The sequence below is a fragment of the Rhinopithecus roxellana genome, chromosome 11, assembly GCF_007565055.1.
Source record: "Rhinopithecus roxellana isolate Shanxi Qingling chromosome 11, ASM756505v1, whole genome shotgun sequence".
Classification (NCBI taxonomy): domain Eukaryota; kingdom Metazoa; phylum Chordata; class Mammalia; order Primates; family Cercopithecidae; genus Rhinopithecus; species Rhinopithecus roxellana.
In genome coordinates, this window is record NC_044559.1 from 53116135 (window position 1) to 53629846 (window position 513712).

The following is a 513712-nucleotide window of genomic DNA, read 5'->3' on the forward strand; positions in this document are numbered from 1 at the left end:
CCTGTCCTTGTCATAGCCCCAGCCCTGCAGGGCTGAGAGCACCACGGATGCTGTGGGCTGCAGCCGCACTCTGGACTTTGGGGATGGCTGTCGGCCTCAGAGGGCCAATGGAGTGCTCTCAGGGGCCCAAGCCTTGGGAAGATGCCCAGACATCCTTTAGTGAAGACTCGACTTCCAAAACCAGCCGCCGTTGGGACTGGATTCCACTCCAGTATAGGCACTTGGCAACAAGGTTTATTCCAAAAAGAAGTGGGGCTGGCAGAGGGACATTCTCATGGACAAAATTCCTTTCCCTTTTTCTCATCTTCATGAACATCTGGGCACCAAGCCCTGACTCAAAGGACAGATGTTGATGACAACAAGCCTTCTGTGAAAGCAAGTGGCCCGTCCCTTGGTGGGAGGGAGTCCAGAGGGCCATGGGCGTGAAACTGTGCACAGCTTCTCCTCCCTCCCTCCCTCCCTCCTCCTTGTCTGTGACACATGTTCACCCACACACACACACACACAGACGTGCATATCACACACGTATACATACACACAAACATGTGCATACCACACACATACACATGCACACACACAAACACATGTGCATATCACACACATACACACACACGCAAACATGTGCATATCACACACACATGCACACACACAAACGTGCATATCACACACCTACACATGCACACACACAACCACATGTGCATATCACATACACACACTGACACACACAAACACGTGCATATTACACGCATATGCACGCACACAAACGTGCATGTCACATACACACACACAAACATACATATTGCACATACGCACACACGTGCGTGTCACACACATACACATGTGCACACATAGTTAACACACATGCACCTGCCATGCACACGTGTGCACACATGTAGCAGTGTGTTTTCCCGCTGCCCACACACTGGGTTTTCATTGGAGAGTGTTTCACCCTGCAAACGTCAATGTCAGCAGACTCGTGGGTGCACTCTGCTATCCAGTCGGGAGGTCTCACCAGGCGCAGAGCCTCTCTAACGTGCACCTCCGTGAAGAGGGGTGTTGGGGAGTGTTCCCGGCGCCTGCTCGGTGGAAGGGCTCTCTGGAGACACTCAGTATGTGAGTATGAGGAGCCCCACTTCCCGGGGTGTTGGTAAACTTGACCGTGACGCTATAACCCACAGTGTGCTCCTCCCAGCAAACCTCCTGTGTCCTTACAGGTCAACCAGACCGGCCACCGGATGACTGCCAGGCGGCTCTGCCTCCGCCTCACCTTTTCACCTGCTTCCGTAGCTGGTGTGAACCAGAATCCCCCCGCTGTGCTGTGTACACACTGCAGGTGCAGAACCGTCCACACAAAAATACAGTCTTGGCATCGTTGGTTCTTTGTGAGGCTGGTTAATAGCATCCCCGTGTGTTTTTCTCGCCCTAGATGGGGGTAGAGGGACACCTGAGAGTGTGGCCCCCTTCTGTGTCCTGGATCCTGGGCGAGGCTGCTCTGCCTGGCCCCTCCAGCCCCTCATGAACTTTCTGCCCTCAGTGCTCCTGGCTGAGCAGAGGGGCCACCGTTCAACCAGAGAAAGTCAACATGAAACATCAAACCTCTGTGCGTTTCTATCCTGACTTAGCCTCGTGAGTCCACTTGGGACCGGTGTTGGGCCATATCCACTTGCATGTAACGTTTTGGAGCATAAACCTCCACAGCCTGACCACGCCAAAGGGCTCCTGGCTCAAAGTCAGCTTCCACCAGACCATGGAGCCAGAGCCAACCCTGCGTTCCGCATCTGACTTTTGTGCCACTTCCTTCCTTGAGTGTGCCCGTGTGCCTGCGTGTCGGATGGGATGGAGCGTGGGTGCACACCAGCCTTTGCGGTGTGTGTGTGCCCATGTGCCTGTGTGTTGGATGGGATGGAGGTGCGTGCGTGGTGGCCTGTGCGGGTGTGTGTGCCCGTGTGCCTGTGTGTTGGATGGGATGGAGGGTGCGTGCGCAGTGGCCTGTGCGGGTGTGTGTGCCCGTGTGCCTGCGTGTCGGATGGGATGGAGCGTGGGTGCACACCTACCTTTGTGGGTGTGTGTGCCCATGTGCCTGTGTGTTGGATGGGATGGAGGGTGCGTGCGTGGTGGCCTGTGCGGTGTGTGTGCCCGTGTGCCTGTGTGTTGGATGGGATGGAGCGTGGGTGCACGCCGGCCTCTGTGGGTGTGCTTGTGTGCCTGTGTGTTTGTGAGTGTCATGTGGGTTGTGTGGGTGTTGATGTGTGAGAGTGTGTGCCTGTGTGGTGTGCAGGTCCCTCTGTGGGAGTTGTGTGCAGGTCCCTCTGTGGGAGTTGTGTGCACACATGCACGTGTGTTTGAGGGTAAGTGTGCATGTGTGTGCATGCTCTTCAGAGGAACAGCGTGAGGCGGCCCCTCCGCCCTGCCTCTGTGCTGGTGTGTCTCCTACCACACAGCAACACCGTGATGACTTTAGTCAGCTTGAAGGACTAGGAAGCAGAGGCCGCCTGTGCCTCCAGACCCTGACAGTTCTTCTCTGGAGCAGTCCTAGCTGAGGAGGCCTCCAGTCCTGGGAGACACACACACAGTGGCGTCTGCTGCATCTCCCGCGAAGGCCCCTACAGGGCTCCGATCTGGGCAGCTCTGTCTCTGAATGAGCTACCCCTGCAGGGGCTTCGGCAGCTAAGGAGCCCCCACAGGTTCTGTGGGGAAGAGTCTGGGTCGGGGCCCACAGGCTCCACCTGCCTGACCCGGACTGACGGCAGCTGCAGGAAGCCTGTGTGGGGACCCTGGAAGGAGCTCGGGGCCCTGCCCTGATGTGGTGAATGCACCCCACATGCAGAGAGCGGCTGCAACGGGCACTTCCGCACCTACCCAGTGCCCAGATGGTGCCTGACCAGTCCTGCCACTTGCCCCCTGACCCTTGGTGCTTGCATTTCTCAGGGGACGCTGTTGGGACCAGCATAGGCTTGAGCTGAAACAGTGGGTGTGTTCACTGCGTGGGGACCGTGGACCCTGCTCCCCCGTGCCCCACGTGGACCCTGCTCCTCTGTGTCCCACGTCGCCACATGTCCCCTCCACTGCACTGGGGACCATGGACCCTGCTCCCCCGTGCCCCACGTGGACCCTGCTCCTCTGTGTCCCACCTCGCCACACGTCCCCTCCACTGCGCTGGGGACCGTGGACCCTGCTCCCCCGTGCCCACGTGGACCCTGCTCCTCTGTGTCCCACCTCGCCACACGTCCCCTCCACTGCGCTGCCAGGGTTTGTACGCGAGCCCAGAAGCTTCCGCAGAGCCTTTACCGCACAGGCACCTTGGGGTGGAAATCCTGCCTGCCATGCTCAAGGCCAAAGACTGTTCTGTGGCCTTTGAGGTGGGCGGGGTGGGGGTACCTTGGGCAGATGGAGGCTGGCCCTATGTCTGCAGGGGGCAGCGTGTGCGCAGGGAGGCAGGGGACAGAGGAGGTGGGGAGAGAACAGGGTGGGCACCTCGTGAGGACAAAGTGCTGTGAGGCCAGGTCAGTGGTGGGGTAGGGGCGGGGCCTGGTGGGCATCCGGGGAGGCTACTGGGGACAGGGACAGAGAAGCCAATTTGGAGGGTCCCTGGGGCCAAGTCTGAGCTGGCATCCGAGTGCTGTGGTTGTTCAGAGCAGGCGGAGCAGGAGGGGCATAGGAGGGCCTGGCACACGTGAGAGGCCTGTCCCTTGGGCCACAGTTAGAAGACCAGTGTCTCCCAGTGAGACATGTCAGGCTGCAGGGGCTCAGCGGCCAGACAAGCCCCTCATGCCCGCCGTGCCGGCTCCTCTGGGCCCAGAGGGAGGGCTGCTAGGTGAGCTGGGGCCCACCAGGGCAGCTCTCACCATCCAACGCTGGCCGTCCAGGCCTCCTGGGTGCTGCAGGGCCGGAGCCTGAGCACAGACATGGCTGCCCACAGAGGGTCCTGCACGGACCCGGGACCCCGGACCCCAGGCTGCATCCCCCCCGGCCACAGATCTGCAGACGGCTGAATTCCAGAGGACAAGCAGCGCAGCTCAGGCCCAAGTGGGCGGGGACTCAGACCTCACACCTCTGTCCTGTGTCCCAGGAAATGACCGGGGCTGCCAGGGCCTGCCTTTCCTTTCCACTCCCGTCCCAGGACGTGGGTACTGGGAAAACCAGTGTTAAGAGGACACTCTTAAACTCACTCTAATTACTTCTTTTCTACATAAATATCAACAACTTCGCTTGTAATCACAGCAGACTCCATACTCACAACTCCAACAACACCCAGCATAACCCTTCAGGGAGGCCTGCAGGGCAGAACCAGCAGCAGAGGCACCCAGAGCTCAAGTCCCTCCCTGCCAGCCTCCCCCTGTCTCTTCCAGACAGGGTCACTGAATAAGCCACAAGGGGATACAGGGCTGACATCAGCCAGGGACATAGCAGGTGAGTACCCATGTCTGTGCCCTGGTTCAGAGATTACTCCAAGTCCAGGTCCTAGAGGGGTGAATACCCCTGGTGAGGGATAGCCTGGGTTAGTCCTCCTGTCTCTGTCCTGGTTCAGAGAGTACCCTTGGTCTAGGTCCAGTGGACTGAGTACCCTGGTGAGGGATTGTCTGGGTTAGTACTTGTGTCTCTGTCCTGGTTCGGAGAGTACCCTTGGTCTAGGTCCAATGGACTGAGTACCCTATTCCTGGGTTAGAACTCCTGTCTCTGTCCTGGTTCAGAGAGTACCCTTGGTCTAGGTCCCATGGACTGAGTACCCTGGTGAGGGATAGCCTGGGTTAGTCCTCCTGTCTCTGTCCTGGTTCAGAGAGTACCCTTGGTCTAGGTCCCATGGACTGAGTACCCTGGTGAGGGATAGCCTGGGTTAGTCCTCCTGTCTCTGTCCTGGTTCAGAGTATCATGGTCCACGTCTTCACGGAGTGAGGACCTCTGGCATGCAGTGCCTCCCTGTTAGGGTTGATGCTCATATTGGATTCACAGTGAGGCTGTGTTGCTGGGTGAAATACTCGAGGTGACAGTAGTGAGCTGTACTGCTGTGAGATGAGGACACATTTTCCGGGCTACCTTCTTGGTGCCACTGCTGTGGGCTGAACTTTCACCCTCCGTGTGCCCAGGTGGCGGAGGTGGTGGTGCGTTTGCATGCGCTGGCGCTGAAGCTGCGCCCACGTGTCCTGTGTGTTTGGGAGGCTGAGTTCTCGTGGTCTGAGTCGTCTGAATTGAGTACTAGGTTCTGTGTCATGTGGGCTGTGTACCTGTGGTCTGTGTCTCCTGGTAAACACTGTTTAAAATGAGTTCCGGGGTCTGTGCCACCAAGAGAGTGCAGGATGCTGGCATGGGCTGAGCTGCCGGGGTAAAGACTCCTGTCTCCACTGTAGCACCTGTGGCTTTGGTGTCTCGGTGGGGTGGGGCCGATGGCCTGCAGGGGAGCAGCGTTAAAGGAAAAATGATTCAATGATGCTTTTGTTAAAACACAGCAGACTTCATTCAGGGCCATTGGGTCCTGGGTGTGAGACAGCCTGGGTTAGTACCATGGGGGGGCTGGTCTCCCGGTCCCTGTTGGGGGGTTCTGGCCTCTGGATCCTTGTTGGAGGGGGGCAAGTCTCTGCATCCCTGTGGGGGTGGGGGGTGCTGGTCTCTGGGTCCCTGGCGGGGGCGTCTGGTCTCTGGGTCCCTGTAGAGGGGGGCAAGTCTCTGCATCCCCATGGGGGGTGGTCTCTGCGTCCCTATGGGGGGCTGCTCTCTGGGTCCCTATAGGGGGCAGAAAGATAGTCAGTGGTGGGATTCTCACCCAGACTTGCTCTTTGGACCGGTGTGGGCTATTGGTTAACTGGGGAGGAAGGAAGAGGCAGCAGCCAACCTCAGCAAGCAGCTGGAAGGCCCCAGCGAGGCCTCAGCTCCAGGCAGTGCCTTCGGAGGATGCAAGGAAGGGTCGCCCAGGTTGGGACAGCCCTATGCCCAGCCACCCCTGCATCTCGAGCTGCTCCAGGCCTGCTGTGGGGCCCACCTGCCTCCTCCTCAAGCTGCGTCAGCTCCGCAGTGCTTCCCCCAGGGCACTCTGGGGGTAAGGGGTGTTGGTGCCTGGGCTGCAGGGAATTTCTCCTCCTTCTTCAAGGGTGACCCTGGGAGCGGGTCCGGCACCTGGGAAGGGAACATGCACAACTAAGTGCCCACTGGACCCTGAGGCTGGACTCGCAGTCGGACAACCGACCTCGGCAGCCCTGGGTGGGTCGTCCCTGCCCTGCCTCTGCCCCTGCCCTGCCCCCTGCCCTGCCCCTCCCTTGCCCTGCCCCTGCCCCAGCCCTCCCCTGCCCCTCCCCTGCCCTGCCCTGCCCCTGCCCTGCCCCTGCCCCAGCACTGCCCCTACCCTGCCCCAGCACTACCCCTACCCTGCCACCCTGGCCTGCACCCGCTTCTCCATCCAGCCTGGTCTCCAGAGTGAGATGCAACTCCAGCACATCCCTGACACCTCTGACCCTCCAGGGCTGTGAGCCCGTTGCCCGTTCACACTCCTTCACAGGACCCCCTGGCCCATCCACACTCCTTCACGGGACCCCCTGGCCCATTCACACTCCTTCACGGGACCCCTGGCCCACAGGCAAACCGGGGCCAGAGAGGGCCAAGCTAGCTGCAGGGGCATGGCAGACCAGTGGACGTGGCCCTGCGTGGCGCTAGCAACAGCCTCACGGTATAGCCACGGGCCCCAGCCTGTGGGGCTGCACATTAACCACTCTAGCTTACTGTGTGTCACTTACACGTCATTAAAGCTTAAAAATGATTTCATACACACCCAGCAAGAAGCAGGGTGACGTTGGGGAGGGGCCAGGTGCCTGGGCCTGGCTGAGTAACATCAGAGGGGAAGGCAGGGCCGGAGGAGAGGGCCCAGCTGCAGGGTGTCAGCCTCCTGGATGTGCTAAGGAGCAGCCTCAGGCTCAGCTGGATTTCACGGGTAGGACGGTTATCCATGGGAAGCAGAAATAAGAACCTTGTGACTGTCTTGTATGTGCAGGGCCTCAGGCCTGCTCTGGAGGTGCTGACCCAGGGGCCTTGGGAACCGCGGTGGGCTCCACGCCTCTCACATGCCAGGTCCCTAAGCCACCGTCCCTCTCCTTTCGCATGCCTCCCACCTTAGCACCGTGCCGGGGCAGTGACCCTCCCCTGCAAGGCTGGGGCCTCCCCGGGTCACAGGGGAGAAGGGCAGGCAGGATGCGGGGAGAAGGGCAGGCAGGATGCGAGGAGAAGGGCAGGCAGGATGCGGGGAGAAGGGCAGGCAGGCCCCACACAGAAACTTCTGCGGCCAGATCCATGACGCTGCCCTCTGACATCAGTGGTATCTGTGCCTCCTCGAGGGGCGTCTGGGAGCTGGCAGAGTCCAGGCCACAGCTGGGAACGCCTCCAGGGAAACCGCGTGTCCCGGCCTCAGCCTGCGGCCCTCCTGGAAGGAGGGGTGACATATCACAGTGTCCACAGTTGGAATGCCTGGAGAGCACCAGGGACCTCAGCCTCCCACCCCCTCAGGCCACAGCATCAGGAAGGACAGCAGCCCCTGTGGGAGGTGTGGCAGGGCTCAGGCAAGCAGCCTCCACTGTGAGTACGAAAGGAAGGCCGCCAGGGAAGGGCCTGGGGCCGAGAGCACCCAGGGAGGCCCAGATCCCAGGGGGAGTTTGGTTGGGAGACGTCACCTCTGGTCAGTGGGTAACAAGGACATGCGTGGTCCTGTACCGTCCCCTTCCCAGGCCCAGGAGCCACCCGCAGGGGCTGAGCCCTGGGAGCGTCCCAGCCAGGCTCTAAGGGAATGTACAGGGGGTCTGGTGACTGGGGCTGGGTCGGGGCTGGGGCCTCCCGGGCTCTCTCACATGTATTTCGGCCCCATCTCCGGTGTTCAGATGAGGACAGGGCTCAAATCCCCACACTGGGCAGGGGTGGAGCTGGGACCTTGAGCATTGGGTCCCATGAAGGCCCCTCCAGCTGCTCATAAACACGTCAGGGCATCAGTGGGCTCGGGGACCCTGACCCTGCTCTGTGGATGGCATCTGGGCCTCAGCCAGGAGGAGGCCTCCTGCTCTGAGCTGGTTTTCAGAGAAGCCATTGAGGCACAGAGGAAATGTGGGACTGGAGGACATCCTAGATGCCGGGACACCCTCACCAGTGCTGGGATCCAGGGGCCCGACGCCCCCCAGGCCTCAGCCTCACTGAGCAGCCGCTATCACCCCGAGGGCCCATAGCCCTACGCAGCATCCCGGAGCCCCGTGGCCTTGTTCTGTCCTGGACCGAGCACCCCGCTCCCGGAAAGTCCTGCCTCCACAGACACCCCGTGCAGGCCTGGACCTGGACCTGCAAAGCCACACACCGAGCAGCCCCTGGTTTCTGCTGCTGCCCTGGGGGCGGGAGCCAGAGTGTCCCGGTGCTGAGGAGCACGGCCCCAGAGAGAAAACATGAGCGCATTAAGTACATACCTGCTTCTCAGGTCTTTTCATCTTTTTCTGAGAAACGTATCCTATTTAACTGAATGAAAAGGAGCGTTCCATTATTTTCCAAGAAACGACCATTCATCCAGGAAAGGTGATGGGCTTTTTGAATTTTATTTACAGAAAACTACAGTATAAAATCAGTTTTGCTGTTCACACATTTGGGAACGGCATGGCTGATGAACTAGACATGTCTTGTTTGGATTCAGTTTGAGCTTATTCTGGAATTTTATTTTAAAGATAAACAGTTGTTTATAATGGCTCAGTCTAAGGGCCAGGAAGGTCTCACCTGGCCTTGCCCCTCAGACACGCACCCACCTTACGTCACTCTTTGCCTCACAGCCTGACTGCCACCTCCCCCATCACCTGGTAAGGCCCCTTATGAAATCATTTCCACAAATAGAGCAAGAGGAACAACAAGCTGTTCTTTATGCATTGAGAGAACTGTTTCTTGTAAGCATCTCCATCTTCTTGCATTAAGTAGTGCATGTAATCTGCAACATTCTGGCCCATGATGCACTTCCATGTACTTCTGCATTAAATTCCTTGTTTTCAGAACCATAACCAGGGAATTGTTTGGTACTGTGAGAGATAGACCAGCCTCCACCCACAGCTCCATCCAGGGTGCCAAAAACTTTATTGCCAGTGGTAGTTCTGGCAAGGCCTGCATCCAAATAGCAGGTAAAGGCACCTGGCTGACCATCAATGCTTTCGACATTGTATTCATCACCAGTCACCTCACTTCACCTTCTTAGATCTTGTCCAGGCCAGACCTATTGAGAAGCCTGCTGGCCAGCGGCAGCCAGGACAATACGCTGCGGCATAATTTATCGGGACAACCTTCACACCGTGTTTTGGCAGTTCGTGTGCATATGTTGCACAGACTATTGTATCCCCCTCTATCTGGGCATAAGCAATCTGACAAATGATTTCTCTGTTTGTTACATGAACGATCATCCTGTATTTGGGTGTGTTGTATTTATTTTTATCCTGAATCACCAAGTGTTTCCGAGCATAGTAACCAGTTTTACCCTCTCATCGTCTTCTAAATTTCACTTGGTATCTCTTAAAGTGGGCCTTATTCTTAACAACTTTAACAAACCCCATCCTGCAAAACAGAGACCCGTGTCTGCGGCTGGACAGAGACTGGTCTCTTGCACCATTTTTCACTTTTAAAAACCTGCTTGTAAGAACCAATGCAAGAAGTCCAGTAAGTCAAGTGGCCAGAGTGCTGTGTGTCCTCGAAACAGCCACACCAGCTCTCCAAGAAGAGGTCTTAACCAGGCTGGTAAACTGCCTGGAGTGACAGAAATAGAATTCAGAATATGGCTAGGAGCAAACACCATTGAGATTCAGGAGGACAGCAAAACCCAACTCAAGGAAAATAAGAATCACTATAAAGTGATACAGGAGCTGAAGGACGAAAGGGCTAGCATGAAAAACAACCTCATGGATCTGACAGAGCTGAGTAAACACAATACAAGAATTTCAGGCGGGGCTCGGTGGCTCACACCTGTAATCCCAGCAGAGCCAAGTCACACAATACAAGAATTTCAGGCCCAGTGTGGTGGCTCACACCTGTAATCACAGCACTTTGGGAGGCTAAGATGGGTGGATCACCTGAGGTCAGGAGTTCAAGACCAGCCTGGCCAACATGGTGAAACCCCATATTTACTGAAAATACAAAACGTAGCCAGGCATGGTGGCAAGTGACTATAATCTCAGCTACTCGGGAGGCTGAGGCAGGAGAATTGCTTGAACCCAGGAGGATGAGATTGCAGTGAGCCAAGATCATGACACTGCACTCCAACCTGGGTGACAGAGTGAGAATCCTTCTCAAAAAATTCTTTAAAAAAGAATTTCATGGCCAGGCGCGGTGGCTCAAGCCTGTAATCCCAGCATTTTGGGAGGCGGAGACAGGTGGATCACGAGATCAGGAGATCAAGACCATCCTAGCTAACATGGTGAAACCCCGTCTCTACTAAAAAAATACAAAAAAAACTAGCCGGGCCATGTGGCGGGCGGCTGTAGTCCCAGTTACTCGGGAGGCTGAGGCAGGAGAATGGCGTAAACCCGGGATGCAGAGCTTGCAGTGAGCTGAGATCCGGCCATTGCACTCCAGCCTGGGTGACAGAGTGAGACTCCGCCTCAAAAAAAAAAAAAACATTTCACAATGCAATCACAAGTATTAACTGCAGAATAAACCAAACTGAGGTAATAATCTCAGAACTTGAAGACTGGTTATCTGAAATAAGACAGACAAAAATAATGAAAAAACCTCCAAGAAGTGTGGAATTATGTAAAGAGGCCAAATCTATGAATCACTGGCAACCCTGAAAGGGAAGGGGAGAAACCAAACAACTTGGAAAACGTATTTCAGGATCTCGTTCATGAAAACTTCCCCAACCTTGCTAGAGGGGCCAACAGTCAAATTCAGAAAATACAGAGAACCCCTGCAAAATTCTATACAAAAAGATCATCCTCAAAATGTCTGACATAATCATCAGATTTTCCAAGGTCAAAATGAAAGAAAGAATGTTAAAGGCAGCTAGAGAGAAAGGGCAGGTCACCTACAAAGGGAACCCCATCAGCCTAACAGCAGACCTCTCAGCTGAAACCCTACAAGCAAGAGGAGATTGGGGGCCTATATTCAACATTCCTAAAGAAAAAAATCTTCACCCAAGAACTCAATATTCAGCCAAACTAAGCTTCCTAAGTAAAGGAGAGAGAAGATCCTTTTCAGATAAGGAAATATTGAGGGAATTCATTACCACCAGGCCTGCCTAAAAAAGATCTTGAAAGGAGCACTAAATACAGAAACAAAAGACCAGCTAATACAAAAATGCACTTAAATACACAGACTAGTGGCACTATAAAGCAACCACACAAACACACCAGCATAATAAGCAGCTAACAGCACAGGGAAACAGGATCAAATCCACACAGATCAACACTAATCTTGAATAGAAATGGGCTAAATGACCCACTTAAAAGACACAGAGTGGCAAGCTGGATACAAAACCAAGACCCAATACTATGCTGTCTTCAAGAGACCCATCTCACACGTAATGACACTCATAGGCTCAAAACAAAGGGACGGAGGAAAATCTACCAAGCAAACAGAAAACAAAAAGCTGGGGTAGGAATCCTAACTTCAGACAAAACATTTCAAACCAACAAAGATCAAAAAAGACAAAGAAAGGCATATATGGTAGAGAGTTCAATTTAGCAAGAAGACCTAACTGTCCTAAATATATATGCACCCAACACAGGAGCTCCCGGATTCATAAAACAAGTTCTTGGAGACCTACAAAGAGACACAGGCTCCCACACGATACTAGTGGGAGACTTCAACACTCCACTGGCAGTATTAGACAGGTCATTGAGGCAGAAAATTAACAAGGATATTCAGGACCTAAACTCAACATTGGACTAAATGGATCTAGTAGAACTACTTATAGAACTCTCCACCCGAAACAACAGACTATACATTCTTCTCATTGCCACATGGCATATACTCTAAAATCACATAATTGGACATAAACCAATTCTCAATACATATAAAAGAACCAAAATCATACCAAACATACCCTCAGACCACAGCACAATAAAAAAAAAAAAAAGTCAAGACTATGAAAATCACGCAAAACCATGCAATTACATAGAAATTAAACAACATGGCCCTGAATGACTTTTGGGTAAAATTAAGGCAGAAATCAAGAAGTTATTTGAAAATAAGGAGAACAAAGATACAACACACCAGAATCACTGGGAGACAGCTAAGGCAGTGTTAAGAGGGAAATTCATAGCACTAAATGCCCATATTAAAAAGTCAGAAAAATCTCCAATTAACAACCTAAATTCACAAGTGAAAGAATTAGAGAAGAAAGAATAAATCAACCCCAAAGCTAGTAGATGAGAAATAACAAAAATCAGAGCTGAACTGAAGGAAATTGAGACATATAAAACCATTCAAAGAATCAACAAATCCAGGAGCTGTTTTTTAAAAAAAAAAAAATAATAAAATAGGCCACTAGTTGGATTAATAAAGAAGAAAAGAGAGAAGATCCAAATAAACATAATTACAGATGATGAAGGGAATGTTAGCACTGACCCACAGAAATAAAAGCAGCCATCAGAAACTACTATGAACACCTCTACACACACAAACTAGGAAAGCTAGAAGAGATGAATAAATTCCTGCACCCATACACCCTCCCAGGACTGAGCCAAGAAGAAATTGATTCCCTGAACAAATAATGAGCTCTGAAATCGAATCCATAATAAATAGCCTACCAACCAAAAAAACTTCAGGACCTGATGGATTCACAGCCGAATTCTACCAGATGTACAAAGAAGAGCTGGTACAATTCCTACAGAAACTATTCCAAAAAATTGAGGAGGAGGAATTCCTCCCCAGCTCATTCTATGAGGCCAGCATCATCTTGACACCAAAACCTGGCAGAGACACAACAAACAAAGAAAACTTCATCCCTGGGATGCAAGGTTGGTTCAACATATGCAAATCAATAAGTGTGATTCATCACATAAACAGGACGAAAGACAAAAACCAGATGATTTTCTCACTAGATGCAGAAAAAGGCTTTCCATAAAATCCAACACCTCTTCATGTTAAAAACTCTCAATAAACTCAGTGTTGAGGGAACATACCTCAAACTAATAAGAGCCATCTATGACAAGCCCACTGCCAACACGATGCTGAATGGGCAAAAGCTGGAAGCATCCCCTTGAAAACCGGCACAAGACAAGGATGCCCTCTCTCACCACTTCTATTCAACGTAGTACTAGAAGTCCTAGCCAAAGCAATCAGGCAAGAGAAAGAAATACAGGGTACCCAAATACGAAGAAAGGAAGTCAAACTATCCCCATTTGCAAACAACGTGATTCTATATCTAGAAAACCCCATAGTTGGCCCCAAAGCTCCTCCAGCTGATAAACAACTTCACCAAAGTTGCAGGATACAAAATAAATGTACAAAAATCACTAGCATTTCTATACACCAACAACAGCCAAATCAAGATCCAAATCAGAAAGGCAATACCATTCACAACTGCCACAAAAAGAATAAAGCATCTAGGAATAGAGCTAACCAGGGAGGTGACAGATCTCTACAATGAGAATTATAAAACACTGCTCAAAGAGGTCAGAGAAGATACAAACAAATGGAAAAACACCCCATGCTTGTGGATAGGAAGAATCAATATAGTTAAATGGCCATACTGCCCAGAGCACCTTACAGATTCAATGCCCAGAGCACCTTACAGATTCAATGCTATTCCTGTCAAACTATCAATGACATTCTTCACAGAACTAGAAAAAAAAACTATTTCAAAATTCGTATGGAACCAAAAAAGAGCCCAAATAGCCAAGGTAATCCTAAGCAAAAAGAAGAAAGCTGGAATCATCACGTTGCCCAACTTCAAATGATACTGCAAGTCTACAGTTACCAAAACAGCATGGTACTGGTACAAAAACAGGCACATAGACCAACGGAACAGAATAGAGATCTCAGAAATAAGACCACACATCTACAACCATCTGATCTTCAACAAAGCTGACAAAAACAAACAATGGGAAAAAGACTCCATATTCAATAAATGGTGCTGGGATAGCTGGCTAGCCATTTGCAGAAGACTGAACCTGGACCCCTTTCTTACACCATGTACAAAAATTCAACTCAAGATGGATTAAAGACTTAAATGTAAAACCCAAAACTATAAAAATCATGGAAGACAACCTAGGTAATACCATCCTGGACATAGGAACAGGCAAGTATTTCATAACAAAGACACCAAAAGTAACCGCAACAAAAGCAAAAATTGACAAGTGGGACCTAATTAAACTGAAGGTTTCTGCACAGCAAAAGGAACTATCAACAGAGTAAACAGACAACCTACAGAATGGGAGACAATAGTTGCAAACTATGCGTCTGACAAAGGTCTAATATCCAGCATCTACAAGGAACTTAAACAAATTTACAAGAGAAAAACAAACAATCCCAATAAAAAGTAGACAAAGGACAAGAACAGACACTTCTCAAAAGAAGGCACACACACAGCCAACAAGTATGTGAGAAAAAGCCCAGTACCACCGATCATTAGAACAATGCAAGTAAAAACCACAATGAGATACCATCTCACACAGGTCAGAAAGGCTGTGACTAAAATGTCAAAAAATAACAGATGCTGTTGAAGTTGCAGAGAAAAGAGAACGCTTGTACACTGTTGGTGGGAGTGTAAATTAGTCCAACCATTGCAGAAAGCAGCATGGAGATACCTCAAAGAGCTAAAAGCAGAACTACCGTCTGACCCAGCAAACCCATTACTGGGTATATATCCAGAGGAATAGAAATCTTTCCACCATGAAGACACGAGCACGCAAATGTTCATTGCAGCACTGTTCACAATAGCAAAGACATGGAATCAACCTAAATGCCCACCAATGGCAGAGTGGATACAGAAAATGCGGTACATATGTACCATGGAATACTATGCAGCTGTAAAAAAGGAGATTGTGTCTTCTGTGGGAAAATGGATGGAGCTGGAGGCTATTATTCTTAGCAAACTAACACAGGAACAAAACACCAAATACCTCATGTTCTTACTTATAAGTGGGAGTGAAATGATGAGAACTTACGAACACTAAGAAGGGAACCACAGACACTGGGGTCTGGTTGAGTGGGGAGGGTGGGAGGAGGGAGAGGAGCAGAAAAGGTAACTGTTGGGTACTGGGCTTAGTACCTGGGTGATGAAATAATCTGTACCACCAACCCCCGTGACATGTGTTTACCTACGTAATAAACCTTCACGTTACCCCAAACCTAAAATAAGAGTTAAAAAAAAATAAAAACCTGCTTATAACAAAGGCTGAACAGAGCTCACAGCCAAGGCAACCTGGAAGGGTGTCCCGGCTGGCTGCTCCCAGCTTGGCTGAAGTGAACTCTGAAGTTGTGTTTTGTGCCTCAGTTTCCTCCTTTGGGTCCACAGAGATGTGCAGCCTGATGAAGGGTGGTGGCCAAGGTGCCCCCAGGGCCCAGAGCCTCCTCTCCAGCCGTGCCTCCCCCCGGCACCTCTCAGGCTCAAACCCGGAAGCTCATCGGATCTCGTTGCTTGGGGTTTTCCAGAGTGTGGCCTCCAGACCCCTCTCCTGCAGGGCAGTGTTTCCCAGAAAGTTCCCACCTGGATCCTATCACTGCTGTCTCCCTGAGGACTCCCGTCCTGGGGCCTCTCCGGGGGTCCCACTGTCCACCTCATTGCCATAACCGTGGAGTTATCACAGGCCTCCTCATGAATAACAGAAGATACTCCCGTCACTCAGAACCTTCCTGGGGTCAGGGATCCCCATCGCACACACCCCGACAAACCAAGTGTGTTTCATAAAATACCACAAACAAAGAAAAGAGGGGTGAATTCCTGGGGGCAAGGGGCATCAGCTGGGCGTGGTGGCAGGCGCCTATAATCCCAGCAACTCAGGAGGCTGAGGCAGGAGAATTGCTTGAACCCGGGATGTGGAGGTTGCAGTGAACCGAGATTGCGCCCCTGCACTCCAGCCTGGGCTACAGAGCAAGACTCCGTCTCAAAACAAACAAACAAAAAAATAGTGCCAAAGGAGCAAACTAAAACTCTCTGGAGGAAAATAAAGTAACCCTAGGCCTCAAGTAATTTCCAAGAATACTTTTGCAAACACAGTAGCCAGCACACAATTTAAAATAATCAGGCACCCAAAGAGAAAAGATCACACCCATAAAAGCCAGCAAGAAACAGCAGACAACAGGAGAGACGCAGGGGCTGCAGCTCATGGAGCTCTCAGACAGGCTTGTGAAGGTGACCCGCGCTTGCCCACTATGCTCAACAACACACAGGAATCAGTCACTCAAAGCCAAAGTCCCTGGAAATCCGCATGATTTTGAGCCCTTACGGGAATCAACAACGGGACCTGACTCACAGGACAGGCAGCTGCAACCTTTGTTCCCTGTTTGCAGATCAGCCTTTTCTTGACCAACATTGTTTTGTAAAATGTAGAACACTGAAGGCGCCTGGGAAGACCCTTCCTCTTCCCTCCTGATCTTCGTTAGAGATTAACTCGCCTTTCTTCCCTGACTGACAGAGACCTCGTGACCACCACCTAGTGTAAGGCTGTATGCTAAATATGCTCTTCTAAGTGGAAAACAGAAAACAAACAAGGTATAACTAATCAAATTGCTATCCCTCATGCGCCAGCCTTGCATGAAAAATGCTGTAACCCTTTTAAAGCTCTCTGTTTTCTGCGTATAGAAGGGAGACCTTAACGTTTTGGCTTTTTCTTTGGAGTGTGTGTTATCCGGATGGCTATTTTCAGCTTCACGCTTGAATATACTCTTTTAAACTGGATTCTGATCCTTTCGATGTCTGAGAGTTGACAGACATGGAAACTAAGGTTGAGAATGTTGGCAGAGAATCAGAAACCATTAAAATTTTAAAATAAAAGGCCTGAAAAAGAAATAATGGAAAAAATCCAATGAATGCATTTAATGGTAGATTAGACATAAAGAGACTTTGTGAACTGGAAGATGGACCATCTGAAAACACCCAGAATAAACCTAAAAGATAAACTACAGAATAGAGGGCAAAAGACACACAGTGCAATGTGCACAGATCCATCACGCGTGTGTCCCTGGACTCCATGAACGCCAGGACGAGCTGGGCAGAACCGTCTGTCACACATGCGTCCCTGGAGTCCACGAACGCCGGGACGAGCTGGGAGCCGAGAGAGAGAGAGAACAGGAGGGAACGCTGAAACAGCGTCTAATGACAGAATGGTGAAAACTTTCCCAAACTGATTAAAAACACAAGCCATGGATTCCAGCAGGTCTACATGAGGAGGGAGAGAGACCCTCTCATATTGTTTTATATTGTTTTATACTCAGTACCTGTTTTAAGAAAAAACAAGAAAGTAAAACCAAAGACAGGCAGCCCAGAGCCCAAAACCAGGCCTGGGCCTGCCTGGCCTAAACCCAGTAGTTAAAAATCAACTCATGACTTAGAAACTGATATTATTCATAGATTCCAGGCACTATATAAAAGAACATAGTGAAGCTCCCGGCCCTGCTGTGTTTCTCTCTGACCACCGGTGTATGCCGCCCCTGTCATGTACCCCTTGCTTGCTCAAATCCATCATGACGCTTTCATGTGAAATCTTTAGTGTTGTGAGCCCTTAAAAGGGACAGAAATTGTGCACTCAGGGAGCTCGGATTTTGAGGCAGTAGCTTGCCGATGCTCCCAGATGAATAAAGCCCTTCCTTCTACAACTCAGTGTCTGGGAGGTTTTGTCTGCAGCTCATCCTGCTACATATAAACTTCCAACTAATATAGAATAGAAATGAAACAGTACAATAATAACTAATACAAAATAAGTCAGAAAGAAAAGGGAGCAGAGAACAAGTGGAAAACAGAAAACACTCAACAAATGGTAGATTGAGGCCAGGCGCAGTGGCTCGCGCCTGTCATCCCAGCACTTTGGGAGGCCAAGGCAGGTAGATCACTTGAGGTCAGGAGTTCAAGACCAGCCTGGGCAATATGGCGAAACCTGGTTTCTACTAAAAATACAACAATTAGCCAGGCATGGTGGCACATGCCTGTAACCCCAGCTACTCCGGAGGTTGAGGTGGAAGAATCACTTGAACCCGGGAGGTGGAGGCTGCAGTGAGCCAAGATATGCCACTGCACTCAAGCCTGAGTGACAGAGTGAGTGTCTGTCTCAAAAAGAAGGAAGGAAGGAAGGAAGGAAGGAAGGAAGGAAGGAAGGAAGGAAGGAAGGAAGGAAGGAAGGAAGGAAGGAAGGAAGGAAGGGCGGGCGAGCTGGGCGCGGTGGCTCATGCCTGTAATCCCAGCACGTTGGGAGGCCGAGGCGGGCGGATCATGAGGTCAGGAGATCGAGACCATCCTGGCTAACACGGTGAAACCCCGTCTCTACTAAAATACAAAAAAATTAGCCGGGCGTGGTGGCAGGCACCTGTAGTCCCAGCTACTCGAGAGGCTGAGGCAGGAGAATGGTGTAAACCCAGGAGGCGGAGCTTGCAGTGAGCCAAGATCTTGCCACTGCACTGCAGCCCGGGCGACAGAGTGAAACTCCGTCTCAAAAAAAGAAAAAAAAAGGAAAGAAAGAAAAGATAAGAAAAAGGGTGAAAATCAGTGAGTTATACAATCATCTCAAGAATTTAGGAAAATAATAACAAATTAACCAAAAATAGAGGAATGAAATCATAAAGGTAAGAACAGTGGCCAGGTGCGGTGGCTCACATCTATAATCCTAGCACTTTGGGAGGCCGAGGCAGGCAGATTGCCTGAGCTCAGGAGTTCGAAACCAGCCTGGGCAACATGGTAAAATCCTGTCTCTACTAAAAATACAAAAAAATTAGCCGGGCATGGTGGCATGCACCTGTAGTCCCAGCAACACGGGAGCTGAGGCAGGAGAATCGCTTGAACCCAGGAGGTAGAGGTTGCAGTGAGCGGAGATTGCACCACTGCACTCCAGTCTGGGCAACAGAGTGAGACTCCGTCTCCAAAATAAGTAAATAAATAAATAAGAGCAGAAACTAACAAAATAAAAAATGTACATCCTTTAAAAGGGTTCATAAAATCAAGATAGTCCTGGCAAATCCAATCAAGAAAAAAGAAAGAAGGCACAAGCAACAAATGTCAGGAATTAGAGGGGGCTATTCCTTCAGACCCTACAGAAATTAAAGGGTAAAGAGCAGACAGATAATACATGCGAGTTGGTGCCAATAACGTGGAAAAGAGAGAAATTCCTAGGAAATATGAAAGCTTATTTTTTAGAGATGGGGTCTCACTATGTTGGCCAGACTGGTCTTTAGCTCCTAGCCTCAAGTGATCCTACTGCCTCAGCCTCCCAAAATGCTGAGATTATAGGCCTGAGTCACTGTGCCTGGCCTGAAAGCATCTTAATAGTTGCATAAGTATTAAAGAATTGAATTCATAATTTGAAACCTTCGCATTTAAAAACAAATGCCTTTAGATCCAGTGATGGCCTCACCAGAGAATTCCATCAAACATTTAAGGAAAAAATAGTAGTAGTTTTACTAGAACTAGAACTCTCTCTGAGAATAGAGAAAGAAGAAACGCATCCCAATTATTTCATGAAGAAGCACAGTCTTGAGACTTGCAGCTAACAAGGACATTATAAGAAAGAGAAAGACACGCCACTGGCCAATGAAAATAAATGCAAAAGTTCTTACGCAAAATGTTAGTCAGCCACACCCAGCATGTTCAGTAAAAAGCCCATATCACAATCAGATGGAAGGAATGCAAAATTAGTTCAACATCAAACATTGACCCATGTAATCTAACACGTTATTGGAAGATGAGAGAAAGTCACATAATCATCTTAGTAGATGCAGAAAACACATTTGATAAAATCCAGCGCCTATTTGTGATTTAATAAAACCCTTGGCAAATTAGCAAGAGAAGGAGACTTAATTAATCTGCTAAAGGGAGTTACAAAAACCTGAAGCAAAATTACACTTAATGGTGAAATGGAAAGCTGGCTTTCTCTCCCACGGGGAACTCAGCAGAGTGGATGGCCACTACACCTGCTATTCTGTTGTTTAGGAAGCCCTGGCAGGGATAGTGAGGAGGAGGAAGAAAGACACATGAGAAGGATTAGTAATGAAGAAGTCAGCCTGACATTATTCTCAGATGATATGGTTGCTTACATAGAAAATCCAAAGCAATGTGAAGATCCGAATTAATAAGCAGGTTTAGCAAAGTTGCCAGATACAACGTCATTATGCAAAAACCAACTTTATTTTATAGGCCAGCACTAAACAGAAAATAAGTGCTTTGCAAAGACAGAATCTACAGTAGCACCACAAAATATCAGACATTCATGCTAAACAGAATAGACGATGCCTAAGGCCTTTTCACAGAAAACTACAAAATATCACTGAGAGAACACGATGATGATCTGAACATGTGGAAGGAGATGCATGTTCACGGGTGAGGAAGCTGTGCAGGTCAGCGCAACCCCAGCCATACTCCGAGGCACACGACATGCTGCTTCCAGGTGGGTCTCAAAATGCAGAGGACCGCGGGCAGCCAGGACCTTCTTGAAGAAGAAGGAGGCGGGGGAAGAGACAGGGGTGGGCTCTGCGGGGACTTCTGTGTCTGTTGCAGAACTGATAGAAAGACGGATGGGAAAGGACGTGGTCTAGAAACAGACTCACACCTGGGCACACTCCACCCAGTAGAAGCCAGGCTGGCAAAGCGGAGGATGAAGGTCACCTTCCCAACACCCGCCCCCGTGCCCAGCCATCGCCAGTGCGGGGAAAACAGGAACTTCATACATGTGTAATGTAGGACCTGGCAACCCCACTCTAAAGATAGGCCCCACAGAAACACAGGCACCCGAACAAAAGATGCCCCAAATCTAGAAGCCACCCAAGTGCCCACCAGCAGTGGAAAGAGAATCGAGACTGTGGAATATTCGTGTAATTTAATACAATCCAGTAACAATAATCAATCAATTACTACTGCCCATAACAACATGGTTGAACCTCAGAGACAGTGAGTGAGGAAAAATGCACGCACACACACAAATACACACACACACAAACACACACACACACAAACACACACATACACAAATATACACACATACACACAAATACACACATACACACACAAATACACAAATACACGTACACACAAATATACACATACACACAAATACACATACACACACAAATACACACACAAATACAAATACAAACACACACACAAATACACATACACAAATACACACATACACACACAAATACACATACACACAAATATGCACATACACACGCAAATACACACACACACAAATACACATATACATGCACACACACAAATACACACACACAAATTCACATACGAATACACACACACAAATACACTCACACACAGGTGGACGGGGGGCTCCGTCTGCTCCCAGCTGCCCTGGTTACCCTGTGGGGTGAGCCTGGCAGGACACGGCCAGCCCAGCAAACAGAGACAAAGTGAGGAGGCCGTGTTGCTGCCAGAGCCACAGGGCAGCTCCCTGCAGAAGCCGGTCATGGTCCACCGCCATTTACTTCAACATTTACTTTTTTCTGTATTAAATATCTGATTTATTGAAAATTACATGTGTGTTTGCTGCAAAGTGTGATGAGGAGTTAACAGAAACTAGGGCATAAAAATAATTCATCATCAGATACAATCTGGGCAAAAACCAGATGGCTATGATGCGTCTAAGGAAAAATGTTAGCATGAAGATCTCCGACCGTTAAAGAAGACTGTGTTTACAGATTCTTTAAATGACTGACAGTAGGTATCAAAACCATTTTGGCATTTAGCTTCCTAGATACATTTACAGGAGTGACTAACAGTTTTATTTCAAAATGTGAGTATTTACATCACACCAGAAATGACATTATTAGCCATTATTTACATGTCTGGATTTTTAAAGAAACGTAGATGTTGACGTCAACACGTGCGAGTGGTTTGGCAGCTTTTCAGAATTGTTTTAGGGAAAATGAGAGCCAAGGCCCTGAAGACCCCTGCTCCACCCACCTCAGCCCAGTCCAGCTGAGCGCCAACTGCGGGAGACCGAGGGAGAAGGACAAGGCCGATCCTGACAGTGTCCAGGTGTAACAAGGGCCCGGCAACCCCTCCGAGCAAGGTCTCAGGAGAAGAATCTGGGTGTCCTACGCTGGGCCCCTCGTGGAGGAGGGAGGGTGGCCAGGGCCTGGGCAGGGAGGGAGGAACCAGGTTCTTCGCTCCAGCCAGGAGCCGCAGTTCAGGCAGTTGCCTCCAGCAGAGGGGAATGTCTGGTGGGAAAGGGCAGTGAGGTGGGGCAGAGGATGGGTAGAGGCCAGGGAAAAGTTGGAAGTAAGAGGACAAGAGTGCCACCAAGTCATGGGCCTGGACCACGGACCTGATCGTGCAGCCAGGAAGCCCCTCAGAATTCCGACACCACTGCAAGCGTCCTCAGGAGGAAGCCGTGCCAGCACATGCTGGGCACACAGGGCTGGCACCGAGAGGCAGGAGGGCTTGATGAGGAGGCCGTTCCTTGTGGCTCACGGAGGGCTCTTGGCTGTTTCTGTGTGGCACCCAGAAGCTGCTCACCAGCTCTAGAAGACATGGGGCATTGAATCCAGATCCTGGATGATCTCCATAACTGCGCCCTCATCCAACATAACTGAGGCGCCAGGACACAGGACCGACATCACACCCTCTGCTTGGGTCAAAGCTTTAGCACTGCAGGCGAGGGTGCGGGCACCTGGAATGACTCACAAAACGTCTGGAAGTTCCCACCACTCCCCGAAATAACAGAGATCAAAGCCCACAGATCTTTAAAGGAAAGCAGCAGGTGGGTAAAAGAAAGAGCCTGCGGCCCCTGCCCGAGGCTCCTCCCCACACGCCCACATGCCCCCCTCCTGAACAGAAGCAGCTCTGAGTGACCCAGGTGCGGGAAATGCCTGCTGAGGGGTTTTAGGCTGCAAGAACCGAAACTTCCGCCGCAGACTCCAGGAGCCCATGAATTCTGCATTTTACCAAATCGCATGCACTTCTTTCCAGGAGTGCTTGCTGTGTGGCTGCCCACCAAAGTATGGGGTTACCTTTGCCCCCTATTCAGTGTCTATGTCCTCACTCCTAAGCCTGCGAGGTGATGTGAGCACTCGGTGAAAAAGTCCTGTGTTTGTGGGGTCCCTGGTGCCTTCCCTTTGGGGTCACATCAGCCTGGCGTTCCCCCAGAGGCACAAGTCTGGGTGGCCAGAGGCGTCAGAGCCACATCCAGACCCGACAAAGGAGGCAGCCCCAGCCTTGCAGCAGAGGGCCTGGAAGCCCAGGGGCTCAGCTCCAATGTCCAGGTCTGAGCACCAGGGTGCAGCAGGACCAGGCTCCTGGAGCAGAGTCTGCCTGCCACATCGGCCTCCTTCCAAGACGGGGATGGGGGCACTGCAGGCCCTGTGGCGCCCACAGAGAGAGCTTGGGGACAGCTGGCTGAGGCCACACTCGGTGAGACTCCTCCTCTCCAGCTGCACCCCACCCCACCTTAGCTGCTGCCCAAGCTTCCAAACACCCAAGGATGGGGGAGGCTGCACCTGACTTGCTGACTCGGTGGACCAGGGTGGGCCCCAGGGTGGGTATTTTGAATAAGGTGGGGCTACCTGGCTGGACGCAGAGAGTCTGCCCAGCACCTGCCCCACTCCCAGCCTCAGGCTTCAGTGCCCACCTGGGTCCCGGGGAGCTGAGCCCCCCGCACTCCCTGCCAGGCCTGAGAGCCCGGGTGACCCGACCCGGAGACAGAGTGCTGGGAATTTACGTCCCTGAGCACACTGCACCCTCCGACTCTGCGGTCAAAAGCCCTGCCTCCTTCAAGCCAGGAGCATGTATTAAGTGCCTACTGTGTGCCTGGCCACCCACACGGTGGGGCCACGGGGTCGGGGGGAGCTGCCAGCCTGGCCCTGAAGCCGCCCCTCTACTGTGGGAGTACTGGGGGTGGCTGGGAAAGGTGAGATTCGCCTCCACCCTCCTTGCCCCGTGGCCGAGCTTGGGGTTATCCTGGCTCTTCTGACCACCCTGGCTCTGAAGAAACCCCTGGGGGGGCCTTGGGGCAGGAAGAGGTCGACCAAGAGCCCCAGGACCGCCCCAGGACCGCCCCAGGACCGGGGAAGGTCGGGTGCCCCGTGGGGTCTCTCTGACGCCTCCAGGTGGGGATGAGGCACCGTTGTTGCCCCCCCAACACCCCCGGGGCCTCCGAAAGACCCTCGCTCAGGAGGGACCCCGGCCCAGCGACCGCCCCGCCCCACCCCGGGCCCCGCCCCCTGCGGCCCCGCCCCCACCCCGGGCCCCGCCCGGCCCTGCCCTGCCCAGCGCTTCTGCAGAGGCCACCCCGGGACTGCGGCAGCCCCGCCCGGCGGCAGCGGGGTGGACGGGGGAGGTGGGAGGCGGCGAGGGGGTCGGCCCGTCCGAGCGCTCCTGGGCGCCGACTCCGCCCCTCGACCGTTGGGGCCAGGTGGGGCGCAGACCCCGGGCCTCCCCACGGAGGCCACACGCCTGGCTCCGCCCCCGGTGCCTCCCCCAGGAAGGAGCGACGTCCCCTGGGCGCTGGGTCTGGACAGCGCCGCGCAGCCCCTGCGCCCCCGGGGCCCGCCCCGTATCCCTGCCCGCGTCCCCCGGAGACACTGCGGCAGCGGCGGGCAGGCGGGGGCGGGCGAGGGCCGGGCGCGTCTCCATGGAGCCGGGGTGCGCGTAGCCGAGCCCAGCCCAGCCCTGCCGGAGGCCCCGGGGCCGGTGCGCGGCGCGGCAGCAGGATGCAGGCCATGGACCCAGCCGCGGCGGATCTCTACGAGGAGGACGGCAAAGACCTGGACTTCTACGACTTCGAGCCGCTGCCCACCCTCCCCGAGGACGAGGTGAGCCCCCGGCCCCACTGGGGAGCCCCTTCCGCCGCCGAGGGGTCCGCGGAGAGCGCCCGGGGGGTGGACCCGGGAGGGGCTGTGAGCTCCCGCCTCCCCAGGAGCCCTCCTTGGCCGAGGGGGTCCCACCGCCGTTCTCAGCCCCCGCGTTAGGATTTTCACCTGGAGGGGACAACACCTGCGAATGCGCACGGGATGGCGGCGGGTGGGCAGCCCCTGCAGAAGTTGGCGCGCGCGGTGGCTCCTGGTGGAAACCCTGGTGGGACAGTGTGGGGGCAGCAAGGAGGACGGTAGGGGGTCTGCTTACTCCCTGCCGGGCCCCAGGAGGCCAGCGGGGCGCAGGGCAGCAGAGCCCAATCAGGCGCGGCACAGGAGGCCCCAGAGCTGAGGTTCAGGAGCCGGGGGTGGGGAGAGCGCAGGACGACCGCCGCCCCAGACTGAGAGCTGCTTCCCTCTCTCTGGGTCTCTGGGCCTTCACCCAAGACCCCCCTACCCCGCAAGGTGCAGAGGGGCTCTGCCTGCCATCTGCATACCCTGGCGCTTCTGCTCATGGACTGCCCACCCTACAGCACTGACTGCCCAGACCCCACCTTGGCTGGGTCTGACCCTGTAACTCAGCTCTGGCTTGGCTGGGATGGAGTGGACAAGCCAGGCCCGGCAGCGTGAGAGGTGGCCCCCCAGGGATGCAGCAGCTCCCAAAGGGACCCTCATCCTCCAGGGATTCGAGATCTGCCAAACCTCCAACAGGCAAGAGCCCAGACACTGGGCCCCTGTGTCTCCAGTGACAGCGTCGTCACCTGCAGCCATTAATGGGATGCTGCGGCGGCCTCTCTTTAAACAGCCGGCCAAGCAAGGCTGGAGCTGGGAATCCCGGGTGCAGCAGCCCCGGGCCTCACCCGCTCGCAGCCCCCACCTTCTGCCCCAGGGAAGTGAGCTCTGAAGGGATCAGGAGTTTCTGCTGTGGAAGCCCCTTCCTTCTGGGAAGGTTCAGCCCCAGGAGGCCCTCTGCTCAGCCACCTAGAAACTGCTGAGGCTGTGCGGGGGCTGGCGCTGCCCCCGCCCCCACCATGGCCTGGATTTGGTGCAGTTGAAGGCTGTAGAGAGGAGCAGCCAGGGGAGTCAGTAAAGCTTCGAAGATCACCATGGCTCTGACCGAGAAGGAAGCGCAGCCCGCAGCCTTTAGAAACGCCCCAGGATGCATCCCAGGGTATCTGTTAGGAGGCCGCCCTGAGGACGCAGCTCTTCCCACAGCCCCTTCGCGGATCAGGGGCCTGAGCCTTGAGGGCCTCCCAACTCCACACGGAGACAGCAGCCGGTGCCCCGTACACAGAACATGCCGCACCAGGCATGAGCCCACTTGAAGCCACAGGCTGTCTTTCTGCATGCTCCCCACCCCCACGCACACACCAGTGTCCTCCGGTCGGCTGGACAGCTCCTGCCTGGCACAGTGCTGGGGTGGGGGCTCCATCCTGTGATGGCCACAGAGGCCTCCAGGTGACGCCGCTGGGTTAGCAGCGTGCAGTGGGAACGTTCAGGCGGGCCCATCGCAGACACTCCTGGAAAGCATCAGGGGTGGTCCCTGGCCCAACCCTGTGCCCAGCACTGAGCCCAACACGTCCCGTGTCTCAGAACTCCCCTGGCGTTCAGACTCTGCTTCCTGCACATGTTCGGCTTGGAAGGTTCTGAAATCTCCATCAGGGCACGTGGCTGCACCTGACTTGCATTGGAAAACCATCCTGGGTGAAGTGAGAGCACGGTGAGGCTGCATCATCATCCCAGAGTGCCAGGAAGGCCAAGGGCGCAGGGCAGCTGCTGGGAAAGCACGGTGGCGCCAGGCCCGGGACACATGCAGGCTGTGTAAGATGTAGGAGCTCACTCATTCTACAGCTAGTTGTAACAGCTGTCTCCACGGTGGGGCCAAGAAATAGGCCCTCATGGACACCCACCAGAGCCCCTGGAATGTCCCTCCCTTGACATGGTCCCAGAGAAAATCCAAATGGCTGCTGAACATGTGAAAAGATGTTTGCTCATTGCAATCAGGGAAATGCAAAATACACCCCCACGAATGCCTTCCCAAGACCGCCAGGCTGGCAAGAACTGAAGAGCGGACAGCGGCGTGTGCTGGCAAGGACGTCGCAGCAGCTCTCCCTCGCGCCAGTGGGAGGACAAATGGAGCAGCCTCTTTGGAAAACAGCCCAGCATTCGCTGGCAAAGTAGAAGGCACCAGTGCCCTGTGTCCCAGCAACTTCACTATGGTGTGGGCCCGGAGACACATGGCTGTGCATGTGTGAGAACACTCTCAGCTGGAACCCACCAGAGCATCAGCAAGTAGGCCAGCAGGTCCTGGAGGATGTGGCCAGGTTGGATCTCTGGCCATTTGCAGGCAGCACCGCTGGGTCAGCACAGGCAAAGAACCACCAGCACACAATAGACAGGAGATGTTCTGTGGGGGTGATGCAAGGAGGGCTTCCTGGATGAGGTGTCCTTCCTGGGATTCCCATGAGATTTCAGCTACTGTGGATGGCAGTATGGGATCTGAGGTAGAACAGCATGATCCAGACAGAACACTGGCTGCAGAAGAGGCATACAGGCCAGGCAGCCAGGGTCGATGGATGGGCAGTGCTGGCTTCCCCACAGGGATGCAGATGAGACGAAGAGTGTGCACCGGTTTGGGTGCCAGAGCAGGACATGTCCCAGGTCCCTGAGAGGCAGGCAGCACTGTCAACCCTCCTGGAGTTCAGCAAGTGCCTTCCAGAACCTCCTGTGTGCCGGTGTCAGCTGCACTCAGAATCTGAGGGTGGACAGGATGCAGTTGCTGCCTGGAGGGGCACACAGCTGGGGGCTCCCAGTAAAGAAGAGCATGTTCCCTCTACAGGGTCCATATGACATCTGTGCCAGGACGAGCTCAGAGCAGAAGGCACCTTGGGAGCCGAGGTGGTTTTGTGGTGGGGGCCTGTCAGTGTGGAGAGGGCTGTCAGGAGAAGGTGGTTTTGTGGTAGGGGCCTGGCAGTGTGGAGAGGGCTGTCAGGAGAAGGTGGTTTTGTGGTGGGGAGGCGGGGGGGGCCTGGCTGTGTGAAGAGAACTGTCAGGAGAAGATGGTTTTGTGGTGGGGGCCTGGCAGTGTGGAGAGGGCTGTCAGGAGAAGGTGGTTTTGTGGTAGGGGCCTGGCAGTGTGGAGAGGGCTGTCAGGAGAAGGTGGGTTTGTGGTGGGGGCCTGTCAGTGTGGAGAGGGCTGTCAGGAGAAGGTGGTTTTGTGGTGGGGGGGGGCCTGGCAGTGTGGAGAGAACTGTCAGGAGAAGGTGGTTTTGTGGTGGGGGGGGGCCTGGCAGTGTGGAGAGAACTGTCAGGAGAAGGTGGTTTTGTGGTGGGGGCCTGTCAGTGTGGAGAGGGCTGTCAGGAGAAGGTGGGTTTGTGGTAGAGGCCTGGCAGTGTGGAGAGGGCTGTCAGGAGAAGGTGGGTTTGTGGTGGGGGCCTGGCAGTGTGGAGAGGGCTGTCAGGAGAAGGTGGTTTTGTGGTGGGGGCCTGGCAGTGTGGAGAGGGCTGTCAGGAGAAGGTGGGTTTGTGGTAGAGGCCTGGCAGTGTGGAGAGGGCTGTCAGGAGAAGGTGGGTTTGTGGTGGGGGCCTGGCAGTGTGGAGAGGGCTGTCAGGAGAAGGTGGTTTTGTGGTGGGGGCCTGGCAGTGTGGAGAGGGCTGTCAGGAGAAGGTGGTTTTGTGGTGGGGGCCTGGCAGTGTGGAGAGGGCTGTCAGGAGAAGGTGGGTTTGTGGTGGGGGCCTGGCAGTGTGGAGAGGGCTGTCAGGAGAAGGTGGGTTTGTGGTGGGGGCCTGGCAGTGTGGAGAGGGCTGTCAGGAGAAGGTGGGTTTGTGGTAGGGGCCTGGCAGTGTGGAGAGGGCTGTCAGGAGAAGGTGGTTTTGTGGTGTGGTGGGGGCCTGGCAGTGGGGAGAGGGCTGTCAGGAGAAGGTGGTTTTGTGGTGGGGGGGGGCCTGGCAGTGTGGAGAGAACTGTCAGGAGAAGGTGTGTTTGTGGTAGGGGCCTGGCAGTGTGGAGAGGGCTGTCAGGAGAAGGTGGGTTTGTGGTGGGGGCCTGTCAGTGTGGAGAGGGCTGTCAGGAGAAGGTGGTTTTGTGGTGGGGGCCTGTCAGTGTGGAGAGGGCTGTCAGGAGAAGGTGGTTTTGTGGTGTGGTGGGGGCCTGGCAGTGTGGAGAGAACTGTCAGGACAAGGTGGTTTTGTGGTGGGGGCCTGGCAGTGTGGAGAGAACTGTCAGGACAAGGTGGTTTTGTGGTGGGGGCCTGGCAGTGTGGAGAGGGCTGTCAGGAGAAGGTGGGTTTGTGGTAGGGGCCTGGCAGTGTGGAGAGGGCTGTCAGGAGAAGGTGGTTTTGTGGTGGGGGCTGGCAGTGTGGAGAGGGCTGTCAGGAGAAGGTGGGTTTGTGGTGGGGGCCTGGCAGTGTGGAGAGGGCTGTCAGGAGAAGGTGGGTTTGTGGTGGGGGCCTGGCAGTGTGGAGAGAACTGTCAGGAGAAGGTGGTTTTGTGGTGGGGGCCTGGCAGTGTGGAGAGGGCTGTCAGGAGAAGGTGGGTTTGTGGTAGGGGCCTGTCAGTGTGGAGAGGGCTGTCAGGAGAGGGTGGGTTTGTGGTGGGGGCCTGGCAGTGGGGAGAGGGCTGTCAGGAGAAGGTGGGTTTGTGGTAGGGGCCTGGCAGTGTGGAGAGGGCTGTCAGGAGAAGGTGGGTTTGTGGTGGGGGCCTGGCACTGTGGAGAGGGCTGTCAGGAAGCCTCTGGGGACTGGCAGCCAGTGCTCCCAGCAGTGACTGGAGTTTGGTATTAGTCCTGTTAGAATCCCACGGCTGAAAGAATCGGTTGGTCATAAGACAGTGCATTCGAAATGTGCCAAATGATCCCGGCGTCCCTGTGTAACCCTGGCTCAAAGTCGGCCTGGCAGTGTGGTGGGGGTGTTGGAGCTTTCTGAATGCACAGAAGCCCCTAGACTTTCATGAGATAAGGGTCCTCAGTGGGAAGTGTGCCCTGCCCTCTGAGACCCAGGGACTGGCTGATGTGCGGCTTTCCTGGAGAGCAGCCCAGTCCCGGGGGTCCATGTCCACCTGCCTTCCCAAATCCCTCCTCCCACCTGGGATGGGGGTGCAGTTCGTGGCCACACAATTGCAAAGTGGGGACCAGTCTTTCCTGCCCTGCAAGGAACAGGTCTTAGGTGGTCCGCGCGCTCAGACCTACCCCATGGCTCACCCGGGCACACCTTGCTAGGGATGGCGAGGGGCAGGGTGGGTGGTCGGTGGGCTGGGCTGGGTCATGAAGAACCTTCTGGGCCTGCTCAAGAGGCTGGGTCTGTGCCAGCAGACAGAGTCACTGAAGGCTGGCCAGCCACAACAAGGTCAGACTGTATTAGCAGGGGCAGGAGAGGCTGAAGTGTGGAAAGTCACGAGGCCCCAGCCTGCCGTGGGGCCCTCATGGGTGCTGGGCAGGCAGGTGCGCAGGAGGGGGCGCTGGGCAGACAGACAGGCGTCTGCCAGCCGAGGCCGGCGTTGCTATTCACAGCACGTCACCTCCTTCCCAAGTGTCTGCCACAGCCCATTAAACTCCCGTCCAGGCCACCTCGGCAGCCCCGCAGCCCAGCTGGGCATATTTTACTTGAGCACGAAGCCTTCTGGCCCAGCTGTGGACTTGAACCCACCTGGTAGCAAGGCTTAGAGCCCCAGGGTCTCCAAGGGCCCCTTCTGGAGGTGACTGTAGGACGCCCAAATGGCTCCTGACCTCGGAGGTGGTCGTGGGGGTGTCTGCTGGGATGTGGGTGGGGCCCCTGCGGACTTGGGGTCCCGAGGCTAGTGAGTGCTGCCTGTGTCTCTCCCAGTCTCTCCCGTCCTGTTCCGGCCTCTTAGGCCTGTCTGACACCCTTCCTCGCTCATCCAGCCACTGTGGATTCAGGCAAGCGGAGTAATTCCTCTCACCTGTGCTGAAACAGGGTGGAGGCTGCAGGTCCCAGAGGGCAGGTGACCTGGGGCCCAGAGTTCAGGCCTGGGAGCCCTCAGCACATGACAAGACCCCCCGGGTGGCCGGGGGACCCCACTGGCTCAGGACCCTGAGTGTGGAGAAAACTGTCAGGAGAAGGTGGTTTTGTGGTGGGGGCCTGGCAGTGTGGAGAGGGCTGTCAGGAGAAGGTGGTTTTGTAGTGGAGCCCTGGCAGTATGAACAGAAGCCCACCCTCTAGACAGCATGCACCAGAGGGGCTGAGACAATCCTGAGGGGAGGCTTCAGCCACAGACCCCATGGAATTCACCCCTAAAATCATCGGAGAATCTCCAATGGAATTCAGACACGCCCGCCTCTCCTAGGCGCCAGGGGCCCCAGGTGTCCGGCTTCCCTGAGGGGAGGAGGGGGCTGCCCACCGGCAGGTGTCTCCCCTCTGGGTCTGAGCAGGAGGGCGTGCTGTGCGCGAGGGGTGGCCCTGCTGGCACGGCTGACCTGGCTCCCTTCCCAGGTCCACAGGTCTCCACACCGCTGTGTGAGCTGGCAGCAGGCCCCTGACCCGTGAGCAACAGCCAGAAGGCCCCCCAGGGCCCCGCAGGGGAACAGGGACCGGCTCGGACACGTGTCATGCTGGCTCCCTTCCTCCTAAGCAGCACAACCTATGGGGTTCTCAGACTTATTTACCGCTTAGTGTGCGTCTGTGCCCATGTTTGCAGGCATGTGTGTGTGGGCATGTAGCGCCGTGTGCATGTGTGTGCCAGTGCACAGGAGTGTGTGCACATGTGTGTGCCTGTGTGTACAGGTGCATGGGTGTGTGCACGTGTGTGCATGTGTTTGTGTGTACACAGTGCCCAGGCGCCTCTTTAACCAGCCCCACAGGTGTCGCTGGGAGCTTCAGACTCTGGAATCCTGAGGAGTCCTGGGTGGTACAAAGAGGACGGCAGGCTTGAGCCCAAATCAGAGACACCTTTGATCAATCAGTGAACATAGGAATGGGGCAGGGAGATTCCTGCGATAGAAAGAGCTGGAAGGGCCTGGGAAATGATGAAATGATATCATCAAGTCCCTCCCTGGACCCCAAGAAGGAGATGGATGGGGGATGTGCCAAGACCCCACGGACAGACGCAGACCCAGCCCCATGGCCACGCCCCACTGGGCGCCTGTGCCCTGATTCCGTCACTTGTTGGCCTCCTGCTCTGGTTTGAGCCCTTCATCCCTTTCCTGTGCCTGGAGGGCCTCTTGCCGTGCCAGCCACTGGGGCATGGTGGGGGGACCGGAGGTGGGAGGTGCCTCTCAGGACCTCAGCCCAGTGGCACCGGTAGAGCCAGAGCCGCCCTGTGCACTGGGAGAGAGGGGAAGTCAGGGATGGGGGAGCAGGGGCCTCTGCTTCCTCCTCACCTGCCCTGTCCTCCGAGGCCCCGTGTCCGGAGCCTTTCTTGACCTCACCCATGTGCATCCAGGCTGCAGCCCCCAGCCACCCCCTCCTACCTGCACATGGGGTGCCCTGGCCAGGAGCAGCACACCCAAGAGGGCCTTCAGCTCCACGTCTGGGGTACGTGCGAGTGTGGATCGTGCAGCCTTGGGTGTTCTTGTGAGGGTGTGTGCACCAAGTGTGGGAATGGGTGTGTGCGTGTGTGCAGGTATACGTATGTGTCTGAGTGTGCCTGCATGTGGTCAGTGTTAGGCATGTGTGCAGCGGCATATAGTATGTATGCGAGTGTGAGGTCTGTGTGTGCATGAGGCTGTCCGTTCTCATTGCATGAGTGTGTGTGAGAAGCGATGGGACCGTGAGTGCGTGTTGGAAGTGGTGGGACCGTGAGTGTGTGTGAGAAGTGGTGGGACCATGAGTGTGTGTGAGACGCAGTGGGACTGAGTGTGTGTGAGAAGCGGTGGGACTGAGTGTTTGAGAAGCAGTGGGACTGTGAGTGTGGGAAGCGAGAGTGAGTGTGTGTGAGCAGTGGTGGGACTGAAGTGGTGAGACTGAGTGTGCACACACCTTGCACCAGCGTCTGAGTGTCGATGTATGAGCATGCCCTGTGTTGTCATGTGTCTGTGTGGGATGCATGTATGGGGATGCGTGTCTGTGTGAGGGTGAGCACGCGTGTGCTAGGTGGGGATGTTTGTGCGTGTGCATGTTCATGGGGGTGTGGGTGTTGGTGGCAGCCATCGTGGTCACAGCTGAGCCCTCACGGAGTCCAGCAGCCCACTCAGATTTGGAGGTGGGTCCACATGGGGGTGGCCGGGCCATGTGGAGGGAACCACCGTGACTGTGTGCTCGGTGTGAACTGCCTGGAACAAATGTTGGCAGCGTGTGTGGTTGTGCGTTGTGTGCGTGTGTCAGCGTCACGCCCCGTTAGCTCTGCACAAGTCCACAGTTGGGGATCTCGACTCGGTTGCCTCACTCATCTGTTGGCAGCCTCCACAGGCCAGTCGAGCCGTGAGCCTGTGGGGTCAGGGGTGCCCCAGGGAGCAGGTGACCCAGCAGCTCTGGCCCAGCCTCTGGGAGGAACGCCCCATGCCCAGGCTCCAGGAGCAGACACCTGTTCCAGGCAGCACACTGATGGTGCCACCAAATGTTCCATGACTCTGACGTCCAGGGAACAGCAGGACGACTCTTGAAACAAAATGAAACATGGCCTAAAGCCCTTTCCCTGACCCACGCGTTGAAACGCTGCCACGAGCCATCCGTTTCCCCATGGAATCGTCTCCGCGGGGGTGCCGGGGCCCGGCTGAGGGTCCTGCTGGGCTCACGGCCAGGGCCTGTCTTGACAGGAGAATGTGTCTCTGGCTGACATCCTCTCCCTGCGGGACCGTGGCCTCAGCGAGCAGGAAGCCTGGGCTGTGTGCCTCGAGTGCAGCCTGTCCATGCAGAGTGTGGCCCACGCCGCCATCTTCCAGAGCCTGTGCATCACGCCTGACACCCTGGCCTTCAACACTAGTGGGAACGTGTGTTTCATGGAGCAGCTCAGCGGTGAGGCAGCCTCGGGCACGGGGCGGAGGTGCCTTTCGGGGTGGATGTGAGCATAGGCTCTGCCGGGGCAGACGCTGGGAGCCTGGACCCGGGTTTGCTGTGGAGACCTTCTCTTCCTCGGGAGGGACTCAGGCTGGAGAGTGGCTGAGGGTCCGTGGGGTGGCTGCTGTGCCAGGGCAGTCAAACCCACCCTCAGACGCCAGAGGGACACTCAACCCACCCCGACCCCGCTCCGCTCGGGACTTCCCCTAAGGGCGGGCCGTGCACCTCTTCTGTCTCCCCTGGGCCAGTCCCGCTGGCCCTGCTGTGAGTGGACGCTGGCCCGGGAGGGTGGGACACCCCTGCCTCGGTGGGCCACCTGCTCCCACTGCGTGGGCCCTGCCTGGGAGCTGGATTTCCCTGGCGAATGTCTTCAGCTTCCTTCTGGGAAAGTGGTAGAGCCCTTCCCTCTTCCACTTTGGAACCCATTTCCCACCAAACCATTAAGGAGCTAATTTACCTTTTTCGCAGCCTAAAATGGTCTGGGGACGCCAGGTCTGCGGGGAGGGGACCTTCCCGGCTGGCAGGTTCAGGTTCACAGGTGTGACTAGAAATCTTCTCTCCTTCTCTCTCCTCCCTAAGACGACCCTGAGGGTGCCTTCGTTCCCCCGGAGTTCGACGTGACCGGGAACACCTTTGAGGTAAGTGCCGGTGGGGGTAACGCGCTACGCCCCCCCTTTACCTCTAAGGTGGCCTCTGCCATTAACTCAGAAACGCACCTGCCTTGGGGCAGCCTCTGCAACTGGCCTCTGGCCAGGAGCGGAGCCCGGTTCACTGGGCTGTAGGAACAGCCTCTGGGGCACACCCAGCTTCGTCCCCTGCAGTGTTCTCTGCAGGTCCGCACAGACTGTGGGAGCAGCGGCTTCAGCCACGTCTGTCGTCATAACCATTTTATAGCATATTTTCTGGAATGCGAACTTACTACACTTAACATGTTAAAAGTGACCAAAATGACCAGTGATGGTCGGCGGGGAATCACAGCTCCTCTGAGGGAGTTAGCAGCGGGGTCACTCACAGCCTCTGCAGAGACACAAGGCCTCCAGGCACAGCTCCGGGCATGGGTGTGGGCGTGGACCACCCTGGGGGCCTCATCGCCCGAGTCATAGAGGCTGCTGCTCCCAGAGCAGACCCCCATGTAGCCCCTCAGGAACCCTTTGTGTGGGACGAGTTGGGCGACAGCAGCCCAGCACCTCGGGGTCAGCACCTGCGTGGCCAGCTGGAAAGGGGCAGAGTCACCCTGCGGCCCTCAGGTTTGGTCTGTCCATCAGGCTGGGCTCTGTCCCCGGGCAGGGAGTGGCCCATTGGTGGTTCCTACTGTCACAAAGCCCATGGCAGAGAAAGTAACGCAATCCTTAACAAATAAACAAGTAACTAGGAACTCAAAGATCTTCCCAATAAAAGCCCATCGGCTGTGTCATGACCTTAAAATTTGACCTTGAAAGTAGAGTCTGGGGACCAGGCATGGGGGCTCACTCCTGTAATCCCAGCACTCTGGGAGGCCAAGGCGGGTGGATCACTTGAGCCCAGGAGTTCGAGACCAGCCTGGCCAACATGGCAAACCCCGTCTCTACTAAAAACACAAAAATTAGCTGGACGCAGTAGTGCACGCCTGTGGTCCGAGCTACTCGGGAGTCTGAGGCAGGAGGATCTCTTGAACCCAGGAGATCGAGGCTGCAGTGAGCCGAGATGGGACCACTGTGCTCCAGCCTGGCCGACAGAGCAAGACCTTGTCTCAAAAACAAGGAAAGAAGAGTTTTGGGATGGCTCCCTGCATCCCTCTTACTTTCACTTTGAAACAAGTGAGCCTGGAGCCCTTTGCCCTGGGAGGCGGGCAGGGTGCCCCAGGGGGCCTCTGCTGCGGGAGTCCTATGTTTTAGTGCACCCCAGTGTCCAGAACCCAAGCCCCTGTGGCACGTGGCCTGGTGGCTGTGGTGTGGCGTGTGGCCTGGTGGCTGTGGTGTGGCACGTGGCCTGGTGGCTGTGGTGTGGCGTGTGGCCTGGTGGCTGTGGTGTGGCATGTGGCCTCGTGGCTGTGATGTGGTGCGTGACCTGGTGGCTGTGATTCCTGTGCACATGAGGGTGTTTTAGTTTTGTGCTTGCATTCCTAGTCACGTCGTAATCCAGCTCAGACCTGGACGTGACCTCAGCCCAGCCTGTGCCTGGTCCCCTCACTCCATGGTTCCCCTGTGGGACTCTCATTCCTTCGTTTTTATCCCGCGTTGCTCATTCCTCCAAGTCCTATTGTTTCATTGGCACCATTTTTAACTTTCTGAAAAGAATTCAGGCCATGTGTGGTCTTCCAGGTCTTCCTTTTATGTATTCTTGTTAAACTTCATCTGCAGAGCACTGTGTGGCCATAATGTGGCACCTGCTGTGTGTTATCCCGTTGGGTGAAGGCCACGTTTAAATCCCCACTTGTGGGGGCACCAAGGGGTGCAGGTGTTTCCTGGTGTGTACACCGAGAACAGATCTGGGCGAGGTTTCTCTAGGGTGTATGCCCAGGAGGAAGTGTGGCTCGTGGGGCAGGTGGACGTACATCTGTTCCTGGAACTCCCCCAACCACACACCGGAGAGCACAGTGTTAGGATCGCTAGCTCCCACAGGACGTGGACGTGGTAGGGACCTGGGATCTGGGGTCTGGCCTGGGGGACGCAGGTGTGGCAGGGGCCTGGGGTCTTGTGCGTGGGAGGGCACCGCGCTGCATCTCTTTCCTGCGTCATAGGGGATGTGGGTGAGGAGTGCCTCTCCGGTGAAGGTTTATAACCCTAAGAAGTATTGACTGCCCCTAAGAGCGTTTGCTTATGTGAGTTCTGTCTGTTCATATTAATGATGTTACAAATTAAAACCAAGACATTTTAAGTTATCTATTAATTCATTTAAAAACCACAATGCCCATTGTATGTTAACATGCATAACACTTTTATGAAGAATATTTTCCCTCCAAAATTAATGAGAAGAGTGGCATTGGGTTGCATATTTGTAAATCTTTCACGTCTGGGTTGTGGAAAACGCCTGGATATTCACGGCAGCTTCTGCATTCAGTCGGCTGCGATATCATGTCACGTGGCCCCAGCCCCAACCCCAAGCCCAACCCCAGCCCTAACCCTAACTCCACTGTCTACTCAGGAGGGAGGGAGAGTGACCGAGGCGAATGCCGTCTCAGCATCGTTACAGAAAGAGTTTAACCTCTTGAGCCATACTTAGAGAAAAGCTGGCTGACGGTGTCCTCTGCTGAAAAGTGGTTGCTCAATTTTAATATCATCAAATATTTTAATGGTTCTTCTGTTAGGGTCTAACCTTCACAAGAAACCTTTCCTGCTTCAAGGTTGAGCCGAAAGTCACTGCTATTTTCTACCAAGAGCTTTAAGTTTTGTTTCACATTTCATCCACCTGAAGTTAGTTTAATGTTGCAAAGTTTTGCTGTAGGGGTCTAAGATATCGTTTATTAGATTTTCCTCAGGAATGTGATGTTTTCTGATTGTATTCTAAAATTCATTGTTCTCTTTTTGTTTTGGTTTGGTTTTGAGGCAGGGTCTTGCTCTGTCACCCAGGCTGGAGTGCATTGGAGCAATCACGGCTCACTGCAGCCTCCACCTCCTGGGCTCAAGTGATCCTCCCACCTCAGCCTCCCAAGTAGGTGGGGCTACAAGTATGTACCACCATGTCCAGCTAATTTTTCAAAATTTTTGTAGAGACAGGGTCTCGCACTGTTGCCCAGGCTGGTATCGAACTCCTCGGCTCAAATGATTTTCTTACCTTGGCCTCCCAAAGTGCTGGGATTACAGGCATGAGCCACTGTGTCTGGCCACAATTCACTTTAATATCTTTATTTTACATCCAGCCATCTTGCTAAAGTTTTTTTTAATATTTCTAATAACTTATAGATTCTTTTAGTTTTCCTATTTAACTGATTAATCACTGACAAACAAGTGTCTTTCCTTCTATCCCATGGTCCTGCTCCACGTTTTCCTTCCTTCTCTTACTCAGTGCTGCAAGGAATAGCAATGAGTCTTGGAGCAGAAGCAGAGTGAGGCTGAGCACTGTCCCATCTCAGGGAGAAACTGACCACTCTCCCCATCCCCCATTCTAAAAAGAGTGCTTTTCACCTTCCTCATCCAGAACGGTGCCTGCCTCCACCACGAGTCCCCCTCGATGCTGAGTTTTATCGTGAATGTGTGTGTCAATTTCACGAGATGTTTCTTCTGCATCCTTTGACATGATCCTTTAATTTTTTCTTCATTAAGATTCTCATAGTCACATCTTTATTTTCTTATATTAAATCATTCTTTCTTACATAGAAAAATCTAAATTGGGCAAGTGTCTTGTCTTTTTTATACACTGTTTAATTTGATTTACTAGTGCTTGCTTCAGATTTTTGTGCATATTTGAGTGGACTGGCGATTTTCCATTCTGTTCATGTTTTCACTGGTGTTGGCCTCAGGATTGTTCTAATCCTGTATAGGCAGCACCCCTTCCCTTTCTTTGTGCTGTTTATATAAGAATGGGATGATCTGTTCAATGAAAGGCTGGTAGAACTCACTTATAGGGCCATCTGTTTTCTTTAAGAAAGATTTTTAACTACTGCTCAGTTTTTAATAGCTACAGGACTGGCTGGGCACAGTGGCTCACCCCTAGAATCCCAGCACAGGGAGATTTGGGGAGGCTGAGTCGGGAGGATGACTTGATGACCAGAGTTAGAGACCAGCCTAGGCAACAAAGTGAGACCCTGTCCCTACACAAAATTTTAAAAATTAGCCGGGCGTGGTGGCATGTACCTGTAGCCCCAGCCACTCAGGAGGCTGAGGCAGAAGGACTGCGTGAGCCCAGGAGTTGCAGGTTGCAGTGAGCCAAGATTACACCACTGCACTCCACCCTGAGCAGCCGCGTGAGACCCCGCCTCTTAAAGAAGTACTTACAGGACTGATCTCTGGTGTCTCTTACTGAGTCAGCTGTGGGTCTCCTTCTTATGTTTGTAAAATCTCTGGCCTTCAGCTGCAGGTGCTCTCCTCTTCAGCCACTACGTTAGCCGCAGGTTGCCCTGATTTTCTGACTGGACAGTTAATTTGTGCTTCCTCTTCTCAGTCTCACTAGGGGTTGTTTAGTACATTCATTTTTCCGAAGAGCCTCCTCTGTGTCCCGTCTGCTCTCCTGGCATGTCTGTATTTTCTTTTCCATTGATGCTTGTTTTTCATTCTCTCTTTCCTTTCCTCGTTCTGAGTTTAGGATCCATCCCTTTTCTGACTTGAGCGGGTCATTTAGGTCATTGGCTTTCAGCTTTTCTTCCTTTCCAGTATCAGCAAGAGCACTTAGGGCCATGAATGTTCCTCAACATGTAAGTTTTGCTGCATCCTACGAGTTTTACTATATAATGTTTGCATTATCGTTTACTTCTAATTTTTTTATTTCCACTGGGATTTCTTCTTTACCCCTGAGTTATTTAACAATGTGAACAGATTGGTTTTTTCTTACTTTTTATTGAGATACACATGCAGAAAAATGTATATATCACAAACATACAACTTGATGGATTTTCACACTGAACATCTGTGTAAGCAGCACCCAGATGGATGGCAGCAGCCCCTGCCTGGCCCCCGGGTCACTGTCCAGACAGCACAGAGCAGAGGTTGCAATTTTCCTGTTTTTGTGCCTCTTGTGGGTGGGCAGGCTCATGCAGCACTTCTTTGGTGGCTGGTCCTCCACCCAGCATCACGGGTGTGGGATTTATTCTATGTGGCCATGGAAAGCATTTATTTCCAACAGTCGTCTCTAAACTTCCAAACACACTAGGGCTTTTATGTGTCATTTTCATTCTCTTCTTAACTTCTCCAGCCTTCACCCCATGCGGCTCCCCTCTCCACCCTGCTGCCCTGAGCATCCGTGGGCTCAGTGGCCCGGCCTGGAAGACTCAGACCCCTCCCCCATTGCTGGCCTGTTTGCTTGGCATTCATCCACAACATGCAGGCTTAGCAAGTGTCTGGGCTCACGGAGAGCAGGGTGAGTGGGGTCCTGCCTCTTGCTGGTTCTGGTCTACACAGGTAACAGACTTGATGTGAGACCCACAGGCTGGGGATCCAATAGTGCTGGGACGTGAGGATGGGGCTCCAAGGCTCTTGTTTGCATCAGAGGCCTCCAGAGGCCACTGTGAGAAGGTGGAGTTTAAACTGGGACCTGAGGTTGAGTAGGGTTCACTAAATGAAGATGGGATGCTTCCAACACAGAAGGGTGGGCAGAGTGAGGTTGCTGATTCCACCAGGTGTGTAGCAGGCAGTGTCAACCAACAACTAGCCAGAAGGTTATTTGCTGAGTTATTTTCTAAATAAATAGATTGATGGTTGGAGCATAGACAATTGATGATGGATGAATGGAGGGATGGATGAGTGGATGGACAGGTGGATGGATAGGTGGATAGGTGGGTGGATGGGCGGGTGGATGGGTAAATGGACAGGTGATGGTGGATATGTGGATGGATGGGTGGTGGATAGGTGGATAGGCAGATAGATGGTTAATATGTGGATGGATGGGTGGCTGGATGGATGGGTGAATGAACAAGTAGATGGTAGATATGTGGATGGATGAATGGGTAGATGGGTGGATGGTGGATATGTGGATGGATGGGTGGATGAACAGATGGATAGATGGTTGGATGGAAGGGTGGATGGATAGATGGATGGTTAATTTGTGAATGGATAGGTGGATGTGTGGATGGGTGGGTAGATGGGATTATGAACAGGTAGGTGGTGGATTTGTGGATGGATGAGTGGGTGGATGGGTGGATGGTGGATATGTGGATGGATGGGTGGGTGGATGGTGGATATGTGGATGGATGGGTGGGTGGAAAGATTGGTGGACAGGTGGATATGTGGATGGATGGCTAAATGGCTGGGTAGGTGGATGGGTGGATGGACAGATGGATGGTGGATATGTGGATGAATGGGTTGGTGGATGGACAGGTGGGTGGACAGGTAGGTAGGTGGGTGGATGGATGGATGGGTGGATGGGTAGATACATGGATTGATAGGTGGATGAACATGAACAGGAGGATGGATGGGTAGATTTGTGGATGGATGATGGGTGGGTGGATTGATGGAGGATGGATGGGTAGGTGGATGTGTGGAGGATAGGTTGACAGATGGGTGGAGATGTAGTTAGATGGGTGGATGGATAGATAAGCAGATGGATGGATGGGGGATGGGGAATGGGCGCACATATGAATGGATAAGTGGATAGATGGGTGGACGGATGGATTCCAGGTGCCTGGATGGAAACAAAGGGGAATGGAGGGAAGGAATGAATACCCTGGCTTTCCATGAGCTACGGAGCTAAGTTGTATTCTCAAGGCTGAGAGAATCACTGTTGAGAGCATGATCTCAGGAGTGGTTATTGCTGGTCTCCTGCCCTCTGTGTGTGCAGTGCCTGGTAGGCATACGTGCAGTGGGCCCTGGCTCTCTGGATGCTCAGCCAGGTTTGCAAACCTCTGGTCCACACTTTTGCCTCCACAGCTTTGCCCAGCTTGCTCCTTTGTCCTGGAGTGTCCTCTCTTGTCTTCTCATAGCTTCACTCACATCTCCTTCATGGAATCCTCCCTGACCCGTAGCCCACAGAGGCTGGCCCTGCTCCTGTTCCTTGAAACTTGATGTAGTGTTGCTAAATGTTCTCTGGGTCTTCAGGTATTAGATCCCCTGGAGATCTGGGCTGTGCTTGGTGCTGCTCAGCACCCCTGTGTCCAGGCTGAGGGAGATACCGTCTGGGATTATTCTGCTCAAGCCATTGGCCACAGCCAAGAATGCTGCTGCCCACTCTGAAGGAACACTGTCCACAATCAAGCTGAGCACAGCTCAGAAATGTGCAGATGTGCCTTAGCTGGCCTGGCCAGGCCATGGCAGGGCCAGAATTCAGATGCAGCCTCTCCCATCTGAGTCTACATTCCCTGCTGCCCTGCGTAGCAGCTGACCCAGCCCACAGTAGATCACCCAGCTGTGTGCCAACCTCTGCTCACCCTCTTCTGCTGGGGACCCATGCAGCTGCTGCCTGGCAGAGAATGTATCCATGTCCATGTCCAATTGTGTGTCTGTGTCTCTGTGCACATATATACAGTATAGTGTGTGTCATGTGCATGTGTATGTAGTACAGTGTGTGTTTGTGTGCAAGGTGTGTGCATATGCATGCAATATGATATAGTGTGTTTGCACATGTATGTGGTGTGGTATATGTCTGTGTGCATCTATGTAGTATAGTGTGTGCATGCATGTAGTGTGGTATGTCGTGCTCATGTGCACATGTATGGCATGCTATGTCTGTGAGTGGGTTGTGCACACATGTATGCAGTATGCTGTGTGGTTTCATGCGCATGTGTGTATGATGGTGTGCATGTATGTACTGTGGTATGCATCTTGTACATGTATGCTGTGTGTGCATGCATGTAGTATGGTATGTATCATGGGCACATGTGTGTAACGTGTGTGCATGCACATAGTGTGGTGTGTGTCATGAGCATGTGTGGTGCATGATGTGTACATGCATGTGGTATGGTGTGTATCATGGGCACATGTGTGTAATATTGTGTGTCCGTGCATGTAGTATGTTGTGTGTTGTGGCCATGAGTGTTGCATGGTGCACATACATGTGTGTTGTATGGTGTGCGTAGCATGCCTGTGTGTGAACTACAGTGTGTGCGTATTTGTGGTGTAGTGTATGCATGCATGCATGTAGTGTGTTATGTGTCACGGGCACGTGTGTAGTATGGAGTGTATATAGCCTGCATGTGTGTGCAGTGTGATGTGTGTGCATGCATGCAGTGTGTTACATGTCACATGTACCCATGTAGCATGGTGTGTGTGTAGCATGCATGTGTGTGCAATGTGTGTGCATGTATGTGGTGTGTGTGCATGCATGTGGTATGTGTCACAGGCACACGTGTAGCATGGTGTATGTGTAGTGTGCATGTGTGTGCAATGTGGTGTGTGTGCATGCATGTAGTGTGTTACATGGCACATGCACAGGTGTGTATCACAGTGTATGTGGGTAGCATGCATGTGTATGCAGTGTGGTGTGTGTGCATGTGTGTACAGTGTGTGTAGCATGTGTGCAGTGTGGTGTGTGCATGTATGTGGTGTGTGTGTGCATGCATGTAGTCTGTTATGTGTCATGGGCACAAGAGTGTATCATGGTGTGTGTGTGTAGCATGCCTGTGTGTGCAGTGTGGTGTGTGCATGTATGTGGTGTGTGCATGCATGCGTGTAGTGTGTTACATGTCACGGGCACACGTGTGTAGCATGGTGCGTGTCTGCAGCACTGGATTGATTCTCAGTCTTTGGGTGAGAACAAGGCTTTCGGTGGGTGGTACTTTTTATTTTTTAATGTTCGCGATGAAACATTTAAACATACAGAAAAGAGAGAATAAGAACAGCACATGCAAAGCTACATTAGCGAAACTACAGCAAGTTTCAAGGAATAGACTTTCCACCCCACCTCAGAAATGACCCACAACTGACTGGATTCAGATTTACCTCTAAAAGATCAGGCCCCTCTTAACATGTAACCACAAAGCCTCGGCCACACTTGGAAACGTTCACAGCCACTCCCAGCCTGGGTGGGTGTGGACTGAGGGTTCGGGTCCCCCCTCTGCTGCCCGAATCTTGCTCTTCCAGCCATTTCCCTGCGGGATCTGAGTGAGATCCACACACCTGGCTGCCTCCATGCCTCCTGAGTTTCTTATGATCCCACACCCCCGGCTCTCTTCCTTATGGTTTTTGTTGAAGAAAACTTGGTGGTTTGTCTCTGAGGCCAAGTCTAGGATAGTCAGGGGTGCTGTTGGACTCAGGTTCCTACCAGGGCCCATCGGGGGCGTGTGGCCTCTGCTCCCCGACAGCCGTAAGTGGCCGCCACGAATCCTTGGAGCCGCCACGGTAGTCCTTGCCTCAGTTTGTGAGCAGGGCTCCCAGTGTCAGGAGATTCACCCTCATTGACACCAGGCAGCCGCAGCAGACAGTCCCTGCGGACAGGGAGGTGGGAGGCTCAACTCCTTCTCTTCATCCACCCGTTTTCAAAGCAGCGAGTGCATCCAGCATCCTCTAGCGCTAACCAGTGAGCTTGGTTTCATGGTTTTATGAATTTAAGATTCACACGTCTCTGATGGGATTTGGTCCATTCTGCTGATGCTAACTGAAGCTCAGAAGGCGCCCAGTCCTTGGCACCCAGCTCTGCTGGGCTCTGAGCCACTTCCTGGTGTGGCAGGATGCTCCAGCCCCTTCTGTGGGTTCCTGTCCCAAATCTGCGCAGCCCTTTGTCTGCAGAGCCCTGCCAGCGAGGCCCTGTCTGGGCCCAGGCAGCCCTGGGAGCCCCCAGGTGCGTGTTCATCGTGCCCTCCTGAGACCCGGGCTGCGACGGACCCACCGTGCTGAGTGCTGCAGCCAGCAGTTCTTTGAACCGGTCACCTCAAGTCCACCAGAAATGCTTCCCAGGGCCACGAAGAGCCTCCCAGGCTGACCCAGACCCTGATCCAAGGATCTCCGGCAGAGCGGAGGAGGGGCTTCCTGAAGTGAGACTCAGGAGAGTGGAACCCACTTCCTACCCGCTAGAGAGGGGCCTTTTCAATTTTGAGAAAAACGTTAACCAGTGCCGAACTGAAACCCATTTGGCTTGAGTGCATTTGCTCAGGAGTCGCATCTCCAGGGGGGTTTGCTCAGGAGTCGCATCTCCAGGGGGTTTTTGCGTCTACTTCCCGCGGGTGGCCAGGCCCTGTCCCCACATGAGGCGAGAGCCACCGGGATGCCCAACGTGAGTGCAGGCGCCGTGGGAGCTACAGGCTCAGACCACACTGAGGCCTGGAGCAGGAAGCTGCAACGTCCACCTCCTCGACCCGGCTCCCCGTCGCCCTGTGGCCCAAGGTGTGATCATTTCATGCCTGATCAGCCTCCCTCTGGCCTGTTCCCCTCCACTGACAGCCAAGCCCAGCCAGGCAGGGCCACTTGGTGCTCCCAGGACAGCCTCCAGGTTCTCTGGCCCACAGGCCTGGAGAGCAGGCCCCACCCTCCCTTCCTCTGCCAGACGCCTGCCCGAGGCCCAGCCTTATCCTGCTGCCCTGGGGCCTCTGATGTCCTTGTTTCCTGAAAGGGGCCTTCCCTGACAACATGACCCCCAGGGAACTGACTCAAACAGCTGCTCTTAGCCGGCAGCTCCAATACCGCGGTTTCTCAGATTCCAGCACAGTCTTCCCACGGAAACCTGGCGGCTTAGTCAAATACGGCAGTTTCTGATTGCAGCACAGTTTCCCACAGGAATCTGTTTCTCCGTGTGTCGCCATCTCCTGACCCTGCAGGTGGCACACAGGTGTGTTTCCCTCCTTCAGGGCGCACCGTCCTTCAGGCCAGAAGCTTCCAGAAGGCAGAAATGCTGAGCTCCCTGCAGCGATGCAAGGCGGGCCCCATATGGCTCTGCACCTTGAGGGCCGACTGCGTCCTCTGGGCTCCGAGGGGCCACTCTCCCGCGGCCATGCAGAGACCCGGAGATCTGAGGCTACAAGGACAGCGTCGGGGCAGGAGGAGTCCTTCCTCATGGTGCCAGCCGGAGGGTGCTCTCCAAGTTCACACCCCAGAGAGTGAGGCTGCAAACGGATTAGGTCTGGATATTTTAAAATTATAAAAATATTAGCAGAAACAAAGGAAAGCTGTCCCTGTCACATTGGGGTAGAGAACATCCTCCTACAAAGCTGCTGAACACAAACAGGTCGGATTCCACATGTTAGAGCGTAGAGCTCTGGGATGTGAGAAGATGCATAAACAACGTCAGAAGCCGGCAACAGACGCAGCAAGCGTGTGTGGCGACCAGGCTGAGGCGAGCCCTGATGTGCACAGGCACCCGGCAGCCCCACCTCAGGGGAGAAAGCACAGTCCTTGCATAGGGATTTAGAGGAAAAAATTAAAACTACGAGTCGATACAAACAGATGCTTGGTCTCATTCATAATTACAAAAATGCAAATTAACTCGACGAGTGAGTTTCCCCTAACAGATTGGCAAAGCTGCAGAGACTGGTGCCTGGGCTGCGGCTGGTGAGTAAACCGGTCGGTCATTTATCAGGAGGGTTTGTCACAGCTGTCAGAATTGTAAGTAGATGTGACCTGGGACCCAGCATCCCCCTTCCTGGAATTGAGGGTTCGCACACCTGACGTGGCCGCACCGACATCACACAGGGCCTCCACCGATGCCACACGGGGCCCCCACTGACGCCACACGGGGCCCCCACCAACGCCACACGGGGCCTCCACTGACGCCACACAGGGCCTCCACTGACGTCACACACAGCCCCCACTGAAGCGTCGGTCATGACAACAGAACATGAGAAGCACCCACAGTGGCATCAGAGCAGAGGTGATGGACCCTGTGTGCCCAAACACGCATGTCACGGGTCCCCCAGGGAGACGGATCCCGGCCCGGGCACAAGAGTGTGGCAGGTCCCCCCAGGATGGCACAGGAGACCCCAGGAGTTGGCAGCAGAGCAGCCATCGGGGCTCTTGGCCCAAGGTGCAAAGGCAGAGGCGGTGGTTGTGGCCAGTGCCAGGCGAGCTGTGAGGGGACAGGGAGGTGCCAGGTCCCCTACCAGAGGCACGTGCACAGCAGGGAGTCTGTGGGGATGGCCAGTGGCCAGGGGCTGGTGTGCCAGGTGGGCTGCCCCAGGGCACCAGGCAGGGCGCAGGAGGGAGAGAGTAGAGAAGAAGCAGAAATCGGCCTGCGGGGAGGCAGGGCCAGGCATGGGACAGAGAAGGTCAGTCTGGGTTCCTGACCTGGAAGGAGATTCACGCTGTGAAAAAGCCAGGATGCAGGGCAGAGTGCAGCTCAGGAGAGAGAAGAGATGCGTGTCCGGCTGCCTGTGTGTGCTGGGTGTGCACGTATGTGTCTGCATGTGTGCCCACGTCTAGACTGGAAAGCCCCAGGACTGTCCACACACACACACACACACACACACACACACACAAGACTGTGGAAGTGGAGCCATCTGCGAGGTGCCATTCATGCCCCAGAGAAGAAAGTGTGGGGTGCTGCGTGCTCCTGGTTTCTTTGTGATACTTTCTGTCTTGCTCAAATAAGACATCTCAGGAGAAAAAGGAGTTTGAGGCAGAATTGGATGAGCTTGGTGATGGTGGTTGGGGCCGGGCTCAGGTGGAGTCAGGGGCCCTGGGATCTGGCTGGGTCCCTGCAGCCTGACCCTGAGACAGACCCTGACAGAGAGGGGGAGTCGGCCAGGATGACCAGCTGGCCTGGGGCCCCGGGATGCAGGGCTTTCTGTGAAGACTGGACGCTCCCTGGTCACCCTGGACCTCATGATGGAATGGAGAGGCAGGTCTCAGGGTTCTGTGACAACATCTCGAGACCACCCAGGGAGATGCCTGGGGCCAGGGCAGCCCAGGACACAGGTGCATGTCTACTCAGCCAGCCCAGGACGCGGGTGCGTGTCCACTCAGCCAGCCAGGACTAGAGTGGACACTGAGGGACACTTGGGGACCCCAGACTCCCCTCGGGAGCGGAGCACAGGTGCGGGGGTAGAGCAGGCCCTGGGTCAGGTCCCAGCTCCACACGTGAGCTGTGTGACCTGCGATGTGGCCCTGGGCAGGTTCCTGAGCCGCTCTGGGTTCTGCTGCTTCTTGTGGGGAAGGTGAAGCCCCACACGCAGCCGTCCTGGGAAGAAGCATCCAGTCCTGTGGTGCGGCTGTGTCCAGAGCAGACCTTGTGCAGAGCCCACGTCCTCAGGCAAGGGAGGAAAACCCAGACTTTCAAACAAAAAGAAAAACCCATCTTTCCTTCTACTGAAATCCAGTTTTTGAAGTTTTGAAGTTTTTGACCTAAACACTGAAAGGCTCCACTCTTGAGAGATGCGGCAGCCAGAGGAGTCTGTGCCCCTCAAGGCTACTGTGGGCAGGAAGCCCAGAGGGGTGGGGTCATGAGCCAGCACAGATCAAGCCCAAATGTATGGGTGGCATGGGTGCGAGCGGCGTGGGTGCAGGTGGTGTGGGTGTGGGTGACGTGGGTATGGGTGACATGGGCATGGGTGGCATGGGTGCGAGCAGTGTGGGCTCGGACAGCGTGGGCGTGGGCAGTGTGGGCACAGGTGGCAAGGGCATGGGTGGCATGAGTGCAAGTGGTGTGGGCAGTGTGGGCACAGGTGGCAAGGGCGTGGGTGGCGTGGACATGGGTGGCGTGGGTGCCAACGGCAAGAGCGTGGGTGGCGGGGCGAGCAGCACGGGCGTGGGCAGCATGGGTGCGGGTCCTGCTTCCCCTCAGGGGAATCTCCACGATCCCTGAAACTCAAGCTCCTGGCCCGGAAAAGCGGTGGCCGCGGTCGGGGTGGCACAGACCCCAGAGCTGATGGCCCGTCGTGCCCACAGGCGCACATCTACTCCCTGGGGGCCACACTGAAGGCCGCCCTCGAGTACGTGGCAGAGCCCACGCTGGAACTCAGGCTGAGCCCAGACCTCGAGGCGTTGCTGAGCCGGATGCAGGCGGAGGACCCCGGGGACCGGCCGGACCTTGAGGTAAGCGAGGCTGCCCTGGGCCGCCCCAGGTTGTGACCCTGACCTCACAGGCCCGGACACCATGTGCTCACCCCACATGCGCCCCGCAGCCTCCCCTGGGTTCCGTGACCACGGTCCAATGGCTTTTTGCTTAAAGAAGGACTTGGTTTTTTATTGTCCATTTTGGTATGAAAAGTCTTGCTTGTGACAAGCCTCCTGGTTCTCTGCCGGAGGTGCTGCCTTTTCATACTGGAAAATGGGCAAGACAGGCGCAGGCAGGCTGTGGGGACTGTCCCCAGGTCACCTTCAAAGGATCTGGCCCTGTCGGGTGGGCGGCCACGGGAGATGGCCCCTCCTCCGAGCCTTCCTGTCTGAGGCACTCACGTCCCCAGAGCATCATCGCGCTGTGTGAAGAGAAGCTGCAGCTCACGTCCTCCTGCCGCGTGTGCCGGAGCCTGTCTGCCGTGGGGAGGAGGGTCCTCTCCATCGAGTCCTTCGGAGCACTGCAGGGTGAGCTCTTGAACCCACACACATGCATCCTTGTGCGTGCACATATACCTGTGTACCATGTATACACACGTACACATGCTGCACACCCATGCACACAGACACATGCACACCCCTGCACACATGCTGCACACACCCCTGCACACATACTGCACACACCCATGCACGCACACGTTATACACACCCATGCACACACACACTGCACACACCCATGCACACACGCACACACCCACTCACACATTCATACACATCACATGCACTCGTGTACTCACACAGCCACACACGAGTGTTCAAATAGATCACATATGCCCCATACACACATATTCACACTTGCTCACAGTCACACACATGCAAATTCAGACATGCCTGTTCACATTGCACACACCCACACCAGAATGCACGCATTACATGCCCGCTGTCATGCCTACCACGTCCACTATCTCATACGTGGTCAAACACGTGAACATGCTGGTCCTGTGCACACACCCATTTCCACACTCTCATGTGTATTGTGTTGATTGTGCCAGCCTTGCAGGCACCCATGCGGGCAGAGGTGACTCTGGGTCAGCTTCATGTCCGTGGCATTGGTGCCGGGCACATGGGTGTTAGTCTCATGGGCATTTACATAAACGGATGCGTTGATGTTTCACAGCTGATTTTCACCTGCCCCCACCACGGGTGCCAGGCGGGTGCGTTACAGAGCTGCGGCCGCAGCATTTGGGGTGTTCGTGGCTCACGCGGATTCTGGCATCTCTCAGGCCGCCTTTGAACAGAGGCCGTGTCTGTGGGGCCTCAGGAGGGTGGCCGGGGGCACAGTCCCGAGGAGCCTCATGGTGGCCGGCAGGGCCCTCCCTGCTGAGTGAGCACGTTTGCAGCTCAGGGTTTGTGCTGCTGCGGGAGGGGCGCAGTGTGGAGCAGGCAGTTTGTGCAGTGCGGAGTAGGCAGAACAGAGACACGCCCAGCAGAGAGAGAGCAATGCTGTGTGTGGGAGGCGGCCACTGACGGCTGTAGCCACATCAGGTTCTTCCTGTGGGGCCTCACGTGTGTAATCCTCGTGGAAAACGACGTGCCTTTGGGTGAGATAATTAGACAGTCCCCGGCTCCCATAGGAAGCCCCAGCAGGAAGCCCCACCTGGCCTGGGGAGAGGCAGCCCCAGCCTCTAGTTAGCCAGGATGATGTGATGAGTGGGGCAGGTGAGGAAGGCGGGAGCCTCCTCCTGTGAGAGCCTGCACTGGGGTCTGTGGTCAGGGGAGGGGAGGGGCGCCCAGCAGCGGTGAGAACCTGCGCTGGGGTCTGTGATGGGGGAGGGAGGGGAGGGGTGTCCAGTGGCGGTGAGAGCCTGCGCTGGGGTCTGTGATTGGGGGAGCAGAGGGGAGGGGAGGGGAGAGGTGGGAGGAGAGGGGCAGGAGGGCGCCCAGCTGTGACCACGTCTTGCTTGTGCCCAGATGTCAGCGAGAGCAGCTGGCGGGAGAGGCCTGTCCCAGGAAACGCTGGGCCGAGGAGGCCACCTGGGGACCCCAGCGCTGACCCAGAGGTTCTGCCGGCCCCCAAAGGCCCAGAGTCTGAGGCCAGCCAGGGCCCCAGAGCCTCCCCCACCAAGGCTCTGCTGTCCACCCCGGTGAGAAATGGTGAGAGCCACAGCCGGGAGGAGCTGGCCAGCCTGGTCCTGGATGCCGAGCGCACCCTCGGGGACTTGGACAGAGACGCCCTCAGAAGAAGCCGCCTGCGGAAAGTGCAGACGTTCCCCAGGCTGCTGTCTGACAGCCCAGAGGCCACCCCCTGCCTGCCGCTGACCCGCGGGAAAAGCCAGCTGCCCGTGTCGGAATTATTCCCTCCGGACCCCAGGAAGGCCTTTCTGGACAGGAAAAATGGCCTTTCTAGCTTCCAGGCTCAGCCCAAATGCAGGCTGTGGCCGGAGCAGGAGCTGGAACACCAGCTGGGAGGGGTTCCCTGTGCAGGCCGCGGCGCGGACAGGGGCCCTGGGGTGCCCGGCAGTCCAGGACAGCCCGAGACTTCACACCTGAGTCCGGGGCCAGCAGAGGCCAGACCCTCAGACTGCCCTGCAAACCCTCGAGATGCTAACGGTGAAGCCCAGACTCCCGGGGACGATGAGAGAATTCCGGAAGGAGCCAGGCAGCTGGAAAGTGCAGCCGCAGAGCAGGTGGGTGGCTGGGTCTTGCCGGTTCTTGTGTGTGGGCGGAGGGTCGGTGGTCAGTGAGTCCGGGCGGGGCCTCTCCACAGCCGCAAACGCTTTAACGCCGGGAATTAACCTTCACCCTCGCTCCATAATTAAGACATTTTCATTGAGCTGCCCCATTTCTGAAGGAAGCTGTGGCTGCGGCTGGGGATGCCGCCACCCAGGCACGGCCTCTCGGGTGGACATTTGCCTCTGGATGACCCAGAAGGCAGCCGCCTCCTCAGCCTGGCCCAGGCTCCTCGCGCAGCCCTGCACAGCCGTCCCGAGGGTTAATTTTCTTCTGGGAAGCAAGGCCAGCAGCCCCGGCTCCATGACATCATGTCAGGGGCTGTGTCTCCCCAGTCCTGACGCTCACAGCCTTCCTCATCTTCCTTTTCTGATGGTTTTAAAAGTTAGAAACCAAAGCTGTGGGCTGAGCTTGCTCATCTGTGGGGCTTGGTGGTGTCGGTGCTGGGCCACCTCCGCGGCCTCCACGGGGACAGTGGGATCTGGAGCAGCTGCCCGGACGTGGCATCCGCGCAGGATGGGGCCTCCCCAGCCCAGTGCTGCCCCTGGTCAGCTCCTCCTCGTGAGGGATGGAGGATGCTACTGGAGCCAGTGTTCTGGGGGGCCTGGCCTGCCGGCCCCTCTGTCCAGCTGAAGACGCTTGGGCCAAGGCCTGGCCAAGGGCATTGCCCTCCTTGGCTCCTCGGTGAGCCACCCCCAGCTGTGTCCCGTGAGCAACTCAGGGCAAGGACACCTGAAGCCAGCGGCCCGCATGCAAGTCCGTCTGCCAGGCGGCACCTGGCCCGGGAACGGGGCTGCCCTCAAGCCACCTGTCCCACTGGGCCTTGTTGACCTGAAGGACAAGAGCAGACCATTCTGTGGCTCGGGCTTTTCTGCATGTCCTGAGCACGTGTGCCCGTCACCCTCTACCACCCTCCCACTGCTCTCCCTGGCAGCACACCGTCCTACGCACAACAGCCTACCTTCCACAAGGGCACACGGAGGGACAGGGTGGCTGAGCCACCTGTCGGAGGGTGGATTTTGGTCCCAGCTGTCCATGGGGCCTTGGAGTGGAGAGCGGCCTCCCAGGCTGAACGCATGCCTGGTGTCAGGGTGTGTGTGTGCGTGAGAAAATGCACCCAACAAAAGCCACCACTTTCACCTTCTGCAAGAGCCCAGCTCAGCAGCACCGTGTGTGTTCACGCTGTTGCACAGCTGTCCCCACCAGCCCACACGAAACCCCAACCCCCTAGCCCGCCCTCCACCTCCATGAGCTCCGTCCAAGGGACCTCGTGGGAGTGGGATGGACAGTGCTTTGTGTCTGGTCTCTTCACTGAGCCCACTGTCTGCACAGTTCCTGCCCAGGGCAGCCTGCGTGAGAACGCTCCCCGTCCCGAGGCCAAGCGCCGTCCACCCTGCCCCTGCATCCGTCCGTGGATGCCTGGGTGCTCCCCGCATTGGCTGTTTCAAGCTGTGCTGCTGCGAACATGGGTGTGCACATATGCGTGAGCCCTGCCCTCAGTTCCTCGGGGAATGTGGCCACATGGAGCTGCCGTCACCGGGGAGGCGTATGTTGAGCTTTTTGAGGAACAGCAGCAGTATGGTCTGCAGTGGCTGCACCATGGGACATTTCCATCCACAGGGCCAAGGGCCCCAGTCTCCCCACACTCCCCCACATGCTGGATTTGACTTAGGGACCTCCCCAGCCCTTCTGTCAGGTATGGAGCGGAGTGGGCCTCGCCCTGGCCTGTTCTCCGGACACGCCTCTGCAGGCAGCAGGCCCCGGCAAGCGGTGTCCACACTGACCTCACCGCTCTCCTGTCCACAGTGGGTGTCCCTGCAGGACCTCCTGTCCCAGCTGGGCCGGCCCTTCCGGGAGTACGAGCTGTGGGCCCTGTGCCTGGCCTGCCTCCGCGCACTACAGATGCACCCCAAGCACCCAGGTGACGCATCCCCTCGCCGTCCCATCGCCCCTCCGTCCTGTCCCCCTGCCGTCCCATCCCCCTCGCCGTCCCATCGCCCCTCCGTCCTGTCCCCCTGCCGTCCCATCCCCCCGCCGTCCCATCCCCCACCGTCCCATGCATAATTGGCCCCCACCTGAGCCAAGGGACCCAGGGGCAGCCAGAACAGTGTCTCTGGTGAATGGAGCAGGCGGCTCCCGTCTGGAGCACCTTGGAGGTGCCTGCTGGGTTGCAGCACCAAGGGAGGTGTGGTGACAGATGCCTGCAAGGCGGACCTTGAAACCGGTGACCCTGTCCTAAAGAGGAACGGGGACCTTGCCATGGCCCTCGCCCACACATTCTCAACACAGTGATGTTGTCCCCAGGGAGGCAGCAATTGGCTTTGGAGTGGGGAGGGAATCTTCGGCATTATACTGATCTGCCCCGTCAGAGCCCAGCCCTGCCAGACATCTGGGCAGACGGATGGTGCATCTGTGACGTAAAACATCCTGAGGGTGATGAGGGCAGCATCTAAAAGGGCTGGGGGAGAGGCCATGGGAGACACACCCGGCTCCAGTGTCCGTCTACCGTGGGCCCAGGGCTGGGGGAGAGGCCGTGGGAGACACACCCGGCTCCAGTGTCCGTCCACCGTGGGCCCAGGGCTGGGGGAGAGGCCGTGGGAGACACACCCGGCTCCAGTGTCCGTCCACCGTGGGCCCAGGGCTGGGGGAGAGGCCGTGGGAGACACACCTGGCTCCAGTGTCCGTCCACTGTGGGCCCAGGGCTGCCCCATGGGCCCTGACTCGGGACGGGAACTGCGATGCAGGGGCTTCGGCTGAGGAGCTGTTGCCCGTGTTCTCCTTGCTGCCCAGCTCCCTTTTAGCTGCAGTTGTGCTGCTGCAGCCACTGTGTGGGCTGGGGCAGTGCTACCCACGGGGAGGGCCGGGAGGAGGCAGCTCCGAGGACGCCAGGGGCTGGGGGGCAGGCCGTGTGCGTGCACTGGCAGGTGCGTGCCCGTGCCATGGGGAGGCTGGGGGGCTGTGCCCTGACCGAGGCTCTGCAGCTCCTCCCCCCCAGCCAACCCCAAGTGCAGGGCAGCACGCATGCCCGCCCTGACCCAAGCTCTGCCACAGCCCACCTGTGTCTGGACTCCGTGCTGGTTGCTGAGGACGGGGCTGTGCTCTTCCAGCCACCCCCTGCCAACGGTGAGTGTGTGGGGTCCCCCTCAGGCTGAGTCCAGCACCGGCTCGCCAGGGGTGAGGAAAGCTCAGCTGGGGTTTCTCTCTTAGGTTCCTATGACTCGTTCTTTCTGGCTCCCGAGCTGGCAGAGGAGAGGCTGGTAACTGAAAAGGTACCTGGGGCCTCCTCACCCTTCCCCAGCCCTGCCCCCAGCCCTCGGGGGTGCCACATCCCCCATCTGTCCAGCAGCCCCTCGTCAGGACTCAAGGGAGTCAGGGCAGCCCTTCCTGGCCAGGCGGCCACAGGCAGTATCTGCCAGCAGGGCCGTGGCTCTAGCCGGGGCACTAGGACCGGGCTCGGTGTGGACAGCACTAGTCATGTGCCCTAGAGCTCACGAGAACCGAGGGCTCAACGTCCGGGGATGTGCATAAGGTGCCTGTGAAACAAGAGCATTATTAAAATTTAAATTATACAAATTTAAATACAATTAAATAAATTACATTCAAAATCAAGGTAGAACTTCCACTCCGGAAGGATAGAAATGTGTACTTCCCCGCTCCTCCCACCAAGGAGGAGCACTAAGTACCCTATACTAAGCACCCTGCACTAAACAAACACCCTGCACTAAGCACCCTGCACTAAACACCCTGCACTAAGCACCCTGCACACTGTGCAAAAAACAAGCACCAGGCCACCTGCAGGAGGAGAAGGCAGCTGGCAAGGGGCCTCTGGACCAAGGAACAAGGCAGCCGTGAGTGCCCTGGATTTTCTTTCTGCCTCATATATTGAGACTTGGATGTACAGAAGCCAGTGACTGGGAAAAACCAGTGGGCACACACACACTAAAAGCTGTGCTTTTTCATCTTCTGGGGATGTTGTCTAGAGAAACTCGGAATGGTCCACCATTTGCCAAACCACTGAAGGCTTTCCTGCAATCTAGTCTGTAATGAAAAGAGGCTGTCGCAAACCCCAGCAATAGATGGTTCACCTTTACACCAAGAAGGCTGGAAAAGCGCCACAATCTGCAGGTGGCCCAGGCCGACCTCAGGGGGTTGGTGCTGTGAGACCTGAAGCTCTTATGAGATTTCTGAAACAAAAATCGCGTCCATGAGGCTGCAGTGGCTCTGGTGCACTGTGTGTGTTCCTGTAGGATCCAGCGTCTTTCCTCTTCAAGGAACAAAAATCGCTGGGAAAGTGTTGAGGCACAAGCACAGAGTCAGAAAACTAAAGAAAAAATGAAGCTTTTTTGAGTAATAAAAAATAATTTAAGCCCCAACAGGCCAGACACGGTGACTCATGCCTGTAATTCCAGCAATTTGGGAGGCCAAGGCAGGCAGATCACTTTAGTCCAGGAGTTTGAGACCAGCCTGGGCAACATGGCGAAACCCCATCTCTACTAAAAATACAAAAATTAGCCAGGTGTGGTAGCGCACGCCTGTAATCCCAGCTACCCAGGAGGCTGAGGTGGGAGGATCGTTTGAACCCAGGAGGTTGCAGTGAGCCAAGATCATGCTGCTACACTCTAGCCTGGATGACAGAGTGAGACCCTGTCTCAAAAAAAACAAATTCTCCAACAGGGCCGGGTGTGGTGGCTTACGCCTGTAATCCCAGTACTTTGGGAGGCCGAGGCAGGCGAATAACCTGACGTTAGGAGTTCAAGACACCCTGGCCAACACGGTGAAACCACATCTCTACTAAAAATAAAAAAATTATCCAGGGGTGTTGGTGTGTGCCTGTATCCAGGGGTGTTGGTGTGTGCCTATAATCCCAGCTACTTGGGAGGCTGAAGCAGGAACATCGCTTGAACCAGGAGGCGGAGGTTGCAGTGAGCAAAGATGATGCCACCGCACTCCAGCCTGAGTGACAGAGCGAGACCCAGTCTCAAAAAAATAAGTAAATAAAATAAATGCCCCCAAAAATGCCTGGGTCTGTAATCAGAGGACCAGGGAGAACCAGATGCGTTTATACTCCCTGCTGTGCACCAGCCAAACCCCATGGGAGCACTGTGTCCCCGCCCAGCAAGGGCCGAGCCTGGAGCCTGGACTCATCCTTGTGAGACTGCAGAGAAGTGCCCAGTGCCTGCCCTGGCCCCAGGTGGCCTCAGAGAAAGTGAGCAGGAGCCAGGACCTTCCTTCCCTGCAGCCTACCCTGCACGGACAACTGGAAAACATGGCTGAAAGGAACTGGAGACTGCACAAGCAAGTGGAAACGCATCCCATGCTCACAGATGGGCAGGATCAGTGTTGGTAAAGTGGCTACACTGCCCAAAGCAATCCGTAGAGTCGATGCTATTGCTATCAAACTACCAATGTCATTTTTCACAGAATTAGAGGAAACTATTCTAAAATTCATATGGAACCAAAAAAGAGCTGAATAGCCAAAGCAATTTTCAGTGAAAAGAACAAAGCCAGAGGCATCACGTTACCCAACTTCAAACTATACTACAAGGCCACAGTAACCCAAACAGCGTGGCACTGGTACAAAAACAGATACATAGACCAATGGAAGAGAATAGAGAGCCCAGAAATAAGGCTGCACACCTACAACCATCTGATCTTCGACAGAGCTGACAAAATCAAGCAATGGGGAAAGGATCCATGATACCAAGAATCAGGAAGATGTCAAACTGAATGAAAAAAGGCAACCAATAGATACCAACCTGGAGATGACAGAAATGTTAAAAATGACTTTAAAATTTTTAAAGCAACCATCATAAAAATGCTTCATTGGGCAATTGCAGACATGCTTGAAACAAGTGAAAAAGTCTCAGCAAAGAAATAGAAAGTTTCAACAAAGAAATAGAAAATAAAAAGAAAAAGCTAATGGAAATTTTAGAGCTGATTTTTTAAGAAACTCAACAAATGGGCTTAAAAGCAGAATAGAGAGGGCAGAGGAAAGAATTGGTGAAATGGAGACAGAACTATAGGAATTACACAGTTTGGACAACAAAGAGAAAATAGACCAAAAAAACTGAACAGAGCCTGAGAAGCTTGTGAGACTATAACAAAAGATCTAATATCCATGTCATCAAAATCCTGGAAAGAGAAGAGAAGGAGGGTGGGGCATAAAAAGTACTCAAAGAAATAATAACTGAAAACTTCCGAATTATGGCAAGACGCATAAACCTACAGATTTACGAAGGTGAGAAAACCCCGAACATGATCAATGCAAAGAAATCCACACTAGGTAGGACACATCATAGTCAAACCTCTGAATACTAACCCACCCCTCTCCAAAAAAATAAAAGTAAAAAACAAGAAGAGAGAGAAACAGCAGCTTTTACATATATACATATGGAGGGAAACAGCTCAAATGATCAGATTTCTCATCAGTAATTGTAGAGGAAGTGCATAGCATTTTATTAAGTGCTGAAAGAACTTTCAACCCAGAAACCTATTTCCAGAAAAAATATCCTTCAGAAATTAAGGAAACAGGCTGGATGCAGTGGCTCAGGCCTGTAATCCCAACACTTTGGGAGGCCAAGGCAGGTGGATCATCTGAGGTTAGGAATTTGAGACCAACCTGGCCAAGATGGTGAAACCCCGTCTCTACTAAAAATACAAAAATTAGCTGGGCATGGTGGTGGGTGCCTGTAACAATCCCAGCTACTTGGAGGCTGAGGCAGGAGAATCACTGGAACCTGGGAGGCAGAGACTGCAGTGAGCCCAGATAGAGCCATTGCATTCCAGCCAGGGCGACAAGAGTGAGACACTGTCTCTTAAAAAAATAAAGGAGGAGGCTGGGCGTGGTGGCTCAAGCCTGTAATCCCAGCACTTTGGGAGGCCAAGATGGGCGGATCACGAGGTCAGGAGATCGAGACCATCCTGGCTAACCCGGTGAAACCCTGTCTCTACTAAAAATACAAAAAACGAGCCGGGCGAGGTGGTGGCGCCTGTAGTCCCAGCTACTTGGGAGGCTGAGGCGGGAGAATGGCGTAAACCCGGGACGCGGAGCTTGCAGTGAGCCGAGATCCAGCCACTGCACTCCAGCCTGGGCGACAGAGCGAGACTCCGTCTCAAAAAAATAAATAAATAAATAAATAAAATAAAGGAGGAAGAAGGAAGAAAGAAGAGAAGGGAGGAAGAAGAACAAGAAGAAGGAAAAAGGAGAAGGAGGGAGGAGGAGGAGAAGAAGAAAGGAAGAAGATTGACAGAGTAATGTTTAGAAACATGACCTAACCATGTACTGTCTACCAGAAACTCACTTCAAATAAAACAATGTAAGTAGGTTGCAAGTTAAAAGAGTTAGAAAAGATACATTATGAAAATGATAAAAAGAAAGCAGAAGTGACTGCATTAATATCAGGTAAAGTGTACTTCAGAGCAAAGAAAATTACCAGAGACAAAGAGGGACATTCTATAACAATAAAAGGTCACTCCACCAAGAAGACATAGCAATCCTAAACGTATACGCACCAAATAACAGAGCTGCAGACTCCACCAAGAAGACATAGCAATCCTAAACGTATACGCGCCAAATAACAGAGCTGCAGACTCCACCAAGAAGACATAGCAATCCTAAACGTATACGCGCCAAATAACAGAGCTGCAGACTCCACCAAGAAGGCATAGCAATCCTAAACGTATACGCGCCAAATAACAGAGCTGCAGACTCCACCAAGAAGACATAGCAATCCTAAACGTATACGCGCCAAATAACAGAGCTGCAGACTCCACCAAGAAGGCATAGCAATCCTAAACGCATAGGCGCCAAATAACAGAGCTGCAGACTCCACCAAGAAGGCATAGCAATCCTAAACGTATACGCGCCAAATAACAGAGCTGCAGAATATGTGAAGCAAAATGGATGGGATTAATGGAGAAACAGATGAATCCACAATTACGGTTAGAGATTTCAGTTTCCCTCTCTCAACACTTGACAGAACAGTCAGACTGTAAACCAGTAAAAATAGGAAGGAACTGAACACCACCAGCAATCAACAGGGTTGGGTCAACATTAAAGGACACTCCACCCAACAACAGCAGAATCCACATTCTTCTTAGTTGCCCACTGACTCTACACCAAGCTAGACCAAATCCTGGGCCATAACGCAAACCTCAACACATTTAAAAGAATTTAAGTCATACAAATATGTTATCTGACCACAGTAACAAAAATAAAAGGGAAATTTTCCAAATACTTGGAAACAAAACAACACATTCTAAATACTCTATGTGTCAAAGAGGAAATTACAAGGAAATTTTAAAAACATAGAACTGAGTGAAAATGAAAATGCAACAGAGAATGTACCAAGATTTTTGTGCCAATGGCGATGTGCTGGCTAAGATATTGGACTGTAGTTTTGCAAGCTGCCACTGTTGAGGAAACTGGGAACAAAGTACATAGGCTCTCTCTATATTATTTCTTAAAACTATGTCAATCTAGTTATCGCAAAATAAAAGGTGAATTTTTTAAAAGTGTAGCAGGTGCTCAAAATGGGTAATTTCCTACTTACCTGACTCTAGTTGGCTGTCACTGTGCTCACAGGGCGGTCTGCGTCCGCTGTGCCTGGATGGGGGGAACTCTCTAAAGGGGAGCTTCCTCTTCCCAGCTCCACACTCAAGGGCACTGTGTTGGCAGCCGGAAGTCAGCCACGTGGGAGTACTTACACCAGGGAAAGCAGCCAACGCTACAAATGTCTTGTTCTGTTGACTCTCGGGACTTAACTGAAGTGATGGAGAGCACGTGGATAATGTGATTAAACTTAAAAGTGTGTCATGTCTATAGCCGCTCCATTGCAGATAGCCCAAAAGATGGAGGACATGGTCTTCCAATATCCACCACGATCATCTGATTCAGCAAAGACGTCATTCAGAGCAGTGCCCCGAATTCCAGCATGGGTCTGTCCTGTTTCACTTCTGTCTCATTTACTGAAATGGATGAAAACATCAACCAGCACTCATGTCGGAAGCACCTGTGTATTGCGTGGACCGCAGATGAACGTCAGTAAAAATCAATGAAAGCCTTCAGTGAGAATGGACGGGCTCTGTGGATCTTACAAAAAGAGCATGAAACGGTGTGCTGTGCATCCTTTCCGTCAGCAGCGTGCCGAATGAACTCAGTTTGCACACAGGTGGTGTGCTCGCTCGGAGAGCCGGTTGTTAGCCATGTAGCAGCACAGCACCGGTTGGGGGGCTCCCGGGAGCGGGGTCCATGAGGAGGGAACTGTGCCGGCCAGTTCTCCTCAGACCCTCGAGCTGCTGCCTTTGTGAGGAGAGCAGAAGGCGGGAAAGTCCAGTTGAGGCTTCCAACCCTCAGGTGTTTTAAAACACGGACAGAACCACGGAAGAGTTTGACCTGCAGGTTCCTGGACCATGACCTGGAGGCAGATGTGGGGGTCCAGGGTGGGGCCTGACAGATGCTGAGGAGGGTTCCTGAGGAGAGGCCCTCTGTGGGAGCAGTGCCTGGGTGCCCCTCAGGGTGCCTGACGTGGGCAGGTCTGCTGGGCACAGTGGGCCACAGCCCTGCGGTCAACACCACTGTTCTCTCCCCACCCGCCCAGGCCTCTGTGTACTGTGTGGCCGCTGTCCTGTGGACCGCAGCCAAGTTCAGTGTCCCCCGCAACCACAAGCTGGCCCTGCCACGCAGGCTCAAGACCCTCCTCCTGGACATGGCCAGGCGCAGTGCCCCAGAGCGGCCGTCCGTGGCCGAAGCCATCAAGGTAACCACGCCGCTGTCATGGTCCCAGCCCGGGGTCTAAGGACTGTGGGCAGTGGCCACCCTCAGTGAGCTGGAGGTGGAGGAGCACAGGCTGCCAGTGTGCAGGTGATGAGGCCACCAGCTCTGTTTCTAGGTCCTTGTCTCTAGACATCAGCCCGGCCATCACATCGGGAAGGGAGTGGGTTTCGCATCATGGCCACATCCATTTGGGCAGACAGCATGGGGGTCTCTGCTGCTCCCCACCACGGCCATTCCTCCTGCAGAGCCTGCTCTCTCCAACTTGTCCAAGAGGCCAAGGCAGGGGCAAGTGGTGTCCTGTGGCCACGTACAGACCCCTGCTCTTAGGCCCTGCTGGAGGGAAGCAGAGAGAGGCCTCCACACCCCATCCCCACCCTGAACCCCCACCTCCTCTGAGGATCCCACCAGCCCCGCCCCTCCCTGCTTGATCTCCCTGCTGGACTCAGGCTTTGGGGCTGGGTTCTAACACACTCCTGCTGGGACCTGTGCCCACACTCAGCAGGTGGAGCTGAGCCATGTGTGGGTGATCAGGAGGACCTCCTGGGGAGGAGCCAAACCCTGATGTGTGGGTGATCAGGAGGACCTCCTGAGGAGGAGCCATGTGTGGGTGATCAGGAGGACCTCCTGGGGAGGAGCCAAACCCTGATGTGTGGGTGATTAGGAGGACCTCCTGAGGAGGAGTCGAGCCGTGTGTGGGTGATCAGGAGGACCTCCTGGGGAGGAGCCGTGTCTGGAGGAGCGGAGACGGCCATGGAGTTGGGGACCTGGGCCCAGCCGTCTCCGCCTCAACTGCTCTGTGGCCTTGGGCGGGTCACTCAGACCCTCTGGGCCTCTCAGGCCTCCTCTGCCATGGGAGGATGAGATCTAGAAACGACTGGACGTCCGCTAAGCAGTGAAAGCAGATTTTATTTGGTAACTACCGAGAGCCAAGGAAGCTGAGCTCAGTTCCCACATGCACAAGGCCTGGGCTTATAAAGGGAGAACAGGAGTGGCCAGGGGCAGGGGGTGCGGGCCTCAGGTGAACGTGATCAAGGGCTGTCAGTGTCCAGGCGCCGAGGCCACCAGGTCTGTGGCCTCACGTTGGGTTTGGGATTCTGCCCTCCCAGAGAGCCTGGGGGACAGTGGCCGACTCTGAGCCCTTTTCAGGAAATGCTCTAAGAAAGGCTTGTCCCGGGCCTGTTGTCAGGTGTCGATGAGAACAAACAGGAAACCCTCCTGGCAGCCCTGAGCTTTTTCAGATGGGGACCCAGTGCCATGGGGACGGTAGCAGCCGTAGCTGAGGCCTGTCGGGACGTGTGAACCATCTCCTCCCTCCAGGTGTGCGGCAGCTACCTCCTGCAGCGAGGCATGGACAGCCGGAAAATCCTCGCCCACCTCAGGGCTTCCACCTGCCAGGTGGGCGGGGCTAGAAGAGCTGGGCTGCCTCCTCCCCCGCTGCTCTTAGCTTCCTCCCACCTGCATGCGCTTGCCCCTGCCTGGCCGCTTCCAGCAGCCCCACACCCGGGTGTCTGTTGACCACCGAGCTGTGGGTGGGTGCGTCTGGGGGTGCGGGGGACACTTGGGTCCTATCTCCTGAAGGCCCCACAGTGGCCCCCAGGGAACCAGATCAGGATCGGGGCAGGGTCCCAAGGATGGGACCCGGGAGCACCCACCCCAGGCACAGAGAGCTTTGGGAATGTGGGCCCTGAGTCTCGCATGGTGCCGGCGTCTCCCACTCCCCGGAACCCACGGAAACCTGGTTGGATTGGGAGGCAAAGGAGCCCCAATGGCTCCCTCTGCAGGCAGAGCCGCTGCAGAGCTCAGGCTGTGCGGCCGCCACACCCAGCTCCTCCCCATCAGGAAGCTCCACTGCACCAGCGGGTGGATGGAGGGGCGCCCTGTGGGTGTTGCCAGTGCTGGCGGAGCTCCATGGTCACCTGGCCCAGGGCTGTCGCCTCCTCCCCAGGTGTACCAGGAGGAAGAGACCATCAGCCTCCAAAACGCCTTCTCAGTGGTTGAACTGAAGCCAAGTGTGGCACCAGCCCCAGAGCCCAGCCCAGGTGGGTCCCCGACCAGCCCCTGCTGCCCCACTGGCCCCTGCACCCCACACCACGGCTGCCCCCACCTTTGCATGAACTGACACAGCCGGGCACCTCCCAGAAACCCAGGCAGCAAGTCTAGAGCTCGGCCGACGTGGCCAATGCAGCCCAGCCTGCCTGCCCCTGCCAGCCCCCATCTCTCCCAAAACTCCTGGTCCCTCAGGCCCCAGTTCCAGGTTCTCACTCCCATCTCCCAGCAGCTGGCCCTCCCAAGCCCACATCTGGAGACCCCCCACAGGGTCCACACAGAGCCCACTCACCCCTGTACTGAGCCTTCCTCAGCAGGCCCCTCCAAGCCTTCTGGTGGGACCTGGTCTTTCTGGCCTGTCCCCTCCTCCTGGCCTTCCCCCAAGCACCAGTGACACCCACCCTCCCGTTCCGGGGCCAGGCCGGGCACAGAGGGAGCCGCTGGGGACATGCGGGAGGGGACGTGGCAGCCGCACGCTGCGTGGGATGAGCCGGTGGTGTGGCACGTGCTGGGGCCACTCCGCCCGCACCCTCAGCCCCCTGGGTCCCCAGGCTTCCTGCCGGTGAACGGCAACACCAGGCTTGTGGCTGTGCCAGGGCCGGTGCCCGGCCAGCGCCCCTGCCGTGAAGAAGCCACCCAGCTGCCTGCAGCGCTCACCTTCGAGGCCACGCACTTCAAGCCCATCGTCCTCGCGCAGGACGCGGTCACGGCCAGGTGAGCTTCGTCCCCACACCCGGGAGCTGCTGGGTCCCGCGCACGGCAGCCCCCCCTGAGCTCCCCGCCTCCCGTAGGGACCAGCCTGCCTTGGCCCAGGAGGAGTCCCAGGAGAGGGGCAGCCAGAGGGAGGGAGAAGGTGAGGAGAAGCCCTCCCCAGAGGCCCTCGCCGGGTCCCCCAGCCTGAAGACGCCTGACGGGCCGGCGCCTGGTCTGGGGTCACAGGGAGCAGCCCCAGAGCCTCCTGGGGAGTCAGCGCAGCGTGACCCCGCCCAGAGCTGCCCCTGCTGTCCACCCCGGGCCCCAGCAAACCAGCCAGAGGAGGCCTCACCGGCAGCTCCCAGCTCTCCAGTCCCCGCCCCGCCCATGAAGGCATCTGTGCTGCCTGAAAAGCCAGGGCCATCTGTGCAGGCCCCACCTGGAGTCACTTCCGGGGGCCTCAGGCCCGACACCCTGGGGCCCACCACAGCCCACCACGGCCCACGCCACCCGCCCAAGCCTCCTAGAAGCAAGGCCACCGAGCGCCCGGGCCAGGACCCAGAGGGCCCCAGGGCCACCCCTGCCGGGGAACGTGATGACCAGAGCCGGAGGCTTTGTCTGCCCTGCGTGGACGCCTCGCCACTCCCAGGGAGGACGGCCTGCCCGTCGCTGCAGGAGGCCACGCGCCTCATCCAGGAGGAATTTGCCTTTGATGGCTACCTGGACAATGGGCTGGAGGCTCTGATCATGGGTACGTGGGGGCTGCAGATGCCCCAGAGGAGGCCTGGGCCAGGGAGAGCCCCACAGGGGACTCAGGGCTGCCCCATGCCCACCCTCCAGCCCCACAGCCGACATCAGCCACGAGGAATCCAGACAATCAGCCTTGCCACCATCTCACTTGTCTCCATCGTTTTGCAAAACCAGGGGAGTACATCTTCGCCTTGAAAGATCTCACCTTTGCCACTTTCTGTGGCGCCATTTCTGAGAAGTTCTGTGATCTGTACTGGGATGAGAAGTTGCTGCAGAACCTCTTTAGAGTGGTGAACGGGCAGGCGTCGCCCTCCCCAAGGTGGGTGCCCAGGTGGGCCCTGCATCCCCGCCCCTCCTGGACGCCCACTGTGCTCAGGCTCTGCTGCCCCGACCCGGCCCAGCCTTCCCCTCCCAACCCTCGGCTTCTGTCTTGCTGCCGTCTCCAGGGGGCCACCCTTGGTGGAGCTGGGGGGGGTGTCCCAGCAGCCCCTCCCGGGCCCGACGCCGACCCACAGCTTTCCCGTCGGGCCTGGGTTTCTTCTGGAGGAGGAAAGGGCTTGCAGGGAATATGAGGCAGGGTCTCTCCAGGAGGCTGCAGGGGGCCTGGGCAGTGGTGGCCACAGGGCTCCCCGCTCAGAGGGACCAGTGTGAGGGCCCCAAGGAGGAAAGGAGACCCCCAAACAGGCGGCCCCAGACCCTGAGCCGTGTTGGGTGGGGCAGCAGTCACCCCACATTGCCTTGCTCACAGCTCCATGTGGTGCTGGCAGCCCAGGCAGCTCCTGCGCCTGTGTGTGGCGTAAACTCACAGCTGTGAGCAAGTGCACCCACCTCAGCCCCCGCCTCCCCGGCCCGCAGCCCTGAGAGGCTGCTCCAGAGCCCCCCAGGGACCCCAAGCAGTGAATGATCCAGGGACCCCATTGGCTGCTGTGCCCCTTAGTGACCGGAAGGGTGAGCTCCTGCTGCCTCCAGTGAGGGCTCCGCATGGCCGTGTGGGCCTGTGGGCCTGGCCCTGTGGAGACTGAAGCCTCCTCCCAGTGGGCAGGGATGGAGACGTGGGGACGGCCACCTGACCTGCATTCTTGCCGTCAGCACGGTTGAGGACGCTGGGTCACAGCTCGAGGGCAGCCGGAGCCCCCGCTCCCCGTCCAGCAGGAGGCCCTCGCTGCACCACCTGGGTAAGTGCTGGGCAGGCCCCACGGCAGGAGCTCTGCAGGGCAGGCTCCTCCTCTGTGCTCTGCAGGCTCCTCCTCTGTGCTCTGCAATTCAAGGGGCATCCCGGGGTCCTGGCAGCCTCGGACTGTGCGGCTCTGGCGGCACTGCCTTTGCCCCAGGGTGCCCCAGCCAAAGGCCATCCTCTCCTGGGGGCGAGCAGGAACCTGGGGTCTTGGAGGTGGGGGGTCCTCTGTCACCAGTCACTGGGACAGTGGGAGCCGCCAGGAGCCAGGTGGGATCCCCTCTCCAAGCAGAGGCGGGCCTGTGAGCCCGGGGCTTTGGTAACAAGGCAGAAGCAGCTGCCAAAAGACCCTGGGGCTGGGCTCCCAAGGCACATGAATGCCGGGCTGGGGAAGTCCCAGTGTCTGGCCAGCAGGCTTGGTATTAGGGACAAGATGGTGGTGGTGGTCACCCTCAGGCTGTCCATGGTCATAGCCAGGTTTGGTGATGGACCCAGCTCCTATTCCAACAAGTCGGAGACCAGGCAGGTAGACTGGGGCATGAGGCCTGTGCACTCCTGGATGGCAGGAAAGCCAGGGACAGAGCTGGGGACCACTTTTTAAATTCCAGAAGAAAAGAGGAGAGTGTGAGGGGCAGAGGGACACAATCCTGACAGAGGGACAAGTCCTGATAGTGGAGCCAGCAAGAGAGAGCGTGAGGGGGCAGAGGGACACAGTCCTGATAGTGGAGCCAGCGTGAGGGGGCAGAGGGACACAGTGCTGACAGAGGGACACAGTGCTGACAGAGGGACACAGTGCTGATAGTGGAGCCAGCGAGGACAGGGCCTGGCCCCACCCCACGGCGAGTAAGTTTGGAACCAGTGAAGGCCCAGAGAGGGGCTCCATCTGGGGAGAGGCCTCTCGCTGTAACCCGGCCCCATGCGGCAGTTCAGGGTCCCAGCATCTGCCCTGCACTGGGAGGCAGCAGTGCCTCGGGGGCGCCCGTAGTGGGTGCAAGAGAGAAGGGCGTCGGGCACGCAGGCACCACCAGCCTCCCATTAAAGCCTGCCCAGGCTCCACCCACAGGAGCCGCTATCCATGTAACCCGTGTCTCTTTCTTTCAAGGAAAAGAGAAGCCAGCCATGGCCAGGACCAGCAGCAGGACCTTGGTGTCGGATGTGGACTCAGAGGCACTCTCCCGGGGAAACTTTGAGGTGGGGTTTCGGCCTCAGAGGTCCGTAAAAGCCGAGAGAGTGCAGCAGCCTGAAGTTGGCGAGGACAGACGGCCAGCTGGCGGGGCCTCGGATGCGGAGGCAGTGACCCGACTGGCCAGGTCCAAGGGGGGCGGCCCGGCCATGTCCCCTGGCCCAGCTGGATTCCAGAGCTGCAGCCCCGGCTGGTGCAGTGCCTTCTACGAGGCCGACTGCTTCGGGGCCGACGTCCACAACTACGTGAAGGACCTGGGGCGGCAGCAGGTGGATGGGGCCCTGCCTGACGCCCAGAGCCCGGTGAGTCCCAGGCCTCAGCACTGCAGGGTGGTGCAGGGGTCCTCCTTCCAGCAGAGCTTCCCGGTCACTGCAGGTGACAGATGGCACCGTGTACCCAGAGCCCCTACCAGGATGACACTGGTCCTGGTGCCCCCACCCCGTGGCCGTCAAGATGGTCAGGGCCCCCTCCCCGGGCTGAGCTCCACGTCTGGGGACAGGCTCGTCTGCACGGGTGCTCCCGGTGGCTCCACGTCTGGGCAGAGGCTCGTCTGCAGGGTGCTCCCGGTGGCTCCAGGTCTGGGGGCACGGAAGGGCTTTTCTCTCATGGTTGCCGGGGCGATGGGTTCACAGGAGGCCCCTCCGTGCTCGTGACCTGGTTGCATTTGGCTGTGTCTCCCGTGGGGTAGGCACAGTCTCCAGGCCCTTGGGCAGCCTCACTCTGTGGTGAAAGAAAACACCAGAAACGCCTGCCCAGCAAGTCCAGGCTGGGCCTGGTCACTGCAGACTGGCCTGGGCTTTCTGGCCCAGCAGTACCATCCTGGGTCAGGAGCAGCTGCAACTCCTCCCTGGCCAGCAGGGAGAGGTCTTAGACCGGGGAGTCCTGGGTGCAGGAGAGGCCCGCAGAGCTCTGGACTCAAGGCTGGGCCGGTGACCCAGAGCCCCGACTGGGGCTGCAGCCTCCAGAGCCCCAGGACTCCAGGGTAGATGACAGGAGGGGCCCAGCGGCCATCAGCTCCAGGAACCTCTCCACCACCATCTGCCTCAAGCCCCGAGCCGCAGTGGGAAGCCTCCCCCAGCCTCTGGGCATCAGAGCCCTTCCTGGGACTCCCACTTGCTCATCTCCTGCCGCCTCCCAGCCTCTACTTTATGACTCGGTCCAGAACATGAGCTGGCATCTCTTCAGGGCAGGTGAGGGGACAGGGGTTAAGCTCTGTGAAGCGTTCACTTTATTTCAGCTTCTGGGCCGCCATGAAAGACCCGCATGGTGCTGCAGCCTCTGCACCTCGGACACCCCACACGGCCTGAGGGGGCTCCGAGGACACAGGCCTCCCCTGGGGCTGGGGAGAGAAAAGGGCGGCCTGCACAGCAGACACCAAACGACCTGGCCCCCAAACGCACGGCGTCCCCCAGGGAGCACTTGGCCCCGAAACACACGGAGTCCAGCAGGGAGAACTCGGCCCCAAATGCACAGCGTCCAGCCTGTGGCCACAGCCTCACGTTTCTCTTGGAGGAACTACTGTGTCTGTTTCAAAACAGGAGGCTCGGAAACACAGCAAGGCAAAACCACCTGGAGACAGATGTTCACGTCTGCAGCCCCGAACACGCACAGTGCAGCCAGGGCCGTTCTCTGGGGCGGCCGGAGCAGCTGGTAGGTGGGCGTTTCCTCCTTTCAGCGCTGACCCCCACCTGCCAGCGCCAGCCGTGTGCCCTGGGGCTGTGGAGCCGGCATCCGTGTCTCCCAGAGTCGGGGTGAGCAGCACTGGTGTGGATTCCTCCCCATCCGTCTGCACTGGTGAAGCCTCGCGTGTCCCCCTCACCGCCCTGTGTGTGGTGTGGATTTTAGTTCCCGTAGATTTATTACAATCAGTCAAGACCGTCCTTCTCAAGGAGTCTACCTGTGGTTCCCGCATGAGGGACGCCCCTAAGGGGCATCGAGTCTGACTGTGACCGGAGGCTGTGGAGGTGCCGCCCCGAGACAAGTCTGCGTGAGCTGCGCTCCAGCCGGGTGGGCATCCGGGCTCGCAGGCACCCACCTCCGGGTTCTCGGATGCCTCGGGGTACACAGACCTTTCCCGGGAGATTTTCTCGACATCAGCATCTCTGCAAATGGACAGGGTGAGGGGGCTGGATGGAGCCTGGCGCGGGTGACCTCCAGGGCCTGGACGAAGGCCCTGTGGTGCAGGCCATGGGGGACATGGCCACCACCGTCCTCAGAAGCCAGGACCAGGTGCCCCAGCAGCAGAACAACTCCGTGGGGATACCTGCATTTACCAACCTCAACCTGCCCAGCCCAGCAGGTCCCTTCCTTGATGGAATGTTCTAGACACTGTCCACGGGGTACCCAACAGCCATGTGTGGCTACTGAACTCTGGAAACATGGCTCACGTGACCGAAGACCTGATATTTTAATTTCATTGCACTTTAGGCAGCCACAGGCAGTCTGCAGCCCAGTGTGGGAGGCGGGGCTGCACTTGGCTGGGTGGCAGCGGGATCCAAAGGGCTTAGGGAACCTGGCTTAGTGGCCGAGGTTCTGCAGAGGGCCTGGTCTTTACACAGCTGGGACCACGGCCCACACCGCCGTGGCCCGGAGCCTGGCCCTCCGTGACACCCCCGCTGCCGCTGCTGAACCCGTGCACGGGAGAAGACGGCACAGGGACCCCGTCTCCATGGAACCACCAGATAGAGCGGATTCAAGTAGTTACACAGAAATGTCGTCTGCATTTTTTTATTTTGCAAAAAACATTCAAAAATAAACACTATCAACAGAGCGGAGTCACTGGCGGCTGACGAGGCGAGGGGGTGGATCTCAGCCAACTGCACTTCACAAAAGGAAGCCTGGTGGACGGGCTCGTGGATGAGCCCCTCCGGGCGGTCGCCTCCTGAACCCCTCACAGGAGGCTGTGGGCCAAGGGCTGCCGCGCCTCTCGCCTCTGCCCCCAGCCAGGTGCCCCTGCCCCGTGGCACCTCACAGTCCCCCTGAAGACCTGCTGCTCAAGGCCCAGCTCCCATGGACCCCCAAGGCTTCCCAGACCCCCCACCACCAGAATCACCACCCTCCTCAGTACTGGGCCAAGCCCCATGGGTGCAGGAGGAGGCTGTATCTGCCTCTACCCCGGAGGGAAGGGCAGTCTCTGGGGTCACTGACCTGGCAGCCCATCCTCAGGGCGCCCCTCCTCCAGCCTCTACACCCGTGTGCCTGTCCCGCAGGACAGAAGGAGTGCTCAGATGAGGGGCTGCCTGGCCAGGCGTGGGAGGCATCCTGGGACAACGGGGCGCCCTCTCCCTGAATGTCGTCCCGTCCCAGGAGGCTCAGCCCCAGCTGGTGTCTGTGCAGGAAGCGGAGCCCGGCAGCCCTCGCTCCCGGCTCCTGCAGTCAGGACCTGTCCACCTGGCCTCAATGCTGCTTCCCCCACGGAGACAGCCCTGGGGATGAGGTCCCCGGCTCCACCTTCTAGGCAGTAACTCAGACTCTGGGCAGGTTCGGGAGAATCACCCCAGGCGTGCAGTCACATTCACACTCACGCTCACACTACACAGCAGCCAAGGGCTGGGGCAAACCCTGCGGCCACTGCCCAACACACCGCAATGCGCAGCCAGTGGGTTCCCGGGAGGAGGGTTTTCAGGGGGCTCGTGTGCACAAGCCAGCTGGAATCCATATCGTTGGGCTTAAGTTTAAAAGAAAGGCAAGGCTGGTGCAGTGGCTCATGCCTGTAATCCCAGCACTTTGGGAGGCTGAGATGGGAGAATTGCTTGAACCCAGGGAGCTGGAGGTTGCACTCCCACCTGGGCAACAGAGCGAATCAGGCCACTGCACTCCAGCCTGAGTGACAGAGCAAGACCTCATCTCAAAAAAAATTAAATTAAATTAAAAAGTCAATAAAAATTAAAAATGGCTGAGCGCGGTGGCTCACGCCTGTAATCCCAGCACTCTGGGAGGACGAGGCGGGTGGATCACCTGAGGTCGGGAGTTTGAGACCAGCCTGACTGACGTGGAGAAACCTCATCTCTACTGAAAATACAAAATTAGCCAGGCGTGGTCATGGGTGCCTGTAATCCCCGCTACTCGAGAGGCTGAGGCAGGAGAATCAATTGAACCTGGGATGCAGAGGTTTCGGTGAACTGAGATTGCGCCATTGCACTCCAGCCTGGGCAACAAGAGAGAAACACCGTCTCCGGATCACGAGGTCAGGAGATCGAGACCCTCCTGGCGAACACGGTGAAACCCCGTCTCTACTAAAAAACACAAAAAAATTAGCCAGGCGAGGTGGCCAGTGCCTGTAGTCCCAGCTAATCGGGAGGCTGAAGCAGGAGAATGGTGTGAACCCAGGAGACAGAGCACGCAGTGAGCCGAGATCACGCCACTGCACTCCAGCCTGGGAGACAGAGCGAGACTCGGTCTCCAAAAAAAAAAAAAAAAAAAAAGAAATTAAATTAAAAAATAAAAAGGCAGACACCTGAAGACACACGGGATGCACGCCGGGGAGGTCACACTGCCACCTCCCGCCCCCAACCCAGCCCACAACATGCACTTGGGTGTCCAGAGGTGGTACAGCCCCGCCTGCTTGGGCAGGAGGGCCTGGTGCTGATTTGCGTGGGGTCTGGTTCCCCTGAGGGCCCAAGCTGGTGGTCACACAGCAGTCCCCTGAGCATCCCCCACAAGGGCCTGTGAGTGAGGGACGCAGGGGGCAGCCGGCCCCAGCTGGGCACTGCCCTGTGAGCCTGGGGACTGCCGAGGGTCCCACAGACCACACTGCCCAGGCCGGGGCCGGCCTCGCTGGCTGAATGGGCCTCTGTCTCCATGGGACCCTACCCTGCAGCTGGTCTCCAAGGCCAGGGAGGCCCCAACAGGGTAGGGCCTGACCCTGGATGTGGCTGACGTGTGTTGGGGCTGCCTGCGGCTTAGGTGCTGTGTTTCATCCCCAGGAGCTGGAACAGCAGCTCATGATGGAGAAAAGAAACTACCGCAAGACCCTCAAGTTCTACCAGAAACTCTTACAGAAGGAAAAGAGGAACAAAGGTAAAGCCCACGTGGGCACAGGTCCGAGACCCCGGCCACAGGCAGCCCGGCCCCCGCCCACTCTGCTCTGCCCACAGGGTCCGACGTCAAGACCATGCTGTCCAAGCTGAAAGGGCAGCTGGAAGAAATGAAATCCAGGGTGCAGTTCCTCAGCTTGGTCAAGAAGTATCTGCAGGCAAGTGGGCTCCGGGCCCCGCTCTGCTCCGGGAGGCAGTAGCTTCAGACGGGCCTCCCACTGTCAGACACGGCAAATCTGTCCGTGTGAAGGCCTAAAAGGGGCCCTGATTTGAGGGTCCAACGACAGAAAGCCCTCGGGCGAGGGGCGGAGCGACCGAGTGCCTGTGTCCCACCCGGCAGGTCCTGTACGCGGAGCGCTGGGGCCTGGAGCCCTGCGCCCTCCCGGTGATTGTGAACATCGCGGCCGCACCCTGCGACACGCTGGACTTCAGCCCCCTGGACGAGTCCTCCTCACTCATCTTCTACAACGTCAACAAGCACCCGGGCGGCCGGCAGAAGGCCCGAATCCTGCAGGCCGGCACGCCGCTGGGGCTCATGGCCTACCTGTACTCCAGGTGCGTCCGGAGGAAAGCTCACCCCGAAAGGGAGACGTAGCCCTGGGTGCTGAAGAGAGGTGGGGAGCGTGTCCTTGCCCCTCAGCTAGGCTGAGTTTGCACTTTTTAGTTTAGAAAAATGTTTTATTGGGGTTTAGGGCAACATGCACTAGATGCCGCCGGCAGCTTTGCAGAGCCCCTGGCCAGAGTGGCCTCCGCCGCCTGTGGGCCTGGGCACCGGGTCTCAGGGTGCGCCTGGTGGTTCCTGGAGGTGCTGGGGAACCCGCCCTACATAATTAACTCACGGAACGGCTTCCAAAAATAACACAGGGGCAGCTCAGCCATGTGGCCTGGACTCCATCCAACTCGCCGGGTCAGAACACCCGGGGTCATGAGCTCCAGGGACGGGCGAGGCAGGGTGTTTCTGCAGCCCCCCGCTCCATGTGCACACTGGCTCCAGGGACGGTGTGGGGTATAGTGTGGTGTGTGTGTGTGGTGTGCAGTGTGTGGTGTGGGGTATAGTGTGTGTGTGCACGTGTGTGGTGGGTACAGTGTGGCATGTGTGCACTGTGTGTGATCTGTGGTGTGGGGTAGCGTGTGTGTGTGGTGTGTGGCATGGGGTATAGTGTATGTGTGCACTTAAATGTGTGGTGCGGGGTGTAGTGTGTGTTTGCATGTGTGTAGTGGGCGTATCTGGTTGTGGAGTTCTGTGTGGCTTGTGTGCACGTGTGTGGTGTGTGTGTGTCTGGTTGTGGAGTTTGTGGCTTGCATGGTGTAAGTGTGAGCACTGTGCTTCCATGAAAGGAGTGTCTCGTGACCGTGCATGTGGTCACGAGGGATTTCTCTGCTCTGTGGACCTGGTGGGCATCACCTTTGCAGGGCAGCCTGGGGCTGGAGCTGTGTAGGGCCTGGCCTGAGCTGTGGCCACCTGTGTCCTCGGCCCCCAGGTGAGCAGGTGACCAGGCCCCTCGTTCCAAGGCCACGCCGTCTCCTGCCTGAGACTCCTCCAGTGTGGGAGGCGGCCTTGCTGGACCTCGGCTTCCTGACCGTGGCCGTTGGGCTCCCAGGACAGTCCCAGACCCACATGCAGGGCCCTGGCCAGTGTCTCCTGAGGGTGGCCCAGTTTCATCCAGTGAAGACCCAGAACCTCTGAGCGTGCAGCATTGCGCCCAGTCCCGAGGCACCGGCTCCCTCAGCTTCCAGAGCTAACAGGTCCTGCAAGTGGAGACACCAAAGTCCCGCACAGGCCGCGTTCAGAAAGGCCCTGGTGTTCAGCTGGGTGCGGTGGCTCACACCTGTCATCCCAGCACTTTGGGAGGCCAAGGCAGGTGGATCACCTGAGGTCAGGAGTTTGAGACCAGCCTGGGAAACATGGTGAAACCCCGTCTCTACTAAAATACAAAAATTAGCCGGGCATGGTGGCGTGTGCCTGTAGTCCCAGCTACTTGGGAGGCTGAGGTAGGATAATTGCTTGAACCCGGGAGGAGGAGGCTGTCGTGAGCCGAGATCGTGCCACTGCACTCCAGCCTGGGCGACAAGAGCAAAACTCTGCCAAAAAAAAAAAAAAAAAAGGCCCTGGTGCTGGAAGTAGTTGGGAATTGTTATCCATGTCTCCCCTTTAATTTCTCCGGGGATTCTCCTGACAGTGATACACAGAGAGAACGCGCACACACACATGCCATCACACCCCCCAGAACACTAGCCGAGCCCTGGGGTGAGGCCACCCGGCTGCCTCACTGCCACCCCGTCCTGTCCCACAGCAACGCCTTCCTGGAGGGCTACGTGCAGCAGTTCCTCTACACCTTCCGCTACTTCTGCACACCCCAGGACTTCCTGCACTTCCTCCTCGACCGCATCAACAGCACGCTGACCAGGTACTGTGCTCCACAGCTCCACTCCCGCCAGAGCTTCCCCCTGGGACAGGGTGGGCGCCCATGGGCCTGGTTTAGTCCCCATGAAGAACGAGGTGGTCCCTGCCGACCCAAGGGGGTGAGGGGCCAGGGAAGCCTGGCTGGAGGTGAGGACACACAGGAATGCTGACAAAGCAGCTGGGGCAGGAGGGCGGTGGCCTGGGCACCTGGGAGCTCTGGGAGGGGACCTGGGGGAGTCGGGGTCTCTTCCTGCTGGCCCGGGAGGGAAGCGGAGGGCAGGTGGGCAGGCAGTGAGAGCCAGAAGGTCAGCTGGGGGGAAAGGGGAGCACCAAGCAGAGGGTCCTGCCAGCCCCCAGCCTCCCTCTGTACCCATGGCCAGCAGCTGGGGTAAGGAGAGGGGTGGTGGGTGGAAGAGGGAGGGGCTCTGCCTTTCTCTGGGCTGACCTGATGCCCCCCCCAGAACGTGCCATGCACCCCCTTGCCCCCACATGCCCAAGCTGGGCACCTTAGGCCATCAGCCAGCCAGCTCCTGCCTCGGGGGAGGGACCCACAGAAGACGCCCAGCCCCCTAAGCCCCCTGCACTCATGGAGCCTGGTCCCACACTGCCTCTCCGGGAGAACCGCACGCAGCCCCTGGGCCTCTGCCCCCGACTCCCACATCCTGGCAGCTCAGCAGCTCCCCGCGTCTCCAGGGCCCACCAGGACCCCACCTCGACCTTCACCAAGATCTACAGGCGGAGCCTCTGCGTCCTGCAGGCCTGGGTGGAGGACTGCTACACTGTGGACTTCACTCGGAACAGCGGGCTGCTGGGGAAGCTGGAGGACTTCATCTCCTCCAAGGTGACTGTGGCACCGAGCTGGGCAGTCGCACCCTGGGCTCCCACAGCGGGAGTGCTGCCCTCCTCCAGAAGGTGGCAGTGACCCCACCACTACCGTGCTTCTGCCTAGATTTTACCCCTGGATGGCTCTGCCAAGCACCTGCTGGGCCTCCTGGAGGTGGGCATGGACCGGCGGGCCGAGGGCAGCCTTCGCAGCACAGACCTGGAGAACCCCAGGGAGGCCGAGGAGGATGCGAGACCCTTCAACGCCCTCTGTAAGAGGCTCTCAGAGGACGGCATCTCCAGGAAGGTGGGGTCCTTTCTCAGGGGAGGGCCTCCGTGGACAGGTGGATGTGGCTCCCTGAGCTCAGCCTCAAGGGCACAGCTGGTGCATGCACACACATACACACACACACGTGCACATGGGAACACTCATATACACGCATACATAGACATGTGCACATACACCTGTGTGCACATATATACCTGTGCGCATCACACACATCCACACGGCCACACCTGCGCGCATTCACACAATCCACACACACACGTACCTTCACACATCCACATGCACACACACACACAATCCACACATGCACACACGTGCACCTTCACACGTGCACATGCATGTTCACACAATCCAGACATGCACACACGTGTGCACCCTCACACATCCACACATACACGCATGCAGCCTCACATCCACACGTGCACATTCACATATACCCTCCATGTTCCCGCTCACAGGCAGCCCTGCTGGGCTGGCACCTCCTGCCCTGTCCTGGGTGCTCAGGTGAGGAGGGTCCTGCTGTGACTCACTGACCCCAACCTTCTGACCCTCGGGCCAGAGACTAAGGTGGAAACAGCCAGTATGGGGAGATAAATGCCCTTTCCATTAAACCTCAGCATCCTGCCCCTGGGGGACCTGCTGAAGTGACCAGGACAGGCATCCTTGTGCCAACACAGCTGTGGGTGGGCAGGCTGCTCTCTGTCTCTGGCCGGGCCAGTCTGAGGAGTCCTGGACTTGGACCTGACCTGGTCCTCACCCCGCCCTGCCTCCCTGGACCCCTGACCTGGAGGGGACCTGGCGCTTGGGCCCCTCAGTGCCTGGCCTGCCCTGCAGAGCTTCCCCTGGAGGCTGCCCCGAGGCAACGGGCTGGTGCTGCCGCCGCACAAGGAGCGTCCCTACACCATCGCCGCGGCCCTGCCCAAGCCCTGCTTCCTCGAGGACTTCTACGGCCCCTGCGCCAAGACCAGCGAGAAGGGGCCGTACTTCCTGACTGAGTACAGCACTCACCAGCTCTTCAGCCAGCTCACGCTGCTACAGCAGGTGAGGAGGACGAGGATCCGTGCCCCGGCCACCTGCGAGTCGGAGCCCAGAGACACTCGGCGCCCACAGGGCCCTCAGCAGCTCCTTCCCAGAGGAACAGACGGGCAGAGAAGGGGCAGCAGCCAGGTGCACAGGTTGGGGGTGGCGGTCAGGTGCACAGGTCCAGGCAGCTGTGAGTCCTCCTCTCCAGACCACTGCCCGCTGGGGCTTGTCTGCCTCTGCCCAGCACTCTGGCCTCACAGGCACTAGAGGACGCCCTGAGGGCCATATGGGGTGCTGAGTCTCTCCCCTCAGCCCCTCTGCCAGAGCTGGACCAACCCAGTTCCTTGTGCCCCCACCCAGCTGCCAGGGCCCTGCCCAGCATCTCTGCCACCACCACAGCCAGTCCTCAGGTGGCCTCTTCCCAGGTCCCTGCCATCCCGGGACCCCACATCACATAGCAGTGATGCCAACCTAGTGATCCACCTGCTGTCATGAGGGCTGCCCTGGACGCCATGAGCCCCTGGGGACCAAGCACATGGGGAGCCCTGCGGCGGACCCCTGTGGACTGTCGGGTGGGCATTGAACCCGGGATTGCAGAGATGGCCCCCAGAAAACCCCCACCCTCCCTGGCTCCCTGGGACCCTGCCTTGGCCACAAGGCCCTAAGGGATGGAAGCCTGAACCTCGTTTCCATGGTCTGGGCAGGAGTTGTTTCAAAAGTGCCACCCGGTCCACTTCCTGAACTCACGGGCCCTGGGCGTCATGGACAAGAGCACCGCCATCCCCAAGTGAGCATCCGGGGCCCTTGGCTGGGAGCGGCGGTGGAGGGTCTCGGGGGCTCCCTGGAAGTGTCTCATGGACGCTCCTGACCAGCAGGAGATGCCTGTTGTCTCCGGAGACACAAGAGAGCGGTGTCTGCCCGTCGGAGCAGCCTCGTGGCCCGACCCCAGCACACTCTGCACCAGCAGCCCCGGGGCCGGGCAGGGCCACCTGTGCACCGTCCAGGGTGACGGGGCCACATTTCTCTTCCAGAGCCAGCTCTTCGGAGTCTCTTTCGGCCAAAACCTGCAGCTTATTTCTGCCCAATTACGTTCAGGACAAGTATCTGTTACAGCTTCTAAGAAACGCAGATGACGTCAGCACCTGGGTGGCTGCAGAGATTGTGACCAGCCACACCTCCAAGGTGGGCACCTTATAGTTCTGAGGACAACATGGCTGCCCGGGGGTGGCAGTGCCTCCTGTAAGGCCATGGCCTGAACCCCCCCAATGCAGTGAACCCAACTCCATGTCCCTCAGAGCCGCACCGGACCCAAGGCTGAGGGGAGCAGGGCACAGGGGCAGGGGGGTCAGCTGCACTCCCAGCTCTCCCCCAGCAATGCCTCCCATGTCCAGAGTCACGTCCACAGCCATGTCCACAGCCACATCTCCACGTGCCCAGCCACGCCCACAGCCACATCTCCACGTGCCCAGCCACGTCCACAGCCACATCTCCACGCCCACAGCCACATCTCCACGCCCACAGCCACGCCCACAGCCACATCTCCACGTGCCCAGCCACGTCCACAGCCACATCTCCACGCCCACAGCCATGCCCACAGCCACATCTCCACGTGCCCAGCCATGCCCACAGCCACATCTCCACATGTCCAGCCACGTCTCCAGCCATGTCCCCATCTGCAGCCACAGATGGCTCCCCTCAGTGGTGGGTGATCCTCTGCTGTGGGCCACCTGGAGACCCAGGGCAAGCTGCACCCACCACTCCTACCACCCCTACCTGTGCTCACCACACAGGTCCCTCATGCACCACCCCCAGCATTGGGCTCCGCCACAGCACCCCACCCCACCCCAGGGCCCCATCCCCTCTGTGCCTGAGCCTGGCCCCTGAGCTGGTGTTTGTGACGCCAGTCGAAAGGTCATGGTGAGTTCTCAGTCTGTGGAACAAATCAGCTCTGTGGTCTGACCAAGGTCAAGGTCAAGTTCCAGCGCCAGGGCCCAGTCTCGGCCTCTTCTAGGTCCTGTGGGCCTTGGGCTAGACGGAGGGCTCCTCACTTGACCTGCCCCACCTGCTGTCAGGCAGGGCCCTGTGTGGCCCTGAAAGTCACCTGCCTTGACCAGCTCATCCCTCACGGGGCCCACCTGCCCAGGAGGCATCAGGGTCCACAGGTTCTCAGGAGGTCAGAGTCCCCCAGCCCTGGGGATCTGCACCTTCACCCAGCAGATGCCTTCACCCAGCAGACACCCTATGACAGAGGCCTCTGATCTCCTCACACCTGAGCTCAGCTGGGGCTTGGCTGTCATGGGCTGGGGAAAACTCAGCATGACAGGGCCCCTCCCCCACAGCAGGGAAGTGACAGCCTCGGCCCACGGGTGGACACCCACCCCCTCCTACGTCGGAGCTCTCTGAAAGCAAACTTGGGCCCAAGGAACAGGACTCCCGGCCATAAACCCCATCACTGCTGTCCCTGCTGCTGTCCCAGAGTGGGCCGAAGGCTCTGGGGGAACCGGGAGCTGCTTGCAGTCCACCAAGGTGCAGTACCTCCCTGCCAGGCGGCAAAGCCACCTCCACGGTAGACAGAGCTTCCCTTCCTATTATTCCTTCAAGCCCCTCCAACGCCGCAGGCAACTCCGGGGCCTGTAAAGGAAGGCAGAGGCGCCGCCTTCTCTCCTCACTTGGGGAGAATTTTCCAGCCTTGGGGACTTATTTCCAGGGCACACCAGCACGGGACATGGGAACAGGGAGCCTGGTTGCCCGTCTGCTCTGATCCACGGTTTTCCCAGTATCATGAGGAACATCAAAATGTGATTTCCCTAAACCAGAGCCTTCACACACGGCCGCGTGGCCAGGCTTCATGAGGATGAACACAAGGACAGCTGGCTGACACCTGGCCAACCCGCAGCGCCCTGGGCGCACCCTCACCCCGAGCTGCCCCAGCGGGTGGACCGCCTCTCCCAGCCGAGACCCACCTTGAGCCTGCGGGGGCCCTGCCTAAGGGTCTCCAGGAGGCTGCTCGCCTGGTCACGTGCCCGTGTCCAGGTCTGCGGGGTGGGCAGGAGTTGTGCAGGCTCACACCCAGGGCTGCCGGCGCCCAGCGTGGTGGGACAGAGCTCGGCACTCCTGCCACATCCCCGTTAGCAAAAGGGAGCCGCAGATCACTCAGGACAGGCCCCTCACCTCCATGTGGGAGCGGACAGACCTCGCCGGAGACCCACTTCTAAAAGCACCACACTCTCGTCCATCTAACGAGTGTTAGATACACGATGTCTTGACGTATTGTGTATCAGTGGCTGGGCTGTCGGAACGTTCCAGGACACTGAGCTTCACATTTGTAAATTCAGGACTCCAGAAAATTGTTAAAATACAGAATCTGAGCACAGAGGGCAGCAGTGGTCAATAAAAGCACTCGGGCATTCTGACGATGCCTGGAGGGAGGTGAGGTGGAGACAAGGGCAGGAAGAAACAGAGTAAAATTTCTCACCTTAAGAAAACGGAGGATCATTTCCGTTCAGACAATGTCTCGGTGGCTCCGTTTAGATGACGTCCAGAGGGAGGCGAGGTGGAGACAGAAGCGCAGGAAAAAGCAGCGTAAAATTTCTCACCTTAAGAAAATGCAGGCCGGTCGCGGCGGCTGATGCCTGTAACCCCAGCCCTTTGGGAGGCTGAGGAGGGTAGATCGCTTGAGCCCAGGAGTTGAGACCAGCCTGGACAACACAGCGAAACCCCGTCTCCACTGAAAATATAAAAAAGTATCCAGGCTGGTGGCGCACACCTAGAATCCCAGCTCCTCGGGAGGCTGAGGTGGGAAGATCACTGGAGCCCCGGAGGTGGAGGTTGCAGTGGGCTGAGGTCACACCATGGCAGCCTAGGCGACGGTGCAAGACCCTATCTTAAAAAAATAAAAAATAAGATTGGGGAATTTGAAAGCAAAATAGGGCTTTGGTTTCTTCAGATTTGTTTAAAAGTATGGAACACCATAGCCAAGAGGTGGAGGCACCCCCACGTCCATGGAGGGAAGAATAGATAAAGAAAATGTGGCCTTTTCGTATCTTGAGAGTTTACTTGGCCTTAACAGGAAGGAAATTCTGACACCTGCGGCAGGGAGAGGACCCTCGAGGGACTCAGGCTCAGGGAAATGAGCCAGTCATGAAGCCCGGACACTGTAGGGCTCCACGTACACGAGGCACCTGGAGGTGCCGGATTCCCGGAGACAAAGCAGCAGGGCAGGTGCCGGGGGTTGGGAGTGGGCGTGGGGAGCTCGTGCTGAACGGGGACCAAGTTTCTGTTTGAGACGATGGAACATCGCAGAGATCTGTTGCTCAATGTGGACGTAGTTAACACGGCTGACCCGCGCACTTAGAAAAGGCTACAAGGGTAAATCCTCTACATGCTTCTTACAATTAAAAATCAAAAGGTTAAGACAAAAATGAAAAAGGGTGCTGAAACAGTCTTATCTCAAAATTACACACTTTGCATCTATTTAAACCGATGAAGAAACAGCCTGAAATGTCAGCATAGAAAGTGTATCCGGTAAACACTTCTCAAGCCCCTCTCAAGGCACTCAGGCAGGAGAGCTGGGGCCGCAGCCGGGGCGAGCCCAGGATCATCTCAAGCGTCTTCAGCTGCACAGGGTCCCTGCAGACGAGAGTTGAGCCCGGGGGCAGGCACGGTGGCTCACATCTGTAATCCCAGCACTCTGGGAGGCTGAAGCAGGTGGATCACAAGGTCAAGAGTTCAAGACCAGCCTGGCCAACATGGTGAAACCCCATCTCTAATAAAAATACAAAAATTATCACGCCTGTAATCCTAGCACTTTGGGAGGCTAAGGCAGGAAGATCACGAGGTCAGGAGTTCCACACCAGCCTGACGAACATAGGGAAACCCCGTCTCTACTAAATATACAAAAATTAGCCAGGTGTGGTGGCAGTGCCTGTAGTCCCAGCCACTTGGGAGGCTGAGGCAGGAGAATCGCTTGAACCCAGGAGGCAGAGGCTGCACTGAGCCGAGATCATGCCACTGCACTCCAGCCTGGGCCACAGAGCGAGACTCCGTCTCAAAAAAAAAAAAAAAAAAAGAGTCGAGCCAGGGGACGGCATCCAGCTGGACTGTGCAGCCTTGGTTTCCACTAAAGGACAGCCCAGGCCAAGGTGATTCCTCAGGGACAGGCAGCTCCAACAGGAGGGGTCAGCTGAGTTCTCCAGAATCTTGAAGTCCTAGAAGTGGATCTGAGAACGCAGCCCCTCGGGACAGCTCAGAATACGAATCCTGCTGGGTGGGGCATTCACCACCAATGATTGTTCCCACCAAAGCCGGCCAGGTCATCACCGCCAGGACCAAAGCTGGCCGGGTCATCACTGCCAGGACCAAAGCCGGCCGGGTCATCACCGCCAGGACCAAAGCCGGCCGGGTCATCACCGCCAGGACCAAAGCCGGCCGGGTCATCACCGCCAGCCAGAGCCCCGGAGGAGGGGGGCACTCAGGCACCCCCCAGGGACTGCACCCAAACACTCCTGCCACGGGCTCAGCGTGGAGGGTTCGGGGGGTGGGCAAGGAACTGCCTGTGGCTCCCCATCTGCCTGTGGACATGACAGCGGCCTCTCCCTGGGTGGGGACGCCTTTTCCAGTCCTGAAGCTGCCTGGGGAGGTGCGTCCTGGCACAATCTTGCTTTTGAGAAGGGAGGGTGGACTTCTTTTCAAATCTTTCCATGTATCAAGCATTGCTTTTATTTTGTTTTGTTTCAAGTCATGCCCACCCCATCCTGCCAGCCCAGCCCCTCCACGGCCACGGCCACCGCTCACCTGTGTCCACACAGCCACTTCCTCTCCACATGTGATGCAGCACACACTCTTCTGTCTTGGCGCTGGGTGATTTTAACAGGTTCTCAAATATTCCCTTTGTTCATCTTAAACCAGAAGACGCTGAATGTGTCATTTTCTCATTGCAGCTGCAGGTGAACTTGCTGTCCAAATTTCTGCTGATTGCAAAATCTTGCTATGAGCAGAGAAACTTCGCGACAGCCATGCAGATCCTGAGCGGGCTGGAGCACCTGGCCGTGAGGCAGTCCCCCGTGCGTCCCCCTCGGGCCCCGAGGCGGGGGTGGGCACCCGCACGGCCGCAGGAGTCTCACCTGTGCTTTCATTTCAGGCCTGGAGAATTCTGCCTGCAAAGATAGCAGAGGTCATGGAGGAGCTGAAAGCCGTGGAGGTACCAGCACTTTACATGGCCTGCGGCTTCCGTCCACCGAGGCCCCCTCCTAAACAACCTGCTCTGCAAAGTCTGCCGCACCCAGACGCAGGCACCACTGAGTGTGTGCAGGTGGCCCAGCCAGGGTGGCCTCACTGAGGCCCAGAGGTCATCTCCCGGCGGGGCCTCTGCTGCCACCTGTGCCCAGGTGTCCCCCCTGCTCAGCCACAGGGCCTTGCTGGTCTGAGTTCCTCCCACAGAGCACAGGTGCCCAGAGGACAGCACTGAGGTCTGTGGCTGGGGCCTGAGCTTGACCAACCTGGATCTCCCCCAGGACGGCAGGGGTGGCCTCGTGAGATAATGAACAAGGAAGTGCCACTGGAAGTGAGGGGGCATCCCCCAAAATGACACAGACGAGCCCCACAGCAGCCAGAGCCAGTCCCGTCCTGGGTCTCAGAGCTCGGCCTCAGGCCCCAGCCACAGCTGTCTGCGGGTGGGAGGGCTCCTGCCTGTCCTTGCTGGACACACAGATGCGGGGCCTGCACTGGCCAGGGTCTCATTTAGGGAAGCTGGATAGCTGGGTCACCTGGCACTTTCCTGGAGTCCAGCAGAGAGCAAAGACAGGGACTCACCATTTCAGTAGCAGGAGGCGCAAAGCCTCCCAGTGACTGTCAGGGCTGTGCAAGCTTAAGACCCTGCAGGTGTGAGCCAAGTCCAACCATCCAAGCACATTCGGGACTGGAAGCTAATTCGGAGAGCCGGGTAGACCCCGTGTGTGGAGAACGCAGGACCAGCTGGGACTGGTTGGGCTGTACTGGCCCCGGCGAGGCTCCTGCACTGACCACGCCCTGTCTCTCCCTGGCCCACGCCCCGGCTGGACCACCAGGTCTTCCTGAAGAGCGACAGCCTGTGTCTGATGGAAGGGCGGCGCTTCCGGGCACAGCCCACCCTGCCCTCGGCCCACCTCCTGGCCATGCACATCCAGCAGCTGGAGACAGGCGGCTTCACCATGACCAACGGGGCCCACAGGTGGAGCAAGCTCAGGTGAGGAGGGGCTCAGGTGGGCGCGTGCCCAGGTGAGTGTGCGCCCAGGTGGGGCAGGCTCAGGTGGCACCTCTCTTCCTGTCCCTGTTTTTCAGAAGCCTGGGTACCTTGCCCCTCACTTGGCACTCACAGCCTCAGACCTCCCTCTACCCAAGATAACCTCCAGCCACCTCCTTCTCTGCAAATTTGGAGATTTCCTGCACTCTTGCCATCCATGGCCCCAAAACACTCCCCGTGGTCTCTAGGGACCCCTGCGTTGCGACCCAGGCACACTTCCCACCCCACCCTGAGGGTCTCTGCAGCAGAGGCTGCCCGGCAGCAACCTGCCCTGACCCCTGGGTGCCACAGTGTCCCTGCTCCCCCTCAGACCCCCCTCCCTAGAGACGTGCACGTGGACCCAGGATCCATCCTCAGCCTGTGGTCCTGCCGTCCACCTGCCCAGCACCTGGGACCAACCACCTGGGAGGCAGAGACTGGGGCTGGCTGTAAAACCCACCACCACGACCCACAGGGCTCACGCCCCAGGCCACGCAGGCTCTTCCACGTGGTAAGGGACATGGGCCAGCCTCTCCTCGGAGGCCCAGGCCTGTGTCCAATGGTCTTCAGGTGCCCAGAGCCCCAAGCCTCACCCTCTCCCTCAAGACGCAATCTCCCACCGTCCCGTCTCTTCTCGTCGCCCGCCGTTGTCCACACACGGTCAGGTGGAGGCTGCTCAGGCCACGGCAGCTCCACCCTCCTCCACGGTAGATGGCCCCACTTGGGGAGCAATGCCCAGTGCACCAGGTGCCCATGGATCCCCAACCTGACAAGTGAAGTTCCCCTTCTTAGATAGGCACCAATGGAAAAACAACGTTTACAATATGCCATAAGTGTATGCTCATTGTAAGAGATCAGAAAACCCAAGTCAGCAAAAGAGAAGTTAAAGACTTAAGGTAGGCTGGGCTGGGTGACTCACACCTGTAACCCTCAGTAGACCGGGCGTGGTGGCTCACGCCTGTAACTCTAGATAGGCCGGGCCGGGTGCAGCGGCTCACCCCTGTACCCAGGCATGGTGGCTCACGCCTCTAACCCTAACACTTTGGGAGACCGAGGAGGACAGATCATCTGAGGTCAGGAGTTCAAGACCAGCCTGGCCAACATGGTGAAACCCTGTGTCTACTAAAAATACAAAAAATTAGCCAGGTGTGGTAGCTGGTATCTGCAATCCCAGCTACTCAAGTGGCTGAGGCAGGAGAATCACTTGAACCCGAGAGGCAGAGGCTGCAGTGAGCTGAGATCACACCACTGCACTCCAGCCTGGGTGACGAGTGAAACAGCGTCTTAAAAAAAAAAAAAAGGGCCGGGCGCGGTGGCTCAGGCCTGTAATCCCAGCACTTTGGGAGGCCGAGGCGGGCGGATCACGAGGTTAGGAGATCGAGACCATCCTGGCTAACACGGTGAAACCCCGTCTCTACTAAAAAAAATACAAAAAAAAAAAAAAAAAAAAAAAGGCCGGCGCGGTAGCTCATGCCTGTAATCCCAGCACTTTGGGAGGCTGAGGCGGGCGGTCAGGAGATCAAGACCATCCTGGCTATCACGGTGAAACCCCATCTCTACTAAAAATAAAAAAAATTAGCCGGGTGCGGTGACAGACGCCTGTGGTCCCAGCTACTCGGGGGGCTGAGGCAGGAGAATGGTGTGAACCCGGGAGGTGGAGCTTGCAGTAAGTAGAAATCACACCACTGCACTCCAGCCTGGGTGACAGAGCGAGACTCCATCTCAAAATAAAAAACAAAACGTAAAGTGATGCGCAATCAGGAAAGAAAACAAGCCAACACTGGCGCTTGCTCTTCATAGCATCCACATGCCTATGTGGGCGCCTCCAGATCTGCCCGTCCCAGCATCCACGTGCCTCTGAGAGCCCAACCAGGCATGCTCTTCCCGGCGTCCATGTGTGCGTTTGTGCGCGCGTGCGTGTGTGTGCATGTGCGCCTGCACACGCACATCCAGGCTTGCCCTTTCTTTGACGTAATGGACGTCCCTTTCTTTGTCCCTCACACTGGGTGTACGTTGTTTCCATCCAAAATCAGGAGAGGGCATCTGTCTGTGGCACCAGCGTTCCCAGGCCCGGCTGAGGGCTCCTGTTCCTGACGGGCCGGTTGTCTCCGTTATATCCCATGGTGAGCTGGTCACTGTCAACAGCCAGCTCTCCCGGGAACCCGGCCCTGGCCCCAGCCACGGCGGTTCCCAGATGTGGACGCTTCGCACGGCGGCAGAGAGTTCCCTGCCTGCCTCGTCCTCTCAGCTGCAGCCCCTGCGGCCGACTGGGCTTGACTCCTCTTGGGACACTTGGCACAGACAAGCCTGACCCTGCGGGGTTTCCATAAGCGTGTGTGGACTGAAACGTGGATGGATGGACAGATAGACGAAAAGGTCTGAGCAGTGACGTGAGGTTCGGCCTCACCAATAAATACAGAAAACACGCCCTTCAGTGTTCACGCGGTGAAAAGGTTTAGTTCAAATGATTCCTGAGAACGCGGGGGGACTCCCTCCGCGTGGAAGCTGCGCCCCGGCCCTGTGCAAACTAATGTCTCTTCTTTCTCCAACGGAAGGAACATCGCGAAGGTGGTGAGCCAGGTGCACGCATTCCAGGAGAACCCCTACACCTTCAGCCCCGACCCCAAGCTCCAGTCGCACCTCAGGCAGAGGATTGCCCGCTTCAGCGGTGCGGACATTTCCACGCTGGCTGCAGACAGCAGGGCCAACTTCCACCAGGTCTCCAGCGAGAAGCACTCACGGAAGATCCAGGACAAGCTACGGAGGATGAAGGCCACATTCCAGTAGCCGAACTTGGGCCTGGTGTGGAATTCCAGATCCAAACCCAACTGCGGGGGGCGGGCCGGGAGGCGGAAGCCACGTTTCAGGCCCGGCCGTTATCCAGGCCCCTTTGTCCCCAAGCCCTGGGGAGCTGGACCGGGAGGGAGGTGGAGGCTCGGGGGACCCCATAGAGACAGGCAGAGCTGGTCTCCTCCCAGCAGACGGAGCCAGGACGGGCACAAGAGTCTTGGAGGTTTGCGTGTTTCTGCTAAAATTAAAAAGTTAAATTTAAAAATGAAAATGAAAGACAGCTTCCCAGGAGTTTTGTGCCCGTCTGCGCCTCTGTCCGCGCCCCTGTCCGCGCCTCTGTCTGCGCCTCTCACACACAGATAAGTGGTCCTTACCCAGCTCTCAGCGACGCCCCCACAAAACAGCAACAGCCCCCACCGGCCACTCAACAGGCTTCAGAGCAGCTCCTCCCTAAGCAGGTTTCTGAGCCAGCCTCGCTGGGCTGAGCAACGGAGGACCAAAGCGGACCTCTGAGCGGCACGGCAACTACAGCTCCCAAGGGCTCCGAGACCTCCCGTCCGAGACCCTGCCTGGGTTCGCCCTCCACAACCCAGACCCAGAACCCCCGTCCCCCTCCCCTGCCCAGTGTCCCTCCTCCCCAGCCCAGACCCCCAGGTGCCCAAGGCCTGCTGCTGGAGCAGGCACCTTGGGCTGGGTCTGCTCCCCAAGGGCCCAGAGCCCCCCAGCTTAGAACAGCCCTTGGTGAGGCAGCGGCGCCCAGACAAAGGCCCTGCTCCCTGGAAAGGACGCTCATAGCAGGTCCGAGGCAGAGGCTCTGCGGCGGGGGTCCCGGTCCCTGAGAGCGCCCCCACCCATCTCGTGCCCCAGGGGCCACCGCTCCCCACCACCTCCAGCAGCCATGCATGTACGCCCGCAGCCCTGCCTCCACAGCTCGCCATGCACTCACGCTTCGCCTCCATGGCTCCGAGCCCTTGCCCAGGTTCTCGGACCCCGGGCAGCTGGTGTGGAGTCCCCGACCAGGGCCGTGGGAGACCCGCACGGTCAGATCCACACTGGCCTCTGCAGCTGGGCGGCCAGAGCCCCGGGCACCGCCCCAGCTCGGTGTGGCTCTCACGGTGCCAATCACCACAAGACCCAGGGTTGTGCTTTTGAGTTTTAGAATCAGCCATTCTTTAGAGCAGCCAGCTAGTGGCATTTCTAGGAAAACTGTGACTTGTGACAAACCGCTGCATTTTTATTGTCAAGACGTGTTTTCCCACATAAATTCACCGGAGACATCCGGGCCCTGGTTCGATGCAACATGAGAGGAAGTCGGCGTCCTGGCCACAAAATGCAGTTCACTTTTTTTAGGCTTTTCTATGAGGATTATGTTCTGCAGACCCACGCCCGCATTTTCAGATTTTGTATTTAACAAAGATAGTGACCAGTGCAAATCAACATTCCAGCGGTCAGGACTGACCTCAGGGGAGCACTGGGCTCAGGCTTCAGCGTGACTGTCCGCATGGCTTCCTCCTGTCCTGGCACCAATTTCTGAATAAAGTCCTTTCTACCAGCCGCTGCTGTGTAGCCACTCTGTGGATTCCCAAGGTGACCTCTGCAGGTCGAGCTGGTTTCCTTCATGTCCACACGAAGGCCCCTTACAGGCGCTCACAAGGACTCCAGGTGCGAGAGGTGCTCGGCCCAGGACTGAAAACCGACCTGCCGGTCCACAGTGACGCTCTCTGATGTTGCAGAGAAAGGTCTGGGTCTGCCAGACATGTGTCGCAACTCAGGCCCTGCCAGGAGAAAAGCTGCCCCCAAAACTCCCAGGCTGTGCGAACAAGCCAACGTACCCGCCAGGGGAGAAAACACTCACTTCTGGTGAGGACTGCAAACAGCCTAAAAGAACGGACTCCCAAAACCACACTTGCACATCCAGGCTCGCCCCTCCATTAACAAAAAGGACGGCCTCATACTGGACGTGCAGTGTCTTCATCCAAAATCAGGACGGGCGTCTGTCAGTTCTTTTAGGCTATTTGCACAGACCCACGGCTGTTCCTGGGTCAACTTGCCCTAAACTCTGCCCAACCCAGCCAGTTCCCACCTGGCAGCCCTGTGGGCAAGACAGAGCTGGGTCGCCCGTCACCGCGGTGCAAGCTCGCCATAGCTCTGACTGCAGCAGAGAGGGAGGCCAGGAGGGGAAGCTCCTGCAGGTGGGGCCTGTGGCCCTGGAAAGGACGCTGTCACGGCCGTCACAGTGTAAGACACCACCCGGGGAGGGGCTCGCGGCTTCCAATGGTTTTGGGCTGTAAATTGCTGATGCTTTTATGAAAGAGCTGATGGGTCTCTCGGGAAGTTCCCGCGATGAACGGTGCAGTGATCCGCCTGGAGGGAGGCCCAGGAAGAGCCGAGGAGACAACGAGATGGTGGGGTCCAGCTGTGCTGACGGGAGCTGCCCCAGACGGGTGCCCTGGGTCCCGGTCACATGTGCTGATGGGAGCTGCCCTGGGAAGTGGGCCCTGGGTCCCGGTCACGTGTGTGTCCTCGCCCCCCATGCCATGCAGGCCAGACCCTTCACCGCAGTGGCTCCAATAAACTCGGCTCCACCGAGCACAGGACTTTTCTCTCGGAGAGCTGAGAGCCAGCAACCCCGTAAGCCTCGCTTCCTTGGCCTCCCGCCCTATGTGAGCCTCTCCTGCACTGGCCAGGGCCTGTGGCCACTGTTCCAGGAGCCACCACCACATACGGGGCTTGACCTCCCCAAGGCCAACGTGCCGGGAGCAAGCCCAAGGCAGCCAAACAGCAGGCTGAGTGGAGAGAGTTGCCCAGCCAGCCTGGCCCAGGGCCTCCCCAGCACCAGCCTGTGCCACTTGGAGAAGGACTGAGGGTCCCCAAAAGAGCCAGGCCTTCGCTCCAGAAATAGTGCCCTGGCATCACCAGCCAGAGCCACCCTCTCCTGCCCCAGTCCTGAGGAACACAAATGAGTGGACCCTGGTCCTCACCCAAGCTCCTGGCCATGGGATCACCCACGTGAGAGGTGGCACCGGTGTCCAAGCTCTTGGGGAATGACTGGTTGCCCCACGGAAGACCCCCAAAGTGCTACTCATACCGTGAAAGCGGGAGTCCCTTCTCTGAGACCTGGCTTCCTGTCTGTAAAGCAGGACGCGCCCGCTCACCCACGGACCGCAGAGGTCCTGTCGTTCCTGCGTTGGTGACATTCACAGCATGCCGCGAGGCCAGCGGGAATTCCCACTCTGCGTCTGCACTTGGACCTCCCCTCCTGGCCTGGCTTCTCCATAGCACATTTATGGGGAGCGTGTGGCAGTGGCACGGCAGGCCCGTGGGGAGTGTGTGGCTGTTATGTTGTTGTCAGGTCACACGGTGGGGAGCATGTGGTAGTTTCATTATTGGCAGATCACGCCGTGGGGAGCATGTGGCAGTGACACGGCAGGTCCGTGGGGAGCGTGTAGCTGTTACGTTGTTGGCAGGTCACGTTGTGGGGAGTGTGTGGTGGTTCCGTTGTTGACAGGTCACACCCACACAGAGCTGTTTCCAAGGGATGTGCAGGGACCTGAGTGTCCCCACCTGACCCCAAAGCTGGGGCCTGCCAGTGGGTCTGAACTTGAAAACTGTTGCAGCGGCTCCATCCACATGCATACCTCTGCGGCCACCCCGCTCCCAGCCCCTGGTGACCGCAGATCAGGACCCACCCACCCCCCATGGCTTTGCTTTTTCCAGCATGTCCCATAAATGAGTCCTACAAATGGACTCACAGCGTGTGGCCTCTGGGCTGGCTCTTCCGCTCAGCAAAACGCACTTAGGATTCATCCCTGTCGCTGCATGAATTAAGGGCCGAGGCGCGTTGCAGCCCGGGCACACCATCGTTCAGGGCTTCTCAGCCCTGTCCAGGTTCCGGCAATGATGAACAAAGCTGCCAGAAAGGTTGTGGGCAGGTTTTTCTGTGGACACAAGTCTTCAACTCCTTTGGGTAAACACCAAGGACAGTGAATACCAGATCCCGCGGGAAGAGTATGTTTAGTTTTCTTAAAAACCACCAGAGCGTTTCCCACAGGGCCTGCACCACCTGCACTCCTGCCAGCACTGACGAGGGTTCCCGTCGCTGCGTCCTTGCCGGTACGCGACGTTCTCAGCGCCCGGGTCCACCATGCCAGCCGGTCTCCAGTGACCGATTCACCCCGTCCTCACCGGTTCGGGACATTCTCAGCGCCCCCAGTGTCCACCATGCCGGCCGGTCTCTCACGACCTATTCGCCCGGTCTCCCCGCCCGGGGAATCCTCAGTGTTCTGGTGTCAGCCATGCTGGCTGCTCTCTAGTGGCCGATGATGTGAGCATCCTTCCACATCTCCATCTGCCCTTTGCACATCGCATTTGACAAAGGCCAGGTCTTCTCTCCGTTTCTACGGGGTCGTTTCTATATGGTACAGGGTGATGGACGCATAACTATAACGCTCCGTCTATCAAAAACTCACGGAGCCTGGACATCCCTCCTTGGGTTCAGTTTGGAAAATCTTAGAGAAGGACTCAGCTGAGTCCAGCTTGGGCCAGATGTCTGCCCTGGACCAGCCGGTCACCGATGACCAGCAGCAGTGTGACCAAGGTCAGCCTTCAACTGGGCCTCACCCCCAAATTCTGGACTTATTTTCAGAAAAGGGGGTCTTTATGAGCTGTGCTGGAACTCCGAGATCCAGCACACTTACGTTCAACAAATTTGTAACAACTTTTTAAGAAAAAAACCTAGATCTGTCTTGCAAGCAGGATGTTGGGAACCCCAGGGCGAAATCACAGAAACTGTGACAAGCGACCCTGACGCAGCTGGGTGATACCACCTCGCTGACGGGAGCGGAGACGGGCCGACCTCAGTAACGGGGGAAACCAAGGCAAGGCCGAGGACCACACACAGACACCGTGCTCTGGCAGCAAACCTGCTTCTCAGAGGGACGTGGTCAGCAATTCTGAAGCCACCTTCCACGCACCTCAGGGCTGACAATGAATCAGTGCAGGAGCTGGGCCTCCCCATGTCCAAGAAAGCAGTTCCAGAAAAGCAAGTCGGGAGGCGAGAAGGAGCCAACCGCACAGGACGAGGGTCAGAGGTCGCGTGAATTCATGTGTATCCTAACGATGGTCACACGTGCATGCACGGCCAGCCCACGTCATACACTTCCTGGCTCTGTCCCAGACGGAATCACGGCGGGCTGTGCTGTGCACTGCAGCTGCCACTGCGGGCTGGACCGTCTGCGCTGAGGTCTTGTGCAGCATCATCTCTGATCATGCTCCTAGCACCCCCAACCCTCAGTTATTAAAAATTTTTCTAGTTTGTTTGTTTGTTTTTTGAGGCAGAGTCTCCCTCCGTCACCTAGGCTGGAGTGCAGTGGTGCAATCTTGGCTCACTGCAACCTCCGCCTCCTGGGTTCAAGCAATTCTCCTGCCTCAGCTTCCTGAGTAACTGGGCCTACCAGGCACGTGCTACCACGCCCGGCTAATTTTTTGTATTTTTAGTAGAGACAGGGTTTCACCAAGTTAGCCAGGATGGTCTCAATCTCCTGACCTCATAATCTGCCCGCCTCGGCCTCCCAAAGTGCTGGGACTATAGGCTTGAGTCACCACACTTGGCTTTTTTTTTTTTTTTGAGATCCCCTCCAGGTTCAAGCAATTCTCCTGCCTCAGCCTCCCTAGAAGCTGGGATCACAGGTGCACAACGAACACCTCGCTAATTTTTGTATTTTTAGTAGAGACGGGGTTTCACCATGTTGGCCAGGCTGGTCTCAAACTCCTGACCTCAGGTGATCCTCCCGGCCTCCCAAAGTGCTGGGATTACAGCCACCATGCCTACCACCCCCCTTTTCTTTTTTTTGTTTTAAGACAGAGTCTTGCCCTGTCACCCAGGCTGGAGTGCAGTGGGGTGATCATGGTACACTGCAGGCTTAACCTCCTGAGCAAAAGGACATCCTCCCACCTCAGCCTCCCAAGTACCTGGAACTATAGGCACCTGCTACTACACTCGGTTATTTTTAATTTTTTGCAGAGATAAGGGTCTCACTATATTGCCCAGGTCAGTCTCAAACTCCTGGCCTCAGGAGATCTGCCCACCTCAGCCTCCCAAAGTGCTAGGAATACAGGTGTGGCCCACGTGTATGAGTGCCTGGCCAGGAACCACAGATTTCTCGAGAAGAGTCTGAAAAGCTGATTCTAGAGCCAGGGTCAGCAAAGGACCAGATGAGGCAGGAGCATCCTGTAGTGCCAGGGAGCTGGGAGGGGGGTTTCAAAAGGACACAGGAAGAGAGGAAGAGGTGAGAAGAGTTTCAGTGGCCAAAGTGGGAACAATCTGAGCAAACATAAATAAAAGCCGGGCACAGGGGCTCACGCCTGTAATCTCAGCACGCTGGGAGGCCCAGGCAGGAGGATCATTTGAGCCCAGGAGTTCAAGCCGAGCCTGTGCAACATAGCAAGACCCTGTCCTTACAAAAAGTAAAAAAAAAAAAAAAAACAACTAGCTGGGTGTGGTGGTGCACACATGTAGCCCCAGCTACCGAGGAAGCTGAGGCTGGAGGATCAGCTGGGCCCAAGATTTCAAAGCTACAGTGACTTGTGATTGGGCCACTGCACTCCAGCTTGAGTGACAGAACGAGACCCCATCTGTAAAAAAGAACAAAAACAAACAGAATTTTTAAAATAAACAAATAATAACAGCATCAGGTTATGACCTAAGGGATAAAATAAATACACACGAGCCCACACTGTAGAAATAAATCAATAGATAAATCAACAGGCGAGAGACAAACCTCCTTACAGAAGAATCCCAGAAAATACAGACACCCCTCCAGGAGGTGGGGCCTAATTCCTCTCCCCAGGAGTTGGGGATGGACCGAGGGATCGGATACCAGTGACCAGAGCAGGGACGGAACGGCGGTCGCTGAGGAGTGCAAGACTGACAGACAGTCCCCACCTAAGCACGGAGCGGACCTCACCGGTGCTGAGCCACCGGATAGGAGGGCGAGACCCCACCCCTGCACCTTCCTTCCAAAAACCCACCACCCCAGTCCGATCCCAGGAAGACACCAGGCAAACCCAAGTCGAGGAACATTCAACAAAACACCTGGCCCGTCCTCAACCGTGTCGAGGACGCGAGAAGCTGCCACGGCCCAGAGGAGACCCAGGAGACAGAAGGACTCGGCGCCGTGCGGCGAAGAGGAAGAGCATTTAATAGGAAGAGGATTTCCTCCTCCCGGGATCCTGGCTGCAGACGCGCTCCAGATGGCAGAAGTTCAGATTTAAAAACTTCCTTCTGCAGAGCCCGTGAATTCCGACACCCATTCCCGCGGCTGGCGCGGCTTCTCCTTCCACCCAGTCCTCGGGGCCCCGCGCGTGCAGGTGCTGAGCCCGGGGGGCGCGGGGGGGCAGCACTGGGGTCCGGACAAGGGGGCGCCAGCGCCTTCCGGAGCGGGAGGGGCTCCGCACACACCTCGACGGGGGCGGGGGGAGGCTCGGCACAGGCTAAGAACGAACGGGGTCGGCACAGGCTAAAAACGAACGGGGCTCAGCCATCGCAGCACCTCCGTTAAACGCCTTTAAGGACAGAACCGCTGCGGACTCTTTGCGACCGAGGCCAGGTTTGCTCTGTCTTCCCGGCCGCGGCGCCAGGACAGACCCCTTAGGACCCGGCGGGCGGGCGGGCGGGCGGGGCGCGCTGGGCAGGGCGGGGCGGGGCGGGGGCGGTGGGAGGGTCGTGTAGACCCCGCTCGGACGGCTGGACGGCGGCGCGGGATGCTCAGAACGCGTGTGGGCGGCCCGGGCGGCGTCCGACCCCCTCTCCATCTTCGCGCGTCGCGCCCCGGCCCAGGGATGCTGCTGCGGCCCCGCAGGCCGCCCCCGCTCGCGCCCCCCGCGCCGCCGTCGCCCGCCAGCCCCGACCCCGAGCCGCGGCCGCCCGGAGACGTCCCGGGGACCCCGCCCCGGAGGCCCGCCTCGCCCAGCGCGCTGGGGGAACTGGGGTTGCCAGTGTCCCCGGGCTCGGCGCAGCGCACGCCCTGGAGCGCCCAGGAGACGGAGCTGCTGCTGGGGACGCTGCTGCAACCGGCCGTGTGGCGCGCGCTGCTCCTGGACCGCCGCCAGGCCCTGCCCACCTACCGCCGCGTGTCGGCCGCGCTGGCCCGGCAGCAGGTGCGCCGCACCCCCGCGCAGTGTCGCCGCCGCTACAAGTTCCTCAAGGACAAGTTTCGCGAGGCGCACGGCCAGCCGCCCGGGCCCTTCGACGAGCAGATCCGAAAGCTCATGGGGCTGCTGGGCGACAACGGGCGCAAACGGCCTCGCCGCCGCTCCCCCGGGTCCGGGCGCCCCCAGCGCGGCCGCCGCCCGGCCCCCAACGCGCACGCGCCAGCTCCGGCCGAACCAGGTAAGCGGGGGTTTGGGGGGCCGGATGGGGCAGAGGGCTGCGGAGGGACCGGGGGCGGCCGAGGGCTGCGGGGAAGGGGCGGGCGCGCCCCCCAATCCCCGCCCGACCGCCCTCTCCGCGATCCCAGACGCCACTCCGCTGCCCACCGCCCGCGACCCCGACGCGGACCCCGCCTGGACGCTCCGCTTCAGCCCGTCCCCGCCGAAGTCTGCGGACACCTCCCGCACCCCCAGATCCCCGCCAGCCCCCGCCCCGACCGCCCTCGCCGCCTGCATCCCCGAGGACCGCACACCCGTCCGCGGCCCGGGGTCCCCGCCGCCGCCCCCGGCCCGTGAAGACCCCGACTCGCCGCCCGGCCGCCCCGAGGAGTGCGCGCCCCCTCCGGCCGCGCCCCCGTCGCTGAACACCGCCCTGCTGCAGACCCTGGGGCACCTGGGCGACATCGCGAACATCCTGGGCCCGCTGCGCGACCAGCTGCTGACCTTGAACCAGCACGTGGAGCAGCTGCGCGGCGCCTTCGACCAGACAGTGTCCCTGGCCGTGGGCTTCATTCTGGGCAGCGCGGCCGCCGAGCGAGGGGTCCTCAGGGACCCGTGCCAGTGAGTCCCGGCCACGGCCAGCCTCCCCTCTCCAGGCCGAGGCCCCTCCGCCCTGACCCCTCCTGCTGCCTTCCCACCCCCGCTTCTGGGTACGTTCAATAAAAAGATTGCTTTCCTAGTCTCCAGGCTGTGTAGGAGTGCGGGTCTCGAGGCGGGGAGGGAGTGGCGCCCAGAAGCGCTGGGGCTGCAAAGGTCAGGGCAGGGTTGCAACGCTCTCATCACAGAGAGGGGCTCCCACTCGCTCCTGAGGTGTGGACAGAGCTCCGTGGGGCGCATCCAGATGTAGGCTCAGGACTCCAGGCTCGAGGGAGGTGGGCGTGGTGCTTTCTGCCGGGTCCTGGTTACACACCCGCTTCTCAGGGCCACGCCAGACTCTCCCTGCCCTTCCTGGGGAGCCCCACTGAGTAAAACGGAGGGGGAGGGTTAGTTCCGCTGGGGGTCCGTAGAAAAACTGAGGCTGACCCCCGCCTTGACTCAATGTAGAGATGGGGGTTAGAGTGGCGGCCTCCACACTGCCCAGCAGAGAACCCCCTTTGACCCAGGAGTAGCTTGGGGCATTCCCAAGGTCCTCCCATAGCCTTGGGCAGTCTTGAACCACCTGGCTGAACTCTCCCAGGTCCAGGGAAACAAAAGAGGAAGAGGAGCCACACAGCTCCAGGGAGAATGCTGGTTTTGTCTCCAGGGAGGTGGCTCTGGTCTGGGTTGGGCCCAGGGAGGCCCTGAGCCGCTGTGGTGTGATCCTTGGGCAGGGCCCTTGCAATTTTGAGAAAACCGAAGCAAACCTGCCCAGGAAGCAATTTCCAAGTAGCAATACAGGGCCCCACCCTGGACACGTGAGTCAGAAGGGGGATTGGGTGGAGCCGGAGATACAAATGTAGCCTGTAGGAGTTCCGCTGGCATAACAATACCTGCAAATTAGCGGGCCCATCCAGAAAGACAAGTGGCTTGCCCGGGGCCATGCAACTAAATGGGGCTGGGGGTCCCCACTGGCCCAGCCCCAGCAGTCCTGAGGGGTTCCCTGTGGGTGGTAGGGTTGCAGCCCCTCCCACAGATGCCTTTCTGGGGATCCGGAAGAATAGGTCCCACTACTGCTAATGGCAGCTCCTGGGAAATGAACGGCTTGCCCAGGTCTGAGGGAAGGCCTGTGAAACCACGCCTGCAAGAACTGACTGCAAGCCTCACCTCATTTAAGACACTGAGGCACCGGATGTTGTGGTTCACGCCTGTAATCCTAACACTGGGAGGCTGAGGCGGGTGGATTGCCTGAGCTCAGGAGTTCGAGACCAGCCTGGGCAACACGGTGCACCCCCCCATCTCTACTAAAAATACAAAAATTAGCTGGGCATAGTGGCACATGCCTGTAGTCCCAGCTACTCAGGAGGCTGAGGCAGGAGAATTGAATTGCTTGAACCCAGGAAGCGGAGGCTGCAGTGAACTGAGATTGCGCCACTGCACTCCAGCCTGGGCGACACAGAAGTCTGTCTCAAAAAAAAACAAAAAACAAAAACACACTTTGAGGCCAGACGCGGTGGCTCACGTCTGTAATCCCAGGTCTTTGGAAAGCCAGAGGCGGGCAGATCACTAACGAGGTCAGGAGTTTGAGACCAGCCTGACCAACATGGTGAAACTCCATCTCTACCAAAAATACAAAAATTAGGCGTGGTGGCATGAGCCTGTAATCCCAACTACTCAGGAGGCTGAGGCAGGAGAATCACTTGAACCCGGGAGGCGGAGGATTACACTGCACTGCAGCCTGGACGTCAGAGCAAGACTCCGTCTCAAAAAAAAAAAAAAAAAAAAAAAAAAGACACTCTAGGCCAGGCTCGGTGGCTCACGCCTATAATCCCAACACTGGGAGGCCTGGGCGGAAGGTTCACTTTGAGCTCAGGCGTTCCAAACCAGCGTGGGCAACATGGTGAGACCACATCTCTATTAAAAATCCAAAAAACAGCTGGGCATGGTGCCATGCACCTGTAGTTTCAACCATTCAGGGAAACAGGTGGGAAGATTGCTTCAGCACAAGAGGTCAAGGCTGCAGTGAGCCCTGATTGTGTTACTGCAGTCCAGCCTGGGTGACAGTGAGAACCTGTCTCAAAAAAAGAAGTCTGACATCAGCTCCACCCTGCTGTGTCTCCTGCTGTGTCTCCTGAGAATCTCCCAACTGCTAAAAACCTGTTGGATGAGCCAAGCTTGCAAACATTCCCCTTCACATACACAGTCCCCAAAGGTCAGAGTCACAGGCTGGGGCCACAGTGGGGTCTGAAACAGAGCTTAGGTGCACCCTACATGACCCTGTCACTCCAGAAGCTTATGCCTGACCGCAAGCCCAGGTCCAGACAGCCACATCCCAGCAAACACACCAACACTCTAAGGCTGGGGGCTGTGCCTCTCTATCACTTGGGGTTACTGGACACTCGGCCCTGGAGGAAGGACCCATGCCTGGATTGGAGCCATTTGGGGGACCAAGCAGAATTCATTCGCCTTCCTGCTCAGGTAGTGGGCCAGGAGCCAAGTGCTGTGATCCTCCTGAGCCCGGTATCAGAATAATTAATCTGAACATGCAGCCCCAGACCTCTAATGCTTTCTAATCTGGTGCAGGGAGTATATTTTGGCTGTTTAAATCAATCTAGGGGCTGGATGCGGTGGCTCATGCCTGTAATCCCAGCACTTTGCGGGGCTGAGGCAGGAGAATTACTTGAGCTCAGGAGTTTGAGACCAGCCTGGGCAACATGACAAAACTCCATCTCTGCAAAAAATACAAAAATTAACTGGGCATGCTGGCACGCACCTGTAGTCCCAGCTTCACTGGAGGCTCAGGCAGGAGGATCACTTGGGCCCTGGAGGTCAAGGCTGCAGTGAGCTGTGATCACATGAGGCACTCTGGCCTGGGCAACAGTGAAAGCTTGTCTCCAAAATAAGTAACTCGCTCTGCGGGCATGGCAGGATTAGCCTCCTGTGTGCTGTTCAACAGTGTCTGAGCACAGTTGGCGCTTCTTTTTGTTTGTTTGTTTGTTTTTTTAGACAGAGTCTTGCTCTTGTTGCCCAGGCTAGAGTGCAATGGTGCAATCTTGGCTCACCACAACCTCCGCCTCCCAGGTTCAGGCGATTCTCCTGCCTCAGCCTCCTGAGTAGCTGGGATTACAGGCGTGTGTCACCACCTCTGGCTAATTTTGTATTTTTAGTAGAGATGGGGTTTCCCCATGTTGGTCAGGCTGGTCTGGAACTCCTGACCTCAGGTGACCCACTCACCGCGGCCTCCCAAAGTGCTGGGATTACAGGCATGAGCTACCGCGCCTGGCCCTTAGCATTTCTTTAGTCCCCAGGCACCAGACCAGCACCACTTCCTAGTGGACAAGCGAAGGGGAGTGGGGAGCGGGGAGCGTGGGGGTGTTGGGGAATGGGGACATGGGGGTGTCAGTGAGGGGGGCGTGGGGTGTCGGAGAGGGGGGCGTGGGGGTGTCTGGGATGGGGGCATGGAGGTGTAGTGGAGGGGGGTTTGGGAGTGTGGGGAGTGGGGATTGTGGATATGTAGCAGTGGGGGAGATTGGGGTGTCGGGGAGGGGAAGCTTGGGGTGTCGGGGAGTGGGGCGGTGGATGTGTAGGGCAGGGGGCGTGGGGGTGTGGGGGAGAGGGGCGCATGGAGGTGGGGGGCATGGGGGGTATCGGGGAGAGGGGCACGTGGGGGTGCCAGGGAGGGGGATGTGGGGGTGTCTAGAGGAGAGCGTGGATGTCTAGGGGAGGGTGAAGAGGATGGGTGTCGGGGAGGAGGAAGCGTAGGATGTCTGGGGGAGTGGGGAGCACGGATGTCCCAGGAGAGGAGGAAGCGTGAGGGTGTTGGGGACGGGGGAGCGCGGGGGTGTCGGGAAGAGGGCACGTGAGGGTGTCAGGGAGGCCGAGGCCGCGGGAGTGGGTGTTGGGGAGGGATTGGGGTCTCCCCCTCAGGTGGTCTCAGAGTGCTCGGAGGAGGCTTGGGGGAGTCGTAACGGGGCCGGCGGGAGCAGGGAGGTCTGGAACCGGCGGCAGCACGCGCTAGGTCCGGTGCCTGTCCTCAGGCCGTGGACTCGGGGGGAGCCCGTTTCGGGAACTAGTTGGGCTCCGGGCTGTGCGTGGGGGCGGGGCTGCCAGCCTGGGAGTGACGCGGGACTTCCCTGCCCAGCACAACCCGGCCTGGACCCCGAGGGTGGGGAATGGGGCGACGCCCGCGGGGACCACGCTGTGAGGCGTGCGGGGCGCAATTCTCGGGGCTGGGCTGCCCCAGGGGCTGGGAGGGAGGAGGCGGAGGAGCGCCCAAGTCTCCTACCCATGGCGGCGCATCAGGACGCGTCCCAGAGCTGGGGACGGACGGAGGCTCCAAGGCGGAGGCTCTGGTGACCCCAGACCTGGGCTAGAGCAGCCTCCGCGGGCCCTGGAGTGAGGGTGGAGGGAGAGGCCCGGGCTGCAGGAGGCGGGGGGCCTGAGCCACGGCGGTGGGGCCACTGGCCAGGGAAGAGGGGCCACCCGAGCCGCAGCAAGGGTCTGGGGTGGGACCCGGGACAGAGGGGCCGTCTGACCCTGCTGTGTGAAGGTGAGGTTGCCTTCGGACTTGGCGGGGTCGGAGGGGGCGGTTCAGGTGGAGGTGGTGCGGGGGAGCTGGGAAACTGGCGGGAGGAGCTCTATGCAGAGCTGGGGGTGGGGGGGCTGAACCATGTGCAGAAGGTGGCTGAGACCCCGGGGCCCGGGCCCCCGGAAATTAGAAATGGAGAAATGGAAGGCTGGGTGCTGGCGTTTCACAAATCCATGCTCGTGGTTTCCTGTTTATGTAAGGGATGCTTCTGGGCCTTTTCCCTGCCTGTCAAAAGTTCTGTGTGTGTGTTTGGGGGGCGGGGTGGGAGGTGAGGGTGTGCTGTGTTTTGCTCCACTTTGAGGCACCGCCCCGCCGCAGCCCCCACCCTCACGGCCTCTGCTCCCAGGTGGCAGGGCCGCCCCCACTGCGGGAGGGCTGGGTACCTGCCTCGTGGGGCATCCTCGGGGCCAGCCCTGTGGCCGTAGGCATCTGGGCCCTCGCTGCCCCTGGCCGGAACACTCTGCTGGTCCTGTGCAGTGGCTCAAATCCCCTCTTCCCGGGGTGACCCGGTCTCTCCGGAGATGAAGTGGGGAGGGGGTCTAGGCCGCCTTCCTGGCCCCCCAGTCCTCCTGGTTTTACCCCCGAGGCCACGTCCAAAGCCCCCACTCCTGCCAGCCTCCCCCTTGAGGGCCCAGTGACCTAACTGGGCCAGCGGGGTCCGAGGAAGACCAGGGTCAGCGGCGGCCCGGTCCGTTCCCCGACCCAGTCACCTGTGACCCACCTGTTCCCCGCTGAGGTCCCGCCCCAGCGCCCGCCTCCCGGGCTCCTCCCTCTTTTCTCAGCCGGGGAGGCGCGGATAGCTGGGTTGGGCGTAACCGTGGGGCGAGGCCCGCGGGTCTTTCCGATTTCGGAGAGCGGGGTGGGCGCTGAGGCACCCGCGGTCAGGACCTGGCAGGGAGTCGGGGCTGCTCCCTGGACCCCGTCCGCGCCTAAACCCCGCATGGCTTCGGGGGCCGGACCTGCGCCCGCGCCTAACCCCGGCCGCCGGAGAAGCCGTGCGGACCCCAAACCAGTGCGCGGAAGACACCGTCCTACCCTCGGCGTGGGCGCAGCGCGAGTCCGTGTGTCCCGGCGCGCGGGGAGCTGGTCCGAGGCCGGACGGAACGCTCGCGGCGTGGCTGCCTCCCACCCGGCCACTTCGGTCCCCGCGCCCCACCCCGACGGCGCAGGCGACCCGGGGACGCCCAGGAGGCGGAGACGCAAACAGCTCGGGACTGAGGTTCGTGGGAGCAGCGGCCGCGCGTCGCGATGACCGTCCCGGGAGCCCGTGCTCAGGGCGTCCCCGTGAGGTTTGGGCTCCACAGTCCCCGGGGGCTCTGCCCCCGCCCTGGCCACAGTGGGGACAGCCCGGCTTGGCGGGGACGCGCCAGTCCCGCAGCCGAAGCGGAGTTCCTACCCCGCCGCGCGAGGCAGTGGCTCCGGCCCTTCCAGCTCCGGATGGGGTCAGGGAGCCGCCCGCGCCCGCATGCGGAGGCTGCTGCCACGGCCCCGGGAGTGAGTCCCCCAGAGGTGCCGGATTAGGGCTGGAAGCGGACGAGTGCCCCGAGAGGCCCCTCCCGACATTCCCGTCCTCGCGCGCCGCTCCCCGAGCCCTCCGCGTCTCTCCCGGAAAGCGTCCCTCGGTTCCTGCGCGACCGCACAGCCTGGACGCAGCGCACGCGGGCACCGGCTGAGTCCGCCCTGACTCTCCCAGCCTGAAGCCTGCTCGCCCTCGGATGTCCGGGCTGGGCACAGGCGCCAGCGTCCACCTGGAGAGGAGAGGTCGCCCAGCACCGCTCAGGACAGGCCCGAGTGGGAGCGGGACCCTCCTACCTTCCAGCAGCCTCGGCCCGCGGGGTGGGGGTTGGGAGAGATGAAAGGAGGTGACCGATCCCGAACCGTCACCTCTCCATTAACCAGGGCCCGCAGCCCCGCCCCTCCCCCAGACATCGAGGAGCCGGGGAGGTGTGAACGGTCTCCTTTGTGCCTCTGAATCGAAGGCAATTAGGCCCTGCTTATCTGGGCATTAGCCGTGTATGCAAAGCGGGCTCCCGCCCCCTCCTCCCGGGCTTATAAACGCCGCCGCCCGGCGAGGCCGGAGGTGGATCCTGCGCCTGGCCAGCCCCACCCGGCCTTCCCTCCGGCCCACCTGACCGCCATGCGCCTCTCCTCCCCACCTCGTGGCCAGCAGCAGCCCTCTAGCTTTGGCTCTGTGGACTGGCTCTCCCAGAGCAGCTGCTCAGGGTTGACCCACACCCCCAGGCCTGCCGACGTCTCCCCGGGGAGCCTCCCTGGCCCGGGCCAGATAACCGGCGCCCGGGAGCCCCCTCAGGCCATCGGCATCAAGGAGGCCGCCACGTCCTCAAATCTGCCTGCGCCGGAGAGGACCGTGGCTGGTAGGTCCGGGTGGGGGGGTCCCTTCCTTCCCAGGTGGAGATGGGAGTGGGGGAGAGGCCAGGAGCCCGGCGGCCGAACTCCCCGCGGTGCGGTGCGGACGAGGTCAGGGCCGGGGGCGTTTCCATGAGGGCCGGCGGAGGCCTTGCCTGCGCCTCACTGGAGCGCAGCTTCCCTCGAAACCAAAGCCTTGACGGGGATTTTCTCTCCTTGAGCCCCCGGTGGGCTCCTCTGCCTCCCTTGTCACCCCGTTCCTCAGCTGTGTCCCTGTCCCCCACCCCGGCCTGGTGCCGAGGGACCGTCCAAGGGGTCCCTGTCCGCACCTCTCTGCCCTGATTCCGGACGCTCCCTGAAACACAGCGCGGGCGTGGGCAGCTGTGCCCCTGGTGTTCCAGCCCCGCAACCATGGGACCCAGTTCCGGGGGGCCCGACGATTTGCCAACCCTCCCTGCCCCCAGCAAAGCCGGTGCGTGCTCAGCATCTATGCTCAAGCCCTTTTCAGGCCACCTGGAGCACAGCTGTCTTTTCAAGAGCCTGCAGGTTTGCTGTAGGGGTGGCGGTGACCCGGTGCCTGCAGAAATTCTGAAGTTCGGTCTGTGGCCGCCGAGATGCTCTGTTGTCTGCTGAGGACAAAGGTTCTCCGCGTTTGTATTTTAGTCTTTGTAACATCGTTGCCACTTTTAGGTTTAAGGTAGTACTTGATCAAAAGTGGGGTTAACATTGTAAGTTTTCATTTTTAAAAATTTGACTGATCCTTATGGAGTAATTTTGTACTTCAGGGAAATGAAAATTTAAATGTATTCTCCCCAGCTAGCTATCCTGCCCCACCCCAACCCCCTTCCTGATCCCAGTTCTACAGCCCTTCCCGCCACAAGGCATTTGCTTTTCGGGTCCACCATGTGCTTTCAGGCTAAGGTGAAGACAGATTTTGTAAAATACGCTTCCTTCCGCAGAAACTCCAGTGAGCATTTTGGTCAGACTTGCATTAAATGTTGAGCTCGTTTCGCCACGTTGGCCTCCTTCCTGGGACCCAGACCACAGACCACCTTGTGGGGTTGTTTAGTGCCAGCCCCCATTCCTTAACATAGAAATTAGAAAACAGACTTGATCAAGATGGGCCTGGGGATTAACTGAGCTGGGCTCTGCTGGCTGAGAAGCCGGAGCCCAGGACAGGGACTGAGTTCCCTGGGTGGGTCCCCAGGCCTTTGCATGTAATGGACTCTACCTTACCTGCCTGGAAGTCTGCAGGAAGGGCCTCCTGGGAACCGGCTTCTGGAAGGGAAGTGTGGGATGGGGCCGAACTGAGTGAGCTGAGCCAGCTGAGCGGAGGGCAGGCCCAAGCTGCTGGTAGCATTCCCCCCTCCCCTGAGTCACCTCTCTGAGCCCCTTCCCGCACGTGACCTGGAGGCAGCGGCAGGGCTGCTGGTCACTGTCAGGTGAGAAGATCTGCCCTGCCCAGCCCCCAACGTGGCTGTCTTCCCCTGTTACCCGTGGGCAGGGCTTGCCCCATGGGGTGGCAGGCTCAGCCAAATGCTCTTACCCTCTATGCCAGGGTTGAGTAAGGAGCCAAATACCTTGCGGGTCCCCCGTGTCCGCACAGCCTTCACCACGGAGCAGGTCCGCACCTTGGAGGGCGTCTTCCAGCACCACCAGTACCTGAGCCCTCTTGAGCGGAAGAGGCTGGCCAGGGAGATGCAGCTCTCAGAGGTCCAGGTGAGGTGGGCAGGGCTGGGGTAGGCAAGGGTGGCCAGTGGCCTAGTCTCACCCCTGCTCTGATTTTGGTTTTCCTGCAGATAAAAACCTGGTTTCAGAATCGCCGGATGAAACACAAACGGCAAATGCAAGAACCGCCGCCGCACAGCCCCTTCTCGGGGTCTCTCCACGTGCCCCCAGCTTTCCACTCACCGTCTTCTGGCCTTGCCAGTGGCCTGCAGCTGCTGTGCCCTTGGGCACCCCTGCCTGGGCCCCAGGCTCTGATGCTGCCCCCTGGCTCCTTCTGGGGTCTCTGCCAAGTGGAACAAGAGTCCTTGGCCTCTGCGGGAGCTTCCTGCTGCAGGCAACCTCTGGCGTACCAGCCCCCAATCCCAGGAAGTGGCCTGCCTACACCGGGACCAGCCCTGTCCAAGGGGCCCTGGGGCCTGTGTGCTCTGCCAGAGACAGGGGATGCCTTTTGAGGAAGCGCCTCTGACTCCCTCCCACCCTCACAGTCTTGCTGATTGCACCTGGCTCCTACCTGGAGGACTCAGCTGTTCTGTTTACATCGTGGTGGCGCCTCTCACCCTGACCACACAGAGATTCTGGAGATTTCTGGAGAATAGTTATATATGTATGTATGTATGTATCTGTCTATCTATTTCTCTCTCTCTCTCTCTATGTATGTGTGTGTGTGTGTATATATATATACATATATATACATATATATATACACATATATATACATATATATACATATATATACATATACATATATATACACATATATACATATACATACATATACACATATATACATATACATACATATATATATATACACATATATATACATATATATATATATATATTTTTTTTTTTTTTTTTTAAGACAGAGTTTTGCTGTGTTGCCCAGGCTGGAGTGCAGTGGTGCGATCTTGGCTCACTGCAACCTCCACCTTCTGGGTTCAAGCGATTCTCCAGCCTCAGCCTCCTGAGTAGCTGGGATTACAGACACATGCCACCACGCCCAGCTAATTTTTTCTATTTTTAGTAGAAACGGGATTTCACCATGTTATCCAGGCTTGTCTTGAACTCCTGACCACGTGATCCGCCCGCCTTGGCCTCCCAAAGTGCTGGGATTACAGGCATGAGCCACCACGCCCGGCCCTGAGAATATATTTATTAAAGCCACCTCTTCACTGAAAGTTGCCAAAAGGGCCGGTTTAGGAAGTAAACGAAGGGTCAGTGAACAGAGTCAGATGCAGAAGTGGGCTTGTCATGGGTAGGGCTTTCAGCGTACGATAAAAGGATCATTTGTTTTTTTAAAAAGTGTTGGAAAAACTGGTTTTCCAGTTGGAAACAGTAAAGGTTGTAAGCTTTGTGTGTAAAAAAGAAAACCAGGAAGGATTGGAAGGGAATGCAGCTGTCATGTTTACAGCCTTGTGGTTCAAGTCCGTCTTAACAAGAACTCCAAAGCTGGAAAGCAGGAGGGAACAGGTGAAAATGAAGGCCGGGATGCTGGGGCCCTGCAGTGCGCTCTGGGCCGTGTGTGAGCCGGGACTGCCCACGGCCTGCTGGGGGCTGCTCTTCTCCGGCCCGGGAAAGTGGGGCAGCTGGGACCAGTGGCTGTGCCTGGACTGAAGCTGTCCCGCAGGTCCCCACCCTCCAGCACGAGCTCACCTGCCCCCTCCTCACAGCAGCCTCGGGACAAAACAGAATGACTCAAGGACAGCACTTCCTGCAGAAGGTCTGGAAGTGCCCAGAATGGGAGGCTGGGAAGCCCCTCCCAGGGAGAACTCCCCCATCGATGGACCATTCTTGGTGCAGACTCCTGACTGCACGCATGGAACCTTAGACAAGTGAGCATCCGTCCACGTCGCCCCAGAGTGCCCAGGAGGCAGGCAGCGCGGGGCGCCCAGGCAGACAGGTTCAGCCTGCAGGACTGCGACCTGTGAAACCCACCCGGGCACCCCAACAGGAGCAGAAGCGTGGTCCTGCGGCCGCGTCCACAGCGAGTTCCACTTTCCCCTTGCTTGCTTCTGCCTTGTTGGAAGTGTTTACAACTGGATGTGATTTTATAATACAATGTCAGGTAAGAGGAGAACAGCTGCTGTGCGTCCGTCCTGGTGAGTGACCGTGTGAGGGAAGCCTGGGCGAGGCACTCGGAGGGCAGTGGCTGGACAGGGGCTCCTGGTGGGGCCTGGACAGCACTGATTTGTGGATGTGGATGGGGGCATGTCCGTGATAAAAGTACAAGTGCCCCTCGCCACCCTTGGGGATTGCTGTCCGGTCCCCTGTGTGGCCCTGGGCTGCAAACCACACAGTCTTGGCCCTGAACTCCCCCAGTGAGTAAGGGCCCTGGCCCGGTGGTGTCTTGAGGTCCTATCAGTACACGAGGCCCTACAAGGTGGACAGCCCATTGGGGCAAAGCTGGGCCTGTTCGGAGCCACACGTGGACCTTCTTAGGGCCCTGGCTCCATCCTGCAGATGAGCTTTGGAAAAGGACAAAGTCCTGGAGGCTAAGGAGTGGGGCGGGCTCCCAGTGCCCAGCAGGGACCTAGACCCTGAGTTCCCGGGGGGTCCACAAGGCCCCCAGGCCCAGGGAAGTCTCTCCCACCAGTGATTTCCAAACTTCCCTCCCTGTCCCCCATCCGGGGCTGCAGGGACTTGGCCCAGGCCCCACGGGCTGCTGGTATCTGAGTGGACCTTGAAGACCGAGATGCCCCCAAGCCCTACTCCACCCACCTGCTGCGTCCCTAGGCGGCAGGGCCTTCCTCGCATCCCCGCAGCCCGTTTCCCGCTCTCCCCGGGGTCCTCTGACTGACCGCTGGATGTCAGGCCCCGAGGTTGGCGAGTCCTCTGCTCCTGGATGCCCCCAGCTGCCCCTACAAGCACAGTGCCCCGGGTGCTCTCGGCCCCACCCCACTCAACATCCCCATGTGGACATCTGACAGGCACTGGGGGTCCTGACATGACTGGAGCCACAGGGCGGTGGGGACAGAGACACAACACGCCCCGGGCAGAGGAAGGCGGTTAGAAGCGGCCTTTGTGAGGAGGTCTCAGCAGAGCTGGGCACAAGGGCTGTGGCCTGGATGAGCCGGAGGGCAGGGGTTGGGGGGTAGGACAGGGTCCCTCAGGGTCCAGCTCTCTGAGTGAGAGGCAGAAAGTCTTGGGGTGTGGCCAAGATGCATCAGAAAACAACTGTGTCTAGATGCCCCTCCCGAGCTCCCGAATGATTCCTGCTGAAGCTGAGTCACGTGTGGGTGTGTCACACGTGCCGCACGTGGCGTGTGAGTGGGTGTGTCACGTGTGATGTGCGTGATGTGAGTGCGTGCGTGTCATGTATGAGGATTGTGTGTTGTGCTCTGGATGTGGGATATATATGTGTTGTGTGTGCGTGTGTAGAGTATGCATGTGTGGTGTCACTGTGTATCGTGTGTGTTCTGCATGTGTAATGAGTGTGCTGTGTCTTATGTAGCATGTGTGCATATGTCCTGTGTGCATGTGTAGTGAACGTGTCTGCTGTGTGTGTTGTGTATGTGCACCACGTGTGTGTCGTGTGTGCTTGTGTAGTGAACGTGTGTGGTGAACTTGTGCAGTGTACGTGGATGTGTAGTGAACGTGTGTACTGTGTGTGTTGTGTTTTGTGTAGAATGTGTAGGTGTGTAGTGAACGTGTGTGCTGGTGGGTGTGTAGTGAACGTGTGTGCTGGTGGGTGTGTAGTGAACGTGTTTACTGTGTGTGTTGTGTTTTGTGTAGAATGTGTAGGTGTGTAGTGAACGTGTGTGCTGGTGGGTGTGTAGTGAACGTGTGTACTGTGTGTGTTGTGTTTTGTGTAGAATGTGTAGGTGTGTAGTGAACGTGTGTGCTGGTGGGTGTGTAGTGAACGTGTGTGCTGGTGGGTGTGTAGTGAACGTGTTTACTGTGTGTGTTGTGTTTTGTGTAGAATGTGTAGGTGTGTAGTGAACGTGTGTGCTGGTGGGTGTGTCGTGAACGTGTGTACTGTGTGTTGTGTTTTGTGTAGAATGTGTGTAGGTGTGTAGTGAACGTGTGTGCTGGTGGGTGTGTCGTGAACGTGTGTACTGTGTGTTGTGTTTTGTGTAGAATGTGTGTAGGTGTGTAGTGAACGTGTGTGCTGGTGGGTGTGTAGTGAACGTGTGTACTGTGTGTTGTGTTTTGTGTAGAATGTGTGTAGGTGTGTAGTGAACGTGTGTGCTGGTGGGTGTGTAGTGAACGTGTGTGCTGGTGGGTGTGTCGTGAACGTGTGTACTGTGTGTTGTGTTTTGTGTAGAATGTGTGTAGGTGTGTAGTGAACGTGTGTACTGTGTGTTGTGTTTTGTGTAGAATGTGTGTAGGTGTGTAGTGAACGTGTGTGCTGGTGGGTGTGTCGTGAACGTGTGTACTGTGTGTGTTGTGTTTTGTGTAGAATGTGTAGGTGTGTAGTGAACGTGTGTGCTGGTGGGTGTGTAGTGAACGTGTGTACTGTGTGTTGTGTTTTGTGTAGAATGTGTAGGTGTGTAGTGAACGTGTGTGCTGGTGGGTGTGTAGTGAACGTGTGTGCTGTGTGTTGTGTTTTGTGTAGAATGTGTGTCGTGAACGTGTGTGCTGGTGGGTGTGTCGTGTGTCTCTCCCAAGCCCCAGACACCCTTTGTCACTCTGCCTTGTCCTCTGTAACCCAAAGCGGCTGTCAGGACAGAGAGGCTGTGGGCCCGGGTGTGGACGCCAGGGGGGGATCTGGCTGCCCTTGGACTGGGTGTGGATGGATGCTGGCGAGCTCTGGCTGCAGACAGGCCCCAGGCCTGCTGGATGCCGCCTGGCTCCTGCTCACCCTCCTTTCCCTCTGAGCTGTTCAGCCACATGGGGCCAAGGGCTGTGCCGGCTCCTTCCCCGCAGAATTGGGTAGGAGGAGCAGTTGCTATGAAATAGTCCTGCCAAGAATCTCGGGAACCTCCACATCTGACTTCCAGTGGACAGGAACCCTCGGGGACTCCCAGGGGACTCAGCTGGGCTCCTGCAGAAGCCTTTGAGAGGGCGGGGTCCCCTTGGTGCAGAGGCCGGGGAGACACAGCCGCAGACGCACGCATGAGCCGTGACAAAGAAGTGTGGGAAAGCACGGCCCTGCACAGCTGGTGGGGACGATTCCGAGGGGCTCAGGACAGTGCTGGGGAGTGGTCCGTGTCCACAGGTGTAGAGAACACCGTCTCTGGGGGCAGCACTCAGGGCCTCAGATCTGAAACTGACATTCAAAGGGTCCAAAACACAGCATGACATAAATACGGCAGAATATCCACTCCCCTCTCCGTGGGGCTTGTGCACTTCTCTTTTAGATACTGCACCTGAGACTATCCAGGCAACTGCAAGGAGGGGCTGCTTGGACTCGGCGCCTAGCTGGCCCCAGCGTCTCTTCCCAGGCCCAGCGCTCGCTCCTATTCTGAGCCCAGACTTGTTGGCTTCCAAGCCGTGAGGAAATGGCAGAGTGCTCAGGGCCTCCTAGGCCACCCTTCAGCACCCCTGGAGCAAAGTGGGCTCACTGAACAAAAGCAGGTCTCGGCCCGCTTTAGGGGTGTTTGGTGGGGCCCTGCGTAGTCCCCAGTAAAAGAATAATTACCTGGGCCAGGCGTGGTGGCTCACACCTGTCATCCCAGCACTTTGGGAGGCCGAGTCGGGTAGATAACGAGGTCAGTTCGAGACCAGCCTGGCCAAGATGGTGAAAACCTTGTCTCTACTAAAAATACAAAAATTAGCTGTGTGCAGTGGTGGGCACCTGTAGTCCCAGCTACTCAGGAGGCTGAGGTAGGAGAATCACTTGAACCCAGGAGGCGGAGGGTGCCGTGAGCCAAGATCGTGCCACTGCACTCCAGTCTGGGCAACAGAGCAAGACACTGTTTTAAAAAGCAGTAAGTGGGCCGGGCGCGGTGGCTCAAGCCTGTAATCCCAGCACTTTGGGAGGCCGAGACGGGCGGATCACGAGGTCAGGAGATCAAGACCTTCCTGGCTAACCCGGTGAAACCCCGTCTCTACTAAAAATACAAAAAAAACTAGCCGGGCGAGGTGGCGGGCGCCTGTAGTCCCAGCTACTCGGGAGGCTGAGGCAGGAGAATGGCGTGAACCCAGGAGGCGGAGCTTGCAGTGAGCTGAGATCAGGCCACTGCACTCCAGCCCGGGTGACAGAGCAAGACTCCGTCTCAAAAAAAAAAAAAAAAAAAAAAAAGGCAGTAAGTACCCAGTGTGCTCAGGGGCCACCACCCGGAAACGCTGGCCCTCCTCCCATTGCCTCTGCAGCCTGGCTGGGAGGCTCTGCCACTCCCACCCCAGAAAGATTCCGTTGGTGCCCCAGGGTGGCGGTCAGCATCTCAGAGGACTCCCGGGGCTTCTGAGTACTCCCCAAGGCAGGGTCTTGGAGGGCTTTTTCCCAGGCCACGAGGACCCTCATTCCCAGACTGGCTGTCCACAGAAGCCACAGTGAGCCACTCCCCCACGGTCCCCACTTGCCGTTCACAGGACAACAGCCTCGGTGTGGTCAGGAGGCCTCCGTTTCTGGGGCGCCTTCCAGCCCCATCTTGGCCCCTGTGCTCCTGCTGGTGTCCTCGGCAGGGTCTCAGCAGCTGGACCTGATAGGTGGGCATGTCTTGGCAAGACTGGACAGCCACCTTTGCGGGGTCTTGGCAGTTAGGAGCCCTGCCCATCTTCCTGGGAGGAATTTGCCCTTCTCCCTGCCCAGGAAGCCGCCCACCCTGCAGTACAGGCGAGGGTACACGGCCCAGCTCAGCCAGCCCAGAGCCCAGGGAGGGCACAGCCCCCAGAACCACAGCTCTTCGGGGAAATGGCCACCGTGCTGGAGAGCGGGGCTCCTCTCACAGCCCAGCAGGTGCTGTTGATTACACGCAGCCCTGCGGGTCAGAGCCAGGCAGGGTACGAGCGAGCGCAGAACGAGGCAGAGGAACAGCCGGGTAGAGTACGAGCACAGAGAGAGGCAGAGCCTTTGGCTCCCTGGATCCAACCGTGCCTGCATCCACCATTCTGCTGACGCCGACTGTAACAGCTGCTGCGTGTCCACACAGCACAATGAGGTGATACCTGCTTTAGTGTGTGCAGATTTAAAACCCTATGTTAAGGTGTCCTGTGGAGAGTGACTCAAAGGCCTGGAAGAGACTCCTGAGCAGGGTCAACCTCCACCGTTCCCCAGGGGGCTGGGGGAGCAGCCAGCTCATTGGGGGGGCATGGCTGCCCTTCCTCATGTGACCTGCAGCCCTCCCAGCTGGAGGCACCCCACCCCTCTGCCTGCTTTCCTTTGGGACACCCAGGCTGCCGGCTGTGAGGGAGGTGGGAGGTGACTATCAGATAAGATCAGTGCTAGGCTTGGAGAGGAGCCGCAGCCTGGGGAGGCAGCCCCTGATAAGGGCGCCTGGAGGCCTCCCGCTCAGCCAGCTCATTGCTCCGTTTGCTCAGCTCATTGGTGATAATGGCTGCCGCCTTCAAAGACCTGGGCGTGGCCCTGCCAGCTGACGAGGACTCTGGCTGACGGGTGGGGTCTCGCGGCCTCCCATTCAGGCCTCCTTTTAAGACAGCAGCTGACAGTCATTCTTTAAACCAGCTTGATGAAGGACCTCCCTGTCCATTTTTCTTCAGCGGGAAGTCAAGACCACCGTCCCACCCTGGCATTGTGGAGGCCGGGAAGCCGCAGGACCCCCACCCTCACAAGCCATCCCTCTGGGCTCTCCCAACACTGCCAGCCGCTCCCAGGCTCTGGACTTGTTCTGGCGACCCTGGTCATCAGGAGGGTGGCCCCAGACCGGTGCCCAGCCCAGGCCCCCAACCAAGGCCCCAGGAACCATTTCATCCCCCTTATGCTCATGCATTTTTAACTAAGTTCCCCCAAGTCCACGCTTGACTAATGTGACATCCGACCACCGCGAATGAGAGAAGACCAGCACGACAGAGCCTCTTTATCAAAATTTGCATTTATTGTCAAAACTTTACCACACCTCACACATTTAAATGAAATTAGCTCTACTGACATTTCTGACCAGAAAATCAACTCATACCCGTGATTACAAAAGTAATAAAGGTGTTAAGAAGCAAACGGCTGACGCCTGTAATCCCAGCACTTTGGGAGGCCGAGGCAGGTGGATTACGAAGTCAGGAGTTCAAGACCAGCCTAACAAGGTGAAACCCCATCTCTACTAAAAATACAAAAATTAGCCAGGCGTGGTGGCAGGCACCTGTAGTCTCAGCTACTTGGGAGGCTGAGGCAGGAAAGTCGCTTAAACCCGGGAGATGGAGGTTGCAGTGAGCGGAGATCCTGCTAATGCACTCCAGCCTGGGTGACAGAGCGAGACTCTGTCTCAAAAAACAAACAAACAAACAAAACTGCGCAGACCCAGAGTGCACGCGTCGTCCGCCATGTCTCGCTGCCGTCTGCACCTGGGCCCTCCGCCTCCCGCTGGTGTAACAAGTGGGCCCCACACAGTGCAGCTTCTGCAAAGAAAATTTCCATAGAATGAGTTGTGGATCCAGCCAGAGCCCAGATCCCGGGCACCCGCCCCACTTCCCCTGGTCACCAGGCGGCGCCAGAGCCCAGGCCTGTCCTGCCACCTCCTGTCCCATCTCCGGTCAGACAGGCCACGGGCACCGCCCAGCTCCAGCCCTGCTCTCTGCAGCCTGAGTCCCAGCTTGGGGGCTGCAGAGGCCTGGACCACTTCCTCCCCAGACACCCCGCACCCACACAAAAGCACACATCCACGCTTTCCTTGTTCTAGAATATTTGGCCCCTTTCTGCCCCAAGGACGTGGGGATCAAAGCCCCAGGGCTCCCGGGCCCAGGAGAGAGGAAGCAGGCGGAGTCCCGAGTCAAGACGCAGGTGCCGCTGGGGAGGACCCGACCGCCCCATTTTCCCATGCCCTATACCTCTTTAGGCCAGACCCTCAAAGAAGTATATGCATAGGAAAAAGGAACGGCGGGGGGTTCTGCGGGCAGCTCTGCGGAGGGCCAGCTCTTCAGCACCAGGAGGTGGCTGTCCTGGGGGAGGGTCTCGTGCCGGGCAGCAGGGAGAAGTCGGGACCAAGGCCTGGTGGGCACCAAGATCCTGTGGGAGCGAGGAGGGCAGAGCCAAGGCAGGGCCGAGTTCCCAGAGGCAGGACTTGGGCCTTGTCTTACCTGTGGTCCAGCCTCCTGGGCCGCTGGTGTTGGGTAGCCTGTGAGCCTCGTGAGCCTGGGAGGAGCAGTGGAGAACTCTCTGAGCCGGGAGGAGGGTGGAGAACTCGCTGAGCCGGGAGGAGCGTGGAGAACTCTGAGCCGAGAGGAGCAGTGGAGAACTCTCTGAGCCAGAGGAGCGTGGAGAACTCTGAGCCAGGAGTTCTGCTGCTGCCCAGCGAGGTCCACATTTATGCACAGGGGAGACCTTGGCCGCCACTGTCACATGCAGCCAGAGGGCTGCTCCGCGCCAAGGACCCCGTCCCACCCCCGCACCTGCCAGATTGGGGCACAAAGACCTGCTGTGGAAAGAGTGCTGAGGCAGGGCCCGGCAGGCGGGTGGGTGGGCAGCGAGGGCCAGGGGCCGGGGGTTGCTGGCCCGAGAGCTGGGACGGGGCCAGCTTGTCCACACGCCCTCCTCCAGCCCTTATCTCCCCATGCGCTTCTGCTTGCGTCAAGGGCCCAGAAAGCACACGTGAGCAAGAATCGCTTGTCCAGGGAAGGGCCGTCTCTCCCTCCTAGGCCTGCCCAGCTCAGCAATAAGCAGTCCACACCACAGCCTCCTGGCTCACAGGGAATAAGCAGTCCACACCGCAGCCTCCTGGCTCACAGGGCTCTCAGAACCCCCAGCCAGCGTGCCCAACACTGTCCCAGCCACTGAGAACCAGACCCCACCCCAGGGCAGGTGGCGCTGCTTGGCCTGGGGCGGCCTCCACAGCTGGGGCTCCCTGAGGATTCCCAGCACCAGGCGGACGCTGGTCCACACAGTGAGGCCCAGAGCCTTCCCCAGGCCACAGAGCCCCCAAGCACGTGGAGAAGCACCAGGCTCTGCAGCCTTGGGGGCAAGAGTGCAGGGTCGAAGGGAGAGGGCCCCTCAGGGATAGCTGGCCAGACCCACAGCTGCCCACACAGAGACCACACAGGCCGGCACACACCCTCTCCGAGGGCCAGGGAGCCCTGCCCCGAGGGGCCCAGGTGGGCAGCAGAACTCCCGCAGGTCTGGGGCTGCCCCTGTGTCCCAGGCTCAGCACACAAGGAAGAGGCCCAGAGCTGCCCATAGGAGGCCAGGGGACAGGGCTTCTGAACCCCAGCCAGTGGCCTCTCCCCAGGACGTAGGCAAGTGGAGGCTGGTGAAGGGGCAAGGCTGAGGCCTCAGAGGCCTCTGCAGTGACCCTGTCCTCGGGGAGACTCAATGTCGCTGGGCAGGCCCACGTGGGCGCCTGGCTCCAGCACCTGCGATCTGGAGTCTCAGAACTGACCCCATGCAGCACCCACATGCGGCAAGGACACACAGAGACCCTCACAGACACACGTAGACACACACAGACACACGTAGACACACACAGACACACGTAGACAGGGACACACAGAGACCCCCACAGACACACGTAGACACACACAGACACACGTAGACAGGGACACACAGAGACCCCCACAGACACACGTAGACACACACAGACACACGTAGACAGGGACACACAGAGACCCCCACAGACACACGTAGACACACACAGACACACGTAGACAGGGACACACAGAGACCCCCACAGACACACGTAGACACACACAGACACACGTAGACAGGGACACACAGAGACCCCCACAGACACACGTAGACACACACAGACACACGTAGACAGGGACACACAGAGACCCCCACAGACACACGTAGACACACACAGACACACGTAGACAGGGACACACAGAGACCCCCACAGACACACGTAGACACACACAGACACACGTAGACAGGGACACACAGAGACCCCCACAGACACACGTAGACACACACAGACACACGTAGACAGGGACACACAGAGACCCCCACAGACACACGTAGACACACACAGACACGTAGACAGGGACACACAGAGACCCCCACAGACACACGTAGACACACACAGACACACGTAGACAGGGACACACAGAGACCCCACAGACACACGTAGACACACACAGACACACGTAGACAGGGACACACAGAGACCCCCACAGACACACGTAGACACACACAGACACACGTAGACAGGGACACACAGAGACCCCCACAGACACACGTAGACACACACAGACACACGTAGACAGGGACACACAGAGACCCCCACAGACACACGTAGACACACACAGACACACGTAGACAGGGACACACAGAGACCCCCCACAGACACACGTAGACACACACAGACACACGTAGACAGGGACACACAGAGACCCCCACAGACACACGTAGACACACACAGACACACGTAGACAGGGACACACAGAGACCCCCACAGACACACGTAGACACACACAGACACACGTAGACAGGGACACACAGAGACCCCCCCACAGACACACGTAGACACACACAGACACACGTAGACAGGGACACACAGAGACCCCCACAGACACACGTAGACACACACAGACACACGTAGACAGGGACACACAGAGACCCCCACAGACACACGTAGACACACACAGACACACGTAGACAGGGACACACAGAGACCCCCACAGACACACGTAGACACACACAGACACACGTAGACAGGGACACACAGAGACCCCCACAGACACACGTAGACACACACAGACACACGTAGACAGGGACACACAGAGACCCCCACAGACACACGTAGACACACACAGACACACGTAGACAGGGACACACAGAGACCCCCACAGACACACGTAGACACACACAGACACACGTAGACAGGGACACACAGAGACCCCCACAGACACACGTAGACACACACAGACACACGTAGACAGGGACACACAGAGACCCCCACAGACACACGTAGACACACACAGACACACGTAGACAGGGACACACAGAGACCCCCACAGACACACGTAGACACACACAGACACACGTAGACAGGGACACACAGAGACCCCCACAGACACACGTAGACACACACAGACACACGTAGACAGGGACACACAGAGACCCCCACAGACACACGTAGACACACACAGACACACGTAGACAGGGACACACAGAGACCCCCACAGACACACGTAGACACACACAGACACACGTAGACAGGGACACAGAGACCCCCACAGACACACGTAGACACACACAGACACACGTAGACAGGGACACACAGAGACCCCCACAGACACACGTAGACACACACAGACACACGTAGACAACACACAGAGACCCCCACAGACACACGTAGACACACACAGACACACGTAGACAGGGACACACAGAGACCCCCACAGACACACGTAGACACACACAGACACACGTAGACAGGGACACACAGAGACCCCCACAGACACACGTAGACACACACAGACACACGTAGACAGGGACACACAGAGACCCCCACAGACACACGTAGACACACACAGACACACGTAGACAGGGACACACAGAGACCCCCACAGACACACGTAGACACACACAGACACACGTAGACAGGGACACACAGAGACCCCCACAGACACACGTAGACACACACACAGGACCACGTAGACAGGGACACACAGAGACCCCCACAGGACCCACGTAGACACACACAGACAACACGTAGACAGGGACACACAGAGACCCCCACAGACACACGTAGACACACACAGACACACGTAGACAGGGACACCACAGAGACCCCCACAGACACACGTAGACACACACAGGACACACGTAGACAGGGACACACAGAGACCCCCACAGACACACGTAGACACACACAGACACACGTAGACAGGGACACACAGAGACCCCACAGACACACGTAGACACACACAGCACACCGTAGACAGGGACACACAGAGACCCCCCACAGACACACGTAGACACACACAGACACACGTAGACAGGGACCACACAGAGACCCCCACAGACACACGTAGGACACACACAGACACACGTAGACAGGGACACACAGAGACCCCCACAGACACACGTAGACACACACAGACACACGTAGACAGGGACACACAGAGACCCCCACAGACACACGTAGACACACACAGACACAGTAGACAGGGACACACAGAGACCCCACACACGTAGACCACACAGACACACGTAGACAGGGACACACAGAGACCCCCACAGACACACGTAGACACACACAGACACACGTAGACAGGGACACACAGAGACCCCCACAGACACACGTAGACACACACAGACACACGTAGACGGGACACACAGAGACCCCACAGACACACGTAGACACACACAGACACACCGTAGACAGGGACACACAGAGACCCCCACAGACACACGTAGACACACACAGACACACGTAGACAGGGACACACAGAGACCCCCACAGACACACGTAGACACACACAGACACACGTAGACAGGGACACACAGAGACCCCCACAGACACACGTAGACACACACAGACACACGTAGACAGGGACACACAGAGACCCCCACAGACACACGTAGACACACACAGACACACGTAGACAGGGACACACAGAGACCCCCACAGACACACGTAGACACACACAGACACAGAGACACACACAGACACACAGAGAGATGCACACAGTGAGCCCACACCCCCCCAGGCTTGCTGTTGTGCACGAGAATCTCCTGCCACTTGATGGACAAAACCGGAGCCCTCGGTGGGGTGGGGCACAGGGGGCATGAGGGGCCAGGTGGGGCTGCAAGACTGTCCAGCTCCCTCCTGATGGCCCCCGAGGTGGCCAAGATCCCCGTCTGGGGAAGGACGAGTGGGCCCTGCTGGGCAGGAGCCATAGGGACCAGGGGGGTGATGGATGATGGATGGTGACCCAGCTGCCTGCCAGACCGCTCTGCAGACCCCCTGCGGGAGTAGCCTCTGCCCCCACCTTGTGCAAACTGTTGACCTGCAGGCCACATGGTGATTGTCACGACCAGCAATGGCCACAGAGGGGTGGGAGTGAGCACAGCAGTCAGTCACAAGCCCTCCTGGTGGGGGCACGGGGCTGGGGACAGGCCCTGCTCAGGGCTGGGCGCCCACGAGGCCCAGAGTGGGCACCGGGGGGGCTGCTGGGCTCCATCCACCTGCTGGCAGGCTGAGAGCTGCCTTCTGGGGAAGGAGGGAATGTGGAGCTCAGACACACACATGCTCACACTCAGGCTCACCACACTCCTGCAGGCACACTCCCATCCGCACACACACTCACATGCACAGTTCACACACTCAGGCTCACCACACTCACCCCTGCAGGCACACTCCCATCCGCACACACACACACATGCACAGTTCACACACTCAGGCTCACCACACTCACTCCTGCAGGCACACTCCCATCCGCACACACACTCACACACATACACAGTTCACACACTCAGGCTCACCACACTCACTCCTGCAGGCACACTCCCATCCGCACACACACTCACATGCACAGTTCACACACTCAGGCTCACCACACTCACCCCTGCAGGCACACTCCCATCCGCACACACACTCACACACATGCACAGTTCACACACTCAGGCTCACCACACTCACTCCTGCAGGCACACTCCCATCCGCACACACACACACATGCACAGTTCACACACTCAGGCTCACCACACTCACCCCTGCAGGCACACTCCCATCCGCACACACACACACATGCACAGTTCACACACTCAGGCTCACCACACTCACTCCTGCAGGCACACTCCCATCCGCACACACACTCACACACATACACAGTTCACACACTCAGGCTCACCACACTCACTCCTGCAGGCACACTCCCATCCGCACACACACTCACATGCACAGTTCACACACTCAGGCTCACCACACTCACTCCTGCAGGCACACTCCCATCCGCACACACACTCACACACATGCACAGTTCACACACTCAGGCTCACCACACTCACTCCTGCAGGCACACTCCCATCCGCACACACACTCACACACATACACAGTTCACACACTCAGGCTCACCCACACTCACCCCTGCAGGCACACTCCCATCCGCACACACACTCACATGCACAGTTCACACACTCAGGCTCACCCACACTCACCCCTGCAGGCACACTCCCATCCGCACACACACTCACATACACAGTTCACACACTCAGGCTCACCCACACTCACCCCTGCAGGCACACTCACGTCCGCACACACACTCACACACATACACAGTTCACACACTCAGGCTCACCCACACTCACCCCTGCAGGCACACTCACGTCCGCACACACACTCACACACATACACAGTTCACACACTCAGGCTCACCCACACTCACCCCTGCAGGCACACTCACGTCCGCACACACACTCACATACACAGTTCACACACTCAGGCTCACCCACACTCACCCCTGCAGGCACACTCACGTCCGCACACACACTCACACACATACACAGTTCACACACTCAGGCTCACCACACTCACTCCTGCAGGCACACTCCCATCCGCACACACACTCACACACATACACAGTTCACACACTCAGGCTCACCCACACACCCCTGCAGGCACACTCACGTCCGCACACACACACACACATACACAGTTCACACACTCAGGCTCACCCACACTCACTCCTGCAGGCACACTCACATCCGCACACACACTCACACACATACACAGTTCACACACTCAGGCTCACCCACACTCACACACACCCATGGTCCCCCACCTCCATGAAGTCCGCAGATCCGAGGGAGGGTCCTTGAGGGCGCTAGCGGGGGAGGCCCCACTCCTCCAGACACCTAGAACCTTACGCAGAAAGCCCCAGCATCACACTTCGGGGGCCTGGGCCCAAAAGGCCCCTGCAGAGCCCCCCATCCTGAGCCTCCACCTGGCATCACCCCTCCCCGTTTACAGCTGCCCAGCAGGGCTTCCAGGAAACACACAGTCCAACCCTGACGTTGGGCTCCTGGCCTCGGTTCTGCAAGAGGGAAGGAGGAGAGAGGACGAGAGAGAGGCAGAGAGACCAGCAGACCCAGAGAGAGACCCAGAGAGAGACACAGACATAGAGGGCCAGAGAGACAGAGGCAGAGAGACACACACAGAGAGACAGAGGCAGAGAGAGACCAACACACACAGAGACACAGAGACAGACACAGAGACACAGAGAGAGACACAGAGACAGAGACAGACACAGAGACACAGAGACAGAGAGACAGAGGCAGAGACAGAGAGACCGACATACACAGAGAGAGACACAGAGACAGAGACAGACACAGACAGAGGCAGAGACAGACTAACACACACACACAGAGACACAAACATAGAGGGACAGAGACAGAGACAGTGGAGAGACAGAGACCAAGAGACAAAGAGACAGAGACAGTGGGGAGACAGAGAGAGACAGACACAGAGAGACAAAGAGAGAGAGACACAGAGACAGTGGGGAGACAGAGACCGAGAGACAAAGACACAGAGACAAGGAGACAAACAGAGAGACAGAGACAGTGGGGAGAAAGAGAGGCAGAGACAGAGAGACACATACAGAGAGACAGAGACAGCAGGGAGGCAGGGAGACAGAGACAGAGAGACACACACAGAGAGACGGAGACAGCAGGGAGGCCCTGGGCTATTCTAGGGCATCGCCCAGTTCTTCACTTTGTTTTCCTAACATTTTTCTGGATTATAAACCCACACCTGCTGATGAGAAAGCACTTTAAACATCCGCACAGGTTTAAAGGGGCATCCAGGAACCGGAGGGTCGGACTTGCGCACAGGTGTGAGGACGGTCGCCCCGCTGCTGCCTCTGCAGGTGGAGGAGCCCAGGGCCCGTCTTCCTGCTGCCCCATCGGCTGGAGCCTGGGAGCTGGGGTGACAACTGTGTGGGGGCCCAGACCCCTCTCGTTTCCCCCTAGGCCTCAGGGACCCACGGAAGGCTGTGGCCAGGCAGTGAGGTGCTGGATGCTGTCTTGGGCTCAGGCTACCGGGTGGAACTGATCAGAGGGGCAGGCTGCCAAGGCACCAGGTTTCAGTGCCACCTGGCCATCCTGGCTATGAGCCCTGAAGGTCCTGAGACCCCTCAGGGGATTCTGTGAGGTGAAGGGAGGGACTCAGGGTAAACCCCAACCCCTGAGGGCCAAGGGAGAACCCGCAGGTGGACCCCAGGCTTCCGGACAGGCGCGCCCCACACCTGCCCCCGTTCCGAGCTCCCTGTGGCTCCCCAGTGCTTTGAGTGAAACCCAGTCTGAGCAGGAGCACGAGGTCCGTGGGGGCAGCCCCACTTCACCCACTGGAGGCCACACAGCCTGGCTCCCACCTATCCTGGGGACCTCCTGCCGGGGTTTTGCAGGAGCAGGGGGTGGAAAGGCCTGAAAGCAGAGGACTCCCCAACCCGGGCATCCTTCCCACCATCCCAGGGCCTCCTGCTGTACCACCCACCCCAAGAAGGCCCCAGCAGTCCGGCCAGCACCAGCCAGGGACAGTGTCCTGGTCCTTCTCACATCTGCAGGGTCAGGATGGCCTCCCGGGCAGGGGGTGCTGCTGGGTCCAGACACTCCCTGGGCACCTCAGACCCCAATAGCAGCCCCTCCACACCAAACACACTGGCCTCCTGCCCTCCCTCCCTCCACCAGAGACAGAAAGGATCTTGTGGGTCTGGCGGACGTGCTTGGCACAGAGCTGGCGGTGATAACGGGTGGCCTTCAGGCGGCTCCACTCCCTCCATTCCATTCCTTGTGGGGCCGGGTGGAGGGCGGGTGGCGGGGGTATCCCTGCAGCTGTCTCTGGCCAAAGGCAGCCCACTGTTAACCCTTGGTGTACTCTCCCTGCTGAAGTTCCCAAAGAGGGTGGCCTGCTCCCCCTGCATGGCACGTGGAGACCTCAGTCTACACTGGCCACACCCTGAGGCTGGGCCCCACCCTGCCCAGCAGCCCAGCACCTCATCCCGCCCTGTCCCGCCCTGCACCCCACCCTGTCCCGCTCTGCAGCCCAGCCTGCCCTGCACCCCGCCCCACTCTGCACCCCGACCCTCCCTGCACCCTGTCCCTCCCTGCACCCTGTCCCTCCCTGCACCCCGTCCCACCCTGTACCCCATCCCTCCCTGCACCCTGTCCCGCCCCGTACCCTGACCCTCCCTGCACCCTGTCCTGGCCTAGCACCCTGTCCCGCCCTGCACCCCAGCCTGCTTTGCACCCCATCATGCCCTGCATCCCATTCCTCCCTGCACCCTGTCCCTCTCTGCTCCTGACCCTGCCCTGCAGCCCCCAGCCCCCAAGGCCACTGTCCCAGGAGTCAGGGGTTATGTGCTGACCCTCAGGTTATTTGCTGACCCCCACTGACCCCTGAGTTGCAGGCCGGGCAATGTCAGTGGCTACCCTAGAGAAGCAGCCGAGGCCTAGAGCAAAGCTGACCCCTCCTGGACTCAGTTTCCCACCTGTCAAAGGAGGTGCTGGAAATAGTAGAGTTCCCTGGGAGATGGGCAGAGTCTTACAAATGAAACCTGTGTCCACCGTATGACCTGTCAGTTCCACTCCTAAGCATTTGCAAAATCATCCATCCCCAGAAAGACTACAGTAAGAATGTTCTGGGCCAGGTTTGGTGGGTGGCTCACGTCTGTAATCCCAACACCTTGTGAGTCCGAGGCAGGAGGATCAACTGAGCCCAAGAGTTTGAGACCAGCCTGGGAAACATGGTGAGACCTTGCCTCTACAAAAAATTTAAAAACAAACTAGGTGTGTGTGGTGGATGCACCTGTGGTCCCAGCTACTCGAGATGCTAAAGCAGGAGGATCACCTGACCCAGAAGTTTGAGGGTGCATGAGCTGTGATGGTGCCACTGCACTCCAGCCTGTATGACAGCGAGACTCTATCTCAAAAAAAAAAAAACAAGGCCGGGAGAGGCTCATGCCTGTAATTCCAGCACTCTGGGAGGCTGAGGAGGGTGGATCACCTGAGGTCAAGAGCTCGAGACTAGCCTGGCCAACATAATGAAATCCCGACTCTACTGAAAATACAAAAATTATGGCTGGGCACAGTGGCTCATGCCTGTAATCCCAGACAGCATTTTGGGAGGCTGAGGCAGGCAGACCACCTGAGGTTGGGAGTTCGAGACCAGCCTGACAGCCTGACCAATATGGAGAAATCCCGCCTCTACCAAAAACACAAAATTAGCCAGGCGTGGTGGTGGGCCCCTGTAATCCCAGCTACTCAGGAGGCTGGGGCAGGAGAATCGCTCGAAACTGGGAGGCAAAGGTTGCGGTGAGCTGGGATCATGCCATTGCACTCCAGTCTGACCAACAAGAGCGAAACTCTGTATTAAAACCAAAGAGAGAAGAAGAAGGTCTTCAAATAGGAACCACTCCAAGTCCTCAAGTCCCCTTCATCCACAGAGAAATGGATAAAAAATCGTGACGATTGTGCATGAAAGAAGCAGACACACAGGTTCTCGGGCCTCCCCAGAGCAGATCGAACCACGTGGGCTGACAGGGCCCCCAGGAGAATGTTTCCGTGGCCTGAGGAGGAGGCGGTTACATGCTGGACGCATTTGCCAGAACCCTGGGCTTGTACACTTGAGACTGTTCATTCCACACAAAATAAATAAAATAGAAATAAAACTTGGGGCTATGCAGCGGAGCCGTGGGGTTGCCCGCTCTGCGGTGGTCAGCTGACCCCAGGATGCCCCGGCCAGAATAACATGGGGCACAGAGTCAGACCTGTGTCTTGAATGAACACGGACCATTTCTTAGGATAGATATGTCCCATGAAATATTTAGGACGCATTTACACTGTAAGTTTTCATTGTTTAGCTAACATTTGAATTAACTGTGTGTCCTGAACTTTTACTTGCTACATCTGGTGGCCCCACACCCAGTTTATGGAGAGGACATGTGCTTGGAGCAGTGACAATAACCCAGGTCAGTTCATCTGTCTTCAGGGGGCTCCCGGGATCCAGGTCAGTGTGAGGACCTGAAGCCTGCTGGGGTTGCCCCACATCATGTGTGGAGGGCAGTGCAGCCAAGTGACCGGGCCCTGAGGCTCCTGAGGCCCTGGGCCCCCATGGGATGTCCCCTCGGGGGCCAGGCCCTGGGATCTGTGCTCCAGGCTGGCTGTATGGGAGATGGAGGGCCTGGCCTGTGCCCAGAGGCTGATCACCGCATGGTCCCTGGCAGGGTCTGGGATGGTCTCAAGGGGCTGGTGGGCTGGGGGCTCAGCTGAGCCACCGTAGGCAGCCTCCAGCCCCTGGTGGGAGAGGGAGGCAAAGAGTTAACCCCTGGCCCTGGGAGAGCCCTGCCCCAAGCTCAGGGCCGGCGTTTCAAGGCTGCGTGTCTGTGACTCCCTCAGAGGAGATAATCACGGCTTCTTGATATTTTCTTTCTCCTCTCCTGTGCACACCCACATATCAGGAGGACTCGCTGGGCATGAGAACTTTCCTCTGCCCGCCAAGGCCACAGCAGGCGGAAGGGGCCAAAGCCGCCTTGTCCAGGAGCCTCTGTCCCCTCCCTGGGAGCACCTGGCGAGGAGCTGGGGCCACCGGGCTGGACCCCCTCTGTCTCACATGCACACGTACCACCCAACACACACACACCACACATGTACACACCACACACATATACACATCACATGATGTGTACAGCACTACACACACACACACCCCCACACAGCATACTACATGCACACACTCACTTGCAGAGCCCACCCCTTTCTCTACCACCTGGGTCTGGACCCCACACTCAGCCCAGGTCCTAGCCCCGGGTCTCAGGCCCCTGTGCGGTCACTGCCGTCCACTCCTGGGGCCCGGGGGCCTTTCTCACTGAGGACAGGGCTGAGCTCCCCCAGGCTGAGGAGGGCCCTTCCACCTCCAACCCCCGCTTAGCGGCTGCGGCCCCTGCTCAGCCTCCTTGGGTCCTGGGTGCCCTGAGCCAACGCCGGGGCCGACCCTCAGCAGCCCCAGTTAGGCTGGCCTCAGTTGGGTCTCTGTGTGTTCTTGGCCTCGGTTGGGTGTCTGTGTGTTCCTCTGGGAGCTACAAGAAGGCAGGTGAACTTGGCTCCACACCCTGCACCCAGGTCCAGCTGCCGGCACTGCTTGGTGGCCACCCAGGGCGAGGGTGGGACTGCCCAGGATCCCAGGATGCACAGCCCCTCTGCCCCGTGGTCCCGCCGCCCACCCTCCTTGACACCCCGCCACCCCTGCTTGGGCAGCCACAGGGAGCTGCTAGAGGGTGGAGTTCGGCACAGAAGGAGACAAAGGCCCCAGGGACAGATGGGGTGGGGGCCACCCTGCCAGGGCTCTCTGGCCTCTGGACACCCCCGTCAACCGTCCCTGGTCAGGTGGTTCTGTTTTTCCTGGTGTGGGTGTCACGCTGGGGGGGTCAGCAGTGCACACGATTCAGCCACGTCCACAGCTTTTCTTTATTTCAGTGTCTGTGGCCCAGGCTGGACTACAGTGATGCAGTCTCGACTCACTGCAGCCTCAACCTCCCAGGCTCCAGCGATCCTCCCACCTCAGCCTCCCAAGTAGGTGGGACTACAGGCGCCATGCCAGGCCAATTTTTGTAATTTTTGTAGAGACGGGATTTTGCTATGTTGCCCAGGCTGGTCTTGAACTCCTGAGCTCAGGTCATCCGCCCGCCTCGGCCTCTCAAAGTGCTTACAGGCGTCAGCCGCCGCGCTCAGCCTTCAGTGGTTCTTCAAGGAAGTTATATCTATACTTTAAGCATATCTGTCCTTCTCAGAGTCTGTGAGAGACGAGGATACAACTGTAAACAGGCTCCAGAAATACGGGCAGAGGGAATAGCAGAGCTTTGCCGCCGCCTCTCTCCAGCAAACTTTAAACAGCCATCGTTTCCACTTATTCCTGCTTGTAAAACGATACATTGTTATGACGGAGAATTGCCAGCACTGCAGAAAAGAAAGCTTTGCCACCAAAAGCAGTCACTGTGGATCATGCCAGGTCCTGTCCAGCCCAGTTCCTGCACACTTGTGGGGTGCTCTGAGCCTGGACTCCACACGAGCTCCTCTCTCCCCTGCTTACTCCTTTGTGCTTTCATTGCTAATAATTTCAGTCAGTTGTCTCTGCTCTGCTAATTTACTATTTGAAGTTATTTACAGCTTGATCTAAAGAAGCTCTGTGGCCGGACACACTGGCTCACTCCTGTAATCCCAGCACTGTGGGAGGCTGAGGCAGGAAGATTGCTTGAGCCCAGGAGTTCAAGACCAGCCTGGGCAACATGGTGAGACCCCATTGCTACAAAAAATGAAAAGAATTATGCCAGGCACAGTGGCTTACGCCTGTAATCCCAGCACTTTGGGAGGCTGAGGTGGGTGGATCACCTGAGGTCAGGAGATCGAGACCATCCTGGCCAACACGGGGAAACCCCGTCTCTACTAAAATACAAAAATTAGCCGGGCATGGTGGCGGCGCCTGTGGTCCCAGCTACTCGGGAGGCTGAGGCAGGAGAATGGCGTGAACCCGGGAGGCGGCGCTTGCAGTGAGCTGAGATCGCGCCACTCACTCCAGCCTGGGTGACTAAATACAGAGCGAGACTCTGTCTCAAAAAAAAAAAAAAAAGCTTTAATAGATTTTTAAAATTCATTTTTACTTTTTTTCTCCTTCATCTACCCAAGATCGTACTTTGTGTGAGGGAAAGTTTTTGAAGTAAATTTCATGACAGCACATCATTCAGCAGCGAGTTCGGACCATCCGTTCCCATTTTTACAACGTGTGTGCACCCTAAGGTGTTTTCCCTTTAAAATTGTTGTTACATTTCACACGTGCAAAAATAAACGCCAGGTGATGTGAGGGGCACCCACATCCACCTTCCCACTGGGAAACATGCTGACCGCCCCCGAAGGGAGCCCTCGTCCTGCCGTTTCCTCCCGAGTCCTGGAATTCTAAAACCGCGCTCCCTCTGGGAGGCCTCGGATTTTCCTGCCAGTTCCACCTGGGAAAGCTGCTCTCCACCTGCCCTGCTCCCTCTGGGCCCCTCACGGCTTCCCACCCCCCACCCTGGGGCCTGTGCTCCTACATCCCTGTGGCCGCCCGGACATTCCTCCTAATTTCCTGACATTCCCCACTCCCTGGCGGGACGTTTTACTCCTTGCTCTCCTTCCCACTGGAGGGCGCGTGCTTTCTAGCCGGCCGCGTGGGCAGGGAGAGGACCAGGTGCAGGCGCTGGAGGACGGGACTCGGAAGTCAAGCGGCGTCTTGGCCGCCCAAGGTTCCAGCACAAGTGCCCAGAATCCCTGATTCCAGGGAGCTCCCAAGGGTCTCATTCTCCTCTGGGGTCTTTGCTGGCCGAGGGCAAGGCCGGGTGAGGACGGAGAGAAGCAGCGCCTGCCCACCACTCACCCAGAGCTCGGAGGGGCCAGGATTCAGCACCCTACGGGGGTGGGCACAGCACATGCTGCGGGGACCTGGTGCTGAGGTCCTGGCTCCCACTCCAGCGTGGCCTGGTGGCTTCTCCCCAGCTGGGGTACCCTGCACAGGGGTTGTGGCGCCTCCCAAGGGCCAGCCCTGACCTGACAACCTCTCCTCCAGCCAGGATGGAATCCACACTCCCTTGAGAGGGTTCCTGGCTTCAACACGCTCCACCAGCTTCACGCCGCCAGGGCCCTGGTCATCCCGGGAACCCTGCCAAGGGCCTCCTGTCTTCCGGAGGGTGAGCCGGCCCTGCCTGTGGGTGTCTGGGGTGTGGCCTCCAGGCACCAAGCACCTGCTGGCTCCTGATACCTGCCTTTCTGACTGTGGTGTGTCTCTGGCCTGGCGCCTGCTTCTGGGTGCCCGGAGAGAGCAGGCTCCTCGCAGGTGGCAGGCAGCCCTGTTTGTGTGTGCATGAGCGTGTGGGGGCACCTGGAGCTGAGCGGTGGCCTGTGCTGTCACCACCCGGGGTGGCAGAGCGGGGTCTGGCGCTGCCACAGCTCCCGACGGAAATTGCCTGGGCCTGGGCTGGCTCGGGCTTCTCGGCCAGGCCCTTCCCCAGCACTTCCTGCCCAGCCCCAGCTGCAGGACCTGCTGAAATCTGTGCTGTGGGAGCCCTGTCTCTGAGGGGTCACTGCAGTGACTCGGAAACCTGAGTCTCCCTGCTCCTGATTCCAGGAGCACTGCTTGAGCCGCCACCGTCACGACCCAGCATGACCCGGACTCCAGATCCAGGACCAAGAGTCCCCCTGACAGTGGGGAAGTGGTGGACCCTGGGGGCTGGCACCCACCGTGGCCCCTCCCCAGCCCCTGGCACGGAGGGGCTGCTCCCCTGGGAATGGCCCCTTAATAGAGGAAGCCCTGGCCTGGCTTCCTGAAGGGCTCTGGGAACAGAGCGGCCTCGAGTAGCTGCCCACACCTGACCAGGCCAGTCTTTGGGAAGCCGCCCTCTCAGCCTATGCACTGCAGGGACACTGGGTGGAGGGGGCCGCGCAGTGACCGTCCATGCAGGGGAGGGGCCTTGCCTTCTGACTCAGGGGAAGTGGCTTTCAGCTGCCTTCGCCTCAGGAGGTGGCTTTGAAACCCTCCTGAGGTTTGTGGCCCTGAAGTTCCTTCCTGAGACCCCGCAGGGAGACTGAGCCCTTGGCCCAAGGGCACCGGGGAGGACAGCACCTCAAAACAGGGGCCCAGGGCGCAGGACAGAGTGTGTGGGGCAGGTGTGCAGGCTGTGCCCAAGGGGTCTCGGGGTCAAAGGGGCTCTCGGAAATGGTATCTCACAGTTCCTGAGCGGGTGCTCAGATCTGGATGAGCTGTTTTCTGAAGGAAGCAGGAAAGTGATGTCATCTTGTGGCTCCGGATTGACCACAGCCTGACAGACAGGAAGTGGTGCCAGAAGTGAAGCTGCTGGCTTCCCAGCCACGGCTTCCGTGGCCCACGTGTGGCAGCGTGAATCACAGCTGCATTATGACACCAGAGGGATAGCAGCTCAGGCTGCAGTATAAGGCAACTCCACGGAGTGCCCTGGCTTAGTTGTTGCACAGCACAGGGTCAGACGGATGCCCTGGAGGAGTCAGCAGGGACCCCCGGCAGGAGCAGTGAGTGGCCTGGGCTGTGAAGAGCAGGCACCTCCAGTGTCCTCTGGCAGAGGCCCAGCACCCGGGGCCGTGCTCCTCACATGAAGGCCGAGACCACCACCCTGCCCTTTGGAGTTTGTCTCTGAGCAAGGGACACTGTGGGGCTGACCAGCGAGTGGCGTTCGGTCCACAAGAGGGCCCTGGTCCGGCTGGGTCTACTGAGTGCTGGCCTGCCCCTTGCCACCCGGCTCTGCCCATATGTGGCTGTCACTCCTGGGCTTCCCGGAAACGTCATTTGAGGCAGCTCAGGTTTTCCAAATCCAGTGGAAGTCACGTTGTTTGCTGTTGGAGACTGGCTGGGACTGTGCTTCCAGTATGGGAAGGTTTAGGAGGCAGTCAGCAGCCCTCTCCTGTGGCCACTGTGCCCGAGGCAGGTGCCTGGGGTGAGAGGGATTCTTCTGGATGCGGCCGTGCACTACCCAGCAGGCCTAGAGTGAACGTCTGTGTGGAGCCAGGGCTCCCATCCAACATCCCTTAAGGGTCCTGATGGCTGGAGCTGGGGGAGGCAGGTATGGCAAGGGGCTTCCTGCACGCAGGACAACTGGAGACCCCTGGTCAAAGAGCCAGGTGTGCACCTGCAGAGCCAGGCGTGGGCCCACAGAGCCTGTCAAGCCTGGTTTACACCACAGAGTCGGGTATGCACTGAGAACCAGGTGTGCACGGAGAGCCAGGTGTGCATTGAAGAGTCAAGTGTGCACTGAGAGGTGTGCACTGAGAACCAGGTATCCAGAGAGAACCAGGTGTGCACTGCAGAGCCGCGTGTGCACTGAGAGCCAGGTGTGCAAGGAGAGCCAGGTGTCTGTTGAGAACCAGGTGTGTGCAGAGGGCCAGGTGTGCACTGCATATCTAAGTGCTCGTGTGGAGTCTGGCTGGGAAGGTGCTGCCCAGGACCCTGCCTCTCTGGCTGTCTTCTGTGCATTTGGGGATGCCAGAAGGGGTTCGGCTCTGGCTGGAGGGCAGCCAGCAGACTTGCCAGCCAGCACCCCCAGGTGATAAGAGCTGGTGCCCACAGGTACTCAGCAAATGTCTACATTTTGGGGAGGGCTGGAGAAAACGAAGGCCATGCCTTCTCTGCAAGGCTCGGCACAGGCCCTCCGTTTCCCAGTCCTTCAGCCCAGCCACAGGGTGTCCAGGCAACAAGGGCGCCAGGTCGCCTGCACCCTGTCTCCTGCGGAAAGGACAGCGCCTGCTCCTTGTCCTCCAGTAGCTGCTGGACCCTGGGGTCTGGCTGCTCTGGCGCCTGGGTCCCCACTACAGGGCAGACACTAGCCTTGAATCCAACTGTGGAGGAAATGGGGTTGCCGATGGAGGCTGGGGAGACCGGGAGGGAGGGAGGTATGGGCGGCTGGAGGGCTTGAGAGACAGGGACCCACCCCCGCAAGTACAGTGGCCTGTCCCCTCCGGAACGCTCTCATTCTTCGTGCTGAAGGGAGCTGGAGGCTTGGCAGGCCTGCGAGACGAATGGGCGCTATCAGCTCAGGGCTCTCGTCGGAGGAACCACCCGGGAGGCAGCACCCATGGGGGTAGGGGCTTGGCCACGGGCTGGGGGGACGTCGATGGCCAATGTCAGGCCTCCTCGGTGCAGCACCGGATGCGTCTAACAGCCTCCGCCCCGTGGGCGCCCACTCAGACGTGCTGCCCAGGTGCCTGGAGCAGAAGCCACCTCCTCAAAGGCCGGCGCGCCAGCCTGGCACCAGGGGACGCTCCCAGGGGGTGCCCACAGGGAACGTGGGCATCGGGCTGGCTACTGCGGCGCGTGTGGGCTGCGAGCCCTGCCCTGTGGTCGGACACTGGAGTCCCGGATCCTACAGATCCGAAAGGCTGAGTTGGAGGCAGCAAAGGCGAAGCGGGGTTCGCAGCCCCAGACTCTGGGGGGGTCAGCGAGCAGTCGGGAGGGCGCCGCGGGCCATTCGCCGCTTCTCCTGGGCCGAGGGCGCAGGCCCAGGTCGCCCGGGCCCCACGGACTCCACGACTTCGCGGACGCGCGCCCACCGTCGCCGCTGAGGTCCCGGGCCAGGCGGCGCGTGGGTGGCTGAGCGGGAGCGCGTTCAGCCAGGCGTGGAGGCCGCGGGCGGCTGGCGGCGAGCCCAGCATGGCGGGTGACGTGCGGGGACTCGGCCCGGACTACGGGATGGGGCCGGAAGAGGCGCGGTCGTTGCCGGGAGACGAGACGGAATGGGCGGGGCGCGGTCGTTGCCGGGAGACGGGACGGAATGGGCGGGGCGCGGTCGTTGCCGGGAGACGAGATGGAATGGGCGGGGCGCGGTCGTTGCCGGGAGACGGGACGGAATGGGCGGGGCGCGGTCGTTGCCGGGAGACGGGACGGAATGGGCGGGGCGCGGTCGTTGCCGGGAGACGGGGCGGGGCGGGGCAGGTTCCTCCGCTCATCGTAGCGAAGTCGCCTGGGGCGCAGGTTCCTGGATCCGCGGGAGGGGAGGGGCGGGACTGCTTAGTTCCGCTGGGGAGGGCCTGAGAAATCCAGGGAGAACATTTTACAAAGCACCGACCCTTGTATCTCGTGAACTGAAACCCACCACCCTTACCCGCTGATCTAACAAGCATCTACAGAACTCGGTCAATAATTTATTAGTAAAATATACATTTCTCATTATTAAAGAATAAAAGCTTTCAGCCCTGCTGAACACACATCTGCGGTCTCAAGAAAACCAGACAAGACAGCTGACTCTCCCAAGCAGCCCTTTCCCTAAAGGCGCTTCTGAAGCTTAAACACACACAAAGCTGGGGCTGTCCCTTGAATCCCATGGGAAACAGGCCCCAAGATCAGGGGACTTGGAGTCGGGCACTTGGGGTGCAGTCCACTCACTGACACCCTCTCGAAGAGCACCCAGGGGAACCTGGTCCTGGGATGGAGTCTTTCTGGGGATACCCCACATCTGCGCTGCCTGGAACTGGGTACCCAGGGCAGCCGCTCAGCAGGCCCCAGAACTGGGGCAGGTGTGGCCGGAAGGGGCTGTGTATGTGGCCTCCTGAACACAGGGGGAGACCAGTGGCCACCAGGAGACTCATACACACGCATGCACCCACAGGTACACAGCTCATCCCAGCCTGCTGCCTGCACAGCTGGGGCTACGCATGGCCAAGGCGGGGACAAGGGAGTGGCTGAGGGCCTGGACAGCAGAAGCCTCTCAGGTGGATGCATTCCTGAGGTCAGAACAGCAGCTGAGCCTGAAAAGTCAGGGTCCGGAGCTGAGCGGCGCTAGCTGGACCCTGGAATGCTGGAAGGCATGGTTTTCCCGCTGCAACTTCTCCAAATTTCCACACGGGCACAGGTGCCCCCCCCTAGGGTGCTGTGGGAGCTCTGGCCCCTTGCTTCCTCTGGATGGGGGGCTTCAGGGCAACCTTTGGGCCAACAGCACTCTGGAAGGAGGAAAAGATAAATGGTGTTGAAAAACTACCTGCTATAAAAGGCATATAAAGGGTACAACTAAATTTTACTTCCTTTAACATTTCTTAAAATGTGGATTCTTGGTTCATCTACCAACAACATGGCCCATCCACACCATGGCAACTGTGGCAGCCGCAGTATATACGGCGCACAGAGGGACAGACGTCTTTCCCTGCGGTCGCTGGGGGAAAGTCAGCCACCTTGACAGCTGGGGTCAGCGTCTGCTAAGAAGCCCCCTGATCGCAGCACAGACGTCACAGTACACCCACCGCCGATGCCTTTCCCTTTTCTTTCAGACAGTCACCAAGTTTACCCACAGATAATGAGGAAAAAACCCCGCCCCTCCAGAGCAGTGCCACCAGCAGCCCTGTGGGGAGGCCATGCCATCCGTCGCACAGTGGACTCCGCCTGGTGTGTGCCGGGGCCTCACCTCAGCTGGACCAGGCTTGGTCGCACCAGCCCCAGGTTTGACTGGGGGTGCTGGGGGCGCGAATGTCGGCTTGATGACCTGGGAGGGAAACAGACACAGCTGACATGGGTGCCCCAGGCAGTCCCAGCCCTAACCTGGACATCACCTTCCCTAGACCCGGAATGGAGGTCCCCACGGGCCTCGCTCTGCCCCCAGGGGCCTGCAGGCTCCACCCACACTGAGCTTGCTACAGAAAATCCCTCCTGGCTGCCGCTGCCTACAGAATAAAGCCCATCAGTGGCAAAACGCCATCCTGGGCCCATCTGCCCAGTCCAGCTCCGGCCACACCTTCCACATCCCCTACCCAACCCTCATATTATCTTTGAAGAATATTTTTCCTTTTTTTTTTTTTTTTTTTTTGAGTCAGGGTCTCCCTCTGTCACCCAGGCTGGAGTGCAGTGGCATGATTTTTGCTTACTGCAGCCTCTCTTCCTGGGTTCAAGCAATCTTCCTGCCTCAGCCTCCTGAGTAGCTGGGACTACAGGCACAAGCCACCACATCCAGCTAATTTTTTATTTTTTGTAGAGATGGGGTCTCTATGTTGCCCAGGCTGGTCTTGAACTCCTGGGCTCAAGTGATCCTGCCGCCCCAGCCTCCCAAAGTGCTGGGATTACAGGCGTGAGCCAATGCGCCTGGCCTGAAGAGCTCTTAAATTGCCAGAATGTGGGGTTTTGGAAGCTCAAAGGCCAATAATTAACTACTGAAACACGTGTTTCTTTGCATGTCAGCTTTCCCAGGGTAGGGAGGCTGGAAGTCCACCACACAGAGCTGTGGAGCTCACTCCTGGCTGCGTCACACGGAGCCTGGCTGGGCTGAGCATTTGCAATTTTCAGCAGTTTCCAAAGGACCCCACTGAGCAGCCAGGGGAGGCTGGGGCGAGTGAAGAGTGAGTGACTTCCCTCCTGCATAGTTCTGCTGTAGCCTCTGCCCCATCTCCCGCCACGCCTGGTTCCCGCTGCAGCCTCTGCCCCATCTCCCGCCACACCTGGTGACCATCACTTCCTTGGCCAGAAATTTCTCTGCCCCCTCCAGGCCCCCGTTTTGCCTGTCCAGACCCCTTCTAGGACTATTTCTGCAACTCACGTGTAAGTCTGAAGTTAGTTCAAATAAAAAGTTAAAAAGGAAGGAGAGAAATAGAAAAATTACTATTAGGGCTGGGCGCAGTGGCTCACGTTTGTAACCCCAGCACTCTGGGAGGCCAAGGCAGGCAGATGACGAGATCAGGAGATCAAGACTATCTTGGCTAACACACTGAAACCCCGTCTCTACTAAAAAAAAAAAAAAAAAAAAAAAAAATACAAAAATTTAGCTGGGCATGGTGGCAGGTGCCTGTAGTCTCAGCTACATTGCGAGGCTGAGGCAGGAGAATGGCGTGAACCTGAGACAGAGCTTGCAGTGAGCTGAGATTGTACCACTGCACTCCAGCCTGGGTGACAGAGCGACACTCCGTCTCAAATAAAAAAAAAAAAAAGAAAAAAAAGAAAATCACTATTACGCAAACTGCACAGAACAACTGTTGCAGCCAATGTTCACCAATGGATGCCAAAACTAGTGGGTCCAAGTTTAAGGTTCAAAGAGTCTCAAGGTATCTCCCCGAGGCATCTGCTAACCATAAAAAGAAGACGGGGGATTTCTAAGGAAAAATCTGTGGACGCTGTTCCAACCAGGCACCCTGTCAACATCATCCGTGACTGAAGCTGCATGTGGGGCCAGGCCTGGGCTGTGTCCTGGGAAGGATGTGACCAGTGCTGCCCCTGCCAACAGTGCACGGCCCTCATCCACACAAGGAAAGAACGGGACAAACCGAAGCTGAGGGACCCTGAAAACACTGCTGGCTACACTTCCAAAGTGCAAGCTGAGGACAGGCAGGGGGCCGGGGGCTGAGTGCCTGGGGGGCCTGTGGCCAGAGAAGGGCGTCCAGAGGGAGCGGGTGGTACCAAGTGTGTCGCACGGGTGACGTGGCACCTCGGCTTTGCATACACACTGTGGTCACATGGGCGCTGACCCGGGAGCAGGCCAGGCGAAGGGCATGCAGGATTCTCTAGGCTATTTTTGCAACTTTTCTGTAAGTCTAAAATTTGTTCAAAATTAAATGTTAACCAAAAAAAGCCTCTACCCAGAGGGCAAGGGCTCTCCTGTCCCAGGTCTTCCCTGCACAGCCCAGTCCTGGGGCTGACCACGAACCTCTGTGGAGGGGGTCCCCGGAGATGCACCGTGGGGTCTCTTCACACAGGCGCCACCCCAGCCCCAGCCTGCTCGCCACCGTCCTGCCCTCTCTGAGGACAGAGGCTGCTCACAATGTCCAGCAATGCCAGGTGGGCCTCGATGGCACCACTGGGGCCCTGTGCCAGGCCCCAGAGAGAAAGCCGGGTCCTCTCTGCTGCCCTAGCTGAGTCCGTGGCCCCAGGAAGGGAGCTCGAGGCCCTTCTCCGCCCGCCGCCAGAGCGGTTCCCCAGAGCTGAGGCCAATGAGCTGTCCCCACGGGATCCAAAAAGGGCTCAAAGGTTAGCCCAGAGGTGGGAGCCAGGGCACAGGGCAGGACCCCAACCCCGGGGGGATGTGGAGGCCTGGGAGTTAACCCTCAGCATGCCAGGGCTCCAGTGATTCAGGTTTTGAGAGATCTTTTCAAAACCCCCAAAGTCCCCAGACCCAAGGGAAGCGTGGCAACGTGTCCCTGCCCTGAGCCCCACCCACCCGTCTGTGCTGCAGGGCCCCAGGGCATCCTCTGCTCCGCCAGGGCTTCAGCTCTGGGAGGGGCTTGGTGGGCGGAGCAGGTCTGAGTTCCTAGGACCCCCAAATCACCCCAAAGCAGGGCAGGACTGAGCTCCTGCCTTCCCGTGGCCTTGCTGACCTGCCTTTCAGTCTGATGTCCTCATGAGGCTGGGCTAACCAGCCTTCCGTGTACAGCGGGGGCCACCTGGGGATCCCTGGCCCCCGGTGCAGTGCACAGACCCCAATCCCATCAGGAAGGCCTGGACACCCTCACATGGCTTGGCTGCCCAATCACCACAGCTTACCTGCTTTGGTGCCTGCTGGGCATAGACAGGAACTGGGAAGGGTGGCCTGGACACAGTGACCGGAGGCTGGAGGAGATAGGGCCGAGAGCCTGGGTCAGAGTTGGGACCCCACCCCGTGCCCCTCCAGCACCCCCAGCTCCAGGATCCGAGGTTCCTGCCTCTCATGTGTGCTGGAGGGGTCTGTGCGGCCCCACCCCATTCCTCCCCCAGCGGTGTGATCTCGAGCTGCGGGCCGGAGAGCATTTGCCTGTCGACACTGTCCTCAGATGGGCTCTGTTGAGTCCAGGAAGCTTCCCTGGCCTCCGAGCCCCAAGTTTAAGTTCAAGCTCAGATTCTGTCATGGCTCAAAGGGGTCCAGGAAGCACCCACTCCCAAAGCCTCAGTGTTCCCAGCAGGATGACCACAGCAGCTGCTCTGGGCCTCGGGGCCACTGCCAGCCCATGTGTGAAGTTAATGAAAGGGCTCTGCTGGCCTCGGGCTGCACTTGGGGTCACAGGACGGGGCCTGGACACTGCTTTCAGCCTCACAAACCCGCCAGGGGTGGTGCTTACAGCAGGGGGTGGCCTCTTCAGAGCCACTGAGGAGGCCGGGTGTCTGGCGGGCTGGCCTGCGTGGGTGGTGCGGACCAGCTCTTGGGGGCCCCTGGTTGGGGCCAGAGGCCCCTGCTTGGCTGGCATGCGGCTGGCAGCCTGGTGAAACAGGGGGTTGGAGAGCCCCGTGGTGGTCTTGGGAGTCGCGTTCCTGGGGAGGAAGCACAGGGCACGTGGTCAGTGTCCAGCCACGGGGCCCCAGCACCACACCCCGAGTCTGTCCCTCCCAGCTCCAGCCGACCCCTGAGAGGCTGCAGGGTGAGAGGTCGCAGCCATGACAGACAGACAGGCCCAGGAGATGGGGTGGACCCTGAAGGTGCAGGGACACCCCTCCAAGTCCTGGGGGCCCCAGTCAGGTGGGCGGGAGATGCTTGCAGGCTGTGGGGCCAGTGTGTCCTGCACCATGGGGGTCTCCTGCTGCGTGGGGCTCAGCAGGAAACTGGCGGGGTGCTCATGGGGCTGGGCTAGGGTGTGGGGGCCCCACCGGGCCTCTCTGGATTTGCTCCAAGCCCAACCTGCCACCAAAACCATCCCCTGCCCTAGCCTCGGGGGATGGCAGAGTCCAGAGCAGCACCGGCCCAGTGGAGCCAGGAAGGCCCTTCAAACTCGGCTCAGGCTGGGGGGCGTCACGACGTCGGGGCATGGAGGAGCCCGGGATCCGTGCCGCCCACCGTGGGCCCATGCTGGGTGCCCTTCCTCCAGCAGCAGGGACATTTCCCTGCAGCCGAGCATGGGAAGGACTTACCACCCTCCGTCACAGCCCCTGCCACCCTCTGTCATGGCCCCTGCCACCCTCCGTCACGGTCCCCGCCACCCTCACCTGCTCAGGATGCGGCTCCAGGCTTTGCGGTAGATGAGGATGCCTGCCAGCGTGACCACAACTGCCAGGAGCACCAGAACCACCACCACGATGACAGGGAGGCTCCCGGATGCTGTGGGACACACGGCCCCACTTCAGGCAGGCAGCCCACGACCTCAGGCAGGGGTCGGGGAGGTTCCCAGAGACACAGCCTTTCTCAGCACCCATAGGCTGTGCCCTGTGGACCCCTCAGGGAGGACCCAGTAGCTTACACTGGGACTCCCAGCTCTCCAGTGATGGGTCGGAGAGCTTGGCAGGGTGGCCCTGGGCCACAGTGCTATGGGCACAGCTGTGCCTTTGAGGCCTGATGCTCTGGATAGCCACGTGCTCAGTGGCCGCCAGGGAGGAAATGCTGGGTGGCCTCAGGGCCGTGGGCTGAGGAGGGGCTGGAAGACACAGGCTGAGGACACTGGAGCCTCAGCTCACCACTGTGCCCTGCCCTCGGCCACTGCCCCCACTCTGGGACAGGGCTCTCCCCCCCTCACATCGGCCTGGGGGCAGACAGGCTCTGCCTATACCTGTGCTCTGCCTATACCTGTGCGTCGATGTGGTAGCAAACCGGCACTGTGAATGCCACCAGCTTCCCGGGCCTGCGGCTTCTGCCTGGGCTCCATTCGGGCCCTCTGAGCTCGGACCCCAGCCCTACCCACGCTGGCCAGGGAAGCCCACCTGCGTGCACCTCAGTCAGCAGCTTCGCGCAGTAGGGAGGGGCCCAGCCCGCGTGGCAGTGGCACTCCTGCTTGTGGTTGCACACCTGTGGGGACGGCTGGGCTCAGCGCCAATCCCGGCGTGGACCCCAAGGGGCTGTGGGGGCTGCGCCTCCAGCATGAGGGCCCCGGGCCAGACTCACCCCTGAGGGCCCCCTGGGTGCGCCAATGGCGAGGCCTCTCCAAGTAGCCCCTGCCCACTGCCCGGTGACCACGCAGGTTTCATCCACGGAGGCCACCCAGGCCAGGCCTCAGCCCTGAGATGGGCTCCACTGAGACCCCCATGGATAGGACACACTGGGCTCCCCCAGCCTCAGGCTCCCATGTCCAGAGCTGCCCCCAGCACTGGCTCCCTCAGAGTGGCAGCCTCTGTGCAGGGGCGCTGTCCCGAGAGACCACACATACCCCGTGGTTGTGGCACTGGGCGGAGCAGTTTCTGGATCTGTAAACGTGTAAGTCCTGGCAACGTCTTTTCCAGCAAACCTGGGGGTAGAAGGCGTCTCTCAGGTGTCCGCTGTGGACCCCCGCCAGTGTCCCTTGAAACCGCGGGGTAAGCTGGGGGTGGGCTGTGGTCCCCACGTCCAGGGTGGCTGTGCTTCAGCCCATCGCCGGCTGCCTACCCCTAGAGCCCCTAGGAAATGGCCCTCCTGGGGCACGTGGCAGCCGGCGATGGCCATCACATGAACTGAGAAGCGTGTCTCTCCCCATCCCCCAGCAACCTTTCAGTCTCTACTAGAAGCGTGGAGAGAACTCTGTTCCCACAGCCTCAAGCAGCTGCCAAGCCAGAAACGCATCTGCAGGTACATGCCCAGGATGCCCGGGGGGTGGCACGGCCTCTGAGCCAGGGACTTACCTTCTCTGGTCCACACCGGGTGCCCTCGGGCACTAGCTCATAGGCAGTGCCATCCTCTGTGGTGAGCGCATGGCACACATGGTTCAGGATGCAGCTGGTGCGCCCTGGGGGACGCTGCCCGCCCTTGCACTGCAGAACGCCACACATGTCAGCCCTGTGGACGGAGGCAGGTTGTGGGCCAGCTTGCCCAGGCCCATGCTGGGGGGCCACAGTGACCCACGTCCCTCCCACAACACAGTGTGCCTGAGCCTGGGTCCACGGGCCCAGGGCAGACCCTCATGGGAACAGGACTCCTTTGTGGAGGACCTTCTGGCACTGACCCTACTGTGGGAACACCACATGTCCTGGGCCCAGGGGAATCTGGTCTCAGAAGCTCACCTATACCGGCTGGTCCGGCAGCCTGGTAGGATGTCATAAGAGAAGCAGGACTCCTCGGCAGCCCGCCCACCTGCGGGACCAGGAGTGGGTTAGCCCTGGCAAAGCCTGTAACCACCCTGCCAGGTCAGCTCTGTGCCTACTTCACCTGGCCCCCAGAAGGTCTGGCACTGCTGGGCCAGTGTGGGGCAGGTCCCGTTGTAGCAGTAGCCCCCGAAGCAGGGTGTGCCGTTCTCCTGGAAGGCGTCTTCTGGGCACTCAGGGTGCCGGCCGTCACAGAACTCCTCAAGGTCACATGTGTCCTTCTTGGGACGGCACGGCTCACCAGCTGGCTTCACCTGGCCCAACAGAGAACAGCTCACCACGGGGACAGGCCCATGCAAGCTGCCTGGTCCCTGGCGCCCCAGGGTCCCTTCCCACCTGCCAGCCATGGGCTCTGGGGGTCCCTGGTGGGAGGCTGCACTCACCCCGCACTCCTGGCAGCAGGTACCGTGTGCACACTGGGCCCCCTCAGCCAGCTGGCAGGTGGTGGAGTTGCAGCAGCGGTTCTGGCAGTCCTGGGGCGACGGCAAAGGCCTTGGCAGGCTGCACTGGGGCCGGGACAGGCTCCAGGGTGGACCGGCCGCCTCCCCTGACCACTGGGGTGCTCTGCAGCCACTCCCTCCCTGTGACCACTTTGGACACCAATGGAGCCCCAAGTTCCACATGTTTGTGCAGTGGTGGCCCTGACCTGAAGGGACAGAAGTCGTGGCACCCCATGCTGACGGGCGCAGGTACGGGGTGTGGACGCACCTCGGGGGGGCCGCAATCGCACTGTTCCCCACGTTCTACAAACAGGTTCCCGCACACAGGGCCGCCCACCAGGTGGCTGAGGTCAGGGGCGTTGGCGAGGCAGGCCGACTGTGGCTGCTCCAAAAAGCCCTCCAGGTAGGCCCGGCTGCAGTCACTGAACATCCTGGGGAACGTGGAGCTGGTGGGGAGCGCCCCGTCAGGGAGGCGGCCTGGCCCCTTCCCCACCCACCTTGCACCTCCAGCATACCCTAGCTCCGCAGGGCCCGGCCGCCTCACCCAATGCTGCCCGCCATGATGCAGCGGCCGGCCTCGGAGCGTTCCCGGCAGCGGCAGCCCTGGACGTTCTCGTCGTGGTCCATGCCCAGGTTGTGGCCCATCTCGTGGGCCATGGTGCAGGCCACGCCCACGGGGTTCTTGCTGTGGTCCTGCAGGCGGGTCTGTGCTCTCAGGAACCATGTGGCCAACTCCCCACACCTGCCACCCTCACCCCACCAGGGCCCAGGACTTGGCACAGCTTCCCGCCAACACCACCTTAAAACATAAAATCAGGCATTAAACCTGGCCTGAGGGAAAGTGGCCTGCTCCAGAGACCTGAACCGAGGCTTCCCCTCCCCTAGCCAGCTCTGGCCTCGGCCTGGCAAACCTGGGCAAGAGCCCCCTCACCTGGTTCACAGCCCCTGAGCTGTGGGAGCACATGGCAGACACCCTGGCAAGCCCCACGGTGGTCCCAGTGAAGTCGACACCCCTGGAAGTGGGAGTGACACAGATGCCCTGGACATGGCTCCCTCCCCACTTCCCTCCCACCCCAACCCTGTCCACCCTCCCTCCCCAGCCCTCCCCACCCTGCCCACTCCGCCAGCTCACGTGATGAGCTGCACGTTGTCCTGCAGGTGCCGCTGTGTCAGCCGCCGCGCCTGCCAGGCCAGGAGGTTCTCCAGTGTGACATTGGGGTGGGGGCTGACGTGGAACTTGTCCTGACGATTCCAAATCTCCAGGCCCACCAGGACCACACGGAAGTTGAGTTTCTGATATAGCTGGAGAGATGGGGGAGTCCTGGGGGTCAGGCAGGGTGGCGGAAGGTGCAGCAGGGAGGGTGGGTGGCGGAGGCTGCACCTGTCCCGCTGTGAGGTGGGGCCAGGCACAGGTGCGGGGCAGAGGCAGAGCAGGTGGAACGAATCCCGTGGCAAAGCTCCCCCACCTCCCGCCAGGGGCTCCGGCACCTCTGCAGCCAGCACCTCTGCAGCCAGGACTGCTGCCCACCTTGTCCACGTGGTTCACCACCTCCAGCACCCGACGGCGCACCGCTGCTTCACTCCCCAACATCTGGAACTGGGGACACGAGACCCTCAGGCTGGAGCCCACACACCCCCCATCCACCCTCCGCCGGCCGCTCTCCCACCTTCCCCGCCCCCAGCGCACCTCTGCATTGTCCGCGACCACATAGAGCTCCACATAGCGCGTCTCTCGGGACGGCAGAGAGCCCTTGGGAACAGCCACAAGAAGACAGTCAGCCTTCCCAGCCCCAGGGCCTGGACCCTCCCTCAGGGACCCGGGGCCACTGTCCAGCCTCTGCCCAGTGCTGGGGGAGTGTGGCCAGGCCTGCTCCAGGCTGCAGACGGTGGGCAGCACCCAGTGCATGGGGAGGCAGGGAGACTCACAGGTCAGGCAAGCGGACACCGGCAGGACCAGCCAAACACGGGAGACAAGGGTGCTCACCCCGGGCTGAGGCCTGAAGACGGCTGCCGTCCGGGGCCCCAGGAGGCTGCCCAGGCTGTCGTCACTGACCCCGCAGGTCCCAGCTGTCTGCAGGAGGTGCTCGGCCTGGTACACGGCGTGCCGCCCACCCTCTCCACCTTCATCCAGGGGCTCGATCAGGCGCAGGTCTGAGCCCACCTGGAAGAAACCCCTGAGGGGAGCGGGAGCCGGGTGTGCCGTGGGCTTCAGAGTGGCCTGGTCCTGCCCGGAAGGACCAGAGGCTCTAGTTTGTTGCCCACGGCTCCCCCTACCCTGCCACCCGCAGCCCCCGACAGGTGACTTCAGGCCCCAGGGTACAGGAGGGTGAGCCTCTTGGGCTTGGCAGGGTCCCCTGAGCAGACCCCTCTGTGCCACAGCAAAGGCCTGAGTGCGAGAAGGAGGCACCCTCCCCGCCTCCCTTCCCCACCCCCCGCCCCAGGCTTAGGCCTTCCTCTCCACCTGCGGGAACCCTGGTGTTCGTCCGCTGCACCCACCTGAGGCCGGCACAGGTGCTGAGGCTGGCGGCTGAGTCCGGGTGCCCCTCCACATGGCCCTGGTAGAAGCAGTGGTCCTGCAGGGGAAGCAGGAGAGGGGTCCACAGGCTGTGCCCCCACAGCCCCACAGGCTCGGGGAGGGCTGCCCAACCCATCTCTGCCCGCCCAGCTGCTTCGACCGACCCACACCTGCCCGCGCAGCTGCTCCGTCACCTCGGACCCATTGGCAGCCGTGTAGGTCTCCGTGTAGCCGGAGCCCAGCAGGTCCCTGAAAAAGAAGTGCTGTGGTTGCCTCGGCCCCCTCAGTACAGAGGCTAGCCCAGAGGCTGGATGCCGAGGACACCAGTGTGCTGGAGCCAGGCCCAGCAGAGGGGTGACCTGAGACCCACTCACCTGTTCTTCCGAAGGTGCAGAGTGAAGTTGTGCCCTGTGGCCCCAAGGACATAGCTCACCCTCTCTGGGTACAGGCCCTGAGCGAGGAGGGAAGGGTCCCGGGTGAGCAGCCTGCCCGGGCTGCGCCCACCTCAATCCTGGGGGCCAGAGAAGCTCAGCTGATGGGGAAGGGGTGCCGGCCTCCAGCCCCAGGCCAAGGCTCCGTCCTTGAGGGTCCACAGCCTCAGGCAGGGTAGAGGGTGGAAGGTGGGGGGTGGGGGTGGGGCTGTGCTGGAAGGGACCAGCAGAGCCCAGCACTTGGGTGGACAGGAAGGACACAGTGCTCCTCGGTCCTCCCAGGCCTCAGTTTCCCCATCTGACCACACATGGGTAACAATGCCCCTTCCCCAAGAAAGCATAAGGTGGGGGAGACACAGCCTCAGCCAGGCAGCAAAGGAGGTGGGAGGTAGGGAGAGCACGCACAGGCCCCTCCAGTGGCAGCTGTCTGCCTCCAGGCCCCGTCCCTCCCAGCAGCTGCCGGACCTGGTGGTGCCTGCAGAGCCTCCTCCTCAACTACTGCGTCTTCAGCCCCCATATGCAGGCTAGGACGCGGCCTGCTGAGCCCCGGGACAGCCTTAGCTGTGTCCCCGGCTGGATGAGAGCCCAGAGCAGTGGGCAGGTCGGTAGTAGGTTCCCTGGATGCTAAAGTAAGGACAGGGCTGGGGCCGGAGCCGCCCTCCCTGGAAACACGCACACGCATGCATGCAGTGTACATGTGTGCACACCCATCCACTCAGGTTTCAGGAATCACCCTTGGGCAGCCCCCGTGGGGGAGGGGCCACTCTCAGTTCCTAGCCCCGGGGAACCCCTGCCACGTCCCACACACACACAGGAAGGTGTGTCAACTCTGCGGTGAGCCAGCGTCACTGCTCAAAGAGGAATTTGGCTTATCAGCCTTGCCAAGTGAAACTGGGGAGGGGCCCGGGGCCAGCACAACCTACCCCTGCTCCCTTCTGGGGGCACATAGAGTTCCTGAAGGAACCAGGAGGCCCTGAGACCCCAAGCAGCGCTGGCGGGAGGAATGGAGATGGGCCCCAGGCGACTGGAGCTGAACAGGGTAGCCCCAGATGTCCACCTGGTCTCTCACCACTTCCCGTAGGCTACAGCTCCTTTCATAGAAACGGGCTCAGGGGCCAGTCAGGAACCCCCAGACCAGCTTAGACTCACCACGGGGGAGGGCAGAGCTCGGCGGACTCGGGGTCCTGGCAGACGCCGCGGCAGCACCACCTCGTACCGCTCCACGCGGGCCCAGGGCCGGCTGGGGGCCATCGCTGCGGGAGGGAGTGTCAGCAGGCAAGCGAGCCGGGGGGAAAGGGGTTTCCTTCCCAGCGTCCTGGTACCTCAGATTCTGCCCCTTCCTGGTCTGGACCCTCCCCTGGGGAAATCGCCAGATAGCTCAGAAACACTCAAGTGAGGGCTCTGTGCCCAAAAGACTCCAGGAGTCCCCCAGGCAGGGCCGGTGGGCCCGTGTCCTGCAGCACCCACACACAGTGCTCAGAGACCCTGCGGTGCCAGCGACTCCACAGGCCTCCAGGCTGTCTCAGATGGAGGAGGACCCCGGCGGCCGACCCTTTCCATCTCCTCCTCCGTTCATCTGATCATCAGGTTGTACCTAACTGGGGAGCAGAAAGGGCCTCCCGGAGGCTGCTCACCTCCCAAGTACTGGAAACTTCCTGGTTTCCAAGAGCAGAGGGCAGGGACCCAGCATGCAATGGGCAGAGTTTTGGAGACCACCAACCCCAGGACCCTTTTCTCCCGTTAAAAACAATAAGGGACGTGTCTCCATGACTGCATCTCCAACCTGGAGAGGCGGCAGGGGAGCAGCCGGCCCCCATCTGCCCAGGAAACTGGCGGAAAAGCATCCCGGTCTCCAGCCTGAAGCTCCGTCACACACCCCAGCCCAACTCACTCCAGAGGCAGGGGCGGGATCCAGGGTCAGCAGCCTCGTGACCTCCCCCAGGCAGGAGATGGGTCCCCTCAGGCCCACACCCTTGCACTCCAGGCCCCAGCTCCTCTGCCCTCTCTTCCCTCCCTGGCCAAATAGTGGGGGTGGGGAGCCCCACAGGCGAATCCCAGGAACCCAGGGCACCTCCCGCAGCAGGTGAAGCCGTCCTGCTTGGCCTGGCCCCGACCCCACTAACAAGCTCAGAGGCGGGACTTCCCTCTCACACTTCACCTTTGAAGGAGGTTCATCTCCGACCTCTCCGGCCTCCCCGGCCCAGGTGTATCCACCCAGAGACCACTGGGCACCCGACGCCTGGCTCCCAGGAACCAGCCCGAAGCGGGGCCAGGGTGCCTGGTGCGAGCAGGCCAGGGGTTCGGGGCCCGCGTCGCCTCCTGCGGGAAGAACCACCCTGCCCCGCGCCGCGCCCGGGACGGCTTCCTGGAACCACTCACCTGGCAGCGCCATCGCGCACAGCAGCCAGAGCCCGAGGTCGCGCATGGCCGGGTCGGGGCGCGGAGGCGGAGGTGAGAGCCCCGCGGGACACGGTCCGGTTCCTGCGCTCCTGGCCCCAGGCTCCTTTCCGCGCGCCCTGCCCCGGCGCCCGCAGCCAATGGGCCCCTCGGCCGGCGGGAGGGGCGGGGCGGGCGGCACCTGGGGGCGGGGTCCGCTTCCCCCTCCCCCAACAATCCGACAACCTCCCTTGCACAGGTGAAGAAACTGAGGCACAGCCTGTCCCAGGTCCGGCCAGCACCCCGAGAGACGGCCTGAGAGGCGGACCCGGCGGCTGGAAGGAGGTGGTGCCAGAGAGATCCTGGAGGGGAAGGGACCTGTGAGGGCTGCCTGGCGGTTTCAGGAGAGGGGGGCTCTGACTTCCTGGGGAACAGAAAGCCCCAGGCAGGGGCAACTCATGGCTTTGTGTGCATGGGGTCAGCCCTGTGGGAAGCTCTGCTCCCCGCAAGCCTGCACCCCCTCCACCAGGCTGAGGCCTCACTGGAGTGGGTGGGACAGGCACGGGCTGGAGTGGGATAGGCGTGGACCCGACGGGCCCCCAGGTGTCCAAGTGCAGAAGGGGAGCCCCAGGTGGGGGTCCCAGCCCAGGTGATGTCAGGTGCAGGGGCCGTCCCCAGCGTAAGATCCCCAGACAGCAGCTGATGCTGGCCAACATGGACCAACGCCCGCAGCAGCCCACCGCGGTCTGGATCCCGCTTCAGGCCTGTGGCCAAGCATGCTTGCCCTTGGTAGCCACATTCCCCATGGTGGGCTCAGCTTCAGGCTGAGTGCAGGTTCAGGCTGACACCATGGTTCCCCAGACCGTCCACCCCGGACCCCTCCCTGGGACTTTCACAGCCAGGCCTCTCTCCTTGGGTGGGAAGAGTGGTAGTGGCAGGAATGGCAGCTCGGCCGACCACACGGGGCGCTGCTTGACTGATCATATTGGGGGAGAGCCTCAGGGCCTCCCTGGGGAGAGGCAGGGCAGGGCCAGCAAGGGGCTGGGAGGGAGTCCTGCCTGGAGAGAGGGCCCCAGGGCAGGACGAGTCAGGGACCTGCATGGGCCTAGGGCAGAGGACAGAGGTCAAGGGGCAGTGGCAAGAGGCCGGGGCCTTGGACGTTATCCTGGGAAGACAGGGAACCCTGAGGATCTAAGCTGGCCTGAGTGATGCTGTCACATTTTGTCTCAAAGCCATTCCTACCCCAGTGTGAATGGCACGAAAAGCAAGAAAGCAGTGGCTGGCACTGGGCTGCAGGTGACTTCTGCGGCCTGGGGGTGTGTCTGCTTGCCTGTGTGGCACAAGACGAGGCCCCCAGGCTGCCGAGAACGTCATGAGGCTCCCAGGTAGGGCTGCGGATGCTGGCCTGTGCCTGAGCCCATGCAGGCGACCCTGTATTATAGAACAATGCCCAGCCAGCAATCACACTTCCCTTCCTTGACCCCGTGGTACAAGTCACTCAACAGCAAAAGTGCAAAGGCGGCACGCTGGTCACATCGGAGGCACAGCAAGGCCCCTGCCGATGCTGAGCTCCCAGGGATTTATTCTTAAAAACAGCTCGGGCCAGAATGGGCTCCTCCCACGCGGAGGAAGTCCCACCCAATCCCACAGAACATAGCTCACTCATCTCCAGCAGGCGCTGGGGGGTCTGGGAGCCTGAACTCCACAGCCCCGGAGGTTTCCCTCCTCTCACCACCTGCAAACCCCACTTCTCAAGGCCCAGGGTTTCCCAGAGCTCAGGAGACAAGACCAGGGGTTTCTGGGCCTTGCGGCCAGGCAGGAAAGCTAGCAGGATCCTCTGTTCACGGGCCCAGCATTTGCCCAACACTAAGACTGTGACAACTCAGGTTGCTGATAAATGTGTTTACTCACAGGCCAGACCTGCACAGGCTGCAGACGAGAGGAAGCAGTTTGTGGCTACAGAGTTGGACACCCCCACACTCCCGCTCTGTGGTGTTCTCAGTGAGGCCACCCCGAGCAAGAGCTGCCCACACCCTTGTTCCCCACAGGAAACTCTTCTAGCTATCGTTCCTCCCAACCTCGCCTCCAGGGCCCTTCCTCGCTGCCCAAGGGGGCCGAGGTGCTGAGAGATGAATGGTGACAATACACATGCAGGTCGGCAGGAAGGGGCAGCTTAGCCAGAATGTAGCCAGAGCAGACCAACCTGGCCAGGGCAGCCCTGAGGCTCCCAGGGCCCTGTGACACCGGGGATGGCTGTGCTGCCCACTGTAGCCCTGGAGAAGGTGGGAAGACAGAGGGCAGACGATTGCCCGAGGGAGACTGGGTAGGGTGTCAATCTGCTGAGTAACTTCTACGTGACAAGGCGGCACAGGATAGGGTGGGGCAGCGGTATCAGCCAGCAGCAGAGCCTGCCCCGTGGCCACTCTTCAGTGGGTACGTCCCATGGAGGGGGAGGTGTGGCGCCCAGGTGCCTGAGGGCCCTGTCTGTGGCCTCCTGCCCCAGACCAGTTGGAGCAGCAGCAGGAGGAGGGGCGTGGAGGTGAGTGAGTCCTCAGCAGAAGGAACGGGGCTGCCTCTGGGGCTGAAGCAAACCAGCGCCTGGTGGGTTTCGGGGATTCCCTGGCCATTTCCAGAGGCTCTTCCCGGTTCCGACCGACCTCAGGGAGCCCGGCCCCAGCTCTCCTGGAAGGATGTGGACACCAGGCCTGGATCTCACCCCGCGTGCATCTTTGCTTGCTTCTTGCTTAAACACCATGTATTTCCACTTTGAGACCAAAAACACCCAAAAAGGTGATAGTGTAATTTTAAAAAGCAAACAGACTAGCAAATCCAGGTAGACACCCACCCTGTCTGGGCAGCTTCTATAAAATGAAACCCAACGCCTTGAGAAACAAAATGAGGTAAGTCCATCATTCCTGCTTTATATTTAAACTGCAAAGACAGAGAACACGGAGCATTCTGATTTGAAAATTCTGGACCCATTTGCACCAGTCGCTGCTGACCCCACACCCTTCCTTCCTGTCGCAGCCAAGGCTCACTGTGCAGTGACTGCGACCCTGGGTGCAGGAGCCGGGGGCCCTCGCGGGAGAGCCACTTGGGGGGCAGCCTTCTGGCTCCTCTCTGCAGACAGGCGCTCCAAGCGCTCCGTGTAGAAGCCGTTGAAGTCAAGCCTGTGAGGAAGGACAATGAAGCTGGGGTGCACACCCCTTCTGTGGGTGCATGCTGAGCAGCCCTGCTCCTACCACGGGGAAGTGTTCGGCTACAGAGACCATAGGAGGCCCCGCAGGGGTGAGGGTGAGGCACCTAACTAATGTTTCCACAGAAAGGTCTTCAGTCCTGTGTAGTCCTGGTCAAAGGCACAAACACAGGTTTCTTCTCTCCTGGCCCCAGAAAGTTGGGGCTCCCGTCACCTCAGCAGGGCCTGGCAATGGGGCCTGTGTCAGGGGCTTGGAGAACCAAGCAGCAGTTCTCAAGGCAGGGTGGCCTCAGAAACCCCTGCTCAGGAAATCAGGACGTTTGTTGGGAGCACAGGGCACAGTGTGGTCCAAAAGCACAAATAGGCACTTTCCCAAGGACAGCCCCCACCCAAGGACAGCACCCTCAAGGATAGCACCCTCCAACTCCCGGTCAGCACCTCTTCCGGGCTGGCAGCTTGGCCACCTTTCCCCTCCCTGCCCCCGAGGGCTGGGCCCCTTTCCCCAGGCTAGGTGTTCAGTGCAGCATGAGGGAAGCTGACCCAGGCCTGACCAGCCCCACAGGACACACACAGCTGCAGGGTGCCAACGGGGCAGCCCAGCTGCACAGAATGTCACACCCCAGGGAGAGCCGGGCTAGTCTGACTTCAGGGAGTGGCACATGACCAGCACTAGCACCAGGACACAGACCTGCCCCACCTTCTGAAGGAGGCTACACCAGGTGGACCAGGGGAGGGCGCAGGGGAGATGGAGCCTGGATGCAGGGGCACGTGCTGAGCTGGGGCAGGTGCTGGGCTGGGGCAAGTGTTGGGGTGGGGGAGGCGCTGGGCCGAGGCAGGCACTGGACTGGAGCAGGCTCTGGGCCGGGGCAGGCGCCCACCCACCTGGAGATGACGCTGGCCATGCCGTGCTCACAGTCACTGGTGCTGTAGATGCTCAACCGAGCCAGGAGGTCCAGCAGGTGGGCTGAGAAGTTCTTGTCAAACTTGTTGATGGTGGCCTCGAAGCCGGACACCAGCTGCGCAGTGTCTGCGTGTTCGGCCAGGTGCTGGAAAGAAAGCCAGGGCACGTGAGCCATGCCCACCCCCACCGCGGGCCTTCCTGGCTCCATGCTGTTCCCAGCAGGCCGATGTCCTTTCCCTTCCTCTTTTCTTAAATAGAAAACATGGCTTCCACAATGTTTTCAGGGGATTCAAGGTAAAAAGGAGATCAAAAATCGTTCCTGAAAACCCGGCACTCAGAGAAACACTCCAGGCCTCGCGGGATGAGGTGGTCAAGGATCAGACCACACAAGGCTGTGACTCGAGCTCTCCTTTGGGGTCAGATCCACAAGCAAAGCACAAGCTTTCCCAGCAGCTTCTCAGCAAGGTCGGGGCGCCTCTCAGTGTCCCTCACTTAGGCCCCCACACCCAACTCCTCTCTGCAGCTCCACTCCAGCGTGTGAACACGGGACTACCCACCCCCCCATGCCACTCCAGAGCCGGTGCCACAGGGCCATGCCTCCGAGGACATGCGGCCTGTCTGTGCCTGCTGAGAGCCTGACAGTTCTAACTCAGGATCAGTGCTCAGCAGGGACAGCAGCTGTGGCCCCTGTCCTCACCAGGGTGCCCTGCACAGTGCTTGCTCTGAAGATCTGTGGGGGCGCCCTCGAGTCCGACTGGCTGAAATGGGAACCAGCGAGCTGAGAAGGCTGTGAGAGGCTCTTGTGCTTGTGCTTGGAAGCAAATTTTAAGTCTTTTCTTCAATCCAAGGGGAGACGGAAAAAAAGGGGGCGAGGTTTGTTCTCTCTGTGTCAGGATGCTCAGGCTGCTGCCCCAGGCGGGAGGAAGCGTCTCTCTCTGGCCAACCCTGGAGGCCACGCACCTTCCTGGTGAGCTCCTTCCGGGCCCGCTCCTCGGCCCCTGTGGGCAGCCCTGGGACGGTGCCTTGCTCCAGCATCTGCCCGCCCAGCTCGCTGTCTAATTTCATGCTCTGTGTAAATTTCTAGGGGGTGGAGAGTCGCAAGGAAATGCTTCTGTTAGTTACCACCACAACGCTTTGCAGAAAAAACAAGTCCTGCAGGTACATCACCCGCCGCATCTCTGTTGTAGCCTGCGGCTGTAGGAACACACAAGCATCCCCGCAGCTACAGGAACACACGAGCGTCCCCGCGGCTGCAGGGGCAATGACTTCAGCTGTGCTGACAGAATTCCACGGTCTGCTCCCGCGTCTGCCTTCACAGATACCAACTAATGTTCCTAAGAGCAGTGTTTCTTGTTTCCCTATTTGGGACCCCGAGATGGCTCTCACATGTCAGCAATAGCTCACAGCGCCCATGCCCTCCTCCGGACCCTCCCCGTGGCACTGCCTGGACAGCCCGATCCCCAGACTCCTGGAGCCCTAGCGTGGCCCCAGGCGCCCCTTCTGCCGCTAGACGCTCAGGTTCTGCACCATCGCCACTGGGCAGCTGCTTGTGACTAGTGCCCGCAGGTCCTTAACGGAACCAAATAACTCAAGTGCTGAGGAAAAGAGCGCACAAGGGCCATGAACAAAGGCCCCAGACAGAGACCAGCACCACGGAGGCTGAGGGATGGTTTGGAGGAACACAGCCCTGCTCACGCTGCCAGGGCAGGGGCTCCAGGAGGGAACCACCCGGCCAGGAAGACCAGGAGTTCTGGAAACACTCAGATCCCAGCGTCTCCTCTACCCACACAAGAGCAGGAAAAGGTGAGCAGGCTGCGTGCGGCCGTGGTCGGGATACGGTCTGCCCACCCAACGGTGCCGCCCGTGCCCACGCACCTGCATGCAGTTGGTGAACATGACGCACACAGACATGAGCTTGGAAAAGACCTTCAGCAGCTCGGGGTTGGTGAGCATGCAGTCCTTCAGGCAGGTGTCCAGGAAGCCCGTGTGGTGGCCAAGGACGTCATCAATGTTGGAGGCCTTTGGGGAACAGACCAAGCCCCTTCTCAGCAAGACTTGGCCGACAGACGGGCTTCGTGTGCGCACGTGCTCAGTTCGGGCTTTGCGCATTCCTGTTTACGCATTTCCACCTCTTAAATGGGCCTTGGGCTTTTAGGGGAAAACTTCCAAATACCACTAAAAAAATGATGGGCACGCCCCGAAGGGGTTTCAATTTTTAAGGTAGAAGACAGGAAGCGAGGCTGTGGCTGCTTCTAGAATTTGGTAATACCAGATTCTGCCTTCAGGCCCCTCAGCCTCAGAGGCGCAATGTGGAAGGGATGACCCTGGGGGCAATGACGGCTCAGAGTCCCCAGATGATGGCAGGCAGCACGGGTCCCCTGTGTGGCCAGCAATGCTGGTGCAGCTCCGCCCCAGGGGGAACCCCTTCCTCTCCCCTCTCCCTGCCTCTGCCCTCCCCCTACCTCTCCCCTCCCCCTGCCTCTCTCCTCCCCCTGCCTCTGCCCTCCCCCTGCCTCTGCCCTCCCCCTGCCTCTGCCCTCCCCCTGCCTCTCCCCTCCCCCTGCCTCTGCCCTCCCCCTGCCTCTCCCCTCCCACTGCCTCTGCCCTCCCCCTGCCTCTCCCCTCCCCCTGCCTCTGCCTTCCCCCTGCCTCTCCCCTCCCCCTGCCTCTACCCTCTCCCCTGCCTCTACCCTCCCCCTGCCTCTACCCTCTCCCCTGCCTCTCCTGCCCTCCCTGTCTCCCTCACATTAATTATGTGAAAGGAAACTGGCTTTCAATTGTTATGATCTATGGAGCTAAAACTCACAGATTCCAGGTTTTTCTCCAGGATGTGCCAGGTCGGTTCCATCACTTCGAACATCATGTAGTACTGAATATTCTGGACGAAGTTGAGCATTCGCTGCCGCAAAGTGAAAGCCCCGGCAAACCTGAGTGACACGGAAGACGGAGGACAGCCATGGAGGACGTGGCCCCGACGGCACCCAGTGGACGTGGCTGTTTCCTCTGCAAAAAGGTGCCCCTCCCAGTCCATCAGACATGGCCGCTGCTCCTGTGTCTGCCCAGCACAAGCTGTCACCGTCTACCAACCTGTGCCCTGCAGGGACACCCCAGCCAGCCGGACAGTGGAGACTGGGATGTGGGCTCCTTGGTGGACGGACTCCTTGGAGCCCCAGGAGCCCACACCAGGAAGGTGCCACACAGCAGATGCACATTTGTGCTTCATGATTGAGACGACTTCTTTTTCATCTAATTTTTTTTTTGAGAGACAGAGTCTTGCTGTCGCCCAGGCTGCAGTGCAGTGGCTGGATCGTGGCTCGCTGCAGCCTTGACTTCCTGGGCTCAAGCAATCCTCCCACCTCAGCCTTCTGAGTCGCCGGAACTACAGGCACTTCTGGCTCATTAAAACAATTTTCTTTTTTTTTTTTTAAGAGATGAGCTCTCATTACATTGTCCAGGCTGGTCTCGAACTCGTGGGCTCAAGCAATCCTCCCACCCTGGCTTCCCAAAGTGCTGACATTACGGGCAGGAGCCACCGCACCCGACTGGACAAATTCTTAAGCAGCTCTGCCATCGACCCCTTTTTTCAACACCCTAGAGCCACAGACCAGCAGCAAAGCACCTCTGGTTCTAGCAAGATGTGGCTGTCCGCTCTCGGGAGGAGCTTATGTCCTGCATACTGACCCGGGCGGTCTCCATGCCCGTGCAGTCACCACAAGGCTCCAGACAGGGCTGAGGGACAGAGCCAGCATCCCCTGCGGGGTGGACGGCAGCGCCGCGCAGCCCCAAGACAGGAAAATGAAGCATTATGGATCTAAAGCTACAAACGTGCGCTTCCAGATGACGTTTCCAGAAGCCTAGAAAGCAGAGCTGTCTACCAGGAGGGCACACGGGGGACAGAGGAGGAACGCACCACTGGGCGGAGTGAAGTGAGTGCTGCTTGGCGGTTTTGTTGCTGATCCAGACGCTGCAGAGCTGCCGCTCCACGTGCTTGCAGTAGAACATGTGCCTGAAGAGCATCTGGTAGCGAGTGAGGGCTTTCCTGCAAGAGAGGCAGTGGCACCTCAGGCGGGTCCGTGACAGGCGGCGTCGGGGACATGGTGTCTGTGCTCCACAGTCTGCACGGTGGCCCCCGGACAGCCCGTGAATCCCCCGGGCACTGAAGGCCGGGGAGAGCTGCCTTGGGTCCTCTGTGGGACGAGGTGGCCACTGGGTGGCACAGTTCTCACTTCTGCCAAACCTGAGTGAAGACCTAGCGAGTGCCCGAGTGGCCGACCCGCACCTGTTGATGATGAGTGAAAGGGGCCACTTGACGATGTAGTCAAAAGAGAAGGCCTCCAGGCCGCTCAGCGTCAGCTCTGTGGGGTCGGCGTGGGCCATCGCCTTCTCCTGCTTGGTCTCGATGGCCAGAACACGCAAGAGCTGAGTGATGAGGTCATGGGGCATCAGGTCGATCTTGGAGGGAAGGAAATGAAACAAACCACCCAGTTTTAAGGAAAAGACGCGAAGTCCCTTCCCGACACCATCCACGCTCACAGACCCCGCGCTGACATACGGTTCCCTGCATTCCGACTCTAAACATCAGAGGCTTTTCAAAAACCCAAACATCTACTGATAAATCAAATTCAAAACTGAACTACTTCCTATCAAAACAAAACAAGAAAAATTCAGATGAAGTACTCTGTAAATACGCACTGCTGTGTGGACGGTGTAAGGGGAAAAACGCTCGGGAGGGTGAAAGAAAGGTGATTCCTTAGGACGGAAACCTTTGTACACGATAAGCACCAGGCCCAGCTTGAAAAATAAAGCATATTTCATGAGGGATATACTAGTTATTATAGGCAACTAATACTGTCCTCACATTAATCATTCAAGTACTTACTAAGTTCCAACTACCTGACAGAGTTCCTATAAAACCACACACAACGACAGGACAGAAAATGAAGGGTAGAGGATAAAGCAAGAAGAAACAAGCAGCAGACGAAATCGCCGACCGTCAGGAATGCAGAAATGAACCCGTGATGTCACTTCTCCATGGAGCAGACAAGACGGGGGCTTTCGCAGGTGTGCAGACAGCAGCCCCCAGCTGTGTGGCCCAGCGTCCTGAGACTGAAGTCCAGCAAGGTCAGCCTAGTTGTACAAGGGCCATATATTTTGACCCAACAATTTCACTACCAGGAATTTTTCTGACGAAAACATTCCTGCTCCTAACAAGAGACCCCAAAATATCTGAAGCAAGAATAGAATGACAAGGAGAAAAGCAGTTCTTCAGTGACAGGGAGACTCGGTGCCCTACTTCTAATCATGGAGAGAACCGCCCGACAGATCAGTGAGGAAAGACAGGGACTCAGGACCCCAACTGCAGAACACCCAACAGCAGCCGAAGGCACGTCCTCCTCCCGCGCACACGGAACCGAGGGTGCATCCTCCTCCCGCGCACACGGAACCGAGGGCGCGTCCTCCTCGTGCACACACGGAACCGAGGGCGCGTCCTCCTCGTGCACACACGGAACCGAGGGCGCGTCCTCCTCCCTCCTGTGCTCACGAACCGAGGGCGCGTTCTCCTCCCTCCCGCGCGCGCAGAACCGAGGGCGCGTCCTCCCGTGCACACGGAACACTCTCCAGGACGGATGTGGGGCCACTACACAAATCAATACATTTCACAAAACTGAAACCACACAGTCTGTTCTCTAACCACGAGGAGATCAAGTTAGAACCAAGTAACAGAAGGAAAACCAGAAAATTCACAAACATGTGGAAGTTACACATAAACCAACCAGGGCTCCAACAGGAAATCAGAGGCAATCAGGAACACCTCCAGACCAACAGAAATGACGACGCTGGGGGATCAGCGAAGGCCGCACACAGAGGGATGTTTACAGCTGTAAACTTTGCAAACTAAGAAACTAGAAAAAAGACCACACTAAACCCTAAGCAGCAGACAGAAAGAGTAACAAAGACCACAGAAGAGAGAAACAAAACAGGAAAACAAACACCCAAGAGTTGGTTCTTTGAAAAGCTCAATGAAATCGACAAATTCCCAGCTACATCAGCTAAACACAGTCAAACACCCAAGAGTTGGTTCCTTGAAAAGCTCAATGAAATCGACAAATTCCCAGCTACATCAGCTAAACACAGTCAAACACCCAAGAGTTGGTTCCTTGAAAAGCTCAATGAAATCGACAAATTCCTAGCTACATCAGCTAAGATGAAAGAACATTCAAATGACTAAAATCAGAAAAAGAAGGGCTGTAACTACCAGCCTCACAGAAACAAAAAGCTGATACTAGAATTCCATGAACTGTGCACCAGACGAGATGCGAGACTGACAGCCGACCAAGAGGAAAGGGACTGAGTAGACCTGTGCCCAGCAAGGGGCCAAGTCCACCTCAAAAAAGCCTCCAACAAAGACAAGTCCAGGGCCCAAGGGCTCCCAGGCAAACCCTGCCAAACATCCAAAGAATCAACGCACTCCTGGGGAGGCAAAGGTGGAAGGATCGCTTGAGCCCAGGGGTTCAACCAGCCTGGGCTACATAGTGAGACCCCCCCATCTCTATCAAAACAAAAACTAACAAACAGAAAAAAATATATATACATATGTGTATATATATGTGTGTGTATATATATATTTAAAAAAACGGCTAGGCATGGTGGCTGACGCCTTAATCCCAGCACTTTGGGAGGCCAAAGTGAGTGGATCACCTGAGGTCAGGAGTTCAAGACCAGCCTGGGAAACATGGTGAAACCCCCTTTTTTTGACAGAGTCTCGCTCTGTCGCCCAGGCTGGAGTGCAGTGCCGCGATCTCAGCTCACTGCAAGCTCCATCCCCTGGGTTCACGCCATTCTCCTGCCTCAGCCTCCTGTGTAGCTGGGACTACAGGCGCCCACCACCTCGCCCGGCTAATTTTTTTTTGTAGTTTTAGTAGAGACGGGGTTTCACTGTGTTAGCCAGGATGGTCTTGATCTCCTGACCTCGTGATCTGCCCGTCTCAGCCTCCCAAAGTGCTGGGATTACAGGCGTGAGCCACCGCCCCCGGCCGAAACCCCTTCTCTACCAAAAGTACAAAAACTAGCCGGGCATGGTGGTGCGCACCTGTAATCCCAGCTATTCGGGGGGCTGAAGCAGGAGCATCGCTTGAACCTGGGAGGCGGACGTTACAGTGAGCTGAGATCGCGCCACTGCACTCCAGCCTGGGTGACAAGAACGAAACTCCGTCTCAAAAAAAAAAAAACAACAACAACAGAAAGACAAAAACAAAAAGAACACCACTCCTGAAACCCTTTCAAAAAACAGGTGGAGAGACAGGTCCACACTCACTCCACAAGGCCAGCACAGCCTGACACCCAGGCTGACAAGGGCACTACAGAAAAACCCGAGACCTGCGCCCCTTGTGAGCACAGGTGCAAAGACCCCCAATCCCAGCAAGCCAGCCCCCACAGCTGAGAGCAAAGGAAACAGACCCTGCGGCTGCCTCACCTGGGCAGGGAGTGGGGGACGGGGCTGGCCTCTGCTGCGCTCTACTCCCAGCCCCACCGAGGCCCCTGCCTAAGGCGGCAGCCCCCGGCACCCCTGCCCACCTTGAGGTCGTCCTTGTAGGGGTCAGTGTTGGCCGTGCTCATGCGCAGGGCCAGCTCCAGCAGCGCCTCCAGGCGGGGGGGCGTGATGTCCTCCACCGGCTTCCGGAGCTCCTCCTCCGCGAGGTCCATGAAGTGCACGAAGAAGTCGCCCTGGTCCATGAGGAAGTAGCGCTTGATGGACCTGCACCAGGGAGCAGGCGTGAGCATGTCCCACCCACAGGTGCCCGCCACAGCCAGGGAGCAGACGTGAGCATGTCCCACCCACAGGTGCCTGCCACCGCCATCATGCTAAAACACACTACAATGGGCTAAGCGCTTGGCTCTCAGGCAGGGGAAGTGCAACCACCATGTAGGCTGTGGCAGGAAGAGCCGAGAAGGGGCTGGTGGGCCCTGGGCAAGGAAGGGAGCTGGGGCCCCTGGACAAGGTGACCCGGGGCCTACACCACCGACTGTGTGTGCCAGGTCCTTGAGCTAGAGACCATCTGGCAGTGCCCACTTTCAAAAAGACAAGGCAGAGCTGCCAGAAGAAACCCAGCGATCTCAGCCCCACGTCCCACAGGCTCCAGTTTCAGAGGGAGGCGAGCGTCTGCACAGGGACAGAGCACGGAATCACCTGAGGTGTGCCACCAGTTCCTTCTCCTTCATCAGGAAGTCCAGCAGCACCTTGCTGGCATAGTTAAATGCCTTCTCGATCTGCTCCACGTATGCCCGCTCTTTTAACGTGTAGATGATCTCTTTGGCCACCGGGCAGGTGACGTCATGGCCACACTCTCTGACCACATTTAGATATTTTCCTGAAAATGGATAGAAATTAAAAATGTTACTCTCCACATGGTCCATCTCAGGCCCCAGCTGTCTTCGTCTACACAGGAGGCAGTGGACTGGAAACTGGGCTGCACGAGGCGGCTCCACACTCTTGCTCCTTCCTGGTAAATCGCTGTCAGCTGCTACAGACTGAGCAGGTGGCGTCAAGGCTTTGCCGTGGCTCTGCACATCTGGAATTTTCTAACCAAGGGCACAGAAATCATTTCGAAAAGGCATTATGAGAACCAGATGGCTAACCACTTCCCAACCCTTTCGTGACGGCCCTGATGTGCCAAGTCCAACCCCACACCACTGCCCCGGGTCTGGGTCAGGCCCTAACCTGTGTGGTCAGAGACTGAAAACACTGCCGGCCGGGAGGCGTGTGTCTTCGATGGTTTTTCCTGTCATGCTAATGGAGTTTTAGAAATCAGAAATGAGAAACAGGGAAGGCACCCATGAGAGAGCCTCCTAGGGTCAGGGACAAAACAAAGTCCTGGCGATGGAAACCCGATGAAACCTGGCAACAGAGACCATCTCACGGCCTAACTCAGCACTGCAGCCCAGCTCATGGGCCAGTCCTGACCTCGGCCCTGCATTCACGGACACCTGGGCTCAGGACGCCCACAGGGTGAGGCGCAGGCTCTTAGGGGAGGGCCTGGGCTGCAGGAGACTCTCTAGGCATAGCTGTGCTGCGGCCCCGGGCCAGGTCCCCGCCGTGTGCACTGCACCTGTGCTGAGGATCTTGTCCGCCACCTTCTGCAGGAAGGAAGGGATCTGCTGCTGGACGATGGTGTACCGCTGGTCCCAGTACTTGTCATTGTAATCCTCCTGGATCCTCTCCTTCCGCAGCTCGTGCTCCTCGACCATAAACTCACTAAAACCACAGGGAGTGCTTCGGTCACAGGCAAAGCAAGGGGGCCTGTGAGGCAGACGACACACTTCTTCAGGCCGGCAGCGCGGAGGGACCTCAACGGAGGCCAGCACACTTCCAAATAACGTTCCACAAGGGCCAAGCCTAACCTACCAGTTATTTCTCAACTGTGGGCTAAAACAAACCTAGGGGCCGGGCGCGGTGGCTCACACCTGTAACCCAGCACTTTGGGAGGCTGTGGTGGGCGGATCACGAAGTCAAGAGATCAAGACCATCCTGGCCAACACAGTGAAACCCCGTCTCTACCAAAATACAAAAAATCAGCCGGGCGAGGTGGTATGCGCCTGTAGTCCCAGCGACTTGGGAGGTTGAGGCAGGGGAATCACTTGAACCTGGGAGGTGGAGGTTGCAGTGAGCCGAGATCACGCTACCGCACTCCAGCCTGGCAACAGAGTGAGATTGTCTCAAAAAAAAAAAAAAAAAGAAAGAAAAGAAAACCAAACAAACCTACAAACCTCACTCTGGAACGGAGTATTTAACCCAGGCTCAGGGAGAATGCAGGGTCCGCGGAGCTAGGTGGGAAACTGATTTGTCTTTATCTGCACCTGCCTCTTTTTGGAATTTAGCATTTCCTTCCATGATGAACCCAGGCAACAAAATGATGCTCGTGTGGGGTGTGTGGGGCCAACACTGACAGAAACCAGACATGTCCACGTTGTCATCTGAACAACCTCAAATATATCTGCTTCACGCTGGAAGGTGCTTTCTTTAAAGGTGCCCATTATACCAGATTTTACTTGGTCCATTAGGGAAGACGTAGTATGTCCACATCACAGATGTATCTTTTGAAAATATTCCAACAATGGTATGTCAACATAATAGACATTACTACAATTCTTTGGGAACTAACATATTTTTATGCATTTAAATATATCTCACTGAAGAGAAGCCGACAGACCCCACCAGATCAGGAAATCCATGCACCAAAGAGGCTAAAGGACCTAGCTGGAGGCAATTTAATGTCCTGTACACAAAAGAATAAGGCCATAAGCAGCTGGGCCATTCCTGTCCTGGGCCGCATGGGCAGCAGCAAGTGGATGCCTGTCTGGTGTGTGCTTTCCTGAGACCACAAGCAAAGCAAGGCCAGAGCCCCCCGGAGAGGGCAGCACACGTCCTCCGTGTCCCCGGGAGCCCTACCTGTACGGGAGAGGGCAGCACGCGTCCTCCGTGTCCCATGTCCCGGGGAGCCCTACCTGTACGGGAGAGGGTAGCACGCGTCCTCCGTGTCCCCGGGAGCCCTACCTATACAGGAGAGGGCAGCACGCGTTCTCCGTGTCCCCAAGCCCTACCTATATGGGAGAGGGCAGCACGCGTCCTCCGTGTCCCCGGGAGCCCTACCTGTACGGGTCATGGATGATGCCCCTGTAGATCCACTTCTCCAGAACCTCAAAGTAGGGAGCGCTGGCCGCCTTGGTCAGGTACAGGCAGAGCTCCTGCGCCTGGCTGTCCCCTGTGTAGCTGAAGCTCCTGTCATGGAGCAGGCTCAGTGTGGATCCCCCAAGACACTCGCCTTTGTCCACAGAGGTGGCTGCGGGGAGAAAGGAAGGCTCACTGCTGAGAAGGAGGTGCACGCCCAGCCTACCAACAACACTGCTGGGGGCCCCTCATGCTTCTCCAACCTTCTTACTGGGACGGTGCTGCTGCTTCTTTGGGATACATATGAACTGTCAGGTTGTCGTTGCTGATTTAAGCTGACCAGTAAGAGCTTCCAGGGCTTTCTTCTTGCAAGTTAATAACACACGGAGCAACAGGGGCTTTGGCCACATGCCCCTGCCCTGGGCAGCTGCTCCACAGCCCCTGCAGTCTCTCCTCACACCGGGTGCTGTGTGGAGACACTTGCCACCCACTGCCCCATGCCCCCCGGGCGGGCACGCACCGAGGGAGGCCAGGATGTCCATGGTGCGCATGGCCGGCTGGATGTAGAACCAGAGCTTCTGCAGCGAAAGGAGGCCCTGCCTGTGCAGCTGCTCCAGCTGTGACACCAGAATCAGGTGCTCCTTCACCAGGGTGCGCATGGCGGCCGCCAGGGCGTGGTTCACCTGCCCGTACTCGAAGGAAGACTTCTCTTCAATGAACCTATGAGAAGAGCTGTCAGACTTCCTCAAAAAGGCAAGCTGCAGGCACATACAACGTCTGATATTCTAAGTCTCATCCCAAACAGGAAGCAGATGACTCACTCGAACCCCACATCCCAGAGGGGAACTCTTGCCCCAGGAGGAGATGAGTCAGGACCCTGGACGGTGACTCACAGACCCTCCAAAACTGAGTCTGGCACTGTCCCCATGGTCATCAGGACAGGACCCAACCCCTCCCCCACAACAGTGCACGCCCCCAGCGACCGCACCCGGTGCCCACCTGGTCACCGTGGAGTAGCTGGCAGCCACCGGGAGGATCCTGTTCACCAGCTCCCTGATGGACAGGTCCAGGTTGGGGTCCACGAGGAAGGTCCGGCTCTGCCTCCCAGCCAGGGGCTGAGCAGTGACATACCTCCCGTCCACGCCCACCAGCACGTACAGCAGGTCCTCCACCACGGCCGACTCCTGTGAGGCCAGGGGCAGCGTGCCTGCAGGCACAGACAGCGCTGTGGCTCCGCAGCCGCCACTCCCACGCCCCCACAGCCACGTGCCTCCTCCGCGGGTCAGCCTCACTCTTGCTCATCTTCTCTGTTTATGGGTATAAAAGGTCAGCCACTGCACTTGGCTTTGACTGACCCCACTGGGGAGCCACAGGCTGAGTTCCGGCCACCACAGGACACGGCTGGCCTGGGAGGCGCGGGGGTTCGTGTCAAGGTCTCCCCACACTGGGCTCTGCAATGCTCACATAATGGCTGACATTTGAAAAGATGAAGTAAGGAGCTGAAAAGGCAACTCCAGCAGAAGCTGCGCTTTCAACACTCGTAAGTACAACTCGGTAAGTCTGGGTTACTCTGGGACAAAAAACCTTGTCTTCAAAAAGCTATCATTTATACGTTAAGAAACTGATAATTTCTACTCACACAGCATGAGACGGCTGCAGGACACACAGCTAAGTTTCCTCATGAGGACAGCCATGGGCCGTCACCCACCAAACCCCTCACGTCCCAGGACCAAGTTCTCAGTCCACAGCCTCAGGCGGGCCCTGCCTGGGGGGGCGGGAGCAGCACCAGAGGAAAGCACGATGTTGAAACTGTCCCCATGTGGGCCTGACAGGGCCCCGTGCCAGCCAGACCACACCCAAACCAGGCCCTAGCAGCTCAGGCAGGCTCCATACAACACGCTTCCAGTTTACAAAATCACTGTCGGCCTCACACGTCTGCTGGGAAGTGTCCTGTGACTGCAGGCCTCAAGACTCTGAGCGCAGCTGCAATCCGTCACCAACGCAAGCCCTTTGGCAAAAGCCTCAATCACGATGCAGATCCACACTGTCCTTGTTTTTTCTTTCCTTTCTGAGACAAATCTCGCTCTGTCACCCAGGCTGGAGTGCAGTGGTGCAATCTCAGTTCACTGCAGCCTTGAGCACCCAGGCTCAAGCGATCCTGCCTCTTCAGCCTCCCTCAGAGGTAGGACCACAGGTGCATGCTACCATTCCCGGCTAATTTTTAAATTTTTTGTAGAGGTGGGGTCTGGTCGTGTTGCCCAGGCTGGCAGATCTACACTTTTCAACTTCAAGTTCCATTTCTTTCTATTACTCCAGTGGCTTTCTCAGGATGACCAATAAAACCGAGACCCCAAGGTCTGCCATTCCTAAAGCAGTAGGTGTGGCTTGGCATTTGGAGAACAGCAAGTGCATCTTCCAGGAACTGCCTCTGACTCTAAACCACTTATTTTCCACCATGTTGGCCTCATTCACCCACAGCCACGAAGCCTCGGCCAATGCCTGTGTGGGGAGAAGCCTCACGGTGGGGTAGGGGTGCAGTGGGGTGGGGGTTAGTGTGGATCTGGCCGCCTGACTGTGGAGGGACCTCAAGGCCGGGCACGGCGGCTCACACCTGTAATCCCATCACTTTAGGAGGCCAAGATGGACAGATCACTTGACTCCAGGAGTTCAAACCAGCCTGGGCAACATGACAAATTCCCGTCTCTACTAAAAATACAGAAATTAGCTGCGTGTGATGGTACACGCCTGCAGTCCCAGCTACTCGGGAGGCTGAGGTGGGAGAATCACCTGAGCTTGGGAGGTCGAGGCTGCAGTGAGCTGAGATCGCGCCACTGCACTCCAGCCAAGGCAACGAAGTGAGACCCTGTCTCAAGAAAAAAAGAAGTCAGTTGCTTCACCTCCCCAATATTCAACATCCTCGGTGTCATCTCAACACCTGCGTCGTCGTCTGCGAATCACCACGTCCAAACGACCACTGACCACGTGGCTCCTCCGTGCTGGTGTGGGGAAAAGGCAGGACACGGGTAGGCAAACAGCTTCGCACGCTGCACAGCAGCGACGAGACGGACGACACTGTCGCGGCGGCACTGGCCAGATGGACGCCCACACTGTGGAGAGGCACGGCGGGAACATGGAGGGCTGGCAGCCGCCTCATGCTTACAAGGTCCTGATGCTTTCCGAGGCACGTGTCCTCATCACACACTACTCCAGGGGTGTTTTCCAGAGGACGCTGGCCCCAGGTCATGCAAGGTCCCGTGGTGTGGCACTGGTCAAATCGTGGGGTGAGGGCTGGACAGTCCCCTGCACGAACACCACGGTGAGCTCCATTCTCAAGTCTGCACAGGCGGCATGAGGGCGCGGGGACGGTGCGGACAAAGGGAGGCAAGGCAGGCTGGATGCCGGTGGCACCCCTGGGACCTGTGGCCGTGGGAGGGAGGTGGGGCGAGGCCGCCCCTTTCCTAGGGTGCTGAGTGTGCCGAGGGCACCCGCACCCTGACCTGAGAGCCAGCTGCAGGGTTCACAGCCGAGTCCCACACACTTGCTTCCGATCACCGCCATGCTCAGAGCTGCCCGTGGCGCCCAGCATTATTGGACACAGCCCCTTCCCTGGATGGGGGAACATGGGGGGAAGCCCGAACACCCCCTCAGTGCTTCCTGCTCCAGAAAGCTGGCTCCACTGTGCTCCACTGCGGGGATCCCAGGCACCAAGGCCCCGCGCTTCCTTCTCTGAAGCCTCCCTGGGCATCATCAGGAGCTCTCAGATGCCCACGGCTGCCCCGGCCGCCCCTAAATACGCTCTCAGATGCCCACTGCTGCCCCGGCCGCCCCTAAATACGCTCTCAGATGCCCACTGCTGCCCCGGCCGCCCCTAAATACCCGCGAAGGGAGCGGCTCTCGCTCCCTAAGTCTTCACAGTTGGATTATTACTGAAAACACACTGCACAAAGCAGACTGTTCTTTTTTTTGAAACAGGGTCTTACTCTGTTGCCCAGGCTGGAGTGCAGTGGCACAATCACAGCTCACTGCAGCCTCGACCTCCCAGGCTCAAGTGATCTCCCACCTCAGCCTCCTGAGGAGCTGGGACTACAGGTGCACGCCACCACACTCGGCTAATTTTTATACTTCTTGTAGAGACTAGTCTCGTCATGTTGCCCAGGCTGGTCTCGAATTCCTGGGCTCAGGTGATCCACCCACCTCACCCTCCCTAAGCGCTGGGATTACAGGTGTGAGCCACCACGCCCAGCCAAAGTAGACTATTTTCTACACTTTTCATTAACTTACAGCAGAGTTCTGTTTGCTTGGGAATGAGGAAAACAGGTGGATTTCCTGTCACCGTTCTCCAGGGTTTCTGGCAAAGGCAAGGGTTGGCCTCTCGGTGCCCACACCACAGAGTTGCACGAGCAGCGGGAAAGCAGACCGCGTTCCACACTGCCTCTTGAGTTTGGACTAATGGGGAGAGGCAAGACAAGCAAGTATCTCTGTCCTTAAGTTTGTGAAATCTCATTTTTCAATCTAAAAATGTACTTGACTAGGTGTGGTGGCTCACGCCTGCAATCCCACACTTTGGGAGGCCAAGGCGGGCAGATCACCAGAGGTCAGGAGTTCGAGACCAGTCTGGCCAACATGGCAAAACCCCACCTCTACTAAAAATACAAAAAGTAGCGGGCGTGGTGGCACCTGCAGTCCCAGCTACTTGGGAGGCTGAGGCAGGAGAATTGCTTGAACCTGGGAGGTGGAGGTTGCAGTGAGCCGAGATCGCGCCACTGCTCTCCAGCCTGGGCGACAGAGTGAGATTCCATCTCAAAAGAATTTAATAGATAAAAATGTACCCATGAATTGTGACAGATGAACACATCCTGGGTCCCCAGCAACGTGCCTTGAAATGACTATGTGGTCTCACTTGCATCTTGTTTACACGAGCACTACTCTAAGAGGCTTCTGAGAACAGAATCTACAGGAGTGATGAATCGCTGTTCAGAAGTGCTGCACACAATTCTGCTGCCTGCAGGTCTGCACCAGGGCACCAGGATGCCAGCAGGGGAGGGGCCTGCTGGAGGCTGCCCACAGCTCCGGCAGGAGGGATGGGAGAAGAACCCTGAAGGACCCAGGCGAGCCACTCTCCGCTGCCACCCTGGGATGGGAATATGGAGGCAGCGGCCAGCCAGCATCGAGCCTCACAACCTGAGGAAGGGCAGCCCAGGGGAGGGCTGGGCCTGCAGAGTGTCCTGCCCAGGGGCCAGAAATAAATCCATCACGTACCTATCGGCAGAGCCCGGAAATAAACCCATCACGTACCTATCGGCAGAGCGGTGTCTGTGCTGATGCCAGCACCAATCAGGAAATCCCCGATCAGGGCAGGTCTCTCATACACCCACGCTGGGAAGACGGGGAGGTGCTGGCCTGAATTTTTTTTGTTCTGCTTGTCTCGAAGCATCTTTCTTTTAAGTTCCAGAGACTAGCAAGGACATTTTTAAAAACCAAACCAGAAAGATACACTTTAGTGCAAACACTCAAGACACCTGTAGAAACTAACATCTACAGCAAAGATGAGTAGTCAATTTAACACCTACAAAGAGTCAACCACACAGAAATGAAATGCACCTCGATATCCCTGCCACATGTGAGGGGCTGGGGAGAACAGGGCAGATGGGGAGCCCTAGCCCCTCCTCTCAGGAGTCCGGGTCCAGCAAGGGCCCCCTGGGAAACCATGGGCACCAGCAGCGGGAACCACAGGAGAGGGGGCGCTTTGGCACAGAGCCATTGTTTCAGAGGAGGGTGCCCCATGAACAAGCTGAATTGCTTCTTCCTGGCAGTGACTAGGTCTGAACACCACTTGCTGGGTGAACACAGGCATTAGCAACAGACTTGCATCCTTACCCTGCTGGGGAACGGCCCCAGCGCGACAGGCTGGCTCCTGACACGTGGTCGGAGCGCCTGCCCTCCTGTGCCAGTGGCCGCCGGAAGCTGACAGGGTCGGCCTGGGCTGGCCCAGCTTTCAGAAGCACTGACTCCCACTCAGGGCTGGTCAGGCACAGGGGCAAGTGCAAACTGTCTCTGCATGTGGCAGTACGACCCAGTCTCCTTCTGTGCCACACAGGGAGAGCAGTGCCAGGGCTGAGGGAGACATGAACAGAGGCCTAGCACCATGTCCAGCACAGAACGTGCCTAGCAAAACCGGCCAGGCCCTCGGGAGCCGCTGTATCCGACACGCAGCCACAAGGCCAGGACGCCTCAGGAACACAGCTCCTGAGGGAGTTTTAAGGTCACAAAGGCAGGAACGTGGTAGCTCCAAGGAGAGAGACTGGGAGATGACTTACATCAAAAGACCAGGGTAGGCCATAAGACCAAAACCAAGAACAAGTAGCAAATACAGAAGGAATAAAAGATTATAAAAATCTGAAAGCATTCCCTCAAAACTGTCAAAAATTAGAGGAGGGAAATGGGGAGTCAGGATTGGGTAGGCTCAGAGTCATGTGGCCACCTGGCAGCACAATTCCCGCGTGGGTCAGAACCTTGTTGCTATTGATTCTTGTGGTTCAGAATTCTTGGTTTTTTTAAAAAAAATAAACATATAGAGCTAGGTCATGATCAAGCGTTAAGCCTTGACCTCTCTAAATCGGGATTCATTTTTAACAAATGACAGAGAGACATGCCCTTCCAGCAGGGGTCCGGCACAACACTGAGTGTGGGTGCCTGTGGACAGCCACGGACGCAGTACCTGCTGCAGTATGGAGCCCGTGGATGGCCATGCATGCAGTACCTGCTGCAGCGTGGGTGCCTGGGGACAGCCACAGACTCAGTATGTGCTGCAGCACGGAGCCTGTGGACTGCCACGGACACAGTACCTGCTGCAGCATGGGCACCTGTGGACAGCCATGGATGCAGTACCTGCCGCAGTGCAGAGCCTGTGGACAGCCACAGACGCAGTACCTGCTGCAGTGTGGAGCCTGTGGACAGCCATGCACATAGTACCTGCTGTAGCGTGGAGCCTGTGGCCACACTGCCAAGCTGCTTCCTCAGCTCCTCAAGCTCCTGCATGGAGATCTTGGAGGCTGCAGCAGGGACGCTGACGCTGGTGGTACTGCTGCCCGCAGCAGCGGCTGCAAGCTCAGCTCTTTCTTTGGCATTCTGTTGTAAGTACAGCAGAGTCTGAAAACATGTAAAACTGTGTGTTCACACTGGGCCAGCACCTCTTTGGCCACAGTGGGAGAGTAGGGGCGACACCACCAGGACGGCCCCCAACCCTGACAGGCACCCCTGTTAATAGCAAAACGACGCATGCAACAGGCAGGAGCTGAGCGTGACACAGGCGGGAGCTCAAAGTGCCCCAGAGGCTGCTTCTCATGTTTACATCCATCATGGGGGAAGGTGAAAGTGCTCCCAGCTCCAGAGGCTGCTTCTCATGTTTACACCCAACATGGGTAATCTTTCATTCTGATTCACCAAAAGTGTCCTACATGGTCTAGAAGCGTTACTGGTGTGAGGGAGGAAGAGCTGACAGGAAGGTGGCGCGGAGAGAGCAGGAGACGCGACCTCACTCCCAACACGGGCTGCACGGGTGCGGTGTGGCATGCGGCATGGGCACCTACCTCTTTGTCTTCCGTGAGCTTTGACAACAGGTACACCAGCGGGTCAAGGTTCCTTGTATTTTTAGATTTCAGTTCATCATATTTCTTTAGAAAGTCTTCTGGAGTACGAGAAAACTCTGCAATTTTAACCTCAAAAGCACAAACATGAGTGATTTAATGACAATAATAAAGCACTGTAAAAAAAAATGTTAAGAAAATTATACACAATAAGCCGATACAGTTAAATTGGGCTAAATACTCATCCCTCTGAAATAAACTAAGAAACCCATCTCCATGTTGTGTGAAACTTCCCATATTTTGAGCCAGGCAGTGGCTCAAGCCTGTAATCCCAGCACTTTGGGAGGCCGAGGCTGGTAGATTGCTTGAGTCCAGGAGTTCAAGACCAGCCTGGCCAAAATAACAAAACCCCATTTCCACAAAAAGATTCAAACATTAGCAAGGTGTGGTGGCACTCGCCTGTGGTCACTACTCTGGAAGCTGAGATGGGAGGATCACTTCAGCCTGGGAGGCTGAGACTGCACAAGACTAGATCGTGTCCCCGCATTTCAGCCTGGGTGACAGAGTGAGACTCTACCACAAAACAAAACAAACCTTATCCATATTTCCCATAATGGTTTCTTTCCTTTTGTGCTTCTTCGTATTATTTTAATTTTTTGTAGAGACAGGATTTCACCATGTTGCCCGGCCTGGTCTCAAACTCCCAGGCTCAAGCCATCCACCTGCCTCGGCCTCCCAAAGTGCTGGCGTTACAGGCGTGAGCCCCTGCGCCCGGCCCTTTTATGCTTCTTCAGGTTTGTACTGGAAGTAGTGACTTGCATTTCCTCCCAGTAGTTTATGCATTCATTGTATACGTTTCACTGTATTCCCTCTGGAATTTATTATTATGTGCAAGCCTAGAGGTTACGCTATTTTTTTTGATGGAGTTTTGCTCTTGCTGCCCAGGCTGGAGTGCAATGGCACGATCTAGGCTCACCACAACCTCTGCCTCCCTGGTTCAAGTGATTCTCCTGCCTCAGCCTCCCGAGTAGCTGCATGACAGGCACGTGCCACCACGCCCTGCTAATTTTTGTATTTTTAGTAGCAATGGGGTTTCTCCATGTTGGCCAGGCTGGTCTCAAATCCCCAACCTCAGGTGATCCACCCGCCTCAGCCTCCCAAAGGGCTGGGATTACAGGCGTGAGCCACCGTGCCCGGCAGGGGTTATGTTTTACTCAGTGATTTACGATGCTTCCCTCAGAATGAACTAAACATGGGTGTCCCTAAACTCTCTATTCCACTCGGCTAATTTGCCTAATTATCCTTGTACCATTGTTAACCTGTTCAAATAACTGAAGCTTCATAATGTATTTTTTTTTTTTTTTTTTTTTTTGAGACGGAGTCTTGCTCTGCCACCCAGGCTGGAGTGCAGTGGCCGGATCTCAGCTCACTGCAAGCTCTGCCTCCCGGGTTTACGCCATTCTCCTGCCTCAGCCTCCCAAGTAGCTGGGACTACAGGCGCCCGCCTAGTCGCCCGGCTAGTTTTTTGTATTTTTAAGTAGAGACAGGGTTTCACCGTATTAGCCAGGATGGTCTCGATCTCCTGACCTCGTGATCCGCCCGTCTCGGCCTCCCAAAGTGCTGGGATTACAGGCTTGAGCCACCGCGCCCGGCCCATAATGTATTTTTAAAAATAGACTTCAAAATCACTTTTTACTGAAAATCTATAATTCTGAATTATATATGATTTGAATAAAGAAATAACATCTTAAAGGGATTTCAACATGGTTAAGACCACAGGAATGCATATCAGGACTCTCCCTCCTCACAGCTGCAGCGGACAGTGTAGGGAAGAGGGAGGGTTCTAGGCCCCGCTTTCTCCTGGGGCCTCCGTTACTCATCTGCACAGTGGGGTGAACCACAGGAGCTGCTGGGGGGAGTCAGCAGAATCAGAGCTGAACACACACAGCCCAAGTGCTGTCTGCCATCGTTGCCGGTACCACTGAGGCCACCCAGGAATGGGCACTCACCCTTCACCTTCCACGGCACACAGCCCTGCACCAGGGGCGGCACTCACCCTGCACCATCCTGACCCCGGGTTGGCGCTCAGCCTGCACCATCCTGACCCCAGGGCGGTGCTCACCCTGCACCCTGACCCCAGGGCGGCGCTCATCCTACACCCTGACCCCAGGGCGGCGCTCACCCTACACCCTGACCCAGGGGCGGCGCTCACCCTGCACCATCCTGACCCCAGGTTGGCGCTCACCCTGCACCATCCTGACCCCATGGCGGCGCTCACCCTGCACCCTGACCCCGGGGCGGCGCTCACCCTACACCCTGACCCAAGGGCGGCGCTCACCCTGCACCATCCTGACCTCGGGTTGGCGCTCACCCTGCACCATCCTGACCCCGGGGCAGTGCTCACCCTACACCCTGACCCCTGGGCGGCGCTCACCCTGCAGCATGCACAGTCCTGCACCAGAGGTGGTGCTCACCCTGCAGCCTGCACTGGGGCGGTGCTCATTATGCACCCTGACCCAGGGGTGGGCTTACCCTGCACCATCCTGCACCAGGGGTGGTGCTCACTCTCTACCCAGACCCAGGGGTGGGCTCACCCTACACCCTGACCCAGGGAGGGCGCTCACCCTGCACCTGGACCCAGGGGTGGGTTCACCCCGCACCATCCTGACCCCGGGACAGTGCTCGCTCTGCACAGAGCTACCCCAAGGGCAGTGCTCACCTTGGCACTGTGAGCAGAGACAGTGGTAGTGACGTACGGGGTCCTGTTCTTTTGAAGCAGGTCAATGTAGACCTCAGCCCCGTCTCCTCCGTGGACACGCAGCAGGCTAAGCAGTTCATTGACATCATGGTGAATCCGAAATTCACTCATAGTTTTAGCTCTGAGGCACCAACATCACAATATGTTCTCCTAAAGGTAAGAGGGCAGCTATTCATAAAATTTAAACTGTAGAAATAAAACAAAAAAAAAAATTTTTTTTTTTTCTTTTGAGACAGAGTCTCGCTCTGTATTTAGTCGCCCAGGCTGGAGTGCAGTGGCGCGATCTCAGCTCACTGCAAGCTCCGCCTCCCGGGTTCACCCCATTCTCCTGCCTCAGCCTCCTGAGTAGCTGGGACCACAGGCGCCGCCACCATGCCCGGCTAATTTTTGGTATTTTTAGTAGAGATGAGGTTTCACTGTGTTAGCCAGGATGGTCTCCATCTCCTGACCTTGTGATCGGCCCGCCTCAGCCTCCCAAAGTGCTGGGATTAAAACAAAATTTTTTTAACCCTCAAGGCTGGCCAGTGTCAGGCCTTTGACAAACCAAGTTATCAACCGGCCTGGGGCCCCTCCCCTGACACCCCAACAGCCTCTAGAGGGTCCTCTGCATGGGCCTGGGATTCACCTGCCTCCAGCTTCCAGGCGGCCTCCACAGCTCTGGGAGCCATCCCCATGGGCAGCACGAATGGGGCCTGAGACCCGGGTTCCCTTTCTCCTGCACCTCCCTCCACACACGGATCTGGGCCAGCAGGGATGCTCTGCTGCTCGCCTCGGCTGGTAGGCGGAGCTTTCTAGTCCCAAATGTGCAGATGGGAGGCAGTGGAGTCTACACAGGGAGCTCTGCACAGGCCCAAGCCATTGACACTGTGCCAGGTCCTGGCAACCTGGCACACACAATAAAATCCCAGCTTCCACCCAAGAGGCCCACCCTGGTTCTCAGACCCTGCGGTGCTCGGCCGCAGCTCCATTCACTTGGCCGGCTCTGCATTCCTTCTTCACTCCGGTACCCGTGACATCTCCTTCTCTTGCCCAAGCGTGGCTACCGACAGAGATGCTCCGGTAACATTTCTACACGTTCCCTACGCGTTTGAACCAGGTGAGGTTCCACTGCAGCTCCAGCTGCCCCAGGGTCTCACCAGGAGACACGTAACACATACGAGATCGAAGCTGTCACAGACACACCCAAGTGGGCAGCAGAACACTGCGTGGGGTCAGGGTGCAGGGTAAGTGCCACCCCTACTCTCCCACCAGTGGCTGGTCGTTAGCCTCTGCCATTGAGAGTTCTGCTACAAGGCCATTAAGACAAACACATGGCTGTGTGCAGTGGCTGCTGCCTGAAATCCCAGCATTTTGGGAGGCTGAGTCAGGTGAGTTGCTCAAGGCCAGGAGTCAAGACAGCCTGGGCAACATAGTGAGACTCTGTCTCTACAAAAAATACAAAAATTAACTGGGCATGGTAGCATATGCCTGTAGTCTCAGCTACTCGGGAGGCTGAGGTGGAAGGATCACTTGAGCCACTCCAGCCTGGGCGACAGAGGGAGACCCTGTCTCAACAAAAAACAAAACAAAACAAAAAACACACATAGGCAAGGCAACTGGCTATAGATTAAAAAACAAACATAAGCAAACTTTACATGCTTCACAAACATTTCAATTCATCTACACAAGGGTTCTTAATCTGGTATCCATGATTAAGTATCAGTAACTTAATCCATGTATTCTTAATCCACGATTAAGAATCAGTAACAGACGAGCCCTTGAAAGTTATGGGCAAAATAATTTGTGAATTTTCTGAGGCAATGGCCCTTCGACAAATTCTCGAAGACTCTATGACCCAAAAAAGGTAAGCAACCACTCTGTGAGAGCTTCAGGAAGACAAGGATGAGTTCAACAAAACATCGAGTACAGAAGACTTGGCACACACTCCCACAATATGCTAATTCACTAATGACTATTAGCGCGGGACTCGACACCGAGATTCTAACCCTGTGTGACAGAAGGGCGTATCCGTAGATGAACATCAAATACTGGTCACAGGCTGGGTATCTCAGAAAATGGAAGGAAAGCGACAAGCAGGCATGGTGCCCAAGTTGCTCACATACATGCTTTTGACTCAGGAGGCACTCACGGTAACTACAGTTCAAGCACAAGGCAGGGCACGCGCCACGGAGCCCCACGCAGTCCAGACACTGATGTGGCCACTTCCAGGCTGTAGGAACCTGAAAAAGGACGTGTCCTCTCCAAGCTTCTTCTGAAAAGGGGAAGCCCTAGGTCCTGCCTAGAGCTGTGGTGGAGAGAAGTGAAATCATCCTGAGAAAGCACAAAAGGGCCCCTATGTGGTAAGTTCTTACAGTGTTGTCACCAGGAAAGTAGAAACAAACACGCGGCCACTGTTACTACCTGGAGGTGTTAACGCAGTTACCTGAGAAATGGTTAAGTTTGCAAAAGGAAAACTGGGTCCCAATCACTGACAATATCTTAAACTACCAGTTGCTTTTCTAATAGTCACGGGAACCTTGGACGAGGCCCTGCAAACTACTTGCGAAGCAGAAAAGACAGCCCAAAACTTTCTGGCTAGCGGCCTCTTCGAATCCAAGGGCAGCCTGTTTCACCCACATTCTACTGGGCTCCCCGAGGACTGCAGGTTGTCCTGTAGCTGCTGGACCGAGACACACTTTGGTCATGCTAGGTGGCAAGAAAACCATCTGCCACCAAAACAAAGCAGTCCCCCACCAGACACAAGTCGGGAGAGAAAGCTACCTCTGAGGAAAACCATCCGAGTATTTACTGAAAAACTACCTCCTGGGCGTGGTGGCTCCCGCCTGTCATCCCAGCACTTTGGGAGGCCAAGGCGGGCAGATCACGAGGTCAGGAGATCGAGACCATCCTGGCTAACACGGTGAAACCCCGTCTCTACTAAAAATACAAAAAATTAGCCGGCATGGTAGCGGGCGCCTGTAGTCCCAGGTACTGGGGAGGCTGACGCAGGAGAAAGGTGTGAACCTGGGAGGCGGAGCTTGCAGGGAGCCGAGATCGCGCCACTGCACTCCAGGCTGGGTAACAAAGCAAGACTCTGTCTCAAAGAAAATAATAATAATAAAAAAAAAATTAAAACTACCTTCAGGAAACTTCCCATCTCTTCTAGAAATAGAAGCACAGATACCTGCACGTCATGAGTGTTCACCCTGTGAGGCGCCTGCTGCTCTCCCTGAATGTGCGGACCCGGCCTCCAAAAGTGTAGCCCGCGCCTGCACAGAGTCCCCCCACTCAGGAGACCTCTGGAAAAGTCCTGGGGCAACTCTGGGGTGTCACGGTCACGGAGGTTGCTCTCAGTACTTAGAGGGCCAAGGCCAGGGATGTTAATCATCCAGACAGCTGTTCCACCAGAATGTGCAGGGTTCCACTGAAGACACAGCTCTGAGGAACTGTTTAGCCATGGCCGCTTACTTGGTCTTCCTGATGCTCCTGAATTCTTACTATTAATCACACAAACAGGCAGGCCCAGCGTCTGTGACTGGGCGGGACTGAAGTCCCTTTCACAGAGGCTGTGAGCTACGCAGGGACGTGAGCGCAGCAAGCCATCCAGGTGCCAAGGCAAGAGAACAAGGGCACGAGCTATTCTAGTATAATAAAATATATTAAACAACAAGTTATACTAGATGTAGATCATAGACATGATTACATATAAATATCATTAATCATTAGTTTGTAGCAATTATTCTTCATTCCAATATTATAATAATCCTCGCTCTACAATCATAACCTAGGAAAAACCAGGCCATACAGAGACGGGAGCTGAAAGGGCACGCTGAGAAGTGACCAGAAGACAAGAGCGTGAGCCCTCTGTTATGCCTGGGCAGGGCCACTAGAGGGCTCTTTGGTCTACTGGTAACACCAGCATCTGGGAAGATGCCCATTGCCAAGCGGACTGTGGTCTAGTGGTAGCGCCAGTGCTGAGGAAAAACACCCACTACTTAGCAGACCAGGAAAGGGAGTCTCCCTTTCCCCAGGGGAGTTCAGAGAAGACTCCACTCCTCCGCCTCTTTGTGGAGGGTCTGACATGAGTCAGGCCTGCCCGTAGTTATCCAGAGGCCTAACAGTTTCCCCATGATGCTGTGCTTCAGTGGTCACGCTCCTAGTCCGTTTTCATGTTCCATCCTGTGCACCTGGCTCTGCCTTTTCTTTAACAGTAGCAAAATTAGTGAAAGTACTAAAAGTCTCTGATATGCAGAAATAATGGCATAAGCTGTCTCTCTCTCTATGCCTCGGCTGCCAGGCCCCCTGTCCAGTGGACATGTGACCCACGTGACCTTACCTACCATTGGAGATGGCTCACACTCCTTACCCTGCCCCTTTGACTTGTATCCAATAAACATCAGCACAGTCTGGCGTTCAGAGCCACTACCAGTCTCCGCGTCTTGGTGGCAGGGGTCCCCTGGGCCTAGCTGTCTTTTCTTTGATCTCTGTCTTCTGTCTTTATTTCTACAACCTCTCATCTCCGCACACGGGGAGAAAAACCCACTGACCCTGTGGGGCTGGACCCTACAAGGACGCGAGCTGAGGAAGCAAGGCACGCATGCCACACTCCACCACGGACAAGCAGGGCACACACTCCTATTGAGTAAGTGATCAAAACACAGAGGGACGTGAAAAAGAGCCTCTGTTGAGAGCTCAAAACTAACTGTACAAATTGGTTTGAAAAATTATTTTACAACTTGTGGAAAATGTCAAGAGCCCAAAGGCTTTACAGAGACAGAAAGTACAGTCAGGCATCACTCAACATTCTGAGAAATGCCTGGCCAACATGGTGAAAACCAGTCTCCAACAAAAATACAAAAATTAGCCAGGCCTGGTGGCGCACACTTGTAATCCCAGCTACTTGGGAAGCTGAGGCACGAGAATCGCTTGAACCCAGGAGGCAGAGGTTGCAGTGAGCCCAGATCGTGCCACTACACTCCAGCCTGGGTGACAGAGAGAGACTCTACTCCAAAAGAAAAAAGCGAAACGTATGGTTACATGATTTCCTTCTGAGCAATCATCAGTCACTTGCAGACCTAGATGGTGCAAGGCCTACGATGCACATAAGCCACCTAGTGGAGCCTCTTGCTTTCGGGCCACAAACCTGCCCAGCAGGTGGCTGTGCTGAACACTCCTTACCCTGCCCCTTTGACTTGTATCCAATAAACATCAGCAGTCTGGCGTTCAGAGCCACTACCAGTCTCTGCGTCTTGGTGGCAGGGGTCCCCTGGGCCTAGCTGTCTTTTCTTTGATCTCTTTGTCTTCTGTCTTTATTTCTACAACCTCTCATCTCCGCACACGGGGAGAAAAATCCACTGACCCTGAACACTACGCAACTGTAACACAGAGGTATTTGTGTATCTAAACATGGAAAAAGTACACGGGCAGGCATGGTGGCTCACGCCTGCAGTCCCAGCTCTTTGGAAGGTTGAGGGAGGAGGACCACTTGAGCCCAAGAGTTTTGAGGCCGCAGCGATCTATGATCTATGATCGCACCACTGCACTCCAGCCTGGATGACAGAACGAGAAAGCTAAAAGCCTCTATCCGCCACCTGGCCCATTCTCTGCAGTAGATCTGAAGCGTCCACTGCTTCCGCGGTGTTGTCAATCACCATTTTAATTAGATGACTCTAGTCTGACGTCTGTCTCTCCTTCTAGGCTGCCGCGCTCTCCTGTGATTCTTTCACCCACACACCCTGGGCACCTAGCACAGGTCCTGTGTTTCACGGGAGCTGCGGGGACCGGAGACGTCGACAGGACCCCGACAAACCAGGAAAGGGCCTTTGAACTAAAGTAACGGGAAGTCACCCAAGGGCTTTTTTTTTTTTTTTTTTTTTTGAGACGGAGTCTCGCTCTGTCGCCCAGGCTGGAGTGCAGTGGCCTGATCTCGGCTCACTGCAAGCTCCGCCTCCCAGGTTCACGCCATTCTCCTGCCTCAGCCTCCCGAGCAGCTGGGACTACAGGCGCCCACCACCATGCCCGGCTAATATTTTTGTATTTTTTAGTAGAAACGGGGTTTCACCGTGTTAGCCAGGATGGTCTCGATCTCCTGACCTCGTGATCCGCCCATCTCGGCCTCCCAAAGTGCTGGGATTACAGGCTTGAGCCACCGCGCCCGGCTCCAAGGGCTTTAAGTTAAAAACGGTTGTAATAAAACCGGAACCACTCTGGCTCCGGTTCGCAACTGGTTTAGAGGGAACAAGATCCAGGGACTGCCGCGGTCCAACAGGCGGGAGACGAGAGCCGGGGCAAGGCGGACGGGAGAGAGCGTGCGAGAGGGGGACCTGCGACCCGGCTTCCCAGGGCTGGGAGGGGACACCCGGGACTACCCGGAGGCCCGCTCCGCCCCGCCCCGGCTGAGTGTCGGGCCGCGGGGCAAGACGCTGGCCTGGCCGGTGCAGGCCCCAAGGGCTTCGGCCCAGAGTTCGGGGACCGCTGCGCAGCCAGAGGGAACGCGCGGGAAGAGCCGCATCCCGCCAGTTCCGTCGCCTAGTGGTCCCCCGGGCCCGGCAGTCCCCCAACCCCCTCTCCGCGCCCGCGCTCGGCCGGGACTCACCGCAGTACCAGAGCCACAGCTCCCGCGCAGCCCCGACGGCGGCGGAAGTGCGCACGACGTCACGTCCGGCTCGGCTGGCGGACGGTGGCCGACAGGCTGCGCCCGCCCGCGCCCGGGGTGATGCAGCTGCCCCCAGCGCTGTGCGCCCGCCTCGCCGCGGGGCCCGGGGCGGCGGAGCCGCTGCCTGTAGAGCGGGACCCCGCGGCTGGGGCCGCGCCCTTTCGCTTCGTTGCGCGCCCGGTGCGCTTCCCGCGGGAGCACGAGTTCTTCGAGGTGCGTGAACAAAATTGGGAAAAGGCAGTTGTAGGATCCAGGTGGGCCTAAGGCTGCGGGGCGGGGCCGGAGCTGGGAGTGGGCGGGGCCTGAGGCTGCAGGGCGGTGCTGGAGCCTGGAGTGGGCGGGGCCTACGGCTGCGGAGCGGGGCCGGAGCCTGGGGCAGGCGGTACCTGAGGCGGTGGGGAGGGGCCGGAACGTGACGTGGGCGGGGCCTGAAGGTGCAGGGCGGAGCCAAAGCCTGGGGCAGGCGGGGCCTATGGTTGTGGGGCGGGGCCGAGCCGAGAGGGTGGAGCCTACAGCTGTGGGGCGGGACCCGATCCCGGGATGGGTGGGGCCACGGATGTGGGCGAGGCCTGACGCGGGGGCCTGCCGCGAGGCACCTGGCCCCGCCAACGGCACACTCCTGCAGGATGGGGACGTGCAGCGCCACCTCTACCTTCAGGAGGTGCTCATGCAGGTGGCCGACGCGCCTGAGAAGCCCAGGTAAGCGGCTGGGCAGTGCCCTGCCAGTGCTACTTCTGCGCCGCCTCCCTGCCTCGTGCCTAGTCCCTGGGGCTGCGCTGCCGTGCGGCTGCCCCACCAAGGCGCTGTGCCCGTCCAGCCTTGGCATGGCTGACTCCACCACCACCTAACCTGTTTGTGAAACTTAATTCATAAAAAGAGGGCTTGGGATCGCAAAAGATGCATGGGGGCTTAATTGGAGGTCTCAAAGGGAAACTGTGCAGAAAGTCCAGCTTGGTTCCTCGCACCAGAGGAAGGGCCCCTGAAGCAGGTCTCCTTGGCAGGGTGCCCGCGTTTGCCTGCCAGGTGGCCGGCTGCTGCCAGGTGTTCGATGCCCTGGACGACTACGAGCACCACTACCACACACTGCACGGAAATGTTTGCTCCTTTTGCAAGCGGGCCTTCCCTTCCGGACATCTGCTGGACGCCCACATCCTGGAGTGGCACGATTCGCTCTTCCAGATCCTGTCTGAGAGGCAGGACATGGTGGGTGAGGTCTGCATAGCCGCCGAGGCCATCCCCAGTGGTGACGGGCTCAGAGTGCTGCCCCCAGCTCTTGGGTGCACGGGGGCAAGGCCAGGGATACCTTTCCGCCCTTGGCAGCCCTGCTAGAGGGGCATGGTGGTGGGGGAGGGCCAGGGGTCAGAGGGAGGTGATGCCATCTCTGTTTCAGTATCAGTGCTTGGTAGAAGGCTGCAGAGAGAAGTTCAAGACCAGCAGAGACCGGAAGGACCATATGGTGAGGATGCACCTGTACCCCGTGGACTTCCGGTTTGATAAGCCAAAGAAAAGCAGAAGGTAGGGAGCCTCCAGGCTCTGCACGTGTCTGTTGTTGATTTTAGGAAAAGGCTTGCAACCAGCCAGAACACATAGACTGTCAGACTTATTAAGCACTTGTGCATCACCTAATGGGTTGTCCACCTACGGGTACTTGAAGCCCTGGCAGCACAGCTACAGGTGGTTGTGCCAGCGGCCACCCTGCAGAAGGGAGGCTGGAGGGGAGCCCCTGGCTGCCCAGCTCTGTGCCGGTGGAGGCAGCAGAGGGGGTGTGGGAATGAGCAGGCACAGCACCTCTGCACTCACACCCCTTGGGGCTGTGCCTCTATCTCCTGCAGCAGTTGGCTGTGCTCACACATCATGCAGCCCTGGCTTTCTCTTCGTCCTGGTTGCGCGCATATGAACTTGATGCCAAAGCCATTTATTAACATGTTCTTGCCTAGAGCGCACTCTGGGAAATACTTCCTGGAACAATCTTTTTTTTTTTTTTTTTTGAGACAGGGTCTCGCTGTGACCCCCAGGCTGGAGTGCAGTGGTGTGATCTAGGTTCACTGCAACCTCCACTTCTCAGGCTCAAGCGATTCTCCCACTTCAGCCTCCTAAAGTGCTAGGACCTGCCAACACGCATCACCACACTTGGCAAAATGTTCTATTTTTTGTAGAGACAGGGTCTTGCTATGTTGCCCACTCTGGTGGTGAACTCCTGGGCTCAAGCAATCCACCTGCCTCAGCCTCGGAAAGTGCTGAGATTACAGGTATGAGCTACCACATCCAGCTGGAACAATTTTTAAATTGTGTTATATTTCTTCTTTTTTTTAACTGATTATTTTAGGTGAACCTTCATAATCATCTAAAATTGTATTGATCGAAGTCTTTCAGACTACATTTTTTCAAGTAGTAATTTGCTGTTTAAAATAAAATAATTGGGAGAACTCACTGCAATATGGGAGGCTTTACAAAGACTTATGTATAAAGTACTTGTCTCCTTTCCAAGGGATCATTTTAAGGAGAAAAACCCTGCAATGCTGGATTGAGACATTCGTATTATGGAAGAGACTAGTTTATAGTCTCTAGTTAACTTTAGCAAATTTCTCACACTCGTAAAAAGACCTGTGGCACCGTTGGCACCAAAAATACTATTTTCAAAAAAAGTATGATTGTTACAGTTAAGTTTATAAAATGCAGGCTTTATTATATAAACAACGACCTTGCTGTAATCATTTTCCTTTTCCCAGTATCCTAAAAACCACACTATAAAATTAGACTATGCCAAAATAGAAAATATGCTACTTACAAGGAAATCCAGTTTCTTTCTTGCACATTTATTTCTGGGGAACACAGGGGCTGTAGGAGCCATGCAGGGCTGCTGCTCACTGCTCTGTCCCCGCAGCCCAGCCTCAGTGGAAGTCCCAGGGGACAGTGGAGAGCGGTCAGAAGGGGAGGCCATGGAAATCTGCTCCGAGCCTGTGGTGGCCTCCCCTGCACCGGCCGGTGAGAGGCGGACCTACAGTCATAGGTCAGTGTCCAAGCTGTTTCTGAAACACGTTCTCAATGTGTGTTCGGTGCTGAGGATTCTGGGTTGCACCCTGGGCCGCTGCTCTTCTCATACTGAATTCAGAAAGGTAACGCTGGGTAAGAAAATCGGCTTCCGATTTTGCCGGAGAAGAAAGTCCAGATGTTTCAGGTCCTGTGAATAACTAAGTTTCTCTCGCATACTCTGTTTTTGAGCCACTGAAGTGCAGGAATGCCAAGCACCACTCACTTTTCCTCATTGTCTGAGTGGGATGAAAAGAGTCTCACTTGCAGTTGCTTCAGTTACAACCCAGGCGTCTGCTTTTCTAGTGCTACCTGTGCCGTCTGCCTTTCTAGCATTACCTGTACTTGTATTGGGTTAAAGTTGATTTCAAATTAATTTGGGGAAAACAGTGAACAATTGGGGAAAAACATCATCAAAGACTCTAAATAGGTGGAAAGATGAACTTAGCGTTCCCTGCACCTGCTTACAGATGCCTGGACTTTGGCCTGTGGATGAGCCCCGGGGGGCTGGGGCAGTAGGGGTCTCCACTGGACAGACGTGGGGTAGCAGGAAGTCTCAGCCCCAGAGGACTTGGCAGGAGCCGCCGTCTCCGCTGAGTTCTTCCCAGTGGGTGTGCGTGTGTGGCCGGCGGGGATCTCCCACAGGAAGTAGGTCTCAGACAGGCTGTGGAAAGGGAGCTGCCCGAGGGCCCAGGAGGGCTGGCTCTGCATCCCGCATGTTCCCAGAGTGAAAGAGAATGAGAAGAAGACACATGACTGCTGTTATGACCTGGGTTGTTGGTTGGCAAATGCAGCGTCTAATACAAACTTTCTTCCATCCCAGAATACCCTCTACCATCTGCTTTGGTCAGGGTGCTGCTCGAGGATTTAAAAGCAACAAGAAGAAAACCAAACAGTGCTGATAGATTCAGAAAAGAAGTGGGGGGCAGTCACCACTGGTGGGAGTGGCATCCATTGTGGGCCTTTCTCCGACCTTCTGCTGTGGCCACCCGGGGGCCAGGCCCTCACCATCCTCCCTGTCTCTGTTCCTCAACAAATGGCATCAGCAGCCATCATCAGAAGCAGTGAGGGACCCACAGATTGTGGAAACGACCTCGAGACACTATTGGGACTGAGATGCGGATGGCCTGCCTCCCCCTGCAGGGCAAACCCTAAGAATGTATTTTTAAACATATGAAATAAGTATTTTTCACTGATGGTCTTGTGTCTTCATTTCTGTGTTGAGTCAGGTGGGGAATGGTCATTGTTACCCATGTGTATTCTGTTTTCTACCCTCGGTTTTCAGGAAGATTTATAAAGTCCTGGCACCCCTCAGGCGTGGATGATGGGGTAGAATACAGCACTCCGCCTCGTCCCAGACCTCCTGGCTTTGGGAGCCACACCTGGTTGTCCCTGCCACACCACTCAGGGAGTAGACCTGGTGGGGGTAGGCAGTGATGCCCACAGGGAGGGGCACAGTGGCTCTGGGGGTATGGGGTGCTGGGGGTGTGTGGGGTGGTGGAGGGTGCTGCCCCAGAGGGTGCAGGACCCATCACTGGTGCCAGCAGGGACCACGGAGCCTGCAGCAGGAAACGCAGGCCGGGAGGTTGGGGCTGGCATTGGGTTGCAGGGAACACTGGGAGCAGTGTGTCCTGGAGAAACCGCTCTGTTTTGATAAAATTAGGGCTCTCAGGGACCCCCAACCATGTCTTCCTCCAGAGGCCCTGTTCCCACAGCATGTGACTGAGGTGCTCCTGGCCCCCCGCCCCCGGCATCACCTCAGAGTCCCTGGCATCACCTCACAGCCCCGGCATCACCCCCGCCCCCAGCATCACCTCACAGCCCACTCCTTTTGGGGCTCTGGGTCTGGCTGGAGGCAGCTGGTGGTCATCTGCAGCTGCTGCCCAGCTCCACAGGGTGATGCTGAGAGCTCTCCAGCAACCTGGAATCAGGAAATCTCAAGGGCCTCAGGTTCAGAGCTGACATCGCTCAGTGCTTTGTGCTCTGAAAACTGAAGGCAGGTTCCCAAGCACTCAAGGGAAGACACTAAAGCCTGAAGCCCAGGCCTGGGTGCATAGGTGAAGAGAGGCTTAACATGCACGTGTGTGGAGTTGGAGATGAGCAATGGCTGAGGGTGGCTGTGGCGGGGTCGCCCGGGGCCAGTCAGCTGCTTGAGAAAGCACAACACAAGAAAAATGCAAACATGCACATTTACTGCTTGTTCTCTGTCTCCCCGAAGAGATCCTGTCCCAGCCCATCAAGTCCTTCTCCAGCTCCTGCATGAGCTCCCTGCACAAGGCCGGCAGCACAGCCCTGGTGGCAGTGCTCCACGAGGATGTGTTAGCCCTTTCCACAACAGCAGATTCTACTAAAACTCTTTTGTTCACAGCAGGACTGTTTTATACTCTTTGGGGACTGTAGGTCCTGGGTTCCAATCCTAGCTTCATCTCTGCCTGGAAGCTATTTGTTTATTCTGTCTCAGTTTTTCTTCTGACAAGTGGGGAGTGTAGAACTTTGGTATGAAGAATGTTACTGATTTTTTTTTAAAGCCAGCATCGTAATTGTACGTGGGCTGCATCCATTTCTAAGGAGATGCTCATGTTTCTTTTCTTTCTTTTTCTTTTTTTCCTTTTTTTTTTTTTTTTTTTTTTTTTGAGACAGCCATGCTCTTCTTGCCCAGGCTGGAGTGCAGTGGCATGACCTTGGCTCACTGCAACCTCCGCCCCCCAGGTTCAAGCGATTTTCCTGCCTCAGTCTCCTGAGTAACTGGGATTACAGACACACACCACCATACCCGGCTACTTTTTGTATTTTTAGTAGATACAGCATTTCACTATGTTGGCCAGGCTGGTCTTGAACTCCTGACCTCAGGTGATCTGCCTGCCTCGACCTTCCAAAGTGCTGGGATTACAGTCGTGAGCCACCGCGCCAGGCAGAGATGCTCATGTTTCTGCTGCAAGACCTGTGAGAGCTGAAGCCAGCTGGACTTCCTGGGTCCAGTGGGGACTTGGAGAACTTTTCTGTAGCTAGCTAGAGGTTTATAAAATGCACCGATCAGGGCTCTGTAAAAACGCACCAATCAGTGCTCTGTAGCTAGCTAGAAGTTTTTAAAATGGACCAATCAGTACCCTGTAAAATAGACCAATCAGCAGGACATGGGCAGGGACAAATAGAATAAAAGCTGGCCTGACACACACACACACATAAACACACACAATCCCCTCCCCCGCCCAGCCAGCAGTGGCAACCCGCTGCTGTTCACAATAAATCTTGCTGCTGCTCACTCTTTGGGTCCATGCCATCTTTAACACTCACCGCAAAGGTCTGTGGCTCCATTCTTGAAGTCAGTGAGACCATGAACCCACTGGAAGGAACCAACTCTGGACACATCTGGACGTGGCTTCCAGGTCACAGCTGTCAAGAGAAGACTCAGACAAGACACAGGATGGAATGCCCACAACCCCCAGACACAGAGATGGAAGGGCTGCACCCCCCCCCAGGACACAGACATGGAAAGGCCGCACTCTCCCTCAGGAGGCAGAGATGGAAGGGCCGCACCCCCACCAGGACACAGACATGGAAAGGCCGCACTCTCCCTCAGGAAGCAGAGATGGAAGGGCCGCACCCCCCCAGGACACAGAGATGGAAAGGCCGCACTCTCCCTCAGGAGGCAGAGATGGAAGGGCCGCACCCCCCCAGGACACAGAGATGGAGAGGCCGCACTCTCCCTCAGGAGGCAGAGATGGAAGGGCCGCACCCCCCCCCCCAGGACACAGAGATGGAGAGGCCGCACTCTCCCTCAGGAGGCAGAGATGGAAGGGCCGCACCCCCCCAGGACACAGAGATGGAAGGGCCGCACCCCCCCCCCCCCCCAGGACACAGAGATGGAAAGGCCGCACTCTCCCTCAGGAGGCAGAGATGGAAGGGCCGCACTCTCCCTCAGGAGGCAGAGATGGAAGGGCCGCACCCCCCCCCAGGACACAGAGATGGAGAGGCCGCACTCTCCCTCAGGAGGCAGAGATGGAAGGGCCGCACCCCCCCAGGACACAGAGATGGAAAGGCCGCACTCTCCCTCAGGAGGCAGAGATGGAAGGGCCGCACCCCCCCAGGACACAGAGATGGAAGGGCCGCACCCCCCCCCCCCCCCCAGGACACAGAGATGGAAAGGCCGCACTCTCCCTCAGGAGGCAGAGATGGAAGGGCCGCACTCTCCCTCAGGAGGCAGAGATGGAAGGGCCGCACCCCCCCCCAGGACACAGAGATGGAGAGGCCGCACTCTCCCTCAGGAGGCAGAGATGGAAGGGCCGCACCCCCCCAGGACACAGAGATGGAAAGGCCGCACTCTCCCTCAGGAGGCAGAGATGGAAGGGCCGCACCCCCCCAGGACACAGAGATGGAAAGGCCGCACTCTCCCTCAGGAGGCAGAGATGGAAGGGCCGCACCCCCCCAGGACACAGACATGGAAAGGCCGCACTCTCCCTCAGGAGGCAGAGATGGAAGGGCCGCACCCCCCCAGGACACAGATATGGAAAGGCCGCACTCTCCCTCAGGAGGCAGAGATGGAAGGGCCGCACCCCCCCCAGGACACAGAGATGGAAAGGCCGCACTCTCCCTCAGGAGGCAGAGATGGAAGGGCCGCACCCCCCCAGGACACAGAGATGGAAGGGCCGCACCCCCCCCAGGACGCAGAGATGGAAGGGCCGCACCCCCCCAGGACACAGAGATGGAAGGGCCGCACCCCCCCAGGACACAGAGATGGAAGGGCCGCACCCCCCCAGGACACAGAGATGGAAGGGCCGCAACCCCCCAGGACACAGAGATGGAAGGGCCGCACCCCCCCAGGACACAGAGATGGAAGGGCCGCACCCCCCCAGGACACAGAGATGGAAGGGCTGCACCCCCCCCAGGACACAGACATGGAAAGGCCGCACTCTCCCTCAGGAGGCAGAGATGGAAGGGCCGCACCCCCCCCAGGACACAGACATGGAAAGGCCGCACTCTCCCTCAGGAGGCAGAGATGGAAGGGCCGCACCCCCCCAGGACACAGAGATGGAAAGGCCGCACTCTCCCTCAGGAGGCAGAGATGGAAGGGCCGCACCCCCCCAGGACACAGACATGGAAAGGCCGCACCCCCCCCAGGACACAGAGATGGAAGGGCTGCACCCCCCCAGGACACAGACATGGAAAGGCCGCACTCTCCCTCAGGAGGCAGAGATGGAAGGGCCGCACCCCCCCCAGGACACAGAGATGGAAGGGCCGCACCCCCCCAGGACACAGACATGGAAAGGCCGCACCCCCCCCAGGACACAGAGATGGAAGGGCCGCACCCCCCCCAGGACACAGAGATGGAAGGGCCGCACCCCCCCAGGACACAGAGATGGAAGGGCCGCACCCCCCCAGGACACAGAGATGGAAGGGCCGCACCCCCCCAGGACACAGACATGGAAAGGCCGCACCCCCCCCAGGACACAGAGATGGAAGGGCCGCACCCCCCCAGGACACAGAGATGGAAGGGCTGCACCCCCCCAGGACACAGAGATGGAAGGGCCGCACCCCCCCAGGACACAGAGATGGAAGGGCCGCACCCCCCCCAGGACACAGAGATGGAAGGGCCGCACTCTCCCTCAGGAGGCAGAGATGGAAGGGCCGCACCCCCCCAGGACACAGACATGGAAAGGCCGCACCCCCCCCAGGACACAGAGATGGAAGGGCCGCACCCCCCCAGGACACAGAGATGGAAGGGCCGCACCCCCCCAGGACACAGAGATGGAAGGGCCGCACCCCCCCAGGACACAGAGATGGAAGGGCCGCACCCCCCCCAGGACGCAGAGATGGAAGGGCCGCACTCTCCCTCAGGAGGCAGAGATGGAAGGGCCGCACCCCCCCAGGACACAGAGATGGAAGGGCCGCACTCTCCCTCAGGAGGCAGAGATGGAAGGGCCGCACCCCCCCAGGACACAGAGATGGAAGGGCCGCACCCCCCCCAGGACACAGAGATGGAAGGGCCGCACTCTCCCTCAGGAGGCAGAGATGGAAGGGCCGCACCCCCCCAGGACACAGACATGGAAAGGCCGCACCCCCCCCAGGACGCAGAGATGGAAGGGCCGCACCCCCCCAGGACACAGAGATGGAAGGGCCGCACCCCCCCCAGGACACAGAGATGGAAGGGCCGCACTCTCCCTCAGGAGGCAGAGATGGAAGGGCCGCACCCCCCCAGGACACAGACATGGAAAGGCCGCACCCCCCCCAGGACACAGAGATGGAAGTGCCGCACCCCCCCAGGACACAGAGATGGAAGGGCCGCACCCCCCCAGGACACAGAGATGGAAGGGCCGCACCCCCCCAGGACACAGAGATGGAAGGGCCGCACCCCCCCCAGGACGCAGAGATGGAAGGGCCGCACCCCCCCAGGACACAGAGATGGAAGGGCCGCACTCTCCCTCAGGAGGCAGAGATGGAAGGGCCGCACCCCCCCAGGACACAGACATGGAAAGGCCGCACCCCCCCCAGGACACAGAGATGGAAGGGCCGCACCCCCCCAGGACACAGACATGGAAAGGCCGCGCCTCCCCAAATACAGAGATGGAGAGGCCGCACCCTCCGGAACACACAGGTGGAGAGGCCAGGGCCCAGCTGTGCACGGATGGCTCCGGGCTGAAGTGCAGCCGTGAGGGCCGGTGCCGGTCTCCGTCCTCCTTCACAGGAAACAGGGAGGCCGGGGCCGCCAAGCCCCGTCCCTTCATCCTCCGGCCCCTGCGCCCGCTCCTCACAGGGACAGGCTGTGCCCGTGTCTGCTCCACCGCCAGCCGGCCGATACCCCGGGGCGTGAGGAGACGAAGACCTCAGGCGACCCATCGCCGTCCTCCCCTTTCCCCGCGGCCCGGGTCGGCACGGCTGGCTGCAGCGCCACCTCCCGGAGGCGTCGGCGAAGTGTCGCCTTCTCCGCTGGGCGTCAGCTCGGACACCGTGGAGGGACGCGCTTGGAGGATGTGGGTGGCCCCGTGGGGAGCTGCGCAGAGTCGGCGGTCGCCGTGGTCCTGGCCCAGCTTCCAGGCCTCCCATCGCCAGGGGCAGGCGGCTGGGAGCCTGTGGGAGGAGGTGTGGGAGCAGGCAGGGCTCCGCAGACATCCTCCCGGCTCCAGCCACCCTGAGCGAATGTAAGGCCTCTGCCGCGGGCCTCAGTTTACCCATCTGTAGATGAGCAGGTGACAGGTGAGCTCCAAGAATTAGCCAGATTTGAAGCCCAGTGCTGGGAGCACAGTGGACACATTCCTTGACTCCTACTGTCCCCCTTGCCCCTCTCTGCCTCTCACGCTCATTCACGTGCGCAGACGATCCACTCCACCTCCTTTCTGTATGTGGTTCCGTGCTCACACTCACACACGCTCACACAATCCACGCCCCTCCTCTCTGTATGTGTCCCTGCTCACACACACGCTCACACTCATACACACAATCCACACCCCTCCTGTGTCCGTGCTCACACTCACACACGCTCACACACTCCATGTCCCTCCTCTCTGTATGTGGTTCCGTGCTCACACACACACATGCTCACACTAACACTCTCACACACACACACTCCACACCCCCTCCTCTCTGTATGTGCATCCCTGCTCACACACACGCTCACACTCATACAATCCATGCCCCTCCTCTCTGTATGTGCATCTGTGCTCACATTCACACACTCATATGCTCATGCACACACACAATCCATGCCACCTCCTCTATGTGTATCTGTATTCACGCTCACACTAAGACACACACAATCCACACCCCTTCTCTTTGTATATGCACCTGTGCTCACATGCTCACACTAACACTCTCTCACACACATACAATCCACACCCCCTCTCTGTGCATCTGTGCTCACACACATGCTCACACTAACGCTAACACAATGCACACCCTCTCCTGTCCGTGCTCACACGCTCACACACACATAATCCACACTCCCTCCTGTGCGTCTGTGCTCATACTCACACACGCTCACACTAACACACGCACCCTCACACACAATCCATGCCCCCTCCTCTCTGTACGTGCATCCATGCTCGCACACAGGGAAGCCAGAAGCCCCTCCCCCCCCACCCTGTTGGCTTTCATGTGGGTTGTGTGGATCTGGAAACCTAAATTCCTGATTTTGATCATTGCATGAAGCTCACGTAAGAAAATGCCCTTGTTTGCGGGGAATCCACACTGAAGTATTTAAGGATAAAGAGGTCACTTCCTCTGAGTGCAAGGAGTTGCCAGGCCGGGTGGGAAGGGTGGGACTTACGGCAGCTCCAGGAGCCCCTGGGCCCTTCTCAGCTCCCATCTGGCTCCAAGGGAATGGGAGATGCCCGTCCCTGGGGCAGAGCTTACCCCTCCTCAGCCCCCACTCCCCACTCCCCACTCAGATGCCCCGTTCACTCATTGGCTCAGAAAAAACGTTAGGTAGGTAGCAGCTAAAGAGATGACAGATTATTGATAGATGATAGATAACAGATGGTAGGTGATAGATGATAGAAGATAGTAGGTGATAGACAATAGGTGATCGATGATAGATAATAGGCCATAGACAATAGGTGACAGATAATTGATAGGCTGGTAGGTAGATAGACAAGGTGGTGGAGTGTGATAGAGCGGATGGGGTGGAATGCCAGATGCTAGAGTTTGGATGTTAACATTTGACCCCCAACGTTCAAGGTGGGGCCTGGATGGAAGGTGTTTGGGTCATGGGCAGACATGAATGGCTTGGTGCCACTCTCAAGGTAACGAGTGAGTTCTTGCTTGATTACTTACTGTGAGGAATTTTTTTTTTTTTTGAGTCTTGCTCTGTCGCCCAGGCTGGAGTGAGCAGCACGATCTCGGCTCACTGCGAGCTCCGCCTCCCGGGTTCACACCATTCTCCTGCCTCGGCCTCCTGAGTAGCTGGGACTGCAGGCGCCCAGCACAACGCCCGGCTAGTTTTCTGTATTTTTAGTAGAGACGGGGTGTAGCGTGTCTGGAGCTGGCTCCTTCTGGTGGGTTCGTGGTCTTGCTGACTTCAGGAATGAAGCTGTAGACCTTCGCAGTGAGTGTTGGAGCTCTTAAAGGTGGCATGGACCCAAAGCATATACAGCAGCAGGATCTACTGTGAAGTGTGAAAGAACAAAGCTTCCACACTGTGGAAGGGGAGCCGAGCAGGTTGCCCCTGCTGGCTGGGGCATATGGAGGGTGGTGGCCAGCTTGTATTCCCTTATTTGTCCCTGCCCATGTCCTGCTGATTGGTCCATTTTACAAACCTTTTGCTAGCTACAGAGTACTGATTGGTGTGTTTTTACAGTGCACTGATTGGTGCATTTTACAAATTTCTAGCTAGCTACAGAGCGCTGATTGGTGTGTTTTTACAGAGCACTGATTGGTGCATTTTACAAACCTCTAGCTAGCTACAGAGTGCTGATTGGTGCATTTTACAATCCTCTTGTAAGACAGAAAAGTTCTCCAAGTACCCACTTGACCCAGGAAGTCCAGCTGGCTTCATCTCTCAACCGCGTTTCACCATGCTAGTCAGGATGATCTCGATCGCCTGACCTTGTGATCCACCCACTTTGGCCAACCAAAATGCTATGATTACGGGTGTGAGCCACAGCACCTGACCCGATGATTTTTTTTTTTTTTTTTTTGGGACGGAGTTTTGCTCTGTCGCCCAGGCTGGAGTACAGTGGCGCGATCTTGGCTCACTGCAAGCTCTGCCTCCCAGGTTCACGCCATTCTCCTGCCTCAGCCTCCTGAGTAGCTGGGACTATAGGCGCCCGCCACCACACCCAGATAATTTTTTGTAGGTTTTTTTTTTTTTTTTTTTTTTTTTTTAGTACAGAGGGGGTTTCACTGTGTTAGCCAGGATGGTCTCGATCTACTGACCTTGTGATCTGTGGGTGAAGGATTACCCAGGTGCCGAGGCAAGAGACTGAAGGCACAAACTGTTTCAGTATAATAAAGGAAATAGTTAGGATAAGAATAGTTATAATACAAATTAGATATAGAGATGATCGTGGACATTATCAATCACTAGTATAAACATTATTAATCATCAGCTTTTAATATTACTCTTTGTTGTATTACTAATATAACCAAGGAATAACCGGCGGGTATAGGGTCAGGTGCTGAAGAGATATTGTGAGAAGTGACCTAGAAGGCAAGAGGTGAGCCTTCTGTCACGCCCGCATAAGGGCCGCTTGAGGGCACCTTGGTCAAGTGGTAACGCCAGTGTCTGGGAAGGCACCTGTTACTTAGCAGACCGCGAAAGGGAGTCTCCTTTCCTTGGAGGAGTCGGGGAACACTCTGCTCCACCAGCTTCTTGTGGAAGGCTGGATATTATCCAGGCCTACCCACAGTCATCTGTCGGCCTAAACCCCTCCCTGTGGTGCTGTGCTTCAACTGTCACGCTCCTTGTCCACTTTCATGTTCCTCCCGTACTCCTGGTTCCTCTTTGAAGTTCGCAGTAGACAGCGGTAGAAGAAATAGTAAAAGTCTTAAAGTCTGATCTTTCCTATAAGTGCATAGAAGAAAACGCTGACATATGCTGCCTTGCCTGTCTACTTCTGCTACCTAAGAGGGAAGGGCCCTGTGTCCTGTGATCACGTGACTTGTTTCACCTTGTCAATCACTTAGAAGATCGACCCTCCTTACCCTGCCTCCTTATTCTTGTATGCACTAAATATTAGCGCGCCCAGCCATTCAGGGCCACTACCGGTCTCCACGTCTTGGTGGTAGTGGTCCCCGGGGCCCAGCTGCTTTCTCTTTATCTCTTTGTCTTGTATCTTTATTTCTTACGATCTCTCATCTCCACACGCGGGGAGAACACCCGCTAAGCCCCGTAGGGCTGTACCCTACAGTGATCCGCCCACATCGGCCTCCCACAGTGCTGGGATTACAGGCGTGAGCCATTGCTCGCGCCTAGCTGAGAATTGATTGTTATAGTCTGGCATGGCCAGGTGCAATGGCTCACACCTGTAATCCCAGCACTTTGGGAGGCCAAGGCAGGTGGATCACGAGGTCAGGAGTTCGAGACCATCCTGGCTAACACAGTGAAACCCCATCTCTACTAAAAATACAAAAAAACTAGCCAGGTATGGTGGCGGGTGCCTGTAGTCCCAGCTACTCGGGAGGCTGAGGCAGGAGAATGGTGTGAACCCAGGAGGCAGAGCTTGCAGTGAATGGAGATCACGCTACTGCACTCCAGCCTGGGTGACAGAGCAAGACTCTGTCTCAAAAAATAAAATAAAATAAAATAAAATAAAAATAAAATAATAAAATACAGGGGAAAAGCTGTATTTTAATTCAAACATCAGCCATGCAGAGACTCCCTGCCCTCATATATCCCAGCTGAGGCCCCAGGCCCCCAGCCCTCCTCTCTTGCAGGCCATTAGGGCCAACTCAGTTCTGAGTGTGCCTGTTCAATGCCCTTAGAAGCCCAGCAGTGAAGGGTGTGGTGTGCATGGCCCTGCCTTCCCTGACCCCACCTGGCTGGCCTCCAGTTCACCACAGCTTCCCTGGCAGGCCCAGTTCACAGGCTTCCTGGGCACTGCCCACTGTTCCAAAGCAGGCCAGTCCCACTGAGCTGGGAAGCTGCCTAGACCCCCACCTTGCCAGCAGGCCTGGGAGCCAATGGTGGGGGTCTTCTATCCACTCTTGGTCTGAGCATCCAGCCCTGTGTTCACAACCAGGACTCCAGTGACTATCCAGTCCCCTAGCCCAGTGCCCAGGAACAGGTTAGATCCACTGGCGCTGGCTCTGGCAGCTCCCTTGATGCCGTAGAGGCTGCCCTGGGCTGTTCTCCAAGTCACTGGGCTCCATGCTGAGATCAAGGCGGGGCTTCCCAAGCGGATCCCACCTGTATGTGAGGCCCCCACCCTCCACCAGGCAGTGCAGGAAATGCCGGCCCCTCCTGCCTGAAGCTGCTTCCAGTGGCTCGCGGGACCGCCTAGGCTCTGTTGCTGTATCTCAGCCGCAAGCCCTTAGTCCCAAGGCGCGAACTCCCCTCCCACCAGGTGGGGTGTCTGGGCCCCAGGCGAAAGGGATCCGAGGAGGACAGGTGTTTGGGTGGGCGGCGCTGCAGAGCTGCAGCTGGTTGGGGTGGTGCAGGCGGTGGGTGAGATCTGCCAAAGTCCATTCCCTGTAGTGTTCAGTGCCGGGAGTTGGCTGGGGCTGAGGTGGGGATGCTGGGGCCGGGGTGGTGATGCTGCGGGGGGACTCAGGGCAGCTCTAGGCTCCCCTGGCCCTTCAGCCTTACCATCTTTCATCTGGCTCCAGGGACAAGGGAGACCCCAGACCCCAGGAGCCAGAGCTCACCCCTCCTCAGGCGCCACTCCCCACTCAGACGCCCCCATTCACTTCTTTCTTCACTTGGTCATTTATGACTGTGGGCCGCACATCTAGGAGACAGAAGCTGCTCATGGGTGCCGCCCAGAACCAGGGGTCAGCGGGGAGGCAGACACTCCTGTCAGAGAGGGGACGCCCGGGACCCAGGCCCAGCACCCGGTAGATGGTGGGGGTGGAACCAGCAGGACAAGGGACTGGGCAGCGGTTAGGGATGGACCCGAGGCTCCCCTGGGTGGGCCGGAGCCCCGCCATTAAGGCATATCCCGGTGGGGCTTGGACAAGGCTGGGACCACGCAGCGCGAGGATGTGCGTGCTCTGCCTGGGCGCGCCACAGCTTCCCGGGAGCTGCCCCCACGGAATCTCTCCTGGGTCCTTCGGGGGTCCCTGGGGGGAGCACAATGCCGGCCTCACTCACAGCTGGCGGGGTGGGTGGCGGGAGAAAGACCAGCCGGGCAGAGGACGCGCAGGAGAGATGGAAGACTTTGGTGAACGTGAAATCTTTACTTAGAGAAAAGCGACAGAGTCAGAGACCCACGGGGGCGGGGCTGCAGCGAGGGCGCCTGGGGGCGAGACACGAACACGGCGGAGAGCATCGGGCGACGCGCTGGTCACAGGAGCTGGCGGGGGACGCTGCGGAGACAGAGCCCGAGGGTTGAGAGCGGCGACGCGGCCGGGGGCTCCCCACGGACACCGCGCCCCACCGCGGGCTCGGATTCACACCCCGCACTCCCGAGGTTCTGGCGGGCCGGGTCGGAGAGAAGAGGAAGGGACGGGTGGCGGGGGTCTCTGGCTCAGAAGCGGTGTCAGGAGGCCAGGAAGAGACCTGGGCAGAGCCGGCCGGGGCCCCGCGGCGCGCACCTACCCCGGACCGGGCTGCGGGGCCCGAGACCATCACTGCACGGGCGGGGGCGCCGCGCTCCCGGCCGCCTTCGGCGCCGCCTCCTTCTCCGCCTTGGCCGACGGCTTGCCGGGGGGTTCGGTGGCCGCCGCCGCCCCAGCCTGGGTGGGCCCCTTGCGCTCCTCCTTGGCGGCGCGGTAGCCGTCCCCCCAGGCCGCCGGCGTCTCCGTGCCGTGCTTGCGGCTCAGCGGGTAGGCCCCGATGGCCGCCAGGATGCTGCGGTGGCGCTCGGGGTCCATCTCCGTGTAGTACATCTCCAGGGTCAGCGGCGTGCAGATCTTGTGCTGCGGGAAGGGCTGGGTCAGGGCCGGCGGGCTGAGCCCTCCTGTGCGCCCCGGTCCCGGGCCCTCCCGCTTCTGCGGTTGGGGGCACTGCGGACAGTTTGTAACGGAGCCATGGTTTCAGGACACCGAAGGTCAGCCTCCGGTTCAGAATTCAGGGCCCTGGCGGGGGGTGGGGGGGCACAGAGCCAGGAGGTCGCGGGTTGTAAGGGGAGGGGGCCACCCAGGGAGAGGGGCGCAGACACCAGTGGACCTGCTCAGCCCAGCGAGGCCTTTGCGAGCGCGCTCCAGAACGTAAACCATGGAGTTAAGGAGAAAAGGAGATTTTACTTCTGATAAATAAAAGGCTTTCTAAAAACACACTAAATGCTATAACTATTATTGGCAAAGAGATTTAAAAAAAAAAAAGGATGGAAGAAAATATTTGCCAAATATGTAGGGAGCATTAATATCATGTTATATAAAAATAAAACTTCACACAAATCACTCAGGAGGACAGATGACCCCTAGAGAGACGGCTGGATGGCGACCTTTTCTGCCTCATCTTTTACTTATTATTGTTATTTTTTTTTTGAGACAGAGTCTGGCTGTGTCGCCCAGGCTGGAGTGCAGTGGCCGGACCTCAGCTCACGGCAAGCTCCGCCTCCCGGGTTTACGCCATTCTCCTGCCTCAGCCTCCCGAGTAGTTGGGACTACAGGCGCCCGCCACCTTGCCCGGCTAGTTTTTTGTATTTTTTAGTAGAGACGGGGTTTCACCATATTAGCCAGGATGGTCTCGATCTCCTGACCTCGTCGTGATCCACCCGTCTCGGCCTCCCAAAGTGCTGGGATGACAGGCGTGAGCCACCGCGCCCGGACTTACTTATTTTTTAAATTACAAGAAGAGAAACCCATCACTAACACATCTTTTCTTTTAAATTTTCAAAAGATAGAATTTCATGTTCTAGAGAAGGAACAGGAACATGGCTTTGGAGACCACGTTCCCCCAGCAGCAGTAGACACCCCTGCCACCCCCTGCCTGGACGCTATGGGAGGAGGGGCAGCTCCACTGCCCCCCACCAGAGCTCTGGCCCCCTTACCCGCAGCAGGAAGCCGTCGGGGCAGGTGAACTGATCGTACCAGATGGCCTTGTACATGATCAACACGCAGCCCAGCAGTGCCATGGCGAAGGCGATCATCCGCGCAGTGGGCAGCTGGCAGGAGGGCAGAGAGGGGCTCAGCCACGCCAGGTGGGGTCGCCTTTGTGGGGAGCCCCTCAGGGGCTGGGGCTGGCACAGGACCATCCCCGCCCTCCAGTCTTGATACCCCACCCCTGCCCTGGGCAGCCAGTGGCTTTTCCGACTTTTCCGAGGGTCAAGTGTACAGGCATCACCTCTGGGGGCCAGGCCTTGCTGGCAGCCCCTCCACTGGGGTTCTGGAGACATCTGCCACCAGGTAAAGTGATGTGGCCTTTGACCCCGGTGGGTCTTGCAGGAATTTGCAGCTTCCCTTCAGTGTGGGCTCCACAGGGGATGGGGGCCACAGCCTCAGGTGAGTCGGAGGCTGCATTCACCAGGCCTCCCAGGGGACTGCCCACAGTGGGTGCTGTAACATAAGCTGCAGACTGGAACGTGAAGCCAGGGGCGGGGAGCCCTAGCAGATCTTAATACTGGAGAATGGAAGGCTTTGGAAACAGTCCACTAAAAATGACTAAAGCTATCTTAATAACGTTGAGAGATTTAAACAAGAGGATGAGAGAAGATATTTGCCAGATATACTGCAGAAAGTATTACATAGAAAGCCCGTAAGTCACTGAAGATGAGACAATGACCCTCTGGGCAAACAGGCAAGCACTACTGGCCAGCGCTTCCCAGGAAGAGAAACATCTCAGGAGCACCACCATTTGGTCAGTCCGCACCTGCAGCCTTGCGAGGGGGCCTGATGACTGCAGGGCAGTTGGAGGCCAGCTCTGGGCGGGATGGCTCACTGCCACCCTCTCCTCCCAGACAGCAAGGGGACTCCAGCCCGGCCTGGCCTGAGCCCAGGCACCCCCAGCTGCCTTCCACCTTCTCCCCCTGCCCTGAGCCCCCACAGTGGGTGGGGTGAGTGTGGTTACCCTGCGCCCTTCCTCTGGGTGGCTGCAGTTCAGCCTCTGGCCCTCCAGGTCAGGGAACTTCTTCTGCTGGTCTGGGGAGGACAGCTGGTATTCTGTCTGCGTCTTGATGACCACCTGTGAAAAGAGATGGCCATGGCCTCAGTGGGCAGCTGGCAGGGACCCAAGAGAGCCCTGAACTGAGAGGGGAAGGAGCCAGGCTCAGCTTCGTGGCAGTGGAGTTGACCCTGACCATCTCCCAGGACCGTCTGGTGAACGGCAGGGCTCCAGCAGCCACAAAGTTAGGCCAAGGGAAGGTGGACACTGAAAGTCTGCTGGGCACATGGCAGCCCTGGGCTTGGCCTGGTTGCTGACGGAGCCCCTCGCTTTGCCTGCTGCCTTCAATTCAGGGTGCTGGAGAATTGCCCTTGGCCAGCAGGGGTGGTCCTCCTGTCCCGGGTCCCCAGCATAGATGCTGCCCCCACCTCCAGCAGGGAAACTCGGGGTGCCCTTCATGCTGCACAACTCCCTAGCAGGTCAAACTGGGCTGGGCTAGAACTGAGCTCTTTGCTTCTCCCCAGTTTCTGCTATAAGCACCCCCAGTGGTCACTTGCCCAAGGACCTCCATATCTCAGGCTCAACCCAGGACAGGGCCATGCCCCGAGGAGAAGGGTGGGAAGCGTTGCCTGCTGGGTGCCCTGTGGACAGCACGTGGGCAGGCTGCTGTCTAGGAGGCAGTGCGTGAATTCTTGGTTACCCGTCGGCCAGTTTGCCCAGCTCTGGCATATGGGGGAGCTGACCAGGAGGTCACATAGAGTGCCCATGGCCAACTGGGGTTTTGGTCCCCATGGTCCTTCTGCTTGCTCTACTGCATCTGGGAAGAGGCCACATCTAGACAAACCTCACCCCACACCCCTTTGTTCCCAGGGGAGCCTGAGAAGGGACCCCACGCTGGCCCAGGCCCTCACCTGGTCAGGGAGCGGCGGCTGGAGCTGGCTGACGTCCAAGGGGCTGATCAGAGGCACACTGTCCATGGCAGCCCCATCCTGGTCCCCAGGGTCTTTACCTGGCTTCCCAGAGAAGCTGCAGCCCAGCTTCACCATGGTGGATGGCAGTGCTTGTCCTGTCCAGAGACAGACAGGGTCACTGCCCACAGGCTGCCCCCTGGACACCCACGCCAGCTGCCTCTAAAGCCAGAGGACCCTGAGCTGGTCCTAATGCTCCTCACACCAGAGCCAGGGACAGGCTGTAAGTGGTCAGGCCAGCCTCCTTGGGCAAACCGGTCAAATCCAGCCAGATGCTGGGTACTGTACCTTCTCGACCCCTACAGCCCCCCTGGACCCCACAGCACTGCAGGGGAGAACACCCCAACCAGTGACTGTCCATGAAGCCGGGGGAGTCTTCCACCAGCGGCTGCTCTAGACAACCTCCTCTTTTTCCTTCTTCTTCTTCTTCTTTTTTTTTTTTTTTTGAGATAGGATCTTGTTTTGTGGCCCAGGTGGGAGTGCAGTGGTGTGATCCTGGCTCACTGCAGCCTCTGCCTCCTGGGCTTAAGCAATCCTACCATCTCAGCCTCCCGAGTACCTGGGACCACAGGCGCAAACCACCACGCCTGGCTAATTTTTACATGTTTTGTAGAGGCGGGGTTTCGCCAGGTTGCCCAGGCTGGTCTCAAGCGATCTGCTTGCCTCAGCCTCCCACAGTGCTGGGATTACAGGAATGAGCCACCCCGCCTGACTCTAGACAACCTCCTAAAGCCGACAATCCCGGACATCAGTCTGGAGAGTTGGGTGCCAGACTCAGCACATAAAAATGCTGGAGATCCAGCTAAATTTGAATTTCAGATAAGCAACGAGCCCATTTTTAATATAAGAACATCCCTCGCGGGCCGGGCGCGGTGGCTCAAGCCTGTAATCCCAGCACTTTGGGAGGCCGAGACGGGCGGATCACGAGGTCAGGAGATCGAGACCATCCTGGCTAATACGGTGAAACCCCGTCTCTACTAAAAAATACAAAAAACTAGCCGGGCGACCTGGCGGGCGCCTGTAGTCCCAGCTACTCGGGAGGCTGAGACAGGAGAATGGCGTGAACCCGGGAGGCGGAGCTTGCAGTGAGCTGAGAGCCGGCCACTGCACTCCAGCCCGGGCGGCAGAGCAAGACTCCATCTCAAAAAAAAAAAAAAAAAAAAAAAAAAAAAAAAAAAAAAAAAAAAAAAAAAAAAAAAAAAAAAAAGAACATCCCTCGCAATAAGCGGCGTGGGACGTGCTTATCCTGAAGTCAGTCCTCGTTCTGTCCGGCGACTCTGCCCGAGACGCAGGAAGTGAGACAGAGCGGCCACAAGAGGGCACCCGCGAGTCAGCCCAGCTGCGAGCCCGACGCTAAAGGCCGCGGAGAGCCGGGCCCCTGCGGAGCTGAACGCCACAGCAGGGCCCCACTAACCCCGGAGAGGCCGAGGGTGCTCGGCTTCGCCTTCAGGCGGACCTCCTAGAGAAAAGGAATGTATCGGATGACCTCCGAGCTGATGGATGGAAAAAGCAGAAAAACAAAATGTATTCAATCAATCAAAGGAAAAAAAGAAAGGTCCTCTGTGCAGTAGAAACGGAACCTGCGGCCCGGTGCGATGGTGGCGCCTGGGGTCCCAGCTACTCGGGAGGCTGAGGCGGGAGAATCGCCTGAACCCGGGAGGCGGAGGATGCAATGAGCAGAGATCGTGACACTGCACTCCAGCGTGGGTGACAGAATGAGACTCCGCCTCAAAAAAAAAAAAAAAAAAAAAAAAGAAGAAGAAGAATAAGAAGAAAGAAAGAAAGAGAATCTGCCATTGCAACCTTCTCACAAAGAACTCCAAGCGCAGACAGCATCACCACAGCATTCTACCAACCATTTACAGGGAAAGTAATGCAAACGTCCACAAAACTCTTTCAGAAAGACAAGGGAGCACTCACCAGCTCCTGCGGCCAACGTAGCCTCAGTCCCCTAACCCAGCACGGACAGCATCGGAGAGGAGCTCACAGGCCAGCCCCCTCCACACGCGCACACCACTGCGAAGCCCCAAAGCTCAAGCAGGGTGAGTCCAGCGAATACAAGGCAACATATGACAGGTTGGGTGTATTCTGGAAATGAAGTTTGGCTTAATATTTGGCAAGCAATCGTATTTTTCACCGTATTAACAGAACAATGAAAAAGCGTATCTAATCAATTGCTAGAGGAGTAGAAGTAACTCGGTAAGACTCAGGGCTCATTTACTATTCCTCGGACCCATTAGCGCACTAAGGCAGGCGGTGAGTGCTGTAACCCAGTAACAGTGAACCACAAAATCCCCACAGCAAACCTCACTGAATGTGAATCCTGAAAGCGCCTTGATCTGCGGTTCTACAAGTTAGGGCGCTAAAGGTCTCAGCCAATGCTGTAGGGTAGGACAAAGAAATGAGCTCTAGTGCCAGGCAAAAATAAACAATACTCTGATTATTCACCCATGAAACACTTTCTGTGTTTTGAAACCCCAGAAGAATCTATAGACTAATCATAAGGATCAAAAAGTGAGTTTGGCAAGGCTGTTGGATTTAAGGTATTCAGAAATCAGTTACATTCCTATATGTGAGTGGCAAAAATAAATAAATATATAATTTATTGAAGTACTCAATTTAAATAATATCAAAACTATCAAATCCTCAAGAATAGGTGTAAAAAGAGCTGAGGAACAGGGACAGGGCAGGGCCTCCACATGGAAACCAGGGAACATTGTCGACAGAGACCAAGAAAAGCTAAATCCCCCAAGTAAAGGGGGAAGGCTGTGTCTATGGATTTGGGGAGTTTCCATGTTTAAACAAATTACCCACCCCCAAATCTATAGATGCAGTAAATCTTAATCAAAATCCCAACAGTTTTTTAAATGAACTTGACAAGCACTGTCATTTTACATGGAAGGCAGAGGGGCAGGAACACACCAAGTATCTTGGAAAATAACATGGGCTGCCGGGCGTGGTGGCTCACGCCTGTAATCCCAGCATTTTGGCAGGCAGAGGCGGGTGGATCACAAGATCAGGAGTTTGAGACCAACCTGGCCAACATAGTGAAACCCCGTCTTGACTAAAAATACAAAAATTAGCCAGGCATGGTGGCACACGCCTATAATCCCAGCTAGTTGAGAGGCTGAGGCAGGAGAATCGCTTGAACCTGGCAGGCAGAGGTTGCAGTGAGCTGAGATTGTGCCACTGCACTCCAGCCTGGGTAACAAGAGCAAAACTCCATCAAAAAACAAACAAAAAAAAAACCAAAAAAACATGGAGGAGGTCTCATTTGCCAGGGTCTGGCTTGTTGCACAGCACTGGAAATGGAGTGGTGTGGGGCTACTGTGTGGTGGAAGAAGTCCCACATGACACACTTTGCACACACAGACCCTGATTTGCAGTGTGGCTGCCTCTCAGTAAACCTCTGTCCGCATCAAAAGCAGTGAGCCTGATCCCTACCTCACATTACACAGAGAAGTCTACTCCAGATGGATAAACCTGAATTGGAAAAGCAAAACAATAAAGCACCTCAAATTTAATATAGAAGAAGATTTTTCTGATCTCAGGGAGGGAAAGATTTTTTCATTAGGACAAGAGGTACTAACCACAAAAGAAAATATTGATAAAATGACTTCATCAAAACTATGAACTTCTGCTTATCAAAACAGCCTTCAGAAAATGGTAGCAGAAACCAATACTGGGAGAAGACAGTTGCAACCCACAAATGATGAGGGTACATTGTGGGCTGAACGATGTTCCCTCAAAAATACATTCAAGTCTTAGGATCTGTGTGAAGGGTGCCTTTGAATGGGACCTTATTTGAAAATAGGGCCTTGCAGATTAATCAAGCTAAAATAAACTCGTCCTGAATCAGGGTGGGCCTTGATCCAAAACTAGTATCCTTATTACAGGGAAATTAAGTGTAGAAGAGTGCTATGTGTAGACGGAGCAGGGACTGGAATGATGCAGCTGAAACCTAAGGATTGCTTGGGCCACCAAAAGCTGGAGGAAGCGAGGAAGAAGCTCCCCTAGAGGCTTTGGAGGGAGCATGGCCCTGTGAACACCTTCATTTTGGACTTCTTGACTTTAGAACGGTGAAAGAATTTATTTTAAGCCACCTGCTTGTAATTTGTGACAGCAGCGCTGGGACGTCCAGTTAACTGCCAGAGCCAGCAGTGACCACTTTTTCTCGCCTGGCAGTGGCCAGGCTCCGCTGCGAGTTCCAGGTGTGGGAAGGCGCCACGGGAACAGGAGCAGCGGACCCGCGGTCACAGAGCTTCTGCCCAGCTGCTGCCACTCAAGTACAGATAATGCGCAGGCATCTGCGTGGAGAAGAATCTAAGGGTGGACGGAACTGAGGATGGAATGATTGCAAGGTGGAAGGATCTGAAGGGGAAGGATGAAGGATTGTGCCGATGGGGGGAACGATCCAAGGGGTGAGGGATCCAAGGGCAGAGGGATCCAATGGGGGAGGATTGCGCGGGTGGGGGTGGGGTGGAGCGGAGGGAGTCGAGGGTGGAAGAATCTGAGAGGGGAGGGACCCCAACGGGGTGGGGGAGGGATCCGAGGGCGTAAGGATCCGACACTGGGGGAAGGATCCGAGGGTGGAAGGATCTGAGGCGGGAAGACTCAAACTGGCGGAAGGATTCAAGTGGGGTAGGATCCCAAGTAGAGCGGAAGTATCTGAGAGGGAAGGTTCTGAAGGGAGAAGACTCTGAGGGGGAAAGATCTGAGAGTGGAAGGCTCTGAGGCGGGAAGGCTCTGTGGGCAGAAGGATCTGAACGGGGAAGGATCTGAGGGGGAAAGGACCTGAGGGGGGAAAAATCTGAGGGCGGAATGATCCGTGAGTGGAAAGTTCTGGGCGGGGAAGGATATGAAGGGGAAGGACCTGAGGAGGAAGGATCTGACGGTGGAAGGATCTGAGGGGGAATGATTGAGGGGGAAGGACCTGAGAGCAAAAAGTTAGGAGGTGGCAACTTTCGTCTGGGGAAAAATGTGAAGGTGGAAGGATCTGATAGGGAAGCATCTGATAAGCAAGAACCTGAGGGCGGAATGATCTGAGTGGAAGGCTCTCAGGCGGGAAAAATATGAAGGGGAAGGATCTGAGGGGGAAAGACCTGAGGGTGAAAGAATCTGAGAGGTGTGGAAAGACCTGAGAGGGAAAGATCTGAAAGCGGAATGATCAGAGTAGGGGAGGATCTGAGGCGGAAAGGCTCTGAAGGGGAAAGCTCTGAAGGATCTGACGGGGAAGGGCATGAGGGGGGAGGGGCACGAGGGGGAAGGATCTGAGGGGGAAGGGCATGGGGGGGAGGGGCACGAGGGGGAAGGATCTGAGAGGGGAAGGATCTGAGGGGGGAAGGACCTGAGGGGGAAAAATATGAGGGGGAAGGATCTGAAGGGGAAGGATCAGAGGGGGAAGGATTTGGAGGTGGCAGATTTTGCGTGTGGAAAGAACTGAGGGGGAAGGACCAGAGGGGGAAAGGATCTGCGTGGGGGGGGCAGTGAGGCTGAAAAGCGAGGGCTGGATAGGAGATGGGGGAGGCCACTCTGAGCCGGAAGGAGCTGGGCGAGGGGAGACAGGGTCCCCAGTCGTGGACCTGACCACGCGCTCTGGGGCCCTAACCCGTGCCCCTTGTTGCTGTGCGTTCATCACAGGCGACCCTGTGCCCGGCCGGGCTTTTCCAGAAGAGGCCGTGCAGTGCCCCCCGAACACCCACCCCGGGCTGGAGACTCTGCCTGAGGTGGGTCCCCACGTGGCCCAGGCAGGGGCAATGGGCACTCCGCGGACGAGGTTTCACGGTGCAGCCAGAGTCCCTGTGTGTGCAGGTGGAGACGGACGAGGCCCTTCGGGGCTTAAATACAGGAGAGATCCATGGAAGCGGAGTTGGAGCAGCGGAGGGCCAAGAGTCCGGGGAATGAAGTGGTTGTGGGGCGAAGGCGGCGCGCGCCGGGGCTTGAGGTGGAGCTTGGCCCGCGGGGGTGGGGGTACCACCGAGGAGGAGGGGTCAGGGGTCTCCCCGGAGCGGACTCCCAGAGCAAGCCCAGCCTCTGTACAGATGGGAGAGGGGGGCGGAGAAGGGGGCGCAGTCACGGCCCGCAGCGCCATAGGGTAGAGGAATGCCCCGGGGGGCCGGCGCCAGGGGTCAGGACCCCGCCAGGAGGAGCTGCGCTTCTGGGGTCTCCTTCGTGCCAAACTTCAACTCCAACTCCTCGGACGGCCAATTTACGTCATCGCGGGTTTGCATGGCAATGGAGACAGGCCCGAGAAGCGTCTTCAGGAAGAAAAAGCCGTTGGGGGCCCACTGGAGCCTCGCTTCTGGTTCCAGGCCCAGCGCCCCAGGCGGAATGCGGGGTTGGAAGCGGGGACTGGCCTGTGTGTGGGGTCCAACCCTCCCGCCCCACACACCAGACCGTCCCTTTGCACTGCTGCATCATGGGGGCCTCCTCCCACGGAAGGCACGCGGCTCGTGCAACTAGGGGGCCGCCTCTGCTCCTCCTCCCGGCCCCTCCCTGCACCTGCGCTGTCGCGGCATCTTCTGCGGGTCCCCAGCGCCCCACCCACCGCGTTCTGGCAGGGAGGCAGTGCCCGGCTCCTGTCTCTGGGGCAGGGGGAGGCGTGGGATGCTGACGGCAGATGGGTGGGGGCGCGGGTGAGCGAGGCCGTGCGGATGACAGATGGATGGCGCGGGCGGGGGTGCAGGCTCTCAGTCGAAAGTCCATGGTAGCTCGGCTGGAGGTCACGTCCCAGACTCGCTTTCGCATGCGTCCCCCAACCTGGAATGCTGCGTCACGCTGGGGGGTGCGCGCAGGTGGGCTTGTGTGGGCCGGGCAAAAGAGCGTGTGACTGCGGATCCCTGAGGGTCCCGCCCCTCCCCCGCGGGCGCCACTGCAGCCTCCCGCCCCTGGCGCTGCCGGCGGCCGTGGCTGCCCGGCTGATTTAAAGGCAGCTGCACTGCGGTACCGGCGCAGCCCCGCGGAGGGGAGTGGGCGCGCAGCTGCTTCCGCTTCCAGTCCAGCCACCTGTGGCCCCGCACCCGAGCCTGTTGCAGGTGGTTCCGGAGCCGCGCCCCTCCCGGCCTTCTGGCCGCTTCCTGCCTATCACGCAGACGCCCCCATCAAGACCACCCACCACCCCGCACCCCCGAGCCGGCAGCCTCTCCTCGGTGCTCTGGTCCGACGCCCCTTCTGCCGCCCGCCCCCCACCCCCCCCGCAGACAGAGCTGGGCAGAAGCTGGAACTGGCACCCCCTGCCCACTTCGGAGACACCCTGAACTGCAGGCTGCGACCCTCGTGCCGGCGCCCCGCCGTCACGGGAGGCCTGGAGACCACTGCCTTGGGTCCGCGGGGTCGGCCTGGCCTGGGACAACCAGAGGAGGCCCGCGGGAGAGGGTCGGCCGTGCAGCGCGCCCTGCACACTCCCATCCGCACACGCGCCTCGCACACACGCACACACACCCTCATCCGCACGCGCGCCACGCACAAGCGCACTTGCGAGCACACGCACCTCGCACACTGCCGTACACGCGCCTCGCACCCCCGCACCCACTCGGGCCCCCCGCCCCCACTCTGCAAGGAGAAATGTGGAAATAGCTCACAGGCGGCTCCACTGGCAGCTGCTGCAGGACGCGGTCGGGGAGGACGACGGTGCGGATGTGGATGCGGAGGATGCGGTTCCAGACGCTTCACAGCCGGGCGGGGCGGGGGCAGAAGCGGCGAGACCGAGGCTGCGGTCGCCATGGAAACGCGGCTGGAGGCGGGGCCTGGGCTCTGGCCCTGCACCCCCTACCCCACCCACCGCCCCTGCTAGGGAGCCGCGCATGCGCCCCTCGGACCCTGCCCGGGCCTCACCACACACCTCACACACATACCTGACACACCCCCAGAAACCACACCTCAAACACCAGAACCATCCACACACCTCACACTCATCCCACACACCTCACAGACACACCCCACACTCTCACCAGACACATCTGACACACACACACCTGACACACACCTCAAACACCAGACACATCCAAACACACACCCCAGGCACACACACCCCACACACCTGACACACCTTCAGAATCACACACTTCAAACACCAAACACACACTTCACACATACCCGACACACACCTGACACACACCCCAGACACACACCTGACACACACATCCCAGATGCACACACCCCAGATGCTCACCCCACACCTGACACACACACACCTCACACACCCCCAGAAGCATACACCTGACACCTCACACCCAACACACACCTGATACCCCACATTTGACACACCCCCCACACACCTGACACACACACCCCAGAAACACCTCAAACACCAGATACATCCAAACACACACCTCACACACACACCTGACACCCCGCAGAAACACGTCAAACACCAGACATCCACACACTTCACACCTGACACACACCTGACACCCCCAGAAGCACACCTCAAACACCAGACACATCCAAACACACACTTCACACACACACACCCGACACATCCACACCAGACACACCCACACACTTGTCACACACACCCCCCACACACACCTGACACCCTCCCCTGAAACACACCCCTCAAACACCAAATACATCTAAACACACACCTCACACACACCCCAGACACCTCACACACACACCTGACACCCCAGAAACACAACTCACACACCAGACACACCCACAGACCTCACATATACCACACACACACCTGATACCCCAGAAACACACACCTTAAACAGCAGACACAGCCAAACACATGCCCCACACACACCTGATGCCCACATGACACATACCCCAGAAACACCAGAGACACCCAAACACACTCACCTCACACATACCCTTGACACACACACCACACACCTGACATACACACACCTGACCCACACTCCAGACGCACACCTGGCACACACCCCAGAAATACACACCTCACACACCAGACATATCCAAACACACACCTCACACACACCCCTCAGACACACCAGACACGCACACCATACACACATCACACACACCTCTTACACACACATCTGAAACACACTCCCAACTCACACCTCACACATGCCCTTGACACATACAGTTCACACACACCAGACACACCCAAACACATACACCTCATACACCCCAGACACACACCTCACATACCCACACACCTGACACCAGTCACACAGGAAACACGTTTCACACACACCACACACCCACACACCACACACACCCCTTAGACACGCCAGACGCACCAGATATACGCACATCACACATGCATCTCACACACACCTGGAACACCCCAGACACACACACACCTCACACACAACCCAGACACACCCACACACCTGACACCTCACACACACCCTTCACACATACATTTCACACATATGAGACGCACCAGTACACACCCCAGACACACCCACACACCTGACAGTAGACACTCCAGAAACACATACTGTGGGGGAAAGGAAGAGAGATCAGACTGTTACTGTGTCTATGGAGAAAAGGAAGACATAATAAACTCCATTTTGATCTCTACTAAGAAAAATTGTTCTGCTTTGAGATGCTGTTAACCTGTAACTTCAGCCCCAGCCCTGTGCTCACAGAAACATGTTGCTGTATTGAATCAAGGTTTAAGGGATTTAGGGCTGTGCGGGATGTGCCTTGTACACAGTATGTTTGCAGGCAGTGTGCTTGGTAACAGTCATCGCCATTCTCCATTCTCTATTAACCAGGGACATGATGCACTGAGGAAAACCACAGGGACCTCTGCTCAAGAAAGCCTGGATATTGTCCAAGGTTTCCCCTCACTGAGACAGCCTGAAATATAGCCTCGTTGGAAGGGAAATACCTTACTGTCCCCCAGCCCAACACCCGTAAAGGGTCTGTGCTGAGGAGGATTAGTAAAAGAGGAAGGCCTCTTTGTGGTTGAGATAAGAGGAAGGCCTCTGTTTCCTGCATGTCCCTGGGAATGGAATGTCTCGGTGTAAGGCTGACCATTCATTTTATTCTGAGACAGCAGAAAACTGCCCTATGGCTGGAGTTGAGATGCTGGCGGTGATACTGCTCTGTTACTGTTTGCTACACTGAGATGTTTGGGTAAAGAGAAACATAAATCTAGCCCATGTGCGCATCCAGGCACAGTACCTTTCCTTGAACTTATTTATGACGCAGATTCCTTTGCTCCATGTTTTCCTGCTGACCTTCTCCCCACCATCACCCTGTTCTGCTGCTGCACTCCCCTTGCTGAGATAGTGAAAATAGTAATCAATAAATACTGAGGGAACTCAGAGACCAGCGCCAGTGCAGGCCCTCCTTATGCTGAGTGCCAGTCCCCTGGGCCCACTGTTCTTTCTCTATACTTTGTGTCTTATTTCTTTTCTCAGTCTCTTGTGTCCACCTGACGAGAAATACGAGGGGCAGGCCCCCTTCACATACAACTCACACACACCACACCCATACACACCCCACACACCCCTCAGACACATGCACCTCACACACACCATACACACATCATACATCTCACACACACCTGAAACACACCCCGGACACACACTTTACACACACCCCCAGGCACATCCCCACACATCTGACACATGCCAGACACATACCCCAGAAACACCACACACACCCGAACACACACACCTCACGTCACACACACCTCACACATACCCCTCCTCACACACACCTCACACATACACCTAACACACCTCAGAAACACACCTGACACATACATCCTGAGGAAGGAGACCACTACTTCTCCTGCTGCCCCCCCACTCCTTGCCTAGTTTATAAGACAGGAGAAAAAGAAAACAAAAAGTTAAAAAGAAGCAAGAGTAAGATAAATAGCTAGACAGCCTGGTGCCACCACCTAGCCCTGGTAGTTAAAGGAAAATAGTAACATCGACCCCTGACTTAAACTACTTGTGTTATCTGTAAATTCCAGACATTGTATGAGGAAGCATTGCCCCACTTTCTGTTCTGTTAGCTGATGCGTGTAGCCCCCAGTCACGTTCCCCACGCTTGCTAAATCTATCACGACCCTTTCACGTGGACCCCTTAGAGTTGTAAGCCCTTCAAAGGGCCAGGAATTTTTTTTTTTTTTTTTTTTTTGAGAAGGAGTCTCGCTCTGTCGCCCAGGCTGGAGTGCAGTGGCGTGATCTCGGCTCACTGCAAGCTCCGCCTGCTGGGTTCACGCCATTCTCCTGCCTCAGCCTCCCGAGTAGCTGGAACTACAGGCGCCGCCACCACGCCTGGCTAAATTTTTTGTATTTTTAGTAGAGACAGGGTTTCACCATGTTGGCCAGGCTGGTCTTGAACTCCTGACCTCAGGTGATCTGCTGGCCTTGGCCTCTCAAAGTACTAGGATTACAGGCGTGAGCCACAGAGCCTGGCCATTATTGCTGTTAACCCATGGATTATCCAGGTTTCATCCATTCATCCGCATGAACTCTTTCCAGTTTGTCAGCTGCTTACAATGTTGCGGTGAACATTCTCATTCCAGTCTTGGTGGACTCCTGCTTTTATTTCTTTTGGGTAGATACTGAAGAGTGGAATTGCCAAATTTGATGGGAAGTTGACATTTAACTTTTAAAGAAAATGCTACAGTGTGTTTTCCAAAGTGGCCGTACCATATTACATTCCCCCCTGCAGTGTAGGAGGGCTCCAGTTTCTCCACATCCTCACCAACTCTTGATATCGGTTTTTTTTTTTTTGTTTTGTTTGTTTTTTTTTGAGACAGAGTCTCCCTCTGTCGCCAGGCTGGAGTGCAGTGGCACAATCTTGGCTCATTGCAACCTCCCCTCCCAGGTTCAAATGATTCTCCTGCCTCAGGCACCCAAGTAGCTGGGACTATAGGCTCATGCCACCACGCCTGGCTAATTTTTGTATTTTTAGTAAAGACGGGGTTTCACCTTGTTGGCCAGGCTGGTCTCAATCTTTTGACCTCATAATCTACCCACCTCGGCCTCCCAAAGTGCTGGGAGGATAGGTGGGAGCCACTGTGCCCGGCAGCCAACTCTTGATCCTTGATTTTGTCTTTCTTATGCTAGCCATCGGTCTTAGTTCAGGCTGCCATAACAAATTGCCAGAGCTTGAGCAGCTTCAACAGCGGAAATTTATGTTCTCTCAGCGCTGGAGGCTGAGGTCTGAGATCGAGCTGTCAGCAGCTCCTGAGGCCACTCCCTTGGTTTGTGGGTGGCCACATCTCCCTGTGTCCTTGCACGGTCTTCCCTTTGGCGTATCTGTGTGTCCTAATCTCTTCACATAAGGACACCAGTCCTGTTGAATTAGGGTCCACCCCAATAACCTCGTTTTACCTTACTCACATCTTTAAAAACCCACCTCCAAACGTCGTCACATTCTGAGGGGTTAGGACATAGCAGTATGAATTTAGGGGGGACACAGCCCATGACGCCGTCCTATAGGAGTGTAGCTGTGGCTTGAGTCCATGTCGCCCTAATGACGTCAATGTATGGATTTAGGGAGACACAGCCCATGACGCTGTCCTATAGGAGTGTAGTTGTGGTTTGAGTCCACATCGCCCTAATGACAAGTGGTGCTGACCATCTTCTCGGGGTGGAGTCACCATTTGTAAATCTTCTATGGTGAAATGTCTGTGCAAATGTTTTGAATATTTTTCAGTCGGGTTGTTTGTCTTTTTATCGTTGAGTTGTAAGAGTTCTTTTTATATTCTGGGTATAAGTCCCTCCCTCCCTCCCTCCCTCCCTCCCTTCCTTCCTTCCTTCCTTTTTCTTTCTTTCATTATTATTTTTTTGAGAAGGAGTCTCACTCTGTCAACCAGGCTGGAGTTCAGTGGCACAATCTCATCACACTGCAACCTCTGCCTCCTGGATTCAAGCAATTCTCCTGCCTCAGCCTCCCTAGTAGCTGGGACTACAGGTGCCCACCACCACGCCCGGCTAATTTTTTGTATTTTTAGTAGAGATGGGGTTTCACTGTGTTCGCCAGGATGGTCTCGATCTCCTGACCTCGTGATCCGCCCGCCTCGGCCCCCCAAAGTGCTGGGATTCCAGGCATGAGCCACTGCACCTGGCCCTTTATTTTGAATTTTTAAAAAAGTTTTAATTATTATGGGTACATAATAGGTGCATATATCCATGGGGTACATGGATGCCATGTGTAATGATCAAATCAGGATAATTGGGGTATCCATAACCCCAAGAATGTATCATTTCTTTGTGCTAACATTCTAATTCCACTCTTTTTATTAATTTAAAATATGCAACAGGCCAGGCACAGTGACTCATGCCTGAGATCCCAGCACTTTGGGAAGCCTAGGTGGGAGGATTGCTTGAGCCCAGGAGTTCGAGACAAGCCTGGGGACCTTGTCTCATTTTACTAAAGACTAGATGTTTTAGATAATATATTGCAAACATTTTGAGTTCTGATATTTTCTCCCAAGGGTTGCTGTTGCTGTTTTGTTGAAATCAGTGGACTTGGTTTCCCCTGTAGCACGTGACCCGGTATCTCCACCCAGTTTTTTAAAGCCTATCTTCCTTGAATCACACTGGAATGTGTGGTTGTGTAGCAGAATAAGCTGCAGACAAAACCCCTCAGACACCAAGTTGAAGAAGGAGAGTGTTTCTTCGGCCAGGAGCTTCGGCAAGACTCACGTCTCCAACAACCGAGCTCCCCGAGTGAGCAATCCCTGTCCCTTTTAAGGGTTCACAACTCTAAGGGGGTCCGTGTGAGAGGGTTGTAATCGATTGAGCAAGCAGTGGGTACGTGACTGGGGGCCGCGAGCACCAGTAATCAGAACGGAACAGGACAGGGATTCTCACAGTGCTTTTCCATACACTGTCTGGAATCTATAGATAACAACCAGTTAGGTTAGGGTTGATCTTTAACCACCAGGTCCAGGGCGTGGCGCTGGGCTGTCTGCCTGTGGATTTCATTTCTGCCTTTTAGTTTTTACTCCTTCTTTCTTTGGAGGAAGAAATTGGGCATAAGACAATATGAGGGGTGGTCTCCTTCCTTAGTTGGAGACTGTGCACAGACCTCAGGCTGCGGGACCCACTCTGCTGGCACCTCGAGGGTGGGCCGGGGGGCACGCTCTGTGTTGATGCAGTTTTTAAGGCACTCAGCCTTCACTTCCCACCAGGTGTCTCCTGTCTCCTCGGTGTGAATGCACAGACTTGTGTTGGGCCAGAGGGATGGGGAGAGGTTGTGCCATCAGCTGGGACTATGTGGGAACCCAGGGAGGTTCCCAGTGACTTTCAGATCCAGATCTGATCTCCCCGTTCAAGTTCAGGCCGGCCTGCCAATCACTGCTTATAATCCCCTTGCGGACCCCAGTTCCCTGAGCCACTGGCCTTCTGCTGCCTCCCCCGTGGAGCCACTCGGCCACTGGGGGGTGGGTGGGAGTGTAACTGCCCAACAGGCTCATTCTGCTGCCCAGAGAGAGCCGATTTATCAAGACAGAGAGAAATGGCAACACAGAAAGTTTAATTCACGCAGACCTGGCTGAATGGGAGAGTGGAGTTTTATTACTACTCAAATTTTAAAGGAGAATTTGGTGGGTAGGGGTTGGGAAGTGGGGAGTCCTGATGGGTTGGGTTGAAGATGAAATCACAGGGAGTCGAATCTGTTCTTTTGTGCTGAGTTGCTTCCTAAGTGGGGGCCACAAGACGAGGTGAGCCGGTTCATGGATCTGGGTGGCACCAGCTGTTCCACCAAGTTCAGAGTCCGAAAAATGTCTCAAGCACCCATCTTAGGTTTTACAATAGTGACGTTTTCCCTAAGAGTAATTGGGGAGGTTTAGAATCTCGTGGCCTCCAGCTGCCTGACTCCTAAACCATAATTTCCTTTTTATTTTACTTTTTTTTCATGAAAGCCACTGACTTTCTTGATCTAAAGAACTTTACAAGGACAGTGACTGTCCTGCCAAAAAAGGAGCCAAATGGTATCCAATGGACTGAAAGTGAGGGTGGGGGTGAGGGACGGGGCCGGAGTCCATCCAGGAAAGCCGGTAACTGTCGCCAGGGAACTGGCAGGGGAAAAAGGAAGTGGGAGTCCTGCAAGAACGAGAATCCAAAAGAGTTGAAATGGTTAGGGGAGAAAACGCCAGAAAGATCCGAGTGCGTTGGGGGTGAGCACGACAATAGCAATCTTTTCCTTTGCAGAGGACGGGGGAGGAGTCCCTACTCGGCTGTAAACTCTGCACGAGGGCTGGGGATCGAGAGCTTCCCGGAGAGCACCACAAGAAGGCGTCACACGCTCTCGAAGGCATCCCAAGTCCCGGGACTGCTTGGCGCTGGCACCACGAGTCCTTCGGCCACTCTCGGAACAGGTTTTCATCTTTCCTCAGCACCAGAAACTGGCCAAGGACAACACAGGCCTTGTCAAAGCCCCTTTCCTCCAGCTCCTTGCCCGGGGCTTCACCCACCCTGGCCAGGCTCCCCACTGGCTTTTCCCCCACGGGCAGAGTCTCAGTGCTTTTGGGAGGTTGGCATCTTGATCAGGCTTAATCGGCAACTTCAGTTCCCATAACGGTTCCTCCCACCACCTGGCCACTCCCGCCGATACCTCAAGCCTCTAGAAGTTTCCTAAACCATAATTTCTAATCTTGTGGCTACTTTGTTAGTTTTATAAAGGCAGTCTGGTCCCCAGGCAAGAAGGGGGTTTGTTCAGGAAAGGGCTGTTTTCATCTTTGTTTTAACATTAAACTATAAACTAAGATCCTCCCAAAGTTGTGCGACCTGCACCCAGGAAAGAACAAGAAGCAGGATGGAGTCGGTTGGGTCAGATTCACCATCACAGTTTTTGCAAAGGTGGTTTCGGGAGCAGCCCCAGCAAGAAGCCCCCGGGAACATCTGTTCTCACCCAAGCCCAGCTGCCTCTTCGGTGACCACTCCTCCACAGCTCAGACGCTGCGGGTCACGCTGGAAAGCCGAGTTGGCTGTTCTTGAGGGCCCTCACTCCACCCACGTGGAAGCCCTGCCTCCGCTTGTGTCTGGACATGAAGCTCTGGGAGGAACCCATACCCTGCAGGCCGGCGGGCTCAGAGCCCCCAACAGTAGCTGCCCACTGGGGGCTGTCGAGGAAAAGAGTAAAATCCTGTAAAATACTTGGAGAGTGATTCTGAGCCAAATATGAGTGATGGAAGGCCCATGACGCCGTCCCAGGAGATCCTGAGAACACCTGTGGCCCGAGGGGTTGGGGTGCAGCTGGTTTGGGTTGGAGTGCAGTTGGTTTCATACATGTTCGGGACACGAGACATCACTCAGTACATGGGAGATGTACATCGGTTTGGTCCGGAAAGGCGGGGAGTGTCCAGGTCGTTGGTGGATTCAGTAATTTTCCAATTGATAGTTGGTCAAAAGAGTTAAGTTATTGTCTAAAGACCTGGAATCAACAGAAGGGAAAGTCAGGGTTAAGACAAGGCATTGTGGAGACCGCGTTTACGCAGATAGAATCAGTAAAAGGGACTATTTCTTGTCAGACTTAAAGAGTCTGTTCTATCAGTCTTAAGGTCTCTGTTTTAATGTTAATGCTGGTCCGTTTTGCCTGAATTCCAAAAGGAGGAGGGTACAATGAGGCCTGTCCGACCCCCACTTCCCACTGTGGCCTGAACTAGTTTGTAGGTTAACGGTGGAATGCCCTTGGCCTAGGGAGGGTCCATCAGTCAGGTGGGGTCAGGGGGAGACTGGAATGGTTTTTGTTTCACAGGGTGTGCCAGGGACGGTAAAGACAGTGGTCAGGGCCGGGTGTGGTGGCTCACGCCGGTAATCCCAGCACTTTGGGAGCCCGAAATGGGTGGATCACTCGGGTCAGGAGTCCGAGACCAGCCTGGGCAACCTGGTGAAACCTTGTATCTATTAAAAATACAAAAATTAGCTGGACATGGTGGCGGGTGCCTGTAGTCCCAGCTACTCGGGAGGCTGAGGCGGGAGAATCACTTGAACCCGGGAGGCGGAGGTTGCAGTCAGCTGAGATCGCGCCACTGCACTCCAGCCTGGGCGACAGAGCGAGACTCCGTCCCCCAAAAATAAAAACATAAAAAAGGTGATCAGGGCACTGGGCCCCGTGGAGCGGCAGACCTCAGCCACACAGCATGCAAGACTCCTCAGGCTGGTGTGGCCAGTAAGGAAGGACTGGCTGGAGCACCTGGCAGGGGTGGGGAAGGCGGTGGGGTTGGGGGTGAGCGTTCCGTGATGGTGGAGCTGAGCTGGTACAGTGCTGCCACAGGTGGTGGGCAGGTGTGGGTGTGACAGGCAGGTGGGGTGGGGCTGGATGGGGGATTTGTCACGCCCACCTGAGGAAGAAAGCACTTCAGCTGAGGTGGGGACGGCCACCCACGACACCCCTCCATGGGGACGGCCGCCCGCGACGCCCCTCCACGGGGACAGCCGCCCGCGACGCCCCTCCGTGGGGACGGTCGCCTGTGACACCGACACCCCTCCATGGGGACGGCCGCCTGTGACACCGACACCCCTCCACGGGGACGGCCGCCCGCGACGCCCCTCCACGGGGACGGCCGCCCGCGACGCCCCTCCGTGGGGACGGCCGCCTGTGACACCGACACCCCTCCGTGGGGATGGCCGCCTGTGACACCCCTCCATGGGGACGGCCGCCTGTGACACCGACACCCCTCCATGGGGACGGCCGCCCGCGACACCCCTCCATGGGGACGGCTGCCCGCGACGCCCCTCCGTGGGGACGGCCGCCTGTGACGCCCTCTTCCAAGTTGCCTTGGCTGTGAGCTCGGTTCAGCCTTCATGACAAACAGGTTTTTGTTGTTGTTGTTTTGTTTTGTTTTTTTTACGGAGTTTCGCTCTTTGCTGCCCAGGCCGGACTGCAGTGGCGCCATCTCGGCTCACTGCAACCTCCACCTCCCAGGCTCAAGCGATTCTCCTGCCTCAGCCTCCCGAGTAGCTGGAATTACAGGCGCCCACCACCACGCCCAGTTATTTGTTTTTATTTTTAGTAGAGACAGAGTTTCACTATGTTGGCCAGGCTGGTCTCAATCTCCTGACCTCAGGTGATCCACCTGCCTCAGCCTCCCAAAGTGCTGGGATTACAGGCCTGAGCCACCGCGCCCAGCCAACAAGCAGGTTTTTAAAGGCAAACTTCTTCCTCAGTCAGGTGTGGCAGGCCCTGAGGGGGCAGCTGGGTGTCCCCACTCAGATCCAGGCTCTAGTGGGCTGGGCGGCTGCAGAGCCAGTCACCTGGGCTACGCACGATGGGATCCCTGACCCCGACCTCTGTCCTGACACGCCCCAAGCAGCAGCAATAAAGCCCCAAGCAACCTGGGCCTGGGCAGGAGGAGCTGGGCCTGGTGCCAGATACTGGGATCAGCCACTGCAGCTCCCTGAGCACTCTCTCCACAGAGACGGGGACCCAGACATGAGGAGGTAATGCCCACCATCCCTGAGCCCCGATTCCCACCCCACCCAAACCTGGAGGCCTGGCCATGCTGTGCTAGGGGACCTGGTTCAGGGGAGTGAGTGGGTGGGAGGGAGAAGGAGGGGCCCTCTGAGGGTCTGGGGTCTGCCACCAGGCTCCACCTCTTCTGTGGCTCCAAACGCATGAGACAGTGCCTTGCCCCTTGGTTCCCCTGGCCTGGTGGGGAATCACCCAGGGACCCCACCCAGAACAAGGAAGGGGGTGGTGCCAGGCTGAAACCAGCAGGCCTGTGAGTGCCCAAAAGGAAGGGGGCTGGGGCCAGGGAGTAGCTGTGATTTGGAGCTTAGGGAAGCACCGGGGCTCCTGCTGGACCCTGGAATCAGAGGCTGCCTTCCTTCTGTGGGGGTGTCCCTCTTCCCCCTCCTTCTGTGGGGGTCCCCCCGACCCCCTCCTGTGGAGGTGCCCGCCTCCTCTTCCTCCTCCTCTAAGCCAGGGCCCTCCCTGCCCCTCCTCTCCTGGTGTTTCTCCCTTGTAGAGAGGTGGCCTCTGGGTGGCGTGGGGACCCTTTGGTGCCCAGAGCCATTTGCCTGGAGAGGGGACCCTTGGGAGTCCCACAGTCTGGCTCCTTGGCAGTCACCACCGACCATTGTTCTAGGGGCTACCGTGTCCTGAATTCTGGGCCCCCAGGCTGTGTGTCATGGGGGGTGGGCTCCAGGGGTGGCCCAGGCAGCACGGCAGTGGGAGTGGGGTCCAATGCCCGGACAAGAGCCCCTGCCCAGCATCAGAACCAGCTGGGGGTCCTGAGGAGAAGCAGGGCCCCCGAGTCAGACCAGGCCAGGCCCTGACCCCGGGCTGTCTGGGGCATCCCCCCTGAGCTTTGACCTCCCACTGTGGCTGAGTCACCCAGAGAAGGGGCAAAGGTCCCTGTGGAGCTGCAATCCAGGCCTGTAGGGCGTCCCAGACACTGACTCTTCTGCCTCAGCAGAAGTAGCTGGGATTACAGGCTTGTGCCACCACCCCAGCTAAGTGGTTTTTTTTTTGAGACAGTCTCGCTCTGTCGCCCAGGCTGGAGTGAGTGCAGTGGCTCGATCTTGGCTCACTGCAACCTCCACCTCCCAGGTTCAAGCGATTCTCTGGCCTCAGCCTCCCAAGTTGCTAGGATTACAGGCACCTGCCACCACGCCTGGTGAATGTTTTTTTTTTTTTTTTTCGTATTTTTAGTAGAGACGAGGTTTCACCATGTTGGCCAGGCTGGTTCCAAATGCCTAACCTCAAGTGATCTGTTGCCTCAGCCTCCCAAAGTGCTGGGATTACAGGCGTGAGCCACCGTGCCCGGGCAGTTTCGTATTTTCAGTAGAGACAGAGTTTTGCCATGTTGGCCAGGCTGGTTTCAAACTCCTGACCTCAGGTGATCCTCCCACCTCGGCCTCCCAAAGTTCTGGGATTATGGGTGTGAACCACCGCGCCCAGCCCCAGACACCCTTGACTGCAGCCATGCTGAGCCCCGTGCAGACCCAGAGCCTCACCCCACCCTCAAGACCACCCCACCCTGAGAGACCGAAGCCTCCCCAGACAGAAGCCTCCCCCACAGGGGCCTGAAGAGACAAGACTGCACCACACCACACATGCCCGCACACACACACGTGCACACACACACTCCCAAACCCTCACACCACACACACCCGCACACACATGCCCACACACATACACGCCCGTGCACACACATGTGCACACACACACGCCCACACACACTCCCAAACCCTCACACTACACCACACCACATACACCTGCACACACACATGCCCGCACACACACACGTCCGCACACACACACGCCCACACACATACACATCCACACACACTCCCAAACCCTCACACTCCACACCACATACACCTGCACACACACGCCCGCACACACACGCACCCGCACACACACACGTGCACACACACGCCCGTGCACACACACGTGCCCGCACACACACGTGCACACACACCCGCACACACATGCACCCGCACACACACACGTGCACACACACACTCCCAAACCCTCACACCACACACACCCGCACACACATGCCCACACACATACACGCCCGTGCACACACATGTGCACACACACACGCCCACACACACTCCCAAACCCTCACACTACACCACACCACATACACCTGCACACACACATGCCCGCACACACACACGTGCACACACACACTCCCAAACCCTCACACCACACACACCCGCACACACATGCCCACACACATACACGCCCGTGCACACACATGTGCACACACACGCCCACACACACTCCCAAACCCTCACACTACACCACACCACATACACCTGCACACACACACGCCCACACACATACACGTCCACACACACTCCCAAACCCTCACACTCCACACCACATACACCTGCACACACACGCCCGCACACACACGCACCCGCACACACACACGTGCACACACACGCCCGTGCACACACACGTGCCCGCACACACACGTGCACACACACCCGCACACACATGCACCCGCACACACACACGTGCACACACACACTCCCAAACCCTCACACCACACACACCCGCACACACATGCCCACACACATACACGCCCGTGCACACACATGTGCACACACACACGCCCACACACACTCCCAAACCCTCACACTACACCACACCACATACACCTGCACACACACATGCCCGCACACACACACGTCCGCACACACACACGCCCACACACATACACGTCCACACACACTCCCAAACCCTCACACTCCACACCACATACACCTGCACACACACGCCCGCACACACACGCACCCGCACACACACACGTGCACACACACGCCCGTGCACACACACGTGCCCGCACACACACGTGCACACACACCCGCACACACATGCACCCGCACACACACACGTGCACACACACACTCCCAAACCCTCACATTCTATACCACACACACGCATGCACACAGCACACACCCACCCCCAAACCCTCATGCTCCACACCAGACAACATACGCATCCAACACACACGCACACACGCATACACACAGCACACACCCCCAAACCCCCATGCTCCACACCAGACACAACATACATAGGCATCCAACACACGCCCACACACACGCCCACACACACTCCCAAACCCTCACACTACACCACACCACATACACCTGCACACACACACACGCACACATACCCGCACACACACGTGCACACACACACATCCGCACACACACGCCCACACACACACGTCCACACTCCCAAACCCTCACACTCCACACCACATACACCTGCACACACACACACACCTGTACACACACGCGCCCGCACACACACTCCCAAACCCTCACACTCTATACCACACACACACACGCATGCACACAGCACACACATCCCCAAACCCTCACACTCCACACACAACATACACATTCATCCACTACACACACACCACACTCCCCATACAGAAGATACATGCATATCTACCAGGCACACGCATGCACACAGCACACACACACACACAAGCCCACACACTCCACACCACACACAACATACACATGCATCCATCACACACACACATAACATACACACAGCACACAGACTCCCAAACCCACACACTCCACACCATGCACAACATACACATCCACCACACACACTCAAGCACACAGTGCACACACACCCGAACATACCACCCACAGCATACATGCACACCCACCATGCACATAGTCCACACCCACAAAACACATGTGCACATACAACATATACGCACACCCCCCACCACATGCACAAACACACACGTCCCGTGTCCAAACAGACCTGACACCCTGCCTGCCTGCCTAACAGTGCTGCCGTGCACCCGAGCCCTCCAGCCGTGGCCCCACAGCTCTGGGACACAGCGGGTGCCCACCTGCAGCAGTGTGTAGCCTCAGGGCTCTGTGGGTGTGGGGCTGTGAGCCCCTGCTGCGCCATACCCTCCCATATCCCAATCTGTGTGCAAGTGTGTTCATGTGTCCCCACGTGGAGGGCGGCAGAAAGGAGCGGCAGAACCTCTGGAGTTTCCGAGCCAACCACCAGTGCCTGCCACAGTGGGGTCCGCCCAGACTGTGGGGAGCCGGGTCTGGGGCTAGGGCTGTGGGCTCTGGCCTGAGCGGGGCTGGAGGCAGGTGGGCCTGGGGCTTCTCCCCGCTCTGTGCCTGTGTGTTGGCCCATGTGAGCAGAGTCCAGTAAAACCACTTGCGCTCCCAAGGAAGAACCCAGCCCAGGCCTCCCAGCTGCTCACTGGGTGCTGCCTGGAGTTCAGGGGAGGCAGGACTGATGGCCAGGGTCGGCCCTTCCCCTACCTCACACTTTCCTCACTGGCCCCCTCAGGGTCCTCATGGTCACCAGCCTGGTGGCTGTGCTGCTGTGGGAGGCAGGTGCGGCCTCAGCACCCAAGGTAGGTGTGAGCCTCTCCCATCTGGCCACCAACTCCAGTTGTCACCTTCTGCCCCCACAGCAGGGGATGTGGCCAAAGGGCCCCTCTTCCGTCTTCAAACCCCAGGCTGGCCTAGGAGACAGGCGTGGGTGTGCTCATGACTCTTGATGCCTGGGCATCTGAGGATGAGGAGAGGGCAGGCTTCCCCTCACTGGGGTCAGATGGACAGGCCTCAGGACACCCAGGTGGTCCCAGGTGGAGAAGGTGGGGCCAGATGACACCCATGTGATCTCAGGTGGACGAGGTGGGCCCGGATAAGCCCATGTGGTCCCAGGTGGAGGAGGTGGGGCCGGATGACACCCAGGTGGTCCCAGGAGGAGGAGATGGTCCCAGATGAACCCAGTGACCCAGGTGGAGGCGGTGGTCCCAGATGAACCCAGTGACCCAGGTGGAGGAGGGCCCGGATGACACCCCTTGATGCTCACCTGGGCCCTGAAGGCCAGAAGTGACTCCATGTGCTGGCAGCTCAGCTGCACTGTCTGTGCTGACAGTGGTGTCCTTGGCTGGGACTATGCCTGGGGACATGCTCTGTTCCCTGGCCCATGTCAAGACCACTCAGTCTTGCACATCTGGGACGGATCAGGAGGAAGGAGGCCCACGCCTTCCTTGACTGGAGACGCAGGAACATGGGCACAGCCTCCCATGGTGCTGGTCCTCCCCTGGGGTCACTGGTCCTCTGCTGGGGTCACTGGGCCTCCACTGAGATCACTGGTCCTCCTCGGGGTCACTGGTCCTCCTCGGGGTCACTGGTCCTCTGCTGGAGTCACTGGGCCTCCCCAGGGTCACTGGGCCTCCCCAGGGTCACTGGTCCTCCGCTGGGGTCACTGGGCCTCCACTGAGATCACTGGTCCTCCCCAGGGTCACTGGTCCTCCCCGGGGTCACTGATCCTCCCCAGGGTCACTGGTCCTCCCCGGGGTCACTGGGCCTCCCTGGGGTCACTGGTCCTCCGCTGGGGTCACTGGGCCTCCACTGAGATCACTGATCCTCCCCAGGGTCACTGGTCCTCCCCGGGGTCACTGGTCCTCCCCAGGGTCACTGGGCCTTCCCGGGGTCACTGGGCCTCCGCTGGGGTCACTGGTCCTCCCCAGGGTCACTGGTCCTCCGCTGGGGTCACTGGGCCTCTCCGGGGTCACTGGTCCTCCGCTGGGGTCACTGGTCCTCCGCTGGGGTCACCTGCTTTGCTCTCCTGTTTGTCCTTTGCCCCACTGAGGGTGGCTGGGCTCGGAGCAGCTGACCACCTTCTCTAGGCACCTGCCAGGGAGGAGACACAGCCCCCACCAGTCACCGCAGAAACAGCCAGTGCGCTGACAGCTGGGGTGGGGAGTGCTAGGTCGGGGATATCGTGCCAGGTTACATCCCAGTCCCGTGCCGCCCCAGGCCCGGCCAGAATTCCAGGCCAGCTGGTCATCTGGGCACAGGCCAGCAGCCTCACTCCCGGCTTGCAATCCTGACACCCGAGAGTGGTACACCCACTAGAGACGCTCGGGCTGTGCCAAGCTGGCCCTGTCCCCACCCCCTGCAGCCCCAGGTGGGCCTCGGAGCAGCCTCTCCCTAGGTGTCCTCCATCCGTGTGGACTGTGGCTGAGCCCACACCTGTGACTCTCCCCCAGGTCCCTATCAAGGTCCAAGTCAAACACCAGTCCTCAGAGCAGGAGGCAGAGAAGTAAGTCCCCCCAGGCCCACCTGCCCATCCACACCCCCGCCATTCCCTGAAGCTACAGCTGGTTCTTCTGGGCCCTTCCTGAACCTGGAGTGCACGAGAAGGATGCAGAGGGGAACCCTGTCCAGCAGCTTTCGGAAGGAGGCGGCACTCCAGCCTCATGGGGATCTGTCAACAGCCCCTGCGTAGGGAGAAGGGAGTACAGCCGGAGGGCTTGGGGCTCCCGGGCGTCCCCCTACTCAGCTTCCCCACGGCCTCCAGGGCAGCTTGTACCCCACGGCCGGTGGCTGCAGCCAGAGCGGCTCAGTCTTGGCTCCTGAGGTTTCCCCACATCCTTGCCCTTGGGACGCTGCTCAACCAAGGCTCTGACCACTGCCCCCACCCAGTGGCCCAGGGACATGGTGTGGAAGCCTGGCCGGGAGCACTGTGGGGCCACTCATCACTGTGGCTCTTGAGAGAGGGGCTTGTCCTGGGGCTGCTGGTGGTGGGGGCTGGAGTGGCTGCCCCGGGATGGTGGGCACCCTTCTGCGGGGGGTTCTGCCCCCCTCCCCCACCTGCATGTGGACAAGACCGAACTGTGCCCGCAGGGCCTGGGGCACCCGTGTGGTGGAGCCTCCAGAGAAGGACGACCAGCTGGTGGGGCTGCTCCCTGTCCCGAAGCCGGAGCTCTTGACCGCCGAGAAGTCACCAGGGCAGGGCAGGGGCCCCATCCTTCCAGGTGGGCACGAGGCCACAGCAGCAAAGCCTGCTTGTGGGGTTGGCTTGGACAGACCAAGGGTCTCGGGAGAGAAACTGAGGCTATCCCTTCATCTGCTTGTCCCTAGGCATCAAGGCCTGGGTGGAGACCGAGGACATCCTGGGCCATGTCCTAAGCTCCCAGCAGGGTCCTGAGCCCGACCATGACAGCCTGCACCACCCTCCGCCCGAGGAGGACCAGGGCGAGGAGGGGCCTCGGTTGTGGGTGACGCCAAATCGCCAGGTGCTCCGGGGACCGGAGGAAGACCAAGACCACATCTACCACCCCCAGTAGGGCTCCAGGGGCCATCACTGCCCCTCCCTGTCCCACGGCCCAGGCTGTTGGGACTGGAACCCTTCCTACCCTCCCCCGCCAGAGCAAATAAACCCCAGCAGGCCGGGTGCGGTGGCTCAGGCCTGTAATCCCAGCACTTCTGGAGGCTGAGGCAGGCGGATCACCTGAAACCAGGAGCTCCAGACCAGCCTGGGCAACATGGTGAAATCCCGTCTCTACTAAAAATACAAAAATTAGCCGGGTGTGGTGCCAGGCGCCTGTAATCCCAGCTACTTGGGAGGCTGAGGCAGGAGAACCGCTTGAATCTGGGAGGTGGAGGTTGCACTGAGCTGAGATCGCGCCTTGCACTCCAGGCTGGGCAACAGAGCAAGACTTCGTCTCAAAAAAATAAATAATAAATAATAAACCCCTGCAAACAGGCAGGAGGCCACGTGTCCTGGAAGACCGGTGACCGGGGCCCAGCCTGCTCTGCCTAGGAGAATTAATTAAGGGCTGCACAAGGCCCAGGTGACCCTTGGCTCCCAGAACGTTGCACTACCCCCAGGCCCCTCTCCTTGTATACCGGGATGCTGAGGGGTGTGGCAGCAGTTCGGGGCTGGGACCAGAGGGCACCCATGGGACCAGTCTCAGCCGAGAAACAGAACTCACCCCGGGCTCCCCACAGCAGGGGCCTGAGACAGGGACAGGGAGGAGGGAGGCCGAGTGCCTGGGGCTCAGGGCCCAGCTGGACGGATGGGCATGTGCTCAGGTGGAAAGTGCACAGGTCTCAGGTGAGGGGGGTAGACCCAGGCTCAGGACATGGTCTTTCTGCTCTCCTGACGTTCTGTGCAGCTCCCACTCTGGATGCCCATCCTGCCCTGCCTGGTCCAGCAGGCCCAATGCTGCGGCGCAGGTCCAGGCTGCTGGAGTCACTCACACATCACGTGTCCTGGGCACATGCAAATATGGGTGGGGTTCCTGTGTGGCGACCTCATCCCTATGGTAAGAGAGAAGCACCTGGTGCCAAGCCTGGGGCTGAGCCACACACATTTGCCAGCTCCAGCAGCTAAGACACAACAGAGCAAGGGAGAGAGGCCACCCATCCCTCCATCCTGCTGTGCTCAGCCCTTGTGCGGCTACTCAGGGGGCCGAGGGTTTGCTCAGGTGCGGAAGAGCTCCCTGCACCGCCGGCAAGTCCCCCGCTCTCCCAGGACACAAACGGCTGAGAGTAACTGCCCAAGGGTGCCCCACGGCGTCCCACAATGTAAGAGCTGTTACCCTGGCTTACGGATGAGCTGGAGAGGCCAGTGACCTTTGAGGTTCTGTCCTGAAAGGGCCAGAGCTGGGCTCCCAGTTTCCCTCTTGGCAGCCTCCCCTGTCATCCTGATAAGAACAGGGTGGAGGTTTGGGCAGCTCCTTCCCCACTCCCTGGGCCCCAGGCAGGTAGAAGACCCTGGATCTCCGGGATTGCAGGAGGGTCTGGCCCTAGACAGCCCAAGCTGGTGTTTGTGGCTTTTTTTTTTTTTTTTTTAAAGCTATCTTGATTTTATTTTGTTTTTCCCATTACTTTGTTTTTTCTCTTGATTTGATTAGTTTGCTCATATATGGTTTCATTTATATAAAACGCTAGAGAGGGCACACTAGCCCCAGAGGCCCATCTGCAGGGCTGAAACGGGATGGGCGAGGGTGCGTGCAATCAGCTCGCACACTTCTGATGTCAGACCACAACGTGGCCGTGGGGTCTGGAGATGGGCAGTGACTGGCCAGGCAAGTGCGAGGCCCATGGGGCCAAGGCTGACCTCTAGTGAGCACGGAGAAGGCCGTGGCTGCCATCTGGGGGCAGCAGGCGGACAGGTCCCCAAAGTCTACAGCCAACCCCAGACAGGATCCCTTCTCCAGACTTGGAGCCAGATCTCAGCTGGGGCAGCGGGGGGCTTGCCTGCACTCCCAAGGTTCTCCTGTGGTCCGGAGTGTGGGTCTAGGACCCTGGGACTTGCCCCCTGGAACCCCGGGGACACCAGCCCCTGGCCCTGGGGAAGCCCCTGTCATCCCCACTCCTGCCCTTGGTCCCTCAAACTCCAGCCCTGCCCCATCTTCCTCCTGTACCTGTGTCACTGAGGCAAGTTCTGGGGAGAGGCCCAGGGTCTGGAAAGTGGCTGGTGGTTATTCTTCCCCATCCTTGGAGACCAGTCCAAGCATCCCATAGGGAAGCCTCCCAGGCACCCCCTTTCAGGAACCCCCTGCATCCCATCCCATCTCTGCCCGGCACTGGGCTCCAAATGACCTCGTGTCCTTTACCTCCCCTGCCTGCCAGGGCAAGTGAGGCTTCCAGCAGGCAGCCACCTACTGCCACAAGCACAGGGCATGGCCCACACCCAGGCCCCTCCAGCCGGCACCTCCCTCAACAGAGCTCCCCCAGTTCCTCCTGAAGTGTCCAGGCCAGCCCCTGCCACTTGCCCTCCTGCTGGGCGGAAAGAATGGACCCGGGTGAAGAACCCCTTAGTGTCCACAGCCCAGAGGCTGTGGCAGAAGCCTACCCCTCTCAAGGCCTCCAGGGAAGCCACTGCCACCACTCCAGCCCTCGGTGTCCCCAGGGCCCAGGCACCCACCCAGACCCCAGGGCCCCAGGCCTGATTTCCCACTCAAGGTTTTGTCAAGGGTACATGGGGGGCCCTCTCTGGAGCCAGCAGCCTCCCTTGAGCTCAGTACCAAACAAGCCTGAGTGACAACAGAGCTGGAATTGAAACCTTTAGACTGAACGTTTACCGGCGACTACATTTTTCCATCATTTTCACAAATCAGGGACATTTGTACCAATTGGCTGCCGGGCCCCTACAGCCCTGGCCAGGCAGGGCCCACCCCAAGACTGCCAGCCCCCTAGAGCCCTGGCCAGGACCCAGGTCTGGGGCTGCCGCTGGGAGGCCTGTTGTGAGTGGTGGTACCGGAGCTCAGGGTGCCCCCAATTCCTCTTCTATCCCAGGTGGTCTTCACCAGGCCTACAGCAGGGGGCTGAGGGCAAGCACCCCCTTCTTGAGGATGAGGTTTCCGTAGAGGGCTGTCTCCCTGCAGAGGAGCCAAGCCCAGCACTGAGCTGGGCTGCAGGGCCAGGGTGCGGAGACCCTGCTCCAGCCTCTGGGGGAGGGAGCAGACCCTGTCCACCTTCACCCACTTGAGGCTCAGGCAAATGGGGACCCTGCTCCCCAAATTCCTCCCTGGTCTCTCCACTCTGTGGGACATCTAGCCTCAGCCAGGCAGAAGCTGAGAAGAGGGTAGGAGCAGCTCCTGAGGCCCCGGTGGGGATGGGGACAGCTCCTGGGGCTCTGGTGGGGACGGGGGCAGCTCCTGAGGGCCCGGTGGAGACGGGGGTAGCTCCTGAGGGCCCGGTGGGGACGAGGGCAGCTCCTGAGGGCCCGGTGGGGACGGGGGCAGCTCCTAGGGCCCCGGTGGGGACGAAGGCAGCTCCTGAGGGCCCGGTGGGGACGGGGACAGGTCAGAGTCAGCTGGAACTCACCCCGTTGCCACAACAGCAAAAGCCTTCTTAGCCCGCTCATAAAACTCAAACCTCTCTAACTTTGCCAGGGCTCTCTGGAAGACAAAATGGCAGAGTTGGAGGAAACCCTGCCCAGAAACCCTCATGGGCCAGCCCTGGACTCCCCAGGGCCCCAGGCAGGGAGGGCACCAGGGAGTGGGGCCCCTGAGTTCCATTTGTTGGGCTCTCCCTCTGCAGGGGCCCCAGGGTCACTCAGCCTCTGGCTCCCAAGGCCTAGGACGGGGGGCCCCGGACATTGTGGATGAGGAACCTGCCATGCTTGGTTTCTGCCTGGCCTGGGACCACCCAGCCAGCTCAGCAGACTGTCAAGCCCCTGCCAGCTGTCCTAGGGGGTCCCCTGCCCAGGACGAGAGCCCCTGGCCTCCCCTTATGGAGGCCCTGCCTGAGACCTGCCAGTGGGTTGCCCGGGACAGTGGGCCTGTCCCCTTGCAGGGCAAGGTGAGGAGGGGGCTAGGCCTCTGACCAACCATAGCCAGGATGGGGCGAGAGACCTGGGACCAGGGGGTACTCCCCCAGGGGAGACTGAGGAGGTGGAAGCCAGGCATCCTGAGTCCTCCAGGCTTCACTCACAGGCTGTGGTGGGTGAGGACCCCTCCCACCTCGCCCTGGCAGGTCAGGATCCTGGGCGGGGTTGGGGGGCAGGTGGAAAGCTCGGGGGCAGAGGAAGAGGGGCCACACTGCCCATGTGCACCTCTCCCACCCGGCTGGTGAGGGAGTGCCTGGTAGTCCGGGGTTCTTAGGGTGATGGAAGGGAGACCGCTTGAGGACAGAGCTTGGGACCCTGTCTTTGGCTCCCACTGAGCCTCCAGGAGACAGAGGGTCCCTGGCCCTTTCCCCACAGTTGGGGCTGCAGGCTCACCGTGCAGCCGGCCCTGTGTAGGATGGACTCGTACTCCGTCCACACCGGGGTCTGCAGGCCCCTCTCCTTGTCGCTGGGCACCAGCTCCATGACTGCAGCCTAGAGGGAGGGGTCAGCTCTGGGGCCCTGGGTGCTGCCAGCCTTCCTGGTCAGGTGACCACTCAGGACTCCCCTGGTGAGGACCAGGGCCCCTTGGGGACACATGGCTTCTCCCCCCCACCCCAAGGCAGGTGGGCCCTATGAAGCCCGCAAAAGGGGAAACCGAGGCACGGAGCAGCAGGGTGCAGGGGCGACTCAGCCCTCACCGGACTCTCCACATAGGTGTCCAGGGGGAGCAGCTTCAGCAGGGCCTCCAGGAGCGGCGGGATGCCCAGGCCTGGAGGGCAGAGGGGGCGGCATTCAGTCTCCAGCCCGCCTGCTCGCCTGCACCCTCCACACCGCAAGCAGGGACTTGGGGCCACGACAGGCCACAGAGGAGCCTCAGAGCCAGGAGCACTGCTCACCCGCCCGCCCTGCCCTGGGGGACCTGGGGCTCGCTCACCGTCTGCACGGATCTCCAGGGGCCCACACTGGCAGATGGAGGAGGCCGGGAAGTTCAAGTCCGCAAGAACTAAACAGCCCGGAGGAGAGCGCGTGGTCAGCACCTATCCCTGGCCTCGGGGTCGGCGCCGCCCATCCTCCCACCCAGTCGCGGCGCCAGATCGTGGCCACAAGGGGTCTCAGGTCGGCCGGTTGGGCGCCCCCACCGCCGCCGGCCGCAGTCAGTCTGCAGGGCTGGAAGCCAGGCGGGGAGGTGGGGAGGGCAAGGTCCCTGCCTGGGAGGCGGAGAGGCGTCAACAGCTCGCTGCCCGCCAGGCTGTCGGGTGCTGCCCAGGCCAGGGGGCCGACCCGGACCCGGCCGCCTCCCCAGGGGCCAGAGGACGCGCAGCCGCCCGCGATGCCCAGACCAGGCCCCGGCCACCCAGCCCCTGTCCCGGGACCCCAGGCCCCAGGAGAAGAAAAAGCGCTGAACCCTCGGGGGCAGCCCAGACGCGGCGGCTCCGGGGCCGTCTGGGGAGGGACTGGGGAGAAGCTCCGGCCTGCCCCGCCCAGAGCCCCACGAGGTCGCGGTTCCCTAAAGGACGCGGGGGAAGCCAGGGAGGCCCGAGCGACGCCCCCACCCCAGGACCCCGCCCTGCTAGGCCCGGGGGTCCGCGCGCAAGCCTCGCCCGCCTGCCTCCCCCGGGGTGGTCCCCGAGGCCCCGGCCCGCTGCGCTCACCGATCTCGTCCCCGTGCCCCATCCGCGCCAGCGCGTAGAGCAGCTCGGGGGACAGCAGCGCGGGGACACCCTTCAGCGCCACCATGGCCCGGCAGACGGGCGGGCGCGGCCTGGGGCGGGCGGGACCTTACGGGGAGGGCGGGGCCTGGGGCAGGGCGGGGCCTGGGGCGGGGCCTTACGGGGAGGGCGGGGCTTACGGGCCGGGGCGGGGCTTTACACGGAGGGCGGGGTTTGTGGGGAGGACGGGGCTTTTGGGTCCCGGGCTTGGGGCTTGGGGATCCGCTGGGGCTAGGGTTCGGGGTTGGGGTCCGCTTAACGGCTCTCGGAAGGGCGGGGAGCCCCGGGAACTGGGGACGCTCGGGCTGAGTCGGGACGTGGGGGCAATACCCACCCAACCCACGGGCGCCTCGCCAGGTCCGAGACTGGGCGCCCGCGCGCTGTGGCCGGGGCTCCCCAGTGTCCCTACCCGAGCTTCCCACCTCGAGCTCCCTCAGGCAGAAGGGGTTCAACCGCCGCCCTCTGCAGCCTCCCCTCATGAGGGTCTCTGCCCTCTGACCACGTCGTGCTGCCCTTAGGCCTGGCAGAATGGCCGGAGCGCACCGGGTCCCTGGGGTCACTAGGGCAGGCAGCAGGACCCAGGCCTTCAGCCCACGCTCCTGAGGGGCCGGGAGCACGGGACACGGGAGCTGGGACATTAGACCCCCTGGAGGGGGTCCAGGAGGGCAGCCAGGCCCAGCTTCCAGGTTCAGCCGCGAGTGCCGGGACACCTAAGGGTCCTCCGGTGTCAGCGGCCTGCAACCCCCTTCCCAGGATGGCGGCGTCCTGACCTTTGGCTGGGCTCAGGCTGGCCGGGCCCTCCCTCCGCGGAGCCATCTTCTTTGACCTGATTCCCAGCTGGACGCTAGCTGTGGGGCCAGCTCTGTGGCCCTGGCCCTCAGCCCTGAGGTGACACAAATGCTCCGAGGCCTGGCGGCTCCTAAAAAGTTCTGAAAATCAATCTGTATGTGAAAAATGACAAAGCTGCCTCAGAAAACCCAGAGGACACAGGTGTCTCCATGTTGAACTGCTTGGCCCTAGGAGCCTGCCCCCATGGGAAGTGGCCTGGGCTGCGTCGGAAAAGCCTGGTGGGGCCACCCAGGCTGGCACCCAGCAGCACCTGAACAGCTGGCCCTGGGCTGGCCGCTCGGGCAGAGAGAAGACTGGGGCTACCCAGGGCCTGCCGATGAGGGGCGGCTTTGCACCTAGGCCACCGGGGTTCGGAGCTGTCCCTGGGCAGTTTCTACTCCAACCTCTAAGTGGAGAGTCACCATTTACCCAAATATACAAGGGCAAGCCGGTTTTACAGAGATGGGCAAGGAAGTTTTCAGCTTCAAAACCAAATCAGGCCGGGCACGGTGACTCAACACCTGTAATCCCAGCACTTCAGGAGGCTGAGGCGGGTGGATCACCTGAGGTCAGGGGTTGGAGACCAGCCTGGCCAACATGGTGAAACCCCATCTCTTCAAAATATACAAAAATTATCCGGGTGTGGTGACTGGGCCTGTAATCCCGGCTACTTGGGAGGCTGAGGCACGAGAATCGCTTGAACCCGGGGGGGTGGAGGGTGCAGTGAGCTGAGATCACTCCACTGCTCTCCAGCCCGGGTGACAGAGACAGACTCTGTCTCAAAAAAAACCAAAACAAACAAACAAAAAACACCTAATCGAACCCCAAGCAATATTGGGGCCAGAGGTCAACTAGCTCAGGAGTGGAAGCCTCACTCTGCATTTGGGGTTCCCCTGCGTGGGACAGTGGCACCCTTCCCTCCAGGCTCCCTGGGGCCAGCATGAAGACAAGGTCCATTCCTTAGCCTAAGGGTTGGGCGCCTGTCCCTGCCAAGCTCTGGAACCAGATAACTAAGATGCAGACCTCTGAGATGCGGCTTCCATGCTGGGCCCTTTCATTGGCTTCAGCCAAGCGTGGCTGACACAGGTATGAACACGAGGCTGTAACCGGCCCTACAGATCTCTGGGGTTCCATTGCTTGAAATCAAATTATGGAGGCTCACCCCAGTGCACATGAAAAATTAAACGGAGTGGATTTTCTCAATGTTCAGGCTTCCTCCCTTGGATACTTGGACATTTGGTGCCTATCTATCTCTGCGTGTTTACTCCAGGCTCCAGGGCCAGTGGTTCATGACCTGCAAGAACCTCCATATGCTTCACTCCAGTAAGTGAGCAGGTTCCAGGTTCCCTACCCTGAGGGAAGAGCCTGTTCTGCCCTGTTGGACCTGATTCAAACTCCTTTTGTACCTATTTCAGTATTTGTCAAACAGTCCCAGATCCCAAAACTTATCTGAAAAGAACATCTGCCTGTTTGAAGGTAAACTGCATGAGAACTCCCACCTGCCCTGGCAGAGGCGAGATAAACCTGCTCCACCCTAAAGGCAGCTCTGAACTAGTGGACTCCAATCATGGCACATAGGAGGACAGACGGCGTGGGTGGCAGTGCAGAGCCAATGCTTGCAAGGCGAGCGGTCGCAGAGCACGCGTGTGCCCATTTTGCGTATAAATGTAATCAGACACACGGGCATGGCACCTGCAGCATTCAGGGAGCCAGAGATCAGCAAAGGTCACCGTGCTTCTTGATGCAGGTGAACCTGTCCTTGGTATTCAGCCCAAGAACTCAGGGGTGGGGGCTCACACACTCTGCCCACCCAGCCCAAGGCCATGACCACAATCTAGGCCACTACCCACACCGAGCTGCGGAGTCAAGTGGAGGAGACACCTGCGAACGCTCTCTAGAGTCTGCACTGAGCTAGGGGGCAGGTGGGCTTCCCTGGGGGAAATATCTAGAACCATGGGCATGATGACATGTCCACAGTATGAAACACCAGGGCCACTAAAAAGAACATTATAGGATCGTCATTCAGTGAAAAAAATCAAATAGTGAAACACGCCACAACAGGCACAAACCTTCTGGACAGTATGTGCCTTAGCTTGGGCTGCTGTGATGCAGCGGCATGGTCTGGGTGGCTGATAAACACTGACTTTCCACAATTCTGGAGGCCACGGCTCCAGGCAGGTTCAGTGTGTGATGAGGCCCACCATGGTTCACAGACAGCACCTTCCCACAGAGCACTCACATGGTGCGAGGGGCAAAAGAGTGCCCTCGGGGCTCTTCTAAGGGCAATAATCCCACTGGAAGACCACTGCCCTCTCATAAGGCACTAATCCCAGTCAAGGAGCTCCGCCCCCTCATAGGGCACTAATCCCACTCGAGGAGCTCCGCCCCCTCACAGAACACTAATCCCACTGGAGGGGCTCCGCCCCCTCATAGACCACTAATTTCACTGGAGCTCTGCCCCCTCATAGGGCACTAATCCCACTGGAGGAGCTCTGCCCCCTCATAGGGCACTAATCCCACTGGAGGAGCTCTGCCCCCTCATAGGGCACTAATCCCACTGGAGGAGCTCCGCCCCCTCATAGGGAACTAATCCCACTGGTGGAGCTCCGCCCTCATGACTAGTCACTGCCCAAAGTCCTCCCTCCTAAAGCAGTCACAGTAGGGGTTAGGATTTCAACCCAGGGATCTGGGGTGGGGCTGAAACGAGCCTGACCCAAAGGGACAAATGGAGGTCCCTCCATAGAGACAGGAAGTAGAAGCATGGGTGCCAGGACCTGGAGGGAAGCAGAAAAGGGGTTATTGTTTAATGGGGACAGTTTGCGTTTGGGAAAATGAAAGCTTTCTTGGATAGACAGTAATGGCTGCACAAGGAGAATGTACTTAATGTCGCTGAAATGTGGACTTAAAATGGTTCAGACCAGCCTGGGCAACACAGGGAGACCCCATGTCTACAAAAGATAGATTTTAAAAGTTAGCTGGGTGTGGTAGTGCAGGCCTGTGGCCCCAACTACTTGGGAGCGGGGAGGATCACTTGAGCCCAGGAGATTCAGGCTGCAGTAAGCTGTGATTGACCATGGCAAGACAATGGTTAAGATGGTCAAGTTTACGTCATGTGCTACCACAACAGAGAAGCAGTGAAACTGAACAAAGAGCTCCTTATGACAGAAGTACAAAGAAAACAGGGTGGGCTCTCATGAGGAAAGGGCTCTACGTAACTGGGCATGGAAGAAAACCACAGTCCATGCCTGTGCACGTGTGCAGGGGTGTGTGGTGTGTACACAGAAGTCTCTAGGAAGCCACAAGCCCAGCTGTTCACAGTGGATACCCAGGAAGTATGATGTGGGGTGACTTACTATACAAATCTTTTTTCTTTGAATGTTGTTCCTTACAGTAAAAAAACAAAAAAGTTTAAAAAAAAACCAACTAACATGACAGAATACTCATCCAGACATGACCTACAAGGCGTGGTGTCACCTGAATCGCTGTCACTTTAATCAGCAGAGCATCTGTGTGAAGGCAGCAGACAGTGTTTCCCTCAGAGCAGCCCCACTCTCCAGCGGCAGGGACACAAGGACCCGCAGGCCCTGCTTTCCGCCCAAGCACAGCATGCCCAGAGGGACCAGCAGGGGCTCCTCAGCAGAATCTTAAGATTGAGAAGAAGGTGCTCCAATCAGACGTGAACACGGACCCTCACAGGCTGGGTGAAGAAGGCTGTCATGCCGTGAGAGCTCGGGCCGTGACCACGCAGCCGTCAGAGAGAAACTGCGCACCACGGACACTGCTCTCGAAAAGAGGATGATTTACTTGCTTCTAAAACTGACAGGCTGCGCCTGTCCTCCCCAGAGGTGTGGGGCACGGGCAGCCGGGCCTCACTGGTCTTTGAAGTTAGCCTTTCTCTTTTCCACGAACGCGGTCATCCCTTCTTTCCGGTCATCCTGGTAGGAAAAGGGGCAGAAACAGAGCTGGACACGCGGTCTCCTCACAGAGCCTGATGCCAATGTCCGCCTGTGTCTCCCTGGTCCTGCCTCACTCCTCATGCTCACAGGGGCCCAGGGGGCCAGGGAGGGGACTCAGCGGCAGGAACACCTGCCCAAGCAGAGCTGGGCCTGGGCGCGGGGATTTTCACAGCCTCTCTACCAGTCTAGGTGATGCTCATTCAGGAGCTTGTGTGTCAAACAAGCTCACACCTAAAAAGCCTCAGACGCACCTGTATGGGCCACTCGCCAGGTCATCAGGTGGACGACGGACCACCTGTATCAGGGGCTACCCTGTGTCGGAGCAGGACATGAGAACTCAATTCTGCATCTGCTTTTCTCAAGTCGTGTGCAAGTGTCCCCAGGCGAGCACGCATCTGTACCCCTTCCTCAAGTGCCCAAACCACTTTTAATTTTACCGAACAATTAAAATGAGGCGCCCGGCCTCATTTTTTAAAAAAGTCTTTTTTTTGAGACGGGGTCTTGCTTTGACCAGTTGGATTCGAACAACCTGCCTCAGCCTCCCAGGAAGCTGGGACTATGGATGCATGACACCCACCTGAAACCGCATTTTTTTTTTTTTTTTTTTTTTAGGCGGAGTCTCGCTCTGTCACCCGGACTGGAGTGCAGTGGCCGGATCTCAGCTCACTGCAAGCTCCGCCTCCCGGGTTTACGCCATTCTCCTGCCTCAGCCTCCCGAGTAGCTGGGACTACAGACGCCCGCCACCTCGCCCGGCTAGTTTTTGTATTTTTAGTAGAGACGGGGTTTCACCGTGTTAGCCAGGATGGTCTCGATCTCCTGACCTCGTGATCCGCCCGTCTCGGCCTCCCAAAGTGCTGGGATTACAGGCTTGAGCCACCGCGCCCGGCCTGAAACCGCATTTTAAATAAAGTAGCCAGGCCGGGCGCGGGGCTCACACCTGTAATCCCAGCACTTTGGGAGGCTGAGGCGGGCGGATCACGAGGTCAGGAGATCGAGACCATCCTGACTAAGACGGTGAAACCCCGTCTCTACTAAAAATACAAAAAACTAGCCGGGCGTGGTGGCGAGCTCCTGTAGTCCCAGCTACTCGAGCCTGAGGCAGGAGAATGGTGTGAACCCAGGAGGTGGAGCTTGCAGTGAGCCGAGATCACACCACTGCACTCCAGCCTGGGGGACAGAGTGAGACTCCGTGTGAAAAAAAAAAAAAAGGAGCTGCTGCTTGAGGGTGCAATTCCTAGACCTCATATAACAGGAAAGACAAGAAAAGCCCCTGTAAGGTTTCATACTTTTGAACTTCCACATGTTCTACTTTTTTTCTAACATCAAGACCCACTGATAGAACAAATCTGATCCCATTAAAGGTGAGGCTGGCAGTTCTGACCAGAAAGAAACGATACTTAATAAGATGTAAAAGGAAATTCCCAGCAACTTGTGTGACTGAAATTTGCTAGATTCTCCAGTTGCACACTGTTTACTTACGGTGGCAAAAGTTGAGTAAAAGAGTTTCTTCTCTAACTTACTTCCTTCTGTTAATGTCATTTCAAAAGCTGAAAAACAAAGTCCTAGAGTTATGAACGGAGATATTCCATGCAGAACTTTTCCTCCCTCCTCACTGACCCACGCACAACTGTGCTTCCAATGTGGCCTGGCCCTGCAGAGGCTTCCACGGCGCTGCCCTTCTCAAAGGCACTGCCCCAGCGGAGACCTGGCAAAACCAGCAGCTCTCCTGTGGCCCCACATGTCACACTCAGGTGGCCCAGGGCCCCAAGGAAGGGACAGGAACTGGATGAAAGGTGAGATGGCAAACTGTGCCCTTGAGGAGTGGCTGTGAGGCAGCAACAGGGCTGCAAACAGAGAAAAGTAAACAAGGATGAAAACCAGGAAGCACAGCACGGAGCCAGAGCTGGGCGTGGCTGGCACCAAGAACGCCTTTGGCTCTGCTCATTCCAGTCCCTTCTTTGCGCGAGGCCAAGCAGAGCAGACCTGGATGCACAGATGGAGGCAGGCGCGGTGGTTCCAGGGCTGCAGCCAGCATCCTCTCCGGGAAGAGCCCGACCTCGCCAAACACCTTGGGCTACCGCAGCCTCCCTTTTTTTCAAAATGCTCTCCTCACTGTATCCTGCCTCAAGCCCATGGCAAGCCCAGCGGACGGCCACACCCTCGAGGTAAACGCACTCAGAGAGGTTAGGGGACCTGCCAGGGGCCACCCACACCTGTCCGGACTCAGCCAGCTAACCACCATCTCATTCCACATGCTGAGAATAAATTAGGGCAATAAAACTTGAGCATTTCTGAGGAGGGGGACGATCAGATCCACTTCCCTGGCAGAGGGAGACTAAAGGGATCCAGGCCAAGAAGGAACAGCGTGGCGTTGGCCTGCAAGCCTGTGTAGCCACCTGCCAGGCGCAGACGCAGTCGCCAACCCCAGGTCCCGGGAGGTGAACCGAGCCTCCCCGTGGGCGAGACCATTTTACTTTTGGGACCTCGGCTCCCTTCTCAGCCTTTCCCTGCCATCGTCAGCTCTGTACTGCCCTCACCTCCCAGGCCTGGCTCAGTTCTTGGGCCCTGGTACAAAGGGGAGCTGGGAACATCTCAGTGGAGTTCCTGAGGGCGTGACCAGAAACCACAACTCTACAGACAGCAGAACTGAGACACTGAGAACCATTTCTGCCCAGGAGGGCTTAAGGCATATCCATTTGGAGCCAGAAAGCCTGCCGTTCAGCAAGGCTCCTGACAGTCACAGAGACGCCTCAGAGATACTCCTGACAGCCATGGAGACCTCTCTACTTTGTCTTCCTGGCAGGATCCCCTACCTGCATTCACTGATTCTTTGGCCATGGCTACTATAATTTTAGAATTGCTGGCAATTTTTTCTGCACACTGGATGGCTTCTTCCACCAGTGTCTCAACAGGAAAAATCTTGCTTACGAGACCTGAAACACAAGAATGTTGGTGAGTGAGTGCAGAGTGCTTGTCTATTCCTTTTCGAGGGAGTGGCCGCTGGGGAGCAGCGTGCTGGAGCATCCCAGCCTCTGAGCATTAGCAAGGGTGACTCCACACGGTAAGTGCCGCACGTGCCCCTTCCTGAGTGCTGAGTGCTCTTGGCACCGCAGTCACTGTGCTCTCAGACATGCAGGTCAGGCTGTCCATAGCTCCGACGGCAGAGGCAGCCAGACCTGGGGACCATGATCCCCAACAGGGCAGTGGGAGGACTGGCCGGTGAGGGCCCAGAGACGCCCGTTGCTTACACCGGACTTTGGGGACGTAATTGCTGGGCTGTTCTGCACCAGGTACTTACGCGTGGCTCCACTTCTGTGCGCACAGTACTTCAAACCATAAAAACAAAAGGCAGTCAGTCTTCTCCCAGGTCCTCAGGACCCAAAAACTCATGCAACCACCGTGGAGGCACCTGGATGCTGCCCTGGGTTTCTGTGGGGCTCCTGCGAGGGGGACACCTGGAGGCCGCCCCGGGTTTCCATGTGGCTTCCGTGGGCAGCCCCAACCCATACCTGCTTGCTTGGCATCCTGGGCTGAGATCCGGTCACCGGTGAGGACCATCTCCATTGCCAGCGACTTCCCAACAGCACGCGTGAGTCTCTGGGTGCCACCCGCACCTGCGGGGAGGGGCTGGTCATGGCTGGCACCGCAGTGAGTAAACCCAAGAGGACATCACAGCTGCACAGCCAGCAAGTTCCAAGGGGCTTAAGATAGGCCCCGAGACAAGGTCCAGGGGTCAGACGCCGAGCAGCACAGGAGCCCGGCAACATCAGAGGCAGCAGCCCCTTTTCAAGCTCAGGTCCCACATCTGGTGCTCCCCTGTGGGCAAAGGATTACCCAGGTGCCGAGGGAAGAGACTGAAGGCACAAACTGTTTCCGTGTAATAAAGAAAATAGTTAGAACAAGAATAGTCATAATACAAATTAGATATAGAGATGATCATGGACAATTATCAATCATTATTATAAACATTAATCATTAGCTTTTGTATTACTCTTTGTTCCATTACCATATAACCTAGGAATAACCAGTGGGCATATAGGGTCAGGTGCTGAAGGGACATTGTGAGAAGTGACCTAGAAGGCAAGAGGTGAGCCCTCTGTCACGCCCGCATAAGGGCCGCTTGAGGGCTCCTTGGTCAAGCGGTAACGCCAGTGTCTGGGAAGGCACCGTTACTTAGCAGACGGTGAAAGGGAGTCTCCTTTCCTTGGAGGAGTCGGGGAACACTCTGCTCCACCAGCTTCTTGTGGAAGGCTGGATATTATCCAGGCCTGCCCGCAGTCATCTGGCGGCCGAAACCCCTCCCTGTGGTGCTGTGCTTCAACGGTCACGCTCCTTGTCCACTTTCATGTTCCTCCTGTACTCCTGGTTCCTCTTTGAAGTTTGTAGAAGACAGCAGTAGAAGACATAGTGAAAGTCTTAAAGTCTTTGATCTTTCTTATAAGTGCAGAGAAGAAAACGCTGACGTATGCTGTCTTCCCTCTGCTTAGGCTACCTAAGAGGGAAGGGCCCCCTGTCCTGTCATCACATGATTTGCTTCACCTTGTCAATCACTTAGAAGATCCACCCTCCTTACCCTGCCCCCTTGTTCTTGTATGCACTAAGTATCAGCGCGCCCAGCTGCTCAGGCCACTACCAGTCTCCACGTCTTGGTGGTAGTGGTCCCCGGGCCCAGCTGTTTTCTCTTTATCTCTTTGTTTTGTGTCTTTATTTCTTACAATCTCGTTTCCGCACACGGGGAGAACACCTGCTAAGCCCCGTAGGGCTGGACCCCACACTCCCCCAACACCCTGACATTGGATCAAGGTGTGTGGCTCCGTGGGGCCCTCCCCAGCCTCTGTGGTCAACATCTTAGAAGCTTATAGGCCTCCCTGACCCCAGGCACTGGTCCCTTAGAGCAGCAGCTCTTCTAGGGATCAGAACCTGAAAAAACGCGCCAAGCTCGCAGCTCAAGGCCTCAGAATCTGCCTGGTCAAACTCAGGGGACAGCGAAGAGTGCCCTGAGTGCAGGTGCTCCCCTCAGTGCCCACCCTTCCACCAGGCCCACCCTCAGGGTCTCGGCTCCCTCCTGGCTGCCCGGCCTGTGCCCACCAGGAAGACCCTGGGGGTAGAGGGTGCTGCTCTTTGCCAAGAGCCCAGGCCCTTCCCACAGGCATGGTGGGGGGTCTGACTCCCCGCTCTGAACTCAGGCCACGTGACCTCCATGGCCAGTGAGATGGCAGTGGGCAGAGCTCCCAGTGCCACCCGGGGTCACCATGTTCTCTCTCTGGACACGAATCGCAAGCAAGAACTGCCATGGTTAGAAGCCAGTGTTACCCAGGACCTGCCTCTCCCAACACCATCAGAAATGTGACCCGGGCACAGTCCCAGGAGCCAGACACAGTCCCAGGACTCTGAGGCCGCGCCAAGCTCTGTCACAACCACTCCAGCCTCCGTGGCTGTCCACAGACAGACCACTGACCAGCCACGGGGCTGTCCGTCCGGGGCCTCCGGTCAGATACGAGCTGTGGGCCCTGAGACACAGGTCGATTTTGAGGAACTACCTAAGGCATCTACGCCAGAGACAGTGTCGCCCTTTACCTGGGATGGTTCCTAGTAAGATCTCCGGCTGCGCAAACTGGGCCTTCTCGCCGGCATAGATGATATCACACATCATGGCAAGCTCGCAGCCCCCGCCAAACTGTAAAACATTCGGCATCAGGAGAGTCTTACGAGGGGAACCCAGCCAGAAATCACGCTGCTTGCTTATTCAAATTTTCCATGTAAAAGAAACAGTGTCAGGGGTATGACAAAGACTAACATAGTGGCACCAAACTAGATAATCGTTGTGATAAGTTAACTACAGATGGCTGATGCTGTTTACCAGCGGCCGGCAAACATTCTGTAAAGGGCCATGAAGGTCTTACAGGCTCTGCTGTGACGACTCAACTCTGCTGCTGGGTGCCGGGCGCAGGGCTCACGCCTGGAATCCCAGCACTGTGGGAGGCCGAGGCGGGCGGATCACGAGGTCAGGAGATCGAGACCATCCTGGCTAACACCGTGAAACCCCGTCTCCACTAAAAATACAAAAAATTAACCGGGCGAGGTGGCGGCCCCTGTAGTCCAAGCTACTCGGGAGGCTGAGGCAGGAGAATGGCGTGAACCCGGGAGGCAGAGCTTGCAGTGAGCCGACATCGCGCCGCTGCACGCCAGCCCGGGCAACAGAGCGAGACTCCGCCTCAAAAAAAAACAAAAACCTCTGCTGCTGTAGCCGAAATGCAGCCACAGAGACTGGGGGGTGTGGCTGTGCTGAGAAAACTCCACCCGCAGACCCCTGGCTTCCATGGAACGGAGCGTCATGAAATGATCACATTGCTTCCCTATAAGTCAAGATCAGCCTCAGCACTTCAAACAGTCCCAGGACACAGAGCTTTTAAGGGCAGCGAAAGAAGCCAGTTTATAGATGTAGCCAAAGCCAACACCTCTCTTCCACCGCCCTGGAAGAGAAGCTTGCTGGGGAGAAGCTGTCAGGTGAATAGTCATGGAAAAAACAGATGCCAGGAGGTGTCCTCTCTGCACAGTTCCTGGCTCTTTAGCACCATGAGGCAAGAAAGGAGGCTGCTGGCCTGGGAACTAAAGGTCTCTTCAAAATAAAAATCTGTTATGCTGTGTATGCACAGCACAGTTCCTTCAGCCACAAGAGGGGACCCTTGGCAGCAATACTCACGGCATAGCCATTGACAGCAGCGATGACTGGCTTCTTCATCTGGGTGAGGTGGTCCCAATGCTTCAAAAACTTGTCGGAGTAACAGTCCTGGAAACTCAGGTTCTGCATTTCCTTGATATCAGCTCCAGCTAGCAGGAGCGGAAAGGAGGTTCCAGTTACCAGACAGCAGAGAGCCCGCCCGTCCTGTATCCCCCAGACCAACAGGGAGCTTCGGAGCACACCAGACACGGGCACTGGGGTTGCTGGGCACGGCTGACACCAGGCCACGCGGACAGCTGTAGGAACGCTGTTATGCCAGCTATAACAGAGGTCATGCAGAGGGGTTCTGGGGCAGGTGGCAGCTGCAAGGGAGGCGCCCACAGAGGCGGGGCATATTCATCAGGGCGTAAGCCCTTGACAGGCTTTGTGTAAAGCCTGACTGCCAAGGACCTGAATCCCTTTGAAGAAGCTATTTTGCTGGGGGAGCACATGTGGTTCTCCAGCATACACAAAGCTGCTCATGCAAGCTGTTCCCATGCCCGTCTTCACTGGATATGTGAGGAAGTCCCCACGCGCGTGCCTCCGCCATCACAGGGGTACAAGTCAGTCTGGAGGCTTCTCCCAAGGCCACACGTGCCTCCCACATCTGCCCAGACACAAAGGCCTCCGCTGCTGCGCACACCTGCAAAGGCCTTATCCCCGCCGGTGAGGACAATGGCCCCCACGGCCGTGTCCTCCTCGAAGGCCTTCAGTGCCTGGTTGAGCTCCTCAATCAGGCCATCACAAAGTGCATTGAGGGCCTTGGGGCGGTTCAGTTGGATCAACCCCACGGTGTTATTCTTCCCTCTTTTTTCTGCGATGATGTACTCAAAGTTAGCACCTAGAGCAAGAAGGCAAAAAGGGGTATCTATTCACACAGGTATCAAACTGGGGAGAGTGGGGGAAGGAATGTGGCCCCATCCGTAGATACAGTGTAACCCCAAGAGGCCCTCTGAGGGCTCCCTGCCCAGTCCTCAGTGACTCCAGGTGTAGCTCTCAGCCACAAGGATAGATGGTACCTTTCTCTTTGCTTTCACATGTGTTTGAACATGTCCTAAAGAAAATCCCCAGGCCGGGCACGGTGGCTCACGCCTGTAATCCCAGCATTTTGGGAGGCTGAAGCAGGTGGATCACGAGGTCAAGAGATAGAGATCATCCTGGTTAACATGGTGAAACACCGTCTCTACTAAAAATACAAACAATTAGTCGGTTGTTGTGGTGGACACCTGTAGTCCCAGCTACTCAGGAGGCTGAGGCAGGAGAATGGCATGAACCCAGGAGGTGGAGCTTGCAGTGAGCTGAGATCGTGCCACTGCATTCCAGCCTGAGCAACAGAGTGAGACTCCGTCTCAAAAAAAAAAAAAAAAAAAAGAAAAAAAGAAAAATCCCCAGCACAGAACACAGCCCACAGCCACTCTCCTTCTCCTAATATGCCTTGGGCAGCTCTTTCCAGGACACCGCACTGGAGACAGCCCTGGACTCTGCTAAGGAACCAGGAAACACCTTCTTTCAACAAATGCCAACAGGTGAGGGGGTGTAACCCTCAAACAGGATGGAGTGCCAGCTCCTTGCACTTGGTGCCTCCCCAGTGCCAAGACCTCTGGCCAAGTGGACACAGGGTAGAGGCTGTGAAAATCCTGGGTGTTCCTGCAGCATTAAGATCAGGCACAGGTCAGGTCTGGTGCAGCAGGCCAGCCGGAAAACGGGAGACGCAAGCGCATCTCGGGTTGGCCTGCTGCACAGGACCTGTGCCTGCTGGGTGGACAGCAAGGTGGGAAGGGGACAAAGGACAATGGCATTCAGGGTGAGAAGGTGAACCTGAAAAGACAAAGGTAGCTTGCGTGTTGGGTGCTTGTCTCTGTTAGTGGCAAAGCAGGGATCATAGTCCCTGTCCTGTGGGTTTCTTTTTTTTTTTTTTTTTTTGAGACCGAGTCTCACTCTATTGCCCAGGAGTGCAGTGGTGCAATCTCGGCTCACTGCAACCTCCGCCTCCAGGGTTCAGGTGATTCTCCTGCCTCAGCCTCTCGAGTAGCTGGGACTACACACACCACCACACCCGGCTAATTTTTTATTTTTAGTAGATACAAGGTTGCACTATGTTGGCCAAGGTGATCTCGAATTCCTGACCTCAGGTGATCCACCTGCCTCAGCCTCCCAAAGTGCTGGGATTACAGGCATAAGCCACTGTACCCCGCCTTATCCTGTGGGTTTCTAGGGGTAACTGGAAGATCCCAGGTGAAGTGTCTGGCAGCTATGCAAGATCCAGGAAAGGGCTGCTGTGAGGGTGGAGAAGCCGAAGGCCAAGGAGAGCTTGGGGATGAAAACAACACAACTCAGCGTCCACTGGAAACACAGGGTGAGGGAGGAAGAGGAAGCAAGAGTTCTTCCCCAGCCCAAGGCATGGCCCAAGATTCCTCAGATACTAGAGCAGGTGATGGCCGCTGATGAGTGGGGTCCCGGGTGAGCCCCAAGGGAGGAAGAGGGCAGCCCCCCCGTGGCTGGAGAGGAGGTGTCAGCTTTTTCCTGAAGACCATCTGAGGGGCAGCCCTGGTCAGGAGGCACCCAGGACAAAATGTATCTGCATCTCCTGTTCTTGGGCTGGCCTGCTGCACAGGACCTATGCCTGCTCTTAGAGCCGAGGGATCACCTGGGATTTTCACAACCCTCACCCTGCGCCCAGTTGGCCAGAGGTCTTGGCATTGGGGCAGTAAGAGCCAGCGGCCAGGCCTCCTGGGTCTCCCACAGGACGCGGCCTGGTGAGAGTGGCCTCCTGCAGAGCCAGGCGGGGGATGGGGTGCGGACCAGGGTCAGGTGGATGGTGTTGGTGCGGGGGAGGGTGGTGGTGGGGGTGTTAAGCCTGCGTCAGGCTGTTGGTGCGGGTCAGGTTGGGGGTGCAGCACTAGGCGAGGGGGGTGGGGTGTTGCAGGCCCAGGCCAGGCAGGGGCTGTGGGTCAGGGTCAGGTGGTGGGTGCGGGGTCAGGCAGGGGACTGCGGAATCAGGCCATGGGGGTGCGGGATCGGGCGGAAGAGGGGTGCGGGGTCAGGCCAGGGGTGCGGGGTCAGGTGGGGGGGGCAGGGTCAGGCGGAGTGGGGTGCGGGGAGGGGTCAGATGGGGTGCGGGGCCAGGTAGGCGTGCAGGGTCACGTGGGAGAGGGCTGCGGGTCGGGGTCAGATGGTGGGTGCGGGGTCAGGCAGGGGACTGCGGAGTCAGGCTATGGGGGTGCGGGATGGGGCGGAAGAGGGGTGCGGGGTCAGGTGGGGGGGTGCGGGGTCAGGCGGAGTGGGGTGCGGGGAGGGGTCAGATGGGGTGCGGGGCCAGGTAGGGGTGCAGGGTCACGTGGGAGAGGGGTGCGGGTCGGGGTCAGGTGGGGGATGCGGGGTCAGGCGGGAGGGGTGCGGTCTGGGATCTGGTCGGGGCGTGCAGGTCGGAGTCATGAGGAGATTCGGGCCGCCAGCTCTCACCGCGCACTCACCCGAGGCGAAGGGACGCCACGCGGGACAGCGAACCGGGGGCCTCAGCGGGCCGCGGAGCCGGGGCAGCAGGACACGTAGGGCGGCCATGGCGCTTTGGACTGCCCTCCCGACCCCGCGGAGCCTCCCCCTCGCCTGGCCTTTCAGGGCTCACCCCGCCCACAGGCCGCTGCCGCGAGACCGGGCGGCGCTCGCGAGATCAGCCCGCGCAGAGGGAGCCGGGAGCTCCTCCAGGCCCCGCCCCCAGGCCCGCCCCAGGCCCGCCCCGCCCAGGCCCCGCCCCTCCAGGCCCCGCCCCCAGGCCCCGCCCCCAGGCCCGCGCGGCCGCTCGCGGACCTGAGTGCCAGGGGCGTCCCCGGGACCCCGCACTGGGCTGGGGCCAGCCTCCTCCAGGCCCCACCGCCGTCGCCCGCTCCTAGCCATCGGGGTCCCGGCTGGCCCGGGGGAGACCGCGCGGATGGGGAGGCAACGGCGGCGCCTGCCGGGCTCTGCGCCGGCTCCCGCGCGCCCGCATCTAAGTCTGCAGCTGCAGACACAGCGCGCCCGGGGCGCTGGGCCAGGCACGGTGGCAGCGGCGTGGGCGTTGAACGCCACATTAGGAAGAGTTTTATTTTCATGTACACAGTCAAGACTTCAACAGATTTAAATAATAAAATTTTGATTCATTTAAATTATTTTATTTATAACTTTTAAAATCTAGACCAGTATTGTGGAGCATCCATTCGTGTATTTGCCCGGATTCTGCAAATGCCAGGGTGGAGATAAAACTACCCTGGATAAAATGGAGTGGAAAGCGAAACTGCTATTGTAACCGGTGGAGGGTGTGCAGTTTATTGACGTCTTGAACAAAGAAGTGGACAAAATGCAAGGAAAGAAGGAAGTAACAAAAGCGAGATTTATGGAAAACAAATGTATGACCGGGCGCGGTGGCTCACGCTTACAATCCCAGCACTTTGGGAGGCCAAGGCAGGCAGATCACCTGAGGTCAGGAGTTCGAGACCAGTCTGGCCAACATGGTGAAACCCCCACCTCTCTACTAAAAATGCAAAAATTAGCCGGGCATGGTGGTGCACACTTGTAGTCTCAGCTACTTGGGAGGCTGAGGCAGGAGAATCGCTTGAATCCAGGAGGTGGAGGTTGCAATGAGCCAAGATCGCACCACTGCACTCCAGCACAGGTGATAGAGCAAGACTTCGTCTCAAAAAAGGAACAAGAAAAGGAAAGTAACTCCACAGTGTGGGAGCGGCTGAGCATAGAGGCTCAAGAGCCCCATTACAGAGTTTTTTGGGGGTGTAAATACCTTCTAGAGGTTTCCATTGGTTATTTGGTGTAGCCCTATGTAAATGAAGAGGATAGTTCCTGTCATAGCGGGAAGTGTTTCCATTCGATTTAGTTCTAGGGAGGTCAGCATGAATTGGTCTCCAGACCCTGTTCTCCTGCCTCACTATGTTCAAGAAAATAATTCAACTCAACCAAAAATGAACACACACCAAAATTTTATTTCAAGACTGAGGGTAAAATGAAGACATCTTGTGTAAGTAGAAACAAATCAACAACAAACCTTTACTAAAAGATGCTCTATATTAGTGTAGTTAAACCTCTGGGACAGACAGGCCCAAAATGAAATGGCTCAAACAGAAAAGAGGTTTATTTCCTTCCTTCCTTCTTCTCCTCTCTTTCCTTTCTTGTCTCGCTGTCACCCAGGCTGGAATGCAGTGGTGTGATCTCGGCTCATTGTAGCTTGCACCTCCCGGGTTCAAGTGATTCTCCTGCCTCAGCCTCCTGAGTAGTTGGGGCTACAGGTGCTTACCACCATGCCCGGCTAATATTTGTAGTTTTTTAGTAGAGTCGAGAGTTTTGCCATGTTGGCCAGACTATTCTCAAACTCCTGACCTCAAGTGATCCACTGGCCTCGGCCTCCCACAAGTGCTGGGATTACAGGAGTGGACCACCGTGCCCGCCAAGAGGTTTCCTTTCTAACGACCCAGGAGGCCAGGCAGCTCCCATCCTCCATCAAGCAATTTAGCAACAAAAGCACAAGCAACAAAGGGAGAACATATGTAAATTGGATTTCACCAAAATTTAAAAATTTTATATCTGAAAGGACACACCAAGATAGTGAGAGGACTGAACAGACATTCCTCCAGTGAAGATAATGTCAGATAAGCTCCGCATCACGAATCACTGGGGAATGCAAACTGACACCTCAGTGATACGACGGCACGCCTGCTGTGGTGGCCGCAATAAAAAGCCCAACAGTCACAGTGTTGTGGGGGATGTGAGCAGCGGAACGCTGGTGCACTGCCAGTGGGAAGGGAAAATGGTGCAGTCACTTTGGAAAACAGTCTGTTGTTTCCTCAAAAGGTCAAACAGCAACTCCACTCTTAGGTGTACGCCCCAGAGAAATGAAGACAAATGTCCACAAAAACTTAGACATGAATGTTCATAGCAACATTATTCACAATAGCCAAAAAGTGGGGAAAAACCAGTTGTCCATCAACTCATGAATGGACAAACAAAATGTCATATATCCAAACAACGGATATATTAGAATGAATGAGACTATACAATGGACCGTATTCAGGAGTAAAAAAGAAAGAAGCGCTAATACACATTACAAAATGGACAAGCCTTGAAAATGTTATGCTCAGTGAAAAAAGCCAGACACCAAGGCCATGCATTGAATGATTCCATTTCTATGAAATGTACAGGACAGGCAAATCCATAGAGACAGAAACTAGATGAGTGGTCACTAGGGGCTGGAGGGAGGGGCAGTGGGGGTGACTGCTGAGGGGTATCCCCATTTGCTTTTTAGGGTGATGAAAATGTTCTAAGCTTGGGGCTGGGTGCAGTGGTTCGTGCCTGTAATCCCAGCACTTTGGGAGGCCAAGGCGGGTGGATCACCTGAGGTCAGGTGTTCGAGACCAGCTTGGTCCAAAATGGTGAAACCCTGTCTCTCCTAAAAATACAAAAATGAGCTGGGCATAGTGGCACACACCTGTAATTCCGGCTACTCGGGAGGCTGAGGCAGGAGAACTGCTTAAACCTGGAAGGCAGAGGTTGCAGTGAGCCAAGGTAGTGTCACTGCACTCCAGCCTGGGCAACAGAACAAGACTCCATCTCAAAAAAAAAAAAAGTTCTAAACTGGATGATGGTGACAGTTGCAAAACTCTGTAACTAAACTGAACACCATTGAATTGGACACTTTAAATGGGAGAAGTCTTACAGCATGATGTCTGTATCAATAAAGCTATTAAAAAAATCAACAAGCTTGATTCAGTCAAAGCCACATGGGTAGCTGCCACCTTGATCACCATAGGTGGCATCACCCAAGGCGCTCTGGAGCTAGAAGCAGCACATACCTTGTACCAATCAGATGGAAAAGAGGTTGTGTCCGTGTGTTCCAGCTGGTGGCTCTGGCATGGCGGGATTGTCCAGGACTGGCCGTGGTCACATGCGCTCTCCATTTCAGAGCAAGGGAAACAGGTGACTGACCCAGCCCTAGGTCAGAGTGCCAGCAGCAGGTGCTATTTGATTCAGGCTGTGGCACTATGTCTAGGGGACAAAGAGTGCATCGGTTGTCACCAACCTGCAGCTCTTGGGGTCCATGTCTTCTCTCCGAGCCATCAAGCCAGAGTTCCCATTTCAGTCACCACAATCACCCCTCCTTGCACCAGGCATTCTGGCTGTGGGGCATGGGCATGTTTACCTCTGGCCTGTGTGGGCCGCTGTGGGGAGGCTTGGCCAGCAAGTTGCTGAGCCAAGTAGTTCCTGCTTTTATGGGATCCTGCTGCTCCACAAGAGGATCCGGGAGGCTGAACTAGAATTAAGTTAGAATCTCTCAGGTCCCCTTCGGGCTGGGCTCCCTGCAGGAACCAGGAATGGGCTGGCCAGGAGGACATGATGGACCAGGAGGAGGTGACAGAGGCAAAGCCAGACCCTTCCTGTTCCATCTTGCAGAGGCTGTCCCAACGCGAGGTGAGGCCAGGTGCCTGGGGGACATTGATGCCTGACCAGAGCCCAGACTGGACGGCCTTCCAGCAAAGGCTGAGCCCTGGCCGACTGTAATGGCCCAGGAGAATGAGGACACAGGGGAGTCTTGGTGCTGGAGGAGCTGGCTGACCGGATGGTCCTGACACTGTATTGAAAATGGCAGCAGTCCCCAGAGGCTGAGGGGCCAAAGTAGCCTGTCCACCCAGAGTGGGGAGGCCCAAGCCCATGCAGGAGACCCGAGGCACGGGGTGGCATCCCTCACAGCCGTGCCCACCCAGTCGTGTGCAGGGCGATGTGCTCTTGTGTCTGGGCAGTGAGCTGGGCCCTGCGGCCAGAGAAGCAGCTTGATTTCAGACGGTGCCACCAGGGAGTGGGCCGTCCCCTTGGCCATAGCCGTGGGGGACCCAGTTCATCTGTGGAATTCAGGACCCCAGAGTATGTAATCTGCCATCTCAGGACTTCCACTGGGGAGCTGGGGCAGGTGGGTGCGTGGTCCCGCTGTGCTTCTGTGGTGCACGCCAGGGACCTCAGAATGAAGCCCTCACTGAGCCGTTGACTCTGCTTCAGGCCCAAAAGCAGTGAGTAAGAGAGAGTCCTGCTCAGGCAGAACAGGGGACACTAGTGGCAGGGACTGCACCCCTAACACTTGCCATCCGACTATGGGGGTGGGGCAGCCCTTTTTTCCTTAGTCTGGGGATGTCAGGTGGGTCAGCCTGGTGGAGAGCTGGCCCTGCTGACCCAGGAGCCGCCCTGGGTTCCCCCTGGCCTGGCGACAGGAGGAGATGGCCACTGCATCCAGCGTCGCCTCCTGGCGCTGGGGGCCCCTGAGGGACAAAGGACGCTCGACCCCTGACCGCCACCACCCAGGGAGTCAGCCCGTGTCCCAGGCACCCGCACCTCTCCCTGCCTGGAGCTCAGCTCGCGGGGTTGGCTAGGGAGTGATGGGGAGTGGAATCCAGTGACACCAGGTCACCCTTCCGGGAGCCTTTTTTCCAGCTGGGACGAGAGGGAATCAAAGGAAAGGAAGACACGGCTCAGGGGGTCCACGCCGAGAGCGAAGGGTAAAGCTCACACTGGCAAACTTGAGCGCGCGGCCCCTCCGCAGAGGACGGGGGCTCACGAGGCGGGGACGCCCCTGAAAACAGGGCAGGAACGTTTCCAACCCCTGCGGACTGCGATGCAGTAGAAAACGTGGCCGCCTGCACCGGGGGAATTCTCCAGAAATACAGGCGTGCCTGGGTGTGCGCTCTACTTCTCCGGAAGCTGGGAGGGGGCGAGGAACGTTTCTGCACTTGCCCTCGGCTTCTGAACTTTGTACTTTGCGTGTGAACTTTGTGCTTTGGTCCTGTGTCCCTGCAGACCTGTGACCACAAACGCACACGCAGGCGCGCGCGCACGCGAACTGAGGGCTCGCTGGCGTTGCTGGAGGCTCTCACAGCCCCCTCCGGACGCATTAAGCTCTCCCAGGTCCCATCCTTGACACCATGGCACCCCCAGGCCCACTGCGCCCCCGCACTCGAAGCGGGTACCTGCGGGAAGCGCTCGCTGCGCCCTCGTCTCCCTTGGAGGAGACTCTGGCCCGGCCGGCCGGCTTCTCCCTCCGTGGGGACGCTCGCGCGCACCGGCCGGCAGCGCGGGACGCTCCCTGACGCCTGGCCTCGCGGGCTCGCGGGCCTTCCCACGCGGGGAGCTTCCCTCCGAGACCCGAGTCCAGTCCAGAGGCTCGCGCAGGCCGAGGCGCACTGTGGGGCCCGCCTGTCCCCGCCCCTTCCCGCCCTTTCCCGCCCCGTCCCCGCCCCCTCGCCCCGCCTCCGGCCTCCTCCGAGAGTTCCAGACCTCCCGGCTACTCGGAAGCCCTCGGACTGCCGGGACCGGACGATGGAGGCGACTGGCAGCGTCGGGGAGGCTCCGGGCGGCCGCCGGGTGCTGGTGGTGGGCGGCGGCATCGCGGGGTTGGGCGCGGCGCAGAGACTCTGCGGCCACTCCGCTTTCCCGCACCTGCGGGTCCTGGAGGCCACGGCCCGCGCCGGGGGCCGCATCCGCTCGGAGCGCAGCTTCGGTAACCGCCCCTCCCGGAGCCCCTCCCGGAACCCAACCGGTTGCGCGCGAGCTCGCCGGCCCCCACCAGCCCTGAGCGCAGCTGACCGGCCCGGCCGCCTTACCGGGCTCCCCGAGGAAATCCCCGCTCGCTTAATCGGCCAGAGTTCACCGCCCCGAAACTCAGGGCTCAGAGTTAGTCAGGAGGGCGCCGGCCAGGGAAGGCGACCTACGGCTCCACAAGGCCTCCCTGGTTGTGCCCCACAGACCCCCCACCCAGCCCCGGAGTACGCCCACCCTGCACCCCTCTCTGTGGTCCAGACCGCCCGACAAGTGCTCTCCTGCCCAGGTGCTCCCCTTAAAATAGGTCTGACAGGGCCCTGCCTGGGGACCACAGGGCCCTTGGGGACAGTGTGGTCACATCCTACTTGGGAAGGCCAGCGTGGGCGTGGCCCAGGAGAAGGGCTCGGAGTGACCGTTCTGAGAAAGCAACCCCCAGGTGGCATCTGCTGTCCCCTCGCAGGTGGCGTGGTGGAGGTGGGCGCGCACTGGATCCATGGGCCCTCCCGGGGCAACCCCGTCTTCCAGCTGGCTGCTGACTACGGGCTGCTGGGGGAGAAGGAGCTGTCCGAGGAGAACCAGCTGGTGGAGACCGGGGGTCACGTGGGCCTGCCCTCCGTGAGCTACGCCAGCTCCGGGGCCCGCGTGAGCCTCCAGCTGGTGGCGGAGATGGCGACTCTCTTCTACAGCCTGATAGACCAGACCCGGGAGTTCCTGCATGCTGCGGAGACCCCGGTGCCCAGCGTCGGGGAGTACCTCAAGAAGGAGATTGGCCAGCACGTGACCGGCTGGACAGAGGATGAGGAGACCAGGAAGCTGAAGCTGGCCGTCCTGAACTCCTTCTTCAACCTGGAATGCTGTGTGAGCGGCACCCACAGCATGGACCTGGTGGCCCTTGCACCCTTTGGGGAGTACACCGTGCTGCCGGGTCTGGACTGCACCTTTTCTAAGTGCGTGCCTGAGCCCCAGCCGCGCCAGTCCTCCCACCAGGCGCCTCCCACCAGGCGCCTCCCACCAGGCGCCTCCCACCAGGCGCCTCCCACCAGGCGCCTCCCACCAGGCGCCTCCCACCAGGCGCCTCCCACCAGGCGCCTCCCACCAGGCGCCTCCCACCAGGCGCCTCCCACCAGGCGCCTCCCACCAGGCGCCTCCCACCAGGGCTCCCCGGGGCCCCGGGGTTGGCCATTCTCTGCTCTTGCTTGGGTATGGGAGGGACAGGAGACCGTTTGTCGTCCCCATTCAGACGGACTAGTTGCTCGTTTCTCTAGTTTTGCTCATTTAAGCCAAAAAAGTTATTTCTGAGAGAAGGTGGTTAAAATACAAAAGGTAAGGCCAGGCGTGGTGGCTCACTCCTGTAATCCCAGCACTTTGGGAGGCCAAGGTGGGCAGATCACGAGGTCAGGAGTTCAAGAACAGCCTGGCCAACATGGTAAACCCTCATCTCTACTAAAAATACAAAAATTAGCCAGGTGTGTGGGCACGTGCCTGTAGTCCCAGCTACTCAGGAGGCTGAGGCAGGAGAATTGCTTGAACCTGGGAGATGAAGGTTGCAGTGAGCCAATGCCATGCCATTGCACTCCAAGCCTGGGCGACAGAGTGAGACTGTCTCAAAAGAAAAAAGAAAAAAAAAAAAAAAACAGAAGGAAAGGCTTCTCTTGCTCCTGTATTTATGAGGGGCTTCGACTGCAGAGGGGGCCAGACATCCCTGTAGCAGGGTGGCTGCTGGGTACCAGGTACAGGTGAGACCCTCCTCGGGCTGTCCCCTCACTCTCCTAGACGTCACCCCTGGTGTTGTCCCCAAGGCTCCTGGCCAGGCGATGGGCATTTGTGAGTCAGGAACTCTGGGGTGGTAAGGAGGAAGCCCTAGTTCTGGTAAATTGCTTTGGGAGCTCTGTGCCCACTGAACTCTCCCTTACGGCCTGGAGGGCAGGTATGAGTGTCCTTGCGGTGGAAAACCACAGAGTGGAGCTGCCCTCCATGCTGGCCCCAAGTGATGGAGAGCTCCCTGCAGCTACCTTTGATGCGGGTGGGAACTCGGAGCAGGTATTTCCACCAGTCCTGCCCTTCCAGGGACTGGGCCTCTACGAAACCAGCACTTCTGTCTTCCTAGGGGCTACCAAGGGCTCACAAACTGCATGGTGGCCTCCCTGCCGGAGGACATGGTCGTTTTTGAGAAGCCTGTGAAGACCATCCACTGGAACGGGTCCTTCCAGGAGGCAGCCTTTCCTGGGGAGACCTTTCCAGTGTCGGTAGAGTGTGAGGATGGAGACCGGTTCCCAGTGCACCATGTCATCGTCACCGTGCCCTTAGGTAGGTCAGGTTTTCAGCCCAGATCCCCATCCCAAGTGCCCCGCCTCAGTTGGCTCTGGGGTGTTTGCTTGTGTACGAAGCTCACATTTTCATTCTAATAATTTCCAGATAGATGGAAGGAATGATTCTGTTATGTTTTGCAGCAATTGCATGCTTTGGAATTAAGGGTTTCACTGTAAGAAAAAACGTGAGTAAGTATGTGTCCTGCTTGCTTGGAGGTGACCGTTAGGATTGGGACGACCTTGGAGATTAACCACACTGCACTTTGCTGGAGACAGGAAAAGGCATGAAAAGCCTGGTCTCAAGGTCAGGCCTGGGGTGACCTGTTGAAGGAGCCATGTGTATAATTCTGTTTAATTCTAGATCTGGTGATTTAGATCTGTCCTCGAGTAGAGGTGGTTTGAAGCTGTTTTGTGAAAGGTGGAGATGGTTGAAAACAGAGTTACTAGGATAATTGCTGTCAACTGGACATTTGTTCCACACGGTTTCACGCTGCCATGGGTCTCTGCCTGAGTTATCTCACTGACTCCTCAGGCAGCCTTGGGAGGTGTCTGTCACCATCCCCCATTCGACAGATTTGAACATCTAGGCAAGTAGAAGTTATTTAATTGCCCAAGTTCACAAAGCTAGCAAGTGCCGGCACTCACTTGGAAATCTAGGTGTGACTGAAGGTTGTGATGAAAAGCAAGAGCCTCTACAGCCCTAACTCCTGTCTCCAAGGGGTGGCTGTGCCCTCTCCGGGGCAGGGATGAGCACTCAGACCTCACTGCTGTTTCCCAGAGATGCAGTCATCGTCCACACATGAACATCTGCTGCTGGCTGGGCGTGGTGGCTTATGCCTGTAATCTCAGCACTTTGGGAAGCGGAGGCGGGCGGATCACCTGAGGTCAGGAGTTCGAGACCAGCCTGGTCAACATGGTGAAACCTTGTCTTTACTAAAAATCCAAAAATTAGCTGGTCATGATGGCAGGCACCTGTAATCCCAGCTACTTGAGAGGCTGAGGCAGGAGAATTGCTTGAACCCAGGAGGCGGAGGTTGTAGTGAGCTGAGATGGTGCCATTGCACTCCAGCCTGGGTGACAGAGTGAGACTCTGTCTCAAAAACAAACAAACAAACAAAAACAAACCCAAAAATCTGCTGCTCAGTTTGCCTTTTTTTTTTTCTGCAATAGAACTTGTCAGTGTTTCCAAATCAGCACACAGAGATCTCCAGCGCTCTTTTTTGTTTCCCTCCCGTGGCTTTGTTCGTGCTTGTTTGGAGTATGTAGCTGCAGGGCCTGCTAAGTGCTGACCGCTGGGGACATTTTCAGTAGATACATTGTTACAACTGTGAGCATTTTGTTTATAAGGAGCCAATTCACAAAAATTAGCCGTTGGGTGCTTGTAATCCCAGCTACTCAGGAGGCTGAGACAGGAGAATTGCTTGAACCCAGGAGGCAGAGGTTGCAGTGAGCTGAGATCGTGCCATTGCACTCCAGCCTGGGCGACCAGCGCGAAACTCCATCTCAAAAAAAAAAAAAAAAAAGGAGCCACTTAATTTGCCATGCAGTGTTTTCTTGTCATTATTTCATAAGTACAGATGGAAAGTTAGGTGGTCTTCATGTTTCTATTTCATGCAGTTTTACATGTGCACTTAAAAACACTTGTGATGGCCAGGCAGGGTGGCTCATGCCTGTAATCCCAGCACTTTGGGAGGCTGAGGCGGGTGGATCACCTGAAGTCAGGAGTTCAAGACCAGCCTAACCAACATGGCGAGACCCCATCTCTACTAAAAATAGAAAAATTAGCTGGGCATGGTGGTGGGTGTCTGAAATCCCAGCTACTTGGGAAGCTGAGGCAGGAGAATTGCTAGAACTGGGAGGCAGAGGTTGCAGTGAGCCGAGATCACATCATTGCATTCCAGCTTGGGCGACAGAGCAAGAATCCATCTCAAAAAAAAAGGAAAACCCAAAAAACAAAAAACACTTGTGTGAAAGGTAGGGAACGGTGGCTCACGCCTGTAATCCCAGCAGTTTGGGAGGCCAAGGTGGGAGGATTGCTTGAGCCAGGGAGGTCAAGGCTGCAGCGAGCCCTGATCATGATGCTGCATGCACTCTAGCCTGGGCAACAGAGCAAGACTCTATCTCAGAAACAAGGAAAAAAAAGTAAAACTGCTTGTGTGAATGTGTCTGTAGGATAAATCCCAGCAGGGGAAATTGCTGGGTCCAAGGTCTGGACAGACAGGACTTCCAAGGATGTAAGTAGAGTCCAATTCTGAATTCCAGGTTTTCTTAAGGAACATCTGGACACCTTCTTTGACCCTCCACTGCCGGCTGAGAAGGCAGAAGCCATCAGGAAGATAGGCTTCGGGACCAATAATAAAATCTTCCTGGAGTTTGAGGAGCCCTTCTGGGAGCCTGACTGCCAGCTGATCCAGCTGGTGTGGGATGACACGTCGCCCCTGGAGGACGCTGCCCCTGCGCTGCAGGACGCCTGGTTCCGGAAGCTCATTGGCTTTGTGGTCCTGCCCGCCTTTGCGTACGTTTGCTCCCTGAGAGGCTCTGTGAGTAGCTGGCTCATAGGCCTTCATCTGATGGAGGACGCAGCAGTGTGTCCGTTCATTGCAGGGCATTTCTGGGGTTTAATGGGTAGGGATCCCATGAGCCCCCCCAGGTGCTGGCTGCACCTGGGCCTGACCCCTGCGGGGACAGATGGTGCCCTGCTGTATGCAGGTTGTCAGCATCCCTCAGGGCCCAGAATGTGTCTGTGGACTTGCAGGCAGGCTCAGTCTTCAGTCAGTGGGAACACGTTTATTGGAATGTTGCAGGGAGCTGGGGCTTGTAGATACAGAAGATCTTTGAAACACCATCTGCCCATACCTGGGGAGACAATACTTAACCAGGATGAAATAATTGAAGGAAACATTCCTAGAAGTAATGGAATCGTAGACCCATAGAGGAAGGGCTCACTTGTATGGGCTGGCCCTCTTAGAAATAACATACACATACCACGTAGTGATTCAGGAGATAATCCCATGAGTGATGTGGGGATGGAGGGACTGACTTTTCCAGCAAGATTAAAACACAAAGACAGCCTGTTGTAGTCAGATGGCAGATATAATTCCACGTTTCCATTGAGAGATGCCGCAGGAGGGGGCCCTGAGTTCTTGTTCTGAAAGGCCTGGGATGGGGTGGGAGTGTAGGGCATGCCTGCCAGACGGTTCACAGCCGCCGTCCACTGGGAGCAGGAGGCTGCAGGCTGCAGACCAGCCCTGCACAGGATGGGGGAAGCCTGTGTGTCTCCTTCCCGCTGAAGAGAAAACTGGCCAGACGTGGTGGCTCACACCTGTCATCCCTGCACTTTGGGAGGCTGAGGGGGTGGATCACCTGAGGTCAGGAGTTCGAGACCAGCCTGGCCAACATGATGAAACCCCTTCTCCACTAAAAATACACAAAATTAGCTGGGTGTGGTGGTGGGCACCTGTAATCACAGCCACTCAGGAGGCTGAGGCAGGACAATCGCTTGAACCTGGGAGGCAGAGGTTGCAGTGAGCTGAGATTGTGCCATTGCACTCCAGCCTGGGCAACAAGAGCAAAACTCTGTCTTAAAAAAAAAAAAAGAAAGAAAACTGGCATTTCAGGTGTTGAGATAGGCCTGGGTTGCTGGTGGGTAGCCGGGTGGGTGCCTGTGTAGACACCGGCCCCAGCCCCAGCCCCACCTCCTGTGCTCTCTTGCTTAGGACATCAGTGGGATCCTGAGTGATTTGGTGGGACCCTGTCTGTGGCATGGGGTGGTAGCTATCCCATCCTTTTATATACCTGCAAAGGGTTGGGGATCTCAAAGAGCTTTTGTTTATGTGAGTCATATCTGTAAATGTACCCCATGATGAATTATTTTTTTTTTTTTTGTTTTTGAGACGGAGTCTCGCTCTGTCGCCCAGGCTGGAGTGCAGTGGTGCGATCTTGGCTACTGCAAGCTCCACCTCCCAGGTTCACGCCATTCTCCTGCCTCAGCCTCCCAAGTAGCTGGGACTACAGGCGCCCACCACCACGCCCGGCTAATTTTTTGTATTTTAGTAGAGACGGTGTTTCACCACGTTAGCCAGGATGGTCTCGATCTCCTGACCTTGTGAACCGCCCGCCTTGGCCTCCCAAAGTGCTGGGGTTACAGGCGTGAGCCACTGCCTGGCCACCACATGATAAATTAAATTATTATTTGAGATGATAGTAACAAACCTATTCCATGTTAGCATAAATAACATTTTTTAATGAACATTTTCTTAAAATTTAATGAAGGGTGGCAGCAGTTTTGTCTTTTCTGCAAAACTTTTTTTTTTTTCGAGACAAGGTCTCCCTGTCACCCAGGCTGGAATGCATGGAATGCAGTGGTGTGATCTCGGCTCACTGCAACCTCTGCCTCCTGGGTTCAAGTGATTCTCCTGCCTCAGCCTCCTGAGTAGCTAGAATTACAGGTATGCGCCACCATGCCCAGCTAATTTTTGTAATTTTAGTAGAGACAGGGTTTTGACATGTTGGCCAGGCTGGTCTCGAACTCCTGGCCTCAAGTGGTCCGCCCACCTCGGCCTCCCAAAGTGCTGGGATTACAGGTGTGAACCACCACGCCCGGCCTTTTCTGCAAAACTCTTTAGTGTTACACTTAATAGAAGACATCTGGGTTCTTAGGCCTCCTCTGCATTCATTCTGTGGTGATGTTTTATTCTGGTTGAAACATAGGAAGAAAATCTGAATCTACATGGGTATGTGGTTGGAAGAAGGAGTGAAACTTATTTATTTATGTATTTATTTATTTATTTTATGAGATGGAGTTTTGCTCTTGTCACCCAGGCTGGAGTGCAATAGCTCGATCTTGGCTCATTGCAACCTCTGCCTCCCGGGTTCAGGCATTTCTCCTACCTCAGCCTCCCCAGTAGCTGGGATTACAGGGATGCGCCACCATGCCCGGCTAATTTAGTATTTTTAGCAGAGACAAGGTTTCTCCATGTTGGTCAGGCTGGTCTCGAACTCCTCACCTCAAGTGATCTGCCCACCTTGGCCTCCCAAAGTACTGGAATTACAGGCGTGAACCACTGTGCCCAGCCAAAGGAGTGATATTTAAATAGCTTTTCAAATGATTGTGGGTATTCTTTGATACTACACCAAAAGTCAAGAAGTATTAGTAGTTCCTTAAAGGTTGGCCAAATATGAAATCGGAGAGCACACCGGTGAATTTTTTGTCTTCTGTGACACTGAAATCTATTTGTCTGTCTTGCACTTCAAATGGATCTTTTACCTATCCATGACTTTAGTCATTTGGAAAATACTAGGCTGGGTGTGGTGGCTCATGCCGGTAATTCCAGCACTTTGGAAGGCCAAGGTGTGCAGATAGCTTGAACTCAGGAGTTCAAGACCAGCCTGGGCAACATAGCGAGACCCCGTCTCTACCAAAAATACAAAAAAATAGCCAGACATGATGGTATGTGCCTGTGGTCCCAGCTACTGGGAGGCTGAGGCGGGAGGATTGCTTGAGCCCAGGAGGTAGAGGTTGCAGTGACTTGTGATCAAGCCACTGAACTCCAGCCTGGGCAACAGAGCGAGGCCCTGTCTTAATAAAAGAAAAAATATATATATACTGGTTCATGTAGTCTTCCAAATGTTGATACATTTCATTATATGATATAAAAAAACCAAATTTATTAACATATCGCTGATCTCAGAAAAGTCTTTCGGTATTGGGAAGCTGTGATGCTGTTGGTGGCAGAAACAAGCTTTTCTAAAATTGCAATTTTTGCTTGAGAGCTTAAACTTTGTCATTGTCTATAAATACTATTTGTTAGTTGTTTTCCTGTGACAGAGGCACTTTGCTCATTTTCAAGAAAATGTTGCCAAATACCAGACTGTGGTTTGTCTCTTCAGTGCTCTCCCGAGTTCTGAGCCAGCCCCGCCAGGAATGAGCTTGTGCACGGCGAGTCCTCCATGGCCACCCTGCACCACACGCAGCAGGAGTGTTCTACGTGGATCCTGCTTCTCCACACAGATTATTATTATTTTTTGAGACGGAGTCTCTCTCTTGTTGCCCAGGCTGGAGTGCAGTGGCACAGTCTTAGCTCACTGCAAGCTCCACCTCCCGGGTTCACGCCATTCTCCTGCCTTAGCCTCCCGAGTAGCTAGGACTACAGGGGCCACAACCATGCCAGGCTAATTTTTTATTATTTTATTATTTTTATTTATTTATTTATTTATTTTTTTGAGACGGAGTCTCGCTCTGTCGTCCGGGCTGGAGTGCAGTGGCCAGATCTCAGCTCACTGTAAGCTCCGCCTCCCAGGTTTACGCCATTCTCCTGCCTCAGCCTCCCGAGTAGCTGGGACTACAGGCGCCCGCCACCTCGCCCGGCTAGATTTTTGTATTTTATAGTAGAGGCGGGGTTTCACTGTGTTAGCCAGGATGGTCTCGATCTCCTGACCTCGTGATCCGCCTGTCTCGGCCTCCCAAAGTGCTGGGATTACAGGCTTGAGCCACTGCGCCCGGCCAATTTTTTATTTTTATTAGAGACTGGATTTCACCATCTTGGCCAGGCTGGTCTCGAGCTCCTGACCTTGTGATCTGCCTGCCTCGGCCTCCCAAAGTGCTGGGATTACAGGCATGAGCCACCGTGCCTGACCCTCCACGCAGATAGTTAAAAAGACAAGAACTCGAGGGTCAAGATTTAATAAAATTAGTAACTTTTACTGCCTATCAAGGACATTCTCAAGTGAAAGCAGCATTTTTATTTATTTTTTAATATATATATTTTAACTTTTATATTCAGAGGCAGGGGTACCCGTGCAGGTTTGTTATATAGCTAATCGTGTGTCATGGGGGTTTGTTGTACAGATTAGTTCATCACCCAGGAATTAAACCTAGTACCCATTAGTTATTTCTCCTGCTCCTCTCCCTTCTCCCATCCTCCACCCTCCCACAGGCCCCAGTGTGTGTTCTCATCTTTAGCTCCCACTTGAAAGGGAAAACATGTGCTGTCTGCTTTTCTGTTCCTGTGTTAGTTTGCTGAGGATAATGGCCTCCAGCTCCATCCATGTCCCTACAAAGGACATGATCTCATTCTTTTACGGCTGCAAAAAGCAGCATTTTGTAACCCGCTTGTGTGGTGGTGGGAACACCTGCAGGCGAGTGTGGGTCTGGTTGCTGCCTCGATTCTGCTAAGGGACAGTTCTTGCACAGGTGCAAATGTTGGTGTGGTGGAAACAGCAAATGCTGTCTTAGCTTCTGCAGGGTCTTCGGACCGCAGGACTTTGCAGCCCACACTCTGAGAACTGCTGCCTGAGGGACACTCCGTGGGGATGGCTCTTTGTGCCTCAGGGGCCGCTGCTCCATTAGAGGCTCCTTGCTGAGAGACGTGGGCAGAGAGCTGGGCTGGACGCCGCCATCCACGGGTCTCTTTCTCCATGCAGGTCTGTCCACGTTCTCTGTGGGTTCATTGCTGGGCTTGAGTCCGAGTTCATGGAGACTCTGTCGGATGAAGAAGTACTTCTGTGTCTCACCCAAGTGCTCCGGAGAGTGACAGGTACTCACCACACACGCCAGTTCCTGCCTCTGCTTGTTACTGGTTGATCTCTAAACAGAAACTAGGCTTTTCAGAACAGAGAAGAACTAAATTTGGCTGACTCTGTACATCTCCAGGGACCATCCTTCCTCATGTTAGTGGGGTCAGTAACAGTTCTTACCTCCGAGGAACTGAAATGACTTCGCAAACACTTCCTACTTCTGCCATCGAAATAAATGCCGTTGTCCTTGATCAGATTTTTACAGAGGAGGAACCCAAGGCTCGGAAACAGTAGCACGCTGCTGTCACAGGCCCCTGGGTCCCGGCCTGCTGTTCTCGGGTCAGGGTCGGCAGGAAGGGCCTCTCCTGATGCACTCTGCTGCTCGGTTTTTTTCCCGTGTAGCATCTTTCACGTTAAACTGCTCAATCTTTAAAAATGACACAAACAGTTGCAGACCTGTGGGTGAGAGTTCTTGGTTAACATGCAGTGTCTCTGTGGCTCAGGAAACCCACGGCTCCCCGCGCCTAAGAGCGTCCTGCGGTCTCGCTGGCACAGTGCCCCGTACACTCGGGGCTCCTACAGCTACGTGGCCGTGGGCAGCACTGGGGGCGACCTGGACCTGCTGGCTCAGCCCCTCCCTGCAGATGGCGCCGGTGCCCAGGTATGTGGCGTGCCCCAGTCGGGGGGTGTGAGTCAGGCTGCAGAGGCCCCTGCTGAGTCTCAGTGCTGCAGGAGCACCCACCAGTGACAGGTGGGCTGGGACCCCAGACTCAGAAGCCATTTTCTTTCTTTCTTTTTTTTTTTTTGAGACGGAGTCTCGCTCTGTCGCCCAGGCTGGAGTGCAGTGGCCGGATCTCAGCTCACTACAAGCTCTGCCTCCCGGGTTTATGCCATTCTCCTGCCTCAGCCTCCCGAGTAGCTGGGACTACAGGCGCCCACCACCTTGCCCGGCTAGTTTTTTGTATTTTTTAGTAGAGACGGGGTTTCGCTGTGTTAGCCAGGATGGTCTCGATCTCCTGACCTCGTGATCCGCCTGTCTCGGCCTCCCAAAGTGCTGGGATTACAGGCGTGAGCCACCGCGCCCGGCCAGAAGCCATTTTCTTGTTGAAACTAAGAATAATTTTTAAATGTATTGTTTTTGTGAGAGTTATACACACATACAGCTTAAAAAGTCAGAGAATTCTGCAGTGCTAACAAAATAAAATAAAACCAAAACAGCAGGTGGAGCCCCTTTTGCCCTTCCCAGACTGTGCTCCCAGCTGATTCTGACTGCTAAGTTTACTGCATCTCTAAAAACATGTTTCTGCTACCACTTTTTGAGAAATATTTCCTATGCAAAATGTCAAACACACAAAAGTAGGTAGAACCTTTGAGTGCCCACCAGGCTTCCCCTGAGTCAAGCCTGCTCCCCACCTGCACCCCGCCCTTACTTATTAAGCACGTCGCACACAGGACATTCACCTGGGGATATTTTGGTGCCTGTCTCTAAAAGATAAAGACATGCTTGTAAAAAACTATGATGCCGAGGGCAGTGGCTCACACCTGTAATCCTAGTGCTTTGGGAGGCCGAGGCAGGAGGTTTGCTGAGGCCAAGAGTTTGAGACCAGCCTGGGCAACATAGTGAGAGTTGGTCTCCACATACACACAAAAAAGTAGCCAGGTGTGGTAGCATGCACTGTAGTCCCAGCTGCTCGGGCTTGGGTCCAGTTGAGGCTGGATAAGCTATGACTGCGCCACTGGACTCCAGCCTGGGTGTCAGAGCAAGACTGTCTCAGAAAACATACAAATAAAACCATATAACTATGATACTATTTATCCACTTAAAAATTAACCATCATTCCTCAGTATTATCCAATATTTAGTCAGTGTTCAGTTTTCCAGTCCGCTCATGATCTCTCTTCAGTGAGCCTGCTTGGAAATGTTGCTGCGTGCGTTTTCAGTTTCAGGTGTTATTAATTGACTTCTCATTACATCAGATAAGGTTGTAGCTTTCTTCTACCCCTCTGCCCACCCGACTTCCAGATCCCTCCCCCACCCTCCCCATATATGATCCAGTAGTTGTGGCCACATCACTATTCAGTGTTTACACCACCTTGTTTTCTCTAAATGCTGTTCACACCTGAGCTGCGGGGTGCAGTCGTTTCCTTTCTCGCCCATTAGTGAATGTGTGTGAGCCGTTTTCCTGCCCGTTGGTGGATACGTGTGAGCTGTTTTCCTGCCCGTTGATGGATACGTGTGAGCTGTTTTCCTGCCTGTTGATGGATACGTGTGAGCCGTTTTCCCGCCCATTAGTGAATGTGTGTGAGCCGTTTTCCTGGCTGTTGATGGATACGTGTGAGCCGTTTTCCTGCCGGTTGATGGATACGTGTGAGCTGTTTTCCTGCCCGTTGATGGATACGTGTGAGACGTTTTCCTGGCTGTTGATGGATACGTGTGAGCTGTTTTCCTGCCCTCTGGAGAATGTGTGTGAGCCGTTTTCCTGGCTGTTGGTGGGTACGCACGTGAGCCCTTTTCTCGCCTGTTGGTGGAGGTGTGTGAGCTGTGTTTTCCCACCTCTTGGTGGATGCTCATGAGCCATTTTCTGTGTGTTTATCTGCCCAGACCCTGCTATCTGAATTGCATCCCCATTCTAACCCTGGCTCTTCTTTGCAGCTCCAGATCCTGTTTGCAGGGGAAGCCACACATCGCACGTTTTACTCCACGACGCACGGTGCTCTGCTGTCGGGATGGAGGGAGGCTGACCGCCTGCTCAGTCTGTGGGCCCCACAGGTGCAGCAGCCCAGGCCGAGGCTCTAGCTGAGCCCAGCCTACTCTGTTCTTCCTGTGCCGGGGGAGGCTGGGACCCTCGTTTCCTCTGACAGATTTCAATCTTGCTTGATCCTTGGGGATGTTAATGAGAGTCCTCCGGTTTTTGGTAACTGGGGCCACCTTCTCAGTTCTTATGTCTGTTATTGGAGTCTGGCCAGGGTTGACTTGAGCTGAGACACCGGATGCTCACGGAGATGCCCGGCACATAAAGCACGTTACAGCCACAGCGTCCAGAGCCGTCCTTCCTGCCTTGGGGCTCTAGCATCTGCTGCTGTTGTCTTTGTCTTGCTCCAGGCCCAGGTTACACAGGGCCTTTTGTTTCCAATCCCCACAACCACATGTGGCCCCGCACTCTGGGTTCCCTGAACTCTGGGTCCTGTAGTCGCTTCTCGTCCCCCTGCATTCTCATGGCTGCTGCCTGGGATGACGGCGTAGCTGACAACCCTCCTCTTGCTCATCAACTGCTGCTGTAATCAGTCGCCCACTTCGCAGGTTCGCAGGCACTGGGGAGATGAGGGGTGCCCTGGCCTGCCCTGAGGCTGGGGGTTTTCTGGAGGAAGTAAATACCTAATAAGGCCTGAAATGAGAAACAGGGTGCCCGGCCCATGGGAGCTGGGGAGTGTGTGGGGTGTGGGCAGTGCTGGGGTGAGGGTGCTGGGATGCCGGGGAGTGTGTGGGGTGTGGGCAGTGCTGGGGTGAGGGTGCTGGGATGCCGGGGAGTGTGTGGGGTGTGGGCAGTGCTGGGGTGAGGGTGCTGGGGTGCTGGGCAGTGCTGGGGTGAGTGTGCTGGGATGCCGGGGAGTGTGTGGGGTGTGGGCAGTGCTGGGGTGAGGGTGCTGGGGGTGTTGGGGTGAGTGTGCTGGGATCCCGGGGAGTGTGTGGGGTGTGGGCAGTGCTGGGGTGAGGGTGCTGGGCTGCTGGGCAGTGTTGGGGTGAGTGTGCTGGGATGCCGGGGAGTGTGTGGGGTGTGGGCAGTGCTGGGGTGAGGGTGCTGGGCTGCTGGGCAGTGTTGGGGTGAGTGTGCTGGGATGCCGGGGAGTGTGTGGGGTGTGGGCAGTGCTGGGGTGAGGGTGCTGGGATGCCGGGGAGTCTGTGGGGTATGGGCAGTGTTGGGGTGAGTGTGCTGGGATGCCGGGGAGTGTGTGGGGTGTGGGCAGTGTTGGGGTGAGTGTGCTGGGATGCCAGGGAGTGTGTGGGGTGTGGGCAGTGCTGGGGTGAGGGTGCTGGGGTGCTGGGCAGTGTTGGGGTGAGTGTGCTGGGGGTGTTGGGGTGTGGGCAGTGCTGGGGTACCAGGTGGTGTTGGGGTGTGGGCAGTACTAGGGTGCCGGGTGGTGATGGGGTGAGTGTGCTGGGGTGCTGGGCAGTGTTGGGGTGAGTGTGCCGGGAAGCCAGGCCCCTCTGCGGCCCCTCAACCCCAGCCTGGATCTGCAGGACTCCTCTCTTCTCACCCTCTGGTCTCTGTTCAAATCGCCCCTCCTAGGGTGGTCCCTGACCCCAAGCCTCCTGAGCCCCAGCCTCTCTCTGTAGCCAGCAGCCCCACCTGCCACCTGCATTTGCTGTGTCACCAGACTGGTCTCTCCAGGGACACCTGCCCATCAGACGCTTGTGAGAAAAATTCAAATTCCACAGGGTTTTATTGTGGTTTTGTGCTCCTGGGACCATGAGGGAATGCAGCTTCCTTCAAGTACAAAAATCTTTACTGTTGATATTTAAGGTTTCATCAATTCTGTATCCCAGGGACAAAGGCAGCAAGACCCAGGCTGCCCCCTCTGGGTGTGAGAGACCAGCTTGGTGAGGAGGGGGGTTGGGGACATTGACCTAGCAGGAGGCCCTGACTGCCCCACTCAGCCCAGAAACCACCTGGAAGGCTTCTGTCTTCCGTGGAAGGGCCATGTCTCTCACGCCCAAAAATGTTTACAGGTAGGCGTTAGGGTATTAGGTGGTTTAAGAATATCAGAACCATGGCAATATTTTTGTACTTAGAATTTGAGCATGTTTGGTATTTTCAGTAGCTTGTTTAAAAAAATTCCAGTAGAGGCTGGGTGCCATGGCTCATGCCTATAATTCCAGCACTATGGGAGGCTGAGGTGGGCAGATCATCTGAGGTTAGGAGTTTGAGACCAGCCTGGCCAACATGGCGAAACCCCATCTCTACTAAAAATATAAAAAAATTAGCCGGGCGTGGTGGTGTGCACCTGTAGTCCCAGCTACTCGGGAGACTAAGGCAGGAGAATTGCTTGAGCCCAGGAGGCGGAGGTTGCAGTGAGCCAAGATCGTGCCACTGCACTCCAGCCTGGTGACAGAGCAAGACGCCGTCTCAAAAATAAAAATTCCAGTAGAGGAATACTCTTGTAATGCAGTGTGCAGTTGAGCAGTTGCTGACTGCTGATTTAGAGTTGAAATCTGGCTACATTTATGTCTAGTCTTGGACAGTAGAGAATATTTCAGCCTCGTTGTATTAATTGGTTTAATTTAACAGAACTGCAGTCAGTATTTGGAAATGGTTTATTTTTTATATTAAACCCTGAAGTACTTGAGGCTGTGCGAGGTGGCTCATGCCTGTAATCCGAGCATTTTGGGAGACCCAGGCAGGTAGATCACTGGAGGTCAGGAGTTCGAGACTAGCCTGGCCAACATGGTGGAACTCCATCTCTACTAAAAATATAAAATCAGCTGGGCATGGTGGCGGGCGCCTGTAATCCCAGATACTCCGGAGGCTGAGGTGGGAGAATCCCTTGAACTCGGGAGTTGAGGTTGCAACCAGCCAGACCGTGCCACCGCACTCTTGGGCAACAGAGCGAGACTCTGTCTCAAACAAAACAAAACAAACAAAAACCCGTAAGTACTTAAAAAGAAAATGAAGAGATTACATTTATAAGGTAAATTTAAAGTATTTGAGAGATTTTAACCAAATTGTAAAAAGAGATTGCTAAATTTTGTTACACTTATACTCAGGATATGCTTAAGGGAGAGCGATGAGTTTTAATATTTAATGAATGTTAACCTGCGAATTTCTTGAACCCACGAAACCCCCCCACCCCGACCCGTCCCCGGGGCCTCCTCTAGTCCCGCCCCGGCGCCCGGCCCACCATTCGCCCCTCCCCCTGGGCCCGGGGCCCGCCCACTCCGGGCTTCGCCAGGGGCGGAGGCGACGTCGTGCGCACGCGCGGGCCGTGCTGCGGGTCCTTGGAACGCCGGAACCTGAGAGGCGGGTCGCGGCGGCGCGGAGGACGCCCGCTGCGGGAGCGTTTCCGGGGACGGCGCCGCCATGAGACTGGCCCCGCGCGTGCTGTGCAGCGCCGCCCAGGCCGCCTGGAGGGAGAACTTCCTACTGCGCGGTCGCGACGTGGCGCGCTGGTTCCCGGGCCACATGGCCAAGGGTGAGGCACGGCGGGGAGAGGCAAGGTCATGCCCACGGCCGCGGCGCCTGTGCTACCCTCCCACCCCCGTTTCGGCCGTCGCCTGTCTCTCCCGGTCGTCCTGGGCGGGCCCCCGGGAGGGCCCCCCTTCCTCCCTCGTCTCCCTCCTTCCCCGGTCTCACCCGCTCCCGGAGCTGCCCAGACGCCTTCTCCTGCGCAGCTGCGGGAGAGGCCCGTTCCCGCGAGTGCCCCCGCAACGCAGCCGCGAGCCCGGGGCCTGCCTGACCTCCGACCTCTGGCCCGACGCCCCGTCCTCTGTTCCCAGCAAGTGCCTTCTGCCCCTTTAATCCCCCGAAGCCTCCGTTTCCACATGTTCTTGACAAGATAGACTTCTGAGTCTTCTGGGGACTAAATGAAACAGTGGGCATGAAGGGACCTGTTCAGCTTTAACTCATGTATTGAGTCGTTTTCCTGCTTAAACGTCTTTGGTAATTTCTTACTGTTTGTCACAGTTCGGCCCCAAGAAGACCGCTGGGGCCGGCCCAGCCCCTCTAGGTGTTGCGATGGCCACCCCGCCTCGGCTCTGCCTGCACTGGGGGCCGAGCGGGAAGAAGGGTCCGTGTGGGTGTCTGAGGCTGTGTCCTCGGTCTTTGGACAACACTGGAGGGGAAGGAAGCTGGAAGCTTTGTTATCTCGGTTTGTGTGGTATGCCTGGTTAGGGGACTATGGTCATCTTTCCTACAAGGTGGCAGGGGCCTGAGGAGCCAGTGCTACTCTGTTTTATAGCCCAGATTAAGACCCATGGAAATGGAAAGGCCCTGCGCGGTGCCTCACGCCGGTAATCCCAGTACTTTGGGAGGCCGAGGCGGGCGGATCATGAGGTCAGGAGATCGAGACCAGCCTGGCCAGCATGGTGAAACCGCATCTCTACTAAGAATACAAAAAACTGGGCGGGGTGGCGCGTGCCTGTAGTCCCAGCTACTTGGGAGGCTGAAGCAGGAGAATTACTTGAACCTGGCAGGCGGAGGTTGCAGTGAGCCCTGATCGCGCCACTGCCCTCCAGCCTGGGTGACAGAGCGAGACTCCATCTCAAAAAAAAAAAAAAAAAAAAAAAAAAAAACACACACACACAAAACCCCATGGCAGTTAAATATTCCACCCAGAGTCAGCCATGAGTCAGGTGGTGAAGACCGCATCTGGCTTTTGACACAGGGCCCACCCTCTGGCGGGGCGCCTCCCCGTCTCCCAAGGGTGTGGAACTTGGAGGAGGCGCTCAGTGGATGTTATCTGTTACTGTTACTTAGTACGCTTCACTCAGATGTAGACTGTGTAGGTTATTTATGGTGGCGTGTCATACTGGACGGTTCAGCTTGAATCAATTACTCTAGAAAGGTTGTGGGCTCCTTCGCTGAGGCGTCCTTCTGTTTTCCAGGGCTGAAGAAGATGAAGAGCAGCCTGAAGCTGGTGGACTGTATCATCGAGGTCCATGATGCCCGGATATCCTTTCACAGAGCAGGGGAGGCCCCTCTGCCCGAAGTCATATTACATGTTAGAATTATCTGGGGAGGCTTTTAAAAATGTGAATTGCTGGGCCCCTTTCCAGACCAGTCAGTCAGAATCTGTGGTGTGGGGTCCAGACTGCGTGTCTTTGAAACTTCCTTTTAATACATGTGTCTGGGTCACTCAAGCCTGACAGTAGGCTGCAGCGGTGGAATTCTCTAGGTAGGCTATGAAATCCCCATTTAAATGTTCTGCCAGCTGCGGCTTTCCTCCTGTACTTGAGGAATGAATTGGCAAGATGTGATGACTCGTTCACTGATGACAAGAAAAAAAGTTGGTTGGCTGGTAAAGCTTTGGTGGAATTTTTACCTTAATTTTGCCACATCCCACTTTCAGGCCGCAACCCTTTGTTTCAGGAAACCCTTGGGCTTAAGCCTCACTTGCTGGTCCTCAACAAGATGGACTTGGCGGATCTTACAGAGCAGCAGGTAAAGGCCTTTCTCTCAGATGCCTTCAGCAGTATGGCTGTGTTTTCCCTAGGTCGGTTGTTGTAACAGAAGAGTTGCCGGACACACACTCTTGTCAGTTTGCCCAGGCAGGCTCTGCTTTAGAAACAGCCCTTTGCTTTGTAGAAGTGTGCCAGCATCGTTTATTATATAGCATGCCTCCCTCTAATGTGCGGATCGTGATCCGGACACCCAGTGAGCGCGCGTCTCTGTGGGAAGTGGCCAGGCTGTGCTGCCAGAGCCCGAGTGGTGGCCGCGGTGGTGCTCTGGATCTTTCCTTGCTGATGCGGTCTCTGTGTCTCACGTGGTGGCTGCCTGTGAGCACCTGACATGTGTCTACTGCCACGTGTGACTTTCACATTTTGCTTAATTAGTTTTAGTGGCCACCTGCGGCCATTCTGGTCTGAGGTCTTCTGTGGTGGTTGTGGTGTCCCCGGTGTCTGGTTTGCCGCTTCGAACCAAGGGCTTGTCTGCCAGCCAGCTTGTGCACACCTTGGGATTTCAGAAGCAGAGAGCGCTGCTGGGAGGCCCAAAGGAGCTAAAGGATTTCTCCAAAGCAAAGAGCAGAGTCAGGGGTGCAGGTGACCCTGGGCAAGGTGTGTGGAGGTAAAAAAAAAAAAAAAAACAAAAAACGCAGACGTGGAACTGGCCTGCTGTCCCACACAGCTGATGTTTATAGTTTGAGTAAACATAGACATGGTCCCCCCCCCCCCGCCCCCAGTCTTTTTTTTTTTTGAGATGTAGTTTTCCTGTTGTCGCCCAGGCTGGAGTGAAATAGCGCGATCTTGGCTCACTACAGCCTCCACCTCCTGGGTTCAAGCAATTCTGCCTCAGCCTCCCGAGTAGCTGGGATTACAGGCGTGCGCCATCACGCCCAGCTAATTTTTGTATTTTTAGTAGAGACAAGGTTTCACCATGTTGGCCAGGCTGGTCTCAAACTCCTGACCTCAGGTGATCTGCCAGCCTCGGCCTCCCAAAGTGCTGGGATTACAGGTGTGAGCCACCATGGCCAGCCTGTTTTTTTTAATTTTATTTTTTAAATCATTACAAGTGCTTTCACTAGTTGGCACTTTTACATCACTTCAGTGGCTACTTCTGCCTTTGGAAATGCAACTTTTTGTAGACTGGTGGGTAGCCGTCTAGTACAGGGCATAGCAGTGTCTCGCCTGGTCAGAGAAAGGCCAGTGCTTCTGAAGAATCAGGGGAGAGAGGTTGACTTGCCTCTGGGTGGCCCTGCCTTCCACCTCCCTGAGCAGGGACACCTGAGTGCATTTACTACCCAGAGTGTGTGACTTCAAGTGTGTGTCTTGTGCTTGATCTCTCCATCCATGTCATCTTGATGGACAGCTCAATAAAACCAGCTGAATCAGTGAAGGACTTGTTGATCTAAGCATCAGTCATATTTTAGGTCCACTGATGTTTAGAAATGTGACACAGCTCTGCACTGGTTTCACTGCGTGTTAGGGCTAGTGAATTCAAAAATTAACTGGATGTGGCGCACGCCTGTGATCCCTGCTACTTGGGAGGCTGAGGCATGAGAATCACTTGAACCAGGGAGGCGGAGGTTGCAGGGAGCCGAGATTGTGCTGCTGCGCTCCAGCCTGGGCGACAGAGCCGAGACTCCAATAAAAAAAGTAAAATGGAAATGTTTTGTGTCTTTCAGAAAATTATGCAGCGCTTGGAAGGAGAAGGCCTAAAAAATGTCATTTTTACCAACTGTTTAAAGGATGAAAACGTCAAGCAGGTAGGCTTTTTGTCTGTGTTCTCTTTGACGTTTCTGCTTCAGTAGGTGCAAGGAGTGCTATAAACTGTTCTATGCTTTAGTAAGAAGCAGAGCTTTGGAAAAGATCCTGGGTGCTGGTTTCTAGCTGCCACACGTGAGTGTGACCTCCTGGGGCAAGTGCATCTCCCTGTACTGAGGGCACGAGGTCAGGCTGTGAACACATTCCAGAATTGTAGGTGGTCAGAGTCTTTTGGAGACTCAGGTAGCTCATGTTTCCAGTTGTATGTGGCAGAATTTTCTGGCTTGATGTACTTCTTCATTACAAGGTAGTTACAGTCACAGCTGTCCCTGAAGCCCCAGGTCTGCCCTGCTTGTTTTTGATGGGAGGGGACGGGCATAGGGGGTCCTCGGGCCCCAGAGCTCAGTCTGACGTCTGAGCTGGACAGAGCTCCAGTTTCTCAGCACCGAATACTTGCGTGTGCTACCTCCAGATGAAATGCCCAGTTTGCCTATGAAATGTTGGGTAGAATTCCAGATACAAGGTCTCTGTTTTCCTAACCAATGTGTGAAAGTGGAGACCTGGAATCCCTAATCCTGTTCTGAGGTGGCAGAAGGAGTGGGTCGGTGCACAGACGTCCGACCTGGAGTGGCTCCGTGAGTGGGTGTTTGTTGCAGATCATCCCGATGGTCACTGAGCTGATGGGGAGCAGCCCCCGCTACCACCGAGGAGAGGTTGGTTGGTGGGGCCCGGGGCTGGGAGGCCGGTGTGGGATGGGCCAGCCCCTCAAGGAGAAGGTGCTGCGCCCCAGGCAGGGAGGCCCCTCCTTTGTTCTCTCATTCTCTTCAGTGGAAAGGGCTGAGGCCGTCCCCACTAGGTGGGCAGAGCCTCTGCGTTAATCTCCCGTCTTCCCTGAGCTGGCCTGGCCTGGGGTCCCCTTGCCTGGGTGGGGTTGGAGAATCTCAGACTCTAGCGGTCAGGGTGGGCCCTGTGACTCCTTTCTCTGCCTCCACAGAACCTGGAGTACTGCCTCATGGTCATCGGGGTCCCCAACGTGGGCAAGTCCTCCCTGATCAACTCCCTCCGGAGGCAGCACCTCAGGAAAGGTACTGGCGCGTGCGGCTGGTGTGCTGATGCCTCCATCTTTCCAGTCTCCTGCTGACCCCACAGCCCCCAGCACATCTGGGCTTGTCTCATTCAGTCCAGTTCACAGGAGGGTTGAGCAGTGGGACCAGGTCATTCTGCTGTGAATTTCACACGTAATTTTTCTCTCTTTTAAAATCTTTAATGTGAGAATATGGCTTTTCTAAACTTTGGTATTTTTTCATTTATTTAAATCCCTTTGATCCAGAGAATTCAAAGCGTGTGAAGTAGACAGGGCTGGATATCAGGCGGGGAGGCTGCAAGGCCATTCCCCGATGGTGTCTGCCTTGCTGTAGCTGGAGGTTTCCTGGACTCTGGAGTTGCAGGTGCTCCTCTCTGCTCCTCTCTCCTGCCTTTTCTCAGACTCTGATTCAAAGCCGAAGCCCCCAGCACCCCCACTGCCCCGTGTGCTCTTTTCCTTAAGTGTTTTCAAGTTTAATTCAAGTCCTTATTGGCTTCATTTTTCACATTGTGAGGTATTTATTAACAAACCCATTTGTGATGTGCGAATCTGAAGGCTTTAAACTATAGTGAACCATTATTTTACAGAGAGAGTGTTTTTGGTGCTAATCGGAGAGTTGCTACAGTCTTTTATTCTTTTTTTTTTTTTTTTTTTTGAGACGGAGTCTCGCTCTGTCGCCCGGGCTGGAGTGCAGTGGCCGGATCTCAGCTCATGGCAAGCTCCGCCTCCCGGGTTTACGCCATTCTCCTGCCTCAGCCTCCCGAGTAGCTGGGACTACAGGCGCCCGCCACCTCGCCCGGCTAGCTTTTTGTATTTTTTTAGTAGAGACGGGGTTTCATCGTGTTAGCCAGGATGGTCTCGATCTCCTGACCTCGTGATCTGCCTGTCTTGGCCTCCCAAAGTGCTGGGATTACAGGTGTGAGCCACCGCGCCCGGCCTATTTATTCTTTTATTTTTAAGCGTGTTATTTTTTATCAGTGGCATTAAGTACATTTAGAGGGTTATGCAACCAGCACCACTATTTTCAAATATTTTGGTTACCTGAAAATGAAACTGTAAATACGAAGAGTCACTCCCCAAGCCCCGTACACCCCTCGTTCTACTTTCTGTGAATGTGATGACTGTAACTACCTCCTCTAAGGGGACTCACAGTACTTGGCCTTTTGTGACTGACTGATGTCACTGATCGTGATGTTTCTCAAGGTTCGTCTGTGTTGAGTGTCAGAATTTGATTCCTTTTTAAGGCTGATCACCTCGTTGTATGTACAGACCACATCCTGTCTGTCCATTCATCTGGATGGACACTTGTGTTTTTTTATTCTTGCATTGTTTGTCCGCAGTGGATTGGCCTCTCCTTGGGATACCCCCTGAGCTGAGTCCTGGAGCAGCCAGCCCCCTGTGGACAGTGCTGTGGGAGGCAGGCTGACCTTGGGGTGCAGGGGTGGGTCCAGGAGGGGGACCGCGAGGAAGGAACAGCTCTGGTCTGACCGCCGCAGTCTGACAGTCCCTTTCCAGTCCTGGGGAGGCAAGTTCTGGTGCATTTGTTGAATAATCTCAGCCTCTGTGTGGCTTGGAAAGTGCCGTTGCTGTGAGCTGGTTTGGGACTGAAAGTAAAACTAATCATAGACTTGGGAAGCTCATTTGGCTTTTAGGTTTTTCCATTTTGGCTGGCCAGATGTGTTTGTTACATACGTCTCCGTGCTTGTTCTGCAGCTTCTGTACTTAGTATACATTTTAGCCTCCTTTTCTCCTTTTCCTGCAGGAAAAGCCACCAGGGTGGGTGGCGAGCCTGGGATCACCAGAGCTGTGATGTCCAGAATTCAGGTGGAGTCCTCAGGGGCCAGGCCCAGCACTCTGTCAGGAGCTGTGCAGGCATCTGGCACCTGCTGACCTCTGCGTGGCTTCCTGCTGCTGACCACGCTTCCCTCCCTCCACTCAGTGTCCCCGCTGAGCACCCCCTGGCAGGCACTGCCCCCACCCTTACCCCATAGTCCTCATAGCCTTTACGCCAAACGTTTGGGGAAGGCACGCTGTTTTCCCCATTTCCAGATGAGGAGGCCACTTTGTCCAGGGCCACGCCGTGGTCAGGGCAGATTTGAGCAGCACGTCCCCTGCCCTCCGCTCCCTTCCTTGTGTTCTGTTCGGCAGCAGAAGACAAGCTGTTGGGACCTGATGCTTTTGTTTATTCTCCAAATTAATTGGGAATTAGATCCTCTGGGGAACCCTGGAGCTTGGTGAGAGTGACGCTGCCGTGGGGTTGGGTCCCCGAGGCCTTCCTCGGAGCGTTGGGTGTCAGGGGCTGCCCAGGCTTCCTGAGCAGCCCACCTGGGTGGGAGGCTGCCATTGCGGCCTGATTGTGCCCTCTGTGCCCACACAGGTCTCTGAGCGGCCCCTGATGTTCCTGTTGGACACTCCTGGAGTGCTGGCTCCTCGGATTGAAAGTGTGGAGACAGGCCTGAAGCTGGCCCTGTGTGGTGAGCTGGGGCTGGGCTGGGTCTGGGACCCCGCCACCCCACCTTTAGGACTGACTGTGGCACAGGGCCCTAGACTGGAGTTGTTACTGCCTTTGACCTGGTTGCTGCTGGACCTTCCTCGAAGCTTAGTGTGAGACCTGTAGTATTGCATAGCTGACGGGCTCTGGTCACTGTTACACCCTGCCCCATGAGTAGCCTTTGCTTTCCTTATTTGATGGACCGGGGCAGAGAGGCAGGTCTCAGATGCCAGGCAGGAGTGGGACCTGGGACCACAGCCGAGTGCCGTCCTCCGTGGGAGCCTTTGTCAGTGGGTGGCCTCTTCCTTACGAGCACGGTGTCTTTGGGCTGAGACTGGAAGGGATGTGTTTGAGCTTGGCAAGAGCATAGATGTGGGCTCTTTCCAGTGCTCACCTCGGCTGCTGCTTCCACAGGAACGGTGCTGGACCACCTGGTCGGGGAGGAGACCATGGCTGACTACCTGCTGTTCACCCTCAACAGACACCAGCGCTTTGGGTGAGTGCAGTGAATGCGTGAATGCAGGGCAGCCAGGGCCCCTCCTCCCAGTCACCTCATTAAAAACAAACCGGCACTATAAAGGCATTATAAACACAGTAATCTGCACATTATGTAAAGCGTCCAGTTGGACAAGTTCGGGAGTATGGTTACATCTGTGAAAGCAACACAATCAAAAAACGACTGTTCCCGTCACCCCCAGTCCCCTGTGCTCCTTCGTGAAATCAAGAAAACGAGCGTTGCCGTCACCCCCAGTCCCCTGTGCTCCTTCGTGATCACTCTTTCCTGCCCCTGCCCGAGCCCAGGCAGCCGTCTTCTGTCCCTATAGATTGCTTTGAGTTTTCTAGAATTCCACATAGATGGAATCACACAGGCAGGATACACACTCTTGTCGAGCTGTCACTTGGCACGATTGTTGTGTGATCCCTGTGTGTGGTAACTGTTGTCTGTAATTCCTCCTTTTCGTTGCCGAGCGGTGTCCGGGTGCCCTGTAGTTTGTCCCTTCACCCGTTAATGGATATGTGGGTCGTTTGCAGGTTTTGGCGATTGCAGATAAAGCTGCTGTGACTACTGGGCTCTAGGCTATAGAAATTTAAAAACTACAATGTTATTAACTCTGAGCCTTTAGTTTTCATCCGTGTACATGGATCGCAGTTTGCTTTGATCTTCTTCAATATGTGAATTTGGGCTCACAGAATCAAAGCCTATGCTTGGTTTAATGCTTGCAATATGAGCTCTTGAACAAATAAAATTAACTATTGTAGTGTGGAAAAAAAAAAAAAAAAAAAAAAAAAAAAGCTGCTGTGAACTTTCGTGTACCGACAGGTCTTTGTGTAGACGTGGGCTTTTGTTTCCCTTGGGTAAATACCTAGGAGTAGAGTGGCCGGATCATAGGGGAGGCATATGTTTGACTTTTTAAGAAACCGCCACATTGTTTTCCAAGGTAGTTACACTGTTTTATATACCCACAAGCAGAGAGTGAGTCCTTCAGTTTCTCTGAGATCAGTCTTTTAACTGTCCCCGGTCTGAGGGGCGTGTGGAGGCGTCGCACAGCATTTCAGTGTGCATTTCCCCAATGACAGTGACGTTGAGCATCTTCATGGGCCCAGTTGTCATCCCTCTCTGGGGAAATATCTGTTCTTTTTCCTTTTTTTTTTTTTTTAGCTGAGTTGTTTCTTTTCTTATTGTTAAGTTTTAATCTTTTTTTTTTTTGAGACAGGGTCTCACTCAGTTGCCCAGGCTGAAGTGCTGTGGTATAATCTCAGCTCACTGCAGCCTGACCTCCTGGGCTCGAGCGGTCCTCCCACTCCGGCCTCCCAAGTAGCTGAGACTACAGGCGTGTGTCACCACACATAGCTAATTTTTGTATTTTTTGTAGAGACAGGGTTTCACCGTGTTGCCCAGGCCGGTCTTGAACTCCTGTGCTCAGGTGATCTGCCCGCCTCAGCCTCCCGAAGCATTAGTATTATAGGCATGAGGCACCATGCCCAGTCCGTAGTGTTTTTCTAATGCATTCTGGATGCAGGTCCTTCATCAGAGATACGGTTTGTAAATACTGTCTATAAGTCTGTGTCTTTTCAGTCCTCTTAACAGTGTCTTCCGAGGAGTAGGATTGTTAATTTTCATGCAGTCCAGTGTATCAGCTAGATCTTTTCCGGAGTGCTCTGGTCATATCTAAGAAATCTTTGCCTAAACCAGGGTTGTCACAAGGGTTTCCTCATTGAAGATAGTTTTAGGTTTTACATTTAGGGCTATGATCCTTTTTGATTTTTTAGTATATGGTGCAAGCTACAGATTGAAGTTTTTTTTTTTTGCACATGGAGAACCAGTTGTTGAAAAGAGAAACATTTGTTGAAAAGACTGTCTTTTCTCCACTGAACTGTCTTTGCATCTTTTTTTTTTTTTTTTTTTTGAGACGGAGTCTGGCTCTGTCGCCCAGGCTGGAGTGCGGTGGCCGGATCTCAGCTCACTGCAAGCTCCGCCTCCCAGGTTTACTCCATTCTCCTGCCTCCGCCTCCCAAGTAGCTGGGACTACAGGCGCCCGCCTCGTCGCCCGGCTAGCTTTTTGTATTCTTTAGTAGAGACGGGGTTTCACCGTATTAGCCAGGGTGGTCTCGAACTCCTGACCTTGTGATCCGCCCGTCTCGGCCTCCCAAAGTGCTGGGATTACAGGCTTGAGCCACTGCGCCCAGCCTGTCTTTGCATCTTTGTCGCAAATCAGTTGTCCATATATGTGTGGGTCTGTTTGTGGACTGTTTCCTGTTTCACTTATCTGTGTGACCGACTGTCTTGGTAACTGCTTCTAATTTAATATGAGACTTGAAATTTTTTGTCTCTTGTCAAAATTGCTTTGTCTGTTCCTGGTTCTCATGAATTTTTCAGTCACTTTGTCAGTTTCTGCAAAACTCCCTGTTTTTCTTGGGGCCAGGCGGCAGATTCCGTTGAATCTGGGGAAGAATTGACAATATTGTAACATTGAGTCTCTGACCCATGAATACAGTGTTCTCTCTTCATTTATTTAGGTCTTTAGTTTTTCTTTGCAGTGTTTTGTAGTTTCCAGTATTAGGTCTTTTATATCTTTTGTAAGATTTGTATTTAACTCTTTAAATTTTTAATGCCAAGATTTATCTTTTATTGATACAAAATGGATGTTTTCAGGGCACCTGTGAGATTTTGATACGTTCATATAATGTGTAATGGTCAGATCAGGGTAACTGGGATATCGATCATCCCAAACGTTTATCTCATGCTGGAAACATTTGAATTGCTCACTTCTGATATTTGAAATACACTGTAGATTCCTGTTAACTGTTGTCACCTGCCGAACTTTCGAACACGGGGTCTTACTCCTTCTTCCTGACTATTCTTTAACCAACCTCTATTCATCCCCTCTTCCCCTCACCTCTAGTAGTCACCAGTCTGCTGTCTTCATGAAGTCCACATTTTTAGCTCCCACATTTGAGTTAGAACATGCATTAGTTGTCTTTCTGTGCCTATTTCCCTTAACAGAAGGACCTCCAGTTCTGTTTGTATTGCTGCAAATGACAAGATTTTGTCCTTTCTTGTGGCTAATATTTCATTGTGTTTTATGTACCACATTTTCTGTATCCGTCATCCTTTGGCGGACGCTTAGGTCTGTTGCAGATCTTGGCTATTGTGAGCAGTGCCGCCGTGGGCGTGGGAGCGCAGCATTTCTTCAGTATATTGATCTCCTCTCCATTCTTTTGGGGCTGCACCCAGCAGTGGGATTGCTGGGTCCGACGGCAGTTCTGTTTGTAGTGTTTCGAAGAACCTCCATACTGCTTTCCGTAGCAGCCGTGCCAACTTACGTTCCCACCAGCAGTGTACGACAGCTCCCCTTTCTCCACATCCTCAACAGCATCTGCTATTCCTAGTCTTGTCTGATAAAAGCCGTTTTAACTAGGGTGAGATGAAATCGCATTGTGGTTTTGATTTGCATTTTTCTGGTGATTAGTCATGTTGAGCATTTTTCATATACTTGTTGACCATTTGTATGTCTTCTTCTGAGAAATATTTATTCAGATCTTCTATTTTTTAATAAAGTTATTTGTGTTTTTGCTGTTGAGTTGAATTTCCTGTATAATCTGGTTATTTATTCCTTGTTGGGTGGATAGTTTTCAGATATTTTCTCCCATTCTGTAGATTGTCTCGTCACTGCTTTGACATTTTCGTTTCTTGCTTCGGGTCTTGTTGTGTCGTCCAGGCTGGAGTGCAGTGGTGCGATCATAGCTTACTGCAGCCTCGAACTGCTGGGCTCGAGACCCTCCTGCCTCAGCCTCCCAAGCGTCTGGGATTACAGGCCTGGCTTGTTGATTGTTTCCTTTGCTGTGCAGAAGCTTTTCAGCTTGATGTAAATTTTTTTACTTTTGCCTATTTTTTTTTTCTTTTTTTTTTTTTTGCCTTTGTTGCCTGTGCTTTTGAGGTCTTACACAAAAAAAATCTGACCCAGACCAATTTCCAAAAGAATTTGCATTCCCTTTTGTTTTCTTCTAGTAGTTATTATGTAGTTTCAGGTCTTAGATTTAAGGCTTTTTTTTTTTTTTCTTGAGACGGAGTCTTGCTCTGTCACACAGGCTGGAGTGCAGTGGTGTGATCTTGGCTCACTGCAACACCTGCCTCCCAGGTTCAAGCAGTTCTTTGCCTCAGCCTCCCAAATAGCTGGGACTACAGGTGCCTGCCACCATACCTGGCTAAGTTTTGTATGTTTAGTAGAGACAGGGTTTCCCATGTTAGCCAGGATGGTCTTGATCTCCTGACCTTGTGATCCACCCGCCTCGACCTCCCAAAGTACTGGGATTACAGGTGTGAGCCACCGTGCCCAGCAGTAAATGGGATTTTCTTAATGTCTTTTTTCTTTTTCTTTTTCTTTTTTGAGACGGAGTTTCAGTCTTGTTGCCCAGTTTGGAGTGCAATGGCGCGATCTCGGCTCACCGCAACCTTTGCCTCCTGGGTTCAAGCGATTCTCCTGCCTCAGCCTCCCGAGTAGCTGGGATTACAGGTGTGCACCACCACGCCGGGCTCATTTTTTGTATTTTTAGTAGAGACGGGGTTTCTCCCTGTTGGTCAGGCTGATCTCGAACTCTTGACCTCAGGTGATCCACCCGCCTCAGCCTCCCAAAGTGCTGGGATTACAGGCATGAGCCACCGCGCCCAGCCTGATTTCTTTTTCCAATTATTTGCTGTTGGCATGATACGTGCTGCTGATTTTTTTATGTTGGTTTTGAATTCTGCATCTTTACTGAAACCTTTTTGTCAGTTCTAATAGTTTTTTGGTGGAGTCTTGCAGTTTTTCCAAATAGAAGATTTTGTTATCTGTGAATAAGGATAATTTTGACTTCTTCCTCTCCAATTTGGGTGACTTTTATTTCTTTCTCTTGCGTAATTGCTCTGGGTAGGACTTCCAGTATTCTGTTGAATAAAAGTGGTAGAAATGGGCTGTGTTGCAGATCTTAGAGAAAAGCTGTTTTTCCTTGTTCGATACACTGTTACCTGTGGGTTTGTCATATATGGCCTTTATTGATTTTTGGGTTTTTTTTTTTTTTTTTTTGAGGCGGAGTCTCACTCTATCGCCCAGGCTGGAGTGCAGTGGCCGGATCTCAGCTCACTGCAAGCTCCGCCTCCCGGGTTCACGCCATTCTCCTGCCTCAGCCTCCCGAGTAGCTGGGACTACAGGCGTCCGCCACCTCGCCCGGCTAGTTTTTTGTATTTTTTAGTAGAGACGGGGTTTCACTGTGTTAGCCAGGATGGTCTCGATCTCCTGACCTCGTGATCCGCCCGCCTCGGCCTCCCAAAGTGCTGGAATTACAGGCTTGAGCCACCGTGCCCGGCCTATTATTTTAAGGTATGTTCCTTCTATATGCAGTTTTCTGAGAGCTTTTATCATGAAGGGATGCTGAATTTTATTGAATACTTTTCAGCATCTGTTGAAATGATTGTTTTTTTCCCTTGATTCTGTGTAATGTTATATGTTGATTGATATGCATATGTTAAACAATCCTTGAAACCTTGGGACACATCCCACTTGATGATGGTGAATGATCTTTTTAATGTGTTGTTGAATTTGGGTTGCTAGTCATTTGTTGACGATTTTTGCGTCTGTGTTCATCAGGGATATTGGCCTGTCGTTTTCTTTTTCTGCTGTGTCCCTGTCTGTTTTTGTAGCAGGATAATGCCGTGTACAATGACTTTGGAAGTGTTCCCCTCTTCAGTTTTTTTGAATAGTTTGAGTACAGTTGATACTAGTTCTTCCTTAACTGTTGGAAGTTCAGCAGTGAAGCCATCAGGACCTGGGATTTTCTTTGATGAAAGACTTTTTATTACTGCTTTGATCTTGTTACTTATTGGTCTGTTCAGGTGTTTTCCATTTCTTCATGGCTCAGTCTTGTAGGGTGTTTGCATCCAGGAATTTGTACATTTCTCCTAGGTTTTCCAGTTTGTTGCTGTATAGTTGTTCGTAGTGGTTCCTAACCATCCTTTGTATTTCTGTGGTATTGGTTGTAATGGCTCTTTTGTTTTCTGATTTTACTTTGATCTTCTCTTTTTTAAGTTCGAGCTAAATGTTTGTGAATTTTTTTTTATTTATTTATTTATTTATTTATTTATTTATTTTTTGAGACAGAGTCTCGCACTGTCGCCTGTTGGGGAGTGCAGTGGCATGATCTCTGCTGACTGCCTCCACCTCTCAGCTTCAAGTGATTCTCCTCAGCCTCCCAAGCAGCTGGGATTACAGGCGACTGCCACTACACCCGGCTAATTTTTTGTATTTTTAGTAGAGATAGGGTTTCACTCTGTTGGTCAGGCTGGTCTGAAGCTCCTGACCTAGTGATCTGCCCGCCTCGGCCTCCCCAAGTGCTGGGATTACAGGAGTGAGCCACCGTGCCCGGCCTTGTTTATGTTGTTGAAATAATTTTTTGTTTCATTGATCTTTGGTATTTTTTTTAGTCTCAATTTAATTTACTTCTGCTCTGATCTCCTGATCTCTATTATTTCTTTTCTTTTACTAATTTTGGATTTGGTTTGCTCTCACTTTTCTGGTACCTTGAGGTTCATGGTTGGGTTATTTGGAGTCTTCTGCTTTTTTTACTGTGTTTGTTGCTATAAACTTCTGTCTTAGCAACGCTTTTCCTGTACCCCATAGACTTTGATATACTGTGTTTCCATTTCCGTTTGTTTCAAGAAATTTAAAATTTGTCTTATTAATTTATTAACCCATTGATCATTCAGGAGCCTATTGTTTAATTTCCATGTGTTTGTGTAGATTTTGAGGTTCCTCTTATTGGTTTCTAGTTTTATTTCCTTGTAGTCAGAAAAGATACTCAGTATGATTTCAACTTGTTTGAATTTGTTGAAACTTGTTCTGTGGCCTAACATGGTCTGTTCTGGATAATGTTCCTTTGCTGGTGAGAAGAATGTGTGTTCTGCAGCAGCTGGTGAAATGTTCCGTAAATGTCAGTGAGACCTACTTGACCTAGCGTGTGGTTTCACTCCAGTGTTTCTGTTGATTTCTGGCTGGAAACACCCTACAGAGAGGGGGTGTTGAAGCCCCTACTATTACTGTGTTGCAGTCTGCCTCTCACTTCCAGTCTGTCAGTGTTTGCTTTATACATCTGGGTGCTCTGGTGTTGCATGCATAGATATTTATGATTGTTATATCTTCTTGCTGAATTGACTCGTTTATCATCATATAGTGACTTTCTCTGTGTCTTTTTACAGTCTGACCTGTAAGTCTATTTTGTGTAAGTATAGCTGCTGCTGCTGTTTTTACAGTCTTTGACTTTTAGTCTGTTTTGTCATCTGTAAGTACAGCTATTCCTGCTCTTTTCTTTTTGGTTTCCGTTTACATGGAATATGCTTTTCCACCCTTTGACTTTCAGTCTGTGTGTGTCTTTATAGGTAAAGTTGGTTTCTTATAGGTAGCATAAGTTTGATCTTGTCTTTTATCCGTTTAGCCACTCTGTGTTTTTTGCTTGTTTTTGAGACAAGGTCTCACTCTGTTGCCCAGGCTGGTGTGCAGTGGTGTGATCTTAGCTCACTGTAGTCTTGAACTCCTGGGCTGAAGTAGTCTTCCCACCCCAGCCTCCTGATAGTTAGGGCTACAGGCATGTACCACCACACCTGGCTATTTTATTTATTTATTTATTTGTAGAGGCGAGGTCTTGCTATGTTGCCCCGGCTGGTCTTCAACTCTTGGCCTCAAGTGATCCTTCCACCTTGGCCTCCCAAAGTAAGTGCTGGGATTACAAACATGAGCCACTGTGCCTGGCCTACTCTTACGTCTTTTAGTTGGAGAATTTAGTACATTCGCTTTCAGTATTATGGATGAAGACTTAATATTGCCATTTTGTTACTTGTTTTCTAATTGTAACTCCTCTTTTCCTTATTGTCTTCCTTTGCATGTGGTTAAGAGATTTTCTCTGTTGGTATGTTTTAATTTGTTGCTTTGTATTTTTAGTGTATATATTACATGTAGTGTACCATCAGGCTTACAAAAAGCATTTTATATTTATAACAAATTATCTCTGTGACTGTACCCTAGGTACTCAGCAGGCTGAGATAGGAGGATTGCTTGAGCCCAGGAGTTTGAGGCTGCAGTGAGCTGTGATCATGCCATCACACTCCAGCCTGGGTGACACAGTGAGACCTCTCTTAAAAAAAATTATTTTAAACACATGACGCCTCATCTTTGATCACAGAGGAAAGTATAGAAACAAAAAACTAAAAAATTCTGTACTTTAACTCCATCTTTCCCCCAAAGTTTCATTTGTTATTTCAATTTATTTGTTTTTATATTGGCTGTCTCTTTACAGGTTGCTGTAGTTATGATTTTTGATACATTTTTCTTTTAGTCTTCATACTAGAGATGTGAATGAACGCACACCACATTCACAGTATTATTCCGAGTCTGTGTATTTACTTTTCCCAGTGGGTTTCATGCTTCACATGTTTTCTTTTTGTACATTAGTGTCTTTTTCTTTCAGATTGAAGAACTTTTTTTTGAGCATTTCTTGTAAGTTGGGTCTGATGAATTCCCTCAGCTTTACTTTTTCATGTTTGAAGGTGTGTCCTGAGTTGACAGTTGCATTTTTTTTTCCTTTAGCACTTTGAATATATCATCCCACTCCCTCCTGGCCTATATGGGTTTCCTAGTGAAGTCTGTTGCCAGATACATTGGAGCTCCTTTATAAATATATTTGCTGCTTTTCTCTTACTACTTGCAGGATTCTTTCTTCATCCTTGACTTTTGAGAATTTGATTATTATATTCTGTAGGGTAGTTTTATTTGGATTAAATCTGTTTGGTGATCTGTGACCTCCCTGTACCTGGACATTTACGTCTTTCTGAAGGTTTGAAAATTTTTCTGTAATTATTTCTTTGAATAAACTTTCTGCCGCTTCCTCTTGCTCAGTTCCTTCGTGAGCCCCAGTAATTCTTAGGTTTGCTCCTTCTGAGGCAGTTTTCTGTATTTTGCACGTGTTCTTCATTCCTCTTAATTCATTCTTCTCTTTTGTGTTCCCTCTTCTGTATATTTTCAAATAGCCAGTCCTCAGGCTCACTGGTTCTTTCCTCCGCTTGATTCATTGTGCTGTTGAGAGCCTCTAATGCGGTTTTCAGATCAACAAATGTATTTTTTAGTTCCAGGATTTCTGTTTGATTTTTTTTTTTTAATTTCAATCTCTGTTAAATTTGTCTGACAAATTTGTGAATTGTTTTTCTACGTCAGAGTTTGCTGAGTTTCTTTTTTTAACTGTTATCTTAAATTTTTGATTTGAGCGCTTACATGTTGCCATCTCATTAAAGTTGGTCATTGGCTCTTTGCTTTGTCTGTTTAAGAAGGTCACAGTTTTCCGTTAGCTGTTGTTTCTTGTGCACATATGTCTGTGGTTTTGCATTCAAGGATTTGTTATCTAGGCTTTCCTGTCTGGCTTGTTTTGTTTTTTCTTGGATGTTTCCTTAGAGGTTCTTTGCAGCTTACTCTCTGCCTGGAGTTTCTTCACTTCTCTGGTCTCATCCTCAGATTTGAGTTCTGGAATATTGCTGGTGATATTCTTGGTGCTGGATGTTTGGTTTTGGTTTTGAGAGGGTGAGTGAAGCCAGATTACTTCTACTTCTCTATTTGGTGATGTCATTCCCTCTATTAACTCTTTTAATATTTTTGATGCTATTGTAAATGGTATTGTTTTTATATTCACTTTTGATTTTTCATTGCTAGTATGTAGAACTAGAATTGAGTTTTGTATATTGATCTCTTTATCTTGTAACCCTGCTAAACTCATTTATTCATTCTAGTAGCTCTTTGTAGATTCCAATTAGATTTTTTACCTAGACAATTATGTCATTTGCAAATAAAGATCATCTTACTTTTTCTTTTCCAGTCCAGATGCCATATTTTGTTTTCTTGCTTTATTGCACTGGCTACAGTCTTCAATACAATTGGCAGGGTTTTTTTTAGTACTTGAGATGTAGTACATCTTTTTTTTTTGTTGTTCCTGATCTAAGGTAGGAAGCTTTTAGTCTCTTACCATTAAGCACAATATTAGGTATGGGTGTTTCTTAGATGCCCCTTTTCAATGGAAGAGAACCGTCTGGCTAGAGGCTTATTAATTTTATTGATTTTTCCAAAGAATCAGCTTTTGGTTTCATTGACTTTCTATTGTCTTTGTTTTTTATGTCGTTGTTTCTGTTCGATATTTATTTTTTTATTTCTACTTTGCTGACTTTATGTTTGTACTACCAATTATTGTGAGGGGGGTATTGAAATTTCCCACTATAACTGGATTTCTCTATTTCTTCTTGCTGTTCTATCAGTTTTGGCTTCCTGTATTTTGAAGCTCTGCTGTTAGGTACAGAAATGCTCAGGAGATTGTTACGTCCTCTTGATGATTTGATGCCTTTATCATTATCAAATGATATTTTTTATCCTTCAGAATATTCTCTGCTCTGAAATCTATCTTGTCTGATATTAATATAGCCATTCCAGTTTGTTTTATTTTGTTTTTTTGAGACGGAGTCTCACTGTGTTGCTCAGGCTGGAGTGCAGAGGTACGATCTTGGCTCACTGCAACCTCCGCCTCCTGGGTTCAAGTGGTTTTCATGCCTCAGCCTCCCTAGTAGCTGGGATGACAGGCATGCGCCATCATGCCTGACTAATTTTTGTATTTGTAGTAGAGAGGGGGTGTTGCCATGTTGGCCAGGCTGGTCTCGAACTCCTGGCCTCACGTGATCCTCCCGCCTCGGCCTCCAGACTGCAGGGATTACAGGCGTGACGTGATCCGCCCGCCTCGGCCTCCAGAGTGCAGGGATTACAGGTGTGAGCCTCTGCGTCTGGTCCATTCCAGCTTATTTTGATTAACAGTAACATGGTGTATCTTTTTTCTATCCTTTTATTTTTAGCATATTTGTGTCTTCATATTGAAAACATGTTTCTTATAGTCTGCTTCTTTGTATTGTTGGATTTTGCTGCTTATCCAGTCTGATAGTCTCTGCCTTTTAGGTATTTAGGCTATTTACATTTAATCACTTAATGTGATTATTTATGGATTTAAATTTATTATCTTGCTATTTGTTTTCCATTTGTCTCAATTTTTTTTTTTTTTGAGACAGAGTTTTGCTCGTCACCCAGGCTGCAGTGCAATGGTGCGATCTCAGCTCACTGCAGCGTCTACCCCTCGGGTTCAAGTGATTCTCCTGCCTCAGTCTCCTGAGTAGCTGGGATTACAGGCACATGCCACCATGCCCAGCTAATTGTTTTTGTATTTTTAGTAGAGATGGGGTTTCACCATGTTGGCCAGGCTGGTCTTGAACTCCTGACCTCAGGTGATCCACCCACCTCCCAAAGTGCTGGGATTTCAGGTGTGAGCCACCATGCCCGGCCTATTTGTCTCAAGTTTTGTTTTCTTTTGTCCTCTGTCTTGCCTTTTTAGGATTGGATATTTTTAAACGATTCTACTGTATCTTATTTGTTAGCTTATCGTCTACAACTTTTGGGAGATGTTGCTTTAGGGTGTATAGTACGTCTTTAAGTGATTTTCTGTTTTTCTTATCCTGATCCTTGTGCCATCATCATGATGATATATTTTACCTTTACATATTTTATAACCTCCAGATATACTTTTTTTCTTCATACAATTATCTTTTAAAGAAATATAAAATCCCAGAAAAAAAGTTTTATATATTTTCCCATCAGTTTACCATCCACACCTTCTCATTTCTTTGTGTAGGTCCAGGTTTCCTTCTGGTGTGATTTTACTTCTGTCTGAAGGGTTTCCTTTAATATGTATTGTAAGGCAGGTTTGCTGGTGGTGAATTCTTTCAGCTTTCGTCTGAAGGTGTCTTTATTTCACCTTTGTTTTGAAAGGTGTTTTCTCTATGTATAGAATTCCAGATTGACGGGGGTTTTAGTGCTTGGCAGGGGCTGGTCTCCCTTCATCACCTGCGTGGTGTCTGATGAGCTGCTGCTGTCGTGTTTGTTTGTTCCTCTGCTGCTTCCAGGATTTTCTCTCTCAGTGCTTTTGAGCAACTCGATTACGATGGACCTTGGTATGGTTTTCTACCTTCTGCTTGTAGTTCATTGAGATTTTTGGATCTGGGGCTTTGTAGTTTCCATGAAATCTGGATCATTTTGAACCTTTATATGTGCAGACTTTTGTTCTGTCCCTCTCTTCTCCTCAGGACCTCAGGCACGCAGGTACCAGGCTGCTTGGCTTCGTCCCACTGCGGCTCAGTAAAGCTTTGTGCCTGTTTTGCGGTTTCTGTTGCTGTGTCTTTGGGTTCACTCATCTTTTCTTCTGCAATGTCTGATCTGCTGTTCATCCCACTCAGTGGTTTTCATAGTTTTCACTTCTGCAGGTTCAGTTTGGATTGTTTTAAAAAATATCTTCCGTGTTTCAGCTTAGATTTAATGTCTTGTCTGCTAATTCTAACATTGGGTCAGTTTGAGTTGACTGATTTTTCTTCTCATTAGGGGGTCTGTTTTTTTCCTTTGTAGGCCTGGCAATTTTTGGATGATATATATATATATATGTATTTTTTTTTCTTTTTTTGAGATGGCAGATGGCATCTCACTCTGTCGCCCAGGCTGCAGTGCGGTGGTACGATCTTAGCCCACTGCAGCCTCTGCCTCCCGGGTTCAAGTGATTCTCCCGCCTTAGGCTCCCAAGTAGCTGGGATTATACGTGTGTGGCACCACACCTGGCTAATTTTTGTGTTTTTAGTAGAGACAGGGTTTCACCATGTTGGTGAACAGGCTGGTCTCAAACTCCTGACCTCAAGTTATCCGTCCACCTTGGCCTCCCAAAGTGCTGGGATTACAGGCATGAGCCACCGCGCCCGGCTGGATGCCATGTGTTTTGAGTTTCGCCTTGTTAGGTGATGGATATCTGCATTCCTGTAAAAATTCTTGAGCTTTGTTCTGGGTTAGTTCGGTTATTTGGAAACAGTCCTGTCCTTTCAGGAGTTCTTAACCATTGGCAGGTCTCGGGAGTGGTCAGGGGTGTCTTCTCCAGGCTTGCTCCTCTCTCCTGGGACAGCTTTTTTGGAGCACCAGGGGGCCCTTGAGGCTGCTGATTGAGAGCTCATGCGTGCTGCTTCCCAGAAGTGAGATTTAGAACCCATGTTACTCAGGGTGCTGATGCTCCCACGGGCTCTGAGCTCATGTCTTGCTTTGCTGGGCCTTGTGGTAAGTCCTGTGTTACTGGGTCATGCTGTGACCAGGTCCGAGGGCACCAGCCTCCTCAAGGTTGAGCCTGTCCTCGTGGGAGCGACGAGACAGGTTCCCTCACCCCTGGCTGTCAGGAAGGTTGGGAAAGTGTTGGGTCTGGGTTAGTTGGGCTCCTGAGGCTTAGGGTGGTGTTTGTCCCTGTGAGTTGCTGCTCTGTGCTGGCCTTTCCCTCCAGGCCTCTCTGCCCAGAGTCTGCACTGTGGGGAGTGCCCGTGAGAACCACTGGGTGACGCTCAGCAGTGGTGGGTGCCTAGTCAGCCCATGCTGGTCCGTGTGCTAGGAAAACACCGCTCAAACACCCAGCCGGGTGGAGAGGATGCAGGCATACTGGCTGCCTGGAAGTCACCGAGTGCCATCCTTAGCAGCAAACAGTGTGTTTGCAGATGGTCTGCTGTGCTACTCTTTTAGTTTCCAGGACCTGGGCCTGCACAGAGGCCTGCCTGTCCCTGCCCCTGGATAGGGTGGATGAAGCCTGTGCATGTGAACAGCTGGTATTCCTCCCGTTGCAGCAAGAGCTCCAGTGGTGGGAGCCACCCTCCATGCTGCTGGCCATGGCCACACAGGACAAAGCTCAGGGATGGTTCTTAGACAGTGGCTCTCCCCCGGAGCCCAGTACCAGTCACCTCCAGTGTCATCTTCGTCATCCACAGCACTGCAGTCACTGTCACCCACAGGAGGTGCCTGGCCATGGCCTTTGTGGCATTCAGGAGGAAGGGCCCGGCCTGGCTGACTGTGTACCTGGCTGTCTGCGTGGAGTCAGTGCTGGGCCCCCTGGTGCTGACCTGCAGCCTATGTGCAGGTACGTGCAGCACTACGGCCTGGGCAGTGCCTGTGACAACATAGAGCGTGTGCTGAAGAGTGTGGCTGTGAAGCTGGGGAAGACACAGAAGGTGAAGGTGCTCACGGGCACAGGTGAGTGAGGTTGCTGACGCAGGCACTGGAGCCTCACCCCATTACCCAGGGGGACCCCGGCCATCCCCAGAGGAGGCAGGGAGGAGAGGAACGTCTCAAGGAGCATGCGGGTGGGTCTTCTGGGACTGGGTTTCAGGGCAGGGGAGCTACAGAAAGTTCTGGAGAGGAAGGGCTTGTAGTCCAGGCTTCCGAGGGTCCATCAGCCCTGCCGCTTGATGGGCAGTGCTAGGTGGACACCTGCAGGCCTCACGTGCCCGGCCGTGGAGGCTCCAGGCAGTGCAGCTCCAGCTGGTTTCTTTCTGAGTGTGATCCTGTTCACTGGGCCTCCCGGATGCCACCCTAGAGTCTCTTAGGGCTGGTCCCTCAGGTGGGTAAGGGCTGGGCCCGTGCTGCTGTGAGGGCTCCTTCCTCACTGAACCCTCCCATCCCCCAGGTGACGTGAACGTTATTCAGCCTGACTATCCTGCGGCAGCCCGTGACTTCCTCCGTACCTTCCGCCGCGGGCTGCTGGGCCCCGTGATGCTGGACCTCGACGTCCTGCGTGGCCACCCCCCGGCCGAGACTGTGCCCTGAACTTGTCCGGGTGGGGAGGGCCAGAGGCGTGTGGCCTCCCAGACCTCCTGACCTGGTTGGTTGAGGCTCAAGACAGCTCACCTGGTCCAGGAGCTCCACGCTGGCCACTAGGGTGCTGTGTGCTTTCTGGTGCCCCCACGGCCTGGCTAGCTCCAGGGGCCCCAGTTCCAGGGGCCAAGCAGGTGGAAGTGGACACTATGGCCCAGGTGACGTCCCTGAGCAGCTCCGCATGCTTGGTTCTCCCGGAGCTTCCTGCTCAGGCCTCTTGAGAAATGGATGCTGTCTCAGAAGGAGTTAAAACTATAACCTGTAACCTTTAAAATCTCCAATGAAAGGGCCTGTTTCTTACTGGCCTGTGAGGTGTACCATAGTGCCTTGGGCCTGTGTATTAAAGCTGCTCTCACCAGTGGAACCTAAGAAATGAGCAGGTTGGCAACTAGGGCTTGTGTTGGAGGCTTTCGGTCCAGTGTCTTGCAGTCCTACAGCAAGTAAGAGGCTCGCTGCCACCAGAGAGGTTTATTTCACACTTACAGGCGCACGTAGACACAAACGAGACTCCCAGCAGCAGAGCCCAAGCACTGGCTTCACCCCTCAGTGCCCTGGGGCATGTTCCAGGGCAGAGTTGAGGGGGACGCCCTGCACATGGCTTTGCTGTGCAGAGACTGGAAGGCCGCCCGGCATGGGCAGTAGAGACCCCCTGGCCTCTGAGCACCTTCTAGCTCACGGGTCGTGGGTTTCTGCATTAGTGGGGCTGAGAGGTGTGCGGGCCCCTCCAGCCCCATTATCGGTGCACCTGAAGGTCCACAGCCTGTGTCCTAGAAGAGGGAAGAGGAAGGAAGGTGAGTGGGGCTGGGGATATGGACTGAAGTGCTGCGGGGCCTGGGGCCAGGGACATCCTGTGCAGAAGCTCCGGCCTCTTTCCGGTGGTGGCCTGGCCTTCCCACAGCAGCCTCCACCACGGCCCTGGTGCTCAGCGGCCCCTCCTTGCTGGCTAGCTGCCTCTGCTGCCCCGTACCCCACACACTCATCAGCCTGAAGTTAGTCCCCGCGTGCCACCTGCATCCTGCCATAACCCTGACCGCCTGGGCCGGAAGTGTTCAGATTGGCTGTGTCAGATGCTGATGTGCTGCAGATCACGATGTGTCCATCACATCTGGAACATTCCATCAGCTTGCAGTGCTGTGGTGTGTGAGGGTCTGGTGCAGCTCAGCCCATTTTCCAGGTGGGTGTCTGCAAAGTCAAGGGGGCTCCGGTGGGTCTCCCTACTTTGAGGAGACTCGGACCACTCCCTGCCTCCTGGGCAAATGGCAGAAGGGCTCCTCTGCTTATGAGGATCTGGGGCAGGGCCTGGCCTTGGCCTGCTGGTCTTGGTGGCACTGAGCTTGGTCTGGAAGGGGTGGGGGAGCGTCTGGGCTCACTGGGCCGGGGCATTGCTGGCAGTGTGGATGGGAGGCTGCAGGGTGCTGCCTCCTGTGGCTTAGTGCCCCGGAGCTAGAGAGCAGTGCTTGGTTGAGTCCTGCCAGCAGCTTCCAGATCCTCACCCTGGCCAGCACCCAGGCCAGCTGGGGAAGGCAGAGGCTGGCAGGGCCCATGGGGGGTGCTGGTCTCAACTTTGGTGTCCACTGAGTCCAGAGGCTCAGGCCCAGGAGGGATGTAGCCTGGCAGCGGGCGAGGCTCTCACCAGGGCATGGAGAGGGTGAGATCCTAAGGCCACGGGGGGCCAGGGAGAACCCATCCTACCTCGGATGAGTCGGGTGACTGGAGAGCTAGAGAACGTGGCAGACCCAAGACCCCTCAGTGCTGAGTCCATGGAGGATGCCCCAGGCTGGCAGGACTGGGAAGCAGAGGGCCGGTCTGAACACAGGTGTGTCCAGTGCTGGAGGCAAGTCCTTGTCGTGACTGTCTGGTGCCACTCCTTGTGTCTCCTGTCCTTGGGTGGTCAGAGCCCTTGGAGATGTTGGGGGCTCAACCTCTTGCATGGGTGTCCTGCTGGGCGCCGGGGCCCGCCACTGGCCCCTGCTTGCTCCGTGGTCTGAGTCAGCTCCTGATCCACTGAGCAGGCCATCAACTGCCGATCTACCATGCCTCGATACCCAGGCCCTGTTCCGAGGCCTGGAACAGCTGCTTCTGAGGAAGGGGCTGCCTGCAGGGAAATACGCGTGCTGTGCAGCCTGAGCTGTGCCCAGGGAGGGCTCTTCAGCGGGATTGGCAGTGGCCGTGCCCTGAGTACAGGCAGAACTGTGATGCCTGAATGTGAACCTAAAGTTCAAAAGATTTGGAAAGCTCTGGAATGTGTTGGGTTTTCCCCCCCGAAATGGGTCCTAAGGAGGGTAAAGTGACATGTTTCAAGTTGTTGGAGCAAAGTGGGTCTCTGACGGATCTCAGCCTGAGGGTGTGGGGCACAAGGCCTGGGCAGCCCCTCCAGGGCAGGGTGTGTTTTCCCATCAGCTGCAGAGAGCCAGGATGGACGTTCCTCGGAGGGACATTTTCCCTGCTCGGGAATGTTCCTGGGCTGTGAGATCCACTCGTCTCTTCTGGGCAGGTGGTTAGCACCTATCGTTTTCCCCTCACTTCCCCCCAAATCCTGAAGTCCTTTGGTCCATTTCATTGCTGCTTTTGGGGAGGGCCACATTCCTCAGGGCCTCCGTGGCAGAACCAGCCTGAGGTCGTCTCCCTGCCCATGGGTCACCACAGCCCCTGGGCAGGTGAGGGGAGCCGGGGTGGCTTGGGTTCCTGGTCTTGGCACCTCCCTTTGGGCGGCTCTGGAGCGTGGCTGGGCGGTTGGTACAGGAGCCACAGGCCGCTGCCTTTCTGACTGGGGGGACCCTAACATCCTGGAGCGGGGTGGGGCAGGATCCATGGTCCCCTCGAGGTGGGAGGTGGGAGGCTGAGGCGGCGTGGGCAGGACACTGGATGGCAGGTCCACAGGGACAGCCTGCAGCTCCAGCCCCAGCTGGGGCCCAAGACCGTGGGCAAGGGAGGAAGGGGGAGCCCAGTCCGGGGGATCCTGGGGACGGCGCGGGCCGGGGGCCAGATGTAGTCCCCGAGCCCAGCCAGGCCTAGGGCCACAGCAACCCCAGGGCGCCGAGGGCGCCGCCCAGCACAAGACAGAGACGAGGGCTGCGCGTGGGTCCAGCGCCTGAAGTCCACGCCCGGTAGCTGTAGATGCCGGGGCCGGTCCCGTTGCCTCCGGGCACCCCGTCCTCGTTGTCCTCCAGGCCGCGCTCCCCCGCTCCCGCGACCCTTCTCCAGCCCGAGCCCGCCGCCAGGCCCGCGGCTGCTCCCGCCGCCGCCCCAGCCGCCGCCCCTGCCGCAGCCACGCGCAGGGAGGAGCCAGGGGCACCGTAGCGCGGCGCCGGCCTCACGCGCACCCTCGAGGTCCCGCGCGCGCCCCCGCGAACCCCTCCCCGGGCACTGCCCCGCGCCCCTCCGCGGCCGCCCTTGGCTGCGCCGCTGTCGCAGAGGAAAGCGGCCGCCAGTAGCAGAGCCCAGCACGTTGCGGGTGCCCAGTTCATCTTCGTGGGGCCAAACCTGCGGGAAGAGAGGGAAGGGGCCTCAGTTTCCATGGAGATCGGGTCCCCAGGGACGGAGTGCTCAGGGCTGGAGAGCAGAGGGACCCTCGGCTTTTGTGGGATCAGGGTGCCCCCAGCATCTTGGAGGCCCACGCAGGCCTGGGGGGCGCGGTTTAATCTCGAGCATCAGGGACTTGGGCCTGGGGGAGGCGCTGGGAAGTGGCGGGTGGGGCAGGCGGGTTCTGCACCTGAAGGTTGTGCACCTGGATTGGGGGCCTTGAAGCGGGGCAGGAGCGCCGCGGTGGGAGCGTCCAGGCCTCGGGGGGCGTCCAGGTCCGGGGGGCGTGGGGCAGGCCTGGGGGAGGACCACCATGCTCCTGGGCTCTGCACGCGTTGCTGGGATGCGAGGCGGGGGGAAGCATGGGGGCAGGGGCGTTGTGCTTGGAGGATGCGGTAGCGGGGACCAAGAGCTGGCTCAGGTAAGGGTCTGGAGCGGGGACGGGCCGTGCCTGGGCCTGGCGCCCACCTTTGGGGCCAGAGCCTGGGTGCGGGCCTTGCGGGTGCTGCGGATGTCAAGCGGCTGCTGACACCGTGCGGACCCCGCCCCAGCAGGCCCGTACCCCAGGGACGGTCCCTCCCGCGCACTCCCAGCGCTCCATGCCGTCCCCGGTCGCCTAGTTCAGCAGCTGGCGGGGGACAGGACGGGGTCGAGTAGCGGGGTCGCCTTCAGACGCGGCTATCCGGGCGGCGGCTGCATCCCCTGCCTGCGCTGCGCCGCACTCCCGGCTCTGTACCCGCCCCAGCCTCCCGGCCTTACCCGCCACGGACCTCGGTTGGAACCGCGCGCCGGAGTATCCGCCCAGGGGCCGCGGCCGAGCGGGAAGGAGCGGGCGGGCGGCGGCGCAGACCCTCAGCCGAACCGCGGAGCCGAGGCGCCTGGGTTTTGCGCGAGGCCTCCGCCCTGGGATTGGGGCGGGCAGTCGCGGAGGCGCATCCTGGTGAGCCGGTGGGAGGGGAAAAGGACGTCCCCGTCCCCCATCCTCGCGGCCTCCCGTCCTCCGTCACCAGCCCCCTCCGTCTCCTGCAGCACAAGGTCCCTTCCCCGCGGTCCCCCACGACCCCCGCATACGGCCCTGCTCCACTCGCCCCGCTTCCTCCTCCTCCCCACCCTGGTCCCCACCCGGGCCCATCCGCCTGTGAGTCCCGGTGCCCGGGGATGAGGGCCGAGGTCTTGAGAGGAGAGGGTCCCTGTGCCGGCCCCACGGAGGCCCGAGCCCACCCCGCGGTCCCTACCCCGGCAGGTGCGGCTTCTCCCCTTGTCAGCTGCGGGGCCGGGCAGGGACCTCAACCTCCAACCTTGTTTCAGGGAGGATGGGGTCGCCTCTCACGATCCCCAAAGGCTTGCCACGGCCCTTCCTGGGCCAGCTGCCTCCCTCCTGTTAATTCTGATGCCACCTGGGCCCACAGCGTCTTCCCAGCCCAGGGCGGCCGCGCCTCCGGTGAGTTTCAACTGAGGGCGGTGGCCAGCTCTGAGCCTGGTTCCGGGTGCACCGCCCACGTGGGACCTCTGCTGTCCCGTGTAGGGTTGCCCTGCAAATATGTGACGAATAAGTGAATAAATACTTTCTGTCTTCTAACTTGCCGGATATTAGAAGGAAACCAAGCTATGCTTCTCATTTATAGCTACCGTTAAGGACTGAACAGAAGCTTAGCTTTCTGGGTGAGATGGACAACAGTGTTTTTAGAACCTCTGGAAAGAACATGTATTAGAAAGTGACTGACAGGTCTTCTGGCCCTAGGGGGCCGCCTGAGCAGGTCCACCCAGCTTCCCTCCAAGACAGAAAATAAATTAACAAGGAGATCAGGAAGGGCCCCAGGAGACTCCAGACGGGACCAGGGGTGCTGCCCATCATGCAGGAGGAGCTTGGAAGGGAGGGGCCGCGGCCATGGGATGTGGAGGTGGAAGTGGCGGCCATCATAGGTCTGCACACTCTGGTCGAGTCCCCCTTTCCCATCACACACAGAACAGCCAGCAGTGAGCTGCTTACCGCAAGGAGTCAAGGGGGTTCTTGGGCAACCCCTGGTGCTGGAGCCGGCAGTGGACAGCGCCACAGCCAGACCTCGCTTATTTTTGGCTCATGAGGAATGTCTGTGACTGTTCCCTCCCCTGGCCCTGGGAGCGGATATGTGACCACTCAAGACAGCCATGCGGCTCCTCTGACTGTGGGCAGGAGGGGATGTTTCCCAGCCCAGGCCCAGGACTGCCAGCTGAGAGGCTGGGAGGGGCCCCTCACCCCTAGACTCTGTGTGAGAGGCCAAGTGTGGAGTCTCATGGGGAATCTGAGATGGAAGCCAGCGAGGTGGGGGCAGGACCCAGAGGGGAGAAAGGGTCCTGGGGATGCTGCGGGTCTGGATCCAGGGGCGGGAGCTGAGGTTCTGGAGTGAAACACTGCCTTTCATGGAAGCACGTCTTCCTGTCACCCATTGGCTTCATTGTAAAGGATGAAAATATATCAGACATTTAAGGAGAGCTGCATCACATAAAAGAAAGACCAGGCAAAGAAACAGAAAATAAATGGATTGAGAAATTTGAATGACTCAGAGGAAAATTTAAAAAAAAACAAAACTGGCCGGGCGCGGTGGCTCAAGCCTGTAATCCCAGCACTTTGGGAGGCCGAGATGGGTGGATCACAAGGTCAGGAGATCGAGACCATCCTGGCTAAAACGGTGAAACCCCGTCTCTACTAAAAAAAAAATACAAAAAAACTAGCCAGGCGATGTGGCGGGCGCCTGTAGTCCCAGTTACTCGGGAGGCTGAGGCAGGAGAATGGCATAAACCCGGGAGGCGGAGCTTGCAGTGAGCTGAGATCCGACCACTGCACTCCAGCCCAGGCTACCGAGCGAGACTCTGTCTCAAAAAAAAAAAAAAAAACTCCAATCCATAGACTCAGACTGGGGAGATACATTTATATAATAAGAACAGGAAACTGTGAAGATGGAATAAGACAAAAAAGGCACTTTTAAAATTAAAAAATTATTGCAAAAAAAAAAAAAAAAACAGAAGGATGGAATTGTACATTTAAGGAAATCTTTCTGGCAAAAAGGCAGCAAATATGAAAGAAAAGGAGATAGACCCAGGGGATCCGTTTTGGGCCCTAACATCTAACAGTTGTTCCAAGGCTGAGAGCACAGAATAGGAAAAGGAAGGGGGAGGCGGTGCTCCAGCTGATTTATGATTCCGGAAGCCTTCTATCTTAAGATGTATAGGATGTATCTTAGGGTGTATAAGAGAAGCACAAGAGAAACATTTAGGCTGTTTTACGTTTGAGTAGAGACATGAAAGTTTTAAATACAGCAGTAGCAAAATGAATCGAGCGGCGCATCAGAACAAATCACCATGATCAATCAGGTTCAGGGTGGTTTTACATCATAAGATATGTCAATGTGCTTTACCTATTAGTGGACCAAAGGTGAAAAATATGGTTTTCTACAGAGGAAGACAAAGCATTTGATTTCAATTAACATTCATTTGTGGTGAAACATGTTGAGAAAACTCATCATAGAAGTGAAATTTTTTCCTTGACAAAGGCTAATCTCAGAAGACATATGTAGTGGAGAGCTTTTAAATGTATTTTTAAAAATACAAACCAATGAGAAGATTGCCTACTTTCACCACTTCTGTTTAACACAGCATTGGCAGAGCTGCCACCAGGAAGAACACAGCACGTTGAAGGCACGGTGGCTCCTGCAGCTGCAGCCCTGAGACCTGATTCTACCATAGAAGGCACGGTGGCTCCTGCAGCTGCAGCCCTGAGGCCTGATTCTATCACAAGTGCTGCAGCCGGCAGAGGCCACAGGACATAGGCATAGCTGGTGAAACCTGCAACTGAGGGTGCCGGGGGCTCCTGGGAGAGCCTTTGTCCCCCTACGGAGACAGCTGTTCAGAACCTGTGTGCTCTTGTCTTTCCCCCTTTTCCTGCTGGGAGTGGGACTGTACTGAGGGTGGCTCCTGCCATTGGAAGCCCCCAGGATGCTGGGTCAGCAGCTGGGCGGGTGGAGGGTGGGGTCATCCCGGGCACACAGCAGGACTGCTCTGCACTTCTGGGTGTCTCACCTCTCACCCCTGTGTTAAGCAGTTACTCCCTAGACTTGCAGCCAGATGTGTAACTTAGACTTAAAGATGGTAGAATTTCTCTACCAGAACAAAAAATAGCTTTAGAAAATATAAGATAAAAAGCCATTGATAGCCTGGCATGATGGCTCATGCCTGTAATCCTAGCACTTTGGGAGGCCAAGTCAGGCAGATCACTGAGGCCAGGAGTTTGAGACCAGACAGGCCAACATGGTGAAACCTCACCTCTACTAAAAATACAAAAATCAGCCAGTCTTGGTGGCACGTGCCTGTAGTCCCAGCTACACGGGAGGCTAAGGCATGAGAATCACTTGAACCCTGGAGGTGGAGGTTCAGTGAGCTGAGATTGCGCCACTGCTTTCCAGCCTAGGCAACAGAGAAAGACTCCTTCTCTGGAAGAGAAAAAAAAAAAGCCATTCACCACAGTGCACAACGTAAAAGACCTCTATGGAGAACATCAAAAAGTTATTAGAGAATATAAAAGAAAATCTGCATAAATGGAGCATGAAGAGGATATTGCAAAGGTGACAGTTCACCACAAATTGAGCCATAAATTTAATGAAATTACAATCAAAATCTTGGCATAATTTTTAAAAGGCTCTGTTATGAGCTGAACTGTGTCTCCCTCAAATTCATGCATTGAAGTCCCAGCCCCTAGTACCTGCAGGGGTGGGTGCATTTGGAAATAGGACCTTGAAGAGGTGACTAAAGTTAAATGAGGTGAGGTGAGCTTGATGTCCTTAACAAGAGGAGCTTAGGACCCAGACACCCACTGAGGGACAGCCCTGTGAAGACATAGGGAGAAGACAGTGTCTACAAGCCAAGAAGAGAGGCCGCAGCAGAAACCAACCCTGCCAAACTGTGAGAAAACAAATTTCTGTTGTTTAAGCCACCCTGTCTGTGGCGCTTTGTTATGGTAGTAACAAAATAGCACAGAACCCAGATGTTTCTAAAGTCTATATGGAAAAATAAAGGCCTAAAATAACTATTAATAAAATAATTTTGAAAAAGAAGATCAAACAAGAGCAACTCACCATGTCATATTACGACATTGTAGAAATCCATAGTAATAAAACAACCCAGTCTGGGCAAGGATTAGACAGCGACCAACACGAGAACGAGGATACCATTAAGAAACTCATGGAGGAACCTGTCCATGTCTACAGGAATGAAACAAGATTGAGAATTTTGGTAGAGAATGGGAAACTAAAATGACAAAAAGGAAAGTCTAGAATCAAAAAATACATTTTAAAACACAGAAGATTAGACATGGCTAGAGAGAGAATTAGTAACCTGGAAGATCAGAAAATAATCCAGGAAAAAAAAAAAAAAAGAACATGCAGAATAGGATGTTAGGAGGCAGAGGGTACACTATCAAAAGGCCTGACATGCCATGTAATACTAGAACCAATGGAAGAAGAGGAAGAATGAGGTAGATGTAATATTCGAGGAAATAATCACCAATAATTTCCAAAAACTGATGAAAGAAATTAAATCATGACTTCTAGAAGCATTAAAAACTCGAAGTGCAATAAATACAAAAAGAAGCATACCTAGGTAAGACAACTTCCAAACAACTTCTAAAAGCAGGGGAAACTCAAGTTACTTGCAAAAGAGTAAAAGTAAGACTGGCACAGCTGACTTCTCAACAGAAAGAGGGAGTGAGTGGCAAAGCAGAAATGCAGTTTGTCAAGTCCATGTTCCAGTGTCACAGAGCTGACTGTGAAGGGTGGTTAGAAGCTAAGAGGCAGCAGATTAATAATTGGCATGGATAAAAACTAGATACCATGCAAATACTAACTAAAAGGAAGCCAGTGTAGCTATATTAATGCCAAAGTAGACTTTATGACTTAAAGGTTGAGGTAAAAGCATTATTAGGGACAAAGAGTAATGCTTCTTAGTAATGAAAGGTTAAATTTTCCAAGGTTAAATGTTTCCAAAACATTTCTAAATCTGTATGCATTTCATGACATAACCTCAACATATACAAAACAAAAATAGTAAGAAAAGAGATATACAGTGAAAACTCATTGACATAAATTTAAAACACAACACCATGCATCTGTTGAGTACCTCGCTCTCCAAGGACATGTGCTGAATGCATCACACTGGGTGGCTGTGATGAGGGAGGTGGGATGGGAGCATGGAAAAACCGTGAAATCAAGTGAGGGCTACCTCCCCACAACCAGGTGCTGCAGCCGAATAGTAAGAGACGTGCTCGGTCAACTTAGTTTCTGCCTTCAAGCACCAGAGAGAAGGCAGAGAAACCTGGTTAAGGGCACGTCGTCTATTCATTAGACCCATCAAATTTTCAATAAATGAACACAAAATGATGTTCTTGTTTCTGAGGAAAGGGGGCACCTGTGTGTTTGGTGGTGCTACCTGGATGTGCCGAAGCCCTTTGCTCACCTGGCCTCAGGTTCTGCTCTGAGGAGCTGGGACCTCATGGCAAGGAGACCTCCCTGTGGGCCTGGAGGACCGGGCTGAGTGACTGGCCTCCATAGCAGCTGTTCATCTGAGAGGGTCAGGTCCGTGAGAGGGGCTTCCTGTGAGCTCCAGGCCCAGCTTCTCCTGGGGGAGGCTCCCAGCTGCTGTAGCGAGGAGCTGTCCCAGCAGTGCTGAGGCCCAGGTCTGGCATCTCTGCCCCTCCCCTGCTCATGGAGATGCTTGCCTATGGCCACTCTGTGCTCTTGGCAACTCTGACTCTGGGTGATATGGACGAAGGCAGGACTTGCTGACTGCTCTGGTGGGAGAGGGCTGTGGCTGCCCTGCGTGGTGACCCATCTCTGTGAGCACAGGGAAGGAGGAAGAGCTGCAGCTGGTGCTCTAAAGGCACAGGGCCTGGAGGAGTTTGGCCAGGGCCTCCCTGATGTTGCAGTTCCCCAGGCAGATGATGGGTTTGAGCAGAGGATCCCAACCAAGTAGACCCCCGACACTGCAGCAGGCTGAGCCACAGACAAAACTCCTCAGACACCGGATTAAAGAAGGAAGAGGTTTTTTCATTTGGCCAGAAGCATCGCAGACTCACGTCTTCAAAGCTGAGCTTCCTGAAGATAGAGTTCCTGGCCCTTTTAAGGGCTTACAGCTCTCAGGGGTTCCACCTGAAAGAGTCGTGATAGATTGAGAGCGCATGTGGTTAGAGTGGGGGTTAATCTTTTAACCTCAGGCCTTGGTCATCAGTGGCACCGGCTGGTCTTGCCACTGACTTCATTCCTGTTGTTTTTCAACTTTTACTTCCTCTTCAGAGACAGTAAGAGAAATGGCTTCTCTCCTCAACACCAGCTTGATGAGGTCAGAGGAGCCGCCACCCCAGGTGGGAGGCATGGGTGGGGAAGGCCTTTGGCTGCTGGGCCTTCCTGGAATCCTCAGCGACCTGGCCAGGATGTGGGCGTAGGAGACCGTGGTTGCCTGCAGGGAGGCCACGAGGATCACCTGGGCTGCCTCAGAGACCGGCATTTCTATGGCAATGGTGCTGGAGCAAGACAGCCATAGTGGGGGTGAGATATCACAGAAGTGGTTGAGGACATCGGGGCTGCAGAGCTTCTGGCTGGAGTTGAGAGCCATGAACACAAAAGAGGCCCGGAAGCTGTTGAGCCGGGCACTGAGAGCCGGGTGCAGGCAGAGCGAAGTGCATGGAGTCCATGATAGGCTGGGTAGTGCAGCAGGCAGCAGATGACCGGGGGCCAGTCACAGTCCATGGTGGTCAGGAGGAAGCCCTCAGAGGAACTGAGAGGAAGAGGAGCAGCCAGGTGGGGTGCCCCAAGAAGGAGTTAGATGGTCCTCGCTGGTACCAGGAGGCCGGCCAGCAGCGTCGGGATGGTGACCAAGGTGTACAGGGTCTCCAGCACCGAGAGATTGGCCAGGAAGAGGTACGTGGATGTGTGCAGGTGGTGGCTGGCTCCGATGGTCCCCACATAGATGATGAGGAGTGACCAAATAGCAGCCCTTGAAGATGGTGCTGCTCTGGGAAGCCCAGAAAGACCCCCTCTGTCACCAGAGTATTGCTGGAATTGTACATGGCCCTCCTGGTGAGGGAGCTCACTGCTGAGCACACCGGAACAGTGGAGAGACTTGGGTGTGGTGTGTGATGGGCTCAGAGCCCTGCTCCACTGGTGAGAGCTAGGTAACAGCACTGTAACCCCTCCTGGGATCTTAGCGCAGGGGCTCAGGCTCACAGGCAGGGAGGGTGATCGTCCCACCATGCACCTTTGGGACCTGCCGCAATACTTATCTGTCATCCCCACCTCTCAGCGCAACATGCACGCTTACCCAGAGCTAACACCTGGCCAAGGGGCCTTGGGACCTGTGCACACTCATATGATCAGGTATACCCCCCTTACACCTATACGCCCTGAGATGCATAATCTTCCCTGCCCCGACACACAGGTACATGGCCAGGTGCACACAATACACATCCAGTGCATGTCCCTCCCCAGATGCACACACACCCTGGTGCACACCCCCGCACCCAGGTGCACACCCCCAGATGTACACACGCAGCGCAAGGGAAGACCCATTCTTCCTGGCGTGCTTTCTCAGGGGCCGTGTGGGCCCTTCCTGAAGCTCAACCCTGCTGGGCCCCAGGGACCAGGGGCACCCTGTAGGGGTGAACAAAGCTTCCAGGGGTTTTGCAGAGGTGAGGGAGGCTTCTCCCCACGTTTTAGGCCCTGACATCTTTATCTTGTACTTTCTGAGCCAGCAAAGGGGTGGACGAAGGAAGGGTGGGAGCCATCCACTCAGAGCCGCCAATGGGTCTGTGTGGCGTGGGGTTTTGTTTCCGGGACCTGCCTGTAGTTGGGTGTCTGAGGGCAGGTGGGGAGTTGGAGGGTGAGCTGGGACAGTGGTGAGAGAAGGAGCTCCGCAGGCCGGCGCAGCAGCTCCTCTGGGAGGTCCCTCCCCTCTCGGGGGAGGTGAGCCCCAGACCCCTACCTTGCACTCTGCCTCTGGGTCTGTCTGCGCCTGGACAGCCGCGGGGTCCCCATGGACAAGTGAAATTTCCTGGTGACCCTTGACCCAGCCTTCTACCATCCCCTCCTCACCAGCGCTGTGAGGACTGTCCCCAGCCCGCCAACGCCCCGGGCGACATGGAACCACCAGCGAGGCAGCTTGAGGCTCAGTGCGGTGGCCCTGGGTGCAGTCCTCGCAGCCTGCCCCAGGCCTTTGCGTGGAGACCCAAGGTCACGGCGGGACTGACCTCCCTTGCAGGTGCATCTCCCCCAGCCCCGTCTCTACCTGCCCCCACTGGTGTTTCTTATTCGGCTCCTTTGTGACCTTGCCCTCCTCACCCCGTATCTGCTCCCCATGCTGGAAGTCTCTCATTGCAAATTTTCACTCTGGTGGGACTCCCAGAGCGATTTGTAAGGTGCTCTGCAGGTCCATGGAGGGACCCACCGAGCTGGGAGGCCTCCCCATGCTCTGCTCAGCGGCAAATAGGGCTTTCCATGCAACCTTCCCTCCCAGTGACCTGACCCTGGGGATGCCAACCCGGGACAGGTCGCAGACTCAAGGCCCTTCTGTTAAGGTTGGGGGCTGCTGAATGCTACCCAGCAGGCTGCCTTCGGAACACCCATTTTATTTCTTTTTCGATGCATGGCATTTGTTCATCTATTTATAAAATAATACAAAGAGCATAGAAACCTCCCTCAGCACTGGACATAGACAATTACTAACCGATGAGCTTAGCTCCTCCCCTCTCCCACTCTCAGAGGTACCATTCCTTGGGATTCTCTGACGGCTTCCTTGAAAGCACGTTGATGACCTGAAACACAGGCGGAGCTTTGCTGGGATTCAAGCTTCATAACCCAGAGTGCTGGGCTGTGCGCTGTCCCTAGGTCTTGCTCTTTGATGTCAGGGCTCTCCCTCTTCTCAGCAGCTGCACTCTGCTCACTTGGACACCTGTGTAATATTCCATGGTGTGACTACACCCCAAGTCATAACACATTCTTTGTTCACCGACACCTGGAACGATCCCCAGTCCTCTATCATTGCAAATGGCACTGGGTGACATTCCTGTGCCAGGTTCCTGGTTGTTGTGTGTGAATATTTCTCTTGTAATCCACCCGTAAGAATGGGAATGCTGAGGTCAAACTTTACTCAAAACTTCCTAAGAAGATACCAACTTCTTTTCCTAGTGTGGCTGCACAGCTCCTGTGGATCTCCCACCCTCTCCAGCAGGTGGTGTCGTGGAATTCTCAGTCTTGGCCACTTTAGTGGGTAAGAAGCAGCGTCTCATTGTGTTGGTGGCTCGTCTGTTCCTGCTTGTCCCACAGGTTTGGTATCAATGAGTGTTTCTGCTTCTGTGTGTCTTTTCCACATTGCTCCCAATAGTGTCATCTTTTAGTAATTGATTTGTAGGGATTCTTTAGCCCTTTCTAAATTTCTTTGTGGAGGCAAAGTTTATACAGTAATGTGCTTAGTGTTGTGGTGATGGGTTTTGATAAACGTGTGTGTGCCTGGAAACCAGATGCATCAGGATGTCAACTTCTGTCACCCCACAGACATCCTGCATACCCTTTCCCAGTTAATCCCTGACTCTCGACCTTGAGGCAACCACTGCTGAGATTCTTTTCTTCATAGGTTTTGTTCATTCTAGAATGTAATATAAGTGGAACACACAACGTCCTCTCTTTCGACTCCAGTTTCTGCTCAGCGCAATGTTTTTGAGGCATGTCCAGAGTTTGAGTGTTTGTTCCATTATTAGATAGTCTTCAGATTATCTGGAAATGTGTTATTTAGTTTCCAAATGTTCAGAGATTTTCTGGAGACATTTCACTGTTGTTCACTTCTATTTTAATTCCACTGAGATTAGAGAACATACTTTGTTTTAAATCTGAGATTTATTTTATGGCCTAGAATATGGGTCTCCATTGGTGATTGATGTGTGTTCTCCCAAAAGAATGTGCATTTTCTGTTGTTGGATGGCACATCTTGGAGATGTCAATCAGGGAAGCTGGTTAACAGAGATGTTCCATCTTTATTGAAATCTGTGGTTCTAATTGTGGGTTTGTCTATTTCTCCTTGATGTTAGATTGTTTTTGCTTCATGTATTTTCAGGTTGTTACTAGGTGCCTACCTCTTTAGGATGATTTTGCCCCTCTAAAGAATTAACCCCTTAATAGTTATGAAATTATTTCCTTTATCACTGGTAATATTTGTTATTCTAAAATCTACTTTGTCTGTTATTAACTCCAGCTTTCTTTAAATAGGGCGCGATATATCTTTTACCATTATCTTACTTTAAACTTACCTGTATCTTTCTTTTTAAATTGTGCTTTTTGTAGGCAGCATACAGTTGGGTCTTGCGTTTTTATTCAATCTGATAATTTCTGTCTTTTATTTGGGGTATTTAACCATTTACATTTAATGTGATTATTAATGTGATTACACTTACATCTGCCACATTACTATTTGTTTACTGTTTATCCTGTCTGATTTTTGTTGCCTTTGTCATGTTTTTCTTCCCTTTTTATGATCACATTTTATCTCCGTTGCTGACTATGACCTGTAACTCCTTCTTTTGTTACTTTAGTGGTTGTTTTAGGGTTAGTGTATTCCTTTAACTTACCGTCATCTACTTTCAAGTGATATGTTATTTCTTCATGTATATTATACAAGCTATACAATAGTGTACTTCCATTTCTCTCCTACTGGCCTTTGTGCTACTGTGGTCATGCATTTTATGTTCATGTATTATAAATTCCACAATAAATTGTTATTATTTTTGTTTATACAGATACTTATCCTTTAAATAATAAGGAAAAGTGTGGTGTGTTTATTCATATTGGCATTCACTGCGCTCTTTATTTCTTTTTATAGATCCATATTTCCACTTGGCATCATTTGCCTTTTACCTGGAGGAATTCTCTAAATATTTTTTTGTAATGCTGGTCTGCTCATGATATATTCCTTCATCTTTTGTAGGTATGAAAATGTCTCTATTTACCTTTTGTTTTTGAAACATATTTTTGACCTGGCATGGTGGATCACGCCTCTAATCCCAGCACTTTGGGAGGATGAGGCGGGTGGATCATCTGAGGTCTGGAATTTGAGACCAGCCTGGCCAACATGGTGAAACCCCATCTCTACTAAAAATACAAAAAACTAGCCAGGCAGGAAATCTCTTGAATCCATGAGGCAGAGGTTACAGTGAGCCAAGATCTTGCCACTGCACTCCAGCCTTGGTGACAGAGTGAGTCTCTGTCTCAAAAAAAAAAAAAAGATATTTTTCCTGTGTACAGAATTCTAGACTGACAGTTTTTTTTTTCTTACAGTCTTTAAAATATGTGGCTCCACTGTTTTCTCGCTTGCATTACTTCTCTTGAGAGATCTGTGATCATATTTATTTTTGTTCCTCTGGCTGCTTTTAAGATTTTCCCTTTATCACTGGTACCGAGCAATTTAATGACGTGCCCTGGTGCTGTTTTCTTTATGTTTCTTATCTTGAGATTCTTTGAACAGCTTGGACTTAGGAGTTGTAATTTCCATCAAAGCTAGAAAAATTGGGGTCATTAGTTTTTCAAATACCTTTGCTCTCTCTTCTTCTTTGTCGATTCAGTTACATGTATATTAATCTGCTTGGAGTTGTCCAACAGTTGTCACTGACACTGTTTCACTGAAAACATTATTCTCCCCTCTCTGTTTTGTTTTTTGGTAGTTTCTATTGCTGTGCCTTTAATTTATGTTTCCTTCTGCAATCTCTAATCAGATGGTTTGTTGTTGTTGCTGTTGTTGTTTTCTTGAGACGGAGTCTCGCCCTGTCTTCCAGGCTGGAGTGCAGTGGTGCAGTCTCGGCTCACTGCCACCTCCGCCTCCCGGGTTCAAGCAATTCTCCTGCCTCAGCCTCCCAAGTAGCTGGGATTACAGGTGCCTGCCACCACACCCAGCTCATTTTTGTATTTTTAGTAGAGATGGAGTTTCACCATGTTGGCCATGCTGGTCTCGACCTCCTAATCTTAGGTGATCTGCCCACCTTGGCCTCCGAACATGCTGGGATTACAGGCGTGAGCCACCACACCTGGCCCCAATTTCATTGATATTTTCCAAGAACCAGCTTTTGTTTTCATTGATTTTCTCTATTGCTATTTTTGTTTTCTATTTTATTGATTTCTGCTCTGATCTTTATTATTTATTTTAATCATTTTCTGCTTAATTTGTTATTATATTTTTAGTTTCTTAGGGTGGAAACTGAGGTAACTGATTTAAGACCTTTCTTCTTATACGTGTTTGGTGCTATACATTTTCCTCTAAGTACTACGTTAGTAAAATCCAGTAATTCTTTTGATATGTTGTGTTTATTTTCATTTCAAAACATTTACTAACTTCCTTTTGATTTCTTCTTTGACTAATGGGTTATTTAGAACTGTATTTTCCCCAAATATCAAAATATTTCCCATAAATCTTTTTCTTCTGTTGGTTTCTATTTTTATTAATGTGGGCAGCAAGCCACTCAGGCGCGAGGCAAGAGACCGAGGGCACAAGCTGTTCCAGTATAATAAAGAAAATACATAAAATAAGAATAGTTGGCCGGGCGCAGTGGCTCACGCCTGTAATCCCAGCACTTTAGGAGGCTGAGACGGGCGGATCACGAGGTCAGGAGATCGAGACCATCCTGGCTAACACGGTGAAACTCCATCTCTACAAAAAATAGAAAAAATTAGCCAGGCGTGGTGGCCGGCGCCTGTAGTCCCAGTTACTCAGGAGGCTGAGGCAGGAGAATGGCGTGAACCTGGGAGGCAGAGCTTGCAGTGAGCTGAGATCCGGCCACTGCATTCCAGCCTGGGCGACAGAGCGAGATTCCGTCTCAAAAAAAAAAAAAAAAAAAAAAAAAGTTGTACTAGAAATAGATTATAGATATAATGACATATGAATATTATTAGTCATTAGTTTGTAGCAATTACTCTTTATTCCAGTATTATAATAATCCTTGCTGTACAATTATAACCTTGGAAAAACCTGGCCATACAGAGACAGGAGCTGAAAGGGCACCTTGAGAAGTGACCAGAAGACAAGAGTGTGAGCCTCTGTCATGCCCGGGCAGGGCCACTAGAGGGCTCCTTGGTCTAGTGGTAACACCAGCGCCTGGGAAGGCACCTGTTACTAGCTGACCTTGGTCTAGTGGTAACACCAGCACCTGGGAAGGCACCTGTTACTTAGCTGACCTTGGTCTAGCGGTAGCGTCAGTGCCTGGGAAGGCACCTGTTACTAGCTGACCTTGGTCTAGCCGTAGCGTCAGTGCCTGGGAAGGCACCTGTTACTAGCTGACCTTGGTCTAGCGGTAACGCCAGCACCTGGGAAGGCACCTGTTACTAGCTGACCTTGGTCTAGCGGTAACGCCAGCACCTGGGAAGGCACCTGTTACTAGCTGACCTTGGTCTAGCCGTAGCGTCAGTGCCTGGGAAGGCACCTGTTACTAGCTGACCTTGGTCTAGCGGTAACGCCAGCACCTGGGAAGGCACCTGTTACTTAGCTGACCTTGGTCTAGTGGTAACACCAGCACCTGGGAAGGCACCTGTTACTTAGCTGACCTTGGTCTAGCGGTAGCGTCAGTGCCTGGGAAGGCACCTGTTACTAGCTGACCTTGGTCTAGCGGTAACGCCAGCACCTGGGAAGGCACCTGTTACTTAGCTGACCTTGGTCTAGCGGTAGCGTCAGTGCCTGGGAAGGCACCTGTTACTAGCTGACCTTGGTCTAGCGGTAACGCCAGCACCTGGGAAGGCACCTGTTACTAGCTGACCTTGGTCTAGCGGTAACGCCAGCACCTGGGAAGGCACCTGTTACTTAGCTGACCTTGGTCTAGCGGTAACGCCAGCGCCTGGGAAGGCACCTGTTACTAGCTGACCTTGGTCTAGCGGTAACGCCAGCACCTGGGAAGGCACCTGTTACTTAGCTGACCTTGGTCTAGCGGTAACGCCAGCACCTGGGAAGGCACCTGTTACTTAGCTGACCTTGGTCTAGCGGTAACGCCAGCACCTGGGAAGGCACCTGTTACTTAGCTGACCTTGGTCTAGCGGTAACGCCAGCACCTGGGAAGGCACCTGTTACTTAGCTGACCTTGGTCTAGCGGTAACGCCAGCGCCTGGGAAGGCACCTGTTACTAGCTGACCTTGGTCTAGCCGTAGCGTCAGTGCCTGGGAAGGCACCTGTTACTAGCTGACCTTGGTCTAGCGGTAACGCCAGCGCCTGGGAAGGCACCTGTTACTAGCTGACCTTGGTCTAGCGGTAACGCCAGCACCTGGGAAGGCACCTGTTACTAGCTGACCTTGGTCTAGCCGTAGCGTCAGTGCCTGGGAAGGCACCTGTTACTAGCTGACCTTGGTCTAGCGGTAGCGTCAGTGCCTGGGAAGGCACCTGTTACTTAGCTGACCTTGGTCTAGCGGTAACGCCAGCACCTGGGAAGGCACCTGTTACTAGCTGACCTTGGTCTAGCCGTAGCGTCAGTGCCTGGGAAGGCACCTGTTACTAGCTGACCTTGGTCTAGGGTAACGCCAGCACCTGGGAAGGCACCTGTTACTAGCTGACCTTGGTCTAGCGGTAACGCCAGCACCTGGGAAGGCACCTGTTACTAGCTGACCTTGGTCTAGCCGTAGCGTCAGTGCCTGGGAAGGCACCCGTTACTTAGCTGACCGGGAAAGGGAGTCTCTCTTTCCCCGGGGAAGTTAGAGAAGACTCTACTCCACCGCCTCTTGTGGAAGGCCTGACTCAGGCCCGCCCACAGTCATTCAGAGGCCTAAACGTCTCCCTGTGATGCTGTGCTTCAGCAGTCACGCTCCTGTTTGACTTTCATGTTCTGCCCTGTACACCTGGCTCTGCCTTCCAGATAGCAGTAGCAGAATTAGTGAAAGTACTAAAAGTCTTTGAAATAATAGAAGAAATAATGGCATAAACTGTCCTCTCTCTCTCTCCCCGCTTCAGCTGCCAAACAGGGAAGGGCCCACTATCTGGTGGACACGTGACTCACGTGACCTTATCAATAATTGGAGATGACACACAGTCCTTACCCTGCCGCCTTTGCCTTGTATCCAGTAAATAACAGTGCAGCCTGGCATTCGGGGCCACTACTGGTCTCTGCATCTTGGTGGTAGTGGTTCCCTGGGCCCGGCTGCTTTTCCTTCTATCTCTTTGTCTTGTGTCTTTATTTCTATGATCTCTCGTCTCTGCACACGAGGAGAAAAGCCCACAGACCCTGTAGGGCTGGTCCCTACAAATTACTATGTATTACTTTCAATTCTTTTAAGTTTGAGACACATTTCTTGGCCTAGAATATGGGTTTATTGGGGTAAATGTTCCGTGTGTGCTTGAAAAGAATGCGTACCCTGCTGTTTTTGGATGGAGCGTTCTGTAAACATCAGTTAGGCCAAGGTGGCGGTGCCCTTCATGCCTTCCATACCCTTCTGACTTGTTGCTTGTCCTGCCTCCTTGGATCTTGTAAGTGCAGCGGTTTTGAGTCTGTCTGTGGTGTCTGATGCCTGCTCTTACCTGTCTCTAGGCCTGATTATCTTCCGCTGTGTGCTGAGCACTGTGATTAGAGACTGATTAGAGCTTGCTTTGATGCAACCTTCCTTGAGTATTTTTGCTTGTTTTTACTTCTTCCAGACACATGATGGGGATGGTTGTCTAGAACCATGTGGCTCAATTCAGTCTACACTTGATGTTCCAACTGAAGGTTCAGGGTTGTCACGGTCACAGGGACTGGGGCTTGTCGGGTTCATCCTCGTTCCTTGGGGGCATAGATATGGGTTTCCAGGGCCACTGTGTTGGGAGGACCTGGGCTGGAGGAGCTGGCACGGGGCCCGAGTGCTGGGCTTGCCTCACTGGTGCCCGTGGGCTCTTGCCCGCAGCCTGGCAGCTCCTCGCTCACGTCTACCTGCTGGCTGCTTTTGAGAAGATTAGATTCATCCTGTTTCTGGCTCTGAATTACTAAGTTGTTTTCTCTGGACGTGTGGAACTCTCTCCTGCTTAGATATTGGATCTACTGGGCTAATTGTAAAACATACTTAGTCTCCATTTTCCATATCACATTTGGTTTAGCTTGTTGAGTGATTTCTTCCAGTCCTCGAGTTTATTTCTGGCATCCTGTTTCCAATGTGTGGGTTATCTGTGTCTGTCTGTCTTTCTCTGACTTTCTTTTCTTTTCTCGTAGTGTTCTATCGTTTCAAGGGTGCAAACTACATGTTCTGCTGTCCGTGAGGATATTCACGGATTTCACTGCCCTCTGTCTCCGTGTCCTCCAGCCTCTTCTCAGTCTCTCAGCCTCTGTCTGTCTCCCCTGTTAGGAGCTCTCGTCTGATGTCCGGTGACCCTTGGCTCTCAGCCCACACTGGAGACATCCAAAATGCTGACCAGGCCCCGGCAGAGTCATCTGGCTGGGGGAAGCCCCGCCCTTGCCTGCCAGCATCACACAGGCTCCTGAGAGGAATGTCTTCCGGGGTCCTGCCTGGAGGTGTAAGTGGCTGCAATCCACCATCTGGGGACCTGGTGGGGCTGGGGTCTCTCTGTTCAGTACGGGGGCCTTCGGGCAATTCCCTGATGTCTGTCCGTCTGCTCTCAGAGGTCTGGGTGAGACCAAACCCAGGACCCCCTGGCTTCCCCTGAGCTCCCAGAGGTCAGGGTGTGTCCAAGCCCAGGACCACCACAGCTTCCCCATGGCTCTCAAGGTCTGGGTGTATCCAAGTCTGGGACCCCCAAAGCCGCCCCTGGTTCACAGAGGAGGTCTGGGTGTGTCCAAGTCCAGGCCCCCCTGGCTTTCCCTGGCTCACTGTCTTCAGAGTTCTACTGTGGTCATGGCTGGCTTTGCCACCTTCTGAAAATCCCTACCTTCACCCTACCGGCATCTTGCTTTCAGAGTGCCTGGCTGCTTCCTCCCTCTGTTCCTGCTCTGTGTCTCCTGTAGACAAAGCCATCCCAGAGACCCCCAGGCCATGCACCACCCCGGGGCAGCCGGGCCACCCTGGGCTTGGACGGCCCTGGCATCTGTCCCTGTACCTGTGTGTCTGTGTGTCTATGCCTGTGAGCCCTGCGTGTAGGGGCCCCACGACCTGCAGGCTTTCAGTCAGCACGAGGCCCCTCCAGACGTCTGGGCCAATACCTGAGTGTGGAAAGAGGCCTCAGCCTCAGCCTCTGAGTGAAGCTCAGGACTCCCAAGTGTCCACTGCACAGGATGAACGTCCTCGATTTTTACCACCTTGCCAGCAGGATCGACAGTCATTACTGAAGCAGTTGTTGCAGATCCATGTGGTTCTGACCTACACGGAGGCTGCGTCTGCGGCTCCCAGCTGTGGGTCCCCGTGACACTTGAAGGTCGCCATAGAAGACATGGCGTCACACAGCTCCGCCAGCCCGGAGCCACTGCCTTCGAAGGGGAACTGGAGGCTCCTGCCCCTGGTCTGCCATCCTCCCTGTCCTCACAGCCTCTTAGGAGGAGCAGAGGACAGATTCCTCCGGGAGGCCAAGGCTGTAGCCACCGTCGGCCCTGCAAGCTGGGCTCTGTTCAGCATGGGCAGCCTCGTCCTGTCTCCGAACCTGGCCTTCTGCAGAGGCTGCCCTGCAGTGGGATTGAAGGATATTTGCCTGGAAGAGTGGCTCAGCCTCTCCAGGGGCTCCTTGTGCTATGGTCTGGGGGCCGGTTAGGGAGGGATGCAGGGAGGGGCCTAAGGGTGGGGCACCAGGTGTGAATCCCTGTGGGGTCCCCCAGTGCCTGGGATGGGGTTCGTGAATGCCTGGGTCAGTGTCCATCGGGGCCTGGGTCAGCGTCCGTCAGGGTCTGGGTCAGCATTTGCCAGGGTCTGGGTCAGGGTCCTTTGGGGTCTTGGTTGGCATCCATCGGGGTCTGGGTCAGTGTCCATCGAGGTCTGGGTCGGGGTCTATAGGTATCTGGGTTAGTGTCTGTCGGGGTCTGGGTCAGGGTCCGTTGGGGCTGTGAGCTCAGGTTCTAGCCTCCCTTACCCACTGGCTCCCAACAGAGCCGGGGGCCAGCCGTCCATGGAGACTGGGTCATGGGTGGGCAGTGGGTGACCCAGCAGCTTGGTTTTTGTTTGGTAACGTTCTTGGCCACCCGAGTCCTATGTCCTGTTTTCCTGTTTCTCCCCTCTCCCCACCCCGTTTTAAAGTAAATCTGTTTGTGTGTAGTGTGGTTGGGCTTTTCCTGCTTATCTGCACCATAAGTGCCTCCGGTAAGCTCTCTATGCATCCTCCACTTAACCTCAAGGTGAAGCTCAGCCAGTTTGATAAACAAGCTGCGTAATTTTGTGAACGCATCTGGGCCAGGAATGGCTGACGACGAAGCAGTGCAGAGCTGAGCTTGGGGCATGGCAGGTGGTGTGTGTGGAGGGCTCCTCCAGCCCTGGGCCATGGCAGCCTCTGAACCCGCAGGATGGACTTGGGAGGGCAGCCCCCAGCCTCGGCCCCCACCCTCACCCTGCACTGCTTGTCTACTGTGTCTCCTGCCTCTGCTCCTGGGCTGCCCAGACCCTCTGTGCCTTTCCCTCCCCAGCCGGCTCAGTGCCTCTGTGAGGCCAGCAGAAATGTGCAGTTTTGTCCTGAAAAGACTATGGGAGACAGCAGAGCTCTTCAGAGTGTGGGCTCTGGAACAGGGGCTGGAATTCAAATTCCAGACCCACCCTTACTTTGTGACCTTGGACCTGTGGATTGGGAGGGGTCAGGAGTCTCTGCGGTGCAGCCCCTGTGCTGGTCCCCCATGGACGAGCTCGCTCTGGAGCTTCGGGTGTCCGTCGGGCGTGGCGTGAAGCTGTGCACAAGGAGGTTTTGGGTCAGATCTTAGCGAGGTCAGACCCAATGTGGCCAAAGCCCTCACCTTTGCACAGTCCCCATCCTTGATGCTGCCATCTCCCTGGTGATCTGGGCCTCTCACTGCCCATGGCTCCTGTGACTTGTGACCACCAGCTTCCTCTCAAAGCTGCCACTCAGCAGCCGTGGGGCTTGAGGTGCACATCTGTCTCTTCCGGTCTCAGGTTCCCTCTCGAAAGATGCAGCCAGCATTGCCTTATCTGATAGAATCTGAGGCGGAATCTGCAGCGGAGACCTTGAGTTCTCGTCATGTAGGTACGTGGAGCACCCTGTGCTCTGCTGCCGTGGGCCGTGGGGTGTGAGGGACCCCAGCTGCTGCCGTGTGGAGCCGGAGAGCTTCATGCCCTATACACAGAGGTGCCCACGGACAGCCTGGCATGCAGGCCCTGCAGAGATGCTCTCACACAGCCCATCTGCCCCCCACACCTACCGTAAATGCAGAATCACATCCCAGACCCCACACTTGGCTTCACTCACAGGGCACCCAGGTACCGGCATCAGAACTATACCCATCCCCACCCGGACACATGTGTCCCCAGCACAGGCCCCCACGCAGACAGAGGCTCCCAGCAGGCAGACAAAAACACACATACAGCAGATCCAGGCCCAGCACACAGACATCCATGCAGACATGCTGCCCCTGCCCAGGAGACAGGCAGGCATCACTCCCCCTGGCCTCTGGGGCACCGTGCTTCCCACAGAAACAAGTGGATAAACAAGGCCATGAAACAGGGACAAATGTGAAACCACAGACATGCTGCCCCTCCTCGTGGCCGCCTGCTTCAGGGAAGCTTGTTGACCAGCCCACCCCAGACAACTCGCTGCCCAATGTAGTTACAGGCACAGGCACGTGCAGATGTGCTGTGTGCAACTGCCAGGGCCGAGCAGGCCTCCTCCCTGTTCTTCAGAGGGTAGGAGTCAGGGTGTGGGGGAAGCCTACCTGCCTGGGCAGGTCCACACAGGTCCTGTACCCTTGATGCAGGGAGTGTGGCCATGTACTGGGCAGTCTGGGAGCTGAGGCCCGTCTGGACAAGGCCAGAGTCAACCGTCCTCCACCCTCACTGACACTCATCTCAGAAGAACTCACAGAAGAGAGAAGCTGTTCAGATGGGGCTTCTCTCAGAGGGCTGGGGATGGGCGAGGGAGCAGAGGCTCTTCCCACCTGTCCTGGGGGTGGCGCACACAGGTCCCTCTCACCTGCCCAAGGGACCTGCCTCCCCTGTGACCAGGCCCATCAGCCAGAGTGGCTGGAATCGGAATTGAAGGCGGAAGGGAAACCTGCCCATCGGCCCCGCCCCAGCTGCCTCTGTGGGACAGGGCAGGTGTGATCTGGCCTGAGCAGGATGTGGGGCACTGACGAACATACCTGCACACCCCAGCAGCAGCTGGAGGAACAGAGGGGGACCAGGAAGAACCCACCTGGGGATCCTTATATGTCTGCCAACCCCTACATCCCAGAGCAGAGGGCGCCAGTCCCCCAGGGCCTCCCACAGGTGGGCTCCGCCTGCCTGCTCAGAGCAGTCGGGGCTAAGACTGGAGTTTGACTCATTGTCTGTCCCTCACCTCCTGATCTCTGGCCAGGCTACTGTGAGGGGCACAGGGTTGATTGAGGAAACTTTTTCATTGGCTATTAAGGCAAAGGCACCTGAACCCTCTGCACTCGTTACCTAGACCCGTGAGGACCATGGCCCTGGGACAGAGCCCTCTCCCTGGACACCAAGGTCCTCTGACTGCTCCCCGCCTGGTTGGCTGAGCCTGGCTGATGCTCCACAGAGGGGCGGTCCAGGCTGGACAGCTCAAGCTGGCAGAGGGCAGTGGGAGGTGAGGAGAAGGTGCCCAGGACCCACCGAGGGGTCTTTGGCCCCCGCCTTCTGTGTGTGCTTGGAGAAGGGACTTCATTGGCCTCGGGGACAGCAGATCAGTCCATACTGCCTGGCTTAGGGTCCTGATCCACGCAGGGCACAGACCTCCAGGGCTGCTGGAGGCAGATGTTATGGCTCTATGTTCCCGTGCCCCAAAGCCACATTCATGAATGTCACATCTCTTCACATTCAGCCATGTCAGCGGGTCCTTCCTGGGTCTCTGCACTGGCTCCCGACCCAGCAGTGGACGGATGAGTCTTTGCCTGGGGGATCAGGTGTTGGAGGGGGACAGACAACAGCTAATGGCGGTCAACTCTGCCGCACGTGGGGGTGGAGAGTGGCATGGAGAGGCAGGCATGAAAAGGAGTGGGATCAGGGCCACTGCTTGGACAGAAGACCCAAGGCCAGGTTCCACCCTGGAGGGGTCAGAGAAGAGAGTGCTGGGAAAGGGGACGGTTCCTGCAGAGGCGAAGGTGGGCATGGGCCCTGTGTGGTGGGGGACCCAGCAGTGGGCAGGAAGGGCTGAGCTCAGCGGTGGGGGGCGGCACACAGGCCTGTGGTGTGTCCTTGACTGTCACCGACTGAGCGGCTGCGGGGTGGTGAGCAGAGTGGGGACTGATATGACTTTGCTTTCATGGATCCCCCTCGACCTGTGGACGCTGGTGGAGCATGCGTGGGGCAGGGCCCAGTTGGGGGCAGCCCTTGCAGCTGAAATCATGCAGACCCTGCCGGGGTGCAGTCCGATGGATTTGCTGATGGATCGGATGTGGGTGTGGAACAGAGAAAAGCGGAAGGCTCTGGGGTCAGCGTGGTTTTGGGGGCTGGGGGAAGTCGGAAGTAAGGTTTTGGGGTGCAAGTTCAGAGATGGAGGAACAGTTGGGCAGAGGCGTGGACACAGGCGTGTGGAGCAGGGGCCAGGGCTGGAGGTGGGCATTGAGGTGCGTCGGGACCGAGCCTGGGGCTCCAAAGGCCGGGGCTGTGGGTTGGGGGAGAGCGGAGGCTAGGTGTCCATCGGTGAAGGTGCCATTCTCATCTTCTCTAGTTTTGTGCTGGGGGCAGCCCGGGAGCTTTACTGGGCCTGTGTCCGCGGCGCAGCCCCGCTCCGCCCTGCGGTGCCCACCAGGAGGCTTTGCCGGGGCGGCCAGGACCCCTGAGGGCACGAACACCGCAGACTCGCGGCGCTGGCCCTGCCCAGTCCTGCCAGCCCTGCCCTGGCACGGCCCCTTCTTCCGGGGCAGCTTCCGGGCCGACCACCCACCCAGAGGCAGAGCCCCCCGCCTGGAGGCCCCGGGCCGAGGCTCTTCCTGGACGCAGCGCACAGCGTGGCGGTGCCGCCCACCCAGCCCTACAGCCCCACCGCGCCCCCTGCCTCGGGCGGGTGCAGCCTCCAGGTCCTGCCCGTTTCTCGGGGTCTCTCCCAGGGCTCCGGGTCCGCCTCACTGAGAGCCCAAGACGGGGGCCGCCACCGCCTCAGCGACCCCCACCCCTCCCCGCCCCGGGGACCCCGCCCCGCGCGGCGCCCGCATCCACACGTCCCGGGCCCGGCGCCCCCGGGCAGCCTCCTGGCTGTGTCCGTGCTCCTTTGGGGTCCCATCCACGCGGTCCCCTCCCCCCCACGCCGGGCTGGCAGGGAGGAGCCCACGCGCAACGCGGCCCCCGGACGCCCCCACTCCTCAGCACCGCCCAGGGAGCACCCGCGGCCGCCTGGTTGTGAAACCCACAGCCTTCTCCGCCCTGCGCTGTGGGCTGGGTTTCCAGGTAAATCTTAAGTCAGTTCGTCAAGTCCTGTCTCCCTCCCAGAGTTTACTTTGGGGGAAATTTCACATCTTTGCAACAGGAAAGCTTCCAACCCAGAGACGTGGTGCGTTTCCGCATTACTTAGATTTTCCTGTCACGCCTCTCAGCTTTCTGCATTAACGCCTTCCACGTCTTTCGCTAGATTAATTCCTAGATCGGTGGTAGTTTTGTTGCCTTTATAAGTGGTAGCTATTTTTAAAAAGTCATTTTCTGTTCATTGCTTATATGTAGAAAAACAAGTGACTTTTGTCTCTGTTCAGTAAACTCGCTCAACTTTCCCGTGTGACCAAGTGATCTGCGGTTCCCGTGGGTCTTGGCATTCCCAGCGGCGTGTCTGTGAGTCCTGCTGGTCTTCACTTTCATTCTCCAAGCATCGTGCCTTTTCCTTTTCATCTTTCTGCACTGGGTTTGGCCCCAGGGCAAAGTGGGCCACGGGTGGGGTGGTGAGAGCTGGGACTGGGACGCTGCTGTGAGCTGCGTTTCTGTGCTCTTGTTATCAGATTAAGGAAGTTCCCTCCTATTTCTAGTTTGCAAACACTTTATTATCAGAAATGGATCCTGAATTGTATAGTAAAATTTTTACATCTCTTAAGATGACAGTATGATTGTTCTCCCTTAGCATTTCAGTGTGGCAAATTACAGTGATTGATTTTCTAGTGTTAACTTTTTTCTAAATGCAACTTTGCAGTCCTGGAAAAAACCAGCTTTGGCGTCAGTGGTGTGCTTTGCACGCATTGCTGATTCTGTGGGTCCTGTGTCTGGATTCAAGACAGGCAAACATTGAGAGAATTCATCATCACTAGCTCAGCCCTACAAGAAATGCTTAACGGAGTCCTACATCTAGAAGTGAAAGGATGTTAACCACCATGATAAAAACTTGCAGAAGAATAAAAATCACTAGGAAATCAGATACACAAATGAGAACGAGAAAGAAATAAAATCTTATCATTATAAAAACCCACCAAACTGCAAAGATAGACAATAAGAGAGGAAGAAAGGAAAAAAGGATATACAAAATGACAAGAAAACAATGAACAAAATCACTTGAGTAAGTTTACACCTATCGTTAACAACCTTGAATGTAAACAGTTTAAATTCCCCAATTAAAAGATCTGGAGTTGCTGAATGGATTAAGAAAACAACACTCACCTATATGCTGACTATAAGAAACTCTTGGCACCTGTGAAGACACATGTGGATGAAAATTAAAGGGATGAAAAAATATATTACATTCAAATGAAAAACAAAACAGGAGAAGCTATATTTATGACAGACAAATCAGACTTTAAGACTAAAAAAATGAAAAGAGACAAGGTGATTAAATAATGGCAAAGGGCTCAACTCAGGAAGAGGATATAGCAGTTGTAAATATAGATGATCCCAACACCGGAGAACCCAGATATATAAAGCTAATATTGTTTGAGCTAACAGGAGAGATAGCTCCCAATATAATAATTGTTTGGGACTTCAGGACCCCACTCTCAGCATTGGACAGATAATGTAGACAGAAATTCAATAAATAAACATTGGATTTAAATTGTACTATAGACCAAATGGACCTAACAAACATTTACAGAACATTTTATCCAACAGCTGCAGAACACACATTGTTCTCATCAGCACATAAAACATTCTCTAGGATAGGTCATATGTTGTGTCACAAAACAAGTCTCAACAGATTTTAAAAAATAAAAATCATATCAAGTATCTTCTCAGACCACAGTGAAATAAAACTAGAAATCAACACCAAGAATAACTCTGGAAGTTATACGAACACCTAGAAATTAAACAACTTGTTCCTGAATGACCGTGGAGTCAATGAAGAAATTAAGGAGAAAATAAAAAATTTCTGGAAACAAATAAAAATAGAAACACAACATACCAAAACCTATGGAACACAGCAAAAGCTGTGCTCAGAAGGAAGTTTATGGCAACATGCAGGGTCCAGCCCCACAGGGTCGGTGGGTTTTTCTCCCCGTGTGTGGAGATGAGAGGTTGTAGAAATAAAGACAGAAGACAAAGAGATCAACAGCATATCAAAAAGATTATACAGCATGATTGAGTGGGATTTATTTCAGGAATGCAAGGATGGTTCAATATATGATTTTTCCTAGATTATGATTGTAGAGCAAGGATTATTATAATATTGGAGTAAAGAGCAATTGCTACAAACTAATGATTAATGATATTCATATATAATCATATCTATTATCTATATCTAGTATAACTATTCTTATTTTATATATTTTATTATACTGGAACAGCTTGTGCCCTTGATCTCTTGTCTCGGCACCTGGGTGGCTTGCCGCCCACAGCAACAAACATCTACAACAAAAAATAACTATTTCAAATAAATAATCTAACATTGAACTTCAAGGGACATAGGAAAGCAAGAACAAAACAAACCCAAGATTAGGAGCAGGAAAGAAATAATAAAGATGACAACAGAACTAAATGAAATAGAGACTAAAAAAGAATACAAAAGATACAAAACAAAGTCAGGCTTTTGAAAAGATTATCAAAATTAACACATCATTAGCTAGACTAAGAAAAATAAAGATGACTCCAAATAAAATTAGAAACAAAAAAGGAGGCATTATAACTCATACCACAGAAATACAAAGAAACATCAGAGATCATTAAGAACAGCTATATGCCAACAAGTTGGAAAATCTAGAGAAAATGGATAAACTCCTGGACACATATAACTTACCAAGACTGAACCAAGAAGAAATACAAAACATGAACAGATCATCAATGAGTAATGAGATTGCATCAGTAATAAAAAGTCCCCCAACAAAGAAAAGACCAGGATTGCATGGCTTCACAGCTGAATTCTACCAATCTTTAAAAAGAAGAAATAGTAACTCTTCTCAAACTATTCCAGAAACTTGAAGGTGGGGGGTAGAGGGGGGAATTTGTCCAAACTCATTCTATGAGGCCAGAATTACCCTGACACCAAAACTAGGCAAGGACACAACCAAAAGAGAAAACTATAGGCCAATATCCCTGGTGAAAATAGATGTAAAAATTCTCAACAAAATACTAACAAACCAAATCCAACAGCATATCAAAAAGATTATACAGCATGATTGAGTGGGATTTATTTCAGGAATGCAAGGATGGTTCAATATATGAAAATCAATAAATGTGGTACATCACAATAGCAGAATGGACAAAAGTCATATGATCATCTTAAGAGATGCAGAAAAAGCATTTAATCATTTAATCAAATCAACATCCCTTCATGATAAAAGTTCTTTTTTTTTTTTTTTTTTTGAGACAGAGTCTCGCTCAGTCACCCAGTCTGGAGTGCAGTGGCGCGATCTTGGCTCACTGCAAGCTCCGCCTCCTGGGTTCTTGCCATTCTACTGCCTCAGCCTCCCAAGTAGCTGGGACTACAGGCACCCGCCCCCATGCCCGGCTAATTTTTTTGCATTTTTAGTAGAGACGGGGTTTCACCGTGTTAGCCAGGATGGTCTCGATCTCCTGACCTCATGATCCGCCTGCCTCAGCCTCCCAAAGTGCTGGGATTACAGACGTGAGCCACCGCACCCGGCTAAAAATTCTTAACAAATTAGGTATAGAAGGAATGTACCTCAATACAAAAAAAGGCCATATATGACAAACCCACAGCCAAAATCATACTGATTGGGGGAAAAGTAGAAAGCTTTTCCTTTAAGAACTGGAACAAGACAAGAATGTCTACTTTCAACACTCTTATTCAACATAGTACTGAAAGTTCTCGCCAAGACAATTAGAGAAAAGAAATAAAAGGCATCCAAATTGGAATTGAGGAAGTCGAGTTGTCCCTGTTTGCAGATGACATGATTTTATATATAGAAGAATCTTAAGACTCCACCCAAAACTTTTCATACTGATAAATACATTCAGTAAAGTTGCAGAATACAAAATCAACACACACAAATCAATAGCATTTCTATGCAACAGTAACACACTACCTAAAAAAGAAATTAAGAAAGCATTCCTGGCCGGGCATGGTGGCTCAAGCCTGTAATGCCAGCACTTTGGGAGGCTGAGATGGGTGGATCACGAGGTCAGGAGATCGAGACCATCCTGGCTAACATGGTGAAACCCCGTCTCTACTAAAAAATACAAAAAAAACTAGCCGGGTGAGGTGGCGGGCGCCTGTAGTCCCAGCTACTCGGGAGGCTGAGGCAGGAGAATGGCGTAAACCCGGGAGGTGGAGCTTGCAGTGAGCTGAGATCCGGCCACTGCACTCCAGCCTGGGCGACAGACCGAGACTCTGTCTCAAAAAAAAAAAAAAAAAAAAAAAAAAAAAGAACGCATTCCCATTCACAATAGCTGCAAACCCCCACTGCCAGGAATAAATTTAACCAAGGAGGTTAAAGATCTCTACAATGAAAACTACAAAACCCTGATGTAAGAAATTGAACATGACACAAAAGAAAGAAAAGACATCCTATGTTCATGAATTGGAAGAATTAATATTGTCCAAATAACTATATTATTCACACAATCTGTAGATTCAATGCAATTCCTATCAAAATATAAATTACATTCTTCATTGAAATAGAAAAAAGACTCCTAAATTCCTATGAAACCACAAAGACCCTGAATAGCTAAACAATCCTGACCAAAAAGAGCAAAGTTGGAGGAATCACACTACCTGACTTCAAAACATACTACAAAGCTATAGTAACCAAAACAGCATGGTACTGGTATGAAAACAGACACACAGGGCAATTGAACAAAATGCAGAACCCATAAACAAATCCACATAATTACAGCCCTAACTGACTTTTGACAAAGGTGCCAAGAACACACTTGGGGAAAGTATACCCTCTACAATAAATGGTGCTGGGAAAACTGGATATTCATATTCAGAAAATAAAACTAGGCCTCTATCTTTCACCATATAAAAATCAGCTCAAGATGGGTTAAAGACTTAAATGTAAGATCCAAACTACAATACTACCAGAAGAAAATATAGGGGAAATGAGTCAGGACATTGGTCTGGGCAAAGATTTTATGAACAAAACTTCAGAAGCACTGGTAATGAAAGCAAAAATGGACAAATGGGCATATACCAATCTAAAATCCCTCTGCACAGCACAGGAAACAAATGACAAGGTGACAACCAACAGAATGGGAGAAAATATTTGAAAATTATACATCTGACCAGGAGTGAATAATGAGAATATATAAGGAATTCAAACAACTAAAGAGCCAAAAAAAATTAAGTTGATTTAAAAATGGGTGAAAGTTTCTGAATAGGCATTTCTCAATAGAAAACATATAAAGAGCCAAAACATATGGAAAAAACCTCAACATCACTAATTACCAGAGAAATGCAAATTGAAACCACAATAAGATATAATCTCAACCACGTTTGAAGGGCTTTTATCTAAAAGACAAACAGTAACAAATGCTGGTGAGAATGCAGAGAAATGGTAAAACTTACACACTGTTGGTGGGAATGTAAATCAGTACAGCCATTATGGAAAACAGTATGGGGTTTCCTCAAAAAAATAAACATAGAACGACCATATAATCCAGCAATCCCACTACTGGGTATTTATCCAAAGGAAGGGAAATCAGTGTATTGAAGAGACGTCTTTACCCCCGATTTCACTGCAGCACTATTTACAAAAGACAAGACATGGAATCAGCCAAAGTGTTCATTAATAGATAACTATATAAAGGAAATGTAATATACATACACAATGAAATACTATTAAGCCATAAAAAAGAATGAAATAGGCTGGGCATGGTGGCTAATACCTATAATCCCAGCACTTTGGGAGGCCAAGACCGGTGGATTGCTTGAGTCCTGGAATTTGAGACCAACCTGGGCAACATGGTGAAATCCCATCTCTGCAAAAAATGCAAACAAATTAGCTGGGTGTGGTGGCATGCACCTGTGGTCCCAGCTACTAGGGAGGCTGAGATGGGAGGATTGCTTGAGTTCAGGAGGCAGAGGTTGCAGTGGGCCAAGATCATGCCACTGCACTCCAACCTGGGCCACACAATAAGATCCTGGGAGTGTCTCAAGAAAAAAAATAAAATAGAGAAACCCGTAATGTCAGCACTTTGGGAGGCCAAGGCAGGTGGATCACCTGAGGTCAGGAGTTCAAGAATAGCCTGGCCAACATGGCAAAACCCCGTCTCTACTAAAAATACAAAAATAGCTGGGTGTGGTGCCACGTGCCTGTAATCTCAGCTACTCAGGAGGCTGAGGCAGAAGAATCGCTTAAACCTGGGAGGTGGAAGTTGCAGTGAGCCGAGACTGCGCTATTGCACTCTAGCCTGGGCAACAAAAGTGAAACTCCATCTCCAGAAAAAAACAAAAACAAAAACAAAAAAAACTTGCCATTTGTAGCAGTGTGTGCATGTAGGACATTATATTAAGTGCAGTAAATCAGGTAGAAAAAGTTCATTACTGCAATACTGCTAGTTGTTACTCATATGTCAGGACTAAGAAATTGACTTCATATTAGAAGAGTAAAATTAGAGTTACTAGAGACTGGGAAGGGTTAGGGGAGAAGCAGATAGGGAGAAGTTGTTTAATAAACACAAAGTTAAGAGGAATAAGTTCCAGTGTTCTGTAGCTCTGTGGGGTGACTGTAATTCACAATAACTTGTGTATTTTCAAATAGCTAGAAGAGAGGATTTTGAATGTTCCCAACAGATGAATGATAAATGTTTGATGGGCTTGGTAATTACCCTGATTTGATCATATGCATTGCATACATGTATCAAAATATCACTTTGTATCCCATAAATATGTACAATTCTTACATGTCAATTAAAAATAAGGCACTTCCTACTTGCTTCCATTTCAGATGAGAAATTAGCTGTAATTCACATTACTATTTTTTATAGTCAATGCATCCTTTCTGCCTGGCTGTTTTTAGGATTTTTTTTCCTTTAGTTTCCAAAAATTTAATTATGTGTCTTGGTGTGAATGTCTTTGAATTCATCTTATTTGGGATTTCTCAGCTTCTGGAATCTGTAGTTTTGTGCCTTTCACCACATTTGGAGAATTTTCAGTAATTGTTACTTTAAATACATTTTCAGCCCCACACTCTCTCTTAACTTTCCCGGATTTCCCATGATACAAAGATTAGGTCTCGTTATTATTGTCCCACAGATCCCTGAGGCTCTATAAATTTTTCTATTTTCTCTCTGTTGTTTGCATTGAGTAAATTCTATTGATGTATCTTCAAGTTCACTGGTGCCATTCTCTGTCATTTCTATTCTACTAGTCCGTTCATTGAGTGTTTAACATTTTGGTTATTATATCTTCAGTTCTATAATATTCATTTATTTTGAAAACAACTTGATTGAGGTTCATATGTCATAAATGCACTCTTTTACAGTGTGTGGTGCAGAGGATTTTAGTATATTCAGGATTATGCAACCATCACCACTAGCTAATTTCAGAACATTTTCACCACCTTAAAAAGAAATCCTGTAGCTGGCTGCGGTGGCTCACACCTGTAATCTCAGCACTTTGGGAGGCCAAGGTGGGAGGGTCAGATGAGGCCAGGAGTTTGAGACCAGCCTGGGTACATAGCAAGACTTTCCATCTCTACAAAAAAATTTAAAAATCAGCCAGACATGGTGGCATGCACCTATAGTCCCAGCTACTCAGGAGGCTAAGGTAGGAAGATCACTTGAGGCCAGGAAGTTGAGGCTGCAGTGAGCTATGATCATGCCACTGCACTCCAGCCTGGATGAGAAAGTGAGACACTGTCTCCCAATAAATAAATACATAAGTAAATAAAAATAAAAAATAAAAACACTATACTATTTTCAGTCCTTTTCTCTTTTGTCCTCCTCTAGCCCCTGGAAACCACGAATCTAATTTGCATGTCTATTGATTTGCTTATTCTGGAAATCTCATATGAATGGAATCGTACCCAGTATGTGGTCTTTTAAGTCTAGCTTCTCTCACTGAGCGTGTTTTCAAGGTTGACGCATATCTAGCCTGTGTGGGTGCCTCGTTCCCTTTCTACGGCTCAGTGATGTTCTGTAACGTGGACATACTGCATTTTCTTTATCCATTTATCAGTTGATGCACACGTGAGCTGTTTTCATCTTTATTATGAATAATGCTGCATGAACATTCATGTAGAGATTTTCGTGTGGACATAAGTTTACATTCCTCTTAGAGATGTACCCCGGAGTGGAACTGCCCTTCCTGGGCTCAACTGGTATCTTCCTGGAATATCTCTATTTAACTGTGGACAAACTGCCAAACTTTCTCAAAGCAGTTGCACCATTTTCCAGTCTACCAGTAAAATCTGAGAGTTCCCATTTCTCCACATCCTTACCACTGTTTCATTTTTTTTTTTTTAAGACAGATTCTTGCTCTGTCACCCAGGCTAGAGTGCAGTGGTGCAATCTCAGCTCACTGTAACCTCTGCCTCCTGGGTTCAGGCGATTCTCCTGTCTCAGCCTCCCGAGTAGCTGGGACTACAGGTGCATGTCACTGTACCCGGCTAATTTTTGTATTTTTAGTAGTGACAGGGTTTCACCATGTTGGCCAGGGTGGTCTCGAACTCCTGACCTCAGGTGATCCACCCACCTCAGCCTCCCAAAATGCTGGGATTACAGGTGTGAGCCACTGCGCCTAGACTGTTTCATTTTTATAACTTCTATTTCTTTGCTGAGATTTCTATTTTTCCTTTTATTTCAAGGGGATTTGCAATTTGTTGTGGCAACAGTTTTATGATGCCTGTTTTAAATTCCTTGTCAGATGATTCTGACACCCGAGTCTTCCTGGTGCTGGCCTCAGTTGATTGTCTCCTATTGAAATGGTCGTGTCCCTGGGTCTTCTTATGATGAGTGATTCTTAACTGTATCTTCTCTCAAGAGTTTTGGTTCCAACGAAAGTTCAGTTCTCAGAGTTCTTGCAAAGCTCTTCTGTGTCATTCTTCTGGTGCTGCTGGGACTCCCACTCAAACCCTCACCCTACCCCACCCCTAATTCTACTAGTGCCATCTGCCAGCACGGAGGACACCTCCCTGGCTGTCTGGCGTCACTGCCTTCTGTGGCGGTGGTACGACTGAAGCCGACGGGCCCAGGTGGAGGGTGGAGACGCAGGGCTTCATTGATGCTGTGCTGTGGGCAGGTTGGACCACCTGCCTGAGGGTTGGGTCTAGTCCCATCAGCAGCTATCAGTGTGGGAGGAAACCCACAGCCTGCACCCTCCCCATGTCTGGTGATGCTCAGGCCAGCAAGGCATTGGCTGCTCTGCTCATGGCTGAGAGGCAGAGCTGCTGATTCGCTCTGGAAAGGCTGTGGCTGTCTCCATTGGCCCCAGGACGTCCTTGGCAGCTCCCACCTCTGTGTATGTGACTCTGGGCTGTGACCTCCACCGTTGCCCCAGCTAAGCAGTGAGGACTTGCTGAAGCCCAGAGGGCTGTGGGACCATGAACGCAGCTCTCTGGACCCTGGCACTCGGGCCCCTTCTTCTCAATCTCTGGGCAGTCCCCACTGGTAAGTTTCTCCTTCCTTCATCCATGGAACTTTCTGGAGAAGCAGCTCTGCCGATGCCCAGGCCCCAGGACGTGAGGGTCCCTGCAGTGACCTTCCATCTGTCTGGGTCTCACTCAGCCCCGAGTGCGTTGGACATGCTGGGGCAGGAGGGAGGTGGCTCCACATGGCTGGATCCCTGTGACCTCAGGGCCCCCAGCTCCTAACCCCACTGCTCAGAACCCAGGGCACAGGGCTGGGTCAGGCCCTGGACAAAATGAGGGACACGGCCCAGTGTCTGGTCCCAATGACCCCGATCAACAGAGTCCTGAGGGGTCCTGCGGGGGCTGCTCCATCCATGTCCCCTGGAGCAGGGCTGAGGTCCTGGGAAGGAGGTGGGAGGGTTGGCTGCATCTGGCAGTGAGGTTGAGCGTGGGGTCCCACGGAGATGCTGCACCCAGGTGGGGACACTGGGGCGTGGGGCCATGTGGAAGGGCTGCTGGGTCAGGGCAGGCAGCTGTAGAGACGGGGGTCCAGCCAGAAGGAAGAGCAGGAGAGGCTGGAGGTGAGAGGGAGCCCTGGGGACTGCATACATGGGCACGGAGCCATGATGCGAGTGTGGGGCTGCACGGGAGGCACGAGAGGGTGCCCTCGAGGCTGAGGAGCACTTCACTGGCAGGGCTGGTCCAGGTGCCCAGCAGGGCGGTGACCTGGTGCTGATGGAGCTGCACCCCCAGTGGTGGGGTGGGAGTCTGTGAGCAGCTGCAGAGAGGGCAGAGAGGGCAGAGGGGGTTGGGGTTTGAAGGAAAGGCAGCAGTGTGGCCACAGATGGATGGAATCCTGGGGTTGAAGGGATTTGCTTTTGTGTTAAGGATTGCAAGCACAAGGGCCGGAATTCTCTACTACAACAAGAAATAGCTTTAGAAAATACAGAAAGCCATTCATAGCGGGCATAGTGGCTCATGCCTGTAATCCCAGCACTTTGGGAGACCAAGGCAGGCAGTTTACCTGAGGTCAGGAGTTTGAGATCAGCCTGGCCAACATGGTGAAACTCCATCTCTGCTAAAAATACAAAAATTAGCCAGTTGTGGTGGCGTGCGCCTGTAATCCCTGCTACATGGGAGGCTGAGGCACGAGAATTGCTTGAATCCTGGAGGTGGAGGTTGCGATGAGCTGAGATCATACCATTGCACTCCAGCCTGGGTGACAGAGCGAGATTCTGTCTCTAAGTAAATCAATCAATCAGTCAATCACAGACACCAGCACGCATCCATGTCCTGAGGAGAACCAGGTGGGAGGGTGATGAGGAGGCTGGAGGGTGTGGAGAGGTGGAGGAAGACTGAGAGGGAGGGGATTCAAGGCTCCCCACGAGGTGGGAGGGAAAGGTCTTCATCTTGGACCAAGCAGGGTCCCCCCTCTGCTCCTGACTGCCATCTGGGAGGCTCTCTTCTGGGTGTGGAAAGTCCTCCAGGGGCCCTGGAGGCTGCTCTGGGACCACACAGCACCACCCACATGGAGTTCCTCCTAGTGGTGCTTCCTCTCGGGGTGGCTGCGTTGATGTAGGGGTGCAGAGGCCTGGAGAGGGTGGTTGGGGTGCCTCCGTGGGGGGGTGGAAGAGAAGGTGCTGGGGCATCTGAGATGCTCGGAAACCATGGAGACCGAGATCCTGGCTGGAAGGCTGGTATGGGTGGGGTAGTGGGGCTGGGTTTGGTGTAGTGGGAGGGCAGGCAGGGGTTGTTTTCCTGGACGCTCAGGGTTGCAGAGGACAGGAGCGAGGGGTGAGTGGAACACTCCAAGGGGTGTGGACAGTCACGTGGGTGGGGCAGGGGTGACAGTGGTGGGCTGGAGACCACAGGGCCTCCAGTGGAAGCGGGGGAATGATGCTTGGGAGGCAGAGAGTGGGTGGGGGACCCGCCCAGCTGCAGACCCAGGAGGACAGGGGACTTCCTTGCCTGGGGGGTGGGATCCTCCATGATGTTGGGGCTTCAGAGGCCCGGGGAGGGGAGCAGCCCCCGGGGAGACCCATGGGGTGAGGGTTTCTGTGTGAGCCGCGCCCATCCCCTCTCTGGGACTGCTTGGTGTGGTGAGAGGAATCCGACTTGCTGCTGAGGCCTCGCAGACCGTTCCCTGCCGCCGCCAGAGCTGCCGTTGCTGCCGTCTTACTCCTGAGCCTGTGGTTGGATCTGGCCCCTCTAACTGGACCTGTCTGTCTGAAGGTGGACCAGGTGCTCTGAGGCTGGCGTACAGACACAGCACGTGCGACGGAGTGGTGCTGGTCCGACACCGCGGGGTGTGGGGATACGTGTGCAACCAGGAGTGGACGCTGGCAGAGGCCTCTGTGGTGTGCAGGCAGCTGGGCTGCGGTCCCGCCGTGGGTGCCCCCAAGTATGTCCCGCTGCCTGGAGAGGTGGCCCAGCCCTGGCTCCACAACGTGTCCTGCCGGGGCAACGAGTCCTCCCTCTGGGAGTGCAGCCTTGACTCATGGAGCCAGAGCCCGTGCCCCCACACATGGGTGGTGGTCGCGCTGTGCTCCAGTAAGTAGGGAGGGGTGAAGAGGGCGGGAGGAGGAGTGGGAGGACAGGGAGGGTCTCCGAGGTGGAAGCGGAACCACCTGGCCAGGACCTCCTATCTGGGGGCCCAGTGTGAAGGGACCCTGTGGGGACCCTTGTTTCAGGAGACCAGCTGCAGAGCATGAAGCTGGGCACAGGGGGCCTCTCTGAGCCCCGGGCCCTGGGTGACTGCCCGGTCACCTGCCCCTGAAGCTGGCCCTCTGCAGCCCAGCACTGTCCTCCCTGAAAAAGGAGCTGCCAAGTGACCATGTGGGCAGCTGGGTCCATACCTTACGGAAGACGGGCCTGTGCCCCACAGACGGCACATTCCGGGAGCTCCGGCTGGCGGAGGGCCGCAGTCCCTGCGCGGGACTCCCTGAGATCAGAAACGTGAATGGGGTGGACCGCCTCTGTGGCCTGCATGTGGAGGAGGCCATGGTGTTCTGCCGGGAGCTGGGGTGCGGCCCTGTGCTCCAGGCCCCCCGCCGGGACGTGGGCGTCGTCAGGAAGTACCTGGCCTGCAGGGGCACCGAGCCCACCATCCGCAACTGCAGACTGGACAACAACTTCCGCAGCGGCTGCGACCTGCGGCTGGATGCAGAGGTGGTCTGCTCAGGTGAGGCTGCCACCCAATGTTCCCAGTGACCCTTGGGATGGTGCTGGGCCTGGACCTGGGGAGAGCAGGGAGAAGGGGGTGGGCGTTCCCATGGATGGGGCCCCTGTCCCACATGAGACATTGGGCGCAGACCTGGTGCATGTGCACGCTGGAGGGAACGGGACTCAGCTCTCACGCTGGTTCTCAGCAGAGTGGAGCTGAGTTTCTGGTGGCCCCGCAGAGGTGTCCTGGCTCAGAACCCGCAGGCCATCTAGGGGTCCTGGCTGCTGGTGTAAGTCGGAGTTGCCTCAGCTGTGATCTCTGCATGTCTAAGAAGGATTGGGGTTGGGTAGAGGTCACGTCCTCCCAGCCCTGCCTCAAGTGTGTGTGAGCTGCACTGGCCTCACAGCTCCTGGCCTTGTATGAGGAGCAGCTGAAACGAGGTGGATAGTCTGCTTGCTGCAGTACCCCAGAGAGGGTGGTGCTCAGTGGACCAAGGGGTGCCCTGACCTCTCCTCTGGGATTGCAGAGTGTTGCTGTCATGGCCCTGGACAGGCAGAGGCTGTGAAATACGTGGGCACCTGCAGCAGGTGACCCTGACCCTGACCTTGGCGGTGCGGCCAAAGACGCCTGCTCTTCTCTGGGTGCAGGGTGGAAGGGCCTTTGGCCGCAAGTTCCTGCCTGTGCTTGGCAGACCCTCTGCCTAGATGCAGATGATGGCTCTTGGCTGAAGCCTTCTGCAGTCTCAGGCTCAGGGCCAGGCAGTTGACCTGAGAATACCTGTCTCCTGCCTGAGAGGATGTCTGCCCCCAGGACACACAGAGGCCCAGCTGGTGGGCGGTGAGCACCCCTGCGCCGGGCGCCTGGAGGTGAGGCGCGGCCTGACCTGGGGCACCATCTGTGACACAGACCTGGACCTGGCCACAGCCCACGTGGTGTGCCGGGAGCTGCAGTGTGGGGCGGCGGTGTCCACACCCAAGGGTTCCCGCTTCGGCCGGGGCTCGGGGCCGGTGTGGTCGGAGACCTTCCACTGTGCAGGCAACGAGTCGCTGCTGTTCCACTGCCCGCGGGGAAATGGGAGCCAGTGTGGGCCCGGCCATGACGCAGGGCTCAGGTGCTCAGGTGAGGTCCTGTGTGTGGGCTCTGAAGGCTCATCCCTGCCTTGTTCTCTGCCAAATCCCTTCATGCCCTAAAGTTGCCTCTGGCTGGTAGGTGTGGGTGCTTTTGATATTTGCTTCTGTTGCTTGAAAGAAGCAGGGAAGAGACTGGGTGTAGAGTGATGTGCCCCAAGGCTGCAGCTAAGATCAGATTCTTCTAGAGAGCTGTATGAGCTGCATGCTGAGGCAGAGGAGGGCAGAGGAGCTGGTGAGAGCAAGGCTGGGCTCTGTGCCCACCCCACTGGGTGTGAAGGAAGGAAATGACCACAGCCAGCCATGTGCTGGGTCTGCCGTCTGGGAGCCACACTGACTCCTCCTCTCCCCCAGAGTTCAGGCTGGTCAATGGCAGCAGCAGCTGTGAGGGCCGTGTGGAGCTCCAGGTGCAGGGGTCCTGGGCGCCCCTCTGTGCCACCCACTGGGACATAGCAGACGCCACCGTCCTCTGCCACCAGCTCAACTGCGGCAACGCGGTGGCTGCACCTCGAGGAGGCCATTTTGGGGACGGGGACGCTGCCATCTGGCCTGACGCATTTCACTGTGAGGGGACAGAACCCTACTTGTGGAATTGCCCAGTAAGCACCCTGGGGGCCCCGGCCTGTGCCCCGGGAAACTCAGCCTCCGCAGTCTGCTCAGGTGGGTGCATCCAGGGCTGTGGAGGAGGAGGGTGAGTGAGAGGCATGGACAGAGGGGGTGGAGAGGGAGGGGCCCTGCTGTGGGGTGGTTCTGGGCCCCTCCCGCGGACACCCTGGGTCCCCTGTGCGTCCCCATCCCCAGGTCTGCCCCACGGCCTGCGGCTGAGGGAAGGACAGAGCCGCTGTGATGGCCGCGTGGAGGTCTCCCTGGAGGGCGTGTGGGGCCGCGTCCTGGACGATGCCTGGTACCTGCGCGGCGCGGACGTGGTGTGCCGGCAGCTCGGGTGCGGAGCGGCCGAACAAGCCTATGACGCACCTGCCCCCAGCCGCGGGTCGGTCCAGGTGTCGCTGAGCCGCGCGCGCTGTCTGGGCACCGAGACCCGCCTGACTCAGTGCAACGTGTCCGCGACCCTGCAGGAGCCCGCGGGAACCTCGCGGGACGCCGGCGTGGTGTGCTCTGGTGAGGGCAGAACCGCATCCCCAGGGGCCCGTCGCCGCGCGGTCCTGGGCGCCCTGACTCTGTCTCTCCACAGGGAGCCTCGGGGTGCGGCTGGCCGCGGGGCCGGGGCGCTGTGCGGGGCGCGTGGAGGTGCTGCACGGGGGCGCGTGGGGCACCGTGTGTGACGACGCCTGGGACCTGCAGGACGCGCACGTGGTCTGCAGGCAGCTGGGCTGTGGCCGTGCCCTGAGCGCCCTGGGGGCCGCACACTTCGGAGCCGGGGCAGGGCTCATCTGGCTGGACGAGCTGGGCTGCCAGGGCCACGAGTCTGCTCTGTGGCAGTGCCCGTCGACGGGCTGGGGCCAGCACGACTGCAGGCACAAGGAGGACGCCGGCGTCTTCTGCTCAGGTGAGCCGCAGTTGGGTATCAAACGATCATGCTGTTTTATTACATAGAAACGTGCGTACTTGCTTTCCAGAATTACGTTAAAATATCAGGAGCTGTTGTCTTCCTTGAATGCAGAACTTCCACAATGTATTGGGTGAGGTTCCTCTTGGTATAGTAAACGGCACCGGGCAAAGCGCTTTGGTTTCCTGCACCTGGAGCTGGTCAGCTTCCTGGAGCAGCCCCGCCTGGGCTCCTTTTCCACCATCACCAGCTCAAGTGAGCTTGAAGTTTCCATCCGGAATTCACGAATATATATATTTGTTTTGAGATGGTCTCACTGCGTTGCCCAGGCTGGAGTGCAGTGGCCCAATCACATGTCACTGCAGTCTTGACCTCCCGTAGTCCAGGGATCCCTCAGCCTCAGCCTCCCAAGCTGCTGGGACTACAGAAGTGAGCACTGCCACTGGCTTCAGAGTCTTAATTTTGATCCATATTTTGGGGTACTGGAGAACTTTTTGCAGAATTTTTTTTTTTTTTTTTTTTTTTTTTTTTTTTTTTTTTTTTTTTTTTTTTTACAAAGTCTTGCTCAGGCTAGAGTGCAATGATGCAGTCTTGACTCAGTGCAACCTCTGCTTCCCAGGCTCAAATGATCCTCCTGCCTCAGCCTCCAAAGTAGCTGGGACTACAGGCATGTGCCACCATGTCTGGCTAATGTTTATTTTTGTAGAGATGGAGTTTCACCATGTTGCCCAGGCTGGTCTCAAACTCCTAGACTCAAGCAATCTGTAGGGTCCAGCCCCACAGGGACGGTGGGTTTTTCTTCCCGTGTGCAGGGATAAGAGATTGTAGACATAAAGACACAAGACAAAGAGATAAAAGAAAGGACAGCTGGGCCTAGGGGACCACTACCACCAAGACGCGGAGACCAGTAGTGGCCCCGAATGCCTGGCTGCGCTGTTATTTATTGGATACAAGGTAAAAGGGGCAGGGTAAAGAGTGTGAGCCATCTCCAATGAATGATAAGGTCATGTGAGTCACATGTCCACCGGACAGGGGGCCCTTCCCTTTTAGGTGGCTGAGGCAGAGAGAGAGGACAGCTTACGTCATTATTTCTTCTATGCTCTTTTCAGAAATATCAAAGACTTTAATACTTTCACTAATTTTACTACTGCTATCTAAAAGGCAGAGCCAGGTGTTCAGGATGGAACATGAAGGCAGACCAGGAGCGTGACTGCTGAAGCACAGCATCACAGGGAGATCATTAGGCCTCCGGATAACTGTGGGTGGGCCTGGCTGATGTCAGACCCTCCACAAGAGGTGGAGGAGTAGAGTCTTCTCTAAACTCCCCCGGGGAAAGGGAGACTCCCTTTCCTGGTCTGCTAAGTAGTGGGTGTTTTTCCTTGGCACCGATGCTACCGCTAGACCCCAGTCCACTTGGCAACTGGCGTCTTCCCAGATGCTGGCGTTACCGCTAGACCAAGGAGCCCTCTGGTGGCCCTGCCCGGGCATAACAGAGGCTCACACTTGTCTTCTGGTCACTTCTCACTATGTCCCCTTAGCTCCTATCTCTGTATGGCCTGGTTTTTCCTAGGTTATGATTGTAGAGCGAGGATTATTATAATATTGGAATAAAGAGTAACTGCTACCAACTAATGATTAATGATATTCATACATAATCATATCTATGATCTGGATCTGGTATAACGCTTGTTATTTTATATATTTTATTACACTGGCACAGCTCGTGCCCTCGGTCTGTTGCCTCAGTGCCTCGGTGGCTTGCCGCCCACAGCAGTCCACCTGCTTCAGCCCCCCAAAGTGTTAGGATTACAGGTGTGAGCCACCGTACCTGGCCATTTTGCAGACTATTTTTGAGGTGGTGGATGAGATTTATTATTATTATTATTCACGCATACCCGAGAGTCTTTGTGGTCTCATCTTGTCCAGGTGTGGTCATTCTTGGGTGATGGAATTTTGTCATTTTGGGGGGTGGGTTCTCCAGAGAAGCCTGTGAGTGAGCGGGTCATGGGCTCCCCACCTGACCTGCAGTCTTTCCAGGCAATCCCCGGGGAGACGCTGGATGCCGGCAGAGACTCTGGCAGCTCATCCAAGTGTGGGCTCTTTTCATTGATTTTGGTTCATATTGTACTTCAGAAACGTGTTCTTCAGCGGTATCTTGGATTATTACATTTATTTCAATTATTGCGTTCTTTGTATGCAATGCTGGAGTCTCGTGAGTTTGGGTCTTCTCTATGTTTCTGAAATTAATTTTGGCGTGGCTCCTTCCCCAGGCATTCTTGGGGCATTTCTCTAGGTGGCACACCACAATCTGCGTTTCTGTCGATTCTGCTCTTCGGTCCTCTGGTGTATCATTTTGCCCTCCTCACCTCGTCTGTCACCTCATTTTTGTGTCTTTATTCTCAGCAGCTTGTTTTCTTCTAATGACATTATGCTCCACTCTCATAAAAGGTCCATCTTTTTCTGACATCTCAGTGAGAATGGCAGGTCATTTTCTAGAACATTCTGCTGGTTTCCGTGGAAAGCGGCTGATGTTAGCCCTTCCTCTGCATCTTCCATGTGGTCGTTGGTCTCTGGTTTGCAGCATTTTCCTCCGGTGGCTGCTTTATCTGTTTGTCTGTGAAGCTTCATCCTGGGGACCCCACCTGAGCTGGCATCTGCAGGCATCTGGCCATCAGACCGTCTGCTGGAGCCAGCATGTTGGGCACGGCCAGTTCAATTCCCGGGGCTGCCTCTTTTTCACCTGGGTCTCAGCTATGCCTCGGTCACTTCTGGCCCCTCCAGGCTCCTCAGGGTCCCTGCCTGACAGGACTGCATCCCCAGGGTGGGGTGGGGCGCTCACGGCTCCCGCTGTCCCATTTGTGGGCAGATGGACAGGCAGGCCACGCAGCCCTGCTCAGCTCTGGGCTGCCCCCATGGCCTGTGTCTCCTGCCTGTGCTGCTGCTTTGCCCAAGGTCCTGTCCATATGTCCAGGGTACAAACTTCAATTGTTTTGGGAAAGCAGATGGGACTTTTCATATCTGAGGGACAGGAGCCATTTTAAATAATTAGAACAGTAATTTCTAGACACAGGTAGAGGATATCTCTTGATAGACTTTACAAAAATACTATATTGCTAATATTTTTGAGAGAATGAAATATAAAGTATGTTACATGGTGTTAAAATTTGAGTCCAAAAAATTTGAAAGAAAAAACCATCTGTAATCGCAACAGCCGGAGATAAAGCCACCGTGAATATGTAACGTACGTGAAATTGATGCTGAGTAACCCAGCCCCACACAGGCAGCAGGGATGTGTGTGGCTCCGGCTTCTGTGGTCACTGCCTTTGGCTGTGCTCAGCCTGGTGGTTCTCTGTCCCAGCCAGGCTCCCTCAGTGCCTTCGGTCACTTGATGGTTAGGTGGAGCCCTGCGTCTGGGCCCTGGCTGAAGGCAGGAGTGGTGGAGGCTCTGTTTCTGTCATGATCCAGCCTTGGTTCTAAAAATGATAGCAGTGTCAGCCTAGGAACAGGCAGAGAGTCTCAGACCCTATTCCTTGGCCCAAGTCCTGAGGCAGCCAGGACTCCAGGACTGGGGCACTGACTCAGTGAGAGGGTGTGGAACCAGGCAGGGGATACTTGTGAACACTTTTGTATTCTATTACCATGAATTTCTTTCCAGTATTTTTTCTAAGCTTATTTTAATTAGATATGATCCTTTCGGATGCAATTTATACCCAATGTTCTCCTGTACAGGTTCTCCTGTACAATTTATACCCAATGTTCTCCTGTACAATGTTATCCTGGTACAGGTATTTTTAAAATGTTACTACAGTGCTTCATGGCATAGCTTTAAATAATTGTCTAACATGCCATTAGGTGACCATATTAGTCTGTTGGACTCTACACTGCTCCAAGGGTAACATTGAACATATTTGGGCACTGATCAGTCAGGACCAAAGCTATCTCTGAACATGGGGCTGAGGTGTACACACACACACACACACACACACACACACAGTTAAATAATTACTACAGTCAAGCCAATGAACATTCTACCATCTCGCAAAGTTACGCTTGGTTTCGTGGTAAGAGCACCTAAAATCTACTTTCCTAGCAAATTTCCAGTGTACAATCCCATATTATTAACTACATTCCTCCTGCTGTATGTTGGGTTTCTCGATTTATTCATCCTGCACAGTTGTGTACCCTTTGGCCTACTTCTCCCCATTCCCCCGCCAGCTGCCCCTGATAACCACATTCTATTGTTTTTATGTAGTTGACTTTTTTTTTTTTTTTTGCTCCCATATGTAAGTGGGATCATGCAGAATTTGTCTTTTCATTCCTGGTTTATTTCATTTAACATAATGTCCTCCAGGTTCATCCATGTTGTCACGGATCACAGAATTTCCTTCTTGTTTGAAGCTGAACAGGATTCCATAGCATCTATGTACTACATTTCTGTTTTTTTTTTTAAATTGACAATCTTCGTACATCTGTATGGGGTACATAGTGGTGTTTCAATCCGTGTAATGTGTAGTGGTAAGATCAGGGTGATTAGCAAACAATCATCTCAGACATGTTTATTTCTTCGTGTTGGGAACATTCAATATCCTCCGTCCAGCGATTTGAAACCAAATAATAGACTGTTAATTACGGTCACCCTATGGCGCTACAGAACGCTAGATTTATTCCTCTTATCCAGCTGTAATTTTGTATCTTTACAGATCTCCTCCTGTCCCTCCCTCCCCCAACCCTTCCCAACCTCTAGTATCCTCTGTTCTGCTTTTTACTTCTAGGAGATCAACTTTTTTAAAGCTTCCATTTGTGAGTGAGAACATGGGGTGTTTAACTTCTGTTCCTAGCTTGTTTCACTTAACACAGTGTCCTCCAGTTCCATCCGTATTGCTGCAAATAATGGGATTTTATTATTATTATTTTTATTTTTGTTTTGTTTTGTTTTTTTAAATGGCTGAGTAACTGCTGTGTTTTCTGTATCCATGTATCTGTTGTTGGACATTTACACTGATTCCACATCTTGGCTATTGTCAGTAGTGCTGCGGTGAACCTGGGCGTGCAGATGTCTCTGCTGTGCTGATTTCATTTCCTCTGGGTCTATACCCAGCAGTGGGATTGCTGGATTGTGTTGTAGCTCTGCTTTAAATTTTCCAAAAAAGCTTCACACTGTTTCTATAACTGATCTCAGCGCTGGGACCCCCTGAGTCTAGCCCCCTCCTTCTGAGACTGCCCGTGGTGTCCAGGCAGGGCACTCCTTGGCCTGACTGTGCTTGCCTTGCAGAGTCGGTGGCTCTGAGGCTGCGAGGTGGGACCTGCTGCTGTGCTGGGTGGCTGGATGTGTTCTACAATGGGACCTGGGGCGCCGTGTGCAGCAATGCCCTGAAGGACCTCTCCTTGTCCATCATCTGCAAGCAGCTGGGGTGTGGGGAGTGGGGATGGCTGGAGAACAGGCCCTTCCCCTCTGCCGGCACCGGGACCGCCTGGGTGGACAACATCCAGTGCCGTAGGCTGCGCAACTCCACTCTGTGGCAATGCCCTTCCCATCCGTGGCACCCGCATTCCTGTGACCTTCGAGAGCAGGCCTGGATTACCTGTGCAGGTGGGCATTAGAGGTCTCTGGGGGTGCCCGGGAAGAGGTTCATCTGTCCTGACAGGTCACTGGCAGGGGATGCCATCGAATCAGAGCTTGGGCCTGGGGGTCACTGGGATCCACAGCCTTGTTTCTGAAGCTTCTCCAGGCACCGATGCGCTCAGAGCTGCTGTTTAACCTGCAGGATTGTCAGAGGACAGGCCACAGGCTGCTGGGGAGCCTCTCAACTGCTCCTCCTCGCTCGGCTGCCCAGGTACCCCTCTGTCCTTGTCCCTGTCCTCCTTCCCGTCCCGGTCCAGCCCCCGCAGTGACGGCAGCCCCTGTTCCAGAGGAGGGCGCGCTGCGCGTGCGCGGGGGCGAGGCCCGCTGCTCCGGGCGCGTGGAGCTCTGGCACGCGGGCTCCTGGGGCACCGTGTGTGACGACGGCTGGGACCTGGCGGACGCGGAGGTCGTGTGCCGCCAGCTGGGCTGTGGTCGGGCCGTCGCCGCCCTGGGGGCCGCCGCCTTTGGCCCTGGCTCCGGACCCGTGTGGCTGGACGAGGTGGGGTGCCGGGGCAGCGAGGCGTCCCTGCGGGGCTGCCCTGCGGAGCGGTGGGGACGCGGAGACTGCGCGCACAAGGAGGACGCGGGCGTGCGCTGCTTGGGTGAGTGGGGGCGGGGGGCTGGGAAGAGGGGCGCTGGTGGAGTCCTGTGGTGGTCTCCGTCCCCTTTCCCCTCAAGCGCATCCCCAGCACCCAGCCCTGAGGCTGCCCAAGGCGTGGTCCCTTGTGGGTGCTCCTGGCCAGGCTGCCGGGGACCAGTCCTGTCCGCTCAGGTGCGTGGGCTGGGCTGCCGCTGCGGCGGTCTGGGTGAGGGTCTGTGCGGCTCAGGGCCGTAGCTGCCTCCCCATCCCGGTCCTCACCTGCCACCGTTTACTGCAGGTTCCCCGAAGACCACTGTGCTGCCCCTGCCGCCGCTGGGTAGGTGGCTTTCTCATGCTCACCCCCCTCCTGTATGTCTGACCCCGCAGGGACATGCACTGGGGCTCAGGGCTGACCATCACGACCAGAACACCCCCCCTCCCTCCCTGTGCCCACCTGAGTGAATATATGGGGATCTGGGGATGTCGAGGACAGAGACCCCAGGCCCCACACAGCCACTTCTCTGGGGTCTTTGCCTTGGTGGCTTCGGGGGGCTTGGCCCTCAAAAGCTGTGGCCCCTTGGACCCTAGGTCTGTGTTCAAGGCAGAGCTGAGGGCAGAGGGCAGTCAGGATGCTAAGCGCATTCCACAGGCCTCCCCCCCTCCCAGATCATCCTCTGATGCTCCTATCTGGGCCCACATACCTGCATTTTCCCACCTGTGCCTTCCGCCTCAGCCCTGCACTCATGCCTCCCCACCTGTGCCCTCCCAACTGTACCCGCTCTCTGGGCCTACACAGCAGGATTTGTCCACCTGTGCCCTCCCACGTGGGCCTTCCTCGATCGTACCCACTATCTGGGCCTGCAAGCTTCCCGGATTCTTCCACTTGGGCCCTCCACCTGGGCCTCTCGTGTGGTGGCCTCAACCTGTCTCTCCATGGGAGGAGCGCCTGTTCAGGCAGCACAAAGGCCCACCTCTCCTGGGGTGGCCCCCATCCCTGTGAGGCTGGAGCCCTCCAGGGCCAGGGTCACAATGGCCCAGGCAGCCCAGGTGCACAGCATGCCCCGCCTCTCACTGTGCCCCACAGCCCCTCCCTTGGCCCCTCCACCTGCCCACAAGGCCTGGGCCATGCCTGAGATCACCTGCCTGGTCCTTGGCTCCCTTCTGGGCATCATCTCCCTGTTCCTGGGCAGGCAGTGGTGCCACCGCAGAGCAGCCTGCAGGGGTAGGTGGGCGTGCCCAGGTGTGGTGAGCAGGGGCCTGGGGTGGGGAGGCTGGGGGGCATGCTCTGTGGGGCCCCTGTCATTGCAGACCCTTTCTGTCCTGGTCACTGCCCTGCATGCTAAGTGGCCTTCCCCATGGTGACTGCTCAGTGACTCTCCGTGGACCCACGAGCTGTTGGGGCCTCAGGGACCCTGAGTCTGAGTCTTGCTTTGCCCCCGCGATGTGCTGGATCAAAGAAATCCACACTCCCAGGGCTGCCTGGAGAGAGAATGGGCTTTAGGATTCTGCTGATTCCTTATGACTTATGTCCAATGGGGGGCTTTCCTGGGTGTGTTCAGAGGCTGAGACCACCGGTCCCACCCTAGGACCGCATTCCTGGGTGCCCTGAGTAGAAAGTGGCCTCTGGCTGGGGGTCTTTGCTGTCTGTGGGGGCTGCTGACAGAGGAGCCAGGGGTGCTCCTGGTGTGCATGAGAGACCGCAGGGGCCAGGCAGGGTGGGCTTGGACTGCAGGAACATTTCTTCTAGAACATTCTGGTGGGGCCTTTGCAGGTTGGGACATGTCAGGCCATCTGTCCTCAGAGGGTGTCTATGAGGACATCGGAGCCTTCCCCATGGGGGAGAAAGACGAGGGACCTGCAGGATCCGGGGACCTGGGCCTGGAGGAGGACTATGACGATGCGGGAGAGCCTGAGGACGGCGCTGGGGAGGAGGCGGAGGAGGCCAGGGTGCAGCTGAGCCCCGCAGGTGTGCACCTCTGTGCCCTGGCATCCATGGTGCTCTTCCTGCTGTACTGCTTCTATGCAGAGGGCTCCGCTCTGGCCAGCGCCTACATTTAAAGAACCTGAGAGCTGCTTCTCACGTGTCCGTGACTTTCTCTCCTGTCTCAGGCCTGGGGCATTAGGGCTTCTGGCTGTCCCTTCGAAGCTGCATCTCCCAGTGGGTAGATGTGGACTTAGAGAGGTCATAGGTCTATATTTGGGTTGCTTTTGCAGCTGAGCAGTGTCCTTCCAGCACCTTGTCCCAGTCGGCTGCAGGAGGGGCCCTGGGCAGCCCAGGTCACTGTGAGAAGCCATATCACTGTCTCCCGACCCACGGTGTCCCCTTCTTGTCCCTTTGAGGCTTTGCTTCCCAGCAAGAAACCGGGAGATGAGAACTCCTGGGCTTTGAGAAATCGCTCAGCACCCCAATGGACCCTGTGTCTGTCTCCCTAAACATAGGTGGGGCTCCTTTCAGCCTGGGTCCCGAAGCTGAGGCTGAGATGGAAGACCATGGTGGCCTCTGCCCCAGGATGTGATGACCTGGAGCTGACAGTGGGGATGTCAGTGTGAGGGGACAGTGGGATAAACCAGGGAAGGCTGGGGTCTTCCTTGTCCTCGCTCTCAAAACAGATGTTATTAAACTCTCTTTGAACTCACTTATCCATCATTAATTCAATCCAGAAACATTCAACAGACACCATCATGGTCCAGGTTCTGTTCTGGGCCCAGCTGTCTGCCTCACCTGGTCCTTTGTCTTCTCGTCTGAGGGCGACTGTGTGTGTTTCCAGTCCACATTGTTTTCACTGTTTTACTGAGTTGGGATGTGGGCTACTCCTCCTGGAACTCAGGCAGGAGGGTCAGGGGTCTCCCAATCCGGCAAACTCTTGGATCATTTCTTGTCTCTGCTGCCACCTGACTTCCAAGGTTAGGGGCCCAACCTTCAGTGTGGCTCCCTGATGAACCACCCCTGGGTTCCTGCCTTTCATCTGCACACACAGTGCTGAGGGAGATGGCGAGGGCTCCGCTGGGCGCTTGAGGTCAGAATCTCCATTGCTTACAGCTGCATTGCTCTGATGGGCCCTGAAGCCTTCCCTGACCATCCTCATTGCTGACCACACCCTCCCAGGACCTAACCCACCAACAATCCCACCCACCCAGGATTCCACCACGCAGCACCCGTCAGGCATGTTTAGGTCTTGTCTGACTTCTTCATCTCAGGTTCCAGCATACTGGAAACACCCAGGTCTAAACATCCAGTGAGTCGTCACCTGTAGGGTCTTTCGGCCGTGCGGGCCTCTGTCTGGCCTCCGTGTTTGCCCTGGCGTGTGGGCAGCGTGCTGTTGGCCTCACTGACACTGGCTCCGTAAGCAATGAGGACCCCAGCTGCACCCTTGGGGTCTCTCTGCACACTGCCCGCCATCCCCCAAACCCCTCCTCTGTCCCAACTTCCTGGGATTGTGAGGGGGGCCCCTGCTTGGGTCCAAGGACCACCTTGGGTGGAGAAGATAAACCAGAAGCCCCCTTCCTCAGACAGGAAGCCCAGTGAAGATGCTGAGGGGACATCCAGAGAGTGTGGACAGGGCCTCTGGGCAGGAGTGCCGTGCTGAGGATGTGTGGCCAGCTTCTTGGGGTGCAGCTGGAGCAGCTCCTGATGGAGCTGAGGGCAGAGGGCTTACCTACCGTCTGAGCACACCTTACCCTCCGAGAACCGGCAGGGCCTGTTCTCAGGCAACAACCCCTAATCGAGGGTTGGCCAACCGGGCTTGACTCTGTGTGAGGCGTGTCCTTAGGGCAAGGTGGGGGGTAGGGCATGTGGGTGGTCCCTGGGGTGGGTGAGGGCAGGGAGGCATGAGGTGTGTGGAGGGGCTGTGGGGGAGAGAGCAGCGAGGTGGCAGGAAATGGGATGAGGTGTGAGCATGAGACATGGACCTGGAGGACACTTGGGGAGCAGACTGAAGATGTCAGTGCCACGGGGAGGACCCTGGTGTCGCTGCCCCCTCCAGCCTTGCTGTGTGTGCCGGCCTCGCCCCTCCCAGCCTTGCCGTGTGTGCCAGCCTCGCCCGCTCCAGCCTTGCCGTATGTGCTGGCCTCACCCCTCCTGTTTCTTCCCCTCGGTCCCCCAGCAGCAGTGTTTTTATGAGTTTTTTTTTTTATAGCGATTGGCACAGACACGGGGACCTAGAGCTGCAAACCCTCCCCCAAGGCCTCCCCAGGGCTTTCACCTTCCTGACTCCACGTGCAGGGCACTAAAGAGGCCCTTTGCAAGTCAGAGTGCGGGGAAGCACCTGAGGCAGCGGCAGGTCCCAGGCGCGGGGCTCCAGCACACATAGCCTGGCAGACAGGCCTGTGACCTTCTCTGGAAATCTGGTTCCCTCTCACTCTCCTGGTCTGCACATAGAGGTCTAGAAACCTGAGTCACCCTGACCTGAATTGGTTCTCTGGCAAATCTACTGGAAATTAACCTTTATTGATATTATGCTGCTTATAAAATAATAACATGCTTAATTATTGTACGTTTAAAAACAGGCCAGACGGGGTGTGGCTGATGCCTGTAATCCCAGCACTTTAAGAGGCCAGGGTAGGCGGGTCACTTGAGTCCAAAAGTTCGAGACCAGCCTGGGCAACATGATGAAACCCCATCTCTAAAAGCATGCAGCTGGCATATAGACTTGCCCAAATGCAAGTGTTTATCCAGCCGTGTGTAAACGCTGCCCCTTTCCGGCCTTGTCTCCGATGCCGCATCATTGATTTAATCCTCTGTTGGATTTGGTGGCTTCCCAAGGACACAGCCTCACAGGGAGGCCATGCATCCCTTACGAATTCAGGTCGCAGGGCACACACGTTTTTCAGAATTTTGCTCCCATTGCTAGGTCTGTGTGTTCACAGCGCATGAGCTTGGCACGACCCTAGGTCTTCAGCCGCACCTTTTGTGAGAGGCAGAGAAGGTCCATCCTTCCCCTGCCAGGCCCTTGTGTCAGCACCCGTGGCCACCAGGGCCTTGCTGAGAATGGGCCCTCACTGGTCCATCTCACACCTGGGGCTGCATTGGGCACCAGCTGCAGGAAGCCCAGCCTGGCCTCACCACACGCTGCTGGCACCGTCTGGGCTGAGGCACGGGTGACAGATGACAGCTCTGATATGGGGGGAGGAGGCGAGGGCGTGCACGGGCTTCCTTCTCAGAAAGGTGTCACACTGAGTCGGCGTCCACCTTCCGTCCAGGGGCAGAACACACGTCCCTGCCACGAGAGCATCAGCCTGGGGCACGGCAGCAGCAGAGTGGCCAGGCATGGCATTGTTCCCTCTGGGACTGTGGCCCCTGCTCCTGGCCTGCTGGACCCGCCCTCCCGGTGAGTGTGTGCTGCTGCCTGCAGGGCGCTGGGGGTCAGAGCCCCAGTGTCCAGGACATTCCATGGGGGAGGGGGCCACGACACCACAGTGGTCCCGTCTGCTCCTTGCTGTGAATCCTGGGAGCCTCAGCTGGCGACCACAGAGGGCTGGGGTGTCCGCTGCGGGGCTCGTGAGTGGGCAGAGTGATCACAATCTTGTTTTCTGTGGGCCTTCCAAATGCATGTGAAAGGCTGGGACCTTCACTTCATTGAATTTCCTCAGAAAATGGTCCTTAGGCCGTTTTTGTTAACATTTTGCTCATTTTTGTTGATATTTAAGTTTGTTCATGTCATTGGTGACATCCAAATAATGTGCGAGAAAACTTGGGAAAATCAAGAGTAAGGTGCAAACTGGGCTGGAAGGTGAAAGTTAGATTTCTAACTTCGGACGTTCTGGGCATAAAGTACTCAAGGGTACCTTGCCATGACGCCTTTCCTATGTTCTTGTCCCCGAAGCTCCCACTGCAGAGTCCCTGGCCCTGGTGAGGGGTGGAAACCGCTGCGAGGGCCTCCTGCAGGTGCAGTCCCTGGGGCAGCAGGGCCTGGTGTGTGGGGACCACTGGGGCCTGCGGGAGGCATCTGTGATTTGCAGGCAGCTGGGCTGCGGTCGTGCCCTCTATGTCCCCACGTATGTGGTGTGGCCCCAGGAGGCTCACCAGTCCTTGCTGCAGGGCGTGCAGTGCCAGGGTGTGGAGGCCTCGCTCTGGGACTGCTCCCTGGGGAAGTGGGGGTCAATTAACGGCTGTGAGTGTGAGTGCATCGGTGCAGTCCACTGCTCAGGTAGGATGGGTGCCCCGGGAGCCACTTCTGCCAGTCTGTGGCCCTGTCCCCACCCACGACCTTCACTTTGGGGAGGAGGGGTGTTGCCTGAGTCCCCCCGGGTGGAAGACAAGACCCTTCTTCCTGGGGTGCCTGTGACTCCAGTGCTGTGACCCTCAGACCCTCATGGCACTGTATGACCCCACATGTGTCCCCTCCAAAGGCCCAGACAGCACAGCACAATTGAGGGACATATTACACACCGAGGCCAGCCCTGGCCAGGATTCCAGCCCGAGTTCAGTCCTTTTGGGTTCAACTGACTCGTGGCAACCATCAAACACTGGGGGCCAGTGGTGACCACAGGACCTTATGGGGTGAAGGGTCCTCTCTTCCTCCCCTGAGTGGCTGGCACGAGTGGAGGCACCGGCCTGGGGGCTCAGGCAGGTGTGGAGGCTGGTGCTGAGTGAGGTGCTCCCTCCGGCCCTCATCTCAGCTTTCTGCTCCTGTGGTCTCCCTTGTCAGGGCCCACTCAGGAGGCTCTGAGCTCCTGGATCTGCCCCAGATTTCAGCAGCCCTGTCCTGCTCAGGCTCTGGCTGGGACCCTGCCCTTTCCCCTCTGCTGGATTGTTGGTGGGAAGCAGAGGCTCAAAGTGGCATGCGTGAGGAGAGAGAGATGAGGGACATTGACACAGGCAAGGAGAGGCCACTGGCACCAGAGGGCCTTGGCCTGCAAACTCCAAGGCATGAGCTCCAGAACCAGACAGCTGGCCCTGTGTGGAGACCACTGTGGGGGTATGACCAGGGGCCTGGGATACTGGCCTGCAGGGCCCCTCAGAGAGGAGCAGATGGGCCGATCTCCTATGTGCTGTCCTCCCCACTTGATGCGCCCTCCCTGTGGGCAAGGCCCCAGAAGCCAGAGGGCATGGAGCTTGTCCTGCCATCTATGCAGGTGGCCTCTTGGGCACAGGGTGGTGGGGAGAGGGGACCTAAAGTGGGCAGGTACAGTCTCTGGCTGCCCCCTCTGGGGTCCTGGGCCCAAAAGAAAGGCCTCTGCTGCAGACCCCCACACACCTCATCCTCCAACAAAGGCCACTGCCTCAGTCCACACGTTAGGGGTGGGAGGACCACGCCCCAGCAGAACTGAAGTGGAACCAGAGTGGGCACCTGTGTGTGCAGGAGGAAAGCTGGCCTCCCTGGGGCTGCGTGGTGGAGGCAGCCCCTGTGCGGGGACCCCTGTGATCCGGATAACAGAAGGCCCTGTGATAAGCTGTGGCTTGCACCAGAAAGAGGCCAGCGTCTTCTGCAGAAGGCTGGGGTGTGGCCCAGCACTCCAGGCATCCAGGCCCCACCTCACAGGGCACCCAGGCTGGCTGGGCTCGAAAGTCATTTCCTGCCAGGGAACAGAGTCCAGCATCTTCAACTGCAGGTTCAACCTGAACTTCCTAGACCACTGTGACCTCCCAACAGACTCTGAGGTGGTGTGTGCAGGTAGGGACGCCCTTTCCTGAGAATCTCTGAGACGGGAGGTGTCCACTCAGCAGTGTGCAGGGACTGAGGGGATGGCCCTGGCCTACAGGGTGTGGGGGTCTTGTCTCCTGGGGCTTCAGCACCTGCCCAGCAAGGCCCCTATGCTGCTGCCCTCCTGTACCCCTGTCCTGGGGAGGGAGAGGGGCTGGTGGCCCAGGGGTCACCTGGGGAGATGGCTGACACTGATGGCAGCTCCTCCCTCAGGGCTCTGGCCAGGGTGTGGCTGGGCACTGGGCTTAAAACTGACCAGGTGGTTAAAGTGGCCTGCCAGGGTCCAGGTCCAAGCCTGGGAGTGGGCTCTATGACACAGATGTGGGGGCCCCAGGCCCTGGGATAGAGATCCTTGTTTGGGGTGGGGACTGTTGTTGCTGTCCGAATTCTGCCGGAGCCAGGACCCCAGGGAGATTGGCGGGTGGCAGAGGCCTCGGCCTGCACACCCCAGGACCTCTCCTGCCGCTTCAGAGCCCCAGGGGCCAGGCCAGCCCAGGTGGTCCTGGGTCCTCCTGCATCAGTCCTTTCCGTGGGGCCCGAGGGCAGCGGTCAGGTCGCTTCATCCCAGAGGCCTACACCGAGCCTGCCCCGTGCTCCAGTCCAGCGTCTGCCCCCAGGACACACCGAGGCCCGGCTGGTGGGCGGCGAGCACCCCTGCGCCGGGCGCCTGGAGGTGAGGCGGGGCCTGACCTGGGGCACCGTCTGCCACGCGGACCTGGACCCGGCCACGGCCCACGTGGTGTGCCGGGAGCTGCAGTGCGGGGCGGCGGCGTCCACGCCCGAGGGCGCCCGCTTCGGCCGGGGCTCGGGGCCGGTGTGGACCGAGGCCTTCCGCTGTGCGGGCAACGAGTCGCTGCTGTTCCACTGCCCGCGGGCGCGCGGGAGCCAGTGCGGGCCCGGCCGTGACGCGGGGCTCAGGTGCACGGGAGAAAGTAAGTCGCCCGCGCGGCTCCGGGGCTGGGGTCCGGGCAGGGAGGCTGGGGCTGTGGGGCGCGGACCCCGCCGCTCCCTGGACGGCGGACCCGGCGCTCGCGCCTGGGCCTGGGCTGCTGGGACCCGAGCTGCCTCCCGCCCGCCCGCCCGCCCTTCCTCTCGCAGGTGTTTGTTGACCTGGAGCTGGTCATCTTTGGAGGAATGTTTATTCAGGACCCTCTCCATGCGGACCCCGCACCCCTGTCGACGTATCGCTGGCAAATACTCCCCCGTTCCGTGGGGCGTTTCTCACTTCCGAGGATGCTCCTTCAGGCATCATCCAGATGCCTGAGAACTAGGAGCTTTGAGGAAGTCCTGTTTACCTATTTATTCCCTGTGTGTTGCTTGAACTTTTAGTGTCATGTCTAAGAATCCAGTCTCTAATCCAAGTCATGAAGGCGACTCCTGTGGTTTTTTCTCAGGTGTACAGTTTCAGCTGTTATTTGGCCTTTAATTGACTTTGACGTGCATTTTGTATATGGCATAAGGAAAGGGTTCCACTCATTCCTTTGCGTGCGGCGCCCAGTTGTCCATTTGTTGAAGACACTATTCTTTCCTTATGCTTTGAACGTATGTATTTATTGTTCTAAAATGACAAATAATACTTGTACAGTGTGATGTCTCAGTACATATTTACTTTTGTGATGATTAGGTGATCTTTCCTATTGAATTTTCTTCACACCATGTGAAAATCCTTTGCCCCACATGGATACACTTATTTTGGGACATTCAATCTGTTCTGTTGACTTATATGTGTATTTTCATGCCAGTGGCATACTGTGTTGATTACCGTAGCTCTGTGGTAGTTTTGAAATAGGGAAATGAGTCCTGTAAGTTTTTCTTCTTCAGTATTGTTTTGGTTATTTAAGGTCCCTTGAAATTGCATCTGAATTTTAGGATCAGTTCTATCTCTGAACAAAAAAATGGTTGTTGGGATTTTGATAGGGATTTCACAGAATCTGTGGATTGGTTTGGGAGTATTGCCATCTTAACAATATTAAATCTTTCAATCTATGAACATAGGATGTCTTTGCATTTGTTTAGGTTTTCACTGATTGTTTTCAAAAATGTTTTGTATTTTTCAGTGTATAAGTCTGTCTTGGGCCTCCTTGGTAAACATTATTATTATTATTTCATTCTTTTTTAAATTGGCACATTTTGAACACATATTAATTGTACACATTTATGGAGTATAGTGCAGGGTTCCAGTGCATGTATATATTGTGTAATAATCAAATCAGGGAATTCAGCGTATCCATCACCTCAACATGATTGTGTCTCTGTGGTGAGGACATTCAAAATTCTCTCTTCTAGCTATTTTGAAATATATAGCACAATACAGTTAATTGTATCCACCTGCCTGCACTGTAGAACACCGAAGCTTCTCTCTCCTGTCTCTACCGTTTTACCAGTTGACCAGTCACCGCCATACCTCCTCCTCACTACACTCCCTGACTCTGGTAGCCCCCATTCTACTGTCTACTTCTATGAGATCAACTTTTCAAGATTCCATGTGCAAGTGGGATCCTCTGGTGTTTGTCTCTCTCTGACTTATTTCACCTAACATAATGTCTGCCAGGCCATCCACGTTGCTGCAAATGACAGGATTCCATTCTGTTTTTAAGACTGAAAAAGATTTCATTTTGTGTAATATATAGACCACATTTTCTCTACCCATTGATGAACATGGGTTAAGTCCATAGTTTGGCTATTGTGATTAGTGTTGCCATAAACATGGCGGTACAGATATCTCTTCAACTTACTGATTTTCTCTCATGTTGTCGATTGTTTCCTTTGCTGTATGGAAGGTTGTTAGTTTTTTGTAAACCCATTTGTCTATTTTTGCTTTTGTTGCCTGTGCTTTTCAGGTATTATCTGAAAAATCCTTGCTAGACCAATGTCCTGAGCACTTTCCCTGTTCTCTTCTAGTTGTCTCTATCGTTGTGGGTCTTTCATTTAAGTCTAATAAACCTTGAGTTGATTTTTGTATGTAGTTAGAGGTAGGGGTCTAGTTTCATTCTGCATGTGGATATCCAGTGTTCTCAGCACCATTTGTTGATGAGACTGTCCTTTTCCCAATGTGTATTCTTGGCACCTTCGTTAAAAATCAGGTGACTGTAAGTGCATGGATTTATTTATCTTCTGTCTTTGTTTCACTGGCCTATGTGTCTATTTTCATATCAAGTACCATGTTGTTTTGGTTACTATAGTTTTGTAGTATACTTTGGAATCCAGTAATGTGATGCCTTCAGCTTTGGTCTTTGCTCAGGATTGCTTTGAGTATTCTTGGGGTCTTCTTTTATTATTATTCATAGTTAGAATATAGAAATGCAACTATTTTTTATGCCCTCTTTTTTCCTGAAATTTCTTATGGCTTTAAATAGTTTTTTGGTGGATTCTGTAGGATTTTCTATATGTAAGATCATGTACCTGTGAATACAGATAGTTTTTCCTCTTCCTTTCCAATACAGATGCTTTTTATTTCTTTTTTCTTGCCTAATTTCTCTGGCTAGAACTTGCAGTAGAATGTTGAGTAGAAATGGTGAAAAAGTGTATATTTGTCTTGTTCCTTATCTCAAGAGATAAGCTTTCAGTTTTTCTTCATTGAGTATGATGCTAATTGTGGGTTTTTAATAAATGTTCTTCAGCACATTGAGGAAGTTCCCTTCTGTTCTGGTTTGCTGAATGTTTTATCATGACAGTCTGTTGTATTTTGTCAAATGCTTGTTCTGCATCAATTGAAATTATCATGTTTTATTGTATTTATTTATTTTTTTTCCTTCATTCTAATAGTGAAGTGAAGATACCTGGTGCTTGGCTTTTCTTTATTCAGAGGTTTTTGTTTACTGATTTATTTCCTTTACTTTTTATAGCTCTGTTGAGATTTTCTGTTCATTATTGGGTCAGTTTTGATAATTTGTGTATTTCTAGAAATCTGTTCATTTCATCTAAATTATCTAACTGGGGGGGTGAATACTATGAAATTAGTCAAGGTGTTAATTTACACTTCTCTTTTATTTCTGTAGATTTCATACCAAGTACCCCCCACATTCATTTCTGATTTTGGTAATTTGAGTGTTCTCTCTTTTTTTTTTTTTTTTTTTTTTTTGAGGTGGAGTCTCACTCTGTCGCCCGGGCTGGAGTGCAGTGGCGCCATCTCAGCTCACTGCAAGCTCCGCCTCCCGGGTTCACACCATTCTCCTGCCTCAGCCTCCCGAGTCATTGGGAGTATAGGCACCCACCACCACGCCTGGCTAATTTTTTTTTTTTTTGTATTTGTAGTAGAGACGCAGTTTCACCATGTTAGCCAGGTTGGTCTCAATCTCCTGACCTCGTGATCCACCCGCCTTGACCTCCCACCGTGCTGGGATTCCAGGCGTGAGCCACCGCGTCCAGCTGGGTGTTCTCTTTTTCTATTGGTCAGTCTAGCTAAATGTTGTCACTTTTGTTGATCTCTTCACAGACTTAGCTTTTATTTTTGTTATTCTCTCTATTGTTTTTCATTCTATATTTCATTTAGTATCTCCTTCCTTCTGCTAGCTTCAGGTTTAGTTTATTCTTCCTTTTCTAGTTTTTTAAGGTGTAAATGCCATTATTGATTTGAGATATTTATTTTCTCCTAATATAGATGTTCGTTACTATAAAATTTTCTCTAAGCATTGCTTTCATTTCAATCCATACATTTTGTTATGTTGTGTTTTCACTTTCATTCATCCAAAAGTATTTTCTAATTTTCCTTGTGATTTCTTCCTTGACTTAATTGGTTGCTTACGAGTGTGTTCTATTTGTTAATTTCCCAGTTTCCCCTTTTAAATTTATTCCTAACTGCATTCCTTTATGGTCAGAGAAGATGCTTTTTATGATTTCAGTTCTTTAAAATTTATTCGGACTTGATTTATTCCTCAACATAGTGTCTACACTGATGAACATTTCATGGACATGAGAGAAAAATGTGTATTTTGCTGACTTGAGCACAGTGTTTCACAGATGTCTGTGAGGTTTAATTGGTTTATAGTGTTCTTCCAGTGATTTCTTTCCTTATTAGCTGTATTCATAGATGGTCTATCCATTATTAAAAGTGAGATATTTTTGGTTCTAGTTATTATTTATAGTCATCTATTTCTGCCTTTAATTTGGTCAATTTTTTTCTTTATTACTTTTGGCTCTGTTATTAGCTGCACATATGCTTATATTTGTTGTATATTCTTTTGATGGACTGACCCTTTAATAAATATATAATCCTCTTCACTCTGTTATTAGCTGCACATATGCTTATATTTGTTGTATATTCTTTTGATGGACTGACCCTTTAATAAATATATAATCCTCTTCTTATCTCTCCTCACAATTTTTAACTTAAAGTCTGTCTTAGTCCATCTAGGCTGCTATAGAAAACACTGTAGACCGGGTAATTTGTAAATGACAGAAATGTGTGTCTCAGAGTTCTGGAGGCTGAGAAATCCAGGGTCAGGGAACCAGCAGATTCAGTGTCTGGAGGGACCTGTTCCTCATAGATGGGGCCTTCTTTGTGTCCTCACGTAATAGAGGAGCAAAAGAGGAAAAGGGATGAAATTGCTCCCTGGAGCCCTTCATAAGGGCTAATGTCCTTCATGAGGATGGAGCCCTCATGGTTTAACCACCTCCAAAAGGCTTCACCTCTTAACACTGTTGCTTTTCAGATTCTGTCTCAGCATGAATTTTGGAGGAACATGAACATTCAAACTGTGACTAGGTCTATTTTGTCTGATATTTGTATAGCCACTTCAGCTCTCTTTTGGTGACTATGTGCATGTATATCTTTTCCAAACTTTCACTTTTAACCTAATGGTCTTTTGATCTGAAGTGACTTTATGAAGAGAGCACATTTTAAAACAATTTTTTAAAAACAATCCATTTTGTCCCTTTCTGCCTTTTATTTAGATGGTTTAATCCCTTTACATTTAAAGTAATTACCAATAAGGAGTATTCACTTCTGCTATTTTTCTATTTGTTTCATACATGTCTTTTTTTTTGTTCCTCAATTCCTCCATTACTGCCTTCTTTTGCATTTATTTGACATTTATAGTGCACCGTTTTCATTCCCTTCCCATTCTGTTTTTTATTTTTTGGTGTATTTCTTAGTTTTCTCTCTAGTGGTTCCCCTGGAGATCATAAGAAATATTTTAAATTTACAAACCTCTGGTTTGCACTAAAACCAACTTAGTTTCAATAGTATACAAAATCTCTGCTCTTATATTGTTATTGTCACTAATTCATCTTTACACATTGTTTGTCCATTAACATAAATGTATAATTTTGTTTCATACCTATTTTTTAAAAGCATGTATGAGCAAACAAAGGTATAACAAACCCTGAATACAATACTGTTGGCCTTTATATTTTCCTGTGTAATTATCCTGATCAGTGTTATTAGATTAATCATCAGGCTTTGATTTACTGTTTAGTGCCTTTATTTCAGCCTGAATTAAACCCTTAAGCATTCTTTGTAGGACAAGTCTACTAGCAATGAATTTCCTCAGCTTTTGTTTAAAGTTCTCCTTCATTTTTAAGGATAGTTTTGCTAGATACAGAATTTTGGAGTGACCAGGGTTTTCCTTTCAGCACTTTAAATATACTACTCCACTGCTTTCTGGCTTCCATGGTTTCTGCTGAGAAATCAACTGTTGGTCTTACTGAGGATCCCTTGTACATGACCAGTCGCTTTTCTCTTGCTACTTTCAAGATTCTTCTCTTTATATTTGTCTTTTGAGAGTTTGATTTTAATGTGTCTCAGTGCAGGTATTTTTAAGTATAACCTACTTGAAGTTCATTGAGCGTCTTGGTTGCAGACTTATATCTTTCATCAAACTTGGAATTTTTTTACCATTATTTCTTCAAATATTTTTTCTTTCACTTTCTCCTCTCTCTCTTAAAAAAAAATTTTTTTTTTTTTTGTTATTCTGTGGAAGAGCCAGTGTTCTCTCTTTCTGTGACTCTGATTATGCATCTCTTAGTATCCTTAATGGTGTCCCACAGGTCTTTTGGGATCTGTTGATTTTTCTTTATTCTTTTTTCTTTCTGCTCCTCAGACTAGATAATCTGAATTGACTTATATTCAAGTTAATAGATTCTATCTTCTGCTTGCTCAAGGGATCTGCTGTTGAACCTTTTAGTGAATTTTTCATTTGTTATTTTTTTTAAGCTACAGAAAAATCTACTCAATTCCTTTTTATAATTTATATATTTTTATCAATATTCCTTATTTGGTAAGATATCATTATCCTGGTTTCCTATAGCTTTTTGAGCATATTTAAGACAGTGTATTTAAAGTATTTGTCTAGTAAGTCTAATGACTTAGCATCTTCAAGGACAATTTGTATTTCCCTTTTCCCCCTATAAATGTGTCATAATTTATGGTTACTTTGCATGTCTCATCTTTTTTATTGGAAACTGGACATTTTGAATTATTATACTGTGGCAACTCTAGAAATCGCATTTTTCTCTATCACCAGGGTTGGTTGTTGCTGATTTTTTTTTTTCTTTGAGATGGAGTCTTGCTGTTTCATCTAGGCTGAAGTGTAGTAGCATGATCTTGGCTCACTGCAACCTCTGCCCCCTGTGTTCAAGCAGTTCTCCTGCCTCTGCCTCCCGAGTAGCTGGAATTACAGGCACCCACCACTAATTTTTATATTAGTAATTAGTAATAATTTTGTGCCTGGCTAATTTTTGTATTTTTAGTAGAGACAGGGTTTCACCATCTTGGCCAGACTGGTATTGAACTCCTGACCTCATGATCCACCCATCTTGGCCTCCCAGAGGGCTGGGATGACAGGCATGAACTACCGTGCCCTGTTTAATGACTTTTCTAAAGTCCTTTTGTAAAGACTCTTCGTTGCATGTGACCACTAGGGTCTCTTTTTTGTTGGTTAGTGGGGTTAGTGATTAGACATGTTTCCTTAAATGCCCATAGTAAAAAACAGACAAACAAGCACTCCCGACTCTTCCAGTCTTTGCATGTTAGCTCTTTGTTGGGGCACACCATCAATACTAAGGCATTATTCTTCACTCATTCCTTATGCAGAACCAAATTTGCCACTTCTTTCTTCCTTAAGTGTTTTCAAGTTGTTCCCAGATACTAGAATTTCAAAAAAGTTGGTTATGAGTTTTACCACCTGATCATTACATTAGAGGGAGATGGAGCTTTGGGGTTCCTTACTCTGCCACGTATACTGTTGTTGCTACTTACCCTCAGGCATTTCCTCTGAAGTGCAGGGTGTGGGGTATGTTTAACTAGGCTCACACCAAGAACCAGGTGCAGCAGCACGTGTGGGGCCTGGGGAGGGGGGCCAGGGGTGCTGCCCCCTTTCCCAGAGCTCTGGCTGGCAATGAGAAGCAGGATCTGAGAGGGTGTGTGGAGCTCTGTCTTGGTGCTCACTTCCTGCTTATTGGAGACAGCATTCAGCAGCTTCACCTTTATTAGCGTTCCCCTGTGTTGGATGCATTCCAGAGCACTGACAAAGTATATTTCCATAGTTTTCCCAACTTAATCACTGCCTAAGTGAACGGATGATGCCCTTCACTTTTTGATTTCTCAGGCAATATCGGTGACGTCACTCGCCAAAGCTGTTTTCATGCCCTCAGTCTGTTTCCCCAAGTACTGGACTGTGTAACCAGGCTCAGGCTCACATGAAGGAAGGTGCAGACAGTGTCTGCCATGTGCGAGCCACACTGACTCCTCCTCTCCCCCAGAGTTCAGGCTGGTCAATGGCAGCAGCAGCTGTGAAGGCCGCGTGGAGCTCCAGGTGCAGGGGTCCTGGGCGCCCCTCTGTGCCACCCACTGGGACATAGCAGATGCCACCGTCCTCTGCCACCAGCTCAACTGTGGCAGTGCAGTGGCTGCACCTCGAGGAGGCCATTTTGGGGACGGGGACGCTGCCATCTGGCCTGACGCATTTCACTGTGGGGGGACAGAACCCTACTTGTGGAATTGCCCAATAAGCACCCTGGGCGTCCCGGCCTGTGCCCCGGGAAACTCAGCCTCCGCAGTCTGCTCAGGTGGGTGCATCCAGGGCTGTGGAGGAGGAGGGTGAGTGAGAGGCATGGACAGAGGGGGTGGAGAGGGAGGGGCCCTGCTGTGGGGTGGTTCTGGGCCCCTCCCGCGGACACCCTGGGTCCCCTGTGCGTCCCCATCCCCAGGTCTGCCCCACGGCCTGCGGCTGAGGGAAGGACAGAGCCGCTGTGATGGCCGCGTGGAGGTCTCCCTGGAGGGCGTGTGGGGCCGCGTCCTGGACGATGCCTGGGACCTGCGCGGCGCGGACGTGGTGTGCCGGCAGCTCGGGTGCGGAGCGGCCGAACAAGCCTATGACGCACCTGCCCCCAGCCGCGGGTCGGTCCAGGTGTCGCTGAGCCGCGCGCGCTGTCTGGGTACCGAGACCCGCCTGACTCAGTGCAACGTGTCCGCGACCCTGCAGGAGCCCGCGGGAACCTCGCGGGACGCCGGCGTGGTGTGCTCTGGTGAGGGCAGAACCGCATCCCCAGGGGCCCGTCGCCGCGCGGTCCTGGGCGCCCTGACTCTGTCTCTCCACAGGGAGCCTCGGGGTGCGGCTGGCCGCGGGGCCGGGGCGCTGTGCGGGGCGCGTGGAGGTGCTGCACGGGGGCGCGTGGGGCACCGTGTGTGACGACGCCTGGGACCTGCAGGACGCGCACGTGGTCTGCAGGCAGCTGGGCTGTGGCCGTGCCCTGAGCGCCCTGGGGGCCGCACACTTCGGAGCCGGGGCAGGGCGCATCTGGCTGGACGAGCTGGGCTGCCAGGGCCACGAGTCTGCTCTGTGGCAGTGCCCGTCGGCGGGCTGGGGCCAGCACGACTGCAGGCACAAGGAGGACGCCGGCGTCTTCTGCTCAGGTCCTGCAGCCCTTCCACCTTGTAGTCCCCACCCACACTCCGAGCTGGGCCTTGCTGACTGGCCTCTCTCTCTGCAGAGTTCACGGATCTGAGGCTTCAGGACCACAGGCAGCCATGCGCAGGGCGGCTGGAAATTTTCTACAATGGGACCTGGGGTGGTGTCTGCCAGACCCTGAGTGGGGCCTCCCTTGAGGTCCTGTGTAGGCAGCTGGGCTGTGGGTCCCATGGGCAGCTGCAGGCCAGGACAGGAAGCTGGTCTGCTCCTGAGTTTCTCTGGGTGGGTTCCATCCAGTGCAGGGACAGGCATGACCGGTCCCTGTGGCAGTGCCCATCAGCCCCCTGGGACCAGCATTCATGCTCCAGTGGAGAGGAAGCGTGGGTCCTGTGCACAGGTGAGTGGGTGGGCCTGTGTGTGGGGGGAGTGGTGGTGGAGAGGGGCCTCTGAGGGGCCCCATACTGTGTCTGCGTGGGCCCTTTCCTGGGAGATGAAATGTCAGTTTCCCTTTTCCTTATTCTGCATGAGTCTGCCCTGTGCCGGTCCAGTCAAAGGTGGGGGGGTCCCTGCGCTGAGGCTCTGGGCTGGGTGGGGAACATCTGGAGTCTTCCCAGACCCGGTGATCTCCCCCAGTGAGGGAAGCAGGACCCCTGCACTTCCCGGTATGGTCTGAGGACGTCCCACAGGGAGACGTCCCCCTTGGAAAAGTCTCCAGCACAGTTTGTGAAATCTGTAATCCCATGTGGAGATCCCTTGCTTAAACAGAGAGTTCTCTCTTTAGCCAGCAGAAATTGGTGTGTTGGGGAGACAGAGTAAAAAAGGAAATGAAAAATGTTTTACATAATTTAGCTGCTGAGCTTGCAAATACAGAAACGGGTCCCCATTTCCTGTGCAGAAAAGGCAGGAGAAGTTCCTGAGGACCCTGGGGAGCCTCTCAACTGCTCCTCCTCGCTCGGCTGCCCAGGTACCCCTCTGTCCTTGTCCCTGTCCTCCTTCCCGTCCCGGTCCAGCCCCCGCAGTGACGGCAGCCCCTGTTCCAGAGGAGGGCGCGCTGCGCGTGCGCGGGGGCGAGGCCCGCTGCTCCGGGCGCGTGGAGCTCTGGCACGCGGGCTCCTGGGGCACCGTGTGTGACGACGGCTGGGACCTGGCGGACGCGGAGGTCGTGTGCCGCCAGCTGGGCTGTGGTCGGGCCGTCGCCGCCCTGGGGGCCGCCGCCTTTGGCCCTGGCTCCGGACCCGTGTGGCTGGACGAGGTGGGGTGCCGGGGCAGCGAGGCGTCCCTGCGGGGCTGCCCTGCGGAGCGGTGGGGACGCGGAGACTGCGCGCACAAGGAGGACGCGGGCGTGCGCTGCTTGGGTGAGTGGAGGGCGGTGGAAAATGGGTAGGAGGCCGGCAGAGGCCGCTGGGAGGGAGTCCGTCTTGAGTGTTGCTTCCGTCACTTCGGTGGGCAGGAGAGCACGCCCAGGCTTCAGTGGGTTGGTTCCCACCCTGGGATTTTTCTGGGATAAGCTGATTTGCTGTGGAGGCCTGGTTGGGACATGCACCCCCTGGGGTTTCCCCCTAATCTTTTTTGGGAATTCCCTTTTGTTTATTCCAATTCTTGTTCATTTCGGGTGTGTGTCACCTGGGTGTTGGCAGGTTCAGTTGTTCCCAAAGCCTGCACCTCATTCTGTTTGCAGAAAACAAATAGTTAACCACAGCGATGACCTTAGCAGAAATAGCAGCAGTGGGTAACTTTCCCTGAGCCGCCCCCATTCTCTGTGCTCTGGTCACCTCTTGTGACTTGCCCTGGCATCTGCTTGGGGGCCATGTTTTACCAAGGAAGGGGGCTGTCCCTGGAAAGCAGAACCCCCAGTGGACACTAGTCATTCTGGAGTGCTCTGAGGAGCGGCAAGCAGCAGATGCCCCCCAGCACTTCCGACTCGCAGGTCCCCCTGAGGGAGAGGGTGTGGCTGGGCCCTTGGAGCCACCCTGTCCTGCTGAGGGTGTGCAGGTCCCCGCTGGCCACTCTGCTGGCTCAAGACCTCTCCTTTCTCAGAGCCTGGCCCAGGCTCGCCGCTGCCTGCAGCGCCCTTCCAGACACTCTGGGTGGTCAGTGTCATCCTGGGAGCCCTTCTTGGTCTTCTCCTTCTGGGCCTCATGGCCTCTCTGATTCTGCCTCGAGTCACACAAGCCATGCAGAGGGGTAAGCGCGAGCCCACCCTGATCCCATCAGCTGGTGCGCGGGGGCAGGAGCAGCTCACAGCTCCAACCTGGTGTTGGGGTCCAGGCAGGCGGGGTGCTCCATAGATCAGGCCTATGCAGACCTACCCCTACAGTCCAGGGAACTGAGAAGCTGAAGAAAGAAACAGACAAATCCAGTTTCCTAGAAAGAAACACTTAAAAGGGACTTATGAAGACAAGCGATGTTGGTGCCTTTAGCTGAGACGGTGGATGCCCATATGATCATCCCCTCAACTAGAAATTATATACCCCAGGGGAAGGGGACATGCAGGACAATTGCTTAAGGGCAGGATTTACAGTAAATGCATGCTCTTATGCAAGGAACAGTAGATAAAATAGAAATCTTAGAGGCCTTCCCGGAACTGGAGTTGGTCAGAAGTCAACATGGTGGATCCACATCTAAGACAGTTGCTTCAGCCTGCAGGCTGGTCTCACTTAGGGCTCTTTTTTTTTTTTTTTTTTTTTTTTTGAGACAGAGTCTTGCTCTGTCGCCCAGGCTGGAGTGCCATGGCCGGATCTCGGCTCACAGCAAGCTCTGCCTCCCGGGTTTACGCCATTCTCCTGCCTCAGCCTCCTGAGTAGCTGGGACTACAGGTGCCCACCACCTCACCTGGCTAGTTTTTTTGTATTTTTTAGTAGAGACGGGGTTTCACCGTGTTAGCCAGGATGGTCTCAATCTCCTGACCTCGTGATCCACCTGTCTTGGCCTCCCAAAGTGCTGGGATTACAGGCTTGAGCCACCGTGCCCAGCCACTTAGGGCTCATTTTATTGGCCAGAGAGAGTGGCAGACATCTGCATCAGCCTCCAGCCCTCAAGACTGAGCTGAACCCTAGAAGGTTCCCCCAGGCAGCACACTGGGGCTCACCGGGAAGCATCATGTGGTTGACTGACAAGGGGTGGTGGCCAGGGATGGGAGGGCACTGGGGGTCTGGCTGTGCTCCTGTGGCCCCTGCATCCTAGCCAACAGCCTCCTGCCTCTCTGCTGCCTGGATGGGGTTCCCGCCTGGAGTTACTGCCCTCCCTTGCCTGTGGCCACGTCCACACTGAGGGCCTGTGTGTGACCATGTTCACCTTGCCTCAGGTCTGGGAAGATCTGAGGCATCTCCTGAAGAAGCGATCTATGATGTCATTGGGGAAATGCCGCTAGCAGGACTGTACGAGGAAATCGTGGAGGCCGAGGCCATGCCCCAGGATGAGGAGGACGCAGGTGTGGTGAAGGTGGACACAGAAACAGCAGGTGGGTTTGTGCTCCAGCTCAGGGGTGAGCTCTGGGGTGGGCTGTGGATGCTGACCACAAGATGCAGTGGAAAGGGACTCTGACCACAGGAGCCTGGCTTCAGAAGGCTGCTGACCACAGGGCTCATGGATGCAAGGGGACCCGTGAGCAGGGGAGAGCAGGGCCACACTAATGAGGGCAGAGTCAGTGGCTGGAGTCCCCATCGGAGAGGCCTGCCCCGGGGTGGGAGAAGAAGGCTGTTGGGTACGCTGGGAGCCGTGGGTCTGGCAGGGACCTATGCTGCAGCTCACTCAGACTCAGTTTCCTCACCTGTGGGAACTGCGCTGCTGTTGCAGGTGCTTGAGGTGCTTCAATGTCAAGATGCCTTGAACGTTGCCAGGTGCTTTCTGTTTGACATGTTTATGCGTCTCCATCTTATGGGCTTGCCAAATGTGCTTTGGGGACAACTTGCACATGTGCCGATTTGGTCATGTGGTATCTCCTGCGCCAGTTTCAGGGGAGGCGTCTAACCTCCTGGAGGGACAGTCTACACGTGCGGAGGGAGGAACCAGCAGACCCGTTTCTCAGGGATATGACGAGGCTGCGTTTCCGCTGGAGGAGATGACATTGTAAAGCACCCTGAGGAGGAGATCCACCAGCTGGCTGTCGAAATCACAGCTCTTCATTCTCTTGTACAATTGTAGTGGATTTTGTGAGAACGTCTTGGATGAATTTCTCTTGCAATGTCCTCCACATCCGTATAAAATCCAGTCTTTCCAGGCCCTGCCTGGCTCTAACCCCCATCCCCTTCGAGGGCCATCTGCTGTGGACGGTTGGGCTGGGTAACCTTCAGATTTCTCACACATTATAGCAAATGCAAATATGTACAGAAATCAGTGGTTACGTTTGTGGTTTAGAGACACATGGTTCCATCTTCATCTTCTGCACCCAGCAGTGCGTTGCAGAGCTTCTCATGCCAGACATTCCTCTTTTTCTTAAAAACTATTCTTAATTGAATCCAAAGTATCTTTTAGATATCTACTTGTGTAATCATGTCATCCGTGAATATTCAGATTTATCTTCTCCTTCCAATCCATGTACCTTTAATCTCTTTTTCTGTGCTTTATTTTGTGGACTGGGACCCTTCAGTCCAGTGTTGAATAGAGGTGGCCAATGGGGATCTTGTCTCATTCATGGACTCAGAGCAAACGTGTTCCACATTTAATTTCACTATTAAATATAATATTTGGTGTTCAGTTTTGTAGACGCTATTTATCAGATCAAGGAAAGCCCAGTCTATCCCTAATTTGTTAAGGGTTTTGCTTTTTATCATAAATAAGTGTTGACTTTTATGAAATTCTTTTTGGTATCTATTAAGATGATAGATGATTTGATTTTCATATGTTACATTAACCATGGGTTAAACAAACTTACCTTTATCATGATATATTATTCTTTTTGTATTTCACGGGAATTAGTTTGGTAATACATTGGGTCAATGTTTAAAAAAGAAAATGATGTGTGATTTTTTTCTTTTGTTGTAGTATTTCTGTTTAATTTTTGCTACAAGGATTATTCAGGTACCATAAGAGTTAGGAGTATATTCTCTTTTTAAAAATATTTGCTAATTTAGGCTCCCACCAAGAGTTTAAAAGTGTTCCTATTTCTCCACATCCTCTCCAGCATCTGTTGTTTGCTGACTTTTTAATAATCACCATTCTAACTGGCACAAGATGATATCTCATTGTGGTTTTGATTTGCATTTCTGTAATGACCAGTGATGATGAACTTTTTTTTCATATGTTTGTTGGCTGCATAAACATCTTCTTTTGAGAAGTGTCTGTTCATATCCTTCACCCACTTTTTGATGGGGTTGTTTGCTTTTATCTTGTAAATTTGTTTAAGTTCCTTGTAGATTCTGGACATTAGCCCTTTGTCAGATGGATAGATTGCAAAAATTTTCTTCCATTCTGTAGGTTGCCTGTTCATTCTGATGACCCATTAGTGATAGACTGGATAAAGAAAATGTGGCACATATACACCATGGAATACTATGCAGCCATAAAAAAGGATGAGTTCATGTCCTTTGCAGGGACATGGATGAAGCTAGAAACCATAATTCTCAGCAAACTAACACAGGAACAGAAAACCAAACACTGCATGTTCTCACTCATAAGTGGGAATTGAACAATGAGAACACATGGACACAGGGAGGGAAACATCACACACTGGGGCCTGTCACGGGGTGGGGGGCTAGGGGAGGGAGAGCGTTAGGAGAAATACTTAATGGGTTGATGGGTGCAGCAAACCACCATGGTACCTCTAGACCTCTGTAACAAACCTGCACATTCTGCACACGTATCCCAGAACTTAAAGTGTAATAACAAAAATTTGCAAGAGTTTATTTATGTAGCATTGGTTTTATTTCTTCTTAAACGTTTGGAAGAATTCGCTAGTAAAGCTCTCTCTCTAGGCTTGGAGTTTCTTTTTTGGGAAGGTTTTTTTTTTCCAGATTTAATTTTTTAAAATAAATAATTGAAGTATTCAGATTCTCTCTTTCCTATTAGATCTGCTTTGTTCAGTTCTTTTTAAAATGAATTGGTACATTTAATCTAAATTTTCAAGTTTGTCAGTATAAATTTGTTGGTAGTGTCTTTCTACTAGTCTTAATGTCTACAAAATCTGTAGTCTTACGCATTTTTCAATCCTGATAGTGGCAATTTATCTCTTCTCTCCCCCCACCCCCTTTTTTTTTTTGAGACCAAGGTCTCACCATGTTGCCCAGACCAGACTCAAACTCCTGGGCTCTAGCCATCCTCCCTCACAGCCCCCCGCACAGCTGGGACTCTGGGCGCTCTGCTGTTCTTGACTGGTGCTGCTGGTGGCTTATTCATCTCATTAGTCTTTTCAAGGCATGTGGAGCTTGTGCTTTTGGTTTTCTTGATTTTTCTTAGTGAACATCTGCCTTCTAATTCATTTCTTTCTGGTCTCATCTTTGTGATTTCCTTCTGCTTATTCTAGCTTTTTTATATGGACATTCAGATTGTTTATGTTCAGCATTTTTTTCTTTTTTAATGCATATATTTTAGGTTATAACTTTAGCATGGCTTTAGCTGCGTTCCAAGAGTTTTGATATGTTGTGATTTTGTTTTAATAGGTTTATTGGGGTATAATTAGCATACAACAAACTTCACATATTTAAAGAATACATTGCAGTAAGTTTTGACATGTGCATACACCCCTGAAAGGATCGCAGCGTCTATGAGAATGGATGCATCCATCACCCCCAACGTTTTTCATCTATGTTTGAATGTCTGTCCTGTCCCTTCCTGTGCCCTGTTCGCACTATTTGAATTTTGTGTAAATGGATTATATAGCACGTACTCTTTTTTGGGGGATGAGAGCCTAGCTTTTTTCACTCAGCACATTACTTGCGATTCATCCATGTGGTGAGAAACCATAGTTCATTTCTTCCTCTTGGTAAATAGCGCTCCATTGTGCTGTTCACCTGTTCACTTGTTGATGGACATTTGCATTGCTTAAAGTTTTGGGCTATTGCAAAAAAAACTGCCACAAATATTCATGTACGAGTCATTACAGGGACATGTGCTTTCATTTCTCTTGGCTACCTAGGAATGGAATGACTGTACGGTAGGTGCAAGTTTAACATTCCACCCTTTCTGGAGTGGCTGCATCATGTTAGATCCCCCAGTAACCTCTGAGTGTTCTGCTTCCTCCACAAGGTTCCAACACTCGGTTGATAATGTTTGACATTCTAGCAGATATACAGTGCTGTGTCCTTGTGGTTTTAATTTGCATTTACCTAAGGACTAACGATGCTGAACACCTTTTCATGTGCTTACTTGCCATCTGTAGATATGCTCTGTCGAAGTGTCTGTTCACAATGTTTGCTCATGCTTTCTTGGGTTGTTTGAGTTTTGAGCATTCTCATGAGGTCCTCTGGGGTGGTCCTTTCCCAACCGTGGCCCTGGTACTGAGGGGTCCTCCCCACAACAGGAACACAGGAAGCAAGTGTTCAATCCAGTCCTGCAGGGTGGCCTCAACCAGGCCCAGATGTGGGCATGGGGGCCAGGCCACACTAAGCACCCAGAACCCCTCTGTACCCTGTTTCTGATGGCACCAGCCCCCAGGTTGAAACAACGGGCAGAGCTTGTCTGTTTGGTCGTTTGCTGCCTTAACAGCCCACTGAGCACGGCTCAGTGCCAGCTCTCTGACAGTCTGTAAACAAGGTGGAAGAGGCTCAGGGAGCTCCTCATGGAGGTCAAAGACAATTAATGAACAAACCAGAAAAGGGACAGACGATGATGCAAACAGTACATGCTGTGTGGAGATTTACAGTGGGGAGATGAGAAGGAGAGAGCCCCGGCGACCACTTTGAGTTGGGCCCTGTCTCAATCCTCTTGTGACCTTTAGACCAAGGCTTTATCGATGAGGTAGGACCAGACATGCAGAGCCTGGAGCAGGGAGGAGCCGGGTGCCCACAGAGGCAGGAGGATGGTACGAGGCAGGCCAGAGAGCGTAGCAGGCCCCGAGGACACACAGGACCTGCTCCGTCTCACCTCCTCTGCAAGGTGTGGGTTCCCCACGGACTAAGACAATATCCTTGCCTCTCCAAGGGTTAACATTCTTTTTAAATATGCATAGGATATTTGAAAAACCTGATCATGCTTCAATTCTCATGTTTAACTGAAAAAGACTGAGATGACACGTGCAGCATGTGTGTCACGTTCAGCTCACAAAAGACCGGTCAGTGTGGGCCCCAGCGTTTGTTGCTGGATATGCACTGGGCCACAGGAAAGTCTCAGCCAGGTTTCAAAAGTAGACCCAATCTAGCCATGCCCTTTGACTGCAAGTCCACACAGAATTGATAACACAAGGATGACTTTTACAATGAACAATCTTGATACTTAAACACATTCATTCAAGTAATTTGGTCAAAGAGAAAGTCAATATTGATATTACAGACCATGTAGAAATCCACAGTCACAAGGTCACTGCTCTCAGTTTCTGGGGTCTGCATAGTTGGAAGCATTTCACTGTCTCCTCTGTGTGAAGTTTATCTTGGTGTCCAGCCTGAGGGGGAGTTTCTGCCTGAGTGCCTTGCAGGGGGCTCGGCTGAGGAGGCCAGGAAGGGGATCCTGGGCTGAGGGCAACTGGAGGCTGGGTCCCCCTGCCAGGCCACAGGCCAGCGAGTGGTGCAGATTTGTGGCCACCCCTCCTCACAAGTGAGAAACGAATTATAGTCGCAAAATACGCAGGAATAGCTGATCGTGCTAAACTGGACGAGAGCCTGTGTTCAGGGCTGCAACTTTATATTGCACACATTTATTACTGTGACTTCTGTTAATATTTTCAATATTTTTAAAAAAAGAATTAAAACATATTACTATTTTGAGTTCATGACCAGAAACACAAGAGTCCCAGCAGGAGGCAGGTGGCAGGCCAAGAGAGGGGTTGAAGAGAGTTTAGTGAAGGGGCTGTCAGAGGGTGGGGCAGGGTGTAAGGAGATTACCCTGGCATCCCCTGAAGTGTGAAGTGAGGACTTCACCGGGGTGGTGGGAGGCCGACTGGGCTCCGAGGAGAAAACCAGCACTGCCCAGAAAGGGGCCCAGCAGGAAGGGAGCCCGTGGCCACTGCCTTGTTGTTTGGCCTCCTGGCAGTGCTGGGCGAAGGGCAGAGCCAGTGTCCGAGGGCAAGACAGACGTGTCCCAGGGCAGAACCCCGAGCTCCTCAAACCTGGGGAGGACGGTGGATACAGGAGAGGTCCGTGAAGGTGCCTGAGTGACTGATTCCCACCTCCCTGGAGCTATGGAGTGAGCCTGCTGGATGTGTCTGGATTTATGATGGTGTCAAATGTGTTGAAACTATTACTGCATTTTGATTTGTATAAGAAAGAATTCCAGCCACAACTGTCCACTTTTATCTCATTTCATTCTCTAGTTTTGAATTCTGTTTTTCTCTAGAGATCATGACTAAATGGAATCCCAGGGATTTTTAACATAGCGACTGTGAGATGGGAAACGTTTTACAGGGAACATATCGGTCCCCAAGGACTGAAACTTGGCTCAGTCGCGCAAACACAATTAACACCTGGAGCCCCCACCCCGGGCAGCCCCGGGACCCCAGCTGGGGTGGACCCACCTCCTACCTCACAGGTAGAAGAAAGCGTAAAGCCTGATTATTTCATTCAACTGAATAAAGAAAGTTCAGCCTTTTTCTGGCTGTGGCTCTAGGGCTCCCAGCCCCTCCTGGCCCTGAAGGAGAAGGGTGGGTGGGATGAGAACAGCTGCTCACCTCAGTGGGGAAGGGCCCTGCCTGAAGAAGTGGGCTCTGGGGCCTTCCCTTCACACCTGCTAGTGGTGGGACCTTGGACACCTTTCCTGACCTCCCTCTGCCTCAGTTTGCACACCTAAAAAATGGGGTTATTACTAGGATGAAGGTTGCTGTTGGGTTTAAAGGGATTCGAAGAACGTTCTGCACATTGTGAGCTCCATAGGAGTGGGCTCACCTCCTTCTCCTTACTGTCATCACTGTTGTTCATAGATTATTATTTTATTCTTCTTACTGGCATTACTGTTGTTCATAGATGATGATTTTTTTTATTATTATTATACTTTAAGTTCTAGGGTACATGTGCACAACATGCAGGTTTGTTACATATGTGTACATGTGCCATGTTGGTGTGCTGCACCCATTAACTCATCATTTATATTAGGTATATCTCCTAATGCTATCCCTCCCCCCACCCCCCTCCCTACAATAGGCCCCGGTGTGTGATGTTCCCCTTCCTGTGTCCAGGTGATCTCATTGTTCATTTCCCACCTATGAGTGAGAACATGTGGTATTTGGTTTTCTGCTCTTGCAATAGTTTGCTGAGAATGATGCTTTCCAGCTGCATCCATATCCCTACAAAGGATACGAACTCATCCTTTTTCATGGCTGCATAGTATTCCATGGTGTATATGTGCCACATTTTCTTAATCCAGTCTGTCACTGATGGACATTTGGGTTGATTCCAAGTCTTTGCTATTGTGAATAGTGCCACAATAAACATACGTGTGCATGTGTCTTTATAGCAGCATGATTTATAATCCTTTGGGTATATACCCAGTAATGGGATGGCTGGGTCAAATGGTATTTCTAGTTCTAGATCCTTGAGGAATCGCCACACTGTTTTCCACAATGGTTGAACTAGTTTACAGTCCTACCAACAGTGTAAAAGTGTTCCTATTTCTCCACATCCTCTCCAGCACCTGTTGTTTCCTGACTTTTTAATGATTGCCATTCTAACTGGTGTGAGATGGTATCTCATTGTGGTTTTGATTTGCATTTCTCTGATGGCGAGTGATGATGAGCATTTTTTCATGTGTCTGTTGGCTGTATAAATGCCTTCTTTTGAGAAGCGTCTGTTCATATCCTTTGCCCACCTTTGATGGGGTTGTTTGTTTTTTTCTTGTAAATTTGTTTGAGTTCTTTGTAGGTTCTGAATATTAGCACTTTGTCAGATGAGTAGATTGCAAAATTTTTCTCCCGTTCTGTAGAATGCCTGTTCACTCTGATGGTAGTTTCTTTTGCTGTGCAGAAGCTCTTTAGTTTAATTAGATCCCATTTGTCAATTTTGGCTTTTGTTGCCATTGCTTTTGGTGTTTTAGACATGAAGTCCTTGCCCATGCCTATGTCCTGAATGGTATTACCTAGGTTTTCTTCTAGGGTTTTTATGGTATTAGGTCTAACATTTAAGTCTCTAATCCATCTTGAATTAATTTTCATATAAGGAGTAAGGAAAGGATCCAGTTTCAGCTTTCTACTTATGGCTAGCAAATTTTCCCAGCACCATTTATTGAAAAGGGAATCCTTTCTCCATTTCTTGTTTTTGTCAGGTTTGTCAAAGATCAGATGGCTGTAGATGTGGGGTATTATTTCTGAGGGCTCTGTTCTGTTCCATTGGTCTATATCTCTGTTTTGGTACGAGTACCATGCTGTTTTAGTTACTGTAGCCCTGTAGTATAGTTTGAAGTCAGGTAGCATGATGCCTCCAGGTTTATTCTTTTGGCTTAGGATTGTCTTGGCAATGCGGGGTCTTTTTTGGTTCCATATGAACTTTAAAGCAGTTTTTTCCAATTCTGTGAAGAAAGTCATTGGTAGCTTAATGGGGATGGCATTGAATCTATAAATCACCTTGGGCAGTATGGCCATTTTCACGATATTGATTCTTCCTATCCATGAGCATGGTATGTTCTTCCATTTGTTAGTGTCCTCTTTTATTTCACTGAGCAGTGGTTTGTAGTTCTCCTTGAAGAGGTCCTTCACATCCCTTGTAAGTTGGATTCCTAGGTATTTTATTCTCTTTGAAGCAATTGTGAATGGGAGTTCATTCATGATTTGGCTCTGTTTGTCTGTTACTGGTGTCTAAGAATGCTTGTGATTTGTGCACATTGATTTTGTATCCTGAGACTTTGCTGAAGTTGCTTATCAGTTTAAGGAGATGTTGGGCTGAGACGATGGGGTTTTCTAAATATACAATCATGTCATCTGCAAACAGGGACAATTTGACTTCTTCTTTTCCTAACTGAATATGCTTTATTTCTTTCTCTTGCCTGATTGCCTTAGCCAGAACTTCCAACACTATGTTGAATAGGAGTGGTGAGAGAGGGCATCCCTGTCTTGTGCCAGTTTTCAAAGGGAATGCTTCCAGTTTTTGCCCATTCAGTATGATATTGGCTGTGGGTTTGTCATAAATAGCTCTTATTATTTTGAGATACGTTCCATCAATACCGAATTTATTGAGCGTTTTTAGCATGAAGGGCTGTTGAATTTTGTCAAAGGCCTTTTCTGCATCTATTGAGATAATCATGTGGTTTTTGTCTTTGGTTCTGTTTATATGCTGGATTATGTTTATTGATTTGCATATGTTGAACCAGCCTTGCATCCCAGGGATGAAGCCCACTTGATCATGGTGGATAAGCTTTTTGATGTGTTGCTGGATTCGGTTTGCCAGTATTTTATTGAGGATTTTTGCATCGATGTTCATCAGGGATATTGGTCTAAAATTCTCTTTTTTGTTGTATCTCTGCCAGGCTTTGGTATCAGGATGATGAGTCAGGGAGGATTCCCTCTTTTTCTACTGATTGGAATAGTTTTGGAAGGAATGGTACCAGCTCCTCCTTGTACCTCTGGTAGAATTTGGCTTTGAATCCATCTGGTCCTGGACTTTTTTTGGTTGGTAGGCTGTTAATTATTGCCTCAATTTCAGAGCCTACTATTGGTTTATGCAGGGATTCAACTTCTTTCTGGTTTAGTCTTGGGAGAGTGTATGTGTACAGGAATTTATCCATTTCTTCTAGGTTTTCTAGTTTATTTGCATAGAGGTATTTATAGTATTTTCTGATGGTAGTTTGTATTTCTGTGGGGTCGGTGGTGATATCCCCTTCATCCTTTTTTATTGCATCTATTTGATTCTTCTCTCTTTTCTTCTTTATTAGTCTTGCTAGCAGTCTATCAATTTTGTTGATCTTTTCAAAAAACCAGCTCCTGGATTCATTGATTTTTTGAAGAGTTTCTTCGTGTCTCTATCTCCTTCAGTTCTGCTCTGATCTTAGTTATTTCTTGCCTTCTGCTAACTTTTGAATGTGTTTGCTTTTGCTTCTCTAGTTCTTTTAATTGTGATGTTAGGGTGTCAATTTTAGATATTTCCTGCTTTCTCCTGTGGGCATTTAGTGCTATACATTTCCCTCTGCACACTGCTTTTAATGTGTCCCAGAGATTCTGGTATGTTGTATCTTTGTTCTCATTGGTTTCAAAGAACATCTTTATTTCTGCCTTCATTTCACTATGTACCCAGTAGTCATTCAGGAGCAGGTTGTTGAGTTTCCATGTAGTTGAGTGGTTTTGATTGAGTTTCTTAGTCCTGAGTTCTAGTTTGATTGCACTGAGGTCTGAGAGACAGTTTGTTATAATTTCTGTACTTTTACATTTGCTGAGGAGTGCTTTACTTCCAACCGTGTGGTCAATTTTGGAATAAGTGTGATGTGGTGCTGAGAAGAATGTATATTCTGTTGATTTGGGGCAGAGGGTTCTGTAGATGTCTATTAGGTCTGCTTGGTGCAGAGTTGAGTTCAGTTCCTGGATATCCTTGTTAACTTTCTGTCTCGTTGATCTGTCTAATGTTGAGAGTGGGGTGTTAAAGTCACCCATTATTATTGTATGGAAGTCTAAGTCTCTTTGTAAGTCTCTAAGGACTTGCTTTATGAATCTGTGTGCTCCTGTATTGGGTGCATATATATTTAGGATAGTTAGCTCTTCTTATTGAATTGTTCCCTTTACCATTATGTAATGGCCTAGTCTCTCTTGATCTTTGTTGGTTTAAAGTCTGCCTTATCAGAGACGAGGATTGCAACCCCTGCCTTTTTTTGTTTTCCATTTGCTTGGTAGATCTTCCTCCATCCCTTTATTTTGAGCCAGTATGTGTCTCTGCATGTGAGATGGGTCTCCTGAATACAGCAAACTGATGAGTCTTGACTCTTTATCCAGTTTGCCAGTCTGTGTCTTTTAATTGGAGCATTTAGTCCATTTACATTTAAGGTTAATATTGTTATATGTGAACTTGATCCTGTCATTATGATATTAGTTGGTTATTTTGCTCGCTAGTTGATGCAGTTTCTTCCTAGCATGGATGGTCTTTACATTTTGGCATGTTTTTGCAGTGGCTGGTACCAGTTATTCCTTTCCATGTTTAGTGCTTCCTTCAGGATTTCTTGTAGGGCAGGCCTGCTGGTGACAAAATCTCTCAGCATTTGTTTGTCTGTAAAGGATTTTATTTCTCCTTCACTTATGAAACTTAGTTTGGCTGGATATGAAATTCTAGGTTGAAAATTCTTTTCTTTAAGAATATTGAATATTGGCCCCTACTCTCTTCTGGCTTGTAGAGTTTCTGCTGAAAGGTCTGCTGTTAGTCTGATGGGCTTCCCTTTGTGGGTAACCCAACCTTTCTCTCTGGCTGCCCTTACCATTTTTTCCTTCATTTCAACTTTGGTGAATCTGACAATTATGTGTCTTGGAGTTGCTCTTCTCGAGGAGTATCTTTGTGGCATTCTCTGTATTTCCTGAATTTGAATGTTGGCCTGCCTTGCTAGGTTGGGGAAGTTCCCCTGGATAGTACCCTGCAGAGTGTTTTCCAACTTGGTTCCCTTCTCCCTGTCACTTTCAGGCACACCAATCAGACGTAGATTTGGTCTTTTCACATAGTCCCATATTTCTTGGAGGCTTTTTCATTTCTTTTTACTCTTTTTTCTCTAAACTTCTCTTCTTGCTTCATTTCATTCATCTGATCTTCAATCACTGATACTCTTTATTCCAGTTGATTGAGTCGGTTACTGAAGCTTGTGCATTTGTCATGTAGTTCTCATGTTGTGGTTTTCATCTCTATCAGTTCATTTATGGACTTCTCTGCATTGATTATTCTAGTTATCCATTCATCCATTCTTTTTTCGAGGTTTTTAGTTTCTTTGCGTTGGGTACGTAATTCCTCCTCTAGCTCAGAGAAGTTTGATCGACTGAAGCCTTCTTCTCTTAACTCATCAAAGTCATTCTCTGTCCAGCTTTGTTCTGTTGCCGGCGATGAGCTGCATTCCTTTGGAGGGGGAGAGGTGCTCTGATTTTTTGAATTTCCAGCTTTTCTGCCCTGCTTTTTCCCCATCTTTGTGGTTTTATCTGCCTTTGGTCTTTGATGATGGTGACGTACTGATGGGGTTTTGGTGTGGGTGTCCTTTCTGTTTGTTAGTTTTCCTTCTAACAGTCAGAACCCTCAGCTGCAGGTCTGTTGGAGTTTGCTTGAGGTTCACTCCAGACCCTGGTTGCCTGGGTATCAGCCTTGGAGGCTGGAGAAGATAGAATATTGCTGAACAGCAAGCGTTGCTGTCTGATTCTTGCTCTGGAAGCTTCATCTCAGAGGTGTACCCAGCTGTGTGAGGTGTGTGGTGTCAGTCTGCACCTGAGTTGCAAATGCAGAAATCACCCATCTTCTGTGTTGCTCACACTGGAAGCTGGAGGCTGGAGTTGTTCCTATTTGGCCATCTTGGGCGCCCGCTTGTAGGGGGTCTCTTGCAAGAGACACAGGCACCCTGCTCCAAAGCCTGGGGCTTTGCGGCCCACCCAGGATAGTTTTGGGAGCTTCTGGGATGGGAGAGGTCTTTTAGGAAGGCTCCCAGCATTCTATGTGGTCTTGCCGATTCTTTCCTCTGCCAGCCTGAAAGTCTCCCTGAGTCCCTGTGGCCCGCATAGGTCACACTGCCTATAGATGATTATTTTATTACTCACTGATGATCCTGAGTGAGGTCTGTGGTTGCACTGAGGTGCCTCTGGAGGGGTTTCCCCCTGGGCACTGTGCATGGGCCCTGGGCAGACGTGGGACCCCAGGCCCTCAAGGACGAGGAGCACCAGCACTGTTTCTAACATCAGTCTAGCACTTGTCCAGTGTACAATGAGGGTGACCTGAAATAAAAATTCACTGAATTTTGTTTTTTGGTAACAGCTTTTTTGAGAATTAATTCATATACCATACAATTCATCCATTTAAAGTGTAAAATTTGATAGTTTTTAGTATATTCACAGAGTGTCGCAACCATAACTACCATGAATTTTAGATCATTTTTATCAATATAAAAGGAGCCTGTACCCATTAGCCATCACCGATCCAACTCTCTATCCTCTCTAGCCCAAAGCAACCACTGATCCACCTTTTGTCTCTATACACTTGTCTGTTCCTGAACATTTCATATAAATGGAATCATATCATATTTAGTATTTTGTAACTGCTTTCTTTCACTTAGCATATTATTTTCAAGGTTCATTCATGTTGTAGCATGTATCCGAGCTTCATTCTTTTTTTGAGATAGAGTCTCACTCTGTTGCCCAGGCTGGAGTGCAGTGGCCATTCTCAGCTCACTGCAAGCTCTGCCTCCCGGGTTTATGCCGTTCTCCTGCCTCAGCCTCCCAAGTAGCTGGGACTACAGGCACCGCCACGTCGCCCGGCTAGTTTTCTGTATTTTTTAGTAGAGACGGGGTTTCACCGTGTTAGCCAGGATGGTCTCGATCTCCTGACCTTGTGATCCACCCATCTCGGCCTCCCAAAGTGCTGGGATTGCAGGCTTGAGCCACTGAGCCTGGCAGCTTCATTCTTTTTTATGATGAAATGATGTTTCATTGTGTGGCTATGCTACATTTTGTCTGTTTATTAGTTTATGGCAATTTGGGTTGTTTCCAGATTTCGGTTATTATGAATAATGGTTCTATGAATGTTCATGCACAATTTGCTGTGTACAAACATTTTCATTTCTCTTGGGTATATACCTAGAAGTGGAATTGTTAGATCAAATGGTATCTCTATGTTTGACATGTTGGGGAGCTGCCAACCTCTTTTCCAAAGTGGTTTCACCATTTTACCCTCCCATCAGCAGAGTCTGATTTCTCTCCATCCTCATCAAAACTTGTTGTTGCCTATTGTTTTTTATTATATCCGTGCTAGTGGGTGTGAAGTGGTAGCTCATGTGGTTTCGGTATGAATTTCCCTGATGACTAATTATGTTGAGTATCTTTTCAGGTTCTTAGTGGCTATTCATAGGTCTATCTGGAGAAACTTCTATTCAGGTTCTTTTCCCATTTTTAATTGGGTTATTTATATTTTAAGAGTTAAAAAAATTCTAGATGCAAGTCTCAATCAGATTGCGATTTGCAGATATTTTCTCCCATTCTGCAGGTTGTCTTTTCAATGTCTTGGTAGTGTCTTTTGACACATAAGGTTTTCAATTTTGAAATTCAATTTATCTATTTTTCTTTGCTTGCTTATACTTTTGGTGTCATAGCTGAGATAACAGCACCAGACCCAAGGTAATGATGATTCATGTCCTTGTTTTTACTAAGTGTTTACAATTTTAGGTCTTATAGCTGGGTCTGTGACCATTTAAAATGAATTCTTGTATATGGTGTGAGATAGGGGTCCAACTTCATTCTTTTGCATGTGGCTATGCAGTTGTCCTAGCACCAGTTGTTGAGAAGATTATTCCTCCCATTGAATGGTCTTGGCACCCTTCAATTGTCAAAAATCAATTTGCCATAATTATATGAATTTATTGCTGTACTTTCAATTCTATTTTACTGATCTATATATCTAGCTTATGCCCATGTCACACAGTTTTTGTTTTCATAGCTTTGTAGTAAGTTTTGAAATTTTGAAGTGTGAGCCCTTCCACTTTGTTCTATTTTAAAGATTGTTTTTGTGTATTCTGGGTCTCTTGAGTTTCCATATACATTTTATAGTCAGTTTGTCAATTTCAACAAAGCCAGCAGGGTTTCAGATAGGGAGTGTGATCAATTTTTTTTTTTTAATGGAGTCTTGCTCTGTCATCCAGGCTGAAGTGCAATGGCATGATCTCAGCTTGCTGCGACCTTTGCCTCCTGGTTCAAGCGACTCTCCCCGCTTAGCCTCCTGAGTAGCTGGGACTACAGGTGCACACCACCATGCCCGGCTAGTTTTAGTAGACGGGGTTTCACCATGTTGGCCAGGCTGGTCTCGAACTCCTGACCTCAGGTGATCCACCCACCTTGGCCTCCCAAAGTGCTGAGATTCCAGGCATGAGCCACAGCACCCGGCCAGAGTGTGATCCATCTTTAGATCGACTTAGAGAGTGTTGCCACATTAACAATATTAAATCTTCATTTTTCTTGTTGTTGTTGTTGATTTTGAGGCAGAAGTCTTGCTCTGTCGCCCAGGCTGGAGTGCAGTGGTGCAATCTCGGCTCACTGCAACCTCTGCTTCCTGGGTTCAAGCAATTCTCCTGCCTCAGCCTCCCATATAGTTGGGATTACAGGCATGTGTCACCTCGCCAGGCTAATTTTTGTATTTTTAGTAGAGACAGAATTTCACCATGTTGGTCAGGCTTGTCACAAACTCCTGACCTCAAGTGATCCACCTGCCTCAGCCTCCCAAAGTGTTGGGGTTACCAGCATGAACTGCCATGCCCAGCCAACAATATTAAATCTTCTAATCCATGTTCATGGAAAGATATCTTAGGTCTTCTTTAATTTTTCAATGATATTTTGTAGTTTTTAGTATACATAGCTTATACCTCCTTGATTACATTTATTCCTAAGTATTCTTAGTCTTTTTCATTCTATTATAAAGGAAATTTTTTTACATTTTATTTTTGGGTTGTTTGTTGTAAGTGTATAAAAACTCAATTAATATAATAAGTCCTTACTTAATGTTGTCAGTAGGTTCTTGGAAACTGTGACTCTAAGTGAAATGACATATAACAAAATTTCTCATCAATGTTGTAATGAAATGATGTTGAATGAAATGGTATTTGAGAACCTGCTGTACATCATTTATCTTAAAGTTGAGCTTCCAATAACCTATTGCTGATGTTAAGTGAGGACTTACTGTATACATATATTGATCTTATATCTTGCAAACTTGCTATAAGGTTTTAATAGTTTTTTAGTGGGTTCCTTATGATTTCCTACATACAAGAATCTTTCATGTGAGACTAGAGATAATTTTACCCCTTTATTTCCATTCTGGATGTATTCTATTTCATTTTAATACTGAGTCAAAACTTCCTCAACCTGATAGTGGGTATCTATGAAAAATTCACAACTAACATCACACCTAATGTTGAAAGACTGAATTCTTCCCCCAAGATTAAGAACAAGGGAAGGATTTTCATTCTTGCCATTTCTGTTTCATGTTGTACAGTTTTGGAAATTAACACACTTCTAAATAAACAATGAATTTAAAATAAATTAAAAGGAAAATGAGAAAATATCCTGAGAATAATGAAAATGAAGGTGAAACCTACCAAAATGTAGAAGATGCAGCTAAGCAATGTTCAGAGAGCAATTTGTATCTGTGAATATCAATATTGGGGAAAAAGAAATAAGTTAATTGGCCGGGCGCAGTGGCTCAAGCCTGTAATTCCAGCACTTTGGGAGGCCGAGACGGGTGGATCACGAGGTCAGGAGATTGAGACCATCCTGGCTAACGGTGAAACCCCGTCTCTACCACAATGAGATACCATCTCACACCAGTTAGAATGGCAATCATTAAGAAGTCAGGAAACAACAGGTGTTGGAGAGGATGTGGAGAAATAGGAACACTTTTACACTGTTGGTGGGATTGTAAACTGGTTCAACCATTATGGAAAGCAGTATGGCAATTCCTCAAGGATCTAGAACTAGATGTACCATATGACCCAGCCATCCCACTACTGGGTATATACCCAAAGGATTATAAATTATTCTACTACAAAGACACATGTGTACACGTATGTTTATTGCGGCACTATTCACAATAGCAAAGACTTGGAATCAACCCAAATGTCCATCTGTGACAGACTGGATTAAGAAAATGTGGCACATATACACCATGGAATACTATGCAGCCATAAAAAAGGATGAGTTTGCGTCCTTTGTAGGGACATGGATGCAGCTGGAAACCATCATTCTTAGCAAACTATCACAAGAACAGAAAACCAAACACCGCATGTTCTCACTCATAGGTGGGAACTGAACAATGAGATCACTTGGACTCGGGAAGGGGAACATCACGCACTGGGGCCTATCATGGGGAGGGGGGAGGGGGAAGGAGGGAGGGATTGCATTGGGGAGTTATACATGATATAAATGATGAATTGATGGGTGCTGACGAGTTGATGGGTGCAGCACACCAACATGGCATATGTATACATAAGTAACAAACCTGCACGTTATGCACATGTACCCTAGAACTTAAAGTATAATTAAAAAAAAAAAATACAAAAATCTAGCCGGAGGAGGTGGTGGGCGCCTGTAGTCCCAGCTACTCCGGAGGCTGAGGCAGGAGATTGGCGGTAACCCGGGAGGCGGAGCTTGCAGTGAGCTGAGATCCGGCCACTGCTCTCCAGCCCCGTCGACAGAGCGAGACTCCTTCTCAAAAAAAAAAAAAAAAAAAAAGAAAGAAGTTAAAAAATCTGACTTTCCACCTTAAGACATTGAAAAACGAAGAGCAAACTAACCCTAAAGCAAATAAAAAGGAGGAAATAAAGTTATAGCAGAAATTAATGAAGTAGAGAACAGAAAAACAACAGAGAAAATCAGTAAAATCAAAACTTGGTCTTTGAAAATATCAGCAAAACTGATAAACCTTTAGCTATATTGACAAAGAGAGAAGACTCAAATTACTAAAATCAGAAATGAAAGCGGGAGCATAACTACCAACTTTATAGAAATAGAAAGGATTATAAAGGAATACTATGAGCATTTGTATGTCAATAAATCAGAGAACTTAGATGAAGTGGACAAATTTCTAGAAAGACACAAACTTCCAAGATTGACTTCAGAAGAAAAAGAAACAAGTATACACAACAAGTGAAAAGACTGAATTAGTGAGTTCTCCTGAGACCCGTTCAGTTAAAAGTGTGGCATCTCCCTTCTGAGACCTGGTTGATGGAAAGTGTGGCATCTCCCTCCTGAGATCCGGCCAGTTGAGTGTGGCGTCTTCCTCCTGAGATGTGGTCGGTTGAGTTTGGCGTCTCCCTCCTGAGATCTGGTCGATGGAAAATGTGGCTTCTCCCTCCTGAGATCTGGTCAGTTGAAAGTGTAGCATCTGCTTCCTAAGATCTGGTTGGTTCAAAGTGTGACATCTCCCTCCTGAGATGTGGTCATTGGCTGTGGCTTCTCCCTCCTGAGATCTGGTTGGTTGAGTGTGGTGTCTCCCTCCTGCGATCTGGTCATTGAGTTTGGCTTCTCCCTCCTGAGATCTGGTCAGTTGAAAGTGTGGTGTCTCCCTCCTGAGATCTGGTCATTGAGTATGGTGTCTTCCTCCTGAGATCTGGTCATTGAATGTGGCTTCTCCTTCCTGAGATCTGGTCAGTGGGAAGTGTGGCGTCTCCCTCCTGAGATCTTGTTGGTTGAAAGTGTGACATCTCCCTCCTGAGATGTGGTTGGTTGAGTGTGTTGTCTCCCTCCTGAGATGTGGTCATTGAGTGTGGCATCTCCCTCTTTAGATCTGGTCGGTTGAAAGTGTGGTGTCTCCCTCCTGCGATCTGGTCGTTGACTGTGGCATCTCCCTCCTGAGATCTGGTCAGTTGAAAGTGTGGCATCTCCCTCCTGAGATCTGGTCGTTTGAAAGTGTGGCATCTCCCTCCTGAGATATGGTCAGTTGAGTGTGTCATCTCCCTCCTGAGATGTGGTTGTTGAGTGTGGTGTCTCCCTCCGGAGATCTGGTTGATGGAAAGTGTGGCATCTCCCTCTTGAGATCTGGTTGGTCGAAAGTGTGGTGTTCCCCTCCTGAGATCTGGTCGTTGAGTGTGGTGTCTCCTTCCTGAAATCTGGTCATTGAGTGTGGCGTCTCCCTCCTGAGATCTGGTCAGTTGAAAGTGTGGCATCTCCCTCCTGAGATCTGGTTGATGGAAAGTGTGGTGTCTCCCTCCTGAGATCCGGTTGGTTGAGTGTGGCATCTCTCTCCTGAGATGTGGTTGTTAAGTGTGGTGTCTCCCTCCTGAGATGTGGTTGCTTGAAAGTGTGGTGTCTCCCTCCTGAGATCTGGTCATTGAGTGTGGCGTCTCCCTCCTGAGAGCTGGTCAGTTGAAAGTGTGGCGTCTCCCTCCTGAGATGTAAGTTGTTGAGTGTGGCGTCTCTCTCCTGAGATATGGTTGTTGAGTGTGGTGTCTTCCTCCTGAGATGTGGTTGGTTGAAAGTGTGGCATCTCCCTCCTGCGATCTGGTCGTTGACTGTGGCATCTCCCTCCTGAGATCTGGTCGGTTGAAAGTGTGGCATCTCCCTCCTGAGATATGGTCAGTTGAGTGTGTCATCTCCCTCCTGAGATGTGGTTGTTGAGTGTGGTGTCTCCCTCCGGAGATCTGGTTGATGGAAAGTGTGGCGTCTCCCTCTTGAGATCTGGTTGGTCGAAAGTGTGGTGTTCCCCTCCTGAGATCTGGTCGTTGAGTGTGGTGTCTCCTTCCTGAAATCTGGTCATTGAGTGTGGCGTCTCCCTCCTGAGATCTGGTTGATGGAAAGTGTGGCGTCTCCCTCCTGAGATCCGGTTGGTTGAGTGTGGCATCTCTCTCCTGAGATGTGGTTGTTGAGTGTGGTGTCTTCCTCCTGAGATGTGGTTGGTTGAAAGTGTGGCATCTCCCTCCTGAGATCTGGTCGTTGAGTGTGGCGTCTTTCACTCTTTCTTGTTCCTGTTTTGCCATGTGAAGCACCTGCTCCCCCTTGACCTTCCACCATGACCAGAAGCTTCCTGAGGCCTCCCCAGAAGCAGACACCACTGTCCTTTCTATGCAGCCTGCAGAACCATGAGCCAATTAAACCTCTTTTCTTATAAATTACAGAGTCTCGGGCATTTTTTTTGTAGCAGTGTAAGAACAGATGAGTACAGAGACCGCTCCCAAGGGAACATCCTGCGCTTAATTGTTGGTGGGTGTCTCACTGACCCCAGAGTTGAAGAAGTCCGTTTGCTTAGCTTGTTTCCCATAGGCTGAGCACAGGGTCCCCCAGGGAGTGCCTGGTTGAAAGTGGTCAGGTGACTCAGACCTGCTGAGCCTTGCTGGAATTGGCCCTGCTGCCAAGGATCCCAAAACGTTGGCAGATGAGGGACTCTCACTGGGCTGTGAGGATGCCCGTAGCCCTAGGACAATTCCAGGTATGTAGCAGGTGCTCCCCGCATTTTACCACTGAGCTTGGATTTTGAGGTTTAAATGCTACAAATATGGTTACTTATTGTGGGCCATGAAATAACCTTAAATCAGTGTTGCAGTGACCTTTGATACTGAATGTTTTTATAAATCAACATTATTTTTTAAGAAATGTGGTGTGTTTGATTAGGAAAATCTGGCATAGCTGAAGGTTGTATCACATTTGAATAAATTAGAGGAAGTGTTCAAATCTTGGGTTGCTGAAATGCTATTACATACACTGTCATGGAAAATAGATAATCCTTGGCCAGAGATTAAAAATATGTGCTGACTGATTGAGACGAAGGATGTTAGGAGGTTTGGGAAATTAAAGGGGCCAGTCGTCTTCCTTTTGTGAAATTAAGAACCACTTTAAATCAGCCATGGCCACGTCTCTGGTTCTTTTGCAATGGCTGTTTTCTGCATGTCTTATTTTCTGCACTTGGTCACTAAGATAAATTGCCAGGTTTCTCCTGAGCACGATTATCGTCTCAGTTCTACCTACGGGCACTTTCTGTGACCACCTACACATGCTTTACCAATCAGCTGTGGGCCTTTGGCCCAAACAAGGAAGTCAGTCAATCCCCCATGGGTTCGCCGTGCCTCATCGACATGGCCAGGCCTGCTGGGTGCAGAGTAGGGTCTGGGTTCCAGCTTGCCAGGAGACTCTTAGTCTCCTCAGACCCTTTGGATGCTCCATCCTTGAAGGCAGGACAGTGTCTCCCTGGACACTGCAGGCCACCTCAGTGTATGGATGGGCACATAAGAAATGTGATGAAAATACTGACCTTCTCAAGCTCACATCAACAGCAAGACATGCTGACAGCGTGCACCCCGGTGTGGTGTGATGAGAATGTCACGTGCCTCTGTGTCCTTCCTCCCCAAAACCCATAACTTTAATCACGAGTAAAAAAAATAATCAGGCAAATCCCAGTCAAGGGAATACCTGGCAAATACAAAACACTGGCCAATATTCTCCAAAACTACCAAGTTCATCAAAAGCAAGGAAAGTCTGAGAAAATGTCGCAGTCCAGAGAAGCCTAAGGAAACTCCTAATTGTGGTGTGGACAGAAGGCGGTTAGGTGAGCACAGAGGAAGTGGGAAACAGCCATGGATTGCAGTTGATAGTACAGGATCGATACTGGCACATTAATGTAACATATGCTAATGAGAGATGTCAGTAACGGGGGAAACTGGATGGGGGCAAATTTAAAACTATCCTAAAAGATTAAGTCTTTTTAAATAAAATTCCATCCTCCGGCAGGGAGGGTTGCACACAGTCCTTGTGTGCGCAGGGCAGAGGTGCTGGGGAGAAGCCACCAGCTCTGGCTTTGTTCTCCCCAGGTCCATCATCCAGAAGCCCCGCAGGTGCCCTGTCCTGTCTCTGCTCAAGCCTGGGGGTGGTTCCCACGGGGATCCCTTCCTACCTCCAGGTGGGGTAAGTGCTCCCTGAGAGCTGCTCCTGGGGGCACATGGGCCTCTAGCAACCTCAGCGTCCACCCCCAGGGGACAGACTTCACTCAAAGCTCAGCATCAAGCACAGGAAACATTGACTGGGAGGAGACAGGCGTTAGCCTTGAGGCACCATCGTGTCCATGGAGATGTGGACACTCCGTTTAGACAGGAGCTGGCCCAGCCATACTCCTCACTCAGTGAGTGGCTGTGACCCCCCATGCCTTCCTTCCTCGTGGATGACCCACCTAATTTTCCTTTCAATGTTTTTGAAAAGTCAGGTCTGATTGTACCCTGCCCTGACCTACTTTAATGTGGAAAAAACGTGACTGAAATTGCTTTGCTGTTGTGTTGAGGGTTTCCGTTGGAAACTGTGTCTGGGAACCTCTGTGGGCCTGCTCTGTGCCCTATCTGTGCCCTCGATCAGGTGAGCAAGAAGCTGGAGCCCTGTGGTTTGGCCTCTAAGGCAGATCAGGATCTGTAAGAGGGGCCTGGAAGCTTCCTGTGAACCTGGAGCAAGGCTCCGGGGAAGAGTCAGCCCTGCCCTCGGCTCCACAGGCAAATGGGCTCCTGTGAAGGAGGGTGGATTTTGGGCCTCAGACTGGGCAGCCAGGGGGTCTTTGGGACTGCCTGAGCTGAGGGCTGCCTGGGCTGTGGGCTGCCTGAGCTGAGGGCTGCCTGGGCTTGGGGCTGGCCTGGACTGAGGGCTGTCTGGGCTGAAGGCTGCCTGGGCTTGGGGCTGCCTGGGCTGGGGGCTCCCTGGCTGGGGGCTGTCTGGGCTGTGGGCTGCCTGGGCTGAGGGCTGCCTGGGCTGAGGGGTTGGCCTGGGCTGGGGGCTGCCTGGGCTGGGGGCTTCCTGGCTGGGGGCTGTCTGGGCTGTGGGCTGCCTGGGCTGAGGGGTTGGCCTGGGCTTGGGGCTGCCTGGGCTGGGGGCTTCCTGGCTGGGGGCTGTCTGGGCTGTGGGCTGCCTGGGCTGAGGGGTTGGCCTGGGCTGGGGGCTGCCTGGGCTGGGGGCTTCCTGGCTGGGGGCTGTCTGGGCTGTGGGCTGCCTGGGCTGAGGGGTTGGCCTGGGCTTGGGGCTGCCTGGGCTGGGGGCTTCCTGGCTGGGGGCTGTCTGGGCTGTGGGCTGCCTGGGCTGAGGGGTTGGCCTGGGCTGGGGGCTGCCTGGGCTGTGGGCTGCCTGGGCTGAGGGCTGCCTGGGCTGAGGCGCTGCCTGGGCTGGGGGCTGGCCTGGGCTGAGGGGCTGCCTGGGCTGGGGGCTCCCTGGCTGGGGGCTGTCTGGGCTGTGGGCTGCCTGGGCTGGGGGCTGCCTGGGCTGAGGGGTTGGCCTGGGCTTGGGGCTGCCTGGGCTGGGGGCTTCCTGGCTGGGGGCTGTCTGGGCTGTGGGCTGCCTGGGCTGAGGGGTTGGCCTGGGCTGGGGGCTGCCTGGGCTGGGGGCTGCCTGGGCTGTGGGCTGCCTGGGCTGAGGGGCTGCCTGGGCTGGGGGCTGGCCTGGGCTGAGGGGCTGCCTGGGCTGGGGGCTCCCTGGCTGGGGGCTGTCTGGGCTGTGGGCTGCCTGGGCTGAGGGGCTGCCTGGGCTAGGGGCTGCCTGGGCTGGGGGCTGCCTGGGCTGAGGGGCTGCCTGGGCTGGGGGCTCCCTGGCTAGGGGCTGTCTGGGCTGTGGGCTGCCTGGGCTGGGGGCTGCCTGGGCTGAGGGGCTGCCTGGGCTGGGGGCTGTCTGGGCTGAGGGGCTGCCTGGGCTGGGGGCTGGCCGGGCTGAGGGGCTGCCTGGGCTGGGGGCTGCCCGGGCTGAGGGGCTGCCTGGGCTGGGGGCTGCCTGGGCTGAGGGGCTGCCTGGGCTGGGGGCTGCCTGGGCTGAGGGGCTGCCTGGGCTGGGGGCTCCCTGGCTAGGGGCTGTCTGGGCTGTGGGCTGCCTGGGCTGGGGGCTGCCTGGGCTGAGGGGCTGCCTGGGCTGGGGGCTGTCTGGGCTGAGGGGCTGCCTGGGATGGGCGCTGGCCTGGGCTGAGGGGCTGCCTGGGCTGGGGGCTGTCTGGGCTGAAGGCTGCCTGGGCTTGGGGCTGCCTGGGCTGGGGGCTCCCTGGCTGGGGGCTGCCTGGGCTGGGAAGGAAGTGGGCTTGGCCTTGTTTCCTCTGATGTTGACTAAACCGCGTCACCTTGCCCTGGGCTGGGCCTGTCCTGCCCGAGGAGGCTAGGTGGTCAGTGATGGGTGGTGGGAGAGGTATGTGAGGTTGGTTGGGTGGAGACACTGGACTGGGGGCTGGGCCGAGGCTGGGTCTGTGCCTTTCTTTGATGGATCTAGTCTCGGATACAGCCTGACACCCACTGAGGGAATAAAACCTCCCACCCAGACCAGGAACAGGGATGGCCAGTCCGTGCCCGCATCTGCATGGAGTCTGCCCTCCCGTGGGAGTGGCCTGGGGTGGCCGAGGTAGGGCTGCAGTCGTGGTTTCCACTAAAGAGCTGTGGCGAGGTCAACCCACAGCCGAAATCTGACAGCTGAGGTCACCTGGCCTAAAGAGCTGGAGTCTGGCCTGGCAGTAGCTGGAGCCACTCACTGCCCTGATGTCCCCACATCCCTCCCTCTGGAGATGCCCCTCCCCAGCCTCTGCAGGTGAAACCTGCACTGTCCTGAGGCTAATTCTCTGTAGGGTCCAGCCCTGTGAAGCTCAGCGGGTGTTCTCCGCATGTGTGGAGACGAGAGATCGTAAGAAATAAGACGTAAGACCAAGAGATAAAGAGAAAACAGCTGGGCCCGGGGACCACTACCACCAAGACGTGGAGACCGGTAGTGGCCTGAGCGGCTGGGCGCGCTAATACTTAGTGCATACAAGACAAGGGGGCAGGGTAAGGAGGGTGGATCTTCTAAGTGATTGACAAGGTGAAGCAAATCATGTGATGACAGGACAGGGGGCCCTTCCCTCTTAGGTAGCCTAAGCAGAGGGAAGACAGCATACGTCAGCGTTTTCTTCTCTGCACTTATAAGAAAGACCAAAGACTTTAAGACTTTCACTATGTCTTCTACTGCTGTCTTCTACACACTTCAAAGAGGAACCAGGAGTACAGGAGGAACATGAAAGTGGACAAGGAGCGTGACCGTTGAAGCACAGCACCACAGGGAGGGGTTTCGGCCGCCAGATGACTGCGGGCAGGCCTGGATAATATCCAGCCTTCCACAAGAAGCTGGTGGAGCAGAGTGTTCCCCGACTCCTCCAAGGAAAGGAGACTCCCTTTCACCGTCTGCTAAGTAACGGTGCCTTCCCAGACACTGGCGTTACCGCTTGACCAAGGAGCCCTCAAGCGGCCCTTATGCGGGCGTGACAGAAGGCTCACCTCTTGCCTTCTAGGTCACTTCTCACAATGTCCCTTCAGCATCTGACCCTATGCCCACCGATTATTCCTTGGTTATATTAGTAATGCAATGAAGAGTAATATTAAAAGCCAATGATTAATAATGTTTATAATAATGACTGATAATTGTCCATGATCATCTCTATATCTAATTTGTATTATGACTATTCTTATTCTAACTATTATCTTTATTACACTGAAACAGTTTGTGCCTTCAGTCTCTTGCCTCGGCACCTAGGTACTCCTCTGCCCACAATTCTCCGTAAAGCCTGGCCCACTGGGTGGTTTTTCTTCTCTGGGACCCACAGTCCTGCACCCAGGTCACTGACTTGGCCTCCTCGGGGGCCAGGCACACTTGCACACCACAAGCTTCTGTGTGTTGGGATAATGGAGGAAATGTTTAAAGTCAAAGCAATGAGAGGCTCTTGCTGCACTTTTGTTATTTACTGTGATGCCAGCCCCACTGCAGGCAGGCAGGGAGCACTGTCCTTGGGGGTGAGCGAGGCTGGGCTTGCTGACTCCCCCGCAGAGTGGAGGGTTAAGGCTGACTTCTCCCTGGGCGCAGGGAGCCATGTTAACATCTTAATTATGTGCTTTCTGCAGCAAAGTTGCCAACAGCAAACTTTCCCAGAGTCTCAGCAGGACAGCGAGCAAGGGGACAGGTCGCCTAGCCACCCAGTTCCTGTGCTGGTGGCACTAGCTGTGCCCAGTGACCTGTAAGGGCTTCGCACTCCTAATGGCAGCAAACAGCCACACAGCCATAGAGGAGTTTGTCCTGCGGGGTTTCTCTGAAGACCGTCGGCTCCAGGGCTGCTTCTTTGCTTTTTTTCCTCCTCTTTTACCTGAATGCACTTGTAGGAAACATCCTCATGGTCGTGACCATCAGCCTGAATCCAGGCCTCCACACTCCAATGCACTTCTTTCTCCCCGACCTGGCCCTTTTAGACATTGTCTGCACATCCATTGTCCTCCCCAAATTGCTGGAGGGGCTGGTGGCCACAGCCAGCTCTTCTTCCTGACGTGGTTTCTGGGGGCCGAGCTGCTGCTGCTCACTGCCATGGCCTACGACGGCTATGTGGCCATCTGCTTAGGCTGGTGAGTGGTCAGTGCAGTCAGTACCTCAGTGCACACGGGCCTGAGGGTTCAGCTTCTGTGGCTCTGGTCAGAACCGTCACTTTTTGTGTGAGGTCCCCACCCTGCGACTGCTGTCCTGCAGTCCAACAGCCCTGAACAACATCATGATCGTAGTCATAGACGTTTATTTTGGCATGGTCAACTTCCTGCTAACCATGGTGTCCCACCTGCTGCATCATCGCCAGCCCCTGCAGCATCCTGCGCAACTGCACTGCGGAAGGCAAAGCCGCAGGCCTTCTCCACGTGCTCCTCCCACCTGCTGCTGGTCTGCATGTACTACTCCACCGTTGTCTACACTTACATCCTCCTGGGCTCCAGCTCCTCCATGGACAACAGCAGAGTGGTGGCTGTGCTGTACACAGTGGTCAGCCCCACCCTGAACCCCTCACCTACTCCCTGAGGAACAAGGATGTAACAGTGGCACTGAGGAGAGTTTCTTGCATCGGGTGAAAGGAAAGGAAGTGGCCAGTGTGAAATGTTCCAGGTGTTAACAAACTAATTTCAACATAGGACTTTGAGAATCTCATGCAAGCAGCAAGGAACAAGAAGGTAATTAACACATAGATTTAGAAATAATGTGCTCCCCCACGCGACTGCCATCATTCAACATGGAACTTCCAACATCTCAAGGCCCTGTGGGTAGGTGCAGTCAGGGCTACAGGGCAGCAGGGAGCTAAGGGAGAGCCAGCGGCTAGCTGAGCAGGAACCCAAAAAGGCCACTTACCACCCTCTGACAACCCACGCACCTGCTTGACTCCCTTTCACTGGCAACTGGGCCCCAGGAGCAATGCAGGAGCATTTATCTGGGGGGTGCCACTGGCCATGTCTTCTTTTAGTCATGGGTTCTCGTCCGGGGATGAGTCAAGAGTCAGATACGCCCACTGTGCATACTGCCTGGTCTATGTTGATGGGGTGGGGGGGGTGTTTCTTGATATCCTGCTTTGGAGAAAATCACCGAAACCCCGATTCTCCAAACCAACTCCTCTTGGTGTGAGGTCAAGGAATACACGAGAAATGCTCTCCTCTCTGTGTGAGGTTTTGTGGTCCTGGCACCACAAAGGGTGAGAGATGGGGTTATCCAGCCCTTCTTTTTAATGACCTGCAGGAAATTCATGGGACTTGATTGATTTAGTTCCTTTCAGAGAAGGGCATTCTTATTCTTTAATTTATGCATCGATCACCTACATTCTGTCATTCACTTGTTATCTTTAATTGATTATCCTCGTGTCCATCACCAATCTATCTTATTTTATGCATTTCAAAGCCAGTTGCAAACATCAATTCCCTTCTTAAATACTTCTGCGTGCATATCATTAAACATTTGTTTATAGTTATTTTTCCTTTTAAGGTAACATTTTCAAACAATAAAATGCATAAATAAGGGTGTACATTTGCTGAGTAATGTAATTATCAAATCAGGTGCCTGTGTGTGATGATGAAGTCAGTTACCTATGTGTGATGACCAGACCAGGCACCCGCGTGTGACGATCAGATCAGGTACCGTGTGTGATGATCAAATCAGGTACCGTGTGTGATGATCAGATCCTTCTCTCTAATCGTATGTTTTTACCCCTTAACAACCTCTCTTCATCCGCTTCCCCCACACCCTTCCTAGCCTCTGGTAACTATCATTTTACTTCTACCTCCATGAGATCAACTTTTTAAGCTCCCACATGTGAGTGAGAACAGGCAATATTTGTCTTTCTATGGCTGGCTTGTTTCACTTGTCATAATGACCTCCAGTTCCATCCATGTTGGTGCACATGATAAGATCTCATTCTTTTTATGGCAGAATAGCACTCCATTGTGCATGTGCACCACATTTCCTTTCCCTTCCTTCGTTGATGGACACAGGTTGATGCCATATCTTGGCTATTGTGAATAGTGCGGCAGTAAACATGGGGTGCAGGTCTCCCTTTGATACACTGATTTCTTTTCCTTTGGATACATACCCAGTGGGATTGCTGGATCATATGGTAGTTCTATTTTTAGTTTTTGAGAAACCTCCATACTGTTTGCCATGATGGCTGTACTAATTTACATATCCACTAACAGTGCACTAGAGTTCCCTTTTATCTGCACTCTTGCTGCCATTTGTTATTTTTTGTCTTTTTGATAATAACCATCCTAACTATGGTGAGATGATATCTCATTGTGGTTTTGGTTTGTGTCTCCTTGATGATTCGAGATGTTGAGCATTTTTTCATATACCTGTTGTCTATTTGCATGTCTTCTTTTGAGAAATGTGTATTCAGATCATTTACCTATTTTTAAATCTTTTTTTTTTACTGTTGAGATGTTGCAGCTTATTTTATATTCTGGATTTTAATCACTTCTTGGATGATTGGTTTGCAGATATTTTCCCCCATTCTATAGGTTGTCTTACCACTCTTTTGATTGTTTTCTTCACCATGTAAAAATCTTTTAGTTTGATATAACACTGTTCGTTAATTTTTGCCTTTGTTGCTTGTGATTTCAAGGTCTTATTCATAAAATTTTTTTTTTCAGACCAATGTTCTGAAGCATTTACCCTATGTTTTCTTCTAGCAGTTTTATAGTTTTGGGTCTTACATTTAGATCTTCGATTCATTTTGAGTTGATTTTTGTATAGAGTAGAAAGGGGTCTAGTTCCATTCTTCTGCATGTGAATATCTACTTTTCCCAGTACCATTTATTAAATAAACTGTCCTTTCCTCAGTGAATATTCTTGGCACCTTTGTCAAAAATCAGTTGGCTCCAGATATATGGATTAGTTTCTGGGTTCTCCATTCTGTTCCATTGGTCTATGTGTCTGTTTTTATGCCAGTACCGTGCCGTAGATGTTTTGGTTACTGCAGCTTTGTAGTATAATTTGAGGTCTGCTAATATGATGATAGTTCCAGCTTTGTTCCTTTTGCTCAGGATTACTTTGGCTATTTGGGTTTTTTTGTGATTCCATACAAATTTTATGATTTTTTTTTCTATTTCTGTAGGAGTGTCATTGGTATTTTGATAGAGATAGCATTGAATCTGTAGATTGCCTTGGGTAGTATTGTCATTCTCCTATCCATGAGCATGAGATATCTATCTGTATCCTCTTCAGTTTTTTTTTTTAAATCAATATCTTGTACTTTTCCTTGTAGAGATCTTTTACTTCCTTGGCTAAGTTTGTTCCTAGGCACTGTTTTTTTTTTTTTTTTTTTTTTTTTTTGTATCTATTGTAAATGGGATTGCCTTTCTTTTTCAGCTAGTTCATTGTTCATGTGCCTTAATCCATGTGTGTTGCTATAAAGGAATACCTGAGGCTGGATAATTTATGAGGAAATTAGGTTTATTTGGCTCACAGTTCTGCAGGCTGTAACAGAAGCATGGCACCAGCATATGCTTCTGGTGAGGGCCTCAAACCTTCCACTCATGGAAGAAGGCAAGAGGAAGCTGCCTCACGTAGTGAGGTGAAGGGAGAGAGAAAGATGGAAGGAAGGTGCCAGGCTTTTAAAATACAATCAGTTCTTGTTCATTACCATGAAGATGGCACCAAGACATTCATTAGGGATCTGCTTCCATGCTCCAAATACCTGCCATTAGGCCCAACCTCCAACATTGGGGAACAAATTTCAACATGAGATTTGGAGAGGACAAATATCTAAACTGTGTCATCATGTATAGTAATGCTGCTGATTTTTGTATATTAGAATCCTGCAGCTTTACTAAATTTATCAGTTCTAAGAGTTAGAGCTTTCTTTTCCTCTAAGCACAGAAACAAGTATGCCCTCCCCTCTGCTGCTATTCTTCATTCAGTAAGATGTTAACTGTGGGTTTGTCATATATGATATTTATTATGTTGAGTTACTCTGATTATATATTTAATTTATTAAGAGTTTTTTTCATGGAGATGTTGAATTTTATCAAAACATTTTTCTGCATCTATTGAGGTGATCACTTTTTTTCCCTTCATTCTACTGATGTATGTATATTTGTTGATTTGTGTAGGTTGAACTATCCTTGCATTCCTGGGATAAAGCCCACTTGATCATGGTTATTATTTTTTGATGTGTTGTTTAACTTAGTTTACTAGTAGTTTGTGGAGGATTTTTGCATCTGTGTACTCAAGAGATAATGGACTGTAGTTTTCTTTCTGCTGTTGTTGTTGTGTCCTTGTCTGGTTTTGGTATCAAAGTTATTCTAGTCTTGAAGAATGAGTTAGGAAGAATTTCCTCTGCTTTAATATTTTGGAATAGTTTAAGAGGAAGCAGTATTAATTCTTCTTTAAAAGTTCTATAGGATTCAGCAGTGAAGTCATCCAGACCTGGACTTTTCTTTGTTGAAAGACTTGTTATTACTGATTCAATCTCATTACTTGTCTTGGTCTGTTCAGGTTTTCTATTTCTTCTTGGTTCGATCTTGGTAAGTTGTATGTGTCCAGAAATTTATCAGTTTCTACAGTTGTTCATAGCAGTCTCTAATGATCCTCAGTAGTTCTGTGATATCCACTGTGATTTCTCTTTTTTCATTGCTGATGTTATTTACTTGAGCCTTCTCTTTTTTTAAAGTTAGTCTAGTTAATGGTTTATCAACTTTTTCTTTTCAAAAAGCCAACTTTTCATTTTTTGTTATTTTGTATTGTGGTTTTGTTTAATTTTGTTTATTTCTGCTCCGATCTTTACTATTTCTTTTCTTCTACTAATTTTGGGTTTGGTTTGTTCTTGCTTTCTAGTTCCTTGAGGTACATCATTAAGTCCTTTATTTTCTTTCTAGTTTTTTTTTTTTTTTTGATGTAGGCATTTATTGCTGTAAACTTCCCTCTTAATACTGCTTTTCCATTGTGTTTCTATTTTCATTTGTTTCAACAAGTATTAACATTTCATTCTTAATTTCTTCCTTCACCCATTGTTTGTTCAGGATTATGCTGCTTAATTTCCATAGATTTTTATAGTTCTGAGTGTTTTTCTTGCTATTGATATCATTTTATTCCATTGTGATCAGATAAGATATTTGATATAATTTTGATCGAAAACATTTGTTGAGACCTGCTTCATATCCTAGCATATGACCAATCCTGGAGAATGCTCTATGTACTGAAGAAAAGAATGTGTATTATGTAGCTGTTTCGTGAACTGTTCTGTAAATGTTTTTTAGATCCATTTGTTCTATGGTGCAATTTAGAACCAATGTTTCTTTGTTGATTTTCTGTCTAGATGATCTGTCCAGTGCAGAGAGTGGGGTGTTGAAGTCCCCAACTATTATTGTAGTGGAGTCTACCTCTCCCTTTAGATCTAATGACATTAGCTCTGTATTTCTGGGTGCTCTAGTGTTGGATGCATATATATTCAAAATTGTTATGTTCCCTTGGCAAGCTGATCCATTCATTATTATATAATGTCCTTCTTTGCCTCTTTTTACAGTTTTTGGCTTGAAGTCTGTACTTTCTGATATAAATACAGGTACTTCTGCTTCTTTTTTGTTTTGTTTTTTGTTTTTTTGTTTTGGCAGAGTCTCACTCTGTTGCCCAGGCTGGAGTGCAGTGGTGCTATCTCAGCTCACCGCAACCTCTGTCTCCCAGGTTCAAATGATTCTTCTGCCTCAGCCTCTGAGTAGCTGGGATTACAGGTGTGTGCCACCATGCCCAGCTAATTTTTTTTTGTATTTTCAGTAGAGATGGGGTTTCACCCTATTGGCGAGGCTGGTCTCGAACTCCTGACCTTGTGATCCACCTGCCTCGGCCTCCCAGAGTGCTGGGATTATGGATGTGAGCCATTGTGTCTGGTGCTTTTGGTTTTCATTTGCATGAAATATCTTTTTCCATTCCTTCCTTCACTTTCAGTCTTTGTGGGTCTTTATAGGTAAGGCAGCATATAGTTGGGTCTTGTTTTTTTTTTTAATCCTTCAGCCACTCTCCAGCTTTTAAATGGGCAGTTTAATCTATTTACATTCAAAGTTGTGACTGATAGGTGGCAATTTACTCCTGTTATTTTATTGATTGTTTTCTGGTTGCTTTGTATATTCTTTGGTCCTTCCTTCATCTGTTATTATTTATTTTTGCGGTTGGGTGGTTTTCTGCAGTGATAAGGCCTGATTCCTTTGTCTTTCTCCTTTGTTATATCCGTTCGTTTTATGGTTTTGCATGTTTTCATGCAGGGTTATTGTCTTTTTGCTTCCAAATGTAAGGCTCCCTTGAGCATTTCTTGTAAGACTGATCTAGTGGTGATGAATTCCCTCAGTTTTTCCTTCTCAAGAAAAACTGTTTCTCTTCCATTCTTGAAGGATAGATTTGCTGGGTATAATATTCTTGGTTGACAGGTTTTAAAAATTTCTTTCAGTACTTTTACTATATCATCTCATTCTATTCTGACATGTAAGGTTTCTGCTGTTAATCAAATTGGGATTCCCTTATATCTGAATTGATGCTTTTCTCTTGCTACTTAAAAAATTATTTATGTTTGACTTTTGACAGTTTGACTATAATGTGCCTTGGAGAGGACCTGTTTGGGTTGAATCTATTTGGGGTTCTTTGAGCTTCCTGGGCATGGACATTCATCCCTCTCACAAGACTTGGGATTTTTCTGCTGTTATTTCATTAAATGTGTTTTCCATTTCCCTTCTTTTCTCTTCCTTGGATGCCCATGATATTTGTTTGCTTAATGGTGTCCCATAAATTCTGCAAGCTTTCTTTATTCTTTTAAATTATTTTTTGTCTGCCTGTATTATTTCAAAAGACCTATCTTCAAGTCCAGAAATTCTTTCTTCTCCTTTGTTTAATCTGTTGTTGAAGTGCTTGATTGTATATTTTAATTTCATTCATTGAATTCATCAGCTGTAGGATTTCCATTTGGTTGTTTTTAATGATATACACCATTTTGTTAAATTTCTTATTCAAATAATAAATTATTTTCTAATTTCATTGAATGTTGCATCTCTATTCTCTTGTAACTCACTGAGTTTCCTTAAGATTATTATTTTGAATTCTTTTTCTGGCATTTTATATATTTCCTTATGATTGGGATCTGTTTTTTTTTTTTTTTTTTTTCTTGAGATGGAGTCTTGCTGTCGCCCAGGCTGGAGTGCAGTGGCCGGATCTCAGCTCACTGCAAGCTCCGCTTCTTGGGTTCACGCCATTCTCCTGCCTCAGCCTCCTGAGTAGCTGGGACTACAGGTGCCGCCACCATGCCCAGCTAATTTTTTGTATTTTTTAGTAGAGACAGGGTTTCACTGTGTTAGCCAGGATGGTCTCGATCTCCTGACCTCGTGATCCGCCCGTCTGGGCCTCCCAAAGTGCTGGGATTACAGGCTTGAGCCACCGCGCCCGGCCAATTGGGATCTGTTATAGGAGAATTATTATTTTTCTTTGCAGGTGACATGTTTCCTTGCTTTTTCATGGTTAATGTGTTAGGGTGTCTCTATGTTGATTTCTATACATCTGATGGGAAAAAACATCACCTCTTTTGCTTGTATGGAGTAAGTTTTGAAGGGAAAGACTCACTCATATGAATGGGCCTTAGGGCATCAGTTCAGTGGGGTGCATTGCCCTGGGTTCTCGATGGATGCAGTAATGTAGTCTCTGTGTAGTTTTTTCAGCTGTAATCTACATTAGTGGTGTTGAGAGTGTCTTTGGCACTGGTGGTGCAGCTTTGCCTTTCCTTTTTAAAGAGCTTGTGCACTTAGGTCAGGATTACCAGGCTGTTTCTCAGGATGGCATATATACAATGGGCTGGTCAACTTGAGGTCTGGCTCCCTGGGGTTGAGGCCACGGGGCTGTTACTCTGGCCGGGAGCATGAGCATAGATACTTGGTCAGCTTGTGGGCATGCTCACCATGGGTGGCTGACAGGGCTGTTTCTCAGGTCTGGTATGCAGGCACAGGGCTGCTTGGCTGGCCTGGGGGTGTGTCTGCTGCAGGCAGCCCATGGGACTATTTCTCAGGCCCAGGACACAGCTGCATGATTGATCAACTGGCCCGAGTATGTGTCTGCTGAGGGTGGGCCACCAGTCTGTTTCTTGGATCTGGGATGTGGGTGTGCATCTGCTCAGCTGGACTGGGGATTAGTCCACCAGGGGTGGTCAGCTAAGCTGTTTCTTAGTCCCAGGGCACACAATTGCTTGGTTATTCTGGGGGTGTTTTGCAATTGCAGCCCCTAGAGCTGTTTCTTAGCCACTGATTGTGGACATAGGGCCATTGTACAAGGCAGGGCTTTGTCTGCAGGGGATAGGGCACCTCAAAACTGTTACTCAGGCCCTGAATACAGGTACATAGCCACTCCACTGGCCTGGAAGTGTGTCAGCTACTCAGAGTCTCGAGGGCTTCTCCCACTTGGAGGAGGGCATGCAGCAGCTTGGCTGGCTCAAGGGCAGTTTTGCCCTGGGTGGGACTGCCAGACATTTCCTCTGTGTGGAAGTGAGGAGGGTAGGAGTTGATTCTTCTGCTGTCTGGAGTCACAGCCAATCCTGGGCCCAGGTTTCATGCTGTCAGTGTTGTGTTCAGCCACCAGGGTGGGCTTGGTAGAATAAAGACAGAGCTCCAGTGCTGGAGAGGTGCAGTGGATACTGGCCTCCAGAATAGGGTGCACTCCAGACATGGCTCTGGTCTCAAGCTGGTGCCCTGCTGCAGCAGACTGGCTCACAGAGGATAGTTGGGGAATGGGGAGTGCACACTTTATGCTCCTAATCTAGGGCAATGGAGCTGTGGGAACGCCCTGCAGCTCTCCAAACTGGGTGACTGTGGGATTCTCCTGTTGTAGGGACTTTAGGTGTTTGCAGTGGCAATCGGGGATGGTGGGGATCTTTTGTTTACCCACAATAAGTAACTCCTGACCTTAGGCCATTCTGATCTGGATGAGGGACAAGGAGTTGCAGAGGCCAAGTGCTTCCACACTGCCCTCCTGGACTTCTAATCACCACTGGTGCATTTCCACTCCTCTTCTGCATACCAGCACTCTTCCTTCAACACTCCAGTCAACTCTAAGCTGTTTGTTTATTGCTTTGGTTCCTTCTTGTCCGAGGTGGGGGGTGGGGAGATGAATACCAGACATCTCTAGTCAGCTATCTTGTTCCCAAGCTTAGAGGCTCTCTAATGCTAGGTCACCTAGGCCTCCTTTATGGCCCTAGGTGGTACCTTAAAAAGAAGCTCCCCTTGGCTCGAGTAAAGGGTTAGAGCACTGCTCTTCTCGACTTGGAGGTGGGGAAGTCCCAAAGGGATATCCCAGTAGTGTGGGAAGGCTGGCTAGGGGTTTGTACCCAGGGGACCTGTGGAATGAACCTCCTACAGCATGCTGCTGCTGAACATCCATTCTGATTGGCATCTCCTGGGGCTGAGTTTTGGAGCAGAGTTTCCAGCGCTGGAGATGGTAGGTCCCTCCTCCCCATTTGCCTCTGCTTGTCTTCAGGATACTTCTTGATGGGCTAAGGTAGGGACAGTTCTCCTGCCAGGGAACCCAAGATGGTGGGGAAGCTGTTTGTCTCCTCCATTTTGCTTCTCTCAGTTTAGAAATATTGAATTGGGGAAATTTTTCAATACATGTGGTGCCAGGCAGAATGGGGGAGGGGGTATTGCAAATGTGGATGTCTAGTTCTCTTACCAACTACTCAGAGTGTTCTCACTTCTCTGTGGGCCTGGAAGTGGTCTCATCTTTATTTTGAGTTGGGATATTTCTGGTGATAATCTTGGTGCTGTATATTTGATTTTGGTTTTCTGTGGGAGAGAGTGAAACCAGCTTGCTTACTATTCTACACTGTCTTTTGAAACTGGGGGAAAAACTCCCCTTTTTAAACAGCTCTTGTGTTTAGGTCAGGCTTACCAGGAAAATCTCACTATCTTAAGGTTAACTATGCCACGTAATGTAACATAATCACATGTATGTTAAAAATGCTACTTGAATTAATAAGTGAGTTTATCAAGGGCACATAAAGTAAAACATACAAAAATAAATTGTGTTTTCATGTACTAATAACAAGGATTGGAAATTGCAATCAAATAACACCATTGGCAATTGCATCAAAAGCATGAAATATTAAAGGATAAAGTTAGCAAAATGTGTTTAAGACTTAAGTACTAAGACCACAGCTTTGTTGATAAAACTCAAGAAAGATAAAAATAAGTGGAGATACACACTATGATTGCAGAGTCAATATTGATAATATTTCAGTTCTTCCAAAATTGTACTAGTAGCTAGAAACTGACATTTGATTTTAAATTTTATGTGGTTATGCAAATGTCAGGAAGTATTTTACACAATTGAAGAACAATAAAGAACAGAATTAGGGAAATAAAATCACTTGATTTGAACATTTACTTTAAAGCTATTTTGGTAAAGACAGTCTGCTATTGATGTAAACATAAATATGTAAGGATAAATATTCAGAAATGAATAAACCTATACCTAAATGGTAAATTGATATTTAACGAAGGATCAATACAATTTAATCAGGGAAGAGATAGACTTTTTTTTTTTTTTTTTAATGGAGCCTTGCTCTGTCACCTAGCCTGAAGTACAGTGGTATGATCTCGGCTCACTGCAACCTCTGCCTCCTGGTTTCAACAATTCTTGTGCCTCAGCCTCCAGAGTAGCTGGGATTACAGGTATGTATCACCATGCCTAGCTAATTTTTGTATTTTTAGTAGAGACAGGGTTTCACCATGTTGGCCAGGCTGTTTTTCAGCTCCTGATCTCACGTGATCTGCCCACCTCAGCCTCCCAAAATGCTGGGTTTATAGGCATGAGCCATCATACCCAGCCAAAAGACAAACTTTTCAAAAATGGTGTTGAAACAACTGGTTATTTACATATAGAAAATAAATAACTGGTTATATATATAGAAAAGAATGAACCATAATCCCTACCTCAAACCATATATGAATATCAATCAGATCATATACCAAAACAGTAAAGCTAAACTAAAAGCTACTAGAAAAAAAAATGCAACTTATGGGCATACAAAATTTTGTAGGTAATACACACACAAAAACACAAACCACCAAAGAACATAATTTAAAAAGTAGGCTTGGCTTTATAAAAATTAGAAACATCTGGTTTTGAAAGACATAAATAGGAAAGTGAAAAGGCAAACCAGAAACTGGGAGAAAATATTCATAACATATATATTAGACAAAAGTTGTATTTCCATATTATATAAATAATTCTAAAAATTCAATAAAAGGGAGACAATCAACCCAATTGTTTTTTAAGATGGTCAACTGATACAAACAGACCCTACACAAAAGAAATTATATGCATAGCCAATCAGCATGTGGAAAGATGTTCAACTTCATTAGTCATCAAAGAAATAGAAATTATAAGCAAAATGGGATACCACTAGAGACCCATTAGAAAAATTAACATTAAAGAAATTGACAATTTTGAGTGTTGGAAACAATGTAGAACAACTGGAACAACCATAAATTTATGGTGGAAATATAAAATGGCAAACTACTTTGGGGAAAAAAATGACTGTTTTTTAGAAAGTTGAATATGTACTCCTAGGGATTTATGTAAGAGCTTGAAAAACATGTATCAACACAAAGGCCTATGTTTTCATGCTTATCCCAAGTTTATCCAAATTAATCCATGTACCAACATGGATGAATCTGAAAAGTGTTTAGATTATCAAAAGAAGACAGATACAAAATAAGTTCATATTGTATAATTTCATTTATATAAAACTGCACAATAAGAGAATTAATGTAGAGTGAGAGAAAGAATAGTGATTGCTTGGGGCTGAGATGAAGGATTTGTATCAAAAGGGCAGAGAAGAGCTCGTTAGGGTAATTGAAATGTTCTGTATCGTGACGTGGAGGTGTTTACATGGATGTATAAATTTTTGAGAACTTTTCAAATTATACAGAAATATGTACATTTTATTATATGGAAATTATACCTCATTAAAGTTGATAGAAAATAAGAATCCAGAAATCTATTTTGACATATGGTGGACATCACTCCAATCATGATTCCATGTCTCTCTGCATATACAGAAAGAAAGCTAAATTGTGTATAGCTAGAGAACTGCTTAGATTAGATTGAAAGATAAAATTTTATGAGACTATCATATATGTTTTAAAAGCAGGTTTTAGCTATATTTACTAATAAAAAGAAAGGAAACTGATGAAGCTAAAGAACTTCTAGAAAATATTTCTCATAATGATTAGTTTCCAATAAACTACATTACTACATAGCCTCACTCTGTGAGGGCGCAAAACACCCTGACAAACCTTATTTCAGTTTTTCCTTCTTAGAAACTAGTCTGTTATTCTTAAATCAGGGGCTTATTGGGGTCTCTGTGTTTCTTCCCAGGGAAAGAGTGGGCATCTAGAATGTGGGAGGTAATATAAAATACTTCCAAATCTCCGGAGCATATTTATTTCTTCAGACATCATGCTTACTGCCCCCCCTTTTTTTAGAAAGAGAGAAAGAACGAATAGAAGAGAAGGAGAGTAAATTCTTGTTTCCAAGTTAGATAAGAGAGTTATGATTAAATGCCACCTTGGCCCACAAGTCTTTCCTAAGAAAAACAATGAAAGGATTTCTGGATGATTCTATTATGACACCACAAGTTGCAGCAGAGGCAGATGTAATGAGGTAACACTTGACATTGTTTGTTTGTTTATTTATTTATTTATTTATTTATTTATTTATTTATTTATTGAGACGGAGTCTTGCTCTGTCGCCTGGGCTGGAGTGCAGTGGCCGGATCTCAGCTCACTGCAAGCTCCGCCTCCCGGGTTTACGCTATTCTCCTACCTCAGCCTCCTGAGTACCTGGGACTACAGGCGCCCGCTACGTCGCCCGGCTAGTTTTTTGTATTTTTTAGTAGAGACGGGGTTTCACCGTGTTAGCCAGGATGGTCTCGATCTCCTGACCTCGTGATCCACCCGTCTCGGCCTCCCAAAGTGCTGGGATTACAGGCTTGAGCCACTGCACCCGGCCAACTTGACATTGTTTTCAGGACATTTGGTAGGTTCAATGGGAAACAAAACTCTTAAAACCCATATCTGCTGGTTGGTGCTTAAAGTTTCTATCTCAGTTGTCTTAGTCCATTTAGTGTTGGTATAAAGGAATAGCTGGGGCTGAGTAATTTGTAAAGAAAAGAGGTTTATTTGGCTTATGGTTCTGCAGGCTGCACAGGAATGATGGTGCTAGTATTTGCATCCGATGATGGCACAGGCTACTTTCATGCATGGTGGAGGCTGAAGTGGAGCTGGCATGCAGGGATCACATGGCAAGGCAAGAGGGGAAGTGAGTGAGCGAGTGAGCGAGCGAGAGAGAGGGGAAGTGTATTAGTCCATTTTCACGCTGCTGATAAAGACATACCTGAGACTGGGCAATTTACAAAAGAAAAATGTCCAACTGAACTTACAGTTCCACGTGGCTGGGGAAGGTCTCACAATCGTGGAGGGTGAAAGGCATGTCTTACCTGGCAGTGACAAGAGAGAATGGGGAGGAAGCAAAAGCAGAAACCCCTGATAAACCCATCAGATCTTGTGAGACTTATTCACTACCACGAGTATAGCACAGGAAAGACCAGTCCCCATGATTCAATTACCTCCCACTGGGTCCCTCCCACAATACATGGGAATTCTGGGAGATACAATTCAAGTTGAGATTTAGGTGGGGGCATAGCCAAACTGTATCATTCCACTCCTGGCCCCTCCCAAATCTCATGTTCTCACATTTCAAAATCAATCATGCCTTCCCAACAGTCCCCCAAAGCCTTAACTCATGTCAGCATTAACTCAAAAGTCCACAGTCCAATATCTCATCTGAGACAAGACAAGTCCCTTCTGCCTATGGCCCTGTAAAATCAAAAGCAAGTTAGTTGCTTCCTAGATACAATGTGGGTACAGGCATTGGGCAAACACAGCCATTCCAAATGGGAGAAATCGGCCAAAAACAAAGGGGCTACAGGCCCCATGCAAGTCCAAAATCCAGCAGGGCAGTCAAATCTCAAAGGTTCCAAACTTATTTCCTTTGACTCCATGTCTCGCATCTGGGTCACACTGATGCAAGAAGTGGGTTCCCATGGTCTTGGGCAGCTCTGCCCCTTCGCTTTGCAGGGTACAGCCTCCCTCCTGGCTGTTTCTATGGGCTGGTATTAAGTGTTGGTAGTTTTTCCAGGCACACAGTGCAAGCTGTCAGTGGATCTACCATCCTGGGGTCTGGAGGATGGTGGTTCTCTTCTCACTGCTCCAATAGGTGGTGCCCCAGTAGGAATTCTGTGTGGGGGCTCTGACCACACATTTCCCTTCTGCACCGCCCTAGCAGATGTTCTCCATGAGGGCCTTGCCCTTGCAGCAAACTTTTGCCTGGGTACCCAGGCATTTCCATACATCTTCTGAAATCTAGGTGGAGGTGCCCAAACCTCAATTCTTGACTTCTGTGTGCCTACAGGCTCAACACCATGTGGACGCTGCCAAGGCTTAGGGCTTGCACCCTCTGAAGCCACGGCTGGAGCTTCACCCTTGGTCCCTTTTAGTCATGGCTAGGGGCAGCTGGGACACAGGACAAGTCCCTTGGTTGCACACAGCCTGGGGACCCTGGGCCTAGCCCAGGAAACTATGTTTTCCTTGTACGCCTCCAGGCCTGTGATGAGAAGGGCTGCCATGAAGACCTCTAACATGCCGTGGAGACATTTTTCCCATTGTCTTGTGAGTTAACATTCAGCTCCTCATTACTTATGCAAATTTCTGCAACTGGCTTAAATTTATCCTCAGAAAATGGGATTTTCTTTTCTATTGCATTGTCAGGCTGCAAAGTTTCCAAACTTCTATGCTCTGCTTTCCTTATAAAATGGGATGCCTTTAACAGCACCCAAATCACCTCTTGAATGTTTATTGCTTAGAAATTTCTTCCACCTGATACCCTAAATCATCTCTCTCCGGTTCAAAGTTCCACATATCTCTAGGATAGGGGCAAAATGCTGCCAGTCTCTTTGCTAAAACATAACAAGAGTCACCTTAGCTCCACTTCCCAACAAGTTCCTCACATCTATTTGAGACCACCTCAGCCTGGACTTTATTGTCCATATTGCTATCAGCATTTTGGGCAAAGTCATTCAACAAGTCTCTAGGAAGTTCCAAACTTTTCCACATTTTCTTGTCTTCTTCTGAGCCCTCCAAACTGTTCCAACCTTGGCCTGTTACCCAGTTCCAAAGTCACGTTCACATTTTTGGGTATCTTTTCAGCCACACAACACCCCACTCCTGGTACCAAAATCTGTATTAGTCAGGGTTCTCTAGAGGGACAGAACTAATAGGATAAATTATATATATGTAAAGGGGAGTTTATTAAATATTAACTTACATGATCACATGGTCCCACAATAGGCTGTCTGCAAGCTGAGGAGCAAGGAGAGCCAGTCCAAGTACCAAAGCTGAAGAACTTGGAGTCTGATGTTCCAGGGCAGGAAGCGTCCAGCATGGGAGAAAGATGTAGGCTGGAAGCTAGGCCAGTCTCACCTCTCCACGGTTTTCTGCCTGCTTTGTATTTTCTGGAAGCTGATTAGATGGTACCTACCAGATTCAGGGTGGCTCTGCCTTCCCAGCCCACTGAATCAAATGTGAATCTCCTTTGGCAACACCCTCACAGATACAACCAGGATTAATGCTTTGAATCCTTCAATCCAATCAAGTTGACACTCAGTATCAACCATCACGGGAAGGCTCTTTTCAACAGCCATCTCTTGGGTGACCTAATAAAGTGAGAAGTCACAACACCAGGGCATTAATCTATTCATGAGTGATCTGCCTCCATGACCCAAACGCCCCCCATTACGCTCCACTTCCAACATATGGGATCACAGTTCAACATGAGGTCTGGAAGGTCTAATATCTAAACTATAGCATAAATATCTCTCAAAAGAAATAAAATATGGCCATTCACTTAGGCAAGGAGCTCCCTGAATGTTGCTGTGTCCTGTTGTTTCTAAACAAATTTTAATTTTAGACAATATGAATGCCCTCCTTGCCATGAAAAATGAGGAGATTGCTGCCTATGTTATTTTGTCAGAATTCATATCATTTACATTCAATACCATAATTGTTTACTCTTATATATGATAAATATAGTGGCTACCAGTATTTATAAAACCTCTGATCATAGCTTCTTTATTTCTAAATTTTATTTTGATTCACTTCTTGTTGTTCTGGGCTTTATGGTCAAGTAATTTGTTTTAGAAAACTTTACTGGGTGGTGACATCAGCAACATGGTGGCATAGGAGACTTCCAACTCTCCCTCTACCCACAGACAACTCGAATAAACACCTACACACGGATACATTTTCTTTGAGAGAAAGTCAGAAAAACTTGAGAGTTTCTTACACAGCAGACAACTGAGAAAATATTCACATCAAGCAGGTAGAAAAAGCTGAGGCACACGGAGGCACAAATATCACTCTGGGTACTGCACCATAAATCAGGAAAATCTCCCAACATAAAACTTCTCCCTGAGGAGAGAAGGGTATGGACCACATGTATATAACCCTAGCTCCAAGGTTCCTGTGGTTTGACTTTTAATTCAGCTAGCTCTGGTAGTGGAAGGGACTAGGCATACACAAGTCCCCCTAGACCACAGAACAGAGTAGCAAAACCCTAAAAGGAGTTTGCCAGTATACTCCTCCATCTTCTGCCAGCAGCTGAGCTTCTAACTAGCCTGAATTAGGGAGCTAACCGGGCTGAGAAACTGCAATAATCCTCTGTTATTGATGGTTTTTCTTTCCAAAGTTTCAGTTAACTATGGCCAACTGCAGTCTGAAAATATTAAATGGAAAATTCCAGAAGTAGTTTGTAAGCTTTAAATAACTGTTATCACCATATGTTGTTATAATTGTTCTATTTTATAGTGAGTTATGTTTTCTTCATTATTGTGCCTAATTTATAAATTAAACTTCATCATAGGTCTGTATAGGAAATAAAGCATAGTATATACAGGGTTTGGTGCTATACACAGCCGCAGAGATCTGCAGAATGTCCTGGACTGTATCAGCCACGGATAAGGGGGACTAGTGGATAGCCCGACGGTAGGCGGAGCAGTAGCTCAGCACATGTTAAGCCTTCTCCTCTCCTGTGGTTCACCTGTGACATGTCCAGATCTACCAATTCTTTCTGGAAGAAGTTTGTCTGCACACTGACTGCACCAATTGTTACAGCTCCCACCCAAAAGACTGCATCCTAAACTTCGTAACTCTGAGAATGAAAGCAACTTGGCATTTGCTAGTCTCCCTAGATCATGGTACAAAGAGGTAGTTTTAAATGGGCATGCAAGGTTGGGCGTGGTGGCTCACACCTGTAATCCCAACATTTTGGGAGGCCAAGGCAGGTGGATCACCTGAGGTCAGGAATTCAAGACAGCTTTGCCAACATGGTGAAACCCTGTCTGTACTAAATATACAAAAACTAGCTGTGTGTGATGGCGGGCACCTGTAATCCCAGCTACTTGGGAGGCTGAGGCAGGAGAATCAGTTGAACCCGGGAGGCGGAGGTTGCAGTGAGCTGAGATCGCACCACTACACTGCAGCCTAGGCGGCACAACAAGATTCCGTCAAAAAAAAAAAAAAAAAAAAAAAGAAAGAAAGAAAAAAAGAAAAAGAAAAAAAAAGGGCATGCACACACTTATAGGAGCTACACCCTCAAGGACCAATGCAGAGAAGAGGCTAAAATACACGGCTTCCAGTTTCTCCCTGGAAGGGGTTAGTCTGCAGAATTTTCCAGTTACTGCTTAAGGATCAGGCTCCTATCTAGCCTGCATCTGGGAGCCAAAAGGGCAGACAAACAAATAGACCTCCAGGATTCTGAATGAGACTTCAGGCACTTCCCAAGCCTTTCCCTCCACCTCACCCCAGTGATAAAACCAGCCCTGTAGATTCCTTTTAGAAGTAGTTTGTGCACCAAGTACCACAACTTCTACAGCTCCCACCAGAGGAGTGCCTCCTTAACCACCTAACTTTGGGAATTGGTGGGTATCTGCATTTCTGAGTCTCCCTGGACCACAGAAAATAAAGAAATGGACATTCAGCAATCCAACTTCTAGTGACTATCAGAGGGTGCTGTCTGAATGAAAATGCAGACACTTGTCACAGATCCTTCTTCTGACATAGTGCATACAGAGTGGGAGATAAACTCTTGCTCTCAGCTTTACCCTGAGCAAAGAAGAAACTGGAACATATATTTAACACTCCAATCTTTCCAACTGCATCTAGTTTCTATCTTACCTATCTCAAGGCACTGATGGGACTTGGCACATTGTAATATGCAGTGGTCAGTGGTTGGGGGGCACTAAAATCAGAGACAGTAGTTTGGACAAGCAAGGATTTAAGAGGCACCTCAGAATCTCTGGACTGATTGGTGAGGCCCTTCGCCTACACTGACAGACCTGAGAATCTCACAGTCTGACAGAACTGGGAGAGGCTGTTGTCTTATCTAATGCACGGACACCAATACAGAGAATCAAAGGAGATGGAAACACAGGGAAATGGGTTCCAAATAAAAGATCAAGATAAATCTGCAGGCTGGGCGCGGTGGGTCAAGCCTGTAATCCCAGCACTTTGGGAGGCCGAGACAGGTGGATCACAAGGTCAGGAGATCGAGACCATCCTGGCTAACACGGTGAAACTCCGTCTCTACTAAAAAATACAAAAAAAAAAACTAGCCGGGCGAGGTGGCGGGCACCTGTAGTCCCAGCTACTAGGGAGGCTGAGGCAGGAGAATGGCATGAACCCGGGAGGCGGAGCTTGCAGTGAGCTGAGATCTGGCCACTGCACTCCAGCTTGGGCGACAGAGCGAGACTCCGTCTCAAAAAAAAAAAAAAAAAAAAAAAAAAAAAAAAAAGATAAATCTGCAGAAACCAACCCTAGTGAAGTGGAGATGTGTGATCTACCCAATGAGGAATTCAAAATAATGGTCATAAAGATGTTCACGAAGGTCAGGAGAAAAATGTGTAAGCAAATAATTTCAACAAAGAGATAGAAAGTATTTCAAAAGCACCCAATAGAAATTATAAAACTGAAGAATATAATAACTGAACTGAAAAATTCAACAGAGGTATTCAACAGAGACCAGATTAAGTGAAAGAGAAGACCAGTGAGATTAAAGACATGTCATTGGAAATAATCCAATCCTAGAAGCAAAAAGAAATGAAAAAGATACCTTACAGGACTTCGTCAAGCTGAACAATATATTCATGATTGGTGGACCAGGAGGAAGACAGGGAGAAAGGGGCCCAAAACATATTCAAAGAAATCATGGGAAAACAACCTCCCAAGCCTAGGGAAAAAAATTGAAATCAAGATTCAGGAAGCTCAGATGATGCCAAATAGGAAAAATCCAGAGACACACATTGAGACACATTATAATCAAATTGTTAAAAATTTAGACAAAGAGAGAATTTTGAAAGCAACAAGGGACAGCAACTAGTTACACAAAAGGGATGACCACTGTGTAAGATATCCATGGATTTCCTTTTTCCAGAAACCTTATAGCCCAGAAAGGAACTGGATGATATATTCAAAATCCTAAAAGAAAAAAAAATTACTGCCCAAGAATACCATACCCAGCAATACTATCTTTCAAAACTGAAGGCAAGAATAAGACTTTCTCAAACAAACAAAAGTTGAGGAAGGATATCACCATTAGATGTGCCTTACAAGAAATTCTAGGAGTTCTTCAAGCTGGAGAAAAAGAATACTAATTGATAAGATAAAAATACAAAAATAAAAAACTTACTGGTAAAAGTAAGTACATTGTCAAATTCAAAATACTAATCAGGCAATGGTACTGTGTAATACAATTCTGTCTCTAGTACGAAGGCTAAGAGGTAAAACTATTAAAAACAACTATAGCTACAATAATTTGCTGAGGGTTACCAATGATGAAATGATACCAATTGTGACATCAAAAGCATAAAATATGAGGTGAGGGAGAAGAAATGTAGGGTTTATTTATGCAAATCAAAATTAAGCTTTTATCAGCTGAAAAATAGCTGGTTATAAACATGAGATGTTTTCTGCAAGTCTCAAGTAACCACAAAGCAAAAATCTGTAGTAGATACACAAAAGATAAGAAGAAAATGGTCAAAGCATATCAGTATAGAAAAGGGTCAAACCATCTAAGATCAAGAACAAGACGAGGATGCCCACTCTCACCACTCCTATTCAACATAGTACTACTGTAAGTCTTAGCGAGAGTAATTAGGCAAGAGCAAGAAGTAAAAGGCATCCAGATTAGAAAAGAGGAAATAAAATTGTCCCTGTTTGCAGATGACATGATATTACATACAGAAAACCATAAGACTACCTCAAAAAACTACTAGAACTGATAAATAATTGCATTGAGGGAACTGTTTTTTACCTGATTATGGTGGGAGTTACACAAAATATATACTATAAAAATATATTATAATATATTCTATATTATGATAAATATAATATATATTACATATAAGAGCATCATATTTCATAGATCTGTATACCAAAGGAAAAGAAATCTATTTTACACATGATGATTTTGAAAAATAAAGGAACAGAAAGTAGTATGGAGACTTCTGTTTAATGATGGTAGATGTGTGTCATTTTTACTATACTCTCCTCTTTTGAAACTAGCCAAGAATAGCAATGGAACAAAAAAGAAAAAATTCCAAAGTTAGTGCCCCAGGGAAATTGTCATGAGCACCATCACATCCTGAATCTTAGCTCTGAACAACTTGTCCGCGACAAACGAAGAGAATGCAGAGACCCCAGATATGCCTTTTGAGGCCTTTGGTAGGTCACAGATTTCTCCAAATTCATGTCAGACCCAACAGTGCATGATTAAAACAGTTAGCAACCAATGCAAGGAGGTGTCTGAGAAGGTGCTCCTGCCACGGTCATGAGGACACATGTGTCAGCTCCTCAGCTGTTCCAAAAAGCGTGACAGATGTGAAGCAGAGCCACACAAGACCTGCAGGAAGGCAGGACCACTCCACCCACCCCGCCTGCAACAGGCCACTCATCCCAGCCCAGCCTGGATTAGGAGAGGGTCCTGGGAGTTTCCTTGCACAGAAATAACTGATACCATGTTTATGAATTAGAGCAGTCAATGTTGCAACATATCTGTTCTCCACAAATTGATCTATAGATTCAGTGCGATTCCGGTCATGTCAGCAGTTTTTGGTAGAAACAGACAAGATGACTGTAAAATGTAGGTAGAAATGCAAGGGGCCAAGAATATCCCCTCGGAGAGGAACAAAGTTGGAAGAGTTACACTATCAGATATCATGGGTAATTTTTAAATTGTTCTAAATAAGACCATGTGGGATTGGTGTGAGGAAGGACAAACAAACCAGTGGAGGCACGCAAAGCCCAGATTCACACATGCACAGAACCTTGGCTTAGGACGTGTGCTTACCTTCTGTTACAGCAATTTCACTTTCAGATATATAAACAACGGAAGTAAGCAACACATGTACATTAAAAGGCAGGCACTGAAATGTTCATGACAGTATTATTTGCATAGCAGAAAAGTAGAAAAAACAGTATCGTTTGGGGTATGATTGATGCATCATGCTATACTCACGAAGTGGAATAATATATAGCAGTGAAAAAGAATGAACTACTTCTACAAGTAACCACATGAGTGAGTCATGCAAACATGAAGTCAAGTAAAAGAATTAAGACACAAAGAATGCACACTGTGTGATTCAGCAAATGGTACATAAAGTCTAAAAGCAGCCAGGACTATTCTGTGGTATTAAAAGTTAGGATAAACTCCCCTAGGACTAGGGGAGGAATTGGTGACAGAAGGTGATGTTTTTCTGAGGGTGGGTGTTGTTTTATTTCTACTCTGAAAGTCCTTCCGCATGGCCACACTCGTGTTGTGATAACCCAGCAGGCTATTCACTTAGCATGCTTTTCCTTATGCATTTGATAGTATTGAGATTGCAACAGCTGCAATATTTATAGTTAATGCACTAAACAGGACACAGAGAGGTAGTAGACAATTATAAAAGGCATAATTTATGAAGAAGATGTAACGGCCACACAGCCACAAATCTGTATTTACCAAACAACATGGAACTAAATATTTGAACTGAGATCTACTAGAAATAAAAAAAGAATTAGACTATAGTTCTATGACAGTGGCAACCTTCAAAACACAATTTCAGAATTGGACAAATTTAGTATAAAAAGCAAATACGGAAAAAACTGAATAATGTAATCATTAAACTTACTTTTTAAACAGAAGATAACGCTTTGTTTGTGTGTTCATGTCCCAATTACAAAAATCAATTTTGTACTTGGGAACAAAGTAAACCTTATCGAATTATACAAAGTAAACACTTTAGAGTCCACATTCTTTGATCTTAAGTCAACAAAGTTAGAAATACTTAAAAGGTAACTCCCCCAATCTTACTAGAAATTGAAATCAGATTACTCAAAAAAAAACAACTTTTGAAACTGATGTACACTAGTGATGTCCTCATACCTACTATCAGAAGTGCCTTGTCGCCAGTTTTTCCCATTATGCTGTCTTCATCATTTAACTAACTCTTGCAACATATTATCATTCAATTTCATACAAAAGTTATTCCCTGGCATGCATTGAGGAGTCTGGGCTTCGTAGGAGTTGTTTCTGGGCATATATTAACCTACAAAATATACAAACCAGAAGGTTGTCCTTTAAACAGAGTTTTAAGTTTAAAAGAACAAACTGTGGCATTTTAGATAGGACTCTATTTCCTAGGCTATGAACACAACTGACGTATCTTCTGCACATGAAACTTCCAAACGAGATAAATATTTTAAAAGCACCACAACTTCCACATGATTTAAATCCAGAAAATAATTTCCCAGGTTTCTGAAATGCTTCTCACAATCTTGGCAATTTCAAGATGTCACTGGATTATTATAGGATTTCTCCATGTCATGATTGTCCTTAAAATCTCAGAAATAGATGCTAGAAAATTACTGTAGAAGATGCTGCATAAGTGGAAGTTACTGATTCTCTCCTTACCTAGTGCTCTGTGGAGGGGACACAATCAAGGAGGAACTTGTACCTCTGAAAATTACAGGTGACCCCACAACATTCCTGGAGCTTGGAAGGGCTGGAAAGACAGGGCCTGCCGAAGACTGAGGCTAAATTAGCATCTCAGGGAATGCTGTCCTCCTGCACACTCCATAATCTCCCTGGCAAGCATCACATAAAGATACCAGTGGGACAGAGCTGGAGGAGCTGCAAGAGAGAGCCTCTCTCCTAGGAGCAAAGAGAGAGCCAAAGCCATGCATGCAGACAAACATGAGGTATGTCTAGGGGAATCAGAAGCTGATGGTTCATGTTCACACAGAATCAACAAACTTGAAACTCAGCCTAACCCCCATATTAAGATTAGCACAAGCCCCCACACTTAAAGAACTAGCAAAATAAAATGTGTGCTCTTCTCAGAGCATAAAACACTTTTGACCTTAGTATCTACCATCTTACACAACATGTCCAGTATGCAAAAAGGCAAGGAAAAACAGAAGACATAAAATAATCGTTAGAACTAGGCTCAATGTGGGTGGTTGCACAATATTGTGTATGTACTAAGTGCCACTGAGTTGTTCACTTTAAAATGGTCCATTTTATGTTAAATGAATTTCACCTCAATACATTTTAAAAAATAATAAATGGGAAAATGAATGTAACTTTCTGTATTAACAGACTGAATAAGAAAAACTATATTGTCATATCAAAAAGTACTGTGAAAACACAATAAAATTCATCCTCCATTCCCAATAAAAATTCACAGCACTCTAGGAATAGAAAAGAATGTCCCTACCTTAACAAAAGGCAACTACACAAACTTACGGCTAACATCAGACTTAAAGATAAGTGGGTAAGGCCGGGCGCGGTGGCTCAAGCCTGTAATCCCAGCACTTTGGGAGGCCGAGACGGGCGGATCACGAGGTCAGGAGATCGAGACCATCCTGGCTAACACGGTGAAACCCCGTCTTTACTAAAAAATACAAAAAACTAGCCGGGCGAGGTGGCGGCGCCTGTAGTCCAGCTACTCGGGAGGCTGAGGCAGGAGAATGACGTAGACCCAGGAGGCGGAGCTTGCAGTGAGCTGAGCTCCGGCCACTGCACTCCAGCCTGGGAGACAGAGCGAGACTCCTTCTCAAAAAAAAAAAAAAAAAAAAAGAAAAGAAAAGATAAGTGGGTAAATGCTTTCCCTCAAGATTGGAAAAGAAGTCAACAGTTTCCTCTCTCACCACTTGTATGCGTGTGCTCTCACACTGCTAATAAAGACATACCTGACACTGGCGAATTTATAAAGGAAAGAGGTTTAATCAACTCACAGTTTCATATGGCTGCGGGTCATGATCATGGTGGAAGGCGATGGAGGAGCAAAGTCACATCTCACGTGGCGGTAGGTAAGAGAGCTTGTGCAGGGGACTCCCATCTATAAAATCATCAGATCTCGTGAGATTTATTCACCACCACGATAACAGTCTGGGGAAACTGCCCCATGATTCAGTGATCTCCACCTGGCCCTGCCCTTGACAGGTGGGGACTATTACAGTTGAAGGAGAGATTTGGGTGGGGACACAGTCAAACCCTATCACCACTCCCATTCAACACTGTGCAGTAAGTCAAGAAAAAGAAATAAAAGGCAGGCAGATTGGAGAAGAAGAAACAAATCTGTTTTCATTCATAGATTATATAATTATCTATATAGAAATTCCTACATATTTACCCCCCAAAAGCTACTGGAACTAGTAAATGGGTTGATCAAGACTAGAATACAAAGTCAATGTACAAAAGGCAGTTGTATTCCTACGTACCAGCAATGAACAACTAGATAGGAAACTAAAATTTTTAAGTAAAATTAAATGTTTAAAAAATATTTACAATAGCATCAACATGTGAAGCACTTAGGTATTAATTTAATAAAATATATGCAGGATATGTCATGTTCATGGGTTGGAAAAGACTCTCGTTAGTGTATCAATTGTCCCCAGTTTTATCTATAAATTCAATGCTATTCTAATCAATATCTTAGCAATCAGATATTGATCAAATAATTCTAAAATTTATGCAGAAGACAAAGGAATTAGAATGGTCAAAACAATTATGAAAAAGAACAAAGTTGTGGGACTCTCATTACCTAATTTATTCCCTCTACCCAATTTAAAGATGTAAATTGGCTAGGGAGAGTCCTCCTACTTAAGGTACAGTGAAAAAGAGTGTGATTTTGGTGAAAGACAAAGACAAGTTAATGGGTCAGGATAGACAGCCCAGAAATAGACCCAGACAAATATATCTAACTGAGGTTTTACATAGGTGCAGTAGCAACTTGATGGACAAAGGGTAGTCTTTTAACAAACAGTGCTGCAACCATCAAGCGTCCATATGCAAAACAAATAAACCTTGACATATACGTCATACTTCATTAAAAATTAAACTTTCCCAGTGCTTTGGGAGACCAAGGCAGGAATATCGCTTGAGGCCAGGAGTTCAAGACCAGCCTGGGCTGCATAGTGAGACCCTGTCTCTAAAAAAAAAAAATTAGCCAGGCTTGGTGGCATGTACCTGTAGTCCCAGCTACTTGGGAGGCTGAGGTGGGAGGATTGCTTGAGCCTAGGAGGTTGAGGCTGCAGTGAGCCAAGATCTTACCTCTGCATTCCAGCCTGGGTGATAGAGCGAGACTGTGTCTCAAAAAAAAAAAAAAAAAAAAAAAAAAACACAACGAAAAAAACCAAAAACACACACACATATGCACAAAACAGCTGGTTTTTCTTTTTTTTCTTTTTAAAAAAAGAAAATTAATAAGATAAAAGTAGGGAAGGCAGGAGACCTTTGAGCCCAAGAGTTTCTATCCTGAACTTTGATTGAAAGGATGTTTTAATTCGGGTGATATTTGGACATACATACGCAACTTTAACACTGAATTATGCCAACATTCATGACTTTTCTTTAAATTCTCTTAAGCTGTTTAATATCTTATCACTTTTTTACACACAGTAGTTGAACTATGTCTGACTTTTTTGCACTTTCATTTTACATCAATGGTTTTAATCCACATTAGTTTCTCCATTTAAATTATCCAATGAAGATTTGATTTCTTAGTTTTTTTGCAGGGGGGGTTCATATCCATTATTTTTAACTATTGTGACTTCTGCCAATGTGAATTTTCCTTTGTGGCCAATATTTCTCCCAATCCTATATTTAAAGGAAAAACTTTATTAGACAAATTAAATTTAACAGAGTTTAATTGGGCCAGAATAGGTTTAGAGAGACTCCAGTTGAGCCATGTGGTGGAAGATTTATGGACAGAAAAATAAATGTAGAGAAACGAAAATGAGGTCTAGAAACAGCTGGGTTGTTTACAGCTCTGTGTTTGCCGTATTTGAACACAGTTTGAACAGATGCCTGCTCTCAATTTCTGTACAGCCTTGTCACCGATGGTCTGCGTACCACACTCTAGGGAGCACTGTGCTAGGCCATACAGTAAGTTCAGAAAACTGTACAAAATTTATATACACACCACATTCTCTGACACAATAGAATTAAATTAGACATCAGTGAAAGTATGAACAAAATCTTCATAAAATTATTTTATTTTTAGTTGTGATATTGGCATTGAAGCAGTTTGAGAGAGATTAGAGTAAGGTCTTAACTCTAAAGATGCAACAAAATTAACTGCATTTTGACCATTGTTGAACTTGAGTGTTAGCCATGTGGGGGTGCTTCATATTTCTCTCACTGTTTTTCCACATTTGAAATTTTCACTAATTAAAAAATAATTTCTATATAGTTTGAAAAATACCCCATTTCCACATGAATCATGAATCAAGGGATGAAAATTAAGGAAGCACATAGAGCTCAATTAATAATGGAAGTGTTAAATATCAACACTTGGGGAAGCAGTAACAGAAGGTCTTGAGGTAAATATATAATCATAAGCCCTTGTACTAAGAAAGAAGGACTGAAAATTAATAAGCCAAATGTTCAGCTGAAACTAAGCAGCATACTGGACCCCAAGAAGGGCAAGGGGAAAGATAACAGAGGCAGAAATCATGAAACACAAAATAATGAGGAAATAGAGAGGAACGCAACCAAGGCTTGCTCTTTGAAAAAGATTAATAAAGTGGATAAACTGCTTCTGAGACTACTTAAGCACAAAAAAGCACAAATAAACAATGTTTGGGATGTAAAAGGAACATAATGATATATAGAACAATGATTGTAAAGATAAGGCAATACTGAAATAAATTTATGTCAATAAATTTGATAGCTTACAAGAAATCACAAATTCCTAGAAAAAATGTAGTTTTCACAATCAATTCAAGAAGTATAAAGCTTGATCAGTTATGCTGCTCTTCAATACATTGAATTATTAATTCTAAATGTTTTCACAAATAAAAATACCATGTGGTTTCAAAAGTGAGTTCTTCTAAACCTATTAGATTATATCAATCTTATATAAACTATTCGAAAGGATCAAATATGAATGAATGGTCATCAAATCATTCTATGGAGCCTGGATAATTTTGACATTCAACGCAGAGAAAGACAGAAGAGAAAACTATGGGCCAGCCTCATACTGAACATAGCAGCAAAAATCAAAACAACCTGTGAGCAAACCTAATGCAGCTGCCAGCCAGCCCTTCCTCTGGGTGCAAATCTGTCAATACATTAAAAAAACAAAGTGTCAGGACCAAATTGTGTTTATTCCAGGGTCCCAACAGTGGTTCAACAGGAGAGAATATATAAATTTATTCACCACTTTAACAAATTAAAGGGGAAAATCATCTGAACATTTCAAAATAAGCATTTAGTACAATTCAACATCTATTATTAACTTAAAAATTCTTAGTAGACTAGAAATAAAAGGGAATTTCCTTAAACTCAAAAAGGATACCTATCAAAACTCCACAGCAAACATCATTCATAATGGGGCAATGGCTACTGAGTGTCCTCTTAGAGAACTGAGATATTTCCCATTAAATAAAAATCAAGGCAATAGTGTACTCAGGATCTATTTGTGCAATAAGACAAGAAAAAGAAATTACACAAATAAGGATTCAAAGATATAAAGCAAAACTCTCATTGGTCACAGATGACAGGATGGTCTACTGAGAAACCACAAAAGAATCTGCACAGAAATTATTGGAAATAAGAGAGTTTAGCAAGGGGGCTGCCTCTAGGATCAATAAACAAAAATCATTCGTGTTGCTATACACTAGCAATAAATAGTGGGAAAATGTAATTTATCAAGAACTCTGCTGAAAAAACTCAAAGTTACCTAAGAGTGAGTCTAACAAAAATGTGTACAATTTTTATGCAGAAAATTTAAAAATTTATTGAAAACATTTTAAAATGGCCTAAATAAATGGAAACAGATTCCACATCATGGATAGGAAAAATCAGTACTTTAAAGAAATTTAATTCACAGAGTTTATGTGATTCCGTTCAAAATCCCAAAAGAGTTTTTGAGGAAATTTAACTAACCGAGTCTTAAAATTTGTATGGAAGAACAAAGACCCAAGGCACTCTTGAAATAAAAAATGGTGGTGGGACTTGAGGTATCGCTCCTCACAAGAGGGCATTAGCTGAGGGATCGGCCCGCAGACCCTGACCCAAACGACGAATGAATAAAACGTACACCGACACACAGATATTCGGCTTTGCCAGTCCAGCTGACTGTCCGACAGCCTACACACCAAGAGAGGTTTGTCACTGCAGCTGGCTCTGCGCAGCTTGCACTTCAGACATTTATTTAGTATACAATTAACACCAGAAGCTCTGAGTCAACACACTTGTGGACAATTAACATGGTTAAGAGAGTAGTTCTATGAATGATTAAAGCTCAGGTACCACGGTTTAATACCACCATGGGGCAATTTCCCTGGTTGACCTCCCCCCAAGTGGGCCATCTGGCTCAGAGGTTAGTTAATGGAGGTGGGGTAAACAGACTTAACTGGGGAAGCCCCTATTGTCCCTAGTATTTACCCTATGACCTCATGCTCTAAGGTAAGAACCAGCTGCCTTCAGCCTGTTCAATTATTACAAACTGTGTAACCTTTCAGCCTTCCAAAAAGGTTTGTGACTATTCCCTATAACTTTCCCTAATATTTCCCTTTAATGTTTCTGCCACCATCCTGAGGGAATCCCAACAGGACTTGCACTATTTGATATCAATACTACTACAAAGCTATGATAATTAGAATGCTGTGGCATTGGACCAGGGACAGGCCGCTGATGCATCGCCAGTGTAAGAACTTTGTCTTGTGCTGGAAGAAGATTTGGGGATGAGAGACAGGATCCTGGGACAATTCATATCTATATGAGAAACAAACTTCCTTAGTCCTTACTATGTAAAAATAAATTCTGCATAGATTTAGGGCATAAATGTGAACAGTAAAACCTTATAAATAAGCAGTTATCTTTATCATCTTTCTGGCTAAGAAAGGATTTTTATTTTTGAGACATGGTCTCACTCCAACACCCAGGCTGGAAGAAGGAATTTTTTAAACTCAAAAAGTGCTAATCCAAAAATACAAGACTATAACTTGAGAACATCTGTTCATAAAAAAGCAATGCCATAAATAGTGTAGAAATGTAACCTAAAGGATGGAAAAAATTATTGCAACACATAGAACTGAAGATGGAATAAAGCATTCCTACAAACAATGAGAGACCAAAACCCCAAGGGAAGAGGAGAGCAAAATACATAAAATACATGGGTAGGCATTTCAGGAAAGAGTATGTATAATTCTGATAAGAGAGAGAAAGAGAGGGAGAGAAAGTTTCTCTACTTTATAATCAAGGAAATGCAAGATGGGACCACAATTAAATATCATTTTATATCCATTAGATGGGAAAATACTAAGAAATATATTAGTACCTACTGTTGGGAATAACAGGAACACTTAGACACCATTGGAAGCATGTAAATGGTTCAAATACTTGGAAAACAATCTGGTTCCAAACAATCTGGTTCCATGTATTTTAGGTTGCCCAGGTACACACTTGGCCTAGAGATATTCTTACACAGTGCTCCAGGAATCATGTGGAAAAATATTCCTAGTGTGCAGTAGCAAAACCTTGGGAATAATATGACAGGTCAGTGGTTAAAGTGCGACATGTTCTTATTTGTGGAGTCACAAAGTTGAGGAACTGCAGCAACACCTCTCGACGTGGTAACGACAAATGATGAGCAAAAAATTCAAGCCTCAGGGAATATAAATGTTACGAAATCCCTTTAAAAATCCAATTACACAATATAAAAAAGAAAATCACAGGGAACATTCAAAGCAAAATTCGGGACAGCGGCTACCTCTGGAGGGAGGCAGTTGGATGTGAGAGCTTCTGGCAGACGCGGCTTGAATGAGATGTTGTTTGGGGTTGGGAGTGCGCTGCCTGGTGTTCATTCCTCACCGCACTAGATAATTTACAGAGGCCTAACCCTTGTTCACACGTCTTGTCCTGTGTCTCAAACCCGGCGCCAGGAGCCTCAGGGAAACAGCCGAGGCGCCTCCCCCGCGGCTTCTCTCTGGCGCCCTCTGGCGGGCGGGCCCAGGCGAGCGGGGTCCGGTCGGGGCCTCAGGGAGCTGCAGCCCCAGCGGACCGGGGGCTCCCTCCACCCGGCCGGGCTGCCACTTCCGTGTTGTTTCTCCCGGAACCTTCGCCGCGGCTCAGCGCGCGGGCAGGGCCGGCTGACAGGAGACAGCACACACCGCAGGGCCGCGCGCCCTCGGACGGCGCCCTCGGACGGGGAGGCTTTGTTCCTGCACCAGCGTGGCTTGGCCTTTGGACGCGGCGAGGTTGTGTGTTCTCTGCTTTTGTTTTACTTGGAACAGACGTTTGGCTTTTGTCAAGGTCATTATTTCCAATGAAGTGTGGCACTGAACCTTAGATACTTGCCCACACGAATGTCTGTTTTAGGGCTCTCCACCCTTTTGACAACACAAAACAAGAGGAAGTTTCCCAGGGAGAGCCCTCAAATCAGCCATTCTGAGCATGTTTTCAGCCTCATCCGTGCTCCCCTCCCTTCTTCTCCAGAGCCTTCTGGGTGCCCAGAAAAGTAACATTCTTCTGCCTCTTAGCTCTGTGGTGCAAGGATTTATGGCACGGATTGTCCTCCTCGAGCACGTCTGAGGTGAGACGTTTGATGCTTCCTACTTGTGAGTGTGAAGGAGGGGAGGGAAGTTCGCTGTCAGTCTGACAACACGTGATCTGCCACTGAGGAGAACTTGGCTGTGGAGGGAGGTCAAGTAGCCCAGGCAGGTGGGCATTTCAAGTGTACCCCCTCGTGTAGCCCACCCTCTCCCCACAAAATTGGGTCCTGATTTTATGTGGAAGATGTGTGTCTAGGAGCAGGAATCCACAGAAGACAAGATACGATATAGAAGAAACAGGCAAAGGGATTGGTACAGCATATATTCGAGGGCAAATAATCACTCGATAGGTGGCTGAAAATGTGAATGCCCTCGATATAAATTAATTTATAAAATAGAAGAAAGTATATTTGAACAAATTTAAAACTAATATTCTAAAACTAAAATTGCCGAGATTTGGGGCAGAGTGTATATTGCAAGAGAAGTAGAGAAGAAAAGCATGCTAAGGTCCCTTCTTGTTCAGATAAGAAGATATTGACAAATTATTCAAGTTAATAAAAAACTATAAGTCTATATGTACTTTCAGATTCAAGGGTAACCACTGGTAGAATAACAACAGGATTCCAAATCATCAAGCGAAAAGAAGAACAAACAGAAAATGATCAATCCAAACACAGGGAAAGGAAACACACATACACACATACATATACACACATACATACACACATGCACACACATACACACGTGCACACACACATACATACACATCATAACAGCCAAATGTAGTGATCATGATAAATATGACTGTTTAATTCTCCTGTAAAAAGGAAAATCTTTCTTTTTATGTCAAAGCTATAGAATGTTTACAGGACACCTATCAAGAACAAAAATGACATAAAGATACTTTAAATATTGTGATGAGCAAACATAGACCAGGGAACTACTGTGAAAAACAAACACATGTAGTAGCAGTTATCAGAGGGGACAAAAAGATGTTTATACAACGTAAAAGGTACAATTAGAAGATTAATTGCTAATTTTTAATAAGTATTGAATATAGCTAAGTAGATATTTAAAATAAAGGATAATTTAATAAAACATGATTCTAGTCGGAGAAATCAAAGCACCTTATCTAAAAATGACCAGATCACATAGATCTTTTCTTTTCTTTTTTTTTTTTTTGAGACGGAGTCCCTCTCTGTCGCCCAGGCTGGAGTGCAGTGGCCAGATCTCAGCTCACTGCAAGCTCCGCCTCCCGGGTTTACGCCATTCTCCTGCCTCAGCCTCCCGAGTAGCTGGGACTACAGGCACTCCCCACCTCGCCCGGCTAGTTTTTTGTATTTTTTAGTAGAGACGGGGTTTCACCATGTTAGCCAGGATGGTCTCGATCTCCTGACCTCGTGATCCGCCCGCCTCGGCCTCCCAAAGTGCTGGGATTACAGGCTTGAGCCACCGCGCCCGGCCTCATAGATCTTTTCTAAAGGCGACTTTTTTTTTTTTTTGAGATGGAGTCTGGCTCTGTCGCCAGGCCTGAGTGAGTGGTGCGATCTCGGCTACTGCAAGCTCCGCCTCCCGGGTTCACGCCATTCTCCTGCCTCAGCCTCCAGAGTAGCTGGGACTACAGGAGCCGCCACCACGCCTGGCTAATGTTTTGTATTTTTAGTAGAGAGGGGGTTTCACCGTGTTTGTCAGGATGGTCTCCATCTCCTGACCTCGTGATCTGCCCGCCTCGGCCTCCCAAAGTGCTAAGATTACAGGCTTGAGCCACCGCGCCCGGCCATAAAGGCGACTTTTAAATTAAAAATAATCGATGGGGAAGGTCTTTTAGAAAACATTGTCTAAATTCCAAAGGCCATAAAGGAAAAGTCTGAACATTTTAAATGTATAAAAATCTAACTTACACATGGAAATCAAACAAGAGACTGGGAGGAACTTCCAAACCATAAAACGTAAAAACAACTACTATTTATTTGATAGACCAAGAGTCCTGAAAATCGGAGAGGAAATATGTAAAACCCCAATATGAAAAGGGAAGGAAGTGTTTCATTAAAAAAGAAATTCAAATAAATAATCAATAGATGAAAAATACTCTACTTCTTTATTGACCAGAGAAATGCAAATTAAAGTAATGACATACGAATTTTCAGTTATCAGTTACTGACAGTATCCAGTATTGGAGAAGATGTGTAGAAATTGGCACTGCCATACTACTGTGGGGGGTTTCAAGTGTTTCAACCTTTTCAGGAAGCAGTTTTATATACCTATTAACATCGTAAGTCCACACATCTACTGACGTAACCGTCCCACTCCCACAAAACTGACTTACAGAGATACGTGCATGTCTGAACAAAGATACATCTACAGGTACCATTGTGGCACCTTTTGTAACATAAATAGTTGGGGAAACTATTTGAATTGTTCATCAACTCAAAATAGACAAATTGTGAAATCCTCACAAAATGTAGTATGTGTGTGTATGTTTATATAAATTGTTTTTAAAGTTTGGAAAAATACACAGAATACTTTTAACCATAGTATGGTACACGCTATTGATTAGTAATCAATCCCATTCCTAATTCCCTTAACATTTTGATGCATTTGCTTAGAAAGTCTTTGCACTTTCCAGCCTCTCTTGCACAGAGGAGTGGTGACATTCTAACCAATAATTTTAAAAATCTCAGATTTTCTGGAAGTTTCTTGGAAAGCTCTTATTTTCCTGATAAATAGGATAGACAAGAGAAGCACTTTCAGAATGGCAGGATAAGAAGCTCTGAAAATCTGTTCCTCCAGAATGGCGATGTGAACACCAGCAAAATTGTTGAAAAATGAATGGAGCCTCAGAGACCTTTGGGGCGTCATCAAGAGGATCTACACAGGCACAGTGGGAATCACAGAAAGAAAAATAAGGGGACACAAATACTATTTGAAGAAATAATGGGTGTAAATTCCCCAAATTTGATGAAAAACATCCATCTATATCTCCAAAAGCTTAATAAATGAATATTCATTTATTGTCGTTTATTCATTTATTCTCAAAATAGAATAAATTAAAGGAGAGCCGTATCTGCACACACTGTAGTCAAACAATCAAAGGGAAAGTGGGAGTCCTGGAAGCAGCAAGAGCGAGATGAGTCATCAGGTAAATCAGCCCTTGATAAAATAACAGCACCTGTTGACCAGAAGCCATGGGGTCAGCAAGCAGTGAGATGACACAGTCAGGGCACTGAAGGAAAACACTGCCAACCAAGATTTCTGTATCCAGAAAACATGCTTCCAAAAAGACAGAAGTATTACAACTCTTTAGAATTTATCTAGCAGGTTTTCTATTACCCTCCCCCATTAATTAATTAATTAAAATTTAAAATACATCTTAGCCTTTTGGCTAAGAACAAATGTCAAAAAGAAAGAGAAATGAAGACATTCTTGGATAAACAACACCGAGATAATTCATAAGCCTGTCATAAGAAATACTAAAGGAAGTCTCTCGGGTCAAAGTCAAAGAACACTAGTAACTCAAATCCACATTATACACAGAATTAAAGTAAGTGCAAAAAAGTGTTTTAGTAGGTATAAAATTAAAACTACAAATAATAGGCCGGGCGCGGTGGCTCAAGCCTGTAATCCCAGCACTTTGGGAGGCCGAGACGGGCGGATCACGAGGTCAGGAGATCGAGACCATCCTGGCTAACACGGTGAAACCCCGTCTCTACTAAAAAATACAAAAAACTAGCCGGGCGAGGTGGCGGCGCCTGTAGTCCCAGCTACTCGGGAGGCTGAGGCAGGAGAATGGCGTAAACCCGGGAGGCGGAGCTTGCAGTGAGCTGAGGGTCCGGCCACTGCACTCCAGCCTGGGCGATAGAGCGAGACTCCGTCTCAAAAAAAAAAATAATAATAAACTACAAATAATAAAAATAATTAGCAGAATTTTGCCATCTGAATGGGCTTAAAATACGGAAGCTGCCTTTGTAGGGTGAATTTGGGACTCTCAGTTTTCACTTCACCCACTTCCGTGTTGTTTGCATTTGTTAAAAGGAGATATTTTACTTTCCCAATTAAAATTATCTTTCTAATCTTTATAAACCATTATTTAATTCCAATAAATCTTCTCTGTATTGCTTTACTAGTGAGTTCTATTAAAATTTTGAAGCACAGACAATTCCCCTACAATATAAAGTATCTCCAGGCACAGAGAAGACAGCGGTTTTGCAATGGTTTCTAGAATACTGCAATTGTTATGCGAGAACCTAATATAACACAAAAACTATAGCCCGATGTTATTTGCGGGTATAGATGCAAAATTACTAAAAATACTATTAACAAGTGGAGTCCTTGGCGTGTTAAAAGAGTATCACTCCATGAAGGAGTTGGTTGTGATGTGGAGCTATGAGGTACTTTTTATCATACAATATAAAAGTTTATGGTACTTTTATGGTACATTGTGAGACAGTGTTTTCATCTGGCATCATACTAGCAGGTCTACAGAGAAAAGTCACAGGATTGTCTCAGTCAAAAAGACATTTCATTAACCCAAATCTCATCCCTGAAAAACACTGCTAGTTATCTAGAGAAAGAAGAAAATTGTCCCAACACAGTCACCTCTTTGCCATACCCAGCCAACAGCAGACGTGACGGAAGCCTGAAGAACTCCCTGCTACAGGCACAGGCACAGGCACTCTGTCATCCTGATTATTTAACCTTGTCCTGCAGTGTCCTGCCAATGGGATAGATACAAAACAAATAAAAGCACTGGCTTCTGAAAGAAGTACACAGAAATGTCATTATTTTCAAACAACATGTTCCCGTATTTAAAATTTGATGTTGGTTGGGCATCTAACAGTATTATGGCCAGAGGACTCAGACCACAGCTGCATCCCTGTGAGGCACAGATTCTCCAGGGCAGGCAGGTCCCACGTGGGATGTGCACACTAAGGTAAGCTGCACAGACGAGGCTATCCTCAGCCCAGGGGAGCCAGAGGCCTGCTCTGCCTCTCCATCATGATGCTTCCTGTTCTCACCCCACCAAAGCCAAGGCTTCGATTTCAGTCTGTGGGGAGCTGACTCTGCCTCTGTCAAGCACTAGGAGAAGGAATCAGTAAGCAAGGAAACTTGTGGACCCCAGTGGCTGTCTGTCTCGGCCAGGCCTGGCTGGGCCCACCACAGGAGAACAGGGTGCAGGGGTCTGGACAGCTCAGTTTCTGCCCAGGAAATTGTCCCTGCCACCTCACACTGGCCACTGGAAAGGAAAGACAGGAGGAGAGGGCGTGCTAATTCACCCATGAGCCAGTCTAGTTCTCCATTGTCAGTTCTTACCTCGAGGGGTGCAAAAAAACAGAGGGAGTCAAAGGCTCCTGAAGCTTCTGCCTGAGGCCAGTGCTCCTTCTTGGATCAGGAGAGGTGCAGCGTTAGGTGCAGCACAACAAACGACTTGCTCACGTGGCTAATAAATTGTCAACAGAAAAACTGGGTTGAAATGCAATATATAGTATGGAGTCTCATTTTTGTATACATACAAGTATAGAATGACATAACTCAAAATCCGCAAGTCATTTGGTTGGATTGTAAATGACTTTTATTTTCTTCATTTCTCATCAAATTTTCTATTATACATATTCATTGCTTATATAAAAGTATAAAATTGCAATCTATGAATTAAGAACTTCTATATATTGCCAGTTAGAAGACAGAATGAAAAATATTCTCTTCATTCTAACCACACACACACAAAAAGCTCCACAAATTACCTGCAGACTACATTCATAGAAGGTGGAAGAGGGCCTGTATGAAGAAAATAATTAATACATGAAAGAAGAAACTAGTCAATGTGGAGCTCTACTGTGTCCCGGGATCAACAAAGACAAGATATCTTTAAAATCGTCTTCCAAATTTACCCTAATGTAAAACAAATCCAATAAAACCCTAATGTAATTTTTTAAGAATTTAAATGTGGAATAATTCCAAAGAATAACTTTTTCTTGGTTTTCTACAGCCAGAATATAAACACTTTAAAAAAATAAAAACAGAGATTAACTTTCTCAGAATTGGTCGACTCTTTCTTTCCTTTTATTTTTCTTTCATGGAATTTTCCAGTTAATTTGAGAAAGTGGAATAGAATTCCGATGTTGAATTTCCTTCTGGCCCCACTCATGTGGCAGGTGGTGATTCAGATACTACTGAGAGCTACTCAGACAAACCTCCTCATCAGACATCAAGAGGCTGTTGCACCAGGAGGGCTGGTACCCTGTCTAGAGGGGGTTAGCATGTGGCTGATGTTGTATTACATCAAACCCTACTCCAAACAAATTCATGGCAATACAGCTGGAGTTCCCCTTTGTCCAACCAGTGCCAAAGGGCAGGACAGTCCCTCACCCCACGTTCTTAACTATGGGTTGGCAACATGTCCCTGGATGTGTTTGCTGGCACAGTGACAGGTGCTAGCAACCAGGGTGTTGACATGGCCCAGCTTCACCCTCACCAGGTCACTGACTGGAAACCCTGGGGGCCACCACTGCGGGAATCAGCCTTCGAAACGATGGCCAACAGCAGCTAATAATAAACTAATAATCTGGGCTACAGGAGAAGGAAGAAGGCATTGGTTGGTGGGTCACCCACCTTCTCAAAACACATTATAAAAAGCCCTGCGTTTCCACAGGATTGTCCTCCCAGGCTGGCAGCGGGACCCCAGCGGCACCATGTCTGCCCTGGGAGTCACCGTGGCCCTGTTGGTGTGGGTGGCTGTCCTTCTGCTGGTGTCCATCTGGAAGCAGGTGCACAGCAGCTGGAATCTGCCCCCAGGCCCTTTCCCACTTCCCATCATCGGGAACCTTTACCAGTTGGAATGGAAGAATATTCCCAAGTCCTTCAGCCAGGTAAGAGAAATAGTGTTGATTTTAGGGAGAATAACTCAGGAATTGGATCTGGTGTGTGTGTATTCAACTGCTTTGCAGACAAATTGTGGTTGTTCAATACCAGCCTGTTGTGAGTTAACTGAATTGACAGCATCCTGGAGCGACACTCAAAATGTGTCGCTTGCGGTGCAACTGGAGCCCGGAGCCCGTGTGCCAGGCCCTGGAGGCCCCCGCCGGTGCCTCGTCCTCGGGGCTGATGATGGGGAGGCCGGCGAGGCCGGGCTGCTGCGAGGCCGGGATAACCGCGCTGGCGGCCAGATGCGCACCCGCTGGGCATCAGCCTGTGTTTGCCAAAGCAGAAGTTGAAACGTGAAGTGTTGGGCCAGCCCGTGTGGCACCAATACCTGCCGCCTACGACTGTTGTGAACACTGAATGGGCCAACAAATCTAAACGTTAAATGAACTGATAACGCCCTCAGCATGGAGCAGGTGCTGGTGTTCGCGCTCTTGGACGTGCGCTCTGCGGGGCGCGGGCTGGCGGCGGGCCCGGGGCACTGGCTCAAGCTCCGGCTCTCGCGCCAGAACCGGGTCCAGAACCTCGACTCCGGAAGCGGGCAACGGGGCGGTTGGTGGGCGCGCCTTAGGGAAGGGACTTGAGCCGGAGTCCGCGGAGTTGCCCGAATCCAGGCGGGTGGGGTGCGGGGCAGCTGGAGCCCCCCGCGCGCCCTGCAGACGCAGCAGCCTCTTGTGGGGAGGGTCTCCCCCCCGGGGCTGGACAAAGGCGGCCTTTCCCCACATCCCTCTGGGTTCTCTAGCGCAACAGCAATACCCGCCTGGCAGGGGTGTGGCTTAGAGCCCCGCACCTCCTCGCCGGGCCGCGGGCCTGACTTCCAGCCTCGGGTCTCCGCAGCTGGCCCAGCGCTTCGGGCCGGTGTTCACGCTGTACCTGGGCTCGCGGCGCGTGGTGGTTGTGCACGGCTACAAGGCGGTGAGGGAAGTGCTGCTGGACTACAAGGACGAGTTCTCGGGCAGAGGCGACATCCCCGCGTTCCAAGCGCACAGGGACAGGGGTGAGTCCGCGTCCCCGGCACGGGGCGGGGGGGCTCACACCACGCCCCGGGACAGTTACGGGCGCCAGCCACGTCGGCGATGGCCAAATACTAAACTAACAGTAATGTTACAGGAACAGCATCCGAAGGATGATATCAGGATTCGGGCGATGAACCCCGCGCGTTGCCTGCGGCGCGAGGCGCCCTGAGTCGCCCAGGAGTTGGGCCTCTCAGCGACGGGGCGAGTTCACAGGGATGGGCGGGGCTGCTTCTGAGCAGGAGTCCCCCCCCCACGCCCCGCTCCGCCTCTGGGCCCGCAGGCTCCTCCCGGGAGCGCTTTCCCCTCCTGTTCAACCGCCTGGGCACAGGTGGCTTCGTCCACCGAGGTCCCCTCACCCACGCTGAGGCGTCGGAAGCTGCGGACACTGCTCGCCTCGGGGCTTTGCTCAGCGCAGCTGGTGACCTCCAGAGAGGGAGCCTCTGATGTCCCGCTGGGGGGATGTCCTGAGACCGGGAAGGGAGAAGAGACCCACTGAAATTCCGTCTCCCAGCCTCACCTCTGCTGTCTCCTCCACATTTCCTGTCTCCAGAGCCCCGAGTTCAGCAAATCCAGAAAGCGGCCTGTTCCCTCTCTAGGGAGACGAAGGTTGGGGTCTGGAGGTCTGGCTCGTCTTTATCTGAGCATTCTCCCAGCCTCCTGGCTTCAGACCCCAGCAAGGCGGGGCCGCCGGCCGGCTCCCCTCTTCCTGCTTGCAGACCCGGCCGGCTGCTGCTTTCTCCTTCCTCCCTCCCTGCCCCTCGGTTTCAAAGTAGATTAGAAATAACACGGTGTCCCACATGGAAGCCTCTAGTTCCCCCTGAGTCAACTTTGATGACCAGGCTCCAGAAAACCTTTGCCATGCTGTGTGGAGTTTGTCCATGGTGAGCTCGCGCTCTTGCCCTGTTTAGGTGTCCAGTCTACATTCCCGAACATTGTGAACACTGAATGGGTCAACAAATCTAAAAATTAAACCAACTGATAAAGAAGGCCGTCAGCACAGAGGAGGCGCTGGTGTTCGCGCTCTTGGCGTGCGCTCTGCGGGGCGCGGGCTGGCGGGGGGCGGGGGTCGCGGCTCCAGCCCAGGCTCCCGCGCCAGAACCGCGTCCAGAACCTTGTCTCCGGAAGCGGGCAACGGGGTGGTTGTATCACAATTAGTGGCATTTGGTTTTCCTTCTTTTACATTCTGGGTTTGTTTTACTTCTCTGGGGTTGCCAAAAACAAAATTAACCATCTCAGACCTTGTCCTTAACACAGGAGGAGCATTACTGGAGGCCCTGGGGTTCTGTGGTTGAGGAGCTCAGTTCTGGTTCCGGGGAGCCCTTATCTGCCACCCACGGGTCCAAGGCAGAGTCTGAGGCAGCAGGGCGGGGAGCGGAACTCACATCAACACAGATCGGGCCCAAGGGGACCTCGCTGCCTCTGCCTGGGGGATCTAAAGCTTCATTTTCACATGATGCACAGGGCCCAGACTGGCGGAAGATTAGCAGAGCCCTGGGCATGGGCTGCACCTGGCCGTTGAGGGACAATGATGGAAATATTCCTTATTAGCACAAAACTGAGCACAGTCTGTGTGACAATGTGTCGAGGGAACTGCACACATCCTTTCAGAAAAAGTTCATAAAACAGAGAAAGCTTCGTTCCCAATCTAGATTTTTAACCTGTTGAACGCTGTTTAAATGGGTCATCTCGGGGTGCCCTCCACTCAACATGACCACGTCTGCCCCCTGCCCCACCTGTCTCCTCAGTCCTTCCTCCACACCTTTCAGGATGAGATGAAGCCCTCAGTCCAGCTGCACCCCTGCCCCACCCGCCTCATCTCATGTGGCCCCGCCCCTCTCAGGCCGGACAGCCTTGCTTCTGTGTGCACAGCTTTGCCAGGCACTTTCTGAGCGCCCTGCAGGCGCCTCCTAGGAGTGGTCAGTGGTCCATCAGCTAATGAAGTTGCGTAGGACATGACCCTTGTTTACTGCAGAATGCCCAGAGCTGGCAGGATGTCTTATATGTGGGAGGTACCCAAAATGTATTTATGGAGGAAGTGATGATGGATAAGAGGAGGACAGAGAGCCAGGGAGAGAGGGGGAAGGGGCCCCTGAGGTGTAAATGAGCTATGGCTGGGAGTGTGCAGGGGAACAGGGATAATTTCAAGGTTCCTATCTGGGAGAAAATAAAAAGGTTCATAGTTCGTTGAGATAAGGGTGGGAATAAGTGAATATTTATTCCCTTATATAGAAAGGGAAAGAGGTGGGAGGTGTTCTTGGAGCGGCCATATATGGTTTTATGTAGCATGGGGAAGACTCAGCAGAAAGGAAAACGAAAGAAGGCAAATTGACAGCATGAAGAAAAGCACCCAGGAGAGGCTACATGTGATGAAGAAACCGCAGTGCAGACTGTGAGGGCCCCAGAAAGGCTCCTCCCCAAAACCTGACCAGTGGCCGGTGCTGGCAGCTCCCAGGCTGGGACATGCCTCTGTCTCTCTGTCCCTCTGTCCCCTCTGTCACTTGTTTACACCCCTGCAAACCCTGCTGTGCTGTCCCAGGCCCTCTCTAGCTCGTTTCTCCCCAAAATGGGTACTTGGAATAACCCTCTCCTGTCCCCTCTGCCTTAGGAATTATTTTCAATAATGGACCTACCTGGAAGGACATCCGGCGGTTTTCCCTGACCACCCTCCGGAACTATGGGATGGGGAAACAGGGCAACGAGAGCCGGATCCAGAGGGAGGCCCACTTCCTGCTGGAAGCGCTCAGGAAGACCCAAGGTGCGTATCTGCTGCAGGGCCCAGTCCTCATGCAGACCAGGGGCGCAGGGAGCCCTGGTTGGGACTCTTAGACTACATCTGAACCACAGGGACCTACGGACAAGGAGAGGGTCCCCTGAGTCCACAGATACTGTGTTTTACAACTCTAGTTTCCAGCTACACACTTCAGGGAGCAAGGGTGGCCATTAAACACATGACTTGTATCCTAAATACTGTCGAAAAACAAAGGAAACTCAAACAGATTCAGACATTCACTATCTTTTGTAAATCGCCAGTTATCAGGGCACCTTCTCACGGGCCTTGGTGAACCTCAGCGGGTGACTGAGCCGGTGGAGGAGTCTCCTCGTGTCCATCTTCTGATTACTCCGACTGCCTGTTTTCCAGGCCAGCCTTTCGACCCCACCTTCCTCATCGGCTGCGCACCCTGCAACGTCATAGCCGACATCCTCTTCCGCAAGCATTTTGACTACAACGATGAGAAGTTTCTGAGGCTGATGTATTTGTTTAATGAGAACTTCCAACTGCTCAGCACTCCCTGGCTCCAGGTGAAGCCACTTTCCTCTTTCATCAATCATCAACTGTATAGTTTATATTAGAAAAAGAAGGAAAATTCAGGTTATATGTGATAGACAGGACTGCAAAAGCCAAAGAACATAGCTTCAAAGGGTGTTTGATTAGACATCCTAAATATTACTCCCAGAGACATCTCTGGGGCCCTACGCACCCCGTTTCGTAACGTCAGGATGTGCATTGACCTGTGTGTGCACATTTGCCATGCACTGCTGAGGAGAATGGTGCCCAGGAAGGACACTGTTGACCCAAAATGCTCCAAATAAACAATGACTACAGCCACAAATTCAGGTTTGGAGAATGTGTTGTTGTTCCAACACACAGAATTATGTTGCATCCAGAAGAAAATAGTAAAATATTTTTTTCCCTCTCTAGCTTTACAATAATTTCCCCAGCTTACTATACTTCTTGCCTGGAAGCCATAGAAAAGTCATGAAAAATGTGGCTGAAGTAAAGGAGTATGTGTCTGAAAGGGTGAAGGAGCACCTTCAATCTCTGGACCCCAACTGCCCCCAGGATCTCACCGACTGCCTGCTTGTGGAAATGGAGAAGGTAGGCTCGGCCCTCCCATGATGTGGGCTCTCCAGGGTGGGCAGGGAGCACACGATTTCAGATTTACAGTGTGACCTGCACTCACTGGTGTCCAGGCCTTCCAGCGCAGCACGCTCTTAGTTTCATACACACACTCTTGGCTTCAGCATGACCACTGGACGCAAGTCAGCCTGCCTGGCTGCCAAGCTGGCCTGGGGCTTTGGGGTGGTGTGGGTGGGCCCCTTAGCCCTCTCCAGGTCCCGTTGCTCAACCCTTTCTAGTCCACAGACTTTGAGAATTGCATTTTGTCTGAGGAGAAGCCCTCGGCCTTCCTTGTGGGCATGTGCTCCCCAACTGTGCACAGGTGCAAGACTTCCAGCCCTCCCCAGCTTCATCCACCTGCAGCCGCTCAGGACCCTGATCCCCTGCCTCCTTCCCAGCTTGGAGAAGCTTCTGGTGTCCTTGTCTTGTCCTTTCCTGTGGCTTGTGGCTCAAGAACAACATGTGGAGCCCACACTGATTTCCCAGAACTGTCTGAGCATCTCCTCCACCAGTTTGGCCCCTCATGGCAGCAGACACTAGCCCTGTAGCAGGAGGGGTCAGCAGGAGTCGTTTAGCTCCTGCCTGAGCTATGACCAAGATCAGGGGGATGTCGCCTCTCCCAGGGTGGCCCTCATGCTGTTGAGGGAGACAGAGCCCTGTCCTGCCCTCAGCAGGTTTCCAGGGAGCCTCAGTTTCCATGGCTGTGCGGTGGAGACGACCCTGTCTGTCACAGCTCCAAGTCACAGTTCCACTGGGACAGCCTCTTGGACACTGTCTCCTGTGTCCCTGTGGAGCTGGGAGGTGGCTGGTTCTGTGCTGAAAGGAGACAAGCAGCCCCTTCTCCTCCTGTCTGTCTCTGGCATCACAGGAAAAACACAGTGCAGAGCCCTTGTACACAATGGACGGTATCACCGTGACTGTGGCCGACCTGTTCTTTGCGGGGACAGAGACCACCAGCACCACTCTGAGATATGGGCTCCTGATTCTCATGAAATACCCTGAGATCGAAGGTAAGCAAGTGACTGGAGGGACACCGTGCATACGGCTGCACCTCCCTGGATGGCCAGCCTTGCACGTTTTAGGCTGCAGCTTTCTGTTCGAAGCTGCTTGTTAACCCTCATGGTGATGTGGTGAGATGGCTGGATGCACTGCTTTGAGGGGAGATGTTATTGTCTGTGCTGGACACCTGGTACTCTTGCACACTGGTTGGTCCATACCCCACGAAGAAGCCCCTGGTTGCAGAAAACATCCCCACACCAGAGTGGAGAGGTGGCAGGGTCTGCATTCTGCTCCATAAATAACTTATCTGTGACAGAGAAGATAATGTCCCAGTTCCCCCGAGTAAGACCTGGTCTTCTAGGCAGAGCAGCTGGGGAGGTTGGAGCTGGAGGAGAGGGTCCTTGCTAGGGCGTCTTCCTCAAATGCAGATGTGAGGAGGGAAGTCCAGGAAGAAGCAGCTACAGCTGCCCTGGACCCTCGTCATTCCTTCCACAGGGCTCCTCCCAGCGGCACCTGGGGCAGTTGGGACTCTGTGCCTGGAGGAGGTGTGAGGGGTCTGGGCCTAGGTGGGCAGAGGGTCGTGCCCTGAGAAGCACCCATCTGGACCAAATAGAGGTGATGTGAGGGCACCCGCGTGCAAACAGGCCAGTCAGGGCTGGCTCCAAGTAAAGGGGAGGAAAGGGAGCTGCAGCCTGGCTGGAGACTGCCCCGGGTCCCAGAGCCCCTGCCTCTCGCTGGGCTGGACACAGGGCTGGGCAGCCTCTGCCCGAGGCAGTTCACAGCCGGAGTGGTGTGTGCCGCCCTCCTCACAAAGCTGCTGCTAATGGTCACTTGTGGTCTTAAGGCTCATCAGTTCCTGAAAGCAGGAATTATAGGCTATGAAGTTATTTCCCCCAAGAAAGTCGACATGTGATGGACCCAGGGTCAGACCCTGGCTTTTCTTGTTATTTTCCTCTTCCTCTTCCTCTTCCTCCTCCTCTTCTTCTTCTTCCTCTTCTTCTTTTTTGAGGCGACAGGGTCTCACTCTGCTGCCCAGGCTCAGTGATGCAGTCATGGCTCACTGTAGCTTCTACCTCTTGGGCTCAATTGATCCTCCCACCTCAGCCTCCCAAGTAACTGGGCCACAGGTGTGCACCACCACACCCAGCTGATTAAAATGTAAAAGAAAAAATATTTTGCCTGGGCACGGTGGCTCATGCCTGTAATCCTGGCACTTTGGGAGGCAAAGGTAGGTGATCACGAGGTCAGGAGTTCGAGACCAGCCTGGCCAACATGGTGAAAACCCGTCTCTCCTAAAATACAAAAAAATAGCCGGGTGTGGTTGCATGCGCCTGTAGTCCCAGCTACTTGGGAGGCTGAGGCAGGAGAATCGCTTGAACCCCAGAGGCACAGGGTGCACTGATTGGAGATCGCGCCCCACTGCACTCAAGTCTGGCAACAGAGCAAGAATCCATCTCAAAAAAAAAAAAAAAAGAAAATTTGTAGAGACAGGTTGTTACTATGTTTCGTCGGCTGGTCTTGAACTCCTGGGCTCAAGTGATCCTCCTGCCTTGGCCTCCCAGAAGTGCTGGGGTTACAGGTGTGGCCAACATGCCCCATCCCTGGCCTCTGCTTTTTCAATCACATGGAAATATGAAGGGGCAAGGAGCCAAAAGTTTAGGGAAGGAATCATTGCATGGATCTGCAGCGATTATAAGAGAACTTTCAACTACTCTGCACTAGGGGAACCATGGACTCAAAAAATGTTTTAAATCATTATTTATGAGGAGGTTCCAATATAGACAAAAGGAAAATAAATATGATTGACATGCATATATCCATTGCCAAATTTAACATTTATTAACATTTTGCAATACTTATGTCAGAACTCTTCAAAAGAAAATGTGTTACAGAGCCAGCCAAAGTCCACCTCCTCACATCTCCCCACCTCTCTCCCCAGAGATGGCTCCAGAATTGCTGTGTGGCTTTGCACCTTTAACAGTTATTAATTATCAGCACAATATTCATATTATTGCTGTATGTGTTTAATATTTCACCTGGGTACTGTACATAACATTTTGCAGCTTGTTTTTTTTTCACTCAACATATGATGATGTTCCATGGGAAACTCCAAATACGGGAAGGCTAGGCAACTTGCCCAAGGCAGCTGTGACCTCTGTCAGAAAGACAGAGACTTTCAGACTTCAAGAAGTAGACCCCGCATGTCTGATTCTGCTCTGTAAATTCCCTTCATACTCAGAAGCATTCAGTAAACAAGCCTGGAGTAATTATCAATGCAAAGATTACCCTCCCAGAAGAAACTTCCAAAACACTTTCATTATCTTCTACTCATTACATGAAGAGAACTGAATAAGCCGTCATCAACTAAGATAATGGATGCCAAACATCCTGTAAATAACCTCGTAGAGCTTAGCTCTTACTAAGTTTTTGGAGAATTTTCCAGTAATGCAAAGGACCTAGGGAAACTTAAGCACTGCTTAGGATGCTCCATAAACATCTTCTAGCTGGGTAGGGGAGTGGATGGATGGGGGTGGACAGACAGACAGATGGATGGATGGATGGATGGATGGATGGATGGATGGATGGATGGGTGGGTGGATGGATGGATGGGTGGGTGGGTGCGTGGGTGGATGGGTGGTTGGGTGGATGAATGGATGGGAGGGTGGATAAATGGGTGGATGGGTGGATGGGAGGGTGAATGGGTGGGTGAGTGTATGGGAGGGTGGATGGATGAGTGGTTGGATGGATGGGTGGGTGGGTGAATGGGAGGGTAGATGGCTGGCTGGCTGGGTGGGTGGGTGGATGGTTGGGTGGGTGGGTGATTGGTGGATGGATGGAGTGTCGATGGATGGATGGAGAGGTGGATGGATGTGTAGGTGGGCAGATGGATAAAGGGTGATTGAATAGATGGGTGGATGATGGGTGGATGTCCAACTGGCCATGAACCAATCCCTTAAATTTGTCCCATTCATATCCTGGCAGAGAAGCTCCATGAAGAAATTGACAGGGTGATTGGGCCAAGCCGAATCCCCGCCATCAAGGATAGGCAAGAGATGCCCTACATGGATGCTGTGGTGCATGAGATTCAGCGGTTCATCACCCTCGTGCCCTCCAACCTGCCCCATGAAGCAACTCGAGACACCATTTTCAGAGGATACGTCATCCCCAAGGTCCAGTGTGAGCCTGGAGCACACAGCATGAACACCATCTCATCAGCTGATCGCCTTCATGCCAGGGAGCAGCATGGGGGCCCAAGACCCTTCCCTTTGGCAGGGTTCACCAAGTGGAGAGGCTGCCCCCCACTCCCACCCTGTTGAGTGCTGCTTCCCCAGGAGTGCTCAGATTGGCCTGGTGACCAGAAAGGTGGAGGAAACCTGGAAAAGTGCCTCAGCAGTTAATGCCTGGGACTGTAGTGAATTCTAATGCCAGGAACAATCACAACCAGTTCTGGGGTTAATCCTGTGAGATTAGGGCTTTCATCTTCATTTAGACCTGACCCCTGACTGCTTTCTATCTAATCCTTCACTAAGCAACTCCCTCAGTTGAAAATATACTATCTTCTATAGCATAATATTCAAAACAACATTCTTCACTGGGGGTTTCCAGGTGAAAGCCCACATTCTGTTAACATGGCTCACTGAGACAGTTTTTGTTTCTTCTAGGGCACGGTCATAGTGCCAACTCTGGACTCTGTTTTGTATGACAACCAAGAATTTCCTGATCCAGAAAAGTTTAAGCCAGAACACTTCCTGGATGAAAATGGGAAGTTCAAGTACAGTGACTATTTCAAGCCATTTTCCGCAGGTGAGAAAGATCAGAGGCAGCACCTTCCCTAGAGGAGCAGCCCACACTCCTCATGACCACTCCACGTGTGCTCTGCCCTTGTCCCAGGCACCCACTGACACCCGGAACCTCACTGTGTGCCCTGTTTCTATTGACAACATGACCCACATGTATTCTTCCCTATTCAGGGAAGTTACATAACATCTTTCAGCAGCAATCCTTGGAATGAAGTGTTGTAGGTGGATTTTTTTTTCCCCAAAGACTAGATATTTTACATGATTCATAGCTAAATTCTGTTTCTATTTTAACAAGACTTAGTGAAAAGCTCTCAAAGCCATATTATCCAATTCTCCCTAATTGTAAACCAGAGCTACTAAACAAAACCTAACCTTTGGTTACCTAGAATCATCACAGGAAGCATCAAAGCCTTCCTGGGATGTGACTCAGTGACTCTCTTTGAGGCACTTGTCCTCCTTCCCAGGGCCTCATCTTAGGGATTGTTGTGGGAAGATCACACAACCAACTGCATACTTTTCACACCCAATGCTGGAGCCCCAGCTTCTAACAGGGCCCTACTTCCCTCCTGTAGGCATAACTGGTGAGCACTGGGGGTGCCTTCTTTACTAGGCAGACACGGTCTTCCCAACTTAACACTGGTTTTTGTAGTTGAGCTCTGGATAATTGAGGTTGATGAAGGCTGGTCCGTGAATTAGTCAGTGTCGCTGGTATTCTTCCACTCAAGTACATTTTGTGCTTCTTTTAATAGACAGAGAGGGGTGAGTCCTGCCTTGTGATGGCCATTTGCCCACAGCCTCCTCCTCCCTGCTTCCCCTAGTCTCACTGTTGACAGCATCGTGTCTCTGAAACTCCTTCAGTGTCTCATCAATACCATTGTTACTTCTAGGAAAACGAGTGTGTGCTGGAGAAGGCCTGGCTCGCATGGAGTTGTTTCTATTGTTGGCTGCCATTTTGCAGCATTTTAATTTGAAGCCTCTCGTTGACCCAAAGGATATCGACCTCAGTCCTGCAAATATTGGGTTTGGCTGTATCCCACCACATTACAAACTCTGTGTCATTCCCCGTTCATGAATGTGAGGAGGACCCCCTGAATCCCCTGCTTTCAAACAAGTTTTCAAATGGTTTGAGGTCTGGCTTCCTCAAACCGATTCCTTTCTTTGCATATGAATATTTTAAAATAAATATTTTCCCAGAATATAAATAAATCATCACATGATTATTTTAACTACATGCGAAGTCATGGAATACCTTAATTGTTGAAGTGATTCTCACAGAGAGAGGTTTTTTTTTCCTTTGAGAGTTTCGCTCTTGTTGACCAGGATGAAGTGCAGTGGTGTGATCTTGGCTCACTGCAACCTCTGCGTCCTGGGTTCAAGTGATTCTCCTGCCTCAGCCTCCTGAATAGCTGGGATTACAGGCACCCACCACCATGCCAGCTAATTTTTTGTATTTTTAGTAGAGACAGGGTTTTACCATGTTGGTCAGGCTGGTCTTGAACCCCTGACCTTAGGTGATCTACCTACCTCAGTCTCCCGCAGTGCTGGGATTACAGGTGTGAGCCACCGTGCCCAGCCAGAGAGAGGTTTTAAATATATGTTTACTTTAATATTAAGTTGTAACATAACTTTCATATTATTGAAAAGCTCTTCAATCTAGCATCACATCACTTCAGTTTCAGAAACATATTGAGGTGGGGAATTTGTATTAGGTTTCTCTAAAGGGACAGAGACAATAGGATAGATGTATATACGAAGAGGAGTTTATTAGGAGAATTGACTCACACGATCACAAGGTGAAGTCTCACAATAGGCCGTCTGCAAGTTGAGGAGCAGGGAAGCCAGTTCGAGTCCCAAAACCCCAACAGTAATCCTTTCTTAACGTCAGGATGCGCATTGACCTGTATGTGACATTTGCCGTGCAGAGCGTGCACTGCTGAGGAGAATGGTGCCCAAGAAGGACACTGTTGACCCAAAATATTCCACATAAACCATGATTACAGCCACAAATTCAGGTTTGGAGAAAGTTGTTGGACAATTCACTTTATAGGATAAGTTAATAAATAAGATTTTTCAAACCCAATTGCACTATCATCCTCATGATTCTGGAAAGGTTGAATGGACAAATGGTATCTTGAAGCTAAAATTAGTTAAACTAACAGAGTCAAGTGGTTTGTTTTGGTCAAAAGTTTTTACCACTAGCCTTAATGGTAATTAGATTAACCTCTATGGGAAAACACAAACTAACCCCTTATGAAATAATTACTGTAGTATCTATTCCTTTGATAATACAACATTGTGTATCCCCTGTACTTGTTAGCGTTGATGTGACTCAATAATGCAAGGCCTTGATGCATTTTGCAAATGTACATGTCCACCAGTTGAAGTAGGCTTTCTATGAACCACCAGTTGATAATATTCAGATCTTCCATCACCTGGAACCTAAAGATTGGGTCTTTTGGAGATGACACTAGAGAAAAACTGCCCTTGAGTCTCACTGAAAAAAACCATACCAGGGTCTTCTTACTACTCAACACTGCAGTAAAGCTTCAGTGTCTTTAGCCTTGAGTTCACGTTTCTGGACTAAAGAGAGCTCCCTTGGTTTCTTGGACTTGTCAACCTATAGGTGACTTAAAATTGAGAATATCCAAGGGAAATCTTTCTTAGAAACAGATGGCATCACGAAGTAGACAGCTTTCCCAAGATGGTGCACCAAGACTTCATTTGACTCTTTTTCATTGACTAAGATTTGTTTTTGTTTTGCATTAATGTAAAGATGTTCAAGCTTCCTCTTTTGTTAGAAACTTTCACTACTCAAACCAAACATCCTTTAAGGTCTACCGTGCAGAATATAGCCACTCTCACTAACTGAAACAATTGCTGACTATGTCAACTAGATATATGGGAAGAATCCAAAGTGATATTAGAACCTCATCCCATACATATTTGGGTGAGCAATTCAGGAAGCTGACTTTATCAAAAGGTTTGGTATCCTTCCCTTGGCAGATTGGTTGATTTTTTTTTCAGTGTATAAATATTATCATTGTGTATTTGTTTCTTGATTGTAAAAACATTTGGAGAGCACTGATTATTATAATCAGAGCCAGGAAGATTATCAAATAATGTTCCTGCTGTTATTGTTTTTTATTCTTTATTTTTTAAATTTTTTCTTCTCCATAGGTTCTTGGGGAACAGGTATCTGGCTACATAAGTAAGTTCTTTAGTGGTGATTAAAAAAAAACTTGCTCATGCATGTTTATAGCAGCACATTCACAATTGCAAAAATGTGGAACCAACCCAAATGCCCATGATTCAACGAGTGGATAAAGAAACTGTATATATATATATATGATGGACTACTACTCAGCCATAAAAAATAATGAGTTAATGGCATTCACAGCAACCTGGATAGGATTGGAGACTATTATTCTAAATGAAGTAACTCAGGAATGGAAAATCAAACATCGTATGTTCTCACTCATGAGTAGGAGCTAAGCTATGAGAATGCAAAGGCATAAGAATGGACTTTGGGGACATACCATGGACTTTGGGAACTCACAGGAAAGGGTGGGAAGGGGGTGAGGGATAAAAGACTGCAAATTGAGTTTAGTGTATACTGCTCAGGAGATGGGTGTACCAAAAATCTCACAAATCACCACTAAAGATTGGTTGATATTTATGATCAACTAGTTTGACATTGGGAAGAAGCTACAGAACCAAAGGGATAGACTATAATTACTACCGGTTTTCTTTCTCTCTCCTCTCCTCTCCTCTCCTCTCCTGTCCTCTCCTCTCCTCTCCTTTCCTCTTTCTTTGACAGAGTCTTGCTCTGTCACCAAGCTGGAGTGCAGTGGCGAGATCTTGGCTCACTGCAACCTCCACTTCCCAGATTCAGGCGATTCTCCTGCCTCAGCCTCCCGAGCAGCTGGGACTACAGGCAAGCGCCACCACGTCCAGCTAATTTTTGTATTTTTAGTAGAGACAGGGTTTCACCATGTTGGCCAGGATGGTCTTGATCTCTTAACCTCGTGATCCGTCCAACTCAGCCTCCCAAAGTGTTGGGATTACAGGTGTGAGCCACCACGCCCGGCCTACTACTGGTTTTCTTAAAGTATTCTTTTGCTCTTAATGAAACTGCAAAAGGTTTTCATTTTTAATTGTGAAATCCGTGTCTTCTTGAAACATCTCAGATTAATATCCCAGGAGTTCAACCTTTGTGGTACCTTACTGAATTCCATTTTGCAGGCCATACTTATTGCCTTCTGTTCTTTATCCCTTTGAAAAGGTATGTTTTTTCCCTTGACTATGATGATAACTGTCTCCTTCCATCATTTTGTCAACTCCTGTAACTTTTTCTCTGGTTATAATTCTGCTGTTATGACCTGACACTGAAATGTTTCTTTTCTTTTTTTTTTTTTTTTTGAGGCAGAGTCTCGCTCTGTCCCCCGGGCTGGAGTGCAGTGGCCGGATCTCAGCTCACTGCAAGCTCTGCCTCCCGGGTTTAGGCCATTCTCCTGCCTCAGCCTCCCGAGTAGCTGGGACTACAGGGGCCGCCACCTCGCCCGGCTAGTTTTTTGTATTTTTTAGTTGAGACGGGGTTTCACCATGTTAGCCAGGATGGTCTCGATCTCCTGACCTCGTGATCCGCCCGTCTCGGCCTCCCAAAGTGCTGGGATTACAGGCTTGAGCCACCGTGCCCGGCCGAAATGTTTATTTTCAAGGTCTAGAAAAAGCAATGTTTTCTCACAGTATAACTTGATTTTGTACTCTTGGCTTTTCTTGGTATGTCTCAATTGTTCAATGTAATCAGGAAACTTACCATGCTGTTATTAAGAGCCATGTATTCCCCAATCAAGGAACTAGTTTTCTTGTTTATATTCCTCTATAATATGGTGTACACTCATCACACTGGACACACTCTTCCTGTGTCTGGTTAAAGTACCCTTTTCATCAGGTTTGACTTCCAGTTTATCTAAATGGGCCTTTAACATTCATATTTCTAGCAGGAACCTTTTTTTTTTTTTTGAGGCAGAGTCTCGCTCTGTCGCCCGGGCTGGAGTGCAGTGGCTGGATCTCAGCTCACTGCAAGCTCTGCCTCCCGGGTTTAGGCCATTCTCCTGCCTCAGCCTCCCAAGTAGCTGGGTCTACAGGTACCCGCCACCTCACCCGGCTAGTTTTTGTATTTTTAGTAGAGACGAGGTTTCACCATGTTAACCAGGATGGTCTCGATCTCCTGACCTCGTGATCCGCCCATCTCGGCCTCCCAAAGTGCTGGGATTACAGGCTTGAGCCACCATGCCCGGCCTCTGGCAGGAACCTTAAAACTTTCAGTCTCTACTTAACCTATTACCCAGTTCCAAAGCCATTTCCACATGTTTAGATATTGTCACAGCAGTACCACATTCCTGGTAACACAATTTGTCTTAGTCTACTTGAGATGCTATAACAAACTATCATAGACTGGATGGCTTTAAAAAAGAAATGTACTTCTCACAGTTCCGGAATCTGAAAAGTCCAAGATCAGGAGCTGGCTGATTTGGTTCCTGGTGAGGGCTCTCTTCCTTGTTTGCAGATGGTTGCATTCCTATCATGTCCTCAGATTGCACTTCCTTGGTTCATGCGTGTGGGTAAGGTCAGGAGAGGTGGGAAAGGGAAGATTTTCCTGCTTTTATAAGGCCACTGATATCATGAGGGTCCCACCCTTGTGACTTAATCTAATCCCATACCTCGAAATATTACCACACTGGGGGTTAGGGCATCAACATATGCATTTGAGGAGCGACATAAATATTCAGTCCTTAACACAAAGGGGGTGGTTGTGGTGGCCACGGTCAAATACTCAGGACAGGAATTCACAGTGGAAAGCTGCAGTAAGGAAATAGGAGAGGCACTGGGAAGTGGGCTGTCCTCTCCTCAAGGGCAATTGCCTCTTTGTGAATGCAATAATCTTCATTAAATGTTAAAAAAGGGATGGGTAGTAGTAACCTCTACCAGGTTTCCTTTTAGGTCTAGGAGTGTGGGGTGTAGGTTGTGGCAGAGAGCCAAGCCAGGATCATGACACAATTGTGTAATTTGAAGGTATCTTACTTAGTCTGTTTAGTGTTGCTATAAAAGAATACCTGAGGCTGGGCAATTTATAAAAAGAAAAAGAAGTGTATTTGGCTCGTGGTTCTTTAGGCTATACAAGAAGCATGGCACTAGCATCTGTTTCTCATAAGGGCTTCAGGCTGCTTCCTCATATAGTGGAAGATGAAGGGGGAGCTGCTGTGTGCAGAGATCACAGGGCAAGAGAGGAAGCAACAGACGGGGAGGGAAGTGCCAGGTTTTGTTTTCTTTTAACAAGAAGTTCTTATGAGAACTAATGAGTGAGAACTCACCCATCCCAAGGGAGGACATTAATCTATTCATGAGGGATCTGTCCCCATGGTCCAAACACCTCTCATTAAGTTCCATCTCCAACACTGGTAATGAAATTTCAACATGAGATTTGAAGAGGTCAAACAAACCAAAGTACAACAGAAGAGAATATTGGGCCTGGGAGTCTGACTGGCAAATATACTTTAAGTCAAGGAGCTATGTGCGTGCACAGGTGGCAAAGGCAATGTTGACATCTGCAATACTGTCATAACGAACCAAGGTGCAGTAGCCCAACTGGCAAAGTTAGAGCCCCAATTAAGGGTGGGGCAAGCAAACAATTTTTTACATTCCAGCGTTTTGCCCCCAAATGGGTGATGTTCTATTGCAAATAGGTTTTAAATCATATGGCCTGATTTGGGTGTGTGTTGTTAATAGACTGTGAGGTTGTCTGTCAATTAAAACACTGGCCTGTGGGCAGGCCCTGTGGCTCAGTTGTTGGTTTGTTTGGTCACAGGCAAGCCAGAAAAGTCTTTAGGTTGTAGGCTTGTAGTAGCCAAAATTGATGGCTTGTTGTTCTTAGCATTCACGCTGTTGGTTTAAACAATGGCTTACTTGGAAGGTTTTGGCCTCTGGATTGCAAACCAATGAAAGCACCCAGACCAATATAGTAAGGAGATCAATAGAACACAGAACAGTGTGCAGCTGCATTTGACTGGCTTTTGTTGTTTATTACTGAATTTCCTCCAGAATGTACTACTGCCAAGAAGGGGTTGTCTGGTTTTTTCATTATTGGATATAGTATTGATCTTATTATCTCCAAATTTTTATTTACTAAGTGGAGCGTTCTACCTTCCTTTTTGGTACTGCATACTGCTTGTGGGAATGACCCTGTAGAACTAATTTTAAACTTCTTGAAGGGAATCAGAGGGAGATTCTGGATTATTTATCTTCTTATGGCTGAAATATTCAGAAAGTGGGGGAGGGGCCAAGATGGCCAATTAGAAGCAGCTCTAGCCTGTGGCTCTGACCTAGAAGAACAAACACTGTGAGTGAATCCTGCACCTTCAGCTGAGGTATCCCGGTTCTCACTGGGACTGACTAGGCAATTGGCGTGATCCATAGAGAGAGTAAAAGCAGGGCAGAGTGACAGCCCACCCAGAGGCCACACAGGGGAAACTCCCACTCACAGCCAAGGGAGGTAGCGAGTGATTGTGTTACTGCATCAGGGAAACCACATTTTTTCCATGGATCTGTGCAACCCACAGATCAGGAGATCCCTTCATGAGCCCATGTCACCAGGCTGGATCCCAAGCACAGAACTGTGCAGGCTTTTGGTGGCTGCTTGGGTTGCAGCCAGCAGTAGCACACTGGAGACTGCCTAAGGTGACTGAGTTTCCAGGGGGAGGAATGGCTGCCATCATTGTGGCTCCATGTGGCCATTTTACCCTGCTTGTGCCAGGGAGACTGGGTGGTTTGGACCAGGAGGAATTCCCCACAGTGCAGCACAGAGGCTGTGGCAGATTGTGGCTAGACTGCTTCTTTAGGTGGGACCCAGGTCCATCTCTCCTCACTGGGTGGGGCCTCCCTGCGGGAATTTCAGCAACTCCAGCCAGCGGTTTGCAGATGGAACTCTGATCTCCCTGGGATGGAGCCCCTGTGGGGAAGGGCAACCATGGTCTCCAGTTCAGCAGACTCATCTTTCCTGCCTGCTGGCTCTGAAGAGTCCAGGCAGCGTGGACATGGGGGATTCCAACCAGAGTGCTTCATTAAGCAGGTCCCTGATCCCATGCTGACTGACTGGGTGAGATCTCACAATAAGGTTTGCCAGACATCTCATACAGGAGAGTTCCAGCTGGCATCAGGCTTTTGCCCCTCTGGGAAGGAGCTCTCAGAGGAAGGAGCAGGCAGCCATCTTTCCTGTTCTGCAGCCTCCACTGGTGATAGCTTCAGGTGAAGGAGGGACCCCAGCAGATAGGGTCTGGAGTGGACCCCCAGCAAACTGCAGCAACTCTGTGGAAGAGGGGCCTGACTATTAAAAGAAAAACAGAAAGCAACAACAACAGCAACAAAAAGGACCCCACAAAAACCCAATCCAAAGGTCAATAGCATCAAAGATTGAAGGTAGGTAAACCCAAGAAAATGAGAAAGAAATCAATGCAAAAAAGTTGAAAATTCAAAAAACCAGAGTGCCTCTTCTCCTCCAAATGATCACCGCACCTCTCCAGCAACAGCACAGAACTGGGCTGATGCTGAGATGGATAAACTGACAGAATTAGGCTTCCGAAGGTAGATAATTAACCAGCTTTGCTGAGCTAAAGGAGTATGTTCTAATCCAATGCAAAGTTCTCTCAGTGGAAACCCTACAAGCCAGAAGAGATTGGGGACCAATATTCAACATTCTTAAAGAATTTCCAACCCAGAATTTCATATCTGGTCAAACTAAGTTTTATAAGTGAAGGAGAAATAAAATCCTTTTTAGACAACAAATGCTGAGGGAATTCATCACCACCAGGCCTGCCTTGCAAGAGCTCCTGAAGGAATATGGAATGGAAAAACTGTTACCAGTCACTACAAAAACACACTGAAGTACACAGACTAATGACACTATGAAGCAACTACATTAACAAGTCTGCAAAATAACCAGCCAGCATCATGACAGGAACAAATTCACACATATCAATATTAACCTTAAATGTAAATGGGCTAAATGCCCCATTTAAAATACCCAGAATGCTAAGCTGGATAGAGAGTCAAGACCCATTGGTGTGCTGTATTCAAGAGACCCATCTCATGTGCAAAGACACACATAGGCTCAAAATAAAGTAAGAGAGGAAAATTTACCAAGCAAATGGAAAGTGAAAGAAAGCAGGGGTTGCCATCCTAGTTTCTGACAAAACAGACTTTAAATCAACAAATTCAAAAAAGATAAGGAGGGCATTACATAATGGTAAAGGAATCAATTCAATAGGAAGAGCTAACTATCCTAAATATACAGGTACCCAATACAGGAGCACCCAGGTTGATAAAGCAAGCTCTTAGAAACCGACGAAGAGACTCAGACTCCCACACAATAATAGTGAGAGACTTGAGCACCCCACTGTCAACATTAGACAGATAATTGAGGCAGAAAATTAACAAAGATATTCAGGACTTGAACTCAGCTCCAGATCAAGTGGACCTGACAGATATCTGTGGAACTCTCCACCTCCAAACAACAGAATATACATTCTTCTCAGCACCACGTGGCACTTATTCTAAAATTGATCACACAATTGGAAGTAAAACACTCTTCAGCAAATGCGAAAGAGCTGAAATCATAACAAACAGTCTCTCTGACCACAGCATAAACTAGAAGTCAAGATTAAGAAATTCACTCAAACCCACACAACTACATGGAAATTGAACAACCTGCCTCACAATGACTCCTAGGTAAATAATGAAATTAAGGGAGAAATCAAGAAGTTCTTTGAAACTAATGAGCACAAAGAGACAATGTACCAGAATCTCTGGGATGCAGCTAAAGCAGTGTTAAGAGGAGAATTTATAGCACTACATGACCACACTGAAAAGCCAGAAAGATCTCAAATTGACATCCTAACATCACAATGGAAAGAACTGGAGAACCAACAGAAAATGGATGAATTCCTGGACACATACACCCTTCCAGTACTGAAACAGGAAGAAGCTGAATCCCTGAATATATCAGTAATGAGCTCTGAAATTAAGGCAGTAATAGCATACCAACCTAAAAAAAAAAAAAAAAAAAAAAAAAAGGCCAGGACCACACGAATTTACAGCTGAATTCTAACAGAGGTACAAAGAGGAACTGATACCATTTCTTCTGAAGCTATTCCAAACAATTGAAAAGGAGGGGCTCCTCCCTAATTCATTCTATGAGGCCAGCATCATCCTGATACCAAAACCTGGCAGAGATACAACAAAAAATGAATACTTCAGGCCAATATTCCTGATGAACATCAATGTAAAACTCCTCAATAGAATAATGGCAAACTGAATCCAGCAGCGTGTCAAAAAGCTTATCCACCACAATCCAGTTGGCTTCATCCCAGAGATGCAGGGCTGATTCAATATATGCAAATCAATAAACACAATCATCACAAAACAGAACTTAAAGACAATAACCACATGATTATCTCAATAGATGCAGAAAAGTCCTTCCATAACATTCAACATCCTTTCATGTTAAAAACTCTCAAAAACCTAGGTATTGAAGGGACATACCTCAAAATAATAAGAGCCATTTATAACAAACCCACAGCCAATATCATACTGAATGGGCAAAAGCTGGAAGCATTCCCCTTAAAAACCAGCATAAGACAAGGACGCACTCACCACTCCTATTCAATATAGTATTGGAATTTATGGCCAGGGCAATCAGGTAAGAGAAAAAAATAAAGCGTATTTAAATAGCAAGAGAGAAAGTAAAATTGTCTTTGTTTTCAGATGACACAATCCTGTATCTGAAAAACCCCATGGTCTCAGCCCAAAAGCTTGTTAAGCTGATAAGCAACTTCAGTAAAGTCTCAGGATACAAAAATCAATGTGCAAAAATCACAAGCATTCTTGTACACCAACAACATACAAGCAGAGAGCCAAATCATGAATGAACTCCCATTCACAACTGCTACAAAGAGAATGCAATATCTAGGAATATAGCTAACAAGGGAAGTGAAGGACCTCTTCAAGGAGAACTACAAACCAGATCAAGGAAATCAGAGAGGACACAAACAAATGGAAAAACATTCCATGCTCATGGATAGGAAGAATCAATATCACAAAAATGGCCATACTGCCCAAAGTAATTTATAGATGTGATGCTATTCCCATCAAACTACCATTGACATTCTTCACAGAATTAGAAAAAACTAATTTTCATATGGAACCAAAAAAGAGCCCATATAGCCAAGACAATCCTAAGCAAAAAGAACAAAGCTGGCGGCATCAAGCTACCAGACTTCAAACTATACTACAAGGCTACAGTAACCTAAACAGCATGCTACTGGTACAAAGACAGACACACAGACCAGTGGAACAGAATAGACAACTCAGCAACAAGGCCACACACCTACAACCATCTGATCTTCAAGAAACCTGGTAAAAAAAAAAAGTAATGGGGAAAGGACTCCCTATTTAACAAATGGTGCTGGTGGCTGGGCATGGTGGCTCACACCTGTAATTCCAGCACTTTGGGAGGCCAAAGCAGATGTATCATGAGGTCAGGAGATCGAGACCTTCCTGGCCAACATGGTGAAACCCCGTCTCTACTAAAATACAAAAAATTAGCCAGGTGTAGTGGCGCACACCTGCAGTCCCAGCTACTCAGGAGGTTGAGGCAGGGGAATCACTTGAAATTGGGAGGTGGAGGTTGCAGTGAGCTGTGATCGCACCACTGCATTCCAGCCTGGTGACAGAGCAAGACTCCGTCTTAAATAAATAAATAAATAAATAAAATTGTGCTCAGACAACTGGCTAGCCATATGCAGAAAACTGAAAGTGGAACCCTTCCTTACACCTTATACAAAATTTAACTCAAGATGGATTAAAGACTAGGAAGTAAAACTGAAAACTATAAAAACCCTAGAAGAAATCCTAGGCAATACCATTCAGGACATAGGCACAGGCAAAGATTTCATCACAAAAATGTCAATAGCAATGACAACAAAAGCAAAAATAGACAAATGGGTTCTAATTGAAGAGTTTCTGCAAAAGAAACTATCATCAGCACAAACAGACAACTACAGAATGGGAGAAAATTTTTAACAAATTTACAAGAAAAACAATCCCATTAAAAAGTGGACAAAGACATTTATGTGGCCAACTAACATATGAAAAAAAGATCAACATCAGTGATCATTAGAGAAATGCACATCAAAACCACAATGAGATACCACATCATGCCAGTCAGAATGGCAATTATTAAAAAGTCAAGAAACAACAGATGCTGGTGAGGCTGCAGAGAGACAGGAAGACTTTTATACTGTTGGTGGGAATGTAAATTAGTTCAACCATTGTGGAAATTCCTCGAAGACCCAGAACCAGAAACATCATTTGACCCAGCAATCCCATTACTGGGTATATACCCAAAGAAATATAAATCATTCTATTATGAAGATACATGCATGTGTGTGTTCACTGCAACACTATTCACAATACCAAAAACATGGAATCAACCCAGATGACCATCAATGACAATCTGGATAACACCATGCAGCCATAAAAAGAAATGAGATCATGTCCTTTGCAGGGACATGGATGGAGCTGGAAGCCATTATCCTCAGCAAACTAATGCAGGAACAGAAAACTGTATATTCTCACTCATAAATGGGAGCTGAATGATGAGAATACATAGATACATGGAACGGAACAACACACTGTGGGGCCTATGGCGGGATGACATGGTGGGAGGGAGAGCATCAGGAAAAATAGCTAATGCATGCTGGTCTTAATACTTAGGTGATGGGTTGATAGGTACAGCAAACCACCATGGCACATGTTTACCTATGTAACAAACCTGCATATCCTACACATGTTCCCTGGAACTTACCAGAAAAAAAAAAAAGGAATATCCTTGATATTTGACCTTAATTGAAAATGCCACATTTCTTTAGTAAAAAAAAAAAAAAAAAAAAAAAAAAAAAAAAAAAAAAAAAAAAAATTTTTTAAAAGAAATATTCAGGAAGGACTTAGGGATGGTGAAAGTTAAGCTTACATGGGTCCTATTGCAGATGGGCAGCTACCTGGTCCATGGGACATTGTACGGTTAATGGATCTGGCCTCTAGCCCTTATGGGGTGGGGACAGGAAGAAAACGTCATAAAGCTAGGAGACATTATTAAAGGTCCTCATTTATAAGCAGTCTTTGTATACATAGAGATGAAACATATACCACTTTAAAGATAGGAAAGTGTGATGGGAAGGTTTTTCAAGTTGGTATAAGGTGTGAGTCTACAAAAAACCCTTCAATTAAGAGAGTAAGGTTTGTGGCAAGACAGAGACCTATTTAGAGATCCATTGCTGAACTGGTATTTGAAAAGGGGTTGTTTTAGGAGACCACTATGCCTCTTTGTTAAATCAGCTATCTTGGGCCTAGCAGGGAAATTAAAGTTTTATCCAATGCCTCTTTCAAGAGTCCAGCATTGTGTATCCTGACAAGTGAAATGGTTACTATAGTGCCTTGGTTATTATCAGTAGTGACTCCAACTCCAGAAGGAATAATGAATGATAAGGATGTATCTGTATATACATTTGCTTGCAGACAATGCTTCTGCCATTACTACTGCTGGTGGACTTACAGAATGCCAGTTCCACAACCATGGTACTACAACACAGCATTGCTGCTGATCAAGGAACTCTCTTCACAGCAAAGGAAGCACTTCAATGGGTCCACGCTCATGGAATTAACTTGTCTTACCATGTTCCCCACCACCCTGAAGCAGCTGGTTTGGCAGACTAACGGAGTGGCCTTTTGAAGACCCAAAGTACTAGCTAGGTGGCAATACCTTGCAGGGATGGAACAAGATTCTCTAGAAGACTGTATGTGCTCTGAATCAGTGTCCAATATTGAGTACTGTTTCTTTTGTAGTCATAATTCACAGGTCCAAAAATCACAGGGTAGAAATGAGAGTGGTATCCCCATTATTACCCCTAGTGACCCATGAGCAAAGGTTTTGTATCCTGTTCCCATGACTGTGCTCTTAGGTCTTAGTTCTGAAGGAAGAAATCCTTCCACTCAGAGACACCCTAGTGATTCCACTGAACTGCAAGGCTGCCACTGGCCACTTCGGGCTACTCATGCCTCTGAATCACCAGCAAAGAGGGAGTTACTGGCTGGGGTGGCTGATCCCGACCACTGAGTGGAATGTGGACTACTCTTTCATAAGGAAAAGTATGTCTGGAATACAGGAGATTTCTGCAACATTTTATTGAAATTATAATGGACTTATATGTCCTTAGGCAGGAAGGACATCTTTACAGTAATGAGTTTCCACTAATGAACATGACCTTTCTCTCCATTTATTCAGATCTTTTAAATTTTCTTTAAAGTTGTTTTGGGGAAATAACATACATCTGTTGCTACATTAATTCCTTGGTACATGGTATTTTTATAATACTGCATTTATTTTTAAGTGTATTTTTGCTTTTTGTAGCTGGCTATTAGTTCTACCAGGTATGTAATGGGCTGAGCTCTGTTGCTGGAATGAGATGTACCTGCATGGCAGTGACCCCTGAGGTGTCAAATATACAAATTAATAGGTGAATCCAAGTTGAGTTTGGGTGTGGTTGGTACCATCTCATCACCATTGCCATTGGTAGTAGTAAAACTGATTATTAAATAGGTTTCCACCTGGTCTTGGTGAAAACACAGGAGATCTTCTGTTGGGAGCTGGTTTACAGCGAGATTATGTCTATATGATCAGCAGGGTATACAAGAATCCCAGTTTACATTATATTCCTACACTACGGCTCCAAAAAGAGTGTAGAGAACCAGAACAGTTCTCCCATTCTGAGGTATTCTACACATACAGCTGGTTTCTTACCTGAAGAAGCATATTCTGGCAGAACCCTGCAGAGGAAAAAAATAGAGCTCGTGCCAGCCTCTCCTGACCCTTCACTGAGGCAGCCTTTGGCTGAGATGCTTATCCTTAGCTGATGCATATCATTATTTTGTTACTGGTTTATTATATCCTTTTCTATCAACTAACTGTAGATTCCTAAGTGATGTATTTTGTGGGTCTTGTGTCCTAGCATTGAGACACAAAAGTGGTTTTAAAATATTGACCTATATTTAGCAAACTTTTATACTCATTTAGACGTTCTGAAATTTATCTGTAGATTGAGATTCATAAAGCATATAATCATACATCCATGTCTTAACTATTTCACCATATAGAACTTCTAGCATGATAAACAGTATTTGAATATTGCAGACATCCTTGAGTTATTCCCAACATGAAATTGTTTAGACATCTCACCAATAAATCTAAGGGAAGCTGTTTTTTTAGTAGTCTTTTTTTTTTTTTTCACATGAATAAGTGTTGAACTGTGTCAAAGGCCTTTTATTCATTAACTGAACAATCATTGGTTGATTTTTAAAAAAATTCTGGTGAACCAATAAAAGCTAAAGTTCTTTCTAATCATGGGCTTAACTGAATTAGTTTTAAAATGTGGTGTCTTCATTGTCATTCAGTTCAATATATTTTCTAACTTCCACTTGATTTAAAATTCATGTTTGATAGTGTATCGCCAGTTTGTTTGAAACAGGTATGATTAACCGCATCTTAGAGAACTCATCTGTCCTGGACCGACTGAAGAATTTCTGCACTTTGCCATGTTCCATTTTTCCATGGAAACAGTGCTCTTCAGTGAGCCTCTCTTTTCAACTCCACCATGTCACTGGTCTACCTGGTCTGGGAGCCTGTCAAGAAAAGGGATCTCTTTGTCATGAATTCAATGTATTCTGACTCAGAAGATGCAGACTTTGACTCCCACCATTGGCCTTGATTGGGTCAATGCATTTCAGTGAATTTGAAGCACGCATCAGATGCACATGACTTACATCCTAGTTGATTGACTCCCCGCACGCTGAGGATTTCTATCCTGTTCCTGTCCAAAAGTGCCTGAGTTATACATTTTGTGTTCTTGAGAGCACAAACTACACAGCTAATACGTGGAGACTACCATATGGTAGTCTTGAATTCCAGCTCACTGGAGCTCAATCACTCCATTCATTCTGAATCCCAGCTCACTGATCCTCATTTTTTATTTTTATTTTTTTAATTTCTGGGAGTCTGTATAGTCCAGACCTGTAATGAAGGAATTGAAGAATAAATCACAAGGTGTGTGTACGTGTGTATGGAGGTGGGTTCCAGACCTCCTGGGCCCACTGTGAGAGCGTCTCAGGCCTGCATCCCTCTGCCTGGGGACCCAGAAGAGCCTGGCAGGTCCCAGAGATGAGCAATCCAGAGACCAGGAGGTTAAGGAAGCATTTATTGAAAACCTGTGATGTATCTCTGGCCCAGACCCAGAGGCAGAGTCAAGCCAAGGCTTCAGTCACAGGAGCCTGGGGGTCTTGGGCCCGACCTCTACTCCTCACCAGTAGACTCAGCTGAGATGGGTTGTATCAAAGTAACTCCTTTGTTTCCTGAAAGCCCCTTGGGCTAAGGTCAGGGGTGGAGTGTGTCCTCCTGGCCTATGAGGACATCAGGCCCTGCTCGGTGTGCAGCTCCAGGTCTTTCTCCTCAGGGGCTTTTAAGGGCTTGGGACTGGCCTGCAGGAGGTTAGTGCCCAGGGTGGGAATCTATATCCGTCCCCATGGCCACACGGTCCCCTCCTGCCCCATCAGTACCTTGGGTGGACCCACTATGGGAAAGCCCCTCGCCACAGACCATCCTCTGAGGAGTCCCAGGACCCCCTCCCTTGTCCTCCTGCACCTTCCGCCATCCCTTCAGTAGCTGTCTCTGTTCCCTGACACCCAGTTCTGGGGCTTACCACATCTCCTGGGCCAGCCTCTTCCTCTTGTGTGCTCTGGGCTTGGGCAGGGACTTGCATTCCACGCTTTTCCAGCTCTTCCTTCAGCCTGGACAGGAAGAGGTAGGATGGGGGAAGGAAGAAGAGGGAAGGGTGGAGGAGGGACATGAGGTTTTCAAGAGTCAGAGAGACAGAAGGTGGAGAGAGGAGATACCACATCAGTCACCTTCCTGGTGGGAGTTGCGGGGACAGGGCCTCCACACACACCTCTGCCGCTTCTGCTGCAATTGTTGGCACTTCTGCTGCAGCTGCTGGTGGCTCTGGGCAGCAGCTGCTAGGAGTTCCTCAGCCTTCCTGTGCTCTTCCTGAAACAGCTGCCTGGGGGGTCCAGTAGGGGGTGGTTAGCACCAGCCACTCCCTCCTCCCACCCTCTTCACCTCCACATCTTACACTGTGGCTGCAGCCTCCTGGCTGCGGAGAAAGAGTCCCTCATCGAGGGTGGAGGGGCCCTCAGCCCCATACAGGGAGCACAGCTGATGCTTCACGTCTTCCAGCGTTGCCTTGACCAGTTTCTCTGCAGCACAAAGGGGCAGGTGAGCACATGAGGGCACGTGAGGTCAGATATGGGCCATCCACCTTCCCTGGCCTCACCTTCCTTGAGCAGCTGCTCCTTGTTGCTGTCCAGAGCACAAATCTCCCTTGCCAGCCGCTCTGGCCTCTGAGGGGGAAGAAAAGAGGCCTGTCCACACCTCTTGGCTTTCCCCCATGCCTCAAAGAAGGCTATCTGAATCTTGTTTCATACTTGCTCACTATGCCTCACTTTGAACAACTCTGCCCCTCTGTGCACACCAGCCACAGTACAGCCTTAGGGCCATGGCACTGGCCATTTCCTCCCTGTGCACTTCTGTCATCCCATATCTCTGCAGTGCTGCAGTGGGGAGGCTCATGAATTGTTAAAACAGATAAACCTGCAAACACTATGAGTCTTGGCTGTTTTCTGGAGGATCAAGTACCAGTTTAGCTCTGCAGCTCCCCCCACTCCCCTCTGTCCTGGCGTGACCTCCTCACTGAGCCCTTCCTTCCTAACACTCACTGTCTATTTTCTTGTTCAGTGCCTAGGGTCCTCCTGAGAGGCAAACACTGATTGCTTATCCTCGTTGTCTCCCTTGTGCCCGTGATGGTTCCAGACACATCCACTGACACTGATGGAAAACTTGACCTTGGCTCATCAGAGATGCCCCTGACCACTGAGCAGCAGGGTCACAAGGAGATGACAAGGGGCTGGATTTGGGCAATGTTGATCTTAGCACCACCAGGGCTTGCTCGAGGACTGGGTGTGGCAGGTGAGAGGAAGTGACCATTTGGGCCTGGTGCTGCTAGGGTAGATGTGGAAAGGGGAGAAGTGGCTTTGAGGGACTCACATGGAAGTCCCAGAGGTCCTTGTGCTGGCCCATCAGATCCTCCAGCTGTTCCTCGAACGCCAACCTGGGGGCCAACCACAGGCATGAGGGGATATGGGATGACATCACCACCTTCACAGACTGTCCAAGTCTGTGGGTCTTCAGGCACAGACCTTGGGGTGCTTTGCTCATGGTCTCTGCTCCACTGGGAGCATCTTCTCCACCTGGAACCTCTAAGGCTCAGCGTAGCCAGCTCTTCTAACCCCCATCTTTGACATTATGCCCCAACTACCAGCCATCCAAACCCCCTGCCTCAGGTGCTAAGGTTTACCTCAGCTGTCTCTGTTTGTTCTTCTCTTCTTCAATCTGCAAGCTTAGAGCAGAAATTCTCTCCTTGCACTCCTGCAGCACGGTGTGCTTCCTGGGAGAGGTGAGGCAGCCCTCAGCCATGCTTTCTTAAGCCCCAGGAGGGCACTGGGTTGGGGCTTCTGCCTCCCTCTATTAAGGCTACTTTTCTCCCCCTCTGTACATTAAGGTCCTTCTCTGTAACAGGTGATGGGTAGGGGGTGACGTGAGCATTTGCCCCCTGGAAGTAATGTTGTCAGGTTAAGAGAGATTAGTGTGGACATGGTCAAGTAAGCAAATGCACACATATCTTAGTATCATCTGGTTTTCCCAAAGAACTGAAATCTCAGTGTGCTAGGGCCTGGGGCCTCTGGTAACAAAATGAGCTAAATCAGGAAGTGGAGAAATGCATGGACAAATCGATGGGTGGATGAAAAGATAATGGATGGAGAGAGAATGGACAAGTGGTTGGCTCAATGCCAACAGACAAGTGACCAGACAGATGAGTGAACAGATATCCAGGGAGTATGACAAAGAGTAAAAGGCAAAGAATCAAAACCAGTTGAAGAAATTTAATTGATAATTTAGCAAATGAATGTCTATGCCATTGAGAGAGTTACCCTTAACACTACTGCCTGCTGTTGGAGCCAAAGGGGAAAGACACTCTTTGGACTCTCCATTGTTTAGAGGGAGAGAATGAGAGCTGTGGATCTCAGACTCACCTTCCTGCTTCTTTCTGCTCTACCAGAATAAAGAGGTAGGACAGAGTTAGGCTCAGCTGGAAGCTCTTACCTCTGTGCCTCACTTTCCTTTTCCTGGCAATGCAGCCGGAGGATCCTCAGGGTCTCTGTAGGGAGAGCAACAGGGCCCTATGAGAACCTGTCAAGGTATCGGGTTTTGGCAAGGGGAACATGGCCAGATCATGTCAGGTCTGTGGACACTTGATTGAGCTTTAACATTTACTACACGTCTGGTGGAAGCCACAGGAGAGAGGCAAGCTGGGACAGGTTTCAAAAGGCTTCAGCTGCCATAGGGGGAGAGTGGGCCTCTGTGGGCTGGCAAAAGGAACAAGCCTGGAGACAGGGGAGTGGCAGATACCTTGTTTTTTGCTCAAGATCTCCTTCAGGTGTACTTTCTCTCCATGTACTGGAAAACAGTGACACATTTTGGCATCAGGGACTATGCAACGCACCCTCAGGGATGGGGATTGCTCACGGTCACTGGGAAGTTGGGCACAGCCTTGCTCCCAACCCAAATGTGAACCCCTCGAGGTGAGCCCTTCCCTACCCTCTGGTGCCCACATTCCCTGGAAGCACCAAAGGGCCTTCACGTTTATAGAGGGTGGCTGTGAAGGCCCTGGAGGATGCCCATGCTTTTACATGGGGAGGAGAGAAAAAATACAAACACCCATGAAGTCGGACAAGGGCTGTGAAGAAACACATCAAATAGGAAGGGGCATGTGATCAGATGGTGACAGGGTGCCACCTTTAGATGGGATGACTGGGGAATGCCAGTCATCCTGTCTGGGGACATTCTAACTTAGAACTGATGGTGTGAGGAAAGAGGAACCTGTATTATCTGAGGAAGCATAGGCAGCACCTGGCAAAAGCTCTGAGGTGGGAATGAGGTTGGAGGGTGTTTCTTGAACACTTTCACAAGCAGAGAGGAGAGGGGGAGACTGGCAGGACATGAGGCTGGAGAGGGTACAGGACCCTCGGCCATGGCAAGGATGCTTATCATCTGGAATGCAGGGTTAGGGGAGGCTTGAGACACTGTGGGGACCTCTGGGTGACCCCCGGCTCTCTTACGCAAGTCCAGTTCCTTCTGCAGGGCCTCACAGATGGTCCGGGCCTCTCCTAGGTCTTCATTGGCTTTCTTTTTGGCTTCACCAGAGAGCAGAAAAATATTGTGTGAGTGCAGCCTGTATTCTCTTGCCAACAGTGACATTTCTCATTTGCCTTCAGGAAAATCTATAGTGGCCTAGATTTTATACAGTAGGAAACAAGGCTTCCAAAGTCCAGGCTCTCCTTGCCAGGCTCTGCTGATAGCAGGGCTAGGATCGTGGGTATATTAACTATGGCAGTTGCATGCTGAAATGCCCTGTACTTAATTTAAGGCTCTGCTGCTGCTGTTGTGAATAACCAGTGACTTTGGAACAAGGGACCCTGCATTCTCATTTGGCACTGAGCCCCGCAAACCATGTAGCTGGTCCTAGCTGGCAGCCAAGGCCCCTGAACTCACCTTGCTGGGCCTCATTAATCCGGTTAATCAGGACCTCAACTCGGGGCTCTAGGCTTCCCACTGCAGGGAGGAAAGGAGGTTGAGTTGACAGGGCAGGCAGAGGTGGGGTGGTTGCCAGCCTTGTGTCTCTGCTGCTTTCATGCAACACAGATCTATTGAGTACCTACTGAAAGCAGATGCTGTGTGGGGCCCTCACGGAGCTCATGTTCTGGGTGGGCAAGACTGGGAACAGACACAATAAGGTACCGAGTGGAGCTTTGGTAACTGTGTTCAAGAGAAATAAAGTAGGGCAAGGGGGGTTAAAGCACAAAGGAGTGGAAAGCGCTCCTCAGATATGGGAAGGTATCATGAGAGCCCCAAATCAGGTGGCAGGGGGGCAGGCCCTGCAGCTCTTTGGGTTGGGGTGGGAGGTAGTCAGTGCAAAGACCCCCTCTGAGTTGGGAACACAGCTGGCAGGAGCCTAGTGAGCAAAGAGGGAGTAGCGGGTGAGGGGAAAGGAAGGGAAGTGAAGGTGGCAACTTCTGGATTTAATGGACTGCAGTGGAGCCAAATGGGTGACCAGCAAGAGGTTTGGGACAGGGTTTTGGGAAAACACTTTGCCTTCCTTACCCTTTTTCCTTCTTTAATTTTGAATCATGGGGCCCTTTTAGTTTAAGTAATTAAGTTTTAAAAGAAAGAGAAGGTGAAGAGGATTATTTCCCAAGTTTGTACATTGTGGGGCCGGAAATTGAACCCACATCTGCTTGGCCCCAAATCTCAGGCTGAGCCTCACACAAAGGAGACACATGACCTTTCTGCAGCTTTTTCACCATTTCCATCAAGTCTTCAATTTTCTGTGAGGATGTGTCCTGCCCTGTGGAGACAAAACCAAACATTTCAGAATCAAGCAGGGCGAGAGGCCAGAGGAAGGATCTGACAGCCCCTGGCCTGAGACTGAGCTGGACTGAGGGCAGGTCTCCAGCCAGAGTGGTGGCCCTGCTCCTTGTCCTGAGGTGAACAGTACACTAGATGAATCAGGCTCCTCCATGGTCAGCTTTTCCCTGCAGGGTAAAATTATACCAGATAGCCCTTTGTAAAACTCTGGGTGAGGACAGGGGTGTACTCTCACTGCTGAGGCTGTTCAAAGTAAGGTCAAAGCTCCTGATATAATAATTCAAGAAAAAAAATGAGGGTATAAAAACCTGGAGCAAGGAGTCAAAAATCACTGTAACTAGCAGATGACATAATCTAGGAAGTTCTTAGAGAGTTTTCTGGTTTTTTTTTTTTTTTTTTTGAGACGGAGTCTGGCTCTGTCGCCCAGGCTGGAGTGCAGTGGCGGGATCTCAGCTCACTGCAAGCTCCGCCTCCAAGGTTCACGCCATTCTCCTGCCTCAGCCTCCCGAGTAGCTGGGACTACAGGCGCCCGCCACCTCGCCTGGCTAGTTTTTTGTATTTTTTAGTTGAGACGGGGTTTCACCATGTTAGCCAGGATGGTCTCGATCTCCTGACCTCGTGATCCACCCGTCTCGGCTTCCCAAAGTGCTGGGATTACAGGCTTGAGCCATCGCGCCCAGCCGAGAGTTTTCTATAAAACCATAAGGATTAGTAGCAAAATGCCTTAAGATGTTAGTTTAAAAACATATATAAATACAAATAGCTTTCCTATATACAACCAATACTAAACCTGAAATCTCCCCACAAAATATTTCATATTAAGTTTTTATAATTATTGGAACCTATGTTTAACACTAAAATTAGTAGATCTAAGAAATTACTATTTATGGCATTAACATTATGAAAGGAAAATAAATCTTTTTATAAATAAATATTTGAAAATAAATCAATTCAAAGTTACCCTCTGCTCACTGAGATAAATGCATATCTGATTTTGTAAAATAAATATCTGAAAATAAATGAATTCAAAGTCATCCCTCTGCTCACTCAGGTAAATGCATATCTGATTGCCTCCTTTGGAAAGGCTAACCACAAACTCAAAATAATGCAACCATTTGTTTTTTATCGACTTATGACCTTGAAGTCAACCTCCCTGCTTCAAGTGGTCTCATCAATGCTTTGAGGTGACCCACCTTTCCAGATCAAACCAGTGTTCTTCTTACATATGTTGATTCATGTCTCATGTCTCCCTAAAAAGCATATAAACCAACCTGTGCTCTGACTACCCTGCCACCCTGGGCACATGTCATCAGGACCTCCTGAGGCTGTGTCGCAGGCATGCATCCCTAACTTTGGTAAAATAAACTTCCTAAATTGCCTGAGACCTGTCTCAGATTTTGGGGTTTCACATTTTGGCAACCACAAAGGGATTCTGAGTAGAGGTGCTCCTGACCTTTGACAAATATTCTACCAGTGCCTGCTAGCAGCTTGAGCTATCTTTGTGGCTCAAACTAATTTGACAAGTTGCTGAGGTCTGGAAGTCCCCTATCCAGGGAATCCCTCATTTCCCAAAATTTGTTCGAAGGCCAAAGTTTATTTTCTGAACAACTCTTCTCTTTTTCTGGAGTTTTACTTGCTTCCGACAGGGAAGGCAAGTTTTCCTGCTACCATGAAAACTCATTTCTGGAGTTTGAACTCGCTCCCAACAGGGAAGACAAGTTTGAGGGGTTTTTTCCTGCTTCTAAGATGATAGAGACAAGTCTTCAGCCTGACCCGTCCCTAGGTAAGTAACTGAATTGGGGTTTGTCTTGGCTAAAGATAAGATTAACAACCAGCTGCTCTTAATTTTTCCTTACCATTACAGTGTTCAGTAATCATACAAGTTGTGTGATCATTTGTTTGTTATGCTTAACCGGTATTTTTTTTGTTGTTTCTTTCTGTTTTTGCTGTTTTGGTCCTTTTCCCATTGGGTTTGGCCAATTCTATCTGACTTGATCAAATCCAAAGGAAAGTTCCAATTTATGTGGAACAAGGCCTCTGAAGTGGCTAAATTCCCATCAGAAAAGGGGTGGTGGGGGAAGAAAAAATAGCCAGTAAAAGTAAAAAAGTGGGGGAAGATTTTTGATTTTGACTACTTAAGAGGTTTCATTTACATAACAAGGCCATCTTTTTGCTAGCCAGGCCAAACTGAAAGAGAAATGATTGTCACCCACACTGCAGTTCCATAGCTGAGGTTCTGTCTTCTTTTTTTCCATAACAGCCTGGGTTTGGTTCCTAAATCAAGACCTTTCTGGTTTGATACTTGGTACTTCTGAAATAGCAGCTATTTGTCCTAGTTGAAATATGTTGATGAGATTTAGAAAAAAAATTTAAAAGAAATTCAAAAGGTTAAAAGTCAGCTTAATTAAAAGCTAACATCCAAGATATGTGTGTGTCTGTGTATGTGTGTGTGTGTGTTTAAAAGGCTTTCATGATTTTTCTTTTTTCTCTCTCCTAGGTCCTTGTGTTTTTTGAGCAGAAGTTTTTTTTTCTTCTCAGTTGACTGAAGGTTGTTTTCTTCATTTAGTTCTGCTGTCTCTCCTTTCTCTTGCACCCTCTGCTGCATGAGGGACCTAAAATAGTGTATAATAGCATGAGGTTCCTTAAAGAAAATGGAGAAGGCATCAGACTCCCATTTGCAGAGAAAACTGCTTTTCCTTATGCATTCCCAGGAGTGTAAACAGACAGATTCATCTCAGCTCTTAAACTGCTTGCTTTTGTACTGTGTTACCTGATATATATGTGTATATATACACATGTATATATATATTTTACTAATTATTGCAACAGAAGCTACTCCTGGGTTTTTAAGGAAGAGTATATTTTAGACACTTAGAAATTTGTTTTAAAAAAATGTTTCTTAAGTGCACTGTTAAAGCATCCATGTGGTCTAGCCTCATAATAATTCTCCCTTTTTGGACACCCATGATTCAGTGTGGCCTCTTCCCAGAGCTCAGAGATCCAGTTAAAAGATAGGTGGTCACTATCTAAATAAAATTGGTCTCCTGTGATCCAGCCACCTCTCACCAGGCCCCACCTCCAACACTGGGGATTACAATTCAACATGAGATTTGGGTGAGGACACAGATTCAAACCATATCACAGGCCAAGGCCGATGCATGTTTGAGAAGGCTCAGAGGCACCTGACCAAAGTTTGTCACAGTTTTGATCGACATTACCAAATTACCCTCCACTGATGTATACAAGATGCCCAGTTTTTCATTTTTACCAACCACCTATGTTTCCAAATGTGTTCATCTTTGTCAACCAGATATGCAAAATTAAGGTGTCTCCTTACAAACTCTCTGATAGTAAATATCAAAAGTTTGGGTACATCTTCTTTTCTAAGACTATGTCCTAAGTAATTCTGATATGGATAATGGGCAAGGTGTTCATCACTATATTGTTTATAATAGTAAGAAACTGGAAGCCTAAATATGTCTTAGGGGATTTGTTAAATAAATTATAGCACATACACAGGATAAATCATTTACAGCCATTAAAAATCATGGATACATGCATAAGGCTAGGCTCAGTAGTTCGCATCCATAATCCCAGCACTTTTGGGAGGCTGAGGCAGGAGGACTGCTTGAGCATAGGAGTTCAAGAGCAGCCTGAGCAATGCAGCAAAACCCCATCTCTACAAATAACAAATTTAAAAATATTTTCTGGACGTGGTGACATGCACCTGTGATTGCAGCTACTTAAGAGGCTGAGGTGAGGTGGGAGAATTGCTTGAGGCCAGGAGGTCAAGGCTGCAGTGAGCAGTGACTGTAACACTGCACTCCCGCCTGAGCAACAGAGCACAATCTTGTCTCAAAAAAAAAAAAAAAAAAAAAAAAATCAAGCATAGAGTTTTGTGAAATGCTTATTTTTGAGTTTATGGAGTCCCCTCATTTTGGTCCCACCTGAAATCTTACACAAATTACTGTTCATAAATTTATGAATTAAGTTTTACATTATTCAAGTAATTGGCATGTGTGAAAAAGCATGAAGAAAAAATTGAAACACAAACATTCCCTTTCCCCAGTCATCCCCTTTCTAGTAATAACTGCGGCCAGTTAGGTGGAGACTAACAGACCTTTTACTAAAATGTATCTAGTGTCACTGACCCTAGATAACATCCCTGCTTCCTTTTTAAAAACAGATAGACTAAAACTGGAATCTTGTCCTTTAACTTTCTTCTGTAGCTGGTCACTATAGACTGAATGTTTGTGCCCCCATCCATAATTCGTATGTTGAAGTCCTAATCCCTTAGTGTGACTGCATTAGGAGGTGGGGCCTTTTGGAGGTGATTACGTCATGAGAGTAGGGCCCTCAGCAGTGGGATTAGTGCCCTTATAAAACTAGAGAGGTCGGCAGCAACTTCCCCCATATGAGGACAAAATGAGAAGACAGAAGTCTATAACCAGGAAGCAGGCTCCCCACCAGACGCTGCATTGCACCTTGATCTTGAACTTCTAGCCTCGAAACTGTGAGAAATAATGGCATTTCTGTTATAGCAGTTTGAACGAAGGCACAAGCAACGTTGGTTAAACCTTATCTAAATATACTAGGTTATGTGAGGAACATGGAGCTGTGATACTGAAAGGCTACCACAGTGGCGGGCCAGTAGGTGCTTAATGAAAGGGATACGTTTGCGTCTGTCCTCTTTACTTGCTTTGTCCTTCACTGGGGCTTTCATTGTGCCACATCTCACTGTAGGGATGCTTTCTGTGCCAAGCTTGTTTCAGTATTCAAACCTTCATTTTGTAAGAACACGACAGAGCACCTGCCATGATATTCACGCAGGTAGGGCTGAAGGCAGCCACCGTGGCATTTGTTAATTGCAGCGTTTTAACTCAGGAGGGGCACATGAGCTCAGGACAGAGTGACAAGTTGAGTGACAGTAGGAGGGACGTCATCATACAATTCTCTCCACTTTTGTGTAAGTTTGAAAATCCTCCCAAAACACCCAGAGGCACACAGCGTCCTGAAGTGGAAACGGCCAGGACAGTGTCCTTTCTCTTTGTTGGGCTGCAATTTCGGGACTTCTGTACAACTCTGACCAGCTGCCTTGTCCCTCCCTTCCCAGGGTGAGGTAGGAGCCACTACGGCAGGTCGGGGTCGGGGAGAAACAAACGCGAGATCTGCGCGGAGTCGGCCTCCCCCGGCTCCCCGGGGCGTCGGGATGCTGGGTGGGGGAACCCACTGTCAAGAACCAGGTTAGTGCGAGCGGGAAATCTGGACACTTGCTGGTTCTAGGAAGAGGAGTGTGGAATTAGGAATTCCCTTGGGATTGGGAGCGCCAGGAAAATGTCCTTTTTGTTTTAAGAGGTGTGTATGGAAAGTCTGTGGAACGACAGGATGTCTTTTGACTAATTACCTAAACCAAAATTGGAGCAACCACGATAAAGGTTCAATGCTTTTTTTTTTTTTTTTTTGAGGCGGAGTCTCGCTCTGTCGCCCAGGCTGGAGTGCAGTGGCGCGATCTCGGCTCACTGCAAGCTCCGCCTCCCGGGTTCCCGCCATTCTCCTGCCTCAGCCTCCCGAGTAGCTGGGACTACAGGCGCCCGCCACCTCGCCCGGCTAGTTTTTTGTATTTTTAGTAGAGACGGGGTTTCACCATGTTAGCCAGGATGGTCTCGATCTCCTGACCTCGTGATCCGCCCGTCTCGGCCTCCCAAAGTGCTGGGATTACAGGCTCAATGCTTTAAGACGAAGTGAGGGGTGTGCGGGCAAGCACTCCCTCATCTTGGCCGAAAGTTTTCTGAAGAAACCCGCTAAGTCTCAGTCAGCACCATCAGGACTGACAGGAAGAAGTAGCCGCCACCCGCGCCCCAACCCTGCCCCGCCTCGGCGAGGTCAGACCCTCACGCACAGTTCCCTGCCCCCCTCCCCTACCTTCGGTCTTCTCAGCCCCGTCCACGGCTCCGACGGTGGGCTCCGCCTTCGATACCAGGGACCTCCCCGCCATTTCCTCTCAGCTCGCCAGCGCGGGTGGCTTGGGAGGGAACCTCCAGTGGTGATTGGAGCAGCCCCCGCAGGGGGCGGGACTCCAGGCAGCGCGCCTGCGCAATGCACTCCCGCGCTCGCTCTGGATGTGTGAGGTAATGTTTGGCCGGCCTGCCTGGCAGCTAGTGCGCATGCGTAAAGGCGCAAGGGTTACAAACTCGGCGTGAAGCCCCCGAGGGCCACGTGCGGCCTTCCAGGCTCGCGATTGGCCCGGTTCTGGGTGCCCCCGCGCACGTGTGCTGGCTTCCGAGGGGGCTAGCCCGGGTTCTGGAGGCCCTCCCCACAAGCGAGCAGAGCGCAAGTGCCACGCAGCAGCTGCTTGTGAAATGTGCGTGTCTCACGGACGACTCCACGAGGCGCCGTGGCCTCGGCAATCTCACGGGGTCGCGGCTCTGCGGGGCCACGCCACCGCGTGAGTGCACGGACCCCAGCAAGTGACGCGTCTGTGGCAGCCCCCGCGGGGCCCGCTGTTCCCGCGGGCGCAGAGGAGCGCAGCCTGCCCCTAGGCCGCGTTCCCGTGAGCTCCATGCCCACAGCGGCCCATGCCGGCCACAAGCCCATGGTCCCTTCTGCACTGGCCCTGCCACGCTGGGGCCACCGGGGAGGCCTGGAGGGCACTGGGAGGAGGGAGGAGGAGCCGAGGCTTTCGGGAGAACCCAGCCCTTTACCGACCAGGGGAGGCCACGATGCACCGTGACTTGTTGTGAAGAACCAACAGAAGAACTTTCCCGTGCAGGTGAGTGGGAGACGCCAGAACACCCGCACTTCCTAAATACAAAGCCTCGAATCCCAGCCTATAAAAGGTTACCTTAGGGTTTTGGGTTAGGGCTACAGATTAGAGTTAGGGATAAAGGTTAGAGTTGGGGTAGAGTTAGGGTTTGGGTTATGGTTTAGGGGTTAGAAGTTAGTTTTAGGATTGGGGTGGGGTTAGGGTTTGGGGTTAGTGTTGGGGTAGGGAAAGGATTAGGGGTAGGGTTAGGGTTGGTCCAGGGTTAGGGTAGGGGTAGCGTTTAGGGTCAGGGTTTAATGGTTAGGGTCAGGGTTTTAGGGTTGGGGTTAGGATGTTAGGATTAGGGTTTGGGGTTAGGGTTTTGGGGATAGAAGATTAGGGTCAGGGTTAGGGGTTAGGGTTTGGATGTTAGGCTAAGGATTGTTAGGGTTAGAGGTCAGTGTTTTAGGCTTGGTGTTACGGTTAGGTGTTGGGTTTGGGGTTAGGGTTAGGGTTAGGGGTTACGGTTTAGGGTACGGGGTTAGGTTTAAGGGTTAGGGTTAGTGTTAGGAGTTACAGTTGGGTTAGGGGTTTAGTGCTTTTCCTTGGGGATGGAGTAGCGGTTAGGGTTGGGGTTTAGGTTTGGGGGTTAGTGTTAGGATTAAGGGTTCGTGTTTGGCATTAGGTGTTAGGGTCAGGGGTTAGGATTAAGGGTTAGCGTTAGGGTCAGGGGTTAGTGGTAGGCGTTGCCCTTAGGGTTTTGGTTAGGGTTCCTGGACAGACGGTTTTCTTGCTTGGGAATGTTTCTGGGCCGTGAGATCTACTCTTCTTCTGGGCAGGTGTTTAGCACCTAATGTTTTCCCTTCACTTCCCCCCACATTCTTAACTCCTTTGGTCCATTTCATTGCTTCTTTTGGGGAGGGTCAGATTCCTCAGGGCCTCCGGGGCAGAACCAGCCTGAGGTGGCCTCCCTGCCCATGGGTCACCACAGCCCCTGAGCAGGTGAGGGGAGCCGGGGTGGCATGTGTTCCTGGTCTTGGCACCTCCCTTTGGGCAGCTCTGGAGCATGGCTGGGCCGTTGGTACCGGAGTCACAGGCCGCTGCCTTTTTGACTGGGGATACCCTAACATCCTGGAAGGGGTGAGGCAGGGCCCATGGTCCCCTCTAGGTGGGAGGTGGGAGACTGAGGCGGCGTGGGCAGGACGGTGGATGGCAGGTCCACAGGGACAGCCTTCAGCTCCTGCACAAACTGGGGCTCCAAGACTATGGGCAAGGGAGGAAGGGGGAGCCCAGCTCAGAGGAGCCTGGGGATCGGCGCGGGCTGGGGGCCAGATGTCGCCCCTGATGCCAGCCAGGCCTAGGGTCGTTGCAGCCCCAGGGTGCTGAGGGCGCCGCCCAGTACGAGACCGAGGTGGGGCCGCGCGTGGGTCCAGCACCCAAAGGCCACGCCCGGTGGGTGTAGTTGCCGGGGCCGGTCCTTTTGCCTTCGGGAACCCAGTCCTCATCGTCCTCCAGGTCGCCTTCCCCGGGTCCCGCGGCCGTTCTTCAGCCTGAACTTGCTGCCAGGACCGCTGCCGCCCTCACGGCCGTCCCGGCTGCAGCCACGCGCAGCGAGGAGCCCGGGGCACCGTAGTGCGGCGCCGGCCTTACACGCACCCTCGAGGCCCCTATGGAGCCCCCGCGGAGCCGTCCGCGGCGGCTGCCCTTGGCTGCACCGCTGTCTCAGAGGAAAGCGGCCACCGGTAGCAGAGCCCAGCACGTCACGGGTGCCCAGCTCATCTTCATGGGGCCAAGCCTGCAGGAAGAGAGGGAAAGGGCCCTCGGTTTCCATGGAGATCGGGTGCCCAGGGGCGGAGGCCTCAGGGCTGGAGAGCAGAGGAACCCTCGGCTTTTGTGGGATCAGGGTGCCCTCAGCATCTTGGAGGCCCACGCAGGCCTAGGGGGGTGCGATTTAACCTCTAGCATCAAGGACTTAGGCCTGGGGGAGGCGCTGGGAAGTGGCAGGTGAGGCAGGCGGGTTCTGCAGCTGAAGGTTGTGCACCTGGATTGGGGGCGTAGAAGCGGGGATGGAGCCCCGCGGTGGGAGTGTCCAGGCCTCGGGGGGCGTGCAGGCCCTGGGTGCGGGGAGGTAGGCCTGGGGGAGGACCGCCATGCTCCTGGGCTCTGCACGGGTTGCTGGGATGTGGGGGGGGGGGGGGGGCAGCATGAGGGGAGGGGTGTTGTGTTTGGAGTACACGTTAGCGGGGACCAAGTGCTGGCTCACGTCAGGGTCTGCAGCGCAGGCCAGCAGTGCCTGGGCCTGGCGCCCACCTTTGGGGCCAGAGCCTGGGTGCGGGCCTTGCGGGTGCTGTGGAGGACAAGCGGCTGCTGACACCATGCGGACCCCGCCCCAGCAGGCCAGTACCCCAGGGACGGTCCCTCCCGCGCAAGCCCCGTGCTCCATGCAGTCCCTGGCCGCCTGGTTCAGCAGCTGGGGGGGGATAGGACAGGGTCGAGTCGCAGGGCCGCCTCCGGACGCGGCCACCTGGGCGACGGCTGCATCCCCTCCCTCGCTTCCGGCTGTGTACCCGCCTCAGCCTCCCAGCCTTACCCGCCACGGGCCTCAGGTAGAACAGGGAGGATGGGGTCGCCTCTCACGATCCCCAAAGGCTTGCCACGGCCCTTCCTGGGCCAGCTGCCTCCCTCCTGTTAATTCTGATGCCACCTGGGCCCACAGCGTCTTCCCAGCCCAGGGCGGCCGCGCCTCCGGTGAGTTTCAACTGAGGGCGGTGGCCAGCTCTGAGCCTGGTTCCGGGTGCACCGCCCACGTGGGACCTCTGCTGTCCCGTGTAGGGTTGCCCTGCAAATATGTGACGAATAAGTGAATAAATACTTTCTGTCTTCTAACTTGCCGGATATTAGAAGGAAACCAAGCTATGCTTCTCATTTATAGCTACCGTTAAGGACTGAACAGAAGCTTAGCTTTCTGGGTGAGATGGACAACAGTGTTTTTAGAACCTCTGGAAAGAACATGTATTTGAAAGTGACTGACAGGTCTTCTGCGGCCATGGGATGTGGAGGTGGAAGTGGCGGTCATCATAGGTCTGCACACTCTGGTCGAGTCCCCCTTTCCCGTCACACACAGAACAGCCAGCAGTGAGCTGCTTACCCCAAGGAGTGAAGGGGGTTCTTGGGCAACCCCTGGTGCTGGAGCCGGCAGTGGACAGCGCCACAGCCAGACCTCGCTTATTTTTGGCTCATGAGGAATGTCTGTGACTGTTCCCTCCCCTGGTCCTGGGAGGGGATGTGTAACTTCCACTCAAGACAGTGACGCGGCTGGAGGGTGGGGTCGTCCCCAGCACACAGCAGAGCTGCTCTGCACTACTGGGTGTCTCACCTCTCGCCCCTGTTTTAAGTAGTACTCCCTAGACTTGCAGCTAGATGTGTACCTTAGACTTAAAGGATGGTAGAATTTCTCTACCAGAACAAAAAATAGCTTTAGGAAATATAAAAGAAAAAGTCATTCATCGCCTGGCATGATGGCTTATGCCTGTAATCCTAGCACTTTGGGAGGCCAAGTCGGGCAGATCACCTAAGGCCAGGAGTTTGAGACCAGACTGGTCAAAATGGTGAAACCCCGTCTCTACCAAAATTACAAAAATTAGCCAGTCGGGGTGGCACGTGCCTGTGCAAAGGAGGCTGAGGCATGAGAATCACTCAAACCCTGGAGGTGGAAGTTGCAGTGAGCTGAGATTGCCCCACTGCACTCCAGCCTAGGTGGCAGAGCAAGATTCCGTCTCCAAAAAAAAAAAAAAAGGCCATTCACCACAATCCACAATGTAAAAGACCTCTATGGAGAACATCCAAAAGTTATTAAAGAATATAAAAGAAAATCTGCATAAATGGAGCATGAACAGGATATTGCAAAGGTGAGAATTCACCACAAATTGAGCCATAAATTTAATGAAATTACAATCAAAATCTTGGCATAATTTTTAAAAAGCTCTGTTATGAGCTGAACTATGTTTCCCTCAAATTCATACATTGAAGTCCCAGCCCCTAGTACCTGCAGGGGTGGGTGCATTTGGAAATAGGACCTTAAAGAGGTGTCTAAAGTTAAATGAGATGAGGTGAGCTTGATGTCCTTAACAAGAGCAGCTTAGGACCCAGACACCCACTGAGGGACAGCCCTGTGAAGACATAGGGAGAAGACAGTGTCTACAAGCCAAGAAGAGAGGCCGCAGCAGAAACCAACCCTGCCAAACTGTGAGAAGACACATTTCTGGTTTCTTTTTTTTTTTTTGAAGGAAAATTTGTATTTTAATTATTTTTATGTACAGAAAACTCAACAGTGTACATTTAACCCAGCTTAGTGGCATGTTCTTTAGCCTTTGCCTTTTCGAGCTTGGCGATACGAGCCACAGACTTGGGACCCAGGACATTGCCGCCCCAGTGACGGCAGATCTCATCGTATCTGTCGTTGTAATTGGTCCTGATAGCTTCCACCAGCTTAGCCAAAGCGCCTTTGTCTTCCGAGTTCACCTGTGTGAAGGCGACAGTGGTGCAGGTCTTTCTGTGGACTAGACGGCCCAGTCTGTCCTTCCCCTTGATAATGCGGTAAGGGACCCCCATTTTACGACACAGGGCAGGCAAGAAGGCAACCAGCTCGATGGGATCCACGTCGTGTGCAGTCACTACCAGCTGAGCTTTCTTGTTCTCCACCAAGGTGGTGACGGTGTTAACTCCTGCTCGAAGGACAGGTGGTCTCTTAGGGGGGACATCCCCTTTGCCAGCAGCTTTCTTCTCGGCCCGGGCCAACAGCCTCTGCTTCTTCTCTTGCTTTGTCTCTGGTCTGTACTTGTGGGCCAGCTTAAGCAGCTGAGTAGCTGTTTGGCAGTCCAGGGCCTGGGTGAACTGGTTAATAGCAGGAGGCACTTTCAGCCGCTTATAGAGGATGGCTCTCTGCCGCTGCAACCTGATATAGCGAGGTCATTTCACAAAGCGGGTGAGGTCTCTTTTGGGCTGGATGTCCTGTCCAATGCCAAAATTCTTAGGTCTTTTCTCAAACAGGGGATTCACCACTTTTTTGGCCTCCTGCATTTTCACGACAGCAGGGGCCGGAGCCACCTTCTTTCCCTTGGCCTTCTTTCCTTTCGGTATCTTGGGTGGCGGGAGGAGAAAAGCCAAATTTCTGTTTTCTAAGCCACCCTGTCTCTGGCACTTTGTTATGGTAGTAACAAAATAGTGCAGAACCCAAAAGTTTCTAAAGTCTATATGGAAAAATAAAGGCCTAAAATAATTATTAATAAAATAATTTTGAAAAAGAAGATCAAACAAGAGCAACTCACCATATCATATTACGACATTGTAGAAATCCATAGTAATAAAACAACCCAGTCTTGGCAAGGATTAGACAGCGACCAACACGAGAACAAGGATACCATTAAGAAACTCATGGAGGAACCTGTCCATGTCTACAGGAATAAAACAAGATTGAGAATTTTGGTAGAGAATGGGAAACTAAAAGGACTAAAAGGAAAGTCTGGAATCAAAAAATACATTTTAAAACACAGAAGATTAGGCATGGCCAGAGAGAGTTAGTAACTTGGAAGATCAGAAAATAATCCAGAAAAAAAAAGAGTGTGGAGAATAGGATATTCTCCTATAGGCAGAGGGTACACTATAAAAAGGCCTGACATGCCGTGTAATATTAGAACCAATGGAAAGAAGAGGAAGAGTGAGGTAGATGTAATATTCAAAGAAGTAATCACCAGTAATTTACAAAAACTGATGAATTAAATCATTAGTTTTAGAAGCATTACAAACTCCAAGTGCAATAAATACAAAAAGAAGCATACCTAGGTAAGACAGCTGTAAACCAAACAACTTCCAGAAGCAGGGGAAACTCAAATTACCTACAAAAGAGTAAAAGTAAGACTGGCAGCTGACTTCTCAACAGAAAGCAGAAATGCAGTTTGTCAAGTCCCTTTTCCAGCATCACAGAGATGCAGGCAAAGTGGCTGGCCTCCATAGCAGCTGTTCATCTGAGAGGGTCAGGAGAGCGGCCATGAGAGGGGGCTTCCTGTGAACTCCAGGCCCAGCTTCTCCTGGGGGAGGCTCCCAGCTGCCGTGGCGAGGAGCTGTCCCAGCAGTGCTGAGTTCCAGGTCTGGTGTCTCTGCCCCTCCCCTGCTCATGGAGATGCTTGCCTATGGCCACTCTGTGCTCTTAGCAACTCTGACTCTGGGTGATATGGGCGAGGGTGGGGCTTGCTGACTGCCCTGGTGGGAGAGGGCTGTGGCTGCCTTGGGGGGTCACCAGTGTCTGTGAGCACAGGGAAGGGAAGAGGGATTGGGCAGCCCTCCCTCCTGCAGCTGGTGCTCTAAAGGTGCAGGGCCTGGAGGAGTTTGGCCAGGGCCTCCCTGATGTTGCAGTTCCCCAGGCAGTGGATGATGGGTTTGAGCAGAGGGATCCTAACCAAGTAGACCCCGGACACCAGCTTGATGAGGTCAGAGGAGCTGCTCTTCCAGGTGGGAGACATGGGTGGGGAAGGCCTTTGGCTGCTGGACCTTCCTGGAATCCTTAGCAACCTGGCCAGGATGAGGGTGTAGGAGACTGTGGTTGCCTGCAGGAAAGCCACAAGGATCACCTGGGCTGCCTGAGTCCAGCATTTCTATGGCAGTGGTGCAGGAGCAAGAGAGCCACAGTAGTGGGGGTGAGATATCACAGAAGTGGTTGAGGACTTGGGGGCTGCAGAGCCTCAGGCTGGAGTTGAGAGCCATGGACACAAAGGAGGCCGGGAAGCCGCTGAGCCAGGTGCTGAGGGCTAGGTGCATGCAGAGCCCAGAGTCCATAATGGACTGGGTAGTGCAGCAGGTGGCAGATGCCCGGGGGCCGGTTACAGTCCATGGTGGTCAAGAGGAAGCCCTCAGAGGAGCTAAGTGAGAGGAAGAGGAGCAACCAGGTGGGTTGCCCCAGGAAGGAGTTTGATGGTCCTCACTTGTGCCAGGAGGCCGGCCAGCAGCGTCGGGATGGTGACCAAGGTGTACAGGGTCTCCAGCACCAAGAGGTTGGCCAGGAAGAGGTACGTGGATGTGTGCAGGTGGTGGCTGGCTCCGATGGTCCCCACATAGATGATGAGGAGTGACCAAATAGCAGCCCTTGAAGATGGTGTCACTCTGGGAAGCCCAGAAAGACCCCCTCTGTCACCAGAGTATTGCTGGAATTGTACATGGCCCTCCTGGTGAGGGAGCTCACTGCTGAGCACACCGGAACAGTGGAGAGACTTGGGTGTGGTGTGTGATGGGCTCAGAGCCCTGCTCCACTGGTGAGAGCTAGGTTACAGCACTGTAACCCCTCCTGGGATCTTAGGGCAGGGGCTTAGGCTTACAGGCAGGGAGGGTGATCGTCCCACCATGCACCTTTGGGACCTGCCGCAATACTTATCTGTCATCCCCACCACTCAGCGCAACATGTACGCTTACCCAGAGCTAACACCTGGCCAAGGGGCCTTGGGACCTGTGCACACTCATATGATCAGGTGTGCACAGGTCCCTTACACCTGATCAACCCCTTATGATCAACCCCTTACACCTATACGCCCTGAGATGCATAATCTTCCCTGCCCTGACACACAGGTACATGGCCAGGTGCACACAATACACATCCAGTGCATGTCCCTCCCCAGATGCACACACACCCTGGTACACACCCCCGCACCCAGGTGCACACCCCCAGATGTACACACACAGCGCAAGGGGAGACCCATTCTTCCTGGCGTGCTTTCTCAGGGGCCGTGTGGGCCCTTCCTGAAGCTCAACCCTGCTGGCCCCCAGGGACCAGGGGCACCCTATAGGGTGAACAAAGCTTCCAGGGGTTTTGCAGAGGTGAGGGAGGCTTCTCCCCACGTTTTAGGCCCTGACATCTTTATCTTGTACTTTCTGAGCCAGCAAAGGGGTGGACGAAGGAAGGGTGGGAGCCATCCACTCATAGCCGCCAATGGGTCTGTGTGGCGTGGGGTTTTGTTTCCGGGACCTGCCTGTAGTTGGGTGTCTGAGGGCAGGTGGGGAGTTGGAGGGTGAGCTGGGACAGTGGTGAGAGAAGGAGCTCCGCAGGCCGGCGCAGCAGCTCCTCTGGGAGGTCCCTCCCCTCTCGGGGGAGGTGAGCCCCAGACCCCTACCTCGCAGTGTGCCTCTGGGTTGGTTTGCACCTGGACAGTGGCGGGGTCCCTATGGATAAGTGAAATTCCCCAGTGACCCTTGACTCAGCCTTCTATGATCCCCTCCTCACCAGCGGTCGGGCGATGGAGCTGGCGGTGCTCCAGGCTCACCTGGTGATGCGGCTTCAGAGACCCTCACCCAAGGTGGCGGTGAGGATGGAACGCTGGGGGGCGCCATGGGGCAGCCTCGAGAGGCACATGGGCTGTGCCTCAGGGGCTGCATGGGTGGCTGCCTGTAGGGGCCGGGCGGAGGAAGGCTCAGCTCTGAGGACCGTCCCCAGCCCGCCAGCGCCCCGGGCGACATGGAACCACGAGAGGCAGCTCGAGGCTCAGTGCGGTGGCCCTGGGTGCAGTCCTCGCAGCCTTCCCCAGGCCTTTGCGTGGAGACCCAAGGTCACGGCGGGACCCACCTCCCTCGCAGGTGCGTCCCCCACAGCCCCGTCTCTACCTGCCCCCGCTGGTGTTTCTTATTCGGCTCCTTTGTGACCTTGCCCTCCTCACCCTGTATCTGCTCCCCATGCTGGAAGTCTCTCATTGCAAATTTTCGCTCTGGTGGGACTCCCAGAGCGATTTGTAAGGTGCTCTGCAGGTCCATGGAGGGACCCACCGAGCTGGGAGGCCTCCCCATGCTCTGCTCAGCGGCAAATAGGGCTTTCCATGCAACCTTCCCTCCCAGTGACCTGACCCTGGGGATGCCAACCCGGGACAGGTCGCAGACTCAAGGCCCTTCTGTTAAGGTTGGGGGCTGCTGAATGCTACCCAGCAGGCTGCCTTTGGAACACCCATTTTATTTCTTTTTCGATGCATGGCATTTGTTCATCTATTTATAAAATAATACAAAGAGCATAGAAACCTCCCTCAGCACTGGACATAGACAATTACTAACCGATGAGCTTAGCTCCTCCCCTCTCCCACTCTCAGAGGTACCATTCCTTGGGATTCTCTGACGGCTTCCTTGAAAGCACGTTGATGACCTGAAACACAGGCGGAGCTTTGCTGGGATTCAAGCTTCATAACCCAGAGTGCTGGGCTGTGCGCTGTCCCTAGGTCTTGCTCTTTGATGTCAGGGCTCTCCCTCTTCTCAGCAGCTGCACTCTGCTCACTTGGACACCTGTGTAATATTCCATGGTGTGACTACACCCCAAGTCATAACACGTTCTTTGTTCACCGACACCTGGAACGATCCCCAGTCCTCTATCATTGCAAATGGCACTGGGTGACATTCCTGTGCCAGGTTCCTGGTTGTTGTGTGTGAATATTTCTCTTGTAATCCACCCGTAAGAATGGGAATGCTGAGGTCAAACTTTACTCAAAACTTCCTAAGAAGATACCAACTTCTTTTCCTAGTGTGGCTGCACAGCTCCTGTGGATCTCCCACCCTCTCCAGCAGGTGGTGTCGTGGAATTCTCAGTCTTGGCCACTTTAGTGGGTAAGAAGCAGCGTCTCATTGTGTTGGTGGCTCGTCTGTTCCTGCTTGTCCCACAGGTTTGGTATCAATGAGTGTTTCTGCTTCTGTGTGTCTTTTCCACATTGCTCCCAATGGTGTCATCTTTTAGTAATTGATTTGTAGGGATTCTTTAGCCCTTTCTAAATTTCTTTGTGGAGGCAAAGTTTATACAGTAATGTGCTTAGTGTTGTGGTGATGGGTTTTGATAAACGCGTGTGTGCCTGGAAACCAGGATATTTGCCTGGAAGAGTGGCTCAGCCTCTCCAGGGGCTCCTTGTGCTATAGTCTGGGGGCCGTATAGGGAGGGATGCAGGGAGGGGCCTAAGGGTGGGGCATCCCTGTGGGGACCCCCAGTGCCTGGGATGGGGTCCATAAGTGCCTGGGTCAGTGTCCGTCGAGGCCTGGGTCAGGGCCCATTGGGGTCTAGGTCAGGGTCCATTGAGGGCTAGGTCAGGGTCCTTTGGGGTCTTGGTTGGCATCCATCGGGGTCTGGGTCAGTGTCCATCGAGGTCTGGGTCGGGGTCTATAGGTATCTGGGTCAGTGTCTGTCGGGGTCTGGGTCAGGGTACGTTGGGGCTGTGAGCTCAGGTTCTAGCCTCCCTTACCCACTGGCTCCCAACAGAGCCGGGGGCCAGCCGTCCATGGAGACTGGGTCATGGGTGGGCAGTGGGTGACCCAGCAGCTTGGTTTTTGTTTGGTAACGTTCTTGGCCACCCGAGTCCTATGTCCTGTTTTCCTGTTTCTCCCCTCTCCCCACCCCGTTTTAAAGTAAATCTGTTTGTGTGTAGTGTGGTTGGGCTTTTCCTGCTTATCTGCACCATAAGTGCCTCCGGTAAGCTCTCTATGCATCCTCCACTTAACTTCAAGGTGAAGCTCAGCCAGTTTGATAAACAAGCTGCGTAATTTTGTGAACGCATCTGGGCCAGGAATGGCTGACGACGAAGCAGTGCAGAGCTGAGCTTGGGGCATGGCAGGTGGTGTGTGTGGAGGGCTCCTCCAGCCCTGGGCCATGGCAGCCTCTGAGGCTGGCCAGCTAGTAGATGCTATGCAGGGGGACAGCTCTGCCCACCCTGCCACCCCCCAAGGAGGTCCCTGGACCAAGAACCCGCAGGATGGACTTGGGAGGGCAGCCCCCAGCCTCGGCCCCCACCCTCACCCTGCACTGCTCGTCCACTGCGTCTCCTGCCTCTGCGCCTGGGCTGCCCAGACCCTCTGTGCCTTTCCCTCCCCAGCCGGCTCAGTGCCTCTGTGAGGCCAGCAGAAATGTGCAGTTTTGTCCTGAAAAGACAGCAGAGCTCTTCAGAGTGTGGGCTCTGGAACAGGGGCTGGAATTCAAATTCCAGACCCACCCTTGCTTTGTGACCTTGGACCTGTGGATTGGGAGGGGTCAGGAGTCTCTGCGGTGCAGCCCCCGTGCTGGTCCCCCATGGACGAGCTCGCTCTGGAGCTTCGGGTGTCCGTCGGGGGTGGCGTGAAGCTGTGCACCAGGAGGTTTTGGGTCAGATCTTAGCGAGGTCAGACCCAATGTGGTCAAAGCCCTCACCTTTGCACAGTCCCCATCCTTGATGCTGCCATCTCCCTGGTGATCTGGGCCTCTCACTGCCCACGGCTCCTGTGACTTGTGACCACCAGCTTCCTCTCAAAGCTGCCACTCAGCAGCCGTGGGGCTTGAGGTGCACATCTGTCTCTTCCGGTCTCAGGTTCCCTCTCGAAAGATGCAGCCAGCATTGCCTTATCTGATAGAATCTGAGGCGGAATCTGCAGCGGAGACCTTGAGTTCTCGTCATGTAGGTACGTGGAGCACCCTGTGCTCTGCTGCCGTGGGGCCGTGGGGTGTGAGGGACCCCAGCTGCTGCCGTGTGGAGCCGGAGAGCTTCATGCCCTATACACAGAGGTGCCCACGGACAGCCTGGCATGCAGGCCCTGCAGAGATGCTCTCACACAGCCCATCGGCCCCCCACACCTACCGTAAATGCAGAATCACATCCCAGACCCCACACTTGGCTTCACTCACAGGGCACCCAGGTACCGGCATCAGAACTATACCCATCCGCACCCGGACACATGTTTCCCCAGCACAGGCCCCCACGCAGACAGAGGCTCCCAGCAGGCAGACAAAAACACACATACAGCAGATCCAGGCCCAGCACACAGACATCCATGCAGACATGCTGCCCCTGCCCAGGAGACAGGCAGGCATCACTCCCCCTGGCCTCTGGGGCACCGTGCTTCCCACAGAAACAAGTGGATAAACAAGGCCATGAAACAGGGACAAATGTGAAACCACAGACATGCTGCCCCTCCTCGTGGCCACCTGCTTCAGGGAAGCTTGTTGACCAGCCCACCCCAGACAACTCGCTGTGACAATAGGCACAGGCATGTGCAGATGTGCCGTGGTGCAACTGCGAGGGCCGAGCAGGCCTCCTCCCTGTTCTTCAGAGGGTAGGAGTCAGGGTGTGGGGGAAGCCTACCTGCCTGGGCAGGTCCACACAGGTCCTGTACCCTTGATGCAGGGAGTGTGGCCATGTACTGGGCAGTCTGGGAGCTGAGGCCCGTCTGGACAAGGCCAGAGTCAACCGTCCTCCACCCTCACTGACACTCATCTCAGAAGAACTCACAGAAGAGAGAAGCTGTTCAGATGGGGCTTCTCTCAGAGGGCTGGGGATGGGCGAGGGAGCAGAGGCTCTTCCCACCTGTCCTGGGGGTGGCGCACACAGGTCCCTCTCACCTGCCCAAGGGACCTGCCTCCCCTGTGACCAGGCCCATCAGCCAGAGTGGCTGGAATCGGAATTGAAGGCGGAAGGGAAACCTGCCCACCGGCCCCGCCCCAGCTGCCTCTGTGGGACAGGGCAGGTGTGATCTGGCCTGAGCAGGATGTGGGGCACTGACGAACATACCTGCACACCCCAGCAGCAGCTGGAGGAACAGAGGGGGACCAGGAAGAACCCACCTGGGGATCCTTATATGTCTGCCAACCCCTACATCCCAGAGCAGAGGGCGCCAGTCCCCCAGGGCCTCCCACAGGTGGGCTCCGCCTGCCTGCTCAGAGCAGTCGGGGCTAAGACTGGAGTTTGACTCATTGTCTGTCCCTCACCTCCTGATCTCTGGCCAGGCTACTGTGAGGGGCACAGGGTTGATTGAGGAAACTTTTTCATTGGCTATTAAGGCAAAGGCACCTGAACCCTCTGCACTCGTTACCTAGACCCGTGAGGACCATGGCCCTGGGACAGAGCCCTCTCCCTGGACACCAAGGTCCTCTGACTGCTCCCCGCCTGGTTGGCTGAGCCTGGCTGATGCTCCACAGAGGGGCGGTCCAGGCTGGACAGCTCAAGCTGGCAGAGGGCAGTGGGAGGTGAGGAGAAGGTGCCCAGGACCCACCGAGGGGTCTTTGGCCCCCGCCTTCTGTGTGTGCTTGGAGAAGGGACTTCATTGGCCTCGGGGACAGCAGATCAGTCCATACTGCCTGGCTTAGGGTCCTGATCCACGCAGGGCACAGACCTCCAGGGCTGCTGGAGGCAGATGTTATGGCTCTATGTTCCCGTGCCCCAAAGCCACATTCATGAATGTCACATCTCTTCACATTCAGCCATGTCAGCGGGTCCTTCCTGGGTCTCTGCACTGGCTCCCGACCCAGCAGTGGACGGATGAGTCTTTGCCTGGGGGATCAGGTGTTGGAGGGGGACAGACAACAGCTAATGGCGGTCAACTCTGCCGCACGTGGGGGTGGAGCGTGGCATGGAGAGGCAGGCATGAAAAGGAGTGGGATCAGGGCCACTGCTTGGACAGAAGACCCAAGGCCAGGTTCCACCCTGGAGGGGTCAGAGAAGAGAGTGCTGGGAAAGGGGACGGTTCCTGCAGAGGCGAAGGTGGGCATGGGCCCTGTGTGGTGGGGGACCCAGCAGTGGGCAGGAAGGGCTGAGCTCAGCGGTGGGGGGCGGCACACAGGCCTGTGGTGTGTCCTTGACTGTCACCGACTGAGCGGCTGCGGGGTGGTGAGCAGAGTGGGGACTGATATGACTTTGCTTTCATGGATCCCCCTCGACCTGTGGACGCTGGTGGAGCATGCGTGGGGCAGGGCCCAGTTGGGGGCAGCCCTTGCAGCTGAAATCATGCAGACCCTGCCGGGGTGCAGTCCGATGGATTTGCTGATGGATCGGATGTGGGTGTGGAACAGAGAAAAGCGGAAGGCTCTGGGGTCAGCGTGGTTTTGGGGGCTGGGGGAAGTCGGAAGTAAGGTTTTGGGGTGCAAGTTCAGAGATGGAGGAACAGTTGGGCAGAGGCGTGGACACAGGCGTGTGGAGCAGGGGCCAGGGCTGGAGGTGGGCATTGAGGTGCGTCGGGACCGAGCCTGGGGCTCCAAAGGCCGGGGCTGTGGGTTGGGGGAGAGCGGAGGCTAGGTGTCCATCGGTGAAGGTGCCATTCTCATCTTCTCTAGTTTTGTGCTGGGGGCAGCCCGGGAGCTTTACTGGGCCTGTGTCCGCGGCGCAGCCCCGCTCCGCCCTGCGGTGCCCACCAGGAGGCTTTGCCGGGGCGGCCAGGACCCCTGAGGGCACGAACACCGCAGACTCGCGGCGCTGGCCCTGCCCAGTCCTGCCAGCCCTGCCCTGGCACGGCCCCTTCTTCCGGGGCAGCTTCCGGGCCGACCACCCACCCAGAGGCAGAGCCCCCCGCCTGGAGGCCCCGGGCCGAGGCTCTTCCTGGACGCAGCGCACAGCGTGGCGGTGCCGCCCACCCAGCCCTACAGCCCCACCGCGCCCCCTGCCTCGGGCGGGTGCAGCCTCCAGGTCCTGCCCGTTTCTCGGGGTCTCTCCCAGGGCTCCGGGTCCGCCTCACTGAGAGCCCAAGACGGGGGCCGCCACCGCCTCAGCGACCCCCACCCCTCCCCGCCCCGGGGACCCCGCCCCGCGCGGCGCCCGCATCCACACGTCCCGGGCCCGGCGCCCCCGGGCAGCCTCCTGGCTGTGTCCGTGCTCCTTTGGGGTGGCTGATCCAAAACTCAAAAGGATGCAGCCATTTGTTGCTTATCTATGTGTGACCTGGAAGCCCCCTCTACTTCGAGTTGTCCCACCTTTCCAGACCCAACCAATGTTCATTTTCCATATGTTGATTGATGATGTCTCATGTCTCCCTAAAATGTATAAAACCAAACTGTGCCCTGACCACCTTGGGCACATGTTGTCAGGACCTCCTGATGCTGTGTCATGGGCGACATCCTCAACTCTGGCAAAATAAGCCTTCTAAAATAACTGAGACCTGTCTCAAATGTTGGGGGTTCACACTTTGGTAACCACAAAGGGATTCTGAGTGGAGATGTCCCTGACCTTTGACAAATCTATCGGTGCTTGAACTTTATGGCTCAAATCAGGACAGTTTGCTGAGGTCTGAGAGCACCCCTTCCAGAGAATCCGTGATCTCCCCAAATTTGGTCAAGATTCAAAGTTTATTTTGCTTGTACAACTCTTTTTTTTTTCCAGTTGTGGTTGTTTCCAACAAGGAAGGCAAGTTTTCCTGCTTCCGTGATGATCGAAAGCAGGTAACTCCTTTATGGAGTTTGAGCTCGCTTCCAGCAGGGAAGATGAGGTTTTTTTTCCTACTTCTAAGAGGGTAGAGAGCAGTCTTCAGCCTGAGACCCATGCCTAGGTAAGCAACTGAGTTGAGGTTTTGTCTTGGCTAAAGTTAACAACCAGCTGATCTTAATTTCTCCTTACCATTAGAGCACTCGGTAATCATATAAGTTGTGCAATCATTTGTTTGTCTTAACCATTTTTTTGTTGTTCTTTGTTTATGTTTTTGTTGCTGTTTTAGTCTTCTTCCCATTCTGTTTGATCAACTTTATCCTACTTGACCAAATCCAAAGGGAGTTGCAAATTATGGGGAACAAGGCCTCTGAAATGGCTACATTTCCCCGCCCCACAAACACACAAAGTGGTACAGTGGGGAAAGAAAAACGGCCAGCAAAAGAAAAAAAAAAAAAAAAAAAAGAGGAAGGTTTTGGATTTTGATTAATAAGGTGCTTTATTTACATAACAAGGTCACCTTTTTGCTAGCCAGGCCAAACTGAAAGAGCAATGACTGTATTTCTGAAATAGCAGCAATTTGTCCTTGCTGAAATATGGTAATGGGATTTAAAAATATGTTTTTAAAGGAGCTCACTGGTTAAAAGTTAGCTTAATTAAAAACTAACATCCAAGATGTGTGTGTGTGTGTGGGCCTATGTGTGTGTTTGTATTGAAAAAGCCCTCATGTCTTTGTTTTGTTTTTATCCTAGGACCTTGTTTTTTTTTTGAGCAAAATTTTTTTCTTCCCAGTTGACTGAATGCTGTTTTCTTCATTTACTTCTGCTGTCTCTCCTTTCTCTTCCACCTTCTGCTGCATGAGGGGACCTAAAATAGTTTATAATAGCCTGGGATTCCTTAGAGAAAATAGAGAAGGCGCCAAACTCCCTTTGGGAAAGAAACCTGTTTTTCCTTGTGGAACCCCAAGAATGTAAACAGACAAGTTGGTCTCATCTCTTAAACTTTTGTATTGCTACTTTTGTATTGTTTTTTGTTTTCTGGGGTTTATTTGCCTAAAATAGTTATTGCAACAGAGGTTACTCTTGGGTTTTTAAGAAAGTGTGGTTTAGACACTTAGAAATGTCATTGTTTAAAAAAAAATTTAAGTGCACTGTAAAAGCATCAGATGGTCTAATCTCATAATAATTCTCCCTTTTTGGAGACCCAGAACTCATTGTGGACTCTGCCCAGAGCTCAGAGATCCAGATAAAAGATAGGTAGTCCCTATCTAAATAAAATTGGTCTCCTTATACAATCCTATGGTACGTTTTGTGAAAGGAAAATACTTTGGGCCCCCAAAATCACTGAGCTAAAGGGAAAATTCAAGCCCAGTGGATTTACTGATGTGGGGACAAGAGTGTGCTTGTGTTTTGCAGATTAAGAAACCCACACAGGAAGCTAAGCAACTGCTGGAGTGTCAGGGTCAGGTAAAAACCCCGACCCCATGTTTATGGCCATGCTAGCGGTAATATCCTGTGCAGTATGTTTTCCCTGTGTAGAGGCAAAAACATATTGGGCATATGTTCCTAATCCCCTGGTAGTATGACCGAGACTGTGGACCAACACTCCTCCTAAGATATATCATGATCAAGGAGCATGGGCACCAGGACCCCTAACCCCGACACAGAGCAATTAGACTCTCAGAAGAATGGTATCAATTATACTGCTCCATTGGAGGGACTTCCTTTATGTGTCACCCAGGATACATCGCTCAACTGCAGTTGCCTTGCAATTCAATCCCGGGCATGGTTGAGTTACCAGGGAAAATATATGTACCTGTTGGGCCTTAGCTCTATTAATATTAGTGGTGTAGTTACTAATCACTCCCAGCCACATCACCCAAATTGTGTTAATCGTACAGAGTGGCCTCCCTTTGATAATCCTAACCCCCTTCCTTGGACCAATGTCTTGGCTCCATAACTAGACAACAATCCGTGTTAACGGGAGACATTATTGACTGGGGTCCCTGTGGTCTTTTGGTTGGGAGAGATGAGCATCAGACCTCATGGCGTGAACTTTGCTGGCACTGGTGGTGAAACTTTAATATCTCTTTGCTATATCACACTGGGATTCATTCCCAATCTGCCATGCAAATTGCTTGGCACGGCACTGGCTTTAGCCCACCTTTGCCTCAATGGCATTATCAAGGAAAGAGAGATCCAATTCAGGAGTTGATATGGAAAGCAGCACTCCCATTTGTTAATGGCAGCATTTGAGTCAGAACAGTATTCAATAATAGTAACAGTGCTAAACGCAGTTTTAAAGTTACTCTTGTAAACAAACATTACCACTCAGTTTACAATTTGTGCTTTTAATCCTTACATTTCTCTAGCAGCAAAAGAGGACCAACTCCAGATCGACGATGCCCAATTGACTTGTGATTCCTGTCAACTGTATCGTTGCCTTATATATAGCACAATACAAACATACAGCATATCCATCCTAATAATTCTAGGTTGCATTCCTGGATTATGGATTTCTGTAAATTTTGTCCGAGCCTTGGGTGGGCACCCCTGCTTTACATCTTACAAAACTCCTTTTTGACCCAACTTACTCATCATGCTCATAGAGCCTTAGGCATGATAATTTTTGCTATACTCTCCCTTAGTTACATTAATAACCCTGCTATGGTGTCCTCAATAACAATGCACAGCTCCATTCAAACAGCTCAATATGTAAAAAATTGGACACACACAGCTGGCCAGGTATGGATGCTTCAAAATAAAATGAACACCAAGATACAAATGGAGGTTGCAGTGTTAAAGACTGCTTTTCTGTGGCTGTGGAATCTGTTGTCGAAAGTCCTCTGCTGAGTTCTGCACTCAAAGCGCAACTTCACACAGGGAGGGAGAAACCTATGTTGGAGTGCCAGACGTAGGGTCCAGCCCTACAGGGCTTGGCGGATGTTCTCCCCATATGCGGAGATTAGAGATCGTAAGAAATAATGACACAAGACAAAGAGATAAGGAGAAAACAGCTGGGCCCGAGGGACCACTACCACCAAGACGCAGAGACCGGTAGTGGCCCTGAATGGCTGGGCACGCTGATATTTATTGCATACAAGACAAGGGGCAGGGTAAGGAGGATGAGTCATCCAAGTGACTGATAAGGTCAGGCAAGTAACGTGATCACAGGACAGGGGGCCCTTCCCTCTTAGGTAGCCTAAGCAGAGAGGGAAGGCAGCATACGTCAGCGTTTTCTTCTCTGCACTTATAAGAAAGATCAAAGACTTTAAGACTTTCACTATGTCTTCTACTGCCGTCTTCTACAAACTTCAAAGAGGAACCAGGAGTACGGGAGGAACATGAAAGTGGACAAGGAGCGTGACCGTTGAAGCACAGCACCACAGGGAGGGGTTTAGGCCGCCAGATGACTGCGGGCAGGCCTGGATAATATCCAGCCTTCCACAAGAAGCTGGTGGAGCAGAGTGTTCCCCGACTCCTCCAAGGAAAGGAGACTCCCTTTCGCAGTCTGCTAAGTAACGGTGCCTTCCCAGACACTGGCGTTACCGCTTGACCAAGGAGCCCTCAAGCGGCCCTTATGCGGGCGTGACAGAAGGCTCACCTCTTGCCTTCTAGGTCACTTCTCACAATGTCCCTTCAGCACCTGACCCTATATGCCCACTGGTTATTCCTTAGTTATATTAGTAATACAACAAAGAATAATATTCAAAGCTAATGATTAATAATGTTTATACTAGTGATTGATAATGTCCATGATCATCTCTGTATCTAATTTGTATTAAAACTATTCTTATTCTAACTGTTTCCTTTATTGTACTGAAACAGTTTGTGCCTTCAGTCTCTTGCCTCGGCATCTGGATAATCCTCCACCCACAGCTGAGAGAACAAGTACAAAGCTTGCAGTTGCAGCAGCAATTGCACTGTCATTTTAACCGTATTCATATTTGTGTAACTAATTTGGAATACAACCAAAGTGAATATCCATGGAGCCTTGTAAAGGCCCGTTTACAAGGAGTTCTCACAGCTAATGTTACTTTTGATATTAATGATTTACAAACTAAAATCCTTAAGCAGACTTAAGCATTTCAGCCCTCTTTAAAAGCTTGAGCAGAATACCAACAAAGTTTAGAGATCTTTAAACCTTGGATCTACTTCAAACAGCACTTCAATGTCTCTCTTGTAATTATTGGACTAATGTTATTTTGTTTTTGTTTTTTGTTCATAGTCTACAAAATCAACTGGACCACCAATGGCAATTGACAGCTGCACAACCTGCAATTACCTTTATCCAATTAATGCACAAACAAAAAGGAGGAGATGTTACACGCCAAAAAGAATGAGGGTTGTGACCAACTCAGTATACCACTGGAGGCTATGTGAGCAAACAGAAAACTGTTCTCATGAAAGCAGGATGTTGGAAAACTGACAAACTGCATCTGCTGCCAGAAGGATTGCTGAGGGCAGTCGTGCCCCCAGCCCAGTGTTCCTTGTGATTGTCTATAGGAACGTCTGAAGCCTGTTGTGCCAAGAAAGCAATTATGTGCATCTGTGATAAATCAAGTAGCTGACCAACCGTTACCTCTCCCTCCCTGTTCTTTCTGGCTAATAAGTATGGAGGGTTATAGAAGCTCAAGGCTGTCCTTGCTCACTAGAAGCAAGGAGCCTCGTGACCCCTTCTTCAAACATGCTCTTTTCTCTTTGTCTTTATTCCTGCATTCATCCCCCTGTGTTCAGTCCAACAGGGTCTGCGCCAAAGAAAAGAAACACACAAATTTGTTCATTATTCCCAAGTTTTGAAGGGTCTGTTGGAAAGCCCTGTGTAATCTGTTACATAGCAAGTGGCACTAAATAACCTCAAATGTTTTTATCGTGATGAAGGTGACATGAAGTGGCCCTAATGATTTTTTTTTTTTGGAGACGGAGCCTCGCTCTGTCGCCCAGACTGGAGTACAGTGGTGCGATCTCCACTCACTGCAAGCTCCGCCTCCCAGGTTCACGCCATTCTCTTGCCTCAGCCTCCCATGTAGCTGGGACTACAGGCGCCCGCGACCGCGCCCTGCTAATTTTTTTGTATTTTTAGTAGAGACGGGGTTTCACAGTGTGAGCCAGGATGGTCTCGATCTCCTGACCTCGCGATCCGCCCGTCTCGGCCTCCCAAAGTGCTAGGATTACAGGCGTGAGCCACTGCACCCAGCAGCCCTAATGATTTTTAAACAATGCCTAAGGTGCAAGAGGAAGAGAGTGCTTCTGAATCTCAGAACGTGGGGTGGGTGTTGCACACACTGGCTGTGACTTGGAACCAGCCTGTGCACTCTTTCAGCTCAGCTTCCCTCTTGTTATCAGGATGCAGGGTGGGTGCACAACACACCAGCTGTGACTCAGGACCAGGCACCAGCTATAACCCGCCTGTGCACTCTCAGCTCAGTTTCCCTCTTGGTACAAAGCCACACAAAGTGGAAACTGAGTGCTGTCTGTAGCACTTCTTTGGATGTCTGGAGCCTTTTGATGGAACTAAAGTAGTTGTTTTCTCTTCACAACTTTAAGAAAATCTACACTGCCCTGGCTCACTAAGTTTGGTTCACCAAAAAGCAGTGTGTAGTCATAGTAAAGCAGTCCTGGGTCTGAGTGCTGGCTCCACGATTTGATAGTCTCCACCAGGTTACTCAGTGTCTCCGAATTGCAGCTTCATTCTCTTAAAAATAAGAATATAAATACCTATCCTAGAGGGTTGTAGAGAGAATTTAATACTGCTATATGTACAAGTTCCTAGCAAACTGACTGGTACAAGAGGCACTCAAGCATATTTTCCCTCACCTTCTCATACATGCTCAGAATAATGGTTAATGGTAACATATTGGATCATCTTCTGAAGTGAGAATTCTCCACATCCTCAGTTTGGAAGGAACTGTGTGGGAGTGAACAGTGGCAATACCTGCCCTCAGAGTTCTTATTAAACATCATGGAGAAGATTCTGGCATCAGAGTGAATGAGCACTCTCAGCACATTTAGTCATTCCATTCCCCTTCCTACAGCTTCAAAACACAGCACAACTGAGGGAAGAAAATGCTGCCATTTGTAGGACTAGGCAAGTTTCTACAACCTTTTAGCCCTGTTTAGGACAACATTTCAGGGACTCTGTATGACACATGAGTGACACCATTTTGTCATTGCAGGTAAAGTTCCTGAGGAAATGGACAGAGTGGTGGGCTGTGACCAAAGCCCCCAGATGAGCCACAGGCCCAGGTGCCCTACACGAATGCTGTGGTGCATGAGGTTCAGCGGAGACACATTAATAAGTTTCCTGTCATTCTGCCTCGTGCTGTGATCCGAGACACCAAGTTCAGACAATTGTATTCTTAAGGTCAGTCATATCCTCCTTTTATTATTTTTGTTACGACTTTTAAGTGTCAGCTTTGTATGTTTTAATGTAACAAAATTTCTATTGGCCCTATTGGCCATCTCTCTATAAATGCAAATTTCACAAAGACATAGTCTTCTGAGGAGGCAAGTTGTGATCACCATTCTACAAATGTGCATGTGCTATGAAAGAGTCAGAGGGAAAATATGTTGTTACAGTTTTCATTCTAGTTTTTAAAAATAATTTCTATTATGCTTTTCTCTTTAACCAGTGGTTAAATAAATCTCTACTAGGAATACATTGAGGTGGAACTAAAGGAAAAATAATAGGAATATTAGAAAAAAGAAAGTTGAAACTAAAGTTTAATAAGGGAACAGTTGAAATCAAAATATTAGAAAAAATAAGAGTGCAAGGTCCAAGAAAAGCATAAGTGAGGTCATAATACAAAAAGCAGAGACTAATGATAAAAAAAGTAAAGAATAGCCAGATGTTGGGGTAAAAAACTAATAAAGTAACAAATGTATGAGAAAGAATGGATCAAATATTTAAAAAGCAGAAATCTTACAGAAATCAGAATATATTTAAAGTTTAACAACAGTAAGATATATAAAAGAAGATTATACAGACAGCAAGAAGAGAATAGGAAAGAAAATTCCTTCCCCTTTTTTGATTTAGAAACAATATGATATTTAGTGATAAAAAGAAATTATGGACCTAAATTGATATGTTACAAAGAACATACAAATTTGAGGCTGGGCACAGTGGCTCATGCCTGTAATCCCAGCACTCTGGGAGGCCAAGGCTGGCAGATCACTTGAGGTCAGGGGTTCAAGACCAGCCTGGCCAACATGATGAAACCCCGTCTCTACTAAAAATACAAAAATTTGCTGGGCATGGTGGCAGGTGCCTGTAATCCCAGCTACTTGGGAGGCTGAGGCAGGGGAATGGCTCGAACCTGGGAGGCGGAGGTTGCAGTGAGCCAAGATCATACCACTGCACTCCAGCTTGGGTGACAGAGCAAGACCCTGTCTAAAAATAAGTAAATAAGTAAACACAAATTTGATAACCAGCAAAAGTTAAATAGAAAATGTAATTTAAAGGCCACCCACACAAATAAAGGGAAAGCCCTAGGAATTAATCTAGCAAAAGCTATGCAAAATTGATGGAGAAAATTAAACTATTGAAGAACATAAAAGATGGCCTAAATGGGTGGAGAGATTTAATATAATGTTATAAGGCAAGAATCAACACCAAGATGACAATTCTTCCAAAGTTAATTTATAAATACATTGCAATTCAAATGAGGCTTTCTTCTGTGTTATCAGTGTAACTTAGGGAGATTCTTAAATTTACATAAAGGAGAAAAGGACCAATAAAAATGATGCTTCTGCCTGGGGCATCCCTGTTCCTCCTATTTCTAGGGATCTGTGAGTATGAACATATTTCCATGGGACAGTCACTTCCATGTCTGCAGGTCTTAACATCCCTGATTAAAACAAATTCTGAGTACATTTTAAAACATAAGACTTCCAATGGAATTTTTAAAACCTTTATATGGAGAATTTTAAACATATATGTAAATAAACAATGAATATAACAAACCGCTGTATATTTATAACCCTTCAGAACAACCAGAAACACATGGGCGATTCTGTTACGTCTATATTCCCAAATAAAATTCCTACATTGTGATTAGCTGATGTGTTTTTAAGTCTACATAATTTATACATTTCCCCTGTATCTCCTGTATATCATTTTCTTGTAATTTATTTGTTGAAGAAGCTGCGTTGATTTTCCTGATTCATCTTCGGTGTTTAAAATAGAATTTCACAAAAAGAAAAAAATAAAAGCAGACGGAAAGAATAAAAATGTCAGAAAAGAAATCAATGGGATTTAAATGGTACAGCTGCTTTGGAAAACAGTCTGGCAGTTCCTCAAAAAGTAAGACATAGAATTACTCTTTGATCCATCAATTCTATTCAAGTCTTCATACTGAAGAGAATTAAAAACATATGTCCACACAAAAACTTGTACAGCAGCATTATCCATAATAGTCAAAAGTAGAAACAACCCAAACGTCCACCAACTGATGAGCGGATAAATAACATGAAGTATTTCCACACAATGGAATATTAGTCTCAAAACGGAATGATTGCCAGAGGTTAGAGGACGGAAAAATGGAAAATGCAGTGTTTCTTTCTTGGGTGCTGAAAATATGTTAGAATTAAATAGTGGTGAAGTCAGTGCTACTTCCAGAAAGTGCTAAATTGAACACTTTATATGAGTAAAATGTAGCACGTGAATTATATCTCAAAAATCAAGAACATTTTCCAGAAATAAAGTTTATGAATTTTCAGATTTCAAAGATCTATTGAGTTCCCCTCAAAATGAATTTCGAAGTTCTTCTACACTAAAGCACATTATTGTGAAATTTGATAACATCAGAGATAAAGATCTGAAAAGCTTCCAGAGAGGTGAAAGAAAAAGATCACCTGCAAAGAATCAAGAACGAAAATGGCACTGAAGTTTTTCGCTGAAATTCTATATATAATAAGAAAATGAAATTTGGCCTTCACATTCTGAGAGAAATAAATATATTTTAAACCCAACTAAACGGTCAACCCGGTGTGAGAATGGAGCACAGGCATTCTGGGACATGCACGGCATCAAAGCTTTACCTTAGATCAGGAAGCTACAGTAAAGTGGCAACCTAAGAAATGGGGGAAAGTAATTCCAGGAATAGGTGATCCATGCAGGAGAGAGGAGCAGCATTGCCGAGAGCCAGGGGTGAAGCAATTCAAGCTGGAGACACTGAGACAAACACAGGAGCGCCTGGCATTCTCTGAGAGGCAGTGCAGTGGTTCTGCACTGTGTGCAGAACTAAATGTGGCATTTACCTCTTTTTGGTTACAATGTGCCTTCCCAGGCTTGCCAGCAGAGATTCTAAATCCTGATGCAAATGATATGGCAACACTTATGATTATAGACATGAGTGTTTGAATCACAGATCCAGGTCCAAACCCAAATCCTCTCAGTAATTAACTGTATGCTGTCATTTAATTACTTAATCTCTCCAGCATGCCACTTCCTCAGATCAATTCATATGGGAATATAAATTCATAGGAGTGTTATAAAGGGTGGTTTGTACAATGAACTCGTGACTATGAAATGCTTAGCATGGCATCCAAAAAGTCCTCAATGAGTGGTGCAACGATATCTTTTTATTACAGGAAACACCCAACTTAGAAAACAGCGTTCATGGGGGATTAAGAGAAGTAACTACAGTCGGGTGAGCAGAGGGAGCCAGCGTGGGGAGGGCCTTTCCTAGGTACCCATCACATTTGAAAGTGGGATGCAGGGCCAGAGCTGAACATAAACCAGGACGGGCAGGAGTGAAGTAAACAACTCATACCTGCTCCTTCATGGGTCAGTTCCTTTCGTTTTCACTTTTGACTCTGATGCAAAATTAGAACTCTTCTTTGCTCAAATGTCACTATTCTTAATAACGTAAAGTAAATAAGTAGGATCCAAAAAATTCAATTGCGTAAAATACATGCTCTTGTTATTGCAAGGCAAATAGGAAATATTTTGCAGTTGGTCATCGCCATCACAATGACACAAATTCTAAAACTTACACTGTTTACAACTGAACCACACCCTCAAATAATCAAAAAATGATCCCTCCCTAACCTCTCTTCCCAGCAAGAGAAGGTCTTTGGCTGCCCCAACCTGAGCAGGAGAGCAGGAGGAGAGTGGGAGCCCACAGGTGCAGTGGCAAGAAGCCTGAGGGCTGATGGCTTTGACCAAATAATAGGGAATTGGGTTGACGTGTTTGAATCATTTTCCAGTAACTGATTTATAAAACAGATCAGATTCATTGAAGGAGTTGGGGAATGGGAGCCCACCCCTCAGTCTTCAGCCTCCCCAAACTGCGTGTTTCTCCAGAGTAACCTTGAGCCTCTCCTAGCATGGATTAAAACCCATGGCTCTTCCAGATCTAAAATCTGAGGCTCTACAGTTTAAGTCATAGTTAGGCACCTCCATACCTGTGACGGTAACATGCTTCATACTCAGTCTATCATTGTTTAATATTGAATGAAAGACACACATTTTGTTTACTTATTATGCAGTAGGTTGGCTGTGTTCACCCGTGTTGTCTCAGAGTCAGCTCTTTTTTTTTTTTTTTTTTTTGAGATGGAGTCTCGCCTGTGGCCCAGGCTGGAGTGCAGTGGTGAAAAATTAGCCAGGCATGGTGGCAGGCACCTGTAGTCCCAGCTACTTCGGAGGCTGAGTCAGCTCGCTGCAAGCTCTGCCTCCCCGGTTCATGCCATTCTACCGCCTCAGCCTCCCGAGTAGCTGGGACTAGAGGCGCCCGCCACCACGCCCGGCTAATTTTTTGTATTTTTAGTAGAGATGGGGTTTCACCATTCACAGGATGGTCTCAGTCTCCTGACCTTGTGATCCACCCACCTCGGCCTCCCAAAGTGCTGGGATTACAGGCATGAGCTACCGCGCCTGGCTGTGTCAGCTCTTTATTTCCAAGAATCCTGTCGCATTTCCTGGAGCCTATTGACCGGGGAAAAGATGTGGTCAAAAGTTAAAAGTATGTTGGGCAAAGCCTTAGAAACACAGCTTTTCTGACAAAAACAAGCAATGGGGAAAAGACTCCCTATTCAATAAATGATGCTGGGATAACTGGCTAGCCATGTGCTGAAGATTGAGGCTGAATCCCAACACTTTGGGACGCCAAAGCGGGCGGATCAAGAGGACAGGAGATCGAGACCATCCTGGCTAACACGGTGAAACCCCATCTCTACTAAAAATACCAAAAATTAGCCAGGCATGGTGGCAGGCACCTGTAGTCCCAGCTACTTGGGAGGCTGAGGCAGGAGAATGACGTGAACCCGGGAGGCGGACCTTGCAGTGAGTGGAGATAGTGCCAGTGCACTCCAGCCTGGGTGACAGAGCAAGACTCTGTCTCAAAAAGAATAAATAAATAAATAAATAAATAAATAAATAGATAAATAGAAGACAAACATGGCAAACAAGCATATGGAAAAAAAGGTCTAGATCATTGATCACTAGAGAAATGCTCATCCAAACCACAGTGAGGCACCATCTCACACCAATCAGAATGGCTATTACTAAAAAGTCAAAAAATAACAGATGCTGGCAGGGTTACAGAGAAAAGTGAACACTTACACACTGTTGGTGGGAGTGTAAGTTAGTTCAGCCATGGTGGAAAACAGTATGGTGATTCCTCAAAGAGCTAAAAGCAGAATTACCACTAGACCTAGCAATCCCATCACTGGGTATATACCCAGAAGAATCTAAATAATTCTACCATGAAGATACATGCATACAAATGTTCCTTGCAGCACTATTCATAATAGCAAAGGCATAGAATCAACCCAAATGCCCATAAATCATGCATTGGATGAAGAAAATGTGCTGCATATACACCATGGAATACTATGCAGCCATACAAAGGGACAAGATTAAATCTTTTGCATTAGTGTAGATGAAGCTGAAGGGTGTTATCCCTAGCAAAGTAACGCAGGAACAGAAAACCAAACACTGCATGTTCTCACTTATAAGTGGGAGCTAAATGATAAGAACTTGTGAACACAAAGAAGGAAACAGACACTGGGGTCTACTTGAGGGAGAGGAGCAGAAAAGATAACTATTGGGTAATGGGCTTAATACCAGGATGATGAAATAACATGTACAACAAACCCCTGTGAGATGTGTTTACCTATATAACAAACCCTCCCACATACCCCCAAACCTAAAATAAAAAGTTAAAACAAGTACAGCTTTTTATTTTTTTCTCTTTAATACCGTAAAGGTCATGGGCCATTTGCCACCTGAACAGTCAGTAACACATGAGTGGAAAGAAACTGAACACCCAGGGACACCAGAGACCATTCATTGTAGAGGAAGGAGGCAGGCATATCACGTAAGGCGAACTTCCTCCAGTTCCAGAGTGGCTCCCTTCTCCTCTTAAATGTGGGTCCCATGGAATTTAGGAAGTAAAGCAAATGAGAATGGCCCACAGGGGAGCAGTTCAAATGTGTGTAAAAGGATAGAGCAGCCCCACTGAGGAAGGAAGGCCAGACAAGAAATGGATTTGTAGGGAAGACAATGTGCACCCATCAGAGCTCTGATTCCTTCTCTTCCACTACCCTCCCCTGCTCACTAACATCGAAAAAGTATTGATGGCAAGTGTTGGGCTGTAACACATTTCCTTGCTTTACAATCTAGATTTGGGGGGTTAAATTTCAGAGATAATGAAAACATCCCCCTTTAGTTAACTTTTAATTTCATAATTGTACCTTTTTTAAAAAACAGATTTGTGAACATGTAAAGAAAAGAGTATGGGAGTAATTTATAATCAACAAATTTGTATTCACTGGGTAAGTGACACTCACAGGGCATATGGCATACGAACATCCTGAGAGTAGGATCGTGGGGCATCCACTGGTGATTGTCCTTAGAGCTGGTGGGGGCCCAGCCTCCCGCTGTCCATGCAATGCTGCAAGTACAGTCGGTATCTCCTTTAACTTCACAGTGATGCCACAAGACAAACAGCATTGTCTTAACTTTCTGTGTAAGAGAACTAAGGCTGGGTGAGAGTATGCAAAGCTGGATCATGGATTTGTTTGGCTCCTTCTAGTTTCAAAACCCGTGAATATTTTCCTGTCTCTAATGCTAATCTTAGCACTGTATTTGGAATAAGCATATAAACATATAACCACAATCCACTCAGGTAATAGGCAATAAAATTATAAATAAATGCTCAACAAGATTATGAGTGACTGAATGAGCTATATATAACAATAATGACTGGTTGAAGTGTTTTATTCATAGGATAAAGTAGAAATCATTTAAATGGCTAACAGTATAAAGAGGGTTAAATCAAGCATCTAGGTGTGGAAATAGCTGATTTACATATATAGTTTATGCCATGTAAAACATTTATAATCTAATATTGAATGAAAAACAGATACAATATTTAATGTATAGTACAATCTAAAATTTCTACATTTAGTTAAAAATGCAGGAATATAATTTTCAAAATTAGAGTGATAAAATTATGAATAATTTCTTTTATAACTCATATTTATCAAAGATCCTCCAAAGAGATTATACACTTTTATAATTAGAAAAAAAGTTATCTGTTAAAGAGATCATAAATGACATAATATTTTACAGAAGTTAAAAGCTGAGATTGTGAGGATTTCCAGGGACTCCTGCCAGTAGCCCACCTCGCATCATCATTTACATGGAATTGTTGGGACTGAGGTGATCTTATGCCTCTCAATTCCCAGCCAGCTTTCTCTCCCTCTGGCTCCCTCCTGTTAAACAGAAAATAATCAGTGAGACAAATAAACACCCTAGTGTTCTAACAAGTTACACATAATTGCTTGCTTACCAATTTTCTACCTCAGAACTTTCTTTTCTTCATAGAGTCAATATAATCATCTATTTTAAATTCGGCTTTTGCCATTTTATAGTCCAAGATGCAGGACTTTACATGGGGTATGGATGGGTTTCCACAGTCTGCACGAGGATGGGAGGAGAACAGGGCAGATGCAGCCCCATTCAGTGAGAGTTCTTGCTGGAGTTACTTGGCTGGACCTCACTCCAGAGAGAGGAAACCTTCTTCTGGACCAGCTACCAAGACAGCCGCTAGTTGGAAAATCTTTTCTTTTTGCTTTTCTTTTTCTTTTTTTTTTTTGAGATGGAGTCTCACTCTGTTGCCCAGGCTGGAGTGCCTTAGGCACAATCTTGGCTCACTGCAAGCTCCGCCTCCCAGGTTCACGCCATTCTCCTGCCTCAGCCTCCAGAGTAGCTGGGACTACAGGTGCCTGCCACCACACCCAGCTAATTTTTTATATTTTTAGTAGAGACAGGGTTTCACCATGTTAGCCAGGATGGTCTCGATCTCCTGACCTCGTGTTCTGCCCACCTCGGCCTCCCAAAGTGCTGGGATTACAGGCATGAGCAACCGCGCCTGGCTGGAAAATCTCTTCTAAGGTGAAATGCAGCCCCCACTGGAGAGGAAAACACCAGAGAATTTTAAAAAGGAAAAACCAAGGTAAGCTGAGGAGCTTCTTGACAGGAGACACAGTAGAGTCCACCCAGCTGGGGTGAATCTCTGCAGTTCCCCAGCAGGACAGTGAGCAGGACCCTCAAGTAACTGGTCCCGGCAGCATTGGAGCAGCATGAGCATCTGTGGTCACATTGTCTCCTCTGGCAGCAGCCTCCAACCAGAAATCCATCTCAGGGTCTGTCCTCACAGGAACCTGATGCCAGAGTTGTGCACTGAAAGGATTTGGACACAGGTATTTTGTGGAACTGAGCGTTTTCCAGGTCTTCTTGGAGGTCATTCTGTGTGAACTTGATGGAGCTCTTTCTCATGGTCTTTGTTTCTGAGTGTGGGAGAGCATGGCCTGCATGACTGCTGGCTTCCAGTACGTAGGGTACAAACCCAAGCCAGGGTGTGTAATTCACTGTAGCCCTTAACAAAATAGCAGGGGATAAAAGTCAGTTTTAAATCTTCTGTTTATTACTCTCAGCCAATTAACTTCTACCTATAGTAGAAGGTATTTTACCATTTTTTTTCAAAATGGAGAAATACCATGCTCTTTAAAAAGTCTTTTAGAGGCACAGACTTCTCAATTTCATTACATTAAAATCACCAAAAGGTAGAAAAAAGTGAAATTTACGTAAGAAATTTTCTCTTGGCAAAATACTCTATTTTGTGTTTTTGTGTTTGTGAATTTTCCATGCATGTGTCCAGATGCATAGGGAGTTAATTCATTCAATTAAGTTAAAGCATTAGATAACATGGTACATTGAAAAAGTAGTGAGAATGCACTTTGCTTCTGTCTCTCTGAGAAAACTGGCTGATGCCTCCTGTGCGAGAGCGCTGTGTACCTGATGCACATATGGAAACTGAGGTTTTCTTACTTGGTGCCGCTGGCCTGGGCACTGGAGGTTGGCTCTGGGAGGGCAGGGTGTCTGTTTTTATTACTGCTCAACAAGTGTCACACAAATACACAAGGGTGTGTCTACCCTCTAGTGGATGCTGGAAAGCACTGTTCTTATTACCACTCAGCAAGCGCCAAACACACGCGGGTGTGTCTGCCCACTAGTGGATGCTGGCGGGTACTGTTCTTATTACCACTCAGCAAGCGCCCCACAAATACACACGAGTGTGTCTGTCCTCTAGTGGATGCTGGCATTCACTCTTCTTATTACTCAACAAGCCCGGCACAAATACACGCGGGTGTGTCTGCCCTCTAGTAGAAACTGGCAGACACTGTTCTTATTACCACTCAGCAAGAGCCACACAAATACACAGGGGTGTGTCTGCCTTCTAGTGGATGCTGGCCCGCACTGTTCTTATTACCACTCAACAAGCACCACACAAATACACACCGGTGTCTCTGCCCCAGTGGATCCTGGCCGGCACTGTTCTTATTACTACTCATCCAGCGCCACACAAATACACACAGGTGTGTCTGCCCTCTAGTGTATCCTGGCCGGCACTGGGAGCAAATGTGACTATAAACAAAATTAAAGATTTAAAAAATACCCATTATCTCCAGAAGGGATTTAATTCTAAAAGGAGGCTTTTTTGTTTTCTTTTTCAAATGGGCTGATGTTTAAAAATAACACAGGACTGGAGATGATGGAAAAAAGCACACTGCGTTTGCCTTTCAGCATCTGTGATGACTGAATCCTTCCTCAGCGCTGCCACAGGGAGCACATTCACACTTGTGTCACACAAATACCAGGGTTAGGTCAAAAAACCAAGTGTTACCTGGAGGAAGCCACAAAGGCTATGAGATCAAGCCTTCACCTAGAAGACACTTGACAGTTCAGAAGCTGAGATCCTGCAAGGTGTCTCGGAGAGCTCAGCTGTGACCCTGCTCTGTATGGAAGGGTGGGCAGTGGGGCCCAGGCAGGTGAAGAATTGTCCACTGTTGAGCATCATCAGCCTAAAACCCACATGCAATGCTGTTGCTGCAAAACCACCGACTGTTGAAGACACAAACCACAGAAACAGAACCCCTTTATGGTCTCACTGTGCACCTGGTGACTTTTCAGAAGATGAAGATTAAACATATTAATCACAAATTCAAAGTATCAGAAGAAATGCTAGGAGATTTTCTAACCTCTGCTACCATGACTTTTTTTTGCAGGATTCTTGAATTATTGTAAATAAGCTCACATAGGCCAAAGTGCTCCCCTGAAGTCATCCAGAAAGAGGCAGGCTGTTAATCCCCGTGTCTGACACATCTGTGTTTTCTTAGGATAATACAAAAAGATAAGGGGGAGAGAGAGGGACAGAAAGAGACAGAGAGAATTGGAGCTAAGAGAAAACAGTTTCATGTTTTGACCCCAAAAATTCCCAGTGAACATTCCCGTTGCCAGCGGGTGAAATCCAAGGCCCTGGCTCTGGGATCCTGCTCTTTCCTTTGTTGATTCCTGTTCAAATTTGGCATAGAAACAATATGGAACTTGTTACACTTCTCTGGACAAGTCATTAGGCTTTTGGCTCATAGGCTCCACTTCCCCAGACACTCCTTTGTCCTAAACTTCAAGTAATTCAGCTTCACCCTTCAGAGAACAGCTCAGCTGTCACTTCTTCTAAGGACCCTCCCTAGCTGCCTCTCCAACAGAAGGGTCCCCACCTTGCTCTTTGCACCTCTGTCCCTCGAGGTGCTGCTGTTGTCTGTGGAGGGTGGGACCCCGGGGACTAGAGCCCCTCTCATGCTGGAGACACTCAGCACTCAGTAAGTGTGTTCTGAGCGTATACAAGTGCAGCAAGCTTGCACAGTCTTACAATGTATACTCTCATGTCTGGAATAGAGCCCCATTTTCATTCTTTGTAAAATGAGTAAGTGGGGCTGGGTGACCCATACTCTTTTTTCAACTCAGAAGTCCACTATGAGCCTGACATCAAATAGCTTCCCAGCCAGCACCAGGCCAGGACCCAGGTTATTCAATGTGCCTGTGTCCCCCACAGCATGGAGAAATGGGACCAGCTCTGCTGCCTGCTGCCCAGTACCAGCCAGCAACTCCAGGCTCACAAAGCCAAGGCACCTGCAGGAGATCTTGGTTATTTAGTAGCTGTGATTGGGCTGGGAGGGGAGTGTGTTCACTTCTAATTTTCCAGTGACTAGCACGAGACAGTTTGAAATGTGATTTTTTTCTCTTGGTCCGAAAAAAAAAAAAAAAAAATAAGGGTTTTTTATCTTCTCATCCTTGGAGCCATTGGCATTAGCTATGGGCCTGATAATTTAAGAAAACTTTATTCTCCAAAGTAACATTTTGATAAATAGTGTAATTTTTTATTACAGCAAAACCATTGCTTAAGTGAGTGGGCAAAACTCTAGAGGATAGGAAAACACACTCTTGAAAAAATGTGGTGATGCCCTGAAATTCAGCAAACGGCAGGGGCACGTGTTGTTCTATCCCAGGTCAGAGTGTGTCAGTCATCACTCAATACCACTCACAGACCACCAACTTCAGAATATCTAGGTGTAAAGGTCTGTACAATAGTCATAATAATGTAAACAATTTTGCATTATTATTATTTATATTATACTATTACACAATGTGTAAACACTATTAAAACATGTTTGTCTTCAAAGAATGGCCTTGGTTTCTGTGGGCAGTGTCTCCTCATGGAAAGGTAGTGCATTCCTGCTAAATCACGGACAAAATGGGCCCCCAGGAGCTCCAGGCTGCAGCAGCAGCTTCTCATCTATGTCCTTCACTGCATGATGTTGTTGTTGACTTTGAAAGCTCCTTTTCGTCTAGTTTTATCAACAGAGCTAGTATTTCATGAGGATCTACTACATGCCAGGTTCCAGAAAGCAAAATGCCTTTTATTTGTTATTATTCACTAAATACAAATGACAACTCTCTTCTCATTATTCACACAACACAATTTAGCGGAGGGAGATTGAGCGACTTTCCCAGGGTCACACAGCTACTAAGAGCAGAGTGGTGTTTAGATTCATGTCTGAATACTGAACACCGAAATGAACCAGAGGAAAAAATCATACGTTTCAAAAGCCTATTCAAGCCATTTGTTCTTATTTTAAGGAAAATCTTTATGCTAATTTTAAACTCCAAATACTTATGAATGGCAGAGATCTACAGATTTGATTCTGATGTAAGAGATGATGCTCCCTGGCTGGTTACTGCTACTACCCCACAACCCTAAGCATACTGGACAAATGTCTAAGCCTGGTGGTTAGTGGGGACAATGCTGGTGGAGTCTGAAGTTGTCATGCAGTGACTCATGAAAGCTTAGGCAGATTTGGTGATATATGACACAGAGATGCAAAGAAATGCAGTAGCTGACAGACACAGGATGGCTCTGGGAGATACAGAAGGAGCATGTCACCCAAAATAGAGCCAAACGGGTATCCTTAAGGAAGGAGCAAAGGGGCTGAAGAAGGGATTTGTCATGAGAGATGGGACAGGAAGTTCTCTAGAGGCAGAGGGAGAGCATGAGAATGTCAGGAAGGGACGAGAGATTCTCGCACATCTGGGAAGCTGACAATCCATCAGCATGGCCACGAGGAAAATAAGGAGAAGTGAAAATAATAGATGAGGCTGGATATAGAAGCAGGGTTCAAACTGTGTCTCTTGTGGTAAAGAGTTGTGATTCTATCCAGAAGGCAATATGTAGCATTCTAAACAGAGATCTTTTAAAACAAGTCAAAATATTTTCTGCAAAGGGCTAAATGTTAAACATTTTAAGTTTTCCAAGCCATATGGTCTCTCTGTTAATGATTCAGCTCTTCCATTGTACCATGAAAACAGCCAGAGACGTCATATAACACATGTATGTGGCTGTGTCCCAGTACAACTTAAAAATGCAGACTGCGTCAGACATGGCCCATGCATGGTAGTTTGCCACACCCTGTTTTAGAAAGCTCAGGTTTGTGATATGATGGAGAATGCCTACGAGAGCTCTTGTTTTAAATGGTAGAGTGAGCATACATTGCAATTCTATCCTGCTTGACCCAAGCTCTTTATAGTGAAAGGTAGAAAAGACAGATAGTAAATAGGTAGATGATAGGCAGGTAGATAGATGATAGATAAAGAAAATACATAGCTGTTCCAGAAAACAGAAAGGGATAACTTCATGAACATAAAACAAAGTAATATACTTTAGAAAGGAAGCAGGCTGGAAAACCCACAGTTGCAAAGCGAATAAAATTTCCAATTGCCTCTTTGAGTCCCTTCCTGGAAGTAGTCACAGCCGACTTCCTCCTCTGTTTTTTGTCTGTTTGTTGTTTACTTTTTTGTGGGGTTTTTGTTGTTGTTTGCTTTTTTAAAAAAAAAAAATCCCTTTCCCTGCTTTTTTGTCACAGCAGCCTTTGTCACTTCAAACACTGCAAGTGTTCTTTTAAAAAAATTATATCAACCTTTCAATTAAAATGCAACATGTCTGCAACCTGGTATCTAGAGAGGTGAGATGGACAAAGGAGCCCTTGTTACTGCACGTTTTCTTGCCCCAGCTTTCACCTTGCACACAGCAACAGACAATGCACAAAACCACTTCCTTATGGACTGAAATTCTGATCCTTTTATGACCGGCCTTTGCATCCTTCACCTTCCCCTCTCCCATGCTGTGAATGATTGTAGTGGACATTTTTGTTTTAATCTCAGTGACAGGGGAACACAGGTAGCTCTATAATTTAACTGTGGCCCAGATGCTTCTGTTTCTAGCATGTATTTATTTTGTAGCAAACATTTACATCCATCATTTTTCACTGTCTTTTGAAAATAATTAGGCAATATCTCATCTGAGGTAGAATGTTTCTAGTGGTTGTGTTCTGAGGGAAAAAAACTAATCTGTTCTCTATCCACTGCATTCCAGGAACAGTAAGAGGACCTTTTGCTTGAATAATTTTTATCCACACTACAGAGTGGATAATGAGCAGATTATGTAAAAACAATTCTGCTTCACTTCAGTAACAGCCTCCTCAACTCATTTTTTTCTCAACAAACTTATTCTTCCAGCAGAAGAATCCCAGGCTTTTTAGAGAACCCAATGACTTTTTGCACCTTAAATCGGTGAAATCATCATGTTTTCTTCTGCCGTATCCATAGTTCAAACAAAGATGAGGCAAAGCTAGACTCATTCCTGAAGGAACCCAAGAAATTTCTCCTTTCTGTCTCCGGAATGAAATGAATTCTCTAGACCATCAGTTCTAACCTTCAAAAACCAAACCTGTTTGCTCACAATACTGGTGGCTGGAATGTCTGAGATTGGGCAGTTGCATCTGGTGGAGTCTCAGTCTTTTTCACCTCATGATGGAAAGTGGAAGGGGAGCAAGAGGTGCACCAGAGATCACATAGCAAGAACGAAAGCAAGAGGGAAGCCAAGGAACCCAGACTCTTGTTAACTACCTACTCTTGCAGGAATTAATCCATTCCCGTGAAGAGCAAAACTCACTCATCCCCATGGAGGACATTAATCTATTGATGAGGGATCCGTCCCCATGACCCAAACACCTTCCACTAGGCCCCACCGCCCCACACTACCACTTTGGGGGTCAAATTTCAACACGAGTTTTTGCAGGGACAAACCACATCCAAACCATAGTAATTTGTAGCATAGTTAAATTATTTTTCACATGATGTATTCTGTCCTGGGATACTCCACATCCTGAATAATTTTATTTAATTTCAGTAGAGTTTGATTTACCCATTTGGTTGTAAAATTCTGCGTATTTTGACCAACACATTGTGGTAGGTATCCCACTATTAAAGTATCCTATGGAATGCTTCAAACCCCCACCCCATGGAGCCAAAGGTTTCCCATCTGTGTAGTTTGCCTTCTGCAGTGTCTCATTAAATGAGTTCACACTGTGTGTATTCTCCTCAGACTGTCTTCTTCCACTTAGCAATGTGCATGCAAGATTCACTCATGTTTTTGTGTGAGTTGATAGCTTGTTCCTTTCTACAGCTAAATAGTATTCCATTGCATGAATGTACCACAGATTGGTTATGCATTTTGGGGAGCAAAACCTTCCTCTTCTAACTTTGTTCCAGGGTTGGAGACCTTCAAATTAACTGACAATAGATACATTAGTAGGAGAGACAATACTTGGCTTCTTATTCCACAAGTATCATTGTGGGACAAAATTCATCAGATGGCAGTATCCAGTTTACAAAGAGGTAAAAATAGCCCAAAAACAAGAAACAAGACTAGAATCTGATAACCCACAATAGCTATAGCTTTCCTTAAAAAAAAAAAAATCAAATCTGAGATTCTGTAAGGTCAAAATCAAATCTGAGATTCTGTATGAAAACTTCCAGCAAAGAAACTTGAACGCACCTATGTGGTCATCTCCTGTTCTTGCTGCACTTACGTAAATAATCAAGCAAAATCTAACAAAACTAGACTTAATTTTAAAACAAGAATAGTCTTACTTTGATTATGATAAAAAATGGTTACTACAGAGAGAAATTTTATGTTTCAATGGAAAACTATAACTTGGCTGGGCATGGTGGCACATGCCTATAATTCCAAAGACATGTTTATTAATGTTCCAAAATATCTTTAGTCTCTCTGTAAAAATAAGAAGCAAAAAGTATATAAACTTGAATTATTTATGTTCAGTATGTAATGTTTTAGTATTGTATCTTATTTATAAATGGTCTAGATATTTAATGCAAATCTTTTACTGAGCTTAACTTTAAGGTTAAAAATTACCAAAAGTATTTTGGAAACTACTATTAAGCAGATTTACGGTAAACAAATTATTTTTGAAATAATGTTTTTCGCTTTTCACAAGATGGCACCGAAAGTGAAGAAGGAAGTTCCTGCCCCTCCTAAAGCCAATGCCAAAGCTTTAAAGGCCAAGAAGGCAGTGTTGAAAGGTGTCCACAGCAACACACAGAAAAGAAGATCCGCATGTCACTCACCTTGAGGTGGCCCAAGACACTGCAACTCCGGAGGCAGCCCAAATATCCCCGGAAGATTACCCCCAGGAGAAACAAGCTTGACCACTACGCTATCATCAAGTTTCCTCTGACCACTGAGTCGGCCATGAAGAAGATAGAAGAAAACAACATGCTTGTGTTCATTGTGGATGTTAAAGCCAACAAGCACCAGATTAAACAGGCTGTGAAGAAGCTCTGGGACATGGATGTGGCCACAGTCAACATCCTGATTCGACCTGATAAAGAGAAGAAGGCATATGTTCGACTGGCTCCTGATTATGATGCTTTGGATGTTGCAACAAAATTGGGATCATCTAAACCAAGTCCAGCTGGCTAACTCTAAATATATATGTATCTTTTCACCATAAAAAAGAAATAATGTTTTTCATAAGAATGACAACTTAATTAGAATCAAATTTATAAGCTTTAAGATTTTACATTTCTAGTAAGTATATTAGCTTATTTGAGTAGAACTCAAGCAGAATAGGAATTTATGTTTGTTTTATATTCAATAGTGGTAACTTTGAAGACATACTTGTTTTATTATGCCAAAAATATTATATTAACCTTATTTAACTAAGTTTTATCCAAATCGTGTTAACTTAAAAAACATTTGATCAATTCCTATATTTCTAGGAGTTTGGTGAATATTTACTTATAAATGCTTATTTTTTTTCCAAGCCAAGTTAGAATAGAGCACTTTTAAAGGATTTTATAAATGAATTTTGCAACGCTATCCAGAATTAACAAAATATCACATATACATAACACACATTAATAGACATACAAACACAAATAGAGATTTCATAGCTTTCATCCTGAAATTTCAGCCATGAATCAGGCATAAATATTCTGATGGTTAATTTTAGACATCTACTTGATTGGATTAAGAGACACACATCGCTGGTATAACACAATTTCTGGGCATATGTATGAGGGTGTTTCCGGAAGACACTGAGATAACCCTGACCCAATGTAGATGGGCACAGTTACGGTTTGGCTGTGTCCCCACTCAGATCTCATCTTGAATCGTAGTTCCTATAATTCCTACTTGTCGTGGGAGGGACCCAGTGGGAGGTGATTGAATCATGGTGGTGGTTACCGCCATGCTGTTCTCATGATAGTGAGTGAGTTCTCATGATCTGATGTTTTTATAAGGAGCTTTTCCTGTTTGGCTCAGCACTTCTCCTTGTTGCTGCCATGTGAAGAAGGATGTGTTTGCTTCCCCTTCCACCATGATTGTGAGGCCCCTCCAGCCATGTGGAACTGTCAGCCCATTAAACCTCTTTGTTCTTTATAAATTGCTCAGACTCAGGTATTTCTTCATAGCAGTGTATAAATGGATGAATACAGGCACCATCCAATTGGTTGAGAACCCAGATAGAACAAAAAGGAAGAGGAAAGGGGAAATATCTCCTTCTGAAATGGAAACATCCTTCTTCTCCTGCCCTTGACATCAGAACTTCAGGGTCTCAGGCCTTTGGCCTCAGAATGAGAGTTACACCATTGGCTTCCCTCATTCTGAGTCCTTTGGACCTGGACTGAACCATGCTACGCTTTCCTGGTTCTCCAACTTGGCACTTTCCTGGTTCTCCAACTTGGAGACAGGCTATCGTGGAACTTCTCAGCCTCCATAATTATATGAACCAATTCCCCTAATGAGTTTTCTCTCATCTATCTATCTCCATATATCACATTGATTCTGCCTTTCTGCAGAACCCTGACTAATGTGATTACAATAATACAAAATTCACTAGTTTATACAGAAGACTTGGTTTTTGTCTTTGCCCCATTTTTTATTTGTATTCTAACTGTGTTTCTGGAAAATGGAACAAGCTTTTTTCTCGCTAATACTTTTGGAGATCTGTAAGATTTTCTTTTGTTTTGACATACAATCTTACGGAGGCTGAGAAATAATTTTTTTTTCTGTTTTATTTTTCAGCCACAGGTGTTTGCTTTTGCAGATTCTTGAGCATGTTGAGAGCCTCCAAGACATGGAGCAGGGTGCCTAAAGTTTCAGTGATTATAGGGAGTTGAGAGACTCAAATGGGAAGGGAAAGGTCTAAAAGGAGGCAGTTTGGAAGATAAAAATTTTCTCAAAGGAGCCATTAAAGTTCTAAATAATTCTTACTCTTAGTAGAGTCATGCAAACAGGAAAGGAAGTAGACAGAATTAGCTCCATACTGGTGGAACACATAGCAGAGGTTTGAGAAGGGAGAATTTAGTCAACTGAGAAGTTCCCATGAAAGGAGCAAGATCACAGAGACACCATGAAACAAAAAGCCAGGAATAACTTCCAACCCAAGAGGAGAACACAGAGGCCTCAAAACCAAAGCTAGGATAAGAAACTTGTAGCCTAAGAGTTACCTTCCAGACAAAGAAGCCTGAGATTCCAACCCAGCTTCACAGAGTACTCACTCAAAATATTACTGAAACTGTAGGCTTTTCACTGACTTAGCCATGCATACAAAAGGCATTCCTTAAGGTGGTACAGAAGATGGAGCCCCCATATCCAAAGATAGCCACGGAGAAAGAAAGACCCCTGTTGGCAGAGCCAGTGGGCAAAGGCAACAGAAAAGGAGACAAGAATCCTAATGGGATGAGATCCTTTCAGATTTAGGCTTATACAAACTCCTGAGAATTGGCAGGTTGACAGCCATAAACGGGGTACCAACTTTTCCACTCATTGGATTACAAGTTCTTCAGCATCCAAAATGATTAACAAAATGACAATTTCTAGGGCTTTTGTGGGAGAGTATGGAAGGTCTTTTTGAACCTTTTAATGCTGTCAACAGAAGAATGATGACATTCATAAATTTGGAAAGGAGACATTTCTTTGTTTTTATGTTTTTTTTTTTTGAGATGGAGTTTCACTGTTGTTGCCCAGGCTGGAGTGCAATGGTGTGATCTCGGCTCACTGCAACCTCCACCTTCTGGGTTCAAGCGATTCTCCTGCCTCAGCCTCCCAATTAGCTGGGATTACAGATGCCCACCACCAAGCCTGGCTAATTTTTTGTATTTTTAGTAGAGACAGGGTTTAATCATGTTGGCCAGGCTGGTCTCAAACGCCAGACCTCAGGTGATCCACCTGCCTTGGCCTCCCAAAGTGCTGGGATTACAGGCATGAGCCACCACACCCAGTGAGAGATTTATTTCCTATAAAGGGTTGCAGCCTGCAGGATTGTCCTTCTGACAGACTGGGAAGCATAGCCTCCAGCCAGAAGCCAGAAACAGATGCTTCAAGGGAGATGTAAAGGAAATAGTAATTTATGCTGAGTGGAACTGGCAAAAACATATATTTAATAAACTCTAGGAGGAGTCATGAATATTTATGAAAGGAGAAATGCCTGCTTGTGCAATTGAGTTTCTTGCTTCTTCATGGGTCCCATGTACAAAAAATGGCAGTGTTAGCACGACCCCAGGGTAGAGTTTTCAGCCCTCTGACATTAAAAGGTGAAGCAGAGGACCTGAAAATTCGCTCTGTGCATCCTCTGCACACAGGCCAGAACCTCACTGTCATGGGTGGTCTCTTATTAGGCAAGAAAGGAGAGGTTGATATCAGTGGCGGCGCCGTTGAAAGGGCTGGTGTCTGTTTAATCCTTAGGGAAGAAAGCCTCACCATGGTTAGCAAACGAGGGGGTATAACGAGGTGTATCTGACACCCATCATCCCATCCTGGCCAAGCTGAGAACTCAGTTTTGAAAGTTACTCTGGAGTTCCCTCAGCCAAGAGTTGGTCTGTTCAGTCAGTTGGGAGCTTAGGACTTCATTTTCATTTATGAATGCTAATGGGAAAGAGTACACTGGCTTCATGGCAGCTGAATTTGCAAAAAAAATCCTTGGATGGAGTTAATGGCAGCTGTATTTTTCTGGGAGCTCTGCTTTAATTGGATAAAGTAAGTTCTGGTAAGATTTCTTCCTTTATCTTCAGTATCTCAAATGTTTTCATTTAAATAATCTTTATAAGAACTCTTGATGTCTGAGTGGATTCCCACACAGTCATCTACTATAAGACTTTCTGATTCTTTTATCCTTTGGTCATTATGAGTAGAGCTTCTGTTCTAGTTGCTCTACTTGCCAGCAGGAGGCACGATAGCACAGCACCATGAGGAACAGGGCCCTGTAGAGCACGGCTGCAAGCAGAGGGAACCCGAGCCCGGCTTTTCAGATTACTGACGTTCCCCCGTCTTCGCGCCGCTCCCCCCGCGGCGTGCGTCTCTGCGCCTGCACCGCGCCCCCTGAGGTCCACTCTGCGTGCGTCTCTGGGCCTGCGCCACCAACCACCCCCCGCCCCGATGCGCGGGCGCGCGACTCTGCGCCTGCGCCGGCCTGCGCCATGCCGGAGCGCGACTCTGCGCCTACGCCGCCCTGCGCGCGACTCTGCCCCTGCGCCGCGCCAGACTGCGACTCTGCGCCTGCGCCGGCCCGCGCCACGCCGACGCGCGACTCTGCGCCTGCGCCGACCCGCGCCGCGACGGCGTGCCACTCTGCGCCTGCGCCGGCCTACGCCACGCCAGCGTGCGACTCTGCGCCTGCGCCGGCGCGCTCTGCGTCTCCGCCGCGCCAGCCTGCGACTCTGCGGCAGCGCCGACGCGCGACTCTGCGCCGGCCTGCGCCACGCCGGCGCGCGACTCTGCGGCTGCGCCGGCCTGCGCCGCGCCGGCGGGCGACTGTGCGCCGTTCCGGCCTGCGATTCGGCGCCTACACTGGCGCAGATTCTGGGCCTGCGCCGCGCCGGCGCTCGACTGCGCCTGCGCCAGCCTGCGCCGAGGCGGCCGGTGACTCTGCGCCTGCGCCGGCCTGGGACTCTGCGCCTGCGACTCTGCTCCTGCGCTGGCCTGCGCTGCGCCGCGCCGGCCTGCGACTCTGCGCCTACGCCGGCCTGCGCCACGCCGAGCGCGACTCTGCGCCTGCGACTCCCCAGCCTGCTACTCTGTGCCTGCGCCGCGCCCACGCGCGACTCTGCCCTTGCGCCGCCCCGGCCTGCGACTCTGCGCCTTCGCCGGCCTGCCCCGCGCCAGTGTGCTACTCTGCACCTGCGCCCACGGGCTGGCGACTCTGCGCCTGCGCCTCCCCAGCCTGCTACTCTGCGCCTGCGCCGGCCTGCGCCGCGCCGGTGCGCGACTCTGGGCCTGCGCTGCCTCGGCCTGCGACTCTGCCCCTGCGCCGCCCCGGCCTGCGACTCTGCGCTTGCGCCGGCCCACGCCGCGCCGGCGCGTGACTCTGGGCCTGCGCCGCGCCGGCGCGGGACTCTGCGCCTGCGTCGTATGAGCCTGCGACTCTGCGCCGTGGCGGCGCGCGACAGTGCACCTGCGCCGCCCGGCCTGAGACCCTGTGCGGCGCCCGCCTGCGACTCTGCGCCTGCGTTGGCCTGCGCCGCGCCGGCGCGCTACTCTGCACTTGCGTCGCCCCGGTCTGCGACTCTGCGCCTACGCAGGCCTGCGCTGCGCCGGCGCGCGACTCTGAACCTACGCCTCCCCGGCCTGTTAGTCTGCGCCTGCGCCGGCCTGCGACTCTGCGCCGCGCCGGCGCGCGACAGCGCACCTACGCTGCCCGGCCTGAGACTCTGCGCCTGCGCCGCGCCGGCGCGCGACTGTGAACCTGCGGCTCCCCGGCCTGCTACTCTGCGCCTGCGCCGGCTGGCGCGCGAATCTGGGCCTGCGCCGCGCCGGCGCTGTGCCTCTGTGAGGGCGGAGTTTTATTGTTCTCAGCACAAACCTGGAGAGCATCACGAGGGCAGAGGTGTGCTCTCCTTTGCGCAGACCTCGGGGGGTACCACGAAGGTGGAGCAGCGTTTTCCTCAGCACAGGTCCGGACGTGGGGTGCACCGCGAGGGCGGAGCTGCGTTCTGCTCAGCACAGACCCTGGGTACACCTCGAAGGCGGAGCAGCGTTCTACTCAGCACAGACTTTGGCGGCACAGCCTCGCTTTGGGGCAACTCAGGGACGCATCCACGGCGAATAAAATCCTTTCTGTTTGTAGCCTTGAGTAATGAAGGGCAGAGACTACTTAAAATGTTTCAGTGTGGAAAACGGGAAACCAAAAGCTGCTCTGAATCCTGCGCACCGAGATTCTCCCCACCCAGGCCTAGGCAGGCTCAGTGCAAGGTCCATCCCGTGGACCGGAACACAAATGCAACATATGGAGACATGACACCCCAAATACGACACCCGCAGTGCTCACGTAACAAGTGCTTGTAATGCTAATGCATTGCATCAATAGAAAAGTTAATGTAAGATCTGCATTCCCCACACTGCCCTGGAATGCTAAGACAGCGATCATAATAACACTGACATACTCAGTGCAAACGTAGCAAAGAACTTATCAATAGAGTGAGGGTTAGGGTTAGGGCTAGGGCAAGGGTTAGGGTTAGGGTCAGGGCCAGGGCCAGGGTTAGGGTTAGGGTTAGGGTTTAGGGTTAGGGTTAGGGTTAGGGTGAGTGTCAGGGTTTGGCCCCGCCCACCGCCCGGGCCATGCCACGCCCCCGTCCCGCCCCGAGCCGCCTCCTGCCACGCCCCCCCGGCGGGCGGGGGCCCCGGCTGGCGGCCCGCGACTTACCTTCCGCGAAGCGGTTCCCGGCGGCCGCTAGGCCCGCGCCCAGCGCCATTTTTTCTCCCTCGGGCCGCCCGGAAACGCCCCCTGGCGGCATAGGGTTAGGGTTAGGGTTAGGGTTAGGGTTAGGGTGAGTGTCAGGGTTCGGCCCCGCCCACCGCCCGGGACATGCCACGCCCCCGTCCCGCCCCCAGCCGCCTCCTGGCCACGCCCCCCGGCGGGCGGGGGCCCCAGCCGGCGGCGCGCGACTTACGTTCCGCGAAGCGGTTCCCGGCGGCCGCTAGGCCCGCGCCCAGCGCCATTTTTTCGCCCTCGGGCCGCTCGGAATCGCCCCCTGGCGGCATAGGGTTTGGGTTAGTGTTAGGGTTAGGGTTAGGGTTAGGGTTAGTGTTAGGGTTAGGGTTAGGGTTAGGGTTAGGGTTAGGGTGAGTGTCAGGGTTCGGCCCCGCCCACCTCCCGGGACATGCCACGCCCCCGTCCCGCCCCCAGCCGCCTCCTGGCCACGCCCCCCCGGCGGGCGGGGGCCCCGGCCGGCGGCGCGCGACTTACCTTCCGCGAAGCGGTTCCCGGCGGCCGCTAGGCCCGCGCCCAGCGCCATTTTTTCGCCCTCGGGCCGCCCGGAAACGCCCCCTGGCGGCATAGGGTTTGGGTTAGGGTTTGGGTTAGGGTTAGGGTTAGCGTTAGGGTTAGGGTTAGGGTTAGGGTGAGTGTCAGGGTTCGGCCCCGCCCACCGCCCGGGACATGCCACGCCCCCGTCCCGCCCCCAGCCCCCTCCTGGCCACGCCCCCACGGCGGGCGGGGGCCCCGGCCGGAGGCGCGCGACTTACCTTCCGCGAAGCGGTTCCCGGCGGCCGCTAGGCCCGCGCCCAGCGCCATTTTTTCGCCCTCGGGCCGCTCGGAATCGCCCCCTGGCGGCATAGGGTTTGGGTTAGGGTTAGGGTTAGGGTTAGGGTTAGGGTTAGTGTTATGGTTAGGGTTAGGGTTAGGGTTAGGGTTAGGGTGAGTGTCAGGGTTCGGCCCCGCCCACCGCCCGGGACATGCCACGCCCCCGTCCCGCCCCCAGCCGCCTCCTGGCCACGCCCCCCCGGCGGGCGGGGGCCCCGGCCGGCGGCGCGCGACTTACCTTCCGCGAAGCGGTTCCCGGCGGCCGCTAGGCCCGCGCCCAGCGCCATTTTTTCGCCCTCGGGCCGCTCGGAAACGCCCCCTGGCGGCATAGGGTTTGGGTTAGGGTTAGGGTTAGGGTTAGGGTTAGGGTTAGGGTTAGGGTTAGGCTCAGGGTGAGTGTCAGAGTTCGGCCCCGCCCACCGCCCGGGACCTGCCACGCCCCCGTCCCGCCCCCAGCCGCCTCCTGGCCACGCCCCCCCGGCGGGCGGGGGCCCCGGCCGGCGGCGCGCGACTTACCTTCCGCGAAGCGGTTCCCGGCGGCCGCTAGGCCCGCGCCCAGCGCCATTTTTTCGCCCTCGGGCCGCTCGGAAACGCCCCCTGGCGGCATAGTGTTTGGGTTAGGGTTAGGGTTAGGGTTAGGGTTAGGGTTAGTGTTAGGGTTAGGGTTAGGGTTAGGGTTAGGGTTAGGGTTGGGTTAGGGTTAGGGTTAGGGTTAGGGTTAGGGTTAGGGTTAGGGTGAGTGTCAGGGTTCGGCCCCGCCCACCGCCCGGGACATGCCACGCCCCCGTCCCGCCCCCAGCCGCCTCCTGGCCACGCCCCCCCGGCGGGCGGTGGCCCCGGCCGGCGGCGCGCGACTTACCTTCCGCGAAGCGGTTCCCGGCGGCCGCTAGGCCCGCGCCCAGCGCCATTTTTTCGCCCTCGGGCCGCTCGGAAACGCCCCCTGGCGGCATAGGGTTTGGGTTAGGGTTAGGGTTAGGGTTAGGGTCAGGGTTAGTGTTAGGGTTAGTGTTAGGGTTAGGGTTAGGGTTAGGGTTAGTGTTAGGGTTAGGGTTAGGGTTAGGGTTAGGGTTAGGCTGAGTGTCAGGGTTCGGCCCCGCCCACCGCCCGGGACATGCCACGCCCCCGTCCCGCCCCCAGCCGCCTCCTGGCCACGCCCCCCCGGCGGGCGGGGGCCCCGGCCGGCGGCGCGCGACTTACGTTCCGCGAAGCGGTTCCCGGCGGCCGCTAGGCCCGCGCCCAGCGCCATTTTTTCGCCCTCGGGCCGCTCGGAAACGCCCCCTGGCGGCATAGGGTTTGGGTTAGGGTTAGGGTTAGGGTTAGGGTTAGGGTTAGGGTTAGGGTTAGTGTTAGTGTTAGGGTTAGGGTTAGGGTTAGGGTTAGGGTTAGGGTTAGGGTTGGGTTAGGGTTAGGGTTAGGGTTAGGGTTAGGGTTAGGGTGAGTGTCAGGGTTCGGCCCCGCCCACCGCCCGGGACATGCCACGCCCCCGTCCCGCCCCCAGCCGCCTCCTGGCCACGCCCCCCCGGCGGGCGGGGGCCCCGGCCGGCGGCGCGCGACTTACCTTCCGCGAAGCGGTTCCCGGCGGCCGCTAGGCCCGCGCCCAGCGCCATTTTTTCTCCCTCGGGCCGCCCGGAAACGCCCCCTGGCGGCATAGGGTTAGGGTTAGGGTTAGGGTTAGGGTTAGGGTGAGTGTCAGGGTTCGGCCCCGCCCACCGCCCGGGACATGCCACGCCCCCGTCCCGCCCCCAGCCGCCTCCTGGCCACGCCCCCCGGCGGGCGGGGGCCCCAGCCGGCGGCGCGCGACTTACGTTCCGCGAAGCGGTTCCCGGCGGCCGCTAGGCCCGCGCCCAGCGCCATTTTTTCGCCCTCGGGCCGCTCGGAATCGCCCCCTGGCGGCATAGGGTTTGGGTTAGTGTTAGGGTTAGGGTTAGGGTTAGGGTTAGTGTTAGGGTTAGGGTTAGGGTTAGGGTTAGGGTTAGGGTGAGTGTCAGGGTTCGGCCCCGCCCACCTCCCGGGACATGCCACGCCCCCGTCCCGCCCCCAGCCGCCTCCTGGCCACGCCCCCCCGGCGGGCGGGGGCCCCGGCCGGCGGCGCGCGACTTACCTTCCGCGAAGCGGTTCCCGGCGGCCGCTAGGCCCGCGCCCAGCGCCATTTTTTCGCCCTCGGGCCGCCCGGAAACGCCCCCTGGCGGCATAGGGTTTGGGTTAGGGTTTGGGTTAGGGTTAGGGTTAGCGTTAGGGTTAGGGTTAGGGTTAGGGTGAGTGTCAGGGTTCGGCCCCGCCCACCGCCCGGGACATGCCACGCCCCCGTCCCGCCCCCAGCCCCCTCCTGGCCACGCCCCCACGGCGGGCGGGGGCCCCGGCCGGAGGCGCGCGACTTACCTTCCGCGAAGCGGTTCCCGGCGGCCGCTAGGCCCGCGCCCAGCGCCATTTTTTCGCCCTCGGGCCGCCCGGAAACGCCCCCTGGCGGCATAGTGTTTGGGTTAGGGTTAGGGTTAGGGTTAGGGTTAGGGTTAGTGTTAGGGTTAGGGTTAGGGTTAGTGTTAGGGTTAGGGTTAGGGTTAGGGTTAGGGTTAGGGTTAGGGTTGGGTTAGGGTTAGGGTTAGGGTTAGGGTTAGGGTTAGGGTGAGTGTCAGGGTTCGGCCCCGCCCACCGCCCGGGACATGCCACGCCCCCGTCCCGCCCCCAGCCGCCTCCTGGCCACGCCCCCCCGGCGGGCGGGGGCCCCGGCCGGCGGCGCGCGACTTACCTTCCGCGAAGCGGTTCCCGGCGGCCGCTAGGCCCGCGCCCAGCGCCATTTTTTCGCCCTCGGGCCGCCCGGAAACGCCCCCTGGCGGCATAGTGTTTGGGTTAGGGTTAGGGTTAGGGTTAGGGTTAGGGTTAGTGTTAGGGTTAGGGTTAGGGTTAGTGTTAGTGTTAGGGTTAGGGTTAGGGTTAGGGTTAGGGTTAGGGTTGGGTTAGGGTTAGGGTTAGGGTTAGGGTTAGGGTTAGGGTGAGTGTCAGGGTTCGGCCCCGCCCACCGCCCGGGACATGCCACGCCCCCGTCCCGCCCCCAGCCGCCTCCTGGCCACGCCCCCCCGGCGGGCGGGGGCCCCGGCCGGCGGCGCGCGACTTACCTTCCGCGAAGCGGTTCCCGGCGGCCGCTAGGCCCGCGCCCAGCGCCATTTTTTCTCCCTCGGGCCGCCCGGAAACGCCCCCTGGCGGCATAGGGTTAGGGTTAGGGTTAGGGTTAGGGTTAGGGTGAGTGTCAGGGTTCGGCCCCGCCCACCGCCCGGGACATGCCACGCCCCCGTCCCGCCCCCAGCCGCCTCCTGGCCACGCCCCCCGGCGGGCGGGGGCCCCAGCCGGCGGCGCGCGACTTACGTTCCGCGAAGCGGTTCCCGGCGGCCGCTAGGCCCGCGCCCAGCGCCATTTTTTCGCCCTCGGGCCGCTCGGAATCGCCCCCTGGCGGCATAGGGTCTGGGTTAGGGTTAGGGTTAGGGTTAGGGTTAGGGTTAGGGTGAGTGTCAGGGTTCGGCCCCGCCCACCGCCCGGGACATGCCACGACCCCGTCCCGCCCCCAGCCGCCTCCTGGCCACGCCCCCACGGCGGGCGGGGGCCCCGGCCGGCGGCGCGCGACTTACCTTCCGCGAAGCAGTTCCCGGCGGCCGCTAGGCCCGCGCCCAGCGCCATTTTTTCGCCCTCGGGCCGCTCGGAATCGCCCCCTGGCGGCATAGGGTTTGGGTTAGTGTTAGGGTTAGGGTTAGGGTTAGGGTTAGTGTTAGGGTTAGGGTTAGGGTTAGGGTTAGGGTTAGGGTGAGTGTCAGGGTTCGGCCCCGCCCACCTCCCGGGACATGCCACGCCCCCGTCCCGCCCCCAGCCGCCTCCTGGCCACGCCCCCCCGGCGGGCGGTGGCCCCGGCCGGCGGCGCGCGACTTACCTTCCGCGAAGCGGTTCCCGGCGGCCGCTAGGCCCGCGCCCAGCGCCATTTTTTCGCCCTCGGGCCGCCCGGAAACGCCCCCTGGCGGCATAGTGTTTGGGTTAGGGTTAGGGTTAGGGTTAGGGTTAGGGTTAGTGTTAGGGTTAGGGTTAGGGTTAGGGTTAGGGTTAGGGTTAGGGTTGGGTTAGGGTTAGGGTTAGGGTTAGGGTTAGGGTTAGGGTTAGGGTGAGTGTCAGGGTTCCGCCCCGCCCACCGCCCGGGACATGCCACGCCCCCGTCCCGCCCCCAGCCGCCTCCTGGCCACGCCCCCCCGGCGGGCGGTGGCCCCGGCCGGCGGCGCGCGACTTACCTTCCGCGAAGCGGTTCCCGGCGGCCGCTAGGCCCGCGCCCAGCGCCATTTTTTCGCCCTCGGGCCGCTCGGAAACGCCCCCTGGCGGCATAGGGTTTGGGTTAGGGTTAGGGTTAGGGTTAGGGTTAGGGTTAGTGTTAGGGTTAGTGTTAGGGTTAGGGTTAGGGTTAGGGTTAGTGTTAGGGTTAGGGTTAGGGTTAGGGTTAGGGTTAGGCTGAGTGTCAGGGTTCGGCCCCGCCCACCGCCCGGGACATGCCACGCCCCCGTCCCGCCCCCAGCCGCCTCCTGGCCACGCCCCCCCGGCGGGCGGGGGCCCCGGCCGGCGGCGCGCGACTTACGTTCCGCGAAGCGGTTCCCGGCGGCCGCTAGGCCCGCGCCCAGCGCCATTTTTTCGCCCTCGGGCCGCTCGGAAACGCCCCCTGGCGGCATAGGGTTTGGGTTAGGGTTAGGGTTAGGGTTAGGGTTAGGGTTAGGGTTAGGGTTAGTGTTAGTGTTAGGGTTAGGGTTAGGGTTAGGGTTAGGGTTAGGGTTGGGTTAGGGTTAGGGTTAGGGTTAGGGTTAGGGTTAGGGTGAGTGTCAGGGTTCGGCCCCGCCCACCGCCCGGGACATGCCACGCCCCCGTCCCGCCCCCAGCCGCCTCCTGGCCACGCCCCCCCGGCGGGCGGGGGCCCCGGCCGGCGGCGCGCGACTTACCTTCCGCGAAGCGGTTCCCGGCGGCCGCTAGGCCCGCGCCCAGCGCCATTTTTTCTCCCTCGGGCCGCCCGGAAACGCCCCCTGGCGGCATAGGGTTAGGGTTAGGGTTAGGGTTAGGGTTAGGGTTAGGGTTAGTGTTAGGGTTAGGGTTAGGGTTAGGGTTAGGGTTAGGGTGAGTGTCAGGGTTCGGCCCCGCCCACCTCCCGGGACATGCCACGCCCCCGTCCCGCCCCCAGCCGCCTCCTGGCCACGCCCCCCCGGCGGGCGGGGGCCCCGGCCGGCGGCGCGCGACTTACCTTCCGCGAAGCGGTTCCCGGCGGCCGCTAGGCCCGCGCCCAGCGCCATTTTTTCGCCCTCGGGCCGCCCGGAAACGCCCCCTGGCGGCATAGGGTTTGGGTTAGGGTTTGGGTTAGGGTTAGGGTTAGCGTTAGGGTTAGGGTTAGGGTTAGGGTGAGTGTCAGGGTTCGGCCCCGCCCACCGCCCGGGACATGCCACGCCCCCGTCCCGCCCCCAGCCCCCTCCTGGCCACGCCCCCACGGCGGGCGGGGGCCCCGGCCGGAGGCGCGCGACTTACCTTCCGCGAAGCGGTTCCCGGCGGCCGCTAGGCCCGCGCCCAGCGCCATTTTTTCGCCCTCGGGCCGCCCGGAAACGCCCCCTGGCGGCATAGTGTTTGGGTTAGGGTTAGGGTTAGGGTTAGGGTTAGGGTTAGTGTTAGGGTTAGGGTTAGGGTTAGGGTTAGGGTTAGGGTTAGGGTTGGGTTAGGGTTAGGGTTAGGGTTAGGGTTAGGGTTAGGGTTAGGGTGAGTGTCAGGGTTCCGCCCCGCCCACCGCCCGGGACATGCCACGCCCCCGTCCCGCCCCCAGCCGCCTCCTGGCCACGCCCCCCCGGCGGGCGGTGGCCCCGGCCGGCGGCGCGCGACTTACCTTCCGCGAAGCGGTTCCCGGCGGCCGCTAGGCCCGCGCCCAGCGCCATTTTTTCGCCCTCGGGCCGCTCGGAAACGCCCCCTGGCGGCATAGGGTTTGGGTTAGGGTTAGGGTTAGGGTTAGGGTTAGGGTTAGTGTTAGGGTTAGTGTTAGGGTTAGGGTTAGGGTTAGGGTTAGTGTTAGGGTTAGGGTTAGGGTTAGGGTTAGGGTTAGGCTGAGTGTCAGGGTTCGGCCCCGCCCACCGCCCGGGACATGCCACGCCCCCGTCCCGCCCCCAGCCGCCTCCTGGCCACGCCCCCCCGGCGGGCGGGGGCCCCGGCCGGCGGCGCGCGACTTACCTTCCGCGAAGCGGTTCCCGGCGGCCGCTAGGCCCGCGCCCAGCGCCATTTTTTCGCCCTCGGGCCGCCCGGAAACGCCCCCTGGCGGCATAGGGTTTGGGTTAGGGTTTGGGTTAGGGTTAGGGTTAGCGTTAGGGTTAGGGTTAGGGTTAGGGTGAGTGTCAGGGTTCGGCCCCGCCCACCGCCCGGGACATGCCACGCCCCCGTCCCGCCCCCAGCCCCCTCCTGGCCACGCCCCCACGGCGGGCGGGGGCCCCGGCCGGAGGCGCGCGACTTACCTTCCGCGAAGCGGTTCCCGGCGGCCGCTAGGCCCGCGCCCAGCGCCATTTTTTCGCCCTCGGGCCGCCCGGAAACGCCCCCTGGCGGCATAGTGTTTGGGTTAGGGTTAGGGTTAGGGTTAGGGTTAGGGTTAGTGTTAGGGTTAGGGTTAGGGTTAGTGTTAGGGTTAGGGTTAGGGTTAGGGTTAGGGTTAGGGTTGGGTTAGGGTTAGGGTTAGGGTTAGGGTTAGGGTTAGGGTGAGTGTCAGGGTTCGGCCCCGCCCACCGCCCGGGACATGCCACGCCCCCGTCCCGCCCCCAGCCGCCTCCTGGCCACGCCCCCCCGGCGGGCGGGGGCCCCGGCCGGCGGCGCGCGACTTACCTTCCGCGAAGCGGTTCCCGGCGGCCGCTAGGCCCGCGCCCAGCGCCATTTTTTCGCCCTCGGGCCGCCCGGAAACGCCCCCTGGCGGCATAGTGTTTGGGTTAGGGTTAGGGTTAGGGTTAGGGTTAGGGTTAGTGTTAGGGTTAGGGTTAGGGTTAGTGTTAGTGTTAGGGTTAGGGTTAGGGTTAGGGTTAGGGTTAGGGTTGGGTTAGGGTTAGGGTTAGGGTTAGGGTTAGGGTTAGGGTGAGTGTCAGGGTTCGGCCCCGCCCACCGCCCGGGACATGCCACGCCCCCGTCCCGCCCCCAGCCGCCTCCTGGCCACGCCCCCCCGGCGGGCGGGGGCCCCGGCCGGCGGCGCGCGACTTACCTTCCGCGAAGCGGTTCCCGGCGGCCGCTAGGCCCGCGCCCAGCGCCATTTTTTCTCCCTCGGGCCGCCCGGAAACGCCCCCTGGCGGCATAGGGTTAGGGTTAGGGTTAGGGTTAGGGTTAGGGTGAGTGTCAGGGTTCGGCCCCGCCCACCGCCCGGGACATGCCACGCCCCCGTCCCGCCCCCAGCCGCCTCCTGGCCACGCCCCCCGGCGGGCGGGGGCCCCAGCCGGCGGCGCGCGACTTACGTTCCGCGAAGCGGTTCCCGGCGGCCGCTAGGCCCGCGCCCAGCGCCATTTTTTCGCCCTCGGGCCGCTCGGAATCGCCCCCTGGCGGCATAGGGTCTGGGTTAGGGTTAGGGTTAGGGTTAGGGTTAGGGTTAGGGTGAGTGTCAGGGTTCGGCCCCGCCCACCGCCCGGGACATGCCACGACCCCGTCCCGCCCCCAGCCGCCTCCTGGCCACGCCCCCACGGCGGGCGGGGGCCCCGGCCGGCGGCGCGCGACTTACCTTCCGCGAAGCAGTTCCCGGCGGCCGCTAGGCCCGCGCCCAGCGCCATTTTTTCGCCCTCGGGCCGCTCGGAATCGCCCCCTGGCGGCATAGGGTTTGGGTTAGTGTTAGGGTTAGGGTTAGGGTTAGGGTTAGTGTTAGGGTTAGGGTTAGGGTTAGGGTTAGGGTTAGGGTGAGTGTCAGGGTTCGGCCCCGCCCACCTCCCGGGACATGCCACGCCCCCGTCCCGCCCCCAGCCGCCTCCTGGCCACGCCCCCCCGGCGGGCGGTGGCCCCGGCCGGCGGCGCGCGACTTACCTTCCGCGAAGCGGTTCCCGGCGGCCGCTAGGCCCGCGCCCAGCGCCATTTTTTCGCCCTCGGGCCGCCCGGAAACGCCCCCTGGCGGCATAGTGTTTGGGTTAGGGTTAGGGTTAGGGTTAGGGTTAGGGTTAGTGTTAGGGTTAGGGTTAGGGTTAGGGTTAGGGTTAGGGTTAGGGTTGGGTTAGGGTTAGGGTTAGGGTTAGGGTTAGGGTTAGGGTTAGGGTGAGTGTCAGGGTTCCGCCCCGCCCACCGCCCGGGACATGCCACGCCCCCGTCCCGCCCCCAGCCGCCTCCTGGCCACGCCCCCCCGGCGGGCGGTGGCCCCGGCCGGCGGCGCGCGACTTACCTTCCGCGAAGCGGTTCCCGGCGGCCGCTAGGCCCGCGCCCAGCGCCATTTTTTCGCCCTCGGGCCGCTCGGAAACGCCCCCTGGCGGCATAGGGTTTGGGTTAGGGTTAGGGTTAGGGTTAGGGTTAGGGTTAGTGTTAGGGTTAGTGTTAGGGTTAGGGTTAGGGTTAGGGTTAGTGTTAGGGTTAGGGTTAGGGTTAGGGTTAGGGTTAGGCTGAGTGTCAGGGTTCGGCCCCGCCCACCGCCCGGGACATGCCACGCCCCCGTCCCGCCCCCAGCCGCCTCCTGGCCACGCCCCCCCGGCGGGCGGGGGCCCCGGCCGGCGGCGCGCGACTTACGTTCCGCGAAGCGGTTCCCGGCGGCCGCTAGGCCCGCGCCCAGCGCCATTTTTTCGCCCTCGGGCCGCTCGGAAACGCCCCCTGGCGGCATAGGGTTTGGGTTAGGGTTAGGGTTAGGGTTAGGGTTAGGGTTAGGGTTAGGGTTAGTGTTAGTGTTAGGGTTAGGGTTAGGGTTAGGGTTAGGGTTAGGGTTGGGTTAGGGTTAGGGTTAGGGTTAGGGTTAGGGTTAGGGTGAGTGTCAGGGTTCGGCCCCGCCCACCGCCCGGGACATGCCACGCCCCCGTCCCGCCCCCAGCCGCCTCCTGGCCACGCCCCCCCGGCGGGCGGGGGCCCCGGCCGGCGGCGCGCGACTTACCTTCCGCGAAGCGGTTCCCGGCGGCCGCTAGGCCCGCGCCCAGCGCCATTTTTTCTCCCTCGGGCCGCCCGGAAACGCCCCCTGGCGGCATAGGGTTAGGGTTAGGGTTAGGGTTAGGGTTAGGGTTAGGGTTAGTGTTAGGGTTAGGGTTAGGGTTAGGGTTAGGGTTAGGGTGAGTGTCAGGGTTCGGCCCCGCCCACCTCCCGGGACATGCCACGCCCCCGTCCCGCCCCCAGCCGCCTCCTGGCCACGCCCCCCCGGCGGGCGGTGGCCCCGGCCGGCGGCGCGCGACTTACCTTCCGCGAAGCGGTTCCCGGCGGCCGCTAGGCCCGCGCCCAGCGCCATTTTTTCGCCCTCGGGCCGCCCGGAAACGCCCCCTGGCGGCATAGTGTTTGGGTTAGGGTTAGGGTTAGGGTTAGGGTTAGGGTTAGTGTTAGGGTTAGGGTTAGGGTTAGGGTTAGGGTTAGGGTTAGGGTTGGGTTAGGGTTAGGGTTAGGGTTAGGGTTAGGGTTAGGGTTAGGGTGAGTGTCAGGGTTCGGCCCCGCCCACCGCCCGGGACATGCCACGCCCCCGTCCCGCCCCCAGCCGCCTCCTGGCCACGCCCCCCCGGCGGGCGGTGGCCCCGGCCGGCGGCGCGCGACTTACCTTCCGCGAAGCGGTTCCCGGCGGCCGCTAGGCCCGCGCCCAGCGCCATTTTTTCGCCCTCGGGCCGCTCGGAAACGCCCCCTGGCGGCATAGGGTTTGGGTTAGGGTTAGGGTTAGGGTTAGGGTTAGGGTTAGTGTTAGGGTTAGTGTTAGGGTTAGGGTTAGGGTTAGGGTTAGTGTTAGGGTTAGGGTTAGGGTTAGGGTTAGGGTTAGGCTGAGTGTCAGGGTTCGGCCCCGCCCACCGCCCGGGACATGCCACGCCCCCGTCCCGCCCCCAGCCGCCTCCTGGCCACGCCCCCCCGGCGGGCGGGGGCCCCGGCCGGCGGCGCGCGACTTACGTTCCGCGAAGCGGTTCCCGGCGGCCGCTAGGCCCGCGCCCAGCGCCA

General features: G+C 53.1%; 19 protein-coding genes, 1 long non-coding RNA gene and 4 pseudogenes across 48 annotated transcripts; 15 read left to right on the forward strand and 9 right to left on the reverse strand.

Moving 5' to 3' along the window:
* Window positions 1–24559: 24559 nt before the first annotated feature.
* KNDC1 (kinase non-catalytic C-lobe domain containing 1) lies at window positions 24560–86481 on the forward strand. Of its 2 annotated transcripts, XM_010382745.2 has the most exons (30): window positions 24560–24894; window positions 33641–33839; window positions 34461–34519; window positions 48257–48403; window positions 48775–48892; window positions 50336–51051; window positions 52901–53015; window positions 54146–54217; window positions 54302–54363; window positions 60694–60852; window positions 62187–62264; window positions 62815–62908; window positions 63467–63629; window positions 63707–64359; window positions 64533–64677; window positions 65448–65533; window positions 66635–67017; window positions 71641–71734; window positions 71812–71909; window positions 72092–72306; window positions 74046–74159; window positions 74849–74996; window positions 75105–75284; window positions 76098–76304; window positions 76991–77073; window positions 77318–77468; window positions 82226–82348; window positions 82426–82485; window positions 83351–83508; window positions 86100–86481. In XM_010382745.2, the coding sequence occupies exons 1-30, from the start codon at window positions 24793–24795 to the stop codon at window positions 86329–86331; spliced, it is 5214 nt and encodes a 1737-aa protein (XP_010381047.2). In that variant the 5' UTR covers window positions 24560–24792; the 3' UTR covers window positions 86332–86481. The 2 variants fall into 2 exon arrangements, with proteins under 2 accessions (XP_010381047.2, XP_030796690.1); XM_030940830.1 differs by lacking the exons at window positions 48257–48403; window positions 48775–48892; window positions 50336–51051; ... (22 more) ...; window positions 83351–83508; window positions 86100–86481 and adding an exon at window positions 45226–45297.
* Window positions 86482–94107: 7626 nt separating this feature from the next.
* On the forward strand, window positions 94108–95441 carry UTF1 (undifferentiated embryonic cell transcription factor 1). The gene is made up of 2 exons (XM_030940074.1): window positions 94108–94723; window positions 94851–95441. Exons 1-2 carry the CDS (start codon window positions 94174–94176, stop codon window positions 95324–95326), a joined length of 1026 nt encoding a protein of 341 aa, XP_030795934.1. The 5' UTR covers window positions 94108–94173; the 3' UTR covers window positions 95327–95441.
* A 6159-nt stretch (window positions 95442–101600) lies between these two features.
* On the forward strand, window positions 101601–104555 carry VENTX (VENT homeobox). The gene is made up of 3 exons (XM_010382746.2): window positions 101601–102300; window positions 103851–104011; window positions 104092–104555. Exons 1-3 carry the CDS (start codon window positions 102063–102065, stop codon window positions 104470–104472), a joined length of 780 nt encoding a protein of 259 aa, XP_010381048.1. The 5' UTR covers window positions 101601–102062; the 3' UTR covers window positions 104473–104555.
* A 27121-nt stretch (window positions 104556–131676) lies between these two features.
* Window positions 131677–145966, reverse strand: ADAM8 (ADAM metallopeptidase domain 8). 7 transcript variants are annotated; one of them, XM_030941155.1, is made up of 23 exons: window positions 145239–145966; window positions 144009–144112; window positions 142803–142879; window positions 142599–142677; window positions 142410–142486; window positions 141898–142137; window positions 141601–141663; window positions 141442–141510; window positions 141046–141215; window positions 140845–140926; window positions 140458–140606; window positions 140182–140344; window positions 139857–139946; window positions 139538–139727; window positions 139393–139462; window positions 139015–139168; window positions 138567–138644; window positions 138124–138208; window positions 137416–137527; window positions 136557–136746; window positions 136006–136071; window positions 132950–133027; window positions 131677–132491 (listed from the first exon to the last, which is right to left on the reverse strand). In XM_030941155.1, the coding sequence occupies exons 1-23, from the start codon at window positions 145949–145951 to the stop codon at window positions 132414–132416; spliced, it is 3177 nt and encodes a 1058-aa protein (XP_030797015.1). In that variant the 5' UTR covers window positions 145952–145966; the 3' UTR covers window positions 131677–132413. The 7 variants fall into 7 exon arrangements, with proteins under 7 accessions (XP_030797015.1, XP_030797014.1, XP_010381049.1 ...); XM_030941154.1 differs by having other exon boundaries at window positions 140182–140359; XM_010382747.2 differs by having other exon boundaries at window positions 140182–140359; window positions 141898–142087; window positions 145239–145451.
* Window positions 145967–148131: 2165 nt separating this feature from the next.
* Window positions 148132–177275, reverse strand: TUBGCP2 (tubulin gamma complex associated protein 2). Of its 6 annotated transcripts, none has more exons than XM_030941159.1 (19): window positions 176917–177026; window positions 172471–172626; window positions 170304–170492; window positions 167588–167716; window positions 166971–167147; window positions 165294–165453; window positions 160998–161205; window positions 160519–160718; window positions 159981–160170; window positions 158440–158585; window positions 157521–157701; window positions 156908–157088; window positions 153612–153784; window positions 153243–153371; window positions 152139–152259; window positions 151208–151351; window positions 150293–150412; window positions 149314–149477; window positions 148132–148405 (listed from the first exon to the last, which is right to left on the reverse strand). In XM_030941159.1, the coding sequence occupies exons 3-19, from the start codon at window positions 170451–170453 to the stop codon at window positions 148270–148272; spliced, it is 2709 nt and encodes a 902-aa protein (XP_030797019.1). In that variant the 5' UTR covers window positions 170454–170492; window positions 172471–172626; window positions 176917–177026; the 3' UTR covers window positions 148132–148269. The 6 variants fall into 6 exon arrangements, with proteins under 6 accessions (XP_030797019.1, XP_030797020.1, XP_010381053.2 ...); XM_030941160.1 differs by having other exon boundaries at window positions 172328–172626; XM_010382751.2 differs by lacking the exon at window positions 172471–172626 and having other exon boundaries at window positions 176917–177275.
* ZNF511 (zinc finger protein 511) lies at window positions 176988–181203 on the forward strand. The gene is made up of 6 exons (XM_010382749.2): window positions 176988–177189; window positions 177602–177675; window positions 177978–178179; window positions 178367–178491; window positions 179861–179986; window positions 180830–181203. The coding sequence occupies exons 1-6, from the start codon at window positions 177037–177039 to the stop codon at window positions 180906–180908; spliced, it is 759 nt and encodes a 252-aa protein (XP_010381051.1). The 5' UTR covers window positions 176988–177036; the 3' UTR covers window positions 180909–181203.
* An 11616-nt stretch (window positions 181204–192819) lies between these two features.
* CALY (calcyon neuron specific vesicular protein) lies at window positions 192820–204338 on the reverse strand. 3 transcript variants are annotated; one of them, XM_030940471.1, is made up of 8 exons: window positions 204189–204274; window positions 203156–203407; window positions 202311–202865; window positions 196552–196706; window positions 195608–195721; window positions 194592–194705; window positions 193196–193515; window positions 192820–192963 (listed from the first exon to the last, which is right to left on the reverse strand). In XM_030940471.1, exons 4-7 carry the CDS (start codon window positions 196684–196686, stop codon window positions 193225–193227), a joined length of 654 nt encoding a protein of 217 aa, XP_030796331.1. In that variant the 5' UTR covers window positions 196687–196706; window positions 202311–202865; window positions 203156–203407; window positions 204189–204274; the 3' UTR covers window positions 192820–192963; window positions 193196–193224. The 3 variants fall into 3 exon arrangements, with proteins under 3 accessions (XP_030796331.1, XP_010381056.2, XP_030796332.1); XM_010382754.2 differs by lacking the exons at window positions 202311–202865; window positions 203156–203407 and having other exon boundaries at window positions 204189–204338; XM_030940472.1 differs by lacking the exons at window positions 202311–202865; window positions 203156–203407; window positions 204189–204274 and adding an exon at window positions 198529–199648.
* Window positions 204339–214870: 10532 nt separating this feature from the next.
* PRAP1 (proline rich acidic protein 1) lies at window positions 214871–222351 on the forward strand. The gene is made up of 5 exons (XM_010382757.2): window positions 214871–214943; window positions 219313–219379; window positions 221030–221082; window positions 221667–221797; window positions 221904–222351. The coding sequence occupies exons 1-5, from the start codon at window positions 214936–214938 to the stop codon at window positions 222107–222109; spliced, it is 465 nt and encodes a 154-aa protein (XP_010381059.1). The 5' UTR covers window positions 214871–214935; the 3' UTR covers window positions 222110–222351.
* Window positions 222352–224823: 2472 nt separating this feature from the next.
* FUOM (fucose mutarotase) lies at window positions 224824–227876 on the reverse strand. Its single transcript, XM_010382759.2, has 6 exons — window positions 227757–227876; window positions 227039–227107; window positions 226803–226873; window positions 226498–226596; window positions 225600–225673; window positions 224824–225151 (listed from the first exon to the last, which is right to left on the reverse strand). The coding sequence occupies exons 1-6, from the start codon at window positions 227839–227841 to the stop codon at window positions 225085–225087; spliced, it is 465 nt and encodes a 154-aa protein (XP_010381061.1). The 5' UTR covers window positions 227842–227876; the 3' UTR covers window positions 224824–225084.
* A 4230-nt stretch (window positions 227877–232106) lies between these two features.
* On the reverse strand, window positions 232107–243010 carry ECHS1 (enoyl-CoA hydratase, short chain 1). Its single transcript, XM_030940474.1, has 8 exons — window positions 242793–243010; window positions 239963–240160; window positions 239302–239429; window positions 238176–238275; window positions 236108–236212; window positions 235412–235531; window positions 234078–234145; window positions 232107–232576 (listed from the first exon to the last, which is right to left on the reverse strand). Exons 1-8 carry the CDS (start codon window positions 242878–242880, stop codon window positions 232511–232513), a joined length of 873 nt encoding a protein of 290 aa, XP_030796334.1. The 5' UTR covers window positions 242881–243010; the 3' UTR covers window positions 232107–232510.
* A 5530-nt stretch (window positions 243011–248540) lies between these two features.
* PAOX (polyamine oxidase) lies at window positions 248541–266814 on the forward strand. 4 transcript variants are annotated; one of them, XM_030940504.1, is made up of 9 exons: window positions 248590–248842; window positions 249344–249830; window positions 250991–251190; window positions 253455–253707; window positions 258615–258727; window positions 259211–259368; window positions 261360–261476; window positions 266307–266371; window positions 266758–266814. In XM_030940504.1, exons 1-8 carry the CDS (start codon window positions 248662–248664, stop codon window positions 266310–266312), a joined length of 1515 nt encoding a protein of 504 aa, XP_030796364.1. In that variant the 5' UTR covers window positions 248590–248661; the 3' UTR covers window positions 266313–266371; window positions 266758–266814. The 4 variants fall into 4 exon arrangements, with proteins under 4 accessions (XP_010381062.1, XP_030796364.1, XP_030796366.1 ...); XM_010382760.2 differs by lacking the exons at window positions 266307–266371; window positions 266758–266814 and having other exon boundaries at window positions 248541–248842; window positions 261360–261741; XM_030940506.1 differs by lacking the exons at window positions 266307–266371; window positions 266758–266814 and having other exon boundaries at window positions 253455–253732; window positions 261360–261739.
* Window positions 264601–289697, forward strand: MTG1 (mitochondrial ribosome associated GTPase 1). The gene is made up of 11 exons (XM_010382766.2): window positions 264601–264895; window positions 266307–266371; window positions 266758–266862; window positions 268544–268624; window positions 269279–269335; window positions 269617–269707; window positions 271469–271530; window positions 272084–272180; window positions 272612–272693; window positions 286730–286842; window positions 287276–289697. The coding sequence occupies exons 1-11, from the start codon at window positions 264784–264786 to the stop codon at window positions 287413–287415; spliced, it is 1005 nt and encodes a 334-aa protein (XP_010381068.2). The 5' UTR covers window positions 264601–264783; the 3' UTR covers window positions 287416–289697.
* On the reverse strand, window positions 287917–291519 carry SPRN (shadow of prion protein). The gene is made up of 2 exons (XM_030940507.1): window positions 291176–291519; window positions 287917–290946 (listed from the first exon to the last, which is right to left on the reverse strand). The coding sequence occupies exons 1-2, from the start codon at window positions 291298–291300 to the stop codon at window positions 290475–290477; spliced, it is 597 nt and encodes a 198-aa protein (XP_030796367.1). The 5' UTR covers window positions 291301–291519; the 3' UTR covers window positions 287917–290474.
* A 21946-nt stretch (window positions 291520–313465) lies between these two features.
* On the forward strand, window positions 313466–478819 carry LOC115900306 (basic proline-rich protein-like). Its single transcript, XM_030940148.1, has 3 exons — window positions 313466–313660; window positions 313765–314480; window positions 478056–478819. The coding sequence occupies exons 1-2, from the start codon at window positions 313466–313468 to the stop codon at window positions 314434–314436; spliced, it is 867 nt and encodes a 288-aa protein (XP_030796008.1). The 3' UTR covers window positions 314437–314480; window positions 478056–478819.
* On the forward strand, window positions 323742–338596 carry LOC115900345 (scavenger receptor cysteine-rich domain-containing protein SCART1-like). Of its 11 annotated transcripts, none has more exons than XM_030940388.1 (14): window positions 323742–324008; window positions 326201–326518; window positions 326853–327149; window positions 327942–328250; window positions 328613–328918; window positions 329060–329377; window positions 329451–329765; window positions 335038–335355; window positions 335531–335599; window positions 335676–335990; window positions 336267–336305; window positions 336765–337190; window positions 337770–337934; window positions 338183–338596. In XM_030940388.1, exons 1-14 carry the CDS (start codon window positions 323942–323944, stop codon window positions 338305–338307), a joined length of 3387 nt encoding a protein of 1128 aa, XP_030796248.1. In that variant the 5' UTR covers window positions 323742–323941; the 3' UTR covers window positions 338308–338596. The 11 variants fall into 11 exon arrangements, with proteins under 11 accessions (XP_030796248.1, XP_030796258.1, XP_030796256.1 ...); XM_030940387.1 differs by having other exon boundaries at window positions 323744–324008; window positions 337740–337934; XM_030940390.1 differs by having other exon boundaries at window positions 323744–324008; window positions 328038–328250; window positions 337740–337934.
* On the forward strand, window positions 339852–358620 carry LOC104680854 (scavenger receptor cysteine-rich domain-containing protein SCART1-like). The gene is made up of 14 exons (XM_030940149.1): window positions 339852–339958; window positions 341320–341465; window positions 341791–342114; window positions 343270–343581; window positions 344229–344543; window positions 352312–352617; window positions 352759–353076; window positions 353150–353464; window positions 353542–353856; window positions 354355–354423; window positions 354500–354814; window positions 355497–355643; window positions 356764–356919; window positions 357410–358620. Exons 1-14 carry the CDS (start codon window positions 339852–339854, stop codon window positions 357529–357531), a joined length of 3267 nt encoding a protein of 1088 aa, XP_030796009.1. The 3' UTR covers window positions 357532–358620.
* Window positions 416883–416931, forward strand: LOC115900572 (annotated as a pseudogene).
* LOC104680852 (cytochrome P450 2E1) lies at window positions 420259–431459 on the forward strand. Its single transcript, XM_010386937.2, has 9 exons — window positions 420259–420463; window positions 421353–421512; window positions 424137–424286; window positions 424671–424831; window positions 425232–425408; window positions 426298–426439; window positions 429411–429598; window positions 430091–430232; window positions 431116–431459. The coding sequence occupies exons 1-9, from the start codon at window positions 420287–420289 to the stop codon at window positions 431298–431300; spliced, it is 1482 nt and encodes a 493-aa protein (XP_010385239.1). The 5' UTR covers window positions 420259–420286; the 3' UTR covers window positions 431301–431459.
* SYCE1 (synaptonemal complex central element protein 1) lies at window positions 446721–458028 on the reverse strand. Of its 2 annotated transcripts, none has more exons than XM_030940399.1 (13): window positions 457851–458028; window positions 451846–451908; window positions 451056–451115; window positions 450623–450697; window positions 449913–449960; window positions 449607–449661; window positions 448801–448890; window positions 448491–448554; window positions 447721–447787; window positions 447520–447643; window positions 447337–447447; window positions 447091–447178; window positions 446721–446869 (listed from the first exon to the last, which is right to left on the reverse strand). In XM_030940399.1, exons 1-13 carry the CDS (start codon window positions 457921–457923, stop codon window positions 446792–446794), a joined length of 996 nt encoding a protein of 331 aa, XP_030796259.1. In that variant the 5' UTR covers window positions 457924–458028; the 3' UTR covers window positions 446721–446791. The 2 variants fall into 2 exon arrangements, 1 of the variants encoding a protein (XP_030796259.1); XR_004059978.1 differs by having other exon boundaries at window positions 446845–446869; window positions 447296–447447.
* Window positions 460028–460449, reverse strand: LOC104680849 (annotated as a pseudogene).
* On the reverse strand, window positions 462966–464015 carry LOC115900346 (annotated as a pseudogene).
* On the forward strand, window positions 472326–480060 carry LOC115900307 (basic proline-rich protein-like). Its single transcript, XM_030940151.1, has 3 exons — window positions 472326–472643; window positions 472748–473275; window positions 480004–480060. The coding sequence occupies exons 1-3, from the start codon at window positions 472326–472328 to the stop codon at window positions 480058–480060; spliced, it is 903 nt and encodes a 300-aa protein (XP_030796011.1).
* Window positions 480061–491831: 11771 nt separating this feature from the next.
* Window positions 491832–494197, forward strand: LOC104680233. Its single transcript, XR_750423.2, has 3 exons — window positions 491832–491898; window positions 493595–493693; window positions 494104–494197. It is a non-coding gene; the product is annotated as an uncharacterized LOC104680233 (long non-coding RNA).
* A 1830-nt stretch (window positions 494198–496027) lies between these two features.
* Window positions 496028–496613, forward strand: LOC115900271 (annotated as a pseudogene).
* Window positions 496614–513712: the final 17099 nt, after the last annotated feature.

Coding starts and splice junctions, on each gene's coding strand:
- KNDC1 (XM_010382745.2), top strand. CDS start 24,793: ATGCAGGCCATGGACCCAGCCGCGGCGGATCTCTACGAGGAGGACGGC. Junction 63,630..63,706: donor CAGGACGCGGTCACGGCCAG/GTGAGCTTCGTC, acceptor CGCCTCCCGTAG/GGACCAGCCTGCCTTGGCCC. Junction 77,074..77,317: donor AAGAGCACCGCCATCCCCAA/GTGAGCATCCGG, acceptor TTTCTCTTCCAG/AGCCAGCTCTTCGGAGTCTC.
- UTF1 (XM_030940074.1), top strand. CDS start 94,174: ATGCTGCTGCGGCCCCGCAGGCCGCCCCCGCTCGCGCCCCCCGCGCCG. Junction 94,724..94,850: donor GCCAGCTCCGGCCGAACCAG/GTAAGCGGGGGT, acceptor CCGCGATCCCAG/ACGCCACTCCGCTGCCCACC.
- VENTX (XM_010382746.2), top strand. CDS start 102,063: ATGCGCCTCTCCTCCCCACCTCGTGGCCAGCAGCAGCCCTCTAGCTTT. Junction 102,301..103,850: donor GCCGGAGAGGACCGTGGCTG/GTAGGTCCGGGT, acceptor CCTCTATGCCAG/GGTTGAGTAAGGAGCCAAAT. Junction 104,012..104,091: donor TGCAGCTCTCAGAGGTCCAG/GTGAGGTGGGCA, acceptor GTTTTCCTGCAG/ATAAAAACCTGGTTTCAGAA.
- ADAM8 (XM_030941154.1), bottom strand. CDS start 145,951: ATGTTGGCCAGCATCAGCTGCTGTCTGGGGATCTTACGCTGGGGACGG. Junction 141,216..141,441: donor TGGTGAACCACGTGGACAAG/GTGGGCAGCAGT, acceptor CCATCTCTCCAG/CTATATCAGAAACTCAACTT. Junction 139,728..139,856: donor CCTGCTGCCAGGAGTGCGGG/GTGAGTGCAGCC, acceptor CTGTTGGGCCAG/GTGAAGCCAGCTGGTGAGCC.
- TUBGCP2 (XM_010382751.2), bottom strand. CDS start 170,453: ATGAGTGAATTTCGGATTCACCATGATGTCAATGAACTGCTTAGCCTG. Junction 167,148..167,587: donor AGCTCACGGAAGACAAAGAG/GTAGGTGCCCAT, acceptor ACATGTTTTCAG/ACTCTGCTGTACTTACAACA. Junction 148,406..149,313: donor ATGGCCAGCGTCATCTCCAG/GTGGGTGGGCGC, acceptor CCTTCCTCACAG/GCTTGACTTCAACGGCTTCT.
- ZNF511 (XM_010382749.2), top strand. CDS start 177,037: ATGCAGCTGCCCCCAGCGCTGTGCGCCCGCCTCGCCGCGGGGCCCGGG. Junction 177,190..177,601: donor GGGAGCACGAGTTCTTCGAG/GTGCGTGAACAA, acceptor ACACTCCTGCAG/GATGGGGACGTGCAGCGCCA. Junction 178,180..178,366: donor TGTCTGAGAGGCAGGACATG/GTGGGTGAGGTC, acceptor TCTCTGTTTCAG/TATCAGTGCTTGGTAGAAGG.
- CALY (XM_010382754.2), bottom strand. CDS start 196,686: ATGGTGAAGCTGGGCTGCAGCTTCTCTGGGAAGCCAGGTAAAGACCCT. Junction 195,722..196,551: donor AGCCGCCGCTCCCTGACCAG/GTGAGGGCCTGG, acceptor CTCTTTTCACAG/GTGGTCATCAAGACGCAGAC. Junction 193,516..194,591: donor CCGACGGCTTCCTGCTGCGG/GTAAGGGGGCCA, acceptor CCCTTCCCGCAG/CACAAGATCTGCACGCCGCT.
- PRAP1 (XM_010382757.2), top strand. Junction 219,380..221,029: donor GTGCGGCCTCAGCACCCAAG/GTAGGTGTGAGC, acceptor ACTCTCCCCCAG/GTCCCTATCAAGGTCCAAGT. Junction 221,083..221,666: donor TCAGAGCAGGAGGCAGAGAA/GTAAGTCCCCCC, acceptor CTGTGCCCGCAG/GGCCTGGGGCACCCGTGTGG.
- FUOM (XM_010382759.2), bottom strand. CDS start 227,841: ATGGTGGCGCTGAAGGGTGTCCCCGCGCTGCTGTCCCCCGAGCTGCTC. Junction 227,108..227,756: donor GGGGCACGGGGACGAGATCG/GTGAGCGCAGCG, acceptor CGGGCTGTTTAG/TTCTTGCGGACTTGAACTTC. Junction 225,674..226,497: donor TACACAGGGCCGGCTGCACG/GTGAGCCTGCAG, acceptor TTTGTCTTCCAG/AGAGCCCTGGCAAAGTTAGA.
- ECHS1 (XM_030940474.1), bottom strand. CDS start 242,880: ATGGCCGCCCTACGTGTCCTGCTGCCCCGGCTCCGCGGCCCGCTGAGG. Junction 235,532..236,107: donor CCAGGATGCCAAGCAAGCAG/GTATGGGTTGGG, acceptor CTTGTGTTTCAG/GTCTCGTAAGCAAGATTTTT. Junction 232,577..234,077: donor TTTACTCAACTTTTGCCACC/GTAAGTAAACAG, acceptor TTTTCCTACCAG/GATGACCGGAAAGAAGGGAT.
- PAOX (XM_010382760.2), top strand. CDS start 248,662: ATGGAGGCGACTGGCAGCGTCGGGGAGGCTCCGGGCGGCCGCCGGGTG. Junction 249,831..250,990: donor CTGGACTGCACCTTTTCTAA/GTGCGTGCCTGA, acceptor CTGTCTTCCTAG/GGGCTACCAAGGGCTCACAA. Junction 253,708..258,614: donor GTGGTCCTGCCCGCCTTTGC/GTACGTTTGCTC, acceptor TTCTCCATGCAG/GTCTGTCCACGTTCTCTGTG.
- MTG1 (XM_010382766.2), top strand. CDS start 264,784: ATGAGACTGGCCCCGCGCGTGCTGTGCAGCGCCGCCCAGGCCGCCTGG. Junction 268,625..269,278: donor AGGATGAAAACGTCAAGCAG/GTAGGCTTTTTG, acceptor TGTTTGTTGCAG/ATCATCCCGATGGTCACTGA. Junction 269,336..269,616: donor CCCGCTACCACCGAGGAGAG/GTTGGTTGGTGG, acceptor CTGCCTCCACAG/AACCTGGAGTACTGCCTCAT.
- SPRN (XM_030940507.1), bottom strand. CDS start 291,300: ATGGTGGTCCTCCCCCAGGCCTGCCCCACGCCCCCCGGACCTGGACGC. Junction 290,947..291,175: donor TCCAGGTGCACAACCTTCAG/GTGCAGAACCCG, acceptor CTCTTCCCGCAG/GTTTGGCCCCACGAAGATGA.
- LOC115900306 (XM_030940148.1), top strand. CDS start 313,466: ATGGATTTGCTGATGGATCGGATGTGGGTGTGGAACAGAGAAAAGCGG. Junction 313,661..313,764: donor GGCTGGAGGTGGGCATTGAG/GTGCGTCGGGAC, acceptor CATCTTCTCTAG/TTTTGTGCTGGGGGCAGCCC.
- LOC115900345 (XM_030940387.1), top strand. CDS start 323,942: ATGAACGCAGCTCTCTGGACCCTGGCACTCGGGCCCCTTCTTCTCAAT. Junction 329,378..329,450: donor CGCCGGCGTGGTGTGCTCTG/GTGAGGGCAGAA, acceptor GTCTCTCCACAG/GGAGCCTCGGGGTGCGGCTG. Junction 336,306..336,764: donor GCTGCCCCTGCCGCCGCTGG/GTAGGTGGCTTT, acceptor GGGCCTACACAG/CAGGATTTGTCCACCTGTGC.
- LOC104680854 (XM_030940149.1), top strand. CDS start 339,852: ATGAGGTGTGAGCATGAGACATGGACCTGGAGGACACTTGGGGAGCAG. Junction 342,115..343,269: donor CGGTGCAGTCCACTGCTCAG/GTAGGATGGGTG, acceptor CTGTGTGTGCAG/GAGGAAAGCTGGCCTCCCTG. Junction 354,424..354,499: donor CTCCTCGCTCGGCTGCCCAG/GTACCCCTCTGT, acceptor CCCCTGTTCCAG/AGGAGGGCGCGCTGCGCGTG.
- LOC104680852 (XM_010386937.2), top strand. CDS start 420,287: ATGTCTGCCCTGGGAGTCACCGTGGCCCTGTTGGTGTGGGTGGCTGTC. Junction 424,287..424,670: donor AGCGCTCAGGAAGACCCAAG/GTGCGTATCTGC, acceptor CCTGTTTTCCAG/GCCAGCCTTTCGACCCCACC. Junction 429,599..430,090: donor GAGGATACGTCATCCCCAAG/GTCCAGTGTGAG, acceptor TGTTTCTTCTAG/GGCACGGTCATAGTGCCAAC.
- SYCE1 (XM_030940399.1), bottom strand. CDS start 457,923: ATGGCGGGGAGGTCCCTGGTATCGAAGGCGGAGCCCACCGTCGGAGCC. Junction 449,662..449,912: donor GATCTTGAGCAAAAAACAAG/GTATCTGCCACT, acceptor CTCTCCCTACAG/AGACCCTGAGGATCCTCCGG. Junction 447,644..447,720: donor GGAGCAGCTGCTCAAGGAAG/GTGAGGCCAGGG, acceptor TTTGTGCTGCAG/AGAAACTGGTCAAGGCAACG.
- LOC115900307 (XM_030940151.1), top strand. CDS start 472,326: ATGACTTTGCTTTCATGGATCCCCCTCGACCTGTGGACGCTGGTGGAG. Junction 472,644..472,747: donor GGCTGGAGGTGGGCATTGAG/GTGCGTCGGGAC, acceptor CATCTTCTCTAG/TTTTGTGCTGGGGGCAGCCC. Junction 473,276..480,003: donor CCGGGCAGCCTCCTGGCTGT/GTCCGTGCTCCT, acceptor TTGTCATTGCAG/GTAAAGTTCCTGAGGAAATG.